This window comes from Drosophila pseudoobscura, chromosome 4 (genome assembly GCF_009870125.1).
Source record: "Drosophila pseudoobscura strain MV-25-SWS-2005 chromosome 4, UCI_Dpse_MV25, whole genome shotgun sequence".
Lineage (NCBI taxonomy): Eukaryota > Metazoa > Arthropoda > Insecta > Diptera > Drosophilidae > Drosophila > Drosophila pseudoobscura.
This window is the reverse complement of record NC_046681.1, coordinates 12,515,998-13,068,335: the sequence shown is the minus strand read 5'-3', so window position 1 is coordinate 13,068,335 and position 552,338 is coordinate 12,515,998. Positions and strand designations below refer to the sequence as shown.

Here is a 552,338-nt window from a genome sequence, read left to right as displayed (position 1 = left end):
GATGCTACATATGTGTGAGAAATATATAAAATGTGGTTTACTTAAAAACTCAATTAGCAGCACAAGTTTGACCGAAAAAAAAATTGTAGAGAGCCGATGGATGATATACGAGTATGTAAATATGGGTTTACAAATATTATGCTATCACCTATTTTTTATTATTGATCGACAAAATTTAGGACATTTTTTTATTTGATACACAATTCAAATTGGAAAATTGTCCTTTTAATCATTCAAGGGCAAAATGGCTATAAATCAACAAATATACTACTTTGCACTCGTAATAATAACTAACAGCGAACCAGGTACTAAATAAATATATATATGTGCATGTATTAGTACATACATATGTATGTATGTATATATGAACATTAAAAAAACACACCATATACTTAATTACCTTGAAGCCTAATTAAATGCTGCGATGCCCTACCTGCCCATATACATATTCATTAAATTATAACTTTTTTGACCGATCTCATTGGCCATATCTATCGAAAATGGAATGGACTTACCCCTCGCATTTTACCGGTTCCATCATCTGCAGCAGCGCGAGAGTCGCACAGACGGTGACAGCAAAGGCGTCTGCGCGACGCATTTTGTGTGTGTGGCGGCCAAAAGGGGACAAGGAGGAGCAAAATAAAAATAAAATTACAAAAGGGGAAACACTTTGAACGGGGGTGCTGGGGGATTTCGATTATTGTGAACAGATATTGCAAGCGCGGATACAACCGACGGGTCTCAGAGCTGAGCTGAGACTGGTTCAGTGGGAAGCCTCACAGATTTGTTATAGCATCGACGACACCAACAACCAACAACAAAGATTCAAAGCCGGGCCTGGCGACGCCGACGTCGACTGTGGCGCGAGTCATACAAAAATAAATACTGATAAAAATTATAAGCAAATAAATGTGTGCTTGTGTGAGTGCCTAGATGTACATATGTATGTACATAATGTACAAGGACTGCAAATGTATTTTGTACAGTACATACAAATCTATTAGCAAATCGATGATAAGTCAGAACAGACAAACAAACAAAACCAGAAATAATAATAACAATATACAGAAAAAAACGCCGGCAATCGCAGCTTGAACATCAAAAGGTTGGGCCAGCCAACTAAAATGTTATCATGTACGTATGCATATATGGATTTATATACATGTACATACATACTGGCCAATGTATATACAATTTTTCAATACGTATAGATAGAAAAGATTTTACATCCATAAATAAATATATAGCTTGGACTAGCGAAGTATTTCGTCATAGCCAGCAATGGCTGAACGTTAATGATATCATACACCCACAAAACATTTTGCAGGTTTATTGAACAAGTGATATACACAGTGATACACGCAAATAGGGTTTGCCCCTGAATTATCTGATTGTTCTATGGAATGAATTAGAAGTGCGATATTACAGGTGCTGGTCGCTGAACTTTAGCCATGCGAAAATCAAATTAATTAATGTACGTATGGATATACCATATACATATGTATCTCTGAAATTATATATTTCATCTTGGTTTTTTTCAGATATTAACACTTTAATTGTCTCTAATAACTGTCGCTTCGTGCCTTAAAAGCTTGTTTTTATCGAAATTGGCTTTTATTACGCTAATGGACACGGTTCTACACTTCGAATATGGTTATACATACATACGTCAACACATTACGTACATGGGCTGGGGACAGTTTGGGGAATTCCTGAGAATACTTAGTTTCCGCAGAACCACAGATATTTTGTAGTTTGTTGATGCCTTTAATATTTGGAAAATCCCAAAATCAAAAGTTTCAGTAAATGATGGGTGTCATCTCTCTTTTTTTGTTTAAATTACTTATTAGCAGCAAACACCAACCGAAGCCGGCGTACGGATGGGAAATACAGCGTTCTACGGTTTTGCTGTGCGACTTATAAATATATCAAACTCTCTCTCGCTCTCTACCTTGCAATATTAACCTCTCTCCACAGCGCCGCGTCAGCTGTTGTTGTTTTGTATCTCGCGCTCTTTGGGCCAAAGAATGACGTCACCTGTATGTATTTCACATATGTACATATGTAACTTTGCAAAAGTGAAAAGTATATAGACAGTATGACTAATTTACGAAAGATACACATATAAAAGAGATTCGCTAAACCGGATTTTTTGCGGTGAACCCCCTGTGGTATAGATAATCTACTTGTATAATTATACCTTGTTCGACTTACACAAAGATACATTTGTAAATATGTAAATAAAAGCGGCCTGCTCCGAGATTCTCGGATCTGGTGTGATATGGATATGACTCAAGTAAATGCACGGTTGTACGACTTCCTATTCAACAAGCACGGGTTATCGCGCACCCAAGCAGTAAATACTTGTGCATGTACATATTTAGAGCTATTATCTCCTCAGAAACAGTTCCAATTCCACACAAATAGCTACAGATACACGCCCAAGTGACCATACCAAAAGGTGGTTTCCCCAAGAGAAACATTTTCTTCCATTCCATTCACTCATTCATCAGGCAGTTTCTTTGGGACGCAATTTCACAACACTCGTTGCTCGTTTTGGACAGTTTCTTAGGTCGGACCCAAACTATTATCAGAAGAGCTGCAACACGAGTAGAGTATTATTGATGGCCAAAGTTGGAAAGTTTGTGCATGAATAATACCGGATAATAATTTGGCAGGGCTAATGATAAAAACTGGTTTTAGAATGCTCCAAAAATAACAATAATCGCACAAAATCACAGTCCAGCCGGAGCAATGGCAATCATCGCCACCACACCTGGCTGCTGCTGCCGCCTTTTACGCGCCAAGGTAAAGCACGTGAACGAACAGCTGACTCACCATGGAAACACCGCGCTCTACTTGTTTTGAAAGTGTAATTCTTTTTTTTTTGTTTTCTCGCAAATTGGGAATTCTCTGAGAGAACAGCGAGAGTTCCGCTGGTCGCTTTTTCCAGCTGTTTCGTAGCGTGAACGAGTCAAACGCTGCCTAACATCCAAAGCGATCAGACAGCACCAGTTTCTCTCGGTTTATAGTGGCACTCAACTTATCACCCGAACGTGCGCATCTCACGTACCAGATAAGGACTAATATCAACAGCATGGCCATCAATGAATTACAAGGCTGTCTAGGCGATGTCTGCGAGACGGGAGATCAGCAGAATGGTTCCAGTAGCTATGCAGGATTTTACTTTAACTTCTGCACCCTCATCTCGCACGTTCTGCTAACTGGGATCACCGTGGCCATCGTCTACAAGTGCTTGGTCCTGAAGCTGGCGCACACGGCTGGACATGCTTTCTACTGCACAATTGCTGTGAGTATATTGTGGCTTGGATCGTGTACATATTTCTAAAGAAACATACCAATTATGCCCGCAGTTTGTTTTCTTCATGGGCGAGGCTTTGTTGGTGAGAAACAGCAGGAGCCTGGAGGCATGGATCGGACAGACCAACTTGAATCGCTTGCATGCGATTCTGGGGCTGCTGGCGTTCCTGGTCGGGGTCGGAGGCATTGCTATCAAGACATGGCAGAAGCTGGAACGGAAACGAGAAGATCCCAACGCTACGGTACGGCACTTCCGCAGCAATCACGGCTTCTTTGGTAAGTTCGTCAGCACTCGCCCGAAACTCGTGTACAAATGTTTAATTTATTGTCTCCCTCAGGCATAGTCGGCTGTGCTCTTCTGCTTGGCAGCGTGCTAAGCGGTCTACCTCTGTATTTCATCAGCAGTAGCGTTACTTTGAAATTCCTCCATCGTTTCTTCGGCCTGATCGGATTCCTCGCATTGATGGTCTCGCAAATGTTTGGCTATAATACGGGCTTCGGACGGCGCCAATGGAAACGTCACCACCAGAATCTGTTCAAGTTCTTTACATTTATTGCCACCATAACTACCTCAAATTACGAATTACGAAGATTTGTACGGGATATTTTTGTCTTAATATCAAATAGTCTCTTCCAGGCAGAGCCAGTACAAGCGAGAGAAGACCTTTAGGTGAACTTTTTAAAAGAACCGATCTTTAAGAGGGCACTAGGACATTTAGAACTGCGCTATAAAGTATTGTAGCTTTCTTAAATACTTAACTATTAGATAGTAAAAATAGAAATATAACTGGAAGCCATCAGGAAATGAATAATAATTACAACTTCTTTAGAAATCTTTCAAGAGCAATTTTTTTTATTATTGTTGTGCCTTTATTGGTATTTTACATAATAGTGCCGCATGTGATAATATACTTTTGATTAATTGAAAGATAAAATACATAACATTCTCTATATATTGTTGTTATTAAGCAATCACCAAAGGATCAAATCCTAGAACTACATTTAAATTGCCACTTTTTAATGGGATGCTACAGTTATTGAATATATGATTATAATTAATATGTGTACGTTTATTTAATATATGTATATTTAGTTACGACGCTGCGAATTGTGCATAATGTCAAGAGCAGCTGGTATATTGCCCTGGACCGACTCCAGTAGCTGTGTCAACCAGGCGCCCTCATTGCTGAAGCCCATGGCCATCATTGCGTGTATGGAGTCGTTGATGCGTTCATCTAAGCAAAATGGAAAGGATTAGTATACAAATAATAATATAATATTCGTCTGGAGACTTACCGGTATGATAGACTGTCGGAGTGGTCTTTTCCTCGGGGGCTGCTGGTGAGGTGCCGACGCTATTGGTGGAAACCGACGTGGAAGTGGAAGTGCTCACCGTATCCACCTGAGAAGTCTGGGTGTTGGCTGTAGCCTGCTCGCGTTGCTCTTCCTCTTGCATATGCTGACGCAGCATCTGTCCCAGCTGACTGAAATCGCGCACTGGCTGCTGTGGTGCAGCAGTGGGCTCGAGTGGGTCCAGAGAGATTAGCGAATCAATCACTTGCCAATCGGGATCCAAGCTTTCTGAGCGACGCTGCTTCACCGGCTCGGTGGCCGGTGGTGATGGTGGTGTATCAGATGGCTTGGGCAGCAAGGGTTCCGTTTCAAGAGAAGCCTGACCTGACGACGAGACAGAAGACCCCGCAGTCGATTGGTTAGCAGATTCAGGCTGCTTAGTTGCGGACTCTTCTGGTTTCTTTGCCTCAGTGGATGAGGCTGTCGAGGCTGCATAGCTTGCGGCAGTGGGCGACTCTGTGGGATCAATCATCTTGGCAAACATTTCGCTGAAATTGTTCAAGATTTCAATGCCTGCACGCATGTACTCAGGTGGCACCATTTGCGAAATGCTGTCCAGATTAATAACCGGAGTAGTTGGAGTACCGGACTGGGCCTGGGTATGCTCTGATTCCTTAGAGCGCGGAGCAGCCACTGGCTCTTCGGTCGTGTGGTCTTTCTTAGTTGGAGCAGCAGTGTTGGTCTCCTTGTTTTTAGTTGGATTTGATTCGGTCTCGGTGGCCTTTTGTGCTGTTGCTGTTGGTTCAGCAGTTGAAGCCTTTTCCTTTGGTTGTTGTGCTGGCGACGCACAAGTGGCTGGAGTGTTGTTCTCCGGCATGTTGATCATCATGTCCACAAACTGGGATAATACGTTGCCATGACGACGGGCATGACGACGCTCGCGGCGACCCTCCCTGGGCGAATCAGCTGTTCCTGCTGGAGCCGCAGCTGCTGCCTGAGCAGCCTCTCCGAATGGGCAGTGGCCACGGGAGCGGTGGCCCGAGCGCCGACCACATTTATTCGCACCGCTTATCCAAGCCTCCACAACACTTGGTCCGTTATTGGTGGGCATGCGGACCATCAAATGCTCTGGATGCTTGTGAGCTGCCTCACATCTTTGGCAAAGGTCATAGTTCGGGCATTGGACACACTTGTAGCGGAAGCCAACCAATGGCGACAGGCCACAGCCGTCACACTCTACACCGTCATGGATGGTGAAATTGCTCGGATCGTCAGCAGAGGGAGGAGCAGCCGTGGTGGCAGCCGCGGACTTAGCCGTTTGAGGCTCCTCCACTATAGCAACAAGAGGTGCAATTTGCAGATGCATATTCTGCTCCCTTTTGGCCAGGAAGATTTCATAATCATTTTGGTTGATAATTTCGATTTCATCGTGATCGTGATCTGGGAACAAAGGAAATGATAGCAAAACAATTATAATGAGTCATATATGTTGTCTAGTTTTTTTCTTATCAAAGGTATTTTCTAGGTGATTCACATTGAGGACAGCTGGGCATATATTGCCAAAAAAAACTAGCTAGCATTAATGGCTAAACTGTCAACACTGTCGTATGGGTTGCAATTACATTGAGCAATATGCATTTGCCATTTGCAAATTTCGATCTGTGGCCGTCCGTGCCCTAGATGCAAATTAGTTGCACTTCCATCAAACTAGAATGCAATTGTTGAATTATATAACAGCACTCACCAATCCAGAAGGTCCTGATCTCACACTTGGCCAGCTGGCGCTCCTGGAAAAGATACATCTCAATTTCACGACGCAATACATTGAAATTCTGAGAGGGCATTCTCAAGTATGCATTAATCTTCTTTTGGGGTCCAGCCACGTCTGGGCCCTGATAGGTGATTTTCAACAATTTCTCCGTCATTTTCGCAGTATTTTTATTTGTTTCTGACAATCTGTTAATTTTGTTATCTGTTTATTTTTGTTTTATTTCTCACAGGTAGTTTGCTTGTCGAGTTGTTTTTTTCCTGCACGTCTACTGCGTCGTAGCTGTTCGAGTGTTCGGTTGTTTTTAAACTGCAAGTGGTCCGCCGATCAACTTTTATACTGGTTAATGGAATGTTCTTGATGGTTCGGGCCCAAAATTTTGCAACTCACGGCTCTGCTGATGCCTGATGTGGAGTTTTAGTTCAAAAAAATTGTAGTGTAATGCTAAAGCTGGTCTTTATATGATTTATCGACTTATCGATAATGAGTTAAAGAATTATAGTTTAGTGTTTCGTAAGCTGATGTTAGCCCACTTAAGCCCCCTATATTTAAATAATTCAACTACTTGAAATAAATGAGGGAAAATATTAACGACTGTAAGTTCTTCTTAAAGATCCATCCTATCCTTCCTTTTAACTTGCAAAAACCCCACGAATCTTTCTCCTGAACTGCTCTAAAATTAGTAAATTTTCATTATTTTGGCTGAAAAATTGAAATACCCCCTTGGCTTATAATAGGTTAATCGTTCTCCGTCAAGGATTGGAAACCAAATTGCTCAATTTTGATGTTCCGTCATGTATTATTAGCTAGATAGAACATTTTGCCATGCCCACATAGGTTCCTACGGTGGATGAATCAATTTTCTACTTCATTGGCTTAATCTTAATACTTGCTTTTATTGGATCTTGTCTAAACAAAGGATTTAGCGAAAATGGTCAAACAAAAAAGGATTTAGCAAAATAGGTCATACAAAACAACGAAAGAGCATAGTTGTTCTAATTGCTCAATTCTTTATTCCGTTGAATAATTCTGGCTAACTAACACCTTTAGTTTTGCCCACATAATTTTAGGCTATTGATGAATCAATTTTCTACTTGACTGGCTTGTTTGAAATACTGGCTTTTATTGCATTTTGTGTAAAAAAAGGTTTTAGCGAAAAAAGTCAAACAAATGAAACGTAATAAAACGTAAGAGAAAAACCGTTCCAATTGCTCATTTTCTTTATTCCGTTGAATAATGGTGCCTAACTAAAACCTTTAGCTTTGCCCATATAACTTCAGGCCATTAATGAATAAATTTTCTACAAGATTGGATAGTTTTCAGTACTTTCAGTACTTTGACATTTAATATGGTGATCCTGTTTTTCAAACTGTTTTAAAACGTAATTAATAAATAAATTTTCTCAAATTGATATGTTTTATATATTCATGCATATGATTATTAGTCTTGGTCTCTGGAGAAAGACGATGAGCTGCAAAATATCGTTGAAATAGGTTTAAAATAGGGACTAAATTGTTTTTGCATTAATTGGAGACTACTATTATAAACATAAAAAAAATCATAATCATTTAAACTCGGAAATATTCATTATTCAATAAAAATCAAGAATAACAATTATAATAACAATTATTCAAGAATAACAATTATAATAACAATTATTCAATAAAAATCAAGAATAACAGTTATAATAACAATTATTCAAGAATAACAATTATAATAACAATTATTCAATAATATTCAATAAAAATCAAGAATAACAGTTATAATAACAATTATTCAAGAATAACAGTTATAATAAAAATTATTCAATAAAAATCAAGTATAACAATTATAATAACAATTATTCAAGAATAACAATTATAATAACGATTATTCAATAAAAATCAAGAATAACAATTATAATAACAATTATAATAACAATTATAATAACAATTATAATAACAATTATTCAATAAAAATCAAGAATAACAATTATAATAACGATTATTCAATAAAAATCAAGAATAACAATTATAATAACGATTATTCAATAAAAATCAAGAATAACAATTATAATAACGATTATTCAATAAAAATCAAGAATAACAATTATTCAATAAAAATCAAGAATAACAATTATAATAACAATTATTCAATAAAAATCAAGAATAACAATTATAATAACAATTATAATAACGATTATTCACTAAAAATCAAGAATAACAATTATAATAACGATTATTCAATAAAAATCAAGAATAACAATTATAATAACAATTATTCAATAAAAATCAAGAATAACAATTATAATAACAATTATTCAATAAAAATCAAGAATAACAATTATAATAACAATTATTCAATAAAAATCAAGAATAACAATTATAATAACAATTATTCAATAAAAATCAAGAATAACAATTATAATAACAATTATTCGATAAAAATCAAGAATAACAATTATAATAACGATTATTCAATAAAAATCAAGAATAACAATTATAATAACAATTATAATAACAATTATAATAACAATTATTCAATAAAAATCAAGAATAACAATTATAATAACAATTATAATAACGATTATTCAATAAAAATCAAGAATAACAATTATAATAACGATTATTCAATAAAAATCAAGAATAAAAATTATAATAACAATTATTCAATAAAAATCAAGAATAACAATTATAATAACAATTATTCAATAAAAATCAAGAATAACAATTATAATAACAATTATTCAATAAAAATCAAGAATAACAATTATAATAACAATTATCCAATAAAAATCAAGAATAACAATTATAATAACGATTATAATAACAATTATTCAATAACAATTATAATAACAATTATTCAATAAAAATCAAGAATAACAATTATAATAACGATTATTCAATAAAAATCAAGAATAACAATTATAATAACGATTATTCAATAAAAATCAAGAATAACAATTATAATAACGATTATTCAATAAAAATCAAGAATAACAATTATAATAACGATTATTCAAGAATAACAATTATAATAACAATTATTCAATAAAAATCAAGAATAACAATTATAATAACAATTATCCAATAAAAATCAAGAATAACGATTATAATAACAATTATTCAATAACAATTATAATAACAATTATTCAATAAAAATCAAGAATAACAATTATAATAACGATTATTCAATAAAAATCAAGAATAACAATTATAATAACAGTTATTCAATAAAAATCAAGAATAACAATTATAATAACGATTATTCAATAAAAATCAAGAATAACAATTATAATAACGATTATTCAAGAATAACAATTATAATAACGATTATTCAATAAAAATCAAGAATAACAATTATAATAACGATTATTCAAGAATAACAATTATAATAACGATTATTCAATAAAAATCAAGAATAACAATTATAATAACAATTATTCAATAAAAATCAAGAATAACAATTATAATAACAATTATTCAATAAAAATCAAGAATAACAATTATAATAACAATTATTCAATAAAAATCAAGAATAACAATTATAATAACAATTATTCAATAAAAATCAAGAATAACAATTATAATAACAATTATTCGATAAAAATCAAGAATAACAATTATAATAACGATTATTCAATAAAAATCAAGAATAACAATTATAATAACAATTATAATAACAATTATAATAACAATTATTCAATAAAAATCAAGAATAACAATTATAATAACAATTATAATAACGATTATTCAATAAAAATCAAGAATAACAATTATAATAACGATTATTCAATAAAAATCAAGAATAAAAATTATAATAACAATTATTCAATAAAAATCAAGAATAACAATTATAATAACAATTATTCAATAAAAATCAAGAATAACAATTATAATAACAATTATTCAATAAAAATCAAGAATAACAATTATAATAACAATTATTCAATAAAAATCAAGAATAACAATTATAATAACGATTATTCAATAAAAATCAAGAATAACAGTTATAATAACGATTATTCAATAAAAATCAAGAATAACAATTATAATAACGATTATTCAATAAAAATCAAGAATAACAATTATTCAATAAAAATCAAGAATAACAATTATTCTATAAAAATCAAGAATAACAATTATAATAACAATTATTCAATAAAAATCAAGAATAACAATTATAATAACAATTATTCAATAAAAATCAAGAATAACAGTTATAATAACAATTATTATAATAACAATAAAAATCAAGAATAATAATATATGGAATGCGGCTAATTGTCGTCAACCGGTTATGACCAATAAATATTCGTTTTTGATATTCCGTGGAATATTACTAGCTATATAGATCTCTCAGTTTTGCCCACATAATTTTATATTATTAATGAATCAATTTTGTTCGAGATTAACTACTTTTATGTACTTGCATATATTGTATTTTGACTAAAACACGGTTTAAAAATTAATGTAGCCAGCAAAATTGGGATTCATTGCTGTCAACCGGTTAAAGGAAGTCCTTACCCGATTCCAGTTCGGTAATCGATATGAGTGGTGCCCGCCAAATAGAAATTGTTTGAAAGTGAATGAGCGAAAAGGAGTTAAATGCAATCTATTGGAATATATGATACACGTAAGTACGATTTGAGAGCGAAATTTAAAAAACCTGCGTATTAAGGCTTCTAAACCCTTTGTTCTTAAAAATACATTAGAAAATTAGATTTAATAGATTGATGAAATTGACAAAATACATTTATACCGTAAATATACCGTAGGTTAAATGTTGACCTAAAAAAAGTTTTTTGTGCAAGGTAACTACACGGTAACTACATTTTGTCACAACTGAACTACATATGTATTTATATAAAAACGTAAGCGTGTATGGATTGTAACGTAGTGAGCATGAAATGGTACGTCATTTTAACATTTCTTTCTTGTCAACCTTAGTATGGACTTATAAATACCCTATTTTATATTCCAAGCTTATTTGAAACATTACTAATGACTCTTTCCCAGATTTGATTAGTTTCCCGTACGTATATTTCAATCCCGTTACCTCTTCTATGGTTTTCTATCCGCGCCAGTGTAAAAATAATGGTACGGTCTATTACAGTCATGTAGAATGTCATGTAGAAATATACGTTATTAAATTTACGAATTTAATAACCGTTTAAGCCAAACAATTATTTTTTTTTAAATAATGCTTCAGAACTACCAATTTACCAGATAATTGATTCATTGATAGGATAAAGTGGTGAGTTTCATTGATTCATATATTTATTTATATATCCTAAATTAGTTTTTAAAATTTTATTTTTTTTTAAGAATAACGTTAGATTTTTCTGCTTTTAAGCTTCTTTAGCATTTCAAGCAATTGAGAAGGTGAACTGGAAATAGCATTAAAAAATGTATTATTTGATAAAAGAGATTTATTCGATTTTAGATACATACCGGCTAGCGTTCTGCGGTGCCACAACATGATGCTGTCGGCTTTCCATATCAGTTTTGGGATCTGGAATTCTAGTATGCTCCTCTGAAGCGGTTGATTCTGGCTCTCTGACTGGAACCTTTTCGTACAATTGGGTTTCATCTGGCTCTGGAGTAGAATGTTGGAGAAGCATTTCCCTCATATCTGCAAGTTCAAAGGAATGTTAGTATCTTTTCTTGTACATTTGATGAAATCTTACTGAAATACTGATCGGCCATCATATACAAAGAATGGTAACTCATCTCGGGTGCCAGAGCTACGACCAGACCATCCATCTTCAGCTGCAAATTTTCAGCTCCCTTTTGCCGCTGATCATAATAGATATCCTCCTGTTGATACCCGCTATCGTTGTAGTCGTCATACAAGACCTCCAGCAGATCGCTGATCACATTTCGTGGGCCACCGGGACGAGCCTTGACCGACACGGGCTGGGCCAGCACCACGCCCAGAGCCAGCAGCAGCAGGGCAAAGACGAACAATCGATTGGTAAATTTGCACATACTCGTACTCGTACTGCTTTTCAGCGCAGACAGGACCGTTGTGCTCTGACAGCGTGCGACGAATGACCATTCTGGTCGTGGTTCTACCACATAGACCAGAATGAGCCTGGACCGTGGACCAATGGATACTGGGATGCTGGGATGCTGAGACGCTGGGAGAAAAAAAACCCGATTTCTGGACACAGTTCAATGTCCGTCGACCAAAGACTTCCGCATTGCAAGGGAACTGTGGGAATATTTACTGAGGCTGGGATGCACATCTAATGCTTCCTAGCTGCCACATAGGAAAATGCTTTCTGTACCTTAGACTCTGGATTTCTCGCCAGTATCACATTTCAGACCCCACCCAAATGGGTTCATTCTGAAAGTAGTAGCTAACCTAATAACCTCGATTTGATCTAAGCTCAATAGAAATCGTAAATCATCAAAAATATACTAATTTCTGGGGGATGTAACATATGTATGTATGTATGTTTGACGAAAATCTGTTGACTCTTCGAGTTAACGGCGCCCCACCGTGTGTTTCATTGTGTGTGATCAGGTGTGTCGTATGGTAGATCTATTGAACCAGGTTCAATGACCAATGACCAATCTCAGGCCCAGTCTGCATGGAGAATGCACTGCTCCCCACAGGAAGAGGCTGTGTGGATGTGGCTCTGCTGGAGCTTGAAGCTACAATTCAGAGTCTTTCTAACTGGAAACTGGTTTCGAATAGAAAAACCTGCAAAAATTATGGAGTTGCTGGCCTTTGTCTCTGGGTAATTGCTAATGCACGGCCTGTCCCTGCGCCTGTCCCAGTCCCCTGGCTCTGGGCTGTCAAGATTATATCTAGACTTATCCTTCAGCGCATCATCATTGAACCGTTAGACGGGTGCACCGACTATTGCTTCCGCATTTGCCTAAGGCAAGCAATCAGCATGGAGATTTGCAAATGTCATTAGCAGCTCGGGATTACGTTTCTGTATTTATTTGTTAGATGATAGGCTCAGCGCAGCTTAATTCTAGAGTGTGCAAAAGTATGTAGTTGTATGTATTTAATCTAAAACCAACATTTAGGCTTTCATTTAGTAGCAGTCTGGAAGTTCTCATTCGCGTCAATAGCCCTCGATCTGGCGGCACGCCCCGTAGCTGTCGCGCCTTTCGCCCCGGGCACAGCGTGCCAGACCATCCCTGAGAAGGGTCTTGGAGTCGCCCAGATCATCGGACAGCAGATCGAAGCTGATGATATCCGTTTCCAGCAAATGCTTCGGCTCCACCTGGGTGGGCTCTTCATCCAGCTGCCAGCTTCGGGCTTCGTTCAGGACATAGGCCGGGGCATCGATGGGCGGATACAGGGCATTGGCCTGGCCACTAAGATCGCTCCGATAGATGGGGACGCTGATGGAGCGTGGGTGGGCTGCCTGGGCGTACTCGCCGCCAGCCAGGCGGTTGGTCTCCAAGTAGGTGTCGCCTCTCAGGGCGCGCGAGTTGCGAAAGTAATGGGATCCGGGCTGATTGTAGCTCTCGAGTAGGTTCGATCCTGCAGCACTGCTTGTGGCTGGCACCGGCGGCAGAGCTTGGATAAGCTCGGGCTCTGCCTCCAGGTGGAAGGGCTTGATCAGCTGCGGCATGTGTATCAGTTGCGGGGGCAACACATCCACCTGTTGGCGCTGCAGACGCTGCGCCTGCTCCGTGTCACTGGCCGAGATGTCCACATGATAGGGCGTGCGTCCCTCAATGAACTCGGGCAGGGCCACCAACGGCTGCGATGGCTGCTGCTCCTGCTGTTGCTGCAGCCTCTGGATTTGGTTTCTTTGGTAGAAAGACTTCAGCGAGGGGCCTCGTTGTGGGCTCTTGCGTTTGCTGCTCTTGGTCGCTGCTCCACGGCTAAGCAAATCCAGTAGACTGAGGCTCTCCTGCGGTCCCGGTGGGATAAGTAGTATCATGAAGTTCTCCAGGTCGGCCCGGATGTTGTATTGCCCCTCCTGTCGCTGATCGTAAGTGACAGTGCGACGACGCAGTGCCTCATCGTCCCCACTGCCGCCGGCAATCGGCGGTGGCTGCAGTAGAATCGACTGGGACGACTGGGCCGCTTGAGCTGGGGCAATTGCCGGAAATTGCTCTTCCTTGATCAAAGTGCTCTGCTCCACCACACTGGCGGTGGTGGTGGTCGGGGACAGCTTCTCTGTGGTGCTGGAGACTAAGTGGGACGCAGTCGTCGCTGCCCCCAGCAGCAGCAGCAGCGTGAAAGTCTTCCAGATCATATTGGGATGTGGGATGTTCTTTGCCAGGTTCCGCCTCACGTTCTTAACTCTCGCGCTTCTGCCTCGCAACTGATTCCACGATCGTCGGGAGCGCTTCGACGTTGTATCGCCGCCAGCGCAGGCGCAACTTTCATATCTGGCTCTGCCGACTTCGCTGCTACTGTGGCTGACTGGCTGGCTTTCTTCTCTCGCTCGATTCTCGATGCCCGATCTCGATCCGATGTTTGCTTTTGTCCATTCCACTTACTTATTCCTTGTTTCTTTTTGTTCTGCCGTGCCCATTTCGGCTGCGTGACTTGGGAGCTCTCTGTTTATTGATATTGCTCAGCGGTCAGCCGTTAGCCGATGGTGCGGGCGAGGCGGTAAAGGCGGTGGAGGCGTCTTCTTGGTTCTCACCGGCCCGGCTCGCACAGTGGGACGTGAATTCAATTTTCACGCCAATTAGCTAATGAGGAAGCATTCCGTTCGAAGCTTCGGCTAATAGCCAAAGCACGTACTCAAGTTGGTCAGTGTCAGCTGAGCAAATGATTCCAAAAACCGAACGTGGGGATTCAGTTAAAACGAGCTTTATGGAAACAACAAATATAGGAGCAGCATATTCATAGCACAGAAAATTAAAATAAATATTTGTAACTGCGCCAAGCTTCAAATAGAAACCCACAGAGAACGTTCTGGATCATAGGATATTCGCTAGTCCGATGGGCTTGACATATATATATATATGTATATAATTGCATTTCATTATTGAATGTAGACTATTTGAATCCGATTTGATGGATTTAGCAATTTACATATATACATTTTGTATCCAACAAAATATGCGCATGTCTGGTACGTTTAGGTATCTTTAAAGTGATTAGTTTTGTAAAGAAACTGACTGCTCATAAAGCTGTCTCGCCAAGGAACCATAAAATACTACTTAAAAACACTGTGATTCATATAAGAAATATGCTTGGTATTCACAACTACTAGGGAACCATGCCTCCCATTCTGGAATTTCAATGATAATCCTTACTCAGATCGACACTCCTATTTGGGTGCATTTCAAAGCAGAATTGCTGGGTACGAAAACCTCTCAAATTGTTAGCTCTGTGATCTGAAATCTAGATAAAAGTCATATTTCACTGCTCATACCGAGCGAGCTCTCAGGCATCTGAAAACACAATTTGGGATTTTAAACATATTGTGTTTTATTTTGTTTACTGTCTTGTTGTTTTAGACTCAATGTGATAGAGGGGTGTGGTGTGGTGGGGGCGTAGGTTTCATACCATAAGCGTGCTGTGGCGCTATGGACGACGTCACATTACAGTTGAATGACATTGAGGTTGGTTTTTTAAGAATAATAAATACCTTTGTTTTTCTAAGTAATTAGAGGTCTTTGCGGTTATTTGTTGTTAGAAATAGTACATATTGCTGTGTTGCGTGTGTCTATGTGTACAGTATAGTGTAGTGTATAGCAGAACAATTACAAAATAGTGGAACAATGGAAATAAATTAAGCTAGCACATAGAAGTCATTCGATTATGTCTAGTCGAATAAAACAACGCTGGACATATCGGTTACCTATCAGAGGCCAAAGGAAGCGAACCTGGTTTTTAAATTTACATTGAATTCTTTCTTTTTTATGTTTGAAATTAGGTCTTAAGTAGTAGTATACGTGAAATAAAATAATTGTAAATGTCTAACCTAGATGATGTTGTATACTGGTCTGTTCGGTGTTGCGTTAAGGTTTCGATTAGTAGAGTTAATGCACTGGAACTTGTGGCCTATCAGATATACGTTTACGAGTAACATTTGGGTCAAATCTTATCTGCGGATTACACCACTTGTCATGATTAATAGTTAAGTCCAAATAAAGCTAAAAATGCTGCCCTAAGTGAAGGGAGAGTTGCAATTGTGCGACTTTTGAAAGAGAGCATTACACAAATAATTTCTGAATAAAAGACCAAAACAAGTTCCAACATTAGGATGGATAATACTAGGATCAAGCAAATTTTTAAATTAAATTCTAACTATGAAAAAATATACATAATCTCATAAATCGTTTAACTAAACAGCCTCCATGATGAACAGAAGAACATGAAAAAGAACTTTTGACCGAAAACAAAATGAGCAAACAATTTGACATAAGCACGCGCACAAGGAGCCGACAACTAATCCTCCTTCTTGAGTGGTTCCTCAGGTTTCAGATGCAATTCCGGTTCATGCAGCATCTTCTTCCGTTTCAGGAATTCCTCTTCCGGCAGCCGTTTGTGCACCGTGAAGCAGACGCGATTGAAGTGGTCGCACATTTGGTTGACAACACTGGCCCCGTAGTGCCAATGGGTCAGTGTGGTCACAATCAGCAGTAGGTAGAGCAGCGGCCTCTCCAGCAGCGGTATCCACATGCTCAACAGCAGGGAGAAGGCAAACATGGGTGTCTGCCAGTGCCAGGCCTCGCAGCGCGTCACCGACATTTGCGAGACAATCAAGCGGCACTATAATTAAGAGATAGTGTGAAAAACAATAAGCAAATGTTTTGGCCTGGATCACATCTAATTATTATAATTATTCTTCAAACAGACTTAAATTTGTGGAATTATTTCGTGTTTTTTTGTCGAGTTTCTTGCAAGGGTTAGGCATTATCGAGTATTGTTAAATTTGTTACTTAGAATCTGTTGAATATATGGATCATTCTCGTGTGGAAAGACGAAGATGCCACGATCACGCTTTAGGTAACGATAGGCGCGATCTTGATACCAGCCATAGATTTGATTTTCGGTCATAGGCTGTGCCGTGGGATGATCTACTTTCTGTGTTAGCACAACGTCCTCGCTGCTGCTTTGTCTCCTGGCGTCCGTCAGTCTGCCAGCTACCTTTAACGACTCCGGATCGAGCTTCTCACGAATTTGGCGAATCTCCTCCGGAGTGCAATTAAAATACGGCCAATCGTGACGAGCGTAGAACTTGAGGGTCAACGGACGCACATAGTCGGCGGCCGTCGTGTAAATAGTATCCTTAGCTTCATCTCCCTCCATCTGTCCCTGCAGCCCCTCCTTTTGTGCAGCATCATTCGCACATCGCCGACCACCGCAACAAAAGGGCGGCATTGCAAATAGTTTTTGTTTTTTACGTGTTTTTATCGACTTGACGTCGGTATGAATGTCGTTTTGGGGCAATTCGACTGGCTCATTAAAGGCCTGTTACTGCGCTGACAGTAAACACATGGGGCTCCAGTGACTAACAACTAACAACCGATGTTGACACACCCGTCGTCCCTTATCTATATGATTCAGCGCACCCGCGACACAGTTCGATAACAGCCAATGGCAGTAGGTGAAGGGGTGGAATGACTTACGCTGACATTCGAGAAGATGGTGCCGCTGAGCATGAATATGGCTCGAGGATCCGTCTCCATGATGTTGTTGGGTGAGATGTATGGCCAGAGCAGCAGGATGATGAAATATGAGACAAATGGCCACATGGGTCGGATTGCTTCCCATGGGGATAACAGGCGGCCTGTGCGTTGGGCATAGGAGCTGTGTAAAACACGGGAATTACTAATTACTAAATGCCTTAAGAAGATCTCTAGATCTAAAGTCTCACTTGTAAACGTTGATGATGACTAGCGGGAGATTGGCCATGGCACTCACATGGAGTACGGCTTCCATAACATTGCCCAACGGCAGGGTTCCGTAGGAGCCCAAGGACAGCTCGAACTTCCAACGCTCGAAACCCAACCACCAGGTGATCAAGTACATTGCAGTGCTGCCCCACATGCTGAGGTCGTAGCCCCAGGGGAGATACAATATACCCGTATTGTACTTCTCCCAATGGGAAACAAAGAAGTTGAAGTAGACCGTCAGGCAGACATAGTACATTCGCATCGGTCGCACGGAATAGACCCTGCTCCGACCGAATATGCTGTAGAGGCATGTGGGTATCAGCATGGCTGTGTACGAGTCGAGGCCATGATCGAAAAGTTCGCCCAGTGGCCCAGACAGGCCGATCCGGCGCGCCTGCTTGCCATCAATCCCGTCCAGAGTGTAGGCGAGGAAGATGTTCACTGCCGTGCACAGCCAGACCCATGATGGTATCGGGGTGGTGTCCTCCTCCCCCGAGCTGGCCTCGAAATTCCAATCATAATAGGAGAGCAGGACCAGGTTCATGGCACTAAACAGGAAGCCCAGGAACGTCATTAAATTGGGCGCAAACCAGCGCGGGAAGAACTGAAATAGGCCGTCAAGAGGCATTAGTCGATTAAAAATATTGATTTTTTTGTAATCAAGCAATGCCTGTTGGCTACCAACCTTGACGAGCCAATCCCAGAATGGATGCATTACGTACTGGCTCAGAGGGGAGGTGTCTATGGCGCTGTACTGTAAGAAATATGTACATAAGCGTACAGAAATGGTTAATGAGAATGATATTACAATGCTTTCGTATGTTCATCAGGTACACGAACTATAAATAGATGGTCTATAAAGAACTGGTTTTGATCCATCCTTCTTCACATTCTCTACCTACCTTATAGTTGTCGAATCCGTTGATTTGCGACCGGCTCAGGTATTTGTAATCCATAATTCTCTTGAATAATTCGTGCATTTTATGGGTCTTGGGTGGCGTGACGCACGTGCGGGCAGGGTAGTACCAAATCGGGAATCTAAACTATTTTAATCTACTCGGAAAACACGCGAGCCAAGACGCTGAGAGAAGCGGCGGAGTGGAGTGGGGTTTGATAATAGCAGCGCCTGATGTTAATTAAATGATTTTTAGCACATTTTTGTAAAGATTTGCACCGTACACCGAGTGAAAACGAATTGAAATAACTATAGCGCAGGCTCCGGTTCAGCTCGCATTTTTATTGTTTTTAAAAATTGTTATTTATTGCAAAAAAAAACTATGCTGCCGCCGGCTGCAGTGTGGCCAGATCGGGCTTATCGATCAAATATACGGTCTGACCCTCAAAAATATACCGCCTCATTTTAAAAATATACCGAAAAATAGCCCATTAAGCCCCCCCCTCGATTTAAACAGCTCAACGACTTGAGGTAAATGGCGGAATGTAATGGTGTATGTAAGATGTTCTCATAGATGCATGCCATTTCTTCTGAACTTAAAAAAACCACAATATCTTTCAACTGAAGTGCGTTATATTGATTCAATTTTCAATAACTCCTGTAGAATCTTAAAATACACACTTGGTCTACAATGGGTTAATCGTTGTCTGTCAAGGATTGGAAACCATATTCCTCGATTTTGATATTCGATTTGATATTTCTAGCTAGCTAGGACTTCCATACCTGTACACATAATTTTATTCGATTGATAGATCAATTTTCTACAAGATATGCTTATTTGAATTACTCCGTTTTATTGCATTTTTTTTTCTGAAATAAAATTTCAACAAACAAAGTCAAAGCGCAAAAATGTACAAAAATTTAAGTTTGCCTTGAATTTTTCGTCATTCTTGCTGGTCAACAGGTATCCGCTATGAGGATGGACCTCTTTACACCCTATTTCACTTAAGTAACATTAAAATTCTGTTTTCCAAGCTTATTTTGAACATTTCTAATGAGTTTCACAGTTTGACATGTCTTAGACCTATTTAGTCATTTGATAGATTCCTATATATATGAATATAGATACATATGTACATATGTATGTATCTCGATCCCGATACTTATTCTTGGTCTGACTTGTTTCGGCATTCATTGGATTTCTATAATATCCTTTTCCCTAGGGTATGCAGAATGTTGCCCATGTCGCGGGATTAACAATTGTTAATTAATTTGCCTTTCATGTAGTTTTATTTTAATATCGATGTATTTTATTTGCTGGACTTGTATGCAAAATAATTTATTCACATTAATTGGCAGAATACCTACCCGACAACTTATTCAACTGGCGATTAGTTATCGCCGAATGGAAAATCCCAATTTTTGATTTAAAACTTTTTGGATGGGCTGTATTTATTGTAAGGACGTTTCAAAAATTCGTGTTAGGTTACTTAACAAATCACATTGCGTAAAAAACATACAAAAGAAACTACATATAAACTAATTGTATCTTTGAATTAACTAATTCCCATAACAAAATGTGTCTAAAAGAAATTTAGGGTCTTAAAACAAATTGATTTAAATAACGCTTAACGCCACTGCAGCTGGAACTTGTGTATATATTTATAGTACGCATCCTGATTAGTATAGTTGCTCTAGTAAATTCGCTACATATGCCGATTAATCGAGTAGATTGACTTAGATTCAGTTTGATTTCTTTGGATTTTTTTTGCGTATATTCCCGGGACACCCGGCGGCGCTAAGGAGATGCAACTTCCAGCCGCCATCCACAGGTAAGTGCACATCGTCATGGCAGAGTGGACACCGAGCCGCACCAGTTTTCAGTTCTAAAGAGCGTAACATTATCAATATTAAACGATCGTAATAGACTGGTTAAATGCGCATTCTTACCACGACAATAATCCTCCATCTGATGCAGCTCGTAGAGCTGCTTGTGCACCGATTCCGTACAGCGGGTGCAGACCACATAACTCTCCTTGGCATCGCATTCCGCTGTGCAATAAAATGAATATCAACCCATTGGATCCGATGGATGTCTGGTTTCTTTTACTTACTAGTCAGGTGATAGTTGAGCGCAGCTACCTCTAGCACTTGACTGCATTGTGGGCACTTGGTGAGAAACGGACAGGCCTTCCAGTAGTGTCGATCCAGTTGGGTGGCATCACTGCCAGCACACGACCAGTTACAAAAAGGACAATGTCTGAAAGAATAAGATCTATGTATTACCACTTAAAAAAAGGAAAGGCAGCTCTCATTACGTACATCTTGGGTGTGTTGTCCTCGGTGGATTCCGAATTGGAGGCAGACCCCTTTCGAGAATTCGATGCGGATAGCATGGAACGTTTCAGCTGCTCATTGTATTGCTGTTTTCCGTTGCAACTGGCATATCCGTTGCTGGAACTGGCAGCAAGGCCCAGCCCCTGGCCGCTTTTACTCTTAAGCAGACGCGAGGCATCCGAGCTGGTTGTGGGCTTGTCTGTCGGTGGAGTGGCTGCATCTCCGGAACTGTGTCCCCCCACATATTTGCTGGCCTCGAGCAGCTCCTGCTTGCGGTCCAGGTCCAGCTTGTCAAATTCGGTGAACAGTTGTCTGTAGAGGAGATTGCGACGAGTGATGTCGTCGTCGGGAGGCAGCTGCTTGCGCACCATGCGAGGATTGATCTTGTAGACAAGTAGGAGAATGCGTTCTGCCACCTTGCGCACGGGCTCGGCTGGATGATGGATACCAGAACAGCCGCATTCTGAGAGTGCCCGGCAGGTCAGTCCACTGTGCTTGTCCGTGCTGATGCCCTGGGTGTGCACCAACTGCTCGAGCATTTGAAGGCGGCTCATGGCCAAACGCTGATGGGTGCCGGAGCCTACGCTGCGTGAGAGGGCCGGAGCCACCAGACTCTGCTCGGCTACTTCCGGACAGGCGGCAATGCTGAGTATGGTGTGCTGGGCCAGGGTGTGCAGGCGGGCCGAAGGATCGCCGGACTTGGCCAGCAGCTCGGGCAGCAGGCGGTCCACACAGCGTGCAACCTCACTGGGCGACACACGTCCTGGCACATATTCCAGAAACAGGACGCGGACCGTTTCTGTGGCCTGGCTAAAGACGGAATAGACTGCGTCTCGCACGGCTCGATGAAGCAGCAGGGCAGCACTGCGTGCCACCTTATTCGGACTGGCTGCGTGCTCATTGCTGGGTACCTCTACCACCTCCAGCTCCTTTAGAAAGTTTCGCAGTCTCATCAAACCATCCTCTCGATCCTGAAACTGCCGCGAATAGAATTGCTCCACCTAAACGAAACATTTAACTTAAATAATGTTTTCTGAATTGTCGTGGGTGAAAATATTCTTACCAGCTCACTGCCAAAGACCAGAATGGGAAGGGCTGCCTGGCGACGTTCGCGATCGTTGAGGCGCGAACGTCCCCGGTTTGGATCGGCTTCCAGCAGGGCATTGCCTTGGCACTCCCTTAAAAATTCATTAGTATTTGAACTTAACGATTTTTGTTTTGTGGTTACGGAATGGCAAGGTTTACGGTTTACAGTTTACGTTTACGGTTAGAAACGCATTAGAAAAAAGAAAGTAAAACGTACATCAATCAACAAAAGATTTCAAAACATCGACTCTCGATGGTCTATCATGCAACACATCGATAGATATCTAAAGTATTGACAGTTATTTGTTTAAACCTTATCTACGCACAAGAATTGCCTATAATAAAGTTGCACTGCGTTACTCACTGTCTTAATGTAGGTATGGCGCGCTCCTCGTAGTCCTCGTATGAGTTGCGCGGAACACTCTTGTTGCGTCGCCGCAGGGATCCCTGCCGGCTGCACATGGGCGAACTGTGGCGCGATGGTAGGCGCGGCGATTGAGGTATCTCGTCATGGGACTTCCGCCAACCACCAGTATGTGTGGGCGTGGCATGCAGGGCTGATGGTACTGTTGGGGCTGGGACAGATGACGCTGGCACGGCCACCACACTCTCATTGCTAGCCTGTCCCAAAGAACCGTCTGTCGAAGATTTATCGTCCTGACTCTGGCTGGTAATGCTCTTGGGACTTAGGGCCGCCTCAGCCAAGGCGTGAGCTACTTCCTGAAGGCTCGGAGCTGGCGGCAGACTGGGCTTTCCTCCGGCATAGATCTCACAGCTCTGATCATTCGTGCTCTGGACGCCCTGGGACTCCAGGAGCTGCTGCACTTGCAGCTGCCTGAGAACAGATGCTCGATACATTTCCATCTGCTCCTTCCTTAGCTTGGCTGTAGTGAAGTCCTCCTGCTGCACCGCTTGTCTTTTGGCCAGCGAATAGCGTCCCAAACGCTCTCCCGCCGTCCGCAGTGCTGTCATGCAGAGCTTCAGCTTCCGGGCGTATTCAAATCTTTCCGAGCTGACCGCCAGAGTTTTACGCTGTTCCAGTTCCCTAATGTACTTCACAATGGACTCCTCCACGTACATGGAGAAGAGCAGGTCATCACAAATGGAGGCCAGCGCCAATTCCCCGGTGGCCGTGTCCAGGGGTGGGGCCTCGCTGCCAATGTGATCCTCGCCATTCCCGTTGCCGTTGCCATTGCTACCAGTGCCCACGTCCAGGTCCTCGCCCAGCACATTGACGGCCAGCAGAGAGATCTGCCCCGTTCTGTTGTACTCATTGTCTTGGGATCCGATGAGGCGCAGCTTCAGATGTGTGCCCCGCCTCGGCGTGACGGTAACGCTCTGCAGCTCCCGGGACTTGTAGTTTGTGTTGGCATTATCGGCCAGAGCCACAAAACCAAGGAAATCAAAGTATTGCGACGACGGGGTGCTGGGCAAAGACTTGGGTGAATAGTGCAGCCAGAGCTCAACTTTCTCAGCTGTCGATGGAAAGAGAATATCATCAGTTCCGTTCCGTTCCTTCATAAGAAAACTTTGCACTTCAACTTACGTATGAGATACTGGTGGGCTAGCAGTTGTATGCGGTAGATCTTCGCCGGCTGCTGGAAACGTAGAATTATATCATGCGTGGTCAAGCTGCCGTCCACCGTACTCCTCCAGCCGTGCACAGTGGGTCCATGTGTATTCAGTTCGCTGGCCGGAAAGTTGACATCCTCATCTAAAAATATCAACAAAATTTCAAAGTCAGCATTACTGTGCAGTCGACGGGAGAGCGGCTGAGCAGCTCAACAGCTGCTCGAAGAGTACGCTCTCTTTAGTGCCTCTCTCTTAGTGTGAGCCACGCACACCTAAAAACGCTTATCTCTCTGCTCTTTCTGTACAAATTACAAATGGAGTGCAAGGGTATGTTCGTTTGTTCATAGTCACTGCTGCATGTCCGTTTTTCGTCCCTTGGATTGTGGTACTACAATATACCTTGGCTGTTATGTACTGATCCCATCGAGTATCTATATAATTAGCGTTGTTTAGATAGTCCGCGTGGGCTTTGTTCTACATATTAATCTGGTTAGAGGGTATCCAATCGTCGGAATGGCGACAATTCTCTTCGAACTCACTTCCAAATTGTTTGTTCTGTTTTGTATTTAAGCAACGTGCCAGCCTTGTGTGGATTTAGTCGCTCTTTAGTCGCTCTGCGCAACAAATTTAAGCAAAAAATCATGGCAGAGGGATCCACCGGAGCCACCGCCTGGCTGCAGGTACAAAGTCTCTTGAACAGCATTAATCATATGCTGATCTTCTTGGTGGCCACCTTCTTCTTTGTCCTGGCCCGCAGCCTGGACTTCAAGGATACGGCAATGCACATGTTTATGACCGGAATTGGTGTGAGTACCACCTTGACAAGAACCTGAACACTATAATGACCACTTTTCAAAGTGGACATGCCGTCATATCAGCGATTATCTTATCGATCCAACTAATTATTCTGTTCACTTCTCTTGGGACAGTTCCACGTCCTTATCGCCCAGGCCATGATGTCCCACTATAAGGTTAACCCCATCACCCGCTGGCTGTCACACCGCAACAAGTCGCGTTTCCATGGCATTCTGCAAATCATCGGCGGCGCAATGGTCCTACTGGGGGGCCTGGGCAAGTTCTCCAACAAGGAGGTTCACTTCAACACCTGGCATGGGAGAGTTGGTGAGTGGCTTTCGGTTAAACTTTGTGTCTCATTGACTTGTTGGCGCTAATCGATGTATGTTTCTTGTGCTGCAGGCTCTGCTGCTACCTTTTTTTGCGCCGCCAGTATTGTGGGTGGTCTGGCCAACTATTTCCAGCCAAAGTTGGCCCTAAAGTTGTTCCCCCCCTCGGAGCTGCGTTTCCGCCACAATCTGTTCGGCCTGGTCACCTATTCCCTGGGCATGGGAGCCATCTACCTGGGTTACTACTCGAAATTCTTCACGAAACATGTGGACAATGACTTCATTCCCGGCATGATGCTGGTCACATCGTTGGTCTATGTTTTGACCATCATTTCCCCCGTTTCATCGCTGTTGAGCAAGCTGAAGTATAGGCGGCAGAAAAAGCAGGAGAAGGTCAAGTAAATAACTCTGTCACATCTGCTGAAGGCAAAGGGAAAGGCTACGGAGGCTATTTGGGAGTATCTATCAAAATAAAACGCTTGGCCCAGTGCCAATAGTAAATCCATGTCCGCATCTCTAATTGAATATGCAGACACCGAAAGAGCCAGACATATTATGACAATCTGTCAAAATGACCATGATATATGGTGGTTGCAGTGGGTTTAGACCCTTTCAAAGCTAATGTCACTCAATTTTTTATAAGAAACAAAACACAAGGTAGTTCTTTTTCATGTTTAGACTTGATCTAGGGTATAGTTGGTAGCTAGCTATCTCGATTCTTTGTGCAAGGTTCCATAACAAATTATCTGGAACTGTGGCATTTTAAATTTGCCTTGGTTCCCCACTCCCCAAACTAATCTGGTTTCCATAATGTCTTTAAGTCTATCTGAAATTCTCTTTAATATCTAACTTCCCTCTGAACCAGACGCACATAGTTTTTGCGTGCTGTATTGATTTCTCAAGTGCACCCAAATGCGAATACGACACGGTTAAAGGGGGCGGGGCGGTGAACGGATGCTTACATGCAGAACAGCAGCAGTCGCTAAAACAAAATGAAAGAAAAAAAAATCATATAACAAAACACAAAATAAACAAAATTATATTAAGAAAGTATAGCAGGTAAAATGAATTGTTATGCTTGGGAGTATTCCATGGCGCCGCTTGTTTACCTGAGGCAAATACTACATTAAATGGTATTTTCTTGGCCATTCTGACGATTTAAAATCACACGAAACTATGTTGCGGGACATGCACACCGCCACGACCAGGCGCACACGGCAGACTTTATAAATAACGTTTAATAATTTTAAAAAACTTAAAACAATCACGACCCTAGAGCAGACGGCCAGTGCTGTAGAGCTGCAAAAACAATTGATGGTGCTATCGATACTCGATGTTTTCGCAATTTCGGGACAAAATTTAAGTTTAGAACAGTTTTTAATTTGTAAAGCTTCTGCCATTTTTGTGTTTTACTGTTTATATTATAATGCATTGTTTTTAACAACAATTTTCTTTAATTCTGTTAAAACACGATATAGACATATCGATACATTTTTAGGCGGTCAGCTGTTTGGCACAGCCAGTTTCCAACACTGCTCTAATTGGCTCAAGAATTTTATTTACACGGCTTGAAAATGCCAACAAATGCCCACAAATACAGCATTTTGCTGCCCACCTACAATGAAAGGGACAATTTACCAATTATAATCTGGCTGATTGTGAAATACATGAAGGCCAGGTGAGTAGTTGTGCCAAAACGGTCTAAAACAGCATTTACAAAGTTCACTCTCTCTGTGCAGCGGCTACGAATACGAGGTGATTGTGATAGACGATGGCAGTCCGGACGGTACATTGGATGTGGCCAGGGATCTGCAGAGTATCTACGGCGAGGATAAGATTATCCTCCGGCCACGTGGCTCCAAGCTGGGCTTGGGAACAGCCTATATTCATGGTATTAAACATGCCACTGGAGATTTTATAATTATCATCGATGCGGATTTGAGTCATCATGTGAGCATAGATAACACCACCCTCCGTGTGACGTGTACGTGAAAGTGTAAACGAATCTAACCCCACACAGCCCAAGTTTATACCGGAGTTCATCGAGCTGCAACAGAAGGGCGACTATGACATAGTTTCGGGCACTCGTTATGCCGGAGAAGGCGGCGTCTATGGCTGGGACTTCAAGCGCAAGCTCATCTCACGCGGCGCCAACTACCTCTCGCAGGTTCTGCTGCGCCCCAATGCCAGTGACCTGACCGGCTCATTCCGACTCTACAAAAAGGATGTCCTAGAAAAGTGCATCGCGAGCTGCGTGTCGAAGGGCTACGTATTTCAAATGGAAATGTTGGTACGAGCGCGACAACACGGCTACACCATTGCCGAGGTGCCCATCACATTCGTGGATCGCATCTATGGTACATCCAAGCTGGGTGGCACCGAGATCGTTCAATTTGCTAAGAATCTGTTGTATCTGTTTGCTACTACATAAGCAAGAAGTCAAGAGACCATAAATGAAACATGCGCCGGACTGAGTGGATTTTTAAATTAATAATTTCTTTGGATTTTCTTTGCATTGTTTGTACATTTGGTAAGATTTGTTTAAAGAATTTTACATACAACTAATGAATTATGCATGAGAAATTTGTTTGCCGTATTTATAATAGTTCAAAATTCTGTTTTCCTTTGGTTTCCTTTCTTGTAGGAGGAGCTTCATTTATAATTTGAATAATGATAACTAACTTTAATTGATTTAATTTAATTACTCAAGTCGAAAACTTTGTGCTGGTTATCTGGATTGCCATACAATGTGCCACAGTCATCCTCTAGAGCGTCGCCGGAGCCGCCGCCGTAGTTCTTCAGCGCCAACGTAAGCAGAGCATTGCGATCTTTGAGGGCCAGAACGACATAGGCTCCGTTGGGCAGTATCTCGCAGGTGCTCACCTGCGCGGGTGGCTTGAAAACTGCCAGCGATTTGGCTGCCACAAAAATGAGCAATGTAGAAAAACTGCATAAGAAATTGTAAAGACAAAGACCCACCTGAGTTCAGTTCCCACATGCGTATGGCACTGTCGCGTCCCTCCTTGTCATAGGAGACCAGCACCTTGCCGAGTGGATCCAGTTTCAAGAAAGTCACCGGTGCATTGTGGCCAATCAAAGTGGACTTGCAGTTGCCTGTGACCAGATCCCAGATGACTATTTTGGCATCTTCTAGACCAGCTATAACACAGGCATTCAGCTGCGATATGGCCAGGGAGACGGTATTGCAGCTTGGCTTCCACTTCTTGAACAGAGTTCCACTCTGAAGATCATACACCACAATGAAGTTCGGTGTTGTCGGCTCATTCAGCTCCTTGGCCACCACGCACACATAGGAACCCTCATGGGTAATGGCCGAGAGTGAGGTCATAAAGTCATGGTGGGGTATGCGGAGATCGTAGAGCAGCTTCCGCTGCGACAGATGCCAGACGAGCAGAGGGAAGGGCTTCTGTGTCTCATCGCCACAGACAAGGATGCTGCAGATAAATAATGTTTCCACTCAAGATTCAAACGATTCAAACGTATACCACTTACCGCCCATCTCCGGAGACCAGCAAGGAGTTGAGGAAACGATCTTCGCCAGCCTTAAAGGTGGTCACACAATCCCCCGAATCAAGATTCATGAGATTCACGTACATCCGATTACGAGAGAGGCACACCAAATGATTCTGATCATGAAGACCGAAGTAGGGCATCTTCTGGTTCATCACGCCCTTGAGTGTGACCTGATCACGGAAAGGAGCGCATCATCAATCACACGACTTTGAGTAAAGATTTCAGATGAAAGACTCACCTTAAACTTTCCCTCATCAAGATTGATGACACGAATCTCGCGGCGACAAAGCACTGCCGCCTCGTAGCTGCCAACGGGACACATCGCCGTCGGCTGCTGTATGCCCTGGAGCTCTCTGATGCGACAGCAGTTCTTGACATCCCAGATGCAGATCTCGGCCCGTTCCGTGCACATAGAGGCCACATAGCAGCCCGGCTGGGGTAGATTCATCAGCAGATCGTAGCCCTTGACAGGAGCAACAGCCGGAGCATCGCTGTCACCAGCACCATCGGCCTGCTCTGGCCTCTCGTTGCCATTCTCGGTGTCTAGGTCCGCATTGAGTATCTCGAGGAAGGCAAACTCTAGCTCATTGGTGTACTCCCACCAGGAGCGTATCTTCTGATCGTCCTTGAGGGCGGGCGACTCCCTAAAGCTCGTCTTCAGATAGTACTTCATAAGCGTATAGAACTGTTGGCCGTCGTAGCTCAGCTCGTGCAGATACTGGACGACAAACTGTTTGAGGAAATTGATATGCACATAGCCGGTGGATCCATCGCTGCCAACGGAGGCTAGCCACTCGGCATGAAGGATGTCGTGCATCAGATGATTCGGCCCAGTGGCATGCACCTTGTTGGCAATCCATTGGAGGTCCGTAAAGTAAAAGCAATTGAAGAGTATGTCGATCTTGTGCGCCGCCGGCTTGTCCTCAATCACGGCACAGAAGTGATGATAAGGCAGTTTTAAGTACTTCTGGTAATTGTAGCTGCAATGTGAGATTCTTGATATAACAGAAGGCGAATCCTGTGTGTGCAAGAGCCTGGAAACTTACGTGTTGGCACCCTGGCTACCCTTGAACTCGCTGTCCTGCCGATCGAAGTAGTCCCGCAGCGCTTCATGTACCAGCCACTGCTTCTGCGCATACCTCGCCAGGACGGCACGTCCAAAGCTTCTGTCAGCTATCCTAATATTCTTAAGACCTAATAGCATTGGTCCCATCAGCCAGCAGAACTTGGACCATATCTTGAAGGCGACCTGCGCCTCCAGCTGCGTCATCTTTTGGAAAACACCCAGGCAGTCGCTCTCCCTGATGCCCCACGGCGACAGCCGCACTATCAGCAGCAGCAACTCCACCTGATCCGCCGAAAACTTCGTCTCCAGCACCTGCAGTATCCGACTGGAGATGTCGCCGATCTCACTGATCGGCTGCGCCACATGCCCCAGCCATGCCAGCCACCACAGCGACTTGGCATGGTAGGGCGTCTTGCCGTGCAGCGATTTCCATTCGTCGGGCAACTTGAGGGCTCCGTTGGCCGCGTAGAAGTCGCCGCCTCCGGAGCTGAGTATATCGTGCCACTGGCGCTCAGTAAACTGGCGTAGGCGCAGAAAGCAGCGCTGCGGTATGCCCAGCTGCGCCAGCGCGCCGAGCATATCAAAGGAATCTTCATCCTGCTCCGCCTCCTCCCCCTTTTGCTCTGCCTCCAGCTCGCTGACGGTCAGGATGAGCTTCGAGTTGCCCAGCTGCAGTGGCAGCCAGTCCAATGCCGCATCACGCTGCAGCTCGTCCACTCCATCGATTATGAGGACAAAGAGGCGCTGCTGGCGTGCCAGAATATCCCGAATGACTCCGGCATAGCCCTCGAGGGTCTGTGGATGGAATGGATTTTTCAGATGATAACTCTCGATTATTCAAGCTGTTCATTTACTTACGTGTGGCACCTGGCACTGTTGGCCCGTCTCCAGCACCGACATCTGATTGGCCATGGAACCCAGCAGCGAGGTGAGATCCGATGAGCGAGCACTAAGGTTGGCATATCTGTTGTGGAATGTGGAAATGTTAGTAGGAGCTTGGCCCTGATCATGATATTGGTACTGGGCCTACCTTAATATCAGCTGGGCCTCTGGCTTCCAGCGATGCACATTTTCCATTATCTTGGAGACGAGCACACTCTTGCCACTCCCCCGATCGCCGGACACGACCAGGGGTTGAGCGTTGGAGTCGCGTATGTAGCGCTTCACATCGTTCATGATGTCGAAATTGGCAGAGTTTTGGGCAAGCAGTTTGGAGTAGTGGCCGATGAGCTGGAGCTCCTCGAGCAGGACCCTGTCCACGCCCAGCGTGTTGTAGGGTATACTGCTCTTCTGCTGATGCTCCTCGAAGATGGCGGCCAGCGACTTGTCCAGCAGACTCTCGATAACGGCCGACAGCTCCTCGTCCAGGATGTTCATGGTGGGCAGCAGGCGAATCAGATTTTTCTCGCACAGCTGACTCTTGAGCTCCGCATAGATGCGGGTGATGCGACGCAGCACCTCCAGCTCCAGCTGGCTGGCATTCTCCGGCGCCCGGGAGTAGTGGGCACCCGTCTGTATCCATATGCAGCGCTTGGCAAGCTCCTGGCTCATCAGCACCGTATTGTTGATCTCCTGCTCCACCACCGTGGTCAGATAGGAGTCCTTGACGTCCTCCGAGAAGAGGCGCAGCAGCACGGCAAGCAGCTCGTTCAGCTCCCCGTTCGCCTGAGTGGAGTACGGGTCGATCTGCTGTGTGTAAAGGCGATGGCACATCGGCTGGTAAGAATTGTCAATGGTGTACCACTTCTCGAGAAGCAGTTTTTCGGCATCGCTGGCGGTACCCAGCACCGAAGTGAAGTCCTGACTCTCGATCGTCAGCGGCAGCATCGGTGTGCCCAGGGTGGAGCCCAGGAAGAGCACGGGTATGATATACGCTCCGGCAGAATGGCGCGATATCTCGCACAGGCAATTGGCGGCCTCTTCATGGCCGCCCTGGGCCTCCAGCGGGGTCTGCGTCCACCTCTTGACCTCCTGCAGGCGGGAGAAATCCTTCTTGGCATTGCCGTTGGTCTGCTCAATATGCTCCTCGCTGTCATGGACATCGGCAATGATGAAGTCGAATCCCCTGCTTTGGCACTTGCTCTTGAAATGTTTGTACAGGCTGTAGATGACGCGCTTATGCTTCTTGTACTCGGTGCTGTTGTCAGCCAGTATATAGATGACAATCTTCTTGTCCCGCTCGATCTTACGGCCAGGCGGGGGTTTGCCCTGGAGCATGCTGAGATTTCCCATGCTCGGATTGGCATTGGCCACATCGCTGGGCGCCAGCGCCCCCTGCGGTGTGGTGGTGTTGGAGTCTAACAAATACAGTATCAGTATGATCGCCTCTCCAAAGTTCCGCCGATCGTCCTCCCTACTTACCTTTTTCCGTGGCACCGGGCTTTGCCTGAGCCGGCTGTGCTGCCGACTGTGTCTGATTGCCATTGGCCTCTGGCGCTGGGGTCGTCTCTGGCAGAGCCTCCACAGCGGCTAGTGGGGCTCGCTTCTCATTGCCCATATCATTGGATATCAGTATATCCTTCTTGTCTGCCTCCTGGTAAGGTGGGGAACTGGAAGCAGAATAAATTAGGTTGGATTTTCTTATAGCGTAGGCATGCGGAAGTCACTCACTCATCGGACTTCTCGGAGCCACTGTCCTTGTCCTTCTTTTTCTTCTGACCGGAACTGCACACGTTGCCCATGATTTGACGGAGTGAAGCCTCTGTTTGATTCTAGTTAACTTAAAATTGACTATGGATGTCCTGCAATGAGTAGCCATAAAAGGATGTTCAGAATATGCTCTCCTTGATTGATTAATGGATCGTTAGATATATCTCACAGCTGTTAAGAATTCATGCACAGAGAACTAGTTGTTACCTTCGGTGGTGCTCCCCCCATATCGATTAAGTCCTTGCTGATAAATCTGACATACCTGAGATTTATCAACATTTGAAAATCTTACGTTTTCATTGAAAATCCTTTTTTCCATACATATTTGATGGATTGGCATATCTTTTCCCACAACAGGTCAATGACAAAAACAAAGTCTTGCCATCCTGTGAGAGAGGCGCAGAGAGCCCGAGAGAGCGGTGGAGAGAGCGAAAGCTCAGGCAGGTAGAACGCATGCTCTCTGCTATGCTGGAACTGAACTTTATAGAGATTTTCTGCGTTTGAATTGGCATTGGCGTTAATCAAGTGGCCGGGCTGGCCTGGTTGGGTGGATGGGTGGTTGGGTGGTTGGGTGGCTGGGTGGTGGGTCTGTCGGCTGGTCTGGGTCTGGGTCTCGTCTCGGATTTATTGCGGGCAATGCGCTTGGCTGGATTTTTGTGTACACGCTTGAAAATTGTTGACGCGCGAGCTCCCTCTCTCCCTCTCTCGCTCATCGCACTGACGTCTGTCGCTCTCTGTCTGTCCTTCTTTCGAAATCCCTATAGATGCTAAATATGTTCTTTTTTTTGTAGTTGGATATCAAGTATTTATTGGATATCAAAATATGTTCAATCGCTCGGACAGACACACACATAATTTTATGTCTTTCGCATTCAATTTAAATTCTTTCACAGTGGCTAAAAATACATTTCCCTATATACACAGAAGAGAGATACTTGTATACGTTTCTTTTTTGCATCTGCTAGTTCGACATTTTGTCGCAGATGTATTTCGAAATGGTTCAATATCAATTAATTTATCAAACCTTCCGCTTTTTCCCTTTCTTTTGCAGATGCCCCACTCACACAGAGAACTATACACTCTCGGGCGTACATACACTAATCGCGGTGTGTGTGTGTGTGTGTGTATGCATCGTTTAGTTGGTTAGTTGATTTATTTTAATACACAAATTTCTGGCACTTACTTTTCTTTACGCGCTTTTCACATGCGCCCCCGCCGTACCGTACTCGTACCCGTACCCGACCCCGAGCACGTTCCCGTTCCCGTACCCGAACCCGAACCCGTAAGCGAACCGAATCTAAAACATTTTCCACCCACTGCACTTGCACTTTGCTCAATTAATTGCTTAATCAAAATGTTTGTTACACTCTTGCTGCCCCGAAGACATTTTCGTCTAAAAAAGTGTCTACTTTTTCAGTGTGTGTGCGTGTTTTACTGGCGTTTTTTTTCTTTTGTATTTTTTGTATTTGCTTGTGCGCGCTTTGGATAGTTTTTCCCGTGGCTCTGTGCGTAGTCGTCGGTGCTCGGTGCTGTGCGTTTTCACTGCTTCTGCTTCTGCCCGTGAGCGGTGATGGAAAATTGTATGCCAGCGAGCGAGCGTATAGTGAAAGCTTTTTCAATGCTCTCATAAAAGCTCTGCTGCGAGGGCTGCACAAGCACAACCCCCGTTTGGAAAAAGCGCCATAAAAAGCAGCCGAAAAATGCTTTCCGAAAATTACCGTTACAGGTAGGGCTAGAGCAATATGCAGAAATTCTTAATGCGAAAGGGATAAAAGGGAAATCTTTGTTAAAATTAATGCACAATTTTTCAATAATATTGGTTAATTATAGATTTTTAATAATATTAATGTTGGTTTTTCCAAATGAATACTTTTTTCATGATATATTTTGTATATGATAAAAACCTACATGTGGAATGTACATACTAGGAAAAATAGACAATTATATTATTTTTAAATTATTAAAATAATGTTTACTATTATCGAAGGCATACCCCTCTTGGGTATGCTATAATTTTGGATAAACTAAACGACCAAATCCCAAAAAAATCCATGTTAGAGGGACCTACCACCGGGACCATTGTGAGCTGTCAGAAATTGGCTGCTGCTCTCTTGATCTGTCAAAATGCGAGAGCTGGAACGACTTTCGTCTCGCAGCAGCAGCTGGGCTGGCTGCATTTCGTGTTTTTCCGCCAAACTGTGAAGTCTCGTGGCTCAGAGCCCAAGCGTAGAAAAAATTTAAAAAGTTCTCCTGCATCCGAGCAAAAAATTTAAAATATCGGTGCGAAAATGCTATAGATCAAAAGCAAAGAGTAAAATCAAAGGAAAAAAACCAATTGGAAATAATCAAAATGAATCGTCTGCTGCTGCAGTGTCTGGTGGCCACCATTCTGGTGTACAAAGGTTATAATTAATTTAAAAAATTAATCTAACTGCTCAAAAGGGAGTTTAGGAGGGGGAAAACAGAATCTGGTGAATGAAAAACTGGCTTGAAATTGTAGAATTTTCCATGTGAATTGGCAGAAAAATGTATATGCTGCTGGGATTATATAAGCAGGCGGACAATGCGCAGGTCCCGAATGATGCTGGAAACGACTCACATCTGGAGCAGGCATCGGGGGAAATAGGTCAATGTTTTTGCCACCAAGCAAGGCGGAACAAAACAAAGAGAGGGACAACGACAACGACAACGAATCCGGAATCACAACAGAACACTCGATAGGGGGTTGCTGCTGTTGTGCTTGGGGGTTGGCGCTGGCAACAGCTGTCCACGGGCATTTGTTGATCTATTTTAAACTGTTTTCTTGCAGTGATTTCTGTGCCCACCAGCACAACTGGTACTAGTGTCCAGACCACCACAGAGATCCCCCAACAGGACGACGACGACGACGATTGGGATGAGGACGATGACTCCCTGGAATCCGACGATGACGGACGCGTCTACAAGAACCCTCGCAACTCACCCTCCACCGAGTGTCCCAGGGATGAGGAGCAGGCTACGCTCTTGGGGCAGAAGTGCTTGAGAAAATGCTCCTCGGACGAGGACTGCAAGAGCAAGAAGAAGAAGTGCTTGTGCGACGGCGTCTGCGGCAACTCCTGCATCAAGCCGGGTAGGCCATGGACATACCTTTGGTTTCCGGTTCCATTTCTCACTGTGTCTTTTGTTTTTAGACCGAGAGTGCCCGGAACTGGCTCAACCTACTCTGGGCCAGGTCACCGTGGCCGGTCGCCACTTTGGTGCCCGTGCCTCCTATGCCTGTCCCCACGGCTATCATGTGGTGGGACTGCAGAGCCGTCTGTGCCAAGCCGACGGCAACTGGGCGGGCGCCGAGCCAGCCTGCAAGCAGAACAGTAAGTGAACAAATTGCACTATTAATTTCAATTTTTAATTCGTGTTTCTTGGGCAGTTTACTGCCTGAAGCCACCACAGATCGAGCATGCACGGAACTCGGCCCTGCCCGAGCAGGAGACATTCGACCTGGACTCGACGGTGCAGTACCATTGCCATACGGGCTATGTGACCAATGGATTTCCTAGGGCCAAGTGTCTGGCCATCGATAACCAGGCCAGCTGGTATGGACCCGATATACAATGTGAACGTAAGTTCAAGTTACTCCGTAAGCTACTTTTGGTGTAAATTCTGTTCTTGGGTTAACCCTTTTTTAGCCCGCTCCTGTGGCCAGCCACCGGATCCGGCCTATGGCTGGCATGCCGGCGAGTGCTATACGTACGGTTGCAAGATCACCTACAATTGTGGCACCGGCTACGAGCTGGTGGGCAAGCACGAGCGCTACTGCCAGTCGGATGGCTCGTGGACGCCCAAGGAGCTGCCAACGTGTGTCTGTGAGTATTTTGTTGGACTTGATTGGATCGGTGGTGATTGTAATTTGAACTCCCTTTGAACTCCATTCCTCCTCTGAAGCGGATAGCGCAAATGTAACCACAACCCAAGCGTCGTTGTCCTAAGCACGAGGCACACCCTTTTGAATTTCCGTAATGCAAGCAGGCAACCAGTTAGAGATCTGGGGAGACGTCCCCGAGCCAATTATTAAGACAAAAAGAAAAAATTAACCCGTACTCGTACTTTGATCAGGGCTCCTTTCAGTCTTGTTGAAAACCTTCCTGAATATCCATCTATCTATTGATCCTAGCGTTACCGACAGATTGTTCAAATTTTAATGCAAAAACCTTGTTGTTGTTGTTGGCCTATTAATGTTGATTGAATAAATAAAAGTTACCGCAAATCTTAAGCAAAAACAAAATGAAAATCAAACATTTAAACGAAACCAAAACGCTCACAGTTGTTTTATTTGGTGGATCCTTCCAAGAATGGCTTTTTTCGAAGATTTGTGGTAACTTTTACCCTTAGCCTTGCCCCAACTGCTTCCCTTGCCAGTTCATTGCTAACTTCCTTCTCCACTCTTCACTCTCCACTCTCCAACCCTTTCTCCAGTGGTGACCTCTGTGGTCTGCCCCACGCCGGAGAATCCCAAGAACGGCAAGGCCACCTACACCACCCTGGCCTACAATTCGGTTGTGAGCTACGAGTGCCGTTACGGCTACACCCTGGTCGGCGAGAGCTCCAGTCGCTGCGGTGCCGATCGCAAATGGAGCGGAACCCTGCCCACCTGCAAGGGTAAGCCGTTCATGCTCTCAGAGTACCCAAAGATAATGCTTGAACCTTGAACCTGCCAGAGATCAATTGCGGACATCCTGGTGTCCTGTACAACGGCTGGATCGAGAACATTGAGGCGGGCACTGGCCTCGGCGCCAGCATCATCTTCCGCTGCCAGCCCGAGATGATGATCAACGGCTTGGGGTCGAGTGTCTGCCAGATCGATGGGCGCTGGCGCAATGCCTTGCCCGAGTGTCTGGCTCCCTGCGTGGTTCCCACCATATCGCAGGGCTATGTCATTCCCATCGAAATAACCACAGACGAGAACGGAACGACAATTGTCACGCCCACAACGACCACAACCCAGTCGCCCACCCAAACCCTGGGCGGAGTTGAGAAGGTCAAGCACGGCACTGCGCTGGAGGTGAAGTGCGATGAGAACTACGAGTTTCCCGTCTCATTGTTGAGTCCGCCGACCTGCAACAACGGCACCTGGAGCATCATACCACGCTGCATTCCGGCCCGCTGCAAGAGCATGCCGCGTCCTCCCAAGCATGGCATGGTGATGGCCCCCAAGACGGAGCACGGCATGAAGGCGCGCTTCAAGTGCAAGGATGGGTTCAAGCTAGTCAGCCCAGAGGGCAAGGATGTCACCGATCCGCATGATTACGTGCTCACCTGTTCATTTGGCAATTGGACGGGGGAGACGCCAAAGTGCGATGAGGTCTTCTGCTCGTTTCCGGGCTACATACCCAACGGAAAGGTTCTGCTGGTGGGCAACATGGGGCTCTACGACTACCGGCCGTATGTCAAGAAGATTGTCAACAACAAACAGATCATGTATGACTGTGACAAGGGATATGTCCTGGAGGTAAGCCACCAAAAAAACTTTAGATATCAAAGTCCTTTGAAGCTGATGTTTCCCTCTCCCTCCTCCAACAGGTTGGTCCGCCGGGTGCCACTTGCGTGGGTGGTAAATGGCGTCCCCTGGATCTTCCGCAGTGTCTACTGGGCCAGCATCCTCGACTCCGTTGGAATCGCCGTCGACGTCGCTCCCTGCAGCTGCGTCAATTGAGATCCGTATATCTGCTGCAAAGACAGCGACAACTGCAACGCGAACTGGCGGAACACCAAAACCATTTGGAGGGAGGTAAGTATCTCCGGTCGCATCTCAAGTAGGTCTTTTCCAGCAGTGTTCATTCTAGCTGGGACCTCATCGCACCGGGTAAAGCGCAGCCCCAATCCCACGGACCTGGATCTGGCCTATTCCAAGTACTATCAGACCATCAAGGAGCGCTATCAGCGTTATGTGCGCAAAATGCTGGGCCACAACAGGATTTATCAGAAGCTGCACGCCCACGATGGACTCTGGTACGATCACAACAGTGCCAACCGTCCGAACAATCCAGAGATGGTCATGATGCGAGGCAAGACCACGCACAAGTGGCACAGCCCTAACGAGGCCAATGACTTTGAGGATAGAAACGATTATCGAACTGGCGGAGTAGTGCCTCTGCCCAACATCAATCAGAGCTCGCGAACCCACACCCACACCCAGTCCATAGACCATAGCTCCAATGAGGCGCCACTAGCCAACGGGTCACCGCCTCGAGCGGCATCAAGGAAGTATCACCCGAACACGACACTCTCCTTCATCGAACAGCTAAAGTCCCAGATCGTGGGACGGCGTCGAAAGCGGAGTACGAGCATTGGCTCAGGCTCCCCTCCACCGTCCGCCACGCTGCCCGATGCCGATGTGGACACCAGTGACGGGGGCGAGGCTGGTAAAGGTGCTGGGGGTAAGCGTATTCGCGGACCCTGCGAGGATCTCGACTGGGATTCGTTTGCCAACATTACCACGGTGCGACCGGGCAAGGTGCCGGGACGAAATTCCGTGGGCATCATGCTCCAGCTGGAGTGCAATGCGGGATTCAAGCTGAACATTAAGGGGGAGAATGCCACGGCCCGCTGCATACGCGGAATCTGGAAGCCCGAGACCCCGCGATGTATGTCGGCCCCATGCCTGGTGCCAGCCGTCGAGCATGGCCAGTACTACAAGGTGGAGCCGCACACGAAGCAGCTGAGTGATAAACCATCTCTGACGCCGCTGTCCACCTACGAGGAGATCCAGTCCAATGAGTTCGTGACCCTGGAGTGCGAAGATGGCTTCAACATACAGGTGGCTTATCCCATATTTGAGGAGGGTTCAACTCATTTAATTTTCCTTGTGCTTTCAGGGCTTGGCTCAGCTGCGTTGTGCTCATGGTTCCTGGTCGGTGGCCGCTTTCTCCGAGTGCACCTCCGTGCCTTGTACACTGCCCAACATTCCGGGTGTCATCTATGATGTGAGAGTGCGCCATCAACCAATTGATTTCCGAATAACTGTTCCATAAAATCCCCACAGGGCGGTTACCGGGCAGGTCTTACCATCGGCCATGGGAGCACAGTCAACGTGAGGTGTGAGCTCTCCACCAATGCCAATCCCATTGAGATGTCATGCCACAAGGGCGTCCTCACGCCACCCAGTATACCCTGCGAGTCGGGGATGCGTAGGTCCCGCGAGGAGCTCGAACATGCCACACCCACGCCGCATCCCAAGGTGGAGCACAATGAGCTGGACAACGATCACGATCATCATGACAACAACACGGACGAGCATGACCATGATGACTTGAAAATGTGTGGCCCGCCTATGCTAACCGACGGCGCCTTGGTTTACAAGTGAGTATCGGAATGGATTGATTCCCTCAGGCCATCATCAGTTTGTCCTTATCTTTGTAGAAATACTGATCCTCATGTTGATATTGATGGAATGTACGAGAGCGGCACAGAGATCTTCTTTAATTGCATACCAAATGCGGCTGGGGATCGGCAGACATGGCGCATTATCTGCGACAACGGACTGTGGATAGGACGATCCTACAATTGCGGTAAGACGACTGTCCCCTTTGATCTAAGTGCCATATTTATGCATTCTTTTGCCAGAGAACGGCACGTGCGTGTTCAAGAACAACGAAGCGAATGTGGTTAGCTTTTACAATGATCTTGAGATCCGTGAAGATGTTGTAGACTTTCCCCCAGGAGCTACTATAATCTCCAGGTGATACATATACTATTCGATTTCTGGTTGAATACTCACTATACCTCACTATACTTTTCTTGCAGGTGTGTCGATATTGGCAAGTTTTCCATGACTGGGAGCCACGAGCGCACTTGCATTCATTCGGAATGGACAAACACAAAGCCCGTGTGCTCAGGCCTGAATCAGGAGAACGACTATGCGAGTGGGTTAACTGCCGGATTTGCCGAGTGCCAGTTCATCTGAATCCTTTTTATTGCAGTGGAAAAGGCACCCACTATCCTGTTTCGCCACCAGAATGGACCCATTGCCCAGAGCAATGATGGCAAACTGATTGTCTACCCGGGCACCACGCTGCACATGGAGTGCCTGTGGATGCGGCGCTTCGGCAATCCCAAATGGAATGTCAGTCACGTGCACAAGTGGGTATCCCGAGGATTGAGCAATTTAGCTTGATGGGATCTGAAAATGGTTATATTGGCTCTTTCAGGAACTACACGGAGGGCTGGGTGACCGAGGCGGATGCGGGCCGGGACTCATCGCTGGAGTATCGGCTGAGCATTTTCGATGCCAGCCACGACGACACAGGATTCTACTCGTGCATGACCCCGGCGAGGCACGAGCACGCCGTCGAGGTGGTGGTCAAGGCGATCAACTGCCCGGAGATACCGATACGAAGGGGCCTGATCGTGAACACGAACGACACGAAGCTGAGCACACGCGTGCTGTTGTCCTGTGCCAATGGCAACTCGTTGATTGGCGCATCGGAGCTGTTTTGCTTGCCGAGTGGCAATTGGAGCGCACCGTTGCCGGTTTGCGAGAGCGTCGAGTGCGGAGATATACCGCTGCCGAACAATGTGAGCTCGCCGCGCGTCTCCGTGCTGTCGCGGGAGGTGGGCGGGCGCGCGGCGTTCTCGTGCTCGTCGGGTTACGGCTTGCGAGGCCCTTCGGAGGCCATCTGTAACCCGACGGGCGAATGGTCGGCCCCATTCCCCACATGTGTTGAGGTGCAGTGCGATAATCCCGGTGCGCCGCAAAACGGTTACGCCCAGGGCTCGGCACCTTACCGTGCCGGCGATGTGGTCCAGTTCAATTGCAACCCGGAGTACATGATGCAAGGTCAGCCAATAATTGCCTGTCAGGATAACGGCCGCTGGTCGGGCGGTCTGCCGAAGTGCGTACAGGCCTGTTCGTATCCAGGCACCGTCATCAGCGGCCGCATGTCCTCGGTCAAGTTCTACTACGCCATCGGCGAGAGCATCACCTTCACCTGTGACGCTGGCCTCGAGCTGCGCGGCTCCAAGGTCCTCAAGTGCATGAAGAACGGCAAGTGGTCGAGCGCCATACCCACGTGCGTCACCAACGATGCACCTCCGCCCGGCACTGTCGGCTCCAACAAGCATGTGTCCAACACCATGGGTTGAGTGGAGGATACCACAACGAAGCAGCAGCTAGCAGCTGAGCGAGCGGCCGTTTAGTAAGTTAATGAGTTAAATCAAAGTGATACTAATACATATGTACTAACTAATGCACATTCAAGGCTCACAGTCTCACGCGTATACTAACTTACTAATACACTGACATTCTTGCGATTCGAAATTTAATTGTAATTGTCTAACGGCCCATCATTTTACTATTAATAAATGTTCGTCGAATAAACAGTTCTTGGGCTGGGGCCTGGGATTCCTGCGAGTAGTAATCTTATTCGATTATTTCAAAATGCTTATTCGGCTTTTCACAGTGTAATTGTTATACTTCCTTATCCAAAAAAGCTTTATCCCCATTCTGTAGATCAACTGAAGAACAACAAATTCGAGTACATCTTGTTCAAAGTCCCTTTGATCATAATCGTTTCCTTTGGTGTGGTGTCTTATTCGATTTCGCTATATTGGTTGGAATCTCTTGTATGTTCTCCAAAGCATATCACATATTTTACTCAATGGTTCTGATGGCTCTTAGTTTATGTATAATACCTTAAAGGCTTTTCAAAGCGCCTATTAGCTTAAGAAAAAGCTGGCATACGCTTTTAGAACACAAAGTTTTCCCTGCTTTTTCAAAGTTCTCTACTCTGCCAAGCTTTTATCAGTCAAAGCTTTGTCCTTTAGAGTCCTTTAGCTTATAAAAAAACTAAAAATTAATAATAAGGAATTTATATAATATGTTTAAATGAAATATCAAAGAACCTTAAAAAAATATACAAAAATAAAATATTAAGGAATATTCTTGAAAATATCAATGTCCGAAAGGGTTGCAAACCAAAGATAACGCAACAAGGACTACGAACGGTTTAATTAATAATTATAATTAAAGTCCCATCACTATGATTACTTGTGTAAATATGTATATATTATTTACACTGTCCGGAATTAATATAATTATACAACGTTTAATAGCAACAACAACAGCATTTAATTAAATCAATTTAAAAATCACACGACAAGCACACGAACTCACAAAAACAACGTGAGGGATGAGAGGAAGTATCGCACAAACACTTGTAAAACACACTCGACTTTTGTATATTTGTTTGATGGTTGTTTTTGGGCTTTATTTGCGCAATACATACAGGAATAAGAGCATCAAGGACGGACGGCGCAGGCGGGATCAACAATACAATAAACATTAATGCTTAAACAAAGACAAATAAACATAAACATTTATGTCAATAAAATGAACTGATGCTTGACCCGCTCGGTCAGATAAAGCGTACGGTCGGGCACATGTCCCCCCCTCACAGATACACACGGATAAACACCCATCCATGGAAGGGCTGGTTGCAACACTTTAGATGGCTTTTCCCTGGACAGCACTGTCCTGCCCAGGCCAAGGTTGAAATTTGCCAGAGTCTTTGGAGCGCCTAAATATTTTTTGTCAAAGACCCCGACATCAATACGCACGAGTGCGGAGCACTTTCAGCAGGGCGCTGGCTCTTCCATGTGCATCTACTAGTAATTGCGAGTACACATGCAGTGCGGCTTATACAACAGGCGTAGTATAATCAGCGGCTAAAAATAGGACCATAACAAACAAAAGAAAGAGTTTTAAGATGGCAAAGATTAAGAACCAATAAAAATGGTAGAAAACTTCAAAAATCCTTTTCAATCCATCAACTTTTGTGGATCTCCGCGTTGCAGATGTCGATTGAAAATATTGAAATTGCACCAAATGGCGATTTTTAATTTATGCAAAAGTTATATTGCAAACTCCAAATATGAAGAAGTGATCTCTCATTTTTGTCCCGTGCAAAGTACAAAAAGACAGTAGCTATCTGAAAGTTGCGAAACTCATATCTTAAAGTAAATAAGATATTAAATAGAATCGGTATTCATGAAAAGTAAAGGCTTATGTATTTCTGAGATATTTTTTAAGTAATTTCTTTTATAAGTTTAGCATTACAGCGATAATTATAATACCAGATCACCTTTGCGAATATGAATGCTGTTAGGATTACTTATTTAGCATATTACTCAGCATATTATATATTCATACAAAATTAACTGCCATCCTGATCCATTTGGAATTGTTTCACTGATAGAGTACTAAGGTTTAGGTACTGGCCTCTGCTGAATTAAATATTGACACGCACTCGCACTCGTACTCGTACGTCTTGATATGGTTGGCGAGGTCCGTGGCACTGATGGCTGGGCCTAATTTGGTTTGAATACGGTTTGCTTTGTACAATTAGATTATTGACTGGCCCTAGACCTGTGCTCTGTAATTGAGTCCTGCTGTTTGTCTGGTTGTTGGCCAAGATATTGCATTAACTGAATTTAGGCAGCTATCAATGCATACAAATATATTTGATTGGATGCCCTTTTTGTTCATGAACAACATCTGTTGGGAAATGTGGTTCGGAAAAAACTGAAATTGCTTTTCAAGCTGCGATTTAATTTTGATTTAATGTCTGCGTTTGTTCGTTGCATCAAACACACAAATTTTGTTTGCGGCCACTTAGTGGCCCAAACTTTTACGTAATGGAAATTGTAGAAACATTTGGTTTTTGCAGCTTTTTTCCTTTGGTTTTGCGTTTTGTCTGGGTTGTTTAACATTTTGTTGTACTTTTATTTTATTGAAATTAATTAAAATTACTCGTGTGCATGTGAGGTTTTTGCGCGGCTTGTGAGTGCGGATAAACTAATTACGTTTTCATTTAAAAATAATTATAAGCTTTAAGTTTTATAAAAAAGCCTTTTCTCGGTTCTTTAATCGGCTTTACTTGGCCGTTAAAAAATAGAGGGCTATTATTGGGGGTGTTCTACTGTTGGTTCAGCGAATTCCAACCTCCGAAGAAGAGTAAAAGCCTTAAACATTTACCTTTTTGGCTTTTATTTATCTGTAAAGTCCCTAGAATTTTGTTCTGTCTGTTTTTGACTTAGGTATATATGTTTTAGATATGTAAATATTTTCCCCAAGCACTCAAAATCATCATCGGATGCCTGGTGCAATGGGCAGGCCAATTCCCCAACGACTTTCACGCCCTCCCAGCCAGTCTCTCTGCTCAGCAAACACATTCGCCAAATACACCAAAATCTGCACAACATCGGATACATTTATCAATAAATATTGAAATACTTATGCAGCTCGGCAAATATTTCATGAACCTGCTGGTCCTCTCGCCTCGCCTCTCCCTGGTGTAGAGCCAAATGCAGCATATTTTTCATTTCAACACGAGCAAAATTGCATTTTTAAATATATCGAAGCGAAGAGAGCAGGAGAGAGGCAAAAGGAAACCATTTGGAGTAATAAATAAAAAGAAATAATAAATATGCTGCACCAAAAACTAACAAATGCACAGAGCGAAGCAAACAGACAAAACAACGGGTAGAAAATATTTGAAAAAGCTTTTTAGTGTTATTGATAGTTCAGCTTCGCTCTCCTCAATGCATTTGCCATGGCACGGGGGGACAGGACCAACTGGAACAGCATTTTGTGTCATTCGTTGCTGTTTCGCTTTCCGTTTTCCGTTTTGCATTTTGTATTTGTTTTGTTTCAGGGTTTTGCCTCTTTTTTTTGTTTTGTGTCTTGAATCTGTTGCAGATCCGCTGCTGCTGGGAAGAAGCGCTTCCGGTTATTTAAATTCTAACAAATACAAATTGCTGGGCGTTTGCTGCTCAGTTAGGACACACTACACTCAACAGTTGTTTGACACCATTCCCATTGTTGGCCATGGGTTTTCACATGCTTTTGTCCCCCTATCTCGGTCTCCGAAATATTTTGCATATCTGGGTCATATTTCGAATGTTGGTAGAAGAGAACAAGACTGCGACGAAGCTTTGCGGATGTCCTTCCAAAGGTGCTCAAAGAATTAAGTCTATACCAGGGACATATATAATTGTAGCTGATATAATATAGCGACCATCTTGCGGTATTATTCTGAAAAACAGGGGAAAAAGCTTTAAAAACAAATCATAAATCCCAACGTGGCTTGTTTTATCTTTGCAGGATATCCTCTTAACGGCTTTACCCTTTCAGACATTTGTTCCGACCAAGTCCAACCAAGCATTTTTCTGACCATTGTCCAGAGTGGTGGATGCACTTTAGGTACTAGTACTGGTATATCGGAGCATCCCAGCGATCTCTCTTCGATGAGTGCATGGTTTCGTGAATGCTGTTCGATGCTAGCGAATATTTTATTGCTCGGTTTACCGTGCTCTTCATGGTATTGTGTATTTATTTGTGTGATTTTGGTTTTGTATTTGCTCTTTGTTGGTGCATTGTTTTGTCCACATTGTGTGCAGTACGCCATTGTTTTTCTCAACAGCGCGTGGCATGTTGTTTGTGGACAGCTGCCACAGGAATTGTACATTCATTGGATGGCAATATGATGACATTCTCCGTTTTGTGTGGACACGCCAATACGCTTAGAGCTCGTCACAATATACATAGAGTTTTGTTAAAGGTTTGTCAAAGTACATATTCAATTATTCATAGTCATTTTTCACTATTGGCAGGAATAATTCAACAATAATATTTTTTGCTGTTTTTCTAGAAATTTTTACAAACATTTGAAAAGACTTTATGGACTGTATCTCAGTTTGGCTACAACCCAAAGACTCCTGTAGTTCGTGAGGAGCCTTTGACCCACATGGTAAACTTGGTGACTGAGCTAGCCTCATGTGCTCACTTCCTCCCACTTGGGCACATTATTGTATCTACTCAGTCAGTCAAGTGTTGTCGTTGCCACAGATTTTCATAATGTAAGCCCACGCACAAGAGCAGCGAAAAGAAACAACATATGTACGTATGCCACAACAAGTGGCAAGAAGTTGCGGCGCAAAAGCAGTGCGCGTTGCATACTTTAAGGCGCTTAAATGCTTACGCTGAGAGTCGCTGGCAGGGCCATAAATAAACTGGCATATGCGCCGTGAAGTATGCAACGGAAGCTCTAATGCAGTTAGATGATGACGACACTGCGCTGGGGTGGCCCAGTGCACTGCAGTGGCACGGTGGCACGGTGGCACGGTGGAGTGCTGCTTGAGTGTGTAACTTGCAGCGTTCTTCGCGTGTGGCAAGATAAATCTCAACAAGTTTTTATGCGTTTCTTCCCGCTCTTCGCATTTTTCTCCACCCATATATTATTTTTTTCTGTATTCTTTTTGGCATAACAAAAGTTGACTACATAAGCCGTGCGGTGCAAGCCAGAGGAAAAGACTTGGCACGAAAAAGAACCTCGAGGAAATGCGCCAAGATGTATGCAGAATCTTATGTATTTTCTCTTTTGATGGCTCCCAGACACTTACTTTCTTTGATTAGAATCTGGCTGCTCTTTTCGCTTTTTATTCAGTTTTGTCTGTCGCTCTCGTTGCCGTTCTTAGGTCGGGCTCATTAAAGTCGGTGGCAAAGACATTAAGCATACGCCGTGGTGACCTATTTTAAAACGTGTTTTTCGCTTCCCCTTTGCTTTGTTTGGCGACATTTTTGCTACTATCGCTGACTGGCCCGACTGCCCGACCGCCTGCCTGCCTGTCTGCCTGGTCCTTTACCCCATTTACAATGTTTGTTGCTCTGTATGCGCTTTGGGCCCTTTTATTTTGCCTTTCGGCCATGCTTTGCCTTTTTACGTGACGAGACGTGCGGGGCTGCCTGTTGTTTACGGGTATGTTCGAAAATGAATGCCACATTCCTCTCTTTGCCTCTCACTGGAAGTTTCCAATGAAAAAGAGAAAGACGCAATGGTTATTTACTCTTATCATCTGGGACAAAGGGCTGAAAATAATATTGCTCACCTTTGACACGTGCTGACGAATCTTGAAATAGCTTAAAAATGGAGCTGTCACTGTGATTTCAAAGAAATTTAACAACTTTAATTAATTTTATAGTCCTGAAATAATATAAACTCAGGCTTTAAAAGCCTTTTATTCAAATTTGTAAAACTTCAAGATAAAAAAAACATTGTCCGGCTGTCATCTGAAGAGCACTTAAAGGATTAAAGCCAACACATTATTGGCACTCGAAAGTGTGCAATTGTTTTTTGAAAAATATTTTGGAAAGTACGGCGTGATTTCCATCAAAAAAATAGTAAAACAGTTGGCTTCAACAGCAGCTGTCTGTACGAGCAGGACTCCAACCATGTGCACTTTCCTATAAAAAAGTCATGGGACAGGAGGCAGCGCTATAGGCCATGGGTCTATATGGTATATGCTTATGGGCATGCTTGGCTCACGAGATAATTGCCAAAAGTTGTAAAAAAACTTTTGTGTTCTCGTTTTTTTCCAAAATTTTTTCTGTTCTGTTGCTGGCCAAACATTTTTCAGCTAGTCAAAAAGTTGGACCGTTGGGTCAAGCTGTGTCGTGATCCCCATGCCCATCCAAAAGGGAGCAGGGCGGGCGGAAATGGAAGTTAGCTAAACATTTTATTTTATCTAATTGAGTGTGTTTAAAGTTTAAAGTGTGCCAAAGTTTGTTGTGCTTTCCGAACTGCTTTTGATCGCTTCCAGAACCTACTCCAAATCTGGCCACAAACTGTTGCACACACACACACAAACGCAGTTACAGGCGAATCCACTTACTCCTTATAATGATTATCTTTCCAATGCCAGTTCTCACAGCTGCTGTGTGGCAGCTGTGGCACTTGCTGATGCTGTCGGTATTTCGGCTTACCCAACATTTTGATTGAGTTGGTCAAGTTTTTAATTTATTTTTCTCTTTGCGCGTTCGAGGCGGGAAATGAAAGCGACGCATGCAAATTCCAGCCACCTCGGTCAGGTCAATAACAACAAAAAACCAGCCCTGAAATGGTGACGGCCAAATAATAAAGTAACGCAAATGCCAATTTCCCGTCATACCGTCAATTTCGCATGCACACGTCGTATACGCAATATCCACTCTTCGTCCAGCTGGATTCGCTGTGTGTCCGCGGTGTGCAAATATAAAAATGGGCATTCCAAATTTATTGTGTTGTTTGCCACACTCGATAGACGAAGGCCAAAAAAGGCAACACTCCACATGGGTCGATCAGCACTCGTGGCTATCGAAATATAAAAATTCATTCAGGCCGGAGAATATTGAATGGTCGAGTGCGCAATTTGTGGAAGTGGTGGAAATTTTATGAAATTACCAAATGTTATGCAGAGTCCGTGGCATCAACAAACTATTTGAAACTATAACAAATTCGTAGTATTTCTTTTTAATTAGGACTCTCTTTAAGATCAATGATCATCATTCATATGTATGCTCGTGTATTTTTATTTTTAAATTTCTTGTTTACTTTCACTTTGGCTTTCCGCTTGAAGCTTTCGGAATATGGAAGTCTTTAATATGTGTTAAAAATATGTGAAAACCCGCTTTAAGTGGTGGAACTTATTTTATGTAAATTTGTAATTTAAATTCGTTGATTGACATGTGAGAATAAATGAAAGAAAAAATCCATCGCTGAATACCATATCCGCTTGATTATTGTTGTTGAAGTGTCCTGATGATTATGCTGCGGTTGGTAAAGTTAATTTAACAAATTGAACTGTCAATTGACGTGCTGATACTTGCACGCGTTTGAGGTGAAATTCGTAAAAACTTTTGAAGGCACTCCATGTTGGGGCGATCATGTAGGCACACTCTTAGCTAGCTTAGCAAGTTTGGGGCCACAGCCTGACATTGATAACAATTAAACAAGTTTTGCATATGGTTTTAAGCTGAACTGTAATTAAAGCTTCCTGGCAAGTGGATAGCAAAAAGTAACAACAAAAACAAGCCAAAAACAGGAATGGGAACAGGAACAACAACAACAACAACCCGAACTGCAAGTGGTGGAAACTTTGCTGGGGAACTCATAACTTTTACTTTGAGATGGAGCCAAAGTGCAACAACAATAACCCCCAAAGAGTAAAACTTTTCTCCATTGAAATTCCCTCGAACCCGCACTCCACCCACACCCACACTCACACCCACTCACACACCCACTCTCTTTCCGTACTCTTTCTCCGAACTTATCTCTCTGGCGCTATATGCGTGTGGTGTTAATAATAAACCAAACCAAAAAAAACCAAAACTTTTAACGAAAAGCAAATAAATTGCTTTTGCTTTTCGCATGCTGTTGTTGGTGTTGCAGCTGCAGCTGCAGCTGCGATTCTTAAGCCAAAGTGTTAAGCGTGTTGGTTTTTGGTCTGGCATATGCATGTGCGTGCCGGATGCTTTGGGGAGTGTGGCAGTGGGGGCGACTGTACCGAGTTTTAAGAGCGCCAACAGCAAAAGTTTATGCTCTAATTTCCGAAAAGGAAAAATTAGCAAACTATTTGCACCATCGCCATATCATAAACATGGCTGGCGAAAGAAATTGCAGCAGGACGTTGCCAGGGCTCATGTGTGTGTGTGTAGGTGTCTGTGTGTGTGTACAGTTGGTCACAAAAGTCACATAAATTTGGAATGACAGCAGCAGTTTTACAGTTTTTCGAGGTCGTGTGGCAATAAACTTTTAGTCCTTCTTTTTTCCGGCTCCACAGCGACAGTTCCTCAAAGCGACGCACGATGACGGACAAGCCAGAGGACGTGCAAGGAGTAAGAGAGGGAGAAAGAGGGAGATCGAGATACGGACTCGTAAAATATGTTTATGTCTGTGTTGAGTCAGTCCTGTGCTGCTGCTCCTCTCATAGGCCTGCCGAGCAGTAGCAGTAGCAGCAGCACTCAAAATTAGTCTGCTGGTCTATGCTATGAAACTATGCCATGGGGATTATTTTAGTTAAATTGCACGACTGCGATTTGGGCTTGGTGGGGGTATATGTGTGCTTGTGTGTGTGTGTTGGAATGTGGAAATGGATGGTGAAAATTCGATTTAAATGTTGCCTGAACCCAAACTTTTCCTAAAGCAGTTGGGAGAACCAGCAAAATGATATTTTAAGTACTTTAGCTTATACACCCAGAGAATGTTGATGCCCTTAAATTTGCAAATATGACATTAATACGAAAATATATGACCTAGATATATTTTATTATTAAAAATACAAATATTTCATATTTAAATTAAATTAATTAATATTTTCAACAAATTTTATATAATGGTATATTGATTTTAAATTGTTCAATATTTGGATTAAATATGGGCTGTATTAAAAAGACCTAGCCCCCACTTGCATTTATCTATGAGTGGGATAACAGGGAGCAAATGGATCTGTTAGAATAATATCTTCATTTATTTTATCGCCGATGAAATTTAAATCTATTGCGCCCACGCATGCAAATCGGATAAACCAATCGTGAAACCGCGACACAAATCAAACTGGTAGAGGTGGCCGGGCTGGATGCACCATAAATGATTGCCACAAACAAAATATGTTTAAAATAAATAAAACAAAGTGCCAAAGCCGGGGACCGCACAACATGCGAAATGGTGGCTCTGCCACTCGTCCAGTATACGTACGAGTGAAATGCCAAATAAATTGTAATTAAATTGACAGACGACAGGGGAAAAAACGATTTCATTACCAATCTCCATCTCCAGTCACTCCTCTGAACCGGGCATACATTGCATTTTGTTGTATAAAACGATTTATTCGTTAATTATGGCAAACGAGCAGAATGGAAATAGTCCAGTCAACGCACTCGTCCAGCCAACTGACAGCAAAAATCAATGGCAAAGCGACCAGCGAATTGTGGCCGATTTAGCCTGGTTTAAACTTCGCTTTTAGGCGGCAGCGGCAGCGGCAACAACAAAAGAACAAAACGAACAACAAAATCCATGGACTGCGGCCACGGTCTGGTTGTGGGCTTTGATCTGATTCTGACCCGAATAAAATATAAATGCCGCATTTCTTCGTTTTCCTTTGGGGTTTCGCCCGTAAATGTTCCCGAGAAATGGGTGCTTTGAAGTGCTTTAGGATGTTGGACTTCTAATTAACGAATAATTTATTATTTTTTTGAATTGAATATTGAATACAAAACATGCTCCTATTTTCATAAGGAAATCGTATGAAAATTAAAAATATAATTTTTAGTTCAAGTATCAAAGAAGTAATGAGAAAAATAAATCAAATATTAGACGAGCTTTTGACCAAAAATTGAAGAGTCACTTGTAGCATCATGGGATGGGCTCTAGTACAAGTACCGGCCTAATTAATGCGAATAAAGCCACTTTCCTCCTCCTTCTACGTCTTTTAACCCATTACCATTGGTTTAAAGAAGATTTTGTGAACAGGGAACGACAACAGCTCGCAGTACAACATAATTAGGCTTCTGGCAGTGAATTTTATGCCCAAACGAAATCGTCGCCACTTACACAGCCCTTAGCCTCCCCCCCCCCCCACCACGGAGGCACCCAACCATCGGGCGCCCACCCGCCATTCCACACCACTCCAAAAGCCGCCCATTTGCGTGCGTCGCTAATTAGTGTAAAATGTTTCCTGTTATTTACCTTTTTCGGTTTTGTAAGCAACAAAACAAACTGGAACAAGTAAGAACGTTTCACTCACGTACACTGTGGCTATTCCGACTAAGGGATACCCGCTACTCGGAAACTATCGGCAAAAACTCCTACAATGAGAAATATGAAAGAGCTTCGAGGAGGCTTTCATTTATATTTGGGGCAGCTGGTGGACCTTGATCTGCTTGGGCATCCTCAGAGTAGGCACAAAATATGTGGCTGTGGCGTTCCATACGATTTGGTTTGCCTGTTACAAACATTTCAGGCATTCTGTACCAACGCGGTCGGAAATGGTCAAAGGCAGTGGCACAGGACTGGGACCGGGTAAATGAGCAACTGCCGCTGGGGCGACGCATTTGTTATAGTGGATACGATACGTTGTATCACAAAACCGTTTCGGTGTCGATTTTTATTTGAGCCAAGTTACGTGACCTGTGTGGCCAATAATGAGGGAGTGACGCACCCAGCACCCGGCACCCAGCACGCAGAACGCTATTTGCTCAACAGTTTGTGCGCAAACGAAGACAAAATCAGCGCTAATTAACTCGCTTTGGAGCATAAACGCGCGCGCCCAGGACTCCATTCATTTGCGTTCAGATCATTCAGTCAGTTTTTCCGCGCTTAGCATGCAGAGCATCAGCCCAAGTGAACTGAACTCGACCCAACTCGTTGTCGCGTAAATTGCGTTTTAAAATAAATTATAATGATTATTATGTTGCAAACAACAGATGTCAGCCGCCCGACTGTTGCGCCCTTTCTCTCCGGCATGCCCAAAGTGGGTTGAAGCTGGAAAACATCTACTCCTTCGCTCTTGGCCCTCGGCAGCCAACCCGCCGCCACTCGTTAACGTTGGCAGGAGCCGGCAGCAGCAGTCGTTGTGCCCGTTTGCCACTTGGGTATTATGGTGCAAGCATAAAAAATTTAACTGAACAACATTAACGCAAGCATTTTATGGCGTTGATCTTAATATTATTAAATCAGCGACGAGTTTATTAAGCGCTAAACAGATGAGAGCGACAATTGCTTTGGATCGCTGGGGAGGGTGAAATAAGTTCCAGTTGGACTGCTGGATTGCTATGCATGCACTCATAAATTGTAGCCCATAAACTCACAGCTATATCAGATTTAGTACAAGGTTAGTACAACTACGGAGAAACATTTTTAATCATTAATCATGTTGCAAGGATGGAACAAGAGATTCGCTGACCCTGACCAGCATTCGGTTTTGTATCATTAGTAGGAGTCTGTATTAAAGATTAAACACTCTGCCAAATTTATCTTAGTTTTTTTGCGATATCTAACTAGTGATAATGTACGATTATTAAGTACATATGTAGATTGGGATAAATAATGCTACGATGGTAAGTCTTACTCTGCAAATCGAACGATTCGCAATGAAGCCTAATATTTATTATAGGAATGTTTTATTATAAACAATAGGCTTGTTCGCAATCTGACTTTTTACATATATGTAGATGATGATCTAAGATCAAATACGTATACGTATAAGATTATAAATACACTTGAGGGCAAGCCCCCTGACAAGCCCCGACTATAGATGCAAGTAAAATGTCAGTACCACAACGACCGAAAACCTTTTTATAGAATAGAGAGATATAATTTGAATTGTTTGTTATCTCGAAAAAAACATACAAAGTGTAGTAATCGTATATTTCACATTTTGATTTATAAAAAAACTTGAGAGAACATCAGAGAAAAGAAAACTTGAGAGAACATCAGACAACTAGGGGATCAAGTGAATTTCCTTAAACAAAAGCTGATGGACATTTGGGAGGCACCCAGTTATCTCCCATTTAGCAAATCCACTTATAGCCATAGCAACCTTATTGCACGGAACAGACCCATTCCTTGTGCCTTGTAATTCCAGTGTTTCCGGATCTGGTTGGACTGTCATCCAGAGACGAGTCAACGGCAATGAGAACTTTAATTGCCAGTGGACCAACTAAAACTAGGGTTCGAAGTCCTGCGGAGTCCTGCGGAAGATTAAGATTAAGTAGACCTTAAATTCGAATCAAATTTCTACGTTTTCGGCCCAATCATTATTTGAGCAAAAGTAAGCGAGATCGTGTTGACATTATAGTATCAAGAATCCCATCGAATGACGTCAAATGATGCACTTTCATAATTTTCCACTCAGAGAACTGTAATAATAAGCTAATCTATGATAAATGCTACATAATCAAAAGCGTTAGTTCTTCATAAAAGATGTTTACCTTTCGTGTCTCAGGAGTGCCATTATCCCGGTCTGTGGAAAACTTCCTGTGCACTACCCACCGATTTCAGGTTTGTAGCCTTTCTCTTCGTTTCCTAATTTGAAATGATGGAATCGAGAACATCTTTGAGTTGGATGTACAGAACGTGAGGCTGGGATAGGTTCATTAGATGGATTTTTTCCAGTCCAAGGAAGAAGATCTGCCGGAGGTCTTCGCACCCTAGTTAGAAGTCGATTAAAGTTTTGCGATTGAAGTTCTCATTGCCGTTGACTGGTCTCTGGATGACAGTCTAGCCAGATCCGGAAACACTGGAATTGCAGGGCACAAGGAATGGCTTTGTTCCGGGCAACCTTATGCTATGGATATCAGTGGAGTTGACGACGGGTAACTGCTGGCTTCATATTTTCCACTCAGGAGCTCTGCCACTGAGGTTCGATGTTTTACTAAGTCCTCTTTGATAGCCAGCTGGTCTTGGCGATGCTTTAATTGAATTGAATTCTTCTTGGAGATAAATTCATCAAGAATGTTTTTGCATGTTTCTAATCCGTTTATACTGTCCGTAAATCCTTCATTATCTTTCAAGATGGTGGTCAGCAGTCGCAGAAAAATAGTCCTAGATGCTAACTTTCTGCGACAAATGTATTTCTGGATATCCAATGGAGAGGGAGGATTCTCCTTTCAGAAAAATCCAAAAGCCGGAGCTTCTCATATTTCACTTGACTCTCGCACAGTCGATACAAAACCAAACTGACCGGAATGGATCCAATAGCCACATATAAATATAAATTATTTCTTTATTTGTCACACTTAATCACAATTAAAAATGTACATGTGTACATACTCGTACATATATTTTATTCCTGATAGCACATTCATGATAAGAAACGTCTCTACTGTGGTATGATCTCAAGCTATCAACTCAGTGAGTAATATTTTTTTGTATTCGTTGCATAAAATTTATATTTATTATTAAATTTACATCTTTGACTTATGCTCTCCATAAAGATACGAGATTCGCGTTGCTATGGCGATTCAATGATTTAGAATTAGAGTTAAATGTACTGTATTAATTTCTAATAATAATGTCGGAGGGGCAAACGGCATTTTCACATTTCGAATTTTATGCACCGCAACAAAGTGCCATTTAGAAACAATGTTATAAAGATTCTAGGAATCGTAGCGCCGTGTACTTGTACTTGTATTTCATGAAGATATCTTATTTTCTCGCCCATTTCAGTAGGCTTCCTTTTTGCTGCATATCTGGTTGATCCATTAATTTTTCCAAGTCGAAGCTACAATTCGTGAGGTTTTTTTTTCCAATCCCAGGCAGAAGTTTTTTCGGAGCTTTACGATATAAATATTTTACGAAACCAGTCCAGCTACGAGTATATTAAAACAGACAGTGATCAAGAACACCCCGAACTTAAGTCTAGTGAATATATAAAACAATAAATATAAAGATGTTCACTGAACTTGCATATAGATCGACAATACATAATACCTCGTGTAGGGGCTATTATTATATTCTGTTTTATTATCAACAATTGAATAGGATCTGAAAATGTACATAACTATGACATTCGAAATGCCTATATATAATCTATGTACATATATGTTATATTATAATTCTTAATAGGATTTGTTATCTCGAAAACAAGAGGCAAGTCAGATGCAAGCATGATCTATTTCATTGATAGATAATCAGCTTATAAGCGGATTTATAAGAAGACTTGAGTCTTTCATCTTTCATTCAGTTAGATTTAAGTCTCTCAATGGGAATATTAATTAAATTCCAAGTCATGCAAATATATTGGATTCTAGTGCTTCTCTTCCTCCACATAGAAGCTGGCATTACCCTATCGCCGGAAAATAGCGTCGAGAATAGTGCTGTGAGAATTCAGTGCATTGGGAAATCGTAATTGAAATAAACTAATTAGTTGGGTATTCCGTTTCCAGCACTGTGAGATGACTCGCGATGAGGACGATGAGCGGTGTGGTGCCATATGCTATCCGATTGTGAAGCCGCTACTCCGGTACGCAGCCTTATGCCAGGGGAAGGATGCAACGATTAACGACCTCAAGGACAATATTAGAGAGAAAGATGTGTACATCGCGCAATTGAAAAGCAAAATTGAGCTTACCAATTCAATGGAAATTCAGCTGAAGGACAAGGAGACTATATTGCATCTGAAGGCAATCGAAATTGTGAAAATGGAGAAAGATATTGGAGATCGGGAGGCAGAAATCCATGAAAAGAAAGACCAGATCTCAAAAATGGAATTGCAGATTCAATCTAGAGAAACTCTAATGCAATCAAAGGATAAATTAATCAGAGAACTGGAGAATCAAGTGAATTCCCTTAAAAGAACACAGGGAAAGCTGGTAGACATCTCGGAGGCAAGCAGTTGTCTTCCATTCACCGATGCCACTGATATCCTTACCATAGGGTTGCCCGGAATAGGCCCATTCCTTGTGCCCTGTAATTCCAGTGTTTCCGGATCTGGCTGGACTGTCATCCAGAGACGAGTCAACGCCAATGAGAACTTCAATCGCACTTGGATCGATTACAAACTAGGGTTCGGAGACCTGCGCGAGAACTTCTTCCTGGGACTGGAAAAAATCCATCTAATGACCCTGTCCCAACCTCACGAATTGTACGTTCAACTTGGAAATGTTAATGGAGGAACCAGATATGCTCGCTACGACGATTTTAAAATAGGAAGCGAAGAAGAAGGCTATAAACTGAAATCATTGGGAAAATATTCAGGAACAGCCGGAGATTCACTAACTGAAGATAATCTAAACATGAAGTTTTCTACATGGGACCATAATAATGGCACGATTTGCCCAAAGTATTATGGAAGTGGTTGGTGGTTTGGTCATTGCGGAAAAAGGTACACATATTTTATGCCGAACTAACTTTATTAATTATTACGTATTCATAATATTAGTTTTCTCATTATTACAGCAATCTCAATGGAAAATATTATGAAAATGGTGAAAGGAAATCCGTTGGCGGTATTCGATGGGACTCTTGGCAATATGATATCTACAGGATCTCGCTAACATTTTCTCAATTGATGATAAGGCCAAAAATAGAAACTTGACTCGAATTCAAGCTCTGTTTAAAACCATACTAAAAATATCTGAAACACCAATAAAGTTCTTAATCTTAAGGGGAAAAATCGTTCTCAATCACGCACTAGGAATTTTAAGAAATTGAACTAAATTTCAGCTATTCCTAGCTGTTTCTTAAACTTCATTCTGATATGTATCTAAGAGTGTATCTGTATCGTTATCTAGATAGATTTATCTCTGTATCTTTATTTTTATGCGTAGATCAGATTCTAAGTTTGTGTCCTTAACAAATGTGTGTTAACAAATAAAACATAAATAATAAGAGGTCCATTCTATTATCAAAAATAAGCTTGATCTGACAATCCACATAAGGATGTCATTCCAATAGTCATTCAAATAAAAATCATGCAAATATATTGGATTCTGGTGTTTCTCACGAATTGTTCTAGTAGCTGTAGAGTCTCTATCTCAATAAGTATTCGTATCTGTGCATTCATCTGTTTCTTTATCATTATTCATAGCCGTGGATATACATATCGGTAAACGAGTGTACAGGATGGCATCCACAGCCACACAGTTTGCAGGCCAAGCCAAATTGAGTATCCGCCGCGAGGACCGACAGAGTTAAAATAACTGCAACTACGAGGGCATAAGTTAATCAGGGTCGAGCTTTTAAGTGGATTACACACATGCGAGTCAGTCCTTGTTAATTGGAGCAAAAGTGCCGGACTTGAGGATACTTCAGTTAAAGTTTTTTAAAGAAAAAAATTCAGCTTAAACGCTTCTCGGTGACCCACAGAGGTGTTTGATGGCAAGGTTAAGCTAAAAAGACGACTCCTTCCGCCACAGGCCGTTTTGCCTTGACATTTTGAAGACATTAAACTGAAACTGCTGGCAGACCACAGGCCAGGCAACTGGAATGGTATGGAGTCGGTATGGCAGCAGGGCCTGGCCGGGTCGGGTCTGGTCTGGTGGGGTGTGGTCTGGCATGGTTGAGAGCAGCAGATTTCCCCAAAGACAAAGACAACGCCTGAACGGCAGTTCTCGACCCTACGACTTGGAGTCTGGGCTTCTGGGTTGAGGGGACTGGGTGGTGGGGACTGGGTTTCTGGGGTCTTGGGTCTGGGCGAGTTCAAGTTATGAATAATTAATGTCTGTCTAGGTGTGTGCGTGTGACCGTGTGGGCGTTCTCAAAACGGAAGCTGTCTTAGCTATCAGTGTGTGTGTGTGTGTGTGTCTGTGAGCACGGGATCGTTCGTGTGAGCGAGTTGATAATTTGTTATAATTGCCGGGGGACGCCACAGGTCAATTTTGTGGGCGTTTATATAAATTTATCAAGAGAAGTCAGCAAAGGGAAACCGTCTGTGGTTAGCAGAAAAAAAAAATATAAAAACAGTTGAAAAGTCGACCAACTAATCAAATTATGGTAGCAGTGCAGCTCTTAACTATTGAAAGGGGCCGTAAAGATGGATGAGAGGATTTCTTGATTGCTTGAGAGCTGCGTTTCAAGTTTCATAACTATCTCTCTATTGAGTTTGAAAGCTATTTCTGTTTATTTTATTCCAATAATAAATACACAAGTCAGATTGATTGGTCAGTTGACTTCTACTTCTTTCTACTTTCTATATAGAATGCGGTATTAAAGAAGATACTAATTTTGAATATATAAATATATTTTCTCTTTGATTTTCCCTAGAAATCCCAGCAAATCTGGAAGACGAGCCCAAGGTCGTTGAAAGTTCTGACCGCCTTTTCGGACGATTTCTTGAGGCACCTCCTGATGACCATAAATACCTTAACAGCTTATGCTTTACTTAAGTCACCTCAGCAGTTAAGAACCAAGTCAGAGCCCGGACAGGACACGAGCATCGCATCCCCACGAGAGGACCCAGCTGCAGTTGGCTCTGTAAGCACATTAAGCGCTTTTGCAGGTGGTCCACGGTGGGGCTGCAAAGGTGGTAGAGAGTGCATGTACGTACGGTCGGGTGTGGCAGTCATTTAAGACCCATATTACGTTCAAGCGCGCACAAAAAGCAAACTTTTTTCATTTCATTTTTTTTTTGCAGTGCCACAATGAAATAAGCGAGTAAACTCAATAATGCACTTGGCGCACACAACACACACAATTGCCTGGCTCAGGCCCCCTGCATTTCCCACTGCACCCCACACACAAACACGTAATGCTTTTGTAGTTGGAATTTTTTTTTTAACGCCGCCAAACGCTTTTAAGCCCATACGGCGAAACATATGGCAGATGTCGTAGCCATTTAACTGCAGTTGTTGCTCCTGCTGCTGAAATGTATGTACTCGGACTCCTACTCGTACTCGTACTCGTACTTCTGTGCAACTTTTTATTGAGCCTTTGTTTTAAAGTTTCCATGCTCCATGGTCCATGCTCCATAGATCTGTTCAATTGATAGCTCTTGGGGCGCATACTCAACGGCTGAATGGCCAATGTGTCAGTGACAGCTGCAAAGTGGACCTACTCGGACCTCCGATGCACCCCACCAACATTAAACACAAATAATTTAATTCAGGTTAATCCATACATCTGCAAAAACGTATAAATTCCTTGGCATTTCAAGTTCTGAATGATAATGGGATTCATCTTTTATTTATTGACCGAGTGTATGATTTAAAGAGCACAAAAGATCATAAAAATCTCACCAGGGCAGTGTTAAGTGGGAGTGGCTGGGGCCAAGAAGCCGCAACGAATATCGGCGCTTTATGAATTTATGCTTTTTGTTGCCAGTTAAAATGGCATACAAAATTACAATAAATTTATAACCGCCATGACCACAAAATGTGGTCAGCCAGACAATAAAGTTTTCTCCCAGAAACGAGTGGCCAAAGTGCGGAAAAACACCGAACAGACAGCGAACATAAATAAATCAATTTGGACAAGGAAAATATACTGCACTACGGACAACAATAAGCGCAAAAAGGGACTCCGGCTAGTTGCAAAATAGTAGCAAAGCATTTAACTTTCATGGCTGTCAATTCAATTGAACTTCATTTTTTGTGGCACCGAACAAAACGAAACGAAATTAGAACAATTGAATTGTAAATAGTAGAGCAGATGAAAGCAGTTGCGGATGGGTTGAGTAGAGGGTGGAGACCAAGATGATGATGATGATGATGTTGATGATGATGCTAAGGAGTGGGAGCCAAGGATAGCCACCAAATTGAAAATGTTTGTCACGTATTTTACAAATTCACTGCGACGACCACACTCTCCCTCCGTTGAATGAAACTGTATCTGTATCTCTATCTCTATCTGTGAGACTGTAAGACTGTAGGACGTGCATGTATCAGTATCTCCATCGATAGATAGTTGCCTTTTTGCCGCAATCGGTAGAGGTATGCCGGCGGGTACAGGCGGCTGTGGTTGGTCTGCAGCAGCATCGATTGTTCATTGATATCTTTTGCGGCTTTTTGGTTGAATTTATTTTTAGTTTTTTTTTTCCTTTATTTGGTTGTGGTTGCTGTTGCCGTTGCCTCTGGGGAGCTACGCCGAGATCTTGGATTATAATGCAGGTCGTGTCCATGTGTGCATGTATTCCAATAAGGTAAAGCCGCATCGAAATTTTTGGCCAAGGATAGCTATGACAATTTTGAGCTGCAGAACAAAGTGAATTATAGTTGACAGGCGGCTTTAAATTGCCATAGGAATATACGGATATCGACATATGTATGGATATAGTGTTCATACTCGTTAGTATTTATGTAGTTGCTGCATGTCCAAAATACACAACGAAAAGCATGTAGAAGAAGCAATATATGGAAAAAAGGATTTTGATCTAGTCTACTATAGGCATTGTCTACTAAAATTTTGATTGCTGTGACGTTTGAGCTTCTTGCATCTTCCTTGCCATCTACCATTTAACCATACATACCATCCAACCGGAAGTACATACATCAAATTGATTCCTTGATATCTTCAAGTTAACTCCAAACATTTTTCAAGTATTTCAAAAACTCACACACAATCCTCGCTTTGGATTCCGTGCTGCAGTGCAATCATTTTGCGGCACATCCAGTCGTATAAAAGTCAATTTGAAACAATTAGAGAATGGGTCTCAGTGGTCGTGCTCTGGGGAAATTATGACGAGTAGAAAAGTGAAAAACAAAAAAGGAAAATCTCTGAAAAGTTTGACCAACTGGCACTAATAAGCGCTAATTTAGTTAGCCCTGTAACAGGAACAGGAATAGAAACAGGAGGAGAAGTGGGCCGAGGAGCCGCTTCCGCCGATGCTGATGGCATGCCAAAAGTGACTCGAGACTGATGCCGGAGAGGGATTTTGAGAGGACTTCCGAGATGCTGCTCGGACGATTTAACAAAGTCGGTGCAGCTCAAACACTAATTCCATTCATTAAAAAACTTTTTATATGCCAATTTTTGTTTTAGTCGTACCCCGCTCGCTGGCCGACACTTGGTTGCCTTTCTGCAGTTTTGCCTCTAACGTCGCAAAGTTTGCAGCTACTTGGCTGCCATAAAGACAAGCGGATGCCTCCTCGGCTGGCGGCTGGTGGCTGGCCCTGCATCCGTCCATCCACTCTAGCGCCGAGACAAAGCCCGTCACGAGACGAGAGAAACGGGTGAAAAAGTCTGATAACTTCCTGAGTAGTAGTCCGCTGTACATCATCAGTCACATAATGAAGTAGTTGCAGCTGCTGAAAATACGAGTACTCGTAACTTTTCAGTTTATGGCTTGTCCAGGCCCTGAGACAAATGTGTGCAGGAAGACGAGGCGGCGGAGTAAATTAATTAAATTTCCCCTCCGGCTACGTGGTATGCTAAACAGCCAGTTGTTGTCGTTCTCCCGGTTATCCTGGTTGTGGATGGTTCCCTGTGGTGCCTGTTGGCCAAGGTTCGCAGCCAGACGATGGACTATTTAGATGGGTGATAAATAATCACAAAATTTAGTAGACTCGAATAATGATGGACAGAAAATTATAAATACATTTCAATGCATATATGTAAGTAGGTCAGGCCTCGAGTGGGCTGTGATTAAATAACTATTTTAATTATGAAATGCATCATAAGGTACGCATGAATGGTATTAGAGTTTAATTATGTATTAACAATAAACTAGGTTTATACATATATCTCAAAATACTTTGCAGAGGGTGGGTCCTATTTCAGAAAATATGCATTTAAATACCTAAGTTAGATTATCCAATATCTTTCTATGCACGTTTATATAAGAGGGATATGGGGAGCCAGAGTAAAGAATATATGAAATCCCTTCAAGTACATTAAGTATACGCCCCACAAAGTCAGGCACTTTGCCAAGCAGGGGCTAATGTGCAAGTAAGTGTGGATAAGTATATAATCGGGGCACAACTGCAATGACTGCATTGCAGTCATAAACTCGCACCAAATATCAATTTATTCACTTAATTAAGCACATATGTGACTGCGACATTTTCCGAAGGGAAAGGAAAGTGCCAGAGAGAAGAGGAGCGAAGAGGCAGCTCAAAGCCAATTGCAATTTTATGAGCTGTTGAAAATGAAGTATGTTGAATGAGAGAGCGGTATGGGATGCCAGCTCCACTTCACAACCCATTACGCTGATTGGCTTTTAATGTTTATCAATACATTACGCAGTCAGTAGCATCAGTAGCATCAGCAGAACCGATGATGATGCTGCTGCTGCTGCTGAAGAGCCAGCCAGCGGAGATGCCGCAAGTGGAGGCGGAACTGAAGACAGAGTGGGCTTACGACATGCGGCGTGTGGCTTGGACTAATAGGCCGACGAGGTAGAGCCAAGACAAAGTTGATAGCTGTGGTTTCTGTGGTCAACAGAGAGTGCCCTTTAAATATGTATGACCAGCGATAACACCGGTACGGTACACTGTACTCGCATAGCTGTAGGCCTCTTGCCGTGCCTGTCACTCATAAATTTCCATTATCACATGCAAAACATTTAGGCCGCTATTATTTTCGTGCAAGAATTATAAGATGCACCATACACAGTCATGCCCCATTTTGCTCAGCCGTTGGAGGAGCTCCACCTCCTCCTCTGCTAAGTATTCCTCGTCCTGCCATTTTTGCCTTGTGTGCATAATTTATATTTTCAGCGAGGGGCAGCGAGACTTAGCAAATGCCACACAGCAGGTTCAGCTGGTCTGGTCTACAGTGCACACAGCACACAGCGTAGGCAAGCCAGAGTGACCATATTTAACATTACGTCGGAACTGTGGACAAAATCCTTAAAAATCTACGACTGAATGCAACGGTCTTAATCAATTGTACAGTAGATCTGCAAGTCTACCTGCAATGGTATCCAAATCTTCGTCCATGAGTCTAGCTTTTATTTCGACTTCTAATAAGTTTTCGTAAACTTAATGCTCAATGAAATTGCAGTACTGTACCAGCTTCAATTTAAGTAAAAGTTATTTCAAACTTAATTAATAATAATTTAATCAATTAACTTTTGAGGGCCCATTGTCAGGCGAGCCCTGGACTCTCCACACTCTCTTCTAATTTGGTTAACACAAGAATCCCAATTGTTGTTGCAAATATATGCAAGAATAACTTTGAATGAAATTATGTGGAAAATTTTGCTGGGGCTTCCCACAGTTCATCAGATGACAAAAGAAAAAGGCAGAGGAGGAGCAACCGACTAGAACTGCCATGCATCATCATCATCATCATATTCAGCAGGACCAGGACCAGGAGCAGGACCAGGAGCACTAGGAGCACCAGCAGTGGCAACAAAAACTACACCAACAAGCTATACTAACTAAATCCTATTATGAACTTTGAGCTTATGGAAAGACTTCAAGCGGCGCATCGTCTGCCACACGGACAAACTTAGCAGTCCTGGAACCACTCGGTCCCTGTCCCTGTCCCTATTCCTGTACCTCTACGAGTGCGAGTATGTCCGGGTGTCTGGGTGTGTGAGTGTTTGTTAGCAACATTTACACTTCTGCATAATTAAGTTATGTGCACGGCACTACAACACACAAAAACATATATGTACATACAAATATATGCGACTATGTATATGTATGTGGGGTCCACCTTTGGTCTGACATTTTGCGGCTGCCCGTAGTTTTTCATTGCGCATACGCCGCATGAACCGACGCAAGGTTATGCCGCTTTAATTGTTATAAATTATGTATAAATTAGGCAGCTCCATTAAAGTATCGCACTTTAAGTGGCAGCAACTGGGATTGCGCTGGGATAACCAGAAGCGCAGGAGCCCCGAACTGCAGCGCACAGATGTTGGCAATTTGAAATTTCTTGCTTGGTTTGGCACAATTTCCGTTCTCTGTTCGCTCTCAATTTATCAGCTGAATGTCGACGCTGTGCATTGAAAACAATTGGCAGCTAATTTTGCTGAAAATTCCATTCCATTTCTTATGCTCGTTTTGTGCAACTGAGTAACGATACCCGGACTGAGATGCTGAGACGCTGGGTCCTTGCCGGCTCGGTTCGGGCTAGGGAAGAGAGCATGGACCTCCAGCCACAGTCAGCCAGTGAGCCAGTGAGCCAGACAGGCGATTGCCTCTGGCTGGCGGTTTCATCTACATTGCAATTGTAAAATGCAAAATACATTTCTAATGAATATTGAAGTGTGAAATTTGAATTGATTGCATTTGATTTGTGGATTTGCAGCTGGATATTTACTTTGAGGCGTTCCATTGATGCGGACCGGATTGCAGCCGAAAGGGAAATGTCAATGGAAAATGGGAACAATTCTGGGAGCCTTTCGATATTCAATTGAGCAGCCAGCTGCCAATGAAGAAGTGGTAAATACTCGTATGAAGGCGATGTTTGAGGCACTTTGATAAGTCCAAATGTGGTCTTCATCATAGTAGAAAAACCCCTGAGACTTTTATCCTTTTTGCTGACATTGCATAACGACATAATGGACAGACGTTTATCCAGGAAAACCATGTTGGATGCACCTTGAAGATGTTTAATTCAGTGGCTAAGTCCCCTTTTATGGTCCTTATTGCACTCGGAATCTAATACAATGGGAATAACTCTTTGAAGTATTGGTTGGGAGCTTGGGGTAACTTTAGTCGTATTTACTGTAGAACTTTGAGCATCTGTTCCAATTAAATTACGTGAATACAACACAGTTCGTTGTTCGAACAATCGGACGACTCAAATGTTAGGTAGGGATGCCGTTCCATTTTTGCACATTGGTTGGGTACCTTTGAGATTGGCACACATTCACCTCCGTTGCCTTTACAAGCTGGTAATTAAAGTTGTATAATTAGTAGTGTTCATTCGGGTACTATTTACTTACGTCTGTCTCCGTTGGAGAAAGAAAACAATACGCTTAACATCAAAGACATAAAAATATACCTATTCAGCCTCATCATAGTTCCAAGTGCTTCGAGGATTGGCGATTCGGTACCACTTTTTAAGTTCTTATAGCACCTCGAATCTAATTCATTCGTTACAATTGACATAACAATTGACACAAATGGTTTAATGTTCAAGTTAAGTATGTTTATTTTCTGGGCAGGATCGATCCGATACGTTCCTTGATTAATCGGTTTTAACTAGGTACTACAGGCGTATGAAAATGAACTTCGCAGGCTCAACATCCTAGAGCTACGCTTAGATTGGAGATTGGTTTATCCATCCAGATCCAATTTTCTACGCAACACATTAAGGGATTACTCCAGTCTTCCACACACTCATATCTCATATTTATAGCACCCCATTTTTTTGGACAAGTCTCGGCACAGTATCCTGTTTTCATCCTGCAACCTGTAAATTAAAATTGCATATTTAATATATACATATTATATAAAAAAGTTCTGGGACGTCGTCGTAGTGGTATTTTTTTCTTACTTATTTGACTTATATTACTTACTTATATACTTATATTGACAGTTCGAGAGAGGAATACCCGCGCTCAAAAGGAATGTTAAAACGAAATATTTATGCAGCAGTAGCCATTGTTCAATGTACTTTGAAGACTTCAGATTCAGTGGCTAAATCCTACTTTGAGAGTTCTTCTAACACTTGGAATCCAATTCATTTTTTACAGTTGACATAACCCTTTGGAATGTGTCGGTCAATGTATTGTGTAAGATATTGGCGAAGACCATCTGTTATTTAAGATAATTTCCGTCGTATTTATAGTAGCACGAGGGGAACTTTGTGAACCGCGGCGAGGGCCGCGGCTCTACTTTATACCCGGTACTCAGTCAGTAAATATGTGAGCTTATGATTTATGTAATTTATGTGTCTGCTCTTGGCTACAATAAAGATCCGATCTGTTGCTGTAGTGTGGTAGATATGGTCATTCTCTACGAACCTGCTTTTTCGGTCTTTGCTTATTAATGCTGATCAAGAATATATATACTTTATAGGGTCGGAAATGGTTCCTTCTGAGTGTCACCCACTTTCACCACAAATATAACATATTTCTATAATTCGAGTATCGGGTATGAAAATTGCGGTCCACAGTTGTTCTTTTGTCATTTGACTGAATTAAAATTCATATATAGAAACCTTTTAAAAATTAATTACATGAATGGTTTATTTTGTATATAAAATGAAAACATATATAGACACGGTTTAAGCGTTTATAAACGTTTCTAGTTAATATTTTGAACTAGGTACGTCCAACAGGTACTGCCGATTTTAGTTCAAGCTTATGATGCTCCGGGGCGTCGCTTAGCCGAATAAATCTTTCACACAACAGAGTAACGGCCGGGAGAAGTCCTCCATACACTCCGCTCTGTTGCGTATATAACTCATATCTGCTGGACAGCGTTCTCGACACTCCCCTGTGTTGTCCCTGCAAGCTGAAAAGTAATCTTGTCTATTCGATTTTTTACTATTTGTATTATTTACTTACATATGTGGCCATTTGAGAGAAGAAACCAGACGCTCAGTATCAAAGTTAAGAAGAGATATTTATGCAGCAAAAGCATTGTTCCATGTACTTTGAGGTCTTACGATTAAGTGGCCAAATTCCACCAAAATAGTTATGTTCACTGTTCGAATTTAATTCATTCGTTCCAAATTTCACGCCAAAGTGAGTGTGACGGTCGAAACTGGGGTTCCGGAATCTGGGGAACTGGAATCTAGCTTCTACTTATGAAAAATAATATCGCAAGTTGCAATCAGTGGCAGGGCGAAATTGTTCTGCATAATTGCAAAAGTATTGCAATTTGGCATCTTCCGCTTTTGGAATAGAGTCTACTTCAGAAATAATTGAATTATCCATGCTGCAGTCGTAGCGAAATCCTTGCCAAGCCACAGGACGAGTGGGTTGCCAAGAGAAGGGAGAGGAGAACAGAAGCCCGAAAACGGAAAACCGAGAATCCCGGCTACAATCCCGGAGTCATGTTTTAATAATTTCGCAGCAACAATAACGCTGGGAAAATTCAATTTTATTCAATAATATTAGCTGCTGGCTCCGCCAGTTTGTGGTCGCCAACTTGGTTCCTGTTTGGCTGAAACCGCAGTGGGTCGTGGGTCCTGGCCCTGCCCTGGAAGTTGAACCTGAGGTCTGAATCCCCAATGGTAGAGTGTCGAATCAAGCTCTTCCTCCTCCGCCGCAATTCTCCTTTTGACAAACCTTCTCCCTCTACTTCTACTTCGCCTTCTCTATCGGTTTCGTTTGTTTGACTTGGCCGCAAACTTGAAGCCAAGTTTTGGCTAGTTAAGCCAAAAACCGCCATCTGCCGCATACTCGTACGAGTATATGGAAATTGGGTCGCCGAAGGAGAGCAGCCACATCACATCCACTCCTTGGCAGTCGGCCGCCTTTCTGTCAGAGTAAGGCCACTACCATGTAGCCTTTGTTTGCCCAGTAATCTACTTGAGCTCTTCATATGGACCCGAACTTGTCGAGGCAGGCCAGGCTCCTTTGTTGATTTTCTGCCGCAGCTGGTGCGAAGTTGTGTCAAGGCCCCAAAAGGTTTGATTTGTTAATTTGTTATTGGTTTGCCATCGGCATGGCGCTGGCACTGGCCCTGGCAGTGTCACTGTGTACCAGGGGAAATACATATGGAAGTATGTTCTTAAAATAATTTGGTAATGGTTTAATCGAATAGGAATAATCTCGTTTACCTCATACTGGCCAACACTTGCAGATTTAATTTACTATTTCAGGAGAGTGTTTTGCATTTATGAAGTGGTTAAGAGTAATAAGATTAAAGCCAGTAAAGTATTCTCCGTTCGATACGTGCTCTAATATCAGCGTTAAAGCTCGGCCCATTCGGAGGCACTTAAATATTCATTTTGGGCCTCAGCCAGCTGCTGCCCAGAAATCCGAGACGATCACAAATTATATGTTAATGCAATTGTAATTGATACAAATTTGATTTCGGAAGGAATAAAAAATACGAGTATGTGGCCCCAGCCTGATGCTGCCGCTGCTGCTGACGGGATTGGAAATGAGAAATCATTTGGCGGGGCAGCGGCAGGCAGGCATTGTGTGTGTGTGTGTGAGTGTGTGTGCTCGTATGGCTGGCATATTTTGCCACCACGTGTCAGCTGCCAGTTGGGCTTGGAGGTTGGGGTTGAGAGCATGGGGTCTGGGGTCCGGGGTCCGGAGGTGGGTGCCTGGTGTTTCACTGAAAATGCTTGAGATAACGTAATAATTTATATGAACTTTACAGGGTCATTAATTTAAAGCTTATTCAGTTGTTCAAGATTTATTAAATTAACTCAAGTTGTGGCAGCCAAGAAGTGGGTGGTGCGACGGTGGGAGGCTGCTCTGTGGGTCCCAAGTCCCAAGGACGCACAAGCACAGGATATTTAAGACCTTTGGTCCGTTTAGCGCGCAGAATAAGTTCCTCGGAGCTGATTGGAAGTTGGATACTTTGACATGGGGTTGTTGTGTTTTTGGATAATGAACTAGCCCTAACGATTGAAATTAACTGGAATTAATTGAATTAATTGAAGAGTAGAACTACGGAATGGTATAAATACTTGTATCGAGATTAGAGATTTTACGATAAATATTCAATATACTTTGCCTTATTATAATTAAATCGTACCTGCTTAAGCAGTAAGCTTTCAAGAATTCTACATTCAATGAAATTTGCTTATCAAATATTTCAAATACAATTAAATTAAATACATATGTACATATATAAGATACATACATATATTATTATACGAATAATAATAGTAATAGAAAATACGAAAATGTGCTGCTCTGTAAAGGACCAAAAGCCAAAACCAAAAGCAATCCAATTTATTGCATAAACCGCGTTGGTCGGGTTGGTCGGAGGGCGTGTCTGGTAATAGGGGCAAAGGTAGGGGATAGGTCCGTCTGGCAATGAATTGAAATTCACCTGCTCAGGTAAATGTTGCTGTAAAAACAAAAATACCAACAACTGCAAGACGGAGCAGCAGCATTTTGATAGAAACGCTGCAATTTGGCAGTGATGGAGGCAGAGAAAGGATATCAAATGCCCGTCTGTATCCCTGTGCCAGACCCAGACCCAGACCAAGGTGGAGAGGGAGACTCGGGGATAGTAATGGAAGAGGAATATTCATAGAATTGCCAACGATTGACTGGCAACAACCACAGAAATGCATTGAATTGAAAATGTTTGAATTTATATTGCAAGTTTGACTTGATTGAGGCACTTGATATCGTTTCCTTTTTGACAGAGCCGGCGACGCCACTTGACGGGTCCCTGCTCCACGCTCAGCTCAGCCCAGCTCTGCGAGTGGATTACCAAAGGACCAACCAACCAGCCACACGGTGGGCCAGCCACTCCACTAACGAGCTTCGAACATCCACTCATCAATGGGCACCGGATAAGTCCTCAAGTGGACACAATGCGTTTTTGCGGTCATCTGAAATGGACTAACAACATGAGCTTTAAAATGTATATTTATTAATTAATGCATAGAAACTAATATTGGACTCCGAAAAAGTTATCCTTCTATCAATGTGCTTACAATTTGGAATCGCTACATTCTTAAATACAATCTTCGGCAAACAATCTTTCTTGTCGGATATCTGCCTAATTCGTCTGATAAATAATAATGAATTAAACGAATGAATTCTATGTAAGTGAAAGAACTTTCTTTACTATCTTTCTCAATTTCGAGAGTGATACTAGGGAGAGCATGCCTGCCCTGCCCTCTATAGCACAGGAAAATGTGGGGCATTGCAAGCATTGAGTATTGAGCTCGACAAAATCATTTCACTGGTGATGCTTAGTTTTTACGGCCAGAACGGACAGAACGTACTGGTGAAGCCACTGAATAATAAAAGTCACAGTTTAAACATTAATTAGAGCCATCGATGCGCAGCCAACGAAAATACCCATTGATAGGGCCAGGGGCCACGTGTCCTGCATGCCAAATACGGATCACGTAGAAGGCGAATCCGGCAGATACGCAACTGCCGAGCACATGCAGCGACCTGTTTAATGTGGATAACAATTTCAGTCCCCCATTTGGGGACTTTTTGTAGGTTTTTGCGGTGTGTCATCCGCAGAATTGCCAGAAACTAACCGCAAGACAAAATCCGTCGACGAAGTTTGTCGGGGAGTTTAACGCCGTTTTCGGAATGCGTGGTCTGACTTGATTTTACGACATTTCTGGCAGCGATTTCCATAAGTCCCGTTCCAGACATCTTGCAGCCAACTCCATAAAATTACAAGATACTACCTGTTAGAAGTTTCTCTGCGCTGAAATTCCAATAAACTCACTGCACAATATTAGTTTTATGCGGCACACAAACGAAGAAAATACGAGTACCAGTACCAGTACCAGTACCAGTACGAGTAATATAAAAGGAAAAAGAACAAAACTGGCAAACAAAAAAGAAAAACGGGCAAAGTCTGTGGAGAGAAAAAAAAGAAGAAGGAAAACTGCGAAATCATTTAAGCAAACAGTCACAGACTTTGGCAGTCTCTCGTTGGATCTACGATACCTGCATGGAAAACTTTCTGCTATGTGACTTTCAGAATTTTTAGTTTTGATTTCAAGAGTTTGCCCGCTCCCATTGTTGTTGCCAGCTTAGTTTTGGTTTTGGCTTCGGCTTTGGCTTTGGCTGCAAATATTGCAAGTTGTGCCAAAGTCACGTGCAAGTTTACAGACATTCGGTTTGGTCCTGGTCCCGGACCTGGCCCTGGTCCGGTTGTCCTGGCACTTGGCACCCTTAAAAGAAATTCCAGGTTCCTGTTAGCTTTTCCCCCAACACTTTAAACTAGCCATGGGCAGTCTGTAAGGAGACCTGGTCTCTATTAGTTGGCTCAAGAAACCTTTATTAAAGAATTGCCCACTCGAGTTCTGCACTCAGTCTCTTGAATGTAAATTTGTAAATTGTGGTGTTAAATCCTCTTGTTCGCCAGCCTAAAAGGGGATTAAAATAAATGTACCATCATTTAGATTCAGAATAATATTCAAAAAGAAACATTTCCCATCAACTTGAAGTTGATTCTCATTTTATAAATTCCCTTATTTTTTGCACATTTTGTTCTGCCAAACAAACAATTTCCATAACCAAAAAAACAATGGTTCGGAGTGAATATTTCTTTTGGCTTATTAAAAATATTTATGGTGGAAACACAAATGAATACAAGGGGAAACCGAATTTCTCAAGTAGTAGTTTCTCGGGAACCAAAAGTCTTATGCACACCTTGTGTAAAAGTCCCTTTGCAAATCCACTTGAGGCTCAAGATGTCAGCTGGTGTCAGAGTAGTCGATATGATCAAATCTTTAGCATGTGGATAACATAGTACAAGGTCTAGACTCCATAAAAACATGTAAGATGGACGCTTGATAAATTGCAAATATGTATTTCTAAATATACATATATCTACAAAAAATTATAAAGATATCTGGGTATATATAATTGAGAGGTATTAAGTAGTGTCTAGCAGTGTTAACATACCCCTGTCTATGAGTATATCTTCTTCATCAAGTATCACTTCCCGTACATCCATTTACCTATACATGCATCGATATTTCTCATCATTCACCTCTCTTTAGTCCTCCAAATCTCGTCCTAACTTACAAATCGGTGTCCAAACATGTTCATTTGAATGGGGAAGCTCCAAGGAAAACTACAGCCCCTGCGCAATTTGGCATCCCTTGTGTGCCCTTTCCCACCCCCTCGAACTGGGGCTCCAAGCGAACGTAAGCAGGAACTGCTCAACACCTTTTCCAGTGGTGAATGGAGCATAAGAAATCATATCAAGCGCTTCAGCGTGCGGATATAATATATATAACAATTTTCACACAATTTTCCTAACACGTTATTTGCGCGTATTTCATATATCCTTACTGGCAGGATGCCGGAACCTCTGCTCCTCCCCTCCTATGCATGTGTGTGCGTGTGAATTAGCGGCAAACGGATGTTGAATTGGTTTGCCTTCGTCCTCGCTCTGGCTGCCAGTCAAGTGTAAAGATGTGTGCGCCTGTCTGTGTGAAGGAGCATCTTGTGGCTGGTTATACCTGGTACTCGCAGAGTACATGGGAGTATTGTATTCAGAGTAGATTCAGGTGCAGATACAAAATAAACTGAAATACTGTGGTAGCCAGAATTGAGGTTAGAAATCCCTGCCATTCCAGATCCTAAATTGGTTTTGATACCGTTCCCAACCGTTCATTTCCGTTTGGGACGTTTTCTACTTAGTTAGACCCTAATCCGTGGGTATCCTTTGGTCGGATGTTCGACTATGGCGTTTCTTACTGGTTCCTTCTCGTCCAATGTTGACTGCTTGTTTTTATTCCTTTTTTCGAGAGTGGAATGTGCTCGCCGTGTGCGACTGTGTGAGGAGTCCTGGCACGTTGGCACGCTTAAATCAAAGCAATTTGCCAAGCACAATCGTGTTGTAAATTATCGCCGCAGGATTTTGTTTTATTAAACCGAGAGTGGGACCGGGTCTGGGCTGTGTTTTTGTGAGTTGCCCAAGATTGCTCGGGCTTCTGGCCTGGCTTCCCGTTGATTGCTGCTGGGATTATGTGGGGGGCATATTTAAAGTAGCCAGAGCTTCCAGTTTTAAGCAAAAGACCCAACACAAATGTGGGTTTTCGATTTTTAAACATTATTACTGGTGACCCAAAAAAAATGGTTGTTCAGAAGATTATCCAAATTTTCGATTAAAACTGATCACAGTCACTGGCTCTGTCTCGAATCGTCTTTTGATAAGAAGAAATGTAATTCAAGAACTATTTTCAGTAGTGTGTCTCTGCGTGTTTCCGGCAAACAGTTTCCCATTGATTCGGGGCACTATTTGACCAGACGATTAGCGTGTTGCCTTGCAGATAAACCAGCAGAATCAGCAGGGGTGCGAGACAAAGGCAGTTCGCATTAGTCGAGATTATTTGCGTCTCAGATAAGCAATTTTCGGGTTCAACCTGACTATAAAATGCACGCCTTTGCACTAGTTTCCATCAGTGCCGCGCAGTCAGTAAAGTGATCGAGTTTGAATAGTGATTTAGTTCTACAATTGCTGCAGCTTCCTTAAGTAGTATCCATTAAGAGGTCGTCATCTAGCTCAAATCGACCTTTTGATGTACTACTTTAAAAAAGCACAGTCAAAGTCAACAAAACTGTGCGATTAGAGTTATCAATAGTCAGGTCCTCTCAAAATAATCGGGCACCTAAGTAGTTGATAATGTACAAGAACTTTCGCATTGTGTGACCTACTTAAATGCCCGATTGTTTCAAGCAACCTCTAATATCTACCTGGAGTAGCCCCAAATTGACAAGTTATATGGTTTATTTTTAGAAGTGTGTATCCTTTTAGAAATGCTGATTCAATCTTCAACTTCTTCTATATGTCTATAATCTATTTCTTATGATGATTAATAAAAAACGATTTTTCAACCGCAACTACTTATCGCCTTTTATATTCCCAGTCTTAGGCACCTTTAAATATTTAAAAGTATACAAAATTTTACCTTGTAGGAAATATCAGGGAAGTCAAATATTGATCTATTTAATCGTATCAAGATTTGATTGGCATTGTGTAAACATTTTACTTTGGCCCTATTTTGTTTTTCAGTAAACTCATTAGTCAGCCCTAGTATAGGCTCCGATGTTCCACCCGATGGCCTGACAGACAGGACTGACTCCTTGTATTTACATACATAAATCAAGGTAGCGATAAGGTTAATACAATTGCTGCACCCACACACGGTTGCTTACTTAACACCTCGTTGGTGATGCGAGCTTGAATGAAGGAAACAGACAGACATTCGGGCAGGCAGGTGCGCGGACCGATTTAGCTGACATGTGTGTGTGTGTGTAGGTAACAATGTGGCCAAAACAGCATGACAACCCCACAACAGCAGCAATAACAATGGGCCACAGCACAATATCAGGCGAAGAGCTACAGGCGACAACAGCAAAATGGTGTTAAAGCTGCCATGGCTGCCATTTTGGCCATTTTTTGCACGTGTGTCAAAGCTTTGACAATGAAGAGTATGCGTGCCGATGGTGGGGGTGTGTGAGCGTGTGTGGGAGTGTGTGAGTGTGATTCCTCAGGTATGGTGTATCTGTGCGACTGTGTCGCTTATGCGAATGATTTTTCACTTTTGTCGAAATACATTTTTATAAATTCTGACAGGGCATTTGTTGTGCTCGATGCTGCTTGCCAAAGCAGATAAAAATGTTCACCCTTCTGTGCGCTGGCAAGACAGCCAAAGTCTTGCCCGAATGGAATAAATGAGCTTATGGAAGGATGTGTGTGTCCATTGTCATGGACCATGACTTATCGATGCCATGAAAAAGATTTTCAGCTCGAAATTTCTTCTTTAACCTATGGAAAATGATTCATAAGTAGTACATGATAAACTGCTCTTGCTACTTCATACATTTTCATGGAAAACAAAATTACCTATGTGGCAGTCAGTCGTCTGTGTATCAGCTAGCTCTGATTAAAATAGAGACAAATGTACTGCAAGCAAAACCTCTACCTCCAAAAGTATTGGAACCCCTCTACAAACTTTTTTTTTGGCTAATAAATAGGGAGTTTATCAACAAATTATGAGCACATAACCGTCCTGCTCTCATTAAAGCTCTCATCCTCTGGGTGACACAATAAATGAGCTGTCAAGAGCTCTCTAAACAGGGCCATTCACAACGAGGGAGCCACAGGCAGCTGGGATAATAAACCAAATAAATATTATAACTTCATCAAGACTCACAGCCCAACCTCCCCTCAAAGTGTTGAAGCGCAAAGATTGATGATAAAAGAAACACGAGAGCGAATGACCGGCATCCTCTTTCTGCACGGAATGTCCACGGCTCCGAGTAAAATATTTTGACCAAATTCCCTTGCTCTTTAGCCCCGCCTATCATCATCTCATAATGTTGACATTTCTCCCACAGTTCAATGGGCATCAAAATATCAATGTGTTTGTTGTATCTATTGTTCTTATCTGTAGGTAGTAGCCCTGAAAAGGCCTGTGGAGGGAGAGATGAGAAATGGGATGTTGACTGTCCCATTGTTTGATTGACTTGGCCTGGCCTTTGTTTCAATGACTCGAAACATCTTGAAGATAACTTGTCCAAACACAGAGGCAGAGAGGGGCCAGTGGAAGGGCCTTGGGCATGGCCTTCTCGCCATGGAAGGCTGAATATGCGACGTGCTGTTTCTCTTCCCCTTCTGTTATATTTCTAATTTTTCGGTTATTTTCTTTTATTTTTGTCATTTTTTGGTTCAGTGAGCGACGACGAGTAGTTCAATATTTTCAACGTCATTTACGTGTCATTTACTTCTGTACAAAAGACATACCAGTACACGAGTACACATATATACTCCTACCGACTGCCGCCTGCCGACTGCCTGCCAAATTCGCGTTCTTATCGCCGTCTGTCGTCCCCATCATTAGGTCACGACGCCCGCACATCTGGCTCTGCGGGGAAAATAAAAGAAAATCCAAGGAAATTTCATTGGGTCTCCGTTGATTTGTTTGCCTGGCAATTATTATCCTTATCGTTGACACAAATCGCCATTTAATTAGTTCAATGCTTTTGTGTCATGTTTGTATTTCCCATTGATTTGTTGACACTCTCTAAGCAGACCACTTGCCGATTATGCTCCAGTGGGTTAATAAGGATCACAATTCTGTGCCTGTGCTGTGACTGACAGCTGGCGAATATTTTCCCGCTGAAGTCTATTAATTGGCTCGCCTAATATATACATATCTCAGGCGTATCTCCCTGGCAATCCAATCACAAATTAGTAGCGAATAAATGGAGCAAAGAACAAAAATGGTACTAAGTAGTGCGGAGATTTGTGAATTTGAATGTCCTAAAATAATGAAAATCAAAAATCAATAGTTCCAAGTGTTCTAATATCTCACTTGATCTTGATTGTTCGTCAAGCCCTTGAAAAGACTGACCAGAATAAGTCGATAAATCGATAGAGCTACTAATCTTTTTATGTAAACTAAATAGAATTCAATAAAAGTTACTTTTATTTCCTGAATATTTTTGTAAACCCTAAGAGCTTCCACAAATCCAAAAATTCAACAATGGCTTTTGCTGGCTGTTAGTTAATGTTTGTTAAATAATTTAAAATCTCAGTACAGTAAATTCCGGTCTGCAGGTCCGCCACATACGTCTAATAAATCATGTACTTGGCCAAAGCATAAATTACAATTAAAACTGAAATATAATTATGTTATCTGGGCAACTTTTCATTGAGGCAACAGACAAACGAGCTCACCAAACATTCTCCCCACATTTGCATACACCAGTCAGGGAGAGAGAGTGAGATATATGAGAGGTTTGTACGAGTATGTTGTGTGCGGTGGGGCATGGTGCGGTGCGATGGTGCGACCTTTGCAGGAGTATCTCACCTTTTAGCAACTATTAATTATGTCTCCATTAGATGGACACAATAGTCGAAATGTCGCAAAAGTTTTGCTGTTCGAGCAGTTTGGGCTTCTGGGTGCGGTACCGCCCATAAATCTGCATAAAGGGAATCCCCAAGCCCAGCCCCAAGCCGCCCGTCCGGCTTGTTTGTTGGGGGCTTAATTAACATGAAGTGTGGCTATAACTTACCGATGCGTGTTGTATGTTCTATCTGTGACCATTTGGGGGCATCTTTGAGCTGCGCCTTAGAGCAGTCGCCGTTGCCCTTCCAAATGCACTCGTGTAAGCCGATTAATGTCAGCGCCAATGCGATTAGCTTCGAGCGTCGACTTTTAGCACTTAAAGTGCATTTGCCATAAACATGCACTGCCCCACTCCTTGACCTCTCTCTCTCTCTCTCTGTCTCTTTCACTGTTTGTCTTCCTGGCTCTGTCTCTGGTCAGCCAGCTTAGTCTTTGGTATCTGCTGGATCTACTGGATCTGCTGGATGTGTCGCAGTATTTTATAGTTAAACTTTCGCCCGGCAACGCCCTGCTCTTGTAGGTTGTAGTCCCTTTGACATTCCCGTGCATCGTTCATTTTGTTTTCCATGCAATTTTCTTCGTTGTTCTACACAATTAACAGCCATTGCTGTTACTGATTCGCCCCTCACCGACTCCGTCCCGTCCCGTCCCGCACCGCACCCAAACCCGTACCGTGCCGTCTAGCTTTGGGGCCGGCTCCTTTCCCCTTTGGCCTGTTTGTTTGTTTGTGGGCTGAACCCTCTCCCGTTTGCTCGGTTGTTAGCCTTGTTAGTTGCTTGCGGGCGTGGCCCAATGTAATATGCGTTTTAGATTGTAGACTTGTAGGTTTGCTTGTGTTGTGTTGTGCACAGTGTCGACAGTGTTGTGCCTGTCCCTGTCCCTGTCCCTGTGCTTGGGCCTGGTCCTTGTGCTGGGCCGTCTCCTTTTCCAGAGCTAGCCCCGCCAGCCGCCAACACTCTCCATATACATGTATTCCCTCGAATCCTGTGACTGTGACTTGCATAATGAGTAACATGTTTGTTAAAGGCCATTGAGGCTTGGCTTGTGGCATGCTGGAACCGCAACGTTGTTCCCCAGAAGTGAGCAGTGAACACTGGATGCGATGGGTGGCTCATATCAACAATTGAAAGCGTTTAGAGAAAGCAACTGCGGGACAAAATGGAAATAGGCGAGGCCTGAAAAGGGCAAGGACTTTTAAAAATCTACCGAGAGAATTTTGAATGCAGCCCCGACTAAGCACTTTCGAAAATTGTATGAAAATTAATCAGATATATGCTTAACCATATTGTTGTTTATATACCCACATAAATATGTATCTTCTGTGACAATCTGTCATCTGAAATTTGGACTCAATAGCTACATACGTTATGTCATAGCATTAATTGGAAGTGAACCGAGTCAAAGCAATCAAGTGGATGCGATTCAATTGCAAAATGGCCACAACCGGATATAAAACTATCAGAGCTATCAACAGCAGTTTGCGATTGTGAGGGAGCAGCAACAAATGATTTAGAAAATGATTTATGGCACATTCATCTAATTACCAGGCACCCGCAGAGTGGGCAGGACACAGCACGCAGGACACAGCCGAAGCAGCAGCAGGAGCAGGAGCAGGAGCAGCCATGAGCAGCCAACAAAAAGCTAAAGCCCGAATGCTGATGACAATTGTGTCCCATTTGTAGCTGTTGTTGTGGGTGTGGCCGGATGTGCGGCATGTGTGTGTTTGTCAGCAACATCATTGCTGACATTAATGACGCATGCCATCAGTCAGAGCCCAGAATCCCAGCAGCCCAGCAACCCAGCATCGCAGCATCCCAATAAGGAGGATATCACCATACTACCAATGGGTGGCGGTAGTCAGGGATCTTTTCCTAAGCCTTTTTCCGCGACTGCAGCGCATCAATCGTCATCAGATGGGAATGTTGTGGCTGTAAAATGGCTTTCGTATTAATATCGCATCAATTATAATTTCCAGTTGACAAGCGAATGCGTTTTAGCTCCCCGATTTGTTGCAATTTTTTCCGGGCTCCTTCCCGCCTCGTGCCTGGTGCCTGTTGCCTGTTGCCACTTCCACTCGTTGATTGTGTATACGCCTGGGTGTCTGGTGCAGGATCCTATTCTGTGATTGACGTTGTATCCTGCTGCTGCTGCTGCTGTTGCTGTTGCTGTGGTGTGTCTGCTATCCCCTGTAACCATTTTCCACCGGCATTGTAGCCCTCAATTCGAATTTAATTTACGTTGCCAGCACATGGAATAACGACCAAAATATCTACGATACAATGTTTTTGTATTTCTTTATTGATTTCTCATTATCCTCGTATTGGATATTGGTCTGTTGTTGGTGGGTGTGGTCAGAGCCAGAGCCAGAGCCAGCTAGGGCTAATGATTGTTTTGGTATAAAAGCCAAGTGATTATAGGGGATACTTGTACACCAGTTTATCTGCAGCAGGCTTTAAATCAGGGATCAAAATAGCTGGGAATATGTTCGTACAACTAATTTTAGCCTAATGTTCCTAAACTCCACGAATATGGAGTTAATGGGATATTTTATACTCAGCTTTAAATAACATTTCAATGCTTGAAGTACCCAAAGATACGAGCATCAGCTGTCCGGAGTGTATGGCAGACAGAACCAAATCAAAAACATCCTTGAACAAACCAAAAACAAGATTTCAAAGCTTTTCAATGCTTAGGGCGCCCCTTTCCGACTGTCTTCCGACTGTCAGGAAAATAAACAAAACTGCAAATTTTATCGTCGTGAACGTTTATGCACAAATTGCTTCCAGGTTTTAGCGCTGTCGTGTCTGTCGCCTTATCGAATTTCAGGACAAGGATACCGCAGACTCCTACTTCGGAGCGGCTCCAACTCGAACTCCAACTCCAACTCCGATTGGAGGAGAGATGTCGTTGACAATGGCGCAGATTTTGCGTGAAGTGCTCCGAGTGCGGCAGAGACAGAGTAAAGTTTTCATGCTCAAGGCGTGAAATGAAATCGACAGTAATTTGTGTTTATCTGCCTCTCTCCTCCTCGACAACTCCACTCACTCTACTCCACTCTCTGTGTATGTCTGTGAAATAACAATTGTGACAACTTTTCCTACCCATCGCCGTCTGTTTCGAGTAGTGGCGGAGAGTATGTGGGGAAAAGTTGAACAACAGGAAATTACTTTAATTCGAAAAGTTGACTTTATCAAACTATGATATCTAAACGACTGCTGGTGTTAATGTCGGCGACAAATATTGTATCTGCGACTTGGAACCAATAAGCCAGCTCTCCATCATATTGTCATATCGGTTGGGGTGGCGATGGAGATGGGAGGGACATCCACAGCAGTAGCAATAGCAGCCACCCCTAAGTCACTTTGATGGCGCATAAGTAAGTGCCAATGAATTATTCATGTGCTATTTATACAAAATCGAAATGATAATCGTTCACTTTAGCATTTAAATCAGTTCATGCCCCTGCCACAGCCACTGCCACTGCCACTGCCTCACTTTGTGTGTGAGCCCAAGAAGGTGCTTCTTCGGTGAGAAGGAGCACACAAATTTACATATCATAGAGTGGGGCAATGGGAAATCCAAAATCGTAGAAATCAACGATTTCTTTGCCATCATAGATGCTCCCAGTACCGCTTAAGTATGTAATGTAGTCTTAAATCGGGCCATAGATGTATACAAGAAGATTTTCTATCCCAAAGATGGAAAGCACTGAGTGCCTAATATTCCTTATCAAATAGCCCAATACAATTTTGTGTAACGATTCCTTGCTGAAAAGCATTTTATTCCCACATCCATGAGTAGTTGGCTGAGTGGATCTCCTTACCGTTTAAGTGAAGCGATATCCATCTATAATTATGACACCAGATGTGTGCCGCCTTTCATTTCCTCGCCATTTACGGTCTCGCACCCCGCCCTAAGCCCCGTGCCCCATGCCCCGTGCCTTCCGTTTGCCATACCAATTGACATTTATGGCTTGTGCAGGCATGCAAATCCAGCGATAGCACGCCCCACCACACGCCAAAGGGTGGGCGAAATGCGGTTAAAGGCGTGGGGGTGGCGGGGCCGAACGGGCCTAGAAGAAGTGTGGAGGCGGTGGGGGTGTGCGGGTGTACGGGTGTGTGGCCAACGATGGCACTTATGCGGCAAGCCTGAAAGTGCGGAGAGGAAGAATCAAGTTCCTATCTGTATTTATTCATAACTGCAATTGCGATGCCCTCCATCGCCACATCCTTCCAAGCTCCTTCCGAGCGTGGCTCCTTTCAGTGAGCCGCACACGCATTGGCAAGCTGTCGAGCATGAATTTTTTTTCTGTTAAATTGTCTTGTTGAAAGAAAATCGCACACACTTAATGCCTTGACAGGAAGAAAACCCGATTTGCATGTCACTGCCACTGTCACTGGCGGGAATGGCGGCAATGGCGGCACTGACGGGACTGGCGAGAGGTGCCTGAGCAGGGTAGCAGCGCACTCGCATTGTTGAAATGCATTTCACTGACAGTTGATAAACGACTTGCACTCAGTACGAGTACTTAGAGTGTCGAGCTCCCTCTGCCCTGCCCGGCGCATATGTAGAAATGGCAAACGGATGCCAGAGTGGAAGACACTCTCCGTATTATTTCAATCCGCGATGTGTCCCGAGCTCCGACCGTGAGTGATGATTGTCAGACAAACCCACTTCATCGCATCCTTTCTTCAGCTCTCAAGTCCTGCTCCGACTCTGGTCCACAGCCCCCGTTTCTGGGCTTATCGCACACTTGTTGCCGGGCTTTGCATAATTTATGATCTTTGCTGTAATTGCTCTATTTTATGTCCTCACCCAACAAAGATTTAAGGGCCTCCGCTGTACCGCTGTACCGCTTTGCCACTCGCCACATGGCGGTGCAGGCATCTTCTTATCATGAGCAGGGTGGCACAGGGCCTGCCGCCTGCAAGGGCTTCAGATTCGGCTTCGGCACTTAAGCCCTTTAAAATTTATGTCAAATGCATTTGTAAAATATGCCAAACGTACGAGCAGTAAAACCGATTTCTATGCCATTTAAACTAACAGTCCACAGTGGGTCCGAAAAGGGTTGGCAAAAAAGGTTTCCCCAAAACTTGGAGGTCTCAAAACCATCAAAATTATTATTCAGTTTAATGACAGAATGTGATATCTAAAGAGTTCATGTTTTCCTGCATATATGTAGATCTATTTTAGCCCACTGTGATACGAAGTCGATTCTGTAGGAAACAAGGGAAAAGTCTCCCAACGCCTGCACGCCATTCCTGTTCGAGGAAAAACAACGATGTAGCAGCTAGCTACGAAAAAAATCTTGGCGCATTTTCGTGCAGGCGGTTGTGGGGAATATTCGTGCACGGAAAATGTAATTTCAGTGCACGTTGCTGTAGACCACCAACCGTCTTTGGTTTGTTCCTTTTGTGGCTCTCCTTGGGCTCTCCTGGCTTGGCTCTTCGACCACATATGCATATAAGTTGCAAGTGCTACAAAATGGCGACAGCGGCCACGTTCCCGGGGTTGCTTCTTGCTGGCCTCCTCTCCCCTGTTTCCAGTATGTGTTGTCTTTATCAGCATCGCCATCGTCGTTGACGCTGTGTATTTGCTCGCCCTCTGTGTGGTGGGGTCGCTGTGTTTTTGCTTGGCTTTTATAGGAAATACATTTAGGACCTTTTTGCTGGTAAGAACTTGGCGAAGCCGCTCGCTTTAGCTCAGCCAGGACAGGGACAGGGACTGGGACTGTTCCTCATCTTTTATCTTATGCAAATAGTGCAGGCCGCATGGCGCCCCCAATCGAGTGTCAGCTAAGCCCCTCCACAAAAGATAGGCAGGTGTGTGCACTGCTCGCATTTTTATCCACGAGATAGTGCACCCTGAAATTTGGTCACGAAATGGTGGAAATATTTGCTGGCATTAAGTAAAGTGGGCACGAAGGAGCCAAAGACAAGACAGAGCACGGCCAAAGGAACATTTTAAAATCGAAGCATTTTTGTTTCCCTGAAACGAAGAGAGGAAAACAGTCCACATGCTGCATATGCCACAAATCAATACGCACTTCTGTGCAAATATGTTCAGCCCCTCTGCGCACATATGCACACACATACACATACACACCCATATGCACATATACATATGTACATTGTGCAAATAAAATGGCGCCAACAAGCACGCACCATATTGTATTTATGTAAATTTATTTCCGTTACATTTCCGCCGCTCAATTGAAAATCGTCGTGTGATTTTTCCATTTTTCTTTCATTCTGCCTCTCTTATACGAATATTTGTTCTGTCGTTGCTGTTGTTGTTGTCGGCAAAAGTAAAAAATCGGCTCGAAAAAGAAAAACATTCGAGTATATTAACAAAACAAAAACGAAAAAAGAAAAAGGCAAAAGAAAACTGCAAATATGCGTTTTCGAAGGCTTGGAGGTTTTTCTTTGTGGCATGTTAAACGTGGCAAGGCAACTCAATCTGAATAACAGATTTTTACTTTTCATCTTGTTCCCAGGAATTGCATTAAGTTCGGGCACAGAAGTTATTGAATATTTTTCCATGTTCCCCTTTCGTGGCAGCCTCAAATTTTTATAAAATCTTGACGCTCGAACCAAAGTTTTCTATGAATGAATGTGTGCCAAAGGTAGGCCAAAGACATCACAGATGGCTCCGTAAGACTACCCAGACAATTTATTCAGCTGCTGCCTAAATATCTATTGTTCCCATTTGATGTGCCGTAAGAAGATTATAAATATGAGCGGTCCGTTGACAAATAATAATAATAATTATGCCGCCATGCATTTGATAATTCAATTAAATTCGAGGACGAGATAAATGTGTAAACTAGAGCCGCCAATTTAATTTCCTCTTGGCTTATTGTCCTATCTAAATTGTTTGGCTCTTTTGGCTTTTGTTACAGCTAAAAGCCAAACAATGGCCATCTATTGTTTGTTGAATAAACGCAGACGCAGACAAAGGGCGGGACAGAGTTTTTGTCCCCATCTCAGACCCAGTCCCAGTGCCGCAGCCGGAATGCCGATGCTGGCAGACACATGTTTCAGATGAATAGGAAATTACAAAACTCCCACTGCACACTGCACACTCCACACTGCACACTGCTCGGCTTAATGAAACGCTAAGAGAAGGCCAATGATCCAATGAATTCACTTCAAAGCTCATTATGATTGGGGTTCCCCTGTAACACTCCAGCTCCGGCATCGGCTGGACAATGGAAAATTCACATCAAAATGTTTCGTGTGACTGACGTGGCTGCTGTTGGGGCTTCTTCATGCACATGGGTTTAATTTCCTGCAGGCCACAAACTATTTGCGGCTTAATGTGTGCCGCCTGACAAACTCATTTAACATTTAGGGCCATCTACACTACAACAAACTCTGTTGCTCTGCTGCTCTGCTGCTCAGCACGGAGTTGTTGCAGTCGAGAGTATTCCTCATGTTGCACCAAATGCTGTCTAAAAATCCAAAATGGTTACAAAACTTGAATGCCACAAAACTTTTGCCTCGACTACAGCTCAGTGCCCAAGAAGTTTGGCAAAGTGTAGTACAGGGACAGGCTGGCCGAGGCTCCGAGACCCCGAGACCCGGAGACCCAGGACCATTGGCACATTCATCATTTTCGGAGCTGTGGCACAGTCCAAAGGAAGAGGCAGCATGCGACAGCAGCTGTTGCAGCAATGCTGCCGCGGCAACTTCTTGTCACATGTCACGTCGCCTGCTCCACTGTGAAACCATGGGGCCTGAATGGGACAAAGAATGTGAAACAGGCATGACATTTTCCTCCTCCCTCTTTTTGGGGCCGTTGAAAAGTTTTTGGGAGTGATGCCAAAGGTCTTTAAAGCACAATTGGGTCGCGTTAAATACTTAAAATGATTGTAATTATGGTTTAGATCGATGTACGGTGATTCAGATTGCAGAGATGATGTTAGGTCTAGAGGATATCATGATCTGGGACTTCATTTGAAATTATATATTTATTCTTTGGTATATCGGCATGTCATTAATGAAAAATCCAGATCGTATCGGAGCATTTGTAGGCCTCGGAGGGAAGTCTTTATCCTCGGTTGCCCTTGCCGGAACGCCTCTTCACGGACTTGCGGCGGCGGGCTCCAGCACGAGAGCCACGACGACCACCGCGCCTGCGTCCACCGCGACGACCACCACGGCGTCCACCGCGACGACCACCACGGCGACCGCCGCGACGTCCACCACGACGGCGGCCGGCACGAACAATGCGCCGGGCACGGGCGTCGTCCTTGTTGGGGCGCACAATAGTGTCCTTTTCCTTGTCGGTGGTTTCCAGCTTGTTCTCAGCCTGGGCGACATCGTCTTCGCTGCGGCCTTCCAGCTGGTTACCATCCTCAGGCTGCTGCTCTTCCTGCTCCTGCTCCTGTGCCGCCACCTCGGTCTCCTCCTTGCCTTCAGTCCTCTCCACCAGCTCGGAGCCGCGACGAGCGCTGAGCACCCGGCTACGCTGGGCCGCTGCCTCTGTGGTGGCCACCAGGCAGCAGAGTGCCGCGAGGGCAAAGATTAGGGCGTACTTGGCTGACATGCTGAGAGTCTACAAATTGTTGCTTGTGGAACTCCGGAAGTGGTTGTGATGCTTTCGATGAGCCGCCTGGTGGGTTTTATACTCTCTTAATTTCTGCATTCTATGTACCATTGTCTTCGCTTTTTGAAATGAAGAACATTTCCTATGCATCTGTTCAAATGTTTGCTCATTGCAACAGCACCTTTCTCCTCATTAGCCAGCCGCTCTACCCACTCCACCCACTCCACCCACTCCCCTGGCTGCTCAGCTGTGTTTGATGTTTCAGCCCCGCATCGATGTCTCGATACTGTGATGCCATTAATTTGATCTTTTGTTTGCCGCTCTGGCTGTGGCTCTGGCTCTGGCTCTGGACCTGGCCCTGGCTCTGCCTTTCAACTGCAGCATATTTTCCGTTTCCTCTCTGCTTACGCTTCATTTCCTTACAAATTGCTTGCCCTCTGGCAGTTTTGCTCCAGCTCCTGCTACAGCTCCTGCTGCTCCTCCGCCTCCTCATGTTCCGGCTCCGTCCGCAAATAATTGGTTTCTCCTTCGCCTCGCCCCGTCTCAAGTCTCCGTTTTGCGCTAACCCGCTAACCCGCCAACCCGTTGGCCAGACGGGGAAAGGAAATATCATTTAAAAAGAATAAACGTAAATAATCGAATTGTGCACAAAAGCGTTTTAGTTGCGCTTTCGTTGTTTGATTTACTCGAACGTTGTCCGTGGCCCTGGCCCTGGCCCTGGCCCGTGGCCCGCGGCCCACTGGCTGTGTTGGTAATTCAGCTAGGATCCCATCCGTGAAGTTTCCGGGGCAGCGCATAGAGCGACTCCGCAAAGAGCACTGACAAAAAAATAAATGAATAAGTTTTAAGTTTACTAGCGAATATTCCCAAGGAATTACTTTCTTAGCATATGGACTTTATCAAAGGAAAATTCTCAGACTTAGACTATGGACGAGGCCATGGTTTATAGTTTTCAGCCAAATTTGTCTCAGTGTATTGTACGTACAGTACAATCAGCGGCTATTAAAAATTGCAGAGCAAACAGCTTGCAGCGATTTACTAGCGCGTTTAAATGAATTACAAATTTGCGCTCTGCCACGATTCGGCTGTGATCGCAGGAGGCTTTAAGCCAACGATTTCTGCTCTTCGCTCGGCCCATGCCCCAGTCCTCAGCATGTATATATTTATCTTTGTATATCTTTTGGGCAACTTGCCAGCAATCAAACATATTTATTGCGCTTAAACGCTTTGCCAATAATTTCTGCTTCGGCAGATGTTGCTGGATGAGGAGGGGGAGGTGGAGGAGGAGGTGCAGCACGTGCGGGTGGAAATCACGTGGCCAGCATTCGTTGAAATGATTTACAAGGGTTTATTATTTGGCCGAAAATAGCAGCTGCGCTCCTTTAACTGAAAATCAGCTAAGCTTTAAATGAAGGCTTGGAGATTCAAGAATAAACGTTTTTATGTGCTCCAGGCGACAGGAATCAGTTGGGTTTCATGAGTTCAAGCAGGGCAATGTTCCGGAATTTATTGGTAGACCCTTGGTTCTGATTTTCAGGGTTCCTGGATGACCGTACTTGCAAAACTAATTAAAAAGCGCTTAGTATGTGAACAAAGGATTTGCCACAGCAGTCGACAAAGGGGAGCTCGCATGTCCCACGGGGTGGGATTGGACTGGACATCCTCACCTCCTCCTGCACAGATGAGCTGCATTGTCCTCATCCACTATTTAGACGATTCGCCAGCAGTTTCATGGTCTAGGAAAGGCGGTCATGATGACAATTGAAAGTGGAAGGTTGCTTCCATTCCGTTCCAATTTACACAGCATACGAGGAATGCCACCTAATGCCTACTTTTCGCGCTTTTGAACCATTGGGAGGGACCAGCAGCTGTGCAACAAATAGGAGCATTCCAAAAACTGAAGCATGCCGAAGCTCTACGGCCGCTTCGAACTGCTAATTGAGTGGGGAATCCTCGTCCGTCTCCCGATATTTTTGAATACTACGACTCGGAAATATTGACGGTATTTTGGACAAACATACATACATGTATCGTAGCCTGATTTATATAGAGCGGCACATCGTGCGCTTGAATTTCCTCAGCCAGCCCAGACTGTCTGTTTCTGTGTCTAACTTCAGACTGAATTCCTCTCTTCTCAGGTGATCTTCACTTCTCCACTCTTCACTAAATAAATAAGTGGAAAACATTTGTATTCATCTTAAACCTAACAACAGCGAGATCTATCTAGAGTCTAGAAGTCCTTCTTGTCTATGGCCAGGTCGATGGATGACTATGGCCTGTTAGGTTCGGGAAATACCGAGAATTATTTGATGTGCGCCTATCTGAGGGAGGAAATAAATATATACATGCACTTCGATTCATTCCGCAATAGGATCTAAAAGAAAAGAGCAAAAGCGAGCGCAGGGTCTCAGTCTCAGTCCCAGTCCCAGTCCGAATCCGAATCCCATTCCTAGATCCCAGACTAAGTCGCTTGCAACGAGGGACGACACTTGCTTCGGGCCATGCTCTGACAGTTGGCCCGGGCGGGACCTCACTCTTTGGGCCCTCTCACATTTGCTTAAGTTATTTGACTTTCACCCGGTGCCTTTCACAGGGGCCCCGAGCAGCAAAAGGGCAAACGAGGACATGGAGAGAGAGTGAGAGAAAGCAGCAGGGTTTTTTTTTGTGTTGCCTTGTTGCCAAAACAATGGTTTCTGGCTGGGGCCATTGTCTTACACGGTGCTTCCAGTTTTATAAGCAGCCGGTGAGGTGCAGTTGGGCGCAGGGGAGGGATGGAAGCCGTGTCAGGGCTTGCATTAGAGCCTGACATGCCTGCAGGGACAATGGCAGGCAGGCAAGATGGCGAACACTCGGGTTTGTAAAGGCCATTGATGTGTGCTGGCTGTTGTCTCGACTTGATTGAGTTTTATGCACAGTTTACTCGCTCTCTCAATCTTATCCCAGTCCCTGTCTCTCCTGCCTCCCTCTGGAGTGTCGCTTAATAGCCAGCGGGCTCAGAACACGTGCCATACATCCTTAATTTCGGGTCCTTCACTCTCTCTCTCTGCCCTCATATGTTTAGCAAGTTTTAAAGCTAACAGCTCTGCAAGTCTAAGCCGAAACGTGGCATATGTGTGTGTGTGTGTGTGTAATGCTTAAACTTGGCCAAGTGCTCGCAAATGAAGTCCTGCACTGGGAACCCACTTATGCGTACTTCTGCCTCATCATTGCTCATTGTTGTCTGCCGTTCACCTCTATTTGAATTGGGATTTATTTTATTTTATGCACAACCATTTTCTCCAACAAATCTCCTTTTTTCCTATAGCCGTACTCGCCCTCTTATTGTATGTTTATTTATTTATTTATCTGGCTTTTAGCTAAACTTCAGGTCTAGCCTTTTGTGCCAAGTTCTATTTCAATGGCCCCAGATCCGATCCAGATCCAGTCGCTCTTTCGGGCCATTCATGCTCTGTCTGGCATAATTCGTTTCTCTGCATTTCCTTGGTCTTTCACTCTTGACTTGTTTGCTAGTCCTCCTGCGGGGAGGGGCTGCGGGAGTGGGCATCCCGAGTGCAAGTCATTGCTTCCATTTGACGTCATTATAATTCCGTAGATAAACACATACCGACATTTTCGTATGCAATATCTATTTAGAAAGCATTTTTGTAGCTGCCCGGACGGCTTAAGCCTCGAAGAGTAATGCAGAATTTGATTGAAAACATGGCCCAAAAGAAATGCATATTTTATTCAGGCGAAGCCTTTTCTCCCGTCAGTTAATCGATATTTGCCTCGTCCGGGCCAACTGTCTTCTTTGCCCACTTCTGCCCTCGTTGCTCTGGCTTAAGCAACACTTTCAAGTCAGCTTCAATTACATAGCCTTGACAGTCGCCTTCGCCTTCGCCTGCGCCTTCGCCACCTCCTTCTCCCACTGCCACTTCAGCAGTTGCTGCTAAAACGAATAAGTGCTTTTCTATTTGCCCTCTTCTTTTGTGCAAATTTTCACCGCTTATGCAAAAGAAGACGTCGCCCATTATGCAAGGTAATCGAAGCGCAAAGACACTGCTTCAGCCTTAGCCTCATCCTTGGTGCCAGTTTCTGCCCTCCTCTACCTCTGGCCTCCTCCGGCCTCCACTGGCCCGCACTGGCCTCTCTGCTTCTGCCTGCTGTCAGTGTCGAGTCTATCGATTTGAATGTCTATTCCCATTCCCGTAGCTTGGGCCAAGGCCAGATCCCAGCTAGAGCCTGCGCCCAAGCCGCCTGTTTCCCATTTAATGCATTCGAGAATAAAGAGCTAACCAATTTATGCACCACATTTCGCCAGTCACTCACTTGCCCCCGAAATTAGCCTACAAGAATTATGATTATGATGTGTTCATTGTTTTTATGCTGCCCTCTTTCCGGCTGTCGTCTTTCGGCTCTCGGCAATTTTCCAAATACAACCATAAATACACTCACTTGCACGCACACCCTCGTACGCACGTGGTTCCCTGGGAAGTACTTACAAATCGTCTTTGGCTTTTGTTTTTTGCACCCTCCCCTTGTAGGGTATATAGTACCTGCCTGATGATTGCTTGGAGTATGGAAAATATCCGCTTATACTGAAATACAAGTATACAAATATTTAATCCATAAGCTATTTTCTAAAACATATCGATACATTTCCAAAAAAGCCCCTTCATGGAAAATGTATACTATAATAATTTCAGTTTAAGTAGCAGTGGATAAGTCGGATAAGTGGTATCAACTAGTCGATTTCCTTCCTGTTTATTGCCTCTGGTTGTTTTTGTCTTTTGGCGCAGGACTTTCTTTTGCTTACATTTCGGGCTGCTAATCACATGCAAATCCTTTTAAGTCGCAATGACTTTGTGACTTGAGCGCATAATAAGCTCATTTGTAATGGAAATAAGTACGCACGCACACACACACACAAATACACACGCGCAAGGACATTCAGCTGTGTGTGTGTGTGTCTGTTTGTATTTGTGTTTGTCATAGCTGCAGGTTATTTGGCATAACCTTTTTTCAGCGTCTCTGGCGTTGGCATTCGCCAAGAGAGAGAGGAAGAGAAGGGAGTCTCTGTGTGGAATTCCCTGCTTTTATTTATGTTCTCTTGTGTGTGTGAGTAATGTGCGACTGTGTGCGGGTGAGGGTGTCTGTGCAGCCCTCACCCACACATTAAAATATGAATCTAATGTTCATTTTATACGCGTAATTTACGCTGCGGGCCATTTTAGGTGGAGTGTGGGGCGGCATCATTTGTGATGCTCGGTCTATACCGGATGCGATACTGAGGAGCATATGATGCCCTCCACTGTAACACACACACATACATATGTTACGTGTGCATGTATCTGTGTGCTGTTTTGTTCATGTTTATGTGTTGGTGCCCTTCTAATTGCTTGCAAAATGCTTATGGGCCACAAGCTTTAATTTCAACGTAATTTAAAAGGCGGCAGCTCCTACTACCAGCATGCCAGTAGGTCAAAGTAAATGTGAGTTAATGATGTAAGCATCAGACCAGCTACACGCTAGAAATGGATACTATTCAATTATTTTTAGAGGATTAAAAGTGCATATGTACGTACGTAGCATTGTATATCGGTTTATTACATCTTTGAGGCGGAAACCCAATTAAAATACTTGCCATCAAAGCTGCAATTATCAGAATATTAAACACATCCATTTGGCTCAACATCTTCATTTATTATATCAAATAAATCCCGAATGCCGAGCATTTCCTAGTTCTTGTGGCTACTGGAAATTTAATTAAAATTGAATTGCCACCTCTAGCTGGTGGGTTTTGCGGTGCAGCACATTTAATGAATGTCCAAAGCAATGCCACATTATTTGTGAGAGGTATGATTTATTTGGCATCAGCCGCATCCTTTCAGACACCCAGCATATGTGGGCTCCAATGCCAATTTGCTCTGCGCTTGAAATGGTAGCTAATTTATTAGCGAGCACTCCCCTGCCACTTCTGCCACTCCTGGTGTCCTGCCAGCAGGCAGCACCTTAAAAATGTTGTAATAAATGTCACACATGCCACTGCAGAAAGTTATGGCCACGCATTTGTCACACGCGTTTCGAAGCGGCAAAAAAAAAAAACTCAACAAAAAACCAAGCGAGCGAGGGAAAACCCGGGAGAACTGAGGTGGAAAAATACAAATAAATACGATAAATAAAAGTATTTTTAATTAAAATTTCAAATGAAGAAAACGCACACTTGAATACGGAAATAAGTGCAAAAGAAACGACTGAAATATTACGAGTATTCTGGAAAACAGAAACAATTTCTTTTCGCCGAAAAAAGAATCCCTTCGAAGAGGAATGTAACTTAATTTAGTGGATATCAAATAAAGTTCCATCCTTGTATCAAATAATGGACACAAATCCAAAAAACCTTTGCGGCAGATAAATGTTAAAGATATTTATAGTAATTAAAAAATATATCCTTTGCTGTCTTCCTTTGAAATGCAAAATCCTGAAGTGAACTTTTCCCAATTTGGGACCGTGAGCAAATAGTTTTGTTTTCAAAAGAGAAATCAAAATGAAATGCTTCCAGTTATATAAAGAAGCATTGTTCCGCAGGAATTATTTATCTCGTTTTTGCTGGGGAATTGAAATGAGCTGCTTTTTCCTGGTGAACGGTTTGGAAGGCTGTTTGGTCGAAAATAAATAAATGGCTGGCTGGCGTTTTTCTTGGATTGCTTGGATTGCTTGGATTGTTGCAGCAGCTGTTGCACTTGAGGCACTGATTATATAGTTTTTTGTTCCACGGCACGCTTCGATCTCGGACCGTTGTCGTAAAAGTCAATTTCATTTCGACATGCCTTGACCTTTTTTTTTTGCTGCCAGCTTCCCTCTGATCCTTTCACACATATGTGCCAGGGTATATACAACTTAATCGCAGCATTTTCATAAAATTTTATTGAATTTAAAAGCGAAGCCCGGCTACTTGGGCAAATATCATTTATTTTATTGTTCAATTCCGGAGCAAAGTATTCCTCTGCTACATGTCTTCTCTTGCAGGACTCCCACGCGCCTGTGTGTGTCCTGTGTCCTGTACCCTGCTTTGATTTCCTGGCTGTCTGCTTGCCAGTGGCAGCTGTGCCATAAAAACTAAGGCCAGCCCAACTACGAGTATACGGTCGCTTTCTTTTCAGCAAGCTGGCTGTCCGTATACGTATACGTATCCTTCTCTGTTTGTGGCACTTTGGCCCATTCGTAATGAATGTTTATTGCACCGGACATGTACATGTTTTTGCCCTCTGTCCCGCTCTGTCCCATCTCATCTCCCCCAATCCATCCTGGTTCGGCTGCTTTTCTGTTTTTCTAGTCGTTTCTGGTCAACAAGACGGCGTAATTGCTTTTGGTTTCTCCGGCATGCACTCGCATTGTTGTCTTAACGATGCTTCACTGTAAACAGCCCGGCAATGTGACCAATTCGAAGTGCTCCAAGGACGGGAACGGAACGGGCAGATCTCCTGTGCGATTATGTTTCTTCCTCTCTGGGAGCGCTGCAAGCTCTACCTCTAAAATACAAATTGTGTTTACCTCAATCAAAATGATTGAAGCTCTGCTCCAGCTAAAGTATATGTGGAATAGATGTATGGAATATTAAGTAAATCTTTCGTAGATCTTAGAGCAATACATACATGAGCAGTAGAGTAGCGATCCGAGTGATAAATCAAATTTAACTGTGTGATGATTGATCTCATGATGATTGTACAGACTAGTGATGTTTCCATTTGGGGATACTTGTTCGGGATGTGGATGGATGGATAAATATTAAAACTTGATGAAATTTCACAATGGCAACCGCGAATCGTGACGGGTGATCAGGAGACGAGCGTAGATTCCCCGGTCGATCAGAAGCTTCTTGCAATGCGACATGGTGTGGCGATAGATCATAACTGGCGGTCCCAGCAACTGGTTGCTGGAGAACTCGATACGGTCGCAGAGGTTCGGCAGAAAGGCTACCTCGGAGTGGCTGCCGTGGACCAGAGCATAGGTAAACACCAGATTGGAAGACGAGTTCTCCGGCCGTTCGATTTTTAATCGGAAGTGGAGCGAGCCCATGGGCTGCGGATGATCATCGTCGGCAGCTGGACTCTGCCACATGATGAGCAGCGACCATTTCATGAAGTGTGTTCGGAACTCATTCACCAAGACGAACTCGTTGTGTGGAAACTTGCGAATAGGTCCTTGAGGCAGGACGTGCAACAGGCGCACGGTCAATTGGGATCGCAACAGCGTATCCTCGATCTTGGCGAGTATTTGTAGCCTTGCATCTCGTTCGGCCTGTATTGGACGGAGGTACTCCATCAACTCGGCCCCCGTTTTCCCTGGAAACTCACACGTTTCATGATGTGCGGCGATCTCTGAGGCTGGACCGTACCAGGGGCATCCAATGCGCTTGTACTTGCAGCTCACCAGGCGTCCTTGGCACTCGCTATGGAAGTGCGATCGGAGGGCGGCACGCACCATCTTGGCCCCGCAATACTCGCAGGCCATTTGCATCTCGGATAGGATTCGCTCAGCGATGATGTTCCGGTTGGGCGCGTGACGGTACATCCGGGCACTGCACTTCGGACAGGTGCCAAGCGCTTGGAACAGCATCTTGTCCAGCACCTGCACCTGATGGCAGCCTTCACAGATGAGGTGGCCTTTGTGGCACTGATAGATCCGACCGACTGGGATCGTGCCACAGCGATTGCAGTGAAATTCCTGGCGAATTGTTTCATCCAGAAAAGGGCTGCCCTCCACGTCTGTCGGGATAACACCGAAGAAGGGCACATTCCCGATGTCGTCGTAGTCGCCTTTATCGAACAGGCGGCAAAGGCAGCAACGTTCATCCGTACATTCGCAAATATTCCCACTGCCCCCTCCAGACGACGATTTTGATGGGCACGCATCCTCCGCATCCTCCTCCTCAGAACTTTCAGAAAGTTCCATGATTCTTCAAAGGCCGAGTCCCGAGATATTTGTGGATCACGTTGGTATGATAGCGTTATATAAAAATATTGGAGAATGTTGTTTCGATCATTTGGCTTTGACTGGAATCGAAAGGCTATACTGACGTAGAGTTGGGCTTTGTATACCCTACATAGGTAGATTAATCGAATTATGTAGGAATCAATCTAAAGAATCTGTATAGAATCTAGGGACAATTCTATTGGAAATTACCATTGTTAAAAATCAATTGAATCGGCCAAAATAAAGCTGGGCTCAGGAACTAGGAGACCTGGCAAAACATATGTAACATTTTAATAATCATAAAAGCAAGCTGCCAGAGCCAAAACACCAACAAAAACCACCACAGCACAATCTAGTTAAATAAAAATGAGTGCTCCTCACATATTAAAAAGCGACGCCCCTCCAGGAGGAGGACGATGCCTCGGAAAAGTAAGTCATTGTTATGCATGACGCCAACTGCGAAAGCCAAAGCCAAGTTGAGGGTTCTGATTTCCATAAACAGCAACAACAAGTGCCAATGGGCGGTGGGGGTGGAGATGGAGATGGGTGCCCTGGCTGGCTGGCTGGCAAGAGGAAAAATATTAAAGATTCTGAAAACCATAATCTTATTGACGTGATAGGATTACACTTTGCTAAGTGAATTAATAAAGTATGCGAGTTTGCTGGCCAGAAAGTGTGGCCAACTACTTAGGGCGACCCACTCAATATGATATGCACACAATATTATGGTCGAAAAATGGTCGAAACGGGGCGGCAGCATAGCAAGTGCGGCTCTGGGACGTGGCCTGATTCTTGACAAGGGATGAGCCAGGAGCCCGCTCTGGCAAAAACTTTTGTAGCTTTCAACTTTCAGCCAAGTTGCCTACTCAACATTATTAACATAATTTATCACGACAGCGACACCAGAGTCCGCGCTGAGCAGCTCAATAAGGTAACACTTTTGTTCGGCTCCGATCCGGTCCGCTCCTCAAAGTTGGTCGGGCGAAACTTTTGGCCAGCACATTCATTACACAATCATTACGAGTTGAGTATAGCTGAGAGAATTTCTTTTCTGTCAACGATTTCATTAACAGCCACTGCTCAAACTTGATTGCTGGCTGGCGAAATAATTATGTCATCTCAATAATGATTAATCATTGTTCAATTTGTTTGTCCAAACTCGCCAAAACTCGGCTGGAATTTCGGTGAAAAAAGAGCAAAAATAACAAATTGGCATTTATTGTGGGCACCCCCTGGCACCCCAGGGGACAGCCAACAATTTTGATGGCTATTCATCAAAGTGTCCATGTGCTGATGGCACCCCAGGGAGCATTTAATTGTCCCGATTCCAGATTGCTATTTTTTGTAGCTGATTGTTGTGATTAGGAAATCAACTCTGGTTTCAGATGGATTTTGATTTCCATTAACTGGATTTTTGACCAATAAATGAAAAACTGAATCAGTCGCCAAATGCGAATTGAAACTATTTTAAAGTTGATTTTACAACATCCAGCTTATATTTGAAATACAATAAGTAGACCGTACGTATGGAAATCTCTAAACGCTATTTAGTGAAGGGGAAGGGGGAAGGATAACCCTTTACATCTTTTCAAAATTGAAAACTTTTCCGATTAAGACGACGCCCTTAGAAAACGGCGAGGAATTGATGTCGTCGTTCTTCCAGTGCAACGCCCATAAAAAGTGCTTAGCCATTCATTCATAATTCGAAAAGTTTTCGGCCTGGCCAACCCATCTGTGGAGCGTCTTGTGCAACTTCCTCGAGCCGGTGGCCATTAAAAAGTTGTGCGCTCTCATTTCAATTGCTATTGCTCTGGACCAGGACCAGAAGCAGGACCAGCCCCGAGTTGCTAAGCAAATTATAAACTATGTGCAAATTTGCACTAGGCAAGACGAACGACAACATTCTGTGCAACATGGAAAGTGTTGAAAGTGTTGCACAAACATTCTTGCAAGTCTTTGCGGCAGAAAGTTGCCCCTCTTATCTTATTTTCTACGAATATGTGTGTTGGTTTTTTTTTGGAGCTGCCAATAAATGCAAATTGCCAGCCAATTATTTGGGTGGCAAAACGGAGAGGCAGCAAAAGGCTGAGGATTATTAATTGTCCAGCAATGTGGCTTAAAGCCTTTTGCCTTTTGACTTTTGACATTTGACAAAAACCGAAAGTAAGGCAGTGTGTTGCTCACTTATTCGTCATTTATTGGCCTGTTGTCGCCAGCTCGTAATTAATGCAAATTAGATATGGACCTCCGCCGAAATGAGTTTTTCATCAGGTCTAACAACTTAATTAGCTCATAAAAATGACGCCCCAAAGCTGTTGACCCACCCTTGCCCCAGACTTTTCATGTTGCTGCGTGTTGCGGCCACTTAAGCGCGGCACAGATTGCCAATGCCGCCAAGGCAGAGGTCCCCCGCCCCCCCTATCCATGCCACAGGAAGCGGCTCTGTAGCCGGAAATGCCACCCGCTTGCCAGGGCAGGTCGTAGGTCACGGCGTAGGCGCAAAGCTAATTAGTATTAAGTGCTCTTGCGGCACTTGAGGCCTTCCCTCGACTGTTGTTCCTCCGCCATCGTTGTGGGTTTGTTGTCGCCTCGGGTGTGGCAAAAATATTTTTGTGTGTGCGGTCAGTTGTTAAATTCCAGCAAAACGTTCACCACAAAAAAATTTGAAGTCCTGAGAACGAAGCTCTAATACCCTAGTTGGTCTGCAGTATCATTTGACTGCCTAAATGGATCTTTCAGAAATAAAGCGGTATTCAAATGAGGAGATTTCTAGGTTTTTCCATTGTGGACAGTCGACTTTCCGTCGGACGGCTTTCTTTCAGTGTGAAACTGGAAAACATACAAGCCCCTTCATGTTGCTGACCCTCCCCAATGGAAAGAAAGTATCGAATGCTTCACAAAGGCCATTGCCATCGGCATACTCGTACCAGCGATTTAGTGTCGCTTGAGCGGACAATAAAGCCAGCGCCAAGTCACAGCAGAATCTGGTTTTTCTGCCTAATTTGGGGGGGCTGCCACAAATGGCTGCCACGATGATGGCGATGGCTACGATGATGGCAGGTGCCTGAGGTTGCAGGGTCAGCAGGTCACTTCAAAACAACTGCTTGATGCTTTTGTTTATGTAGTCGGCCCACTTTGGAGCATTGAAATGAAGAGACGCAGAACATAATTGGCGGAGAGTACAATGTGGACGATCCCTGACGACCTTTAACTTCAGCTTTAAAATCATCAATTTACAAACAAGCCAATTTTCTTATTAAAATCCAACTGCGGCTCGACTCCAAGGGACTCGTCCTTTGCCCCCATCGGCCGGATCTGAGAGGCACGTAGTCGCTTTCCGTTAGTTCAACTCATTTCCGCCGCTCACATGACTTTATGCAATAACATCCAAATAAAATTATCTTATCAGCAACTGAAGCATCCTGCGTGTCCTTCCTCAGTGCGTGTGTGTGTGTAAGAGTGGGCTAATTTTATTGCATAAAACTTGTGCTTATTGCGTTCCTTTTGCTGGCCTCCCGCCGCCCGCCGCCCGCCTCGACGCATGTGCCACAGAAAAATTGCACGTTCCGGTCATACAGTGCGAACGTGACCGCTTGGCCAGAGATCGGACCAACATGCACACATGTCCTGGCCTGGCCTCTCTCAGTGACGATGTCCACTGACATGTCCCATTTCCATGTAATGGCCATGGCTTAGGGCCAGCCGGCAGCATTCCAGTCGCAGCACAAGTGGAATTACAGTAATTCATGGTAATTTTTTGTATCTTTTTGCGGGTGGCACGAGGCACGGACCACGGATGACAATTTGCTTGTTGCTCTAGGAAATGGACCGTCATGTCAGTACAACTAGTTGACACGATGATAAAATAGACATTCCTGCCCGGGCAACCATTTCCAGAAATAAATTAAACCCCACTTAGAACATAGCTAGCGGTCGTGGTTCCTCTCTTTCTTTCCATATTTTTCCCATCTCCCATGACCAGTGCGATCGAAATTGAGAGAGATCGCAGTCTGCTTTGTTTTCGAAGATATCAGACCTTTCGCCAAGCCATCCCTTGGATGACTATCAACGAAATGGGATTTCCAGTGAGCCCTGGCTCTGCCAGAGTGCAGACAACTTGAGGCGAATGTGGCACGTACGACTCCTGCAATGAAATGACAACGATGAGAAGAACACCAAATATATATGCAAATAAACTCGTACATACATTCTGCGGTGAGCATTTGGAGCTCGTTATGTAATACGATGCTACCGTTATTAGTTTGTGTGTGTGTGTGTGTGTGTGTGTGTTCTACTGCGCTCAGCAAAGCGGAAGTGTTGATTTTCATTAAATATTCGTTAGTTCAATTGGAAAAATATTGTTGTTGTAACGTTCAAAGGCGAGAAATTGTGGCTGTGGCTTAACTTATTAAATTAGCCTGCTTCAGTGGTTCTATTCGATTGTCGCTCTTGTGGATTTCCATTTTATCAAGGCGAAGCCAAGTCAAATGAAAATTGTTGATAAATTTCTAGTGCGCTTCATCAGTTCGGAAATACTATTGATATTCGTTATGGCCAGAGGTTAGTGGTCACAGATGGACTTAACCACGAAATAATCTTAGGTATTTCTGCTGAAATGAAAGTGATGAAAATTAATTGGTAGCCAGATAGGGAATATCTACTCATACTCTTCTCGTGATGGCCTTGTAAAAATCACATATTTGATTTATTCGATACAGCTTCAAGGCACCTTCTTGGGCAATATATTTATGAAGCTTACAGAGCCCTGAAATATTTATTGAAGCTAAAATAACTTTTGCCAGGATGCAAGACCAAACTACGAGTAGAAAGCTAGTTTCGCCTGACAGCTGCATTTGGAGATAAGCAGCCAGAAGCTGGAAGCTCTGGTCACTTTCAATGCATACAGAGACAAAATTACAATTCAAAGAACTCTGCATAAGCCAACGTTTGACAGGAATGAGAGAGTTACAGCTAGAGCTAGTTGTCACACAAGTGCAAAAATGCAGACAATAGGAAAATGCCATGCAAAGGAAAACATGAAATTTAATATCCAAACGGATGGCACAACCATATGAAATTTAAAACCGAATCTGCCGCACCACACCACACCATCTCACTCCATCTCACTCCCTCTCCTATTTATATAGTGCATAGACGATATACGATATACGATAGACGATAGTAGGTTGATATAGTGTAAATATTTTGACATGGCAATATGTTGTCACAATCATGCTTGTGTATGTCTGATGAGTGTTTGTTCAGAATTTGGTCATTGTTGAGCTGAAGATGGAGGCCGAGGCCGAGGCGGAGGCGGAGATGGAGACGGAGATGGAGACGGAGAGTTTATTTGTTTGCCCATGTCTCTGCATTTGCAGTTAATTTGTTAAAATTTCACTTGATAAATAAAGTTTCAGAAATTTGTTTTGCCCAAGTGGACGTGGGCTCGGCATCGTTCTAGCTTGTTGTACCATAAGTTTTCCAATTTGCATACTTCCGCAGCTGCTGGGACTGGACTATAAATATGCAAAGGGTTTACGACCACACTATGTATATGCAAGTACCTCAAGAAACTATCCCCCCGCTGCCTGGAAGGCAACAGGAGTGGAAACGGATGGATATGATAGCTCTTTGTTTACTGTTTGTTGTTTAGTCGGTTTCAGTAGCCCTTGAATTGGAATTGAAGGGAAACGCAATGAATGCTGTTTGTACTACAGATGAGATCGGATCGGAGTAAACATTTCAAATCATTTGATAAGCAACCATTGGAGAGTTGGTTTCTATTTAAAAATCAGCAGTTCACATTATTCGGGTATCAAAAAAATCACAGTTTGAAAAACCTCGTCGAATCATTCATATCTAAAACATTTTCTGTGGTAAGGTAAGGTCAGACATTTGGTAAGGTCGCGCACTTGCCAAATAAATCCAATGCTCTTCCCTCATGCAGGAGCAGTATCCAATCAGTCATGGGGTTCGATATTAACTACATTATCGGCCATGTCGACGAGGAGTTGATTTGTCCGATCTGTACCGATGTGCTCGAGACGCCTGTGCAATCGCTCCACTGTGAGCACGCCTTCTGCAGGGTCTGCATCGAGAAGTGGATGCTGCTAAAGAAACAGTGCCCCGTGGACCGGTCCGAACTGTTGCCGAGCCACCTAGCGCCGGCCTCGCGGCTCATGCGCAACATGCTCGGGCGCCTCCAGATCCGGTGCCCCTTCTCGGAGAACGACTGCCCTTTGATACTGTCGCTGGACGACTACCGCGCCCACGTGCTTGTCTGCCAGTTCAATCCCAAGGCCATAGTGGAGTGCAAGAACTGCCTTATGAAGGTGCCCAAGGACGAGCTGCCCGACCACAACTGTATCATCGAGCTGCGGAAGATTGTGCAGGACCAGGCGACGGAGATAGCAGTGCTCAAGCACACCCAGGTGGATCACGAGATACGAATCGGGGTCCAGATTCGGGAGCTGGAGTTGCTGCAGTACTACTTGGCAGCACTGCGCTCAACCAGTCCCATTATGCGCAACGTTGGGAACCAGCTGGACGGCTACGCGGTGTCTCACTGGTGCGCCGGCCTGCCCACGGCACGGGTGAACAACTGGGGTAGTGTGGTCTCCACGCCGGACAACGAGATGCACTTTTTGGTCAGAAACAGCCTGCGAGCCAGCGGCTGTCCAATGCACTTGCTCAACACGATGGTGGAGCATTGCCACGAGGAGCGCTGGCCCGCCGCCATGGCCACCCTGCAGCGCCGTCGCGCCAACCAAGCTCAAATGACGCAATTCGTCTCTAGACTGATTAGGCCCCTCTCATCGGGCCGGCAGTGTCTGTGTATCTTTGGAGTCGACAACTACCATGTTCCCGAAAACTTGCGACCATTTTTGGGCATAACAATGATATTCGTTGATGGCGTGGAGCAGTTGCCCACTGACAGCGTGCACATCTAAGGGGAACATAATACAGGTGGCAGGTGGCAGGTGGCCGGTGGCAGGAGTGTTTACTCCATCGTATTCCAATTCAAAATTTAATATTGTTTCTACTTTAATAACGTTGCTTTGGAGCCAATTTACGATTCTTACACCATATACATACATTCAGTAAGCACAACCATAGAACCACACCGGTCAAATTTTTGAGTACATTTAAATCAAACAGGGGGAGCCATTCTTTGTTATACAAATAAGGTCATACAAACAACAAATATATGTAATTTTCGGGTTAGTATTTGTGTGAAATATTACTGGGTAAATGCAAAGAAATTTATGGAGATAATGGCGAAAGCTCAATTTGTAAAGCAAAAAACGAGTAGGAGGCCAGGTGATCAGGCACTTAAAGTGGTCCAAGATTCTTCAGATTCTCAGCATCCTCTCAGGGAAGGAATTTGAAAGGACCTTCGTAGTCTGGTGCATGATCTAAAGTAGTGATCTACACATAGAAATGTTATTTTACCTGCAGAATTACGAAAGGTAAGGAAGTTTTGGGTTAATTTACTTACGGTTAAGGGCCGAGAGCTATCCTGAATGTCAGTTAACCCTTAATTGGCCTCACAAACTGCCACTTCCTGGGCTGCTCGGTCTCAGTTGACACTCGTTCTTCCCGACAATTACGCGGCAATTAGAAAAGCTCACTGAACACCCTGGCGTATGCGTAATGTTCAAGCGAAATTAAATAAACGCATAAGCCTGGATTGAGGTCGCATTGGCGAATGGGTGTTTGGGTGTGTGTGTGCCAGGCAGGATGGTGCACCGAATCAAGTAAAACTTGTAATGGAAATTCAGAAAGTTTGCTGGCTGGCTCTCAGTTCGCGGCAGTTGGCGACACCATTTGGGAAAGTTTTACAAATTGTACAAAATTTAATTTGCCAACTCAGATAAATTTTAGTGCCAGTGCAATTTCAGCGTACAATTGGAAAAGATATCAGATCAAATGGAAATTTATGGCGACTTTGTGGGTCCAAAGATTTATTCTATGGTCCCACATCTGGCTTGCAAGCAATTTTCATCGAATGACACATTCAACAGCTCAACAGCTCAGCAGAATATACACCAAATTAGTGTCAAATCGAGTTGGACTCTTTGTGAACTAATTAAGTGTCCGGGTAAACCACAAGAGCATGGACTGCCAAGTTGATTAGGCAAAGTCGTCGGAACAAAGGACGCCGAGTGTTCGACTAACTAACCAACTAATTCTGCAGCTAATACAATGATAGATGCCAAGCCTGCACCTGGGAGCCAGAAGCCAGGAGCCAGGAGCCAGGAGCTGGATGGCCGCAAGGCTTGCTACAAAAACCGAAGTCGCATGCTGCAAAAGCCAAAACTTAATTAATATTTACATGAGTTCTAGGTCCAGGCCCAGGCTGTTGAATTTCGGGGGGATGGGGGTGATGGGGGATGGCTTCCACTACTGTTGTTGGTCTTATCTTCTTGGGCTGTCATGTTTGCATATGTGCAGGCGCCGGTCTTCCTGATGGAGCAGGAGCAGGGCCAGGGGCAGGGGCAGGCACAGGAGTCGGATGGGGTGGCCTGGGTGACTGGATGGCGCCTTGCTTGCATCGCTTGCATGGCTGCTAGAAATCAATTCGCATTGTTAACCCCTGATTGGATATTATTGATTCAATTTGCTGCCAACCGACCAAAACATGTTTTATGCATGCCCATGCCTCGCCGGTGCTTTCTTCGCCGCTTCCCTGACCTCCCTCCCTGCCCGACGGTGCATGTGTGCTGATAATGTCTTTTGGTATCGATAATGGAGAACAAGCACGCTCCTCGCACAGCAACACTCTCACACCGCTGGCATACACATACGCACTCGCATACTCGGCTAAACTTGACTCTCAACATAGTTTAATTTATGCATTTGTTGCACTTGAATGTGCCATAGACGGCCATGGACGGTACAGTGGGCTCAAGTCGTACACTTACATCCTATCCTAATGATGAGCCCTATTCTATATATAATTTATAATTTTAATCCAAGTTTGTTTAAGGTGGAAGACTTCGTCTTAAATGGTATTCCATTTCAGTGAAAATGGAAGAAAAACATCTAGAACCATAGAACTATCTACACTGTCCACTGTTTTGCCCCATTTTGATGCATAAATGAATGAAGTGCCGTAAACAATGGCCGTGATCATGGAAGGACTTGAAGCACATGGGCCTGCCCAGTCCGCCACCGGGCCGTGGCCCCTCCCCATCCCCATCCTAGTTGGGAGCTCACAAAGTTGGCGTGCCTACAAAGTTTTGATATTATTTGTAGTGGCATGGTTGCAGTTGTTATTGCTGCAACTCGTGTGTTGGCTGCTGCTGTTGTTGCTATTATCATTGACAATGGCAATGATAACACAGTACTCATCACAGCACACAGAGGACCTATACGTATACGTATACCACTCAATATTGTATGGCGTGTTGCATCCGCCTTGGAGTAGACTGGCTTCTGCTGTCTGAAGTGTTTGGCATTTCCTGTTGCGTTTCATGTGGGAATTGAATCAGTATTTGCAGATTAGCATCTCAGATGTAGGACCGTACTGGAAATCTGAGCCGATAACCCAACACTAATCACCTATACCTAAATCACGGGTCTCCACCCACCAGAACGGAGGTCAGCACAATGGAGAATGCAGTGACCTCCTTCGGTATTGCTAAAAAAGTGAAAAGAACACCCGCAAAAGCGAACAAAAAACCCCCATAGAGCTCCGGCAGTAAATTGGTAGCGATAAAATTGAAGCCCACTGGAAGCTGGGCTCAGTCTTCGGACCGGAGATCGCCCAGAGGTGGGAGGAAGTCGGCGCGTTGAGTTGTGAAAACCGAACGGAAATGGCGGCCATAACTCGCTCGCTCTAGCCCACAAAAGCACTAGTGCCTGGCCATGGAGCAGCTATTAGGTCTGTTTTAGCTGTTGCTTTCACTGGCTCTGTTGCGAATTGAATCGACGTTGTATGAGGGCTGTATGGCGGAGCTTTGATTACCGGAGATTGCCGAGGGTGTCAATAATACTTGTAGAGTTTCTATGGACCAAAAAAGTAATGAAAAAACCCTCCAGATTAACATGTATGAACCCCTCTGACAGGACTCTAACATTAAACTCCTTCCTAAGAAACACATATGGGACTTGCTTCACACAAATTATGCTAGACTGAACGGATCGTTTATCCACTCGTTGGACCACCATTTGACATATATATCACTTGAACTGTCTGAAAGCGACTAAACGATTTAACCAATTTATGTACCTGCCGGTGGACCCAGCAGCCCCAGCCCCAGCCCCAGGCCCAGCCACAGCCATAGCCACAGCGATTCCACTCGGCTTGCGGGTGAGAATGTAATAAAAATTTAATGGCATTTATTAAGTACACATTAATTTGATTAACGTTCACACAGAATGTTTGCTTGTATTTATTTTTATACGAGTTTGAGAGTTCGAGTTCCGCTTGGAATTGATTTGCTGCAAATCGAAGCAATTATCCAAGGGACATCAATTTCAGGACATCAAATATTTATTTTGAGTGCTCCTAGCATGGCCGGGGCTATGGTAACTAAAGCCACTTAAGGGGGAAATCGAAATCTGCTTAATTGCGCCATAAGAAATGGACAAAAGGGTAGGGACTACAGCTGATTCCATCCGGACGCAATGGCAGGCGGCTGTGCACTATTGTTCTGATTTGACTTCGGCTGGCTTTCTGGCAATAGATCGAGTTTGAATGCAGTACGAAATTGATGTTGGGTCCGGCTCCAGTCCATGTCCATGCAGACAGCAGACAACAGGCAAAAAGAGCATTCGGCCAGTGGCGAATGCGATAATAGCCACCCACAGAAAGCATTCGGAATAAATACGGTAATGGGTCTCGGAGACTCCAAGTAGGGGCATCCACTTTGCTGGAATATGAGAACATTGTTCGTGGCCACAAAATGATGGTTTTGGCCAACAACAGCTCTGGATTCGTTTTTGTCTTTTGTGCATATATTTGCTGAACACTTCAATTTTTGGCAGCAATTTACGCTCTCAGTGCAATCAGCTTGTTGTTTTTCCTCCGGCTGCTTGTTGCTAATGCGCTTTAAGTAGGGGCATGCCACGCCCAGGCAGTTGCCGGAGGAATCAATTGCCACTAGATGGTCCCAAAAAGCCAGCCACTGAGCCAGTAGCACGGGCTTCTTGTATCCTTCTTCGTCTGCTTTTTATGCTCTTGCAATTTACACCAATTGCATCGGGAGGAAAGAATGGAAAACTTTCATTTAATGCCCGCACTTCTGGGTGTCGTTTCCAGCATGACATCAGCAGCGAGCAGCAAGGGCTCTTGGATTTCGACTAAATGCTGATCCCAAAGGAGGTGCCGATGCCTGTCGATGGAGGAGCAGGCAAAGGATTTCACAGCCAAAGCGATTTGCTTACACTCATGAGCTCTAACTGGCTTAGATTCAAAAGGTTCTTTTGAAAGCTGTCCGAAGCAATCTTAAAGAAGTGAAGATGCAGTACACTGAGTGATCAGATTGGGGGATATTTGCTTTACTATTCAGCCTTGTTCCCTACAATAGTAGGGGCTCATTATAGCTTGCATCAACATCGTGTGTAATTCAGAGAATTCAAGAAAGAACTAACACCAAAATGATACCAAACTGATTTCTCTGCTACACTTTACCCTTAAAATATTCGTGGGTTTTACAGTGAATTTTTCGGTTTTGTTTTTTGGTCCATTTTGTAGGCTTTTCCCTGCTGGCTGCTGTCCAAAGGGCAAGCACAAAGAGTTTGTTTGCATTTAAAGAATACATGGGGATAAACTTATAAATGACCCACTTTGGGATGAAGTTTTTAAATACGTTTTAATGCGCTTTGAAAAGGATCTGAAGAGGACACACTCACACATACATTCATTTATGTAAACGGAACACACACGAGTACGTCTACGAGTACGAGTATGTATATAGAGTCGGAAACAGTTGGCGATGCCGTTGAGTGATGCGCCGTTTGTCAACTTTGCAGGTCAGCAGAGTCCTTGCCATCATCATGGCCACCCTTTTTTCATCATATGTCCCGCCCCCACTCGACCCATTCCACTCTCGGCCCTGTCCTGGTGAATAATGATGCCGGGTCGAGCCGAATTGTTGCCAGTTTCAGATTAAACTGTTGGTCAAGTTTCAGCAGCAACAAGAGTTTGCTTTAACTCGATTCCCGCCCAACCACTTGAAGATTTTCAGAGCTCGGGAACAATGCCATACTCGTATTAGTTTATTTTATGTTGTTGGCCTTATTCTTTTTCCTTTTTTGTTATTTTTGCTTGTTGTTGATTCTATTCATGGCCCGAACTGAGACTGCTTGCTTGGGACTTTTGTGCTGCTGTGTGGTTCGGTGTGGTTCGGTTTCTCTGGTCAGACAGTCCGACGGCTTGGTTTTAAGTTGCCGAGTTATATTTATCTAAATGATGCCAGCAGGCAACTCTCCGTATGTGGAATATTTTTATTGTGGTAAGCAGTCGGTTGTTGCCAGTTTTCAGTTTTCAGTTTTCAGTTGTTGGTTAGCTGCTTTTGACATTCGCTTAGAGTGGAAGGAGGAGGGGCCCGCTACACAGCATTTTTGTGTGTGTCTAGCAGATAAGCCAATTTATGCAGTTGTTCTTTTTGAATATGCGTGTTAATTTGCTTGTGGATTCGTACCCACTGGTATTAATATGGTGGAGGAGCTAGTTGGGGCTTACGGACATGTATATCGGGCTGTGGTCCTTTTCTCGGTAGTTGTTGTCTCTGTTTCTGTTTCTCTTGTGGGGGCAAATGTTGGTCGAGTTAAGAGCCTGTTAAACCGTTTTAAATAAAAGTGTTGTCTTGGAAAGATTGTCACCCTTCCATGAGTACCAGTAATGGTACTCATGTAATTTTTATTCCATATTTCATATTCAAATTTTTAGTAAATCAAACATCCTAAGATGCGCAATTTACGACAGTTTGAGGGAATGGACCAACTACAATTCAAAGGTAAATTCCTTTGGATTTCCTCGTAGGACATCAAAGCATAAACTCCAGATGAGAGCAGAGCAGAATAAACCGTTCCCAGTTGCCTTCCAGTGGGACAGGAATTCATTCTCTCTGCCAGCGAACAAGTTCGAATTTCGAAAAACCGAGTGGCCAACGAGGGCCAGAACGAAGCGAGCGTCGTTCGGCCCATGCGAAAGCCATTTCCACCAATGAAGTCGGCCGCCAGCTCACTCGTGCATCGGGTTTCCAAGTGAACGGACGCGCTACGAGAGCCGGAACAACGCGGAACAAAACTAAACTATCTGCCGTGCGAATTGCGATCCGCGCGAAATTCTCCCACGCTTTTCTTTTCCCACACGAAATGTGGTTCGGTGCGCGTCTGCCGGTGCCGCTGTCGTTGTCGTTGTCGCTGTCGTTGTCGCTGTCGTTGTCGCTGTCGTTGTCGTTCTTCCCGTCGCTGTCATTTGCCGGCTTCTGGCAGCCTTCGCCAAAGTTCTGAGCGAGTGAAAGTTTCTGTGCATCGCATCTGTCGTGTGGCAACTTCGGTTCCCCGTTACTTTTGCATTTGCGTGCTTAATTTGATGTAATTACCAAATTGCTTGTTATGTTGCAGCACAATTTCACCCTGGCTGCAAACATTTAGTCCACCTCTCTGACCGCATATGCGACATTTGTTGGTGCTTTGTTGGGGGTTTTGCGAGTAGAGACGGTAAACTTGGGCTTTTCGGGGGCCAAATTTATAGTTTGAGCGGCAGCAGACCTTCACAGAAGATTGGTTGCCAATTTAATTTCAATTCAAGTGAATAAATCGGACGTGTCTTAAAGGTTGTGACATTCAAGAAATAAGAAATTGTGTGTGTCCTAAACTTTGGAGATTTTTGAAGAGATTACGAAAATGAGTTCATTTAAGTTAACACGAAAACAAATTTTGTGACATCCACAGTTTAAATGAAGATATTTAATTTCTATATTCTTATGAGATCTTTGATATCTCATGATTGTGATAGAATGTAGAAGTATGTAATGTTGTTGTCACAGTTCCCTGCTCTTCTATCAACAGAATTTTTATAAAAAGACATAAAAAATAAAGATCCGTAGAAGCCATGCTCATCTCTGAGAAGTCTTAAGACAGAACATCCCGGTTAATGAAAGTAAAATATATTTAGGGTCCTTAAACTCTATTCGAAATCATATCCACCATAACAAAAGATTTTGTAATAATTCCAGATACGATTATAGTGTTTACGTGCTTATTATTTGGTTAGATTACATCCGAATATTTTAAAGGAAACTATTAATCCGTGAAACTAAAATGTTTACTATTTTGAAAAGATTTAAACTGCATGCAGTTGCTGAAATTCCAAATTCCAAAAACAGTGATCATCAGACAATAAAAACTATTTGCTTTGGCATTCGAAATTCCTTGCGTTGCCACAACAAAGCAATTCAACCGTAATTTATAGGATTTTACACTCGAAATAAATTGTATACAGCTGTAATACCCTAATTTGTCTGCAATTGTGCAAAAAACCGCAAAAATCTCAACACCAAATCCTTTCACTGGAATGAAACAAACTAAATGGCAATAAAAACCGCTTTCGAGCAGTAGCAGGAGCAGGACAGGGCAGGGAATGCTGAGACACAAGCCCAGGGCCCTGGCCCTGGCTCTGGCTCTGGCCGCGGTGTAACCAGCAAAATAATTTGTTGCAATAAATATTTGAAAATCCAGTTAAGCGAAACATTTTCGTCACGAAGAGGCCAACTGGCCACAGAGTCTAAGAACTGCACAAAAAATGCACTCCCGGCTAGGTCGGCGGTAGGGCTGGGGGTGATGGCAAGGTCCACGGGTATGGCAGAGACGCCCAGGTCCTGGCCTGAGGCACTCTGTTGGTTGAATCGCCTCCTGTAGGAATCTGGCCCCTCTATAGGGTATCGTTGGTTGCGTGGATTCGTTGGGTTACTTTACAGAAGATCACACGCCATTCGGTTTTATTCCTATGGGATATTTATACGATATTTTAAATCATATTTTTATGATCAATTGTGAAACAGGATTCTTTGAAGTGGATTTAAACACCTAAACAAAAATTAATACTCTCATTAGAATCGCTTTTCTTAACTTTCTAAAAATTATTATTTAATAATTGTAAAAATGATACAATTATTTTTAATCATGTATATTTAATTCAATTGGAATTTCTTTTACTTTTTCACTTATTTTTAACAATTTATGTTGATTTGGATTTAAATAGTGTTACATTAACATAACCTTATAGTTTCAGTGATTTCTAAAGTATTTGCTTGATTCAAGTCCTTGATAGCTCTGCCTACACTTCAGTTGATGAGTTCTTTGTTAAATTGTGACAGTACGGGGTATAACCAAGTCTTCTTTGGCATATTTGAGACTCCATTCTCCGTTCCTTGTTTTGTTTTGTCTCGCATTTTCATGCAGTTGCCACTTTTTGCATGCCCCGCATGCCATCGGCAATGTTATGCCTTGGTGTTGGTGTTGTTCCTCGAGCTGCTGGTGGTGCTGCTGCCGTTTCTGTGGCACGCCTTGTTGCATATTGCTCGTTGGTTGTCCTGTGTGCCGCTGCCTGCTTCGGCTTTTGTGTCTCCATACCGGACGCTTTAATATTAAAAGCGTTTAAAATTTTTGTACGTTTCGTCGCCATTGTTCCGTGTCCTGGCACCCAGCCCGGAGCCTCCCTCTGCTGGATATCCCCAATCCATTTGGCAAGGGGTGGCACTGGAAGAGTGTCATGGGGAGCAGTTTGGCGGCACCCCTGTTGCTGTTGCAACGGTATGGGGTGCAACACTAACAAGCTTTGTTATGTTTCGCTGCCGTCCTGCAGTCCTGCCGTCCTACTGTCGCTGTTGCTTTTGAGTTTGCTCAACGTTGTGCCAACTGTGCGAGAGTTGCTGCGAGTCGCCCGCAGCGTCGGAAGCGGAAACGGAAGTGTTGCCATTGCCATTTTGCTGGCATCGCCGTTGCATTTTTGGTGCGCCCTGCGCCGCTCGGGTTCGTCTGTTTTGTTTGTCTTATACTCGCAGTTATTGTTGCTCTTGTTGCTGCCGATAATATTCCTTTCTGGCTTTCCCCTTGTAAAGCGCTGTCATGCTCTGTGCACTGTCCGCCTTTGCCCCCGACTTTCACCGCGTTGGGCGGGCGATGTCTTTTGCAGAAAACTTTCTGACAGGTGGTTTGTGTGTTACGTGTTTGCTGTTTACTTTGTGTAATCATTTCATTTGTCAGACTTGATTTGCTGGCAAGCACAGCGTTGACAGCTCGACATTGCAAATTGAGGCCGAAACGAAAATAATGCATTGCCCTGGGCTTCCACTGACTGGTTGGGAGAGCCCTGAGATTCACAAATTATTTGCACAAACTTAGGACATATTTGTATAATTACTCGTTGAGGCGTTTATTTAATTCAAAAGTAATTCGATTAACCAATTTATCATTTAAATTTAATAGAATTTCTCCCAAATATACAATAACATTTCAACTATCCTTGGGTCTTCCTTATCGTTACACCCCCTTGGTTATTTAAACTTTCACTCTTAATTGAAATCCCAGAGAATAAACCTTCAACTACAACTCCGTACTCCCTTCCCCAACCATGCGTCTGTCCAAAAGCCCGTCGAAAACTTCGTCAATCTCCCCCTTCCATCGGACAAGACAACTTAAAGGCTTTTGTTAAATTGCTGTTAAGACAAAATCCAATTTCCGCGGACAAATCAAATTACTGTCTGATGGCTGTCTGAAGATATTCCACTCAACAAATTTGAGTCCCAAACGCTTCAAATTAACGCCCTCGAAAATTAACTTCAACGGGGGGAGGCGGGGCGCGAAAAATTCAAAGCAACGCACAAACAAATGTCGGCATAAAGCCAAAATCAGAAGTCAGAAGTCAAAAAGCTAAAGTCAATGCCAAACTATGAACGAGAAGCTCGTCTAAACAGGAAGAACAACAACAACAAGAGCAGCAACAACTTTGACTTTTGCCACGCATCCGGATCCGGATTGGGGCTCTGCTCTGCTCGGCGCTGCGCTGCGCTGGTCTGGTGTGGGGCTGGGGGGCACGATTGCCATGTTAAGTGCTGGCAAACCCGCACGTCATCATCGTAGCCACCGTCGGCCCCCAGCACCAGAATCATCCGTACACCCATCATCATCATCATCGTCGTCCTCCTAGTCATGACGCTCCATTTCAATCCTGTCGACGATGTCGGTGTTGATTGCAACCTGCTTGTTTTTTCTTCCTGTTGCTGCTGTTGTTGTTGTTGTTGTTGATTACGCGCCGTTTAAGTGATTAAAGGTGAAAATGTTACCAGCCAGTGTGCGCCGTGCCCCCACGCCCCACGCCCCCTAATCCACTCACCCACACCCCATCCAAGTGGTGCGGTGGTGGTGCTCGAACATTTTGGCAACTCAACGTGAGTGCTGAAAATTTTCCCCTTGCCCATTGCAGAAGGAACTCAGGTAAAGGATTTTGAGAGCCATGTCAGAGCCACACTGGCCACCACGCCCCCGCAAACGCCTCCGCCAATGCCTACGCCCACAGGCCAGTGTCCGTGTCCGCGTCCGTGTCCGTGCTCGGCACCTGGCCACACTGCTGATTATAAATGCCGCAGTTACCATGCTGATGACAGCCACGCCCGCTCTCGCCGAGATTCCCTCAAAGGGTAAGTGCTTTGATAATTTAATGAGCCGCTTTTAATGGGCTTCTTATTTGATTGATTGAAGTGATTGATTTGATGGACAACGAGGGCGGAATAAGTGGGGGGGAGGCAAAAGATTATGTCAAATGAAATCTTTTCTTTTGTTGGGGAAATGATTACGAAACCAATAAAGGTCAGAGCTCCCAAAAGTTATTTTTTCTAAAGTATAATTGAAATTTTGATATTTATTTATGAAAATTAATGAATGACCAGCGGAAACGTTGTGAGCCGCGGGTCTATTTAATATAGATAAATGGATTGCCGGCAAAAAACTATATTTAGATTTTATTTGTTCCTATTTTGCTTTATCCCGCTACCTTCCGCGAGGTGTGTGGGACGCTGTTCCCTCCCGTAATTTCATTAGTTCCTCCCGATCCGATCCAGATTCTTCAAAAGATATGGTCATTTACTATGATTCTGCGTTTTTGGTTTTTTCGTATATTCAAAATTGTGGATGTCACAGATTTTCTTCCTTTGTGGGGCGAATAACACTTATAACAGTGTGATATAACAGGAGTCTGAATAAAATACTTATTTGCTATAGGTCCTATTGTCTCTGAGATCTTGGCGCTCATCGGGACGGATGGACGGATGGATGGAGTCACGGACAGACAGAAATGGCTCTATCGACTCAGCTATTGGTGCTGATTTAGAATATACATACTTTATAAGGCGAAACTTTATGGGGTCCCCTTTCACCACAAATCTAATATACTCCTATACCCTTCGGGTAGCGGGTTTAAAAATAAAATGAAAGTACTGGGATAATTATACAAGTAAAGAACCTTTCCAAGCAAGTTGAAGAATTTTCCAAATATCTGCAGATATTCATTAGCAGTCGTACAATTTTCCCCTAGATAATTTACATACACAATTGTTAAAGAAAACAATATTTAAATGCCTCAATTATTGATTCCATCTACATAAATGGGTATCCTATATATGTAGGTCCGTATGTATTTCTCTTCTTCCACGTGGAGTGCACTTAACACTTTGATATCTATTCCATTATGATCGTATTCGGCAACCAATTTCATTCGGTAAACTGAAAGATATTTTTGCTATATTCGGAAAAATGTGTTTACTTTTGCCATTAAAAGCAATTTCGAAGGAGAAAATTATTGCCTTTGCTGTTTCCCAAGTCTATTTCTGAACGTTCTTGGCCCACTCGACTCCGACATTGGTAGGAGGGAATGAGGCAGAATTGTGCATATTAGAAAAATTTATGAAAAACAATTTTCCATTTTGCTGTGGATACAAGTCAGAAGGTGGAGCAGAGGAAGGGCGTATGCTATTTGCATATTTGTTAAATTTATCTTTGGCTAAGCAAACACTGAGACATAGCAGAGGAGAGCAGAGCAGAGCTGAACAGAGGGTAGTACGAGTATCCTCGAGGATATTTTGTGACATAATCAAATATGCTTTAAGCCAAAGCCAACAACTCAACCCTTTTGAAGTCGCTGCCAACAAAAATGAATGAACTGCAGATAAAAGATGTTGGCCCCTGCCATGCCATGGTTGTTCAGTTATTTCTCATATATGTATGTAAATATGTATCTTACAGCAAATTTGCGTTGCTCCTCGCTCCTCCTGCTCGCCAGAAACACAATTTTCTTATTTCTTTCGTCTATTTTATGGGCAGGGAAATGCAAATGCTTACAAGACGTTTAACATGTCACCTGCGGGCAAAAGACGCTCCCTGCAAAATGCTCACCACACTTATCTGACAGTTGTGCATCTCTGGCCCGGCCCCCTTTCCCGGGCATATGTATAAAATATACATTTGTTTGCCTTACCATGTTTGTCACTTATCGTTTGGTCCAATGTTTTGCAGCTGAGTGCCATTCCCCCAGCGAGTGCTCTGCCTCCTCCTTGAATCTGGCTGGGTCTGGGTCTGCGACTGGGACTGGTACGGGGACTGGTACTGAGGCTGAGACTGAGACTGAGGCTATGTGATGCTGTAGATAAATGTTTTTGTATGTCTGCCAGGATATATTATGATTTTATGCATGGTATGGCAAGAAATTACTAGTTTCCCAATGCTGAGAATATAAAAACTGTATATAGTTGTCGTTTCTATATAATATATAATAATATTTTATGGTCGGACTGTTAGGTGTCTTCGTTAGCTCTGTCTGAATGTTCTAGAGTCCAAGCATCCCACAAATATGTATATCATCAAAGTATACGTAAGGTTTAATACAAATTCAAATTCAGTAACAGGTATGATTCTGCACCCGTGCCGAACTTACCTTTTTTTCCATAGCACCAATCAGCACTCTCGGATGAGCGGAATATTCTATATTTGGCTCGTTCTCGAGTACGAAACGAGGCTGATGTATGTAAATGCTCGATGTACTGGCGCTTGTCTCCGTACAAATTGTCGCTGTGGATTTTGTCCATCTCGTCCCTCTTCTGATTGAGATTTACCAAATTTGTCTTCTTTACTTAGCTTTTTCTTGTTTTTTCTGCTACTACTCCCATGTTTTTTCTTTTTTGATTCGACGGAGCAACTGGTCCCCATTAGATGATTTGTGTTCAGAAGGATATATTCTTAAAGTCACTATTTCTTTTTTTCTGTTATTTCTGAATAAACACAAGTTATGCATTAAATGCCTTCCATTCTTTTCCAGTCTGTTCCGCTCGCTATTCCCTCTTCTTTGGTGGGTTCTACTCCCAAAGCAGTAAAGCATACTTTATGGCATACTATTTTCCTCGTATTTCCTTTTGTCGCTTTCCACTATTTTCACCATTTTATGGCAATGCTTCCGTCAGAGATTTTTTCTTGGATATTCTTCATTTTCTTTAAAGTGTCCTTGACTGGTCGAGAAAAAAACGTTGCACACGCGGGTCCTCTCGCCGGTCGTTCTTCCTTCCTGCCCGGAACTCCTTTGACCGAGTCGTTGGCGGTGGAATTCTTATTACGAGTATTATGAGCTCGCGTGTGCGGCACATGCATTTTTCCATATTACCTCCTCGGACTGCTGGGCAAAACTTATTAAAATTGTTCAGCGTCGTTGCTGGTGCAACACTGGCATTCCAAGCTCCACCGAGTGTGGTCTCGGTCCCGGGCAGGGGCAGGGGCGGGTTCGGTTCGGGCCGGGTCGGGTCGGGTCGGGCATTGCGATTTATGTTTCAAGTTTGAAATTCCCGAAATAGTTTCGCGTGCTGCAAATTGTTAACGAAACTAATCAGCATAAAAATGCAGTAGTGCAAGTGCCGCAGTGTTGGAAAAAGTGAAAGTGTTCTGCGTTAGACCCGTTTAATAGGTTTATTTATGGTGGAAAGGGGTCGGGGAAATTCCGCGCGTGACTTGGTGAAAGGGGTTTTCAGCCAGAAGCCAAATGGAGTGCACGGCAGAAGGGAGTGACGAGTATTTCGTATTGGATGCTATCCCTTGGCCGATAAACCGAATAAGCTGTGCTTCAGATGTCCCAATGGAAGATTGTATTTGTATTTTTCACTGTGAACACAAACAAAAATGTTTAAATTGTATTGTGTTTTATCTCGTAGTCCCTATGTGACCGGCTGCTGCATCTGTGCCCCCATAAAGGCCCAGTCGACGCTTTCAACACAGCATCAAGCTCACAGCCATAGCCTGGCAGATCTGGTGCTCCCCAGCCGGAGCAAGCAGCTCGATGGCCTCACCGACAACCTCTTCGATGTCCTCGTGATAGGGGGCGGGGCCATGGGATGTGGCTGTGCCCTTGATGCCGCCTCGCGTGGGCTGAAGACCGCCCTGGTGGAAGTCTCTGACTTTGGCAGCGGCTCCAGCTCCAAGTCCAGCAAGCTCCTCCATGGCGGACTCCACATCATGCAGTCGGCACTGAAAAAATTCGACACCAATCAGCTGACCTACTTGTATGACGCCTTGCATGAGAGGGCTCTGTTCCTGAAAACAGCGCCCCATCTGGTGAAGCCAGTGGCGATGATAATGCCAATAGAACAATATCGGGACCTGCCCGGGCTGTGGCTGTTGCTAAAGATGTACGATGTTCTGGCTGGTAGCTCAAAACTGAAGGCCTCGCACTTCCTTAACGCCAAACAAACACATTTTGCCTGTCCCATGCTCAGGATGGACCACCTGAAGGGCTCGCTGGTCAGCTACGAGCTGCAGATGGACGATGCTAGGCTCTGCCTTGCCCTGGCTCTGACAGCCGCACGCCAGGGCGCCAGTGTGGCCAACTATGTCCAGCTGCAGCAGCTGGTGCCGCCGGACCTCGCAGGAATTCGGCTGGCCATCGTCAAGGACCTGCTGACTCAACGCCAGCTGGCCGTGAAGGCCAGATGTGTGATCAATGCTTCGGGGGCCTTCGTGGACTCTGTACGCCAGATGGACTCGAACAAGGCGCTGGCGATAGCTAGCCCCACAGCCGGGACTCACATAGTTCTGCCGGGTTACTTCGCCAAGAGTTGTGCTGTGCATGGACTGCTGCCGGGGGAGATATTTGCCATACCCTGGCAGGGACACACATTGGTGGGGTGCAGCGATGGTGATCTGGGACTGGAGCCCCTGGAGACGGAGGTGGATGCGCTGTTGGACAAGTTCAGGCAGCGGATCAGGCAGGATGTGGTGCTGGGCAAGGAACATGTTCTGAGTGCCTGGAAGGGCTTGTGGACAACTGTGTCCGCACCTGGCCTCAGTAGTCCAGAGTCTCGGCGTCCTGTGCTGATGGCCAGCGACCGGAGACTGCTCACCATTGCCAGCGGGGACTGGACCAATTATCGCGCCATGGCCGAAGGCACCATCGACGGGGCTATCAAGACCGTGAGACTCCAGCCGCAGTCCGAATGCTGCACCCACCAACTGCCCCTTGAGGGGGCTCTCCACTGGACCAAGGAGCTTCCCCTCGAGCTCATGCGAAGCTTCGACCTGTCCGCCGATGTGGCCTTCCATCTGTCCGAGTCTTACGGCTCCAACGCCTTCACCCTGCTCAGCGCCTTCGATGGCTGCCACCGGCGACTCCACGACCATTTGCCCCACATCGAGGCCGAGGTACACTATGCGGTGCTCTTCGAGTACGCCCTGACCGCTGTCGATGTGCTGGCGCGCAGGACGCGAGTGGCTTTCGTGGATGTGGCCGCCGCCATGCAGATTCTGCCGCGTGTGGTGGAGATCATGGCCGAGCGACTGAACTGGAGCCGCGCTGTCCAGAGAGACCAAATGTTTCGCACGTCCAGGTTCCTGAAGGAAGAGATGGGGATGGGTACAGTCACGCTTGCCGATTCCATCGGCCAGAAGATGGCCAAAAGAATCGGCGCCAAGTAAGTCCTGGGGTGTGGCTAACAGTTGCAGCAGTTCAAACGTTCAATAAATACTCTGAACATCTTTATGTATTCCGAATTCGTGTTCTGCTTTAATTTCAATGTAATCTAAACACACTTTAAAAATTCGACGCCATAAAAAACTCATTTGCGCAGCTAACGAGCGGCCGTTAGCCAAAATATGGCGCCAATATGCCGCCCCTCTCTCCCTACACCAGCCCCTCGTTCATAAGAAGTCGGAGCCGCCCCCTCAATCAGCCAATAAATAAAGTAATGTATGAACGATACGCATATTCAAAAGAGCGGCGCAGAAACAAGAAATGATTTTGCAGCACAGCACCCATAACAATAATTCAAAATGGGTCGCGTGGCCCCCCCTACCAGCGGGAAAATATAGCTCATTTATTAAAAACAAACGACAAAAATAAATTGCCAAAGTAACGCCAGCAAAAAGAAGAAAAATCGAACACAAAAATGCCTTAACGACTGCCAGCGACTCGAAAAAGGAGGAGAATCGAAATCCAAAGCGGGTTTCTTTTCATCCGAACCCGATGATTTTGTATTTTACAATTTGATTGAAGGAATTACATAGTTCGAGTTAATTGAATGGGATTCATGTTAGTGTGTTTGTGTGACAATAGTGTTGAAATAGCAGCTGCCCAAATATTCCTGAAAGTTTCAAGGGCTACAAATAATAGTGAGGTGTGATTTTGTTAAGTGTTCGTCGTGCTCAGGAGGCGCAGTAGACATCGGACCAGTCCTTCGGCTTAATACTGATAGCCACGTGGCTTGGGGCCACGACACTGGCCGTAGCGGGGCGACGAGCGTGAGCGATAGCGGCTACGGGAAGCGGAGCTGGAACGCTTGCGAGAACGGGATCGAGAACGGGTACGTGAGCCCCCGCTGCCGTGGACGGGAGAGTAGCGGCGGCGCCAGGTGGCGCGGACCTTGGTCGGGCGGAAGGCCGACACCACGATCCTTCTGCTGTCGATCTGGCCTCCGTCCATGTTCTTGATGGCGCGTGCGCAGTCCGTTGGATTGGCGAACTCCACGAAGGCGAATCCGCGTCCCGTGTGATCCCCGTAGAGTTCAATCGGGAAGTCGACTGCTGTCAGGGGGCCAAAGTTCCCAAAGATCTCGGTCACATGCTCCTTTGTTACCTGGCGGCTCAGTCCCTTGATGTGCAGCCTCACCTTCGAGATTGGCGGAGCCCCTGAATGGCAGCCGCCTCTTTCACGCCCGTAGCTTGTCGAGTTCGGAGATGTCATACGGCGGTATCTGTTGCGGATGGGGCTGCGCGACTTGGAGTGCCCACGGGAACGGGAACGGGAACGTGAACGGGAGCGGGAAGGGGAGCGAGAGCGGGTGCGGATGCTTCGCTGCATCAAATCAGGCTTAGCTGGCGGCTGATTGGAGCCAGAATTGGAAGTAATGGAGGCCACTGGGAGCTGCGAAGTGGCAGCAGCTTTGCCTGGCTTGGAATTGACACTGGAATTACTAGTTATTGGTAGCGTTGTTGGTTTCACATCAGCTTTGGAATTGGTCGTCTGACACTTGGTATTGGAACCAGTGTCGATAGGCTTCGAAACAACTATCGATAGCTTCGGATTGGAGCCAGTATCGGTTGGCTTGATATCCAAACTGGAGTTGGTCACCGGGTGTTTCATTTCTTCGTCGACGGTCTTTGTCGAGTCCTTGGAGTCCTTCGTAGTTAATTCAGGATCTTTTGGTTTTGTGCCCGGAGCATCGCTGATTGGTTTTGCATTGGAACTAGAGTTCTTTGGTTTCGAGTTGGAACCAGTCAAGTCTGAAATGTCATCAGCTTTGGAACTGGAACCAGCACCTTCCGCCTTGGAAGCATGACTTGCTGTCTTCGCAACGGAACCGGAACGGGAGCTGGAGCTGGTTCGAGCGGCAGCTGGCTTCGATTTGTGGATGGACTTCTTTGGTGGAGACGTTTGGATGGCAACATCTTTGTAGCGGTTGTTGCGCTTCTTACGAGGCGGACGCGCATCCTCTTCTGAATCAGAATTGGCACCTTCAGCACCTTCCTTCGGAGCCGAATCGGTGACTGGAAGTGCGCGACGGCGCATGCAGCTCTTGCCGGACTTGGAATGTCCCGAGCGGCGTCGATGGGTGTTTGACGGCTTCTCGTGACGTGAACGTCGGTGCGAACGGCGACGGCAACAGCGATGGGCAGACGAGTCGCTGCTGTTTGACGACCTGTCAGGGCTAGTGCTGCCCGTGAGGTCCGACTCGTTGTAGCCCATGCTTATCGAAGACAACGATGAAGTCTCGGACGAGGACGACGATTTGGACTTCTTTGGCTTGCTGCTTGATTTGCGGCCTGGCTTGTGCAGCTTGCCCAACTCCGGCTTGCTCGTCTTCGCCGGCTCGTCCATCTCCTTGCTTTCTTCGGTGGCACTGGTCGCCAAGGACTCGTCTAGACAATTGACGGGAAGATCGCCACCGGTATTGGTCTTGACTTGCATTTGACTTAACATCTCGCTATTACAATTAATCAAAAAATGTTTTATCAAGAAAAACTTTTTTTTTGGAAATTAATTTTTGATTAGAGCCTTGGAAACTGTTCCTTACACTTCGACTTGTAGTACGGAATGAACAGAAAATCGTCTAGGAATAATTCACTTAAAGAAAACGTAAAAGCACGGGCTACTACGAGTTGGTGCTGAATGTTTTCTACAAATCTAAAAAAAAGAGTGTTGGATAAGATTGTTTGCTACAATTTTATTGCTCAATAGCAATGTAATTGAAATTTAATCAGTATTTGCTGTAGTTTCTGTAACTTTCCAGGGTTGTTCGAGGTCCCTGATCATTATTTTTACAGACTTAATCAAAGCCATTCTGTCCGAGGGCCGCCATGAAGCCCAGAAGATGCCACGCTGAGTGTTATCGGCATTTGCGTCATAATCCATATATCGTCCATTTAGAGAACTGAAAAAGTACGAAACTAAAGTAGAGCACAATACTTCTAAACATATCAATTACCTTTGGGCGCAATCCTCGAACCACCAGCCACCAAAATTTGAGATTGGGGGGCAAATTTCTGTCGTGGACAGTTTGCTGTCTTGATCAGGTGTGGAGAAGTTCCCGTTGAGGTGGTGGGTCAGCGAGTCGCCTGCTGTTCCAGAATATTCGCCAAGCGACTGGAGCTCGAAGGCTTCCTCCTCGCTGCCCACTTGGAAGTTATCGTAACGGGCATGGGCGACGCTACCATTGAAGTCCTGCAGTTCAATGTAAAGCTCATGGCGCCGGTGCTTAGTCAGGCAATGCAGCTTCTGAAGACCAATGAAGAACTCGCCGCTCAGGTCGCCAAAGCCGTTTACGTATTCAGCCCACTGTCGCTCAAAGCTCACTGCTCCGTCAATGCGTCTCTGGACGACTATCCAGCCAGGTCCAGCAACGCGGGACTCGCAGGGCACTGGGAACGGATCCACTCCAGGAACGGTTAACATATGAATATCGCTGGAGCCAATGAAGTTGCGACAGCTGCTGGGAGTCTGATTCCCGATTCCTTCTTGCTGCTCAAGCAGTTGCTGGAATGGGGATTTCTCGCCCGGTTGGTGGACCGGGGACCTCAAGCTGCCTGTCTCCGCTAGGGCCGACAGCAACTTCGCAAAGTAGGTTCCCATATTGGAGTTCATTTGAAGTTGCGTAACATACGAATCCTTCAAGCTCTGCAACATCGAGCTCTGGATGTTGAACAGCCCGTCCGTCTCCCTGCTTCTGTGCTCACAGTCGTTCAACCTGCTCTTGTACTGCCCAACTTCATTTTCCACACTACTCAAAGACGTAACGTCCTTGAGCATAGACCTTACCATGGGAAAGCAGTAGGATCGACACTGGTGCTCCAGCGACCTAGCCGTATCGAAGTCCTAAAATTCCACAAAAATAGCACTCCAATTATGTTTTCCTGAGTTCCCTATTGGCATAGTGTAATCCCACCTTGGCATCGCTATTTGCTACGGGTGTGGTCGATTCCCCGGTCGAATATTGCAGGACACATAGCAAGATCAAGCCCAGTAACATTATGGCAGCTCTTTGAGGCTACTCAGCCACTTCACATCAAAAGGAAAAAGAGACTGAAATTTGCCCTGCGAATGCAGTAGAATGAAAGCTTCATTCGCTTCTTATCAAAGGTTCGCCTTCAAAGGTTATAAATAAATTGGAACATATCGGTAAAGGGCAGAGGCTGATGTGGGGTTATTGGACTATCGCTGAAGCTATTAGTCACCCCAGATCTCCCTAGGGAATACATACAATCGCTGTATAACAGGGACTTTTATACATTCAACTCAAGAGTTAGCTGGAGGAAGCTACCAGAATTCTGAGCATTGTGCAGTGTTCGAAAAATACCCCTTTTGACAACAAATTTCTACCTTTTGAACACTGAATCGACTTGGCTGTGCCATTTTAGTGCCGAAAAGTATTGAAGTTTTCTTTTAATTCAAAAATATTTAAAACGAAAACTAGAAACATTTGAAATGCATCTGCTTTATTCACGGTATCTATGCACTTCGGACTGTGATGAACAGACCTTAGTTTTTACCCAAGCTTGCTGCCACTCGACTTCATATGTGGCATCTCGTGATAGGGAGTAGGACAATGGTTCTACTCAGCACATGAATTTGTTGCGCCACACTGAAGAGGGCGGATCGCGCTTGTCCGTGGATGTGGTAGTGGGATCCAGGCCCGTGTCGGGTGGGGCTGGAGAGGTGGCTGCTACCGTGGTGATGCCGCTCGTCCCGGGCAAGTCCAGGAACCCATACGGTGTCTCCGGAGTAGGAAATTTCTCTTTGGCAGTGCTCTTCTTTTTGGTCTTGGTCACAGCGAACTGATACTTTTCCGATTTCTTTGGCTTACGACACAGGCTAGGTACTATTTTGGGAGATGACACACCCATGGCAAGAGCCTTGAAGAATTTCCTGGCATGGATCTGCGGCTTCGACGGACACGAAGCGGTAGTCGTTGACTCCTTGATTTTGGCGTTCGTTTGGAGCTTCTTGGCCTTCACAACAGATCCCAGGCCCATCTGACGCACCAGAAAGTGCTGGGCCAGGACCAGTTGCTTCGTCTGTTCGGTCTCACTCCACTTGTGGTGCTCGGCCATGATGTCCAGGATGCGTGGCAGCATGTCGAGCGCGGCCAACGCATCCACAAAGGCCACGCGCAGGCGTCTCGCAATGATGTCCACCAGGGTGCAGGCGTACTCGTGCCTGGCTGCATATTGCACCTCTGCCTCGATGTAGGGGAAGTGGCAGTGCAGGCGCTTCTTTGATGTGGCCTCCGATAGGAGGGTGTGACCATTCGATCCATAGGAGTCGGCAATGTGCTGTGCAACGTCCATGGGCACGTCGTAGGCCTGAACGAAGTCGAGGGGGAGCATAAAGCCCCAGTTCTCAGCTCCGTCCAGGATCAGATCACTGGTGCAGCTAACCGGCAGGTCGGGGTTCAGGTCGCACACGTCGATGGCGGCGTCCACCGCCTCGGCAGCCATCACGCGGTAGGTGCTCCAACGGCCGCCGCCCAAGGTGATTAGACGGCCCTCGCTGATCTCCAGAAGATAGTTGCGTACCAGCGGCCGTTTCTTGTCTACAACTGCGGTACACGAGCTTTCGTCCGGTCTTAGCTCCAGTCTTAGCTCTGGGCCTGCCTCTGGTCTTACTTCCGGTCTTGCCTCCGGTCTGGCCTCCGAAGGGCAGACTACGGCCGGCCGCATGGCTGTCCAGGCGCTGAGCACATTTTCCGGACCCAGTTGAACGGTTTTTTCCATGTGATCGCGGGCCGAATCCAACAGCAGCTCCACATCTTCCGGCTGGGGCGTGGGGATCTGTCCAATATCATCGACAACGCCCTCCGAAGTGCCAAGCAGAACGTGGTTCTCGAAGGGTACCATTACCAGCGTCGGGTCATGCTGCGATGCGGCAGGGCATAGCAGGCCGTACTGGAGCGAGCCGAAGTAGCTGGGCAGGGCGAGGGTGGTGCCCAGGGTGGGCATGGAGATCGGCATCGTTGTGCTATCGCTCAGCTGTCGAACTCTGTCCGTGTGGGCGCCTGTGGCATTGATCACCGACTTGGCCTCGATGTAGAACTTCTCGTCGGTGAGGACGTCCCGGACTCCGGCACACCGACAGCAGCCATCCTTGCGTATCAGCTCGATCAGCTCCATGTGGTTGGCCACATTCGCCCCCAGATGGACGGCTGTCATGACGAGGGCTATGCACATACGGGCGTCGTCCACCTGGCCATCGTAGTAGACCAGTCCGCCACGCAGACCCTTGGACTTCAGCAGGGGGAATTCGTCGAGGGTTTCCTCTTTGGAGAGGAAGTGAGAGCTGCGCACGTTCGACGCTCCAGCCAACCAGTCGTACGCCTTGAGATAGGGATATGGAGTAAATATTGAATACTTAATATGTCGCCTCCTTTCTCACCTTGAAGCCCAGCCAATAGAGGGGCAAGCGGACGACACTGTAGATCGGCATGAGCATCGGCTGGACCCGGTTCAGATGGGGGGCGATCTTCAGCATGGTGGCACGCTCGCTCATCACCTGCTGCATCATGTGCAGGTGCTCGAAGTCCTTGTCCCGGATGATATCAGTGATATAGGAGCCGCTGCCGTCAATTAGTTTGCTCGACTTTGAGCTGGCGCCACTGGAGAAGTCCACGGCATCTATTAGGGCCGTTTTGAGGCCGCGACTCGCGGCGTCCACCGCACAGCCGCAGCCGGCAGAGCCTCCGCCAATCACCAGAACATCGTATTCCTCCTTTTTCATGGCGCACAGGTGCTCCAGCCGCGTGGGGGTCCTCTTATGCGTGCACGCCTGCCTCGACTTTGGCAGCGTCAAGCAACCCGTCTTCCTCAGCAGAGGCGGCGAAGAGACCCAGCTGGAACATACTCTGGATAGCATAATGCAGTTTAAATGTGGCACAAAGGTCAAGAAAAACACTAAAAATTTCGAATTTCTACGCAATTTGCATCTGACAGAAACAAAAACAATGCAGTAGAAACTTTAAAAGCCAAAAGCCCAATCTGATGTAAACATGATGGATGTGAATAATCCAACTATCTGACATTGACAGCTGATGAAGTTTCGGACGAGACCTACTTTGTTAGATGAGGAACTTCCCCGTGCTTTAGATATTTGGCTACTAATCTAGGTGATTCCTTAACAAGTGTCACAACAGCCGATCCCCACTCTTTAAAATTCAATAAAAAACTTGAATAATTTATTGGCGCTCGCCGGTGCTCAAACGAACACACTGAACGCAGCTCGTCCACACCCAAAGCCAATTAAAATTAATGAAAATTATAGATATGCGGGCTGTGGCCCCACCTTTCGCCCATTCCCAGCACTGGCCTGCCCTCCGCGGAAAGGTGTCGACCTGTCACAGTTTCTGACAATTTAAACTCGTGACTGGCAGGCAGACAGACAGACTGACCCCCGGGGCAGTGATGGGGGGAATGTGAAACTAAATTACTATGCTTAGCACATTAGGGTTGGGAAATTTAATTACATGCAATGGCGAGGCGAAATGGGCCAAAAACTCCTAGCCATTCGATGGAAAATTTCCTGGGGGCTCGAGGTAGCAGAGGCGTTGTCCAATGCTTACACGGGGTAAGCACAAAAATGACTCCCCTCCACCTTAACTGTATCTGCCGGAATGTTAATGCTTGTCCGCAGATCCCCCATGGGGACATCACTCGGACGCCATAGAGCAGGACTGAAGGCTGGCGCTGTCGCTGGAACAATTGGTGTCAAAAGTACTCGCTGCAGGACTATGACAGGCCTTTGACTTTCACACGCTAATGAGTTTGTTTAAGTAATTTCAATTCATTTGTTAATTTTCAACTATTGTCTCTCTATTGACATTATTAATGTGCCCTGGGCCGGTGCCTGCCCATCAGTCTGTCACTCTGTCGGACGGAGTGTTGGGGCTGCCTTGTCGTTTTCCGTGTCTGTTTATTTGCTTGTTTGCTTACCTGGAGGGCCTGCCCCCATGTCCCAGGTCCATGGGGATTGTGGTCCGTTTTACTTGGCTGTGCGTGCCCCTGAATATCGTTGTCCTTTTGTCATTGCCCTGGCAATGACCGGGCCGGGTCATTAATATCGCTTCTCCACGTAGATAAATATTAAATTATTGAAATGCCATCGGCGCATTTGGCTTCAAGTTAATGTGAGTCAATGAATGGGTAATAATCTGATAAAACGTCATCGATCAAATGTTTTTTGGGAGAACAGAGATATATTAAAGTCGTGTAGATTCATAAACCAGTCGGAAGGAAGCATTTCCTTTCTATATGGTCGTGTCTGTCAGAGCCTGGAGATAAAACAAACAAAATTTGAATGGAAACTCCTGTGTCAGCCACATCTTGAAGATACGAGAAAACCGAAAGTGATGATGGTTATCTTTCATATCTCTCCGGAGGGATTACATATAGTAGTAGTATCATAGTGTCGCGGCACGTGTCATGCGATTTTTTCTGATCTAACGAAGAGGCCTCTTGAAATAATATTACATGGAAAAACTATTAAAATATCCATTAAAGGCTTTGATAATCCCCGTTTTAGGCTGTGAGCTCAGTCTTTAGCCCTTAACCGTTTAACCTTTGGCTTTAAAACTTGGGGAGTTTTGTTCTGCAACATTAAGAGTCTATTTCATTTGGAAAATTCCTGTCGTCTGTCCAAACTTCCTTCCCCAATAAGGAAGTCCTCTAATAGTCGTGGCAAATCAAGATTCTGTTAGAAACTCCAATCTTTAAAAGGACAGCAAGAAATTAAGGTGGAAGCGGCTGAAAGAACTAATTTTAATGATATAAAGCTGATCATTAATGTATGTCCTCACACGTTGTAAAATCGTTTGAGCTTGGACACAAAAAAAGAGCAACAAGAACAATGCCAACGGCCTTCTAAACACAAATTTCCGGCATAGGCCACATAACAAACCTAACCCGATACGATAGTCTTGGTCCTTAGTCCTTAGTCCTTACCGACACCACATCTCCTCTCCCGATGGCCGTCCCCAGTCTGCTCCAACCCGCCACGCCCCGGCACTTTGTTACATTTCGTTACCTCGCCAAAGTGCCTCAACACATTGGCGCGGTATGGCGTGGCCTTGTTGCTTCCTGCCTGCTTCCTCCTGCCACATATCTCCTGCCCCACCTTCCGGCTTCTTGCCCCCTGCCGTTGCCGCTGCCACTGCCACTGGCGGTGTTGGCTGCAACTGGCTTTGTTTTGTGTGCTGATGTTGTTGGCGTGTGGCTCACCTTTTTCGCCCCCCCGCCAGCTAGAGAGGTCCGGTCCTCTTTGGGCATTATTGCAGCTATAAAGTCAGTGCCTTGAACTTTTTCTGCTGCTGTTTTTGTTTCAGCCCCGATGTTCCTTTGGTCCGGCAGCTTTTCTTTTTTCCGCTCTTTTTTTTTGCTCTTTTTTGTCGCCTTATTGCTATTGAAGTTTGTTTTTTATGGCCTGGCCGAGCTTGACAATAAGCACGGCGGCGGCGAAACTTTTCCACTTCTCATTTATTATTACGTATACGCGCCGTTGCTGTTGTTTTTGTTCTTGTTGTTGTTGTTGTCCTGACAACCGAGCGACACAAATTGTCGTCTGTCGTCTGTCGCAGTCCCTCTTCTGGCCCGGGGTAAAAAGGAAAAAATAATACACACAAAAAATAAAACAAATCACAGCTGGAGAAAATGCAAACAAGCGCACAAAATTTGTCTAATATTTTGTCAAAGGCAGAAGCAAAATACGGCAAAAAGAAGGAAACCAAAACAAGAAAAATGCTTAAATTAAAATAATTCAAAATAAACGATTTGTTGCGCTTCGACTGGCAGCCAGCGAGGTGTTAAGTGGCACAAATTGTGTGGCAACGGATAAGGGGGCTCCGGCTGTTGCTCCTTCCCTTGGCTCGGACCCTTCAAATAGCTGGAAGTCTGGCAAAAATTTAATGCGGCTTTCACTTTGTTTATTGGCCAAAGTTTTGATTTATTTCGACAAGCAACAAATCTATAATTTTCGAAGCAGGTGCAACAAATATTCGGCAAAGAACATTTCCGGAAATTGAAATGAACGGAGTGTTTATTATTTATTGGATTCATTAGAAGCAAAATAATTAAATCCGTTTAAAACTGAAACGAGTCTTGACAAACTTGGACAAGTTCTCCATAACTCCTGAAAGGTATTCATGAGAGAATTTAACTTGAAATAAAGTTTGTAAAAGTTTAGAATCCATTTTGTATTTAATGGTTTTTGTATGGTATGATATTCTATAGCCATTCGATTGGCATTTGGCGGACAGATGATTCATCGTAAGTATCACAATTGGAATACTGCCGAAAGGCATTCCGAGTTGTCAACGATTGAACCAAATTTAGGCGCCATATTAATGTGTATTGTGGCATAATTGAGTTGCACACGCAAAGGGATGGGGCAAAGGACCAGGCGAAGGCACGAAGGGCCGAAGGCAAGGCCCAGCTGGAGCTGGGGACTTGGCAGATCCACGCACAGCTGGCCCGGGCATAAAGGCGTTAATTTGTAGCAATTAGTTTGGCACTCGGCCATGGCAGTGGCAGTGGCAGTGGCCATGTTGAATGGAGAATGGCCAATGGGTTCCATTCGGACAAAGGACAAACGATAAACATGCACACAGGACACACGGCATGCCGCAGACGCCATACGGCATACGCTATACGGCACGGATCGTGGACTGAAAGGAAGGACATTTGATAACAATTAAATAAACGCTGGCGGGTCAGCCACGCGTTTAAAGCGAGTGAACTTGCCGCATTTTTTACGACCTGACATCAATTAAATTTTTACCTCTGCAACAAACGCCCCGCCCCTCCCACAAACACCGGGCCGGAGACAGACACACAATCGTGTTGCTGCACATGGACAGGAAAATTTTATTTTTTGAACCTCCTGCCGCCAGCGACCCATGAGGTGGCAGAGGGCATGCTCGGTGCATGCTCTTTTGTGCGTTGATTAGTGGACACGACCAATGGGTGACTTTTCTGTCTGCCATCCAAGAGAATCGAGTCCCGGATGAAGTCAATAATGAAGGTATTCCCTGGGTAGCCATGGGATATAGGGTATCCGTAGGTTGAAACATCGTTGCCACAGTGCATTCACACTATCCTATACCTTGTCCCTGTCTTGGCGGCCGTTGTTGTTGTCGGTTTCGTTTGTCGTTGTTGTAGGCAACACTATTTGTGTCATGCAACAATGTAATTGCCACTGTCGTTGTCATTTCCGCTGGACACACGTTGGCCAGCGGCAGCAAAAAAAAAAAAAAAGAAGGAAAAAAGCCAAACAGAAAAACCTTAAAGATATTACGAAGAAGGGTGAGGCAAGCGGCCAGCTGGCTGGTTGGGAGGGAGTGGAATGTGGCAGTGTTTGGAGGAAGCAACAAAGTAGGGGGGGGGCGGATGGGGGAAGGGCAAGACGGGCGTGGCCCCATACAGCGGAAGGAAGTGAGTTGTAGGTCGGCCATTGTGCAGCTTTTGCGGTGAGCAAGTCGCATTGTGTCGCCCTTTGTGGGGGGTAGGGGGCGCCATTGGAAATGTAGGGGCGGGTAGTGGGCAGCGGACAGTGGGCGGGGCAAATGTCCTGGGCAATTGTCAGAGGCGCGCGCCACGTTAAGTTGAAAATAATAGACGTGGACATGGCTGTCAGGCTGTCAGGCAGAGACGATGTGCGCCGGACACTAATCGATGGGGACAAATTGCAAAGGTTGCAAGGCTGCCCCACCCCTCCCATTCGCACTTGTCAGTGCCATATCTTACCTTTGGCTTTCCTGAAAATTAATGACTCAATGAGGCAGAGCATTAGCTGCTCCCTTGTTTGCCAGCAGTGGGGCTTTTTAATTGCTGCCTCGATGGCCACTCTGTGGCCTGGCCATTTATTTGTGCTTGCCCCATGCAGCAAGCTCAGCGCTTGCGGTTCTCCCCTCCTCCCCTCCTCCCCGTTCGCCGGCTTAATCGATACCCCCCCTGGTGCGCCCCGATTCCCCATTTGCTCTTTAGTTATGCTACAGTAAACTTGCGGCTACCCACAGCATTGCACTAGCGTGCTGTACCTCCTGCTCTGCGTCCCACTCCTCCGGCTTCCAGTCTTATCCGTACTCTTCATCCGTATATCCACATGCATGCTAAGTAGCCCCGGGGTGGAGTTTATTTAAATACGTAAGCAGTGAATGAAATCAAGCGTCCTATAAAGGATTCACTTGTACGAGTGTACCAGTCCTGGAGTTGAAGTTTATTCTTGTCTGTGGAAAAAATAAGAGCTTCTAAAAATACAGGCATACTTTCACTCTTTGCTATTTGCTTGACTCTGTTTAAGTTGTATTTAGTTAAATTCAACTAAATTCTATCTACTTTCTATTTGCAGGTAAGTCACTCTTCTCTAAAGAAGCCATCTTTGCTGCTGTTCAGTAAGTTTTTCAATTTCTGCATTAAACTTTTTGATTTTCTACCCAAGCATCCATTTTTTTGCATTCTTCCACAGGCTTATATTCCTTCTATTCCACTTTCTGGCATTTCTTGACTAAGCTCAATGCAGTGTGGCATCCACAGCTGGCCCGCACTCCACTCCACGCTGCACTCTTCCATTTCCTAATCGATTCTCCTGTCGGCTGGCCAGGACAAGCCACATTCGACACTTTATCACCTGGTTGTTGGACATTGGCAGCCGGCATTTGCTCATGTTTTTCCACACGGCCATAACATTTAATGGCGCTCCGCTTAACGCTTGTAAACACGGCGGGGCAATCAGAGTACGGACCACGCCCCCGCAATATATACGGGCATGGGGGGGGGGGCACGAACACTCGACTCTCTGTCCCTGTTGCACGGGAGGACTTTTGGCCTTCTTCTCGCAAATTATGCCCATTGGGCATGCTAATTTCACTTTGGCGTTGCCGCTGGCGTTTGCTCCTGTTGAAAGTCTACAATTACGGCTAATAGCCGGCTGGAATGAATGCTGGAAAATCGAATGCAACAGCCCATTCATTATCGTTAATTGCGGTAACCAGTCGGTGTCCTGTCCGTATTATTACAAATTAACAAATCACTTAGACGCTGGGGGGACAGAGGCAGACACAAACACGAGTTCCGCCCCGAGACTCGACGCCCTCTAAACAGCCAAATTAATTAACCAACTTTATAAAGTTTAACAATTTGAGGAAATTTGAGAATCTGGAGCGCACTTAATTTGAATTTATGCCAAAACAGTGTAAAGGCGAGTGGGATCGACTAGGCAATTCCCCGTACTCCCAGAGGGGCACAAAAATATCTCTTACTGACACTTTAAAGGGTTCTACAATTCCCTTTAAATTGTATATTCCAAACGTGGTTGAATAGATTGTCCTCAATAGAAATATTTATTCAAAGACCTATCTGGATTATTTGTATCTATTATTGTAAATATTTATTTAAAGTAACATGCATGAAACCACCATCTCATAACAACCTTTTTGGCCATGGATTGTAAAAATTGCCATTAGGCCTTCACGCTTCGCTTAACTCGTTATTGGAGCTGAAGTTGATTTCGACAAAAGTTTTTAGCTGGCGGCAGATCCCGTTCCGAAAGCAATTATCCTCAAGGAAGTGTATTCGACTTAATTGATTTTCCAGCCGGCAGTCGTTACAGTTTTAAAAGGATTTTAATAAGCGCATTCAGGCCATGTCTGTGTGCGTGTGGCTGTATATCCTTTGTCCAAGGGTCCGGACCAGCCTTTTGTATTCCGTTCTCTATCCTTTCGCTCGAGAAGTTCAACGCGCATTTAGATAACAAAATTTCGTCGGCTTTTCACACTTTGCCTCTTTTGGACGTGGACTTTGGGCTATTTGGGCTAAGTAAATTTCGCAGTCGAACGTGGACGTGCCAGGGCCCCAAGGCCCTAGACCGGGTTGAAGGTTGCGGATCTCATAGGTTGAAGTTCAAGTGGGTGTCTGTGTGTGTGTGTGTGTCTTTGTGTATTTGACCGGAAGCTAAGCGCCTTTTTCTGGACGACTCGCTCTCTAAGCAGCCTTCTGAGCGGATCTGGATGTACTTTAAACACAATTTGAAAATTGTGTTTATTTAATTGCCCGGAAAGCATTCAGTTAAGGCTTTTCCAATGGTAAACACTTTAATGTTCCCACCTGATTGGGTTTCATCGCAATGGTTTGATCTGCGCCGCAAAGTATGATATTTAAATTGAAGTGTTTGTTCTTAATGATGCTCCACGAAATGCTGTTAAGTGTGCTATAAAACTTGGAACTAAAATATAGAAAATATAGGGAAAGTGAATTGAATTTTACTCGAGCAATTTAACTCCTCTCCATACCATATTCCCTCCCACACTCCATCAGGCTTGAGACCTCAAACCGAACTGGGGAAAATCGTGGCTCTTGGATTCATAATTTCTCATAGAGCAGAGGGTCCAACCCAACTCCTAATATCTTGCTCCTCCTTGCTCCCCCACGGTGAAGTGCACTCCTCGAATGACTGGAGTGGAGTCCATGAATCCCTGGCAACGGCCAACTTCATCAGCATTTCGGGTACGAGTAGCATTTCCATTCATATGCTGCACATCCTGGAGCCGCCTACAAGGCGCAAATTGTTCTTCCTCTGCCTCTGCCTCTGCCTTGTTTCTCTCACTCTCTGTCTCTGTCTCTGTCTCTTTGTAGTCTTATATCTCTGTCGCTCTTTTGCGCTCTCCCTCTATGTTAATTTTACAGAGCCTGGGCCTATGGCCTGGCCGCCCCTCATGTTTTTTGATGATGAAGAGGTTTTTGGCAGGCAGCCAAAAACAACGCCAAAAAAAGGAAGGAAAACCAAAATTACGAGTCTTTTTTCTTTGGACTCCAAATAGACGCATGCTGCAGCGGGGCACAGCAGAAGGGCTGCACCGTGCTGGGCGGGTGTGGAGGGTGGCAGCGAAGATGGCCAAAAAGCAATAACAATAACGCGCACATGTACACACACACACACACATACAGACATACATAAACTCGTACAGGAAGAAAAGGCCCCCCCGCCACCGCACCTTGGGTTTATTTTCGCTTTTGCCGCTAGGTTTGATGAACTCCCTCCCATGGCGTTTGCCATGGAGTTGCCTTTGCTCTGGGAGTGGTTTGGGAATGCCGCTGCCTGCCTGGTTGTGATTGTTTTTATAGATGGTGCGCTGCTTGTTGATTTTGATGATGATGGGGATGGGGATGGGAATGGGGATGGGGATGGGCATGGGGACGGAGGATGATTATGATGATGGGGATGCTCATGATGTGGATGATATTGATGATGTTGTCGGACCGCGTGGCTCGGCTTGCATTGCGGGGGTGGGGGGTTTTGGTTTCCCATTCTGGTGTTGTCGTCGCCGCCTCGACCGCATTTGCCACAGTTGATTTCGTTAATAGAAAATTTAATTGCTTTTATTGATACTTCGATGGAGCCAGAGTTTGGCAGTGATTGGAAATGGGATTACACGAGTGCAGTCTACTGTTGAGGGCTGCTAAATGGAGCAGCTGTATGGAGCTGTGCAGCAAGAAAAAGTAAGGTTCAATTTCAGTTCAATGGAGAATGTTGCAGAATTTCGATTTAATTTCCAGCTTTATGGCTTCCATCACACCAGCCTGTCCGACACCAGCCATTAAAGCCAATTGAAGTTGATGAGTCTCAAAGACGGACCAGACACCTGGTCGGCCAGTGGGCGACAATGACTCCTGGTCAGGCGGTTAACCACAGCAGCCATGAAATTCCACTCCAGCACACATACACGGACAAACGGATACACGGCTACACGGATACAGCTCCCCAGTCAGCCACAGTGACTGCAATTTGCATACGCCCACACCGAGAGCCAATGGAGCGAGCCTTCCTTTTTCTTGTGCATGTCAATCAGTTCGTCGATTGCCAGGCTTCCAGGCTTCTGCTTCCATGGCATTTTGATTGACTAGACTCGTCGATTTGGGGACGAGACAGGAGGGATTCAAGGAAATTGAAGTCCAAATCGAAGTTGAATTAAAGTTAAGGGAACTCCAATACAACGAAAGAAATCGCTTCAGATTATTGTAGGGGCGGTTGGATGGACTAATTACGTAAATATATTTGAAACCAAAAGTCAAATCGAAGCTCATCAATAATTACAAAGGCATCGGGAGGAAAATCCACTTTTAGAAAGTTGAAAATGAAAACGAACTCTGACTTCAGGTGGCCTACGGGCCTCCGGCTCTCCAGCTCTCCGGCTCTCCGTCCCTCCGGCCAGACAGACACGGCAGACATGGCAGACACGAATGTCAGTCAGTCAGGCAAGGCAGGCAGGGGCTGCCGGCCCAGAGCCGAACACATTCACTGCCAAACGCGAGAACATAAACACATCAATCTTAATTAGAGTTTCACGTCTCAGCCCACACTGAGAGGGAACTCTGTTGGCCCGCCCGCAGGTCTCCTAAGGCCAGGATCCTTGGCGGAGCTTTGATTCCCACTGCCAGTCAATCGGTGGCAAATGTTGGCCAAAAGAACTTTGTTATTCCCCCCATCCGCCTTCGATTGCTCAACTAATTGCAGTTGATGTTTTATTTTGTTCGCTCCTCCAAGTGGCCCATTCCTTCTATCCGTGAAGTGGTTTGTGGCAGATTATATGGACTCAGACTATTGGATAATTATAGAATTGTAGAAAAGAAATAGTAACTTGTTGCGGGAGCGAGAGCGGGAGCTATGTGTCTCATTATAGGTATATCTGTATTACTCGTCGTTTTTGATACATCTAACAATTTAATTAGTTTAAATATGATCCAATGGCGAGGCGAGAAAGAGCAGACCCCAGCCATCAACTGGCCTGCACTGAGCACAGAAAATTAAGTGCAACCACAATTCACAGACACAGACACAGACACAGATGCCGACACCGACACGGACACGGACTCAGATGCAGGCAATACTCGAATGCATCTGGTTTCTAGCAGCACAGAGAGACACTAGAGGAGAGGGGAGAGAGAGGGGATCCCCCTGCATCTGCACGGATAGAACCTGGCCAGATGGCAAGACTTTTAGCACTCCAGGGATAAAGTTTCATTAAGAGCAGCCTAACATGGAGCTCCACAAGTAAAATAAAGCCACAGACTGAAACAGAGACAGACAGAAAGACAGGCAGGCAGACAGACCAACACCCCGAACTATCATACTTCAGATGTATGAGGCACTTCACTTCAAATTGCACTTGAGGCTTATGACACACCCCCGGCCTAACCCCATTTCTCAGGCCCAGCTCCATTCCCCCCATGCCCCGTTCCCCATTCCGCATTCCCTACTCGACTCCACTTCAAGTGCATGTGAAACCGCAGTTGAAAGGCATTTATTGTACTTGTCATTGTTGTTGGAGTCGCAATCGGGTCGGAGTCGCAGTCGGAGTCGGTGTTGCAGCTGTGTATGGGTCTGGAGCTCAGACTGTGGTTAGTTGGCACCCCTTTTGGTCCTCCCAGCGTCGTCGGGCACCGGGCGTTGGGCACAGAAAAAGGCCTGGCTCGCTCTTATGAATGCCAATGCCTCAAGGGCTCATAAAAAGATGTAGGGACAAGCGCGTGAAGTGAGTAATCACGCCTGCTGTGGAGCTTTTGCTGCTGCCCGTATAAGTCACGATAGAATTATATTAAGAGTACCCATCTCTAGCAGCCCAGTGCTGGATGCTGCGTCTTTTTGTGTGTGCTAGGCATTTGCTAAACGACCCTAGTTAACCTCCGGGCCAAATAATTTGCATCAAGCACTTGCACCAGCAGCGGCAGCAGCAGCGCCATTGCAGAAACTTTGCCAAAGAAAGCCATGCTCGGAATCTGGTTCTGCCCTTCGGGATAATATGTTTTGCCTGCCTGGCCGCCCTTTACCCTGCCTGCCTTTGCCACTATCTCAGTCTCTCTCTCTGTCTCTGTCTCTGTCTCGGTCGCAGGGCGCTTGCTTATTTTAGTTATGGCATTTGAAGCATTTTTGCCAAGTTTACAAGATTATGCGCTTAGTGGCTGCTCGAGCATGTTGGGATCGAGGAGCCACACCGAAACTTCCATCGAGGGTGTTGAAAACTTTGCAACCTCTGGTAGGTCTGCTAGGTCTGCCAGTTCTGGTAGGTGCAAAATGTGGTATGGGTTCGTGCCCTGACTGGAGTGTAATTAAATTGCAGCCAAGCCACCTTTTGAACGGAAAGACGAGTGCGTGTGTGTGCAGAATTAAAGTTAAAGTTGTACGGGCATTAGGGTTTTTAATTGGGGGAACATTTGCGAATCGGGTCTAGCAATTGCTGGGATTAAAAGCTAGAAGGAAACTTTTCAATCATCATTTGCCATTCCATTCCGAGCGCCCTCAAAAGTTCCCTGCAGCTTCGTTCCATTGACATAATTCGCTTTGTTGCTCTCTGATGGCTTCCAAATGCAAATAGAGTGCACAGCAGTGCTCCTCCTCAAACGTCAAAGCTGGCCGACAACTAAACAGTCAACAATGTCAGTCAACAGTCTAGAGTCAGGCGGCAGCCCAGCAGCCCAGCCGCAGACACAGACACCCCCAGACATACGTACATACATCACTTGAAGCTAAACATAAACAATTTATGGAATTTATTAAATTGGCCAAGAGGCTGCCATTGTGCTAGCTACAAAGGCCCTTGGGCCCCGTGCAAACAACAAAAAAGAAACAGAACGGGAAGGGCAAGGGGAACAAACAACAAACAGGCAAACATTTTACAAACAGCCGAGAAAATCTTTGCCTTTTTATACATACACCTACCCTCGATCTGGCAGAAGGTATCCTGGTTATTACCACATTCTTGTTGCCTTTTTAACCATTATCGACATCAAAGTCTGTCGCATTCTCTGCAAAGTAGTCACAAAAGGGGCCTTACCCCTTTTAGATCACTGTATCGTCTAGTAGCATCGAAAAGCATCGAAAAGCATCGAAAGGGTATTTAGAGCTTCGGCCCCGGAAGCCATAGTCTTGCTTTCTTTTTCCTTATTTTTTTGATAGGCCACAGAGCAAACACTTGAAGAAATTTATGACAATGAGCCAACAACTGTGAGTGGTCATAATATAAATAACAAGTGGGGCAGTGGGCAATTGGCCGAAGGGGCGTTCCGCTGTAGACAGGGCGTGGCACGGGGCGTGGCGTGGCCAATGCGTAAACGTAACTGACCGTGCCAAAGTGTTGTTTTATGAGTGTGTGTGTGTGTGAGTGTGGGGGGCAAGGAGTGTGCTTTGGAGATTCAACGGCTCATTGTGCTTGATTGAAGAGGGAATGGCTGCGAGGTGGCCTGGCTAAGGGATTGCGTATTCTCCGGGTCTGTGGATCTCTGTGTGTGCCACATTCGCCTGCAATTGGGAAATTATGCCCAGCGGACACACAGGGCAGAGTAAAGTGAAAAGCCGGATGCTTGGCTTTTTGGCCTTTGCCAGCTCCGTCTCTCCCCCGTCTCTCCTTCGCCGTTTACGCCAGTATCGATGCTTGAGGGGCCAGAAATGGGATTTCATCCACTTGCCAGATTGAAGGCAACTTGGCCACATACATTTTTTATGCCCGCTGTTACTGCTGCCGCTTTGCACCTCCTCGGCGACAGCCTGTTGAAATTTACGACAATTTAAGTTAAACGGTTCTCCAACGCAAGGACGAGGCGAACCTTCCTCGCAGACTGAGCCTTATTTTGAGTTCATTTAATACTCTCCGTTGCCTCGGCCTCATACTTTGCCTGAATGAAACTCGAAGATTCTACTTTTCCACTTGAAACTTTCGGTTGATTAGATTTAATTTCTGATTTAAGATTTTAGTTTTGGCCCTTGAAACTTTTGTTTGATGCTTAAATAACCCATCGGTTTTTGCACATTGCTGATTTTGTTGTTGGCTCAGCACTCGAAAGCATGGAGGTATCTGTGCAATATTAATATGTGATTCCTTTGAGCCATCGAAAAAACAAACAATAAGTTATTTCACAATTCGAAAGCATTGTAAAATCCTTTGAGTAAAACTGCTTTTAGCCACATTTATGGGATGAATTTGGAATGTTTTCAATTATGAGAAGAGCATTTTTCAACCTTTCATTAACAAAAGTAAAACTAATGCTGCGGAATGTTGATTCTGTGAAAATGTTAAGTACTATCCTACTAGTCGCTCCTCTTAGTCTGCTCAAAGCTTTGCTTATTTATGCTCCTAGTATATATACGAGTAGCCGTAATCAGAGCCGCAAACCAATGCCCAGATCTCAGTTAATAACTGTGACTTTAAAACCGTGAAAAGAAATCATGCCCCCCCCCACAGTCACAGTCCCTGCCGTTTGCTGTTGATTTTTAATTACTGAAGCTCCACCTTCAGCAGCGGCAACGTGGACCGTGGAACCCTCCAAAGACATTGAAACAGATGTCGGGGGAGCTGGGGGACAAATAAAAATTTACATTTGCCTTCAACAAAAGCAACTGGCCGCAAAATAAAAAGCCAAAGAGTTGCTGGCCAGAAAGTTGCTGAATAATTCAACGAATGTCCTGCCAACATTTTAATTTAAGTTTGCGCTTCGTCGGCCGCCAAGATAAGAAATTGTTCAAGACACCGACGGCAGAGGGGAGTTGGTTGTATTTATTTACACTTTGCTGGCCGCCAAATGACAGCCACAAAAATTAATAGAAAAGTTTCCCCAAAGACACTCGGCAAACAGAAACGGAGACGCTTCGGTGCGGTGGCGCGGTGGTGCGGTGGCGCTGTGGCATGGAGGCGGAAAGGACAAATTATGCAGCAATTTCATTTTGATATTTTTGTCAACACAGGATGAAAGGATGTTAATGTAAATGACCGCCCCGAAAGTAGCCTTTCCCCGGGAAAAAAAGGGAAAAGAAAAGAAAAACTTTTAATAATGTCTCGCAAGATACATTCTTTTGCTTCTTTTTCGACGGGCCTTTGTTTTAGCCCCGGCCCCCGCCCCCGCCCCGGCCACGGCCAAAAAGGAGAAGCCACAAACTCTGGTTCACACTTCATTTGCAATTCTAAGGAGTCCGTTCTGGTCCTTTGTTTTGTCCAAGGACGTGGACTTGCCATTCAGCCCGAGCCTAATTATTATTTTCTGCGAATTTAAGTCCTGCTGGCTGCTCCTCAATGTAAATTATGTTTACGATTGCACAGCCCTGCTCGGCGGTGCTCGGTGTCCTTGAATCGGCGCCCACAATGCAATGCCATTACTTTTTATGCAGTCCCATTTGTTTGGCCTGCGACCCTGACTTTCTGGGGCTCATGGCCTGGCTTTATGGTTCAGTAAAGACAGTTGTGGCAAAAGTTTCGGCCCGCTGATGTACTGCGATCTAACAGAGAGTCTATGAAAGTGGAGGCCTTAAGAATGGGTTGGATTTTCAAAAAGTGAACAAAGTTTTGTGCTAGTAATTCCAAAATAAATAATAATAAATGTCATTGCGTTGATGGTCCAATTTGGTCGATATTTGTGGCCAAACAAACTCTCATTAGCTGATTTCTGGAAGCCCCTAAGCTGTCACGTTTAATTCGGTATGAATGCTAAACAGAATATTCCTCTTCAACCCTTTACGTGATCTAAATAAACATGAATATTTATTCTATAACATTTAATAAGCCCCATTCACACCTATTTTCAACAAATTCGCGCTGCGCCTAATAGCCGCCCTAAGCCGTGTCCGTGTCCGTGTCCGTAAACGATTTCCCCGCATTCCACGGCCCAGCTGCCGGAATAGAATCCCTGGCATATGTACATATGTTAAATGTCTGTACGTGCCAAGCTGAAAACAAGGAAAGCGACGGGGCCCTATTGGCCCACTGTCTGCTCTCGGGCTCACTCTCAGTCCCCAGTTCCCATTCCGCATTTCGCTTTCCGCTTTCCTCTTTCCCAGGACTTTCTGTCTGTCTGTCTGACTGTCGACATATCTTAATTCCCATAACCAGGCAAATGTCTGCATGAATTTCAAATTCAATTTGGCGCATTTTACATAATTTATTAAACAAAAGGCTCAACATCAACAACAACAGCCACGACAGGAACAAGAGCGGGGCGGGTGGGCAAACGGAGCGTTTTATTGCATGAGCGACGGCTAACAAGTCTGAGCCAAGCTTGACTATGTATGTGTGTGTGTGTGTTTGTTAGCCACGCTTGGCCTGTGAAGATTGAATCGTTGCGATATGGCTGAATTTGTTGACAACTTAATTTGTGAAGTGGTTTCTGTGGCCGGAAGTGGCGCCCGGAAATGCTCTCGTCCGCTGCGCCTAGGAGTATGCAGCAGAATGTGATTTAAGCTACGAATCGAAAATGACTCAACAAAGGACCTCATCGCTTAAGTCACGCAATGCAAACAGGAAGACAACACCACGCATACTTAATCTGGCTCGCAGTCCAGTGAATGCACAGACCCAGAGCTCCTTGCCGACGGCAATTGAATTATTAAAAAATTAACCAGCTCGGGGGAAATGGAAAATGGAAAATGGGAAATTGCAAATGGGAAAACATGAAATGCATTTCTCGGCGCGTGAGTGTGTGAAATATTGCATGAATAATGCAGCACACTCACGAGCACTCCGCCTTCTGTCGATGGCAACACTTGACACAGCTCAACGCCATTCTGCCGCTGCCACTGCCACCGGCACTGGCACTGCCACTGCCACAGCCTCTTCTCTTCGCCTTTCCCTTCGCTGTCTGCAGTTTAATTGCCGTCATCTGTTTGTTAATTGCTACATAATTGTTTGAAATAAATTTACTTACGATTCGTTTCGTTTCGTGTCGTTCAGCCCCGTCCTCTCCCCCTATCCTTCCCTTCCCTCTCCCTTCCTTTGTACACCGCTTCGTTTCTTGTCAAGGTGTTGCCCTTCGTCGAAGCGCCGACATGGCGTATGAGTAATGTGCTGCAGAGTGTCAGGCACTTTTGATTGTCGTGCAATTTCCACGCAGTTTAATTTCCGACTATCGCAGCGATGGGTTGATGAGCTGCGGATTGTACGAGGTTATTGAATTGTGAGTGAGTGGCACTCGCATGCTTAATTCAGGACTAACCAATCGTTGTTTCTGAATTTGTCAGGCTACCGCTGGATTTTTATGAGTCACATAATTTGTGCATCATTTATTTAAACGTTAAGCCCAGTCTAAAGGTGGCCGCAGTCACCTGCCAGACACCTAAAGGATCCTGTCATCCACCCCGAGCTGCAGCTAAGCTGGATCTGACGAGCGGGCAACAATAACTCACGGGAAGTGGAGTGCAGCCTGCAGCCTGCAGCTGAGAGTGTGCCATCCCCATCCATGCCAGCCACACCGCTGTTGCCTCCTTGCCTGCTGCCATGTTTTATGTTTTCGCTCACTTTCTGGCACATTTTCTCACATATTTTTTTGTTTTTATTTGCTGCTGCACGCGCCGGCTTTGAGCTGTTGCAGCTGCCGCTGCCACTGGAGCTGGAGCAGGAACAGGAGCACTGGAGCTGGACGCAGATTTTCAGTTTTGTGCTTTCGTGTCGTTATGAATAATGAGTTTTCTTGGTGCGATGCAATTTTCGCCTTCCCCTGCTCATTGCCGTTGCCGGGACTCGATTTAATTAAACTTCGTAATGAGTTTTCTGTATCGCAGCTCAATCGACCGGGGCTGAAGCAAAATTGAACCATTTAAATGGCAAGCCGGCATTGTCTTACAACCGATTACATTGTCGGCGACTCAACAAACAACAAAGAACTTGTAACATCCGCAGAGATTGTGGCCAGGACAAAAGTATCCTCCTCACATGTTCGGGTGCTTGTATCGCAGTTCCAGTTCAGTTGGAGTTCGGGTTCATTTGCCTGCCAAGTTGGCGAAATGCATTTTTGCCGCATCCGCAATTCGTTTTGCGGTCTCCTCTCTAGATGTCTGCCCCTCCGCCTGGCTCCTCTCTGCATGCTATATATATCGTGTGGCAAGTATTTGCTTGGCATTCTGAGACACTCTCCCGGGATGCCTCACTCTGGCTTGTCGACTCTCACGTGTGTGCATGCTGTGAAAGGAGTGCCATGATGCTGTTGGGGTCTCGGGGTTGGAGTCCATGGAGTCTGGTTGGCATTCGCTCTATGCCAAAAAGTAAACAATTTGCACAAAGCATTTCGTATGTTGGCAGACTGTTTTTTATGGAAGTTTGATTAACAGTTTCCCTGGGAGACGACTTTCCCTTTGCCTGATTCTCGGGAATTATGAGCAAGGTAAGCTGGGAATTTATGTTTAGCTCATGGTTAAATTTGCAGTTCGGACTCAGGCTTCATTCCCGTTGAAGCTTTAAGGTAAATAAGCGCTGTCTTTAATGCCTTCGGCACACACACGCGCGCTCGACCTGGCCCACAGAGTCTGTTGCCATTTAATTGCATAATGACCGAGAGCTGGCATTTAATCAGCTCGTTTGTCAACAAAGTGCATATATCAGCAGAGCGAGAGAGAGAGAGAGGGGGGGAGAGAGAGTGGGCGAAGACGGGACTCCTCACCGGACGATGATTTGCTCGCCTTGTCAAACGCTAAACTAATTACGTATACGCAACGTGATTATGAGCTTGCAGCTGATTAGGCTACTCCTAGGGAGGGGAAGGGGATGACTGAATGGGCAGCTATGTGGATGTGTAGACGTGTAGGGTGGGTGCTGGTAATGCGCCGTAAGCTGTGGTGCAAGTCCCGACCCATTTAACAGCTGTCGTAAGCCACCGTAATGATCCGGACCGCCTCGAGGGCGGGAATAAAAACGGACCAAGTGCTCGTTGCTCAAATATTTGTTGACATATTGCGGATTTAAAATGATTTGTGGCTGCCAATCCCCGGGAATTAAACAAATACATTTGAATAATGGCTAGCAATCAGCAAACAAAACGCAAGACTGATTGCCGGCAATAAAAATGGACCATAAAAAGCGATAACATCATATTTATAAGCGCCTCCTTCTGGGGCTCCGCTCCGCACGGTCCACAGTCCACAGTCCGAAATCAAGACATCCCTTCGCCATCCGCTGTCCTGGAATCTCCCAAGGAGCTCCCAAGGCGGCGGAAAGCGTTGAAAGCGATTATATGCGTAAATATAAAAATGGCAAAAAGACAAATAAACGACAATAAACGGGGCAGCCGAAGTATTCCCAGCCCTCCGCCTCCGCCTACTCCACCGTCACAGTCAGCCCCTGCCCCAAAATACATGCCATGAAATATAAACGGAAAAAATGGCCACAAAAAAGATGGGGCCCATAAAAAGGAAAACCAGAAGAAAAGGCCAGCCTGGACCAAATCATCTTACAGTGGGACGGAACGGACGAATTGTGCTTCGAACACAAGCCCGTTTTTATTCAAGAGACACTGCCATAGAGAACTCTGGCAATCCAAGCTCACACTCAACAGATCCTTTTAGCATTGAATCAAAGGGTCAGATGTCTTGCAGACACGTCCTTATACCTAATGGAATCTTATTTTTTCCAACTACGATTTTCGACGCCGAAAGAGGCTGATGAAGCCTTGCTTTAGAGATACTTCTGAGTGCCATGGGTATTCTTCTTCTTGCTTTTGACCTTTGTTTTGCATAAACACCCCACTGTGTCTACAGTTTATTTGCGGACAATGCCGAAAATCGAGTAGGCAGCACGTCTGGCCAAAGTTTTCTTTTGTGTGAGCGCATTGTTTATGACGACCATTTGGTTTGTGGAGACTGCCGAGATTAGGCTGGGAAAACGGCAAGGTAAAAGCCGCTCTTGGCCCGGTCATCTCTTCCGCTCGCCCCCACGATTCTCTTTTCTCTCTCTCTCCCCCTGGCGTTCTCGTAAATGTTCACGACTCGTTCTTAATGCCGCCAAAGACGTGGCAAGTGTACGGCTCCAGATATTTGCATTTGCACGGCGAATGCGATGCATTGCACGGCCTTTAAATGTTAAGCTGCAGCCATAAAACATTAAAGCGCCATCTGAGGCTCCAAAAAGTATGCGAGGCTCCCAGCTTGCCAAAAAAAGTGACTGTCAAATTTGCTTTGTGATGTTTTTTTTTTAATGTTGGATTTGTCGTTTTATTTGTCTTTTTTGTGTCTTTTTATAGGGTACTTCGAGTCGTTATCTGCAGGCTAAAGAGTATATCTGATATGAGAATATTTAATGAAAATGGGATATGTTTTAAGTTAATATTGAGTTAAAATAATGGCAAACCCATCGTCACAGTTTTCGTATCTGTATTATATTGAATGCTGGGTATCGAAGAGTTTAACCCGGGTAAAGTGGGCCGCTGTCAGGCTCACGGGGCAGCGCAGGGCAGGCTCATTGAAAGTGGCTGCCACTTTTCAGTGCCGGCATTTGCAGCCGCGTTTTGTTTGCACAAAGCGCAAAGCCAAAAGGCGGTTTAGGACTGGCATTGGTGGACAGAACAGGATGGAGGGGTGGACGTGGTGGACGTGCCGCCGTCGAGCCTGATAAATTGAATGGTCAGCTGCGTTTGCATAAAGACCAGGCCGGCAGCAGGTGAGGGCCGGCCAGGGCCCTTTGCTTAGGCAGGCCAAACAGAATTTTCAGCAGCAGTTCCTGAATGGAACTCTGACTGATTGCCAGGTGCCGAGAGTCAAGCGTCGAGAGTCGAGCACCGTGAGTCGGGGACTGGAAGTCATGTGAGCCATGTTGACACAAGCGGCAGAAAAAAAACGAATCAAAAAAAGACACTCGACTGAAATATCAATTGAAAAACGGAGGAACAGAGTTAAATTGACCATATTTTATTGGGAGGGGGTGGGTGTAAGTGTGGCAGAACGGATAAGTTGACAGGCCGGCCAGCTGGTGTCCTGGCGACTGGTAAGGGTGAGGGACTCACAGACAAATCTGGGCGACGGTGAAAAGCTGCTCATTAAATTGCAGAACATAAAAAAGTACAAACATTTAAATGGCAAAAAGCTGCAGAATGCAACCTGTCCGCTGAAATTGAAAGAGACCAAAGACCTCACCAAAAAGGGAAGGAAAAGGGAAGGAAAAAAAACGTCCAGCTAAACTAGACGAAAAACGTGCTAAAACGTAAATCAACAGCGAAAATCGTGTTGAGCATTTTTTCGTAGCTGAAAAGGCATAAACAGCAGCTCCAGCAGCAGCTCCAGGACACGACAGGACCAGGGTGGGAGAAGTGAAGTGAAGTAGAAAAGTGGCAGCAGAAGCATACAACAGGAGGAGGAGGAAAAGAAACAGGCAACAGAGAGCAGTCAGCAGGCAGCAGGCAGCAGGCAGCAGAGAGCTGTGGCAAGCAACTTTTCCAGTTGTCCAGCTGCAAAGGAAGAGCAGGCACTGGCAATGGCACCGGCACTGGCACTGGCACAGGAGAGGGACCGTAATTCAATATGCGACGCCGTGTTAAAAGCTGTAAAAATGCTTAAGCGTTTTTCAATTTACCCAGTTTTATTTTACGGACAGGAGAGCGTTTGAAACGCTCTCCTCTCGTCCCCTCTCCGAAGCGAATGCGATTTGCTGCTAACTCAAATTTCTTAAATGCTTGTGGAACTCATTTGTAAAGTGTCTGTCGCGGAGAGGACGATGATGAAGCTAAAGGATTTGTCTGTGTGTCCAGCGCTATAACGAATATTGGCACTGACTGCCTGTCCAGAGACAAAGTGAAAGAGTAGTAAAGCGAAAGGGAGCAAAATTAACTTTCAGGCAAAGGCAGGGGCAACGGAAACCATTTTAATGCATTACGAGTGGGTATAGAATTATTTGAAGGTGCAAATATTCGAACCAACATTGCACAGAGGTGTCCTGAAACTTTTTTATTGAAAATATCCGCTGTGGCACTACGAGTATTTTCCAGCCACTCACTCCTCCTGCTCAGCGCGCCTTTCACCTTTTTCGTATTGCAACTTTTCTGGCAGGAAAAACAGGAAAAGTTTGCGCTGCAGCTAGAGGAAAAGTGCCAACGCAGCCAAAAACAATTAAACTTGAACTTTTGTCATAAAATGAATGGAATAAATGCAACTAAAAATAACAAAAACCAAAACTGAAAGCACAGCGGGAATTTCTGCCATATCAGCAAAACATGGCGACAGCCAGAACCAGAAGCGGAAGCGGAAACCTGCAGCTCGGCAGCCGTGCAGCCGGGCAGTCGGGCATGCGACCAGAAAATTCCTTGTCCCCGTCCAAGTTTCTGGCTTGGCTAATTAATTTTTATTTATTGCCCATATGAAACGGGCGGCCAAAAGTGTTTCACCAATTAAATTATTTTGCCGGACAACTGCCGGCAGTGAAATTAAATTAATTAAATGCTCTAACTCGGCTCCTTCCCTGCCGTTCCTTTCCTTTCCTTTTCCATTGCAGGCAAACACACGCGTCTGGATACCCAGCAGACGGCACAGGAAGGTAATTAATATGGTGACTCGTTTCTCCTCTGTCGCCGCTTCATTGGGGTCGTCGCACATGGGAAATGGCATACGGGGCATACGGGGCGTATGCGCAATGTGCCGCACTGCAGTACGGAACTCGGTGAAGGGAGTGCGAGGAGAAAGGGTTCTCAAGCGGAACCCAGTGAATGTCAAAGTATAAGCTGGAAAATATGTGTGCACTTTTTTCTTTTCGCCCCCGGGCCTTGTGCGGGGTGCTTGCCCTCGTCCTCAGTGCAATGTGGCAGGAAACTTTTAAGCAAATTAAATGAATCCTGCTTCGCTGCGCTGAGCCGAGTTGAGCTGAGCTGAGCGGGAATCTGCGTACCCATGGGTGGCATCTCTATGAGTGAATACGTGTACATTTCCCTTCTATTTGCAGACGCGGACTTTCCGCGATTCGCGGAGCCCATTGCCAATGTCACCGTCTCGATTGGCCGCGACGCCCTGCTGGCCTGTGTCGTGGAGAACCTCAAGGGCTACAAGGTGGCCTGGGTGCGTGTGGACACCCAGACGATCCTGTCCATACACCACAATGTCATATCGCAGAACAGCCGCATTAGCCTCACCTACAACGACCATCGATCGGTGAGTAGTTCTTCTGCCATTTTCCCCATCTACTCGTGTCCCAACTGAAGATGGTCCCTCCCGTAGTGGTACCTGCACATCAAGGAGGTGGAGGAAACGGATCGCGGCTGGTACATGTGCCAGGTCAACACGGTAAGTAGGTCTCCCTCGTTGATAAATTAAATAAGCTTATAAAAACCCCCTTTCACACGTTCACCCTTTCACCCTTTCACAGGATCCCATGCGTTCCAGGAAGGGCTATCTCCAGGTGGTGGGTGAGTATTAAACTCTCCCGGGTCGATGGCAATTGACCCCCTGCATGACCGATTGGTTGCTCTTTCCTTCTCCTCCTTCTCCTCTAGTTCCCCCAATGATTGTCGAGGGCATGACCAGCAACGACATGGTGGTGCGCGAGGGGCAGAATGTCTCGCTGATGTGCAAGGCACGCGGCTACCCCGAACCCTATGTTATGTGGCGCCGCGAGGACGGCGAGGAGATGCTAATTGGCGGGGAGCACGGTGAGCCCTAGCATCCTGCCGCATTCCAACCGGCCATGGCTTAATGCGGTTTCCTTTTACCTTGCTCCACAGTGAACGTGGTCGATGGCGAGCTGCTGCACATCACCAAGGTGAGCCGCCTCCACATGGCCGCATATCTGTGCGTTGCATCCAACGGAGTGCCGCCCTCGATTAGCAAGCGCGTCCACCTGCGAGTGCAATGTGAGTAAATGTCCGTAGCCGTAGTAACTAGTAAACCAACCTTTTTTTGACCGATTCCTCTGCAAGGAATACTTCCATTTAATACATTAACTCAAAACAATTCATTTGACAGAATGGGTAAACTAATAACGATAGAGAAACAAAAACAAATTTTACATTAACAAAAAACAAGCTTCTTTGGTGACTTTTGATCTTCCTCTACACTTATACATAACTTATTTATTTGGCGATTCGAATGTTTTGTTTGAAGTGTCGGCATCTCTAAAATACTAAGCTTTCGTAGGCTGTCATATTGTTAATTGATAGATACCTTGATTGGGCGTCATATAATGTATCGTTTTCTTAATTCTATGGATAATCTGTTGCCCCACATTTTGAGGAAAACCGTTATATTGTATATGCTTCCGATGCCAGTTTCGTTTGTTTGGCGGAATGTCAGTAACCATACACACGCCGCCGAACGGAACGCTGATCTTTAACTTCTAGACGCATAATTGAAGCAATATGTAATTGTGGATAAGTTTAAAATATAGCTTCCTTCACAGAGGACTTACGTACCCTTCGCTTAGCCACAAACCGAGTAGTATCCGATTTTCCCCCACCAGCCGGAGTCCTATCCAAGCATTACCGAGGCGTATTCGAGACAGACCGAGTCCTATCCCAGCCAGACACAATCGTATCCCAGCAGGAAACTAGCATATTCCCTGCAAGGTCCGAAACAAACAAGCCATCGTCATCCTTTAACCTGGCCATGAACAACAAGGACTTTGACTATGGCAACCAAGGGAGGGCCTACGCGGGCTACTAGACTCTAAATAGATTTAGTTTATGGTAGGATTAAGGATATAGGCGTCCATATATTTAAGATTTATATTTAAGTCCATATAAGCTAAGATTCGATGAATAAAACTATTGAAAAATCATCCTTGCTGTATCCTGTATCGGGGAAAATATCCAGATTATGAAAAGGCGTGGCACATCCAGATCGGTTCACGAAATGCGGAGAAAACTAAAAATGTTTGTTTGCGGAAAATATCCTTGATCCTTGATAAGGACTCCATCAAATCAAGGACATTTTTCGATCACAGGAAGCTATCGCACGCCCAGATCGGCCCACAAATAGCCGAGAAAACGAAATATGGTTGGTAGGGGTTGTTAGAGTCCTTTCTGAAGGATCTAGGATATATTTCTGATCACGGGGGGCCATGGCACGCCCAGATCGGGCGACAAAAAAGGAAAAAAAGATATATATATGTGTCTGGAGAAAATATCCTTGATCCTTGGTCCTTGATAAGGACGCTAAGTCAGGAAGATTTTTCCAATCACAAGAAGCCGTCGCACGTCCCGATCGGGCCACAAATGAAGGAGAAAACATTATATGTAGGTCTGGAGTTAACATCCTTGATCCTTGATCCTTGATAAGGACTCCATTAAATCAGGGACACTTTTCCGAGCACAGGAAGCCGTCGCATGTCCTGATCGGGCTACAAATAACGGAGAAAAGAAAATTGGCTTTGAAAATGTAGTTCAAGAAATCTCCGATAGGGGCGCCACCGTACAACGAGAAAAAACCTCGCGTCAAATGGCCAAAATCTGGATGGGATACCAGGCGAACAGAAATCAGCAGAAGGTAACTGAATTTTTTTTTAAAAAATTTGTGGTCCCCCAAAAGTATGCAACGATTTTTTTTTGCATTCGCTACAGTTGCTTGCTGCTGATTTCTGTTCGCCTGGTATCCCATTCAGATTTTGGCCGTTTTCTCCGGTATTTGTGGGCCGATTTGGGCGTGCGACGGCTTCCTGTGATCGGAAAAATGTCCCTGATTTTTCGAAGTCCTTTTCAAGGACCAAGGATATCCGGGATCAAAAATATTCATTTTCTCCGCTCTTTGTGGGCCGATTTGGGCATGCGTCGGCTTCCTGTGATCGGCAAAATGTCCCTGATTTGATGGAGTCCTTTTCAAGGACCAAGGATCAAGGATATTTACTCCAGACATACATATCCTGTTTTCTCCGTTATTTAAGGCCCGATCGGGACATGCGATACCTTCCTGCGTTCGGAAAAATGTCCCCGATTTTATGGAGTCCTTATCAAGGACCAAGGATCAAGGATATTTACTCCAGACATACGTGTCTCGTTTTCTCCGTTATTTAGGGCCCGATCGGGACATGCGATGGCTTCCTGTGTTCGGAAAGTGTCCCTGATTTGATGGAGTCCTTATCAAGGACCAAGGATCAAGGATATTTACTCCAGACATATATATCTTGTTTTCTCCGTTATTAGTGGACCGATCGGGGCGTGCCCTGCCCCCCCGTGAACAGAAAAATATCCTTGATCCTTTGGCAAGGACTCCAAAAACACGCACCATCCATATTTAGTTTTCTCGGCTATTTGCGACCCAATCGGGACGTGCGACGGCTTCCTGTGATTGGAAAAATGTCCCTGATTTAATGGAGTCCTTATCAAGGATCAAGGACATTTTTCCAAAAAAATACAGTACACTGATACAGTAAGGATTATTTTTCAATATTTTTATTTATCATAACTTAACTTAATATAAGCAAATAAAAAGGTTGAAAACATTTATGTATGATCGCTTATATCCTTAAACCTATCAACAACGATATCTATCTTAAGACTAGTAGAGAGCGTAAAAAAGTCCTTGCTGTCCTTAGCCAGGTTGAAGGATGACGATGGCTTGGTTAGGTTCGTGCTAGGGATGCACTTCTGTCTTGCTGGGATACGATTCTTTCTGGCTGGTATAGGACTCGGTCTGTCTCGATTACGCCTCGGTAATGCTTGGATAGGACTCCGACTGGCGGGGGGAAATCGGATACGACTCGATTTGTGGCAAATCGTAGGGTACATAAGTCCTCTGTGAAGGAAGATACATATATTAAAATTCATCCACAATTTTATACTGATTTACTTACGAGTCTCCAAGCTGAAGCCCAGCGTTCGAGCCGGCGGCGTATGAATGGGGGGTTGCTAACATTATATTCCGTGGGTGTGAACGAACAGTTCCGCCAATTAACCTGCTAAAAAACAATCGATTAAAAACAATCATATACATTTGTACGATCAAAAGTTAATTATATTTCGTTAATCTTAGGTCCTATCCGTTTGGGCTGTGATTCATTTGCCCAATCTGTTTGTTGCAGATCACTTAATTTCCCCTTGATGATGAAGAGCCACAGGGCTTTACAATAAATTATTAAGCGTCCACCTATAGATACAGTATGATAGCTCTTAACGTAACCAATTTAACACTTTTAACCAGTTCCATGCATCAGCATTTCCATTGTTTCTTTTTGTTGCTGGGCAACGTACTCCGGAAACGCCAAAAATAACGAAAAATCCATTTTGGGCTCAACTCTTATGCAATATTTATGGTCCGTGCAGGGGGAGAAAGGAGTACGGCCAGGAGGATGAGCTAAAAGGAAACGTTCGCCAGTGTGGTCGGTGGGGACGGGCAGAGGGCTCTGTATAATGCGTAAAATACACAAAACAAGGCTGGGGTTGGCCGTGCCTGTGTTCCCTGTGCCCCATCGCATGTTGCCACTGCACTTTTTGGGGCAATAACCGCACTTCGTCCCCAACATTGGCATACAAAACAGAGGTGTACGGGGCAGATGAGTGTGGGCTGGCACAGTGGAGGTTTCGGTCCACGCTCTTGCTCTTGGCCGAAAATCGACCAAAAGCTGCAGTCCCGTTAAATTAATTTACCTGTGAGAGTTAGTTCGTGCGTGCATCACGTAGACAGTGCGTGCTAAAGATGGGCTCTCCACAAAAACCAGCTCCAAGGCACACCACACCGAAACTTCCAACAAACAAAGCCTTGCATAGGCTTTGAAAGTAGATTATAAACGACCGAACTACACATCGTTACTAATGAGGATACACTCAATGCTGATATCCGTACATTGGGTATCGGAATCGAAGCTACTTAACAAATGAATGATTATCCTAATCCCAGATCGTTGTAGATAGTTTTGTTCACTTAATAAATTCCAGGCTCGTTCGTGAGTCACGCTGCCATCGCTGGCATCGTTGTGCTGATGCACTGCGCTCATTTCGAGTTGTTTGCAGGCGTTTGTTTGTCTGTTTGTCAGCAGGTGTTATTTTGTGCCCTCGTGATGTGTGCGTGGCCAAAATGCGTTCACCATTCACGTAGCAGCTTTTGTTGTTACTACCGCACACGCACACGCACACCCACACCCACGTAGCAACAAAAGCTATTTACGCACCCACACCCACATACAGCCACAGCCACATCCACATCCACATCCATACAGAGTCGCCGTTCGTTTCCGTGTCCGAGGCACAATCACTCGCTCTCAGGCGTGCTTTTAATGACTGAGTGCATTTTAATCCAAAAACAGTTTGTAAACTCACGTAAAATGCAATGCAAAATTTATCAGCCAAAACTGGGGAGTGGCTGGAGAGTTGATGAAAAGTCAGTGATGTGTGCTGGGTGCTGCTAATGGCGATGTGAGTGGGTTTTGGATATGTGTTTGGGAATGGTTGTGGGGTGGGTATGGGGATGTTGGTGTGAGGGAAAGAAAACAATATTGGAGTGGAGGGCAACCGATAAGGCTCCCATGTGGCAGGATATTGGATTCGAGCTAAAGGTAATTGAAAAGGATATTACGAGCCGCTTTCAATACCATACATATGTACCTACGAGTAAGGTTATTATTGTCAAAAATTCAACTTGATATCCATCTCTTTTCACAGTTCCGCCCATGCTCTCCATACCCAATCAGCTTGAGGGCGCCTATGTGGGCCAAGATGTCATACTGGAGTGCCACACGGAGGCCTATCCGGCATCGATCAACTACTGGACGACGGAGCGTGGCGACATGATCATATCGGGTGAGTTATGTCCCTGCCCCACAAGCAGGATGGCAGGGCATGCATATGCCACTGGCACTGCAACTGCCACATCGCGACTGATGGGCGGTAATAAAATGCAATAAAGGAGTCGAACATGGACCTGGCAGGGGGTTGGCCACTGACTACGTTTATTATCTGAAAAGCGTTTGTAAATGAGCTTACAATGTAATCAACATGCAGACCGACGCCTCTGAATATCTCTGGTCCCAGCTTTCCGAGCAGAAAATTGTCATGCGAAATGCAAAAAAAGAAAACAAAATTAAAAGTCCCATCAGCAGGGAATGTAAAAACCCGAGTTGAGCTCCTGCTGCTCCTGCGCTGCAGTTGCGTAGGAGTCGCGTCGAGTAAAGTCGATGTTGGGAATGTGCATGTTGCATGTTGCATGTTCCATGTTGACGTGGCAGCCTTTTTTATTGTTTCACGCTCGAATTCTCTCTCACTGGCTCTGTATCTGCCGCTGCAGCGGTTGTTCGCCGTAAAATGCGTTGCTCATACGCACTGTGTGACAGGCTTAAAGCACACATTTATACTCATCCAGAGACCTTGTGGAATTGCGGATTGTGCTTCCTTTGAGTCCCGAGTCCTTCGCTTTTATTGTGTGAGGTTTTAACAGCTTTCTCTCATGTATCGCCTGGCAGGCAATGGTCAGTACATAAGGTTGAGAGCAACACGAAAAACCGAAACTCAAGTCAAGGACTGTCAATGTCAGTGTCAGCAAGGAGACAGCAACAAGAGATCAAAATATCCGTGCGGATTCCATTCATGGTGCATCATATGCAAATGGTTTAAATTAAGAACAATTTAATGGATCAAAGTTATAAGTTTTTGCTACATTTTGCTTAGCTTCCAAAGCGATTCAAAGCGAGTCAGAATCATTCGAGCTGCCAATTAGATTTCTATGTTTTTCCATTTACAATTTAAATTCGAAATGAAAAATTAAAATCCCATAACAGTGGTTCTTTTCTGCATGTGGTGCTTATGAAACCATATTCTGTGGCGGAATTCACTTTTAAATAGGCGCCTGAATTCGAATAATTTGGATTTGATTGAATTAGTGGAGCTGCAGGCATGCAGAAAACACAATGTTTTTAATTAACCTCAGAGCTCACAGAACACAGCACAGCACAGAATGCAATGCAAATGAAATATTATCAACATTGAAATAATCAAAACTAATAAACAACATTTTTGCGCTGATGCTCTGCAGAATTGACAAAGTGAAAATGATATAAACAAAATTGCACGCGCACAAACCGAGTCGAGACGAGAATTGAATATAGCGGAATGGAAAATGTCAGAAAATATTATTTTGTAGCGGAAATTATTTTAGCATAATCATCCATACACATAAACACGCAGGGAGAGAGAGAGAGAGAGGCGTGGTAGGGCAGGCGAAAAGCCACAGGCGGGGAAAAGCGCGTACAGGCGTAAAGCGCCTAAAAGCATGCACCATCATGCGTTCGATGCCGCAGCGCATAATTCCCATGCAACGCAGTCATATTGAAATGGAAAATAATTACCATTGTGTGGCCTCCCCCGTCAAGGGACCGACGGGACCCCCTCTTCTCTCTGTGATTTTGTAAATTGTCAGATCGGCATACTTTTTGGGCCCACTTTTACAAATCACCCTTTTATCCCGGCCCTCGAACAGATTGGTATTTGTGGGTAGTACTTGGAACTTGTGCTGTAATAAGCCTCAAAATCCAATCTAATCCAATCCAATGTAATCCCCCCTTCATGAGTCACGACTCATCGATAGTCGCTCATACGAGTATGCATAAATATTGCCCTAAATATAGATGCGCCTTTGATGGACTGCCATTCGGTTCCCTTTTATGCTCAAATGTCACTTTGTTTGTTCGATAAGAAAGGCAGAGATAGGCTTTGGCACATACACAACTCAAATGCCAAATTATGACCAGGCCTTGGATATCATAGGTAGGAAAAAACTGAGCCAAGAATATGACATTTCGTATGCACACACGCACGGGCGAAGGCGACAGGACAAGGCGAGGCGAATGAGGCGAAATGCGAACTCAGATATGACTATGAAAGCCCCATGGCGGCCATGATGTATGGCTAACAGACACCAAAAGTTTGGGGTAATAAATTTTAAGCGCTTTCGCAGAGAGTCTTATACGACTACCTGGTGATAGAGAGCAGCTAGAGAAGTATATTGAAACTTTTAAGGATTCGCAAAGACATGGAGACATGGTAGGCAATGTAGATGAAGAGATCAATGAGATCGAAGATAGCTTGGGAGCTGTTTGTTCATTCCCTTCCACATGGGATCTTCATATTTTACATCTTGTAAAATGTTATATAAAATTAAGTGTTTATTGAAAATTTGTGTCACTGCTAAGACATTCATTCAATTGCAGAAGAACTAAGTAATTTTCAAAATATCAGGAATTGTTAGAAATCTAGCGCAAACATTTTTTAAAACTTCCCTCGCTCGGATGTCCGCCGCACATGCCATACATCACAGGTAGTATATATGGCAGTCGGCAGGACAGCAATTCTACAAGCTGTTCGAGAAACCGAAACTTTCATTTAATGCGGCCAGGTATTAAAAGTATAAAGTTTTGTGGAAGACAAGGCAGCCCAGCAGGGCGAAAGAAAGCAGTTCTTTCCTGCCGATGATTATGAGTAAAATTATATATTTGCGTGTCAGAGACGGACTTCCGACTACACTCGTACGGAGGTAGTAAGAAATATGGAGGTGGGCTTGGGTGGGGTGAGGGTGAGGAAGAAAAAGTATCACAAAAGGTGACTGGGGCTATAAAAAGAAGTCGCGAGTGCGGCTCACATGCATGTGGAACGCTACATGGAAAATTGTTTCCTCATATTGTTTAAGGCTCCCGAAAAAACACAGGAAAAAGAAAGCATGAAAAACTAAAGACATTTGTCACATCACACACAAACACACATACCAGCACGTGAACAGACAAAGGACAACATGACGTATGAGTAACATGCGATATCGCCTTACAATGCGCCAAACAATCAAAGTGAAATTAAGTTTATATATTTAATGCTACTTACTGGCAGCCATTTGATATCGTAGTCGTAGTAGTAGTCGTAGTCGTAGTCCCAGGCCCAGCCCCAGCTCCAGTCCCAGCTCCAGCCCCAGAAAGTAGGCAACACAATACGGAATGAAACGAAACGAAATTAAAGCCGCAGCCGGAATGCCGGCAGAGAGAACAAAAGTTTTCTTTTAGATTTTCACTGATTAATGAGAAAAGTTTTAGTTGGCGATGGCGATGCCAATGGAAATGGTTGAAGAACTGCGCCAGTTTTAATTACACATACACCCAGTACCCAGCACAGGGGGTCCCAAGGAAGAGGCGTAATTAGTTGGAGTCTCTACTGAGAACGCGCTCCGCTTCACTGCACATAAGCAGGACTCGCAACAACAGCTAGTCGTCAGCCAGTCCGTGCAGGTGACATTAATTAATTGATTTTTTGCCATACAGATTTTCGGAGCTGCTCTTGGCGTTGCAGAAAAATTGTCACTTTAATTTGTGGCACACACTCCGTTTACAGACTGACAGCTTGAATTTTCAGCATTTCGCATATTTTCAGACACATCGCGGGCCGGCGATAAATACGAGACCACATCCACAGTCAGCGGTTACACGAAATACATGAAGTTAAAAATCCGCGCCGTCGGACCCAACGATTTTGGCACCTATCGCTGCGTGGCGAAAAACTCCCTGGGCGAGACCGATGGCAACATCAAGCTGGATGGTAAGAGAAACTATATTTATTTCAATTCAATTGTATTTTATTTTCTTTTGTGCAAGCATTTTACATGACATTGCATACGAAATATGGTTCAATATGTTGTTTAAAGTGTTCAAAAGAAACGGAAAATGCAAAGGAAAATTTGATTTGTGAAATTGTACTATAGCTCTAATTAAACAACAAATAAATGATTGTTTTTAATTTACAGAAATGCCCACACCAACAACGGCTATTATTTCCGAGATGGCCATGCTGAATCGCAGCTATGGTGAGATTCAATTTAGTTAATAAACGTCAAGTGCATTCAATATAATTAGGATAATTTTGAGCTGTTTTACACATTCGATCGTACATCAATGTGTAACCAGCACAGCCCTAATGAATCATATATACTCGCTGCATTATGCATCCAGCTCAGAACCGTTTTCTCAACTCCGTAATTGATTGAATATCAGCCATGAGCATCAGCATCACAGCATACATTTTCTGCTTGGTCATGAAGTACATATGTATATGTACATACTCATGTACATATGTATAATGAAATAATGAGTTTTTAATTTTATGCACTGCAAAGCACAAAATCATAGTCAGCACCAACGTATAATGTTCCACACAAACACGCCGTCATTTCGATCATTCAGAGCACATCGGAACTCATGTTTGCCCGTTGAAAAAACTTCTAATAATTCGTAAAACCACATCATTTAGATCATAATCTGAAAGACTTCTGTTCTGACTCCTGATACATTGCTTTGAATTTAAATCGAGTTTTCACTTAAGAACTGTCTAAGGCAGTTTGAAAGCGATAGGAGGCCCATTTGACACAATGACTGTAATCAACGCAAACAGCCGAAAAATGGATGAAACCACCCTCAAACCGCACAACACCACACCGTTACTCTCATACTTCCACACTCCACACACCTCATCCTCGTTATCCACTCCATCAAGTCAAACTTGCATGCAATTTCTGTGTCCGTTTTTACCTTTTGTTGGTTCCGTTTTCCGTTGTGCCCCTTTGGGTTTTTTGTTGCCTCTTCAGTGTGCTATTAAATGCAAATAAATGCAGAAATTAAATAAAAATACCTTAGCATACAATTACCCCTAGCAACTGTGTGTGTGTGTATACGTATATACATATAAATTCATTTTTATATGCTTTCTCTGTTCCTTATTTCTGAAAACTTCCCTCCATTTGAATATTTCTTTCATGTTATGCCCTGCTCCAACCAACAACCAACAACCAACAAACCAACAACCAAAAACAACCGACAACAACCATCATTATTCATGTACCGTGTTATCCCGAACTCTCCCTGAACTCTCTATCTCTCTCTCTGTCTCTGTATATCTCCTCCTTGACTGACGCTTGCTGCATAAAATTAAAAATATATACAAAATATAAAGATGTCAAGAGACGTCATAGAAATAAATTTGACGCGGCTAACGCTTTGCCTGATTATGGGGTTGAGGAGTGGCGTGACGGTGCACAAGGTAAGTACAAGCTCTCCCTTCCACACCCCCATAACCCCATAACCCTAACCCCCAACATACTTGTCCATCTACCCGTGGGTATCCCAGTCTTAGTGGCATTTATGGTCCGTACTGCACTTGTTTCTTTGCCTTCACAACTTGCATCTTGCCAGGGCCAGGGCCAGGGCAAAGTTTCCCCTTCTTTGAGTCTGCGTGTTGTATTTTCCTTTCATGGATTTCAGGTCCGTCGCCGTGTGATCTCATAATTTCAATGTTCTTTGGGGCCTTTTCCTCCGCCACAGTGGCCGAAAACTTCCACGGCAAAAATTCCCGCTGCCTTGTTTGCCGAAGTGTTTAGGCCAAACGCTAAGAATTAATTAAATTTTCCGCATTCTGTGCGGAATGACGGTTGCAGTCGGTGGTGGCTTTGCTGGTATTTTCATTCATTCAAATACAAAATGCATTTCATTGCTGCAGGAGGGCGCTGGCGTTGCTGGCATCTTGGATTTATGAAGTGCCATAAGCACGGACGGAAAAGGCAATAAATGGGAATTATAGCGAAAGAACTTTGGTTAAGAAATAACACAAAATTTGAAAACACGGAAAAGTGCGAGTAGGGGAGAAAATGGGGTATAAATGAACTTTGGAGAGGAAATGTAGTCATATTTATCATTGGAATACCATAGTGCTCAGCGTCCTATAAGCCCAATCTAAATATTCTACCTACGCTAAGATAACATATCAAAGGACTTTGACTTTTTGAATGACTTTTGGTCAATACTCTGTGTATTTATTGAAAAATATCTCTAGTGTAAACTAAGCATTAGTTTTTATTTGAATCCCATTTTTTCCATTCAATAAATGCTCCTACAGAGGCCAAAACACATTGCGAGTCGTTTAAGATCATTTTTCAACTCGATATAAATTTAATAAATCCAACATTGCAAATTCCTAAAAGCCGCAACAAATTCTACCAACCACACGGCCAGAGCAAACCAAAAGGAAGAGAGAAAAAACTTGAAAAAAAAACATACAAATAACGAAAAAGAAATTTATTTGTATTTTATTCCATTTCCAGTTCCAATTCGAGTTCGAATGGATGTTAGACATTTGGAGCGTTGCATTTGTCATGTTCTGTGGCTGAATGCATCAGCGTTGTGTGTCCCTTTGGTCTGTGTTGATCTGTTGATCCCTTTTGTTGCCAGTCGGATAAATATTGCAGCAATAAAAATGCCATCGGGTGGCAAGTGCCACAGCAGGAGCAGGAGCAGGAGCAGCAACAATATCAACTCGAGTACAGCAATAGCAACTAGCGACAATGTTGATTGACACTGACATTCTGTCGATGTCAATGACCAAGTCTGTTCGTCCACGTCCCAACATTTGGGTGGGACACGTGTCCTGTTGCATGCACTTTATGGTTTGTCAAATGTGGCGGCTAAACTCTGTCCGGATGCGGATACGAGTACGTCCCAAATTCCCATACGTCCCAAAGTTCGTGGCTGGGCTCCCGACCACAGGCAGCAAATTAACCATGAACATTGGCTTTTCAAATTTTCTGCTACATGCTCTTAGGCTGAATTAATCCGTATTGAATCAGCAACCAGAAATATTTTGGTTTCCTTTTTCTGGTTCTGGTTCTGGGTCCTCTGTCCTGGCTGTGTTTTTGTCTGTGTTTATTGCATTTAAAATGCAATTATTTAAGGCACGCGTCCGTAAAATGCCGTTCAACCGACTGCACTAATGAACAGAAGCCAAAATGCTCCAGCGGGGGCGAAATGATGGCTCGGCTCTCCCCTGTCTCCTCAGCTTTCCTCTGCTTCGATCTGGCCCTGTCTGGGGCTCTGTCTCTGGCGCTGGCTCTGGCTCTGGAGGCATTCGTGCATTGCAAGTGCCCGAAAAGCAGAAAAAAAGAAGAATGCGGAAAAACAGATAAAATGCCTGTTCATGGTGGAGGCAGCTATGGAGGGGAGTGAAAATGGGTGGAAGTAGGGGAGGGTAGCAGTGCGGGGTCGAGTGGAAAAGGCGTTTCTTATAGTGGGCCGTTGACTTTATTGATTCAACATTGGAGTTTGGTGGCCCAAGCTTCCATGTTTGCCCTGGGGAAGACGGGGCAGTTTAATGAAGAGACTTAGGCGGAGATGCAGAAGTGGAAAAGAATGCAATTAGGGGATGGAAAAATGCTGTTCATTAAGGTTCTGGCCAAGTGGTCTTCCGACTTGAAAAATACTTAACTAATGTTAAATCTGCACCACAAAATGTTAGAAAATATTTAAGACGAATAACTTTAAGGTTGCCTTCGCACATTAATTATTTTTTCTTTTGGGTTTTTTTCCCCATTTCAAATGCAAATATTCCCCAGAATGTTGAAATATTCGCACAATAAATATTGATTACAGTGCCCCGCCAAAAGAAAAGAGAGCAAATCAAACAGCTTTGGCATTCCATATTTTATTTAAACGGATCGCATTCAAAACAAAGGCTGCTCCAAATGTACCACAAAATCCCAATGGGAAATGCTTTTTTGATTGATTGTCGATTGGCAGCTCTGACGTTGATTTCTCAACGAATCGTCGCGGCTTATAAATAAAATATCAAAAAAGGTACGAGTGTCGAAAAGGAAAGGGGAACAGCCTCGAATGCCCAAAAGGGAAATATTTATTGCTTGACATCAAATGAAATATGCCATCAAAATTGTCTGACTGTCGCTGTGACACCTTTTCAATGTGTTCTCAATCAAGCGTAAATGCGGGCATTGACTTGACTCCCCTCCCGCTCCCACCGCCGCTCACCGAATCTATCTGTCTTTGTTTTGCCGTTGACATAAATCAAATGCGCACCAGGAATAGGAATGGGGTCTGTCCCAGGCCCAGTCCCTGAGAAATCAATCACAGAGGTGTTTGATCACATATGTGGGTCGAAACTTTGGGGATTTCCGATAGCCGCCAGACATCTGAGTTGCTTGAGCCCCGTATCTCTCACATTTTTAGATAGATTCAAAGAATGTTCCTACAATGGGGAGTTTCATGTATTTCAACCTTGAACATTTCGATTCAAAGTCCCATCCTCATTTATAGACAATTCAATTTCAATTTTGGCCCACGGCCAGCAATAGGTCCTCTCCATATATAGTCCTGACCCCCAATGTGCCCATCTATCACTTGATATTTATGACTCTGACTGTTGTGAAAGCAACAACAGCAGCCACCCCCCATAACCATACATAAAAATCGATTCAGGAGAACAGAGCCCACGGAATGTGCTCTTAAAGCCCACTTTGTTGTTATTTATGGGGCCAGCTGATGAAAAGCCAAATGCCAAAAGATTAAAAGCAGATAAAATATCTATAATAGCCCCCCATACTCCATCACAGTGGGAATATCCTCGGGAAAGGGTGCAAATGAGAACTAGGAACGCAGAAGTATAATGATGGATTGCTGCAATTAGGGAGTGATTTTTTAATTTCGCGTTCGCCCCAGCTTCAGTTTCAATATTGTCTCCTTTTTGTTCCCCATTTCGACCCACTTGGACCACTGTACCACGTTCATCAGACATTGACATGCGGTCAACAAAGTGCGTTCAATGACGTGCATAAAAACCAGCAGCCACAGCACTCAATCAGTCCGAGAAAGTGGGGGACGGGTAAGGGGACTGGGACCAAAGACGTCAAAAGACGCAGACACAGCCACAGCCGGGGGTGCCCGGTGAAATATTGTCAAGTAATCGCTGTCCAAATGCCCGACCAATGCCTTGACGATATAAAGACGTACAATGACGCTGTAAAACGGAGGAAAATTGTGGAAATATAAACAAGAAAGACTCGTGAAAAGGGACAACTGAGGGATGTCAGCAAGCTTACTCGAGCTGGGCTGGAGGCGCTAAGTGAACTCCATAAATATAGCCGTAAAGTATTGAGACTGGCGCTATATGGCTGTAGGAGGTGTGTTTCTTGGGTTGTTGCACCTGCCAAGTGACTGTAAGAGTGAAATATCAAAGGGAGTCAGACTAGAGAGTGAGCAAAGAAAACAAAGTGAACCACAAAGAATTGAGTCATTGAACAGAGTTAGGGATCGAAGAATATCGGGCGATTGCTTCGGCTTAGCTTAGAATAAGTTTCAATCATATATTTCTCGCAGCAGGACCATAAGCCATGTTTATTCCCAAAGAAATCGTTGTCAAATTAATTTAGATTCCAAAATGTTAACCCAAAAGATAGCCCAATGACTTTTTGAGTCGGGGTCATTTGTCTCTTTCTAATCATCAAATGTCAGTGGACCAATCGCGAAAGAGAATTCAATAAATTAACCAGCAAAGTAACCCCAAACAAAGCCAAACCAGAGCACACACGGACACGACGAACTATTAAGTGCACAGAATACTTGCCGGCAGTCAAGAGCAATTTTCTTTAATACCACCCAGCCAGCCCCTTCCCATATCCTTCCCTATCCTGAAATCGAATACCAACCCCCATCTGACCCAGTCCCCATGATGATAATGTATCCAATGCCAGTTTGGTGTTCGCCAAACGCACAAAATAAATGAAAATATAAACCCGACTAACCAAAAAACTGATTACTACATGGTCTGCTTCTCCTTCTCTCTTTCTCTTTCTCGTCAGGCAACCATGCTGGGAACAATGGCGATAACAATCAAACGCCCGTGCGTAATCCGCCTGGAGCATTTCACAATTCTGCAGGCTCACTGGCGCAGCATAATCTACTTGGTAAAATAATGCGCGGCATTAAAACGCAATCATTGGGGATTTTCAAACGTTTATCGAGTTCCTTGCCAGCGGCGCTCTGGCTGTCGACGTTATCGTTATCATCGCCGACTCGGTGGCGTATGAGTAATATGAAAAACCAGCCGCACACACAGGAGACTGTTGTCAACGGCGAGCCAGCAGCTGGTTGCTGGGAGAGCAGCACGAACAGCAACACGACCATCGGGAGCAGGAGCACAACCACCATCAACAGCCTACCATTTTGGGCGTGGCAATTGCGCATATTTCACATTGCTCATACGCCGTGTGTTGCGTCAACGCAGAATTCGAAATGCCAACGGCAATGGCAGTGGAAGAGGCAGTGGCAGTGGCAAAGGCAATGGCAAAGGCAATGGCCAATGCTCATTTGCATAGTAATATTGGCTGGCAGCTTTGTTGTGCTCCTCCCGATGCTGCTGCATTTTATCGGCCGCCACATCGCCACATTTTCTATTAGCACGGCGCATAGGCAACATTTAATGCTTACATTTTGGGCAGGCGCTGGTAATAAGGTTGTCGCCATACACGCCGCAGCGACAAGAGCAACAAAGCCAACAGCAACAACAACAACAACAACAACAACAGCCACATCCGCAGCCAGGCCAAATACATTTGCAATGCCCTGCCTTCGAAAGTTTTCAAGATGAAATCAAATAATTGCAAAAGAAAAAAGAAACTCATTTGGGGCACAAGAGCAGCTTGAAAAATAAAATCAAACCAGCAAGACGTGGACGTGGACGCAGAGCAGGACGTGAGCTCGTAGACAAGGAATGGAAAAGGCAGCACTGACAGCTGCAGTTCGTGGTATACATACTTACACACAGATACAGATGCAGATACAGATACAGATACAAATACAAATACATTAGATATAGATATGTTTATGTTAGAGCGTAAAATGAAAATCATGTTGAATGTCATACGGGCTTTGAGTTGATTGACAATTGATTGAGTAAAAACTGCAACTCCATTTTCAGTGTGTCTGGGTATAATTGCGGATAAGTAATTATCGGGATGCGCAGAGAACAGCTCACAGCATCTGTCTGAAAGACATACTCGTATATGTATGTATATCTGTTTATCAATATTATTAAGGTCAAGCCGTATCTGATTAGTTGGTAAAATATTAAGGCCCAAGCTCAATTTGTGTTCTTCAATTAAAAATTAGTTGTTTTTGTGATTAACTTCTTGATACCTACCATCAGCATCAGCATGACCAATAGGTAATGAAATGATTTAAGATTTATAAATAAAGATCATTTAAGGAAAATATCTCTCCGAACATTTGCATCTTTCTTTCTCAGTTTCCATGTTCAAGTCTTTAATTCTTTAATGATGAAACAAACATTTAGCTTGCTGTAATCATTCAAATATTAAAAAATGGAAAACATTTATGTACATGAAAAGGCAAAACGGACAAAAGCGGCAGAGCTGAATGACTACAAAAATGTGTTGCGTAATGTAAAAACCATAAATAGATCCAATTAGATGGAAATAAATTAATTATAGTCCAAGAACAGAAACCAAAAAAATGTGTGAAAAACGGTTAATCAAATTTGCATTTAGATGAAAGTATTTATGCATAAAATAAGCATACATAGCGAATTTACCTAGTAAATTTAGCAAACGTATAAAGTATAGAAAACCAAAATTTAAAACGACATAAATAAGCCACAGAATAGCAAAGAAGTGTATGTAAGTGTTGAATTAAGTCGTTTAATAGATATACGGTTGATGCTACAAATATAACCAAATATAATAGTTATCCAATTGTTTGTCGTTTGTCGTGGAAAATGGCAGCTGCTAAAGATATGGTTTTTATCGCTTTCGATTTGTTTCAATTCACATTTTTCGAAGCAACGTAAAAAACCCATTAAAACTAATGTATTGCCTGAAAATTGTCTATTTTTTCCGCCTACTTTCGGTGTTGCTCATGTTAATGGGAGTTTAATTAGTGCACTTTTTGTACTACTTTCAATGTAAATATTTAAATAAAAAGTAACGTTAATGGATATTAAATGCATTCCATGACACTGTACATACATATAGTATATGAGAGCAACTTTTTGTATAAATTCAGACTCATTTAGTTATGCCTAAGACCCAGCAAGCTCTCTTCAAATTTAAGCGAGAATTGCCACACAAACTTTCCGCTTTAACATTTGTAAATAAATCCAAATCATTAAAGTATTTAAGTTGAAATGAATGTTAAAATGTTGAAAAAATTAAATAAATATAAATATATAAATGTAGAAACCAAACCCCAGAGCCGGACAGCATGGGAAGCCCAAAGGAAAGAGGATTTATGTTCAAATGTAATTGAACAGAATGAATATTTAAGCCTACGTAAGAAGCTCAGCCGAAACTAAAGATGCAAACGGAACACGATATACAACTCTTTAGTTAGTTATATCTCATAATATAACTATATATACATATATATCTATAGACCTATCTATGTGGATAAGTGGCGGCATATCTGTGTGACATATTTGTATGTAAATGTATGCAAAGGTTTACAGCAAAATAAACAAGCAAACAAAAACAAACCAAAATCAGCCTTTCAATGACACCACTGTGAGGGGCGGAGAACCATCTCTAGAAAGGAATACTCCTGATGAGAGAGTTTAGCATTATTTTACTCACTTTAAACTTAAATCAGAATGATATTTTTAATGGACATTTGGCCAACATCGTCCGATTATGCACCTGACCGAACACACAAGGCCCTCCCTCCTCCAGTTTTTCATCCAACAATTTACCAAAACAACTGAAGAAAAAAAAGAGAAAAACGAGAGCACAAACACACAATGAGGGAAAGCAAGAGTGAAATGCGTAGCACATGCACAGAATTTTCTGAAAAACCAGGCCAAACAGATTTTCGTCTTTTTGTTGCGGCACGCTTATAGAAATGGTTGCAGTTTTTGCTGCCTCAGCTGTGTGGCAATTGTTGCGGCTGCCATTGAAAAGCCGTCGAGTGGAAATGAGCGAAATTTCCACACAATTAGTAGTGGAACGAGGCATGTGAAATGTAAGACATGTCTGTCGACTTGTTCTACATTTTGGCTTATTTTTCCTACAGACAATCCTACAGCAATGCATATTTAAACAGTCGATATGTTTGTTCACCGATTGTATAAACATAGAATCGGATCTGCCAAAGGTTTGTTTAGAGTTTCAAGTATTCACTATTATTGAATAAGGAGAAGGTTACATCGATTTAAGTCGTACAAAGTCGTAGCTCGGCCATCTGTTAAGGCAATGGTAATCACCATTATATATAAAGATTCAAAGCACAAATTCGGATCATACAAATTAAAGGAGGGTTTACAAATAATACGCCTACTAAATGGATTAAAACCACCGAGAAGATGGAGCTCCCTTCAGCATGTAGAAAACAACGCCCATAAAAAATAACCAAAGTTAAGGTTCATAAAAAAAGGGTTTGCAAAAATAGGTGTCGGAAACAAAGGGGGAATCCTGCAGCGTTACTCGCCTTGGTCCCCCTTTGTTTTGCACACGGCCTTTGTGTGTGGAACGATTCTGGGGACGTATGCAAGTGGAAAATTCAATTTGTAAAAGTGCATAAAAGTAGCAACAGACGAGGAGAGACCAGAGACCAGAGCGAGAGCAGCGGTGCTAGGACCATATGTGGGGCTGCTCAGCGCTCTGAGTATTTGTTGTTAAACAAAAGCATCAGCTACTATTCCACGCCAGGAGGCAGCCAGTCCAACACCAATTCCCCCCAGCAGCAGCAGCTCCATGTCGGCCAGACCCCGACGGGCGGGCGGAGAGCTGTTTGCACATGCAGCAATAACAACGGAGGCTGAGGATCCCTAGTGGCAAGTGGCATAAACGTGAATGCAGCGCCAACATTGTAATTAAATCTGCGTCAACACGAAGGAGAGAGCCGCAGTGGGGAGGCAAGGGGAACAAACGTAGACGACATTTTTCTATTCGCGTGCCTCTGGATGGGATTGTGTTTGTCTTTCTGGATGCTCACTTGTTGGCTCAGGCAGAGCGCAGGTCCAGCCTGGTCTCCACCAAGGTAAGTAAAAGTAAAAGCAATGCCACATTCGCTTACCTTGCCACATTCGGGACTGGATATCTTATGCTTTCCTCGAAATCCGCATATCACAATGGACTCAGGGATCGGCAGGCGTCCTTCTGCGTAGCAACACTCGGTTGACAAACGAAAGCACGGACTGCCTTGATGGTAAATGTAATTTAACTTTGCAGTCACTCTTATCAAAAACAATTAAAAAGTGTCGAGCGCAGGAGAACACATGACAGACAGAATTCCAAGGCTAAAAAAGAACGGAAGTAGAACTTTAGAATTTTCATTTATTTTGTTCAGTGTAATTGAAACAGTAATCAGCCAAGATCTCAAGAGCAGAACGATTACTAAAAAACATTACTTAAAGGGGATAGTTTGTGTCAGCCTCTGCTTAGCATTTGGAGGAATTTGCAAAGCCCATTCTGTCATTTCTTTTTTCTCGACTGCCTTTGCACAGAGCTAAGAAATGTATTTTCTTTCTACGTAATTCCTATTCACATACATCTTCTTTGAGTGATGTCAATTTTCATTGGGCGTCCACGCATATTTGAAGCAATTACGACGGATGTGAAACGCATAAATCACGCATACGCCCCATTGAACTCGTTTCCCTGTCCTCCTGACCTGACCTGATTTGCCTCGATTAGACAAACGATAAATATTCACTGTTAGTGCTCCTTCCCTCTGAAGTGTTTGTTGGCCTAAAAGGGTTAAACAACATCAGCCCAGTCTCAGTCCCTCTCAAGCTTATTAAGCTGCAAAATATTTTGATAAAGGTCAGGCTGACGAGGCTTTGCGAGCGGTGGGATGGTGGTAATTGCCATCCTGGACCAAGTAATATGAGTGGAAAGGAAAACCAACATGAGGACTAAGGACTGGGGACTGACGACTCGATTGAGTAATTGCCGGATGGAGGGCATAACTTAGCGTTCGCCAGTGTTGACGCTTATATCCTTTGGCGGCCACTTATCATAACGCTTAAGCGTCATCCATTCGTCTTTTGGGCCGACACGCACATGCGCCAGCAATTATGCTAAAAGCGTTAAATTTATAGTTTCCCACACTCGGTCGGTGCTGTCGCCTCGGGCCCTTTAGAATTTTTAACATGGCTCGGCCTGTCTGCATTGGCCACTAAATAAATGGCTTTTAGAGCACGCGTTAATGATGTTGATTGTGGCCAAGGGAGCTAACCGTGCACCCTTCGTCCCTGTACCTGCGTCGCCTTGTACCAGTGCTCGGCTCCATCCCCAGTCCCAGTCCCAGTCGCAGTCCTGGTCTCCTCCCAGCCACGATCCTACTACGATTCCATGTTTAATGTTTTATAGCTGCTCGAGAGGGGCAGACAGCACGTTCCTGTTGGTCTCTGTCCGGTTTATTTTTATGATGATAGATGGTCTGTGGTCCCGTATTTGCTGTCTCGCTGCTGCCTGTTGTTAAAAAGGATTTAATACCATATTTATTAGAGGTGTAAGTGCATGCGTGTGTGTGCCTGTGCATGTGTGTGGCATAAAGGTGTTGCAAATGCGGTGGCAATGCTGCGGCATTCGCTAATGGTTTGCATACTGGTTGGCCCTTAAGTATCTGATAACAAATGGACATTCAAGATCGTTTCGCCGGCAATAAAACAATGATTAATGGGGCATTTGCCAAATGTATCTATATTATTATGATAGCACACTCGTTTGGTATTCTTCTAGCTCTTTTTATAACATTTTTCCACCCCTTTTTCCCGAAGCTTTTTTAAAGTGTCATTGCAAAGTATTTAGTTGGAAACCAATTTAGGGAAATCCACTCTGCCAATATCTACATATGTTTCCAACAATATTAGGCTGTAAGGTACCACTGTCCTACTGTTTATTTTCATATACAACGATGCATTCCCAGAGAGCCGTGGAAATAACAAAACACTGTGCACTTAAAATGCAAAGCGAGCATAAAACCGAAACTAACAAAAAACTAAAAAAAAAAATCCAAACAAAAGATGGGGAAAAAATTAAAGTGTAGGCAGAGCAGTGCATCGAAAGCTTCACAGATTCCCACAGAGGCTGCAAGGAAAAGCAACGAAACACACAAAATAAGAAGAAAAACATTTACAGGAAAACTCATCACTCAAAGACTGGGACCAGGAGGGGCCAGTCCAGGCCATTGGCTACCTCCCAGCTCCCAGCTCCATTCCCGGCCAGGCGGTGCTCTGGAAAAAATACCACATAAACAATCCGGATGGGGGATGGGTTGAAGGCGGGACTGGAGGCCAACCAGGAAAATGGTTTAAAACTCAATTAAAGTTTTAGCCGCAAAATAAATGCAAAAACGACGATGGCAGCGTCGACAGGAGGAAAAAAAAAATACAACAAATAACAACGATTTTGGGAGAGCCCAAAATCAAATCGCTGATTTTTTGGATACCCTCCCTTGCCTCTAAGGTGGGGAAACTAAATACATAGAAAAGTGGTTTGAATGACAAAATGATTTGCAGAGATATCTGGTTATTTCTGTTGCTATTGAATGTCGTTTCATTTAAATTCGTTTCCAGAAATTACTTTATTTTATATAAAATATTATTTTTATTCTGTTAGTCGTCAACAATTTGTAAATTGATTTTTAAATATCCATAAATATATATAATTTGCAGTCTTGAAACTACAACTTTATGCAAAAGAACTTCTATTATACGAGACCCATATGGAAGTTCTTGGAAAGGTATTACCTTTTTATTGCATAAGAACATAAATGAAGTACATAAAGTACACACAGAAGGTGTTGAGCATAGTTATTTATATTTAATCTAATATACGTATGTATTTCTAAAGTATAATTGTAAATATAACAAGAAGATTATATTGTACTTAAAGTTTGTTCTTTCTCACCAGCTAAAGGCAAGGAAAGAATGTTTCTATTTGAAATCCAATCACACAATTTCCTCTGGTTAGGGCAACCAGTGCTCGTATTTTCCTCTAGAATGAAATGCACAAAGTGCTGGCCATCAGCGCTTGCCACGCCCACAGGCATGCCAGCCTCCCCTCTCTCTAACCATGGCACTTTTGATGGCTGTAATTCAAATGAAAATTACACAAATGAATTGAATTTCCGAAAAATGCAGCAGCAGCAGCAGCCGTGGCAGCAGTAGAGAAGGAAAAACTTTGATGAGCCTCGAATTTGGTTTGGGAATGAGTGTAATGATTGTATGTGGGTATGGGGTGGCGGAGTGGAGAAGTGGGTGTTGGTACTGGAGGCAGTACGGGTGAGAGTACGGGTGATTGTGTGTGTTTGTTTGTTTGCGATTAGTTTACGCGCCTCTGGCGGGGCACTGCCTTTGGCAATGGTTGCACCTCGTTTGACTCGTTGTCGATTGGAGTGCAGTTGGACTAACGAGTTGCTCGAGTTCGACGAAGTTTGGTGAAAATTTAATGGCGCATTCTTGCCACACGCTGGCTGCCTGCCTCCCTGCCTGCCACAAGAGTTTGAATTTGTTTTATTGGAGCGTGAAATCGTGTTTTGTTTTTAATTCTGTTGTGTTTTTCTCTGATTTGGTAAGCACCAGGCATGGCGCATGGGGCATGGAGCATGGGGATTGGTGAACGGAATGGGGAATCAAATCAAAGTGCCAGAATATACGTACGATTATACCTACCCACAAATAAGATAGTTGACGCTTTCCATCATACATATAATAGCCGCATCGGCCATCAGCCACCAGACACCAGCCATCAGCCATCAGCATAGATACAAACGTCTGCCAGCTAATTTGAATGCAGAAATGATATTAAATGAAGGCATTTAAGTGGCTCACGTGCATTAAAATGGAATGAATGGTGTGGCATTCCCCAAAATGCTGCACCGTGTTAATGAGTCATTACACATGCAACGCAAAGCGGGCGACGCACGGGCCACAGCAAACTTTTGCCACTGCCACAATTTGTGGAACTTGAATGTGGCTAAAATGCGGCAAAACATTAAGTTGAATTATGCAATAAAAAATAATGCAATAATAGTTGAACTGGCACATGCCCCACAACAGCCCCAAAAATTGGAGAGTCAGGAAGCGCCAGACCATTAGGGGTTCCTCTGAAACCTGGGAAACCCATATGGTATATACAAATACAGTGCGTTTCATAGCTGTAAGTGATTCAGCTATTGCCATGTAGTCTGCGCCCAAGTGATGGCATTTATTGTAGGATTATGTTGGATGTCCAACAACTGACACAATATCATAGTATATTTGTGTTTTTAGGACTCGCTGTCTTATATTTCGGATACGCACTGTACTCGTGCATAGTTTTATGCTGTCCAAACACGGCAACAGTTTTTTCTTGTTCACCCAAATTAATTTTGTATTTCATTTTGCTGGAAATTGAGTTTAAGCGACAAACAAAAATTTCAGAAGAGCAGAAGGGGCAGAAGGGGCAGAAGGGGGCGAAGGGTCGACTCACGAGAACGTTTTGCGAGAATTAAAGTAAAAATTAAAATGTTGAAGAATGTGTTTATTTATTTAGTATACATGACATTAAATATATATGTGTAAATTGCAGCTTTCGAACACAAACAAGTCCCGATTTGGGGGCTAAGTATTAAAATGATGATAAACAGATCTAGTAACGATACTGAAAACTTGGATCCGAACCATAGACAATGCACCCACATGGATAACCTGTAAGAGGCGTTCAATGAAAGGAGACATGTAGAATCAGTAATACGCATACGAGGGGGTTAATCAATAAAAGACTGATCCATACATACATATATTTGACATTTATTCATGACACCAACAAAATATAGTAGAAATGGAACATTTTCACAGTGCTTACGTTAATAAGAAATTCATTCGTTTTGCATTCGGTTAACATTAGGTATAATTTTTGAAATAATAATATCGAAACGGCTTAGTTTTTGTTCATACTCGAAACTGTGTGTGTTGTGGGTCAAGGTCAGGGTACTTGTGGTATCTGTGCCAACACCTAGCCACCAAACAAGGGGAACCGTGTCCAAACTACTTGACCAATGCTGTTTATGGCGACTGTGGCAGGCGTCAAAGAGACATGGTTGAACAACAAATTTAGAAAACATTCGAGTTAATTTTGTACACATATAAAGTTGCGGGAGGTGGGAGTTAGGGAGGTATTAAGGGTGTTGATTGCACCAAAAAAATACCAAAAACTACAAAACATTACCGAAGCCTTAGGGGCTAACATCTGAAACGAGAGAGAGAGTTTTTCACTTGCATGAATGTATTATTGGAAGTATTTTTAGCCTCATTCACTGGCAGCCTCTACATGTATGTTTTGGTAGCTTGTTGGTATTTTCTGATCTTATCCTAAAAGATATATGTTTATGTATTCCCAAAATATTTACATGCCCAATTAATGCAGAAGTAGGAGAAAACAAAAAATAAATTCACAAAGCCTCTCTAGCATGGCCTCGCCATCACGTAGTACACGATAAATTCTCTAGTTACACAATGACACAATGGCAAATAAATGTACAGCAATGGACGGCAAAAATTCACATTTAGAAAACAGTTTAGCTATCGTAGCGCTCAGATGCCAACACCCAATGGACGAAATTGCAACACTTGAACTTGCCTCGCGGTTTGCACTGCAAGTGCTCTTTGATGTACTGGCAGGGGCACTGAAACTGCCCGCAGTGGCGGCCCGGCTCGAGGGGCGTGACGTCCACCAGGCCCCGCAGCGCCTCCATGCCCCAACGGGAGCCGTAGCGCAGAAACAGCTGCAGTCCGCGCTCCTACAGAGAGATCAGGGGTAGATCGGGAAATGAGAAACACAGAAGAGTAAGCAGATATTGAGATGAGATATTTGGGTAGATCGAGTGGGTTAGCAACTGGAGTGGGTGGTAATCGTCATGAATGGTGGATGGGTCATGTCATGAAAGTGCGGATTATTTAAATGCAATAACAGAAATGTGCTGCATACTTTCGGGCTGCGTTTTTAATTAAACGGTAAACGAAAAACGAAACTTAATCTGAATCTGAAACTGAAACTGAAACTAACTGTAACGAAATCAAATCATATCAAATTAATTGCTTAAAAATACAATACAATGACAAAACTTTGTGTGCTTTTGTTTTCGTTCTGCAATTTAATTCATTCACGCTAATCAAAACACGGAAAATTACAATTCTTGTGTGTACAAATCAGAGAGATTCTGCCTGTGATTTCAGAGCCAGCAGCCCATGCAGTTGATGCCACAGCATTGGCGATGCTGCAGGCTAATTTTGATTTTATTGCGCAGCAATTCCTCCTCATACTGACAGGGGCAGATGGACGACTGCAGGTGCCTGGGCGTTTCGTGGACTCCCGCCTCCTGGACCGTCCAGTCGAGGCGACGACGCAGGAAATCCTTGCCCCATCGCTGCAGATAGCTAAGGAAGAGCTCCTGGGCAAAGGCCTAGAGAGAGCAGTTAATAATTGGTGAGGTGCGTGAGTGGCAGCGAGAGAAAGATAGACAGAGGTGGGATCGAGAGGCTCGAGAGGGGATGATGATGAAAGAAGCAACAACTACCTGAATTCATATACATATGCATATATGCATGTAAAATCTCCCAACCGACTGTACTCGCATGAAATCAAAATACTCGCTCACCTGCTTACGCGGCATCCTCACTGGCTGACTGCCCTGAATGACAATATCGTTCAGATCAATGTCCAGCTTGGCCTCCCAGCCCGCCTTGATGGCCTCGCCGCCGTTTTGCTCCGTGTGCTCCAGGAACTCGTTGAGGAAGCTCACGCACTGCGTGGCATCGAAGTACATGAAGCAGAGGTTGACCTTGTGGCACGAGATGCGGCCTCGGTCATCCAGCACCAGGAGTATTTTGTGACGCATCAGCTGCTTGTTGACCCGGGCCAGGCACTTCTCCAGGCCGCGCGACAGCCGCAGTTTCACCCACATACACAGGAATATGGCCGCCGCATTCAAGAATAACCAGCCCACGCCCAGTGCGAACAGGGCCACGCCCTGCAGGCCCGAGAACAGCAACGCCAGCAGCACGGTGAAGGCGAACAGGATCCAGCAGACGAGGATGCGCTTGTAGCAAATGTTGTACACGGTGAAGCGGTAATCATTCACCAGCGTCTCCATCGCATTCACATAGTCCTCCACTGTAAGCTGCGGGCGGCGATCGAGAGACATTAGATGATAGATCATTTTGCAATTGATTCCGCTTACCGTCAGACCCTGGGCCATCAACTCCTCCGGCACCAGCTCCGGACGAAATATTGCGGGCGTAATCCAAGGCCATTTGGTGTTGGCCGGAAGCAGTGTGACAATCACATCGCCATTCGCTGTCGTACATCATTGGGGAAAGAAATAGATATTCAAGAATTGTTGAGCTGGTGTACTACCCAAAAACGATGCAGGTACTTACCAAATCCCTCACGGATGCGACCCGTTGACAGTTCAATTGTGCGCATGCCGGAGCCCTGATCCATGGGTATGCTGGTGCTGCTGCTGCCATGGGCCCCGTTGCCGTTATGGTGGCTGGAGGACGAGGCTGGAGCCTGGACGGAGGAGGCTGAGGCTACCGTTGCTTTTTGGTTTATTAGCTGCTGGGGGTGTCGGGCCGGGGTGGAGCCGCTCGCCCCGCTGGCAACGTTGCCACTGACAATGCCACTGCCGGATGCATTCAGATTAACGTGCGTACTCTCAGTTGTCAAAACAGCGGGCGCCACATCCGGCGACGAGGCTGCGGCTGTGCCTGGTGCCGGGACTGGGGCTGGGGACGCAGCTGTTGTCGAGGAAACGGCTGGGCGCTGTGGAAATGGCAACAACAATGGGTTAATAATGCTCTTGGCCTTAGAACGTCGAAGGGTCAGCCTGCGGCCGGCAAGCCAGCAAAGAAAATTATGCAAATGGGCAAAAGAAAATACATTTTATTGATTTTTGATTTTACATTTTAAGCGCTGCACGGCCGAGAGAATCGTTAAAAACGTATCTATAAATCTGGCCACAAATGCGAGCTGCAAACATCAATTGCAATGAGAATAATTTGTCAATTTGCACGTACGCGTTTGAGAGCTCCATGGCCCCTAAATAGATTCGCCAAGGCAATCCACTGGCTTCAAAAGGCGGCCAGCAGCTGTACAGCTGCACAGCTGAATTGTTCAGTTTTTGCTTGTCCCAATACGCGTAACATAAAACTCTACAATCGAGTATGGCCATACACTAAATCTAATGAATGTTTGTGCAATAAAAAAACGTCTCAACGTCTTATTGGAATTACCGGAATCTGTAGTTCTTATCTCTCTTTCGATAGCAAAGACAAACAAAAGATTCGGGTTTCAGGTACATATTTAAACATTTATAACTATTTATGCCGGCTCCAAAACAAACTACACAACACTGATAAACTAAGGTAAACAAGTTAAAGCCCTAGGAACTTCCTGAGAGTCTGCAGCATCTAGTGGATCCGCTAACATTGACATAGCTCTAGATTATAATGCGGCCTAATTGCAATGAGTCGGCCCTGAGCATATAGAATCGATTTAATGCTAGACTATTCTCTAAAGTATCAAGGCCAGTAACAAACAATCAAAAAAGTATATCCCATTTAAATTAAATCCGGTAATTTAGGTAGCTACAATTATATTCCGAACATACTACTATAACACAATATATGTATTTTATATGCCAATTTTCACAGTTACACGAAACCACCTTAAGGCCACAGGCTGTTACCGGACTCCAATTGCAAATTGCAAAAATATAAATTATACAAATATAAATATTAAATATTTACTTCGGAGAAACAGTAAACAAAAGAAGCACCGGTGAAGGTGAAATGTTTTAACAATCGCTCGTGGAAACGGAATATGAATTCGGTTTATCTTTCGTTGTGGCGAGATATATGGGAGTGGAACATTGCGAAGATAAAAGTTCAGAACTTTCAAGAGAATTCTTTGTTATTATTGAAATGTAAACTGATCTGAATAAAACCTGGCATTCTTTTATCGGTAAAATATAGGCGTAAGTCTGGTTAAATTAACAGAACAATTCTTCAGAAACACACAGCTACTGTGACGTGTCACTTATGTACCTACTGAAACCCAATACAATCATGACTACATCGAGTCAGAGTTTATCACCGGATGGAGCGCCCCTCTGGTACAACTTCTCAGCCCGGGTCTACTACACTCGGTAGAACCTCATTTGTCATGCGAGAAACGTTCCCAAAAACAACACAAAAGAGAGTTTGAGAATCAAAAAACAACTTTTCATAACAACTCCATTAAGCGGGGACAGTAAAAGTACAGTGGACACTGACTTAAGGGGAAATTTTACTTATTCTATTATTTATTATTATTTCCAGTCAGTTGAAAGATTAGGGTATCCACAGTGGATACCTAGTAGAAACTACATAGATATTTCCCATTAATGGAACAGCTAACACTCATATATTCTGTTAGACAGAGAGTTCACTGTAACAACCCTGTTTGTCTCTGTGCGTGATGGAGGGGGAATAAGGGCCAAATGCGCATTGGAATGCGTTTCGTTGCGTTTGGGTCACCCGCACGACAGGGAGAGAGAGTGCGAGAGAGCGAGAGAGCCAGACCGCGGAGAGAGCTACTCACCTGGACAGGTGTTGTTGTTGTTGTCGATAGTTGATTCGGACTGCGCGAGCGCGCCCGCCTGTTGTTGTTGCTGCTCACAACCGACGGCGGCGGCGGCAGAGCTAACTTGTTTTGCCGCTGCTGCGGCTGCGGCGGCTGCTGTTCTTGTTGCTGCTGTTGTGTGGCATCGCTGCCGTTACTGTTATTATTTTTTTCACTGCCGTCTGCCTCATCATCGAATTTAACCCAATTTTTGGGCGTCTGTTTGTCGTCATCATTCTCATTGAGGGACACATCTTCCAAAGGATGGGTTTGCTGCTGCTGCTGCTGCGGCTGCGCCTTGGAGTCGTCCATTTGGAATGCGAATCTCTCCAGCTGAAGGGGTGCGGAGTGGATCGGGGCAAGGCGCGTGTCTTGAATTATTGGCAAACGTGTGGCCTGGCCAATGCAGCAGCGTTTTGTATGCGCGTTTTTATGGCCTGACGCTTACATAACCTCAATATCAATTCACACCTGAGTTGCTGCTGTTGCTGCTGCTGCTTATTGTCGTCTGTTTCTCTCACTCTTTCGTTTCCACTGCACAACGCGCCGCTTACGTGTTGGCCGCTCGCCCGTTCACGTCGCACTGCTGCGGCACACCCAGCAACAAAAACCACTCTCACACAAATTATTCAGAGCCGAAAGCTCGGCTCGGCTCAGCTTGGCTTAAAGGCGCGCTCAGGCTGCTGGCGGTGCTCTGACCTGTTCCGTTCTCAAGTGTTCCCGTTCCGCGTACTGTAAGCTCTGGCCACAAGAGCAGAACTGAGCGCTCACCTGTTGCGGGCCCCCAGCTTTAGCGGAGCTTTCTCTCGCAGTCTTTATCTAGCGCGCTCTCCCACTCTTCATAGGTTCATTCATTAGAGTATCTGTTTGTATACCCTTGGAACAAGAAGGTTGTATGATTTTATCCTTATATTTGCAAAAAATGGCAGCAAGTTTATCCTAATCCAATGCAGAAAAGACTGTGGTATAGTCCTACTAATCGGATCACTAATTGAAAGCTGTCGCAATACAGAAATATGACCGACTTTAAGGCCATATATATATAACTCAGATATATTGTAAAAGCAGATCTGACATTGCCACCATAAATGTAAAGGGTATCTAAGGTTTCGGCACCCAGCCATTCCTTTTTTGTAGAGTTTCGGTTGTTTTTTTTTATGGCTCACATGACAAGTTTTTGTCTTTCCAGTATTTGTATCTTCTCCTCTCCCACTTGCATCTCCCACTCTATTTCTGTGACTCACAATTTGTTTCTGCTGTTGAATGATCACGTTTTTATCTTTGCATTCGTTTGTTTGCTTGTTTGAAGATCTCCGCAACAGAACATTTCGCAAAGAGAGCAGTGTGTATCGTGTATCGTGTATACAACCATCTCCATCCTGTCCATACGCTGTCTCCGATTTCAAGACCAATAAACACTTCTTATCAGCCCCAATGGGAGGGTGCACTGCGCCTGAACCAAAGGTATCGGTCAGATACTGTTTGAGTAACTTTTACAGCTAATGCGAGTATTACTAAATCCGCAAAATAAATAAATTTTAATACGAGTGTTTCTTTTTTGTGCAATTATTATTTGTGGCAAAATTTATCTTCATTTGTTAACCCTGTAATCGTTGAACGATCCTATGAAACAGAAACATGAGCTTAAGTCATGTACAAGAACCAAGCATTTAACGCAAAAAATAAATTCATGATTTTTGTATAACAATACGTTCTGTCCAACTTCTCTAAAATTTCTAAGCTAAAAGCCTTCATAGCAAGTACAATTTAAATTATAGGTAAAATCAGAAATGTTCCTTGGCTACCAAACATTTGCAACGCTGTAAAAATATTTGCTTTTTTGTTTAGGGAAATACCAAACGAAGAATGCAATTTAAAATCAATTTGACGTTTGTTATGCTATTCAGTGGGGTCGGGGCCGGTGCCGGGTCCTGTTTTCCATGTCCCCCTTTCGATAAGCGGAAAGGCAGAAATTTATGGCCATGGTGGATAGGAGAGGCGGATGGCTGGACCGCATAGTTTACGCCTGGACGGAGCAACCAACATTTTTTGGCTTGAATAAAATGTAAAATGCAAGGGCCCACAACATTATAGTGGCAATTGTTCGACTGGGCAGCCACAGAAAACTTTTCTGCCCATAAATTATGCTGCAAAATTATTATATAAGCGGCCAGTGTCGAACAGTGCCAAAGAAATTGGCCCCCGGCCAACACAGACCCAAGAGAGATAGACACAGAGGGTGGGGCGGAAGGAGCAAGAGAAAGCGAGCAGTGTGCCAACTATTGGGAAAAGTTGTTAAGCAAATTATGGCCTGGCACCGAGGCATTGGAAACTGTTACGCTCAAGTTGTCCGCATGTGGGAGGGAGGCCAGGAATGGAGCATGGAATGCTGCTTCAGATGGTCATCGCTGAAGGAGCTTGAGGCCCCTGACTAGCTGAATGGAGAAGGTTGAAACACTTGTCAGTTCTTAAGCGCTGCTTCAATAATGCATGACCCTTAAATAAAACACTAAATGCACTCATTAAATCTTTCCGTCGAATGGTGGTTCAGAACTCTGACCCAATGGCATCGCAAATGCAATTTTCCAGCGTAACGTCGACATAGGGATGGATGGTCATTCAAAGATGTAACAGACTACTGACTACAAGGATTTTGAGAACTACAATCCCGAGAGACCCCAAGAATAGCGCCACGAGACAGTATATATATACATATATTTGTATATATATATGTACATATATTTCACCACTTCTTTGAAGATTATAAATGACTCCCTTTCAGATCAGAGGGATCTTCGAGAGACAGGAATTTCCTGCAGCAATAAACCGACATTTTTAATTATAGTCTGCTTTCCCTTAGATACTTGCTTAAAACGCCCCAGACTGCGGTAATTCAGTGTGATCAGAGCCCCATTTTCCATTCCCACAGCTTTCACGTACAATAAGTCATTTCCATTAAGCCATAAATCGCTCAACAGCCCGAAAATCCTTTGTGCCACGACGAACTTTGCTTCAATTTGGCTAAGTCTAAGGCAAGCCACAAAAAATGCAACCTCAGCCGATGGTGGGAAAGGCTGAATGGGGGGCGGAGAGTCAGTCCGTCCGCCAGGCAGCCAAGAGTCTAATTAGGCCAAATTAATTGCCTGCGCTTTTGACACTTGCGAAGAAGACTGAACCATCGGCCCATCGCAGAGTCAACAAGACAGCTGCCGGGCCCGCAACCAAGTACAACACTCAAAAGTCTATTTGCAAGCAACCGCCAACCGGCCCTAAACTCTCTCTCTCTCTCTCTCTCTCTCTCTACCTCTAAGAGCTCCTTCCCCTCACCACTCGGGGAAAGAGTAATGTTGGCAATTTGTTGGTCGTCGTCTTATTAACCCGCAACAGGAGACAGAAGACAGGAGACAAGAGACGAAGACCAAGAAGTTGGAGGCAACTTTTTGGCCAGCGCGAGAATGTCCAACGGGCATATAAATTAGCTGAGACTGAAGTTTCTTGCCCCCACTGCCACTGCCACTGCCACTCCCTCTGCCTCTTTGCTACTTGCCTCTTGTATCTCCTCTCGGCTGCTGAGAAGGCGGGCAAAGTTTTGGCATCAAAAAATGTTTTCAAATTAAGCTAATTTATATTATATAAACACGCTTAATGAGTGCCCTATGAAGGCGGCAAGGGGGAGGGCGGAGAAGGGAGAAAGTGGGGGCCTATGGCTGGCCGCCCCATAAGTTGTATGGAAAGCAAGACAAAACAAACATATTTCTCCTGGCATGCTGAACATTTTGATTTGCCTCGTCCACCTTTCAAGTCCCTTTGAAAATGGCAAAAGTTTTCCAACACCCCGTTCTCGTTGCTGTTGTTTTTGTTGCTGTTGCTTTTCCTTCACAGTTGGCTGGTGAAATTAACGTGACTTGCATAACGCCCCAAGGCATGCAACGCGGCTGTAAAGTGTCGCCATCATGGCCCACCATCGGCATTTGGGGCAGAGCAGACCTTTTTGCTCCTTAGCGCTTCTTTGGCACCAGAACTTCTCCGGCTGCTGGGCGAAAATAAAAACAAAATGCAACTGGGGAAACGTGTCACAAACTTTATGCCCCTTCCCCCCTGCCCCTGCCACTGCCACGCGTCACGCACGCGATTTTCGCTTAGTTGTTTGTCACTTTGTCGCCGCCTTTCTCCGTCACACCACCCACTCTATCTGCCGCTACCGCTCCAGCTCCCGCTGCTGGGAGTCCTGAGAAAAATCGCACTGGAAATTAAGTGACTTGCCGTTCCCGGGACGGAGCAGCAGCATAAATTAGTATGCCGAGATTTGAACAGAGCCGAACCGGAGCGGGCTCCAAGCGGGAGTAATGCAGCTGCAGTTTCAGCTCCCAGTAAACTTGAAAAGGAAACGGAAGTTGATGCAGAAACAACGTGTCTAATAGCACGGAATTTAAGCCAACAAATGCCAACCAGTTTTTGCAATAGAATAAGTATGAAAATGAAATGGAAAGACCTACTAACTGCCTACTTTTGTTCCCTCACAACCAAGCATTGAATGCTTAGATTCTCAAATAAAATTGGTTATAATTACAGGTAGCATTTTCTTGTAGAATTTTTTGCTCGGCCACAGAAACAAATACAAACAATACCATCTAACCATCTTATTAAATCAATAATATTGCATCTGAATTCTTAGAGGAAATATAGGATAACCATTCGATCATTTCCAATCTGCAGATTCATGTAATGAAAATTATTATTTTCGCTTCATTTGGTGAACTATGGCATTTCATTTCCGTCTACCCACACAGCAAACTGTTGCCGCACTCGAAAACCACTCGAGCTCATAATAATTTACAGCATGTTGCAACAGCAACCACAGGGACACGCACACACTCGCCGCTCGGAGAGGGGGGGAACCTCAGCTACATGCCTGGTTCTGGGTAACAATGGAACTGACACTACAACGGGCGTCCAGGTCGGTCGACCAGGAATGTGGCAAGGGCCTGACTGTTGTTGGCACATGTCACCTTTCATAAAACATAAAATCACTTTGGGGTTGCACCAGTGTGGCACTTCACACTGTGAGCACAACTGGCCAAGCCAAGACGAATGTGGCCAACACAAGGCTTTGAGTTGTCTTGGAAGAGACATCAAGAGCCCAGAAGTGGGCCAATAGGCGCACTCGAAAATTGAAACCTTTAAATGGGAGTGCGACTGATGTAGATGTCCTGACCGCCAAGTGGCTACAATTTGACAGAGGTACTACGAGTAGATGACAGCTAGAGAGCCAGAGTGTGCTTGAACGGGAAACATGGTACCGAAAATTAAGCATAAAATAAAAGATGCAACATTTCAATTGAGGAAAATCTTAGAAAGACAACGGCCAGTTTCAGATCCCCAGGTCATTATCTCCAGCTGTCTGAGCCCCAAAAAAAATATTGCAACAGCCACTTCAGTGTAAATCATTATAATAATTTAACTAACGTAGCAGGAAGAGCCAGGACGAGCCAGGAAGAGCCAGGATGAGCCAGGAAGAACGGAGGCGAAAACGGTGAAAGTTCTGCGCAAGCCAGACACAGAAGCAGGACTTGGAATGGAGATAGAACGTTAGGCCAGACAGCTGGACCTCTACCTCTCCAGACGCGGCAGCAGCAAATGCATTTAAGTAGAACATCTTGCCGAAAAAATATATATATGAGGATGAAGGAAGCCAGACAAGGACATGCCATGATTTAGGGGTGCTTAAACGGTTCTGTTCTGTTCTGCAGTTTCTCCACTCACTTTAAGTCCTTGCGATGGAACTTTTTCCTTGGTGTCGTGTCTCGCAAACGCAAGCGACAAGAAAGAAAAATGTAGTTTACTTTATTTAAAAAACCCGTGGCAACAACTTTGCCCTGCCGCAGACCAAATCAGCTGCAAGCTGACCAAATAAAAACCCCGCAACTCGCAGCACAAATAAAATCATATTTAAAACTTTCGCACGATGGTGGCAAAAAAAAAAAAAGGAATCTAGCAGAAATATGGAAAAGTAGCAAAAACTTGCCGCATTTCCATAACAAAACTTTCGCGTTAAAAAACAGAAAAGTGTTTTGTGCTCCTCGACACAACAAGAGGAGTGCAGAAAAATGGTCGGAGAGTGGCCAACTAAACTTTTATTAAATTGGAAATATTTATCAACATTCATGAGCCAAAGCCCCTCCCCTCCTGAAGGAAAAAAATTTAGATGCATGAATGCGCATAATGGAATTTCGTAATAAATATAAAAGGCTCGATTAACCCATATTATTATATATTATAGTAATACCATCATTACGTATAGATAGTCGAATCAACCAAGGCTAAGAACAGGGAAGAGATGTGTCTATTTATTCATACACATTCTTCTCTATGTCTTGCCTTTTCATTTTACAGAAAGATGCAAAGTTTAAGCCATTTTTGATGTGTTTACGCCATCCAATCATCCTCCTGCCAATCACATTTTACCTACTGCTTATAAAGACTAAATCCCTCTAAAACTGCAATAGAATCGCTTACTAAGGACAATGGGAATTCATCTAAAATCCTGTATCTATTTAGCCGTAGTCAGCCGAAGTGGAAATATTTTCTTTGACAACAATGTACACTTGCCCACGCGCAACCCAGTTTTGAAGCATTTGCCGGGAACTCTCCACAAAAAACAAAAGAGGCGAATTTGCATTGCATTAAATTAAAGCCATGGACAGCAAATGCTTAACATATGTAATTTTGACAAACAGAAGGGCTGGCGGAAAGCAGAAAAAACCACGAAAAGAATACACAGCAAGGCAGAGCAGGGCTCATATTAATGCAATTTAACAGGGCGTATGCATAATATTTAGCTAAGCCAAAGCCAAAAAGAGAAACATCTCCGCGACGGCCCGAAACTGCGGCCTGGCTCAGTGCAAAACTTAATTAAAAATGTGCGCGCATAATTATAACTATATTTAGCCAGAAACAACCACACATACACGCGCTTGTAAATGTGTATTAATTTCGTATGCAAAAAAACACACGACGCGGCGGGGAAATGCAGCAGCAGCTGCACACAAAAGCCCCGCGCAAAAAAGTATGCTACACTTTTTTCGCCATGTGTAAGCGGCATTTCGGGCGTCCGCTCCGCTCCGATGATGCTGATGATGATGATCCTGTGCCGGGTTTTGTCAACACACCGCCAACATCGTACTCGTCCTCGTCCTCGTCATCGTCATCGCCCTGGCCTGCTCTGATGAGCGTCAGCAGTTACCGTAAATTATTTTATTTATACCACTCCTAGTCGGGCAGCTGGTGCTGGGGCAAGATGGGACAGAATACCAGCATCATACCATGGCTGTCTGTGTGCTTGACTTAATAAAATAAATTTAGAAGCTGCCTGGCTTCTCTCTACCCCATCCTCTCTCACCCTCTCTCTCTCTCTCTGTATCTCTTGCAGTTTGCATCACGCCTCAGTTGGGCGCGTTCGCAAAACGGCAAAATGTGCATAATGCCAGTGTGTTTGTGAGTGCACGAGGAAGTGAGCGAGTGAGTATGAGTGTGAGTATGTGTGTGTGTGTGTATCCCGTTTATTATTTATGCATGCTGTGCAACATTTTCACCCAGCAGCTGCACAACAAACGCGAAATGGTTGCACGGCTTCCTGGCTATCAGATTTTTTCGCTATGGGTTTTGTTGTGTTTTAAGTAGAACAACCTCATGTATCGCACAGTGGGACAAGACCAACCACTAAAATTAGTATTTAGTATTTACCTGTTCTACAAACCTAAACTCATTTTGATATCGGAAACTTTTGGCGAATGATTCTAAGATTGGCACACCTTTTCTCCGGCTGCCTCCAGAGGTGTCCATCTTCGGTTTAGTTCAAGAGATCATATGTAACAATCAACCTCAAATCAATTTGAGGGTACAGAAACAGCGGGAGACGGTGAAGAGATGAAGAAGTTCGCTTGGGATCGATCCGCACAGCATGCGGTGGTGCACAACGAATTGAACTCACAGCTGGGAACATCTCACACAACGACAACATAATAAGATTAGACTGAGCATAGTGGACAGTCTTGACTCTCTGTATGTAATTCAAGAGGCTTACAAGAGGAGTAGAATCGAGGACATCATTGGGTGCGGGAGAGCTTCACCCTAGACAATATCGACGAATATCTGTCCGTGTCCGAGTTGAACGTTGACTTCGTGGGCGCTCTCTTTTCGATGTACGCCTTCACTGGAGATGTGCTGTTGCAATCGAGGGCTGAAGATGTGGCACTGTTCACGTCAATGGAGTCTGATATGCCCCAAGCCATGGTCAATCCCAAATAGATATAGTGGCTAGGCCTCGTTCCGGGGTCTACATAGCCATTTTATCAGTGATGGGTGTACTCCATCTCGAGTTCAGCTATATCATCGAGATCACTGGAGTTATCGAAACTACGTGCATCAGCTTCGGGACTAGCTGGACCATACAAAATGACTATGACCACAATGGGCGATATATTCTACGGGCAAGACAAACAAACAATCCCACGACCTGTACCAGACATCCGTCTTGACATATCTGGGGGAGTGGGCCAACTTCCATATGATCCGACGGATCGAACCTGCTTTGCCTGTGGACTTTAACGATTCTGCGCTGGCCTAGAGCCACCTTCACGTGGACAAGGATATGGCCAGCACCTGCCATGAGAGCTATAGGCGCTTGCCCACAGGTGTGGGTCCCGAGTCTTTTCAATTCGACGCCTCGCCAGAGGAAGACGCCGCCGTCTAGACAATCGAACAGAAGGTCTTTCGCCAGTGCCCTGAGGCAGTGGAAACCAACTATATATTCTGTCGTCACATCCCACGACCAAAAGTGCAGGGACTGGGACTAGGAGCTGGTCGATGCCCTGAAGAAACAATGTCGCACGAAATTCGGATACTCGGGTCTGGAAAATGTTTACCTTCGGTAGGGTCTAAGAAATGGGGTGTGGGAAACCCTCAATTATTTGTGCCTCGTGTTCTCCAATGACACGCTACTGCCCTTGGACAAGTGGCTCTCCATTCGATATGTGAAAGAATTGTTTCGTTCCAAGAATAATGTGCCAGAATATTATTTTGAGCTCAATTGAAAGATTGCTTAAGCTAATTTTCGACCTGCCATGAGAAAAAAGGCTATGAATATGCAGAATTGTTTGTATCATTGAATTTGTGAAAAAATTAACAATTTGCACGCAACCCGACCACAAAACTTTTCCGTTTGGATCATTTTTGAGCAGCATTTAGTGCGATTTATTTATTTTGATTTGTGTGTGGCTCTGTTTGGGTGAATCATTTGCATCAGCATTTATCGTTTTGTGGGTTTGTGTGCTCTGCCTTTGTTTTCAGACCAACAATTGTGGCCATTTTGATAATCACAATGTATCACAATATTTTCCATTTTAATTGGGTATACAAAAGTGGAAAAACAAATACACACAGAACACACAACACATTGGGAAGGAGAGCCCAACCAGGGGTGGGCCTCCCCGTCCAAAAAATATGTTTCAAATTTAATGAAGCATTTGTTTGGATTCTGTAGCCGGATCTCGTGTTTGTTTGCCAAGAAAGGAAGTAACAAAAAATTGCTCGATATGGAAATGGCCTTTAATTCAATGGCATGGCACCTGGCTAATTGTTTTGGCCATGGAAAATTGGGTCGAATTGATGGAGCGTACAATGTATACCTTCTATATATGTTCATTCGAACTGTGAAATATTGACAAGCACTTTAAGGGCAGTATCGTTTACCGTAGGTCAAATGCTGCGATTGGGACCCAACAATGAATTTTAATTTATTTAATTGAAATGTAATTTATAGGCATAAATGAATGGGCATAAAATATGATTGTTCAATCGATTAAAGCCAAACCAAATGAGGGATATAAATTAAAGTTACACTGATCTGAGAAAAATATAGAAAATGTGAATGTGAAGCGGATTTTCTGGCATCTACAAAATACGACATTGAATGCAGCCGCTGCGAGATAAAATCCCAAAGAAAAGCAATTTTTGCTTCTCTGTCTGTTTTTGTATCTGTATATTTATTATTTTTCCTGAAAAGCCTGCGCCATAATGCGTTCCTTTGTATGGCTTTGCCTGCATCATTAAAACCATGAAGCAGTCGATTTAATAAATGTGGCAGGCCAAAGCAAACAGTGGACTGGCAAAGTATACCCATGGCCGTATATCCTCCGGCTGCTCCGGTTCCTTCGGTTGGGCATTGTGAGAGTTGCCAGAAATTAAAGCTGGCGCCTTGGTCAACAGTTTCTTGCTGTGTGAGTTTGTGTGGCTCGAAAGCAATTTACAAAAGTTTCTCCATCAAAAATCCGCTGTCAGTATAAATATCCTTAAAATAGCCAACACGGCTGCTAAGCACACTCACACACACACACAGAGCACACTCTCACAGGAACACATGGATGATGGAGGATCCTGGCCGCTTCCTGGCTGCCTGCACGTTGCTCCTGCCTGCAGGAGGAATATGATTTATGAATGCATGTGCTGATATATGCCATGTGCCTCCTGTCTGTCCCGTTCCCGTCCTCGTCCTCGTCCCCGTCATCGTCCAATGTCCCTTCCCCGACCGCTGCTGCCGCAGCTACTGCTTTCCCGCTGCACGTACGAGTATTGTTAGCGCCGAAAATTATGCTACAATATTTTTCCTCTCTCTCTCTATAAAGCTACACACACATACGTAGACACATGCATGCAGCAGGCTGCACTTGTATGGCCTCATCTATTTGTAGTCCAAACAAAGAGAGACGTGTGCCACCCACACACACACACACACACCCAGCCTCATACACAGGCGGCTTACTGTGATTTCCACTGGTAAATCAGAGGCACTTTAAATTGAGCATGTTACGTAACATGTGGCAGCCCCTCGACCCACCCAGCCAGCACCAGCCTCCCTAAACGACTGGCTTACGAGCAAAGTGAAGGGCTCATCCTCATTCTCATCCTCATCCTCCTCTATACCTATCTCTCTATACTCTATACTCCACACACACAGTGGTGTGCAGTTTTCTTTTGCGAGTAAATCTGTTTAAATGTTTGATATGCGATTATTTCTGCTTCCATTGTGAACCGCTTGGGTTCCAGCAGATAGTCCCAAATCCCATTCTCAAGTCCTAAGCTTGACAAGCAATGTTTCTGTTTGATTTTTGAATTCTCCCTCTTCTTCGAGTATGGGGTTCTGTGGTCAGAACCTTCTCTTCTCAGAAGGAAATTCTGTTAGGGATTTTGCAGGTTCAAAGGCTTCTTTTATCCCGAATTATCAGGTGATGAAGCTAATTAAATTTTGTTCGACATGTTCTTGTCTCCACTTTGTATTTTTATATAGGCATCATTCTATATTTGAAATAAATCATCTAAAGTCGTTCTCAAACTTTCTCTGGTTTATTCTTTGGAGAAATTAAAGTTGATTTTCAATATGAATCCGCAGAAACAGGCAGCATTGAGCGCTCTCTCCTGTCCACAGTCAAGCGCATTTTTTCACATTTTTATGCATGCAAAACATAAGTCGAAACGGGGGAAGGTAAAATGTCGAAAATAAATCCCAAAATCCTTGTACTTGTGCTCGTTGATTGCCCAGCCCCAGTCCCTGTCCTTCCTCAGTCAGCCCTTACCCTTTTTTGGTCCATCGATCGATCGCCTTGCATTTACAATTCCTTTCGATTTTGCTACAGCCACTTTATCAATTTCGTCAATAAAATTCAAGCAGTTCTGATGGCTTATAGTTTTTATTCCTTCCCTTTTCGTTCGCTCTGCAGCCATTACAAAAATAAAACAAAGTGAAAGGAAAGGATAGGAAAAATCAAAAGAAAATGCATCATTCATCATCATCGACCGACCGACCGACCCACCGACTGAGAGGATTGGATTGCTTTCGTGGTTTTCTATTGTCTGCTCTACTCCCTTTGTGTTACGTTAATTGGATTGATTGTTGTAATTGCTCGTACATTAGTTGAATTCCTTTTGCAGTGTTTATTAATTGTCCAATAATTTGGCACCGTTTTGTCGTTTTCCTGTCAAAACTTTTCCTTTTGCTGGCCTTGACAAATATTAAGTGAGAACATATATCTAACATGTAGTAGCTGTCAAATGAGCTTGTCAAATCAACAGAAGGACAAAGCTTACCTGTGCCTCCCTCTTCCTCCTCTCTGTCCGACTCTTCCTCTGTCTCTGTCTGTGCTGGAAAAGCCTGACAACAGGTAACCGTAGTCATTGTCCACATTTGAAAAACTTTTTTACGGTCTTCCTTTCGTTTCCATCGCAGCATCCATTGCCTGAAAAATGAGCAAAAGTGACCAGAGTCAGCCGTCAAAGCAGAAACGAACACATAATTTATCAATACTTTGATTTCGACAGGGGAGTACTTTTGATTTTGGGTGCCAGACAGCCCGGCATCGGGACAGAGATGTAATGTTATTGTCTGAGTCGATGTCTCCATATTGCCCAGACACTGATGCAATTGAACAGTGGATTGTGGTTCGCTGATAGGAAAGGGTAAACGTATACATGTAGGCAAACTTCCGATCAGCTTGTGGCATGATGTGAGCACCAAATTGGAGACCATTTCACTCGTTATCAGGGCTGGCAAATAATTGCTGGAGCTAGCGCTCTGTCATCTTGTCGATTTTCATCTGGCAGCTCAGCAACGCAACAGTTGATGCTAAATAGATTACGCGGTGATATTCAATAGCTTGCGGCTAGTCAGGGGACCGAGTGCATTGATGAGGCGGCACAGCAGACTGTCAGGACTCCATCTCCATCTCAATCTCTGTCCTCTCCATGGACGCTCTAACGAGTTCTAAAACATTTCGCCCGGCTAAACGAAGTTCAACGTACTGAATAGCAAGTAGTTTGCCCCAGCACACACAATTTTCTTATTTTCCGTGTGCGTTTCCTTTTCCTTTTGCTGTTGCTTTTGCGTTTGCGGCACACGTTGCGGAACATTGAAGCTGGAGTTAACTTGAGACGAGACGAGACACCGGGACACAAACTGAATTCTAATGAGGGGCAGGTGCTAGTACCGGTAATACGCGGCGTATACGTAATGCCGCGCTGGCTACGGGCTTGACTCTGGCTGGAGGGCGCCTAATGAGTAGTTAAATATTTGTTGACAGTCCAAATGCCAGCCGAGCGCTAATTAATCGCTTTGTAAGCTACAGTGCAGATTTGGCTACAAGCCTTTGTTCAGCTAATAAATTCATAATTGTCAACAAATTAATGTGGAATTTTATTTATTTACACACATTACCATGTGCATAATTATGAATTATGCATTTTACAGAGGACACAGAAACGCACACACACGGCATCCACAATTTAAATCCGTTTATCTAACTTTACCCCGTCTGCCAATAATTATGCTCGTTCGGTTTCATTTTCAGTTTCGATTTCGGTTCCGTATTGTACGAGTATTCTACTCAGCTTTTTTATCGCACTTTTTGCGGGACTGCATAATCCCTTTTGGTGCCCGGTGCCCTTATGACCTGACCGCCATCACTTTGAAAATTACATTTTATTTACCTTAATTAAAATGGATTAGTTTTACCGTATTTCGCGTGAGCCAATTAAATTCATTTATTTCATTTTCTGTTTGAGTTTTATGTGTTGTGTCATTACTGCGTACATATTTCATAAGTCGCATCCGCGATGCCTGCTGAATGGGGATTCCAACGCTTTAAGCTTGATGAACAGAATTATCTCCCTACTAGAGGTCTAGAGAGAACCTCAGACTGGTCGAAGCCCACACATATACCAATGGTGCCCTTCGAGATATTCCATTCTGTATGGCCTGTTTGTCGACACTTTCAAGAAGAAGGTGGCGAGCGGACAAAACTTTGACAAAGTCCAATCGAACATAAATCTAGGGAACAGGCAAAATCTGCACAAATTTAACAACTATGCATTGTTTGCATAGGGATTTACTCAACAAAACCAAAACAAGAACAAAAAACGCGTTGATGTATGATGTTGCCAATTGTTTGAAGTAAATCAAACGGCACTGAGCCTTAGCCCCCAGCCAAAGGGAGACAGGATGGCAGGATGGCTGTATAAGTAAGTGCAAGACAGCAAAAGGCACAGCACGTCCTGTGGTCGAGGCAGCCTGAATGGAGCTACAAAGCAGCCATTGCCAATGATTGCCCTGGCCTGGTGCCGAGTCCTGGGTGTCTGATGCTTGATGCCTGCCGGCTGACGGCAGTTCCATTGCCTTGGGCCTGGGCCTGGGCCTGGGCCTGGGCCTGGGCAAGCAAAGCGCATTGAAAAATTGCCAGAAATAAAGTAAGCGTCCAAGTGCCGGACAGAAGGATGCGCCCATTCCCATGTGTTGACAGCTGCGAGAGGGAAGCAGTCATTTATATTTCCAGCTACTAGGCTGAATCGGGCTCGAGACCACTTGGAGCTATTCAATCAGCCTAAAGGACGGACAACTCTTTCTGACTGTGGTCGAGGCAGGAAAATGGACACAAATTACTGAGGACAATTCCCACTGCCACTGTGTTTCTTTAAGCGCCATTAATTAACTTCCATTCAGATCGTTTTATTTCCTGTATAAGGCTGGATTACCTTATCACATCGATAGCAAATTATTTTACAAAAAATAATGCGAATTTATTGCCCTAAATCAGCATTGGTATTATACAATTCAAAGCATTCCCGCCACTGAATAATTTATGCTACAATAACGCCAATCAAGTCGCCGAGCCCAAATAAATATTCCTATTGGATCTCACATGGCCAGCGCATAGGCCAGCACTCGACCTAAGGCCAAATGAATTATGGAGACAGAAGGAAGGAAAATCTGTGGCAATTTTCGGGTAAGTGATGCTGCTTAAAAAGCCAACATTGAATTTCCATTCCATTCCATTTTGTCGAACGGTTTTCTCGCAATAGATCATTATCCTTGCAGCGATTCCCGTCGCAATTTCTAGGCATGAAAATTCTATATATATGTATGTACGAACATTGCATTGCACGCCATTTCAAAATTAGCACAATTTGCACAGCGCTGCAAAACTTTGGCAACAAAACAACAAACAAAAAAGTTAATTAAAACAAAAAGTACGGACAGTGGTCGTTGGTTGGTGGTCGGTCGACGGTCTACGGTCGATGGTAGACGTTGCCCGATACCCGCTGTTGTTGCCACAACATTAGCAGCACGGCCAAAAATGCAGCCGAAAAATCTGCGCGCCATCTGAAACAAAAATTAATTTTTGGGCCAGAGCAGGGAAAGTTTATATTTCGTTGTTGCTTTGCTGCCCAGGCGAGAGTTTTTGCATTGTTTTGCATATTTTATATGGCGGAAATGTGTGGGCCAAAGCAACAAATGCCTCATATTCCCCCGCCACCCAACCACCGGCTCCACCCGGCCAATCCATCTCGCAAAAAGAAACCAAAAACAAAAAAAAGCAGCGAGAGCAACACGCAAATTATGCAGCGGAAGGCGCATAAGACAAACTTTCTGTTTTGCAGATTCGACAACGGGCGAAATGAAAACTAATACCGAAGCCAAAATGTGGGGCACAAACGCCCCCGCGAATGCGGCCACATGAGGGTGCTGCAGTGCTCCTACTGAGTAATTAAAAGTGCAGAAAATAGACAAAGCAGCTAGTGCACGGCTAGAGATAATATTGGATGTGTTCTAAGCTCGAATCTGGGATAGATTCGTCTCGCATTCCGAGCTGAAGGGAGAACAGAAGGGAGTTAGGTCAGAAAACTTTTCCTTATTCAAGTGCTCTTTCTGTACGCCTTAGTAGGGGATTTTATGCATTTTATTTTAGACGAAAGAACCAATAGCGGATCTGTATTGGTTCAGCATCAGAATCATTCAAAATAGCTCGAATCTAAGCCCTCAATTTTCTTATATACGCTTCTGGACCTGACACAACAGACTGATGGCATTTGACATTCTGGAGCTTGATACTTATTACCATCGCATTTTCCGTGTATATTCACACACTTTCCTGGGTCTGCAACACGGCAAGGACCTGTGGGTTTCAACACATTTATCACATGTCCTTGATCTCTTTTCTATTGGAAACTTACCAGAAATCGTTGCCCTGGCCAATTTGGCACGATAATTGCGTTGATAATTTGTTTCTTTAGAAAACACCAATGTAAAGGTCAGGGCTAAATATACAGAATATTTGAGCAACATTTTCTAGCTTTCCACAGCTCGGACTCTTCGGAAATAACCGCCCGTTTAAATATTAAAATTCACCTTTAAACTATTAGAATACTTCGCGTTTCCAATCAAATAAGTTATGCAGGTGCCGTATCTAAACATAAATTAATTGAAGCGTGACTGAACGCTGAACCGATCCGTGAACAATTGCGGATGAATTGGATAGAAGTAATTCACTTCGGTTGATTTTCGAAAATAGGGTCAACTAAATAAGAAATTTATTTCAGTTTTGTTCCTATTTCAAGATCACGATTAAAATCTTATATACCTTATACATCAGGAACGAGAAACTGATCTTTTTTTGACTCATATTTACGTAGGCAGCAACGATTTATACCACATTTTCTATCTTCGAGTAGGCGTCCACGGCAATATTCTCCATCTGGTTCTTGGCATCGTCCAATGACATGGCAAACTGCAATAAAAAAAAAAAAAACCAATTATTTCCAGTAATAATACCAGCTCAGAAAAGGCTTCTACTTGTAACGGGGGTATCCCACTTAATGTAGCCACAATTTACTAGAGTCAGCATCAGAGTTGCCACAAGGATACACTTGAGAACCATCGCATTGGAGACTATGGGCTGTACTGGCTGTACCATTTTAAATGCATTGGCAGTAGTGTGAATAATATGTTTTTAGCATCCCTCAAATTGTTAATACATTTTTCTATGGTTGCACAATAGCATTTAATAGTCAATAAATCTTGAGGGTTTGTCATACCCTCTAGGGGGAATAATATATACTATATTTTTATTTATAGTGACAAATCCATAATTCCCCACTTACTCATAATTATTAGTCGAACTATAAGAAACTTGATCCCCGAGATCTCCTGAGATAAGCAACTCGTTCTCTTCGTATGGCAGAGAATTCACTCTGTTACAAGCCGAAGTTAAATAAAATAAAATAGTCCACAATTTTGAAGATATTAAATTGGTTCAGATCGGATTATTATTATTATATATATGTACATATTTTGGCAGGGCTGCGCAAAATATGTAGTTAACATCACATTTTTTCATTAATTGCATTTGGTTCGATATACATTTTATAGTGTTTTTGGCCTTATCATCATTTGAGAATATGTAAGAATATGTACACATTTACCCTCTACAAAGTAAATACAGTTGCCAAAGCGTACGTTTTGCTGTCCCTCTGTGTTCAGATCGGTATCACCGACATCTTTTATTTTATTTTATTATTTCCTTGGACATCTTTCTTCTTGCTCCCTAATTTGATATGGATCGGATGTGCAACTATAACAGCCTTTAAATTATCTTTTATGTAGAGCGGATAAAATGCAAGTAATAACTAGAGGTCGGCATTTGCTTGCTCTAATTGTGAAATCAAATGATGCCGAGAGAAGTTTACAATAAAAAAGGAATTCTTAAAATTTGAAAAGGCTTGGTTTTTAGCAGTAAAATCAATCAGTTTCGGAATTCCTTTCCAGCTATTTAACAAAATCGTTCAATTCACGATCTCAAACTGGTTTCCATCGCAGTGGTCTTCCCTCGGATAACGTGCAAAATATATATTTAAAAAAAACAAAAGCAAACATCAACCATATCAAGTTTGGGGCCGGCAGTGGCTGTCGGTTTGCTGCTTTTGTTTTTATCGACAGTTGCGACAATCAGAAAAGGCAAAACCAGCCCATGCCAGAGAGCCGATCTACTATACAGACTATACACACGGCCAGGCACATCCACACCACATTCCCAGCATATCCACATTCACATCCACATTCACACTCACATCGATCGATCTCGTTGACGCTGTGGGAGATTTCGAGTCTTTAGTTACCCGAGACGGTCGCAGCACGAAAGGTGACGCATGCCGCACGACGCGACGTACAACTCATTCTGCATCTTGGCTATTTTTGTGATTAGATTTCTAGAACAGCACGCTGTGAAGCACATTAGAATAAAGCCACTGCCGCAGTCTGCAATAGGGAAAACCATATAATCATACATATTTGAGCAAAAGTGAATGCAAGTGAAAGCTATATTTTGTGCATAAACACACACATTTTCATAAAAAACTAGGTCAAGTGCATTTATGTGTACAAAAGTGACCTAAATAATAGTGAAATTTGTATCAAAGTGATGGAAAACTGCTGAAAACTGACAGCAGGAAAACATATGCAAACGAAAATTGCAGTTACCAGAGCTGCGAGACCACTTCCGTGTAAACAACTGGCGAGCCATTGGGTATGTCTTTGAATTTGAATACTATAATGCAGTTTAATAACTGGTTAAAACTGGACTTGATTGGGAGTAAATTAAATATGATCTGTGGAATAAGTTAAGTTTAATTTTAATTTTAGAAAACTTTTCCACCAGCTTGTTAGTTGTATATTTTCGACTGTCTGGCATCTTGAAATTCTATCTTTTTCCAACAGTCTGGCATCTCTTCTGAAAACAGAACAGCTGGAGCAACAACAAAATGAGTCAATGTCTACCAGTAAACGCGAAGATGTCGAAAGCGAAGAAAGTTTTGGATGAGGCCCGGGAAACGCAAAACCGGGAACTGGATCTGGTTGAGAAGGGTCTCACCTCCTTCGAGGAGCTGCCTGGACTGTGTAAGTACATCGTTTTACTGCTTAAATAGAGTTTTATACAGGCAACAACCAGTCACAAGAAGAAACTCCCACCCACGCACAATTCAGCCTCGCCCAACAACTGCCAACAATAAATCAGTGATACTTCTCATTTTCGTCCTTTTGCCTCTGCAAATGCCTGCATTGAGAGTATCACAATGAAAATAGCTACAGAATATTGCATAAATTAATATTTCCACATTTATTTTCTGCGATGACGCCAGCGCGAGAAAAGGCATTCCATTGTATACAGAATCTGAAGAGAAAACCGCCCAGCAGAAACGGAGTTTCAAGCAAAATAGTGGAAATGGAAGTTAAATGAAGTTAGTTTTTGGTGTGCAAATAAGGCACTCCCTATATGCAAGCAAGCCACCATTAATCATTTCACATTTATTTGTTTAAATTAAAAGAATGCTACCAGCAATGAAAATGTCCCATGAAACTATATTTGTCTCGCTTTAGCACATCGCATCAATCCACTTGTGGCGTGCGAACAGCTGTTCCGTATAGTACCAAGTAGGAAATTTACTGCTGCTGTGGTTTTTGGGATATTTTAGATTGTAAAATTGTAAACAAAACCCAATTCATAAATTTGTCCTAAATTTCGTCTGTTTCTTCTTTCAGTCAACATGTCCAATATCACCCGACTCACGCTGTCGCACAATAAAATCAGTGTCATCAATCCGGGAATCGCAAATCTGCTGAATTTGGAGATCCTGAACCTCTCTAACAACCAGCTAGCCGAGCTCCCGGTTTCGCTATCGTCCATGCCAAAGCTGCGCATCCTGAATGTGTCCATTAATCGACTGGTGAACCTACCGCGTGGCTTCGGCGCCTTTCCCGTGCTGGAGGTCCTCGATTTGTCGTACAACAATCTTAGCGAGCAAGTGCTGCCCGGCAACTTCTTTGGCATGGAGACGCTGCGCGCCCTGTATCTGGGCGACAACGACTTTGAGTATATACCCAAGGAGCTGGGCCAACTGAAGAATCTGCAGATACTTGGCTTGCGGGACAACGACCTTTTGGAGCTGCCGCGGGAGATTGGGGAGTTGGCGCGTCTGCGGGAGCTGCATATCCAAAACAACAGGTTGCAGGTCCTTCCGCCCGAGGTGGCTCAGCTGGATCTGTTGAGCAACAAGTCGGTGATGAAAATGGAGGAGAATCCCTGGGTGAATCCGATTGCCGAGCAGTATCTTTTGGGCATCAGTCACGTGATTGATTACCTCAAAACAGAGACCTACAAAATGTAAGTGAAAAGCATTAGGTATCTACTGTTTATATATTATAATCATCTGCCATCTCCACAGCATCTACAATCGCCACATGCAGGCCGGACGCAGCGGACCACCTCCACCGAAGGCGGACAAGAGCAAGAAGGCCTCTCGAATACGCGCATAGTTGCTGCAGCCCCAAATGGCTTCGGCCAGCAGAGTCCTCTAACTAAATTGTGTTCGTCTCTTTCGTCGTTAACCAAAACCGTTCTTTGTATACTAATTTTTAAGTATTTGTAACCTATTGACCTACAGTGCCTTCAACATTTTGCTAACTAATATTAAAAATGATTTAAAAATGTATTTTTAAATTGAGTATCCTTAATGCGGGCGAACGATTGTTTCTTTAACAGACATTTGACAAGCAGTTCATGCTGTGTGACGAAAATCAAAGGTGGTATACCCCTATTGATCATGCTCTTGATGCACATAAGCAATAGGTTTACAGGTTCCATCCAAAAACTTGAATATCTGGCATCCAAAAAATATTTCTTGTGTCTTTTGACGTTACTTTCATTAAAACGACTCTAAAATTATCGTATTCGTAATTATATACACATGGTTTTATTTTATAAAATAGTAGTTTTTTCTTGTGTTTTATTATCATTTCTCATATTCATTCATTCTTTTGTTTTGTAGAAGTTTCCTTTGCCTTTTTTCATAATCATAATTAATTAGTTTACTTAAAGTCAATTAATTAATTCTTTATTTATTTTAATTAAATTAATAGTTAAATGTTTTTTGTTTTTGTTCTTTGTCTGTTATGTTGTTTGAGAAAAAAACCAAAAGCATCTGCTTGCTTCGAGTTGCATTTGTTTCTTTGCATTTTTAATTGTTAAATTTATTGAATACATATTCCATATATCAATTGATTTAATTTAATTTGTGAACTTACTTTGCGGTTTATGTATATGCAATTCGTTTTTAATTTATTCGCTTACTTATTTTGTATTCATATTTATATATATTTCATAGAGTTTATTTACAAGAGTTTGAAGTTGTTGCTTGTGTACTCGCAATGTTTTGCAGGAATCGAAGATGGGGCTAACACAGAAACTCAAGATTTGAAAAATTAAAAATGTCTGCAGTGTAGATCACGAGTAGTTTGAGATACACTTTAAGAGCTAAACAATACTTTTGAAAACTGATCAAACAGTTGGAATTCGAAACTTTGATTGATTTTGTTACAATATCTTTGATCGGCTTGGAGTAGGACCCGTGCGAGACTCCGGGCAGTGTCGTTGTTAAACATTGAGCATGCAATTCGAAACTCAGACAAAAACAAAAAACATAAACTAGTAACCTAAGATACGAGTACTAAAACGAGTCACATACGAGTAAATGTACACGACTTCCGAAATACGCACATAAAAATACATTTCTATTCAGATTTATATTTAGATTTAGATTTGGGGAGATACATACATACATATCGTCATATACATGTCAGATAACATTAAACATAATCAGTGGCGGGCTCGCTACCAGCTTGCTAAAACATAAAGCTTTTAACCTAATACTAATCAAAACTGACAATAGAAAATTGTACCTAAGATAATCAAAATATGTGATACATATATAAAAGTTAGTTGTTTCGTTTGCCTGGCTCTGCACCGCACAAAGAGAGGATGGATTGAATTAAAATCAAAGCGACATTAAAAGAACATTAAAACATTTCATAAAGGACAACAAATTAGAAACTCTCCCTTGGAATCCATGGTTTTAGATTTTCGTGGTTCTTTGCTAGTTTACAAATGCAATTTTGACGGCTTTAATTAAACTGTTAGCCTTCGTTACAGTTAAATACAATTTAAATGCTTTGCTGTTTCCGCTCTTCTTGTGAATGTCGCTTAATTAATTCGCACAGTTTTTCATGTTTATTTTATTTGAGTTTTTACTCTTTTTTTTTGTTTGTACAAACACACATTTTCGCGATTTTTGAATGTGTAATTAATTTTGTATTCGTGACTTGTCTTTCGAGGTTTGTCCGACAGTTATATATGTTTTTTCTTCTTCGCACTGTTAAATGTTTTTGTTTCTTTTTTCCCCCCATACGTTTTGTGTGTTGCGGTTGCTGCTTTGTAAATACATATTTATGTACGCACAGTAAATATGTACACGGGCATAGTTTGTATATGTATATATGTATGTATTTATGTATATTATGTCTGTTGCCTTTCCAATTATTTATATTAATCATAATTCTCTTGTTGCCTTTACGCATGTCATTTCATTTCATTTGATTTTAATTTAATTTATTTTCATTTAATTTCATAAAAAATATCGTTCATTTTTAGCTTTTCTTTTCTCTGTTGTCGTATGAAATTTGTGTCTTTGTTTTTGTTCTTGCTGCTGCGTTTTACACCTCGCAAACAAACTTGCGTTTAAATAAAAATAATTAGCATAAAAATTACATTTACATTTAATTTGAGTTCATTTGATTTCTGTTGTATTTGCTTTTGTTGCTTTTGTGGCTGTGGCTGTGTTGGTTGCATTTGCTGTCGCTGCTGCTTTAGCCGCTTTGCCTTTGGCTTTTTGTGCCGCTCCGTTGCCGCCTTTGGCTGTCAAACTTTGCTGTTGTTGGGCGCCCGTGCCGTCGACTCGTACTGACCACGTCCCAAGGCCGTATAGGCATCGGCATACGCCTGTTGCTGCTGCTGCTGTGTCTCCAGTTGCTGCTCCTGCTCCAGCTGCTGCTGCTGCTGCTGCTGATGTTGCTGCTGCTGCTGTTCGTGCAGCGATGTCGGCCGACTAAAGCTTACTTGTAGCAGCGGCGGGGCGACGGCTACGAGAAAAAGGATCATATGTTACTTATCTTCCAGACTTGATGTTTTTTGCTTATCTCTGACAATATTTATTAGTGGTTTTAGTGAGAATTTGATAGATTTTGATTGTTAGAATAATAAGAAGGTTAATAATAATCAGTTAGTGGAATGGTAAATTTTGTTAGTTTGGACGATTGGCAGATCGCCAGTAAAAAAGATTGTTTGAAATAAATAAATAATTTTGAAATATCACGTGTCTCTGTTAGTAATGCTTTGTCAGTCCTTGGACCTATGCAAGGATAGACAAAATCGAGTCCTGATTGGACCTTAAAAGATGTTAATTTAAAGGAATTGAATGTGAGATATCTACGACTGGTTTTGTTACATAAATATGGGTAATCCTTGCCACATTTAATCGTAAAACATTAAACCCAAATCCTTATGAATATGTTTAGTAGGAGAGGCTTAAATTATAACTGGTTTATGCAAATGCACATGCAATAACAAAACAACAACAATACAATAAAGTAATCAAACACAATAAATATCGAAGGGTATCCCCGAGGTGGGGGCATGCCAGGAGGTTGGGACAGGAGTGCGAACAGCAAAACAATTAGTGGGAAGGGGAGGTGGAGAGTAATAAATTTTGGGCGGGGGGGAAAAACACAAATGTCATACCAATTGCTTCTGTCAAAAATTTGTTTCATTTATGGTTTATCGTGTTTTTGTTTTGGTGGTGGGGAAGCAACACCCCATGGATCGATGCCTGGGAGGGGGGGTTTAGTTTAAGAAGGCGCTCGGGCGGGCGTTCGTTGGGTTCGTGTTCGGAATCTGAGCTGTCTTTCAAGGTCTTAATGTATGTCTTCAGGGTATGGCCGTGTGATCGTGTGCTCCGCTCCGCTCCGCTCTTGCCGCGCTAGTGCTAGTAAACGATATTGCGGCGCACTGGCTTGGCGGCCTTGTCTTTGCTGCTGCTGCGACTTCCGCTGTGATGCTTTGTGTCTTTGGCTTTGGCACTCTTGCTGCCCTTACTGCTCTTGCCACTACTGGCCGCTCCCGCTCCCGCCCCCGCACCCGCCCCTGTGCCGGCTGACGCTGACGCTGCCGAGGTGGATGTGGTGGTTGTGGTGGTGGTGTTGTTGGTACGTGATGAGCGGGACTTATTGCGTGGTGGTAATTCTGTGGTGGAATTTCAGCGTAGCGTTTCGCAAACGAAAAGAAAAACGACAAATTAAATTTGGTGGAAGAACGGGGTAAAGAGAGCGAGAGAGCTAGACAGAGATAAGGGATAGGGCTCTACAGGAATCTACGGGATCTCTGGGCTCTCTTTGGGGGGGACACGCACCTTTCGGCGCATAGAACGCTGGCTGTGGCTGTTGCGGTGAGAGTGCTTGCTGTTGTTGTTGTTGTTGTTGCTGCAGCTGCAGTGCATTGGCCGGCGGCAATGGCAGCGGCAGCTGGGCCCGCGCCACCACACCGCCGCTGCTAATGGCCGCCTGCACACCACCACCAATGGAACCCGGTATCGCCTGCTCAGCTCCATACCCGCCATGTGCCCGGCTGCCTCCGGCTCCGCCAACCGCTGCTGCTGCTGCTCCTGCGACGGGGCCCTGCGGCCTACCGCTGCTCGTGGAGCGGGTGCCGCGTCCATCGCTGCGTCTCGCATGATTCGCGGCGGAGCTGCGACTGGGATGACCGCCGCCTGTGGGCAGCGGCACGATGGAATGACCGCCCTGATGGCGATCCCAGTCATGCGAATGCGCCTGGTGATGCGATCGAGAGCCTCCGTGGCGACCACCACCGCCTCCGCCGCGCCCATCACCTCCTCTGGGATAGTGCTGGGCCTCGTGGGCCGGCGGTGGGATGCTGCGTGGCCCGGCTCCACGCTGATGCTGTTGCCGTTGCTAAGTTTTGAATGATGAACGGATGAATGAATGAAAAAGTGAAACAAACAACAAACAGGAAAGCAGGAAATCCCTTCGGACCACTCACCATTCTTCGCAGCGTGTTCATGGGGGCCCTCAGTGTTTCACTAAAGCGACGAGCCCGCCGTTTCTTAGGATTGGAGCTCGGCGTGTGCACGGCACAGCACTTGATGAACGCGCCCATGACCACAATGAAGGCCACGCCCATTAGCACCACCAAGTACCAGTTCTCGGTGACCCATTCGGCCACCGTCTGGAGGGTCTCGCGATTCAGCAGGAGATTCTTCAGCCGCACCAACGGGCCGTCCGCATCGACGGCGCGGCACTTGAGAAAGACATCGCAGTAGCCCTGGAAGTTGTCGCAGGGCGAGCCGGGCTGGAGGCTGATTCCGCCCTTCTGGATGTTGTACTTCTCGGCAAACTCGCTGGTGCTGCGGCAGGTGGAGGTGTCGTTGCCGTCCTGGCAGGCCAGGTCGCACAGCTTTCGCTTGTCCGCGTGCGGCGTCGTGAACGAGGTGAGGAAGCACTTGGTCATGTTCCAGAGCAGGCAGGGCGAGCCACTGCACTCGCCTCGGATGCACAGGGCGGTGCCATTGTTGCACATGGTCTTGTCATCCCGGTGCCGGGGCTCTGGACACTCGGCCGTCGTGCCGTTGCAGGTGCTCGACCAGCTGCACTCGGTCTCCTCCTTGCACTTCTGGTGGTACCGCGTCGGCACGAAGGTGCACGAGTTGGCCAGGCAGCAGGGACCCTGCGAGGGCGAGCACTCCGTCTTGGCGCGCCGGGTGCAGCCCTTGGCACTGGAGTTGAGCGACTGGTCGTACTCGCTGATCAGACGCGGATAGCAGCACTTGTCCTTGCACTCCTCCTCGTTGAAGCCGCAGTCGCACTCCTCGCCCGACTCCACGATCTTGTTGCCGCAGAAGGCGCCCTCCGAGGCCTTGAAGCAGTCCCGCTTCGTGTTGCCCACCAGTACATCCAGCACATTCGATATATTCCGAATCGAGCAGGGCGAGAACTTGGAGTTGTTCGGCCGGTCCCCAGACGTGGCGCTGGCGAACATGATGAAATTGCCATTGAGACCGCCGGGCCGGCACTCCTGCGGGTAGTCGTGCTGTGGAATGAAGGATGTGCATCAGTTGGGGACGAATGTGCTCCCGCACTCCTGCACTTACGGGTGATCCAAAATTATGCCCAATCTCGTGGGCCAACGTCAGTTGGGATACTTTGGGCGGCACCCGGCTGTTGTAGTTGACGAACGTGATGATGCCCGTGTTCAGGGATCGCTTGGTGCTCTGGTACTGTCCCCCCACCGTCTCCGTGTAGGTCTTGTACTTCTCGCAGATGCCGCCAGAGGCTCCTGAGGCGCTGGCCACCCACGCCAGGCCCAAAGTGCCGCCAGTGAAGTCTCTGCGAATGGAATGGTTTAGATAAGTCCATCAGCAAGGAGTCTCTGCTGTACTCACCTGTAGGTGAACACATAGGCCAGGCAGAAGTCCGAGTGATCCTCCAGCGAGTGTAGATTCAAAAAGTTCGACACATCCATGTGCTCGTTGCAGAAGGCATTGTGCGGCCCATTGTAGGAGTTGCGACAGGCAGAATCATCATCGATTTTGATGCGTTGAACCTGGTAGACAGGGTATTTCAAGTATTAATCAAGTGACTACAATCTGATCTCAGTTGATCTCTGTGGGGATGGGGGAATATTTCCATCAGAATCTGCTTTAATATTCACGCCTGTCCGCTCATTATTTAACCACTGCTGTGGGCAGGCAGGCAGGCAGGTCCACTGGCCGGTGGCTGGTGTGCGGTCCGGCGTAGTTTGTGGCAGGACCCGCTTTGTTCTTATCTCATTGTTTGCCAGCTGTGTGTCGTCAGTGTCAGTGGCCGTGTCCTTGCGCTCCTGGATGTGTGATGTGATGCGTGTGTGTGTGCGTGTGTGTGTGGGACTCACCTCAAAGCGTATGTTCCGATGCTCGGTCCGTCCGTCGAACTTTGTGTTGCGGTAAATGTAATTAACGGCCGTCACATGATGTGCAATCAGCGATGTGATTTCCTCGCGCGTTTTCACATCCACCTCATACTTTCGACCGCGATCATGCTGTTGACATAATCAGAAAGAGACACAGAAACAGAAAGAGAAACAGAAAGAGATGGAGAGAAAAAGGGCATCAGTGTGAGAAAAAGGTAGGCAGATTTAATTAACGTAAAACGTAAAACGTTCAACGTACGGAGGAACAGAGTCAACGGAGTCGACTTTGTCGCGTTTGGGTTGTAATAAAAATCTCAAAACCGCAATGCGATGGGTAGCGGAAATGCGCCTGACATCTGTGTAAACAGACGGCATCCTCCCCAGCCTTTCATCGAGTGGCTCATCCAATCCGCATGCCCCATGCCCCATGCCCCATGCCCCATGCTCCCTCTCCTTCGCCAAACAAACACTCTTCAAATATATTTGTATAAAAATGCAAATTCAGCTAAACTCGTTGAATATTTCTGCTGAAGTTTATAAGGTTTTATGCGAGTAACAAAAATGGAGGCAGCGGCTAACGGCAAATTTCTGGCTCAAAAATCAAAATGCCGTGGGGCGCCAAAGACAAAAACAAAGAGCGGGAAAGAGCGACAGAGAGAGAGAGAGAGAGCGAAACAAATGCGCGAATTATGCAAAACTCATTGCAAATAAACACACGAAAGAGAGTAAAAGAGAGAGGGGGAGAGTGAGAGAGTGAGGGGGGGGGGGGGGGGGGAGGAAGGGGGGAAAGCCTTAGCTGAGCAGCATTCTGGTGACGAGGATGTTGACGTCGACATCCTTCTCGCCGCGAACAATGCGAAAAAATGAGCGTAAACATAAAAGTGCGGCGAAAGAATTGCCCGAGACGCGAGGGCGAGGGGCAGGGAGAGACAGAGGGCTACGGCGGGCTATAACGGTTGATTGCATACGCTATACACTCGTATAATCCGAAGCAGGTCAGCAGCTGATTGGATGATTGCTCTGCAGATGCCGCAAAAGTAGGCAACGAATGCCGCCGCGGAAAGGGTTTACGGGGGTTTATAGAGCGTAAAAATTCGTTGGATAAATAGGTAAGAAATGTACGAAATGTGCTCCAAGGCACAAGCATCTGGGGCATAGATTTGCCTAGAGCCAGGGAAAGAGAGGAAGGCAGGCCTTGAAGGAATTTTAGTAGCGGCATAAAAAGATCTACGGGTTTTACGGCGAGTATAATATATGGATTTCCATTTCCATTCAAAGCCTAGAATTCTAAAACCCTCAAAACAGTTTTCGTAGCACAAACAAATTTCAATTATATTTTCTAAAAATTTCTAAACTTCTATTTTTGAATTAATTATAATTATTTCGTTTGAAACATCTCCTGCCGCCCAGATTTATTGATTTTCGATTAGGCGATGTGAGTGGGCTCCTCAGCTCGGAGAAGGGCATCCGTCAATTTCTGTTTATTCATATCTAGCAAAATGGGAAATGGGAAATGTCTGGCTGTCTAGCTGCTCAAGTACGTGCCCACCCACTCCACCACCACCCCCACCCGGGCTGTTTTATGGCTCGTAAAAAAAATTACAAAATTCATGGATTTCCCATTTCCCAGGGCCCGCCTCGGATCCCCGATAGATATACAGAATATACAGAAAATTTCAGTGACTTACGTCTGCGATACCCTCGCGTATGTGGCGCCAAATCAATGGATCCGTTTGTATGTAGAGCGAGCAGGTATTCTTGTTGTCCTCGCGTCCTCGGGCCGGTCCCGAGCCGCCGGAAGAGCCGGACCCGCCGTCGCTGGCCCGACGCACCCGCTCGTGGACAAACTCGTGCCAGTCGCCCACATTGGCGGACGAGCCCAGGCGGCGACCCGTGGACGGATCGTAGAATGCACCGTCGGCAAAGTTGGCCTCCTTCGAGTACTTCTGGTGGGGGAATTTGAAATCATCCTCGCCGCTCATGTATTTCTTCGGTGGATGCTGTTGCTGGGGCTGCTGGTGCTGCTGCTGCTGTGGAGCGGACTTTTTGTGCAGCTGCTTCCGGTGGAGCTTTTGGTAGTCCTTTGACATGGGCTCCGGCAGCTCTTCGACAGCTGAATTCTGTATATTCTCCATCCATTGTGAGACCTCATCCGTGATGCCGCAGCCGCCCACGTGACCTGTGCCGAGTAGAACAAAAGAAAGACGAGGATGAAAACGCTGTAGGAAAACCCTCTCAAGGCTTGGCTAAAAACGGTTAAGGGGAGAATGTTAATTTTTCTGATGCAGTCCGAGTGGTGGGCAGTCTCGAGAAGAATGCTGGCGAAAATTATTTATGACTTGCACCGAAATGCAAAAACCACAGAAATGTAATTAAAGCGAATACACACACAGCAGCCAGGAGCCAGCAGGAGCCAGGAGGAGCAAGCAGGAGCCAGCAGGAGAGCAATGGAAATGCGAGAAATTTTAATGCAAACGCCAAAGTCAAATGTTTGAATTAATCGAGAAAAAAAAACCACTAAAGTGGAAAGGAAATTCTGGAAAGGAAAAAGTGTTGCACACTCTGTGCGGCTGCACTTTAAATGTGTATCAACAAATGTGTTTACTGCTTTGCTGGATCCCCCCCAGCCCCCCGCCCGCCCGCACACTCGGCGCCAGGCATTGTCTTGGCCAGCGGAAACAGTTAATAGCCCCGAGCCGGTAATGAAAATTTATTGTTTTATTGTTTAAGCACACAGTCGCCAACGAGCGGTGGCGGTGGTCGCCTGCTGGCACATCTCTGGCTAGTATTCCCGCTGCAGTTGGTCCACAATCGGACGACGCGTTTTGCACGCGATTCCCTCGCGTTTTATCCCATACACCGCAATCGTCCAGCCCCTAGGGCCGGGGCAGGGGCAGGGGCAGGGGCGGGGGTGGGGAAATGAATGCGGAAAAAGGATGGCAGGGGGAGGTGCACATTTTTAAAAGCTCAGAGCGAGAGAGAGAGAGTTTTATGGTCGCGACAATTTACATTCATTTCCAGCATAATATTCCGAGTTACGAGAGTGCCACCGATTCTGGGGCACTGAAACGAACTTTCAACCAAAGCGAGAAAATGAATTAAAACTTAAGCGATGTGCGTGGATATTTTTCAACCATTTCCCCGGGACAGGGAGGGATGGAATATCATTTAGTTTAATAGATTTAAGCGGATAGTAAATAGATTGCGGAGACTGTAGCACAGTTTTGGGGGCAAGCTGAAAGAAAGTGGGAAATCTTTTTCATTCACAGCACCATCAAGTGGCCCGAAGCGACACCAAGCCGAAGCCTGTTACGCGCGAAGCCCAGGCAACCGACCGAGGGGCGCTGCTGCATGACGCCGCACGCGTGTACTAGCTCGGGACTGTACTAGTAGAAGTCGAGAAGCAGGAAAGAGGATCAATAGGCCGAGACGGAAACTACGTAGTAGAGTAGTCCGTTACTCTTTCCATTCGTGTTTGCTGAGAGCATGGCATGAGGCCTAAGAGCAAAAGAGAAGCGTCTCAGCCGGGAGAGAGAGACAAATGGAAGGAAGATCAACAAGGAATTTCTCAGAGGGAACAATAGGATAATACCATAAGACAGTGAGTATGGCAGGAGATAAAAGAAGCTGGTTGAGATCAGTTGGGATCACTGCTCTCAACGCAACAGGATATGCAGGAAGAAAAAGAAGGGCAGTCCTGCTGTCCACTCCTGACATATGTATACTCTTCATTGCAATTATCGTGATTTATTTTAGGGCATTACGAAACATCCTTTGAAGCTGTTTTATAATAAAACCTTGCCACATTCCCAAAATTCGTTTTGAACCAATTTAAGGCAACGCTTCTCTCTTTTGGAGATCCTTTTCCTGTGGGTATAGATACTAATTTATCAGAGCCCAGAGTGCAGGCTAGTAGTCGAAGGAATGATTAGAGAGGTGGTCAAACATAGTCGGGCTACATCCTAGATAATTCTTTAATAACACAAACACATCTGCAAACGATGTGGTAACGATCAGAGTACCTTTAGAATGTGCAAATTAAATATTCAATCGATCACTTTCGGACATCTTTAAAGTCCATCCACTTTTCCATGATTTCCTCTTCAATTAATACAGATATATGTTTAAACCATAGTCTAATTTGTTTTTCTTTAACCGTAACACATACATATGTATGTACACATATGGAAAATATAATTTCAGTTGTCATTTGGAAGAACTTTCCACCATGGAAGTACATATTCCCGACTCAGGGTAATTTTAATGCTAGAAGGAGACCATTGAAAATGCTGTGCACTTTTCATTAAACATTATTCATGCTACTCATTTGGCTGCTACTTAAACACCTCCTCTCCTCTCCGCTCCTCCTCCTCTTCCTCCTCCTCCACCCCTCCAAGAAGCACCCACTCAGCCTGGGAGGGAGCCAGTGAGCCAGAACCGAATCGTTAAGAGTCATAACAAGGCAACAGGGTTTCCTCCGGTCTTGGCACGCTCTTGGCTTGGCTCTGGCACACTAAGGATATTCTTCCCGGCGCCAGACCACACGAACAGGACCAGAGACCAGGCACCAGGCCCCAGGACCGCGACAAGGAGCACAGAGAACACAGAAAACAGAGAAGAGAGAGGAGACCAAAGAGAACCGTCCAGTCAGCTCCCAGTGGCAGTGGCGTTGCAGCTTTCAGTGGAGCTATAAATTTTTATTTGGCTGATGCTACTATTGTGTCAAGCGAGCGGGCAGGGGGGGGCGGCAGGCAGGGGGGGCAGGCAGGAGACGACGGAAAGGAAAGTTGGGGAAATTCTAGGGAGTGTTGCTGTTGCTTTTGCTGTTGCTGTTGCCATTACCATTATGCATTTACTTATTCTTCTTCGGCTGCGGCTTCGCGCTGGCGCTTTTCATTTGTGCCCTGTTTGTCTTTATTACCAAGCATTTGGCGGTGTTGCCGTACTTCAGCGTGAAAATGAATGGAAACACGACCTATGCCAAAATTCTGTGCAGGTCCTGGCAACGGGTGCAAGTGCAGGTGCAGCCGAGGCTGGGGCAGGGGCTGGGGCTGAGGCTGGGGCTGAGGCTGGGGCTCCTGAAGGAGTCGGCCGGCAGCCACTAAATACATAACACTCGAGAAACCAAGAATGCCGCAGCGTGGCAGAGCAGAGCACAGCACAGCACAGCAGCTTCCGTAAATGTTCAGGCCACCCCCACATGCCCCATGGACACCCCTCCCCGCCCCCCTTCCCCGCTGTGGCTTGCAATTTGCATTTCAAAGGCAACCCCTTGAGAGAGTACCCTGCCTGGCATTCCCACTCCGCCCCCCCCCCCTCCCACTCTTCCCTCCTTGCTCGCTCTTCATTTCTTTCTTCTCTTTCTGTTTTGTTGCATGCCCCGCTTCTTACTCCAATGACCCGTTTTTATTTCATTTTGTTGCATCGCCTTTTACTTTACTTTTTTTTTTTTTCTCCTTCGGGGGCAGCTTTATTGTTGTTGTCCCCCTCCCCCCCACTACTGCTGTGTGTGTGTGTGAGAGAGGGGTTGCATTCAATCGTTATCTGATGTCGCCTACCCCAAGATGTTGTCTGATTTTTGGTCTTTATGCTGTGCTGCTTGCCTCCTTTTGACAGGCACTTCTCTGCTGCTGCTCGGCAACCCACCCCCTGGACATTTCTGTATTTGAAGTTATCTCGGTGTACACTCCATCCCCATCCCCCATCCTCACCCCTCATTTGCTATTTCAATCAACAGCTGTTGAGTCGCCATCGCCATCGCCATCGCCATGGAGTGTCTCGCGCGTCTCCCTCCTACACATTCCAATTTTTCCAATTTCTCCGGCTACAAACCATGCCACTCAACGGGTGCTTTTTGCTTTGTGACCCCTGCCCCTGCCACTTCCACTACCCTCCCCACCACTTCTACTTCTTCTTCCTCACACTCTGCTTCGTGCTCGACAATTTCTCGTGACAGTCTCCTCTCCTGCTCGTCGACACTGGCTTCATTTGCTGTCACACATTCCTTTCGCCACATCCACATCCACGCCCCCAGCCCCTGCCTAGCCCCCGCCCCCATCGTGACGACACTTCAATCATATTTCGCTTTAGCTTTGACTGCAGCATCGCCCCAGCCCCAGCCCCAGCCCAGACCCGACCCGACCAGCGCTTCGTTGAGATTTCCCACATACAAAGATTAAAGTGCACTTTGGTGTTATCTTTTTACTGGAGTTCTGTTCAAGATTTTCTTCTACGTTTTTTATGTATTTTCTTTTTTGGATTTTGTTTTCACTTTTGGGCCCTAGACTCTCGTCTCTCGACTCTCGTCCCTCTTCTGGTTGCTCCAATTGCACAAAAGCCACGTGCGCGTACGCTCGACTTATGAATTTTACAACTTCCGTTGCCAGGCCAGGCCGGGACTCAGGGAAGGACAGGCTCAGGCCAGGACTCAAGGCCGGGCAGGACTCAGGGCAGGACAGGCTCAGGGCAGCTTAGGTTTTGTCGCTGTCGTTCCACGTTCACAGAAGGAGGAAGCGGACTAGAAGCAGAACCAGAAGCAGATACCGAACCCGAAAAAAAAGAAAACCAAGACCAGGACAAGGCTTCAGCTTCAGTTTTGAGTCAGAGACAAACGACATTCAGACATGCAAGCGGCTTTCTCCCTCTTTTCCTTGACTTCCTCTCTCTCTCTCTCTCTCTCGGATACGATCCCGTCTCCTCCCCCCTCAAACTCTCCCAATTACGGACACAGACCCATTCAGGCCACTTGTGGCCTTTGCTGTGTATGTGTGGGGCGGGGGCGGTGGAGATGGAGGGGGAGGGCGGAGTACGCAAGCAAAAATGAAAAATAATCCCAAATTCAATTGCAAATGAAATTGAGGGCGAAAGACGCCATAAATACACACACACACACATACCAAGACATACAAAAAGAAAAATCCCCAACCCGACCTTCCAAAAACTGAATCAGAGCCCCAAAGGCCATAACAGACGCTTTATACAATTTCGGCGCTTAAAAAAAAACGAAAGAAAAGAAAACGGCGGAGAAAGCAGAAGAAAGAAAAATATAACTGGATGGGGAACACCAACAGCTTCCGCACAGAGTTGCAACCAAATGTGGCATACTCTTTTCTACAATTTTTGGGGAAAACGAGTAAGAATGGGATTAGGATTAGGATTAACATGGATTGTATTGTACATAAAATAGGTATATAAATCGATCTAAAATCAATCAAACATAATTTCAAGTGGGGAAAAAAACTTGACTAAGGAACTGCATTTCGAATCGTAATTATTCGACAGAGAACAGTCCATAAAGTCAGAAATAAACTAAACTAAGAAAACTGCAAGTGCAGCTTAAAAAGGGTACATTTAATGTGTTTCATTTTAAGATTTGAGCAATTTTTTGCACAAATTGGAACAAAATCCAAGTAAAGCACATACCAAAGACCTTAGCTCATTTTTAAGTAATTTTTCGGGCTTATTTTCAGTTCAGTTTTTGTTTGAAAGCTCAATATTCCAATAAAATACCCATTGAAATATTCATTTAAAAAATCCAAGATCTTGAATATATTTTAGAAATTTTAAATTATGAAATGTCTTTCCTTCAAATATTCTAATAAAATACCCATTTAAATATTTATTTAAAATATTTTAAAATAATTGTTATATCGTTATTAAATTTCACCTAAAAAATCCAAGATTAAGACATTTAATTCGTATATTCTAATAAAATATCCATTTAAATATTTATTATTTAAAAATAATTGTCATATAATTATTAAATTTCATCTAAAAAATCCCAGAGCTTTAATATATTTAATAAATTTTAAAGTATTAAATGTCTTTCCTTCAAATATTTTAATGAAATATTTTTTTTAAACATTTAAGAATATATAATTATTAAATTTCATCTAAAAAATCCCAGATCCAAGATCATTAATATGTTTAATAAATTTTAAAATATTAACTTTTCCTCAAAAAATTTGGTAAAATAACCAAGAAATTGCAGCTGCCTTTCCGTGAAAATTCCGTTTTCAAATTTCCGCCCAAAAATTATGCAGCATACAACTGGGCGCAATAAATGCTGGTGGCGGCCAAAGTTGAGGGCGTACATTAAATGGGCGTGGCATGTGCGTGTTTTTGTGTTGGTCTCCCTCCGGCAGGCAGTCCGCGCCCCCGCCCCTGCCGCTGCCTTTTCACTTTTACAAGTGAAAATCCTCGCAAAACGCTCGCTTTTCGCGAGGAGGGGTACTCGGTGGGATGGTGTGTGTGTGCCACAATTCCTGCAATTTTCCCTAATTTGCTTTTATTTTATAAATGATTTGATTACCCCCGCCATAACTGTTTATTTATTTAAAAATTTCTTTTTTTTTTGGGAATTTTTCGCCCGTCTTTGTCATCATCACAGCCTCATTTTCCTCGGTTTTCGCCCCTAATTTTGTTTACAAGACAATTGTTTTTTGTTATTTCTTTATATTTGCTTTAATTAAAAATGTTTTAATTTGCCGCTGATTACCAACAGCTGGAGAGGTATTTTTCTCAGCTTTTTCTCCGGGTTTTCGCCTCTTTTAAGAATTAAATTTGCATTAAATTTTCTTATGATTAATTACCCACCCTAGACGTTCTTTTGATTAAAACCTTTTTGCACACATGCCCAGGCATGGCCACAACATTTCTTCAGTTGTTGTCACACTTTTTTGCTTTCGAGCAAAAACTGTCGCCGTCGAGTCGTCACCTCCGCCCCGACACTTCCACACAAAAGCAGCGTGGCAGAAAGGCTGGGCAAAAAGCCAGATTACGCATTTCAGCCGCGTCCAAGACCAAAACAAAACAAAAACGTTCCACGGAGAACAACTCTCCGGTGTCCAATGGCCGTCCCTCCGCCGCCTTCCGCATACAAATTAGTTTTTGCCGCCCACCTCTGGCTGGGCAAAAACACATTAATATTAAATACATTGATCAAAATAGTAGTGATACATATGCATAGGGTTTTTGTGCTCGAGACTGGTGGGGGGGGGGGGGGAATTCCATTCCTAATAAGTGGACAAAAGGCTTTGGGGTCTCAAGGTGTTAGACGAGCGGCACTCAAGACAGCATTTATGCTTAGAGCCCTATGAGATGTGAATGAAAGGATGAATGGTATTCAGTATTCAGGCACAGAAAATGTAATAATGAATGGTAATATGGAATGGTGGCAATAACTATATAAATAAATCAATTAAAATGTAATAAAAGGAAAAGCGAAGGACACCTTCGTTATTGAACAAGTTTTCTGTGCTCTCAATTGACTTGTATTGAAATCCAACAAACAAACACTGACACAAGCAACTCAAATCAAGTTGAAAGTTTGGGGCCCACAAAGGACAGACGGACAGAAGGACAGACAGAAGGAGGCAGGAAGACAGGCACTCGTAGCCGTCTAATTGTCGGAGCTGTTAAGTCTCCGCTTCGCCTTCTAGCCAGGATTCTGGATCCTGCCCTGTCCCACCTTATCCATCTTTAACTTTGCACTCAGCTCAAGTGCCAGCAAAAGATAAACAAAATTTGTGCCTCTTCCTCTGTGCCACTCTCTCTGTAGCTGTAGCTGTAGCTGTAGCTGTATCTGTATCTGTATCTGTATCTGTATCTGTGGCTGTGTGTATCTGTGTGTGCGTGCAAGGATGGAGGATGGAAGGTGCAAGTTGAACGACAAAAGCTTAGTTAGGAGGCACAAGCAAACGGTAGCCAAGCAATTTGTGGTCAAGTACAAACTAAAGGCAAACGATGATGATCATCACGGTGTGGGATGGAGAGGAAAAACTTCCTAAATGACAGAGAACTTCAACGGACGAGTCCTACCTGTCTACCTGTCGGCGTGCAAAATGGGGTAGAAATAAGCCAAATCTATGGCCCTGTCTATCTATCGGCCACTAATTAACGACAGAATAATTTCCCAATGCCAATGCAAATGGAACCACAGGACTCCTTGGCCAGTGTCGGATTTTCGGCCTGGGGCAAGAGAGACAGAGAGAGAGGGACAGAGAGACAGAGAGAGAGAGAGAGAAGCTGGTTCATGGAATTAGAAAAGTTCATTTAGGAGTGCAACTGTTTGGCTTTTGACCTCCTCCTCCCCCGCCCCCCCTGCGCTCCTGGTAGGCACATTTTGCATTCAAGGCAAAGTGCAATATCAACAAGGACATTTCGAAGGAGACCCCTAGCCCCCCACCCCCGCCCGAAAATCCAGGGAAATATGTCGAGCCCAAAACATCCATCGGGGAGTACTCCTCCTACGGTTACGGGTCCGGGACGGGACGGAGGACACTTGGCTACATGTACGGGCCGGAATTTTAAACTAAAGTATGTACGGAGTGAGAACGGAGCTTTGTGCCCCTGGCTGTGGTACTGATAAGACGGCCGAGAATGCTCGAATGGCAGGAGGGGAAATTGCTTTCCATCGGAGCCCCAAAATGTATCCCCAACGGTAGGCAGGCTCTGTGGCTCTGCAGCATGTTGTTGGGGAATTTTCATTGCATGCAATCCGGCCATAAACCAAAATGGGGAAATGGCACCCCCCTCCCCTCCCGCTTGCGGTTTTATTTTCGGCTGCCGCTCTACGCACACATCCCCAGAACGTGTGCATACATCAAAGGCAAAGACGGGTGGCAGGTGCCGCACAAGCCGGTCAAATCCGTCTAGAACATATAGCCAGGTTGGGGCTAGTGATTGACAAAATATGTATGGAAAACGGAGTGCAAAGTCAGCAGGAAATGGTGGCATACTCCGACTCCTACTCCGACTTCTACTCCTATTCCGACTCCTACTCCAACTCCTACTCCTACTCCTATTCCTATTCCTACTCCTATTCCTACTCCCACTCCTACTCCCTGTTCGGATACAAACGAAAGCTACACTCGCACAAAATTCTAACACACATTGAATATTGAAGATGAATTATTTATCGTTTGGTATAATAAATTATTAAAAACAAAGCTATGGGAGTGTGACCAGATGCAGTTAGGTGAATAATTTATTCGAATTTTAAACATTTTTAGAATGAATCGCCAACGATGGTAAATATAATAGGGAATTAGGTTATTCTATATTCTAGCATTGTAATAACTCTTTTTTTTTGTAAGTATTTGATGAGGTTTTAACACAGCCCATAACCCTATGCAAAGCTTTTGTTGTGATAATCCTTTTTAGGATGAAAAACATCTTTAAGTCGTTTCATTCCATCCAAGTTCCAAGAGGGAAGCTCCTGAGAGACCAACTTAGGAAAGTCTCCGCCCAATACGAGTTAATCCTGTTATCCTTTCTGTTGCGCAAAGCCTCAAATTATTTACCCAAGTAAATTACTCTCTAGCAACAAGAAGTTCCGTTCCACCCACTCAGAGGCCACAGTGTGGTGCAACATCTGTACTAGAGGCTTCATTTCCTCCGGTTGCAAAACCCAAAACGGAAGTAACAAATATCATCAAGCCCAATTGCATTTGTGGCCGAAAAGTGGAGATATTTACTTGCCCGCTAGCCGCCTCCAAGCCCCACCCCCCACGTAGAATGCAGCCCAGAGCGGGTGGGTGGGCAATGCTGGTCTATATGATAAAAGTGGTTTATGGCTGTGGTGCTAGCCCTGTCTATGGGCTGTCTGACGTAATCTGCTGTTAAGAAGTGCATTATGCTCTTTGTCATCGTTTCTTGGTGCAAATTCAGTTGAAGATTATGTTATGGGTTGTCATGGCGATACAAACAGAATCTACTCCCTTTTATATTCAGATTATGTAGGTTTTTTTTTTTCGTTTATTAACATGATTAATCGTGCAAGAAACTGAATTGAACTAAGCGGTGCTTTCGTTGTCGTCGGATCGAAAGCTTTTTCGACGCCGGCTGGACTGAAGCTCTTTTATATCTTCTTTGCGGAGTCTCTCGCGCTGCTCATCTTTGCGCTTCACATTGAGCGCTCTCTTTTCGTTGTCGGGAACTCGCCTGGAAGCGATCGAAACGGGGAATAATCAGCGCATATTTTCACTGGAATTGGAAATTACAAATAGAAAACCCACGGCAGAGGACACACTGACTTGTTTCAAATTCAATTGAGACTCCCAAGTGGGTTTTCCTTCCTGCTTCACAGTGGTGGCAGCTATGGATGTGAATGTGCCTATGACAACATTGTTTTTGTTGCTGTGGCTGTTACTGTTACTGCTGCCGTTGTCATCGTCATTATCAAGTGGCCCCGACACTCTCTAGACAGAGCCCGAAACACCCACCAATGTCCCCGAAAATAACCAGTAAAGCACTTAAAAAAGACCACATGACAGCCAGCCAGCGGGTGACTAACCATCGCCATCTCGTGCCATCTCTGTCTTACTCCTCTGCAGGCTTTCTACCGGAGGGAGGGAGAGGACATAATCGATGGTTGAGGCTGGTAACAGGTTAGTGCCGCTGTCGCTATCTCTTTCTCTGTCTCTCTCTTTCTCTCGGTTCTGAAGTCCCTGCCAACCGCAATTTTCACTTCAATTTAAACTTGCTGAATGAAGTGTTCATTGCCTAGACCCTGGTTCTGGTTCTGGCTATAACCCGATCCAAGGAGGTGTTACCCCAGCAGCCAAAGAGGTCTTTTCGACTTCAGATTTACCACAGAGGCTCCACATGGTGAATGGGGGATGGCTGAACTTCCGTGTTGATTAGAGACTATTGTAGAGGGCCTCATATTTGCATTTATTTATTATATGTATGGATGGTACCACCTTGCCACCTTATTCCCTGTGTTATGGTATTCCTGCTGGCCAAGCCTAATGTTCATTTTAATTAAACTCAAACATAGATGTACAGCCAGCCAGCCAGCCAGTAGATTCCCCAAATGGCCCATTGAACTGACACACAGGGTTCCAAGGATGGCCAAAAACAAATTTATGGCCATTGCCAACGACAGTTGTTGCTGCTTTTGCTGCTGCCGTCTGGCTGACTGGTTGACAATTCAAACAGAAATTTAATATTTTAGTAGTTAAATTATTTGGCACTTGTAATAAAACAAACACCAGCAGAAGCAGCAACCTCCATGGACAAGTGCAAAGTGCTAAAATGCAAAACTTTTGTAGCAGCAGCAGACCGCAGGACTCTGGCTTTGGCTTTGGCTGTGGAGCGGAATCCTTATGATTTGCGCCTAGCCGGGTCTTGTCTGGGTCTGACCAAATGTTGTTAAATAGCACAAGCAAAATGTAAATACACATTTTCAGCACAAGATTTATGCATATTTTGAGAGGGAGGCAAGGACGGTGGCTGCAGTGTCCTTCGGTCAAGTGTGGCATGTGTGTTGTAAATTTTAAAATTGTTTAAATTTTCGGTCTGCTAGTGCAGCTGTTGCAAGGACATGGACAATTCTCGTAGAATTATGCTCCAAGACATTGGCTAAATCATGCCTTTTGTGTTCGTCTGCCACATTACGCATACGCCATGTGCCACACATGAGATTATATACTCGTCTGAGAGGAGAGCCTTCAATGGGATTTTTACTCTTTTGTTTATGTAGCATGTGTGGTCCGAGTCATTTGGGCCAAGTTGGGTTCTTAAATGGACTGGAAATCTTCAGACCGAATTCGGAAAGATACTTCTTCAACTCACAATTAAGGAAGGTAAACAAATCCCCCCCCCCCACCCCCAGCTGCCAACCGCAGCGCGTCATTTAATATTTCTCGCACAGAATCACGCACCACTCATCCTTCCAGCCCCCCGCCCTGCGCGCTGTCACCTGGCCGGGTCAGATAGAAGCAGGGATGGGACGGGATGGGACGGAATGGGCTGGGATGGACTGGGATGGACTGAGGCACTGGCACTGGCACTGCATCCAAGCATTTGCATAAATTTCAGACAGTAGGAAGGGGAAAGGCAGCTGGCTGCCAGCAACCGAAATGTTCCCATTTCGTTGATGATGGCGACAGATTTTAAATACATTTTGCACACTGCACTCGGCAATGGTCAGGAGAATGCTGGTCAGGTGGCAGTTCCGTGCGGCACAGGGCCCAGCACCCGTTGGCAACAATTATTGGTTGTGTGCCGTGTGCCCGTGTATCCGTGTATCCGTGTCCAGGTGCTGCACGGACATGGGTGCGGGCTACGATTCATGGGGCTCTGGGTCTGGCTCTTGGCCCCGCCATAATAACGAGTTTTGTGGTAAATTGAATTGTTCAACAGTCACCTTGCCCCTGCCACTGCCCCTGCCATAAAACCACCACCGGTGCAGCGTTTCATTCTGTTTCGAGAGGGTCGGTTCGTTCGCTTAATGCGGTTTTTCTTCTTGTTGCAAGCGCATTTTCGCATAGTCTCACATTTGCTGCAGCTTAAAATATTTATCGATGGGGCACACACACACACACACACACCCACCAGGGTGGGGGCCATTCTGCGGCTCAGGGGGTAAAAGTGCATAAAGTTGATAGACAGGCCAGCGGACAGGAAAAAGCATGGCCAAGAAATTATGATGGTCATAAATTTTATTTCCATCAATTCTCTTTTATTTGTTCTGCTGCTGCTGCTGCTGCTTGTCTGTTTTGTGGCGCCACACGAACCACCACGATTGTGATATGTGATAATGGTCGATGGTATTTCATATGCGATACGCCTGGGGTTCTATATAGCAGGGTTATTAGCCCAAAGTGGTTTCCAGTGTGTGCTGGTCATCTGATGCTGATTTCGGACAATTATTATTTATTTTGAGCATCACGAATCAGTGGCCAGTTTTTTGCTTTTTATTTTATAGGAATTTTTAGTGATCCAATGGCTAGAGGAGCATTTGAGGGTAATTTCCGTTGGTTAGAAATCATTTTCGAAGCAATCAATAGATATTTTTCAGTTTCGCTCTTAAAAACTGAATACTGATTAAAAAGATTCGTTAAAATCATCTTTCTTCACTGCTAAATGGCCTTGCTATGAGGATTTTGGCAAGATATTGCAAGAGGGGCACCCAAAACGTGATCTATGCTCCCCTCTTTTCTCTTAACTTTCGCTTCTTTGGCTTAGTCTCTTCGTCAATGCCTTCGGCGGCTGAATCGCTCTGTTTCGGGCGGTTCGAACGATCTCTCGCAAGAAACCGAAAACCAATACATTGCTTGTGCATGACACAGCATAATGATGGTGGATTGATAATAAAGTACAAGTAAGGCAACCAAAAATCCCTAATCATAATCTATTTCAACAGATCTGCTGACTTTCGCAACACTCCCACCACATTTGAGATAATTATGATGACAGATTGTGCCACAGTGGGGAAAAAACGATGCCCCTTGGGTGGGTGGTGGCCCATCAAAGTGGCACTCCTCCCACCGAGCAGATGAAAAAGTAAATGCAATCCGAATTGAAGTGCCTGCTACACAATGTCATGGGCTGTGGAGTCGTATCTATGGGGGCCATGGGCGAATGGGGTGGCGGGGGGGTTGGTTGCAGCTAGACAAAAAAGCCATTAAAAGCGACTTAAATGTTGTGAAATGTTTTCACGCTCTCTGCCCTGCACTGCCGTGCAACGACGGACGGATACATGGGTGTGGGGGTGGGGGGGGCACGCTGGGTGACGCTGGCAAGGTGTTGGAACGTGTGCTGCTTATGGCACATTTTCATTTGCACAAACATTTATTAAATTTTAAAATCTAATTTGAATTTTCACGCCACACAGCAGACTGAAAAACAAAACTAAACGAAGTGTATCAGAAGAAGCCGGATGCCGTAGGAGCCCCACACCCCCCCAGCCACCCATCCAGCCATCCAGCCATCCAGCGAGACGAGACGAGAACACCAAAGAGCGACCTCACGGATGCGAATGGAGTTTGGAGGTTGGAGGTCGGAGGATGACAGCAGCACGGAACAGCATGAAGGGCCCTGCATATGCATAAAGAAAATGAACAAAAGGAAAGTTGAAAGTTGAAGCATAGACAGAGGTGGAAGTAGTAGTAGCTGCTAAGCTTCTAGTCAGGGCTTGAGAAATGCTAAGAGTGCTTTGAATTATTGATTGATGTCTGTTCGTATTCTTAATGGAACTTCGATAGAGGATTACCTTTAGGATTTTCCATTTGCAGTATTTGTGAAAACTATTCCGCAATCTGATTCAGAGTTTGGAAAAGCTTAAAAGGCTTTTCTCAAGCAGGCAGCTGTACAATCATTTCCAGTCCATTCCCAAGCTAAGATAGAAATGGAATTTCTTTAAAGTGTAGACCCTATCCTATCCTCTAGGCTATGACTCCTCAAAAATTATTCTCTTTCTCTCTTTTAAATGTTAAATTACATTCTTTCATTCAGGTATAAAGTAAAGTTCTTTGAATAAAAGAGCGGCCAGTGTTTGAAGTCGAAGATTGACTTCTGATTGGTTTCTTGAGAACACAAAAGCCAATTCTCCAACACCAAATGAGCCATGGAGAAGGCTGCAGTTTTTTGTACAGCATATAAAGAATCGTTAATAATAGCGATTCTAGGCGGGATAGCACATGTGTAAGCACCGTTATTAATGTCCTCAGCTGACATGACAATGAACATGAAACTCAATTCTGGAGCAGGAATTATACAAAAAATGCAAAGTTGACTGTTGGCTGACTGCATATCAGGCATTCATTATCTCTGGACAAATGTCAATTAAAAGTATGGCATAAAAATAATAAACACTGTGGGACAGTGTCACTTCTACTATGTAGCTTCCCGGGGGTCGGGGGTCGGGGGGCGGTGGTGGTGGAGTTGTGACCATAAAAATTGTTCGTACGAGTAGTGCCATAAAAAGTAACGCATAGCAGAGCAGAATGCAGGGGGGTAGTGGGTGGGGGGGGCTCACATGAAAAGTTAGTCATGCGAGATTTTCGTTGTCGCTGGAAAGCGCCATAAAACTGCAAAACTTCAATTAATTTTCACATATGGCGGCGGGGCGGGTGAAAAATATACAAATATAGAGAAAGGCAGGCGGTCAACAGCAGCTGACTCTGAACCCTGTTCAGTGAATTCAATTAACCGCAATTTCCATGGCGGCTGGCCGGGTACCACTGGGTGGTGGCGGGGGGAGGGTGTAGGGGTAAAACAAGCCAACAAGGGGTTCGTTTCGTTCATTCGCTCGTTCTCTATCAAATGCAATTGTTGTGGTTGGCAAACAACAATTTTCAGACAACTGGCAAAAAAGTATGCTGCATACAACATACAAATTGTACTCGTGTCAGCACACAAAAGTAATAAAAAATATTCAGTAGAGCAAAACGACTTCACGAAGGTCGGATACCCTTGCGAAGCGAAAAATTTGACACTGCATTGAATTTTGTTCGAATTTTGCCTTGAGCTTATCTCTTGATCTGCATTTGATCTACGCGCTTTACTCTCCCGTTCGCTCCGTTTTGCTCTCTTGGCAACAACAACAACACTAATGCGGATGACTCTCTCGCTCTAAGACCTGCCAGCTCTCGCCTTTGCTTCACTCCATTGCTCTCTCAGCAACAACAGCTTTATTGCGGGTGCGACAGATGACTCTCTCGCTCTCAGGCTACGTTGTCAGCAAGAATACGGGACCTTTGGTACAAAGCAAAGCAATAAGTAGCGGGACTCTGCTTTGCTGAGCAGAGTCTGTCTTTATTTATCGACTGCAGGTACCCTTTAATATACAAGTATATGACAAATATATATGTGAGTGGCTTGCAGCTAAAAGCGGGGTATGTGCGAAAGTTGAAACCATATGGTTTTCAATTTTGAGAGAACATGCGAGCATATGCGAGGCACAAATATCCCAACAACATTATAATACCTGATTCGAAAGAGTATCGAAGGAGAGGAGAACCCCACCGTATGAAGCTGCAATATGAAAATAATTAAAACAGTTTGCAGAAATGCTCAACGAATAATAAATATGCATTGAACAACAGGAGCAGCAGCAGCAGCAGCCACAGCCACAGCCCCAGCAACAATGTTGCCTGTTCATCTGTCAGCTTCAACATTTCGTTGCTGCTGTTGCTGTAGTTTTTGTTGCTGTTGCTCTTTGTAATTTGTCACTTCTAATTGCTCTAGCTCTTGTTGTTGTTGTTGCACTTTTTTTCTTTTTTGTGTGTCCATCTCTGGGAGTGTGTGTGTGTGTGTGTGTCTGCACTTGATTTTGTTGACTTTTGCATTGTAATTATGCGGTCAGATGCGGTCGGATTTGAATTGAGATTCAGTTGCCGATTCCGAGAGGGAGAGAGAGAGAGAGAGATAGAGCTAACGATGCAGATGACCCATTTCTGGCTAACTGATTTGTAATTAGCCCCGGACGGGTACGCCAGACGCTGCTCCTCTTCGATGTAATAGACAGGAAACGGACTGTGGTTCCATGGCTGATGATTTGCATTCTCGGCTTACCATCAGTTTGCCATGAAATGTTCAATGAATAGTACTTGCCCCTCTGGTTGGCTCTGGCGATTATTTCATCGAGAGTTACGATGACTTTGATGATGACATTTTTCGATTACTAGCTTCATGAATCTCTTGAAAGAAGTCGAGTCGGAAGCTCATTGAAAGCTCATTGGATTAAAGATCGAACTGACTTATCGATAACAAACGATTAATAACCAAAGCTACGTATTGGGAAAGCTCCTGCAGGCAGTCAATGCCTGGAGGACAAATCATATCCCTTATTTTCTTTAAATAATTATACTTTTATCCATTTTTTTTTGCCATCTTTTTGCCTTTAAAGTAATGAAAATGAATGCGAGCATTCTACCATATCGCATGTTATAATGTTATCCTCCTCCATTACACTCTCACAATGAGAAATAATCAAATTACGCTGCGAGACATAACTGCATTGTCATCTCTTACAGAAGTTAACCCTTTGTCGGGTTTATCAACCGAGCGACGTGTTGAATTAATCTAAAAATGTGGTTCTAAAGCCCAGACTAGACGAGACGGGTGAAAAAAAAAAACCGCCTCCACTCTATGGACAGCAAACTGCTGACCACAGAGTGGCAGAGGGACGCGGAGGGAGAGCAGCGGAGCGCACGGAGCACACGGAGCACAGTCTGTGACCACGGGTTGAATGACCAGCGTTAACTTAATAGAAGTTGACACATGTCGCCACGCATGCAAAATGTATTCATCCAACCGCAGCCGAGTGGGCAGTGCGGAGAGGAGCCACAGCCACAGCCACAGCCAGAGCCACAGCCACCTCTGTCACACAGCATGGGGATCCGCCGACTAGCCGCCAGCCGGCATGGAGGGGCATTGTGCTCAAACGCATTTGATTTCAATACCTGTGCCTGGGCCTGGAGCTGGGCCTGCAGCAACGGCTGCCCTTGTAACTCTGCCAATTAACATGGACGTTGGCCGGGCCCGACGACTGCCGCAGTCTGATTTCAATTCTGTTCGATAAAAAAACGCCAAAAAGCACTCAGAACGGCTAGAAGATACCCTTTGCTTGCCTTAAGAAGAGCCTTTAGGGGTAGTCTTCATTGGGGTAAACATTCTGCCTCTTATGATTCGGCCTTCTTCCTTTATACGAGCCTGTACCAGAGCACCAGTCTATATAGAGGCTCTCCAAAATGTAGTGTAGCCCTTGAAAGTAGTTACCCAGATTTTGTTCAAGGGGTGATGGGATCGGAAGCGCTTGTTACATTCGGAGTACCGATTGCCATGTACCCTTTTTTCCCGCCAAAAATACGAGGGAGTAAGAGAAAAGAAACGTATTTCCGGCCATGACTGTCGCATGTCAATTTGGTTGCTTTTTTTGTATTTTTTCTGCCCCACCCACATCCCTTATCAATGGAACTATGCGGGGTGGGACCGGAGGGAGAACTTTCTTGGGCAGCGTAGCATGAAATTTGTTTGTTTACAATTGCAAAACTCCCTTCTTCTGCTCCGCTGTACTACCCCTTGTTGTTGTTATCAAATACCGGAAATTACTATATGTTATGTGCCAGCGACGTCATCGTCATCGTTATCGTTATCGAAACGCGGCGTAAATCCTGTATTTAAATGTGTTTTTGGCTGCTTATTTCACGCATCGTTGGGCTAAATATGTTCCATGCATATTCCAGACCCAGAGCACAGGCGGAGAAGATAAATTCAAATCAATTACTTGGCTTTCTTTTAAAGAACATCTACAGCGTGGATAACCCCTAAGATCTCATACAGGGAGAGCGAACTTTAAACAATTAAAAGCTGGACTGGTCTGCTGTGTGTGTGTGTCATTGACATTTATGCTCCAATGGGTTCAGAGTTCAGCAAAAGTGCCTCTAAATGGGACAGACGAAAGCAGCTGCTTGCGTTGAGAGGGGGAGGGGGCGGTGGAGGAGGACCAGGGGAGGCCTTTTACTATAAATTTGCATAACGTTAACAAGTGCAATCAAATAGTCATAAATAAATGCGAGCCGCATTGCATTTATGGCAGTTGCAGAAACTGTGCATAAAGCTGCCACAGCCATGGTCAATGCACTCGAGAAAAAGGCATTCGGCGAGTGGCTAGGGCCCGGGGGGTGGCAACAGTGACGCCAACAAACAATGTGCCACTTGAGTTGCACACTGTTTTGCTGTGCAAAAATTATATTACAACATTGTGTATAAATTGTGATTTCCATGCAGCAGCAGCAGGAACAGAAGGAGCAGCAGGAGCAGGAACGAGGCATTCAAGTGCAGAGACTGCACTCGCGTAATTGAGTCAATGTGCTGTGCTATGCTTCGTTACTTGGCTCCTTGCAACAGAGTGTGCGACAGTGTGTCAGGGCGGCAACAATGGCAGCCAGTCCTTGACACAACCCCCCCCCAGTACCAAGGGGACCAGTACCTTTTCCTCCGAGCAGAGGAGCAGAGCCATTGCAGTCGAGGATAAGCAATGTGCGTGTGCAACGCTTGGTCTCGGTTTCAACACGCACTTGAGGCACCCCAACAGGCTTGCCACATGGTGGTGGGGACCACCCTTCGCACAATGTTATCTAGGGTCCGTCGACGACTGCTCATTTCCACTACAAAAGTTAATATGCTGCTAAAATGGCATTAAAAGTGCTAGGGGAAAGTCTCTCCTGATAAGTTCCGAAGCGTAAACACCTCGCGACACAGTTGCACATATGCCCCGGGGGGGCCAGTGGCTAATAAACTTGGCCAACTCAAGCTAAAAGGGAAAAGCGAAAAGCGAGGGAAAATAAGGGCTCATAAATGGGGGGAAAAAAATGTGGAGGAGCGATGGAACGTGTAAATGGCTGACCGTATTGCACTGTTACACAAAATTAAGGTTTATGTTATGTTCCTTCTTGGCTAAGTGACCAATGGCAGCCTTTGACACTACTTCAGACTTCATTCCCAGCCATGGTCGATGGGCGATGGCCAGTCGTAAGCATTCCCCATGCTGCACGTCCAGAGGATGTCAGATGTGGCCGGGTCTTCCAGGAAGACTAATCTGGGGTTTGGCATTTCTATAGAAAGCACTTCATCCATCAATTTCCAATCATTTTCTTGGTGGTTACTTCAATCCACACAAATCCCTTGCTTTATTGATGCCTGGACTCCGTGGCACTCGAAAGCCACTCCTGCTATCACTGTCAGTCCCCAATCAAATCAAATCAAATTAAAATCATTGAGTGACATTATTAATTAACATGTTCAAGTGGAGAGAAACTGTAGAGAATGTCAAACACAAGCTAATTAAATGGTTTCCCGACCACCGCCACCCGCCCACATATTCAACAATTCCACAATTTGCATAACAAAACTAAACGAAAAGTAGCAATTTAATAAAATGGAACGAATTCTGTGCACAGTATCTGTGTCTCTCTGTGCGAGTGTGTGTGTCTGTGTGTATGAAAGTGCATCAATCAAATTGTGCAGCGGCAACAACAAAACTAGACTGACAGACTGACGGGGGGCATGGATTGGGGGGCGGGGTGGGGGGTACTGTAAGTGGCTTTTGTGTGAGCTCATTAAAGTGATTACACCGCGCCCCCTTCCCACCACCCCCTTAAATAACCGTGCAACTTAACTAAATACGCCCATGACAATAGTTTTGTCAACTGCGGCTCCTACCAACACTGCTGAGGGTTTATTTTTCACCAACAAAACTGGGAGACACACACACAGAGAGAGGCCCTCTGTCATGGATTCCCCTAACAGCTGCTCTCATTTCTGTTGTTATCCCCTTATAAAGGGTATTTTTATTAACATATTACAGAACCTTCAAGGCAGGAATAGCCATATCCATGATTATATGACTCTTTCGCCACTCTTTTCGCTGCGTTTCGCATTCGAAACGCTCATCCGAAAGTGCTGATTGGTGCTATGGACAAAGAATGGAGATCTGATGGACTTTTCTAGGGGAAAGTTAAGAATCTCTGAGGATATTCTAAATATTTGTTGGAAAATGTTGTAGTAAACTTTTACCAAACCCAAATAAGATCAGAATCGAAAGAACCACCGAATCCGCAAGAGTATCTACAGCCCACTCTCTCCACTCCGCTCTCCCTCATCTTTCTGGTTTAGCTATGCATTAGATTTTACTTCTTTTGTTGTGCAACTACGTTTACATGGGCGTGTCGTACCGCCTATTGTCATAGCCGCCATGGCTATGGGAACCGAACCTCATATACTCGAATGCTTATTTGAAGCTGCTGCAGCCTGGAGCCGTCGGGCTGGAACCTGATGTCGTCATAGCAGTTGTTGTTGTTGTTGCTGCTTGCACAATAACAACGACGATGCATCCGCTTTTTGTCACAATTTTTGTATGCTGTTTTTGTTGATTTTTCGGTTTGCTGTTGCAACTTTTCATTGTCAGTGTCATTGTTGCTGTAATATTACGTATGCCACCCCCCTCCACCCGTGCATGGTTGTGTGCTCGTGTGCACCTTCTTTGTTGCAGAGTTGCATAAAAAATTGACCATTGAACTGGCAAGAGAATATTTCTTTTCTTTTATTTTATTTTCGTTTCGTTTTCTTCATGCGTGGCTTGGTTTTAAAACGAAGTCGCTTGGACGCCTTTTTGCATAAACCATGAACTTGCAACGTTGCCCTTTTTCACTGAAATGCACCATTCTGTCTGCTTTTCGTTGTCTGTCGAACAATGTTGTAGCATCATTTCCAATGTTTATTTAAGGAAGGTTTCTTTAGATATTTAATGTGATATTAAAGCAGCCTTTACAAAAAATAGAGACACAGAAACTACGCAGCGAAATAGAATCGATTTCGTTATTGTTTGTGCTTTTTACGAGAAGATCCCGTAAGTTCTGTGAAAGCGAAGCCTGAGCCGCGTTGTTGTTGTTGTTGCTGAGAGAGCGATAGAAGGAATGGCAGAGAGAGAGCAATGCAGCGAAGCAATTGCGAGAGAGAAGCAAAGCCCGCGAATGATGATCTCTCTCCTTCGGGTCACACACACGAATCCAATCACAACGAAGTTTGCTCTTGTATTTTCTGCGAGGCCTTACTTTTAGAAGAGGGAGATAATATTTCTTTTTCGTTATTGATGAACAAAGCGCTCGGATGAGCTGTTGAAAAGTTGCACCTGGTTGAAAAGCTCTGCCGTGACATTAGCAAAGCTCTGCTGCCAAATTTCGCTTATATATACATATACAGAATATACATATATGTGTGTGACAGCCCATGATATAAACAAGTTGTTGAGCTTAACAACTTTTGAACTGATGTGCCACCTTATGCCTTCCTACCCCCTCCCTCTCGCTGAGAGCCGCTCTGACATCCACCTGACAAACAGACAGCCTGGCACGTGAGGATGGGACTAAACAAAAAAAAAAATTATTAGCAGGCACTCGCGACAGTCATAACTCAAGTGTCAAAACAGCAGCGAAATGTTATCAAACAATTTCAAGGTTGGCTTGGCCTCCCCCGCAGCGAATCTGTACTCTCCTTCGTACTGTGCTTCCTATGGAATAAAGCCCTCAAACTTTTGCCGGAAGCCAGCCAAATAAATCACATTTAACAATGTGGTAGGTGGTGCGGGTTTTTCATTTCTGCATCGGCAAGCTCTCTGCGTTCCACAGATAGTGGGGGCGGGGGGGAGAGAGAGGAGGGAATATAGAATGAAGAGAACTTATTTCGACTTACCTTCGCGCACATTTTCGTAGGCATCCTCAACATGTGACTCCTTGTAGATAATGGAGTGAAAATCAAGTTCGTCCTCAGCATTATCCTGCTGCTGCTCCTGGTGCTGCTCTTGCTGCTGCTCCTCGACGTGTTCCGTTGTTGTGGTGGGTGGGAATGTTGTTCTGGCTGTTGTTGTTGTCGACTCCTCCGACAGCCCAGAGGGTGGGGGGAGCACTGTCGTCGTTGTCGCCGTCGCCGTTGCCGTCGCTGTCGCTGTCGACGTCGTTGTAGATTCAGCAATTTTCTTTATGAAGTTTTCTGTCTTATTATCAACGGCAGTTCTGTTGTAGTTATTTGTGTATTTGTTGGAGTTGCGAGAGCCCAAAGGCCGTGCTCCGATGGTGCTGCTGCTCCTTGGAGCTGCTGTGAACACTGACTCCGTTGTGGATGAAATCGCAGTCCGATTTGTGGGAAAATAATGTTTGGCATGTTCAACATAATAGGCATCACGTTCCGTTATAATTTTACCCTCGAATACCCCATTGTGTATGGAACCAAATACAAAACTATTACGTTCCCCTATCACTTCGCCCGCATAGATATGATCCGTGGAGACATCAATGGGGCCGTTGCTATCATAAAACTAAACCCAACAAAAAATATATATGTATATCAAAATGATTGTTTTAAAAAGAGATGGCAAAGATATACTCACGTCTAACTTATCGCTAAATGTATTTAAATCACGTTTTAATCTAAGATGGAAGTCTCTTCCATGTGATGCAAACTTTAAATGTACAAAATGATCTTTGGTCACGGATCGTCGCGCCCTGTTGTGACTAGCTCGGATGTGCTCGTGATCATAGTCGAGTGTTTCGTAGTGGGATATGTATTCGTTAAGTCGTTCATGACCTGCAAAAAAAAAAAAGAGAGAATAAACACATAAATCATTAGTTATAAATCATTTATTTGAATAGAGGTAGAGGTCAGAGTAGAAAGCAAAACCCCCATAATTTAATTACTATAAGTAATCGGTTTTAATTTAAATAGAATTCACCTTGATTTAAAAGTAAAAACTGCCCATATTTAATCTAAAGAAAAACAGTTTAGGCACTATATTTAATTTAAAAATATTTAATTTATTTGAGAAATATATTTATATCAATAATTAGATATAAAACAATTTAAATTAAATATATTGTATTAAATTTGTGGGAATTTAATTTAAAAATATTCAAATATTTAATTTATATTTGAAATATACACATCTTTATGTATATAAATATTTAATTTAAAAATATTAAAATATTTAATTTATATATGAAATATATTTAGAGCAATTATATTCATTTTTAATGTAAAAATGTAAGTGAAAACACTTTTATTATTTTTTTTTATTTTTTTATTTCCGCTGTCGTTGCAAATATTATGGCATAAATATTTAAGCTTCGATTAGAATAAATATTATAAATAGCTGTTTAAGGGCTGGTTCCTCTGGCTATTCAGTAAACCATTCAAATCCAAGCCTGAATTCTACCAGAAACTCCTACCGATTTCACTAAAAATCCACTGAAAAATCTTAAAAATCGTTTGCTTAATGAAAAATACAAAATATAAAACCGAAAAACAGTTGAGGCTTCAACCGCAATTTCAATTTAATTGAAGGCCGGAAATTGAAACACAACACCAGGGCAGGGGCAGGGGCAGAGCAGAGTACAACTGTCGCCCCATTTTGGACCAAAGGCCTCCCTCCCCCCTCTCTCTCTCTCCCCACCCCGTCTGGATGGCCATTTCATTGCCACTCCTTGCAACACACAACACAACACCCACGCTCTTAATACTTTTAACGTTTGATTGCGTTTAATGCCTTCTTCGAAGGGGGGGAGGGCATGGCGTGTGTGTGTGTGTGTGTGTGGTAGGTGGGGGCTGCAGTTTCTTGTAATGCATTTACTGTTGCAGTTGCCCTGAGAGCTGAAAGTTGTTGCACATGCCACACGGCAAGCAGCCCGCACCCTCAGCAGAGCTACCTACCTACCTACCAGATGGCAAGTGGCACTTGTGGGGCCGTGGCAAGAGTTTCTTTGACTGGCACAAACATATTTATTTTGGCAGATGGACTGGAAAAATGGAAAACGAACAGCAAGAACGACTACGACTACGACTGCGACTACGACAAGGATGAGGCAGGGAAATGGCAGAGAAAAAAAGGGGGCGAAAGGGGAAAAGTGGGATAGGGGCCCTCTGTGCCACATTCGTTTGGGGCCAACAATATTCTTGCTTTTTCCCCAGTTAAAACTTGCACAACATTTTTAATGCATTTACAACACACACACACACAGTCGCCCATAACTGCATTACTTACGAGGAAATTTTGAGGCCATCAGAGGACTGAGGGCCATGTGGCATGCCCGATTGCCTAATGGAGTGTTGTGTGGGGGTCCAGTCGAAGCTTTTACTAGCCCTAGCATTGTGTCGCCAAAGTCACTCCAATTTGCACAATTCTGTATCCGAATCGAACATCAAACGCCACCATAATGCCAGTCGGCTCCACTTTGAGGGGGGGGCTATCGACAGGACCCAGCCATGGAATTGAAGGCAAGGGGTAACTTTATTCAGTCTCTACTTTATATTGAATATTTAATTCCTCTCGTTGGAGCCACAAAATTGAACAGAAACTAATAGTATTTGCCAGAGCAAAACCCCGATGAATGCCATTAAATTATCGACAAGGATTAGCCAAGTAAATACAAATGAAAAGCCCAACAAGTTTTCTCATCATCGAGCCAGAGTCCTTGAATATTCAGCAAACAAACAGCAAAACTCTGGCTAAAAGCAAACGAGACAGAGAGAGAGAGGTAGAGAGGTAGAGGAGGAAGGTTAATTGCGTTTAAAAAAGCCGCAAAAATCGATAGTAAAATGAAAATAAACCTGAAATATCTGTGGTCGACCGAAGCGAGGAGTTTCAAATGCGGAGGAGAGATGCGGATTGCATTTGGCATGAGTGAGGAATTTTAATTACTTAAAAATTCCGAAAAACACAGCCGCTTCACAGGATGCGGGTTTCGCCTTCAAAAATGGTTGCCGGAAAATTACACAAAAAGAAAATAGAGAGAGAGAGAGAGAGGAAAACCATGGCAGGAGGGTAATTAAACTGAATGCTCAAGCAAACATTAAACAAAATATATATCTTTTTTTTTTTTTTTTTGAAGCAAACTCCTGGCGGAACAAAGAGAGGGACGGGCTGCGGGGCCAAAGGGTCATTCTAGTAGTTGACCTACAAAACGGTACAAAGGTTTCACCCGTTTCTCGGCTCTATGAGGGCCAACAATGCGGAAAGCCCCTTTCAGCGACTGATTAAACAAAGCTAAAAGCCCCAAAAGGGGTTCGAGCCGCACAAAAAACGTACAAAAATGAGCCAAAGGTGCCAGCAATAGATGGTTTCAGGGGGTGGAAATGGAAACCATGGCTAAGTGAAGGTTTTTGTGTCATTAGTGGCTTAGTCCAAGCTTAACTCGATTGGGAATCATCTCAGTAGCCAAGCAGCAATTATCCCATTGAATGTTGAAATGCCAACAAACGAGACTTAAATAGTTTAAGATTATTTAAGAAGGTAAAGTACTACTCGGAAATCTCTAGAATAGGTTTTGAATGAACGAAGAGAAACAGTATGTCGTCCGCTGCGGTGAGGACCATCCACTCGCTCTCTCTCTCTCTCTCTCTCGGCTGTTAGTGAGACAAGTGCTAAAAAGAGATAGCAAACGCTTGACGTTCTGCAGACAAACGGATGGACCCCCAAAAGAGAGCATAAGTGGTGACGACGTAGCTATTCGTGACAGAGCGTAGACTCTGAAGAAGAAAAACAAGAGCTCTGTATTTAGTTTAGAATCACTCCTTATACAATTTTTCTTTTTGTTTTCTATCATCCACTTTTTGATTTGATTATTATTTTTATTTTATTAATTTATTTATTTATTAATTTTAAGAAATTGCATGCCTTATATAAATCCTAAAGCATGAAAGGCTTCAAGTTGGTTTTTAAGTGGATTTTTAGTTGATTATTTATTTAGGAATAATATATTTCTTTTACTAATTTTATTTCTTTTTTTTTTTAGAGCTACAAGTAAAACTTATCAATTCAGAAAATATGTCTAGAGAATGAGAGAAACTTTAAGGACTCTTAATAGCCCTTTCTTGGCTTTGGTTTTTCGAATCATGTAAATATATAGAAATCTATGATTTTTATAGAATTTTGTTAGTCCATCCAGACACCTAATTCTGGCCTCTATAACACGATCTTATCTTATCTTTGGGTATATTAATGCAACCTTTCAGGTTCTATAGTTCATGCCTTCATAGGCTGAGAGTTTTCATGGATTTCACAAATTTATGGAATCACTGGAGCATTAAATTGTCTTAGAATCCGATCTAATGGCCTTCAAATATAAAATTTAATTTATTTTTTCATCCGTACTCTCGCCAGAGTCTAGACGGCCTCAGTTTCGTATCATTTTTGCTGTCTAAATCTATTCCAATTAGTGACACCTTGACTTACTTCTGCGGCCTGTTGCCTGTTGCTTTCCGGTTTTTCCGACCCACTCTTCCGGCCTGGCTGGCTGCCGGTGCAGCGGCTGCACAAATGGCACAGATAAATAAGAAAAGCGCTGTGGAAGAGGAAAAACCAGCTGGGAACAACTTTCGCTAGTCGCTGGTGGTGTACGGGGTGTACGGGGTCTATGGGGTGTACGGGGGGTGTCTGGGGCAGGCGTGCACGGAAAATTGAATATGGCCAAATGCGCTTGACCAAAGAAAAGGCCAGCATAAACATGGGAAAAACAACAACGGCCAGTGAATGGGTTTGCCCGACTTTTCCAAGCACAAAAAAAAAAAAATTACAACTTTTCTTTTTCAATTTGTTTTTCTTTTTTTCTTTCCCACAGACACGTTCGGGCAAGTTTTTCCAATCGATGCCACTTGAAAAGGAAAACCTAAAAGTCCACGGCACAAAAATCTTATTACCGAATAACGGGAAAATTGGTAAACCGGTTCAAGTTAAAAATTCGGTTCGGCACAAAACTCTAACTCAATTGAGCCCTCTATCTCTCTCTCTCTCTCACTCTCTCTCCTACCAAAACACAAAAAAAAGGGAGTGCGAAAAGCGATTTTCGTTTTGTCTCACTTATATTCCATTAACCCAAATTCTCTCAGCTCTCCAGCCCCATCGATCCATGTCGCCAGGGTCCAGGACAAACGAGCATTTAATGCGCTCCACTGGAGAGGCATCGAGATATCCGCTGATGCCCTCGGGAGAGAGAGAGAGAGAGAGAAGGAGACAGGACCGAGTCCCACTCTCGCGTTATTCATTTTTAAACTGCATGTCCCCTGGAAGTAGCCCATCCTAGGGACGATACGATGATGATTCAATTTAGTTGCACTGTGGCCGACACAAAACGGCTTAAATGGCTCTCCAGCTGCAAGCTGGATATCGGACCCATATACACGCTCATTTTTGATTGATAGGCTTAAGTGTGGGTGGTGGCCGGGTGGCTGGAGGTAAGCGTTTTGCCGCAGATAAGGCTTCCCTTACATTCCACCGAGCAAAAACCCGCCCACCCCCTCCCGGGGGGGCTGGCATCGAATCGGGACTTGCATTTCGAGACTCGTTTACAGTTTTGTGCTTGAAGTTGATGGATGACGTTGGGTCATGTGGGTGTAGGGCAAGTCCTTAGCTGTAACCAGTTGGGCCACAAATTCCACTTTTCGGGCCCAAATTGTGTGTGGATTTGGTTTGAAAGTTGCAACTTTAAGCCAGAAGTTGGGGGAGTAGATTGGATCGTTGGATCGTTAGCCTACCATCAATCTAGAGATCTAAATATAGATGCCAGAAACCAAACATGGAATCGTTGGAACATGCCTTCGACAGGGTGCCCAGGGAGCAGCCAAAACACCTCGATTATGGACCTACTTTCAACCCCAGATCTAAGGCCTATGTCTAGCCTCAACTAATGGTCCCAAAAAGGTAGAAAAGTACTCCAAAACCAGGCGAAACAGATGTACGAAAGATCGTTGGGTTATCTATCTTCTATGGGTTGAAATGCATTATATCTCTCTTCCAATCTATAAGCTCTATAAGAATCCTCATAGGATTCAGTTCAACATTCCTGGCATTTATTCGAACTAGGCCTCATATTCCCTAGCTCCCTCCTTTCGTATTTCCCTCGATTTCAACCATCAATCTTAAGGCCCTATGTGTGTGTGTGTGTGGGAGGGGGGCGGGGTTTGTGGTGGCTTTTCGTACTCCAAAAAGTACTCCAATTATTGGGGGCACGTGCGCAAGTTGGCAGCGACGTCAATTTACATTTAAATCGCCTCAAGTTGAAGGCTGAAAATGGAAAATAAATAAAAATACCAAATACCAACCCAAAAAAAAAGAAGACAAGAAATTTTAATACCCTTTTTAAATACCCTTTACTTAAAAAAATAATATTATTTATTTTATTATTATTTTTGTTTTTTCCATCAAAATACAAGGAGGAGTTATTTCTTTTTTTTTTAAGGGCTTTCCCAAAGAAAAGTTCATCATAAAATCGAACCAGAAATCATTTCATTCATTTGGGTACAGCAGCTGATGAAGGCGTTATTTTGGAGAGAGAAAAATGGCAAGAAAAAATAAGGAAAATAATCTTTCAATTGGGGGAAAAAGTCTCAGACTGAGAAAATTAAATACTTTGAAGCTTAAGTGAATTTCCATGAAAGTTGAGGTTATTTTGCACATAGGAAAACATTATGGATGGATACCCGCCGCTGTGCCTTTTGATCTGATAAATACAGGTATATATATATGTACATATATATGTATGTATAGTGCTTATATATTGCACATTTTGCGTGTATATCCTTCTGCGTTGAAGGACTCTGGGCGCTGGTAAAAATGATTGCAGTGCTACGTGATTTATTGCACTTTTCTTGGATTTTATTTGACAACCTTTCGTGTGGTTTTTCTATTTCCACCCCGCCCCCCACAACCGCCCACAAGTCGGAAAAAGTTTAGTCAGAGTTTCTTTTTTTTTTTGTCGCTTGGGTCAGGACTCTGACGTGCGTCCCATTAGGTTCGGAAAATTGCAACAAAATAAAGAAGAAATTCTAATGCCGAAACTTTAAAAGAAGTTTCCATTGGCCGTCTAATGTCCTGGAACGCGCATTATGCGGTCCTTGGGATAACTTTCTTTGGCCCTCGAGCCCTGAGCCCGGCTTCACATTGGGGTCCCCACAACACCCAGACACCCAGATATCTTTGCATTCTCGATAGCTCAAGCTGTTCATGGAATTTATCTTTTGTATAGCTATAAATAAATTATTTACTGGAGCTAAAGTATTGTGATAACGAATAATCGCTTTGTGGGCAAATTTATTCGCGATGGAAAAATCAGTTGCGTTTTTCCTTTCTCGAACGGTGGTTGCGGCTCTCAATATGTGGATTTTTCCAATTCTTCTGCTTTTGGTACAGCATTCCACAGGCAGCCTCCTGCCCAGGGAATCTCCCCATGAGGTAAAAACTTTCCCGATTAGGAAATGCAATCAAACTGAAGCGAAAGGAATTTCTTCCAGGACACAACAATCAGTGAGGAGAGGCAGTCGCAGTGCAGAAAAGAATTCGAGGAGCAGAACCAACAGCTGACGAGCCTGAAGGCACAACTGAATGTCTATCGGGACAAGGCCAGGGAACTGGAAATGCTGTTGAACTACAGTAATACGATGGGGGAGAGACTGTGGGAGTCCTACAAAGCACAGACCGACTTCAAGGAGCAGGTCGAAAAGATCCTAATGAAGGAGATCCAGGTCCAGAACTCCACCATTCAACTCGAGGAGGATCAAAGACAGTCCTTCGAAGACCGCATCAACGAATTGGAGTGGCAGCTGAAGAATCGAGATCTTAAGATCAAGGAAATTGAAACTCAAATGAAACACAAGGAAGATAGAACCAGGGGATATCTAAAGACCTTCATGGATATAATTGAGAAGGAGCTGGAGGGAAAAAGTAAAGAGGTTCTAATACGCAGATTGTCACGCATGCTGATTTTTATGCAAATTAAAGATCCACATCTTGGTTACTGAAGATCAAGAGATCAGAATATTTACTTCAGCCAGGATTCAACAGACAGGAGTGTCAATAGGGATGTGGAGGAGTACCATACTATATACTGATTAAATACAATATTAACAAATATCTACATATAATATACAATATACTCATTTCTCAGTTTCTATCTTGAATTCTGAAAGTATGCACTGAAGGGCTTTGTGGCTTTTAGACCTAAAATCTTGGATTTCTGTGGCAACCACAATTTAGACGATACAAGAAATTCGTAGGATCTTTATAATCTGAATAAAACAAGTAACGGTCGACCTGTCATTTGGCTGTTTGAACACCTGGTTTTCAGACTCTTTTAATGCCAGAGCAGCGCACTTTTGAGTGAAAACTTTTAGAACTTTTACTGTTTAAATATTTAGAGCATAAATTTGGCTATGTATGATTGAAAAATATAGAAAAAATCAAGTTTACTCTTAAAAAGTAAAAAAGCATACTTTGAAATCCCCTTAAAAAAGCGAAAGGCAGGGGCATTGAAGAAGGAGAAAAGTGACATACGATTTGCATGTGTACTCGTATGCTCTGGTTATTTTTCATTTTTCAATGCCTTTCCCCTGCATTTCCATCAGTCTTTTCGTATACCTCGTACACGTGCGAAATCAAGTTTTATTTGTTCGGGGGTTTTTTTTCTGCTTTTCGTGCAGGCTCCCTCCGCCTGTCTGCCTGTTGGCAGTGCAAAGCGCATTAAGTCCTTAGCTTAAAGGCAACACACTGCAGCAGCAATAGCAACATCAGAGCCGTGCAAACAAGCCAACATCTGTAATAACAACAATTACAACGGCAAAGCCCCTGCATACGCAAACACAAGGCAGAGACAGCACGTCCTTCGTGAAGGGAGAGGAGAACGAGGGCTAAGGGCCAAGGACAGGGCGGCCCATTAACTAGCAGCTATCCCTAACCCTTGGATCATTTCGAGCAGAAGAAGAAGAATTTTGTGCATTTATTAAAGTAGAGCCAACACCCAACACCCCAGACACTGCATATGCCGATATATATTCAACAGACATAAGCTGTTGAGCGCATTTCACTCATGCATTGTTTTGTATTCAATCATATTCTCACTTTCACTATTCAAATGCCCTTCATTGTACTTGAACGCTTAAGCACCTATTTGAATGCTCATAATTGTGTTGTTATTGCCCACGCCCAAGAACTAACTGTGACGCTCTCACATGCTCACAGATGCGTTCCGTTTTTTGCATTTGGAGCGACGTCGTCATCGCGAGATCTTTCGATTCTCTTTTGCTCGGCTTCTTTTCGTGCAATTGAGTCGAAACCAGTCGCAGGCGTAGGCCTCGTTGCCAAATAACCTATAAGCCACAAATATTAGCAAACAAAACAGAGATCGAATCAAACATCTAAAATGAAAAACAGTCCGCCTCGAATGCTTTAATAAATATTATATTTTTCGCAAATTCCATGCAAAGTGCACTGCCTATGAAAACCTTTGGACTGTGTGTCGCATTTGCGTAATGTGATTTCATTTTGCACCCTCTTATGGCACTCACTCACCGCTCCAAAGCTTTCAATCCCTAAGGGGCGGAGGAGGGGCACGTAATGTGCTTAAAGTGCTGCAAAAACAATGGCAAGGGAGGTGGCAGACTTGAGTGTAATGGCGGATTGTAGGAATATGTTATTCTGCGACAGACTGTTTCAAAATGAAGCATGTTTTTTGGCTCCGTCTTATCCTTAATAGATTCAACAAATTAGCATAAAGGAGGCCCACCAAAAAAAAAAGCAAATAATTTTTGAATGTGTTCGATAAATGACGCAGCAAAACCACAGCAGTCCATGGGGATCCATCAATTATAAATTTAGTTAAAGTCGATCGATTTCGAGGGGTCACAAAATAATTACCATATTAAATTCGGGGCAGACTTTGAAAACTTTGTCCATAGTCAGAGGACAAACTTGACCACAGGTCGGAGGATGGGGCCATGGGCTTGCATATCGATAGATAGCGCCAAAAGCCAAACTGTCAGTTCGGTCCAGTCCAGGCCGTTGCATAAACTAGCCAATAATCTCCCAGACCGAACAGACAGGCAGACGGGCGGGGGCTGGGGGCTGGAGGCTGGGGGCTGGCCAGAACTTGGCAACCATCAGAGGCGACAAAGGACAACAGGACGAGAGTCGAGGCGAACTCAAGACTTGGCCAAGTCCTTCGGAAAGCGCCTTAAAGCCTGCAGCAGCCTCAGCAGCAGCAACAACAGCAAAATGTTGGAAAAACTTTTCCATGTAATGCATTACAAGTAATTTCACTCGCAACCAAATACACAGGCCAACTTTTGTGTGCAAACTTCAAAAAACCAAAGCAAAGTCGACTTCTTACCCTACAAAAAAAAAACTAAAAAAAGAAAAGGAGAATCGGAATCAGCAACAAAATATCCATCAGTCGAGGCTATAGAGTGGAACGTAAACGCACAATACATTTCCATAGAAATATAAATAAAATTCTCTCAGGAGAGTTCACTCATTTTGCACTCAATGTGTGCGAGCATTGCAGTAAAGAAGAAAACACTCAAGGCATACCCACACAAGGGAGAGAGATCTTCCTCTCTCTTTAAAGCTAGCCAGCGACGCCGTCGCTTCAGGCGTGGGAGCGACAAATGCAAAGAGAAGCATGAAGCAGGCAGTGCAAAATTGTTTTTGCAATTTACACTGGTTTCTTCTCTCGGCTGATCTGCCGCCTGATTACTATTTTCGGGCAGAGTTTTCTGCTGCTCTACCAGCATAGCGCATGGCAAGTGAGCGAGAAAGACGACGATACTCTGCGGTCTGCGCGGGTGCGAAGGATGAAAGAACGATTGAAAAAACTGATATGCGGAGAGTAAGAGAACGAAAGAAGTGATTACCGCGTGCTACACAGAGTAGAGCAGAGAGTATATTCGGCTATGCGATCGTTCTTGCAGGGGTCTTAGAATTTATAGTGCAGAATGTGATCAATCTTTATGAAGGGTTTGCTCTAATAATATTATAATACTACCCACTACCACTACCCACAACTTAAGTCCAATTAAAGGTGAATAAATAAAACAATAAATCAGAAGAGGGTCGCTGAACTTGCATACTGATCGACAATACATAATATGTTCTATATGTCCATGCTATAATCAACAATAATCCACAGAAAGACGTCATTCGAGGTCAAGTCTGATCTATGAGTAAATGCATATATGTATAATACACATTAATGCCATATTATAATTATTCGCTACATTGCATGATTTATGGCATTGATTGATAAGCATTGATATAAAAGAAGACTTAGTCTTCGTCTTGCATTCAGTCCGATTTAAGTCTTTCAACGGGAATAGTCATGGAAATATATTGGATTCTGGTGCTTTTCTGCCTGCACGTAGATGCAGATATTACTCTATCTACGGAAAATAGCTCCGAGAGGAGTGAAATTCAGGCAAGTGAACAGATGGAGGATCTCAAGGAACAGGCGGATGCCAAGCAGGTTAGCTCAGATCAACAGCTCAAGGACAAGGATACTGAATTGCTGCTGAAAATGGTGAAGGAAATGAAGGAGCAGATCTCAAAAATGGAAATGCAGATCCAAGCCAGAGAGACTCAAATGCAATCACATGATAAGTCAATCAGAGAACTGGTAGATCAAGTGAATTTTCTTAAACGAACATGGACAGGCAGCTGTCTGCCATTCACCAACTCCACTGACATCTACACCATAAAGTTGCCCGGAATGGGCTCAGTCGATGTACCCTGCAATTCCAGTGTGTCCGGATCTGGGTGGACTGTAATCCAGAGACGAGTCCGCGGGAATGTGGACTTTAATCGCACTTGGAACGAATACAAACACGGGTTCGGAGACCTCCGGGAGAACTTATTCCTGGGCCTGGAAAAAATCCATCTAATGACCCTGCTCCAGCCTCACGAGCTGTACATCCAGCTCCAACATGCTAATGGAAGCTCCAGCTATGCTCGTTACGACGATTTTAAAATAGGCAGCGAGGCGGAAGCCTATAAACTGAAATCGTTGGGAAAATATTCAGGAACAGCCGAAGATTCACTGGCCTTTCACGAGGATATGAAATTCTCCACTTTCGACAGGGACAATCACGATTGTGCGCAATATTTTGGAGGTGGTTGGTGGTTCGATAATTGCGCAGAAAGGTACTCACATCTATTGCGAATTTAGGAATTTATTATATTAATTTTCTTATTATTACAGTAATCTCAATGGAATCTATTATCCAAATGGTACGAGTAGCAAGCGTGACGGCATCTTTTGGGGTGCTTGGCAAAAACATAACTACACGATCTCGCTTACATTTACGCAAATGATGATAAGACCAAAGGTCATGTAACATTGTGTGTTCTTTAAAGATAATTTAGTGGTGTAGTCAAGGCTGAAAGACCATTCAAACTAGCCAAATTCACAGATGCAAATATATCGCATAAATACAAAAGTATCTCAGAACTATCCATCGAGGGTATGTATTTTTTTGTTTGGTGCTTTTGTTATTAGATAAATCCATCGAAGGTATCAGTATGTGGTATGTGTCTGTGTTGCTATCTCGCTCTCCTCCGCCCGGGGGCGCACACTGCACGAGGAAAAGCGTGTGAGAGAGAGGGAGAGCGCGTGAGTAAGTGCTTGGAACGCCTTCCAATGCAGTTGGATTCAGTTTTAGGAGTCTGGAAGGTATGGTAATTGTCTTAATTCCGGATACCACAGGTATTCAGCTTTCACCACAAATCGAAAATACCCCTACACTCTTTTTGAGTATCGGGTATAATATTTTGGAAAAATCATTAGGTAGCAATGTACTACCCAAAAAAAGGTGACAAAAATCGAATGTACGGTCTTAAAGATACATGTATAAGCCAAGATATACCATCTATTTTGATGGGTGTGCATTTGCAGGGTCTGAAAACTTTACTGAACATTAAGTTTGGATTTTATATGGGCCCATTGTTGAAAAAATATTCCGTAGCACATTCAATTTACATTCATTGTACGTACTGTACGTTCACGATCCAAGACATGCCCCGCAGAGTCGCGTTCGAGGATTGGAGTGCGAGTGGGAGTGGGGGGAGGGGATGGGGGGATGTCGGCCAGAGAATGCTGACAATGCATGATGCTTATTGACCGAGATTTCTCAATTTGTATGAATATAAGAACAGAAGAACAGAGGGAAAAAAACCCCAGTTATTATCTACAGAATGCTTGGCTGGAGGGCAACCGGCCGGAAGGAGCAGTCCTTCTGTTTCCGTTTCTGTGAGTCAGCGCGAGATATCAAGGGGATGTGTGTGGGGGGGGGCTAATATGTCAACGGCAGAAAGGATTTAACAATCCCAAATACAGATTTACATTTGCCAAAGGAAAGAAGTACCTAAAGGGAGCCCCACAATACCCACAGTATGGTAGTACTTTCCCAAGGAATCTAGATATTCTTGATGAAAGGTCAAGATATCAAACCAATTACATTTTCCATCTTTTCCTTTCGATTTTGACAAGTGAGGAATTTGTTGAAAATAAATCCAAAATCCAGGCTGGGCTCGGGTAGGAGGCTACAGGCATTGCATTTCATTAGACTGGAATTTAACAATTTATCTTGCAAGTAATTGACACGGTCTGGGGCAACAAGAGCAAATAGCAGATAGCCTGAAAGAACTGGAGGAGGAGGAGCAGGGGGAGGAGGAGGAGGAGGAGGAGGGGTGGGCGCAATAACATGCCAAGGACAACACAGAAAGGACATGCAGGGCAAAAACTGCTTGAGGACAACAATAACAAGGATGCAGAACTTTGCTCAAATTGCAATTAACATGAGAGTTTCGGATTTTCGATATCAACAGACCAGCAGGGGGATTTCCCCCCAGATTTCGACTCGGCCAGGAGTCCAAGGATGTCCCAGAGCCATATCTGTAATCAATTTTTAATGAATTTTGTCCTACAGCAAGCAGTGGGCAAATTATTACACATAATCAACAGCAGCCCCCCACCGACCACTCACCCCCCCACAACCAAACGCAAATTAATTCAATTTTGGCTTTGAGTTTCGAGATTTTATCTCTGATTTTGTTTTAAAAAATTCCACAAAATGACAGAAATATGTCCCGATTTAATTCGATATTGAGCAGGCCCGATTATGCACAAAATTTGGGATTTAATGGTCCAAATGAATGGGGTTAATGCCCAAATGCTTCTCTTCAATGAGCATTATTCAAGATAGGCTTAAGAAAAGCAGGTTTCTCTGGCTAATAAGCATAGAACTCCTATAAATGGTAATTTTGGCATTTATCGGGAGACACTTTGGCTTTTGAATGGCTCTTGTATTATCACATCATAATCATTGCTGGCTGGCGGCATTCTACACCTACACAGAGGACCTTTTTGTGTGTGCGTGTGGCCCGAAATGAGGGGTCAGGTCAGTGCGCAAAAAAAAAAGAGAGCAAAACGGAGCAAAACAACACACGAGTAAAAATATTCATAAATTGCTAACAAAGGACACGCCTCCTTTGCATCGGTGGCTCCGTTTAAAGCCACTTTCGACCCTTTAGTTCAGCCAGTTCTGAAGGCCAGTGATTTGGGTTGCTGTGGCGGGGTATATTTTGTTTTTATTTTTGCAACAGAACCGCAAAGGGGAGAGCAGAAGGCCGCACACACACACACACACACAAACCTTGGGCTTAACTTATGGATTATGGGCGGGGAGCCTGTTTTGTGGCTGAACAGCAGAACAGCAAAATGTAGTCTACATTTGGGCGTTGCGAGACACGAGCGCGTAAAAACCGAAAAGCAACCTCAAAATGGCATTAGCACCCATGCGTGTGTGTGTGTGCGTGCGTAAGTGTGTGTGTGTGTGTGTGTAAGTTGTGGTCACAGTGCGGCCAAGTTGTTGGATTCCTCCTTGGCCCCTTTTCAGGCGGATAAGTGGAGTGACTAGAGAGAGAGAGAGAGAGTGCTGCCTCATTAGATAAGTGCAAAAGGGTGTGGGGCCTGGGGCTAGAGTCAGAATATTTATGCTTCAGGCTAAGTAAAAGTTAATGCAGCCCAGGGCGTACAGTACGTTTCAGTAATGTAAACCTTACATTAAAGCAAAAAGAAATATTTGCCACGAGAGTCAGTATTTTTTATAGAAAAATACCCAAAAATTATCAATAATTATCGAATTAAAATAGAAATCTCTCTAATTTTAAGCAAAACTGTGTTTGGAGGATAATTTTCCATAGGCAGAAATTCATTCCAATTCAACAAATATTAAAAATACCCAAAAAGTATCGATAATTATCGAAATAATTTATCGAATTTTAAGCAAGACTATGTTTGGAGGCTATTTTATAATAGACAAAAATTCAGAAATTCATTCCAATACAACGACTATACAAAACACTAAAAAATCATCGATAATTATCGAACTAAAATAAAAATCTATCGAAATTTAAGCAAAACTGTGTTTAAAGGATAATAGACAGAAAATATCAGCATTATTCCTATAAAAAATACCACCAAATTATCGATAATTTCAATAAAAAATTTCAATTTTCGATAGGGTTTCGATTTTTTGAAGGAATATAATATATAGCTGATTGGAAATTTGAAAACAATTTCATTCAATGACGAGCGATAAAATTACTTTTCATCTCAAAAATATCAACAAATGATCGATAATGCCATAGAAAACCAATATATCGATGTTTTGTAGATAATTTCTAGAGATAAAAAAAGTGTGAGATGTTTTGGGGGATACGTATTGATTTTGGTAGGGACAGAAATTCAGCAATCAAAGGACTTTATTCAAGTAAATCAAGAGTACCAATCAAACCAATCGAATATATTCGAATCATTCTATCCTTACAAACATCGTACACATCTGAAATAGGGCAAACAAAGCCACTCTCTCTCTCTTTCGCTGGAAACACTCTCCGGTAGCCACAAAAGCTGACACTAATAGGCCAAGGCTCTGGCTGGAATTTGTAGCATAACAAATTAACATCAAGTGCCCCACGGGCGCCACTCCAAAGCCCAGCAAAAAGGCAAATCCGAGAGCGAAGACTGGCCAAGATGGGCGTGTAATTGATGCCACAGCAAGTGCCGGCAGGTGTGTGAAGGAGAGTGGGAAAAAAAGCAAAGGAGCGCGTATTATAAACTAAATGAAGCAGGCTATAAAGTAATTTGAGACACAGACAGCCAACCAACTCTAAAAAAGATCTCGTTAAGCGAGAAAAAGGTGCCAAGGGGGGCAGGGACAATTTTCATTTGCAGGACATCCGACACGAAGGATGGACACGAAGGATGGCCATTGTTCATCGGTTGCCAGTGCCAATCATTCAACTGATTAGTTTGATTTTACCGCCACGCTATTTCCGTAGCCCAAACCAGGGGGGGGGGGAACGCTAGACAATGGTGCCCCACCGGAAGCCGGGGGGGTGGGGGGCGAGTGTCACAATTATGGAGCGGAGCAACGATTGTTCCTCGAACCAAAAAACCCAACTTTTCCCCCACTAATTGCTCCGCCAGTGGAACATTTTGTGGCCGAGGGTATTCGCATCGTTCGCTTCCGTTCCGCTTGGCGCTTAATTAAATTATCGATTGGTTTTATTTTTGGGACACCCAATCGAATGGCTCGTGGATGATCACTCAATGTAGTTTACACAGCGTTTGTCCTCTCTTTAAACTCTTTCTTTGCCCCAAAACTGGTTGAAAAATGTTCTTTCTTCTCTCACAGATACAGATACATTTTGAAGGGCTTTATACTTGAACGAACCCACACAACTCCAGCCAGCAAAATTTTAATGAGCTACAAAACCGCAGAGAGAGAGAGGCTGGGGCTTTGGGGCAGAATCTACTCGAGACTTGGGCAAACAAACTGGTTTATATGAAAACAATTATGATGTTTGCTAATCTCACAGAAATTCCAGAGCCTCAGAGACAGGTACAAAGGAGACAGACAATGAGCAAACAATCGTACGATGCGATTGTTTGCGTAATTTATAATTAAATAACATTACAATGGGCTGGTCTGGGGCTGCACACATATTTGCTCTCGAAAATACATGCAATAATCCCAATAATGGAGGCAGAAATCGAAGCAGAGACTGAGTTATGACATTGCAGACTGTGGGGCTCCCCCCCCCCCTTCCAGGACAAGGAATTCAATCTGTAGGAAATCGCTAGACAAACTTTGTGGAAGAATGAAAAGGAACAACTATGCTTCTTCTTTTGGCCAACAATTGGCCTTTGTCCACTGCCAGTGACCAGGACTTCAGGACTCGCATAAAGGGAGTATCTTTAAGAACTCTTTGGGGTTTCAATATACAGTTTTCTTAGACCAATCCCCGCCTTGGGCTTTTATTTTATTGGGTTTTTTTTGTTGTTGTTGTGCCATTTCAAGTGGCACAGAAAGTTCCTTGTGGAGAAACTTGAAAATGGCATCTGCGAAACTATTTAATAGTTGCACGTTGCAACACTTATCACGGGATAAGGCTCTGCCTCTCTCTCTCTCTCTCTGGAAGTCTCACTCAACTATGTTGCAGGCATATCAGGCAGCAACAATGTGACATGCAACAAAATTGCTGAACATACGCATTCCTCGCCAGCTAGCCCCATTTACAACCCCCCCTCAAATGCCTTTCAATCACAAGACTCAGGAATCGCTGGAGCAGGCCAAGGACGGGGCAAGTTCTTACAATTGAAGAACTGGGCGGAAAAATTCAGCGGCTTGTAAAAATATGGCAAGAGAGCAAGAGAGAAATATTCACTTGGGAGTAAACAGGGGTGCAGGAGGTGCAGGGGGTGTAGGGGGGCGGGGCACAAAAATCACCAGCAACAAGAAAAACTTTGGTCCATTTTGTTGTGCAGCAAAACAACAACAGAATGACAGAGTAGCGCATGAATAAAGTTTAAAATACTGTCAGGCGATGCGAATATATATACTATATATATACATAAGGAAAAACTTTTGTTTATTCCGAAACTATGGCAAACAGTGGCTCCAGTGGCAGCTCCAGTGCCAGCTCCAGTGGCAGATCCAGTGCCAGCTCCAGTTCACAGTCATTCAAACATTGTCGAGTGCTCGGCGGGTGCAAATATCCACCATATATAGATTGGTTGAAACAAAAATATCTATAGAGAGAGGGGGAGAGAGAGAGGGAGGGAGAGAGGAAGGAGACTGGGTTGCGAAAAGCCAAGAGTGACAGGTGGAAAAATGGTGGCTGCATTTTTTGCCATGTTCTATCAATCAATGTTCAATGAATCATCGTTAATTTTCGACAGTCAATCTTTGGGGTTTATTTTTTTTAGAGCAACAGTTTTTATTAAATTGTTATTAATTTTATGCATTTATATTCATTCATTCATTCATATATATTATTGGAAATAGCAGAATCATAAAGAATTTTATACTCTGGTGGATTAAAGCCGAAACTCTTTCGCACTCTCACAGAGTAGCTTAGCAATAAAGAGATAATTTTAATGTTGGACCCAAATGGAGAGCATTTCCTCTTTGGCCTCTATCCTAGTGAGAATATTATTTTCTTATTTTATACTCTAGTGGATTAAAGCCGGAACTCTTTTGCTCTCTCACAGAGTAGCTTAGCAATAAAGGGAGAATTTTAATGTTAGACCCAAAAGGAGAGCATTTCCTCTCTGGCCTCTATCCTAGTGGGAATATTATTTTCTTATATTCTTATTTTCTACTCTACTGGATTATAGCCGGAACTCTTTCTCGCTCTCTCACAGAGTAGCTTAGCAATAAAGAGAGAATTTTAATGTTAGACCCAAAAGGAGAGCGGTTTCTCCCTCTCTCTCTCTCTCTACACAACGCCAGCTCTATCCTAGTGAGAATCTTATTCAAAAAATACCTTCAAAATTCTGATAATGCGAAAAAATACCAAGATACGCGTATGTCTTGGCCCTGACGTGGCATATTTTCTCCCAAACTGGGACCGACTGCTCCCCGCCCCACGCTCAGAGGCGAAGGATAGCTAAAAGAGAATTGAAATACCTTTACCCCGCGTGCCTGAAACGGAATTTGTTCCTGATGCAATATCCTGGTATTGTATAGTCCTCGATTGAAGATTTCCTTCAGAACCAAAAATCTTTTGTCACTTTATAAATATCTCTTAAAATGATTTAACAAGAAACAAAGAACGAAAAACCGCACTTGGAGATACTCGGGGAAAATGAAAGAGAAGCCGAAAAGAAGAAGCCAACACAAATATTCAACAAACAGCAAACTGGGAAACCAAACGATAGAAAATTAGAAAAGTTTTTGGACAAAAATGTATCTGTATCTGCATCTGTATCTGTATCTGTTGTGTCTGTGTGCATAAACTGCATACAAAATGCAGAAAAAATATCTGTTGTGGGCTTCTGTGGGACTTCTGTGATAGCAATCAAAAAGTATCAACAGCTGTGTTGTAAAAGTTAATTCATTTGTTTTGCAGATGGGTTGCATGCCCCATTCCACTGGGCATGAAAGCCTATTCGAACTGGAGCACACATAAATTTTGTGAAAACAAAACAAAAAAAACCTTTACTAATTGCTGAACAACCTTTAGGGCAATTTTTGTGTGTGTGTTTTTTTGTTGGCCAAAATCTAGAGTATAAATAACCAAAAGTTAACTTCCCCTTGCCCCCGCCATTTCCACAGTGTAATTTTTTTCCCTCGACTCATGACTGACATCAATTTTTAATGAACTTTAAATAACATGAAAAATGTATGCAGCAACATAAAATATTTCTCTGGGCCAGGACCAGGACAGGGCCAGAACAGGGCCAGGACAGGGCCGTCTTTTGCCGTCATACAACCTTGCTCAACGTCAGCCACCGACCAGAGGGGGGGGGGGGGGGGGGAGTACGTGGGGGTGGATAAAATAATTGAAGGACTTTTTCTTTTTTTTCTTCTTTTTTTTGGTTTTTTTTCGTCCGTCAGATGTGGGTCACTGTATGGGTATTGTGCATGAAATCCAGAGACGACAACAGCGCCGATCCTATTGACATTTTAACTTAACATACGGCTGCCCCGCATCCCGTATGCCCCGTGCCCCATGCCACAGCTAAAAAAAAAAAAAAAAAAAACAAGAACAAAATGCTGTTTCGTTTTCAGGTATACGATCCACAAAAATGGCGCATCACGCAAAAACAAAAACAAAACAAACGGAAAGAAGAAGCTTTGAATGTCAGAGCCAACAGATTTTTGTCAATTCGAAAGCGACTTTTCAATTTTGCCATCCCCCCAAAAAAGGACCAGCAGAATGTGCGAATGGGTACATTTCGTGCAAATATTGATTTATCTTTTGGTTTAAATACAAAATCCATGTTTCATGGCATGGCAAAAGAGACTCAAAAGTAAATGCAAATAAATGTATATTTTAAATGAAAGCCAATGGGAATAAACTAAGTCAACACACACACGCGGAATATTTGTATATTTTTTGTGTGGGATTTTCAAATGCCTGAAATCCTGCCTGCCAGATATCCTAATTTATATCCATTGCTGTAGAGAGAATTTAAATAACCAACAGAGGAATACAAACATCAGGGATTTTTCTCGGGGGTTAGGCTTCCATTGGCATCGATTTGAAATGCATTTCAATAAATATTTCACCAGGAGGATAGGCAGAGCAAAAGATTTAATACAAAAAGTATGAAGTAAGCAATAAACTGGAATATGAAAAAGTTTTGTCACATTATTCTCAGTGAGTGGATCTTCTATTGGCTGTGGATGCGCTTTTAGTCTGTGCTTTTTCTCATAATATAGTTGTTGCTGTATTCGTTTGAAAGAGAGTGTGCTTATTGCGAGGCTTGCCCAGAGTGGATCGCAAGAGCGGGGCTCGCTCAGAGTGGCTTGCTAAAGCGGTACTCGCTCAGAGTGGAACGCAAAAGCGAGACTCGCCTAGAGTGGATCGCAAGAGAGAGGCTCGCTCAGAGTGGATCGCAAGAGCGGGGCTCGCTCAGAGTGGCTCGCAAGAGGGAGGCTCGCCCCGAGTGGATCGCAAGAGGAGGGCTCGCCCAGCGTGGGTCGCTAGAGCGAGACTCGCCCAGAGTGGTCCGCAGGAGGGAGGCTCGCTCAGAGTGGATCGCAGGAGGGAGGCTCGCTCACAGTGGATCGCAAGAGCGAGGCGTTAAAAGTTCCTTGCCGTTGCTGAGTGCAAGTGCGAGGGTGAGGGCATGAACATTGGACAAAGGAAGAAGGAGAAGGCTTCACAAAGGTTGGAAGTCGTGTGTCTCAGTCACACCTCCCACAGTGCAAAGAGAAAAGAAGGGAACAAAGCGCGACATGTGTTAATGTATGCGAGAGCGGGAGAGTCGCGCATTGTTCTAATGGTGGCTGAGAGAGCGCTAGAAGGAATCAATAAGAGAGCAATGGATTGAAGCAATTGCGAGAGTGATTGGCGTGAGCGAAGCACAGCTCGTGGATCAAATGAAGGCACTGGAGCTTCGAGGTAAAATACAAACAAAATGCTAGAGGATGAGTCACAAGACCCACAAGGTAGCAGCGATGCATGAGCAATCAAGTTTCTGTTTCAAGCTTGTGTTCCACCTTCAGCAGAAGCCCAGCCGGAAAGGGACTGGACAATGGCCACAGTTTGGCAGCCAAGTTTCGAGGGAAAAGTGTTTGCATAATCAAACAATGCCAAAGAAAGACAGAGAGAGAGAGAGAGAAGGAAAGGTAAAACCTATACGGAGAAAATTCCCATGCCCAATCAACCCAGAAGGAAGCCCCGACCAGGCAGGAGCAATTGTTGTCGGTTCACAAAGAGCACTAAACAGGAGCTTGACGTCAGAGGGAAGGCAGAGAAAACAAAAACGAAAACGAAAAATTAATATAAAACTGCAATGCACTGACCTGCATTTCTTGGCTAAAACGGATAACGGGTCTGACGAGGTCTAAAAATGAAGTCGAAACGGAAATGAACAGAAATGTTAGCAACAGGGGAGTGCTTTAGCAGGACGTGCAGGAGGAGGATGCGCGCGGGGGGGTGCAGGAAGCTATCGTCTGATTGAAAGCATAAGCCATAGCGGATAGCGGATAGCTGGGGGAAAAAGTTTTCCACAAAAGTAAGCTAACTTAGACATGAAAACAAACAAAACATAGCCAGAGCCAGAGCCAGGAAAACCGAACAGAAATCGTACAGAACCCGAACGGAACTGAATCCTGGGCAAAGTTTTTGGCCCTTCGCACTCTGAAGGTAAACAAAAGCCAAAGCAGAAAAGTAGTTGGCAACGCACGAGCTGTGTCCTGGAGTATCCTGCATGGATGGCACAGAATGGAATTGAAAATGAAAATGAAAGACAACTTGACGTTGACTTCATTTCATGATTAAGTTGCCCGTATCGATTTCCTTTCCTTCTGACTTTATGATGATGAAAATGTAAGGAAGGAAGCCCGCCGCTGGCTAGGCCACCGCAAGGACCTGCGCCTGCGGTTGTCAAGCCCACCCACAAGCGCACACCCTACACACCCACACACACACACAGACATGTGACTGACTCACATTCAAAACAATAGATGACGAAGAGAGAGAAAAAAAGACCAAGAAAAGGTTGCAAAACATACATAAATTGCGAGGAAAATGTAATTGTTGAGGACATCTTGGGACTGTTATGGGTAGTCGAGTAAACAAATAAACAAAAAAACCCCCCCCCCCCCTCCCCACTGAAATGGGGCACAAAGCAGGGCAAACTGTACTTACACTTGCGGTTGATGTGTTAAGTGCTCGAAAGTTGCCAAATAAACAGTAAAACCCCCGAAAAATCAAAGGAAAAAAAGGATACCTTTTAAGGAATAGCTAAACAACAATTTTGTGGGTCCAAAATAACAGACTCGTACTCGAAAGATACTTCAATGTATTATAGATATTACATCTCTCTCACAGTGTGGCTTAGCAGTGAAGGCTGTACACAAAAAGCTTCCATTCTAGAGCTCACAAAGAAAGGAGAAATATTACTACAAAATCTATAAATTATATCCCCCACATAGTCGCCGCCATTTCCAATGTTTTCCTTCATTAATACCGATAGATATCGCATCCCAGCCAATGCCTTAACCCACTCGAGCCCCGAGCCCCGCCAAAAAATGGCAGACAGGGACAAGCGGCTGTCTGTCCTATATAAAAAAAACATGCAGTACCTACACACATATTTTAGATGAAGTTTAATATGTGTAATGGCACAACTGAAAATGTGGTTTTTATATCTCGTGCAAAAACATAAATTCATAATGTCAAAATGGATGCCAGCAGTGACACAGCGCCAGGGAGGAGTTAGGCAAGCAGCGAAAATTTTAAAACATAAATTCATAATTTATATTTACATTTTAGCAAATGTTGCCAAAGACAACATGCCACCATGCCACCGTGCCGTCAACAAGCTGCACAATATTAAATACAATTTGCCACACACGCAACAGAAACTTTATTATTATTATTATACATTTTTCATTTGGTCGATCCATTAAATGGCAGGGTATATTGATTTGTCTCTCTCCCAGTGTGGCTAAGCACCAACACCCACCCACCCACCCACTCTCCCACCCTCTCTCTCTCTCTCAATCAATCATCTAATAAAATAAAGCAAAAAATTCGGCATGTCCTTCCATCAAAATGTATCAGTCATAGGAGTATTTACTCGGCTATTATTTAGAGATTTTAGAACGCTTTTATTTCCATTTTTGTTGCTGTGTTGCATTGTTGATAATGCGAATTTGCATATATTATAAGTCCCTGTCCCGTGTCCAATTTCCATGGCCAATGAACCGCACACAGAGACCACTCCAGAGTGCTTTTCCACCCGTTTAAGCGCTTCGTTTGTACTCGAAATGAAAATTAAATCAATTATTTATGGATCCATGGAGAGGGTACTCGCGGGGAGGGGGGTGGGGGTGCGGTCAGTCCGCCATGAAGTTTGTTTTGCAACTCTTTATATCGATTTAATTGACGCAGATTCTGGGGGGGTCTTCGTCGTCTGCTGTGGTGTGAGTAATTAATAAATAATTTCCGCTTTGTATGAATATAGTTCAGGACAGATTGTGCCCCCCTTCCCTGGCTAGTGGCCAAGCCAGAGGCTTCTGGTTGACAGCAAACACTTTTCCCTGTTTACTTTTGGGATCTTCAAATAGTTTGTCAATCTTCAATGACTTTAAAGTCCTTTCAAGCCATTCAACTTTGAGCACAAATTGCTTTCATAAATGTCTGGCGGATTGTTTGAGAGGATTTCCAGATGAGGTTTCACTTTAATTTTTTCTCATTAATTCACATAAAATAGAAATGGAGAAGCGGGTATGGTTACAAATGGTTAAATCGATGCTTAAGGGCGATTTTATCGAACCAAATTCCATTAGTTATTAAATATGTTTTTAGTTGGGGAATTTTGAAAGTCGAGGAGTCGAGGAACACGTGGCGCGACACTTTAAGAGCCGTCAATCAGTTCCTATAAAGTTTAATATTGTGATTTCTGTATAAAGTTTCTAAAATATGTATATTCGTATCCTCATTCACGGGGAATCCTCTATGGGAAATTCTGGATACCATATTAATCCATTCTGATGCAGTTTATGCAATCGAGTAGCTTGTTTATGAGTAAGACACAAAAATGATGTTCAAGGATATATGTAATGGCAAATAAATACCGCCAAACTGTCATCCATGCCGCGAATCCATCAGAAATCTTCGATCTTACCTGCAAAAAGAAAAAATAATAAAGAAAATATTGGTATTAGTTGGATTCGATTTGTGCATAAAATAAAACAGCTAAAGTTAATGAAATAAACATCTATAGGCCAGTATCCACTGTACCGCACACACACGGGCACTGCGTCATGGGGCAATAAAAATATCATTGCCTACTTCTATGGGCATTTGAATTATGCTTTCGGCTTTCAACTGTCAACTAAAATGCCATAAAATTTGTCCTTAAATACCAGGAATACACATTATAAATTTCACCTTTTCCCCACACAATGGGGAGACCCACATCTGGGCTCTGGTTGGGGTCGAGAGAGCCCAAAGCAGATGCAAAAGACAAAGCCAAAAGGGAGAAGGAACGCCGTTCAGTAGGGAAAAAAGGCCATAAATAAACAACAGGTATAAAGCGGACTTAAGAAACCCAGAAGGAAACGTGGCGCGGGCTATAAAAATGCAATTTCCTTTTGCTTTCTCCAGCAAAATGTATGTATATCAGAGCAAGCATATATTACTCTCCGTGAGAGTATATAGCACTCGTGTGGAGGAAGAATAAATGCCAATACAACAGACTGAAAGCCGCTTTAGCCGAAAATAACAAATGTCTATGCAATTTGTTCGGGCGGAGGCGCGGCAGGAACTGCTGGCCCCAAAGGTGGATTCTTTTTTTTTTGCCTTTCGACAAAGCCTCAAACAGGGACGCGTAAATTTGCAGCAGGATGCCGCAAGAAGCGCAGGAGTGCAGGAATTGCAGGAGGGGGGGAAAAGTGCAAACAATTGCAAGCAAAAAATTCTCAACTGAAATTGAAAGGCTCTTTGCCAGACGGGGGGCGTGCCACACATAGAGTGCCCTGTCCCGCCCCTGCCCCTGCCCCTGGCCAGCCGTGGGCGTGAAATGTGTAGAAGGATATACTGCCGCAGCGGAGGAAAGAATTATTGCACCTCCTTTCAGTGCCTTCGCCAGAAGGAAGTCGAAAGGCAGGTCAAAGGCAGCTCCTCCAAAAAGAGTGCCAAATGCCTGCAAGTCGAAATAAGTCAATGGAAGGAATGAATAGTCATACGTCAGGGCTGAGCTCTGATTCAGCCTCAGGACTTCTCAATCCATTTCGATTGCAAATCTCCTAGGCTAAATCTTTCAAACCGAATAATCGGTGAAGAAATGCCCATTAGAAATGTACATCCCCAAGACCCATGGTCTACATTCGTGCCCGCACTCAAGCGCCGGATTGCAGCTAATTGGAGCTCTCGTCGGGCCACTTCCTGTGCACGAGACCCCCAGGGGAGTGGAGGGGAGGGCTTATGGCGTGGGTAGGCGATGTTGGATAATTAGACAGAGAGCCTCCCCACCTGGCAGGCACATCTCCAAATCCGACTACAATGTGGCCCGCTCAATCACCCTCACTTCAGCGGCTTCTAGATATTCATTTTTGTGGCTCTTGTTCTGCTTGGGTCCTTGAAACTCAAGGATTTCTAAACCACTGATAAATAATGAAAATACGACAGTACTTTGGAGGTTAAATTTGAATATTGTGGATTATGCAGGCAGGCTGCGGCTTTTACTTTGGCTAAAACTTTCCGATTTTCCACCACTCTTCCTTTTAAAACAATTTAATACAACAAATTGAATGTTAATAGATGGCTTATTGATGCCTTAACATAAATTTGAGAACATTACCAGGGCAATGCGGCATTTGCCTGCTTTATAAATAATTTTTACTCAAGCCAACCACAAATTTAGATTGACAACACTTTTCGTACTCGTGCAAACAGCTGACGGCAGAAGCATCGGAAAATACTCCAAATTGGGCTGAAAACAGTGCAGGCTCCTGTTTTCAGCCCAATTTGGAGTATTTTATTGATTTTTTAAATTAATGTAGAAATGTATGCTTAAAGATCTTTATTAAATTTATTATACAATTAATATTATTATTATTTGTATATTCTTTATTTTTATATTATTATTATTTTTATATTATTATTATTTATGCTTATAGCATTATAGAAGTTATTATAAATTTATTTGCAATTTTTGTATCTTATTATTTTTAATTTTATTATTATTGTTATTTAATTTAAAAAAATTTTTAATTTAATTTTTTTTTTTTTTTATAAAAATGTATTTATTTTTGTAAAAACTTTTTTTTTAATTTTAATTTTTTGTACTTTATTTTTATTTTATTTTTTATAAAATTGTATTTATTTTTTTAAAAACTTTTTTTAATGTTAATTTTTTGTACTTTATTTTTATTTAATTTTTTATTTAATTAAATTTTTTATTTTTTATTTAACTTTTTATATTGTTTTCTTTTAATTTTTTGCTTTTAAAGATATGGAAGACCCGCGAAATGATTGTAAAGAAATTGCGTCCCGGTCCGAGACAGCCTCTCGCAGCCTCGCGCTCTCCTGCTGGTACTGCTTGAACATCCCTCGAGTGCTGGGGCGAAGAAAAAGATATTTGCTTGCTCAACAGTTTGCTTTGGCATTAAACTATCCCCCGTATTGTGGGGCACACACACACACACACAGTGGAGCACAGTGGAGCACAGGGAGCACTGAATGCGCGTTGGCCTTTATCTGCCCTGCATATCAAATGAGAGCCAAGACGGGGGACAGGACGGGGCGCCGTCTTGGACTAGAGTCGGAGCACACTTTATGGCATTTCTTTTGCAACATCTTGATAATGACCAGTGACCTCAATACCGCAACGACAGAGCGAAAGAGAGAGGGAGAGAGGGAGGAAGGGAGGAGAAACACACTTTCACTTCCTGTGCAGGCCATGAGTCCTTCCTGCCACTGGCTGCATGCCACATGCTCTCTCTCTCTCTCTCTCTCTCTCTCTCGCTCTCTGGTCAACACTTTCGCTTCTGTGTATGCATTTAATGTAAATTTTTCACACTAAACACGTGCATAAATCATCACGAGGCAGAGAGCGAGCGAGTAAGCTCAACTTTAGCTCAAGGCTAAGTTGGAGATCCATCTGCATATCCCCACCCCCTCCCCCGCCCCCCAGTAATGTCACCTGTACATTAAAGCCAGGCCGAAAGCCGAGAGCCCAGAGCCTCCTCCCACAGAGGTGCCAGCCATTACACTGAGCGAAATCCATGCAAAAGGCAAATGTATCCTCGAAAGAAGTATCTGGCTGTGTTTTCTTCCGTGCATGGAAATGCATATAAAATAATAATAATAATAATAATGCAACATGCAACCTGGCAAAATGTCGCACACAACCCAGGACACTTGTCCTGATTATGTGGCAGCAGCAGCGGCATTCAAGGGGCAGGACGAGCACAGAGAGAGACAGAGAGAAACTGCAGGCTGCCACCACCGCAACCACCGCAAAGGACAGTCACAGTTGGTGGTTGCAACAGCAACAGCAGCTGCAACTTGCATTTTGTCCTCCTGGCAAACATTTGTTTTGACAGACGATGGGCCAGGGGGCAGGGGGCAGGGGGCAAGGGGCAGGCGGCACAAGAGCTGAGCCCCTCAGCCATTTAAATTTATGTCTATTTGTGCCGCCTGCCGCCCTGAAAGGGTTCTGCAATCGTCCTTAATGATACTCCAAATTGTTATCCTGGGCGTTGATGTGTTTATCGTTATATTTATGCCCCCAATGCTGGGACGCCTGCCTGCCGTCCATTAATTCTCACATTAGCATTTGGGGCAGCCTTTGGTGGGTGAAAGAGGGGCAATGAAATCAACAGATTATGCGGTAGCGGCTTCGTGGCCTTTAATTGAGGATCACTTAATATAAATGGGGTGTAAATATCGTATCATAGCGATGGGAGAGGCGCTTCTTGCAGGCACTCTTGAGCACACGCTCTTTCCATTACTCCGATCACTCTCACAGCAGACTCTCTCGCTCTTTTGCTCTCCAGGCCTCGCTCTCAGCAAAAAGTACGGTTTCCTGTTAAAACTATACAAGGGATGGTCCGCTAACTCTCTTTCGGGTCTTGTTTTACGCTCAGCTTTACTGAGAGCGTTGATGAGAGTGTGAGAACGAAAAGAGAGCGCATTGCGAGAGCGAACGACCATTGTGTAAGGCCAAAGGAATGAAATAACGAAAGCGAAGTCCCAAGGCTTACACTTGGAGAAAAAAAAATAAATTCACTTATTTTAAAAATAATCATATGGCTTTTAAATACAAAAAAAAATGTACCCTTCATATTCGAAATATAAAATAATCAAAATCTGTAATATATTTATTTGAAATATGAAATATCAGGCGAATAAATCTCAACAGAACTCTTATGGTGGATTTTTTTTGGATTAACTTCAACTTTTTGATCATTTTGAAGCTCTTGTGAACCGCTGAATGATGCTCCGAAATGGTCGCCAGACCATTGGAGATCGAATATTCAATAGTTCCACAGAACTAGAACGAAGTATGAGTCCTTGTACAAAAAAAATAGACCTTATGGGCACTTACAAGGACTCATTAAGAAGTGCCCCAAAAGCCACTTTGTTCGGCTTAGTTTTAAACAATTTTACAAAATAATGCTACAAAATTACGCGTATTAAAATAATAAAATCTTATAGAAAATTGATGCCTTTGTCGTATCACCTTATTTTTCCTTTAAAAATCGCAATGGATAAGCTCTGAAAACAGCAGAAAACTGGAAAGTTATGGCTGTGCCAACACTCCCGGACGGCACTGTATGTTTCAATCAAATATAATGTGAAAATGTAAGTGAAAAGACTTTATTTTTGCCATTTCAGGGCTTTAATTTCTGAGTTTATTTTTAATATAAAAATCTTCTCTGAACGACTACTCGATACCCTTTATTCCTTTAGTCCTGAAACTGCAACTTCTATAAATAGCTGTGAAAAATATGCCCTACTTAAGGTAAGGACTCGTTCCCCACATGTCCTCGCGGCCCCAAACTCTTCAGAGCAACCTCGTAATTAGGACGATTCCTGCGAAATGTATCTACAAGTACGGTATTTACACATTCCAAGCGTAAAGAGGGTCCCCAGCTAAGGACTTGAAACTTTAATTAGCCAGCAGGAGAATAAGGAGAATAAGGACAGGCCAGTCTCGAGGATAAATGGGGGGGGGGGTATTTTGTTTTCAATTCTATTTTCATGCACACACGCACACACACACACACACACACACTTTGATATAATTAGCGGCATTAGCCATTAAGTAATTTTAAAAATTAATCAGCAAAAGGAGCAGCGGCTTCCTGCAGGAGCTACAGGACTTGGCCGGTGGCTAAGAATAACCCAATTAGCACTTAACACATGGCAGCAGGGCTAAGAGAGCAGCCAAAACAGTTAGGTAAATAAATGGCAACAGAAGCTCAATTGATGGCTGGGAGCACGTGCACGTGTCCTCCTGGCATTACGTTAAATGTTTTCGAAAGCCAAAACCAAGGACCAAAACGGGGCGAAGAGACTTTCAATTTCCCGGGCAGCCAAAAAGCCAGACATCAGCGGAAAAGGCGGCAACTCAGGCAGCAGGCAACTTGGAAACTAGCACAAGGACGTGTGCCACACAGCCCGCCCGCCCCCCAGCCACATCTCACTTCATCCACACAGGACCTACAGGACCTCCAATCTTGGCGCTCAAGTGGCGTACGTGCTATGCGCCGTTCCACCGATTCGTAGGGATATCGACAGGCAGTATCTCTGCCCCTCCAGGGTAATCTCAGGCCAAAGATTTATGCTTAGAAAACTCCCACTAAATTTTGCAAAATCAGCGAAAACCAAATCGAAATTATATAATTAAAATATTGAATAGGTAGAAATCTAGGGCTAGCCAGTGGAAAACCGACTAGGGGAAAACCGACTTGGGGGGGGGAATGTTAAAATCAACTATTGGCAGGCAGCTGTCAGCTGCAAGGAGCCCCAAGGAGCAGCGAAAACAATGAAAGGAAAATCTTCGAAGGAAAACTGTCTAGAAAAGCAACTTCTTTCCCAAACAAAAGATACAGAGAGAGAGTGAGAGAGAAAGACAGAGATGTGCTTATGAAAACATTACATCATAAGCAGTCCGCGGCAGTATTCGCCTCCTTCGAGCCACTGTCTGGGCCCTGACGCCACATCTTCTGACAGTGAAATGCGCTTCTGGCAAAATATTTGCCAAAATCTAATAAATTACACAACGAAACCCAGACAAATACCAGCCGCAGGGAAGGTCTGTTTGAGTATTTAACCAGACATACCAACGATAGGCAGTGCTCTCTCCCCCTCTGATTAAAGACCAAAAATCCCTACAATTAGATGGAAAGGTAATGTACATTCTAGTGGGCTTAAAGCTGTTCCTCGCCTGAAAGGAAAAACAAAAACTCTCCAAGATGAGTTCTTGGCCGTTGTCAATAGTTCATTTAATTTATTTCAATGAACAATTGGCACATAACTTTTGGATCATTAAGCATATTTTTGAGAGAAGATCTGGCGTCTGGCGTCTGGCTTGGCAATATTTCAAAGGCTCTGAGTTTTGATGGAACATCGAGGCAAGGACAAAGTTTTCACTCTCGCACTATATGTATATTGTATATTCAAATTGTTTTGTGTTGCTGTTTGGTGTCTGTCGGAAGGAACACCAAACTTTACAGCCACATTCATTTCATTCGTGAACAATGGGTAGCACTCCGCTGCCTGATGGCCAAAAAGTTCACAGATGAGTTACTAATATGTTAATAATATTTGCCATAAATCGCGCTGCGAACAGACTAGACGAGACTGCAGGCGACTGCAACTAGAAAAGTGTGTAAACTGAATCAACTTTCGATGGGGGTTGGCGAAGGGAAACCTCCTCGAATGGGCAAAGTTTTTTAATTGGCGAAAAGTCAAAGGAAATGGTGCCCTGGAGTTGCACTAAGTGCATATGACAGGGGCAGGGACAGGGACAGGCACAGGGACAGGAGGGAGGGGGAGGGGGTACGACGTCAAGTCGAGAGTATTTTCAATTAAAAAACTTCGACAGCGAGCACCTTTTGTGAAGGACTTTCTCTCTTTCTCTCTCCAAAGTTCTAATTACAAATGTTCCTTATTCTTCTCTCTCTCTCGCTCTCCCTCTCTCTCTCTTTTATCAAAGAGTTGCCCGGAGTATTCTTCTGTAGAACATTTCCCTTTGACGAAGTTCTCTTTTCAGAAAAAATATTAATATAAAAAAATGCGAAGCTGAAAATAAAATTATATTCAATTATACATATTTCCGTTTTTCGGGGAATATCCAAAAAAAAAAAAAAAGAAAGAAATATTGGAAAATAATACAACAAAAAACCATAATTCTAATCAGTTTTATTCATACTAGAGATAGCAGAAAAATTGTAAGGAAAATACCAGAAAATACTAGAAAATATACCAACAAATTACACAAACATGCATGTATCCATAATTGTTATCAGTTTTATAAATATTCGAGATAGCAGAACAATTTTACGAAAAATACAAGAAAATACTAGAATTTATACCAAAAAATACAAAATCATACTTATTGCAATGGATGTATATTTTATACGAAATAGGACAATACTATAAACAGAAAATACTACATAATATACCAAAAAACAATACAATACATCCGATGTGCATCATGCACGTAAGAAAAACACTACAAATTATACTAGAAAATACACCACAGTATAAAATACACCCCTAAACTTGTATATGGCGCATGATATTAGAAAAATACTTGAAAATATGCCGTAAATACATATACTAGAAAATAAAAAAACACCATACTGGCATGCAATCGTTTAGTATTTTTTATAAAATATACCAGATAAAGTCATAGGTGATTGACGTTTTTTTAGTGCACATTATAACAGGACATTACTAGAAAATATACCAGAAAATGCCACATAACATACTTTTCTTCAGAATAGACAGAAAAAAAGCTAATTCTTTCAGTAAAAAAAAAAAAAAAAACTCCAAACTAATTTAATATTTTTCAAAAAATTAGAAAGATTCATCCCCATTTTCTTTAATTATAAACGCGAAACTCGTGAACTGCTCGAAAAGTTCAGAAACATAGCCAGAAACTTTATAATTACACAGATTTATTTGCATACCAGAAACTTACCTAAAACTAGGCTTCATTTAACTAACGATTTCACCGCCGTAACCTATGCAAACACACGCCCCACTACCAGGACCACTACCAGGACCAGGACCAGAGGAACCACCCACCAAAACCGCAGCAAACCCTCGTCCACAATCCACATCTCCGCCCACTTCTTGGCAGGAGGAAGACCAAAAGCCAGAGCCAGAGCCAGAGCCAGAGCCAGAGCCAAGCAACATCATGTCAAGTACAAAATTGCCTTCGCCACTTGAGAAACTTTATGCACTCTCCTCGTCGGAGTGCAACATAAATTGCCAACAGTTAGGCGCTTCGGGGCGGGGCTACCTCTGGTCAGAACTCAACGGGACTTGTAATTAAAAGTAGTTCCCCCCCCCCCCCCCCCCCCCCCCCCACACAAAACGAACGCCAAAAACGTACGGAAAACAAAATGCAAACGAATAAAATTAAAGGCCCACAATGGGAGGTAATTATTAGTTCCCGTTCAGGCTATCATTCCCTCAGTCACGGGCCACATGGCCAGCAAGGAGGAGGTGTGGGTGGTGGCAAGTGATTCGAAAATACTCGTAGAACTAAAGTCCAATGAAAAATTAATACACACAACAATAAATAATAAGAGGTTTGATGAACCTGCACACTGATAGAAAACATATAATACCTAGTATAAGAAGTAATCTATCACCATAATTATATTTTATACCGAACTAACGGTATTAATTATTACGAATTTATAATATTAAATCTCCTATTATTACAGTAATCGCAATGGAAAACATAAAGTTGAAAACAGTGGAATTTTATGGTATTGTTTGCAATATTTGTTACCGTTCCCTAACTTTCTTTCATTTATTCAAATGATGATAAGACCCAACCCATAGAGATTAAGCTATGTTTAAAATTTGTATTTTAATATTCTGAAACACAAAAACAAAATAAATTGATTCATTTTAGAGCAATCCCGCACTAGAATTTTTAAGGAATTAAACTTAATCTTAAGCTTAAAACGATATAATTTTATGTATCGCTATCTAAGTAGGTAGATTGTATCTTCATTTTTCATTCATGTAAAAATAAATCCATTATTTCGATTAAATGATTTGCCTTGAATTAAATCAAATTTTGATGGTTAAATTAATTTCTTTTGCAGGCAATGATTCTATCTAAAAGATATATATACTCGTATTTATGTCTCATTATTTCTAGATAATATATACAAATATGTACAGTATTCCAGGGAGCTTGGGGAAAATATCCAAGGCATCAGTTTATAACTTATAATTGGATTTATGAGCAGACAACAACGGCGGAAAAGACAACATCAGGGATCCAACTAAAACTAACTAACTAACTAACTTTCTCTCCCATTATCTTTCTCCCTTTATCCCCCCTCCCTCTCTGTCTTTAGATGCACCGACTGGGGCAAGGGGCCGTACGAAATTAAGCTTGTTTAAGGGTTGCCGCCAACAATGACTTAGCTGCAACACTGCATCAAGAAACTGTGCCCCCCCCCCCCCCCCCCCGTGCGTCCTTCGGCAACAGGCAACGGAAACGGAAACTGCACAAAAGGTGGCCCAGAAAAAGAAAATACTGCATAGCAAGACCCTTGGGCGAGCCAAAGCAAATTAATCACTTGGGTATTTGTAACGCTCAAGAGTATCCAAAACAAGACCTACACAATAGGTAGAATTTTTGCAATAAACACTCGAAAGTTTATTTTCCAACCGAGGAAACCGATTCATTTACCGCCTTGTACTTTCATTTACACTCATGTGTGATTTTCTTTTCCACCCCCCCATCGTTTTTGTTTTTTGTTTTTTTAATAATAACATTGTTGACTCCAGAGCGCAAGGCGTTGACTGCACAAGTGCTGGGCGAGAGCAGAGGGGAGTTGAGCTGCCTTCAGTGGAGTTCTGGGGGCGGGGCACACACACTGGGACTGCAACTGGGACTCTGATCCCGTAGTCCGCTTAACGCCAACAACTAACTGCGAGAACAACATAATAAGAAGCTCGTCAAGCGAAAAATAAACAAGCAACAAGAAGCTCAACAACAACAACAACAACAACAGCAACAGCAACAGAGAAAAAACGCTGGAAAAATGGAATTTTCAACAGAAACTTTAACTGGCGAAAATTCTACACTGCAATTTTGTTTGTGGCTAAAAATCAATCAACCAGCAGAATTCTTATGCGACTTGCGAGCATTCACATCAAATATTGGTATGTGAGCATTTTTGGTATATCTAGTGTTTTTCTAGTATTTAAAAATCAAATCTGATATTTTATTGGGTTGTCGTTATATAATCATTTCAGGTATATTTTTTTTTTATTTTATGCTAATTTTTTATTTAGAAATTTTTTAAGTATATTTGGAATTGAGATTATTTTTTGAATGCTAGTTTTCCTCATTTGGAAATTTTATGAAAATAATTTATAAACTCAGTCATTTGGTAATTTTTGGTATGTGTGGTATTTTTTTGGTATTTTTAGTATTTTTAAATGAGTTTTTCGATATTTGATGGGATGTCTAGAATTTGTATATAATTATTACTGATATATTTTGTTTTTTATTTAGTATTATTTTTAGTATATTTGGAATTGAGATTATTTTTTGAATGCTAGTTTTCTTCATTTGTTAATTTTTTGAAAATAATTTTGAAAGAATTTTGAAGTACTATGGTATGTATGGTATTTTATTGGTATTTTTGACGAATTTTTCCGATATTTTATTGGAATGTGTAGAATTTTTATATTATTATCTCTGGTTATTTTTTTAGTATTATTTTCTCATCTATTCTACACATTTATGAGTACCAAAATTAGACAGCTTTTCGATTTTTAAGCACTCTGAAGTATTTAAGATCGTTATTCAATATATTCTCATCACTTGGGTGTCCAAGAATTGACAACAAATTTGTTCTCAGTGTATTAGGGTGCTTGGGTTCCGTTACTTTTCAATTTTGTTGCTGTACTCGAGTCGGTGAGAGAGAGAGAGCGGATTGAAAGACTCTCTCAGAGAGGATCATAAGAGCGAGGCTTTGAGAGAACTGTGCTCGAATGTAGTCCTTGGGGGCAAGTGGAAAGTGCAACGGAAATGTATGGAATGAAATGTCAACCCTATAGATAATTATATCTCTAAATCTATTGATTTTATGGGACTACAGCTGTCATTGTCCTTTGAAGAGCCCTGAAACTGAATCAATGAACTAATGTTGAAGCAAATCAAAGGGTATTTAATCGGCTCCAGTATGAAGACAGGTTTTTCGTCCGCCTCTTTTGTTGTTAGTTGTGGGTGTCGAAGCGCATGATGTCTGAGCGCCCACATATAGACGCATGTGTGCGTGTGTGTGTGTGTGTGTGTGTGTGTGTGTATATTGTAAGCTTAAAGTACTGGAAACTGGGTTAATAATGTCATTTACTGCACTGGAGGGCAGAGGCACACAACAGCGACCCAAGCAGCGAGCTGTTGAGAACAGAACATGAGGCATGGGAGCCATGAGAGCCATGAGAGCATAGAGGAGCGCCCATGGTTAGGTATTAGAATTTAAAACATTGTATTTTTTACATAGAATACCTATGTACCATAAAAGTGAAGATAGCAACACATTTTAATTGCAGGAAACTGACAGTCGTTGTTGCTGTTTGGCGTTGACAAAGGGCTAATGCAATTGGCATTTTGCTCATACGTTCGTTCTGCCTGGTGATCCCCGCCACCTCTTTAGACGGATGGGGGTTCCAGGGGAGTAGGTCTGGGTTGTTTTTGCGTCATTAAACACGATGCATTGCCGTCTGTCTGTTGTGCTAACTAATCGCATGTAATACCGAAATGACCAACCTACAACCTATTCTTAATGCTATTTTCAGCATGGGCACAATTTGATTGGTGTTTCGCGGCGATTTATAGCTCTTTATTTGTTGGGATAAGCAAACGATAGAGCGGCTTGGATACATTTTGTCTAGACTCAATGTTGCTAAGAGCATAGGAACAAAGGAGATCGCAGGAGAAGAGAGGAATTCAGTCAGTCCATTGCTGTGTAGGTGTTAGTGAGAGAGACGACTCGCTGAGAGAGGATCAAAAGGGACAGGATAAAGAGAGCGCGCTGTGAGCGTGTTGGGTAAGAAAGAGAAAGAGCTACCATTGTAATGGAGCGGGATGGCAAGCCGATTCCGCCGCTTAAATTATGTAGCAAATGTGCAGTTATCATGTAGTTGCCATGTCACAAACTAGAGAGTGCTCTCTTTAAGTACATGGTACACTGGAAGAGAGGCGGCTTTTAGAAATTTAATTCTTTATCAGTTGACCTTCTAAGCTAAAAACCCACAATGACATGCAGTCCATGATAAAAGCTCTTCATAATCTTTGCCTTTTGAGACTCACTCTCGAAGTACATAACTTTTCTTTTGCGTCTGCTGATAAGTCAAATGCTCAAACGGTGGAATGATGCCCTAAAAAAGTTTATCTTTTAATGACGCACTCGAAATCCGCAGCAGACAAAAAGAAAAACAAACGCATAATCTTTGTTTAATGCATCATTCGTTCGGCGTTGACAGGCGCTTTGGATTTAGGGGGGTGGGGGGGTTGGGGGGATGCTACGATTTCAATTAAAACCATTCATAAATTCATGTACGGCCTGACCCCTACGAAGCCCTAAAACATATTTCATAGTCGAGTGCCATGCATAACCTAGAAATGGTTTTTTGCGGTAAATGTTGCCTCCTCTCCTGCACTCTCCGGCAATTTTTCACATATGGCAGGCACACACACACACACACACACATATGCAAATATCAATAGGGTTGCCATTGCCATATGCGAAAAAAAGAAAGGAAGTAGGAAAGAAACTAGGTTATGTGCAGGCTGAGAAATCCATTTCGAATGTTCGCATTCGCATATTTTGTTACAATTCGTTTGGCCAGAAGTCTTGCCATTTCCCATTTCCCCTTTCACTGGTTTCTTCTTTTGTTTCATGTAAATGTTTTGCATAAATATTTTTGTGGAGTTCCCTCTGGATGAAGTTAAATCCTTTAAAACGCAAGGAAATGCCAATGAAAAGTCTTGTTTTGCTTGGAAAATCTCAAATTATTATTAATTGCTCGTTCATCCCTTTACAACAATTCCTTATGAATAAATAAAGATTTCAATTATTGAGTTACAAATGTATACATTTATTTGGGATAATATTTTCAATTGCTATCAAAATCGATTCAGCATTTAGTGGCAATATTTAATTTAATGAAGAAATTATAGCTTTTAGAGGGGTTTTTTTTTTGTTGCAAAAATGTATTTATTGTTCAAAAATGTAGGGTTTTTCTGTGGAGTTTGGGGGGCTGCTTTCCTCTAGAGCTACCCATCGCAGATAGGTTTTATTTTTGGATTTGAACTCCTCTAAAGCGGCCCATTATCTTCCCTTTTTAGGCCTATATTCTATTTACTTTTTTAATCAATCAACTTCAGCTTAATAATACATAACCATTTGAATTTCCTCTTAAGAAACAAAAAAGAGAAAGAAGGAAAGGCGGGGCGTCCGAGCACATTGTTTGCATTTGCCATTTTCCCAGGAAATTCATTTTTAAATTCTTAATGAGCCCCAGAGCGTTTAGCACGTTTCCAGTGCTTGGATGAGCGCGTTAACTAAGCCATGACACAGCCCCCACCGCCCCCAAGCCCCCCGCCCCTTGCCCCACACCACAGCCACGCCTTCGCCGTCTTTCGATCCACCCCCGGGATGGCTGGCTATATACTGGGATTTCGCTCATACATAAATAAGGAATCCATTATCAAATGGCGTTTCTAATATGGCAAAAACAACAACACAAGATAGCAGGAATGGCTCGACGTCTCTGCCGTGTCTATGCGTTGCATAGAAAGACAGAGAGAGAGAGAGAGAGAGAGAGATGTTGAACAGAACGAAAAGCAGCAGCAGCAACAAAAAAAGGCAGTAGCAAAAACAATGCGAACAGAACATTGAAAAAAAAGTTGCTACTTCTTTTTTTCATGCAAAAATATATCTACATACATACATACAGACATACATATGTACATTCATACAGTTACTGCACATTTATAATGAGCATATTGCCAAAGAGAGAGAGAGAGCCAAAGCAAGGGCAACAACAGCAAGAACGCAAAGGAAATGAGCACGAACACGAGACACGGGTACAGTGGAATTGATTTATACTTTAATGTACGAAATATTTGTATTGTTGTTTTACAGTAACATCTCTGTGAGGGCTCTCTTCTGACATCCATTTACCGATCGGTGACGAACCACCAGGCTTCAGCAGCAAAAAAGCTCTCTTTCTCTCTATAGACTCTACAGTAAGTAACAGAGAGTCGGCCCGCTCTCTCGAGATAGGTGTTCTTGACTGAAGGGCAGAAGGAGACAGAAAGTCCCTAAGGAAGAGAGGACAGCGCTTGCATTTACGGTATGAAATATTATCTACATATTCATGTAGATTTATTTACACGCAGGGGCCACATGATCTACGTATGTAATAATAGGATTTTGTGGAAAATTATTGTATCTTAAGGCTTTTATTAAACTAAAGAACTAGTCCCTGTTCAATGTTAAATGTAGAACATGTTCCTGATGCTTCTTGCTTCAAATTAAAATGTCACCATAAGAAAATGCAAATTAAACCAATAAAAACTTTGAAATTCCATTCGTGAAAGTCTTTATTGAATGGCACATATTTTTCTTAACAATTTTGGTTTACCTTTCCATTGATTGAGCAAACCAATTTGTTACATTTTCGGAGTAAAAAATTTGCTTTTAAATATTTCAAAATTTCAATTTTCTGTTCATTCGTTCTCTTTCAAGCAAATGAGTTTGAATTTTTTTGTGCCCATTGTTCGGGAGTAAACAGTTCGAAACTTTTTCATTATGCTGATGGCTCTGCCGTGGCTATGCCTGTGTCTTGGTCCTGGCCCCGGCCCCGCTGCCCGCTGCCCGCTGCCAGGTAGTACCCCCAAGAGCCCCAGCAGGCCCAATCCCAATGCTGTCTAAAAGTTAAACAAAAAAAAAAAAAAAAGTAAAACTAAGAAGCGTAGTTGGTAATTGTCGTTGTCGTTGTCCCTGTCGTCGTCTGGAAGTTGGCAAACGGTTTGTGACGATGACGACAGCTCCGACGACACTAGCAATTAAAAATTGTGCACAAAAAGTTGCCTCCAGCCATCATTGACGGCGACGTCGACGCCGACGCCGCCGCCACCTCGCCACCGCCCACTCTTCTGGCAGTCAAAATGTGGCAGCAGCCAGGCGGCAGCCACAAACTTATTAATTTTACAATTACAAAATAAATTGTGAGTGCGCCAATTAATTTGCGGTTGGCCAAAGATACACACCGAACAGAGAGAGAGTGAGAGAGGGTGAGAGAGTGAGGGAGAGAGGCAGTCCCGGAGACGGCATCATTAAGAGACGTGTGTGTTACATTCCATTGCCGTTAATTGGTAAAAGCCAGAGGCGGCCCAGACGGAGAGCAGAGCTAGAGCCTGGCCATAATTGCTCCTGATTGTTTGCCAAAAATTCGGGCCAAGGGCCAATACCAACATCAACACAAATGGCCAAAAAGGAAGCGAACACACACACACAGGCAGAGGCAGAGACAGAGGTAAGTGCCAGACTTCTGGCCAGACTCTTGAGGGGGTCTTTCTTCCTATGATATTTTTTCCATTCGATTTTGGAAAGGAATCTAAGACAGAAGCCAGAATATCATGATTTATTCTTTGAAAATATCCACGTATCTCCCAAGAGCTAACAGACCCACTCTGTAGAGACTTTTACCTTAAATATTATTAAGTATAGTAATTTCTTCGAAAGTCTGCAAAAGTTTTTGGAATTTTCCATCTGTTTTAAGCTTTGCCTTCACATAAAACTTTAGTGAAATAAACAATCTTTCTCTCTCTCTCTGTTTACACACACTTATACATATGCATATGAAGGATATGAAGGAGGAAGGAGCAAGGAGGCAGAGAAACTTTCGAGTTTTTCAAGTGCCATCAAGTTAATTGGCAAAAAAGAGTTAAGTTTCGCGTTGACCCAACTTGAGGGACAAAATTACTCAACACAACTATAAAAACCCGAGATGTAACTACTGTCCATGGCACACAGGACACAAACAACAAAACCATTAACATCAAATTACAACAAAAAAAATAAATAAAGTAGATTCCTGTTTCGGGGGTAGCCCGGGACCCCCAAACAAATTTATAGGCGGCATAAAATTGGAGCGGACAATGCCAATAACAATAAACGCAAATAAAGTTTATGGCCGTGCTAAACACCAGCCCAGAATCAGGGCCGCCAACACAGCCCCAAACTAGGGATGGGGGGACACACGTAGATATGGATTATGGGCCACCCCAGACACCCCAGACAGCCCAGATATTGCTCTTTGAGCTTTTACAAGTCATGGCCAGCCTTCGCATCATTATCGTCATCGAGCAGGATCTTTCATGGGCTCCTCTAGGTCCTGCCATTGACAAGCTTCAAAACACCGCAGGCCTCACGAAGGATAAGCGAATTTTGAGCGCAGGATGTGTATGGAAGAAGGAAAGAAAAAGTGTGCTTAAGTCCAGCGAATCTTTGAATACCCTTTGGGATAGAGTTTCAGATGAAACATTCCTACAAACATTTCAGGGAACTCAGGGAACCCTCTTGCCTTTTATCAATAGATCCATTGTTTTTTTCAGGATGGCTTTTGAAAGTGGCTTCAGGATTTCTTAAAGTTTTTGTTGTAAGACTAAAATAGAGGACTTAAAAGACACTCTCTCGTATGAGTAATGAGTTTTGACTTGTTTTAAAAAACATATTCGAGTTTTTAGTAAAAATTAAATTTTAAATAGTAAATTTATTTAAATATAAATATTTTAAAAAGTCTTTTTAATACGACCCATACTTAAAAAATATAAAAAAAACCCTTAAAATAAATATAAAATATTAAATTTGTAGGAAATATATTTTATCGATATATGAAATATATTTAAACGAAATATTTTCATATTAATGTGAAAAGACTTTGTTTTTTGTACCACTTTCAATCCCGAATCAAATCTATTGGTATAGATTTTTGAATTATGAAAATTTCAGGGCTCTTTGTTGTTTGGTTGCAATTGTTGTAATCCCATTTTGATGTGGTGGCGCTTATCAAACAACAAAATATTGTTTAAAGGAAGTGCTTGGATGTACAACAGGCAATCAGTGGAGCCACAGGCTACACATGCGGGCGGGAAGGGGCGGGGCGGGGCGGGGCGGGGCGGGACAGGACACAGGATCCAGAGTGATGATGCGGTTATGGCAAAGTTTGTTGTTCTATTCTATTCGATTCGATTCGTTTTTGCGCCTTGCGTATTATTTACGTTACACTTGTTCAGTTATGGATATCGCCCATCATCATTCCACATCCCCATCGACATCGACATCGACATCCTCCTGGTCCTGCGGCTGCTGGTGGCTGCCACTCTGTTGTCAGGATGATGTGGCACAATGCTGAGAGACATTCGAGTCGTGCAGCAGGCATGAGCGGGCTTGTCATGTAACACGTAACGACATTTTGAATTAACGAAGCATGAGATTTGATTATATAAACTGTAACAAGACAACCAACAACACAGCCAACACTCTCTGACACTGAGAAATATGTATTCCCAGGCTGGAACGGAGCATCGGAGCGGCAGGGACAATCGTCGCGAGTGTGTAGCCAACTAATGTACATATCTATGCCATATGAATGTATCTGACGGATGCCAATGCAGTACAGCTACTGGAGGGAGCCGGGCTAGCTACAGTACACAGTTCTATCTCTAACTCGGGCCATTGTCATCATCATAACATAATCATCATCATCATTTCCCCCGATTGTCATTCTGCGTTGTTCCGCTCTCTGCGACATTTCCTGTCTGTCCCTCTCTCTCTATGTCTCTCTCTCTCTCTCTCTCTCTGTATATTAAACATCATCAGTTTTAGTGCCGATGAGGTCTGCTGTGGGGTTCCCTGGTGAACTTTGAACTGGTGCAGCACTCCCAGGTCGAAGAAAGTTTCATTAGATACAAGTCAAAGTAGATATTTATCATTCCTTCTTTCGTATCAATGGAAAGGATATCAACGGAAATATATGCTTGATTTATTCACGAGACTTTCCCTTTGTTTATATGCGAATGGACTTTACGTATTACAGAATTAATTATTATTTTATAAAAAAATTTTTTATTTGTTTATTTATTATTTTTATCTGTGTATTATTATTTTTTTTTTTTATAGATATATTTATTATCTCTCTATTAAATACAAAATTTCTGGTTGTCGTCGTCCGATATTTTACTCCAGTTTACTTATTAATTTTTATAATTAATTGTTTTATATTTTTTAATATTTGTTTCTTATTATATATTTTTTAATATTTTTTTGTATATTTTTTTATATTTTTTATATTTTTAAATTTTTTTATATTTTTTATTTTTTTATTTTATTTTTTTATTTGTTTTATATTTTTTGTATATTTTTTTTATATATTTTGTATAATTTTTAATCTATGAATCATTTTTTTTAGTTCATTTTTATTATTCATTTTTTCTTATTTATTTATTTTTTATCAACTTTTTATTTTTCACTTTTAATTATGAATTTATTTATTATTAATTTTTTTTTTTTTTACTTTATTTTTTGTTTTATTATTTTTTTATTTTGTATTATTTTTTTATTTTGTATTATTTTTTATTTTGTATTATTTATTTATTTTAACGTATTTTTTATTATCCACTTTTTATTATTCACTTTTAATTATGAACTTATTTATTATTAATTTGTTATTATTTTAATTATAATTGTTTGTTTGTTTTCTTTTATTATTATTTTCTGTTAGTTATTTTTATTATAATTATGATATATTTTTAATACTCAACCAAAAAGAAAAAAATATCAAGCAAAAATTTTACGAACGATTCAGTGCACACAATAACCGTAATGAGCACCATTTCCTATTCCCATTTCCATCTAAACGAGAACATACGAGAATTACCAACCATCCGAATCATATATTTGCATTTTTTCACCACATTTAAGCCGCAACTGATTGTATGCAGATCTTTTTGGGCTCATTAACAGCCTGAGAGCATTACCATTTGGATGCGAGTACATCTTGCAACTTGCACAGCGGCTGTGGCATTGCATGTTGCCGCTTGGTTGGCTTCGGTTTCGTTTTAATTACACAAAATTTATATAATATTCGCTGCGCTTTGAAGATCGCCTTGACAGCCTTGTTGTTTTCAGCGAAACCCTATCGAGCGGCCGCCACATTACCACATCTAAGGTCAAATCAAATGGCGGGCGGACCGCAGAAAATTTCCAGAATATTTGTTACCTTGAACTTCGCTGTGTCCTGGCCTCGGCTCGGCCATAAAAACAGGCTAATTTCCTTTCGGTCTCGTTTTTCTGTCTGACTCGGCATTTTAATGGCTGCTGATTGTCAATAAACACAATACATATAAATATAAATATATATGGTATAAATTTCTCAATACTCGTACCAAAACAGGCAGAACCTTTTGTACTTCTATTTGTCTATTGTATGTTTTTTTTTGTTTTTTTTTTTTGTTGCGCCTGAATTATGGTCGCATGCTGGAAATTTGTTTGGCGGGCTTCCCGATGGAGGAGAAGAAACTTTTTTTATGGGCCAAGTACTTTTTTGGGTTTTTATTCGCTCTTTTCTGTTTTGGCCATTTGCTTTGTTGTTCTTTTTATGGCATCTATTGTTGCGGCTTTACTTTGCTTTTCCTCCCATTGCCTATTTGCGCTTTTGTTTTCGCTATTTAAAAATTAATATTCGAAATGGAACTCATATTATTCGATGTGGTTCGAAAATGCTTTAATGAAGCATTGGAAATGGAATAATGGGACTGGGAATAATTCTATTTTTAATTTATTTGATTTGTTTAAATCAATTTAGAGCTTTGAAATTTAGGATAAATATGCCATTAAATATGCTTAATTTGGCTGCAAAAGTTTAATTTTCACTAAAAATGTGGTATTGAGTTTTGTTTCCTAATTTCCTCTAAAAATGTATTGATTTTTTGAATAAACATTACCTTCGCTTCGAGAGTGTAAGAGGGACTTGAAAAAATAAACACAGATAAGAGTCATCGATGGCGATATTCGTTGAAGCAAAGCGATGCCTGACAAAGCTTCCCTGGCAAAGCTTGCCTTACAAAATGATAATGATCCCGTAATAAGGTGACGACACGTCGTCTATTTTTTTCAAGTCGCTCTCGGCTCTCTACACGATTGCAGGCGTATGGTCGTCGAAAGAGAGCAGCTGAGGTGACGACGTCAACAAATTTATCTTGCTGAGAGCGAAAGACTTGTCACATTGTTGTTGTAGCTGCTACTGCGAGAGCGACAGAAAGAATAGCTGAGAGAGCAAAGGAATGGAATTGCGGGAGAGCAGCACAGATCGTATGTAGATCAAGAGATAAGACAAATTCCCACTGCAAAGCGAAGAGAAGCGCAGCCTTCATATGCGAATACATACAACTGTATTTAAAGTGAATCTTGTGCCAACAAAGTAAATATGTATTAAAGCAAAAGTTTGTTCAAAGACACAAACAGAGTCTGGGTGCCAGAGTCGGAGTTAAAGCTTTCTCTCTCTCTCTCTCTCTCTCTCTCTCTCTCGCCTGTTTACTAATGAGAAAATGTGAAATGAAAACTCGGCCGCGCCACAATCAGGCTTGTTCTTCCTGCTCTTATTTTCGTTGCAGCTAAATTAATTGCATACAAATTATTTAACAGTAATAAACATAATAAAACAAGCGTGGATGTTGGTACAACGGGCTGTGCGGTGGCTATGGATGTGGCAGCAGTAATGCCAATGGCAACGACCAGGCCAACAAAAATGCATAATGAGCATTAAAATGCTTCGGGTAAATCCATGAAGGCAAAATGGAACTACTGCTGCTGCTGCCGCTGCTGCCGCTGCTGCCGCTGCTGCAATGGCACTGCCAGGGCTATGGCCCTGTGTGTGTGTGTGTGTGGGTGCGCCTCTGCCTGGGCTCTCTAGTTAGGCATCTATGTATAACAGGATTATACAAAAACACACGCATACATTACACTATCCAAGGTAGCACCACTGGCAGGGAAGAGAGTGGGGGGAGGGCCACCCGATTGGTTGGGTTCGGGGGGTTTTCACCCATTTCACATTTTCCCTGCTACTCACGTTCTATTTGCTTAAAATTCTAAGCGAATCCTTTTCATTAGCAAAGCAAATGGGGGTAAAAACAGTGTCTGGCAACGAGACTACCACAACGACTAGTGTATGCTCTAATACAAATATATATAACAAAAATATATATAATACAAATATATATAAAATATCTGAAAATTCTTTCGGTATTCCATTATGGATTTCTAGTTTTTAGGAGCATATTTCAAACCCTCATCATGCCCTATTTTCTTTTGGGGGTTGAAACTGTGTGGATGGTGGTGGGGGGGTCGGTGGAGCACTATGGAAATTCTCTGCTAAAAATTGGCGCATAAAAGTCAGCCCCCGCACCGCACACACCCCACCCATAACGGCTCTTTCGTTCCGTGAGGATGAAAATAAAATGCAATTGCACTTTACACAAAAGTTCAACGCATTCAGTGAGCTATCCACCATTAACCCAATCCACTCGCTCACTCACTCACCCACTCACTCACTCGCTCGCTCACTCAGTCACTCGTCGATGGCCGTCTCTTTCTGCGGCTGTCTGTCTCTTTTGCCCTGCCTGCAGCTGTAGTTGTAGTAGTGGCTTATGCATACGGCTATATGGCTATACGGCCGTATGGCAAATGCAAATGCAAACTCGAAATCAAAGCGCAAACGGCAAACGGGCAGCAGCAAAACTCAACTGCAACTCAATGGCGGAAGTTTGCATTTTTCGCAACGAATTCATAATCATGTTGAATGCTCCCCCCCCCCCTACCCACCACCACCCCCACCCACTGCCGGGATCCAACATCTCTCTATAGAGGGGCGGGGCCGTGGCGGCTGAAAGCGCAGTTTATCCTTTTTGATTTGCAGCCTGTGACGGTCGCTCTCGAAAGCAGTAAATATTATTCCGTTTCAGTGCAAATAAAAATGGAAAACACATGCGGAGCACATGGCAAAAAAAACCCCAATGATACAAGTGTGTACAAAATATCACCCATAACACCCAAAAACCCCAAACCATCCAGCGGGTTCCGTCAGTCATTGAGATTTTGAAATGAACGGAAATTACACGTTGCATTAAAAAAACAAATATAGACATATGTATATATATATATATGTATACCCGTATATGCATTTGTATTCTATGCAAATCTATTGCATTAATGGAATGAAATATTTAATGGCAGAACCCATAAATAGCTTTAACACACATACATCACACAGGAGAGTAAAGTTTTTTCAATTATGTTTATTAATCATACCCATTCAGAGGGTATATTCGATTTGGGCAGACGTTTGTAATTCACAGAAGGAAGCATCTTCAGGTATAGGATCTATCAGGAACGATCGGCCATAGACATCTTTTTTTTTAGAATATCAGTTAGAATATTTTTATAGCTACAGGGTTTTACTCAACTGACGAAAAATTTGGCTAAAATCGGAACACTATAAATGCCTTAAATCAAACAAAAGTTACAATGTTTAAGGAACAAGCTTATAGAATCTTATAGAACATCTCCGCCTTTCTCTCTCCCAGAGTGACTTAGCAGTTAAGGGTGAGTTTTTAAACTTGAATCCATGGGCATGTCCTCGGTAAACCTGTGAATATCTCAAATCTCACTTGGAGAATTACTTCGGATTGTACAAATCCTCAATATGGATCGCGATATGGACCCATCTTTAGCGTAAAGGAGTTTCCTGGTCATAGGGGGTTTTCCAGTGTGGATTGTGGTCTAAGGTATGACTATCCCATCAGTTACTTGGACTATGTCTGCCCTAATCTTAAGTGTACTATTTATAATCGCTTTGCTACAGTTCACCAAATGGTGAATACTCCGTGAATGGTTCGAATCCTTAAGATGGCATTTGTTAGGGTTCATTATTATATTATATCATTATATTCAGATTATTATTAACTGCTCAAACAATTGAAAAGTTGAATTCTGTATTCTTTCTAACCTTTCTTTCTTTTTAAAATTCTCGATTGACACCACAGAAAGGTGAGAAGAAATACTCATTGGTAGTTCCCATACGAAGATATCAATGAATATACACTAAAATATTAAAGGCAATCTTCGAAAAGGTTTTTCAACATTTTCAAACCAGATAAAATAGTCTTTGGACACCGCTTGTACGTAGCGAAGGAATTCTTTAAATATTTCCCTAATTTCGATGTTAAAATTCTTGTAATTCTTATAATTCCTGCCTAACATAAACAAAGAAATACATAATTAAGAGCAAATTATTTTAATTGATAACGCCGAGTGCAAAGAATGTTCAATTATTATCCTTTGAGGACACAAAATGTCCACACAAACTCCCTTGAGGGTGGGCGAGGGGCTGCACACACCTGCATATCTTTCATAACACAACATGAAAGCCATTGGGGAAGGTCATGGGAGATGGGAGAGGCTGCATATCTAAGGCACCGAAGGACCCATCCAATGGGGGGCCAAGGGAGTGCTGTGCCGTGCTGTGCCGTGCATAATTTTCATGGCCCCAAGGGGGTTCAGGGGGATGCACCGCAATTCTAACCATTTTACATCATTATATGCCAAATGCATCATTTAATTTGAAATTATAAAAGAAAAACATGAAACGCAAGGCGGGCGGGTGGATGGAGGGGGAACAAGGGGAGTACGGGGTTCAAAACACAAAAGCGATTATTTATGTGGCCAACATGGGGAGGGGGGAGGGCTGGAGGAAGGCTGGAGGAAGGCTGGAGGAAGGCTCGAGGAGGAAATGAGAAACGGAGCAGAGCATTATGCCAACTGCCAGGGAAAAAGAAACCGCCAGTCATCCTCCTCCTCGTCTAACGCTGTGTCCCTGCCTGTCGTGTCTGATAATAAAGGCACAAGTTTACCTGCCAACAGAACAGAACAAGCAATAGAGGAGCGACTCCTTCCGCGAGGACTCCGCCAGCTCCAACGCTCGCCTCCTTTGCGTTTTTATGAAGTACGTTACCCACTGAGCACTCACCTGTAAAGAGAGAACAGAAAAGACGATGATGAAGAATAAACATTAACATATATTTGATTATGGTTTATTATGCCATTGTCTGGGCTCAGGATCTGGCAATTAGGAGCAGAATAATTTATTGAATCTGTGAGTGGCAAAAAAAAACCAAACAAAAAAAGCTCCTCTAAATCGCAGAGATTTTATCTTAAAGATGATAATGCTAATGCTTCAAATTAGCATAAGGTGATTTTCAACTTAATTTTAAAAATAATAGAAAACTGTGTATTTTGTTATTGGATGCCGACCGACCAGTAGGCAGCGCAGCGGTCGCAGAGGCGAAGGGCAGTGCATCACGATCAAACATGTTCGAACTTGCGCATGGCTTTGTGCAGATTTCTGGCTTGATGCTTGAGAAGCAACGAATGTCTGCTGCCGAAGCTGGCGATCGGCCCGTAAAAAGCATATGCATTGTTACTTCGGGTTTGTTGCACTCGTGAGTGCGAACCCAAGCGAACGATAGCCCAACAAGAGAACTGAAGTACCAGTGTCCCGAACACCGAACGCTGATTAAAAGGCGACGAACATGTGTATGCCCGAGCAATCACGATCAAACATGTTCGAACTTTCGCATGTTTTTGCGCAGATTTCTGGCTTCGGGCATGAGAAGCAACGAATGTCTGCTGCCGAAGCTGACGATCGTCCCTAAAAGAGCGCATTTGTAGTTCGGGTTTGTTGCACTCGTGAGAACGATTTCAATCAATTATCTTCTTAGGTTTTTCGCTAATTTTAAAGTCACAAATGCAAATATATGCAGAAAAAAAATTCAAGAAAATTGCCAATGACCGCAAGAGATATTCCATAAATATTTGAGCAAGTACTTTGGGTCTTTGGGGAATGAGATTAATTTTAATCCACTTAAAGCCGATTAAGACCGAATTAAAAATGCCCATTAATTTGCAAACTTGACATTTGAACTCCACTCGGGAGTGCAGCACACAAAGAGAGCGAAAGACAGAACATACTATATGTCAATGGCCCTAATTAATTGAGTTCATTGCCTGCTGACCACCAGTGCATGGGGCATGTTGCGGCATGTGGCATGATGAGGCAGCTAATCCATCCATCCATCCACATCCCACTCTTAAAAGCGAAAAGAACAAAAAAGAAATCAAAAGTAGAAACGAGAGCAAATAAACAACAAAAAAAAAACGAGCCAACGATTACGACGAGCGATGACCTTCGCTTAAAGTTCAGATGCAAAGTGCTCGTGCCCCCACCTTGCCCCGCCACGCCCCCCATCCGCCCAATGGAAATTGACACCCAACCAAATGCCATCCCCTGCCGCACCCCCCCTGCGCCTGTCACGTCATGCAAATGACAGGTAATTGACCTCATAAAGCATTCTGGTGCCGAGCCATGGGGCCAAGGGGGGCCATGGAAGGGATGGTACAGGTGGAGCATGTGTGTGTGTGTGCTTGCACGGGTTGGGGATGCAACAATTTTTACTTTTCATATGTGTAATTTGATGTATGTTCCAGTGTGTGTGTGTGTGTGTCCTCCCCTTTGGTTTAACCACCTTCTCCCCTCCCCTCCGGTGTACCCCCTGCTCTTTGCCCATTTAAGTGTAATTTTGTATGTTTCTGTTTCTGTTTCCTTTTTTTTTTTTTTTTTTGTACACATTTGTAACGTTGCCAAGACAAAGCAAGAAACGAATGCAGAAATCATCTGACAGTTCTGGGGGTCGACTCTTTAGATACCCTGGAAGATCAAACGATTCTAAGGTGAGGATTGTAACAATTTTTAGAACAAATTTCAACATTTCTTGCTCTATTCTATTTATATTTAAATTTCATTGAACAAAGGCAGATTTTACTACTGGCAGTAGATTTTAAAGATATTATATCTCATAGTTAAATTTTTATTAAAGTCTTAGGAGATATCTTAAATTGTTTGAAGCTAGGCAAAAACTAAAATCATATTGTTATATATGCCAAAACGTGTTTAGAGACTTGTTTTTAGACCAATCTTAACCATCCATATATGTACATATATGGCTAACCAATCTTAAGGGTTTAATTTTCAGTAAATAAAGAAAAAACCCTGTCTTTTTGGATTCTTAAAAATGTCTTAAATATATAAATATGCAGTCAAAAATTCTTCACAATTGTTATACCCCTTAGAGAGGGTATCAAAACACACACACACACTCGTAAGAGAACACACGGTAAGAATTCTAAAATGTTAATGGGCCGAGGAGTCGACTCCGTTGTTCTGGTTCCGCAGCGGCACTTGAAGTTGACGTTGAAGCATCGGCAAGGGGCTGGGGAATGGGCTTGCTTAAGTGGGAGTGGGCGTGGGCGTGCTCCAAGTGGGAGTGTGGAGGCGTTAATGTGTGTGTGTGTGTGTGCGTTGCCTACTTTACTTTACTTTCTTTTCTCTTTCACGATGCCTACCCCACCACAAAGAGCCACAGATATACAGAAAGACAGACAGACAGACCATATGTGGGTTGTATGGATAAACGAGCAATTACGATTAATTGCATTTGATAAAATGCCATTAAAAAAATGTTAAACAGACAGATGTGCGGCCGGCCCCCCCCCCCCCCCCTGCACCCCAGAATCGTTTTAAAATTTGCACAAAAATGCGAACATTTTGCGTGGGCATTTGGAGATTCGAAATAGAAGACACTTTCGGGGGCAAGAAATACGAATAGACGTTTGCTTGTTGGAGGCGCGAAAGTTGTTGAAAACCGTAATCCGAGTACAGTAAAAGTCTTTGTTTTTATTTGGGGAAAAGTGTAGTATTCCAGACACAAATCATAGGCATTCATTTTGAAAGCAACTCAGTCGCAGAACAAGGGGGTTCCTTCATTCAATTGTCGCGCGTCATGCAAGAGATCCACTCGGTCGGTTGGCCTACATTTTGCCCGGAATCTGCGTGTAAACTCTAAGACGCAAAGAGAGTCGTCTTAAGTCGCTAAAGTGACTGCAAAATCTAAGAAATATGTGGGCAAAAACCATTAAAAGTCAATTAATACCAATTTCCATGTACTTTTATCCCGATATTATTTTCTAAAAATATTGAAACTCAGCTAATTTAAACAATTTACATAAATTTTCATTAACTTTGATCGAAAATCTATTTAAATCAGCCAAAGTTAACTCCTTCTTTCTTTTTTTTGGTATTTAAATAGTAATATTTTTCTTTAATATTATCTCCTTTGAGAAAAATGATTCGGGATAAAGGCTTTGCCCCAAAGTCTCCTTAACAAATGGAACTATCTAACAAAAATCTCAGAAAATTGGTTTAGTCTCGTTTAATGGTAGATGTTCAAACTTTTATTAGCAAGGAATTTGGTAACGATTATTGTATATTTTTATTTGTACTTATTATTCCTTTTTTTACACATTTTATTGTACGAATGTAACGTAACGCCAAAAAAAATATAAATAAATAGAATAATATATGCATGTCAATAAATCCAAGGTCTCCAACGATTCCCATCTGTTTCAATGCATATTTAAATGAATTTAAGCATCGGAGATATTTTTAAAAAACGTTGAAAATCGGTGATCCCCTTTGAGGGGTCCTGTGACATTTTCTAATACCTTATTTAGATTGAAATTGTCCATTTATGTGCCACAGCCAGTCTCTCGTTTTTCTTTCATGCTCGATATCACCTCGAATAAAAAACCAAAAGACACAAGCGGACGGACATCCCAATCCCCTGCCCACCCGACGCCCCAGAGCGCGTTCAACTGATAAGAAATACAGCAAGACCACAGAGGAGGCGGGAAGGGGAGGGGGAAAGAGGGAGAGAGAGAGACATGCTTAGCCACCGATGGGACAGGCGAGGGGGAAAAAACAGTAGCTGGAGCCGCAATGCTTATAGCAGCAGCATCCCATATGGCGGGTGCATGTGTCCGAGAGTTTATCTGGCACTGAGTCATGCTTTGATACCCTGTGCTCGGCAGAGGGTAATGGGTGTATGCAATGTGTGAGCGTTCGCTTTGAGGCAGTTCTATACATATATTTATGTACGGAAATTCAGTGTGAATAAAATATAGCGAATATCTAGGAAAGGAAACGATACATATACGATACATATACGATACATATGCGATACATATACGATACATATACGATACATTTACGATACATATGTAAGAACTTCAGAAGAGATTTTACCACAAAGAAGAAGGAATATTCTTACAAAGAATACGTCTAAGACTTAAGCTTAGAATATCATCAATAAAAATTAAATTAAATAAATATTTGTAGGCACACATATTTAAGTAATATTTAACGCAAAAATAACTATATTTTGTGATGGAGATTTCTAAACCTAAAAAACAATAAAAACTATATCTTCATTCGAAAAATCTAGAAAAAGCAACAGAACGATTTTCGTAAGTTCAGAAGAGATTTATTCGAAAGGCAGAAGGACTTTTCCTATGCAGGATAGGTTGAAGATTTCAGCGTAAAATACCACGTATCTAAAAGATAGTTAACTCAAAAATACCTATATTTCATGAAAAATAAAATAAATAAATAAAAAAAATATATAAAAAAAAATAAAAATATATAAAAAAAAAAACAAGAAAGACAATAAAAACTATTTCTTCATTTGAAACCAGAAAATAAATTATTTACCTTAAGGAAAAGAATATAAATGTAGTAATAAAAATCATCAATCTTGTATACGTTTGTTTTTATTTATAAAAAAAAAAAGTACCTTCTGTTGCACAAAATAAATCATTTCCAACGAAACAAAAAAGACGAGTAAATTATTTGCTGGCATATTAACAATGGAGTACAGGATGCTCTTTATTTTAGATTAATGTAAGATGATAAAACATCAATTCGGAGTTACCAAATGGGCATTAAATTGTTTTCATTATTTGTATAAACATTTTGTCAGTTTTTATTAACACATTGTTGTTTTTGTTTTTTATTTATGGCGTGCAATCACGCAATAAATTTACTCTGATTTAATTTTAAACAAATTCAAAGACAAGCGATAAAGCCAGAGTTAATTTATTAATTGCTTTTGTTGATAAGCGAATTATTTTTGGCAATTTTGAAGGTCTTTTATGTTTTTTAAAAACAAAATGGTCCAGCTAGAATTTAGAGTGGATTTCAGGAGGGGAAAAGGTATAATAAATTCATGATTCCACCAAAGAGCTCCACCATTTTGGCTCACATCTTTTGGCCAAGAAGGACATTCGGATTACAGACAGAACTAATAAAAGTGCACACACACACACACGATTCAGAGATGAAACAAAGACCAGAAGCAATAAAATCAAATAAAAATGGCATGAGATGCGATGCGCGATGCAAAGGGGAGAGAGGGGAGGAGTGGAGTAGAGTGGAGTCCTTTCTGGCTCCAACGTTTGGCCAAGAATGCGGAATTATCTTTTCAAAGAGGGACGGAAGCCAAGAGCAGCAGCTGGGCAAATGAAAAGGGATTTTCGGTCCTGGGGGTTTTGAGAATTTTGGATGCACGTAGCAAATACCCATCTAGTCGGGGCAGCCCGTAACCACGTGTCCCCACCCCACCATTTGGACAAGTCAAGCAGCAGCTGGTGCATGGGGGATTTGGATTTTGGTTCGCTGTTGCACATTAACATGTTGAGCAGGTTGCAAGGGGCTCTCTCCATGGTGCGGCACGCATGCCGGATGTCCAATGCCACTCAGAGGCACAGTGGCACTGGAACAGGCCATGGTGCCAGTTCCATTTGTTCCAATCTTCGAAGAACCTAAATGCTGTACAAATTTCCCCTAAACAAGCGGATTTATTTGTTTGAAGAGTCCTTTTCGAATATGTTTGACACCACTGTGCTTGGGAAAGGTCAAAGGGGGCTCTGTGCCTCTCTCTCTCTCGCTAATGCACACGCACAATGAACGTGCACAATGGCCAATGCAGTTGCCCGTGCCCGTTGCCGTTGCCGTTGCCGGTTGCCGCAGTAAATGAAATGCGGCATTCAACAGCCCGTAAGACGTCGCCATTTTGTGCGTATGTACAGTACAGTCCCAGCTGCAGGACAGGACTCTGGGGTCTGGGGTCTGGGGTCTGGGTATATGGACACGTAGAGCGGCCATCGCGCATATGCCAATCAACAGCAGGTCGCCCCCTTGCCACAGGGAGGAGGCAACAACAACGGCGTTAACTAGCGGCACACAAAGCGCAACGAAGTCAGTCAGTCAGTCCGTTGGCTTTGGGGAATGCATTTACCCTCTCACCATCATCATCGGCATCATCATCGCCATAGCCATGGCCGACAGCATCATCACCATCTCCGCCAAAGGCCGAGCATCCGTCCATCCGTCCATCCGGTTGTCCTGGTCTCCTGTCGGTCTGCTGTCGGTCTCCTGCCCCCATCTAACCGACATTTGTGGCGCGTACCTTTAATTACTGGCTTGATGCAACATTCGGTTTAATGGTCAACGTTGTCCAAGTCACGTAAGCCTCGGTAGTTTGCTGAAAGGGTTGCCAGGTGTGTGGGGCACACCCCACCCCCCCATCTGCACAATGGGGCTAACAATGGAATTTTTAAGCCCTTTGTTAACCCAATGACAAAGTGACAGCGATTTTACGGGGCCATTACGGATCCTACATGGAAGTGTTCGACTCCAAAGAGGAGTATTTCTGAATACGAAATTAGGAAAGTCGAATAAAAAGTAGTGCCAGCAGAATATTATCTAAATATTACATTTTAATTATTTGAGGATTTTAAAAAACATTTTTGCAGTTTGTTTTTATTAAAGGTTATTTTAAATTTATGTATTTTTTTAAATTTTGTTTTATATTTAACTAATTTTGTTTTTACATGTGTTTTTTAATTATTTTTATATTTTATCTATTTATTTTTAGTATATTTTAGATTTTTATTTTTTAGTTATTTTATTTTATTTCATTTTATATTCAACGTATTTTCTGTATTGTTTATTTAAGTAATTTTTTTATTTTACATTTTAGCTGTTTTTTATTTTATTTTATACTATTTAATTTTTGTGATAGTATTTTATTTTATATTATTTTATTTTGTATTATTTTATTTTATATTATTTTATTTTATATTATTTTATTTTATATTATTTATTTTATATTATTTTATTTTATATTATTTTATTTTTTTTATTAATAGCACTTTTTTTAATTTGATTTTTTTATCCATTTAGAATGAAGTCTATTTTATTTCAAAGAAAATAAATTTGAATCCAAAATTGGCATCACTCTTCCAGATATCTGTACAGACACAGGTCGAAAGGCTCCAAAGTTTAGTAAAAAAAAATTCTTTATAGACTTAAAAAACAGATAAAAAATAAAATCCTATGCGGCTGCTTTTAGTTGGGTAAAGTTTTCCTATTTTAAACCCTAAAGAACCATTCAAATCTTGACTTTCTTTTTATATTTTATGTGAAAAGAGCGGATTGAACTCTTTATAAAATTAAATTTGTTCAAACCATAATTCAGAAGGATTTTACAGGCCATTTTTAAGCTAAACGAATCCCAAGAAGTATCTAGAAATGAGTCTAAAACTATTAAAATTGGTCTGCGTAATACCATATAATTATGATCGTTTTTAATGGTTCTGGAAGACTCTCAGTGTTGGCCTTGGGTCCATGGCTGCAAATGGAAGCACTTTCACTTTCCATTATCTTCTTTTGTTGGCCCACACGATTGTGCAGCAGCCAGTCTTTGTATTTGATGATTTTTGTGGCACGTTTTGAAACAAACAAAACAGAGACACAGTGAAAAAATAATAATAATAATTACATTTTGTCAGAGCACATGACGGCAAAATTACTCGTAGTCGTAGTCGTAGTCGTACTCTGGATGTGGCAAGTGGCAAGTGGGTCGGGGGGTCGTGGCGCAGAGAGCCTCACAGATGCGTTTTGGCCAGATCCGAGATAGTTTTACAGCTGCGAGGGGGGGGGGGGGGGGCTGATGGTAGCGGAGTTACGCCTCTCGCACATTTTGAATTATGAAAATTATAAACAAATTAGCTGCACGCTCTGGATTATGCGGTGTGGCATTGTGCTGGTGTGTGTTGCATAAATTAGTGCCATCAAGTGCCCCAAGTTCTCGCAACACTTCAAAGTTGGAGCCGCCACAGCCACAGCCCCTCCGCGCTCCCCCACCTCATCCGTAATCTGTGCTAAATCTCCTTGTAATATGTTTAAAATAATTGGAGCAACGGGCATTAACGGTGCCAGCTAAGCGTTATAATAGGGCTTATTAGGGTTAGCCACCGCCCGGGGGAAGGGGGAGCGTGGGTGAGGGTGTGCTGGGGCCCTGCCAGCAGATTAGCATAACAAAAGTGTACGACGACTGCAAAATGTGTCAATCAAGGGACCCTCCTCGCAAAATAGTCTCAATTAAGGGGAGAGAGAGAGGGGAGTGTGGCGTCAAACCGCGAGAAAAGGGAGAATATGTGACAGACATTTGTGTCAAAGTCAGAGATTAAACGCGGGCTCTGGCATATTTAATGTTTGAATAGTTTTGCGATGGGGAAAATCGTCATGGAGTGCTCCATCGTGCCACACTTTTGACAGGCCTGGAAGGGTGAAAAATCCCATATAAAGATGGATTCTATGATGATCTGTTTCATGCCGCCATTCCCAGTGTTGTGTGGCAAATGGGTCGCGTAATCCAGCAATATTTCCTCACATCCTTAGCCGCAAACAAAAAAAAACAAAACCACTTCCGATTCATTAGACATTCAACAAATGTGCCACAGAGTGTGCGATATATTTCAACAGCTTAAAGAGTCATGCAAACTAAAGCCCGTCGCATGGATTTATGAATTTTATGCGTGTTTATCAGCAAAAACATGCCCCGCTGGTGCACGGCCTGTGGCAAACAGTGGCGCCCCACCGCCTCTCTACTCGGGCCGATCCCCAGGGCCCAATACAACGGCCCCCCCGCCCCACCCCAAGGGAGGGAAACCGAAAAAAAACACGCACACAGAGAAAAGCTCAATGGACATATCACACTTTCTGCTACGCGTAGAACGGGCGAGAGATAACGCAAACACACACACACACACACACAGACATGGGCAACCAGAAATGCGACATGTCTGAACGTGTACATGGGGACAGCGAACAAATGAAATTCTCAAAACAGTAGTTGAAGCTCAAAAGCGAACTGAAAACTGAAATGAAACGAAACGAAACGCAAGGAAACTAAGCGAAACGAGGCGTGAAAATCGCAAACAAATCATAAAACAAGTCACAAGGGATTTGGTCAACGACAACGACTACTAGAGTACCCTGTAGTCAGATTTGACTGCATTTATTCCAACCATTTCATTGGTATGGGTACCATATACCCTTTCCATTGGATGAGTACAGGGTATAAAAAGCGCAACAAGAGATGTCCATGTTCAAACAAACAAATACATACATACATCCCTACCTATACATACATATGTACATATGCAAATCAAGCGAAACATAGACAGCAAAAAAGAATAGGCGGCATGGAATGGAATGGAATGGATGGGGTGGGAATGGGAATACAAGGGGGACAGGGACAGGGACTCACTCGGTGACGAGAAATGATTCATGGTTGCGTTTATCAGCAAACACGTTTCACGAGAGGCGTGGCCCCTCGACACCGCTGCTGCTGCTCCTCAGCTGCTAAGGAAGCCAAAAGGGGGGCACATGACGACAATAAATAAGCCAAAGTCAAGCCAGGAGAACGGGTAGTGCCAGATATACATGTACATATGTATATCGGGGAGGGGGCCCCCGTGAGTTTGCACTGGGGAGGTGCATGGAACTTGACACATGTTTCAAATGCCATTTTGTTTCGCAATGCATGAAGCTAGAAGATGCCTGCCCAGCGCCCGCCGAGGGTCGCTCGAAACATTGATGCCAAAAAGCAGAGACATTTGATGCAGAAAAGCAGAGACATTTGATGCAGAAGAGCAGAAAAGCATAAACATTGATTCAGAAAAGCAGAGACATTTGATGCAGAAAAGCCTAAACATTGATGCAGAAAAGTATAAACATTGATGCAGACGAGCAGAAATATTGATGCAGAAAGGCATAAACATTGGTGCAGAAACATTGATGCAGAAGAGCAGAAAAGCATAAACATTGATGAAGAAAAGCAGAGACATTTGATGCAGAAAAACATAAACATTGATGCAGAAAAGCATAAACATTGATGCAGAACAGTATACACATTGATGCAGAACAGTATACACATTCATTGCAATATTTCTTGAGACAAGAAAGAGAGAGATATAGATCCGCACCTTGCCGATCGACTCAACACTCAAAAGAGAATGCCCGAGAATCGAATCGATTTCCGCAGATAAAAATTTTTGTTTGTTGTTCTTGTTGGATTACTCCAAAACTGCCCCTTGCCCACCACTGTTTATATTCTCATTCTCAGGATTCCTTCGCCTTTTCTTCTATAAATACAGAAAAGCCTCTCGATATGTGTATATTATTTTTCATATTTTAACTTTCTGGAATTTTCCACACTCTGATAGCCTTTTTTAATGGGAATTTGCGCTGCAACCAAAACATACTTTGAACAAAAACCATACGATACAAAAGTATTCATTGTATTGCAATTGTTGTAACCATTTCAAGGAAAAACAAAGAAAACGATACTTTTCAGCCTATCCTCGGTTCATGAGTTTTGTTTAGATGCAAGTGTATCCCCATATACATATGTATACATACATACGAGCTTGTATGAACAATATAGGAGGCGCTAATCAAATGCAGCTGGCGTTGACGATATATGTATAACAAACAAGAAGGAAAATGCTCCATGCTTGTGCTCCTTCTGATCAGGGTGGACCTTCTAAGCGAAACAAAATATTTTCGTAGTTTAAGCCCCTTTAGTTTTCCTCTCCCTCCCACAGGGCTAATAGTCGCAACAATAAACTACACTTTAGCTGCGAAATAATTCAATGCCTCATTTATTATTTCTATATGCAAAGAGGTACAAGTTTCACTTCCAAATTCCAAGTTGTTGAAAAAGTTTTTCAAGTTCAGAACAGAAACAGAAGGGAAAACGAAAAGTGATGGGGCTGTGGCTGTAGTTTTGGTTCATCCTAATCGTGATGTTGCACCATGTGTGTGCGCCTGTGTTTGACACTCGCTTTTGGCCTCCTCAGTGTTTATGACTCATTGGGGCAAACGAGTTCTCGGTACTCTCGGTGCCTCGGTCTGGCTCTGGCTCTGGGTCTGTCCCTCTCGAAAATGCAAACAGCGTCAGAGAGCTGTCGCAGTGGGGAGCCACAGCCAAAGCCCAGAGCCCAGGGCCCATAACCAGAGAGCCAGAGCCCAGCCGATTGGAGTCTCGACAGAGTCTTTGTGTTAGTTTCAAGTAATTTATATGAATTTTATATGCAATTGCATCAATCTCAATTATATTGTGCTTGAGGGAGCAGCAGCTCAAGTTCCACTCGGGTTCTGCTCCGCTCTGCTCTGCTCTGCTCTGAACTCTGTTTTGGCCATGTGTGTGACATGCAATATTAATTAAGGTTTTTTATTTGGGTAATTGCTTTGAACCAAAGCCAACTTCAGGTAAAGGCTTGACGTCAATGCAATTCATAAATCTATATACATATATATAACCCGTACAAAATCCGTCCGGGTTCAATGGCCAGGCCAGGAGTCAAGCTGAAGGACAAGATTTTGGGCCAGCTCCTGAAATGCTGCTTAGAAAACGCTATCTGCATTTATGCTCGTAAAAAGGTTAAGATACTTATCACTATCAATGTCTGGCAGTCTGGAAGTCTGGGAGTCTGGGGCAGGGCGCAGTCATCAATTAAATCGAGGCCAGTCTCTGGAATGGCATGAAAAGTGGACTGTGTGCGGCAGATTGAGCAATGTCGAAGAGAAACGACAAGAAAAATCAATTTAAATGATTACAAATTGAAGGAGACAAATAGTCGAGGAGGCCAGTGGCAGCTAAAGACAACGATGACGAGAGACAAGATATGACAGGGTAGCCAGAACACAGCACCCAGCACCCAGCCCAGAATGCACTGGAAACAATCGATCCCAAGGCTTATATGTAGTTTTTCATCGTTTAAAGTCTGCTTAATATTTAGAGAAAAATACGAATAAATTGTATTAAATTTGTATACAAAAAATGGTTCTAAAATCAGTAGAAAATCAACAGAAAAGTACAGTTTAAACAGTTTCAGAGGAATCCTTCAATGGAAAACCAGAAACCCTTTAGAACATATCATATAATACTCTGTGTAGTATTTCTCTCAGTGTAATTGCTTTTGGATCAGCCTAAGTCAATGAATGAATCCCCCCCCGCTCCCTTTTCTCGGAAAAAGGAACCGACACGTAAACAAATTTTAATTTTTCTCTTGCTCTGGCACTCATCGCATCAACAGCAGCAGAAAAGGCAGCAGCAAGACAATCCCAATCCAGGAATAACCCACCCTCTCTTTCGCTCGCTCGCTCTCCCTCTCTCTCTCTCACCATCTCTCTCTGAATAACAGAATGCACTAACTGACTGACTGACTGACTCTCGCAACTTCTTCGACAGCCGCTTCATCTTTATTTCATGTTTCAGACTTAATTTCTTTTCTCTTTTTTGTGTCGAAGCAATTTCAGTTCTGTGTCGCACAACTGGCGAGTGTCTCCTCTCTCCTCTCTCTCTCCCTCTATCCCTTTCCCTTTCCCCCACCCTTCGATTCGAATGAGAATTCTCTACGAAATCCTTGACTCCTCTACATTTGACACTTTGGATATCCTGTGCCCGGAGATCCCAGCTCCAGCTCCAGCTTTGGCTTCCTTTTCTCTTGTTTTTTTTTCGGCAGAGAAAATTTCACTGAGATGCGCTTCAATACTTTTTTTTTGTGTCGCTTTTCCCTTGCGTTTTTCCCCCGATATTGCTTTTTTCTGGTCCAAGTTTTTGTTTTGTTTTATTTTCACTCTGCCTTGACTGAATAAACAATGGGGTCGGCGGTCCGACGGTCCTGAATAATAGATTTTCAGCTTTTGATTGTATTTTGGTGACGATATTTGGCGCAGCCCTAAAAAAAAGGGCAAAAAAAAAACAAAAAATCATGAGCTACGCGGAGAGCGCATAAAAATTAAATTGTACAAAACACAAATTGAAATTGGCAAGGCAGCATTAATGTGACTTTTGTGGGTGTTTTCCCGTTTATAAATTCGCGCTTTTCCTTTTTCCTTCTTTTTATTTGTGGCTTTTGGTGGCACCTGGAAATTGGCTGATTGCAAAGGACAGCGGGGGGGCGGACAGCCATGGGATTTAGCATTAGAACACGACAAACGCGAATAAAGCTCCGAAAATTGGGAAAACTGTTAGCTAAATGCAATTGTTTTTGTTTTTGTTGTGTTTTTTTTTTTGCCTTGTGGGATTTACGGGGCGTGAATCGAATAAATGGAATATTAAATCAGTTGCATTTTTTAATTAAGGTATTCAATTATTTATACAGAAATGTCAACGCCAAATAAAATTGCGGATATTCATATATTATTATATTTTAATATTTTTGTTTGTCTATGAAAAAGGGATAGAGAAAAGCTTAGATTTATGTTGGAAAAATGTGTTGATTATGTTTGTACTATATGTACATTTGTATATAAAAAGAATTCTGCTTCGTAGCTGGTATCATCCGATCAATAAAATTACACACTGGCTGCAACTGTTTTTGTTTTGCCTTGAGACGCAGTGCTGTCGCAGTTGCCTTCTCTTTTGATCTACAAGCTTTGCTCCTCTCACGCAATGCACGCACTCTCCCACTCTCCCAGTTGATTCGTTCCATTGCTCTCTCGCCAATTCATTCCATCTCACTCTCACTCAGCAATTCCTTCTATCGCTCTCCCAGCAAGAACCATGCGCTACACTCTTAGGCGTCGCGCTCAGGCTGCGCTCTCAGCAAAATTACGGGACCCTCTTGTGTGAAGAACAAGGAAAGGAATAACGAATGGAACTCTACTTTTCTGCGTAAGCTTCTGTCTTTATTTTCTTTATTTCAGGCCGCGCGCTCAGGCTTCGCTCTCAGAAAAATTACGGGACCCTCTTGTGAGAAGAACAAGGAAAGAAATAGCGTCCCGTTCGTTCTCTACTTTTCTGCATAAGCTTCTGCCTTTATTTTATCTCTTCTGATTTCCCAACAGTTCGACTTGACAACTACAGATGGCCTTAATACCAGAAATGAATCTGCATGTCTCAACTCTGCATAGATTTTGGCGTTTGATTACACTTTACGAGTATCGATCGTTGAAATTCCGACTCTCTATCCGAAATCCGGGGTTAATAACATGCGGCATAGTACAATGAACACAGCAAATGGCTCCAACGAACCGAAAACAGAGAAAAGATAAAAGATACAGAGATAGAGTGATAGAGCGATGGGATGGGAGTGAGAGCCACAGAGATTGAAAAATGGACAGCGATGAACGCAAAAACAACTGGACGATGAAATTGTGAAAATACAAAAATTGGAAAAGCAAGAGAAGAAAAGACAACAACAACAAAAAACATATACAAAATGCTGCATTTCACTATCGTGTTGTGTCGAAAGTGTTTGAACAAATAGGTATTGTATACGAAATGTATTGGTGATATGGAATGTCTGCTTTTTAATATACAGTATGTCAAGAAACTCTTTACACACTGAAATTAAATTACATTTTTTGACTTTGGATAAGAAAATAATGGCCTTTGGTTCAAATTTATCAAATTTTTTTAATTCCTAACCATTCAGGGATTAATTATAAAGTAGTTAGTGAAAAAAGAATAACAAAACTATAAATAGGTAACTTACAAAACAACAAAAACAATGATTACTCATTTTTGACACTGTCAAGAAACTCTTTACACAAAATATTTTCATTTTTTGACACTGTCAAGAAACTCTTTACACAAAATATTTTCATTTTTTAAATTCAAAATTCTTCGTAATTATTTAATATATTTAACTTATTTTAATATTTGGTATGTCCTCCCTTAGCATTGACTATATGCTGGAGCCGTTTTTTCATCGAATTTATCAGTTTTTGTAGGTCATACTCAAAGGGAATCTTTTGCCACTCTTCCAGTATGAATTCTTTTAGCTGATTGCGGTTTTTGGGCTGTCTTTTCCCACTTTCTTCTTGAAGTAGGCCCACAAATTTTCAATGGGGCTAAGATCGGGGCTCTGGGATGGTGTATCAATAACTTTTCCACAGTTGTAAAGCACCCAAGCTCTCACATTGGACTCTATGTTTGAGATCATTGTCTTGATAAAACTTGAATTTGGCCATATTGTCCGTAATGAGCCCAAATTTCTCCGCACTGCTTTTTAAATTTGTTTTTAAAATTTGGAGGTACTGTTTGACATCCATTGTGTTCTCAATAAATTTAATATTTCCCACTCCTCGGATAGAGATGCACCCACAAATCATAACCGCAAGTTTTCCAAACTTTACAGTCGGAAAGATGTTTCGGTTATCTAAAGCTATTAACGGCTTGCGCCATTCTCTGGGTGGACCATCATTGTAATAAAGCATCATTTTTGTTTCGTCGCAATATATGACGTCATCCCAATACTCTGCCGGCTTACTGATCATGTTAACAGCGAAAGTGAAGCGCTTTTCCACATTGACCGACGAAAGCAGCGGTTTTTTTCGTGCCACTCTGGAAGAGTATTCATGGCGTAGAATAACCTGGAGTACTGTTTCGTGTGAAACAACCAAGTCAAGTTCTTCGTCAAGTTCCTTGGCCAGAGTACTGGCCGATATTTGCGGATTCGGATTATCTTTCCTCATGATTACGCGGTCTGCACGTCTGTCTATCTTCCTTTTACGGCCACCTCCAGATTTTGTTTCCAGTCTCCCTTCGTTCTTCGCGCGACTTAGGACATTGTAAATTGTTTTCCTTGATACTGAAAACATGTCTACCATGTCTGCAACAGATTTGCCCAACTGGTGATTATAGTAAATCAACTGGACAACGTCAAAGCTTAGTCTTTTGCCAGGCATTTTAAAAATTTCAGAAAGTTAGTCTGTAGATGTCCACCGGTCAAAATTTCGCAACCAAATCAAAGTCAATGCAAAAATAGAGCAGCACTGAGCAACGCCAGAAGCATAGATTACGGTAAAGTCCCGTTTTTTCTAAGAACGAGATCAAAACAGAGCTCGAAAACGAAATGTGTAAAGAGTTTCTTGACAGTGTCAAAAATGAGTAATCATTGTTTTTGTTGTTTTGTAAGTTACCTATTTATAGTTTTGTTATTCTTTTTTCACTAACTACTTTATAATTAATCCCTGAATGGTTAGGAATTAAAAAAATTTGATAAATTTGAACCAAAGGCCATTATTTTCTTATCCAAAGTCAAAAAATGTAATTTAATTTCAGTGTGTAAAGAGTTTCTTGACATACTGTACTTTAAACATGGAATATACTCTTCAATTTATACGTGACGAATGTGTCCGTTCGCTTATGGGAAATTCATAGGAAATTATTACCAAACAGCAGAAAGTTTGAATATTCCTCAAGTCAAAGACCTTAAAGACTTTATTTCATACCGATCTCTTCCATTCTAGCATAAAAATCATTATCTAGAACTGGAACTGGCATTAAGCCCCCTCATTTGGCTTACTGATTGCCTTACTTTCGCTTTTGTGATTGAATAAATGAATTTTCATTCATTAAACCTTCGTTAACCTACTCTCCACTGGCCTTTGGACTCCAGCAATCCCCAGGGTCTGGTCTGTCTGGTGGCCATTATTTATATTGAGCATCTCCATATATAAGTCTGAGATTTTCCTTTGATAATTAAGTTGTGTACATTAGTTCGCTGGTTGCGTGTCTGACCAGGGTCTGCGTGTGTTCTGTTCTGCTGCTCTGCTGCTCCGCTGCTCTGCTGCTCCGCTGCTCTGCTTCTCCGCTGCTCTGCTGCTCTGCTGCTCCGCTGCTCTGCTGCTCCGCTGCTCTGCTCTTCTTTTCCCATTATTCCCATTTGTTTTTCTTTTTTACAAACATCTGTGGGCGGACGGCGGCGCCTGGAGGCGTTCGGAGTGTAATGCTTATATTAGCAACTTGTGTCTGATAACCAAGTTATACTCGTGTGTGGGGTGTGTGGGGTGTGTGGAGGGTACTGTGTGCTGTGTGTGGGATCCACCCCGACATCATAATTACCCCAGCATAAAAACGTTTGTTGTTTCGCCCCCGTGCGTGTGCCTTTGATTAGCTTCGTGTAATGAGTTTTTAGATTGTGGTAGATCTCTGATGACTACTCGTCCTTCTGATGTCCTGATGTCCTGCTGTCCTGATGCTCTGATGATATTTGCTTAGTGTAATGTGACCACAATTTGCGAGGAAAGTGTGTAATGTAATCATTAGACTATCTCTGGTGTTCTATCTGGTTTTTGTTGGACCAACGGAATATATACATATATGTAGAAAAATTCCCATTCTGTACATAGGGTTTTCGATTTTTCTTTGCTTTAGAGTCATTTTCTGGGATTTAAACAGCCATGTGACATGTAATATGTAACGCGGTGGTGTTTGAGCTTAACATTTATCACTAGTTGGCATCCCCATTAGTTTTAAATTGCATTTCCAACTATCCTTGTCGGTCGTCCTGTTGTTAAAGCAGTGTAAGGAATGGATTTGTTGTTTTTTTTGTATTCGAATATCGATTTCTTTGAAATTGAACTCAATGTAAATTTATAAACACCAAATTAAACACTATTTATGACTGAAAAACAAATAATATACACGGAAGATACAAAATAGGTATTTAAAAATACAAAATCAATACTTCAAATATTAATTTAATACTAAATATACAAAATACTGAAAGCTAGCAAGTTCTGAGAGCTATTAAATAAAAACTGAAAAATACTAAATAAATATTGTATAATACTAAGTATATAGTAAGAAATACTAAATAAATACTGAACAACGAAATATACTACAAAATAATAAATACTACAATATAATGAAAATACTAAATAAATACTAAAAAAGCTAAATAAATATTGAAAAATACTGAACATATACCGAAAAATACTAAATAAATATTGAAAAATACTGAGTAAATAATAAGAAATACTAAATTAATACTGAAGAAACTAAATAAATATTGAAAAATGCTAAATAAATAATGAAAATAATGAATACACAATAAATACGCAATATATTAAATATATACTGAAAAATATAACACATGTGAAATTGTAATAAACATGCGGAAATCCTTCCTTAATCTCTTAATTGCCAATGTGTTTGAAGACATAGGTGATAAAACATATCATTTCAGCAAAAATACTATTTGAGAACATTTACCATAAGCAGAGAGTATTTCCTGTTCTCTAAATCAACTATCAGTTATAAAAAGATGCGTATTTCAACCGGCGATATCGATTTGACAGGTTTAACTTCGCTCCAGGAAAACGTGTATCAGATATGAAAAATATCCGAATCAAATTTGATTTTCTTTAAACTCAAACACTCATAAATCACACAGGAAACAGAGGAAGAGAGGGGCTGGTGGCAAGGTAGTCAACAACACAACAAAATGCGAAACAATTAGTAAAACATTAGAAGAGCTCGATGCCATCGATGCTCCCACAGAGACTTGCACACCATTCAATGCCCTCCCCGTTTGGGAATCTCTGTTGGACCTGTCAGTTTTCTGTTGCTGGTGATAACAATGAACTTGCCATAAAACGGAAATAACACAGACTGAGAGAGAGGCAGGAGGCATGGTAAGGGCCTGCAAAGCACCTCATAAAGAGGCAGAGAGTCGAACAGAACGTGGCATGTAATAAAAACCAATTTAAGAACCTTTTAACAAGCCTATATAGAGCCAGAACCGAACCAAACAGATCCATGTTATATGTACTCGATGCGGTAATCAATGCCCCCCCCTGGACCCCCCACCGAAATGCCATTCAATGCACGGCACAAAATGAAATGAAAAAGAAGGGGTTTAGAAAAGGCCGAGCCACAAAGGAGACAGCCGTAGACTCTGTGCAGATGGACAATAAAATAAAGTTGATTAAATCCCCGGTGACAAAGTTGTTTATTAGCGAAAATGCTGGCAACGGTTTTTTTTGCGCTTAGAAATATATAGCATATAGTAGGTATATATGTAAGTGTGTGTATATGTGCATAACTAATGTATATGCATAGCAGACAAGATAGAAGATAATCCCCGTCGTCTTTTGGCAAACGTTTGCCAGACAATGGCAACCCAAAAGCCTGCCCAAGACCCCCAGACAGCACGCTTTTCAAGGATATTAAAAAGCGACTTACACTAGTCAGCAAAGGCAATGGAATCACAAAGGTTTTTGCTTGGTAAACAGGAATATCTAAGGGAAACAGCGGTTTCCTCTTTCTATGCGATATGTTGAGGCGCAACCAACTTCGCTCCGTAAAGAGCCAATTCAGCAATCAGCTGTTGGAAATAGAAAAAAAGAGTTCCTTTTGGAGCTTTTTGAACTTTTTAGGGAATCAATATATTAAGCTAAATGGAAAGGCAGATCTGGCAAATCTGTTTCTATTATTTCGGACATTTACATGCGAGATTAATTCAACTTCAGCTTGTGTGTTGGACAGTGTAATCAAGAGCAAACAAAATGCATAGCAGCAATGCACAAATATCACTACAGGCCCCCTCCATCCTCCATCCTCCATCCTCCAGTCCTCCAGTCCTCGAATCCTGCCATCCAAGCACAGAGGACATCCATTCCCCAGCGAATCAGTTGCCAGCTCGCGTATCCCCGGCTGGGACGCTGGCAAAGACAACGGATATGAATATACCCTAAAGCTATCAGACAGCGTAAATGAGCGTGTATTGAAGATAAAAATTGCACCAAAAGAACGGACGGACGGAGGACCGAAGGATACTCTCGGAGAATAAAGAGTGGCAGGGAGATAGAGACAGAGAGCGAGACCGAGAAAGAGAGAGGGATGGACACACAAACGGCACACAGAAACTGCAGCAGAGCACAAAAGCAAACAAAACGTGGCTAAATAGCAGCATGGGTATGGGTAGAATGGGTCTATCCGAGCTAACACAGAAAGCCACCCATCGACCTCATCCCATCCCATCCTGCCACTTCAACATTCAGCTCTCAAACTCCAGAAATGTCTGCTCTGTCTCTGATACGGCAAAATCTGTTTGGCAAAACAAAAACCAAAAAAAAAAAAAAACGAGGGAGGAAAATGGGAAAACAAAACAACAAAATGCTCGAAAACACAGCAACAGGAAAGTTTTCCAAGCGCACTGTTTTGCAGCGCTTTGCATTGGTTTGAGGATTGCATTCTGGCTGCAACATGACGCGGGGATAAGGCTGGAAAGGGAGACGCCACTGGAGCTGGAGCTGGATCTGGCGGGGCAAGGAAATCACAGCTTACGAGCGACTATTATGGTGGAACATTGAAACAACTAAACAGTTTGTAACATCTACACGACATTTGCCTGTACAGAGATGCGAACAAACTAATTTGATCCGCAATGAAATTTACATAAATTGCAAATAAAAGTCTTCAACGGAATTAGCCGTTTGCTTATGGGAAATTTATACAACGAATCAACGTAGTTCGCACGATTTTAGGAACGAAGGAAAAGAAACAGGGGTATAGCATGAATTCAACCAATGTCCCTATGTTCTAGAAACATTTCAGTTCCATTTTGTCATTCGAAACGAAGGTGCGATTCGATTAGGGGAAATTTATACAGCAAATCATCGATATTTGCAACATTCGAGGAGTTATCTTATAGATTTCAGTTACATTTCCACATTGTCATTCGTGGCCGCTTGCTTATGGGAACTTTTACAGAAAATCAATTTTATGGGCGTTATTCGAGGATTGATGGAGTGTGCAAAATGGTTAAAAAAGGAGTACAGCCAATGGACCCGTTTTCTAGTTAGAAATTGTAGCAGTTCCAATCCTAGAGTTCCATTCCTGGCCTGGTTCGTTTATGGCCTATTTTCACAGGAAATTACCGCCATTCCAGGAATGATGGAATGTGGAACAAGTGTATGGTTTTTATGCAATTTTATAGATACGAATGGCAACAGTTCCAGCCCCCAAACTCAATCCAAAAGGAATATAGGCCTTCGCTTGGGGGAAAACCAACCTTCGTTCAAGAAATGATGAAATGTGGAGTTGTGGGGTTACAATAAATAAGACCATATTATTACAAAATTTGTGTGAATTGTGCCACAGTTTTCGAAATGTCAGGTAATTACAAATTGTGTGTTTCAGCCACTAAAATATATGACACAATTATGTGGCTTAATTTTCAACGCGAATTGTTGTCGTTTGTTGGCCAATGCAACACGTACAATGTACATCCATATGTGAGGTAACCCCCGCAGATACTTGTGTGTGTGTCTGCCACATTTCTTCACCTTCAACGCTGGAATCAGCCAAGCAAAAACTTCGAATGCGAGTGCGGATCCGGATCCACATGAGTACATACTCGTAGTCACATATAACGACCCTTTAATGCATGAACATACTTTTTCTTTGGGCTGTATCTGTCCATCCGGTGGGGCAATCAGCGCCTTCTAACCGCCTCATCATCTGCCCCCATAATAAACTGCATAAATCTGGGTCCAGATCCTGCTCCTGGCGCTCCGTGCCACAGACAAAATAAAAATAAAAAAAACAAAAACATTGTGTCGATTGCGTGGGCGTTACCGACGGGAGGGAAATGCTATTAACTGGTCATACCCCCACGGAATGCCAAGAGTGGTTTTTTCTGCGTTTTTTTTTCTTATTTTGTTTGCTGTTGCTTTTGCTTTTTTATGGCCCTTCGCTTGAAGGCACATGGATACGTCGTCCCGTTCCATTTCCATTTCGATTTTCTCTTATTTTTTTGTTTTGTTTTTGTTGTTGCTTTTTTGTCTACGAGTCCGCCACATAATCGTATCAGCGGAAGATTTGTAATATGAAGCGGAAGAAATGGACGATAGTTTGTTGGCCGCAGACATTTTTTTCGCTTCTTCGTTTTTTTTTGTTGTTGCAACTTGAGTGAAAAATGCAAAGTCATTGTTGCCACACTCAATTGCCATGGGAATTTATGGAGCAAGGTGGTGCTTGGGGGGGCTTGAGGACCCACCTTTCCATTTATCGGGAGTAGAACCCTTATTATGCGGGAGATATATCTTAGGATGAGCCTTAATTAAAAAAAAAAATCGAAATACTTAATAAAATAAAAATACCATATAAAAAATAGAAAAAAAAACAATTAAATCTCAATTAAAAATTAAAAGATAATAGCTAGAAAAAAATAGAAATGAAATAAAAAAATCATTTTATAAAATACTAAAAAAACAAATATCAGCTAAAACATACTAAATACAAATACTAGCCGACATAACTAAAATTTTAGATACTAACTTTTAAATACATACAAGGTAATAAAAAAGCAGTAAATAAAAATACAAGCTAACAATACTAAAAAAAATACTAAAAAATTCCAAAAAAATACAACAAAAAATTCTAAAACAAAAATAATACAAAATACTAAATAAAAACTCTACAATATACGAAATAAAAAAGTACTAAATAAAAAATACGAATTAAAAATACTACAAAATACTAAATCAAAAATACTACAAAATACTAAAAACAAAATAATAAATAAAAATACCAACACTAAACAAAATAGCCAGTACAATCAAAAAAAATATTCAAAATTAAATAAAAATCCTAACTCAAATAAAATATGAAATAAATTTAAAATACTGAAAAACAAACAGCTGAATTGAAGGAAATCTATTACGTATCGTTTAAAAAAGGCCATAGAGAGAGAAATTAAGCTATTACCAGCCGTCACAGGCTTCATTCAAGGACACGAGTACCAAGGGTCTCTAATATCCTGCACGAATCAATGGCAAGTAATCTACAGCCATTTAATTTATGGACTTTAAAACTTCGTGTGTCTGATCCCCAGCTCAATAAAACCACCCGAATGGAGAGCCTCAATAAGCCTCAAAAAAGCCTTAACTGAACTTACAAATTAGATGCAATTCCGTGCAACTTTTTCAATATCGTTGTTTTTGTGACAACAATCCCACGACGCGGTTCCAAAAGTTAAAGCACTCAACAGAAAGAAGCAAAAAAAAAAACGGTCTGCGAAAAGTTTGCTGATTTAACCAATTTTAAAACACACACGAATGCAGACAGACAGACGCACAGCCACAGACAGACAGACAGATAAAAGTGGAGACAGACACAAAAAAAACACCATTCCATTGACCGCAGAACAGGGAAACAACACCCGTAAAAAGATGCACGGAACGGAAAGGACGGAGGCAACATCTGCAGCTGTGACCGGAGTGGGACCGGAGAGGGACCCTCCTCGAACCGAGTGAAAACTCATCAAACTATATTTTCAATAAATAATGACAGTCGATGGACCAGTCGGCGTCGGCACCCAGTGCCCGCCCCCAAATTGTGTGCGAGGGCTGCTCCAAATGGCGGCCATTTTGTTCGGACGCCTCCGCAACTTCATTGATTTTACGCCCTTTTTGGGGGGTAACCACAACCGCGACAAGCATAAAATTGAATCATAAAAAAGTCGAATATTAAAAGAAGACAACGATTACGAGTGCGAGTATGTGCCACATGCATATGTGCCACGCCTCTACGTGAGTCCCTCCCACATTTCCATGAAGCGAAAAACAAACAAAAAAATGTTACAGTTCTTTAATGTTTATTTTTGGGTTTTGTTTTTTTGCCATCAGTCAACTGACAAGTCAACAGCGATGCAACCTGCCCGGAAAAGCGGGAAAACCGGGAAAAGAGTAGACTTTCGAGTGGCTTTGCGGCCTAAACGAATTCTAGAGCCACTCGACGTCAGGTTCTTCCACATTTTCCTACCACTCGTACGAGTCCTTTTTTGTTTTTTTTTGGTCGACTTTTCCCTTTGTCGGCACATATTATAAATTGCACTATGGGGAGCCCGTGCCAAAGTGCCGTCGTGTGAATGGGCCAACAAAAAGCCAAAAGAAACAAAAAAAAAACAAAAGAAGAAGAAAACTGCACATATTGGGGTTATGCCTCTCGGTCTATAGGGTGGAGGGGTCATAACGTTTAGCGGAGGCTGGGGCCAGCTGTTGATGTGGCTAGGAGTTGCCCAGAGATATGGTAGACATAGATATAGTATATTTCCAAGTAAGATTCGCAGTGGGCTAGTGCAAGAAAGAGAGGGAAAGAAATAACACTTCTTACTGCTAAGATACTCTGTAAGAGGGGGAGGAAAAGGGGAATGTTTGAGTCTTCGAATTTATGCCACAAATGGAGGACCTAGAACCGCAAATCTCTGCTATAGAATACTTTAGAATACCATAAAACCTTTGCTAAGGAGTACATTTCAATTTTCTTCATTTATATGCATATTTTTCAATTTTATTTATTTTTATATTTTTATTTATTTTATATTTTTATTTATTATATTTCTATTATATTTTTTTATATTTTTATTTATTTTATATTTTTATCTATTTTATATTTTTATTTATTTTATATTTTTATATTTTTTTTATTTTATATTTTTTTATTTTATATTTTTATTTATTTTATATTTTTCTATTTTATATTTTTATTTATTTTATATTTTTATTTTTTCATATTTTTATTTATGTGTATTTCATATTTAAATTAATATTTCAAATATGTTTATATCAACATTTAGTCAATTTTTTAATATTTTTTAAGTCTTCTGTGTATTTTTTTATTATTAAATAAATATTTTAAATATTTATTTGATATTTTTATGAATATTCTTTTCTTTCTTTCATATTTAAATAAATATTCGGTGTATTTTATTCACATTCAAATAAATATTTGTAATATTATGTCATGAATATTTCGTATATTTATTGTATATTCCTATGGATATATTTTTAAATATATTTTTCATTATTAAATGCCTATTTTCCTTACAATTAAAACACAAATATAAACCATTCGCTTACCTCTTTTAACTCCAGAAATATCTTTTGCGTAACCTGAAAGTAAACCAAAAAAAAAAACCAAACTTGAGTTAATTTCATAAGTTTATTAATTATGTATGTTGCTGTGGAATTTTTTAATATTTTTGGGCAGATTGTTAAGCGTACAAAAAAACAGTAAGAGCCCACGAAGAACCCACTTATTCAGTTGTGAGTTTTGGCTTTTTTTACTCGCTTTTGTTAGAAGTACACGCAAAAGTATTCAAATTAAAAACCACTTCAGTGGGCGGAGTGTGCAGCGGGGCTGAGGATGGGGAGTGGCGGGTTTGGGGCAAAAGCGTTTCCTTCCTGACAGGCCAAAAAGGCAGAAAGAAGAAAACTTGTGAAGGGTTCGGTTCGGCGCCGCTCAGTGCTTTTCCTCAGACCTTTTGCCATGACAAGCGGCAAAAGGGAGGAAACAGCCAGAGCAGAGCCCCAATCTCAACTGTCATTCTCAAACATTAAAATGTCGGAGAAAAAAGGAAATCTCTCTCTCTCTCTCTGGTCAGACTTGCATTTATTTTACCTTTAAAAATGTGAGGTACAAAATTTTTATAATATTTTATAACATTTTTTTTTTCTTGGTTCAAGTTTTACTGGAATATAGTTTTTGCTGTGAAAAGAGATAGGCATGACAGCTTTTAATGCTAAGCTACTCTGTAAAAGAGAAAGAGAGTGCTCGTGGCAGCGACGGGAAATTATTTGCTACATTCTGGCTATAATAATTCTATACGACTGATGATAAGTGTGGCCAGACTTTAAAACCAGTGTGACCACCATTTATGAACAAAAGACACGACTTTTCTCTTGAGAGCATAATAATAATAATAACCTTTCATAACCTAACCTCCAATGGAATGGAAATATTCCCGCAAATGCAATGAATGCAAAATCTGAGGTTTAATTAAAATTCCCATGCACATTTAGGCACATTTTTGTTTCCGATGTAATGCGTTTTCATGCACAAATAAATTCATTCCAAACATTTCGATTGACCAATTATCATCGTTCGCATATTTTCGGGTTTTTTTTGGGGCTGTCACGAATAATTAACGCTAAACATGCAAAAATAACCAGCCAGGCGGGCATTCGCCACAAAAACTGCATCACAGCCACAACAATTCCAATCGACAATCAAATTTTAATTATTTTATTATTTAAGGCAGGAAACAAAAACTCGAAATAAAACCCTTGCGGCACAGCCACTCTGGAAGAGAGCCAAATTCAAGGCTACAATTTAAAGGAAAATTCTACTCAAAAAAAGCGGAGTTTTTTCCATTAAAAATTACCGGAAATGTGCTGGTGACCATTTCTTTCACACAGTGGCTTAGCAATAAAATTCTTAATGTCTGGCAATGCCTTCCGGCAACAGTCTTAAAGAAAATCAAATCAAATCCCAGCTGGCAGAAAATTTCAGAAAACTTCAAGATTAAAATACGAATAAGTTTTTCCCTATCTCCAAATATTATTTCCTGGTCATGATGGGATGTAAGTAGATGATTTAAGGACTCTGCAGGACTCTTTGATTCCTTGGATCTTCCCCTGTAGAACCTCCATGGACACATGAATTGCCATAGGCTATAAAATCTTTAGTTGGCAATTTTTATACTCTTAAAAAACTAATTCATTTCCCAGATTTTAATTCATTAGATGATATTTTTTTTTTGCCTGCTTTCAGGCACTTGGAAGCCAGGGGACAAAGGGACAGCCGACTGTCTTTTGTCTCTTCCTTCAGTCGGGAGTCGAAAACACTTTTTTTCGTAGCTGTAGGCACTTTAGCCCCCCACGCCGCCTCCCCTACCCCCCTCCCCCGCACGATGCACACAAAAGCTGCAGTAAAATGTCAAAATGCCAGGCAAAAAAGTTGCCCTGAAAAGTACATAACTACTTATATACACACACCCATGTACATGGGGGTACTGTCTGCCTCTGCCTCTGCCCCTGCCTCTGCCCACGCCTCTGTGGCTTGCAGGGCACTAAATTACTAGTAAATCCTGCGTGTGCATCCCAGCCACCATTAATTTTAGTGGCTGTCCTTGAGTGAATGTCCCTAAGTAATTGAAAACGAGTCCTGTTTTAAAGGGAACTTTAAATTTGTGGAATTTGTGCATCATTTTGATAAGAAAACTCTAGAATCAAAGATTTGTAATGGGGAACTTTTTCTTAGGTATTTAATGGGCACTAAAGATCAGTTGAAATGCAGGAAATAAAGTGAACAAAGGGTCCCCCAGTGTCTCTTTAACTCTGTTCCTCCCTCTCACAGAGCAGCTTAGCAGTTAGAGTTGCTTGCGAGCGGATTCGCTGAAAAGAGTTACTATTTTTTGGTAATTTCTTGAAGATTTTTTACCTAAAAAATTAGATTTACTGGAGGTTATGTAATGGGCATTTCAATATTGTCCCAAAATGTTATTTAGCCATTTTGGTAGACTATAGTTTCACTTCTCTTCACTTTAAATATTTAGTCTCAATATTCCGTTGTTAAGTTTAAAAAAATGCATATAAAAAAATGTGTGTCTAATTTTGTATCTTTTTTACCATCAGATGAGTGTAAAAAACTAATCTTAGAAACGCTTCAAGTGTACACTTAATTTATACAATTTTTATAACAAAATAAAATACTAATAAACCTTTAATCTTTTAAGATTTCACTCCACCACCATCTAAAATATTCTTTATTTTCCGCTTCACATATCATTTTTGTACAGAGCTCCTTGAGTTGTTCAGGAACGTTTAGGTTGTGATTTTATCAAATTCCAAATGTAAAATAAATAGCAATAATAATTGTAAAAAAAATTCTACATCCCATAAGCCATAAAAGTCCTTGCCGAGGGCCATTTTGCACTCCTCCGATGAGAGATGAGGGATCCAGTGGAGGAGATCTATTGTTAATGCTGCCCTGACCCAAGGCCCCAAGCGCCAAGCAATTTGCATGTGTAACGAGGCTGCTCATGACGATGCTGATGCCGATGCTGATGATGATGAACTCCACGCACTTTTTGCAGGAAATGTCAGTCAGATCGTTACACTTTCATTTCGTTTTCTATGTGAATGGCGGGGGCGCTCCCCCCCCTTCCATTGTGCGGCTCTGTCCATACATAAATCACATTTAAATGAACTGAAGCATACAGAGACATACAGGCCCTATTCCCCCTTCTTTATGGCTTTTGTTCCGTAATCGTTTTGACCAAAAAAAAGAATTAATATGTTTCCTGATGCCTGCAATTTGGTTGCACATTGTTTGTGGAAATTTCCTTCGACTTTTTAATTTGATTTTACACATTTTTTTGTCGCGGATTTACATATAAATTTATTTTCCTGTCTGTCGCTTTCAAAATAATATAAAACAATGCGAATATTAATTTTGCTTTTCGCGTAGATTAAAGCGCTTAAACAATCGATGGAGCTATCGATTTATCGATTTTTTTCATGCCATTTTTTCACTTTCGCATGTAGACATGATTTTAGTCCTATTTAACCCCTCGATAACTAGCGATAAATATCGATAACTACCCACAAAATCAGCAGATGTGAATGCTAGATGATTTCTGCCACCAATTCCAATGAAAATGCCATCTCTAATAACTCAAGTATTCATAAAGAAAGCGCACACAAATTTCCTTAGAGAAGAGCTGTTGTTCCTTTGTTTTTTTTCCAAATTCTGTTGAAATTTCTAACCGATTAAATCAAGTGTTCCAGGCAATTAAACCCAGACGAAACGGAGACGTGGGGACTACAATTTCATTCTGATTAAATTCGGGACAGGCCTCTGCCTCTGCACAGCAACTCTGACCAACTTGTAAATAATTGTTCCTTTGCTCCTCTCGGATGTGTGTTATGAAATGTGAGTCCGCTCGGCGAGTCTCATGTGTCGCTGTACGCTGGCGAGCGACTTAAATGCTGGGGCCACAACGGTCACACATGTTCCCCTCCCAGGGCCCATCGAAAGCCAGAGAAATTACGAGGTCGAGAACTGGATTTCTACCCTACTCTCTGTTCTAACAGCAGCAGCAGCAGCAGCTGGTAGGGGATGGTGAATGGTGGATGGTGCCTGCTGGCGGGTTGGGGGTTTTTGTGGTTTCAAATATCCCATTTTATATCCAGAGAAAATTCCAAGCGGTTGGCAATTAGTGAAATATATATAGTATACATCCTTGCAAGACAGGAATTAAGGTTTGTTCCAGAAAGAATATTATTTCAAATGGACTTCAAAAAGTGGGAATCTGGCAAGTTTTAAAATAAACCAACAAAAAGACGAAAGCAGCAAAAGAGACCCATTCCTTCTACCTTCTTCCTTTTCCTTCAAGGGCCGTCACCACATCTGCTCTCTTTCGAGGGTCCATCCGTTTGACAAAGCTGAACGTTCAACGTTTGCTATCTCTTTCTAGCGCTTGGCTCTCTGAGAGCGCAAAGACAGTGGATGGTCCTCACCACAGCGGACGACGTCCCCTTTTACTGGGTTTTACTTTTACTAAGTTTTTGGATCATATGAAGATCCCGAGAAAAAGTCCAAGAAGAGTCTGTGCCTCGCCGACATTCCTTGGGGGCCTCTGCCCATCGAAAACAAATTAAAATACAGCCTCTTTTCAACATTACTACCATGTGTTTACAATTGGTTCAATTCCGAAACGTATACATTTTCGCACAGAACTACATATATTTATGAATATTCCATTTGATTTTATTTTATACGACTTCTGTTGGCGAAGATATATTTGATATTTGTTGACTGCTGGGAGGTGGGTTTTTACGAGGAAAAAAAAAAACAAAAATGACTCCCCGAAAACGCTTTCAACTTGTATTTGCATTTGCATCTGGCCATGGCTGCCACGGGGGCATGGAGTCCTTCGTTTGGCTGCATAAATCAACAGATATGTATGTCGTGTGGGTTTTTTAGCAGTAAAATAAATATCAGGGCCATTAAGCGAATTAAAAAGAGCCAGGTACTACTGCGCACAAATGTATCTATGAGATAGAGATTTTGCTGATATATATATAGAATATTTTTGCGGAAAACATAACCCAGACACAACTCTTTTTTTTTGGCCGCAAAAAGTTGTTCCAGCGAGAACACAGAAGGCAGATACTTGGATAGATAGACAGGGATTCCAGATACAGATACGAGATACAGACAAGAGCATAATGAGCAGCATTAAAACTAATGAAAATCAACTTTGTCGGGGAGGCATTCGAAAGGGATGGATGACCTGGGGGCGGGGAGGGGCCCCAAGAGCCGTGCAGCATAAAAATGTCGACTTCTGTGGCAAAGCGTAGACACAATAAAAATAAAAGCAAATGCCGCCCCATCATCGACCTTCCCCCCTCCCCTGGCCCCACACCCCAAAAAGCAACAATAAGAAAATTGCGAGACAGACAAAGTGGAAAAACGCATAAAGATGGAAGGCAGAAGAAGAACGGAGTGGAAGGGCACAGCCGACGCGTTGTATGCCCTGCCAAATGCCAGGAGAAATATTCGAATAATTCTTAAAAATAAAAAATAAATTAATAAAAACAACAAACCAAAAAAACAAGTTAAAAAATAAAATTAATAAAAAAAATTAATAAAAAAAATAAATAAAAAAATATAATATATAGAATATAAATAATAATAAAAGCAAATGTACATTTGCTTTACATATATATTAACAAAAAAAAAATTATAAAATAAAATTTTTTTTTAAATAATACAAAAATTAAAAAATAATAAAGAAAAAATTAAAAAAAACAATAAAAAAAATTAAAATATAATAAAAAAATTAAAAAATAATACAAAAAAAATTAAAAAATAATAAATAAAAATAATAAAAAACGTGGAATATGGTACGTTTCAATATTGAAAATAAATATATCTAGAGCATATGTTAGATAAATCAAAGCATATTTATCTTACAGATAAAAAAAACACCACAAAAAATCCGCAGAAACTTAAAATTTTCAAACCCCTAAGTAAACCATTCTTTGGCGCCAGTTTTTGTTCAAATGGAAAAATCGTATAGTACATTTATTAACGGCTCGTTCGGGAGCTCCCTGAATGTATCTGCGCATCTGTAAATGTTACCGTATAGCACACACACATATGCACATAATTTGGTGCCCTTTCGAGCCCAAATGAATGCGAGTCTGCACTTGAATGTGAAATGCGAAATGCGAATGCGAAATGCGAATGCGAAAAGCGAATGCCGACACGAAAATGGGCTTCTTCTCTTAGTGTTCCCGTGTTCCGTGTTCTCTCCGTTTTCCGCTTTTTCCCTTTTATTTCCGCTGGCAAATGTATCTGTATCTGTATCTGTAGCCTGCGTCTGTGCATAATGTATCTACGTCTTGGCACTCGTGTTTGTTTATGCTTCCCCACCCACCCAAAAAAAAAAAAAACAATAAAAAGGAGGAGAAAAGAAAAGAAAAGTTTTTATGCCTTTGTCTGGTGGTCGTCTCGTTCGTTGCTTATGTACGAGTAAACCCTGTATATCCACTGTATCTCTGTGGCTTACCGCACAACTTTAATAATTTAATTAAATTCCACCCTGCCCCTGCCCCTGCCCCCCTCTCGAGGGCCTAGAGTACCGCTTTGATTGTTATTTAGGCCATTTGGCATAATGAGGCAGCATAATTCTCGCATAAAATCCAATTCAAGCCCATTTTTAGTTGGCCAACTTCGCGGCTTTCTGATTGAATTACGGCCCAACACTCATACGAGTACATATACATATACATATACACACATGTATGCATGAAACCATGACTCAAAGATGGCCCAAGATTAGAGAAAGTATCCAGATAAGAGTTCTCACTTTTTAAACTCCTACATTTTAACCCAAAAAACAATTCTTTTACAAGAAAAAACCGCTGATTTCAGCTGCGAAAAAGAAACAAAGGAAAAAGAAAACCTAGTCTATTAGAAAAATATGTGTTATTTATCTTTTGGATGCTTTTCTGGTCTGGTCGAGAAGTCGAGAACGTGTCGCTACGTGCTATTATCCGCGAGATGCTACAATACCGGATACGGAGAAAACAGATGCAATTTTTTCCTCTGCTTAAACTCAAAATTTTATTTACATTTTATTACAATTTTATTTGATCTTTTATTGCAGTTTATATTAATTTTTTAATTTTATTGCTGTTTTATATCATATTTTAGTATTTATTTTTTTCTATATTGTATTTTTGATTCTAAAAAATTTTGACTGGTAAAAATTATGTTGTTTGCTATAACTGTTAGAGCAACTTATACAACAATCACAGAAAATATTACAAAAGTAAAAAAAGAACAACATTGTCTCAAGGTCGAAAAATTTGGAGGGGGATATTATTTGGTTCAATTATCAATCCAGGTTTCTATTGCTTTTCATTTCAGTCCAATTTTATTCCATTTCATATTATATTTTATTCCATTTTATTTTATATTTTATTCCATTTTATTTTATAATTTATTCCATTTTATTTAATATTTTATTCCATTTTATTTTATATTTTATTCCATTTTATTTTATATTTAATTGCATTTTATTTTATATTTTATTCCATTTTATTTTATTATATTTGGTCTAAGTTTTATTTAATTTAATTTTATATTTTAATCATTTTTATTTCATTTTGTATTCTCTTTTTTCTCTTTAATAATATTCTGTATCTATAATCTTTTATATTTATCAATTATTATTTTTTATATTTTTATTATCTTGTATTTTATAATTCATTTCACTTAATCGTCAATCTGTAGACTCTTCAGACTATGATCTACCGATTCCACATCCATTTTCATAACCTTTAACCCCAGAAATAATGAGATATTCCACTCCATACATTCAAAATGAAATGCGGGATTCCAGCTGAAACCCAAGGCCCATCTACCACCTGCCGTTCGGATGGGTGCCGCCTCCACACTCGCCCCACTCGCGGCAGCAGCAGCTCCCCTCTGGAAAGCAGTTTACATCCCACAGTCGGAATCAGAATCCGAATCCGAGTCAAGAGTCAGTGTCACGCCCTGTTATTAAAGCTACTCATCAATTTGAAGTGCCCCATCCATGTGCTTGACTCCTCGTTCAGCCGCAGCTTAAGGGATCTATCCGATACGTGTATATGGAATATACTTTTATATACTTTTTATTTGTGTGCGTGGGTGTGTGTGTGTGTGTGTGGTTTGGCTCTCGGCAAACAATAAATGTCAGAAGCACATTCATGGCTGTGCGCTGATTGTAACACATTTCGCAGTGGGAGATACATTTGTAACTGGCAGATACAGGACACAAAGGAGTCTATGTCTATCTATCATCTGAAGGGGAGAACCGATGTGCAGCGCACATTTTTGTTGTGGCAAAATTATCCTTTGGATGCATTCAAATCCATTTGTATCTTTGTTCCATGAGAATTTATTCTTTTCGTCAATAAAACCCTGGAAAAAGTTGTTCAACTTCTTTTGATATTAAAAATAAATAATACCTCTGTAAAATACCCTTTCGAGCGCATTTGAATCTCGTGGATTCGCTGTACAAATCTCCCATAAGCGAACAGATGCACCAGGGGTATCCAAAACCAAAAGATCCAAGATCCCTGAGCTTCATTTTCGTGCACTTTCCTCCGAAAACGGCACGACATCTCTGCCTATCTGCTGTTGTTTTTCAGCCGGATTTGCACTTGACACGTACCGCAAATAAAGCAAAATAAAACAAAAGAAAATGGCATAAATGCCTCCGTTCCTCCAATCCTCCACATTCCCCCCTCCGTTCATGCCATTTGGCTCCGGTGCCGTGCTTATCAATAAGCCATAAATAGGTCTGACTCAAGAAATGCATTATCGCTCGGGTGCCGAGAGGTCAGAATAATTGGAGAATATGTGCGACATTGACGGGGGCTAGTGGGTCGAACGGTGTACAGTGTACAGTGCGTTTCATGGCCATACAGAGGAAACCAAAAGCAAAAGCAAAAGCAAAAGCTGATGGAAATGAGCCGCAGATTTAAAGAAAAGTCGAAAAGAAAACCCATGAAGAAAGTGAAGCAAAAAAAACCCATATTTGTTTCAAAAGTATCTGTATCTTTGCTCTTAGCTGTAGATTTATCTGTATCTGTATGTTTTCTTCGTTTCAGCTCTTTATGTATCTGTATCTGTGTCTCTATCTCTAACTGGATAGATGCAACTCCTTGGTGCATGGATTCGTATCTCAAAATGTATCTGCATTTTCTTTTTTGCTACCTATAAATGTATCTGTATCTCTGCCTCTTAGTACATGTATCTGTATCTTTTCAATTGTTCACAGCTGTAGATGTATCTCTATTTTAATCGTTATTCGTAGATAAATTTGTATCTGTATCTTTATGTTAGTCATCTGTAGCTTTATCTTCACTTGTAGCTCTATCTTCTCTCTCTATCTCTCTAGCTTTATCTTCATTCATATCTCTAAATGTATCTGTATCTCAAAACTGTTGCTCTAAAGAGCACTGTTTTTTTCTCCTCATGTATTTGTTGCGCTTCCGTTTGTGGCTTTGAGGGCGACGATAATGTCAGACCAGGAAAAACAGAGTGAGAGTGGGAGGGAGAGGGAGTCCCTTTTCATTCCGATTGTATCTGTTGCACATATGTACGTTCGCCCGTACCGATACAGATACAGATACAGATACATTCTGCATGATTTATAAGTTTCTTTTTGTAGCCCACACAAAACAGATAATGCCAAGACATTGACCTTTTTTCCGCTTTGAAATACCAAAAACAAACACACAAAAACTTGTCGCAATTTTTTCCCTTTCTCTCTCTCTCTCTCTCTCTCTCTCCCGGTTCTCGTTCTCTTGTGTTGTTTGTTGTCAGATTAGCCGGCCAGTGGCCAAGTGGATAAACCAGTTTTCGTTTCCTCGTTTTGGGCTCTGCTTCTTGGCTCGACTTTGGCTAATTAGCTAAGAGCTGCTGCTGTTGCTTTTGGCCCGGCTAAGAGGCCCTGCCCTGCTTCGAGTTTTGTAATGTTTGACCTACGAGTAAAAGGCATCTTTTTTTGGCCAACAAACAAATTAGTTAAAGTGACTTTTGAAATGGCCAAAAGATATAGTTATAAGGCAGATAAAAATATGTATAACTTTTGCTTAAAAACTAGCCAATAAATGTTTCTTTTAGGCCATTACTTGATGATGAAAAAATTGTGAAAAAAAACCTTTGAAATTATACTCTTTGCTTACTCAATGCTTGATTTCTAAAAAAGTAATTTCTTTTATTTATATTCCACGTATTTCACCATAAAAATGGATGATTCCATTCGGTTTCCCCGACATTTCCATGACTCACTTCTCGCTTGAGTTCTGAGAGTTTAACAAAGAGTTTGCTTTGTTGTACGTATAAAAGATACAATTACACACATATGTACAGTAATATATGTTGTTAATAGAGACCGGTTGTTAGGGAGGGGGAGGGGCGGACCTTGACACCTGCCCGTAAGCAGCGGAATCAACAAGCGAATAAAACACATAGAAACGAAGGCAATCTCCAGCTTCGTTTGAATCTCTCTTCTTTGCAGGCTTTCCATAGCCGAAAGGGGGTAAAACAATTACCAAAACAGGATACTAAATCCGTCAAGAGAGCCGAACCACCCTCCTGCCGACCCGCCCCCCCCAAGGAGTGTGTAATTATTTTTCCTACGCTTTATTTGTGGGGTGAAAATGTTCACTTTATTTTCCGCCTGATTGGGCATTTGTTTCAATGTTATTTTGTTGTCTTTATACGTCCTTCCATTACGGTTAATCTTCTAGTATAATGGCTTAAATTTAGTCGTTGATTGTGGGTCAAGTGCGGAATAAATTTCATGATTATTATTATTAATTTGTGAAATCTGAAGCTCAAGGTTACATTTTTAAACTTCAATATTACAGTTTTTATCGGAACTTTATTTCCAAGATTTTTTGAAACCTACCAGCAACACATTTCTAGCTAGAATTTCACATTTTACAATCGCCCACAATATAAAAAATTACCAATATTATAGAAAACGTAATATTTGATATTCTCTTGGACTTACCATTTACGATGATGATGAAAATGATCGACACGAATGCAATGTTGAAAGCACATTTTGAGGACATTATATGTGGCGACTGGGATCCAATGTGGTTGCAGGGGGAATCAACAGATTCTCTGTTTGTTGTTGGCGGTTAGATTGGGATTTTCACGTAACTTTTGTGGCAGTATGGCTCTATTTTTTGGGGGCAGGCACCTTTGTGGGGGCTCTGGGGCTGGCTGGCTGGCTTAGTGGGGGAATTTCAGCAGCCCTGCCATTAACCAGTTTTAGCACTCACACATATACACGCATGGATCGGGCACCAAGTATTTTATTCTTTTTTTTTTATTTAAAAACAAATAAAAACCGAAAACAAAAATTAAACACTTTTTAGCTTATTTTCTTAATTTTTTTGAATTAAAATGTCTTTATATTTGTTGCTGTTAAGAAAAGGAAAACACAGAGGGGGGGATAGTTATCGCTTTAGTGGAAAAACATGAAACAAATAAACAAACACAAAATCAAAACCACACAAAGAAACAGCTTGTATTGGACTCTCACTCGCACTTATGCTAAAGGGCCAATTATGACGCACTGCGCAGCTGCAGATCGCAGGGAGAGATAGAGAGATCCAAAACCACCGAGAGAGCACACAGCGGAAACGTAACAACAGAGAGGGAGAGCAAAAACAAAGCTAGCATAAAAAAGAGGGAGAGTAAACACAGCGAGAGCGTGATATCAAGAGAGTAAAAGAGAGTACAGGCAGCTGGAGCGCAAACGCAAAAAGTGCATTAAGTGTAATTATTGTTGCTGGTATTTTTTTTTAGGAAAAAAAAAACAAAACAAACAGAGTTCAAAACCAAACACAAAGCCAAACAAAGTAAATGTACAACATTCGCTTTTATTCGCTTATTCTTTCGATTTATGGCACAAGTTTTTGTCATAAAATTACTAAAACATTTTCAGCTAATTAAACTTTGTTGTTCTCTCTTCCCCCCTCCACCACACACACACACACACACAAACACGCTGCTTTGTTGTGGCTGTGTTCTTCTTCTTCTCTTTCACGCTACCAGTTCTTCTTCTTCTCCTACTCTTTCTCCTCTTCTTCTTCTTTACGCTGCCGCCTGTGCCTCCGCTGTTGTTGCTACTGCTGCTGCTGCTGCAGAGCGGGCATTAAATGCGTTGAAATGCAGCCATTTTGTCTTTGGCAATTGGCACTCACAAGGGGACTCATACGCCGCACTCCCGATTCCCTATGCCGCTTCCTGTTCTGCAGCGCACTTGTTAGTGGTAATCACTCGATTATATATACATCATATGTGTATCATATCTGGCTAATTATTCAGCTCCAATATTTATTTATTTCATTAACATACGGGCACCCACTCGCACTCACACACGCGCGCGTGTTCCGACTCCCGCGGCTTTTCTTATTCCGAAAGAAAACGCGCGACGGCTCCCGTCCGAACGAACACGTCGATGGGTTGTTGGGTGTTTTGTTTTCAACTTATTTTTCTTCTTTGCACTCTGATTTCTTTTATTTTGTTGTAAGCTTCACATTCTGACGACGACGCTTAAACGGCACCAGCGATTTCACAAGCGCGCGAAACGAACCTGCCTCGACGAGCAATCAAACTGTAAAACACGCTCTTCCACGCAGTTGCTTATTCTCTTTCGAGGCACAAGAAACAAGCCGAGAGCCACAGTAACAAGCAGAGAGAGCAATGGAGAGAACACGCGCTAACAGCTGTTAAAATAACAAACCTGCCTCGACCAGCAGTCAAATCAGTGTGACCCTTAGTAATATACCAAAATACCGTCTTATTTTTAAAATATACCGTAAATATACTGACGAATTATTAAAGCTCCATCTTACATATTCCTCAATTTTGATATTCCATGGAATATTACTAGCTATATAGAACCCTCAGCCATGCCCACATAATTTTACCCGATTAATAGATGAATTTTCTACTTGACTATCTTGTTTCAAATACTGGCTTTTATAGGCTTTGTCTAAAAAAAGGTTTTAGCGAAAAGGTCAAACAAAACAACGTAACAGAGTAATAGTTCCTATTGCTCAATTTTGATATTCCGTTGAATAATTATCGCAAACTAGGATGTTTAGCTTTGCCCACATAGTTTTCTTCCATTGTTGAATAAATTTTCTAAAAGACTAACTACTTTTCAGTACTCCCATTTATTGTGTTTTGACTAAAACAAGATTTAAACAAAAAAATGTATCAAAAAAACACTGGCAACAGTGGTATGTTAATTTCTTACATGTTGCTGGTATTTGCAGACTGTTGCTTGTCAACCGATGTAGGGAAATTGGAATACCCTAGTTTTCCAAACTGTTTTTCAAACGTAATTAATGAAGAAATTTCCTCAAATTGATATTTTTTAGACGTATTCATGCATATGATTAGTTTCCTGTATATACATATAGCCCGATTCCGATACTCATTCTTGGTCTCCATAAGAAGACAATTAACTGCAAAATTTAGTTATGATAGCTTTAAAACAGAGACTGACTAGTTTCTCCATATAGTGGAGCCAGATGACAAACATTTCCTCAGTTTTACAATATCCATATTCCAGGGTTTGCAATTGTGGGACATGCTGCTCGTTTTCTCGGCATATGAGTCTGGCCCATACAAATATAATGCTGCCAACGGTACGTCAACATGTTTCTGCAGCAACATGTTTTAAAATGCATTTTTTGAAACGATAACGTTTTTTTTAATATGATATCGGTTTGACAAACATTTCTGACGATTTGCATTGGTCAAATGTCAAATTCATATTTAAAGTAAATTACAATATCAATTTTAATACCGAATGTCTCCAGCTTTCGGCTATTACGATGGCTGACCATAAATTATGGAATGGGATTGATTGTTGCTACCGATTCATACCGGTTAAAAGAGAGCGAAAAAGAGAAACAAGCCGAGAGAGCAGAAAAGAGAGAAATACTCGTTAACAGCTGTTAAAATTACAGTGGCTGGAATCAATGACCGAGTGACAACATACCAAAGCGGGAAAATACTAGTGACCTCTGTTGCTAGTATGGCTCAAAATTAACAAAGAATACTTAAAATATTTTAAATAGTAAAATATCACTTATATTTATGTAAATATATAAATATAATATATTCACTTAAATATATTTGTGGTTAAACTCTAGGTATCAATTATTTGAATTACTGATAAACCACCTGTTGGGGTTTTCGCTTAGTATTTTTCCATAATGCGTCAACAATTACATAAAAGACTAGCTGTACGAATCGAAGGTATCTTAGTTTTTTGATTCGATAATTTTTAAGTCTTATTAATCTCCCATATGATCCAAAATTCCCCAACTTGGCGAACAACTCCCCCTTGCAGTGGTGGTGTTTACCTTTTGAGAACCTTTTTTTTATACATTTTTAGTATTTTTGTACATTTGAAGACGCGTTAGGGAGTCACCTCATTCTGCTAACACGCCGGTGTAGAAATCGTGTAGAAGTCCCATGTAGAGCCATGTCGCAGGGCTCAAAAACTTCAATTTATCGACAATATAAATGAAAACACTGAAACCAAAAAATGTGCTATTTTTGGGGTGCCTTTAAATTTATTTTATAGGGTTTATCCATTTTTGTCATTAAGTTTTTGCGTTGCTTTGAAATTGTCGAAGCCCTGGCCCTGGTATTTATAGTATTTATCGATAGAGCAACAGCTGAGATCGCCTTTGAATTCAATAACAAGTGTATTTCAATGAATTAGTTATTTAACTAAGAAACTCAGCTGAAATGCGCAATTATTGACAGCCTTAACTAAGCCCTCGAGTTCGGAACTATTTGGAAAAGAGTAGGTTCCAGCATAACAACCTAAAACTGCACGCCGAACCTGCTTCGACTAAGAACACACAAGCCTCTGTTAGTATTGGTAAGGGCTTCCAACAAATTGCGCTGAGCACAGCGAAAACTAAAACCAAACTAATTACAGGTTCAATAGGGGGCCCCAAGGTGAAGCGCTAATGCGACATCAACATTACCGCGTGGCTGGAGCTGCTAGTGATTACACTAAACCCTTTTCAGCGGAATGAATGGATTCCTCAAAAATGCACTGACTGGCCAGTCCGAGAAGATATTGAGTACGCCTTTTACTTTCAATCCTTGTAGTTAAAACATACGTAATGGTGGATATTTTCCGCAGAATAGAACACAAAGCAAGAAGCGAAACGAAGGAAACAAATGGCGCACTCACGGAAAACAAAACGAGAAAACGCTGAACGCGAGAAATCTTGTAGCACCGATGGAGCACCAAATGAAGAGGAAGTCAACTGTTCAAGATAAAATCGAGGATTGCTGGAAAGTCGTAATGGATTATCTCAACCTCAGCCTCGCTTCCTCGAACGTGTATATCGGAGAGATGTTCAAGAGATACAATCGGTGCAAACGTATTGAGGAATTAGTATTTAGCGACTAATGTCTGAAACAACTGTTGCAGATTGTTGGCGGAGCGGAGAATAGGAGCGGATGGGAAGATCTATACATCCTGAAAAAGCTCAAAGCCTTGGGCGATACTCTGGGAACTCTGTGGCAGTGGCACCCCAAATGACATTTTCCAGATAAAGGTCAGGGGAATAGAGCCGTTCCAAGTGCCCTGCGTATCGGATTCCTCTGGATGGACTGTCATCCAGAGATGAGTGAACGGCAACGAGCACTTCAGTCGGCACTGGGCAGACTACAAAATGAGTTTCGGAAACCTACGGGAGAACTTCTTTCTTGGACTGGAAAAAATCCATCGAATGACCCTGCTACAGCCTCACGAGTTGTATATCCAACTCCAAGATGTCAATGGAGAAACCAGCTATGCTCGCTATGACGATTTCAGAATAGGGAGCGAAGAGGTTTTTTGAATTTTCGCTCACAAATCGTACTTACGTGTATCATTTATTCCAATAGATTGCATTTAAATCCATTTTGCTCATTCATTTTCAAACAATTTCTATTTGGCGCTTAAGTTTGGTGGGACTTTTTTGGGATTTCCTCTGATGGGATTTTTCCTCGCCAGAATTTCCCTTTTCCCTACTCATACTCACTTACGTTTTCTTACGTCTTATGTCGCTGGCAACATTGAGCAACATTTTTCATACCCTAGGGAAATAGATATTTTAGAACTTTTACTACGTACGTAAAAGGATATGATATAATTGAAGAAATGTTTGTCATCAATTTAAGATAATTTCTTTATTAATTACGTTTTAAAACAGTTTCTTCATATTATATTAACCAAATAGGGTGTACCTATACCTAAACTCCGATTGACGTGAAATTTCATATTTACTTATGTATTTTGCCGCTGTTTTTTGTTGACCCTTTTTGTTTAAACCTTGCTGTAGTCAAAATACAATAAATAGGAGTACTTAAAAGTAATTAATCCTTTAGAAAATTTCTTCATCAATGGAATAAAATTATGTGGGCAGTGCTAAAGATATCAGTTAGCGAGAATTATTCAACGGAATATCAAAATTGAACAATAGGAACGATTATTCTGACGTTTTATTATTCTCGATTGACCTTTTCGACCGTTTTTTAGACAAAATCCAATAAAAGCCAGTATTTGAAATACGCTAGTCAAGTAGAAAATTCATCTATTAAACGGATAAAATTATGTTAGCATAGCTAAATGTCCTATCTAGCTAGTAATATTGGACGGAATATCAAAATTGAGGAATATGTATAATAGAACTTCAGTTCGTCAGTATATTTACGGTATATTTTATATTTTGGTATATTTCCGAGGGTCGGACGGTGTATTTTAACTATAAGTCCGCGGACACACTGGCTTGTGCTGTGCTTTTCTGTCTCGTTCCGTCGTTCCGCGTCTGTCCGCGTCTCCAGCCGTTCCTGTGAGTGCGTGTGTGTGTGTGTGTGAATGTGCCTGTTCCCGTGCGTAGGTGTTGGTCGCGTGTCGTTGCCGTTGCCGCTGCTGCCGCCCGCTGCCTCTTTACATGTAAAGCAGATTGTGCAAAGGTAAAGCCAAAACCAAAAGCAAACAGCAAACGGTAGCAACAAAAGTGAATACAAACATAAATAAAACAACAACAAATACAAGTTGTGAAATAGTTTTAGCCGCGGCGGCTGTCGCTGTCGGTGGCAAATGGCAGAGACGATAAAAAAAATAATTCTTAACATAAAACAGGTTTACTGTGCTACCAGCAGAGTGCGAGTGGGAAAGAGAGAGGGAGATGGAGTGTGTTTGTGTGCAAATGTTTGGCTGCAAGGTCCCCACTGTGCTGCACAGTGGGCAAACCCTAATGTGCCCCACTGTAGGCTAGAACTTGTTTGGAGACCGAAATCAATGTGAAGAACCGTTTGCCCGCAAGAGCCGTTAGTTTTTCGTTGCCCCGAGGCCCCCCCTGCCAGCCCCTTGCCGATCAAATTCCAGGCAGCGCCATCCCCTCCTCAACCCCACCCCCACACACACGAGTCTAAATCAGCTGGCTCTGCAGTCGACGCAGCTCGGGGCAGAGGCAGAGGCAGCGACCGAGGCAGCACCAGCTGCGGCATCGGGCACCTAGCAACAGTGCGACGACCAGGAGCGGACTCGAAGCCGTCTTCAGCCTTATGGGGCACGCGCATGGTGAAACAGGAAATCGGCAATAGTTCCAAATGGTAGCGGCACTTTTTTTTTGTCTACATTGGGCGCCCACCACACAGCTCCAGTCCAGCCCTGCCTATCGCTGCCGCTGCCCCCGTCAGCTGTGCGATCACTGCGCAGGCGCCACACACAAACACTGACGCACGCACCCGCATACAGCAGTAGCAGCAGCAGCAGCAGCAGCCACAGGCACAGGCAGAGTCTCGTTACTGCCTGACTTTGGCCTGCAAAAATTGCATTGCTGGCATCCCGCTCGCACTCATTTACTTTGGCAGTAATGCTGCCGGAAAACGGTTCTCGGTTCTCGGCTGTCGGCTGTCGGTTCTCGATGCTTCGGCGTTCGTAGGTGTCCCCGTAGTCCCGTAGTCGGCAGTCGGCTTTACATAAGTTGACATCCACAAAACGCACAAAACGCTCTGACTGTGGGGGCTCCTGGGGCTTCAGTGACCGGCTGCAGGTCCTTTGCTCAAGTTCTGGCCGCGCTTTCATTTCCACATTTCGAAATCAGCTGCTGCCCGTGTGTGACGTCTGGGGGGCCGCCTTTTTGCACCACACGTACTCGTTCAGTTTTTTCCCCCACGGGATTTTCCTCCTATTTTCCTGTGTGTTTGCGATTAGTAGACGTAGTTTTTTTTTGGGAAACCGGCTCTCTCAAAAGGCTTGCCTTAACCATCATCATTATCATCGTCAGCCGCGTCGACAGTTGCTGTTTTTTCAGCTGTTCGCTTCGACTCGAAAAAAGTTGTTCAACTTCTTTTTTTTTTTACTACACTTTAATTTGTCTTTTTTTCTATTATTTATCCCAACTATTTGCCGTTTGCGTGGGTCACTTTCAAAAGCGTTTTTTTCGTTCCTTTTGTGGTTCCATCATAAGACCAAAAACTTGATTTATAATCGGTACGTGCGGCCAGCAGTAAATCAATAAAACAATATAAACCCAACCAAATCAATTAATTTATATACAAACCGAATGCAGTCAAAGTGTTGATCGAATATCGAATAAGACAAAAGTATTAAATAAAATCAAGAGAGAACCAACCGGCCACCAACATGTAAGGCAAGGCAGGCAGCTCAGCAAAGTTAGCTTTTGCCCCCGCTCCCCTCCAAAGATGGCCGCCAGGATGTGCAGCAGTAGCAGCAGCAGCAGCAGCAGTGTTTCCATCGTCATCATCTAGGTGCAACAGCGTCCAGAGCAGCAGCAGCAGCAGCAGTTGCAGAATCCATGCAACATACCCACATATACACAGAAATACATATTTCCAACGCACACTCTCGCATAGTCCACTCTTAAAGGTGAGTAGTACTTAAAGTTTTAAGTTTTAAATACTCTGCAGTCGTAAAAATTGGGTGAACGAAGAGTCCCTCGATTTAAAGGCCAAGCAGAAGCGCCAGAGATTTTTCAGGATTTTTTTATGGTATCTCCTAGCAAAAGTGGCAATTATTAATGAAAATCGATGGCATATTAATAGGTACAATCCAAATAGGTAATATCCACAGATTTCTAAGGAAGATGGGGCTCTATAGTATATAATAATAATCCAAAATGGCAATCAAAATGAAATACATTTAAAATTGCATTCAGGAGAAGTCTTATTCAAATAACCAAAAGGAATCCCTTGAAAAATGGAAAAATTCTTAAACAATTTAGAGGATGATTAGAAAATATGAATACGGTTTGAATATGTCCAAATATGATGCGGTATAGACCTGCCGCATAGCCGCACGAATATATGGAATGAATTGGGAAACCTTCGTCCATCAGAAGCCCCTGAGATGTGTCCAATCAAGAGAATCGCATGATGAATGACCTCAGCACACACTCCCCATCAATCTTCGCACACACACAATTGTCTGCCTCCCCCGAAGCAGCCCCCGGTTGATATTTGGCTTGGGATATTCTTTGATATTTGGCGACTCTCGTCTTGGGGCTTTTTTTGTTGTTTGTTTGTCCCTTTCGCTTGCGTGCTTAGAGCATCTCAAAGTCGAACATTTCTTTTTCGGTTTGGCAGCACACGAAATATCTTGGTGGCAAGCGCGAATTTTTACGACTATTTTCGCTGGGAGTAAGACTCGAAATTGGAATCGGATTCGGACTCGGACATGGAGCTGTAGCTGGGACTGGAGGCTGGAGGCTGGGACCTGGTCAGAAGAGAGTTCAACCCAAGTGGAGGGCAGCAGCAGCAGCACCACCAGTGGGGCTGAGTTTTTATTTTATTTGGTCGCGAGCCCATTGAAAAAAAGCTCGTCAAACCAGTCGCCGCCGCCGTTGTTTTTGCTCTTGCTTTTCCTAGGCCTGGCCTGGGCAAACTGGCCCCCGTTGATGACTTTTTACATAGCCGTTGGCCCGAAGAGTGAGAGGGAGACGAGCGCTACGCTACGCTACGCTGGGGATGGCTGGGCCAAAAGATACCAAGAGATACGAGATACTCGGCACAAGAGCGGACCCAGGCCCAGGCGGACACCCGACTCTCAGTCCGACTCTACTAACAGACAAAACACACGTATCTAAACTTGTTTGAAACGTGTTACATTTTAAGAGCGTTCGCCGCAAGCGGCAAGTGGCAATAATCCTTTCAAACTTGACAGCGTTGCCATGATGTTCGGCAACATGGGGGCAAAGGGCCTCAGTCGCAGTCGCAGTCGCAGTCGCCGTCGCACTCCCCTAGTGGGAGTGGCACATTGACTGAGTTTTTTTTTTAGTGCCACACATGGGCACATACATATGTATTTGTACATGCATGCATTCAAGTATCTATGTATCCGGGGGATCGCTATATGCTATATGCTGGCTGTCATTCGTTTTGGTTTTTCAGACATTTTGATTGCCGGTTTTGGGCTGCTTTTGTTGCCATCATTTCCCCCCTACCCTCTGTTGGGCCTTCGCCGTCGCCATTTTCCTCTACACACAAACAAATACAATAGTCCTTTTACCCAAATCCCACACAAAATAAAACAAATCCTAAACGAAAGGCTGCTGCCATCGGGGGGCTGTCGAAGACTGGGATACCCTGGAAGATCGAGGTTTCACTCGAAAACGTTCATAGCATTGCTGTAAAAATGTCCCATAAGTGAAAGGAGAGCATTCTCTTTGAAATTCAGGAGAAAAGAGCGTTTCTGGGAGGAGATATCGATGTGGCGTGAATATAACTACGGCCGGAGGTATCAAAGAATATCGGAAGCATCGGAAGAATATTCCAATGATCGAAAAAATCATTTGTTTGCTTTCAGACCAGTCCGCTTTCTGAATTTGGGAACAAAAAGAGATTTCAGGGATTCTCTTCGTCGGTTGTCGAAGAACCCATCTCATATCAATGGAAGCTATAGGTGCTGATAATAGAACTGTGTTATTAGAGATAAAAAAATGGACTAGCAATGAAGTAATACCTGAAAAATCATTATCATATCTTTCGCAGTAGAAAAGTCTCTCGTACAAAATACATATCCCTTCTACCTATCGTTTCATAGCCCTTTTTCTTTTCCGAACTTTTCCGAACTCCTTGCTAAAAGAGTCCTTTAGGGACCTTTTGGGCCCTGGCAAATATCTGATCACAATCGCAATACTCTCCCGTGAAAGATAGGGTATAATAAAGATTGGAGTACAAAAAAAGTGAAATTGATATTTTCGCACAAATTGCCGTTAACAAGGATGGTCGTAGGGTATGGGGGAATGAAAAAGGGGGCTGGGCCAGGGGGAGGGGCAACCTAGGCAACGTAAAACGAAATATTTCCCTGTCAAAATTTGGTTGAAAATGTTCTGCAGCGGCAGAGGGAGAAAAAATCAAAATAAATGAGAGAGAAATAAAATAAAAGCGTTTTCGCGGAGAGGTGCAAACGGAGAGGAAATTGTTTACCGTGGTTCCAGAATGATGTAATTTCGCGTGTTCGTGCAATTCAATTTCCTGCCGGCGGAAGCCCGCATGTCGCTCCGCGCTCTCCGACCCATCGGAGAAGTCAAACATTCGTTCACCCATCATAGAAGTACCCATCCCCCACATCTCCAGAGCTCTAGAGCTCCGGAGCTCCATCTCCAGCCCCAGGTATAACAAAGTACTGTCCAAAAATCGTTTGGAAATTCCAAATCACTTTTTTTTGTGTTTGTGCCTCTTCCGAACTTTAATTGTGCCCCCCCCCAGACCCGAGCACCAGGCAAAAGCTGAGCTGCGGGAAATGGAATATATATATTGTCGTATATTCAATTTGGTGAAAATCTGCCATCTAAACAGTTTATCCGTTTTAGACAGCCTCCTCGTTCATGGCATTGGTAGGAGTCAATGAAAATCTCTTCTTATGGCACTCTTTGTACAGAGGATAGAGTAGAATAAATGTTCTTTGGGGTTCCTTAGCTTAGGTAATCCCTTCGTCATACTTTTAGGGGATTATATGCGGAGTATATTAAATATTAATGAGGGATTTTTGCAAGAACTGTGAGGAAAGAGGAAAGAAAAAATGATAAAGGTTCTTTAGAGATAACGGTACATATTTTACCGTCATATAATTACAGTTGAGAATAAAATAAACAAAAAAAAACAAATAAAATTTAATTTAAAAACATACACCCAGGGAAAAGAGCACTTAAATTTAATTATTTAAAATTCAAAAACGTACACCAATAATGTTTTCATGGTTAAATTAAATATATTTCCTCTCAATTTAATATGAAAAATGTATATCATAAACACTTTTCAAAACATTTATTCTTAAATTCAATTTTAAAAATCCAATATTTAGTTGAAATATGGCTGTGTTTCTGAAAGCATTTCTTCCTATACAGAGGTTATTTTTGTGGAACAGAATACTTAATGAATTTTATAAAATTGTGTGCAACTTTTAAAGGCTTTTCTGCCTCACCCCCAAAAAAAAATCGAAGCAAAGTGTATGCAAAACTTCGTTGAATAGAAATTGTGAAAAATATTTGCCATATTTCGCATAAATAAATTATATTCAAAAGACGACCGTCCGACCCCCGGTCAGGGCCTGCCGCCTGCTGGCAAGAGCCCTGGCTTTCGGGGGGGCAGGGAGGGGAGGGGGCATTGCCTATATTAACAATAATTCCTTTGTGCCCCGGGCATCTTGCCAAAAAGTTGTGTGGCTGCCTCCTGCCACACAGCAGGCGACGAACGTTTTGTGGCCAATTTCCCGTACCCAAAGGCCCGACCGACCGGCCGGCCGGCCGACCCCTAACGATGCTTTTTGTGTGTTCTGTGACCCATTGTCCAAGTCGAAGTCAACTTAAATCGGACGGACACAGGGCCTACTATGCGCTCGCTCTCTCTCTCTCTGCTCGTATGACGTTTTGTCTGGGAGTTTTTAAATTCAAAAGTTTTTCAAATTGAAATTGCCTCTCGAACCTCGAAACCCGAAACCTTTCGAATGGCAGCAACCGGCGGCGGCAGGAGTACAAGTGAACCTCTGCCTCTGATTGAACCGGTTCGAAAGATTCTCAAATGGCTGCTCGTTTGGTCTCTGAGCAGCGACCAGAAGCTGCGAGAGGCCGAGAAGGAGCTGCTCGAACATCTGGTCACACCGTGCCAGAAATTTTACGTGGACATTGGCGGTGTGGTGGGCAAATCGGACAGGATCTGGACACTGGCCATGAGCACCGAGGACCGCAAGCATGTGCCACTGGTGGCATTGCACGGCCGCGGCTCGGGGCTGGGCTCGTGGCTGCTCAACCTGGATGTCCTGGCCAGCCAGCGGCCGGTCTATGCCATTGACATGCTCGGCTTCGGCCGGAGCTCTCGTCCCATGTTCTCGGCCAAGGCGGACATATGCGACATGCAGATGGTGCTGGCTCTGGAGGGGTGGCGTGAGCAGATGAACCTGCCGCAGATGATACTCTTGGGGCACTGTCTCGGCTCCTTTGTGGCGGTCTCTTATGCCCTGGCCTATCCGGACCGTGTGAAACACCTCATCCTGGCCGAGCCCTGGGGCTTCAAGGAGACTCCCTCGCAGGCCCTGGGGCTGCTCAATAAAATCTCTTTCCTTCTCAATCCCTATTGGATCCTCCGGAGTGTGGGACCCCTGGCCAGCATTCTATTGAACTACACAGAGCCCCAGCCGCATCTCAAGGAACGGTACCGGGAGCTTTTGGAAGACAAGCTAGATCACTATCTGGAGCAGTGTAAGGCAGCCACGCCCAGCGGAGAGTTAGCCTTCCAGACACTGGCCCAGGGAGACGTCTCCAGCCACATCAGGCGGCACTGGCATAGCAAATCGCTGATGGAACGTACCCACGAATTGCCCGCCCACCTCGGTTTTTCCTTCATCGGTGGAGCCCAGTCCCCGATGCACTCGCACCCCCATTTGGCCATCGTCAAAGGATCGGGCCATTATGTGCACCTGGAACAGCCGGAGGAGTTCAATCAGCATGTCCTCAACATTTGCCACACCATTGATGACTGAAGCTAAGCCCAACACACAGTTTTCGGAATAAATTTTAGTGTAAAATCCATCAAAGAAGATCCCATAAAAGAACGCTTATTGAAGTTGCTGCCGCTGTCTGTTGTAGATGTAGTAGTAGCCGCCATTGAAGCGGAGAGTGGCCACATCATAGGATCCCGTCGCTCCACCGAATGCGTCGCCTGGTACGCGTGCTGCCGGGGACGTCAAGTTGAGGGTGCGATAAAAGAAGGCCGTCAGGAAGCTGGCACTCACAACGAAGGCCACAAAGAAGCCCAGACAGAAGATGCAGTCCTTGTTGATCTGCAGACACAGGCAGAAGGCGGCCCCAAAGTCCCCCAAGGCTCGCACAATGCGGGCGCCCAAGGACGGTGGCCCCTGTTCCGCCGCCGCCGCCGCCGCATTCCCACGATTATTGTTCGATCGGATCTGTATGGTGTGGTGGGTGCGTTCGCAGGGAGCCCGGGTGTCTGGCTGGTTACGCGGCGGCGCTGTCGGTATGGCGAGGCGGCGGGGCGGTCGTGTGACCACCGTCTGCGTGCCCAGCTCACAGATCTCTGGTATCTGAATGATCACCGCCGTACCAGAGTCCACCGTGAGTGTAACGGGCTCTGGATCGAGGCATTCTTCATCCTCGCGCCGCACCTTCTCCTCGATTACGTCCAGACGGATCGTAAAGTTATCGAGCATATCGATGAGGTGATTCAGGCGACCTTGAGACCTTCCCGACTCCGGCTTTTGTCCTTCTTTAGTGCCCTGTTGGCTGGTGCTGGGCATCTCATCTAGAGGGCAGGAGGCTTCTGGCTCTTTTTTGACATCGGGCGAGACATCTGTTTCGGTGGAACCCACAGTGGCATCTTTCAGTTGTACCACCGGAATGTCAACCGCAGCCGGTGGCACCTCATTCTTTGCGGCTGCATCCTCCAGCTGGACTACAGGACAACTGGTCTCTGCTTGGGGGCTCCCTTCTGTCTCCGAGGACGCCTCTCGTACAACTTTTTTCGTCGTCGCTCTCTGCGGGTCCATATTATTTTGGAAATTATAAATTTTGAAGGGCTCTGTACTCTGCCAAGTCTCTGAGCTCGGAGTTTTATTCCGTGTGACAGCTGTCAGAAAACAAATCCACTTACGTTTTGCCGGAATAATGTCGACTCTAGTATTGTAAAACCCCCATTTCGAACTCTTCTAAATTCCATCTTTGAACGTTATCTACTACATGGCGTGCAGAGAGCCGGAAGAGGCCGCTATCGTCGTTGATCATCTTATTAGCGATCTGGTCCTTGAGGCAGTGACAGATTCTGCCCTCCAAAAATTACCCTCACCGTGCGGTTCCTCCACCTGTCAGCGTCTCTTCGACATTTTGGGCTTTCAGCCGTACAGGGACGAGAGCGATGTCGAAGTTTGTGTCTATGGCGAGGACGATAAGAGCAGCCTCGAAGCGGTCATGGCTCCCAGCTCCCGTACGCTCATGAACAGCAGTCTCATATCGAATGTCGACCGCATTGCCAATTGGCATAGTTGGGTCACCGAGGCCCTGGCAGAAGGTAAGTGATTGTATCTCTTCCAAGGGGTTGAAGCAGGGACTCTCGCCCACTCTCTCTCACTCTTTGTCTCACTCCCAGTGCGGCTTAGAAGTTACGAATAACGAAGAGAGCACATTGAGTTTTTCTAGGAAACTGTTGAAATCTGTAAGGAAGCTAATGGAAACTTGTTGCTTCTTCCTAAGGGAGAATATCTCAGCCTGTACGGCTTGTCCGTTACATTTTTTACTCTTTGTCACACTTTTGGGACCACCAGCTCCCCTAGGGCTTTGTTACTTTACTGCTAAGCCACACTGCGAGAGAGAAAACGTGTAAGAGAGTGAGACAAGTTCTAGCAGTCATATATATAATGATCTAAGAAACATTCCCTGATTCCACAGAGCATACCGAGGACGATCTAACAATCTATATCAAGAATGAAGCCCTGAGGTCTTGTAGCAGGGCCGTGCAAACGGAACAGCCGCGTCTGGCCGGCTCCGATACCGGCCTGAAAAGCCAAGGCGAACGGATCTTCCTGCCCATGCCCTGCGAGCAGACGCGTCAAACGATATTCATCGATACCGTGTCGCCGCCCGTGCCGAACGTGACGGCGCGTCCTCCCTTGGCCGATCGCTTCTGCTACATGTTGACCGATTTCGCATCGGCACTCTACTGCAGTCTCGCCATTATGTGTTGTTGCACCCCCACTATGTTGCGATAATTGACCCCCCATGATACATAAATCGATCCTGAATTTAATCAAACGCTGCGAAAAAATCATTTAACTGGGAGGCTCAATCGCACCGTTGTCCAAGAATTTTCTGTAGTGGGCCAGCAACAGATAGAGGCACCAAATGCACAGCAAAATAAACAGGACGTAGGGAAAGTTTTCGCCGATCATGAAAAGGCAGCCGATAAAAGCGTCCACGGCATTCAACAGGACTTTCAAGAGCCTCTGGTGTAGGGGCGCCCGTTGCATGTCTGTGGCCGATGCCACCGACTCCACCTCGATGTGGATGGTATGCTGCTGGATCTGGCTGGGCTTTTCCTTGGTGGCCACGGACACTCCCTCTTCCACCGATTTGGGGCCGTTCTTCTGTTGCTCCAACAGAGACCAGGACGTCTGAATGCTCACCTCGCAGGTGGCCGCCTGAATGGTGCGTTCCGACACGGTTCCGCCTGAAAGTCTCTCGTTTTGATCTTGGGGGGGAAAAGAGGTTACAGATTAGTGATCATTGGGGGATGGCTTCCTCACTTGTACCATGGCTTGGAACACGCTTTAATGGATTCGAGACCACGACCTGATGTTTCTGTTCTCCGTCCACCATCTTTGTGTAGCCCTCGAAGAGGTTTAGCAGTTCCGAAAAGCGTTTGTTGATTTGTTTGTGGCTTAACTGGACCTGGACCAGGTAATGGGATATACTGTTGTCCGGCGCCTGTTCAGCTCCGTTCTGGGATCCCCCACTTGGGTCCTCTGATGTAGTCTCAGGTCGTGGCAATACGGCGGAGCCTCCATCCCCATGTGTCTCATCCTGGGGCTGCAGCATCCTGCTGATGTTTGGTGTGAGTGTTTTTGCCTTATATGAAGTGTTCAGGTGAATTTTATTTTGTGTCATTCCCAAAATGTGTGTGTCTGAATTTTACACAAAAAAGGGCTGCCTGCTGCTTTATGTATCTACTTGCCACTCGGTGGTGCACTGTCTGCCATTGAGCTTCGTTGGCTAGTGGATAATTTTTGCGCTAAATTAAGCAATTTCCTGCCATGTCTGGGTCGGAAGCAGCCTCTTCTGGGTCTTATCGTGGCCACTCCACTGTCCGTCCGTCCACTGACACTTCAGGCTCTCTCCCTCTCTCTCTCTCCCTCTGCCGTCCATGGATTTTCTGTCTAATATGACAATTATAACGGTCTAGTGCACTAATTCTATTTTGCATAAATGCATTTTTGAAGCCGAATCAAACGAAAGGGTCATCGGGGGGTGGGCCCACAGATTAAGTCTTCACACAGCAGGTGCATCTGTATGTATGTGCTTTGGGCTGTGAATTGTCATGTGACAGCACACGACGGCAGACCTATTTGTCAGATGAGTATTAAGGGAAAACCCAAGAGGAAAATAAATGGAGGATATCTGATGATCCAGCTTCGATAATAGCATGGATGCAGCACATAACAATCTCTGGCAGAAGGGGCCCCCTATCTGTTCCTATTATTACTAAAAAAACAACACAGTGAGGATTCAAATCGATCAAAAACTGTCTGCGTAACATTTCTGAACTAAAGAGTCTCCCAGGCTCTTAGGAGACTATCTGCATATTAAAGGACATACTACATACGATTATGATATATAAGGTCATATATGGCCCCGCCAGCATCAAAAACCCTTACGCATTTATTCGAATACCTCCAAAATCAAAAGAATACAGAAAATTCAAAACTTTTCAGCGCTAAAAATTAAAAAAAAACTCCTAAAACCTTATGTATTTTTGTTTAAGAACCGTCTTAGCCGCATTCATTCAAGTGAGGCCTCACCACGCGGCACCACCCGAAGGGAGCCGAACTCGAGAGCTCTCAGCCGGTGCGAATAGTTTATTTTCTGTGTCCATTTCTTTATGGGAAATTTGCACAGCGGCTGAGCATCATTTAAAGATTAATGTATGTTAAGATAGTGAGATTTATTACTATAGCCAGTCGAAGGCTGTGACTTCCAGTCGATGTCAGTTGAAGACGTTTAAGACTAAGATCAATCATATTTGCATAAGCTGACTAGCCGAATATCCAACGAAGCTTAGAACAGGAGCGATTGAGAGCGCGTGAGATCAAGGACGCGTGTGATCGATAGAGATAGAGCGCGATGCTGCTGCCGAAAGTGCAAGAACAAAAGAACGGCACAGCTAGCGTGCTACTGCCATGTGCTTCGTATATTTCGGTGCATTGGGCAGGGCAATAAGCTATACAGATATACAGATACAGATATACTTTAAGCTGCGGTACTAGCCATGATCTATGTAGATTTACTTGCTGGAGCATACAAGTTCTTCATTCTGTGGAGGTGAAATTCCTTAATACATTTTTCTAATTAATGTTCCATCATTGAAGAATCGTTAATGCAAAATTGCTACCAAAAACTTCTCTTGATATGCAAACATAATAAATTAATGAAAACTTTTGCTCTTTCCGCCAACCCCCATAAACTATCATTTTATTTTCTGATATTCTTTTTGTATTTTTTTTCAACCGCAATTTCCGTTCAATTCAAAAAAAAAAAAGCTGTCTCCGTGGTATATTTCATAATTTGTTCGAGGGAAACTTTTCGATGAAACTCCATTAAAGCAGAGACATAATAAATTCATGGAATATCTGGAATTCGAGAACACTCCTTCGGGAGGAAGACTACGCACATTTGTCCACCAGCTGGCGGGGAGGGATGGGGTGGGGAAACTTTTGTCGATGTCGTTGTCTGTCCTAAGTCCTCCGGCCTTTGGCGTCCTGCGTCCAGTGTGCGCACCTGCTACTCAGGGGTTGTCCCGTTCGGATGCATCTTCTGCCACTGATGCTGCTTCTGGGGGCCATTGTTATCATTTAAAAGGCTTAAGTGCGCCAAAGATTTATATTTATATTTGAAAGGGAAGCAGCAAAGGAACAAAAACCAACATCGCATCCGTCCATGCAACGAGAAAATAAGATAAACCAACACTTTATTGATTTTCCTCTCGCATGTGATGCCGCTCTCTCTCTGTGTGTGCGAATGCTGTTGCCAGGCATGGCCTGGGGTCCCTTTTCCCGTATTGCCGCAGTTTTGTCGCCTGTCCAAAAAAAAAAAAAAAAAACACAGTAAAAGAAGAAAAGTCGGTGGGGGGGGGGGAAAGGACCGCAGGGAAGAGCCCCAACGCCTGCGCTTGATTCATCTGCCAGCTGATTGGTGTTTGTGCGGAAGCGTTGGAGCAGAACAACTGTGTGGGATTGAGTGGCCGCCATCCGCCATCCGTTCCATCCATCATCATCCTCATCCTCACCCTTCAGTTTACCCTTTGGCTGTATGTTAAAGCTAAATTGTGTTGCCGGCTTTTAGGGGTGTTCCCCTGTGCTCCCCTCCTACATCCATCATAGGACATGCGTAGCATCTGCAATCATCATCTGGCTTTTGTAGGAATCAATCTTCAGGTGCTTATATTTGTACATAAATATATTTTCTATAATTTATAATCGTTTTCGTGGCCAGAATTAATTTAGATCTAAGCCTTCTTCTGGACTTCTCACTCGCTGTTGCATTTTATTTTGGCAATCAGCCTGATTATGCCCGGCCCCATTCTGTAGAATTTATGAGGTGTTGCTGATTATTCTCTCGGTGGCACAGGACACCCCAAAAAACTGCAACTGGCCAAACAAATGGAGTAGGCGTCTAACCGTTGCCAAAACTCACGAGACTCCGCCTCGCGCCTCGCGCCTCGTGGCATCAGCTAGTAAATAATATTTGTTTAGATATATTTTTGCCTTAATGCTTGTTTGTTTCCTATTACTCTGGGCCGGCTCGTTTATCATCCTCTGGGCCAGCTTAACTGCAGTGCTGCGGATGCTGCAAAAGGAGCCAAAGGACTTGCGAGTCCAGGCACAGCATGCATTCAATTAGCGCCTGGCAAAGAATTTGGATTTTCATCATGCCTTTTTATCATTTAGCCCATAACTTCTCAGCCATCTTCTGCCGCAACTTGTGCTATTTATCATCATAATCATGGCCTACGATTTGTTGCAGCTTACATTGGACAATAATCATGGCCTAGGATTTTTCACACTTTAGATTGGAAATCCCAATCGTAATTGGAAATTTTGTGATGGTCATTCGAGGGACAATACTGATTCATTTGCTAAAGACCAGCCATGAACTTTAGCACTAGTTTATCTTATCGGAAATTGTTCTCTGTTTGTTTCATTCCAAACGAATGTGTCCGTTCGCTTAGGGGAAATTTGTATAGACCATAGGAGCATTTGAAACTTTATGAAACTAGAGGAAATCGTAAAATACTGACCCTTCACTAATTTCGAATCGTTTTTATAGTTATCGTTTCATTCCATCGTTCCATTCCGCTAGTTGTTCTTGTGTAGCGTAGTTCCGAGAGTCAAAGGAGTTGTTTCAAGCGTTCCCAAGCCTATCCCTTTTATTGTTATCGTTTCATTCCATCGTTCCATTCCGCTAGTTCTTCTAGAGTGAATGGAGGTACTGTAGTTCCGAAAGTCAATCGAGTTGGTTTAAAAGAACCAATTCTTCAGGCGATTCCAAGGAAGATTAAAGGCCTCTGCTGGTCCCATAGTAAAGTGTCTGGTCATTGCTGGCCACTCTCTGCTCCAGTAGTTCCTCCAGTTAGGAAATCTGGATAATTCCAATAGATCTGTGAAATAAATGTGCCAACTTTCTATCGAAAAAAGCTAATTCTAGTCTGTTTAGATTAGTTAGTGGCTCTGTTACAAATTCTATCCAATTTCGTATAGTATTCAGGTATATTATGGGTCCTCTATTCCATTCAGCTCTATGTACATAGAAGATGTCGCATGTCACAGTCGCTTACACCTGCCAAAGTCCTCAAAGCGTTGTCAAAACGTTTGCCACTCTTGTCTATGGCAAAAGGTAAGTGAAATTTCCGGGTGAATCCTCCCCAAGGTCTCATGGCTCTTATGCCTCTCATGCCTCTCGTGCCTCTCGTGCCTCCCATGCCTGCCTTGTGTGGCAATCAGTGGCCGGGTAGACTCTTACCTGGCCACTTTGGGCGCCTAGACCTGGGCTCTTGTGCCCAGACCTCCCCGCTGGTTAGTTGACATTTAATGGCATTTGACACTCTCCACGGCGTGTCCGCAAGACAGGAGCAAAAACATCACAAGCAAATACAAAATAGAGCTAAAAAAAATACCGAGAAAGGAGAGAATAGAATATCCGTAATGGAAATATTGCTAAGAAAATCAATAGAAAATGGTAAAGGAGACATCAGCAGCAGCAGCAGAGGCACCAGGCACCCGGCACCAGGCACCAGGCAGGATGGAGCCGGTCGAGCACTTGCCTAATGAAGTTGTTGCCTAAAGAAGGGACAACAGCATCGAAGGGGTAGGGAAAACAGAATAGCAGGAAGAACCACTACTCGGGGAGCACATCCCGTGAGCAGGAGTCCTGGACAACAGCAATAACAACATCAATGCACTTAATGCTCTTGTTTGCTTAACTTTATTTGATGTCCTTGCCTTGCTTATTTTTCCCCCCTCCCCCTACTCTCTTGCCTCATGCACGGAAAAGGATACTTTCGCTATGACATCCACTATGGCCGGGGTGGTAAGATATGATAAAAATTTAGGGAACATTTCAAACAATTTCTTTGCTGCGAACACTTTTTCCATGCAGTTTCGCATAAAATTTTAGAAACCAGATCTGCAAATTCCCTTTGTATTGCTAAGCTGCTCTGTGAGAGAGAGAAGCAGTCATGGGAAGTAGTTTTCTGCAAATTTTCTTCAAGAAAATAGATCCTGGCAGTGTATTTGAATTTAGGTAATATTCCCATCTCTCATTCGGTATTCTTTGGCTGCGTTTTCTATTTGTTTTTCTAGCGACGACTACATATATGGTGTTTACGCAGAAGTCAGTAGCAGGAGCAGTCCTGCCAGCACATGTTGACCACTTAGACTCGCAGCAACAACAACAACAACGACAGCAACAACGACAGCAATAGCAAAAGAAAACAGGGGCAAAAAACGAGAGGAAAAAGCGACACCAATTTTCTGGTCTCGAGTGTAATGCATTTAGCGATGGTCGAGCAAAATGTACATTGTCCGATACGGCCGGCCCCCTGTCATGCCTGGGTACCGGATACTTTTGCTTATTTTGCGGTCAAATTAATACCGCTGCAGGAGGCATGGGGCATGGGGCATGCAGGAGGCATAAGGCAGAAGGCTGCGGGCAGCAGGCTGTGGCAGGATGTCTGAAACTCGTTCACGTTGCATGTATTTTTAATTAATTGCGTGCCTCCTGCCCCTCGGCCGCCCTCTTTCCAGAGGCACCAGATGGGTAGCAGGAGTCGAGTCGAGTTGATTTGAGTCGACCCGACCATTGCATGCCATGTCCTCCCATGTGGCCAGAGCCTGCTCGCTCAAGTCCCTGTTCCTTGCGGTCCTTGTGGTCCTTGTAGTCCTCGTAGTCCTTGTGTGTGTGTCTGATCCTCATACCTTAATAGGTTTATGTCCACCTTTTTTTTCGTGTGCCATTACGGAAAGGATGAAACAGAAATTAATCCTTGCCACAGACTTTTGATATCAATTCTTTTGGGGGGACACGAAATTATAAATTATTTAACATTGGACATGTTCAAAATGGCATCGTTTGCAGGTGGAGTGTATCCAGTTACATATAATCCAATAAATACTTTGAAATATTACAGATTTTATATTGAAAAAGAGTAGAGCTGATCAAAATATTTTGAATCATGCTAAGAATATGATTTCAAATGGATTTCAGTAGAATATTTGCGTTTTAGTCACTCAAGAGGACTTATATATGAAGAATATGGCACTGCCAACGAAAAAGTGTCCTGAAACTGGAGGATATGACATGAAAACTCACTCTTGACTGCTCAGCTACTCTGTAAGAGAGTGCGGAGATTGTTCTCTTCGCTCAAGGCTTTTGCAAACAAAAAGTAAACACTTTTCTGGATCTATTAGAATACCGTTATTCCCTTGGGTGTATAGGGCATATCATAGTCGTATCGTTTCATTCATATTTCGACTTGTTGGACTTTCCGTCTGGCCTGAATCTGACCGCAAGCCAGAGCCGCCGCCGTCACCAGCAGCGCTACATCATTTGCGGTTAATTGTAATTAAAGTTCAACGGTATGCTCCAACGCACACATGCCCCAACGCATCAGCACAGAACAGCACACCACACCACACCACACCACCCTCTCTGCCCCACCCTCTCTGCCCCACCGTATACACATCCACATCCTGTGTGCGAGACGACCCAGCAATCGGTGTTCATTATGTCATAAGTAAGGCAAACATTTTGATACGATTCGATACGCTTCAGACACCGTGCCAGAGACATATTCGAGTGTAGTATTCGAGTACACAGCATTTGCTCGAGTATATTGTCAGTGTCAGTACAAGCGAGTTATTTCGGCAAACAAAATTCTCCGAGACGTTAATTTAATACCAATTACCGCCCGCAACTATAACCGTAACTATGCCGGAAACAAAAACCAATACGATCCCCAGTCCCAGTGATGGACGCGACAACGTCGAGGATGGAATGGCGGCCGCCAATCGACTGGTGGAAAGCCCCAACCATCCGGCGACGCCAACCAACAGTCGCCGCCAGCCACGTAGCCGTCTGCCGCAGGGACGACGAGAAGTCACCGACTTCACGGCCAGCCAGGAAGTGAAGCTAAAGGCCGGCAACATGCGCATGGCCAAGATCCAGATCAGTCTGGCCAATCTGCGCACCGAAATGGAGGAGACGAACAAGCAGCTGCGCAACCTCTGCAAAACCATCAAGGTCGACGTGGACGCCGAGTAGGGTCATGCGAAGGGTCATCTTCTGTTAGCCAATGAAATTATCTGTTGAAAAGTTGTTAATGTTTGAGATAGATGTTTGAAAAATTGGTTGTTGTATCCAAATTTGAAGTCCATGAAATACTAATGTATCTAATTCTTAAAAATAATACAACGGATTGGCAAGAATCTTTGAAAGTCTACTTTTAAGTGTAAAATTTTGTAAATAGTGAACACTTTTGGTATTTTTAGTACTTTAAAGTTAAAATAAATCAGTAATTATTCTAAAGTTGCATCTATCGAAAGCATTAAATGGCGATTTTTAGGAATATAAATACACTACGCTCCATAGAGCCCCAATTGCACGTATCTGTGATAATAATTAAATGAGGATAATGAGGATCTCGCACGAGTAGATCTATTGGTAGATGTTTAAATAATACACAGTGCAATTAAAATTAAACCTTATGAATTTTCTTTTCTCCAGACCAACTTCAGCTTGTAGACCTCCTTGAGTAGCTCTTATTTATTTTTAAATTTTAATTCCACTGTTTCGTAAGTCGAAAACACTTCTAAAAGTAATTTTGGCATGGATATTTTCCATAGAACTAACACTCCTTCACTTGCTATGAAAATAAAAGCTGGCAGCTATGAAACTAAAAATTGGTTGCCATGAAACTTTTAAAGCTGGAGGCTATGTAAATAAAAACACGGAAACTACGCAGTGAATCGTCTCAGCGGAGTGGTAGCTCAATGTTTTTGTTGTTGTTGCTGAGAGAGCAATTAGGAGGTATTTCATACTAGGAGAGCAATGGAAAGAATGAGAGCTTGATGAAATTATACAAGGTGGTCCGCACCCGCAACGCGCTCTCTTTTCGGGTCGTATTTTGCACAGTACAACAGCAAACCTTGTTCCTCTCTCTCAAAGCGCACTCAGTACTGCTGAGAGTAAAATAAGACCCGAAAGAGAGAGATAGCGGACCACCTTGTATAATTTCATCATGAATGAAAGTGTGTGCAGTGTCGGAGAGAAGAAAATCTCATAGATTGTAGATCAAACACACAAAAAGAGTAGCCACCCTGTCCAGGGTGTCCATCTGCGACATACGTATACAACAAGAAAGCTCTCTAATTTACATAAATGAAAAAAAAAACAAGGAAATCCCATTTTTTAATATTACCTTTCTTTTGCTTTTCAGGCGGTGCTTTGGCAATCGTATTACCGAAAGAGCATCCAACAAAAAGCATTCGTCTGCTGTTCCCAGAACCAACAAAGAGAGAGAGACAGGTATGTGTACGAGTATATTGTATACAAAAGTTGCATTCATATGTTAATACCTATAAGTTCCTGCCTCATTCTGTGCCCATGTGCCCTCACCGCTCTCGTATTCTTACCTCCAAATTCCTTTCGAGCATGAGGGAGCTTTTGGGCGGAGAAGCCGGCGTGATGGCTTGATTTAAATTAAAAATTTATTGCATATTTTTTTGCGCCACCCCCCCACATTGTATATTGCTTCTGCATGTATGTCTGTGTGTGTGTGTGTGTGTATGATGGAAAAAATATATATTTCCATGTGTGTGTGTGTGTATAAATTAAATTTGTGTGCGCCGGCGAACGCGCCCAGGGCCAACAACCGGCAACATGCATGAACATGCCATGAACTCAAATTTCCAACGTCAACGGGTTAAGGATGTGTCCTGGTCGGAGGCACAGGTATATGGTGGTAGCGAAGGGGAAGGGACAGAGGCTAAGGAGCCCCGCGGTGGGTGCTCTGTCGAGTCAAGTCGAGTAGAGTCGAGTAGAGTCGAGGGTCTGGCGGTCTGGCACTTCAGCAACCGTTTTGATTACTCGCATGTTTTCGCGTGCAACTAAATTAGCGCACGTGTAATCAAGTTCTGTTCGTTGCAAAATACAAAAAACCCAGCGAAAAAAATACGAAGAAAATTTACATTGAAGCTTGTATAAAGTCTTTCCTCTTTCTACCCATCCATTAGCCCCGCCCCTGCTCGTGCTGAAGGGATTCATATTTTTTGGGGTTTGTTGTCAACAGAATGTTCAAAGTAAAGTAATTCGTGAGCTCGTGTATTCCTTATTTTGTAAGCTAAAAATGGGGGTAAATTTGCTGGTACAACACCATCAATCATATCATAAAATATTAAACATAATGAGTGGGAAACTTTGTGTTACCTTATGCACCTCTTCATGGCACATAATACTCGTAGTTCCAGGCGCCGATTATCGTAAATAGTGACGCTTACAATAGGTATCCACGGAGTGCCTTATACTCTATACTATAGAGGGGACTATACTATATTTGGGAAGACATCTACCGGTAGAATCCGCTAGGAGGAACCCGCTCGCAAAGAACCCCCTTTTATATTGACATCTTACTCATATCGGCGCGAGCGAGTGAAGCGAGTGATCCGGGGGTTGGCGCACGACCAAAGCCAGTGTGCTGGCGGTTTTCCTCCTAGTCTTCCATATTCTTCCAACACACTCTTACTATGTGTTCATGCTAGTTATTTTATTCAAATTATTTTATATGAAAATCCAGCAATATTGATCGTATATGTACTCTATATGATCTCCATTCAACGGCCCGATTTTCGACGAGTAACGCGACCATGTAGAATTAATTGAAACACCTTCTTTTTGTGTAATTTGAGAGTGCAGTCCGATACGAAGTTGATTTCGGGCACATAGCTTGGGATCACCCTTGTATCGATTGTATAGTCCTTGATATAAAATGGTGTATTCTGGAACGATAATATCAAGAAGGGTATATATTTGATGATAGTCCGAAATTCAGCGGCAAACCTTTTTAAAAGGACAATGAAAGGGGAAATTGGAAGCACGTCGTAGCTCATCGGCAATCATTTTCATCAAATAATTCGAATATATTGATTCCAAAGCATCGCAATAATTAATTTCCAAGGTAGTATAGTTGGATACCGTTGAGCCACGCTTTATGCCGAATATATATGTTCCATTGATGCCATTCAGAGTGTTGGCCAAGGTGAATTCTACGGAGAATGAGCTTGAGATTTGGGATGTTCGATCCAAACGACAGCTGACATTTTGCATTAGTCCAGGCATGTGATTGACGCACTCCATCTTGGTGAAGTAGGCATCCATCTAGTGATACGAGAAAATGATTTTCAAACACTTGCAGACCTGATGTGTATCTGATATCCACCTTTGCCCGAACATTGCCTGTCAGGATTGTCCAAATAAACAGTGTAATCACTCTTAGCCGCCAGCCAACTTTCATTTCAATGGATCCCTTAGACTGAACTGATACACATTCTCCCAAAATATACCTCATGCCCAACCTTTTGTGATTCCAAGTTCTATAACAAATTGACTTTTAATTTAGTTTTAAACGCACAAAATTTAAAAAAAAAATACATTTTAATTACTGTCTTCATTAGTTGATCCAGCGTTTGTGGCTCTACCTATTTTATGCCCATATTACATGGGGTTTCCAATGGAATGAATGAACTTATTCACAATTAAAACTGCTTGCTGTCATGGCAGATGGCGACGTTTGTATTCGTTTTTACGAGTAAGCCCCCATAAGCCGTGTATCGCAATCCACGAACAATCCCTGTGTCCCCAGGCTGATAAGAGCTGTGTACTTTATTTTGTGGGTAAATTAATATATGATATCATGACCATAGCTGATAAAACACACATCTGCTGCACTCCTATTATGTATTGTATGGACGATAAAAAAGATAGCTAGAACTGATGGTTATCTAAGATTTTTATGTGGGGTGTAAATCAGTATGTAATAAAACTTTACGGCCTGAAGAAACTTGTTAAGCAGTGGCTGGACTTTCAAGTGGACCAAGCGATTTCAGGCGGAAATTCAGACCACCTCCCGAGGAGCACTCCTGCATGACGCGCGATAAGAAAGAATGCAATTTAGATATCTGTAGACACTCACACATGCGGTTGATCAATTTTGACTTTATTTGTCGACGGTCTATTACGTTCTTGGAATAAATCTTCCACGAGTTACGGTACGCGCACCGATTCCGTCGTTGTGCAAGTACTCAACCACAGATCGGAATGAGCCAAACGGCACAAAACTGGGAAATTCCTCTTCATCCACATACATTTTTTCCATCGTATAGTTAAAGTTCTGCAGGAGGTGATTACTTCAATTATTTTCATCGAAAACATAGCCACCTACAGCTCACCGCTTTAAAGGGACAGCTCAGGTTCGAATGCTTTTTGAGACCCTTTGCGTACATGCTAAACAAGCGATTTCTGTGACGATCTCCGAGGAAGAGACAGGCGTCCACTTGAACATCGTATAGTCTCATTTTCTTACTATTCTCCTTCGCAAAATCCAATGTGGCATGGGCACCCACCCAGTCTACGGTACGCTTCAACACCATCTGAGAGTCAACGTAGCTCCGATTGTTGATCTGGGAGATTTGAAACTCGAACGTTTCGATAAAGTCTGGGTCACACGACGACACGATGATCTCATCGAGGACAAAGCGAAAATTACGCTCTGTCCGCACATCCTTTGACATGGAGAGTAGAAAGAACCAGCAGATCCAAAACACAGTGCCCATGGCTAAGGGTAGGAATGTACTCGTGAGGTGCTTGCTATATATCTGTATTTATTTGTAAATTCAGGCGCCCATGAGATCATTATTCATATGGTCGTCTGGCGTCCATTTGAATAAATGCATGAATTAAAAAAGTCTGAAAATGTATTTAATATTAATTGAATATTTATTTTATTTTGTTTTTACAAAAAGCATTTGTGTATTATTATAAATGAGAGCAGACTGCAGAGTCAACAAAATGGTTGGCTGGTTCCCCTGCCTCGCACGCTCTCCTCCCCCTAGCGGAGGTCATACACCCAGAGAAAAGAGTCCTGACATCTTAATATTCAATATTATTTTGTAAATTTAAAATCTGTCCATCAAAGGACAATATTTACATGTTCATATCATACATTAACTGAGAATATATTTATATGAAAAAATATATATATATTATATTTAATATTTAAAATAAGTATATTTCATATTTCAATTGAATATTTTCTCATTTATGTTAAATATATTTCCTACAAATTGAATACATTATATTCTATGCAAAAATTTTTTATATTTTAGATAAAAAAGGCTCCGTATTAAAAAGACTTTTTGATACACTTATGATTAAATCAAACAGAATTTTATTTAATTTCATTTTATATATTTAAAAACTGAATACATATTTACTTTTAATATATGTTTATTTTTTTTTTTCTAAGTGTATGTATGAATGTATTTTTCATTTGGAAGGAAAAATTGATACGAAGTTCAGGCATACTACTCGTCAATTGTATATAGAATTAAGATAAATCATCAGAATATACAGGTACATATAGAAACTAAATTTGTATATATCCTAGTGTCGCGTTCCGTGTGCCGTGACAAGTGCACTCATTCCTTGATTGGTTTATAGCTCGAAATGAGCCTTACGGTAAGAAAAACGGAAGCTCCTGCTCATCAAAGAACATTTTGCTCAGCGTAGAAGTAAACTTCTGCAAAAGCTGATGGTATAATTAGATTTAAGATTCCAGCTTTTTAGCACTTACCGCTTCGATCGGACAGCCTAGATTGGAGTGTTTCCTAATATCTTTTGCGTAAATGTTTAACAATCGAATCTCAGCTCCAGTTCCCAGCAATAAACAAGCCTCAAGTTGTATATTCTACTTGATACTTGACTTTCTGTTTGTTTGGCTTTCAAAACTGTAGAGTATGACGTACAATCAACTCCTTGAGATTATGCGTGAATAACAAATGAGCGTCGACGAAGCTCCGATTATTCATTTGGGACAGTTGACACTCGAGTTTTTCACGCTGATCTCAACAAAAACAAAACCACAGTTTCGTTCCTCTATTCTGCCAACAGATCCAACACTGATGTATTATACAGATTAAAGAGCTCATTGGAGTAAAAAATCATTTAAATATTTATATAATTAGTTGATTGGATGGCTTGATATTTTTGGGGGAATTACGTTTGCATTTGTGCCATTTAGTAAAAACACTGGTCCCACATGGGTCGTAAATTGTTTGCCCGATATTCAAAGATGAAATGGGTAGGACAGGGGTATCTACAGGTAAGTGTTGAGGCCCGTGTGCCTTCATTCAGACTCTACATAATGCAGAAGGCTCTCGAAAACCATTATTTGTGGAGACAAGGTAAAACTGGCGTACTTTTAATGTGGAATCCATTTTAAAGGTAAGAAATCCTTTTCCACAGATTGTATTTGGCATTTATTATGAAACTTTTCGTTCAGCATCGGAACTCAAAGTCTGGGTACAATTTTTCCGCGGATTTTGATACGCGCACTCAATTTCTGTTTGGTTGAGTATTCGATCAGGGCCCGAAAGACGCCCAGCGGTATGAAGGAGGGTAATTCCTGTTCATCGAAATAAAGTTGCTTAAACGTGTAGGTAAAGTTCTGCAGAAAGCGTTTGGAATAACAATGGAAATAGTTGTTTAAAATATTGTTATCTGACACCACTCACCGCTTTAAAGGGGCAACTCAGGTTGGAATAATTTCTTAGGGCCTTGGCGTAGATGTTAAACAATCGATTCTTATGGGACACATCGAGGAAGAGACACGCATCCAATCGTACATCGTATAGCCTCATTTTTGTATTGCTGCTTTTCCAAAAATCCAGAGCGGTACGTGCAGACATATCCTTAAAATTACGTTTGAATATTATTTGGGCATCTACGTAGCTCCGATTATTCCTCTGGGACAACTGAACCTCCAACTTTTCCATCAAGTCCGGATCTCGGTCCGACACGATGATGTCATCGAGAACTAGACGAAAGTTGCGGGGCTCTGTCCTCACGCCATTTATTATGAGAAACCAGCAGACCCAAAGCACAGCGATCATGGCTGATGTTAAGAACAGAATGCTAATTGTGTCCGCATTAACTCTCTCCTGTGATGTGCAATTGCAGGGCCACAAGATCGTTTGTTATTAGGAAGTAATCTACTGAAGCCCGTCCAATTGATTCAACAATTAGATACACTAGTATTTTCATATAAATGGTTTTATAATTAGTCAATTTTCTGCTTCCAAATTTCGATTGATTTATCAAAGAAATGGCAGGTATACATTTGTATACCCTTGCAGAGAGCTTATTTAAAAAGAGAGCTACTAAAAAATGTACGCTGCAGAAGATCTCTCACTCTCTCTCTCAGTGTGGCTTAGCAGTAAATGGTAAACATGTCGCTGGCGGAGCGAGTGATATGCCTCAGAGAAATAAAAGAAATATATATTCTATACTCTCGTTTTTTAATCGGCTACATTTCTATTGCATAACATGAATGGTTTTATATTAAAATATACATTTATTTCCAATGTTGAATCTAGTTCTTGGCCGTAAATTTCCCGGACGTAACGATGCGCAAACCCAATTGTTGCTGGGTAAAGTATTCGGTAATCGTACGGAATGTACCAACAGGAATAAACGATGGTAGATCCTGTGTCTCCACTTGCCAATTGGTAAACGTGTAGCTGTAGTTCTGTGATAAACAAATATTAATCCAATATGAATCACACTTTTGAATGACGTTTACTCACCGCCTTGAAGGGACAAATGAGATTGGCTTTCGTATGCTTTTTAAAGCTTTTAACGTAAATGTTGAACAGCCGATTCTTGTGGGCAGTTCGCAGCAGGAGACATGCATCCAGTCGAACGTCGTAAATCTTCATTTTCTGATTGTTTGGCTTCCAAAAATCCATGGCAGTACGTACACTCATCTCGGAGACATTTCGCTTGAGCATAAACCCACCGTTCACGTAGCTCCGATTGTCGATGTGGAACAGCTCGCACTCGACCTTTTCAAACAAATCTGGCATCCAGTACTTTATGACGAATTCGTCAAAGTAGACTGACATTTCCCCAGAAATGACTGGCTTCATGAGGCTGATGACCGATGAGCTGATGATGATCCAAAACAAAGTGTTCATGGCTAACGCTTATGCTGTAATGCTCGTTTAACCCAACAAAGTCATCTGAAAAACGTATTATTTTTATAATTATTTATTTATTCTATTAGTCGATAGATAGTTATTTATATAGAATGATTAGATGATTGGAATTATCCAAGCGGAATGATACATAGGGACAATGTTGGTTCTGAGACAGATGTATCAGAATATTGGAGGCAGATAAATATAAAATTAAACAAAAGTAGGTCATTCGGTGAAAATATGAACACAACTAGCAGTCTTGGTAACTCTCGTTCTCTCCATGTTTTCCCCAAATGCAAGCCGTACCCCCGAAACGAACTCTATCTGGAAGCGAGGCGTGGCCTGAGCTATAAAACTCCCGAAATATATGTATAATAGAGAGAAAATGGAAACAGCTAGTGCCCCAGCTAAGAATTTCCAATGCTGCCCAGCCAAGCTGTAAATTTTCACATTACTTAAGCGCTTTCATCAATTTCGTATTAAAAAGTTTTCATTCTTTTGTCTTTGGTCCAAACAGAGAACAGACAACAGACGCCAAAAGGAAATTCCGAATTTGTTTTTTCATAAATTTCAACAGAACGCATTACATTTTGTGATTCGGAAAATAAATAAGGAAAGAAGGCCTAATTTATAAGACCAAATTATTAGGAAAAAAACCTGCATTCAAAATGTATATAATTCTCAATATATCATAATCAAAACCATTGCGCGACGTGTTTCTAAGTTCTTGATACCGTCGATAAAACTATTGATTTTGCATCTCTCCAGAAAGTCGGTTGAGACTCGCTCTATGTCTGTCTATTTATGGCCTTATCATTATTTAAGTAAATGCAAGAGGCCTCGTTTCAGTCTGCAATTCCCCTCTGGGATCCACTATGTCTCCAGGTCCTGCAAATGATCTGGCAGTTCAACCCAGTTCCCAGAGGAAGTCTCTCCTCCACCTAAAGTGTTCCGCAGTAGAGAAGATCATCCTTCTCCCCTGTCCTTGATGACAAATAGCATCCTCTGCTAGCAACTGACAACCCAACTTATTAGATTGATGAAAGGCTCAAGTCTTCTTATAATTAATGCACATATGTATGTGCAGAGTTCAGTTAGTAGTCTTTGGTAGTATTTCAAACTCGAGATTTAAGCGAACATCTCACTTGGTTTTTTTCCAGTTTATTGAGTTGACAGCAATCAGCAAACAGTCATGCCAGCAAACTGTTGGGGCTAGGACTTGGTAATCATTGTATATAGTGACATCAGGCCCTACTCAATCGTCCATTCAGTTGCATGTGAGCCAGAGGCTTTGACTGGTGCTGAAAAACGAGCTGCATGCGGAAGATGCATTGCGGTAGGAGTTCGGGCAGGACTTTTTCGTTCAAATAGGCGCGGGTCAGGGTGTAGTTGAAGTTCTGTTGAAGAGTTCGTAATGCAGAAACTTGAATACATATCCCGAAGGTTAACTTACCGCCTTAATGGGACATGCGGGTCTCGTATTGACAAATGAGGCATAACTGTTGTAGAATACTCTGACAAATCGATTCTTGTACCCATTACTGATCATTTGACAGACATTCAATTTGACATCGAAGAGCCGCACCTCCGGCAGTCGAGGACGACTGATGTTCATTGATGACCGCATCGTGATTTCGTTTACTGTTTTGTTGAAAATCAAGTGTCCTGATAGATAGCTGCGGTTCTGCTCCTGCTCGACGTAGGCACTTTGAGAGACGATTATCGCGGGATCATCGACAGCGAAGCTGAACAGATCCACCTGCAGCACATAGGAGGCAAGGCAGCAGCCGAAATATCCCCCGACAGCGAGAAGATATAGACGAAGAAGCACCATCTGTTCCACTTGATAACTGGCTGGCTGCACTGACAGAACTACGATTAAAATGGAGGGGACCGTGCGACTCCATTGTGCCTGGCAATTATCCGCTGCGATGGCGGAGGCAGGCCCTAATGGCTTTTTAAATGGTGTCGTCTGGTCCAAATTGCCACAATCTCTCAATATGTCAACAATACGTATTCATACTCGTGTACTCGTATACATACATTCATAATTTCTGCCAGCTTGTTTTTGTACATTTTTTTTTGGGTCTTTGAGGCGCTTTCAAAAAATACATTCGTATGCACTAAAGTAAAATGAAAATGTTTCACGTGTGGCAGGATTGAGAGTTGAGAAAGCGGCTAAGTACATACAAATGAAAAACCTAGAAGAGAAATGAAAACGAGTAAAAAGGGAAAAGAAAGCAAAAGGAAATGGTATATCTATGAGGGTACTGACGGTGATTGTACCCTGTTTTCTGAGATTGGAAACTACAATATGGAGGATGGATAGTGCCCCGCTTCGTACGACTAATAACTAAAATACAAAGTATAATACTTAAATAGAACTCAAAGACTGAAAAAAGATTAAATGATGTTCAAAAGAGAACACCTTTAAAACTCTTATGTAGAGTACTATTGTGTCTAGTATACCTTATGGCATACCCCTTCTAAAGTACAGAAAACGCAACCCAAAGGATGTCAACAGAAATGTTAATAACACCAGTGCACCGCCAACGCAATCGCCATTGCCTTTGCCTTTGCCTTTGCCTTTGCCAAGTGCTGCTCCCAGCCAGGATGGGGATGGGGAACGCAGCTGTGAATAAGGATAAGGATAAGGATGAGTAGGAGCTGAGTATGAGGATGTGCCTGGTGGCTGGTGCCTGGTGCCCACTGAGGCAAAAACAGTGGCCGTAAAACAGAAAATGCAAAGCGCAGCAGCCGCAGCAGCCAGTAAAGTGAAGAAGCAGCCCGTCTGAGGCCCAGTCGAGTGTAGTTCAAACATCACACCTACCGTTGAGCGCGTCTACCGTCTGGGATCTGGGATCTGGAGGGTCTAGAGTCTCGTCTGCAGATGGAGCTGTGGTCCATATTATGTAAACATTTGCAGGGTTTCAATTTTTTTTTGTAGCCTGTCTTCTTCCTGCCCCTCCTCTTTGATTCACACTGGGGCTGTGCCGTGGGGGCCACAATTTGTTTTGTAGCCGGCTTTTGTCGGATTCCCCGGGCTCCAACGCACTCAATCGAATACGTGTGGAGGTTTTAGCCCGACAAGTCAGAGATGAACTGTTTTTGCCTTTAATTCTTGGTGGAATTTTGCGCCAGTGGAAACAGTCGAATCAACAACTTGATGAAATATTAATTCGATTGAATGGATTATTTTGAAAAAGTGAAAAACAAACTAATTTTCGCATTTTCAAATAGCAATTTCCCTAAGTGACCAATTTGTTTGAATGCAATTAAAACAACCGAGGACTCGTACGAGTAGGTCCACCGCCTTTCCGACATTTCCATTTGCATGACAAAGTCGTTGGTTCTTCTAACGCGTTAACCATCGTACTGAAAACTTTTGTTGCGTTGCACTTTAAATATACATATCGCCATATATGTTATGCAAATTTGTGCAATTTTCATTCATTCGCCCCCTCCGCCCCGCCCGCCACATGCGGATTGAGAAAAGCAGAGCAGGCAGCCCTAATTAGGCTTTTGTGAGCGTGTGAGGGCTCATTTCATATGCAAATTGCAGTCGATTGGTTTCGCATTACATAATTAATAATTCAATGAGAATGCATGTCAATCACACGCACGAGTACAGCCGCAGCCACAGCCACACCCGCACCCACACCCATGTAGTAACGAGGAGACGGCAGAGACCACCACTTAGAGGACCTGGCAAATTGTGGTTCTGTGGTTCTCATACACCGAATAGTTTTACCAACTGCTGGGTGTGAATATTCACAAGTACGGGCTACTCGGAGCACCTCTTGCCGCAGTTTCCATGGGTCTACTGAATTATTACTGGACCTACCATAACATTTTCCATACCTTGGGGGTATACTTAAAGCTATTTCAGTATATGGCACATTTGCAATAGTTTCGACAGGTCAGGACAGAGGTATACTTATGGAAATTGCTGCCTTTCTGCACAAGAATAGGTCATCCCGGTGTCCTGCCAGCGTATATAATATGTACTTGTAATATGTGTATTTGTCCCACAAGTACGTTTCCGATCCAAACTGAGTGAATGATCCATCAGTTTGGTAGCTATTTGTGTCCCCAATTTGTTGACTTCTCCTCAAAATAAAACCTACACGTATACAATGGTCTTTGGAATCTGGAAATTGTGTGTGGGCGCATCTATAAATAGGGGCGCAGCCTCAAGGCCTATTATTTTTTGTGCAATCAATAAATTTTACAGTCGAGTGCACAGGTGCTGCCGCATTTGGTAGGCAGTGGAGGGGCAACAGCTGAACAGCCTTATGGCTCTCTGGAATGGCATGGGAAGATGTGGCACCGACTCCTCCTGCAATCCTTTAATTTGTTTCATTTGTGATTTCGTTTAAGCCACGAATTTTCGGCTGCTTCTTAAGCATATTACAGAAGTTGCACCGCGCCTCTCCCCCTAGATCTCAAGTGGCCCCCTCATGTCAGCAAACACTCGTTAAAAATCACTTAAAATTCCATCATCATAAATTTGTCAAAAATTGCACACTCGTTCGCTTCACGATGTGCGCTCGAAGCTCGAAGCTGGAAGCTCAGAGCGGCAGCCTTAAAGTGTCGACATTAATGCCGTCTTTTGTCTACTATCCACAGTTCCGTTTCCCCAACCCCCAGGGGGGTTGTGGTATATGTTTTTCTCTTCAACTTCATTTTCCGCAGACGAATGTCTTAGTTTGCCAAAGTGTTTCTGTGGAAAATCGTCATTTACGAAATGCCATTCCAAGGTCACAGAGAACTTTATTTCGTTGTTTTTAGCACATGTTTCACAACAATTTTTGTTCCACTTGTTCGGTCATTGGAACTTCAAGATACTGTCAAATGAATCAATCGTGACTCAATCTTTAATTTCTAGCGTCACTTCTGACTTTCTTTATCACTAAACTGTCGTAATAAAAACTTTATAGATAGGAGAAATCAAAAATCTGAGTACATAAGCTCATAATTACTTACTTTTCAGTCGCCTATATTGACTGATGGCACTTCAATATTTGTGTAGATTATGATATTTTTCAATTAAATATTATGTATTTTATTGACTGATTGAGAGATAATTTCTGTGGGGGATATACATATCAGATGGCCTTCACAAATGGTACCTTGCAAGGTGTGAAAATCTCTCTTAGAACTAGTAGAAGAGAGAAAACACGCTCTGTCCTGCTAAGCCACACTGTGAAACTTTGGGAAAATTGCTATTTTAAACAGAACTGCGTTTTTCCAATAATTTTAATTTGGTTTAACATACAACGGCCAGTGTGAGCGACTCCATAGTCACGTGGAAGTTAATCGCTTGTTCGGTGGATATTTTCCCACTCAAAATTGTATAAATAAATGTATATGATTTTCTTATGGTAAATGGTTTGGCTTAATGGCTGCCTAGTCAATGAAGCTAGAGAAAGCTTAAATGACGCACAATCGAAATGCAAGTGCCTGGGCCACACTTTGTGCATTTTAAACGTGGATCTCTTAGCGGCGCCCTCCAGTGTATGGCCCTCTAAAAGAACTTGCGTATGAGTTTTGGAATATAGCGTATCAAGGCACAGGCCACGGCAAATAACAAAAGATTCCCCTTAACCTCCTTTTTGGCCAGCGCTTCGATGTCACGCATTTCGGGGTGCGAATCGCGCATCATCTTGATTGTAGAACTGCAGAATATTTGAAGGTTCATCAACATTCACAATGATATTTTTTTAGTTTAACTTACGTTTAAAGTTTTATTTGAATTCAATTTTAGTTAGTTAGTTACCGGAGCTGTTTGGTTTCCGACTGTCGAGAAACTTTGACGCGTAAAACAGGGCTGCGTTAAAATACTATTTCCAACAAATTGCAAAACAGTGTTTTCTACTAAATTTACTATGGAAATTGTCCAAGAATGATTTCTTTTGATTTTTTCGGTATTAAAATAGACGCACTATGATGAAAATGATTTAGCTTATTCCCATTTTTCTGCAACCGGTGTGGTCACACTGGTGTGCAGTGAACAGCTGACTGGCAGAATCTATTCTATGTAAATAAATATGTAAATTTATGTATATTTGCCTGAAATAATTAAAGAGTCTTTTGACCATGCTGGGCATACGAATTAGGTTTGCTGAGAAGAGCTTCCGAACTTTGTCTTTGGTTCGCGCCCGCTCCAAATCCTTGCCTGGCCCTCGCGAATCGTGTAGCCTGCGAGAACATATGTATTTTTCTCTGAACAGGGCCATCTTATAAACAGTTCGGTAACGAGGGTTTGGCTTGTCTATGCAGCCATCCACAACACATGTCACAGACAGTTGTCATGGCTTCAAGCGAATGCAACAAAGCCGCTAGGAAATGGACACCTGGCACTGTCCTGTTTCCTATTTGTTAAGATGTTTCACACAATTCTTCTATTAGGTAAAAAAAGCTGTATAAGTAGCAATAAGAATTTAATCCATTAAATTTAGTTAAAATACAAATAATTCATTCAAAGAAATAAGAAAAGAAAAGAAAAGAAAAGGAACAAGCCGTTAGCTACTTCGAACAGTCTCCAAGTCGATCGATCGTCTAGGGAATATTGTTATATTGTAATATTGGTGTTTTTAATGGCTTTGAGCACCACTTCATTTAAGACGTCCTTGCGTCCACTTATTGGATGCACAATGCGAATGAAACGCACACGGCGGCTCCTGAAACGGATATCCTGCCGGGGCTCGGAGGCTGTAAGTTTGATATTTCCCACGCCATTCCAGTTGGTCATGTCACAAGAGATCTCCACGGTGCAGTTGAGCGTGATGTTTTTTTGAGTACTTTCGACTAAAATGTTATTGATTATGCACCAGAACGGCATCTTGATTACGGTCTCATTATTGTTGACCATGCAACAAGTCTGCCAATCGTTTGAGGCCAGGGCTAGGCCTGGACAAACCCCGGTACGGAATTCCAGATCCAACGGACTGAGAGCTTTATCGATGGCTTCGAGTATTGTCTCCGGGTCGAAGATACCAGAGGGACGCACCACACGCATCAGGTCGCGGACAGAAATCAGAGGGAGACGAACGAGCGAGATCACCGACTTGATGTCCACGCAAGGATTGTGGCGACTCCATTTGCACACCGCTTCAAAGATATTTCCTTCGTAGGCAAGGAAATTGTCCCGTTGCAGGACTTCCTCCAGCAATTCCTTGGACAGCGTTTGGAAGGAGTCGTGCTCTAGCAGTAAGTAACCTTTCTTGCACATGAAATCGAGGCATTTCGTGGCCAGCTCTACAAGATTGAATACGCGCGCAGTATCCAGTATTGTGCAGACGTTGCTGACGGCCAGATTCTTCTGCAGGTGACTGTCTATGTTCACCTCGACTTCCACCAAGCCATACATATTGGCCAAACCGAGCACTTTGAAGATTTCATCCACCTCCAGTGTGGATAGTGGCAGAGTGCCAGTGTAAAGGAAGCGCAGGATTACTTTGAATGCCTCCAGCGGCGCCTCCAGCCGAATCTGATCATCTGACTCGCACATGCCACCGGAGAGCAGTTCACGGAAGTACTGACTGCGACATATTAGAATCATGCGGTGCGCCGGCAGGCGCTGATCCTCCACAATAAACGCTACGTCCGAGTAGAGCTCGTTCATGAAGAGACTGTTCAAATCAAGAGCCAACAATATGTCGCCCAAGTTACGGTCGAAGGGGACTGAAGAGAGTGCGCTTCTATTCATATTCGTTACTAGATTTCTCTGTGTGTTTGGACAGTGTGTTTTATTGATTTATCTTTCCGTATTCCGTATATTCTGTTACTTACTTACTTTTTCCCTCAGAAATTTATTTTTGTAAGCACAATTTAATGTCACTCTTTTCAATGTTAACTTGGCTGTGATAAAATATATCGATTGATCTTATCGATGCATTAAATAGACTTCGATATTATGTGTATGCATGTTAATAAATATTTATTTTGTTTTAATCGCTTACTATTTTGTCAACAATTGCTGCTGTTTATAAATTCCATAAAAATTGTTACTGTTTGCATTAAACTTTTTTATATTTTTGACTGCTTTTATTTATTGTAGCTTAATGTAGTTGTATGTGTCCATCCCTCAGGGCTGCAATAGCACGTTTATTTCAGGGACCCTGCCCTTAAAAGTTAAGGAGTTCCTCTTTTCGCCAGTCTGGCCGATCGGACCGCCAAACAGATGAATTTCCGCAGCATTAGAGCTGGAAACACACGAGAGTGGTGGACCTGGCTGTCACACCCATGCATAAACTCGTAACTATAATATGAGGATATCTGTGAAACTCTGTACATGCCCCAACTCTTGCCAAATGGCCCAAACCCCAGAAACTTCTTCAAGACAAATGAGTTTTTCTTTAAGACCGTTCACCGTCTGAGTTTTCTTATGACAACCTTTAGTTTATTACTTTTGGTTTATGTTTTCGTCAGTTGGCCAAATGTTTTAGTTGTACGTAGCGGCAGCAGTGGCAACAGCAGGGGGCACCTCCCATCCACAGCTTTTTGTGGCAAGGTCTTTCCCTAGCTCCATGGCTCCATGGCGACTTCAATTTTTGGCAACAAAATGCAGTCAAAAGTTGCTGCAACAGCACAAAAAAAATAAAGAAATAACACCAAAGAAAATCCGCCCAAGGCAAAAAGCAATAACAAAATATTATTATCAAAATCATTCATCATGTGGCTGCAGGCAATAAATTTTCGGCTTCTTGCTGCGAAATGTAGCAACAACAAAAGAAGCAAGAACTACAATTATTGTGGTGGTAGTAGTACACGTACTAGTGGTAGCTACGGCAGCTAACTGTTAATAAATCGCAGTTACAGATATCAGCCAACAGTTAGCACAGTTCGCAACAGCGGCAGTGGCAGTGGCAGCGGCAGCTGGTGCGGCGCCACAGACTGCCCAGAGTGGGGTTTCCTTCCAAACGCGGACGCATAAAAGTTCGGGGCCGTACCCCCGAAACGAACTTTAACTGGAAGCGAGGCGTGGCCAGCGCTATAAAGCATTAACATAAAACTCCCCAAATATATGTATAATAGAGAGAGAGAGAGAGAGAGAAGAAGGAAAATGGAAACAGCTAGTGCCCCATCTAAGAATTTCCAATGCTGCCCAGCCAAGCTGTAAATTTTCACATTACTTAAGCGCTTTCATCAATTTCGTATTAAAAAGTTTTCGCCTTTTTTCATTCTTTTGTCTTTGGTCCACACAGAGAACAGACAACAGACGCCAAAAGGAAATTCCGAACTCGTTTTATCAAAGATTTCAACAGAACGCAGTAGATTTTCTGATTCGGTAATTAAATACACAGTTTTTAAGGCCATTATTATTAGAAACTCCAGCAACACTTGGCATTCAAAATGTTTATAAAATATCATAAAAAAATATACATTCTAAACGATTTATGGCCTTATATCCGCTGTCAGGAAACCACCAGCCACCTTTCAGTGCCAGTTCCAGAGTCCAGTTCGGAATAGGACGCAGAGAAAGTGGAAGCGATCTGTGCACGCGGCAATCGTCGGAATCAGGGTTTCTTTGACATCATCTTTGAGCATCGAATGGGGCCGAGGATTGAGGAAATCCTAGACGATCTTCACAGGCTGCGCATTGAAATCAAGGAAATCCGAAACTCCGTTTTTTTGTTCACGTATTCATTAAAAAATATGAATTTTTTAGTGTTTTTGGCCTTATCATAATTTGAGAAAAAGTAAGCGAGATCTCGTAGTTATATTTCTGCCAAGAACCCCAAATAATGCCGTAATCGTCACTTGTTCCACTTTTACCATCTTCATAATATTTTCCATTAAGAAAACTGTAATAAGAAGAAAAAATTAACATACAAAATTCGTAATATGAGTAGCGTTAATTCAGCATAGATATGTGTACCTTTGTGCGCAATAAGAAAACCACCAACCGCCTCCATGATGTTTCGCGCAATTATTTTTCTCACTAGTGTCATTATCCCGGTCCAAAGTGGAAAACTTCATGTTTAGGTGATAATCCAGTGAATCGCCGGCTGTTCCTGAATATTTTCCCAACGATTTCAGCTTGTAGTCTTCCTCTTCGCTTCCTATTTTAAAATCGTCGTATCGAGCATAGCTGGTTTCTCCATTGACATCTTGGAGCTGGATGTACAGCTCGTGAGGCTGGAGCAGGGTCATTCGATGGATTTTTTCCAGACCCAAGAAGAAGTTTTCCCGTAGGTCTCCGAACCCAAGTTTGTAGTCGATCCAGTTCCGATTAAAGTCTACAAGGCCGTTGACTCGTCTCTGGATGACCGTCCAGCCAGATCGGGACACACTGGAATTACAGGGCACAACGAATGGATCTATTCCGGGCAAACTTATGGTATGGATTTTAGTGGAGTTTGTGAATGGCAGACAACTGCTTGCCTCCGAGATGTCTTTCAGCTTTTGTTTGAGGGAATTCGCTTGATCCTCCAGTTCTCTGATTGATTTATCCTTTGATTGAATTTGGGCCTCTCTAGATTGTGTTTGCATTTCCATTTTTGAGATCTGGTCTTTCTTGTCAACGATTTCGGCCTCACGATCTTTAAAATCTTTCTCAATTTTCAAAATTTTGATTGCTTTCAGGTGCAATTCAGTTTCCTTATCTTTCAGCTGTTGATACGAGCTCTTAATTTTGGCATCCGTCTGTTGTTTAAGATGCTCCATCTGTTTCAGCATCTCGTTTACCTTAAGTTGCACCTTGAGATCCTCCATCTGTTTACTTGCCTGAGTTTCCATTGACTTGGCAAGCTCAAGCTTGCTTTCCAATTGGGCGATGTAAACATCTTTCTTTCGGATTTCATCCTTGAGATCGTTAATCGTTGCATCCTTCCCCTGGCATAGGGCCGCGTACCGGAGTAGCGGCTTCACAACCGGATAGCAAATGGCACCACACCGCTCATCGTCCTCATCGCGGGTCATCTCACAGTGCTGGAAACGGAATACCCAACCAATTAGTTCATTCAATTGCAATTTCCCAATGCACTGAGTTCTCACAGCACTCCTCTCGAAGCTATTTTCCGTTGATAGAGTCACGTCTGCTTCTACTTGCAGGAAGAGAAGCACCAGAATCCAATATATTTGCATGACTATTCCCGTTGAAAGACTTGAATCAGACTGAATGCAGGATGAGGGGCTCAAGCCTTCTTATATATCAATTCTTATCATCCAAAGTCATAAATCAGGCTTGCATTGTTTTCGTTGTTTCATATTGTTTTCGACATAATAATTAGAGCAAATCATATATATTTACATACATTGCATTGTGTATATTATCATGCATTTACGCGTAGATCAGAGTTGACTTCGAATGGCATCCTTATGTGAATTTTCAGATCCTGTTCAAGCTTATTGCTGATAATAGAATGCCACTCAGTACTCAGTACTCAGTATTATGTACTGTCGATCTATGTGCAGGTTCTTATCAACGAACCTTTTATTATTTATTTATTGGATTTATAATCTTTCGTGAATTTCAACCTGAGGATTTTAATCGTTCTAACTAAAGATCTCAGTCCCGCCTTATCTGTTTACAAGTATCTATCAAGTTGTTGCGACTTCTACGAGAAAGCCCCACTACGGATAGGTGTTGTAGTCTTTCTTTCTCGCTCTCGCTTTCTCTCTCTAGTGTGGCGCCCCCTTGCGGAGGGAGCGAGATGTAACGGCCGGATGGTACTGCGTTGGTGGGCAGAGAGCGAGAGAGATGTATAGAAGTACTTAGAATACAGTTCATATAGTTAAAAGTTACAAAAATAAATCATCAGCATTCAAACCGGGTAGAATGGTGTCGCGGGATGTGTACGTGTCAGGACTGGTTTTACGAGCTAAAATTAAATGTATTTGCAGTAGAATAGTAAAAACCCTAATGGATACTTATATGCAAAACATGTTCGTAAAAGCCAAGCTCATTTATAGTATAAGAATTATATTTTATTACAAGAAAATATTGCGTAATAAACAATTGAGCACTAAACAAGAAAATACTTCATTTTATCTAAATTGTATAATATAAAAAACATAAAATCCATATTCCTTCCACATTTAAATGCACAAACTAGTAGATTAGTCATGACTTTATTCGGTGGGGGACTTTAAGAGTAATTTGAAACTCCAAAAACCATTTCTGAAAACACTCAAAAGAGAGAGATGTTCAAAAATTGTATTTTTTATGTTTGGATGATCTTTTCCTCCCTGCCTTGGACTGGTCTAAGCTTTGTAAAAGTCGACAAAAGATAAACCAGGAAGCAACCCGTTTTTGAAAACTCATACACACATGACACAAACGGTAGATAGAAAATAAAATTCACCTGAACACACGCCAAACACAATTCATACTCATGATGCAGTCCCAGGATGAGAGTTTAGGGGATGGAGGCTCCACCGTGCTCCCACAGACTGAGAATACATCAGAGGATCCAAGTGTTGGGGCTGAACAGACCATAGACCATAGTGCACCCCTTTATTTGGACCATGAACAGATCAGCAAACGCTTTACGGAACTGTTACACCTTTTCGATAGCTGCGCAAAGATCATGGACGGAGAACGGAATCGTCAGGGCCATGGTATGAGTGAGAAAAGTGAGCCATTCAATGATCCCTAATCTATAGTCCATTTACCAAAGATCATGACGAGGGGCTCAAGGTTTCGGCGGAAACTGTGACGGACAGCACTATAAAGGCTGCCACCAGCGAGGTGAGCATACAAACGTCTTGGTCCTTGCTGGAACAACAGAAGAAGGATTGCCGAACAGTTGAGGAAGGATTGTCTGTGTCCGCCAAGGAACCGCCCAGCCAGGTTCAGCAGCATACCATCCACATCGAGGTGGAAAGGGTGCCATCGGAGACAGAAATGCAACGGGCGCCACTGCGCCAGAGATTTGCCAACATTTTAGTGCAAACCTTGGACGCAATAATCGGCTGCATGTTCATGGTCGGCGGCAACATCACCTACTTGATGCTGCTCAGTGTCCTGTGCATTTGGTGCTACTATCGGTGACCAGGGCAATAAAATGCACTCTTCTTTTCCTTTTCTAAAAGACTCTGGAGTTATTAGTTTTGAATAGAATACATTCATTGCAGTACAGTCGGGGATGTCCAGCAAGTGCTCGCCTCGTATCAATAATCTATTGGTGTTGTGTTTCGTTTCCTCCGTCTTTTGCAGTTCCTCTTCGGAGTACATTTTGCAAATTGCATTTCATTCTTCTACTTCCTCTTTGCCCATTGTCATTTGTAATCATCATTATCGTCATCATCCTCATAATCAATTCCCTTGTCATTCGAGAGCTGAATGTAATGCAGTGCAGTGCAGTGCAGTGCCCTTCCCCAGCCCCCAGTCCCTCTGCCCATCCCCATCTTCAGGTTGTCGCTCCTCGTTATTCTCTTTGCCACTTGTTTGATAAATAATTGTCCGTCGTTTAGGTAGGTACATAAACATGCAAAGTTAAGAGCATATTGTATATGGCCCCATGCCCCCATAGCCCCTCGCCAGCTTGCGACCACATGCCGTGTGCCGTATGCTGTGTATCTCTCCGAGAATGGCTTGGCTAACGGCTCTTGGAAACCGCATGGCTAAGCCTCTCTGCTGGGCCCCTGACCACATCATCAAATGCAAAATAGTTCGAAATGGTAAATGGAAAATGGGAAATGGGAAATGGGAAATACGAATTGCAGAACCAGAAGCAAAAGCAGCAGCAGCGTAATTGCCACCGCACCAGACCCAAAGCTGAAACCAATAAACCAGCACACGTCGATTAGTTGCACATGAATGCGGCAACATGGGCAACGGCGGCAACGTCGGCGGTGGCGGTGGCATGGTCAGGTGATGGGGATGGGGATGGGGATGCAGATGGGGTTATGCGATGGGCGAAGCTTAGCTGCTGGGGCATCCGGAGATCTGGTGGGGTAAATGCAGACAATCCAAGACAGGCAGTCACACGACGTTGAGCTCATTTAAGCCATGTCTTAAGAAGCTTTTGGCTAAAACATTTTCCTGCTCTCCTTGCCACAGTGGCACGGGGCACAACCACTGTGCTGGCACCAAGGAGGGTTTGAGTTTGACCCAAGTGGCCGGCCATAGGTGACCGACCAATTGGCAAAATGTTCGAACTATGCATGTCGCCTGCCCCCGGACTGAAGAGGAACCGCAACGGGACGTTGCCAGGCAACAGATTTCACATATTTGCGTAACCCGGCGGCCGTGTCAACCCTCTAACCAGCAATCGACTAACCAAACTAACCGGCGATTGCTCATTCGCCCGGAGAGGAGGAGTGGAGTGGAGTGGAGCGAAGCGAACCGCCTTCACCGCATTCCAGGCGAGACGAGACGCGACGAGGAGAACGACCATGAATTTTGCATTTTCTGCTGTGGGTATTTTTAGCGGGGCTCTGCCGTTGGGCAGGCCTGTGATTCATCAAAAGAGCGGCGACAGCTGACAGGCCGACAGCTACGCATAGAAATGAATTATACAAAAACCAGATAGACAATGGGCAATAATGCCTTACGCCTTACGCCTTACGCCTTACGCCTCACCCTCCATCGCCACCCGCCTAGCCCCCAGGGGGAAACACCTGAGGCGTCGGCAACGACGAAGCGAATTGCCTACAGTCATTCTTTATTAGTTGAACCACCAAACCAGTTGACAAAAGGCAACGAACGCCGGTCAAAAGAACCAAATGAGAGTCAAGATATAGCCGCTAAGCCAGACCGAACCTTGAATGCCCTCCGCTTAGAAATCCCTGAGCTTTTGGAATTTGAAATGGTTACACAATAAATTTAGAAATACTGATAATTATTGGTATTACTCAAATGCACATTTATAAAAGTCCCCTGCAAAAATTCAAATCATTTGTATATATTTTTGTAATTTTATTTGAGTTTTCCGATAAGACCTGTTCAAGGTCAGAACTAAATATACTATGTGTTCTCGTATGTGTGTGTTTATTGGATCAAAGAAAGTCGATGTGAAAATACTCTACCCGTTAGGTCAGAAAAGTATTGAAAATCCCATTACTTAGATTGTATTTTATGGCATACCAAGTGATTATCGAACATGTTTAGATTGAGTCTAAAAAGAAAATGGCATTCTCAACAATCCCCCCGGTTACAAAACGACCCACAACACATAAAATGCACATCTGCTTCCGACCATAAGTTCTTATACATACATATGTACATATGTATATGCTACATTAATGTGTTGTACATATTTAATTATGTACATATGTATGTATGTATGTATTTTTGTTTGTATACCAAGCCAACGTTTTGCAGATCGTTCAACTTAATTTCTGATAGTTTCAATAGAAAAGCTTTGCATAGCAACCCCGCCAAGCGTACATTGTATTATATGTAGGATGTATGCCCCGTCATGCCGATCAAGAAGCTTGTACATACACCCTTATGTATGTACACATGTACAGTGAAACCTACCACTGTTATATAATTATTGCTTGCGAGAAGTCTACCGCTAAGAACTCTGCAGGACAGTGGGAGTGTAAAAAGATGCGAAGCCACGTGGGAGAACTTGGATTGGGAACCTCACAGATTCGTGCGTCAAGAGAACTTTCACTGTACACAGCATGTGCACAAGAGTTTGCAACATTCTGTTTAGGGTTTTTTTTTTGGCTTGCTGCCTTCTGGCATTTGCCTTCGCTCGAATGGTTTGCCAACATTATGACAAAGTTATGATACTCTTTCCTGGGAAAGCACATAAAAAAGTAGCAAAGCGAAGGCGAGACACAAAACAAAAGCCAAAAGCATGCAGAACAATACGAGCACGTATGCATGTATGCATGTATGTTTGTATATACGCGCACCCCTCCCGACGCCCGATTACGTTGTCGCATAACGTTTGAAGATGACGCGCTGCTGCCAGTGCCAGACGTAGTGGCTCTGCCTTGCCCGTTGCGATATGGGTTGTAGGGTCGGGTAGTTGGGTGGGGGGGTGTGTGGGAATCAGCTGAAAAGGTGCGGCGACATTGAACAAGCCAACGAACGGGCGAGCGTCGGGAGAGCAGCAGAGCAGCAGTGTTTGCTTCGCGTCGTTTACTCTTCTGATAACGTCGTCATCGTTGCGCTGAGGCAATGTTAATTTATGCCCCACACAAGCACGCCCAGTCATCACACCGACAGAACACGGAGAACGGACAGCACGCACACACATTAACAGCAGAAGCAGCGGGAGAGGAATCCGATTCTTTTCAAACCCAAACTCTTTAAATTTGTTTTTACTGTTGTTGTTATACTCTGCGGTAAGAGTAAATTTTGTTTTATATGGAAGATGCTCTTATTTACATAGATAATGGACAGATAAACGTGTTATAGTAATAGTAATAGTGTTCATCAAACTTGTGTACTTTCAACTACTCGGCCGTTAAATTATGAAAATAAAGATCACTCTAAAAGGCACAGCTGGATGAGTCTACCGAATGAGTACGATTATTATTTACTTTTTTTAACAAAGCTAACACAGGTGTTATATTTAGCCAGCATTACAGCTGTTAACCTAAAAAAAAATCAGAGGAAATCAATATCAAATAAAAACCAGTTGCTGGAACAATATACATATTGTATTGTTGGTGTTCCAGCTACCTCACTCCAGTCTCCTTTTATCGAATAGTTTTGCCCAGCTACTTTATATGTACATACATATATGAAATATCGAAAAGATAAAATTTTTTGATTTTTAAATCATACTTTTATTTGTCGATTACTCAGCCCTAAGTAAGTGTGTGCAAGCGTCATGTTGGTGCTTGTCTTGTTATGTAAACGTCTCTCACTAATTTTTGCGCTCTCGCGCTCTCTCTCTTTCTCGTTACAGCTCGGCCCAAGATCGGCGCTGCGCTGCATTACTCTGCATTTCGTATTTGACAGTTGACAACGAGAGACGCTCGGGCGCGCACAGCAGTTAACTTAGACCCGACGGCGACGCGTCGCTGCCGTCGTTGTCGTCGCTTTCGAGTTTCCCTTTTTTTTTCGTTCCCGGGTGTAATTGCGATTATGAGCGAGACCTTCAAATTGTCCGAAATGCAACGCACTAATATCGAGTTTGAACGTCAGCGTCATTTGGCCAATTGGCTGGTGAAGAGCAGTCCACACATGGCAGCAGCAGCAGCGGCAGGAGTATCCACACCCCCATCGGGGGCTGCGGCAAACACATCAAACACTGGATCAACAGGAGGAGTTGGGGCAGCGGCAGGAGGTGCTGCGCAAGGCGGCGCGCCCAGCAACAGTGTCGCAGCTGCAACAGCAGTAGCAGCTGCATGTAACGGTAAGAAGGATTTCAAAAGGGGGAAACGGAGATAAACGTTCGTAGGGGGTACGGACCGCAAGGCACGCGCTCCAAACAGCGAGAGAGACAGCGACAGAGAGATAAAGAGAGAGACCAACGTGTGTGAGAGCGAATAATTGTGGAAGGGAGAGAGTCCGTTTTTTGTTTGCTCATTGACGTCGCCATATATACTCTTTGAAGAAGTACCATCGTTTTGGTCAGACTCTTGTAACGAATGCAAATTTAACTTCCTAATGGGAAAACCCAAACTTAAGCTCACATTTCCTATAACTAATTTGGAACAACATTCCATTGTAGGCAATTCCTAGAATGATACTCATAAAAATGTGTTAATATCGGATGGCTGTTATGGCGAAAACAATGTTTGTTTGTGGCGCCTTCTAGGAATTAACGGGAACTTGAGCTATTCTACGCGAATTGTTGAGAATCAGATGTACGAACACATTTTTGTGGCTTCACATAGAAAGGGAAATATCAACTGGAAGGAAATATGATTACTTGAAGCTATCATTTGGACATTTATATACGCTATCAGACGCTTTACCATAGACCATAGACCATCCCCATTGTTTCTATGGAAATTCTCAGTTTGGAAACCATCGTGATGGCTGGACCTGAAAGGGTATGAAAAGCTTCGGGATTCGCTTCCCTCATTGTGTTTGCTATTTTTGTTGTTGTTGCTTCCACTGTGAATTTTGTTGCCTAGGCGCGCGAGTCGCTTCGCGTAATTTCACACGAAACGTGACGATGACACACACCCCCCTCGCTATCACTCTGCCCGTTCTGCCACTGACACTCTCTCTCTCTCTTTGTCTCTCTCTCTCTCTCTCTCTAGCCGCAATTGCAATTGATATTTCACAAAAGATAAGCGTAATTTCACAAAACGTTTAGCTCCTTTGCTGTTATGCTGTGATTTCTGCCTCCGCATGCACTAACGTACATACATATGTATATGTACGTGGGTACATATGCACATGTATGTATGTACTTACGTATGCCTGTGTTTATTAAATCCGAATAAGTGTGCGTGCGTGTGGATGTGGGCAAAAAATTAAGCCAAATGTGCGCAATTAGAGTGAGTAATGCGCCGCCGCCGACCGCCAATCGGGGGAAAGGCTGAGGGGGGAGACAGTACAAACCGCCCGCACCATGGGCAGCAATCAAACAATGAGCAATCAAAAGTCGCGATATCTCTTTTTTAATTGCACCGTTTGAAGTTCAATGAAAACAGTGGCAGACAATTGCTTTTTGGATGTCGATCCGATAGCCCATAACCGTTGCCATTGGGACGGGCGGGTGTGCGCGTATCTGGTATCTAGTCGGGATCCAGAAATAGTTAACTGTTTGTTTGGCCATTAATCGCCTCAAGTGTTTTTTGGCTCTATTATTATTGCTTCAATGGATTGAGCAGCGATATCCGATCCGATCTTAAGTACATTCAATGCCATTTGACCTAGAGTCATAGACCTTATGGTTTTTTGAGGGTTCTTCCTGAATATTAACACTCGGGAGCGTTCAAAAAACATACGATATGTTTAGTCCGAAGAGCGGAAGAGATTATACAAAACATTTGAGAATAAACTGAACTAAATCGGTTGCTCTTTTATGCATTGTGCTCCAATATTTGATGCTTGAGATTTTCCATTTCTCAGATATCCTCAACTTATCTGATGTACTGTCTCACAAATTTGTCACGTTTCAATATTTCAAACATCAACTTTTAAAGAATGGTGTATTATTATTCAGCAGGAATATAGGTAGCCTTTCTTTGAGCTTTAACTAAAGCTATGATATAGGAATACATCACTATGTTATGTATCAAATATTTGTATGTTTTTCTGTGCCACACAAAGATATCATTAAATGGTTTTCAAGTGAATGATATTTAAAGTTAGTCAATTATTCTAATTGTTTTGATCCTCCAAGTGGGTATACAAATGATATATATGATATATGTTATTGTACATATTTAAAAATGGTAGCATTTAAAAAGATTTATTCAAATATAAATACTAATTACCTCCACACACCCACGTGATGGACGTGAGAGCACTTTCCACATTTTTTTTTTGAAGAGATTTTTCCGCATTGTTTTCTTTTGGTCACGCTTTATGCCGATTTTCGCCCACTGTGTGTCATCGCCTCGTTGACCGTTGACTGAAAATTAGCTGCGCTTAGCAACAGTTTTGAACCACTCGCCAGTCCGTTGCGTCACGGCAAATGAAATTCGCGTTCAATGCGGCTGTGACTGTGACTGTGCATGTGACTGCGACTGCGACTGCCCCTGTGGTCTTAGGGATGCACGAACACTCGTGTATCTGTATTTCAGAAGTAGAAATAAATGTAGATGCATTCTGTGGACTGTAGTGTTGGTTTTCCCACTGCCGATTGCTGTGGCAATTATATTTTTACGCGATTACCTCACTAATGCTCACCCGCCGCCCTCAACTCTGGGCTTTTGTGTTGCAGGTGGAGCCCCAGCGGGCGCCCATCCCGGCCACATGGCTGCGGGGGCGCGCAAGCCCAAGCTGCGGCGCTTCAACTCCCACGACACCAGCTCCAACATGTTCTCGGTGGCGGAATTCGAGAACGCCCGACTGGCGCGCCGCAACGAGATCGAGCTGAACCAGCGGCTGGCCCGACGCCTGCGCAACAACGCCAACGGCATCTACGGCCTTGGCGCTGGCTCCGCTGCAGGCAACGGCGGTGTCGGTTACTCTGGCTTTTGTGGCGGTCTAAACGGCAGCGGCGACTACTCCACCGGCGACAGCAAGGCTTCCAAGGGGAGTAGCGAGGTGAGTGGCCATTTCTCCATAGTTCTTGCCCATCCTAAATGGTTCGTCTTTACAGTCACAGCAGGAGCCGCTGCCCGCCGACATATTCCTCGAGCGGTACTCGCTGCCTCGTGTCGTCCGCATCCTGCATACGAGCAAGAGCTCCAACGAGACCCTGCAGTCCAGCTCTTCGCACGGCTCGTCCACGGCGGCCTCCAGTAGCTCTTCGACGGGACCGAAGCCAGCCAGTGGCGGCCCAGCGACCACTAACAATACCGACACGGGCACTGGCACCAATTCATCCTCCAGCGCTGGGAGCGGCAACAACAACAGCAACAACAGGCCATGCAGCAATGGGCACGATGAGCTCTTCCTGCTCTACAGGCTGGTGCGACAGCGGAATATCTATCATGGACACAATGCCAAGTCTCAGGCGTCGCAGCGCAAGAAAACCGTGCTAATACCACAAGAGTTTCCAGGTGCGTTTCCGGGAACTTGGAGAGCGATCTCAGTGGATTTGAATCCCATTTGCATACTCGTACTCATAAGATACTTGTATTTAGTCGAATGCATATTTTGAAGCGCGTACTTGGGGCTGATTACGATGGTCCAGACTCAGTTAGTTAGGCAGTCACTCCTTGCTTTCGGGGGGGGCCCTCTACCATATGAGTAAATATATGCCTTTGCGCTGAATTCGTTGTTTGCGTGCAACAGTCACAGTTCAACAATGAAAAGTAATCGCAACTATTGCTCATCATCACCCCACCATTATGCAATGGTGGTGTGGAGTGGGAGGGGGGCAATGGTGTGCTCTATGCGGGGGGTGCCAGTGCCAGCCAGTGGCAGTCAGTCAGTCAGTCAGTCAGTAGTGACTTCTTCTGGTGGGCCCCCATCCGCCATTGCGGTCGGTCATCCATTGTTTCAACTCAACGCGTAACGCCATGTGACTTTTCACAGCCATTTGGCATTTGTCGAGGCGCAAAGTAAACCAATGTGTGCAAATATTATGCAATCTGCCAATTTATAGACCGGGTCGACTGCAATCGGTGTATTATCATTTTACTCATTCAACTTTCGGTGCAATGTACACAAAAGATACAGAAAATCCAACTGGCTGGCTGGCAAATTAAAGTGATTCAATTTGTGTGTCCATATTGAGTTTTACTCCTCTGTTGATTCAATTGCGATTTATATAAAAAATGAACAAATGGATTCGAATCGTCCCCTTAGACCTCCATCAACGACAACGAATGTAACTGGCACTCTTTATCTCTTGTCTCAATTAAATATACTAGATATCGAAGCCAATGGCCATAGAAGTAATCACCTTAATCAAGTTGTTAATGCAATAGCATGGGTTTACCAATAGCCTGGCTGTCAGCATGGCAATCCCTCGGTGTTTTATTATTAAGGCGGGAGTGGCAACTTGCCAACTGTTGAGATTTGCCAGCTGTTTAGCTGTCCCTCCAAAGTTTTTGATCTATTCAATCTTTATCTCATTTAAAATTCGAAGCTTTGGGGTACCTTTGTTTGTGTTGTTGCCTTCAAATGATCTCATTTCCTTATGGAGGAGTCTAAATAAAAATAACAACAGAATATAGCGAAATTTTAGCAGACCATCAATGTGTTATGCACACGTGATGTATGTTGTTTTTGCAGCTCTCTTTTATTTTGTTCTGAGGCAATCTTTTGTACCTCTCGAGTATAGCAACAATTCATCAATGTGCCGTGTCAAGCACATGCAATCTTTGTTGTTTTCGCGATTCTGTCTTGTCTCGATTTCTGCCCATTTTCCTATTTCTGTTTCAGATATTTTTAAATTACCTTTCTTAAATTTCTAACAACGTTTTCTCCTTCTTTTTTCCTCTCTCTCCGGAACGGAGCAGGCTATTTCTCGCTGCTCAATGAGAAGGGTCTACCGACAGCCACGCAGTACAGCTCGCTGATGCATCTGGTAAGGGAGCGGGTGTACAAGTTCGTTTCGGTGGACAATATGCCAGCGTTTACAGAGTCCTCGCCAGCGGGCAGTGCCAGCAGTCCCACGCACGAGGGCTGTCTGCCCGTCATCAAGGGACGGCCGCAGTACATGAAGACGACGGCACGCGGCGGACAGGTGTTCCGTCTGCTGGCCGTTTTCGAGGATGGCAAGCAGGAGAACGGACACGGCCAGGGACAGGGTAACTTGTCGCAGCACGGCAGTGGGAATGTGGCCAAGTCCCATTCTAGTGGCTATATCGGGCGCGAGAAGGAGAAGAACCGCTACGCCCAGTTGCTGAACGAGAATCGTCAGGTGATGTACGTCCCCCTGGCCACCAAGGGAAAGTTCTACGAGATTGAGCCGGGTATACCGCAGCTGCTGCAGAAGCTGGGCGATGCGCAGCGCAAGCTCAATCCGGATTGTGTGCACCGATTGGGGGCCCTGGTGACGGCGGCCAAACTGTTGCCGGTGACCCTGCGCTATATTTCGGGTCCCGGCGGACCGGAGATACCCGAACAGCTGTGCATCAGTCAGGTTACCAAGGAGGATGTGGCTGTTGGTTGCCCCATCGAGGACGTGGACACGCAGACGCCGCTGCAGCTGAGAAAGTTCTACCCCAGTCGGGACATGCAGCTGCTCAGGAGTTACCTGGGCTTCGATTCCGAGCAGCGAATGCTGGCCAACACCAATGTGCAGAACATGCTGAAGTTCTGCCAGTTCAACTGCGACCAGTTCCTGAGGCTGGTGGAGGTGGAGCTGGTGCAGCGTTCTGAGCGCTCTGGGAGCAAGAGCAGGGAGGGCCTCAGGATCCTGAAGCCGCTACACTTGCCTAGAATTTTGAGGCGAGAGAAGAGCACCATGGCCGCAGCCCACGAGAAGGAGGACTCGATTATATTCCTTAGCAAGACCGATTTGGAAAATCTAGAGGCCAAGGAAGCGGCAGCTGCAGCAGCGGCTGCCTCCTTGGCGGACGCTGGAACCAATCGCATTTCGGAACGCATGAAGGTGTTTCAGTCGACCAAGAAGAAGTGGTTCGGTAAGCAGCAGCAGCACCATGAGAAGCTGCAACCTGATTCGGAGCTGGATGTGCAGGCCAAGCGGATGAGCATGGAACGCTATACGGACATGTCGAAGCTGCTGCAGGCGCGATTCGGCTCAGATCAAGACCAGCCAGAGCGGGATGCCATCTCGTTGAACAGTGGCGGAGCCTCCGACACCGAGACTACAACTCTGACCACCATAGAGCCCAAGTCCTTGGACACGCTGCTGCAGAAGTCCATGTCGCTGCAGGACATCGAGCTATTGAATGGCCAGTGCAAGCCTCGTCCCGACCTGCTGGCCACACACAGTCACACAGATGCCATCAGCGAGGCGGGCACCGAACTGGAAGATGTGGAGAATCAGACGCCGCCGCCGCAGTCGTTTATTACCGAAAAGCTCTACAATGAGTTCCACGTAAAGACACGGCAGTACAGCAAGTCCTCGTCGAGTCTCCATCAAATGCGTCACTTCTCGCTGCCCCAGAAGCTGCAGCTCCACGAGGAGGCGGAGCAGGAGGATCGCAGCCTGATGCAACTGAAGGCGCACCAGCAGTCCCTGACCAAGCAGCCTGTCACGGGCCGTCGGGCGGCGGGTGGGGTCTGCCTGCTGGGAGGCGGACTGAACAATATACCCTCCCCGGTACCGATCTCACCCTTCTCCCTGGTGGAGGACGATCTGCCCTACTCGAGTGTACGCGACTCCTTGGTCATGGCCAGCGATGGCTGTCTGCAGCCACAGGTTTCTGTACGGTCGCGAGCCCCCTTGGACTACACCAAGGAGAACATTTACGCGGAGATCTGTCCCTCGCACACCGTCGACACCTTCTCGGGGGCCACACAGTTTACCCATGTGCAGGAGGATGGCGATGGGGATGGGGACTACGCCTCCCTCAAGTATCCGGCCAGTGGACCTCAGTCCGTCAGTCGCATCGAGATCAACGGTGGGGCATCGAAGAGCGCCATCAGCTACCACACAGTGTACTTGGGCGAGGAGCCGCTGGGAGAGCGGCATGCGGCGCATATTACCACCGTCGAGCTGGCCGGCGAGGACAACATATACAATACGCTCAAATGATGACTCATGTGATTCCGGCGACGTAAATTGGCCGGCGCAAAGGGACTGTTTTAAGACACTTGGAGATGCAGATAGAGATGGGGCAAGCCAGTGGAAATACTTCACGTGATCTAATATTAAATGTCGCCTAAAATCATTCATTCATATTCAAATATTGTCACTGTTCGTGGAAAGGAAGAGTCTCATGCTCGAACTGAATCAAAATATCATTGTAAATCAATCTCTTGGATCCCGAAATGTATTTCTAAGTATTGAGACTATTGTAGGGCAACAAAAAGAGTAGAGAGACTTCTGGGGGCAGCTCAAACCGATCTGATAATTGAATATACATTCGAATTTGAAATCTTTTTGTAAAATAAGGCTTTGTGTACAAGATCTGCAAAGGTCAGGATTGTATTCTCTGCAAAAGAAATGAATTTATGTTTTAATTTGTATGAAACGTTCTAATTCTTAAACAATTTGTCCATAAAACCACATAAATTGTATTATAATCATATATTTTTGATCATAGTTTTATCAAAGAATACAAAATACAGTTTACCTAGTATTTCCGTTAATTTCCCTTGTAAAACCTCCAATGGAGACACAAACAATAAGAAAATTGTATGACGCTGTTGCACAAAAGAAGAAATTGAGAAATTTTGAGTATTTCCGTTTAGATTTGCCAGAGAAAATGCAAAAGTTCTTGTGTATGAATCTTGTGAAGCGAAAATCCAAGCAAATTAGCAATGGAATGGAAAGAAGTACATGGAATATATATTCGTAGCAATTAGCATTAGTTATAAGCATATGGAACAACTTTGTAAATGAGACGTCCCTGTGGGCGACGAAAAACCCCTAGAAATGACAACTCAAATTGTAATATTATTATAAAACCAAGTGAAGACAAGCAATTTGTATTGTACATACGAGTATATACTAGATGTATGGGCGATTCTATTGCCTCGTCCTTGTGTCCCGCCCTCGCCCTCGCCCCCGCCCCAGAACATGACCCTGACCCTGACCGTGTCCCTGACCCTTACCCTGAACCCCAAACAAAGCAAAAACATAATGAAACTGAACATTTGAAAATTGCAATATTATACAATTGTATACATTAATAATATATATAGATATACCTTTATTATATACACACACACATACACATACATTTATACATACATATACTTACATATATAGAAATCTTAGTGCAACCTAAGGTATTATTAGCTCGTAGGCAATCAACAAGTCAAATCAAATCATAAGCGATATACATCTAAATACGCGTATACATCTATTGATTGTATATTTGTAAAATAGCAAGAAATTTGTAGGGCATCAGGCCAAACTTTTACACGATCTCTCGTATTATGTCGTTCTTTTTTTGGAAGTGAAGTGAAGTGAAGTTACATTGGAGTGCGGCATGTCCACATCGTACTGTGAAGTGAATATTTTATTATATGTAATGTTTGTACCATATGTCTGCTGGTCCGCTGCGCCCTCAGGATACCCTTCCGAATCGATTTATGTAGGTGTGGTATACTCGTAATAAGTGGACAAAATATCGAGCCATATTTCAATGCAGTCTCAAAGTAGAGTTTAGACATTAAGATCTTGGTATTTCTAGTCTTAATCTGAAAAAAGAAAGAACGAATATGAAATCTGGTCGATTGTCGGACATGTCGAGCTTTCGTTTTTTGTAATGGAAAAATATGGATAACTTCGGTTAGCCGAAGAACTCTTCAATATACATATAATTTTTTTAATTGGGTACTGCATAAATAAATATCTAGCAAGAATTATGAATTTTTAAATATTTGATTTTATTTTATTTTTTGTTTGATTTGCACCGAACATTTGCTTTTTGTTTCCCTTCCTTTCAAAATGGCAAACAATCAAGCTAGAACGTAATGAATAAAGAATCTAACGATAATCTAGAGTCTAGAGTAACCAGAGAACCCTGTAAAAAACGGAAGCAATACTCACCAAATAGCTATGATACTAGTTGTAAAACCCTTCTGACAGTGTCGACGGTGCCCAGAAATGGGCCAGCAACAGGATCAGTCAGTGTGTGTGATAGTAGCTAAGTAACGAGAGTACCATTTACATATATCGGTATTCGTATTCTGTACATAGGATCGTGGCCGAATACAGCCGTAAGGTATATTACAATATACATAGTAGTATGTACAATACGTAGAATGTACTCAGAGTACTCAGTGGCATTTCATAGTTAGTAGACATGTAAGAAAGGCTTCGCTGGAGCGCAAGGGTGATACAATGTTGGAGATCGGGCCTCTTGGGATCGTGGGACCGCCGACAATCTCTCCCTTTCCCTTTAACTGATAATGGTCAGGACAATGATAATGGAGAGTTTGTATTATGATAACTATTAATTAAAGCAACTACCCGCCAGCATATAAATTGGTGTGATAAGAATGTATCTATATCCGTGGGCACTATGTAATGTCAGATACCGAGCGACAGATAAAAATGATTTTGAATGGAGAGCAAGCACGAGAATCAGGGATTTTTAATGGAGGGGCAGTAATTGCCAGAGAAAGCACTGAAAGATGGGAAATAATACCCAATTCTAATTGTCCCGTGAAAATGCCGCCCGTGTTGGCCTTTTGAGCACATTGATTCAATGAATACAGAAGCAATACAATTTTTCAATATGCTACACACACACACAAAAATGGAGAGAATAATTATTATTAAAACGGGGCGAATTAAAGAAAATAAATTCAGCTAAATAATCATGTTTTTGGTGTCTATGTTAATCCCTAGAATTTCCACAAGCAATTAATCAATTAGATTTCAATGTCAAGCATTAGTAGAGCCCACACAAAAACCAATATAAGTATATAAATACTATATCAGATATACATGTATTCATAAATTTCAAAATAAAACCTTGTAGCACTTTTAGATTTTCGACAGAAGCAAGAGCCCAACATTTGGTATTCGCGAGACGAGATGATATTTTGGTTGGAACTGATCGCTGATCGATATTTTAGAGGAGCCCTGCTCGGAGCTGGAGCTGGGGGCATGACTGAATTGATAAAATGCGAACTAAATTGATACGAATTGAATTCTAATGAAATGTTTGGTAATGGCCTACACAATCTCAGACACACAACACACACAAAAATACACATATACATATATAGGATATATATATACAAAACTGATATGATATTATTGTTGTAGTAGATCTTTTTCTAACCGCTGACCATTGAAAATAAACGAGAACTAAAACGACAAGTCTCTGCTTCACAGCAGCTTAACCGACCTCAGCAAAGGCAGCTCATTTGCACAGATTATCTATAACTGAGGCCACCCAATCAACTCTAGCATACAAATTTATATTTCACGTTATACCTACTATATATACCTAGATAAAAACAAAGAGAAATAATAATAAACTCACAAGAAACCCTTTGGAAAACAAATTGAAGCCGATACAAGCGAAATAAATTAAAACAATACATTTTGAAGCTAAGGAAGGTTTTTTCTCTGGCGCACTAGTGGGTATTTCCGTTACTATTTTCAAACAATTTTCAGCTAACATTGGGACACTAGCGCTACCTGTTGGTGGTGTCTAACGCGTGTCGTTTTTTTGAATTAATTTATTTGACATGTAGTATACAATTCTTTGGTGTAGAATTAATGTAAAATGACTTTAGACAAAATAACTGAGCAGCCCTGTGTAATGAAGTCTTCGCATTCAAATCACTCGTACTTCACGCCCACAGCTGGTACATTGTCTATTTACTTGTACTTTTTATGTACATGCTTCGTAGATGCATACATTGCCGACATCGTCTTGCCTCCCGAATCATGCTTTACCTCATCGGCTTTGAACGGGTAAGATTTCCTTGCTTACCCATCTTGTATTCGCTGAGACCTTCTCAGGCTACAAACTGCTATGCCGCGATCCCCTCCTCTTACAAGGTAAATATATTAAGTTATTAGTTATTCATTTTCTTTATTTAACTCTTCCTTTCATTTCAGCAGGTCGCCCCCTTCGGTGGCCAGAAATACCTCTTGGCGGCTCTCGATGGCGGCTGTCCACTTCAGGCGCCTGACCGGCTGACATCGCGAACTCCGCGTTGGCTCCTGCGCACGGGGTCACGATACCGTGCGGTGCGCCCCTCGTCCGCTCCTGATTCCTGTCGCTTGAGGCTGTGTCCGATCACCTCCTCGTCAAGGTCCAAGGGATGTTCTCTTGGCTGGACTGTGGCTACCACTGGCTGCTGCACATGCTACGGGCCTTAGCCATGATGCCACTGCTGCAGAAGGAACCAGTGATCGACGGTGGAATTGTTGGTTCACGCCCATGGGAAATAATGTCAGCAATGCCCCGTTCATACACCGCCGAATCAAACGCTGGGCTTAAACTTCGAGACGCGTAAGTGAATCAGTATATAATTGTTGACATATCCTAACATATCTCTTCCTTCACAGAGGACTTATGTACCCTACGCTTTGCCACAAACCGAGTCGTATCCGATTTACCTCCGCCAGACGGAGACCTATCCAATCATTACCGAGACGTATTCGAGACAGGCAGAGGTCTATCCCAGACCAATGGTATCCGAGCACGACAGAAGCGCACTCCTGGCAAGATCTGAACCTAACGAGCCATCATCATCCTTCGTCCTGGCCGTCAACAGCAAGGACTTTGACTATGGCAACCAAAGGAGGGGCTACGCGGACTACTAGAATCTAGATAAATCTCGTTGTTTATAGGTTTAAGGATATACGCGTCCGTTTTATACGTTGATATTAAGCTAAGTTATGATGAATAAAACTATTGAAAAGTCATCCTTGCTGTATCCTGTATCGGGGATACTATCCAGATTACAAAAAGGCGTGGCACGCCCAGATCGGTTCACAAAAAGCGGAGAAAGATAAATATTTTATATTGGAGAAAATGTCCTTGATCCTTGCTAAGGACTCCATAAAATCAGGGACATTTTTGCGATGAGAGGATGCCATCGCACGCCCAGATCGGCCCACAAATAGCCGAGAAAACTAAATATGGATGGTGGGGGTAGTTAAAGTCCTTTCCGAAGGATCAAGGATATTTTTCTGATCACGGGGGCCAAGGCACGTCCTGATCGGGCCACAAACAAGGAAGAAAACAACATTTATATGTCTGGAGTAAATATCCTTGATCCTTGGTCCTTGATAAGGACTCCATCAAATCAGGGACACTTTTCCGAACACAGGAAGCCATCGCATGTCCCGATCGGGCCCTAAATAACGGAGGAAACAAGATATGTATGTCTGGAGTAAATATCCTTGATCCTTGGTCCTTGATAAGGACTCCATCAAATCGGGGACACTTTTCCGAACACAGGAAGCCATCGCATGTCCCGATCGGGCCTCAAATAACGGAGAAAACAACATTTATATGTCTGGAGTAAATATCCTTGATCCTTGGTCCTTGATAAGGACTCCATAAAATCGGGGACATTTTTCCGAACACAGGAAGCCATCGCATGTCCAGATCGGGCTACAAATAACGGAGAAAAGAAAATGTAGTTCAAGAAATCTCCGACAGGGGCGCCACCGTACATCGAGAAAAAATCTCTCGTCAAATGGCCAAAATCTGGATGGGATACCAGGCGAACAGAAGTCAGCAGAAGGTAACTGAAATTTTTTAAAAATTTGTGCTCCCCCCAAAGTATGCAACAGTTTTTTTTGAACTTGCTACAGTTGCTTGCTGCTGATTTCTGTTCGCCTGGTATCCCATTCAGATTTTGGCCGTTTTCTCCGGTATTTGTGGGCCGATTTGGGCGTGCGACGGCTTCCTGTGATCGGAAAAATGTCCCTGCTTTTTCGAAGTCCTTTTCAAGGACCAAGGATATCCGGGATCAAAAATATTCATTTTCTCCGCTCTTTATGGGCCGATTTGGGCATGCGACGGCTTCCTGTGTTCGGAAAAATGTCCCCGATTTGATGGAGTCCTTATCAAGGACCAAGGATCAAGGATATTTACTCCAGACATATAAATGTTGTTTTCTCCGTTATTTGAGGCCCGATCGAGACATGCGATGGCTTCCTGTGTTCGGAAAAGTGTCCCCGATTTGATGGAGTCCTTATCAAGGACCAAGGATCAAGGATATTTACTCCAGACATATAAATGTTGTTTTCTTCCTTGTTTGTGGCCCGATCAGGACGTGCCTTGGCCCCCGTGATCAGAAAAATATCCTTGATCCTTCGGAAAGGACTTTAACTACCCCCACCATCCATATTTAGTTTTCTCGGCTATTTGTGGGCCGATCTGGGCGTGCGATGGCATCCTCTCATCGCAAAAATGTCCCTGATTTTATGGAGTCCTTAGCAAGGATCAAGGACATTTTCTCCAATATAAAATATTTATCTTTCTCCGCTTTTTGTGAACCGATCTGGGCGTGCCACGCCTTTTTGTAATCTGGATAGTATCCCCGATACAGGATACAGCAAGGATGACTTTTCAATAGTTTTATTCATCATAACTTAGCTTAATATAAACGTATAAAACGGACGCGTATATCCTTAAACCTATAAACAACGAGATTTATCTAGATTCTAGTAGTCCGCGTAGCCCCTCCTTTGGTTGCCATAGTCAAAGTCCTTGCTGTTGACGGCCAGGACGAAGGATGATGATGGCTCGTTAGGTTCAGATCTTGCCAGGAGTGCGCTTCTGTCGTGCTCGGATACCATTGGTCTGGGATAGACCTCTGCCTGTCTCGAATACGTCTCGGTAATGATTGGATAGGTCTCCGTCTGGCGGAGGTAAATCGGATACGACTCGGTTTGTGGCAAAGCGTAGGGTACATAAGTCCTCTGTGAAGGAAGAGATATGTTAGGATATGTCAACAATTATATACTGATTCACTTACGCGTCTCGAAGTTTAAGCCCAGCGTTTGATTCGGCGGTGTATGAACGGGGCATTGCTGACATTATTTCCCATGGGCGTGAACCAACAATTCCACCGTCGATCACTGGTTCCTTCTGCAGCAGTGGCATCATGGCTAAGGCCCGTAGCATGTGCAGCAGCCAGTGGTAGCCACAGTCCAGCCAAGAGAACATCCCTTGGACCTCCCGAGATGACGAGGAGGTGATCGGACACAGCCTCAAGCGACAGGAATCAGGAGCGGACGAGGGGCGCACCGCACGGTATCGTGACCCCGTGCGCAGGAGCCAACGCGGAGTTCGCGATGTCAGCCGGTCAGGCGCCTGAAGTGGACAGCCGCCATCGAGAGCCGCCAAGAGGTATTTCTGGCCACCGAAGGGGGCGACCTGCTGAAATGAAAGGAAGAGTTAAATAAAGAAAATGAATAGCTAATAACTCAATATATTTACCTTGTAAGAGAAGTGGATCGCGGAAAAAGAAAAAAATAGGAGAAGAAATGCAAATGCCTCGCTGCTGTCATTGGAAGATATTGTAAAATTGGTATAAAATCTTCCACTACAACTTACGGTATGATAAGGCCAAAAATGCCATAAGATTTACGTTCTCTAATGATCTTTTCATAGGTACATTAATTCTGAAAGACTATTTAGGCTAACAAAATTAAAATAATGCAAAAAGATGTTTTGAAATAAATAAATGTCGGTTATACGCACCTGCACATGGACACATAGTAAAGTTTAAAAAGTAAGGAAATTAAGGATAAACTTCTCAGTCTGAAATGAAAATAAAAAATAAGTTAGACGTCAGAAATCGTATGAATGATCAATGCAGAGACAAAAAGACGGGAGCATCCACTCTTTTGTGTGTTTTTTCTCCAGTTGGAAATTAGTTCCAAGATGCTTCTTTTCTGAATTTCATTTTATTTCTGCACATATAGAATACATACACACTAATTCATAAATTTTGTTTATAATTTTCTAGGTCTGCTGCTGCTTTGGTTGCTGTACAATACATGCCTCATACACAATATGTTAAACATGGATTCTTTTGTTTTTTAATATTTGGTTTTCACTTTGTCATTTTATGGCCACATTCGTGTCTATTGTAGTCTGCTTATTTTATAGTTTTTATAGTTTTTATTTCGTACCTTTAGCAGCTGAAAGAGCAAGCAAATATTTCACACTGAATTTCTCAATAGCCACAAATTGAAAAAAAATAAATCAAAATATGAATATACAAATTGTTTCAAAATTTCTTGAAATGGAAAACATTTTTTGGAACCAAAAATTAATGCAGAATTTGTATTCTTTTTAATTGATTGCACCGACTGTGTTTTGATTATTTCCTGCTTTGCTTTATTATGCAGACAGCATTGCCTAATACTTTTTGAACTCTCTGGGTTTCGGTTTGGGTTTTATTGAGTACACATATCCATATGCCTGGCATTGTTGGAACATTTAGCCGCCTCTATCTGCGTTACATACCGTACTTGCATCGTCATTCAAATTTGGGATACATATCTAATTAGTTTTATAGTTTCATAGCTCTATACTCTGTGTTCTTTCTTCCTTGTCATCTGCATGGATCCGGGTGGCTCTGGGTGGCCTCTGACACGACCCCAACTGGCTCAACTCCACTCAGGTTTTTCCTCGAATTATATATTTTAATTCGTATTATTTTTGTTTCGCGTATTGAGTTAACGATATGTTTGGTATACAAACTTTATAATACCCTGGCTAAGTTTGGGGATAGTTTAGAACAGCGTGGGTTGGCCGTTACTTGCTGAGCACTGGGCCGACTTTTGGGTCATGGCATGGGGACACGACGGACATTGGAAAGGAAAAGCTTGTTGCAACAGAAACCAAGTGGGATGGCGAATCATAAAAGAAGAAAGCCTCGGGAATTGTGTAGGATTAGACACCGAAAGCTGTTTCTGGTTGTAAAGGAGATATATATTGCATATATGGCCATGTTCTGAATCCGAAGGCTTCCCAAGATCTGTCAGGGATGGTTAGGTTTGATATTGACATTGATTTTGGTAGCAGTCGTAATCCGACGCCTTTTTCTCAGGGAGTTTCGACTTCAGAACATGACTTTTAGTTAAATATTCTTGTGTTTTGTTTTTAGTTGTTCTTGTGGCACATTCAAAAGATAGTTTTAGAGTACATAAGTAATTACATTTGTTTCTCCTTCGATCTCGCACACTCATGCACACGGCTCTTGCACACAGATACACCAACACATTCACACAGAATAGAACCTAGACATACACACACATATACACACATAGACCTGGTAGCTAACTAAAATCGTCGTCGTTACTAAGCCTCACAATTCTACTGGCCCAGCTTCGCCGGACTGAGCACCAGTTCCGGCTCACATTTGCTCGATGCCGATGCCGATGCCGATGTAGATGCCAACGCCGGCGGTGCAAGGAGCTGGCTGCCACGCCCCCTTGTTGTGCTTGCGGATGACGGGTGTGATTTGTTTTCCGTGCTAAATGACGACGTGGACATGGCCATGCTCGACGCCGACGCCGATGCCGGCCGCATCGCCGTTGGCTGCATTAAGCTCAGACTCAGACTCGCGGTGTGCGAGGTGGCGCCACCACCGTCCGGCACCTGGCCAGGAATACTGGTCATCGCCGTGGCCATTGTCGGCGGCGCCGGCAGCGGCAGCAGGCTGATCGTTGTCGTGGTGGGCGGCAGGGCAGCGAATGCGGATGCGGATGTGGCTGTGGATGCGGCTGATGGACCCACTTTGCTGGTGGGCATTGTGTAGGTTGACGTACTCATGGACATGCCCAGGGGTCCGCGGACCGTGGCCGTCGCGGAATAGGTGTGCGGCAGGGCGGGGGGTAGATCATAGCTCGTTGGATGCGACTGCGAGGTGGGCAGCCGGGAGCTGGTGGGCGTTGTCTTGGGCGTGGCGCCCGTCGAGATGCCCGGCCGCGTGGCTTGACTGGAGGTGAATGACACAGTGTTGTTGGTTTTGAGTCTAGGTATGGCTCCTGTACTGCAGCTGCTCGGCAAGGGGGCAGCCGCTGATGCAGGAGCTGAAACAGGTGCTGGAGCTTTAACTGGAACTGCATTCGTGGCAACATTGGTGGCATCTATCAGGGAGGTTTCCTCTACAACGACCGTCCCATCCAGCGAATCTTTGACCGTCGACGAAGAGGATAGCGATTGCGACTTGCTGGCTTGCTGTGCCGGGTGTTGCTCTTGTTTCACCTGCTGCTGCTGCTGCTGCTGCTGTCGCTGCTGTTGCAGGGCCACTCTCTGCCGCACCAGCTTGCTGTCGGGCTTCTCGTCCACAGTGCTCAGAGTCGTGGCCCTCGCTGCCTTTGTCGGTATTGTTGGGTCTTTGGTGGTACTACTCGTTACGGCAGTTGTGGCTGTTGTTGTACGTTTGGCGATCTGCCGCTGCTGCTGCTGCCTGGCCTTCTCCTCCTCACTCATCTCGCAGGCACTGAGTGCCGTCTGCAGCTTCTTCATTTCCAGTGGGGCATCTGCAAGCAAGATTTGGACATGGATTCAATGAGATCTTAGAGAGGTATGGAACTATCTTACCGCCACTGTCCGGCTCGTTGATGATGGGCACCACGCGATTGATAGCCGTCTTCTGATCGTTTTGCATGAAAAGCGATGTGGTGGCTATCTGTCGCAGTGCCTCCATTCCCTCATTGAGCATCTTGCTCTGGCTGCGCTTGTGTGCTATGGGGTATTTGGGCTGCACGAATGGTGGGCATTTAACAAACCTTTGATAATTTAGTTCCATTATATACCTGAACACCGGGTCCTCGGGCAATCGATACCCTCTTGCTCTCGTTCCTGAGCAGCGACGTTGTGTGATCTGCATCGATCTTGTTGCCGTTTTTCTTGCGCGTCTTCTTGCTGGATGAGATGCAGTGCGATGGACAGATGCAGAAGAGGATGCGTAAAATGCAACAGATCAGGCCCAGTCCTGCAAGGATAAGAGCCCTTTAGTATGAATACAAATCGGAAGGGAGAGTCAACTGTTATATTGCCTATGAGGGAGGGCCCTATAAGTCTTAGTTCCACAGTTTTGAAGCCCTTCTCGCCGGTTCCAACGAATGCTATGACCAGTCCCAGCGCCACTGTGCCCAGTCCCACGTAGAGGAAGGCATTCGCGAAGGTGCTAGGGCCGCGCAGAACGCCCAGGAAATCCTCATCGTCCGAGGAGCCACCCAAAGAGGCGTCTTGAATCTGTCAATGGCAAGTATTATTTCAGCAATGGGTCTCACAGTTCTGGGCAAATGGAAATCATATTTGTTTACAATAAAATGGATATATAAAGTATCGGTATGCATTTGGTAAAGCCCTTGATTGAGTTGGTCGAAGGCTCAAAGCAAAGCGAATGGTTCGAATGGGATGGTTAGAAAATCGCAGCTAAAATAAAAATGTTGAACGCTTCAACTCGTATGTATAGTCTTGCTGCGCCTGGCACCTATCGGAAAATGCGCTGGACATCGAGAAAGTTGTGTGTGTGAGTGAGACAGGGAAGGAAGAATTAGCAGAGTGTGACGGATATACGTATATGCTATATAGTCAGTAGTTAGCCATTGGATCGCCACTCGGCACATGTACACAGCACAATACAGGCGTTTGGTTGGATAGCTCTACGTGATGGATGGGACTTACTCGGTTGCGCTTCACCCAGCGTCGGGATAAGGTGGCCTGCTGCTGCTGCTGATCCTGGACACTGCAGCGCCGGCCGCGCTCCAACCAGGCGGCTCGTCCCTGGGCGCACTTTGGGGTTCATGACGGAGATCGAGAGACAACGATAGCACGGTGGCACGGTGGTACGGTGGCGCGGTGGCACGGAGACCACCACCAAGGCAACACGACGACAACACACAGTGGCACAGTTGTTGCGGTAGCGGTTTGTTTGGAGTGGTTGGTGGTTGTGGTTGGTGGGGCAGATGCATAGAAAATATATACAGTTTCAGTGATTAGTTGGGCTGTGTGAGATCGGCTCTCGCTTGTGGTTTCTTGGGGGGATGGGGGGTATACATAAAGAATTCGGTCAAAAGCATACAAATTACAACTCATCACAAGAGTAACGTCTAATGCAAAAGCAATCAAATTTCGATATCAAACTTAATTTTGGATTCACTTGGATTCGTCATCAATTACAACATCGATAGGAAGTATATGTAACTGGATGCCAATTGACAGATCTTTTCGGTTAGTACAAGGCATAAACACACACGGAGGAAAACAATTAACAGTTAGAACAGGATTGAAAACATAAAATAGTTAAACAACAAGTAATGGAAGAATAGAGACATAAGGAGGGGGAGACAGAGAGATAGATTGAGAGATTGTAAAAGTGGAAAAATAAAATGAAAAACAAAGAACACTTAAATGGTTAAACGGTTAAGGGGAGCAGCACATAGCAAGACACATGTCATTGTATATTGTATATTGTATATTGTATAGTAGTAGCCGTAAATCATCATGCCTCTGCTGTAAGATTCAAACATCAAAGCGCACCAAAAGTCGAGGGCTCCACTGCAAACAAAACTCAAGTTCTCCAGCTCATGTCGGCCCGGCCATGCAGGTATACCAAAGAATAATATATAGAATCGAGCAGTCAACGAACGATAAGGAAATTAAAATAATAACCTAAGATTAACACAAAAACCCAAACAATTAAATTTTATCTTTCCCACTGCATTTCACGCAGGTGTTTCTATTTGGTTCTCACATAGCCCGATTGGGCTCTGAATTGTTAGTCTCTGAATCTCAGGTGATATAGCAGACGAACCGACACGGAGTATTATTCGGAAAAACAGAATAAACGGATACAATAAAAATTCATGAGCGGAAAAACTATTAGTTTGGACTAAGTTAGAGGTAAAATTGAGCCAAATAATCCATTAAAGTATTATTTTTTAATATTTCTAAATATGAAGAGAGAGATCTGAACATTTATGACAAAAGGCAAATAGCCATCACTCGTATACGTAATATTCATATACAAATATGCATTTCTTTATTGATGTTTGGAATATGGAAGCGAACTGAACCCTTGGAAATCTCAATTATTTTTTAATTGCTTCATAAATGAACAATGCCCAACGTGGCCATCCCGTCGTATACGTAATAGTCCACCATAAACTTGCATTTGTTTGCCTTTTAAAAGTAAACTTCTATCAGAACTTGCCGCAAAGCAAACAAACAAAAGTCAATGTCACACACACAAACACAAATACACTCACACACCTGATACACACACACACACACACCCAAAATGTACATGCACGTGCAGTTGCTGCCAACATGTAGACATCCTAATGAGTGACTCGACTCTATTCGGTTCGATTTGATTCGAGTCTGGGGGAGAACGGGGAGTCGCGACTATAAACAAGGCACTGCCACTAAGCCAGCTACTAAATATGCTGCGTGTCAGTAATAAGGCAAATAAAACGACACACAGCGAGTGTCCTATATACCGAGGCGGAGGGAACCCAGCAGATATGTACGACTATATAGTCGGAGTACACATATACGTACGTATATATGGTATATGATGGACTTTCGTATGTAAAGCCACGTTTTCTGGTTTCGTTTGCTTTTCGTGTGCAAAATCGCAGTCACACAAAGCGAGAGGAGGGCGCAGGGTAGGAGGAGTATCGATCGACTGCTCCACATAACTGTAACTGTAACTGTAACAGTAACTGTTGTCCTGCCCTTGACTTAATGTAGGTGTAATCAACAATTTGCGACGCTGATTGACGAACAGCGAGCGAGGAGACTCCACCAGAGTGCCAAAGCCAACGCACGTCCGCAAGAGGAGCGGCCCCCTGGAGAGGAGGCTTTCAAAATATTTTGCTCCGACCGACCCGACCCCACCTGACGGTCAGCTACATATGTGGGCACCCAGACATTCTCAACCAAAGGCGAAAATTATACAATAATTCAACCATAGAAATGTTGCAAATTATTCATATTGCACATACGCCTGGTGGGCCACGTGGCTCATTGAAAGTTTTCAGCAAATATTTGCCGTTTCATTCGATCGAGCCAACACGCACACGCCATGTGTTCATTAAACTTTCACCTTTCGGCATTGTTCAATATTTGGCAAAGTCAACTTTCAATCATCTAAGAAGAAGAGTCGATATCTCTGGCCGCCCATTCACTGCAGGTTTTCTATTTATACTCGTGTTCAGCCCCCCGAACATACCCCGGCTAACAAGCCCGAAACTCACGCAATGCGAACGAATAAAATCCAGCAAAAACACAAGCGCCTGGCGCATGGAGCCATGGAGCCATGGAGGCGACAAAACGCTAATGAACCGCGCACACGGAAGCCACTGCATGGAGTGGCGGACCATGGAGGACTCCTTCTCGCCCACAAAACCTACAAATTTTTATGTTTTCTGCACGGAGCCTAATGGCAAATCGAAATACGCTTAAAAGTCAGCAAAAAACAAACACGAAAGCGACTTGAACTTAAGTTTAATCCGAAGCTCTGATAAAGAATACGTTTATGCCAAAGGAAGCGTTTGTTTTGGGTCTTATATTAAAGACCAAAAGATTTAGTTTACGACGTAGTACAGACGCAAATTTCTGTTTCTTCTCTGTTGACAAGTCTTTTGCTCGTTATTTGTCTTCTTCTCAAATTAATCCATAATTAAGTGTGCACAAGACGCAATAATGACCTTATAATTAATGATAATTGTTGAGCTCTGCGCACAACTCAGTCTAGAGTTGGTGCGTTGTTTTTTTCTATTCTGATTACCGCCATTGATTTTTGCTGCCATTGTGTAATAATAAATTGTTTCGCTGCACCAATTGCCTGGTGGCGTCGAAAATTAACATGTACTCGTCGAATCCCCAGCGGCGACCAGGAAGTGCGGGCCATTAATGACAGCAATTTATTTGGGCTTATTGATTGTGTGTTTTGTGTTTTGTGATTGTTTGCTGTTTGTTCAAGTGCTGGCCAGGCTGTTAATTTGTGGTAAACTCTCCCATTATATGTGGAAACAATTAACGCGCCATAATCGATGTTTGGGTGGGCTAAACAATACTCTGCAGTGGGAGTGGATACATTGGCTACGCTACCATCTGTCTTCGTTACTATCCAAGTCCTAGCAGCGTGGAAAACGATTGCAATTGAAAACATTTCTAATTTCTAGACAATAAATACATAAATCACTTGTGTTTTGTGTGATTCAATTAAATACAGTTTTAGTTTCGCATTCGAGTGTCTTCCATTTGCACCCACATATCAATCCATCTATGGGAAATTGAAAACAAATCTGTGGAGCTCCTTGTGCAGTCGCAATCATCTGGGGAGGCAGGCGCCGACAGACAGCCCCAGCAATTTGGCCCGTGTACAATTTTATTATGCAGCTGCTGGCGAGGCAACGACTCGAGCTGAGCCAAGCTGCGCAGAATCAAGTGCAAAATGCACTTGAAAAATCAACGCCAAGGGAGGAAGACGAGGGAAGAGATGGAAGAGAGAATCCTGGCCAGCCAGGATGCTTGCTTGGACAGGTGGGCCGAGCGCCAAACGACGAGGCTGGAAAAAAGTGCGCAGGCTAATGAAAAATGCAGAAGCAGAAGCAGCCGCAGCTGGAGCTGACACACGACCAAGTCGTAGAGAAGGAAGAAAAGCTAATGCTTTGCTGTGGTTAGACAATGCAGCAGCAGCCAACGGAGATTCAGGGACACAGACACGGATAGAGGAAGGGGCACTGGCACTGGCACGGGCACGGGCTTGGAAATGGAGACAGAGACATTACAGGCAATTTCACTAAATGACACTGAGAGACCGACGTTCGCCAGCTTCCCTTCCCTTCCATTCCCTTTCATTCCTTTCGATGTGTTGATGTTTCTTTTGTTTCTTGCCACTGCCCGGCCCTGCTGCCCGGAGGCAAAGAGGAGGCTCAAGGTGCTCCACAGGCTTATGCGGCGAATCGGTTCGGTTCTCGATGTGTGAGTCGAGTCCCGAAACTGGCACATGGCCAGGGCCATGGGGCGAATGTGGAACAGCTTTGCAGTACACTTTTGGTGCACAAATCAGCATTAAACGGTCCAGCACCGGCCCCACACCAGCCCTAAGAAACAGTTCATTAGGACAAAAAATGCCCAGGGCTTGCCTCCGCTTTGGCCACTTCAAAGCAACCACAGAGTGAAAGCCCAATCAAAGGTCAGAGAAGTCAATGAAAAGCCCGGCTTTTAAAGGTGTTTCAATACAAAACTCAAAAAGGTATTTCAGGGCATTCCTCCTCTAAGTGATTTTTAGCCAATGAAAGATAAATGTAATAAATGCTAGGACCAATCAGTCACCGGAGTAAAAAATCTTCTGCGGAGCTGCAGATATATATATTGTAAAATATTTATCTTAAACTCATATCAATCACATTGATAACGCTGAAGGAATTTATTTGAAACTTCTGACCAATAATGGAAGGTTTAAAACTTAACAATGATTGAGTCCTTTTTTGTAAGTTTTTCCATCATTTTTGTATTGATTTGTTCGCCCCAGATCGCTTATCGCACATATAATCGAAATCTGTTTGATTTAAAATTCAATCCACGCGAAACGCACAAACCGATGAGAGCACATGCAACACATGGGCCATGCCACACACAGGACCCCACCGAGCACACAATCTAGACAAACGAAAATCCACAATTCAAGGACAGGGAAACCCAAGCGGAGGAATCCGCTCCGGTGGCCAACAAAACAATTTAAAGGCAAAGCCACAAAGAAAAGTGGCGAAGTCTCCCAAACGGAACTCAAGGAAGCAAAAAAGTTGGCCTTTAAGCGCAGATTGTGTAATGAAATCAGACCAGCAGCTGGATGTGGGCCCGGAATGGGGCGAATACAGCGCCCATGGAACCGCAAATTAAAGTCGTTTTGCGGCTAAATGCGAAACTGGTGTGTGTATGTGTACGTGTGTGTGTGTCGGTGCCTGTGTGGCCGGGTTTTGTGGACTTCAAACGGAAACAGACATTTCTTTCAGCTTTTCGTTTTTTGCAGCAGGATTTCCGGCCGTGAAACGTAAACGTCGTTTCCCAGTTTCTCCTCTTTGTTTGCCTAATGAAAATGTCAAACGGTCGGCCATAGACCCGAGTTAATTGCACGCATGTATTCATGTATGTGCGAGTATGTCTCTGGTTTATGGAAAACTCAAGGAAACTTCGAAGGACCGCGCGTGTGCAGTCAGCAGAAGCCATCGATCAGGTTCTGCTCTGCGCTCAATTTCACATTTGGCGACGACACTATAAATCAAGCCAAGAGTGTGGCAGGGCGCGGAGTGTGCAGCCCCGAAGAATATGCTACATAATTTGTTCGCAATAAAATTCTTAAAGTGCTGCGCCAAGCACAGACCAGAGAACAGAGACCAGGGACCAGGGACCAGGGACGAGGACCCACCCGACACTCGACAGCTCTCAGGCGGAAAAACAATGAGCGAGAGATGGGAGAGGAAAGGAAAATGCATGTCGCTGGTTTTTGGTTCCATTCGATTGCATTTCATTGGATTGCAAAGTTTTGCCTTTCCGGAGCTCTTACTCGCCTTCCCCTTTCTCTCTTCGCTGTTGTTTTTGGCCACCAGAGAGGAAATAGGAAATAGTCCATGGCAGCTGAAACTTTTTGGCCACAAATGGCAGTAAGTCAAGTTGACAGAGAAGAAGCCAAGTCTAAGTCGAGCTTCTCAAGTGCACACACGGGTACGAGTACGAATACGAGTGCCGGCTGCTGCCGACCCCAAGGGCTTTATTAGACTCCCGCCCAAAAATTGATTAACTCCAGCGATGTGACATTACCGTTTACTTACACTGGCCCGTTGTTGGCTAAGCTTACCACACGAATAAATACAGGTTGCGAGCGAGAAGAATCACATCGAAAAGTCGTGGGGTTCGGGTGATTCGAATAATGTTTGGATGGAAGACTGGAGCTTGGGGATACATAAATTAAGGCCTGCATTTGTAGGGGGGGGTCTGTTTTGATTAGTATTCTGTTTATGAGCACTTAATGAACGCAATCCTTTAGCAGTCAATGTCGAATACTGGCTTTAGCTCAAGATTCCCTACACCTTGTACCTTTAACCATATTCCAAGAAACTTTGCCAAGGCCATAAACCATTAAATACTTGTAGAGAAATGTATAGAGTAGAGTAGAGTTGGGTTAGTATACTTAGGCATTGTGTGGGTTAGTCAATAGAACGCATTGTTGCAGTGCACATTTCAGGGATAAAATACTTTGGTAAGAGCTCAAGTATGTACGAGTATGTGCTTTTGGTAAGTCCGCAATTGGCTTGTTGGTAACACAAAGAATACTGTTGTTGTTGTTAGGTGTTTCTTCTTTGATATAGTTTGCATAAAAATAGCTTAAAACGCAGCCAGTTGGCAGCCCGCCTGCCGACGCTGCACAAATCGTAATATAAGTGTCATGCAATGGCGTTGCGGCGTTCTGGGCCGCATATGCGAGTAAAAACCAACCGAAAAGTCAACAAAGGGAAATCAAACGAAATAAATTTAAAGGATTTCTTGTTTATAATTAAGCGCATGCGAGCAATGCACAGACTGCAAGATAGAGACGGAAAAATAGATAGAAGAGAGCGTAAAAGAGATGGCAAGAGCAAATTAGAGCGAGACCGACAAGACAATTAAAATGCACGCAGTGGAACAACATTTGTTTGCATTTCATACAGAATCAGAGATAGATAGAGTCATAGAAAGATAGAGAGAGAGAGAGAGAGAAAAGAAGGATATGTAGAGGGAGAGATATATATATATATATAGAGAAACATAGGGTATATAAGTTATATGACGAGCAGGGCAATGCAAACATGCGAGGAAAAATGTTCAAAATTATAATATAGCTTTTGTTTTTTTTTGGTTTTCAAATTCCACAGTTTTACGGGTAGTACAGTATGGCCCAATAAGCTGCTATTCAATATGACGCGCACACACACACACATTCACACAGACGCACGCACACTCGTACATAAATATACATATATATAGATGTAAGTATAAGCTACTAAACCTAGCACGCTACTAAGTTTTTAGTCACACAGAGCACGGGCCACAGCACAGACAGAGAGAGACAGTGATACAGACAGAGAGAGAGAGAGCAACAGACAGATATATTGTAGAGAGAGAGAGAGAGAGGCATTGTGGTTAGACTGTTAGACACCAATATATAGGAGAATAATTGGCAAATTTGTGTGTGGTTCACAATAACTTTGATCCTTAAATTTAGACTGTACCTAATTGACTGTACGAATTGGCAATGTTTTTCAGACTTAGCAAGCGTTGCATACTTTTGGGCGCTTTTCGGGTGGGTGAGAGAGAAAGAGCATGATAAATTGATGTCGCGCACCTGCGTTTGAAAGAAATCAACAGTAAACGTGTACAAAAGGTGTATGTATGCCTGTGTGTGTGTGTGTGTGTGTGTGGTGTTTGTGTCATTATTTTTGAGAATTTTTTGCGTGCTTCGCATTGAGTAAGAATAAGTTGAGTAGAAAGAAGAGAGGAAACCATAAGCGAATGGTGTCGTATGTGGCTGTGTGTGTGTTTGTGTTTGTGTGAAAACGAGGAAAATATTCAAGTTAGCCTCAAATCAACATGGTATTAAGCAAATATTGAAGCGCAGGGCGAGAGAGTGCCACATTTGGTCAACATTGATAAGAAATGTAAGATACAAAAAACTATAAAATCAAAAGAATCGTGTAAGGATAGCCTATCTTTCGTCCATAACTGATGTATATTCGATTATGCAAAGTGTGATGGAATGCGCTGAATTGGCTTGGTTTGGCGGGGGGCTTGGTTCTCTCATTGTTGGTTTTTGGTTTTTTTTTTCGGTTTTTTCGGTCATTTTTTGATTGGTTATTATTGGTTGGGTATTTGGCCGGCATAGCTGGGTTCAAAGGCTTTCTAAACTACATTAAAAAACAGTTCCTTATATCGTATTTATATAATGTATTTGGTAGATAGATAACACGCCAACTCCGACTTACCCAGACCGCTGCAAAGGTATTTTATTATGACTTACAGAGCCCAGAACTAAAGGAACAACAATTCTTCTTCTTCTTCTTTTTCCCCCCAAAAAGCCTTTCAACTACGCGTTTCAGTATTTTTTGCTCTTTGCTGAATTTTCATGCTTTGGTTTCATTGGTTGGGTACGAGTACTCCCTCCCTGGTTGCTGTTGTTTCTGGGTTTGTTTTAGTTTTCAGCGCTTGCTTCAACATGTGAATGTTCCACAAAAAAATGGTTTCGGGCCGAAATTAAAATGTGCATTTAAATTTGAGGCAAAGTTTTCGCTTTGGCAGCCGACGCGACTCGACTCGAATCGGGTTGGTATTGTCAAAGTGAAAATTTGTTTCGTTTTCAGTTTGCCGTTTTTGTAAAACATTCAATTTGAATTTATTCTTTTCTTTTTTTTTTGTTTTGTATATGTTTGCAAAGCGTTTTTTGTTTCTTGTTTTTGGGTTTCGTGATTGGTTTGACTTTGTGGAACAAATTTCGCAATTGAATCAAGTTGAGCTCCTAGATCGAAAACGGGAATGAGAGGCAAGTAAGCTTTACAGAATCTTTTGGGAAAACTTGATACCATTATTATTATTGTTATTATTATATATTAATGCTGGTTGCTTGAGTGTTTTGTTTGGCGTTTGTTAATTGTTGTTTTTTTGTTTTTGGTTTTTGGTATTTTTTTTGTATTTTGTTGTGGTTGCTGTTGGTGGTTTGTTTTTGGTTCTTAGTAAATGTTGCATACTTTCTTTTGGTTGATCGTTTGATTGGTTCATATGGTTGTTGTTGTTGTTCTTTTTTTTGGTTTGTTTGGTTGATGACTACAAATGAAGGTTGAAGCTAACGAAACGAACTAAAAACTAGCTGAATTAATTGCTAATCGATACACTGAGGGGGAGAGAGAGAGAGAGGCCGAGAGGAGGAGCGCGCACATAATGTGTTTCGTATGTAAATTGAGTTGGCAAAACTTGTTGAGTCCCCGAATTGATGCTGATTTATGCTAATCATTGCGCCGATGTCCTTAATTTGCATGGCCAAATAATAGCGTTAATTTGTGGCGAAGCATCCTAGGCAGAATCTCTCACAGAACTCTTCTGTGCGTGTTCCTCCTCCGGGCTCATATGATGATGATGGGCTATGACGATGGGTAGGTACTTTGTTCACATGTTGCTCAAGTTTAGCTGGCAGTTCTTGCAGTACAGTCTACAAAATAACGGCTGGGAACGGGTCGTCCAAATCAAGGCAATGAAAATGCTTGTAAATATTCAATGCAATTTGGGCGGTGGGAAGCTTTTCCTTGGCGGGCCCTGCTTTGCAGTTAATAAAATATTTAAAATATTTCATTGGCTTTGGCATAATGCTCGATGCTGGGGACTAACACACACCAATGCACACCAAGAAAAATATTTTTAATATTTCATGTGCAAATGCGTAGGGGATGTAGCAGAAAATGTAATCAACCAAGGCAGGAAAAATGCTCCAAAGTATTTCAAATAAAAACCAAAAATCACAAAAATTACACATAAAAAGAGAGAGAGAGAGAGAGAGTGGAGAAGAGAGCGGGATGGCTTGAGAGTGAGAAATAGAGAAAGGAGGAGGTGGTTGATGTTGGGGTTGGGTTTGGGGAAAGGAGAGAGAGGATCAAAGAGAGATCAAATGCAAAGCAAGATAATTATTTACAAGCATTTTCATTGTACTTTCAAATTACAACCAACTGCAAGACGGCAACGTAAGCGGCACAACGTAATTGCACAACGTAATGGGCAATCACGCAGATGATCATTACGTTACACATACACAAAGAAACACGTGAGACACTGGCACGTGATGAACAATAGAACGGAAGGAAACGGTTTTGGTTTTGTTTGTTTTTAATTTTTGGTTTTGTTCGGGTTTGGTTTTTGGAAAATGAGTGTTTACGAAATGGAACTTTTGTCACTTACTTCCGGCGGTGGCGGCGGCGGCTGTGGCGGCGCCGGTGGCGTTGTCACGTATGTGTTTTTCTAGTTACGCAAATGGCAGGCGTTTCGATAACGCATTACGCAATAGCATCGAAAGAGGCAAAAATCGAAAATCAAAAACGTAGGATATAATACAGATGTGGACTCTTACGCAATACACGATTACATGTGATGTGTTCGATAGTGAAAAGTATGTAGATCTATCGTATTATTCTCAGAAAGCGGAAGTGACAAGTGTGGTAAATATTTTACTGTTTGAGGAATGGCTGTGACAGTGACAGTGACAGATTTGTGTGGTTCTAGTGCGTGTTTGGAAATAGACTTCTAATCGGTTGATCCTTGGACCTTAAGATCAGCTACAGATCCAGGAATCAACCTTTTGAAAACTGAAAATCATAATATACATATGTGTCTGTATGCATGTGTCAGTGTTGGTTAACTAGAAAAGTGTAAATGTGTTGGAAAATCATAAGCTGGCTGATGTGCTTTATATTTGTTATGTAGGTAGTTTGTATTTGATTTTCATAGCTCGTTTTTGATTGGTTACATTTAAATCTGAGTTGGGTTACGGTTGGGTTTAGTGGGGGCTAGATAGTTAGAAGCACTTTGCTGGGATACTCTTGAGTAGTACTAATAGACTAGGGTGCAGCGTGTGTGTGGGGAGGGGAGAGCGCACTAGATGTCTGTTTTTGTGGGTGAAGAACTACACACGTCTTTGATTATATTGAGTCTTATTTAGGCTTTACATGGAGTTAAAGCAAGTGCAGAGTAGGCGAAAGTGGTGGGTGGTGGTTGGTGGTTGGTGGGTGGTGGGTGGCTGGTTGGCAGGGGTGTTGCTTGGGGCTCGGTGGGTTTACTTGGAGTGGGGTCGGTGCAGTTGTTGTTCAAGAGATAGAGATACAGAGTTATAGGTTAGAGCTGTTATAGAGTATTACATATTGTTGGATAGAGACAGAAAGAGAGGCAGAGAGCTAGACAGAGTTAGATAGATAGATAGCTATAGAGAGAGAGAGAGAGACAGAGAGAGTGGTAGAGTTCGACAGAGAGTAGTAGTAGTAGTAGTTGTAGTAGAGCAAAAGCACTATAAATTGCTGAGATTTGAATAAAGGTGGTTTAAGCTAATTGTACAGCGCATTTAGTTTTGGCTGGCAGAGCTCTTAGACTTGAAATATATATGTATCTACTCGTATAATAAAACTTCTACTGAGTTGGTATTTAGTATTTAGTATTCGTTCCAAAGCGGCTCTACGTTCTATGTTTTTGTTGGGGGTAGAGTTGGGCACACGCTAGTTTAACTGCAAGATCAAGTAAATAGTTTGAGAAAAATTGAATTCTACTCGTATTATGTAAAACCTAGCATAGAGTTGCCACACTACTTAAGGAATGCGTATGCTCAGTCGCGGGCTGGGGCTTTGTTAAATCAAAATCAGTAGAGTGTGTGTCTCGGGCTCGGAACTGGGGGGATACAAATAGAGAAGGGGGGAGATAGATAGATAGAGAGACAGAAAAATAGAGATCGGAAAGATAGTCTGATGGTGGGTTTGTTGGCTGGGTTAACGGGTTAACGGGTTGGATAAGGGCTGGGGCTGGGGCTGGGGCTGGACTGGAAATTAGATTTTCATTTAAGCTTATTTAGATGATATTCATTTGACGACTTTTTAGGGAATTGCGCTCATTGCTTTTAGTTTTTGATACTTTCGGGGGTGGGGGTGGGACAGAGATTATACTTTTGCTTTGCTGAGTTTAAGTATTTCTTTCTTTTAGTCTTTCTTTGGGTCTTCTTTTGAGAAAGAGAGAGAGAGAGAGAGATACTATTGAGAGAATGTGGTATAGATTTAATTAGGTATTTGGTTTGGTATTTTATATTATTACCCATGACTCAGGTGGATAACGAGGAAATGGAGCTATTTCTTTAGTTGCTACATTACTAGGCAACTCAAGTCTTCCACCTAATTTTCGTAGCTTTCTTCTTCTCGCCACCCGAGATTTCGATCTTAGCATCAATGCGGCCTGCATCTTGTTGTTGTTTTTTTTTCTCTTTTTTTTACGGTTTTTGTTCTTTGATTTTTCGTAAGCTCGTTAGAGCTTGTTGTACGGTTCAATGGTAACGGTAGCGGTAATGGCAACGGTAACAGTAGCAACAGTTACGGTTACGTTTGGAGGAGTAACGGTAGCGTCAGTACGTCACGTCACGTCACTTCACGTTATGTCACGTCGTCACGTTGTCCTGGTTTGTACGGGTATTGGGTGCGTTTAACCGTTCAGAATCAATGGGATGACACAGGTTACGTTTAGGAGCTTAATTACGACAAAACTAAACGTAAGTCAACGTAAGTCGGTCGACTGCATCGGGTTTCACTGTTACGTTCTGTTCGGTTACTCTCTACGACAGCAGCGTAACGTTCGAGGACGTAATGGGCGCTCGTTAGATAGGCACAAAGAGGAGGAGTATAGAAATAGAAGCAAAGAGTAATATTTTGTTGAAAAATATTCTGTGTGTTGTAGTTGTAGTTGTAGTTCTTGTGGTTGTTGCTGTTGTTGTGGTTGAAAAACTGCGTCAGCGCGGGGGCTGGCGCAGCTGAGTGGCGGGCTGAGGATGGGCTGCGTTGATCGCCAGTGGTCGGCTGCGTATCTAGCTCCGTTACGTCGTTGTCGTTGATGCTGACGATGACGTTGACGTTGCGCTGATGTTGTCCGGAAGCGGAACCGGAAGCTGCTTTTCCAACGATGATGCTTCTGACTGCGCTGACACCTGCGACGACGTCTCGTTCGGCGACGCTGTTGTGGCCTCGACCTCGACCGCGACTGCAGCTGCTGCGACTTTTGGTGACGTAATAGCGCGCGCGTGACTCGCAACTGGCGACACATAAACACGATCTACTGCTGAGTGAACTATGTCTATGGCAATGACTGTTCTGGGACTGTTGATTGTGGGTCTTTGACTGGCTTCTCTTCTATTGGTCTATCGTTACGCGGCGTAACGTAACGCCGTGCTCTGCCGTGCTGCTACGTAGCGTTCACGTCACGCAGCATTGTGTTCGTCGGCGATTTCATTTTCGTTTGAATCTTGGCATTGAAAGCTATAAACATTTATTAATATCTATGAATTGACCGTTGCCGTTAGCGTTGGCGTAACGTTAACGTAAGCGCACTATGACGTAATCGTAATCGTAGAGGTATATTTCTGCGCACCTTAGTCTATGCATTGCCTATGCCTATTTATCAATTTATCTGCACGTAGAAAAGTCTTCTAATTCAGTTGAGTACTTATCGGGTTAATGATTGGTTATTGGTTCTCCTAGCCCCAACGTAACGTAATTGACGTAACTAGCTACGTAGTTGTTTAGTTCAGGCTACGATGAGAAGGCAATGTCGTTGTCGAATTTTATTGTTGAAGTAACTTGAATGTTCTCGCCTGTTGGATCACATTTGGTGCATTTAGGTTAGGTTTTGGGTTTTATAAAGTAGAAAAAATATTTAAAGCTTTCTTTTGTTGCACTGCACTGTAATTATTATGCACGACTACGAGTATTTCTATCGTTAGGTATACAAAAGTCGCCTCCAGAAACGTTATTCATATTGATTTAGTTTCGTTTTGCTTGAGTTTAAGAACATTACTTAGATCTGATTGGTGTTGGTGTTTTTTTTGTTTTATTTATTATTTGTTAATTTTTCATATCACATTTGTTGCGGTTTCTATTGGGTTTTCTGAATATTTTTCTCCAATTTTTGTAGTCACGTTTTTTCTGTGCTCTGCTGCTCCATTAATTATTTGCTGTTGGATTTTGTACAATTTTTTGTTGAGTTATTATACTCATACTTTATTAAAGGCCGAAAATTTGAATGTTTTATGTTATGGAAAATTCGCTTAAAAATGCTTACGGAGATGGTGAAGATTCAATTCATTTACCCAGAGTACCGGAGCTCTGGGGGTTTTTTTATTCATGAATAGCCCTACCAAACAATGAGAGCCCTGCCCGTAAACCAAATTATTCATTCATGAAGATAACCTTTCTCGAATGCATTCTGGCCAAATCTTCGACTTGAATCAATTTCCCCTTGACTGAAAAGTTGAGACAAGTCGAGTGCAAAGTTTCCAGGCCGTTGCAAATCACTTGCAAAAATCTGGTGAGTAATGCAAACAAGGAAAATATTTATGGCATATAAGCCATGTAGCTGCCCTGCAATGCCATAATTCAAATGGCAGAGCACACCAGATGAAAGTCCTACCCAGAAAGAGCTAGACATGAGCCAGAGAGGGGGCCCATGGGGGCAGATGGGAGGCAGGGCTAGAAACCACTGAGCTGCAGCTGCCGGAATTCATATGCAAATGCAGCAGCAGCAGCAGCGGCAGTCGGGAAAAGCCTTTGTTAGGCAAGTGGAACACCGACCTAAGCAAAACTGGCAACTGCGAACCCAAAATTTCAATAATTCAACAGCGCAAAGCGGAAAAAGTCACTCGTTGAGCGATGCAGATGAAATTTTAATGAAATACAGATTCATGCAAAAACCACACAGGCACACAATGGCACACATCCACATACACATGACATACACTAGGAAAAAGCGTTGAGTTCTCAAAAATGGGCATAGAAGTTACAATTCTAAGCTTTAAGGAGGGAAGTTTGTTTATGTTTCTTTTCGAAAAGACTCTAAATTCGTCATGTGGTACTTTTAGAAGAAAGAGTCTCACTGGAAAAGATCTGGCGGCGGAGAGAAAAGTATATAGATATTCGGGTATCAAGTAGAATCTAGTAGTTCTGATTTACTCGTATTTACAACATTGTAAACTTGTTTCAGTGTTGCAAACTCGGTTACTTTTCCTCTTGTTCTTGTAGTCTCTGATATCCAGGCTTTAATGAAGAAGGACATACCTTAAAATAATCTCAAATTTGTATCTATAACTTTTTGTGTTTAAACGGTATTCTTTTCAAAGTCTGTGTCTTATTTTTGGAGAATTCAGTTCTGTCATTTTGATCGTTACATTGTTCATTGGTTTTTTCTGAGTGTACAAGCAGCAGTGCAGTCCCAGGGCCGTTAATAGACAATAACATGGCGCACACACACACACTCAGACAGTTGCAATCGCTGACATGTCTGACTCCCTGACTGACTGCGTGTAACATCTAAAAGATTGCTACATTTTCGCAATTAAACGCACAGATCCAGACACACAAACAACACACAGACAAGAAGGACAGAGAGCTGGCACAGACTTCGTTTCGTTTTCTGTGTGTCTGCGTGTGTCTGTGTGAGTTTCTACACATGTTGCTGTTGGGCAGCAACAGCAGCAGCAGCAGAAACAATGGCACGCTGACAACATAAGCGCATACCAACTCGCACAAGTATACTATGAAAATTAATTTGTGCGCCATGATTTTGCCAAAGAGCACGAGTATGACGGGCTATGAGACGAGTGGCGGAGGGACAGGGGCAATGCGGACAATAAGAGTGAAGTGGAAATAATATATGACACTTTATGGTAAATTTCATTAACACTGAATTGCCCTATTCTTCAGTGAGAAATTGTCCTTTGGGTGCCATGCGTTTTATGGCCAATTGTTGTCAAGTGCATTACATGGAGATTTATTCAGATCTGCGCGTAAAGTTAAGTGGATATTCGAGAGATTTTATCCAAGGGAATGTCGATTCAATCAGTCTTGTCATTAAATTGAATTATGATGCACATATTCAATCAATTCATTCCACCCTTTCGCCCTTGTGCACAAAAGGAGTGCCATTTCATATTTATTGATTCATTTATGTCAGATAGTGTGATGCAAGAATATTATTTGGACGGACTTTTCTCACTTGCTTCAATTGCAATCACCTTTAACCTTCCCTCGTCACTACATATATAAATATGCAAGCTCTTTCCTTATGCAAAGTCAACTTTCACATTCAGATGCCGCTTAGGCTGCCAAATCAATACCAGGTCAAAGGTGAAGCATGAAAAGCATCCGTGGAAGCCACTGCCAGCCTGCACAGATAACCTCAATCGACTGTTGCTCGGCTGGCTGGCACTGGGGGGCTGAGCAGCTGTACGGTTAATTAATGTGAATGGCAAGGCACAGTGGGACCTCCGCCTCACGGGAACGGAACATTTTTGGCACTGCGCCCGCTGACTTGTTCACCTGCCACCGGTGCAGCGCCATTGTGCCGCTGAGGTGCTCTCCACGGGCACCTTGTCTACAGGTAATTAAAGGCGGACGAGCCGCCTCTCGACGGAGAATTTGCATATGCCACATGCCGTGAGAAATGGCAACTGTCCTTGTTGAGAGTCATGTTATTTGATTGTCGACAGCAATCCAGGGGTCTGTGTCTGTGCCCGTGTCCGTGTCTGTGTCTCTGTCTGGGTGTGTATCTGCGTGGAAATTCGAACAGTTTGAGAGTGGGGTGTTGTTTGCTGAATGTGGGCTGGAAAGTTCACCTGGGCCAACACACACGCACACACTCACACACTCACACACACACGTTAATTGAGTATAAGTTATTGAGCTATTTCAATGTGGGGCGGGCCTAATCGTAGCTTAATTTGCGGTCAATTTGCGAGCCACTGAAGTTTCTCCACTGTGTACCAATATTTTGCCCTAATCAATTGCCAAATTAGCCATAAACTGCTGAATATAAATCGATTCATCTGAATTTTCCCTTCACTGGGACCTTTTGGATTGTTTCCCCCATAAAACTGTCAAGCGATTTCGAGGCTGCGGAGGGCAGGGTGTAATTTGTGTCTTTTTAAATGATTTTTATTGTCGATGGCAGCGGCAGCCAGCGACAACAATCAAGTTCCTCTGCTTCTCTTTGCACACAGCACACACTGGCCAAACATCGAAGATAAATGTTGGTCGAAGAGCAATAAGAAAGCACAAAAAACCATCGTGCCAAAATCGAAAATGAATTTAAATGTGGCTTTGTAATAAACGATAAGGGTTCCTCCCCTCTCAACGACCTTCTCTGTCGAGTGTGTGTGTCTGTGTGTGTGTGTGTGAGACCATGAATTATGCAACCATAAGTGAATGTAGCCGCCGCAAAGAATGCAATAAACAAGCCACTGTTGGATTGGTGTTTTCCCGTTGTGCAAACAAGGATGATTACTGCTTCATTTACGAGACAGAAGGATACTGTGAGGTATTGCACTTCCAGTATGTCAGTTACAATTACGAAAACAGCCCGAAAACAAGAACAAGAACAAGAACGACATGACTGGCAAACAATTACCAAGGCAGCAGCAAGAAATGGGAAAAACTGGAACAGAACGAACAGAATCCCCACTGATATGGACCCTGGGCAAAAGAGCTGGGGCAGGGACAGGGACAGGGACTACGGCGCCGGCCGCGGGCGACAGTTTGAGTAATTATTGAGGCCGCATGCTGCAGCAGTAACAATCGCCAGCGTCGCACTTTTTGGCAGACTTTTCGAGTAATTGAAAATTAAATTACGATGTCCCGAGGACAGAGGCGAGAGGTTCATTGGAGACTGGGCGCAGAGCACCAAGGCATCGTGTTCATTTGGGCGTAATCGATTTGATTCAACCAATAGATATCGAATCCAGCCGTTGATTGGACAAGAGCGCTGATACGCACTGAACTCAATCCACTGACCGTGAGCCTCAATCACAGACTTAGGACGGAAACGAGGGCTTTGTTCGACTCTCTGTAGTGTGGGCTAATTGGAACTGAAAATAGATGTTGACCTCTGGAGCTACCTTGAAACTACTGATTAAATTCGGGATACATTATTGGACTTTCAAAGGTCATTAGAGCAGGAGAACTTAAAGTGACCTTCACATTAGAGGACTCGCTTCGACCAAGATCAAATTACATCTAAAACATGGCAAACAATTTACTCAGACACTAGTGTACCGCGATTTCCTACCGCCCCTACCGCCCCTACCGCCCTGCCCTCGGTAGGCAATTAATGCTAATGCAGTTATTTATCTCAGTGTCGCCATTTTGCTTATTCATAAATTCTATGGGGCCCCTGCCGCCCTGCCGCCCTACCACCTCGCTATTTTCCACCTTTATTACAAGTTTTTCGCCATTTTCATTTCATGAGACTTGCGAGGCGAGCAGCGAGGGTGTGGGCGGGCCGACAAAATGGTGATGATGATATTTTTTCGCATTTCTGGCGTCCGCCATTTTGCCGCATACTTTTTTCGCTATTTCCCGGCTAATTTACTAGCTGTTGTTTTTGTGAGCGGAGCGTTCAAAACTACAGACTTGCACAGACACAATCTTATACACTAAAAGCATACAGACACACACACACACATACACACAGAGATCTATGTCTCTCTTAGTGATTCACTGGGGACTGGGGAGAAGGACGAGTATGAGACGAAGGAAGTAGAAGTGACGCTGGCGTGGGTGCCTGGGAATATAATAAATTTCAGCCGCCATTCGCTTTTGCCGTTTGCTTTCCTTCTTGTTGCCCCTTTTGTTTTTTTGCACCCATTTCGCGAGGAGTACGGGTACTGGTAAACAGGGTACTCCAAGTGGATGGATGTACTAGAACAGGCTGTCGGAACTACAGCGGTTCTAAGACAGGAAACTACTATATGGCTTATCAGGTCATAAGCAGCTAAGGCCTTCCATTCAAAGTTCCATTTCATTGAGATGGATGTACCTGTTTGTGAAATCTATTGCTGTTCTGTAGATAATGGACACAAACACATACCCCACTAGACTTATTCTCCTCTTCACGGAAGGTCTATTCAATTCAAGGCAGATAGGCTATTGTAAAGAGGATAAAAGGGTGCATAGGAAATATGGATTGAACAAAGGCTGATTCCCAAGTATGTGCCTCCTAATGGGCATTCCAAAGTCGAGCCGGCATTCTTGTTGGTTTTTGAAACATTTTCGTGGACTTGAGTTTTCTTTTTGGTGGCCAGGCGCTTCCTTCTTTAGCTCGGGCTTACAAAGATTTTCTTTTGTGCGGGAGTTCTGTTTAATTTCTGCTAGTTTTATATTTTATTTTGTGTAGATACTGGTATATTTAGCGTGTTTCGCTGCTTATGCAAGCCAAATAATTGCACAGGGCTAAGTTTTTTAATTTTCCGTCTCTCAACCAGTGCTCGTTAAGGGAGCCATGAGCCAAGGGCCGAATGCCGAGTGCCGAGAGTCGAGAATCGTGTGGCGGCTTAAAGGAGACAACTTTAAGTCGTTGCCGCCTCCACCTTGCACTTTTATGACACACATTCCGGGCTGCCATTAGCCTTTTACACAACATTTGGCAAACGGCGCCAGGCAGGGGCCGGCAAAGGGCTGCGGGGGCGGTCGATGCCTGCCAAGCTTTTCGGGCAGCGCATTATCAGGCCGATACAAAGGCACATTATGCACTTCCGATTCTCGGATTGTTGTTATGCATGCACTTGGCGTTATGGCATCGCCTCAAAACGGGGCTGGTCGGGCTGGGCGGAGAGTGGCATGGACATATCGAGCTTCTTTGCTCCTGCCAATGCATGGCTGGTTGTCCTTATTAGAGAGTGAGAGAGAGACTTCGCGGAGAAGTCGCAAACACCCCCCAATAGAATATTTTAAAAGTTTTCTTCTTTAAATTATGAAATCAATAATATTTTATATCTTTCCCCCTCAAATGTTTATTGCATGGCAATGAGAAACTTCGCTTCAGTTGATAGAACTTGAGTAGTAAATAAACTTTTGGATAACCATTCAATAAATATACTAGAAGATCGTGTGGCCATCAATTTTGTCACGCCAAAGGAAATTTAAGAGAGAATGGATGGAGTTAGTGCAGTGGCTACACAACGCCTTCCACGCGCTTACTCACTCTCTCTCTCTCTCTCTCTCTAACACCCTTTTCCTCGTGCAGTGTGTGCGACCTCTGGCGGAGTAGAGCGAGATATAACGGCTGATGTTGATGTAAGAAGAGAGAGAGGGAGAGAGTTGTAAGGGAATACGCGGTATGGAAACAGATAAAATATATTATAAAATTCATTAGGTCATTAGGTGGAGACATGATAAACGAAAAGCAATGTTTTTCCCCTCTCATGACAAGCTCAAACAGAATTGAGAGATCCCTCCCTCCCAGCATTAGCCAACAAATCAATCTTGCCCTTTTCGGGTTCGAGTCCCTTGCTCGACTCAACACCACAATATGCTTATCTTTAAAACAACACAAGAAAAACCGATAAATATCGAAATAAATTGGTGCCATCAAATCATAATTGATGCATTATATAAATGTAATAATACTACACTAAATAACTTAGACACTAACTTAGTTGGAGAGCTTGACTACTATTAACCCATTTACCAGCGCTTTGGGAGGTAGCACCGCAAGGACTTTTAAATACTGAAACACTGGAAATACAATTACTCGGCATGCACAACACAACACAAAGAGGAGAGACACATAAACAGGCGGAGTCCATATGTGAATGGAATTGCGGAATAGTGGGTTCTGGCCAGGATCTGCCGGAAATTACCTCGAGGTGCTCGCACACACAGATGCCCTCCTCGCAGTAGGCGCAGATCTGCCACTTGCGGCCGTTGCCGAGACCCTTGAACAGCAGCTGGGGCTCGTCGGTGAGCAGGGGCTCGTATTGGGTCTGCTGGACGCCCGTGCTGAACTGGAGCTCCCGGAGCTGGCGCTTCAGGCCTCCAGTGACGCCGCCGTCGCCGTCGCCGTCGCCATCCTCGAAGGCATCGCTCCTGCGCATGCGGTAGACGCTGCACTTGCGCTCCAGCTGTCCGGGCGGCGGGTGCATGGGCTCGTGCTCGTGCTCGTCCTCGTCGTAGGCCTCGCCGGCGGTAAGGGGCTGCCTTTCAGCGGCCGTTTCGGGCACCTCCTCTGGCCCGGGACGGCGCAGCTTGGCCACGTGGCCCGGCGAGGCCATGGGCGTGGCCGGCGTTACAATGATGGCATCATGGTGGGGTACAAACATAGCTGCGGCGCCAGTCAACTCTACCTCTATCTCGGCCTCGGCGTCGGCCGATGCCGCTGCCGCGGCCGCCGAAGTGCTGGCCAAGGGAGGAGACGTAGGCGTGGCTGTCTCCAACGAGGTCACTGTCGTTTTAACGCCGACCACAGCCGATGGCAACGCCGCCTCCATATCCATATGCGAGACCAGTGGCAGGGTGGCCGTGGCAGATTTGTGGAGCCGTCCAGCGGCCGCCGCAGCTGCCGCCGGATAGTACCCGGCACTGCTGCCGGAGTGCCGATGCACCAGTTTCGGTGAGACGCGTCCGTGCGACGAGGCGAACTGCTGGTAAGGCGTCTGCGGCGGTCCCGGTGTGGGTGGGGCGACCGCCCCCAGCAGGTGGCTGTGGTGCAGATGGCTGTGCGCCTGCGCGTGGCCATGGCCGTGGCTGTGGGAGTGGGCGTGCGGATGCGCGTGCGAGTGCGAGTGGGAGTGCATGCGCAGCTGGAGCACCGACTGGGTGTCACCCTCGTCTATTGGCAGTAGGAGCTTCGATTGCGTCGTGTAGGTGGCGCTCAGTTTGCGCCCCATGGCCTGCGGGGCGCGCAGGTAGTTCGTCGGCAGCTGGTGGAACTGGCGCGACGCGCTCCGGGTGGGGGTCGAGGCACCGCCGGCCAGCTCGCCGGCTCCCAGCCCCACGGCCCCGGGCGCTTTCGGTGGATGTAGTTTCGCTTGTAGTATTCGGTTTTTCTTCTCCTGGCGCTGCTTCTGACGCGCTTGGCGCGACGCCAGCGAGGCGCCCCCAGCAGCTGCATACATGGCTCTGGGGTGTGGCTCGAGACAGGGAAAGGGAAAGGGACAGGGCTAGGATAGGGCTAAGGTGGTGTTGTACCTCCCTCTAGTTACAAACTAAGCTTAGTGTCTCTAAGTCTCCTTTAACATTCGGCTTGTACGTGTGTGGTTTGTGTTTTGTTCGGTCGCAACCAGTCTTTGGTCGCTTCTCTCTACGCTATAGCTGATATATGTGTAGTGTTGTACCTAGGCTCGGCCCAGAGCTAGATCTGAGTCCGTGTAGTCCCCTGTTGTGACCCCTTTTGATATTATCACCTCGCTTTCCTCGGGCTCTTCATTGACATCTTATTTTGGGCGCTGAAGGCCCTTTCTCTTTAGGCTTCTTCTAGTCCTCTTCTGTATCTGTATATCTGTAAATACTTTGTTTCCAACTCCTGATATAAAGCGGTTCGTAAATGAATTTCACAAAATTGTTAGCAAAAAATTGTTCGGTTTGTGTTTGTTTGTTACTCGCTTGTCCCTGTAAAGATGCCCCTTGCTGCCGTGCCCCGTCCGGATCCCCGTCTGAGACTGGGGGGTGTGCTGCCAATGTCTGGTGTGTTTTGGTGTCCTGTTTGACATAAATGATTGTACTCTGGATTACTTGCTTACGCTGCAACTTCAACTTCAACCTCAACCGAACGGCATGCGAAACGGTTCAAAAAAATTGTTTGTGGTGAAACCATCAAAATATACATAATACATAATTTGTTAAGACCTAACTGAAAAATATTGTTTTGTTTGGTTTTGCTTTGTTTCAACTTCAACTTAGGCTAGGGTTATCCAAAAGATATATGTTTTGTGCATATTCGCAGTGTTGTTCTCTATTCCGTACCGTCTGTCTATCTCTGGTTTGTATATCAAAAAATATGTTTCAAAAAATTCGCTATCGCTGTCTAGGTTTTGTATTTTATCTTTGGTTTTCTCTCTGTTTTGTTTCAGTGTCTATTAAAATATGTTTCACAAATATTTGCCTTCCACTCTCCGCTTCTGCTTATAAACATTTAAAAAATATTCTCTGTCCACAATCAAATTGCATACTTCTGGGCGTATTGTCTGTGTGTGTCCAACCTCATCCTCATGATCGACCTTCAACCTCCAATCTCATCTCAATTCATGTCGTCCTTTTTGCGGCTGGAGCTGTGTTTGGTTTCTTCTCGGGAGTACAATAAAATAAATCGAGTATTTTTCAAGCTGCCTGGGTTATTTGTATTTGTAAAATTTGCTATGCATATTCTTCTCTTTTGTTGTTTTGTCTAACTAATGTCCCAAAAAGCACCTAGAAACTATACCCACATATACATATACACATATTTAATATTGTTTCTGGTACTAGTATTTGTTTTTGGTTTTTTTCTTTAACGATTTCTTGCAGCTTCTCGTTTTAGTTCAGCTTCGCACCGAAGCCCTTGGAAGTGATCTAAACTCTTTTGAATATTCCTCTAGCATTTACAACTTTGACCAAACACACACACACACATCGAGTACATCAGGCTATCATCTGTTCATGCTACATTTTTCACTTGAAAAGGGCTTTCCCTCTGGCGGAAATGCCCCTTGGACCTGGCTCGCTGCACAACATTATCGGCTTTATCTAAACTTAGATTACAGACGGATTTACTGCAAGGAACACCATATATATGAACATAACTGTACTTAAGCTTAATGTACATCCGATGGATAAAAATGTTACAATTTATTAGCTAAGCAGCGCTGCAAAGGGTGTCAGAGTGTAGGAGAGACAAGAGGGTAATATACAGTAAATATATTTGATTAGTTAAGACCCAAACGTAGTCATTGCAAAGTTCTCATTGGTGCACCCAACAAACTGGTAAATGGGTTAATATAGTAAAGGGTGATAGATAATACAAAATCAAAGTTCTAAAATAAGACATAACTTCAAATCACAAAAGAGATACCAGCACATCGAGGAAGACCCCAAATATTTGTGTTTTCTTTTAATATCTTGATGCCACTTGGTGGATTTTCCCCAAAAGCAACAACGAACCCAGATTCAATCAAATAGAAATCTTTTAAGAACTGCAGCTTGCGTCCCGCAGTGCCAGGAAGTTCCGTGCCTCCCCTCACATTTTTGTGTGCCATAAAATCCCAAGCTCCCCCTCCCAAATGGGGTGGAAAACTGCAGCACTTGCCAGTATCTCCCCGCTTGCACATGTGACCCCAAAAAAAAAACACTGCATTCCTTCAGAAATATCTCCATTGATTAACATGCCGTTTCCTGTTGCCACTTCGTGAATGTGGATTTTTAAACATTTTGTAATTTAAGCGAAATTCTCTGGCCCTCATTTTCCGAACATTTTGTTTTCATTTTATTGTTTGCATGCAATTTTGTCGTTAACACGCAAATTATAAAGGAAAAGGCCATCGCCCGCATTTCGCTGGTGGCTTGTGTTTCTCAAAGGACCTTAACATTTGCCAAGGCGGCGGGCCAAAGGGTTGTGGCAAGGCATTCAGGGTCGCCAGCACTCACCTACGAGTGTGTATGCCCCAGGAACTTCTTCCACTTTTCCTGATTTCATTTCCTCTGCCATTTATTGCTCTTGCCTTTGCCCTCTGCCTTTTTTTCTGCAGCTCTGCACCTTTAGAACTATTGTATTTTTCCCGTGGCCTGCGTAGCTTTCATGTTGGCCAACTACAATAGGTGGCGACAATGTTTTAGGCTCTTAAAACACTTTGTTGCGCGCGCGTGTGTGTGTGTGTGTTTATGTAACAATTTGTACGGCTTTTGGCTAAGCCTAGCACGCACTCAAGGCTAATTAAAACTCAGCCACGGCAACGCCCCGAAAAACCTAAAAAAAAAGTAGCGAAAAATAAAAGGAAAATAGGGGAAAGGGGAAGGGGGAAGGGGGAACGGGGAAGTAGGGTAGAGGGGGTCCGGCCACAACAGTGCCAGCTGGCAGGTATATAGGACGTGTCCGATTGGGGGTACGAGCCCGGTACGAAGTTGGCCCAAATGTGCTGACGCTGACGCTGACGTGTTGCTTGGCAGTGCTTTTCATTATATTTTTGGCAAAAACAAAACTCCAAACAATGAGAGCAGGTAAATGGAACAAATAGGCCAATAGGTGGCAACATCAAGAAAGTTCAAAAGGGACATTTGCAAAAATTAAATGAAATGAATTTTATGAATGATCAAGAAGGTTCGCCTTAATTATGAGGAAACCTAAGAGCCTGTTCTTTTCTCTCACGAAATCCTTTAATCGTTAGAGAACCGAACCGATATGAACCCATACAATAGCTGACATTCAGAAGTGTAAAATAAGTTATATTTAGCAATTTGAAAGGCTTTCAGGTCGCCAAGTAGAAAGGCAATTAAACGTTTTTTGCTAATTAACAAAGTTTGCACTGCCAGCATTTTAATTGCCAGCCTATTTACATATTGGCCATTTGTTGGCAAAAAGGTCAACGGGAAGCGATCTAGCAGTTGGTAACAACAACACGCGCAGATTTCGCATGCAGACCGCAAATTAAACTGGGCCACAATGGCGTGGGCCAGGAAATATGAATTTAGATGATAGCAATTAAGGCTGCCCCCCCCCCCCCCCCCCTCGCCACTGGCCAAGGCAGGTGGCAGGTGGTCCCTCTGAAGAGCAACAATGAAAATCAATAGTATTGCATCCCACCCTCCGGGAGAGTCAAGGCCACAGGCCACGAGGGGCCACAAGAGGCACGAGATCACGTGAGAAACACCAAAATTGTGGGCTAAATTATGCAAGTTCGGTAATTACAGTCTAGTGCCTCGCCGTCTCAGGCCCAGGCGTGTGTCATTATCCTCAAAAAAGGCAGCAATTGTTTTGCAGCAAAGACGCCCACACACTGGACCTCCCAAATGCCCCCACACGCAAAACATCAGATGACTCAACATGTGCCCAGTTACGCAAATCGAGCTGTCTGACTGGCCACAGGAGACATTACATCAAGAGTCTGCCATTCAGTCGGTCAGACAACGCGGCGTATACGTCATACAATGAGGAGATGAGGCATGCAGCAGCAGCAGCAGCCAAAAGGCAGGTAGAAATGAACCGAGCCGAGGCGGTTCTCTTTATTCATTCATGGCGGATGCATACTCTCGTCAGAGCCGCTCACAAATATACAAGCCATACTCGTATCATTTATAAATGGGGTGTTCTGGAAACGATTATCGTATGTTCCTCTGAAGACTGTATAAATTTCAACAGAATATAAATTTACAAGAGTATTAAGAGTAAAAGAGTATTTATTAGTGTTCGAGTGTGAAATTAAAATACTTCAAACACATTTTCTTCTTCCAAATTGCCATCAAATCTTCAGATATTTTTGTGGCAAGAAAAGTTTAACTTTTTTCCAGCTCAAATTCTGCCGTAATTCGGATGTTTCCGCTTTCCAGAACATGCTCGATTAAGTCATTTATGCTACAGTTTACCCCCGTGTGCAATATGCACACACTGGCGCACAAAAGCCCGCCGTAGTGTGCCCAGGGACCTGCCAATGGCTTCCATCAGACCGCACACACACACACAGACACACTGGAAATGGCAGCTGCGCCACGGAAAGTTGTCTACGCAGCAGTGTCAAGGAGTCCGAGGGGAACGCGGAAAAGGATGATGATGGGAAATGGAAAAAGTGCTGCCTTCAGTACCGCCACGGACACAGGCGGCCTTTGTATAGCCGTCATCCGAGCAAAACTGAGATTGAAATTAAAATTTAAATTTGTTTTAAGTTGATTTTTGTGGCATGGCCAATGGGTTCCGTGTGTGGCGAGTTTTTTTTTACTGTTTCGGGGTATTTTTTTCGTCACTTTCGGCAGGATAATTACCCAGGTGAGCCCTGCAATTATTATTATTAATTTTGTTCCCCTACAAATGCAATTTAAAAGACAATTCACCGCTCACGCTATCCTCATTCCCTTAACCGTACAAAATAATTGAGAATATTACGAGTGATTGAATATTCTCTGAGTGGATTGGCTCAAGGACTTCGTCTGGCATGAAATTGTTATGTGAATCGAACGCATGACGCCCCCAGCCTGTAGTCCTCGTCCTAATCCGTAGACCTCTTACGCTCACCTTCGCCAGATATAGGCCACTGCTATTTATCGTTTACTTAAGTGGTCTCAATAAAAGAGGAAAGTTGGCGCAAAAGAAAGTCGGCGTCATTGCCATGCAAATTATGAGTAAAATAATTTGCTTCCAATGCGGAGCACTCCCCATCACGCACACACATCGGAATAGATAGTGGAAATAAATTGATATATATACGGACGGGAATATGTCCGTATAGCACCCAGAAGAGCCGTCCAAACAGAACCGGAAATATTATTGATTATCGCAAAAGTAAATGCCAATAAGCGTCTATTTTCGTTCATTATTCTATTTCGATTTCGATTTCAATTTCAATATTATGCATATTATATTTGCGCATTCGATGTGCAAGGGAAAAACATTTCCATTTGATAGCTCTCCCCGTTTTCCCTTCTCCGCACTCCGGGACTCTGCCTGCCATTTTTCCACCTATTTTTGGCAGCAAGCCGTCGCTTGATTTCTTAAGTAAGTGGAGCAAATGTTTTCCTCTTCCATTCGGCATTCGCATCGGCATTGGCATTCGGCAACGGCTTTGCCTAATAAGCAGGGCTTTCCCTCTTTCGGTCTGCTGTCTAGTTCTGCTTCCTCGACACTTTCGATGGGAAAGGAGCATACTTTTCCTTTCGTTTTTTTTCCCCACTTTTTTGGTTGAAAATTTTAATTAAAGTGTTGGAGGAACAAACTGACACCAGGCTCGGGTGCTCTACTAACTGACTGACTGGCTGGCTGGCTGACTGACTGGCGTGCATGGGTCGCTGCCTTGGCAAGCAGACACTGGCCCAAAGTACGAGCAGCATGCGACTCGTTCAAGAACTGCATGTCAAAGTAAGTTCAGAGCGCTCTCTGACACTGGCAATGGGCTGGTTGTCAGCCCGGAATGACAAGCGAACTTGAACTGCTCAATGGTTATGCATAGATTTACAACATATGGCAATCGTTTCATTGCGAATCTTTAAAAGAGCTTTGGCAAGTACAAACTCCGAACTAAGATCGATGACATACGCCATAAAAGAGTCGATGTATGTATCCGAGGAGAGTATCTGGTCGGGTTCTGCTTCCACTCTGTGTACCTTCAAGTCTCTATTTGTCAAGGATAAAGTCCATTCGAAGGCCCTCAAAAAGTCACTGTAGTTAGGGATACACGTTTACTGAAACAACATGAGCTTGATTGCAAGACCACGAAATGGAGAGCAAAGACGACTTCCCAGTTTAAGTTTCAGTTTAAAAAAGAAGAAGGTTAAGAAGGAATTGAGATTGGATTCAAATGTAATGCGTGATATACTAATACTCGCATGGTAACCAGCTTTTATGATGATCTTGCACACTCGTGTACTCGGTTTAGGCAGCCATCCCGGCGTATACGTGATGCGAGCATGTGCCATTATTTCCGCTTAATTACAGCCGTAAAAAGTCCGGCGAGCGCAATGTTGCGTAGAATAAGCCTCATATTAAGACAAAGCACCCATGCGAGCCGATGCACAGCCGGCAACAGGCCGCTCCCCCTCCCCATGGCGCCCCATAAATTAAACGAGGAGGAAAACTGGTAAAAGAAAATCCAATGGCTGGGAAAAACTCCTATGAAGGGGCCGAGCTGTGCCCCCCTCCTAATGGCTATTACACTGGGCCCAGGAAGGGGCAGGGCCAGAGCGCTGGACAGCCGAGTCGAGACCATTTGGCCAGTTAAAAGCGCGCACGGAACTCGCTGCAAATGACATAAACTGCAAGTGAAGCCGACAGTGTTTATTGCTTTTTATGGTGCCGCTTAATGGTGGCAGTCGCATGGGGCTCGGGGCAGGGGGACATCAATGGAAGCTCCCTTGATGACGCTGTGCAACAGTCGGACCACCACGAAGTCCATCGCTTCAATGCAAATTGAGGGAAGCTCTTTCGCTTTGGATTTCAGAATTTTCCACTGAATTTTTTTTGCACAGATCGATGGGTAGCCCAGGGCTTGCAACTTATATTTTCCATCTACACCAATATATACTCGAAGTATTTCTCTCCACCATTTGTTTCTTTATTGCCAGAAATTATAATGGCAACGTTTTTTATTTACTCGCTCGGTGTGTCCCAGAAAGCCATAAAATATCACGCCTGCCCCGGCCCGTTCAGGTTTTAGTCGAGGATGTTTGCCACTGGAAATGACCACGCCCTTTCGGACCGTACCAGCCCCCACTTAAAAGTTGCACTGCCATTTTGCTATCTGTTTCCTTCACTCCAACTCTCACTCCGACTGTGCTGACCTCTTTGTGTGGGTGTCGAAGTCTCAGAATTTATTTTTGCATCTTCTGCATTCTCAACAATTTTGCAATTTATTGTTTTCTCTGTATTGAGGTCAGTTCGTTAGGAGCAGGCTCTTCCTTTGCCACTGCCACTGCCTCTGCCACTGCCTTTGTTGTCCTTTCAATACCAGCAAAGGGGAAAAAGTGAAGAGAGAAATGAGGTTAGTTGTGTTTAGACAACATGACCCAAGAGCGAAATACAATCAGCATATACTATATGCATTGCTTGTACGAATATTAAGGGGAAGTCAGGCCAAACACAAAGACAATGGCTGGCTGGCTGGGTCAGCACAAAAGGTCTGACATATTGGCACACTTGGTGTTTGATTGATTTTCTTTCAGCCACAGACCCTCGTCACTTATAAGCCTCCTGAGTACGAGTAGAAGCTTCCCACTGAGCTAAGCAATTAATGGCAGCGGCCAGACTTGTTGATTCAACGCACCAGGACACGCCGCAGGAGGCACCGCAGGAGGCACCCGGTGAGGGGGTGACTTTTATGGTATTTGCACGCCCACAAAACGAATCGGGAAACAAAAGAGCCGCCCCACCAATGATAGCCGGGGTATCTAGGTGTGAAAAGGTGGCAGGAGGTGGAGATAAAGTCACTTCTGTGATATACAAATAGATTGCTGTGTAAATACATCGAATGACACGAGAAGAGTATCGCGGCAACCGACAACAGGGAACCAACAGGAACAACAGGAGCACTAACAACTACAAGCAAACATCAACCAGAACCCGTCATTGTCATTGTTATCTACTCAACGTGCTGGCTCCGCACTGTGACCCCCGCTCTGACCCCTGATCTATCACCCCGACCACGCTGACAATGACAGGTGAGTGTGCCAGCCAGCCAGCCAGTCAAACCAGTGAGCCGGGCGTAAATCGGAAGAGAAGGCAAGCCGCGTTATGCAAATGCCACCTGCAAATGGAAAATGTTACATTGTTGACACTGCAACAAGGCGTGGGGGGCGGGAGAGGGGGGCGGAGTGACATTGGACTGGATCAAACAAATGGCTAACCACTGGCATGGAAAAACAAAGTTGTACAAATAAATCTTCTGTTTCCATCAGTAAAACATGTTCAACAAAGAACACGGCTGCGGTTTCCAACCATTTTTTTTACCTCTTTTGGTCGGCAGAGGAGTTCCTAGGAAGGAATAAACTTAACCATTAAATTCCCATCAAAATTAGACGCCTAATGGTATGTGTTTGGATCACAGATGCCATTTAATTAATGTCGAATCAGAGAACCGCAGTAGTAAATGCAGCAAATAAGCCCCGTTTCATTCAGTACTCCCAAAGTCCGATACGGACCACAAAACAGCATTGGCAACAGCAGTTTCGGTCAACGGAAGGCTTGCATTTAGGAGCTTAGTGAATAATGCAAGCCCTGGGCCAGACACAGGTATGCCAGTCGGGCAGCCACCCAGCCAGGCAGCCCTCGGGTGTATCTGTGCATCTTGTAGATACAAGACCCATAAACAGCTGAATGCAACTCTTATGGCTTGGATTTGTATCCCATTGTTTGGACGAGGGCCCCGTCTGTGTGTGTGTGTGGTCCAGTGCAAATGAAGTGCAGTTCAAGTGCCATCATTGTCATGGGCGATGGGATAGACATTCTGGCCCGGAACGTGGCCGGACCCAAACAAAACAGAGCCTGAGCCCAGCTGAGCTGACAACGAGCATCTGGGGAGAACATAACCCAATTAGTTTTAGGCTCTTGCCACGACACATGCCAATTCATTTGACGGCGACACCTGAAGTGGCCACAACTGTGGGAGTGACTCCCTATCTCTCTGGCACTGGCACTGCCACTGGCACTGACCCTTACTCATTTGCATTTGCATTTGGACTTGCATTTGCATTTGCGTCACATTTTTAAGTAATTTGTGTACTGGAATTCATTTAAGGACAAAGAATGGAATGCTAAATGCATGAGAGACAAAAGTCTTGCGAATGCAAATGAACAAATGACCCTGGCAGGCAGGCAGGCAGGTTTTTTCGAGGACAACCACTCGAGCTCGGGGCTCGAGTCGGTGCAGCCTCCAGTTGCAAAAGCAAAACAACACTGCACAACACGGTACAGAAGAAAGCGAAAAAGCTGCCTAAGTAGGCGTTGAGTGTTTGCTTCCTGCCACACAACAGCAGTAGCAGCAGCACAAGCAGCGGTAGCAGCCGCAGCCGCAGCCGCAGCAGCAACAGCAGCAACAATAACCGCACACAATGTCAACAGCTCGACTGCGACCGAGACCGAGACTTAGACTGCGTCTGAGGCTGAGACGGAGACAGAGACAGAGTCTGAGGCCCTCGTAAGTAGGCTACGGTTTACAGCCTGGAGAACAGAGCCTGCCGAGGCGAGGTCCGGAAAACAAAGCAACACTTAAAAGTTAAAGCAAATGGAAAAGTGTACTGCCAGACCCAGCAGCGAGGAAAATTGCAAAGTATGGAAACCCACCCGCACCCACACCCACACCCACACAATCTCGCCCCCTGTACACGTATAGGGGCTCCAAATTAGCTCCTCAGTCATTAAGGACTTGTTTGCGTTGCCTGAGTTAAGGGTTCGGGAATCTCAGAGTCAGAATTTACTTTGGACCTAGATGGATGGGGGAGTGTGTTTAAAGATCTTTAAGATTGTGCGGGAGCCTTTACATTTTCCTGTGCCTTGCTTTATGCCGGAAAATATTATGCTTAATTTGTTGTTCTAGCTGATGTTTTCTTAGGCCACCCCCAAGCCCCCCGCCCACAGCCGCATCCCTCCACCAACGTGGAGCTTAAATGCAAATTCAAGTTAATAAATGACAGGCCTATCGCCACGCAAACTGGGGCCATAAACAACCTTAAACCGGGCGAGGCCGAACGGGCTCAAAAGGCTGATGGCTGAAACATTCTCCCATTCTGCCTTCTCCTGCATCTGCCGCAGTCCTGCCATGTCCCTGTCAATAAGCGTAAATTTGCCAAATACAAATAATCTTTTTGTTGGGGCTCTCTCTCTTTAATCTGCCAGACTTAAAATCTCAACAAAAACCTGATAAACACAGGACACGTACATTTGCGACTGCGATTCCGATTCCGATTGCAGCCAGCGGAACGGGATATTGTGCAAATTTAAATGAATTTAAAAATCAACGACTAATAGAAATTGCAGTCGGCTGCCAAGTTCCGCACTGGGTTCCGCTCCGCGAGGGCAGCGGCTCGTGCCACCAGATCTGGGCACTCCACTTCCACTGACCCTCCAAGTTGGCCAAAAGTTTTTAAGTGGCGCACATTGCCTGATTGGCTGTTTCTGATTTAAGCTAATTGCATCGTGAGAACGGGCAAGGGGCAGGTCAGGGATTACTTGAGCAATCTGGGGGCTGGAAATCGGAAGGCATTCCCAGTATACTATACGTTTATAGGGCTTAAAGGAGTGTCTCTGAATTTATTCTGTTCGTGTGTTTTTTTCTTGGTTTAGCCAACAGTAAAAGAAGTAATCCCCCCTGTAGAGGGGCCTATGTCTATACTTCGTATATAGGGAACTAAGTCTAAAAAGCTGGCCAGGAGAAGCGCGGGAGCAGACAAACAGCACGGCATTTATCTCAACCGCAAAATTGTCTGCCATATTTCATTTGAAATGCAGCACCTGCAGCCGGACAGGCCACGGGCCCGGAACAGGCCAGAGGGAAAAACTCGCATGGAAAATGCTGAAAGCAAAATGTCAACGATGGAAAGCGGGAGACAAAAAAATTCAAAGAAGTGGAAGGACGCGGCCAAAGGAGGCCGACCGCAAGGAACAGCAGCGGCAGCAGCGGCTGTAATCAACAACATCAGCATAAACTTGGCTAAAACACACGCACACTTACGCACCGGCCAGACATGGGCGGCTGTTGGAAAATCCGGGGAAAAGTTTTTCGCTTTCTGCGGCTTTCCCAGCTGCACTGGGGGCGTGACCGAGCAGGAGACGACTGGCCCAACAAGACATATCTAATAACATTAAGTAGTTTGCGCCTCGTTTGAATTATGGCCACGTTCGCTGACGGCAGCGGCACTGGCAGCGGCAGCCTGTGTGATGAGTGGTGGGGCCATGCCCCCTGCCACGGCCCCCAGCATTCCACCCATTCGAGCCTTTTTCTTGCCAGCATTTAGTTTCTATGCGTTTGCCGGTTGGCCACTTTGCACTACTCGCATTTTCGCTGCCGCTTGGCCAAAACTCAATTTTGAAAAATTACCGCCAGACACGAATCGGTACGAGGCGAACGCTCCCTGAAGGTCAACGCTGGCAGCCACAGTAAGGAAATTAATGGAAAGGTCCTTAGAACACTATGGAAATGGTTCAAGCAACTGGCAACGAAATTATAGGCAAGATTTGCCACACAGAAGGGCACTGCAATAATAACACATAATCATTGGAATAATCTATCTAAGATATTGGGAACCCATTGCAGCGAGTGAGCCAGGGGTTGATGCACAAGCAAAGCCAGTTATAAGGGGGGGTGCTTGCCTCCATAATTATATATTATATATAATTATATTATAATTATAGTTTGTTATATTTTAAATATTTTTGTGATGTATAATTAATTGTTAAATATTTTCGTAGATTATAGTACCTTATACCTTCCAGAAAGGAAAAGGTCTAACTATAGAATAAAATGTATAGAGAGATATAGAAATGTATCTGGAAGAGAGTGTGCCGAAATCACGGCGTATCTTAATCCCTCATAATCCGATTCCAAAACACCAGGGAACAGGGAAATGGATCCCTTCTCTGAAGGCACATCTTATGCACATACATCCATCCACTCGTACTCGTACTCGTGTATGATACTTTTAATAATATAATTTCGAAATTATATCATATCCTTTCGCAAACTGCTTTCTGCTGTCTGCCAGAACAAAAATATAAAAAGGTCAAAGGTGGGTCCGCCCCAGGCAGCCCTCAGCACTCTGCAGAGCAAAAAGAAAACACCGAATACGGGTGTGCCACAAACAACAAACAGCACCTGAACAAAGTTGTCTCAGCTGCCAGACAACGACGACGCCAAAAGCGAAAAAGCGAGAAAACTTTCGCATAGAAAACTTTCCATTTGCATTTTTTCATATTTCGCAAGATGTGCGCCAGGATACTTTCACTACCCTTTCACTACCCTTGGTCTGTCAGTGTGGGTGCCCCTGTGGGTGGCCCCTGTGGGTGCCCCTGTGTGTGCCCCTGTGTCTGGCCTAATTAAAGCGGCTGTGGTGTTAATGTAATTGCCTGGAAATGAGTAACGCTCTTGTGGCAACAAATTAGCAGCACATTACAGGTAAACAACACAGCTCGCCTGGCCATAATTTGCAATTTATTGCAACGAAGACACACGCTACTCTCTCGTAATGAGAGCCCGAATTTGCATTTAAATTGCAACTAAAACGAATGAATCTTTTCCTTAGATAATAAACAAATTATTTGTTTTTTACTTTGGCACATAATTTGCAATTCTTTAATTCTTGTCGGGAATATCTATCTGTTTCTCAGAATCCGAGTTTTAAATTCTATGAAAATTTGGGGCTTCACCCACCCTATATTTTTCTGTTTTTATTTACATACAGTCATGTATATATAATACATTCGCTTTTCACTTTTTCTGTGGGGCGGCTGTCATTATCATTTTTCATACTGTCTGGCTGTAGTGTTGTTGGTGGCTGCCCGCTGGTGGCTCTGGGGCTAGGCAAATGGCAGGGCAGCACAAATGTATGTACATTCCCTACATTCCATTCCTGTTTTTGCTTTTTGGCAGTCTCGAGTTACCTTTTGTTATTATTTCCCCCTGATTCAATTTATCATTATTTATTCTTTGTGAATTATTTTGATTATATAAAGGAATATTTCAATTGTCCCTGGGAATTTGATATATTGCTGCATGAATTCATAATTCAACTGATATTAATCATTTTACTAAATGATTTAAGACGAATGTTTCAGTGTAAAAACTTCATCTGCCGCACCTGTTTTCGCCCCGATTTTCTTTAAGTGGTGGTCTGTTCCGAGTCCCCCTATTCGAGGTCCTGAAATATTTCTTTCAACGAACGCCAAAACTCTTGATCCATTGTTCATTGGTCTTTAAAGTCAATCAAGTAAATAGGTTTATAGTATTAAGAAATTATTTCGCCAGGATTCTTTATCTTAAACCATATTCCATTATTTTTTTGCATACAATTTTCAATCACAACTTCATTCAAAAACGTAAATTGAATTTCATGGTATAAAGGACAAATAATATTTGAATTTTATTATTATTTCATTATTATTATGCATAAAATGGAAAGATTTTAGCATTTAGATCGTATTTGATATTTTTATTTAATATTTTATAACAAGAATTTTGTTTTTATTCGTTTATATTATTTCGCATTACATTTCACTCGATTTTAAATAATTCATGGGAAAATGCATTCTCTATTATTTATATATGAATTCTGTTTAATATTGAATTTCTTCACCAACTCCAGAGTTGCATATTGTATATATTTAATTTGTGATATTTATTTTCCATTATTCGATTTGTATATTTTGGATGTACTGGTATTCCCATAAGGTTGCTATAACTGCATCCAATTGCATATTCAATTTTTCGGCCTTCTCATTTTCATTTATATATAATTCGCACGTGTCGATCAAAGCAATTGACGGTTGGATTTGAGAGGGATTTGCACTTGTTATTGATTGATTTGATTTCTGTTGTTGTTTGAGCTGGCTTTGCATATGCAGCAGTTGTCACTCATGCGTCGCCATTCGGCGGTGGGAGGAGTCCGCGGTGCCTGGCTCCCTGCTCCTGGGTCGCCTTACCTGTACCTGGAGCTGCACCTGAACCTGCACCTGGTCGGCGGCGACGTCTGAGTGACAATAGCAGTATTTGATTTCGGTATCGCCGTCCTTTGTTGTGGTCACCTTGATCCGATTGTAATTGCGATTCCATATTACATTTGCACTGTAATTTTTGCATTATTTACTTGGCAAGGGGCTCGGAGTCGAATGAATCATTAATCGCTTGCTCCATGCTTTGGTAGGCGTTGAGCTTAAATTTTCTGCGCGAATTCCAGGGAAATGGAACTTTTTTTTGAATATTGTATTACGAGTATTGCGGACGAGTAGAAAAATGGTAGAATTTGGATTTTTACAGGAGCGGACGCGTCGCGACTTTGCAAACTGCAGCTCCCTAGACCTGTGTCCTGCTGCTTCTGCTGCCACTGTGCTGCCGAAGAGGACGACGAGGGCGAGGACGAGGACGACGACAGCAGGAGACGCGCGAACCAGTACAACAAAAACACGACTGAGGCCGCCCAACGGCCACCAACGAATAACGGGGCACAACTGAAAGCGAAGGCAGCCACAGCCACGCCGATTGCGAGTGTGCAAGTCCGAGAGCGACTTCCATTCGGATTCGGATTGGGATTCGGATTCGTTTCGGTTTCAGGTTGAACGAAATTGAAAGCGGCCGTCGCCGCCGACACACTCCCGAAGTGGGTCGCTTCCTTCGTGCGTCCTGCAGTGCAGCTGGAGCAGCAGCAGCAGTGCCCAGTGGACTTGTAAACAAAGCTGGAACCCGAAGCTGGAGCAGGCGCTCGGCCAGGTAGGTGGCCGCCTGTGCTCTCTGCTGAGAGCGGTGCTCCGCACGAAAGCTCGCTCGCTCTCCCTGGCCCCACAACAGCTGTGCGTGGGCGTTGCAAACAGCTGATGCAAGCTCTTTCCTCTCTGTGGCCTAATTTGCTGACATTGCTTAGGTGAAAGCTTCCCCACTCGAACCACTGCAATCCTTTTGGCCCTCAGCCGTCCGCCCAGCACCCTGCGCCCTACGCCCTGTGCCCGATATCCTGGCTGACATTGTAAACATGACCAAAATGCATGTTCCCCAAGGTGCCTCTGCCTGTGTGTGCCTCTGTGTGCCTGTGTAGGTGCGGGTGTCTGTGCAAGGGGTGTAAAGCCACATTTGAGGTGCCACTGCCACATTCATTTGCATATCTGAGAGCATTTTCTGGCTTATGCGTGGAGCGGAGTAAGTTTCCAAAGAAGAGCGAGAGAGAGCCCACCCACTCTCACTTCTCATGTGTAGAGCATAGATAAGTTCGACTTAATTAAAGTTTCACGAGCGGACAAAACGTTGACTGCCTGCTTTTTGAGCTCCAGATTCATAAATTATGACAATTTGCCAACAAGACCTTGCCCGCTTGCCCTTTATCGTCATCATCGTAATTACCAGGAGATGGTTTATTATTTACGAATGTGTATCGTACCTATCACACTTCTACTCGTATCCGTGCATACCTTTATGAATTGCTGCATTTTGTATTTAAAGGCAAAGTTTTAGAGGCTCTGCGGCAGTACTATATCCATTTTTTATCGTTTAAACTTGACAAACTAGAGTTCAAAGCATTAAAATCCCTAGTAATAAAATTTGTATTTGTGCATTTATGGGAAAAGCTAAAAATCCTATACCGCTAGCCTCTTATGGGCCTTATATGTATGAAAAGAAAAGGCCTCTCCTGCTCTACTGCTGCGCTGCCCTACACGTGTACTTGTGTACAAAAATGATCGGCTCCAATACAACACTTTTGTTCAATTTTGCCTGCTGTCTACGCACACGAACCCACTGCAAGCTATCCCTACTCCACTTCTGACTAACAAATCTACTATATTTTCCATTTTTCTATCTAGTTGGTCAAATATGTCTCTTAAATCCCCAAAAGTTTACATGACTTAGCGATCTCTATAATGTTCGAGACGATGTTCGGTTGGTTGGGTTACTTAAAACTTTATCAGAATATTTAATTAGTGTCTACATGTTGATTAGGGAAAGAAAACTGTCCTATATTTGGCTAAGTCATGGAAGCTTGAGATTGTACCATTTATCAGCCGATCTTTCATGGCGTTTAAGAAAACGTTCTTTCATGCTCTTGGTGGAAGATATTAAGGATCGATTTGAGCTAAAACTCGACACGCAGATGCAGATGCCGAGGAATCAGCACAGTACCAACTGCTTTCTCGTAGACGGCTACGTTCGATATTCAAAAGAGGATCGTGATTGCAGATACTATCGAAAAAGTACAAAAAAACACACACGCATCTGATTTGTCAAGTATTCATTGGTTCAGATATAACATATTATATAATATATATAAATGAATCGCATTATAGATGTTTCGCCTCTCTATGGCTAGGGCTCTCCCCAAAGTTTTGCTTCTTCTTCATCTCATGCTCCTTGGCCGCCTGTCTGATTATCTCCTTCACACGAAGTCCAGCTGATCCGGACGTGAGCTGGATCTGATTTCCGCTTGGGATCTCCACATAGGCAGCCGGCTCTATGTGGTGCCACGAATAGGCCACCAGATTGATGGGGAAAGGGCTGATGACGGAGAGACACAGCATTGCCGGCGGCATAGCTGGTTTCCCACAACTGACTGACAAGCGAGTGTAATAATTGTTGTGATTAGGTTTGATTCCACACGTTTTTTCTAATGTATCAAAATTGAGCGAAAGCAAACAGCTGACTCAGCCAGCGGCACGTATAAACATAAGGAAAAGTCTCATTTGAAAGCGTATCAACAAGTATCAATATCAATTTCAATAACAATTGCGGTACGGAACAGAGTGTCCGTTGGAATAATATACAATATCCATGGCTTTGGGGTTTCCAGATAGAGACAAGGCAGGGTATTGTCTTATTCTGGAGTAGGAAGACCCACAGCAGGAGTGGAAAGATGCAGAGAAGGCGCCCCATTAGGATGGCCGCGTATGGCGTTGAGATCCGGACCCTCCGAGCTGCATTCATTCAGAGCACTTCCAGTAGTGGTTGGGCTTTACTCAGTTCCATTGATGATGGAGGCACACACACACGCACGCAGCTGAATTTCAAGCACCCACAAAGCTCAACAAATAGCTTTTTACGGTTTTTATCCCCACTGTGGCTCCATTGATTCATGTAGAATCCCTGTGTAGAATTAATGTAAAAATCATGTAGAAATGACATCCGAAATGTCCCTAAAACTGCCCTGCAGGTAACGGCATCGGCATAGCCGTTTATCCATAGATTTTTATAAAGAATATCCTAAACGACGCCTATACGAATAAAGGAATAAAACAACTAAAAACGAGTTTATTTTCCTAAATTTTTTAAAGAAAACATTTCGATAACAATTTCCCTGAAAAAGTATCAATTTTTGCATTTAAATGCCTTCTATTTCCCTGTCGGTAAGCATTAGATACAACCTTTATAGGGCTCATTGATAGCTGCATTCATAATCTTTTCATAAAAATGTTCACCATAAAAGAAAGCATATTTCATTCAATAATATTGGAGCCCCAAAGTCTATCAGAAAAGGTCGGTGCGATGGCAGGGGTTTTGTTTGGCTATTGACTAGTTTTAATACAATCAAAACAAGAAAATAATGAATCTTATGTAGCTGTATATCCTACAAGCTCCGATATAGCCCAACCGGACCTTTAGTAAAGATATCTATTGACAGTTTAAACTAAATTTGAATAGTACGGGGAAATGTATGCGATTCTTGACTTCCAGAAGAATTTCCGCTTATCCTACTTAAGTCTCTCCTTTTGGTAGATAATATGGACACACTGAATACAAATTGTGCTAAATAAAGAAGCTTTCCTGGCTAAATATATCATGTCAAGGCCGTGCATTAAGGCTTATTGATTAATGTAACCGGTGTCAGTCGTCAGTCCCGCCACCCCAGTCCCAGTCCCGATCCCAATCCCAATGGCAATGCCAATCCGAGCCGAAAACAAGTGGCGCCCTAAGCATTGAATAAATTATGGGCCTGGGCGCTCCGTGGGCCAGCGGAAAGTTCGTCACGCATCGTAATGGCGGAATAATGGAAGGTGCCATTGCATCCGAGAACCAAAACAAAACAACCCACGAAAAGCGAGCCACGAGTCGTAGACCACCTATTCAATTATCGCCCCAGCCATTGTCGGGCAGCAGATATTAAAAATTCCATTTGGGGCCGCTGGTCTGGGGAAGAGGTGTGATAAACACTATATTCAGCCGGACACGGCACGCACCGGCACAGCCATCAAGTAAATTACAGAAAAACCAATCAAAAGAATTTGAAATTAATTGGTCTTGACTTGAAGTAATCGACTGGAAAAAGAGTTCTTGTACTCAAATAATAATGCGTATGGGTATCTTCTGGATATATGTTACAAATATAGGACTAAATGCGGATAATACTGTAATTTCAAATATATACCTATTCATCTGTGATACCATATTCCATCTTTTATAGATACAAATCACATTTCTACTTGCGCATAATAATTGAAAATTATTTAAGAAAATGGATAAAGGATCTGGAAATATGTAAATAAAAATTGAGAAATATTTATGTGTAAGTATAGTTGTTTATAATGCTACTTCTGGTTATCTTAAGCTTTGCCCGGGATTTACAAGATTTGGCTGTAGCTGTGTGGCTGTACCCCAACGAGTACTATATCTAGCAGATATACGTGTACAAATGGCATAATTTTCAGATAAACTGCTCTCTTCTGCCAGTAAATGTAAACTTTAATGCTCGTCACATGTCCAATAATCTCGTCTGCCAACCGTGGGGGCGGGGTGGACATCCCGGAGAAGGACAGAACACACATTGTACGAACCAACCATGACCAGGACCTACAACAACAAAAAGAGGTCCCAGCATCGCGGCACACAATGAGCGGCAGAATGTTGGCGCCAGAGAAAGCAGAGTGAAAAGGGAAAGGGAAAAACGGAAATGAGGGATAAGCGAGAAGGGGCGCGCCAGACATTGGACTGGCCGGAAATGGGAGTGGGAGAACAGGGAATCCCTTTCCCCTTCCGTTATGCATGCAATGGAGACTAGCCAAATCTGAGAGCGTTGCACATACTTGTTGCACTCACTTTTCCGCTGCCGCTTTCGGCGTCCTGCTGCTCCGAAGGCTGTTGCAGCTGGGTGGCTGCGGGGGCTATTGGCAGATGCTGCGGCTGCAGCTGAAGCTGCTCGTTGCCGCAGTACTCCGCCACGCTGGGCACCAGCAGGACTCCGACCTTATTTCGGGCCACCTGCTGATGGGTGCGACGCCGCCGAGCGGGCAGCATCATGCGATGGGCCACCAGAGCCATGATCAACACTGAATATTAAGCACTGTGCACGATTTTGTTCGGGGACAAACTCGAAATATTCTTGTATTTCCTTGACGCGCTGAACGGAAAAACTGCGGAGGGAAAATCAGAGCCGCGTTTGCCTTAAGGAAATGCTCGACGCCAACTGAAAGACACCAAAAAAAAAAGAAAAGAAAAAAAGAAAAACATCGAGCGAACGAAAAGCGAAAGGCGAAACTTTCAACGCACCGGAAAGAGGCGAAAGGAAATGTCCTCCAGCTATCTCGCTCGCTCTCGCACCCACATATACACATACATATTGAGAGTGTACGTGTCTGTGTGCGTGTGTGTGTTTACGTACTAAACGCCGCATGTTTGATGAGCATTTTGTTGTTGTTTCGTTAACGTTGTTAATATTAATGCCGGACTGGCATTGTCTGCCTCGAGCGAGCGTGTCCCTGTATGGGTGAGTGTCTGATGGCGACTTTCGTGTTTCCTGTTCCACTGTCGGTGTGTGTGTGTGTGTGTGTGTGTGTGTTGGGGTGCCTGTCTGCGACTCTCTCTCTCTTTCTCTCCATCTCTTTCTGTCGCTCTGGATCTGCGTTTGTGTGGTAGTTTACCAACACGTGCACGCTACATTTAATAAACGAATCCCGAAAACAAGCAGGAAACATGGCACAAATGTAATATTTGTTGTTAAAATAAAACGACGGAAAGGAAAACAAGTTGTAACATAATAAAATGTGAAGTGTAGAGGAACGACGAGGGCCATACCCTGCAAAAGAGCTGGAAGAGTACGAAATTGATATCAATTTGCTCTGGCTGACGACTAGCCACCTTAAAGGTTTTACCTGGTATTAGTTCTCTACTTATTATATCTTGTATTACAGGAAAAGTCACCTATCTGATATTCAAAATTGAATTTAAAAAAGATTACATATTTACATTTGCTTTCAAATTTCGATTATAGTAGCAACCAAATTTACTGTTAGCCCAAGACCCAAGGAAACGTCTTAAGAGGAAAATGCTGAAGCGCTGTGGACGGGATGGACGCCGCTATGTGGTCGGAGCCATTCGCAGCTATGCCAAGGACATACGCTTTGGTCCGGAGGCGAGGGGGCTGCTGCTGAAGGGCGTGGATATCATGACCAATGCAGTGTCCGCCACCCTGGGTCCGAGGGGAAGGAATGTCTTGATCGAACAGCTGATGATATCGCCCAGGATCACCAAGGATGGGATCACAGTGGCGAATAATGTCCAGCTGGACGATCGGCGCTGCAACATGGGGGCCCAGCTGCTGAGAGAAACCACCAGAAACACGAACAACGAAGTGGGCGATGGCACCACCACGGCCACCATTCTGGCCAGAGGCATGGCCAGCCAGGGACTGGAGGTGATCCGCCAGGGGCAGGTCAATGTCCACGCGCTAAGGGAGGGCATGCTCGAAGGATCGAGGGTGGTGTGCGATGCGCTCCAGAGCATGTCCCAGAGAGTCGATACGATCGACGAAGTGGTGGCCGTGGCCAGAGTAGCCCTAAATGGAGACAAGAGACTGTCCGAAATGATTGGCCGCGCTATTCAAGAGCTCGGCGAGGGCGGAGTGTTCCTGCTCAAGGAGTCAAAGAGCCTCAGCGACGAGCTGAAGGTGCAACAGGGTATCACTCTGCCGGAGGGATTCGTCTCGCCTCTGTTTGCCTGCCAGGGGAGTGGAAATCGAGTGGAGTACAGCAATGTGCTTTTGCTGGCCACCCTGGCCCACGTTGAACGGCTGGAAGATATTCTGCCCGCTCTGGAGTTGGCCAAGAGCAGGGAACAACCGCTCCTGATCATAGCCACTGATATATCAGAAGAGGTAGTAAAGGCTTTGGTCATCAATAAACTGCGGAATGGCCTCCGAGTATGCGCCGTCAAGGCTCCCAGCTTCGGGTCAGAGCAGCGGGATCAGATGCAGGACTTGGCACTGGCCATGGGGGCCAATCTTCTGGAGAACACGACCCGTCTGGCTGCGGTCCAGGGCGAGGACCTTGGCGTTGTAAGCGAGGTCATTGTCGACTCCAGCTCCACCCACCTTCTACACCCCCGCATCCACAACGCGGATCAGGTGCAGGCCAGGGTCCAACATATCAGAGCCCTGCTGGAGGAGGCGATCACCGACGAGGAGGTGGAGAAGCTCAACGAGCGTATGGGCCGACTCCTTGGCCATCTGGCCACCATCTACGTGGGAGGGGCCAACGATCTGGAGGTCAGCGAGAAGAAGGACCGCCTCAATGACGCCCTTCATGCCATGCATGGGGCCATCAGTGATGGCATTGTCCCAGGCGGCGGTACTGCCTACCTCAGGTGCATTCCCGCCCTGGAGTCGCTGCCCCGTTCGGAGATACCGGACCATCAAATCGGCAGAGACATTGTGGGGAACTCCCTTCGCCTGCCCTGCTACACGATAGCCCGCAATGCTGGCGTCAATCCGGCCGAGGTCATCCGCCAAGTGCTGGAGGGTAGCGGCAACTTTGGCTATGACGCGGCCGCCGGGGAGTACTGTGATCTCAAGCAGCGCGGCATTGTCGATCCCACAAGTGCCCTGCGTGCCGCCATGTCCGAAGCCGCTGGCATTGCCTCCCTGCTGGCCACAACCGAGGTCCTTATAACAGAGGAGCGCATCAGACCAAAGGTGCCACGGAATCAAGTGACCAAAGATCTGGCCAGCCTCATTGGAATGTAGAAAAAAGCATCCCACAAATGCTTTGCTCCGCGCTCCGACGTTTGTCTAAATTTTAGCATGTTCTTAAATGTAGGAAAGGAAATCATTTAAAGTATCGATTATTGGTGGTTTCTAGAAAACTTTTCGCCTTAAAACGTTTTCCTTTTAATATTTAAAGCGGTGCCAACATAGTTGCATTGCTTACAGGGTACAGCTCTTGGGATATCTATTTAGGCACTCAAAATAAATATTAAAAGTATATCCCACTGTCTGCTATCTGGGCTTTACATTTTGTTCGATATTTCCTTGTTTTTGCAGTGTACGTACTCCCAGCTCTTGTATGTCAAATCCATATTCTTTGAACTTATATGAACACGCATGGCACACGCATGCAGTGGAAACAGGGGAAATACCTGGTGCCTCCCATTCCCCACTGCGCCTCTTCACCCACTCCTACTGGACTTGACCTTAACCATTCACTGCGTTTTGTTTGGTCGCAGGCAACATCAAATAATGTTGAAGGGACAGCAGTTTCATTAGCGAGTATCTAGATATACTCGTGTGTATCCGTATCCACTTTATGTAACCATGTAGCGACGTCATTAGGCGCAATTAAACAGAGAGAGAGACAAGTAAAGCCCGGCACGTACATATACGCCATTGTGGCCTAACAAACTGAAACATCTGTTTATTAAATCCCCACCTTAACCCCAGCCCACGTCTCACACACGACGGAAGTATGCATAATTCAAGGGTGGATCTTTTTTTGGGGTCCTTGTTCGTATTCCCTGGTATACCCTTAATATTGCATTCTGAATAATGTAGAATACCGCAAATCGCACGGAAATAAAGATACCCATATTTGAAGGGGCGCCTGAGAACTTTGCAATGCTTACGATGGAGGTATACAGTATACAAATATTTAGAAATATGTACTGGCTAAACTTACCTTTACGCGGAGATACAGATACAGCTAAGCATATACATATATAGATAGATAGATGGGCGGCTCGATAACTAAATCTGGACAGACCCAATGTCTAACGATTCTTGAGAAACCGCAACATTTTCTGTCGCCCGCGTCCGCGTTTGCGGCTGCGTCTGCGTTTGCGTTTGCGTCTGTGCCGCGTGTCGGTGTGCAAAATGATATGGAAATGTGCGTGCGATGGCTGAAAAATAGATACAGAAGAAAATACGGGTCAGGATTAGCAATGGATATCTCCTCAAGCCCTAACACTGATAACACGTATGCCCCATTGTGATTGCTGTGGTAGTATTAGTAGTTGTTGTTGATTTTCGTCCTAAATACAAAATACGAAATCCAGTGGCAGAACACGCTTGACAAGTGGTCGCCTTTTGTTTTGGCAACGCCCACAGCCCAGCCCCGAAAAGGAAGGAAACCCGGAAACAAGTCAAAACAAAAAGGACAAAACACTCTGCCATGTCGTGCCATAGAATATGGATAATTCTCTCCACACAGATTCAAACGCAGGGTCCTCCATTGTGGAGGGTTGGTTGTTGATTCTCTTTGTTTATTCCTCCAATTTCTGCGGTGCCGGGACCATAAATCAAAATGTCCGATTTAGTTGCACAGCGAAAGGGGATGACAAAAGTTGATTAAATCTATGCAATGACAAAAATACAATAGACTCTTGGGAAATGCAATGAAATTCCCTATACACAATGTTTAATTTTATTTAAATTTAATTTTGAATAAAAAGCCGCCAAACCCAACTCATTAATAGTTTTGTTTTATTTCCAAGAATTCAAATTCTCGCGGTTTTCTTACTCAAGCAAAAGCTTCGTGCTATGCAACTTAGTGTCAAAGCAGTTAGCTTGCAACAGCTAGAAATTGTGAGAACCTAATATAGCTGTAAGACATGAGACGTTGTTAACTTTGCTGCGAAGACCGATATAACAAGCCATCTCCAGACACGCCATCTGGCTATTAGTCGAAGAGCTAAGGCACTATTTATGATAAAATTATGTTTTCGAAAGCCAGCCAGCCTCCAAAATTGATTCTAAAGCCAAGCTGGCTCACGCTTTTACCGCATTCTTGGCACCATTGGTCAGTTGGCAAAGTCTTAGTGCTATGGGACTATAAGGGTTTGTTCTGCGTTAGTGTGACCAAAGTGACCAAAAATTCTTTGCCTTTACCATATCGTGTCCATAACAATGGACTAGGGCTGCAAGACCATAACATAACATATTAAATAAACTTCAAGTGATGTCGGTGGACACCGACAAATACTTTCCGGAAAAATGGCACAATTGAGCCCCCTGGTATATTGGTCGCAGACCAAACAAACGCTACAGCTGAAGGTGGATCTCAAGGATGCAAAGGTCTGTGGATGTGCGCCGCAAAGTAACTTCTCAGGCCGCGAAAAATCAATAATGTGCACCAAAATTTTCACAGGGAGCCATAGCGGACTTCTCGCCGGTTTCGGTGGCCTTTAGTGCGAACGGTCATGGGGCACGGGGTGTGAATGCGTACAAGTTCGATCTGCACTTCTACGCCCTGATTGATGACGAGAACGGCACTTTTGTGGTGAACGACAACAAAATAGAGTTGCAGATAAGAAAACTGGAGCCGGCATGGTGGCCGCGTCTTGTGGCCACTCCCCAGAAACCCCACTGGCTCAAAATAGACTTTGACCGTTGGCGCACAGAAGACGATGTGGAGCTGGAGGAGGCGCCGCGCGATGTGCGACAGGACTATGAGAAGGAATACAAAGATCTGCAGAGGCGAGAACTCGGTTATGTCAAGGGTGAGTAGGGATGATTGGCATTTAAGCTGTGAGTTTCCCCAGCTTCATGCAAATATTACTTGCAGAGAAAACCAAAAAGGTTTACCTGATGTTCTACAACCTGGCCATGTTTGTGGGCTACTTGTATGTGGTGTCTGTCATGGGCGTGCTCTACTACCGCGATGGCTCGCACAGCATAACCAAGACGTACGCCCATGTGGGAAATGCATTCAAATTTATCCAGCTGCTGCAATACCTGGAGGTTATGCACCCGCTCTTCGGCTACACCAAGGGAAGCCCTCTGGTACCCTTCTTCCAAGTGTCGGGACGCAATTTCATATTGTTTTTGATGATCGAATTGGAGCCCCGAATGCATGCCAAACCCGTGGTGTTCTATGTGTTCATCATTTGGTCTCTGGTTGAGCTAATACGGTAGGTTAACTGCCCCTTCAAATGAGTATTAAACCCCATTAATTTTCATTACTCTCCGCGCAGCTATCCCTTCTATCTCAGTCAGCTTTTGGGACGCGAGGTGGGCCTTCTCACCTGGCTGCGCTACACCATCTGGATACCGCTCTACCCCATGGGTATCGTTTGCGAGGGCATTATCGTGCTGCGAAACATTCCCTACATTGAGGAAACCAAACGTTTTACAGTGGAAATGCCCAACAAACTGAACTGCACCTTTGACATGGTTCTCTTCCTGAAACTCTACCTCCTACTGCTCATCTTGCCGGGCACTTATCTGGTCATGTCGCACATGTCCAAGCTACGTGCCAAGAAGCTCGGACGAGGACGCGGCAAGCGCAGGCAGCTCCATGCCGACTAGTTCACGCACTGCCAGGTGCACTGTTTTGTTCCTTTTACGACAAGTCGTTGGATATACCCTTGCAAAGGCTCTTTTAACTTTAGAATTTTGTAACGCTCAGAGACCATTTCCGACCATTTAAATATACTCGTATGTATTGTTAATCAGGAAAACAACCCGAATTTATCCAGCCATGTCCGTCTGTCCTGATGTATGAAAGCTTACAGTGATATCCATGATCCGTAACATCGTAGAGTAGATAGACTTTCTAAAACCATACTATCACTGAATGTTTTTCATGACGTAACATATGGCATAAGCTATATCTAACGCGAGATCTGTAACCCCATCTGCTCAGAACCATAGAAACAAACGGATGTTAACAGAGGTTAAATCTGTCGCCCAACTGCAAGGGTATTTGTACATCGGTGCGCCGATGATATTTTTATGCATTTTTCTAGTTGCGTTTTATAAAGCATGAGACCCAAAGAATTATCTGTATTCATCATTGATTATCATTAAATTTTCTCCTTCATATTACAAATGTGGCTGGTGTTCATTGATTGATTAGTGGTGCGGGTTTCCCTGAAGTATCTGATTCAGTATATAAATTGGAACCGTCAAATCGAAGCAGTATATAGCTGCCATTAGATATTTTTTTTAAATATTTCAAATTGGATTACTTATTTGACAAAATAATTCTTAGAAACCTGAGAGAATTATTTTTGTTCCTGAAGATAATTCAATCAAATTTTTCCACATTAATATTTCATAAATAAATAATCAAACAAAAGGCATACAAATCATATAACTCTCGATCTTCATTAACGTTGAAAACTTCAGCTACTGAAGCGAGTCCTTTGCTCTGGTTATATCAATAGTACCTGTAGAACAGTGAGTTTGTATCTATAAACAGATTTAAAGTAAAGAAACTTCCTTTCTCTGTGCATTGCTGACCCACTCGGATTGGAATGTCCTCAAGGGACAAAGCCAGTTCAATTGGTTGGTAAATTAACATCAGCTCAAAGGTCTTTTTTATGTCGAGCGTGATTTGTATGTGGCTGGAATGTGTGTGCACTGTACATATAGAATATCTGAGCCGACATACCAATAGACCACGTGCACTGAGGGCTAACATTCTGCCAGGCGATGACTCGTCCGCCTTTTGTGCCGTCTGATGGGTAATCCAATTTGCACTCGAGAGCGATGCACAAGTAGCTGCCGATCCACTCGATTGGGAACTGGCTCTGATTTCTAGCCGGCACTCGTTATCCGCTCCTGCCTTTGTCATTTTGAGGCGAGTGCCCCACATGCGGTCCAATTATTATTTATGAGAAATATAGCGTGGATAGACAACGTCTATCTAAAGGTCTAGACCTTTAACTCGGCTCGAGTTCCCTTTGTACTTGGGTAATCAATTTGTGAGCAACGGTTGCGACAGAAACTCAGGTTCCTTCGTTAATTAAGTCTGATGAAGTGGCGCACTAATGGATTCGACGCAAGTGCAGCCAGCAATTGTCACCTGGAGGGTGAAATAAATGATCCCAGCCCAGGCGAGCAATTAATTCAGGCATGCAACTAGGTCCTGCTCCAATGAAATATTCAATGCAATTTGCAGTTTCTAATCTTCATTCGGTTTTTTTTTTAGGTTTCTTTTTGTACTTTGGGAAAAATCGCATGGTACCGCACACGGAACTGAGTCAGACCGGGGTTAACGCACAACTAATCACTAGCCATGGCCGACCGAGACCGCGACCGGCAGCTAATAAACCCCACGGAGAAGGCTGCCCACTTGCTGATAAATTAGTTTTTGATTAATGCCAGGCACGGTACACTGCGATTGATTTACAGGCACTGACCAGCCGAGCTTGGGCCACAATTCAGAGGCAGACAAATGGTCGGACTTATGCCACTCGAAGGCTAGCCGGCAGGGAGGGGGCGGGAGACGGAGCTGAAGATGAGGAGCTGCAGACGTCAGCAGTTGCTTGCAGTTATGATTTAACTCCACTGTCCTACTGTCCCCTTTTCTACCCTCCCCCTTTGGTGGGTGGGTCATTTATCAAGCACGCCTCTGGCAGGCAGCACTAGGCGGAATGGTCAGAAAAGCCACGCACCAAAAAGTCCTAAAATATGAACAATTGGCCTAGCGTGAACTGCACACAATCAAAGATAAGTGTCGGTCGGTCCTGACATTATATACAATAGCAATCCCAGTACATAAATCTGTCTGTGGGGGGTGATCAATCAATTTACCAAATGAAATACCAGCAAATAGAAGCAGCTGTCCAGATATGAGATACTTTTTACGTCAGTGAGGGTCTTAAGACTTTCGCCATCTCCGACCCCATTCCGGCAGCTTTACTTCAGCAAATAAGTGATTTCCAGCGCCTTAAGGACCGCCAAAGACCAAAGAGGAGGGAAACCGCAGCCGGCACCACTCTCTGAGCTTGTTAATGACCCCTTTGTGTCGGACAACGAAATGCATTTTCCGTGACGACCACATGGCACGGCACTATGCAGTGAAACGAGCACTAATTGCAGAACACAACCGCAACGAGGCTACTGCCACACACCACAGTTGGGAGAGCTGGCAATAAAATGCAATAAAATCGAATGTTACCGAGTGCCAACACCCACGTGCTCTTACAATGCAAGCATCAGCAAATAATATACGGAATATATATTTGAGTGCTGACAGGGCAGGAGACGTCGTCAATGGAGCTTCCACAGAAATCGCAGTCGGGGCCAGCAACAATTTTTGGATCCACTTTCGACTCGGATTGGTTGTGGCGCATGACTGAGCCATTGATGCCATCCACTCCCCCCACACAAACATATCTGGTCTTAGGCCCTTGAGAGCCCCATTCTATTTTTGGGCAACTAGTTCATCGGCAAGCATCTTCAGTATTTGAATTTCGGCTGAGAGGAGCAGCAAAAGAACCATTGGCCATCAGGTCACGTCGGTCGCATCGGTCACAGGGGCTTCGGGGCTTCGGGGGAAGGGCACCGGCAACAAACACATTTTTCTATAGTTTATTTTCACAAAAGTTATGATAAATGAAAAGCAGTTGCAAACAGATGTTTGTGATAACTACTTGAACTCACAGACCACCACTCCTCATGCTTTGGCTTTCAGTTTATGAAAAATGAGCCAAAATGATTATTTGATGGCAGCTACAAAGTGTTGGGGCAGCAATCAAATGTCATTACTTAGAAGCTGCTAAGAAAGCGAATACAGAAAACACTTGCAATTTCAGAGCTTCCCCAACACTGATGACATGAGGTGGGGAGTCCGCAAGGGTTCCTAAATTCAGTTTATGGATGCACCGCAAACCATATTGCACAAAGCTCGTATGCTACATTATTGACTCCGCCAAACACTGCCACCAAATGAGGCATCCATGAAAAATACTATTCAAAAAGAACCAGAGAACATAAGATAGAAGAGGTCCGTAATATAATGCCTGTTCCCTGAACTTCTGAAGAAAGTGCCCTTGGCATATGGGCATTTTAGAGATGATAATTTTGTAATAAACAAGCTATGCAACGAATACCGAGAATATTATGCACTGAGTTGATAGCTAGAGGAAAAATATATCATGCATGAGTTATCAGTTAAAGACTTACATATATATAACATATGAATACATACATATATTATTTTAATTGTGCTCATTTTTACATGAGCATCGCACCCATTTCCCTCAGTTTGCTTTCGAATCGACTGTGCGAGAGTCAAGTGAAACATGAGGAGCTGGGCTTTCTTGGTCATCGTCTATGGGCTTTTGTTGCAAGGAGAATCCTCCCTCGCCAGTGAAGACCAAGAAATACATGTCACGCCGGAAGTTAGCCTCGGGGATCAGTGCAATGGATATTGTTTCTTAGTGTTAAAGCCCTTCCTGGATTTTTTCACCCAGCTGAAAGAAGCAACCGATGCCAACAATGAAATGAAAGACAAAATAAGCTCATTGGAGGTCACCATCAGCAATTTGCAGAGCCAGCTTCTTAACAGTGAGACGCAAATAAAAAACAATATCGAACAAATCAAGGACAAAGACAACCAAATCAAAGACAAAGACAACCAAATCAAGGACAAACTGAACCAACTCAAGGAAAAAGATAACCAAATCAAGGGCCTCAGAGAGCAGATGGAACTGGTTTCTGGAGTGCTGGCCGAAAAGAACGATCAGCTATCGAAAATCAGCCAAACGGCGGAGAACATTCCCGAAACTTGTGGCAGGGGCACCCCAAATGGCGTTTATCAGATAAAGGTCAGGGGAATAGAGCCGTTCCAAGTTCCCTGCGTATCGGATTCGTCTGGGTGGACTGTCATTGAAAGGCGGTTCGACGGAAGTGTGGACTTTAATCGAAACTGGACGGCTTACAAAGACGGATTTGGAGATATCCGGGGAGAGTTCTTCCTTGGTCTGGAAAAGGTGCACTTGATGACCGTAGCTCAGCCTCAGGAATTGCATATACAGCTCGGAGATGTTGATGGCACTTATCGCTATGCCAGATATGACAATTTTGTTGTGGGAAGCGAAGAAGAGGGTTTTTTGCTTAAATCATTAGGTGAATATTCGGGAAATGCTGGGGACTCCCTAAGGTTGCACGTGAATGGAAAGTTTGCTACTGTTGATCGGGACAGCTTTAATAACTGCGTTAATTCTTTTGACGGTCCGTGGTGGTTTCAAGATCCAAAGTCTTGCGGACACAGGTAATTCTCCAATTCTCCACTCGAAAACACGACTCAACTCATTTTTATTTAAATTTTTCCTTTTTAGTTCGTTAAACGGTAAATATACCAAAGATGGGATAGCCCATGGAAAAAATGGAATTTCTTGGGGCAACTGGAATAAGTTTGATTACAAACTCTCACTGACTTTTGTGAAAATTATGATAAGACCTAAGAGTCCGCAGACCTGAAGAATAATAATGTATTTAGTTAAGCTTATCTTTGCTCGAGTAATGTAGATCCAATAAAATTTAAAATTTTTCACCCGACAAAAAATGGTTACAAAATGTCTGCCTTTGATTTTTTTTGGAAATTGAAAGTACTTCTCGGGCTTTAAGTTTTTAATAATTCAGGTGGCCACTTTCCTTGTAATACTCACAGCGAGGCGTTGGCCAGTGGGCAGGCCATGAATCTTCAATGACCCCCACTTACACCCGACCTAAATGGGTGACGGGACGGCACAGGCAAGGACCAGAAGGCAATTGTGTGGTGAAAATACTAAATGCGTTTTCCTCTCTTAACCTTTGCCTTACCCTTTAGGATGGCATTATACAATTAGTGAGAAGGAAGCTTTTCCGACCCCATTATACATATATTTAATAATCATGAAATCCCAACGAAATTAATCTTATTCATAGTCTTCTATGAAGGAAAACATTCGTGGGCGAGATTTTTCCAAAGAAATTTGTTGTGCGCCAAAATTGGCTTGTTTACTTATCGTTGACTTATCGCTGGCTTGGCTGGTCCAAGGTTTTGGCCAACGACTAAGCAAAGCGTTAATCCACGGAAGTGCATAATTCGAGTACGACGGTTGAGTTTTTTCAAGAGTTCCTTCAAGTGACTGATTAAATATCAAAGCCATTTGGCTGTGATAATATTTTGTTCCGAGTCTTCGGATATTTCGAATGTGTCAGTTTCGGCATCCACATTTACTTATATCTAAAACCAGACTACAGACATATTTATCTGAGGTTTTTAAAAGAATTAACAAAACACAAATTACCTTTAATTAATGTAAATAACAATGATCAAATGTGATTTCTGAATGCTGTTACTATAAGAAGTTTAGATCTTGGTGTCTTATGGACAGAAGAAAAGTGAACGAACTTTGCGGCAATGGACATTGATTCGGCCTCAGACTGTTTGTAGCTTTGCCAAGTCCTCCGAGACCTCCGCACAGCTCTTCAAGGATCTCTTTTTCTTCCGACAACCTCCATTTGGCAACTTCCCCTCGTCGGGCAAACAACGCTTGCGCCGGGAATGGTTGGAGCGTTTATTAGTCTCGCAGTATCCATCGACCAATTCGTAACCTGGCTCACAGTCATCGAACGCAAACCTTGACACTACTGCGACATCTCGGCACGCGTTACAAAACTTTATTTTCGGCGGCTTGCACCTTAGTTTCTTACGACCAAACACCAGGAGCGCGAGGCAGGCCACCTGCAGCAGAACCAACCTTATGTTCATCGTGCGATTGAGTGGGGAATGATGGGTTCAAGTTCTGGTTAACATTAACATGGTTCCCGCCTCATTGGTTATGGATAATACCGGGACATATCAATTTGTTCCCCACAAACAATGTACAATGCATTGTTACTGGTCGAAAAGCAAGGAATATGGAGAAATATATGGCATGCTTCGAGCTGTGACTTTAAATGTGTTTCATTTCAGTTTAGTTCTTTATGTTCTTAGTATAATTCTCCAGTTTTCCACTTGCCTTATGACACTCGACTTTTCGGACGCGTCGCCCACAGCGGAACAGAACGTTGGCCGGCGGCAGGCAATGAATCTTCAGAGACGCCGACAGACCCCGCTCAACCCAGAAGGGTGACGGGGCGCGACAGACAAAGGCCAGGCAATTGTGTGGCGAAAGGACCAAGTGCCACATATATTTTCACTTATAGCTGGTTGAAAATTGGCTTGGCTGGGCCTAGGCCTCGCCTCTGCCTGGGCATAGTCCTCGATCCAGCAATGGAGGCCAGCGCAATTACTGAAGTGGATAATTCGGGTTTGACGCCGGCGGGGCTCTTTAAAGAGTGTGACTGAATAAATATTTAAGCTAGTTTATCGAACGGAAAGAAACTTTCTTTGATTATTCAAGTGGCAAATATTTTGGTCCGTGTCTGAGGATAATTACATAAATACAGGCATATTAAATCTATTGCGATGGTCAGCCTTTGGACATGCATTCATCCATGCAAAGTAAATAATTATAAAACTATTCTATTCATTTCACTTCACAAAAAAATGGCAGCAATTCAGTTACAACATTTTTCGTATAAAATAGCCTGCATTCCATACTCAAAAAGGACCTTCATAAATATGACTAAGCAGTGTCTAAGACACAATTTTAATTAAAAATGTATTCACAAAGTGACACAATTTTTTGGGCCATAAAACGTAGCAACAAAACAAAAAGGAAACCCCTGAAAGCCCTTCAGAAAGCCTGTCTTAATCCCCCATAGAGGAATTATTAATTCACAGAATAATTACAAATTCTTTTGGCTTTCTTCGCGGGGCTGTCCATTTTATTTCCTGCACAAAAAAATGCAAAATAAATTTTTGGAAATTGTATAGCAGTGGCTTTATTCACGACCCTGCAAAACGAACTATACTATTCATTTAATATTTGCTTAAAGTAGATGGTTTTTATTCTTAATATTGCTTTTTGCTGCTTGTTATCACCGGACATTTTCTTTGAAAACTTCATGAATATCAACTAGAACTAATACATTGACTCCGGAATTGATTCGAACCGTAAGCAATGGATCCAAACGCATAGAATCTAGCATTTTTGGCAACAATTTCAGGGTCTTTTCCAGGGCTTGCCCCAATCTACAGTCCTGTCGAAGGACTGAAAGCTTTTTCGATCGGTGCCGACCTGAAGGAAGAAACGCCCACTAAGACCCGAGTAGAGCAGCCACAGAGTACAATATATCCGCATATATCGACTAAATATAGGTATATGTTCTCAGACGAGAGGGCCTGCATGCTTCTTTTGGCCCTTGAGCACACGGCGATTGTGGGGCATGGCATAGCAAAGTTTGCTCCAGAAGAGTGGATCGCCCCACTTGAGATAGGTGTTGAGCTTCAGGTAGGCCCTCAGCTCGCTGTCAATGCCGTTCATGTTCTCCAGTTCCCTGTAGAGGATGATGATGATGCGCTTGCGCTTGTCCTGCAGTGTGGCCTGATAGGCAATGCGGAACTCCATGCGGGCCCACACCGAGTCGATGAAGTGCTGCGACAGGATGATGATCACCCTCTTGGAGTCGTCGACGGTGCGCACGATCTGCTCCGGAATGCAGTCACCCACCAGCCAGTCGCGATCGTGCAGACATATGCGGAAGGGATGCGGGCCACACTCGAGCTTGGGCAGGAGTTTGCTGATCAGCTCCTCGTCCTTGTGCGAGTACGAAATGAACGCGTCGTAGGTCTTGTCCTTGTCCAGCTCCTCTTCGGAGACCCACCACAGGCACAGGTTGTTGTTGTACAGCCAGATCTTCAGTTCCATCTGGAACATAAGGTAGAACACGCTGATCAGGCAGACCACAATCACCAGGCCGCCCACAATGCAGCTGATGAGCAGGACATACGACGGGCACAGGTCGAAGGCCTCCATTTGCTGGAGAGCCTTGTTCTGACGACTGCACTGCAGCTCGGCAATGTCGTCCACCCGCTGGGGACTGGTCCTGACAAAGAACAGCAGCGGCAGGGCATCGCAGTCGCAGATCAGGGGATTACCCGACAGCGAAATGGTCATTGAATTGTTCTCCTGCTGCAGAAACGTGATGAACTCCTCGCTGACCACACTTATTTGGTTTCGGCGCACATCCAAGTTGCTCAGGTTGACGGGAAGCTGTGCCCCCGAGCCCAGGCTGGTAATCAGATTGTCGGCCAGCAGCAGGGCACTGACATTGGCATAGCCAGTGTGTTGGTTGACAGTCGCGGGCAGCTGGGTCAGACTGTTGTTTCCCACCTTCACCACCGTGCTGACGAGCGTTGTGTGGGGCAGCGCGGGCAGCTCCTCCAGGCTGGCTCCTCTGCAGTCGACGATCAGCTTGCACGAGTTTCTCTGCACCCAGCAGATGCAGCGCTGGTCACACTGCCAGTCCTCCGACTTGTACTGGCACGTCTCGTCGTTGGTGCAGATTATGGCCTCGTAGCTCATCATCAGAGTGGCCCCGTAGAACTGGGTGTTCGACATGTCGATGAAGTTCAGGCTTCGCACTTCTCGAAACACGGTCGGCGCCAGGGCAGTCAGGGAGTTCTTGTTCAAGCTTAATATATTCAGCGAAGTGAGTGGGATAAATATCGTGCTGGGGGTGTAGGAGATTACGGAAGGATTAGTACTTTTATCTACCAAACACTTTGCCTGGATCTGTGCGTGCTCTCTCTCTAGGCATATATAGCTTTCCTGTTTCCTGCTTCTAACTCTTTGAGTGATCGAGTCTATGACCTATTCTTATGACACATACTATTCGTGTGCGTAGTTCTATGGCTACTCATGGGAACCACAAGTACAAGTACAATCTAAATATTTTTCTACACAACTTCTAAACTTTCTAAAGTACCGAAAAAAGTTTTTAAATAAAATACTTAACGTAGCATCGATGGAACTCTGATAACACCCTTTGACTGTCTTGGGAGACACGGAATACTCGCTGAGCTATCGCTCTGCCGTAGCTGATAAGAGATAGCAGCAGCCCCAGCCCGAGCCCGAGCGATAGGGCGCCGCTGTCGAGACCCTGTTTTCTGATTAATTGCTCTGTCTTGAGTTGAACCCTATCGGCGAGAGGGCCATCTTTTAATCAGCATAGCACAGCACGAGCAGGCGGCAAATGAGGCGGAACAAGAGAGCAGGGTGGAGCACACACCTTGATAAGTTGGTGAGTCTATTTTTGGACAGATCCAGAATGGTTAGGTTGCCCAGGCCGTAGAAGACCTGCTCGGATAGACTGTTCAGCCCGTTGCAGGATAGATCCAGGGTTTTCAGGTTCGCTTGGTCTCGGAACATTCCGCCGGGCAGCCTTGCGAGGTCCTCGTTGCCGTTGATTCTGATCAGCCGCAGCTTTTCGCTGCCCTTGAACATGCTCTTGTTGACATGCCCAGTGGCCTGGGACAAGCGCACCTCCACCAGCTGCTTCATGGAGCTGAAGAGATGCGGCTGCAGCTCGTCGTTGCGATCCCGTTGCGGGCCCGTCAGCTGCAGACTGAGGTTCCGCAGCTGCTGGAGCTCTCGCATCAGAGGCTGCTCGAACTGCACCATGCTGGGACTCTCGATGGTCAGCTTCTCCAGGCTGCCCGTGACCGAGGAGAGCAGTTTGCCCGGCAGAACCTGCACATTCACGGAAAGCTCCAGCTCTGTGAGACTGTCGAAGGCCTGGAATATTGTCTCCTGCAGCTGCTTGACATCACTGACAAACTTTAGCTTCTTCAGCCCGGGCACTGAGCCGAAAAACCACGTTGAGATGTTCGCCGGAGCGGCTGTGCTGTCCTGCTGATCGGTCACGTCGAAGACGTCTTTGGTCACCACCGTCTCCGAGGTGCGGTCCCGGAAGCGCATGGTCTCCACTGACTCCACTCCCAGGCCGTCGAGCAGGTCGTCGACAAAGGTCGCGGGCCAGAAGTTGTACGCGTCGAACTCGATCTTGACCAGCTGGGTTATGTTGAAGCGCGGCAGCCAGGTCAGCCCGTCGACGGCGTAGTAGCTGACGTAGATGGAGGGCCCCAGCTCGGACATCTCCAGCAGCAGGGCGTACTCGTCGGGGCAGTGGAAGCGCACCACATTCGCCTCCGCCGCACAGCTGCAGGGCGGGTCCACCTGCTGGCAGAACGTCGGCAGCGGTATGATTTGGCCAACAGTCACTCTCACCGAAACGGCCCAGAGGAGCCACACGCCCACCAGATTGCCGAACATGTCTTGAGCACTTTGCCCCACTGTTTATTGGCATTTATTATAGATATTTGCGGTGTATTATTCTTGTTATGCGACGCGACGAGGCGACCGAGCGACGGAGCGAACGCGGCGTTGGACGATGGGTGAACACGGCCACGATTCGGCTATGACTAAATCACAGCTGTTTGGGCACCAGTCAGCCCAGGTGATAACAGGCCAATTGGCTTGGTCCGAAGTTGTTCTCTTTTTTTTTACCCCTTATCACACCGTTTCGTATCGGAGTCGAGAAGGAAGCCGCCGCCAATGCCAGTGCAAACACCAAGCTAGGGATGGCAGTTGCCTCAAGTTTCAGCGCGATTTATACCTTAACAATGGAACACTGAGAACTTGGCTTTGATTCAGAATCGAGTCGTTCGAGGGTCTCACCGAGCCTCGTAAACAAAATTAACCATTTAGTTCCGACTTTATTACAATGAAATCAAATTGAAAGGCACAACAAATCTTCCATCTCTAATGGAATGTTCACAAATTTATTGCACACCTTAACTGCTTAAGCAGCAAATCGATGATTTATTTGAATATAACCATCCTAATTTGACAATAATCCCGGTCTCAGAGACACATCACTTTCCCGATAACGGCCACGGAACTCATTAAAAATTTGTCTAGCCCAAATTGTCATAAAGGTAATGGTCGTTTTGTGTTTTTCGGCAAACTTATAGAGTCAAAGCTGTTTGTTTTTCTTTTTGTGAGTTCGTAGAGAACTTTTATCAAAGAAAGCGGTGACTTTCAAGTACTTGCCCAGCTATAAATGGCTCGCATGAGTCAATGGCCAAATGCCATTGACAAAACTGTACGAAAAAAGTGTGGCAGACTTTGGGGGAGTGAGCAGAAGTCCCCTGCGACCCCAGCAAACACTCAGAGTACAACAGGCGACACCGTACAGAGCAGTAAGTGCATTGCAATGAAAGAAATTTTAATTTTCTTTAAAGTATTGTGGTATTTAAATGTTGGTCGGGCAGTATTCTCTGCTCTCCATTTAAATTCAAATTATTTTTAGTCAAATTTCAATGTACAATTCTCTTAAGCGCCAAAACTCTTTCAACTTTGAAATAAACAAATTGTAGATATTATTGTGGGAAATTTCATAGATATTCAATGAAGGGGCAAACAATAGTTAGGGCTGAGCCGCACCTCCAACTGTCACGCATTGGCCTCCCCTTCGATCGCACACCTACAGTGGGACCTCTGGTGGACAGCTGTGCGGCCACCCACGCCTCAGTCTGAGGCACCAGACGCGCCACGCATACTTGAAAATAAATAAGCCCTTGTCGCACTGGGCCAAGTCCAAGTCAATCACTCGAACGGAAGGCGGGGCTCCTGAGTCGGCCTTGAGGCCGCCAAGGACATTCGGTTACTATGGACTCTGGCTCATTGTCGGGCCGTCAAAGTTGCTCATAATTTACGGCACGTTGGCGGCTCAAACTCAATTAAACAAACAGTTTTGCACTTCGTTCTGGGCCATTGGGCGAAACTTTTGAGCAATGCAGCATCGCCACGTGTGTCCTCACCCAAAGTGACCTTTCGGCGGGGCTGGCTGGCTAAATGTGAAAAGGCAAACACAATTACACGCCCAATTACACAGATGCGAAGCTGCGAAGGACCAAGGCCCCCTCATCATCAGTAGATATAAACGCACACGCACTGTCGCTGGCATTACGCCTAGGCACGGGGCCCTACACCTTTTGTGCCTATACATATACCACCCCTCTCCACCCTAGGAGCCCCCAGGCATCCCAGAAATGCCAAAAGAGGTTCTTCTGATGAACTGGAACCTCCAAATGGTTTTTAAAACATGCTTGGGAGCTTTTTACTAAATTGGACCACAAAAAATATCTAAAAATGGAGTAAATTTTCAGCTTGGAAGTAAACGTTTTCATTTCTACTTGGACTTGTACGCATTTACTATTGGAATTATAATCCCCCAGCTAGAACTAGTTCCCTGAACCGATGCTTTCCCGAAATGCACTCATATTGAATGCGTTTTATCTCGTCGTGGACACTGGCCACGAGCTGTGGACATGCGGGCTATCTATGCATGTGCATCTGTGGATGCTGGCCATCATCCAAACACCAATCTGGATGCTGCTAAATGCCAGCGGGGAAACAATAGAGCGTCCGACCTTTGACTTTTGACTTGCGGCCTCCCGGTCAGCGAAACACTGGACAGACTCCGTTCTGCAAATTGCACTGAATTGCACAGACGGGTTGAAGGAAACATCAATCAGAAAGAGCTGGGTTCAAGCAGCTGTTAAAAGGTCATTTCCCATAAGCGTCAACACTAAATTAACGCAAAACACAGACCGACACTCATGGTCGAAGTCATTGGGTGATCAGAAGCAGGATTCGGAATTGTCTGTCAACTGTCGACTGTCAGCTAATGCGATTGTGATGGCAGCTGGGATTGGCCCCAAACCCATTTGACATTCGGCCAATTGCATGCCAGCCGAAGAGGAAATGCATTTTGAGTAGCACATTGAGAATTAAATCAAAATATATATATAGAGAAATGACAACGGATAAGCTTTGTGGCTAAACATCAGCAGCCACCAGCCACGAGCGTCCCAGATGTGTCCCCCTTGCCGTTGCAGTTGTCCAACGCAACCGCAAATACATTTTGCTCTATCCTGCCAAAGCAATTTTCGGCTGAGTGGCTTTCGGCAGTGCCTCTGCTGTCTCTGTCTCTGTCTCAGACCAAATCAAATCTACTCCGACAAAAATCGAGAGAACGCCATGGCATAAGAATGGTGAACAAGATCAAGTTTAAGCAACAAATCAATAAACTTTTGTGTTTTGCTAGCAGATTGCCAGCTGAGAGGCACCCCACCCCCCACTTGGCTCCTCATCGAAATGTGCAACGTTGCGTATACGAAATCTGGGCAAATTTGTGAAGGAACAAGTACAATTTGTTTTCCTACTAGGGTTCTAGAGCACAGCATGGAAAGGCACACAGCACTACACGAAATGCACTTAAGTCGGGCTTCTGGGTGAGCGGTCGCAAGGAAATGGAAAATAGAAAATGCAAAATGCAAAAGGGAATCGCTTAAAGTGGAAACGAATTCTCGGTACTTTGTCGAAAATTTGTCAACATTCACAGAGCTTCCAGTCTGCCAAAAATTTCCAAGGCATAAACACGACTATGCGTAGAAGAATTCTCGTATCCTCTGGCATGGGGGAGCACTTAATATTCCATTGTGTTATCCTTTAATATGCATGACGTGTGCAATAGCATGCTCGTTCGAACGTATGTACATAGGTGGCCCTCTTGGCTCTCTTGGTCCTCTTGTAATCGTCCAAGCACAGGCCACTTTGGAAAATTAACATTTAAATTCATTTTGCATTCCATTTAAAACTCGTTTTCAGCTTTAACGTAATTATTATGGGACATATATTGTATTTCAAACTGAACTGCAAACCAATTTTTAAGGCTAAGCCAGCCTTGGCTATCATCGGTGACATCTCATTTCTCATTGTGTCCCAGGCCTGTATATTGAGCGTACGCCATGCCACGTCTGCCTCTGCCTCTGCCACAATTCCCCACATGATGCCCGTCCTTTTGGGGCCACCCACTGCTTTCCTCCCACCCCGGCCGTGCTTGCGCCACATTAAATGGCAAAATTGTCAAAATGCCGCAACAAATGGCGACCGTGGCACGTCCGGTTATTGTTGCTGTTGTTGCTTCTTGTTTTTCCCGACATTTTCTTTATTTTTTGAAGGCTGATGGTTCTTTGTTGTAGGTGTTTGCTCCCGGGCACTGGGGAAATGGTGGGATTTGGTGGCACAGTGCCTCTGGAGAATGGATGGAGATGGAGGTGGAGCCGGAGCCGGAGCCGGAGCAACTGCATCCATGTGTGTAGCCGTCGTCCGATTATCGTTCCAGTTTCTTGCCTTGGGTGCTGTTGTTCCCATTGCAAACCCATTGTCGTGTGCAACAGCAGAAAATGTCGTCAACATTTCTTGCGGCCAGCCACATGTGCTGTCCTTTGTCTCAGTCCTCTATCACCCGCCTCTATCTTTTGGTCGAGCTCTGGCCAGGATTGCACTTTGTAATTCGTGCGCTACATTAAACGATTCTGTGGCTTTTGGGCAAATTTCAGACCGATTGCAATCGCTGTGGTAATTTGGGGCCAGCAACCATCGTCGTATGCCTCGGCAAGCCTATCCTAATGATTCTCTCTCTTCAGCACAGCTAAGCGAATTTTATTCGGTGGCCTGTATACCTGTACCCCAAGGACATCCGTATGGTATGGATGCACACATGTGAATGAAAGTTCGTCGAAATTAAACAGCAGCTGAAGCAATGTCTCTTTCCCCTTCCGGCTCTGTCCCGCACTGGGATCCGACATCTCTTTTTCCGTATATTATTCGGATGCAGCAGCGCAAGTGTTCGAATGCAACGGGGCATGAAGCAACTACGACAAAATAGAGAAAAATCCAACTACAACAGCAGAAGCAGCATCAGGAAGTAGGGGCAGCAACAAATTCGACAGCAAACAGCGCGAAAAGAAAAGCTGAACAAAAAACGCGAACGAAAAAGAAAAACTACGAAATGCCAGGGCAACAAAGTTGCAAGTTGAGTTCAGCAAACAGCGCGCAGCATGCTGCCTCTATACTATATGCCAGTATATATGTATCTAAATCCTAGTACTAGTATCTGCAACTGCAACTGTGTAGAGGCTGTCCTCCTCTACCTGTGGCGCACTGAAGATAGAACGGATAGATGGATCCAGAGAGGGAGAGGGAAACTTTTTCAAGTGCTGTTGAGTCGGTCCTCTCTCTCCATCTCCTTGTCGTTCTTGCTCTGCCGATTCTCTTGGGATTTTCCTCCTTTTTGGGGCCAAGTTTAAACAACTGCAAGGGACAAGCTGTCGTCCAGCGGATGTGTAGGGTAAACTTTTTACTTAAAATTCGACAGGCAAAAAATAATAATAATAATATTGTGCTTAAGCATAGGACCTCCGTCTCCTTCAGCCAAGTTCGAGACGGAAACTCTTGCCAGATGCCGGGGACAATGGTCAAAGGAAGCAAATTAATGCTTTTTGGGCGAACTTTGCACTCAGCGACAGTACTTGTACAGATAGTTATGGGGCGTGTTGGGGGGCGGGGATAACTATCTGCCCAGCATACATGTGTCTAGAGATATGTTCTCTGTTTGGCCACATTCCAGTCCGGGAGATCTGCATCCGCCCCACTGTGCAGCATTCGCAGGGAGTTGCCTTGGCTAGATTTCTTTTTGCAGGTTGCCCAAAACAACTGCAGCGCATAAATTTTGCAAGAGCACATGAACCTTTCAGTCATCTGCATCTTGCCACTTTTATTTGCATAAGCCACGCTAGTTGCACGAAATACGGTGCGTGCCCCGACCTGCCTTTCACTCATTTTGCATTCCACATTTGGCGTGCGCTCAAGTGAAAGGTAAACATACAATAAATTATAAGCGCCCACACACAGTCCCACTCACACTCGCTGCATGCCACATGCCACGTGCCACGTGGCCTCTGTGCAGGTTGCTGTTGCCACTGCAGTGCTAGTGGAAATTAATGAGACGTGAGGAAAAGGTGCGCTCCGCACAAATGCTTCAAGTTACGCAGTTTAGCAGCTGCATCATTCGATTCAGCGAGCTGCAACATTGCAACATTGCAACATTATCATTGCGAAAATTTCACATTCGACTGGGCCACGGATGGGGGCCCAGGGAATTGCCTATCTGCAGGTAGACAATTTTGGGAGAGAAAAGGAAAGCAAAGAAAAGTGATTTCAGCAACTTGGAAAAGTCTTTTCTGTTGGCTTTGGATGGGGATTTCAACTAATGACCTCGTGTGGGGATTTATCATCATTCAAATAACCCCATCACATATTCTCCAAGAGCTTTAAGGACCTCTTTTGTGTATAGGTGTGTACTACATACCCGTATTCGCGTATGTTCATATATATCCAGAAGATTCGCCCAATTATTATCGGCTTAACACACATTCCCACCATTTTCTCATTTCATTTAATTTCCTGGCGGCAGGCGAACTTTTTCGCCAATAAATAAAAGCAAAAACTTTGCACAACTCTTCCAATATGGCAAAAGATACCAACCAAAAGCTAATCAACGTCAGCTTAATCATTCTCACAATAATCATCATCAGCAGCAGACACCAGCAGCAGCAGCAACTCCAAATGCAATTAGCTGCGACAACGTAAAACTTTGCAGCTTATATTTGCCCCATCACTCCCCCACAACCCAGTCCCCACCCCACTGAACCGCTCACACACTCGACTGCCTAATTAGGAACTTTTTCGCATAGACAGAGGCGGGTGGAAGTCGCTCCGTACTTTGTTATATAATGGCGAGAAGTGCCGGCGGAATGAATACTTTCAGCATGCCATCAGCTGTATCTCGTGTGTCATGTCATCACGGCAGGAAGCAGCCCAACAGCAACATGAACCTCCTCTGGATGAACCAGTTCTGTCGAGAGTGCGGAAACTGCAGCCTCGATTATGTCATTCGAGTGTCGTCCCATAACCACAGTGGCGTGCCCCACACTCTCCCCCCCAGACGCCGCACCACGCTCCATATTTGTTATATCGCCATAATGCATGTCTTATCTGTGGCATCAACAACATCGACAACATCGGCCGCAGCGACATGCAACAGTTATGTGCGTGTGTTTTTGTAAATGTTTGCTCGTTTACTAAGTGGCAGAGTAAGTAGGGTTGTGTGCAAATATTTTCAAATTTTACATCTTCATTAACCAAGCCAACAGGAAGGGCGCACACAGCTTGGTAATCAGCAGGACTTGCGCCTGCCATGAGAGCCACTTTGGGGAAAGGTTTCCGGACGTGTTCTCGCACCAACATAAGATTTGTTTTCATCCGAATATTCGCAATTCAGATAGTCCTTAATGTAATCACTACGATCCATGTACACTTTTGCCATAATTGGTTCTACATTTTGGGGTTTAATTAAGTAATTTGAAATATGTATTAATATATTATGGTAAAGGCATGATGGTAATATTTATTCATTGACATTTAATTGGAGTTGAAAGGGTTCTCAAAAGAAGTTCATTCTAGAACTCTTTTTGGAAATTTTCTATGTGGTCTATGGTTGTACGGAATAAAGTCTTATATGAAAACGTAAAAGGCAACCCGAAAATATTGTCAATTAATTAAAAGTTCCTGCTGCTCCTGCCACTGCCTGGTAGACTATAGTATTATATAATAATATTAAATGAAATGTGAGCGATTGCAATAATATTATTTGTACTTCGGACCTTGAGATAGTCGCATGAATGGGGAAAATATACTGCTTAAGATCCTTGAGATTATGGTTTTAAATATTAAACGAGCTGTCTACAAAATTAAAGTAATCTAAGAAATAATTGGAAGTAATTCTCTATGGGCCAATTTTTGTAAATTTGGGGAGAAGTGAAGGGTAGAAGAAGAAATATGCTTGAAAACAATCCATCGTCCTTGCCATTTGCATAAGATTCATAAAGAATATTATCACCACTTTTTTGTTAAGCTTTTGTGAAAATCTCCTTTTCGCATTCAAGCTGAATCCTTTCGATCCATTGTGCTATCAATATTGACTGGCAAAAGCAAGTGGCTCTCAAATTTTGGCCAAATTAATACGATTTTATTGCCGCCATTGTCTAGTGCCGCGGCAGGGTGTGACGCCATCCAACTGGAGGCCATTTGGAGCCCCTTTTGTGCGCTGCCAGCGCCTGAGGACATAAATTTGTGTATGTACTCGGAGTAGTTGCGTATACGCAATGCCATTAAATTAAGCCTGACATTGTTATTATGACTACAAACAAATATCAATTAAATTTGAATAAAAATGCAATACACATAAATCCAGTTCGGTGGGAGAGAGTGTTTATGGGTGCATGGATACAAGCCAACCCAGCCAGCACCCAGCGGATATAAAGATGCATGGAGTGCCAAATGATGCGCAACCACTTATGGCTTCTGCCTGCAGCTGCCTTTCGCCTTTCGCCGCTCGTCCCGCACTTACTGGCACGCATCCTGGCATCCTGTCACGCATTATAAGTTTATTATGTGCTTTTTGGCCCTCGCTGCACTCGGTTTTGCCTCCGAACCAGACCGGAGCCTCTCGCTCTGGTTATCCATCTGGCAGTGGTCCTCGCTCTGGTTCTCCCTGGGACTCCCTGGGACTCCCGGTTGCGTAATTTCCCATTCGCTTTTATGCTGGAACGAATGTGCATAATTTGTCGGCATAAATCTTCGACGAGCACTGGACGAGTTGGGGTCTCATTTCGGTTCGATGCGGCTAGGCGATTGGCTGCCATGACCGTTAATTTGTGGCCTAATTGAGCGAGTCGCAGGCGGAATCCGTTCGGCCACGTATCGAGGCGATAACACAAAATATATATGTGTTACTTTGCCTCAGGGCCCAACTGTTGCAACAGCTTACCACTTATCAAATAGACTAGACTAGTCGAATATTTTATCCCATTCTATCGACTCGACTCAAAAATCGTTTAAGAGATCGTACAATTCCCTTTTCAAATCATACATTTTTTTGGTTATTCGCATTGCAGATGTCGAGCCAGAATAATGAAAGTGTGCCAAGCCATCAGATCGCAGTTTCTGAATTTTAAAAAAATATTTTTGGTTACACTGCAAATTCCAAGTATGAGGAAGGGATCTACTCATCCAGTCCTACTGCCCGATTTCTTTCCCATGCAAAAGACTGTCGCACCATGTAATTAGAATCAGAGAACCACCTAGGAATACTTACATCCATTTACAATGACCCTATTGTAGTAGTGAATGAAACAGGAAATGGATCGCAAATTTAGTACAAATTAATTTATAAATATTAACCGGGCTGAAGCGATGTAAAACATAAACTGCAGAAATCGCGACAGCCAACAGCAAACTTTTATTGGTATTTTTACTTTCTCGAAACATTACAAAATAGTTGTCTTCTAAGGTAATTTCATAGACACATATGTACTGTATAGATTACAGTATTTAATTAAAGTGAAGCCATAACTATAGCTAGTGTGAAGCTATTTCTTCATCAAATATGGCATTCGTGTCACTATATTTCATGCAATTTTTCCCAAATTTATTTCATTTAAATGCAAATTCTTTACATTCTTGGACCAAGGCCAGGTGGCATTCAGAGACTCACATGATTACCAAATTGGTCTTGGCGGAGAAGTCCCCCAGAGCAAGCCCGTGTCTAGATCCTGTCAGAGCCAGAAGTGGAGTCTGGCCTTCAAATGTCAACCCAAACTAAAGCCCCGTGTGCAACAGCTCAAGTCAGAGCAAAAGCAGGTGGCTCCGGCTGAAAGGGTGAAAGAGTGAAAGGGTGAAAGCCAAAACAAAACTTTGTGTTTTGGCTAATTCCGGGGGCAAGCACGCATGCACTTGCCGCCCCGCCCCGTCCCGCCCCGCCCATGGACTGCCAGTCGGATCAGAGCAGGGCCGGAATCGGGGGCGTGGACACGAGCCGGGGAGCACAACATTTCGTAATTGAAGCGCAAGTTTTTGATGCCATGATAAGTTCAAATGCAGCCTCGTCCTCCCTCAACGCTCTGCATGACTGCCGCACAATGCAATACATGAGGCGATTAGGAAGGGTTGGATGGATGGATGGATGGCTGGGTGGGTGGTTGGGTTGTGGGGTGCTGGGTGCTGGGCGCTGTAAGACGCCAACGCGTCCTTGAGCGTACTTTTCTGCCACTTGCCTTCTATTTGTAATTTTAACGAGCTTGCTTTCGCCTTCTCTCTTGCCTTTGCCTTTGCTTTTGTTTCTGTTTCTGATGATGTTTCTGCTGCTGTTTTGCCTAGTGCCGAGTGCCGAGCACTTGTGCAACAATATTTGCAGCAAGCAGCTCAAAGGCCCTGCCACTATATTCTCCTGCTATTTGTGTTCACTTTTTTAGTCATCCATTCTCCTTTCAAATGTTTCTTAGTGGCGAGCGTGCCTCAAAGGAAAATGAGTTTTCTTTGCCATTTCCCGACTGTCGCGCTGTGCATTTGGGAAAGATTTGATACATGCAAGCCATATTTCCCTCCTTCCATGCCACCCTCGGCAATTTCCGGCGGAAGCGCGAGAAAACTTTTACAGGTATTTAAGTGGCTTCTCCTTTGCCGAGCTGCGAGACAAGAACTCGGCTTGCCCTATCCAACCCACTCTAGAAGTCGACTCCACGGCTCCTCGGCCTTTCGCCATTCTTCAATGTGCACACTTCCGTTTCCGGTCTAGGGCATCGACAAAAAAAAAACTGCAGCCCCCACAACTGCTTGAGTCGAACTAGCTTTGAGTTCTGAACTTCAATTAATTTACATTGAATTGGGGTTTTTAAGAACCTTGTCTTCTCTCTCACTTCGTCAGCTCGGACTTGGTGCTACGATGGTGCTGTCGTATTGCATAATCCACCACAAGATATTACAGATACTCTCAGATAATAACTAAAACAACATGCTGTTAGTAAACATCCGATGGGATAAGCTAAAACTTGTGCCTTAATCTTAATCTATGTATTCAGTTCATAGTTTTCTTTGTTAATTCAAGGCTTTTACTCTTTTTCTTGACCTGTTTTTGAGAATATAGGTCGCCAAGGTCGACTTTGTGGTAAATCAAAGATACTTGGAGTTCCTTAAGAAAGCGTAGCCAGAAGGACGAGCTCCTCTGTGAAAGTACCTACATATATGTACAGTATATTATGTGTATTAGCGTGCTTTTGCCTGCTCCTACTGTACGTATGTCCTACGATTCGAGTATATGCCAAAACATACTTAAGCAGAGACCGCTATAGTGATTTGCATATGTCTCTCCGCTGTGGGGCCCTGGCATGAAATACGAGTTCGTATTTACTTCAACAGCAAATTGCTTTTAGTGGCTCTGGCTCAGGCTCGGACTTGGACGCGCCTAACAAATTATGTAAGCGTTCCCGCTGTCGCCGCTGTACGGTATGGGGAGCGTCGTGGTGGTGGTGTGTGATTTATTAACAACTAACGTCTGGGTCTGGGACCTACCAAAAAGAAAAGAGAAAGAGCCAACCGCAAGTCACCTGCCAGCACAAAAGCCAATTTTAATTAAGGGAAACATTTCAAGTGATGTGAAAATGAAAGTACAGGAAGAGTGCAATGAAAAAAAAGGAGCACAAACTAGGCGAATGGAAAATGTGTCATGGAAATGCGGAAAATGCCTTTTGCCGTGAGAAAAGTGAAAGCAGAAAAGTGAAAAGTCCACGCCCCCTCCGACACGGTCAAATGGCGAGCCCTGAAGGCAGACCCCTGACGAATGCAATGGGGGCGAGTGGGGTGCAGGGTAGGGTGTAGGTGTAGAAGAACCCCTTACCTGTCCTCAACTTTAGGGCCAAAATGAAATTTTCATGCATATTTTTGGTCGGCTAAGCGGAAACAGCAACAGAAATTATATTGCTTGTGATTCTACAAACCGCTAACGCCTCCAAAGCACCAAAAACTTTGTATGGAGTGGGGCAAATGGGTCAAATACAGTCAATCAATACAGATAATACTACTCACTGAGTTGATAGCTTGAGATCACACCGTAGCTGTAGGGACGTTTCTTATCATGACTGTGCTATCAGGCTCAGGAATGCAACAGATGCACATACGCATGCACATTTTTAATTGGTATTTTTACATGAGCATCGGACCCATTTCACTCAGTTTGCTTTCGAATCGACTGTGCGAGAGTCAAGTGAAACATGAGGAGCTCGGCTTTCTTGGTCATCGTCTATGGGCTTTTGTTGCAAGGAGAATCCTCCCTCGCCAGTGAAGACCAAGAAATACATGTCACGCCGGAAGTTAGCCTCGGGGATCAGTGCAATGGATATTGTTTTTCAGTGTTAAAGCCCCTCCTGGATTATTTCACCCAGCTGAAAGAAGCAACCGATGCCAACAATGAAATGAAAGACAAAATAAACTCATTGGAGGTCACCATTAGCAATTTGCAGAGCCAGCTTCTTAACAGTGAGACGCAAATAAAAAACAATATCGAACAAATCAAGGACAAAGAGAACCAAATCAAGGACAAAGACAACCAAATCAAGGACAAAGAGAACCAAATCAAGGGCCTCAGAGAGCAGATGGATCTGGTTGCTGGAGTGCTGGCCGAAAAGAACGATCAGCTATCGACCAATCGAGCAATCAACCAAACGGCAGAGAACATTCCCGAAACGTGTGGCAGTGGCACCCCAAATGGCGTTTATCAGATAAAGGTCAGGGGAATAGAGCCGTTCCAAGTTCCCTGCGTATCGGATTCCTCTGGATGGACTGTCATCCAGAGGCGAGTGAACGCCAACGAGAACTTCAATCGGAGCTGGGCAGACTACAAAATGGGTTTCGGCGACCTCCGGGAGAACTTCTTTCTGGGACTGGAAAAAATCCATCGAATGACCCTCCTCCAGCCTCACGAGCTGTACATTCAACTCCAAGATGTTAATGGAAGCACCAGGTATGCTCGCTACGACGATTTCAAAATAGGGAGCGAGGAGGAATCCTACGAACTGATATCGCTGGGAAAATATTCAGGAACAGCCGGCGATTCACTGGATTATCACCTGAACATGAAATTTTCCACTTTGGACCGGGATAATGACGCTAATGAGAAAGGGAATTGCGCGCAATATTATGGAGGTGGTTGGTGGTTTTCTGGTTGCGCACAAAGGTACTCACTTTATTACGAATTTAACGCTATTAATTATTCTGAACTTATAATGTGATTTTCTTATTTTCTTATAATACAGTCATCTCAATGGAAACTATTATAAAGATGGTACAAGTGAAGTGCGTGACGGCATTGTTTGGGGTACTTGGAAAGACTATGACTTCACAATCTCGCTTACATTTTCTCAAATGATGATAAGGCCAAAAACGCTATAGAATATACATAGATTCTTAAATGATCTATTCGTAATTAAAGCAGTTCAATTAATGCTAAAAGATGTTTATAGTTAAATATATATGCAAATATATATGTATATATAAAAAAATCTACCAATCCTTACGTTCTGACTCACTTTACCACCTTCTAAATATTTAATGTTATGCCTAAGCTTAACATAAACAATATATATCCCTGAGATCTGTCTATATCCCACCAGGGGGCGCCACGTTGTACGAGGAAGACAGAGAGAGCAAGCGCGAAACAAGAAAGTCAGCCAGGGGAAAAGGTTTTCCTAATTCTGGCTATTGATCCAACCGCAATGTGATTCTGCTGAATATCGTTACTTTCTATTGATCTCTATGATTCTATTTTCTCGTATCTTCCACCTTGTGGATGGCACATGGATTCTCGCGATGTGATACGCGATGTGTAGGGCACACAAAATCGGATTTATGTAACTATGAACGTGTAGAAGACTCTGAGAACTAGGCGTAAATGTCTATGTTCTGAGGTACATAAGTACCCCTGCACTCTTTACTAAGGTAAATCCCTAGTTCGTTTTTGTTAGGTCCCCCCAACGGGTGATCCTCACAAGCCAGCTCTCCATGCTCCATATTAAACCATATTTCATTGGGACGAGTAGGATGTATTTTAGCGTCAAAGTATAATTCCATTCACTTCCCACAAACTATTTGTAGACACGCACACACACAGCATTTGTACATTTTTCAATTTCTCAGAGAATTTTCAAGAGTACCGATGGAACAAGAGGATAACAGACCCGAGTGGGGGAAATCCGTTAGTAAGGGTAAGTCGTATGTCACAATTGCATGCATATTGCATTTCATTCTCACATCCATGGGGCAGTCTGCCTGTTGCCCCAACGTGTCGTGCTGTCGTTGATGGGATTCTTCAGCCTCATCTGCACCTTCACCTGTCGCGTTTCCTTGTCCCATGCCATCACTATATTGGCGATATCCAATCGCACCACGAATTCTACCAATGATCTGCCAGAAGGCGTTTGCCCGAAGGAAGAGGTGACGGAAGGTGGTGCGGCGTATAAGGGACTATACGAGTGGAGTGAGACGCAGAAGGGCATCATCCTAGGAAGCTTCTACTTCGGCTACATCATCTCTCATTTGCCAGGAGGCATTTTGGCCGATTTGTACAGTGCCAAATGGGTGGTGGCCTTCTGCGTGGGGGTGACGGGCATTTGTGAACTGCTCAGCCCCATTGCCATTAACTTGGGGGCGTATTATTTGATTTCCCTTCGTGTGCTGATGGGTATTGCCCAAGGTCCAATCTTTCCCGGACTGAACGGTCTTCTATCCTCCTGGGTGCCGAAGAAGGAGCGGAGCACACTGGGAACCCTGTGCTTCAGCGGCAGTACGATGGGCATCATATTGAGCAATGCCTGCTCTGGCCTCCTCCTGCAGTACTTTTACTGGTCTGTCATGTTCTATGTATTCGGCGCATTATCTGTGATTTGGTTTATTGTGTTTGTAAGTATAGACCGTATTTAAAAGTTCGAATACGTTGTTTATTTTGTTGTTTTGTTGTTCTCCCATAGGCTATCATCTGCACTAATTCCCCGTACGCCCATCCCTTCATTAAGCCCACGGAGCGGCAGTATCTGGCCGAAACAGTTGGAAACGTCAACAAGAACAAGCCTGCAATACCCTGGAAGCCCTTGCTGATCAGCATCTCCATGCTCAGCCTGATCATTAGTCAGATGGGCCACGATTGGGGATACTACGTGATGGTCACCAATCTGCCCCTCTACATGGCCGACGTAATACAGTTTAGCATACGCTCCAACGGCCTGGCCACCGCCCTTCCCTACGTCGCCATGTGGATAGCTTCCTTGGTCAGCGGCGTTGTTGCCGACTGGCTCATTCGCACGGAAAAGATGAAACTGGTCACCGAGCGGAAACTGTTCACACTTCTGTGTAGGTCCCACTCCACTCCACTCCACTGCACTGCACTCTACACAGACCGTCCTACTTATCCTTACTTATCGCTACCCTCCGCAGCCGCCTTCTTCCCCGGCCTCTTCATGGTAGCTGCCTCATATGGGGGCTGCAACAAGGCGCTCGTGGTTGCCTTGTTCACAATCTCCATGCTGACCATGGGCCTCTACTACGCTGGTCAGAAGCTGTCCGCCCTGGATGTGAGCCCCAGCTATTCCAGTACCATAACGGCCATCATCAATGGGCTCGGTTCGCTGACGGGACTCTTCGCCCCTCCCATAATCGGGCTCCTAACTCCAGATGTATGTATACGAAGCTCACAAAACCTGGTTTCTTTACGAAACCAATTTCCACCCTCTACGCTTTCCAGAAAAACCTTGTTCAATGGCGTATAGTATTTTGGGCCTCCTTCTTGATACTGACTCTGTCGTCCATCGCCTTCTGGTTTATGGGTAGCGCCGACGTTCAGCCCTATGATCCCATGTACAACAAAACAGAGAAGCCTGCAGAAAACAAGAATAAATAATCAAATCTCCCAATAAGCAACACACAGCGATGACCCATATAGAGGCACCTTCAAAATCCTCAATATCTATATAATTCTGTTTCAATTAATAATGATACAAATTTTGATTGACACAACGCCAACAATCAAAGTCTACCAAGGTCCATGGAGCTCAGTCTATGGACGATTAGACGAGTGAAGATCCTAGCCTTGGAATCAAAACCCTTTAAAAACTGTAGATTTAAAACAAGCTAAATTTATTCTGCACGAATAAAAAAAACCCAAGAAGGTGTATATTTTCTAGTTTGCCAATGAAATAATTTGTGTTTAAGGCATTTAAAATTTGAGGGCACTGTTTTTTTATGGCATTTATTTAATAGTTACGCACTAAAAATGGCATCGATTTTTGGGCAGAAAACCGTTTGTTTCGTGGCTCCGACACGAACGGGAAAAGTGAAAGCAAATCGATTTTCACCCGGGCCGGGGCGGCCCTTCAAGGTGTGTCGCATTCTGGGAGGGGGGGGGAGAGGTGAGCGTGACCAGGCGAATTACTTAATTAACGCACTTCACTGACAGAGCCAAACCTCGTCCTTGTCTCTGTCTCTTTCTCTGTCTACGACTGCGTCTTCGCATAGCAAACCATCGTCCATACAGTCGTGTTCGGTGGGCAATCTGCAGTGGCAGACCTCGACCTTGTTACCCACATTGGGTTTGGCATTTCGTTGACAAACTTGACCTCCTGACCTCTCCGAAGTGGCCGGTACCAGTTTAAAATGTCTGGCAAAAAATCAATAGAATTCGTGATATCCTAATCACAGGGCTGTCGGCAACAGAATCTCCCAAGGATGCCGAGGCCCTTGCTTTTGGTGGCTCAAATTGACAGGCCTCCATTAGTGTGATCAAATATGCAGACATTGCCAATTAGATGAATTTTTTATGTGCCCAACAAATAAGCCATAAAGAGTGTCAACATGTCCCACACAGACACACACACACACACACAGCCCCACGAGATAAACACTCACGTATGGTTTTGACAGGAAAATAGGAAACAAGGAGAGAAAAAAAAAACACAAAGTTTTCCTTCCCATAATCTTGATCTACTTTTCATGTACCATGCAACGAGCTCTTTGGTTTATTATTTATTGGCTTTTCGATAAGCCAAATTGCCGAGTGAGCGTCGCATCGCGTCGCGTCTGTTTTCTGTTTTTTTTTGTTTTTCTTACATTCTTTATGACTTTATAATACCCCCTCAGTGCGCCGAGTGGTTCGCATAAATCTTGTGATTATAGTTTGGGCCCTGATTTGTTTGTGGCTCCTCCGAGTGCCATAAAACAATTACCTGGACTTGTTTAAAATTTGAAATTGGATTTCCCATTGACAAAAGCTCGGCGGGAAGGGGCAAACGGGACACAAGCCAAGCCAACAAACAAGCCCAGGCACAATCACAGGACTGTGGACTGTGGACTGTTGACTGTTGACCGTCTATGATTTTCAGTTGGAAACATTTTGTTGGCCCAGCCCTGGGACGACTGTCGCATGTCAGTCAACAAATTTCACAAAATTTACGTTGCCATTCAATATTGTTGTTTGTCAAACATTTTCGGTCGAGTGGCGCGCAGGGCGTATGCCCCACACACTCGTACTGTGCATTACGCATACGCCCAGTGCCACGAGTGTAACATTTTTTGGTCTTATTATGAAATATGCAAATATTTCTAGCATTACAATGGAGCATACGTGTGTGAAGTATTAATACTAATATAAGTTTTAGGCATTTGTAAGTCTCCAGACAGGGTATTCCAAGGAATTTGGGAACAGTCCCTGGGCCAATCAATGACTGGACTATTACAAATGCCTTTACTACGCGCTAACCAAGCCGTTGGCTAATATGATTATGGTGAAAACAATTAAATAGAAATCAATACGAGTATTCCTTTTATATGTACTATATGTAGGGTTCTACAGTACTCACATTAAGTCAGCAATTGTTCCATAAACTGCGCCATTCGCCGTGCCCGTCCACAAGAGGCCGCTTTCAATTTGTCGCTTTCATTGCGGTAGAATTGCGGTAATTATCATGGTGTTACCGGTTGCGTTTGTTGTTGTTTGTTTTGCTGAAAGCTTTTCACTTGCCTGGCTTCGACACACGCAAATTGAAAACTGATTTTTCAATGGATATGAGGAAACAATTCACTTTGCACACACGAACACCACCTCTAGAGCCTTTATTTATCTATTTTTATTGGCTTCAATTCGAAAATATAGCTCCTTCTATTGCATATACGTTTCTATGTATCCATCGGGATTATTCCACTGACACCAATCGATTCGCAACTGAAAGTAGACAAAGGAAAATACCGCATTAGCTCGGGTATATCTTATAATATTGTATACGTTGGCATCTTATTCCAGTCACATACACGTACCCTTTATCTAATTTCCCAAAAAGCAATTCCCCGACCTTGTCAGCCAAAGGCATTTATACCCATTATCCCTCATCTAATTTGTTGTAAATGCACGCGTAAGCGCCGCTAACCCAAAAGCAACGCCCACCAAGCGATTTGATTGCACAATGGCTAGACGTAGCCAGAGCCGTACAACAGCAACAATGCGACAGGATCCACTCACTATACTCGTATACTATACATACAGACCCTGTTTCTGTGTGGGGTTAGACAAATATATAAAGGGTAATAAAGGGTTTAGTTACGCAGACAAGGGCAAAGCACATCCACAGATATGCTGTGCGACTGTGCGACTGTGTGTAAATTGAATGAAAAAAGGCTTCGTGTTGCACAGTGGCACAAGCGTTGCAATTCCTACCTCCCGGGATGTAAGAGATCATTCCTCAGCTCAAGATTTCCCCCAAAAGTTCCTGTCCAACAGCTCTATCAAAACCGTATCTATGGATATCCATTATCCATCTAAATAAGATGCGGACACTGTGCTTTATGGGGGACTCTTTTTTCAACACTTTCCCTTATTTTCTGTTCGGTTGTGTGGGAACAGCTGTGGCACCGCCTGACAGCCGTACGCCATCGAAGTTGAGGTCTTGAGTTTGGGTTTCCCCATCTATTTTTATTTTTTCTGTGTGTTTTCGGGCATTTAATGCACGTTTTTCACATACTGAATGAATTTTGGATTTTTTTCTGTGGGCTAGTCCCACGACATATGTGAGTCGGTGGAGTGGCTTGCATAAGAGCGCTATCCGCCGCGAAAAAAAAGGCTTTAAAGTCGCATAAAAGCCCGGAGCTGAAGGAGCCACGCGAAATGCATATTAACCTCAGCCATAAAGTCCGATGATAAAAAGAAAAGTTCCAAGCTGACAATACCCCCGAAAGAAATGGCCATTTACGAGCAGACCAGCATGTGGGGGCGTTCTCTATGGGAGAGCATAAAATCCAGTAATTTATATTTATACTTTTTTATATGCGTATTCTTGGAGCTAATTTGAGGTTATTGTTTTGTTGAGTATTTTCCTACCTACATAACCAAGATGTGGCTCAATTAATTTGGCATACAACTCTCTTCCAATTCGAATCCCAATTCTTTGGCCAAACACAATGAATTATTTGCCAGACCGTTCAGGGGCTCGTCAGAATTTAAATGCACCTTCAATTATTCATGGGAAATCTTTGAACACTTGCGACTATTTGGATTAATTAATTTCTTGGCCGTAAACGCATTTGCATGCCACATAAATTATGCCCTGCGGCCATATGTATTTTTCTTCTTTTTTTACAAACCTGTGGCCAGACCAACAACAACCAGAACCCGAGCCTCGCCCACACATGTCCAAAATGTAGGTCAGCAATGTGAATTGAAAATCACAATAAAAGTTAGTTTAGTTTTCTGGGACCCCAGGCTTAGATACCCTTACGTATTAAGTCCTGTAACTATTTGTTCTTTGACCAAAGAGTGATCTGTCTGAAATGTATATAGTGATGCAGCTCTGATAGTTCCGACTCTATAGGGTCTGCGGGACACTCAAAGGGACTAAGTCGGCATACCTCCTGCAAGGGTATCTTTAAACACGCTCACACATTTCAGCGTGTGTGTACTGCTAGCTTTGTCGCAGTGTAAAATCAATTTTCATGAAATGTGCCACGCGTCGTATGAGTAATCAGCGGGAGACAGGGACAGGGACAGGGACAGGACAACAAACAAAGCTCTAGCCAGAGCGTATGCGTAATGCGTGCAAAGACGGCGCTAACATATTGCGCCATAAATCAATTTCGCACTAATTTCAATAAATCGAACTGCTTCACAGAAGAAAACAAAATAGAACAGAACAGAAAATGATATAATTCGATAAATAGCAGACAGACTAACAACTACTAACTAGTAACTAGTGCTAAAGTGGTGGCCTAGTCTCAATTATTTGCATGTTGACCTTGCTCACTAGATTAGCCCCAAAGCGGGGGCCAATCAATACCCATAAATAATGGGTATCCCTGCAGAAAGGTAAGTACCATCACGTTTGTCATCTTCTGATCTTCCCGAGGGATCTACAAAAGCGCATATTTTTATCTAAAACTAGCTTCTAATCAAGTCAAATATAAGGAATACATATACAGTAGACGCTCGGGAATTATAAATCTCAGAAATTAGAATCTTTCACGTATTAGAACCAAACTTTTTTTGCTCTAAAGTCTCCTAAATTATAATTTCAGAGCGTATTTTGTTCTTTACTTTTGCTGCAATTTCGTTGATCCAAAAAAGGGGGTTTCGCTTATTTGTTACAAAGTCATGACAGTTCAGTTCAGAAGAGCCAGTGTATAAGTCAGAAGTTGATCAAATCCAACTTTCTTCGGTTGGTTGGTTGGTTCTTCAATCCATTTCTCATAACCATGCTATTGAAAGCGCAAACAATTTACTAAAATGGTGCAAAAAAAAGACATACACAAGTAAACATACTATATATCCAATCTTCTGGCCCTTCGTAATGTATAAGGTGAAGAAGCCCAAAAAACAAGATGATATGAGTCAAAACTGAAGTACTGAAATTTGTATCATGTACAATCAAAATAATTTTCTGTATTGCTTACAAACAAATTAGAGTCTTTCGAGAATTTCCGAGCGTCTACTGTATACACATATCTAAACATATATAAATCGAACCACCCAAAAGTATACATCATATAACATTTTACCTGCTTTTTATGTTAGGGCGAGATTAAAATGTAGCTTTATATTGTAATTGTTTCGTGTAGTATTTTGTTGGTTATCTGCTTGCAGTTCTTGGTGGAATTGTTCTTAGATCATCATGACTATAACGATGAAGTAGCAACAGCACATAAGAATCTTGAAGTTTGACAGTTTGGGTGCCTTGACTTTAACCGACTTTTGCCTCTTTCTGTTCAGCTCGGACTGCAGTTGCAGTTTGGATTTAAAGTTCTCGTAGTGTGGGTCGGATGTATGGATGACGTTATTCTCTCCACCCTCAACGACCTCAACGACTGCGACTATGTCTTGGGCGTCGCGGTGGTGGTGGTGGTGGTGGTGCTGGTGGTGGTGGTGGTGGCTGCCGTTACTGTCGCAGATTTTGATGTTGTCGCAGTTTTGTATGCACATTTTCCACGGTTGACCTTTCCGCTGGTACTTTTCCACTTTTCTTTGGGGGAATTTATTTGATTGCACTTTCACAGTTTCACAATCGCGTATCCTCGTGTGCGCGCATTTTCCCCATGCAGTTTATAGTTTGTTATCAAAGTCAGCGGATTTCATGGCCGCACAAATTCGGGTTTTTCCTTCATCAGGGTAATTTCCGAATTTCCAAAAAATATGCGAAAAAAAAACAACACCAAAGAGAAAACTTTAGTTAAAGTTTGCCCGAAATGAGCAAACATTTGCTGGCCAGCAATTTGAGAGGTTAATAAACATAAAAGCAAGGCACCAGCAGGGACTGAAAGGGAATGGAAATGGTTGGTCAATGGGGAAGAACAGGGGTAGGGGGCGGATGGGGATGGGGGAACGGAAGGATCCTCCTAACGCACAAAAGAACAGATTCCTAATTATCCTACTTTGGCGAGTTGTCAAAGAGCTGAAAGGAAAATGATTGGTAAGAAGAAACCCCACATCCCAGGATGTGCCTCATATATACATATATGCTTGACAGTTCATTTTGTTGGCCATGAAATTCCGTTTAACCCAAAACAAAACAGACCCAATCCCGATTCGTGTTTTAGAAGGCTGTGGCATTGTGGGTTTGTTATGGCCAACGCCGAAGACACGCCTGGGAGGGCGAAGCCAACGCGTTTAATTCAATCTCACTGTGAAATATTACGGAAAGGCCACGTGGGCCTGTCAGAGTGGCAGCCCGCCGACCTGGCCCACCTTGCTGAAAGGACGAATAAATTTGCAAAACTTTGGCCAACTTTCACTTTTCACTTCATTTGACGCGAATTTTGGCGCTCCTTTCAAGCGGTGGTGCCCCCGCCTGTTGTCTCTGCGGCCGTGGGGCCGTTCTGTCGTGCTGTCGCGGTGTCGCGGTGTCGTGCTGCCGTCTTGTGTGGCACACACGATGGATTCGCTGCCGTTTTGTATACTAATGGGCAACGGCGATGGCAGGATGCCAAGCAGCTGCGTCCTCAGGTCCTGTGGGAAGACCACTCTCTCTCTCTGGATCTGTCGCTCTTTCTCTTCGTTCGAGTGCGCGCGCAGTGTCCTCGGGAGAGCTCCCTCCCCCATCCCTATTCCCCTGCCTGGCTTGTTTATACCAACAACTGTAGGAGCCAGCAGCGGGAAGACTGTGTACAGCACAAGTCGTTGATTGTTGTTGGTTCGCTGTTTTCGGTATGTGCCTCTTGTTGCAACTGCAACTGCAACTGCCTATTGCACATCGCTTGAACTTCTGCAGCAGCGGAGCTCTAGGAATTTTGAAACTTCATGCTTGGCCAGACCAAAAGTCCCTGCCCCAAACCCAGACCACACCAGACCCATATGTGATTGCGCCTCATCCCCTTTATAGCGTGGCCAACACGCCCACGAAATGACTTTGAAACAAATTCATGTTGGCCTTTGGCTCCGGCTCCGACTCCGGCTCTGGCTCTGGCTCTGGCATTGGCCACTCGCATTAAAGCCAGAAGTTATAGCCTTCTTTGGCAAACAGAAATAAATTATTCCAAATAATATATGTGTATACATATGTACTCCATGTATCCATGTATTGCCCATCAAGTTGACTAATTTGATGCTTTCAGCTTAGTGTCTGTCAATGGGTCTGTAATGGAGGCCAAACAAATGGCCAGAATGTGGGTGAAAACTTCGGAGATTAATACGCAATCGATTTAAATCATTTCGAGAATATTGAATCGTGAAAAACTATCCAGAATATGCAGAAACCAGGGGAATTTTGGGAACAGCTTGGTTTATTTAAAGCAGCTTGAAGCTGGTATCACTATAGTCGACTAATCGAATATAGCTTTCTTACTTGTGGGTCTTATGTAAGCTGTGGCCTTGTGATTCGGTCTTGTTTCACGCCAAATGCGAATTTAATCCTCACTGTTGCCTCCGTCTACGCGGTTTTCTATTATTCGATGGCGGCAAGATATGGGGACAACTCTTGAAGGATCTCTTCCTTTTTCGACAATGTCCATCTTTGGTCATTCGCTCGTCGCGCAAACAAGGTGTCCCTTCTGTCCTACTGGCTGGCTTCATGGTCTGGCAGAACCCTTCAATCATATGGTAGCCGGGCCTGCAATCCTTCAGCGCAGTCTCTGATATTATATTAGGATCTTGACATGCGTTGCAGTACTCAATTTGGTTTGGCGGGCAATCCAGTGCTTGGCCCAACACCAAGAAAGCGAGGACGCCAAGGTGCAGCAGCAGCACCTTCATCTTCGGGCGATTGAATAAGCGGCGATGAATTCAGTTGGCTTTTATACGTTTATTTCGGAGCACTATTTCACGCTCCATTGGCCACGGTCAAAATTGAGACATTCCCATTGGTTCCGGCTAAACGAGGAACGTAATACTTGTAAAATAGCTTCCAGTCACGGTTTAATGCAAAAAGAAACGTGCCTTAATTTGTCAAAATAATAAAATAACATTACTCCCTCAGATGTAGCTCTTATGCATAACCCAGGCTATGAAGATCTTGGTGCTGTTTCAAACCCTAAACCAAAGTTTTGCCGGGCACTTTTCTGCCATGGTAAACATTAACATGGGCATTCTAGGGCTTATAAAGGGGCTGACGGGAACCATAAATTTGCAAAACCACCTGTCGCCGTACTTTTCTCTTAATTTTAATCAGTTTTAGTCAGTTATTAATTCGATTGACTTGTCGATGGCATAATTATAGGCCAGCATTTTTATACCCGATACTCAAAATGAGTATTGAGGTATATTAGATTTGTGGTAAAAGTGGATGTGTGTAACGTCCAGAAGGAATCGTTTCCGACCCCATAAAGTATATATATTCTTGATCAGCATCAATAGCCGAGTCGATTGAGCCCTGTCTGTCTGTCCGTCCGTCCGTCTGTCCGTCTGTCCGTCCCCTTCAGCGCCTAATGCTCAAAGACTATAAGAGCTAGAGCAACGATGTTTTGGATCCAGACTTCTGTGATATGTCACTGCTCCAAAAATATTTCAAAACTTTGCCCCGCCCACTTCCGCCCCCACAAAGGGCGAAAATCTGTGGCATCCACAATTTTAAAGATACGAGAAAACCAAAAACGCAAATTCGTAGAGAATGACCATATCTTTTAGACTGCGGAATCTAAATTGGATCGTATTATTATTATAGCCAGCATCAAGAAAACAATTTCATTTTTTCTCGCCCTGTCTCTCTCTAACACACACGTAGCACGTAGCACGTAGAGTAAAACATTAGCGCCTAGATCTCAGAGACTATAAAAGCTAGAGCAACCAAATTTGGTATCCACACTCCTAATATATCAGACCGAGACGAGTTTGTTTCAAAATTTCGCCACACCCCCTTCCGCCCCCGCAAAGGATACAAATCTGGGGATATTCACAAATCTCAGAGAGTATTAAGGCTAGAGTAACCAAATTTAGTGTCCGTACTCCTGTTAGATCTCACTATAAAACGTATATCTCCAAATTTCGCCCCACCCCCTTCCGCCCCCACATAGGACGAAAATCTGTTGCATCCACAATATTGCACATTCGAGAAAACTAAAAACGCAGAATCATAAATAATGACCATATCTATCAGGTTGCTGAATCTGGATCAGATCGGATCATTTTTATAGCCAAAAGGAACAAATCAATTTGCAGTGGCTACGCAGCGCCCGACGTCACGCTCAGACTGATTTTCTGTCTCTCTCGCACGCACAATTATAATAAAAATTATTCAAAAAAATCAAAAATAACAATTATAATAACAATTATTCAATAAAAATAAAGAATAACAATTATAATAACAATTATTCAAAAAAATCAAGAATAACAGTTATAATAACAATTATTCAATAAAAATCAAGAATAACAATTATAATAACAATTATTCAAAAAAATCAAAAATAACAATTATAATAACAATTATTCAAAAAAATCAAAAATAACAATTATAATAACAATTATTCAATAAAAATCAAGAATAACAATTATAATAACAATTATTCAAAAAAATCAAAAATAACAGTTATAATAACAATTATTCAATAAAAATCAAGAATAACAATTATAATAACAATTATTCAATAAAAATCAAGAATAACAGTTATAATAACAATTATTCAAAAAAATCAAAAATAACAGTTATAATAACAATTATTCAATAAAAATCAAAAATAACAGTTATAATAACAATTATTCAATAAAAATCAAGAATAACAATTATAATAACAATTATTCAAAAAAATCAAAAATAACAATTATTCAATAAAAATCAAGAATAACAATTATAATAACAATTATTCAATAAAAATCAAGAATAACAATTATAATAACAATTATTCCAAAAAATCAAAAATAACAATTATTCAATAAAAATAAAGAATAACAATTATAATAACAATTATTCAAAAAAAATCAAGAATAACAGTTATAATAACAATTATTCAATAAAAATCAAGAATAACAATTATAATAACAATTATTCAAAAAAATCAAAAATAACAATTATAATAACAATTATTCAATAAAAATCAAGAATAACAATTATAATAACAATTATTCAAAAAAATCAAAAATAACAATTATAATAACAATTATTCAATAAAAATCAAGAATAACAATTATAATAACAATTATTCAAAAAAATCAAAAATAACAATTATAATAACAATTATTCAATAAAAATCAAGAATAACAATTATAATAACAATTATTCAATAAAAATCAAAAATAACAATTATAATAACAATTAATAATAATAACAATTATTCAATAAAAATCAAGAATAACAATTATAATAACAATTATTCAATAAAAATCAAGAATAACAATTATAATAACAATTATTCAAAAAAAATCAAAAATAACAGTTATAATAACAATTATTCAAAAAAATCAAGAATAACAATTATAATAACAATTATTCAATAAAAATCAAGAATAACAGTTATAATAACAATTATTCAATAAAAATCAAGAATAACAATTATAATAACAATTATTCCAAAAAATCAAAAATAACAGTTATAATAACAATTATTCAATAAAAATCAAGAATAACAATTATAATAACAATTATTCAATAAAAATCAAGAATAACAGTTATAATAACAATTATTCAATCAAAATCAAGAATAACAATTATAATAACAATTATTCAAAAAAATCAAAAATAACAATTATTCAATAAAAATCAAGAATAACAATTATAATAACAATTATTCCAAAAAATCAAAAATAACAGTTATAATAACAATTATTCAATAAAAATCAAGAATAACAATTATAATAACAATTATTCAATAAAAATCAAGAATAACAGTTATAATAACAATTATTCAATAAAAATCAAGAATAACAATTATAATAACAATTATTCAAAAAAATCAAAAAATAACAATTATAATAACAATTATTCAAACAAATCAAAAATAACAGTTATAATAACAATTATTCAATAAAAATCAAGAATAACAATTATAATAACAATTATTCAAAAAAAATCAAAAATAATAATTATGCAATAAAAATCAAGATACTTAAAATGAGTGTAGGCGTACATACATATATTAGATTTGTGGTAAAAATGGAGGTGTGTAACGTCCAGAGGGATAAAGTATATATATTCTTGATCAGCATCAATAGCCGAGTCGATTGAACCCCGTCTGTCTGTCCGTCCCTATAAGCGCCTAGGGCTCAAAGATTATAAGAGCTAGAGCAACGACATTTTGTATCCAGACTTCTGTAATATGTCACTATTACACGTACATTTCAAAATTTCGCCCCACAGGAGGCGGAACCTCCACAAAGGACGAAAATATGTGGCATCCACAATATTGAAGATTCCAGAAAACTAAAAACGCGCAATCATAGAGAATGACCAGATTTCTATCAGATTGCTGAATCTGGTTCTGATTGGATCATTTTTATAGCCAAAAGGAACAAATCAATTTGCAGTGGCTACGCAGCGCCCGACGACATGTTCTGATTTTCTGTCTCTCTCGCACGAACTCTTTGTCGTGCCGTTTAATATTAGCGGCGTCTGCCGGAGAAGAGCCATACTGACTAAGTATCGGGTATAAATGTAGAGTTGCGGTGTCCGCAGCAACTCACAACGTTCCCCCTCGTTTCTACTGCCTTCTACTACTTCTACTACTATCTACTACTATCTTCTTCCTCCACGTGCTTTTCGATGGCAATTACCGTTCGTCATAATGGTCTGTCCAGGTCTGCACTGCTTCGCAAATCCAACTCTTTGCATAAATGTTTTTGGATCTAATGGATCTAATGTTTGGGCCAGCACCAGCAAAGCAAGGACGATGTTTAAGCGATTGAAGGCCTGGGCTGATTTTAGTTGATTTTTATACTTTGACAGCACATCGTTCACGGTTCATTTCAATGAGTTCCGGCAATGCCACGGACAAACAGTCCGGTATTGCCGTAACGAAACAAAAACTGTGACGGACGAATTAAATGAATATATTTATAAATACTTATGTACTATGTATGTTATTCAACCCATCGTAGCTGGCTAATTGGCAGAGGAACACATAATTAGAGTTCTTTCTAATAGTATACGAACTATGGAAATTAAGAAAAAACTTGTTGAAGTACTTTTGGATACTGTCTTCTCAGTTTAAGTCCATACGATACAAACAGATAGTTAGAAAAGTTACGGGATAATCGTCGACGGCCTTGGTTTCAGTTCTATATATCAGAATGTATCCATAGGAGGATTCTAATGTTCTAATGAACGGGAAGTGTAAGTGCTGGTTTACGGCAGCGGTTATTGGTCATAGGGTTTTTTTCTAGGCGGGCAACTCGGTGGATAAGGCTGATATATGTATATATTGAATGTATATAAATATGGACTTTACTGTTCAAATCTGAAATATGTTGTTCAACCGACCGTAGGTTTTTACTGAGGGGCAGAATTTAGTTTCTTTTCATACGTTGAAATCGATCACGAATCATTTGTTATGGATTAAACAAAACAGAAACCATGTAGCAAAAAAAATATGGTCGTGATGGTAGTCCCTCATTTTGAAAGTCATTGGAACAATCTTGGGACATAAAATGCTTTGGAAGTAGTAAATATGTACATATATCATTTTGAACCGCTAAATATTTCCGTAGGAAAAGTAGCTGTCGAAGTGTGCATTAAATAACAATGCCTAAGCAAACAGTAGTTATGTATCTACATATTTATATAGTAAATACACCCAGACCTAATAAAAAACGCTGAGTCCCGAATAGTTACTCTTAGATCTAAATATTTATGCCATTCTATTTGCCCCGAGAGTCGAGAAATTAACCAGAATGCTTTCCTTTACATTAATATGAAAATAATAATAAAGTAAACATATTTCAAATTTAAAGTAAATATTTTCCTCTTTAAATTACTTTTCCTTCCTACAAATTTAATATAATATATTGATTTTTGTGCACTTTATATTTAGTTTAAATATTTATATTTACATCAAAGTTAATTATATTTTTTTTACTATGCTTGCACTTAAAGCCCGTTTATGTATTTAGTTCAAACATGGGTTGGTTTCTTTTGACTATGGCATTTTTCCCTCAGTGTATAAATAGCCTTGGATCTGCATGAACTGCAATGCAGAAACAGCAGCAGCTTGAAGCACCTTCGTAAAGCCATGTATCAGAACCAGATGACTAAATACTAGCCACCATACGAGATACGAAGTTTACTTGGGGAAAAGCTTCAGAAATTAACATAGAGGGGGCTACGCCGATTCTCGACTCCCGGAACTCTCGTAAGATCTCTCAATTTCGTTCTTTTTCGCTTAGCGAAATCTCCAAGAAATGGTCGAATCTTCGAATGACTACTTCTTATATATTATTTATTGAAGATAGTTTTCATCTACTTGTGAGACTGGTAGATTTGTCGATTTATTTTTTGGCCTTTGCGAGAGCCATTCTTTTATCTGTTTTGCATATCAGCTCAACACTTAGCACTCCCAGAGCACTCGACCCCGACTCCGACTCCGCCTCCGCCTTAAGAGTGGGGGGGAGAGGGGACCCGAGTTGTGTATTCAACGAAATTATCATCTTGCTGTGCACGCCTCGTCCTCGTACGTGCCGCCGCCTGGAAAGGACGAGCTGATGTCTGTCCTTGGGCCATGGATGGAGAGCTTCACATTTTCAGACCCATCCACCCCCGACCCGGACCCGGACCCGGGCCCGGACGCCCATGGTCAAGCTGCTTATCTCATGCAAAACACTGGTTGCTTTAGCGACGAAAAAGCCAAATGGAAAGACTCGCCAAAACAGGAACTGGGGCAAAAAATTGCAAAAGTGAAATGTCGAAATCTTTTCCAGCCAAACGAAAGAACGGAAAAAAAACGCCTCAAAATTATACACAAGTTTTGGTGTTGCGGAGTTGTGACTGTGCCTCAACAAGTTCCATGTTGGGCCTTTTGGCCAGACTTAAAGCCAGCAAGCCTTTGGGTGGAGGCCATAAACCATCCAGGCCATCCAGGAACTGGAATTGGCAATACCTTGGTACATGCATAAAAGGCCAGAGTGGAGCCAGAGTGGAGGGCAAAGGCAGTTAAAAGCCAGTTTTATATTCATTACAACAAGTCTAGCAGCAGGAGCAACATCAACAATTTACGACTCCGGACCGGGTGGGGGGCCGACTTCTTTTATGGTCACCACACAGAGCCCACCTCTCTCCCTCTCGCCCTCTCGCTGTCACTATGTCTCTCTGTTGTCCTGTTCTAGCGCACCCACACACACACAGCCTTTTACATATACATGCATACACGCACGCGAAAACTCTGTCAAAATGGCCGATGGCCAAACTCTAAAAAACTTCCGACTTCTGTTGCTACTCTAGCCTCAGACTCTTCTGCGTGGGCTGTGAATCCTGGAATGCTATTTATACCAGCCTTAATCGGAGCGATTAAATGTTTCTCAAGTGTTTAAAGTTCGCATAAAGATATATGCTGAAAAGCAAGAGTACATTTTCCAGATATTTAATCATATTTTCTTAATTAAATTATTCATTAAGACAATTAAAATTAGTTTTTGCAACAAGTTTTCAGAAAATTGTTTGGCTTTCATTTTTGTTGCGAAAGTTTATAATTTTTAAGTTGTATTATTCTCGCACAGTCGTGCGTTCAAGATACACAGATTAAAGTGAAATCATAAATAAGTAATGCCACTGAATGCCAGAGGATGTGGGTAAAGGGATCGGCCCTACCATGCTATGTACATGCTCGTATGAACCCTTCTCTTGGCGTTGTATCTCAACAGTTTTAATGGTGCAAGTGGCAGCAGCAAGCCGTGTTAGCTAGCCCCAACGGAGGTTGTGTAAGAGTGAAGCTAACGGCAAAATTATTGAAGGACGAGTCCGCGCCCCCATACACACCGTAGACACACCTAAAGCGGAGCCCCGACTCGACCTAGACAAGAGCAAGCAGTACAGAACACTGCAGTGCAAAAAGCGAAAGTAATGGGCAGGGCGGAAAACTTTTTCTCTCGCTTAACTAACTCAACGAGAACCCAGATGAAGCCCAACTCTGCTCAGCTCATTCTGAAGGACTTTCTGGTTCGCAGAGTTCTTTTTTTTAGTTATTTTTTGTTGGTTTTTTCGGCTCCTGCAATTGCCTATTTGTTTTGCGCTAACAATTAAATGGCAAGGAAAAGTTTGTGGGTTGGTAAATTGCTTTACACGCCACTTGAACACGCAGGCAACGAATGGCGGCCGCCGATCGAGTTTAATTAAATTAAAAAATACTAGACAATACCAGAGGGCCCAAGCCCAGGCCGAAACCGAAACCGAAACCGAAAGGAAAACTTCCAAACAATTCAAGAACTTCTTTACTGAACATCCAGCACGGCCTAAACAAAGAGCTGAGCACCGCCAAGACAAAATATTGAAAAGGTATAGTACCCCCTAAGAGATTTACCAAAGATTGTCCAAATGTAATTGTTAGAAAGACGCAACTAGTTCTTCAAATGTCTGTGGCTTTTTCACCTAGAACTTCCTTATGGAAACAGAGCCCGATACCCCAGTATCCTACACAGACAGTAGCCCGAAATAGTTGACACAGAGCCCATCAATTATATTCCGTAAAACATTTCAATTCGAACGTTATCGGGGACCAAACACTGCAATTACTCAGCCCACAGGCCATATCGCATGGCGGCTAGTTCGGTGAGTGGCGAAAATAATAGAAAACTGAAATTGTTAAATTGTTAAATTCGGGCACTCTAGTGGGGGATTCGATCAGGCCGTTGCTGGCCGTTTGCCATTCAAGTGGCACGCATAAACGAAGCTGCCTGATAAGAGATACATTTTTTTTACATACTTTCGGTTAAAGTTACTGCGACGACAGCCACAAGAACAACAAGATGACGACGACGAAGGAGACGAGGCGACGAGGAGGATATTGCTATTTGCACTTGACACGCACTTCGGGATTTAATTTAATATAATTGAATTTAGTTTAATTTATTTAACACATTAACATTTATTTGATTAGAACACACAGAAACATCCAAGCTCTTTAGATTATATATATTTTTGCACGGTGAATTATCTATATTCTATATATTTTGACTATATTTATGGGGGATTTGTTGAAGCTACTGTTGCTGTTTCTTCAGTATTTGGTTTGATATTTTTGTGCTGTGAGTGTGTTAACGAAATGAGGAAAGATTGTCTACTGAGTGTGCAGAGCTGGTCGGAGTCGCGTCGAGCCAGAGGACCAGAGAGTGGCGTGGCTTTCGGCGTGCCACCGATTGTGTGCGTATGTGTGATGTGCGTCTCGGGTTTCCTTTTTCCTTGGGAAAGTGCGCGCGCAAAATGGCTTCGGCATCGGCATCGGCAAAGGCCCCACAACAGCTGTGCTGCTCCAGCTGCTGCCGAGAGACGGAAAGTGCGCTGCCGCCGAGAGCGCAGGCCCAGTGAAAGAGCGGGTCAGTGCCAAAGTGAAAGTAGTTTTGTTGATTAACATCCTTCAGAGTTTACCCACATTGGAAAGGTCGCCAATTTCACTGATAATAGCTTTTCTCGCTGCTGGCAATGCTGCCATAAGCTAGTGGGAGAGCCCCAGCAGGCACAGAGCGAGAGAGAGAGAGCCAAAGAGGCAGGTAAAGAGAGAGAAAGCAGACAGGAAGTGACTTTGGTAAGTGGCATTTCCCCAAACAAATTCAAGAGGCCACAAGTCCATTCGCCAGAAAATAAACCAAAAGCAACTAAAATATGCAAAGATTGAGCTTCGAATTGAATCGAATGGAGAATAGTGTACAATACCTAGGTATTCCGGCTGATCTGCATTGTTCTTTAGCGGGCTAAAAGCTAGAATAAGTAAGAATAAATATTTATTTGAATTTTTGTCAATGGCATTGTAGACCTTTGGTTCTCATCATTATCTAGGAATATTTAAGATGAATAAATGCTTATAAGGCTTACTACTTTCATAATTTCATATATTTTCACGCTGTAGCTGATCGATTCTTAGTTCCAAGGCCCAGACATCGTGACAGATCATATTTTGCAGCTCTCGAATTCCTGGCCTTTGATTCCACTAAATTCTATCTGCATTAAATACAAACCAGTGCCGAAAACACTTGAAATGGGTATCTGTGCTCACGAAGGGGATGCAACTAGTGGATTTTATTATAAGCTTCGGTAGTGGGTATCCTACAGTCGGCATATAAACTATAGTATTGTATAGTGCATCTTAGAGCTCTTGTTATAAGTGAGACTGTAACCCACACCCAAAACGTGACGATATATCGCGAGCGATAGATATCTGAGAAGCTCAGTTTTTTGGAATCGAAATGATTTTGGCTTCATTTCCATGTCGGTTGCTACGCTGAACACGAAGCCTCTTCTACAGAAGAAATAGAAACAATCAACTATCGTATATAACCAGGTGCAGTCGAAAACTAGCTTCATTCAGCGAAATCTGTTGAGATGTGGAACAAACCAAGCCTGGGAATCTTTCTCCTCTATCTGATGGCCAGCGGGGGGAGCGCGTTGCCCGCCGACGTAGCCAGATACAATAAATTGGGGTATGTTCCTGTAAATTAAACAATAATTGCAGCCCAAAACTCAATATACCAACAGACAAAGCCCAACAAAGCCAGCCAGCCTGAACTGCAGTGCGGCGACCACGACCAATCGGTTGGGTCTGGACACTGAGAGCACCCCGTCACCACCGGAATTCGAGTACGCCCTGCTCGGTCAGGATCCTAAGGATCAGCATTGGTATCGCGTCAGTCTCACGCCCACGAAGAACCAGACGGGGTATCGGGCCCAGTTCGCCACCCGGAAGCAGCCGCCCTTCGACGACCAAGTGGCGCACAAGCATGACAGGACCATTGGCGAGCTGCTGGATTGGCTGGACCATTCCGAGGAACGCAAACTCCTGCAAGTGTACCGGGACGTGTTGGACGACGAGCAGAGGGAAACAAATCAAAGGCTAGATAATGAAGTCCGCAGTGAAAGCGACTTAAGGCCCACAAAGAGCAACCATCAGCTGCACCTGGTGGGAGAGGAGACGACAACCCCGGCTCAAAGTCCGAATGAAAGTGAGCCGAAGGCAGTCCAGAACTTTGTATACTTTATAAAGGGACTGGAATGATTCCGAAGAAAAGCATTTTCCGATTTTAATTTACTCCAAAACTTTTTACAATGAATTATTTGAAACCCTATTATGTTCTTCAAAGAAATTTTATAAATCTGCATATAGAAACCAAAAAATATTAGTAAAGTTCCTTTAAATTTCCTACACGAAGCTTTCACCACAGAACAGCAGCTTTCCACCACAGGCTCTCTTATACATGGGCTCTCACATTGAGAAAGGCAAAGACCACCGCCAGGCCCTTGTGCGATTGCAGAACATGGCCAAAACGAGGCCTCGTCGAAGAGTTAACTGACACTTGCTGCTCCACTTGGAAGACCATGGCCCATTTCGGGACTTTGAAGCGTGGAAATAAAAGCAGAGAAACGAAACACTCCGAACATGACACGAATCGGATGGTCTTTGGTCGATGTTGAATGGTATTTTATACTCCAGTGGTACCGATAGAAGAGGTTGCCCTGCTTTTCGATTCAGAGCCGCTTGGTACTGCGAGGTGTAGCCCTGATCCTAGAAGCAACAGTAGGGCAGATTATTCACTCGAATATAGTTCCAGCCTCCGCTGGAGGCAGTTGCCTGGGACGACAGCGGCAGCCCAGTGGTTGCTCTAGAATTTCAAAACATTCTATTAGCAGATACAAAAATCCAAATCTGTCTCTACACCAAATGAAATTTTAAAAGCCGCTATGCTTGCCATCAGCTGTTTATCATTCTCTTTTGGGAATTTTTCATTAATTTCATTTCGCAAATTTAGCATTCGGATGGTACTGAAAGATTGTTTACTCGACAAGCTCGGTGGCCCATAAAAAAGTGGAGGAAATATTTCTAATTGTCGCTTTTTGTTGGCGGTGCAAAACGTAGACTCTGGCAGAGTGGAAGGGGTCATTGGGTACTTGGTCAAGCAGTTGACTCGGCATTTTCCGCGAGCTACAGCCAGTTAAGTGAAGTTATCCAGTATATAAAGCAGTCGGGGCCAGCCGAAGAACATCGCAGTCCGCTTCCAGCCAGTCTAAGAAGTCAACACACAGTCGAAAGCCTAATCGAAATGAAGTTCGTCGCTATTATCGCCACCATTTGCCTGCTGGGCACATCCGTTGCCGCCGAGAAGAGGCAGACCGTGGGCTCGGCCTACGGCGGTGGATACGAGAAGCCGGCAGCAGCTCCATCCTACGCTGCCCCAGCAGCTCCATCCTACTCTGCCCCCGCAGCTCCGTCCTACTCTGCCCCCGCAGCTCCGGCGTACGCGGCCGCACCCGCTGCTCCTGCCTACGCGGCCCCCGCTCCGGTTTCCATTCCGGCCCCACCTTGCCCGAAGAACTACCTGTTCAGCTGCCAGCCCAACCTGGCTCCAGTCCCATGCAGTGCTCCGGCGCCCAGCTACGGATCCGCCGGCGCCTACTCGCAGTACGCCCCTGTCTACGCACCCCAACCCCTCCAGTGGTGAGGAGACAAGATTATGAGCATCCACAAGTAGAAAATGACAACAATAAAAAAATATTTATTATGCAACATAAACTTTTGATTCATTTATATAACCGGCGCTCAAAGAGTAAAAGGATAAGCATAAGGATATTGGATGCCCACAGATTTTACCCCAGAACCACCTACACTCTTTGAGTACTGCTGTAAAAATCACATTTATTTTTGAATCAGCTCTTTGCCGTTCCCAATGTATTACAAAAAACACAATAATTTATAATATTTGCGTTGACGGCAGAGGCGAAGGATCAACAGGAGCCCAAAAAAGAGCCAAATGCACAGAATATACGGATAGAGGGGAGCTTTTTCTTCATCTTCTGTTCTTAGAAGAATCACAATGTCCCGATAATTCAGATTTTCCCGACAGTGTCTACACTCCATGTCCACAAAGTCATCCTCAATTGCCCATGGCCAACCATGCGCCGACTTCAACGAAAACCCGAGCATCTGTATCAGCAAGCAGAGCTCCAAGTAGTACAATATGCGGTGCATAAAACAAGAGTGAAATTTGTGTTGCCTCTATCCCGAAACGACTGAAGGCATACACGACAAGCCTGGTCGTTTTATAGGCTAATCCCACGGATCGTATCACATCACTCCTCCGTCTGGTCAAGCGAATTCCGGGAGTTGTAATGCAATCCGATCGAAGTCAGAAGCAATAACACATTTACATAATAATACGATGAATTACGATGAATAATCTTTGTTTATATAGCACTCGAAACTCTGGTCTTTAGAACTAAATTATGGTGTAAATTCAAAGCAGCTGTGGGTTCTAACGTTTCCGAAACCAGCCAACATTATTGCTCAGCAGCAGAGAAGAGATAGTGAGAGAGGTATGGATATAGTCTAATACTATCTTCATTCATCGATATTCTTCAAGGAAATTTTTAATTTCTTGATAAATTAATCGCTTCCGAGGACTGAATACCTAAAAACTGTGCCATAATTTGATATGGCTAAGAAATCCGAATAATATGAACATACGATGTGTCAATGAACTGCCTGATAAAATCGTTGGTAAATAACATATAAATCATTATAAGTAACGAAAAGATAACGCAAGATGTAGGTATTGACGTCAATAGAACTCAATTGAAAATAGATAGATAGATAACTTCAATAAAGCTTAGCAATAAATAACAATAAAGTCAAAATATTCGATTGATGGAAAAGAAAACTAAAAAGTATGTAATACGATATACGATATATGCAAACGCTGAACATCAGAACTTAAAAGACCGTTTAAAGGGCACTTTCCACGGAGATGATAATTATTTTAAAAGTTATTCAAAATATGTTTATTCACTATAAGTTTTTCTTTAATTGCATCTTTCTAGTTACCACATCAGTGATTAATAAGTATTTGTATAAAAGAAACAAAAAAATGGCCTACGTAATTAATTTGCTGCAGGAAGCAGCCGAAGCACTTGGAAACAGCCTACTAGAGGGCTATTACTACATAATATATATATGAATTGAAATGATAATGGCAAATGTCTCAAAACGTGAAGAGTTCGAAGGGAATTAAATTCGTTTTACTCTGATAAATAACGTGTGGAAATCTAATCGAAGATATCTCTTGCAGGGCTTCTGCATGAAATCTGTTATCTATCCCTCAATAATCTTCAGGTTCGACAACATCGTCATAGAACCGAGCAGCCTGTAACTGTTTGCGGATGGCTCCCACCTGAGTGAGGATTTTGGGCGATGAGGTGGAGACGGAGAACTTTTGCACAGCGGGAACCTGAAGAATACAAATAAGAATTTTCTTTTCTTTTCCTTCCCGAGCCAGTCGTTAGCTCAAATTTCATTAAACATACCTCCCAGCGCTTTTTGAGACTGTCGATGCCCCGCTGTCCATTCACGGGCAATGTGGCGCCCGTCTCTTTGCGCGTCATTTTGGGCATTTCACGCAACAGCGGCATCGATAGATTATGCCCAGGGGCCTCTCTCAGGACCACATCACGTCTGGCCAAAGACTGCGGCATCGTTTGAGTTCCACGATGACGGGATTCACTCTTGCTGCGGTGCAACTGCAACTGCTCCTGCTCCTTCTTGATGAGCTTCCTTTGCTGCTTGGAAGCCAGATCTCCGTAGTTTTGGAGATAGCGCGATAAGCGCTTGTCCGTTTGTCTCCGAACCCTCTCCATGGCCTGCTCGTCAGCGCTGTCAATCTCAAGGCTAGCGTTGGCACTCCCCGAAAACGTCGGCAGATCCTCCACAAAGGACGGCTTGACAGGCGTCGACTTGTAGTCGGAATGGAACACGGAGTTACGTGCAATGTTGATGGAGTAGGGAGGCGATGCGTCGGATTGCATCAGGTTGCTGGCCGTTGACTCCTTAGCTGCTGGAACCGCATAATTCAGTTCCAGTACTCGAAAGGCATTGTCCGAATGCGGTTGCCGGTCCGTATCCGTCTCATTGATATGTGTCCGCTCCGTGTTGCGGCCGCAGGCAACCTCCTCGAGGCAAAACGAGCACAAGTTGCGGCGACAGTTCATGCAGACATTCCGCTCCCGCTGGCACGCTCGACACACATCGCTCTTGGCCAGGCACTGGCTGCACATGGCGTACAAGCGCTCGCACTTGTGGCAGACCAGGGCATAGCTGCTCTCGCAGTTGTGAATGGGGTCGCCGTCTGGATCACGCGGCGATTCCTCTTCCTCCTCTCCAATTTGATCCTGGGACTGCTGTTCGTTGCCGTTCTCCGTCTGCTTCAGTTTCACTGCCAGCTTTCGCTGGCACCGCAGACAGCAGCTCTCGTAGCTCTTCAGGGGCTCATCGCACAGCGGGCATATCTTCTCGCACAGATGGAAGCACTCTCGTTCGATCTTGGCCATTTGCGGCAGCTCAAAGTCCAGCTCAACGGCCGGCGGCAGCGGCTGGCCACGTCTGTACTCGTGGTGTGCAGAGTTACTAAAGTATTTATACACCTTGTTGGCGGTGGCTTCGGTGCTAATATTATTTGTGCTGTTGTGGATGTTCTTACTCCGATGCGATCTCGGTGTTTCGGCCAGGTTGTTGCTCTCCTTGACCAGCAGCAGCTGTGCGTCCTGCTCCAGCTTGGCCAGCAACTGGTCGCGCATCAAGCGGTTATGTTCCGAGTCAATGCGAGCCTGACAGCACAATAAACGGAAATAAATATAGAGCGGATTGGTCGAGTCGAAAGTAAAGTGCAGTTAGCTGCCATTAGGTGCGATAATATTGCTCGGCTAACTCAAATCAATTACAATTCATTTTACCTGTCGAGCGGCTTATGTATTCTCAGGCCTCAGATCGTAAATCTAATGGTAGTGCCAATCAGAGGCTATTAAATTTAATCGGATATTCGGAAACGCCATCAAAATCTAGCTGTATAAATACACTCAAGGCTCCATATTACGCTGCGTTCACCCCAACCCAATACACCTATTAATAGTTTTTGGTTCAATAAATAAATGGCAGCCATAACTAGAGAAGGTTTCGGCCACTCCAATCCCGTGTTCCGCTATCTACTCGTATCCTATAGCCCCACTGTGCAAGGGAAGCACAACTAACTACACCATTAAATAAATAAAACTAATATCAAATCAGGTTTTACCTTTTCATTTCGCACGCGCTCCTTTTCCAATTGCTCTTCTAGCTTAATGGTTTTTAGTTGTGTCTCCAGACGTCTGTTGAGGACAAAAAGAAGGAAGCATAAAAGATTTCGGTTTCACAAAGAGGAAATACTCGATAAAAACCCACCTGGTGAGTGCCTCCTCCTGTCGACGCTCCTTCTCCCTGAGCAACTCTATGGAGCGGCGCTTCTCCTCAATCTGTAGCATAAGATCGCGTTGATAATCCTTTTTGCGGGCCGTCTCCAGCTCGGCACTACGCAGATTACGCTCCATAATCCCGTCGCCCGTCACAATATTCGACAGCTCCACATGGCCCAGGTCCTGCAGCAGCTTGTTACGTGTGCTGGTCGAACGGACTTTGGGCGGCACATAGTTCGGGTTACTATTTACAATTAACTCTAAGTCAGTCTTGTCCGTGGTGCTGTGATTCGAGGTGCTTGTGCTGGATTGGCTGGATCGCGCCAGTGTGGAGGCCAAAGCTGGAGCTGGCGCTGGAGCTGGTGGAGGTGGCGGTTGCGATGGCTTCCTCACTTGTCCCGGTCGCTGGTGCTTTGTGACCGGCGGATGAAGCATCTGCAAGGGTTCAAACATTAGGCGCCAGCTCGTAAAATTCACGCTGATTACCATAACAAGGCATTCCGCACATAATCGGAATATTTTTACGGCAATCTCTCACCTGGTGCTTGAGAAAGTTCTGCTGGTTCTCGCGCTGTCGCTCACGCAAATAAGTTTGCCGTTTCTGATTTTCATTGTTAAAGCCGGGGAAATACGAATAAAATGTGTCCGTAACCCATTGCTCCATATCATCCTGCACGGAAAAGAGAAAACTAATGTGAGTGGGCGGCCTTTACACGAGTATATATATGTATATATGTATGTAAGTATATATTTATTATATAGCTCTTGTCGCGCGCTTTCTTTTTCTAATTTTCTACGTTTCCTTCGGCGACACTAACCACCAGCAAGAAGCTTGTGTACATTTTCGTATGGCCGGTAGGGCCAGCAAAGTCAGCAAATTATTCTAGCTCCGTGTTCCCTCTGCTTTTGGGGTCAGCAGCACTTTCCGCAGGAGCAAGAGCAGGAGCAGGAGCCGGAGCTGCTCTAGCGAACACTCCACAAAGCCTACTGCCATTTGGCACATAATTTTTATGCCGTCGACGTCGCAAATCGCGTGCACCGATGGCATCAACAAAATTATATACAATCCAGAGACCAGGCCCAGACCAATCAATGGCCAGGGATTCGAATGGAGAAATCCCCAGTAAAACCAAAGAGAGGTGCGAAAGTAAATAAAGTCTTGATCAATAACTCTTCTACCCTTCACATGATTGTGTCAAGAGATAAATAATATTACCAAAGCACTACATTGGTAATATTCCCATAATTTATTAGTAAGATTGAAGCAGCCCTAAAGCACTTTTAAAAAGTGTGACAGGTGAGCCGAATATTCCTCATTGGAAACGTTAAGGAAGAATCATCAGAAACCAGACGAAGGGTTCGTTCGTAGCACGACTGGAGGCGCTCTCTGAGAGTGTCTCAGCCAATGGCACTTTATCAACCAGGCCCAGCTGTTTCAGCCTGCTCTGGCTCTTCTGGGCTTCACTTCTGCTTATTGGCTGCATGCAGTACGCTTCACTCTCTATTAGCCCGGATGATGGCCACTTAATTAAAGCTCCCCTTAACGTTTTCATCATTGCAGTGGCGGAGAGAAGAGCTAAGCATAATTAAGAGCCATTTTCGAATGAGAGGCTTTTTCAGAGTGGGACATTCAGTGCCGCAACTAAGGAAGAAACATACATAATATAAGCCTATAATTCAGGTCAAGGAAACTATCAAAATGAAGACTTCAAATCCGACGGCTGGAACGGGGTGGCCCGTCTAGAGCTAGTTTGGGTCACGCAGTTCATCTCAGGCAGGGGGCCAAGAGGTGGCAAGTCTGGGGCAGGCAATTTGGAGGAGGCGCTTCAGGGGGGTGCATAGGCACATTGAGAGACTCACTCGATTCCACATTATACTTCACATGTAATCAAGAAACGACTATACTTCTTCAGCGAAAAGTACTATCGGTTTGACACTCTCATTAGGACCTTTCCCACATTGACGTACTCCACAGTAGTCCCTTGTACTTCCATGGTCTGTTTACTACGCCCATTCATTGGGTCCGGTTGCGTGCCGGTTGGAAATTGGGTTAACTAAGTGCCAGCTTCAGCCAGTGGGTGTACGAAAAGTGCGAAAACTAATGAACCTCAACTGGAATGGAATCATCTGTCGCCACGCAGTAGTGAAAGAGCGTAAGTTCAAGGACGGACGATGGAATTTAAATTGACTTTCATCCCTATTCGAAGAGTGCATGCCTTTTTTTTTAAAGGTTGTTCAGTCGTGATGGAGTGACCTCAAGCTATCCTACACTCGAAGGGTGGCTTAATTAAACCCTGTCTGTTGACAACCTTGTCCAGGTCATGACTTTCGTTCACAGTACATACACCCATGTGTATGTATGTTGGTCGATATTAGAGTTGGGAAGTTTGTTCAACTGGTTCTGTCCCTCAGCTTAAATTAGTCAGTGTGAAATAAATGTAGATAACATCACAAGCGGCTAGATCTGTGTGGGTGACGGCCCAAAGGGCCAATCGGATGAAACTGTTTGTGGCTTTAGATCAGAGATATAATAGAACTGAGTTTGCAAGCACGTGGCAGTGGCAGTGCCATTAAATATACAATATAGTATGCATACACGAAGCAGAAATAATTATTCAGTGCAGCCAATGCATTCGTTTGAGCTCCTCTCTGAGCCGAACCTTTGTCCCACCTCCAATATCCATTATCATTACCAATTAATGAGAGGCGCCATAAGGCGTCGCTGACTGTTGGGCGTGTCGTGTCCTACACATATGTCCTCTACGAGGAAGTGAGTCGGCAGAACAAAAAGCCACTTCGGACCACCTGGGCACTTTGTCAACAGCATTGCATGACTAGGCGCTCCTAATTTTGAATCAAATTTTAAATCACTCGCTAAAAGGAATATAAGAAAGAATAACAGAAAGAGGAGAGAAGAGAAGGTACTGCGTGTTCTGGCATTAAGGCAAGGCCCTAATCCCTTTGGATATCCGATAACTTGGGATACAATCCCATCTTTCTTGCAATGATAAACAAAACTCTTGTTCATGTTAGATATTTCGGGTTATTTCAGGGGACCACTGACACGTTTATAGCCGTCATGCGATCTCTAATTTTTACGTTTTAGTTTTCCGAAGCATATATTTAGAAAACGTTAAATTTTTCATTGTTTGTTTTGCGTCACTTTGATTTTTGGGTTAACTCGCGGCATGGCCAAATTAAGTCAATTAGAGGGCCCATTCATTCGGTTCCGTTCGATGGTTTTGATTTGCCGGTAATCAGGGGCAAGCGGCAGGCCCCTCACCATGTGTACGTATACCTCATTTATATATACAAATATAATGTATGGAGAGCAATTTCAAGTTCAGGCCAAACAGAAGCAAACGCAACAAACGAGCTTCAAATTACAACTGAGAGCGGTGCCAGCAAATTCATTAAACGAATGGCTCGTCCACAGCAGAGCCAAAATGGTAACTGGAGCACGGAAGGGGCGAGCTAACAGCGCTAGCAGAACCAACAACAATGGGGCATGCAACATTGATAGCGGAAGGAAACGGGGCCACGCCGAAAACGCAACAAAGCACGGAAAAGTCCAAAGAACTAAATGCTGAATAATTAAAATGCCCAACTAATTTCGCTATACTCACATGCCCAGGGCCTGGAGGCAAGCGTCCAGACAGTCCCCTCAACTTAGAGGGTACGATGCGGACCTGGACAGGCAACGATTTGCCAGCCAGCTCGTCAATAAGCCAATAAATAATGCATATGGAAATTGAAAAGTGAAAGGGTGGAAAGGTGGAAAGCTGGCGGCAAACAACAAGTCTACAAAAACGCTAAATCTATCAACAAACTGACAGCACAGTGTACAACGTTCTATAAAACAACGCTAGTTAATTTGTTTTGAAATACATTCCACGCTGAACGATCTCTAACGAAAAGATCTTTTATGACTTAAGCGACTTATGACTTATTTGTAATTAGTAATTACTTAATCATTTCATATACAATGAATCAAGAATTACAAATTTAAATAATCTTAATAATTTAAATAACCTTTTAGCCGTATGCCTTTACAGCAAGCAGACGGACATGGTCTTAAAAGACTCACCAAGGTGAACACAGAACAAAAGAGGATAGAACACTATAAAATCTTGTATGCAACTGATACTCGAATGAGGATTACCAAAGATATCAGGCAGAGCTTCGGTTTTCAGATTTCTTCCAGCAGCTCAACGAGGCGTAAAGAAACGAATTTCGCACATTTATGGCAATCTCCCAGATAATTGGCGATGAGCCACTGAAGCGCAACACACATTCTGGAGCACGTCGTGCTTGTCAATTTCCCAATTGTGGCCTCCCCACTCACCGTTCGTCGGATTGGCAAGCGATTCTCACTTAGCGGTCGCCCGCTTTCCAAATTGCGTCGCGACGACACATCTGGCGATTTGTATTGACGGGCGCTTCCAACGAGCAGCTGACGCTGGTTTGCGAATTCCTTAGTCGATTTGGATGGGCTGGCATTCCCCTCGGACACCCCATCAGGCTCACACAGGCGGCTCAAGTCCAAGTGAAGTTGTTCGCTTAAGTTTTGGTTGCCGGTTGCTAGGGAAGACGATTCCGACAGGAGTTCATTGGACTCCTTGGCCCTGCGCTGACATTGCACTGGCATGTAGTCGCTCTTTTGCATTAGCAGCGCGGCGGGGCATTTTTGTGCCGTGGAAAGACGCTCTCGGTCTTTCTCCAGTTGCTTGCGCTCCAAGGAAAGAAACTGTTGCAGGTCCATGTCTGAAAGAAACGCACTTTAATTCTCTAACCAATTCTGTTTACAACACAAACACACCATATTGAAATTGACCAGACCTGTGGCATTTGAAAACTTTTAAATGCGCACTAATATTTAAATGTAAACACGATTTGCAGTGTGACCGCGGACTTATGACTAAAATAAACCATTTTCTTTAATATATCTTTAAAAATACCGTGTCTGAGTGTTCCCACCACACAAGTTCTTCTTCTTCCTTTCGCTATGATTTTTGTTTAATTTTAAAGAAATCCATAAATAGGACGCACTATCTCTATCTCTTTCTTTCAATTTGCAATGAACAAATCTTGCTAAATTGGACCAATCTCTTTTTCTGTCCGAAATCGCACAAGTAAAATCAAATACTGAAATATATTGGAAAATACTAGAAAATACCATGAAAGCTAGAGCTAGAATGGTGGCAAGAAAATAAGTGTGACTGCGGACTTATAATAAAATATACGGTTTTAACAAATCACTTTATTCTTCATCCCTCGTTGCAGTAATTTACTAACGCGTCGAATGCTCAAACACAGTAACTTGGCGCCAAACTTAAATTTAAATTTCCAAAGCCCACAATTCACATCAATATTAATCAGATCAGTGCCTTGTCGTTGTGAAGCAACTACAATTTATATATTTTTTGTAAAGTACAACCGCAAGAATTGTAAAAGGACCAACCATGATGGGATTATTAGGAAATCAGTTCATATTTTCGCGGGAGCGCAAGCGTTTTGGACGCCAGTGCTTGTTTTCGGATCGGAACGAGCTGCTGCTGGCCGTTCACCCAAGTGGACGTCTCCGGCTGAAGTACGTTCTGCGAAACCCACGAGATAATAACTCACAAAAGAGCAAGCAGATGGCCTTGAGCACTGTGGTAACAGAGAACGTGACGTTGGACCAGCACGGCATGTACCACTACGAAGGCGGATGGAATGTGAAGGAGGTGAATATAATGGACGAGGAGTCCACGATGCGATACCGCAAGAAGGTGGAGCGTGACGACGCCTGGGGCGTCGAAGTGGCCCATTTATTGCGTGATTGTATGACGATGAGCTCACAGAACAACGCCATAAACATATATAAAGAATTCTTCGCTGATCTGGACGAGGACCTGGGCCGTGGCATTAGAATGAAGATAACGGCCAGAGCTATTAACATGTTCCACGACTTGTGGTATCCTCAAAGACACCTGTCAATGTGCGACTGGATGCCCAACAATCCCAAGCAGTTCTTGACCACATTTAACAACCGTCCATCAAATCCGAACAATCAAGCAAACACCGAATTTCCTGAATGGGGTAACGAGAACGCTTTATATCTCTGGGATATCAACAATCCGATTCGACCAGTTGCCTACTATGACACCAACGAGACTGTTGCACTGGCCAAGTTGTGCCCCAAGGACGAGAACTTCATAGCCGGAGGCCTGCATTCGGGCAAGGTGTGCCTCTGGAATACCTCAGAGCTCGGTCAGCCGAAGGACATGTGTCCGCTGGAGGCGGCACACAGGGAGGTTACCTCGGCGCTGTGTTGGGTGCACTCCAAGTCCAATACGGAGTTCTACTCGGGCTCGCTGGATGGCTCCATCAAATATTGGGATACGCGAGACATGAAGATGTCCCTACAAGATCTGCTGCTCGAGCCATACGCCAAGGACATCCAGAACCGGGCGGATTCGCACGGTGTCACTGTCTTGGAGTTTGAGTACACCATACCAGTGCGCTATGTCATGGGCAGCGACATGGGGTGCGTTTTTGTGGGCAACCGCAAGGCCGCGACTCCGTCGGAGACAATCCTCAGTCACTTCCAGATCTTTGCCGGCCCAATTCGCAGCATCGTGCGCAATCCGTTCTTCGTTAAGAACTTTCTGCTCGTGGCCGACTGGCGATGGCGCATCTGGTCCGAGGAGATCAAGAACTGTCCCAGCACCCTATACTTCTACAAGCGAAATCAGCTGACCTGCGGGACCTGGAGTACGGGCCGTTGCTCGCTGTTCGTTATCGGCGACGAGAGCGGAACTTTGGAGTTTTGGGACCTGCTGATGAGCCATCGCACACCCATTGTGACGGTTAAGTTTAAGCAGAGCATTACACACGTGTCGTTCCACCCACATGGACACCTGCTTACCGTAAGCCTGGCTGGCGGGGACGTAGTGATTCTCCTAATCGAGGATGACATGAGGACAGCCACCGCAAAGGAAAAGGCTCTCATGGCGGCGGTTAATTATGCTACAATTATCATATAGTCAAACGATTTTTATTCTCACTTTCTTTCCACAGCTTTTCGAGCGGGAGATCTCACGCGGCAAGCTTCTGGAACAGCGCGAGGAGGAAATAAAACTGAAGAAACGTAACTCCAAGCTGTCCGAGGTAGAAGAGCTTCGGTCTGGCGAGAAACCTCCCCAGCACGTTGTAAAATATGATCATAAAAGTCCCGAGAAATTCGTCAAATACATCGAAGAGGATGAAGAGCTTCGGAAAGCCATAATAGAATTTAACGAATCAATAGACTACGTCGCTTATAAGCGCTCCAAAAGAGTTTCCCACATTGAACGCACTATCTTTGAGCTAGAACCGGAGTCGGAGGACCCCGTCCCAAAATCTGAATAACTTTTTTTTTATCTTGTTGCATCTTTTTGTTGTATACTAGGGCATAACTCAGTATACTTTTTCATCTTTATACCTTCCTAATTAAATAATTCAAGAGTTACCAGAAACTTTTTCTAGGATTGCGAAATGATAATGGATTACAAGTGATAATGATAACTTTAGTCACAATTGGAACGCACAAAATGGAAGTCTATGGAAGAACCTGCCAGGGAACTTTTTTCTCGATCTGGAGTATATCCATGACCCTGGGCCAGCCTCAAGACTTTATGGCTACAAACACGAATAAGCAGGGAAAAGAATGACCAGTTAGCTTAAAACTCAAGTCGACTATTCTATTTACTGGTGCTAGATTATCTCCACGCTTTTCTTCAAGACTTCTCCGATCTTTTGGCACAATAGTACTCGTATATATGATCAGCCTGAAGGCCTTGGTGCTCTGCCTATAACCATTAATATAAATATTTAAATTAAATTAAATTACGTTAAACATAGCTTTCATTGGTAAACCAGGTGCTACGCCACGCTAATTTTGACAATTTCAAAATAGGGACCGAGATGTTAGACTATGACTAATAAAACAAACAAAATAATATTTAAATAATATAATGATTCAAGATGTCGCTGATAGGAGCATGCGTTGGCAATTGCATGTATTTACTTTAGGTACGGAGGGTCAAGGGTCAACTTATTATAAGTGTAGAAATATTAAGCTTAAGCACAATCTGGACATACATATATAGTCCATACATATATGTGCATATAAGATCATAAGTATACGAGTACACACATATCATAAGTATTTATATGATTTGCTATACTTGTTATCTCGAAAACATGCCAGAGGGATATATATGCATATTATATACTAAATATGTACACCTACTTATTTCACAACTTAATTGATATGACAGTCAAATGTTTCATTTTGCATTTAGTCTGATTTAAGTCTTTCAACGAAAAAGTCATTGAATTAATGGTGATCGGAATTGCGGTCGGGCTCTCTTCTTCGTCCAGGATGAAGGAGACATCACTCTTTCTACTGAAAATAGTTACTACCATGCCGTAAGACTTCAGTGTATTGAGAAATTAGAACTGAAACCAAATAATTAGTTGTTCTAATTGTTCTGTTTCTAGTACTTAATGTGAGCTGACCACGGAAGAGGAGGAAGAGCGTTGTGGCGCCATTTGCTGTCCGATGGTTAAGCCATTACGCCGGTACGATGCCATATGCAAGGGGAAGGATTCAACGATCACCGAACTCAAGGACCAAGTCCGAGAGAAAGATGTTTACATCGAAGCTCGGAGGCAATGGAAATACAGATAATAGATGATAATCTAGTGTCTACTATGAAGAAAAGCAAGCAACTTCTGGCTTCATCGATCCTAAATAAGGATAAGAAAATGAATTATGTACTTGGGAAGAGTCTAAGCCCAATGACACAAAAGTTCCAATCGATGGGTAGACATAATTCTATAACCCAGCTAATGGAAGATCAAATTACAGATCTTGAGTAAAATAAAAAAAGAGTAAAAAGGTAAAAGTGTGAAAAGTCCATTCGCGAACTGGAAATGGAAATCAAAGAAAAATCGTATCAGTTATAAAGAAGTGCTCTATAAACGGTAAATCAGACGTTATCAATGGATGATCAATTTGCAAACTTCACAATATGAGGTTGCACGAAATAAACCCACTCCTTGTGCCCCGCCAATCAAGTGCCTTTGGATCTGGCTGGACTGTAATCCTGAAACGAGTCAACGGCAATGAGAGCCGACCACAAATTAACGTTTGGAAACCTAATCCTACGGGAGAACTTCTTCATTGGATAATCGTATATTTGTATATAGACCCCATAATGTATATATATATATTCTTGATCAGCAATTTTAATGGATCATCATCATATGGTAAACAAACAACATTATTGAGGCATATATAATTCATTAACTAATTTTTTCTTCAAATCTCCCTCCTATAAAATGTAACCTCTTCAATAAGGATGATCATATCATTGAAGCCTTCTGACCTCCCATTTATTGTGCGCACCTTCGCTTCTAATTTATCTAATTTTATTTTTCTTTAATTTCCATTTCAAGCTCGCGAATGAACTTTGACAGTCTTATTTTGTGATTTAAGATTGGAAATCCGATATTCAATCAGCTGTGTTGTCAATTGAATTTTAATTGTTATTAGGCCTAGTCCATTTCCAACTAGATCATCAATTTTCTTATCCTTCTTTACGATCGATGAAGACAGAAGTTGGTCGCTTTTCTTTATAGTAGACACTAGATTATCATCTGTTGTCTGTATTTCCATTGACCTGTCGAGTTCAAGCTTGCTTTCCAATTGGGCGATGCACACATCTTTCTCTCTGATTTGGTCATTGAGTTCGTTGATCGTTGAATCCTTCCCCTGGCATAGGGCAGCGTACCGGAGTAACGGCTTCACAATCGGATAGCAAATGGCACCACACCGCTCATCGTCCTCCTCCCGGGTCATCTCACATTACTAGAGACGGAATGAAATATTACAGCATGCTCGTAACTATTTTCCGTAGGCAGAGTGATGTCTCTTTCCCCTTGGGGGAAGAACTGGGCCAGAGTCCAACATATTGGCATAACTTTTCATACAATGAATTTTCACGTTGTAAGACTTAAATCCCACTAAACGCAAAATGGCAGACTCTAAAATCTTCTTATTAAATAAAATGTAAAATATAAGCGACTTGGATGTTTTATATCGCAATAATCGTAATTCCTGTTTATTCTATTCTACTAATATATACATATACATATATACTAATATATATGTATATATAATCTGGCAATTAAATGCTGTCTTTTTGATCCGAATTTTCTGAATAATAAAAATTCATTGTAATATAAAAGTAAAAAGAGTTTTTCATAATCACTTTGTTTTATTTATGTTGCCAAGAAGTGGCCAAAACGCCACAAAGACAGCACAGGATAGGTCCTTCACTTTCTCGAATGACCGAGAAATGGTGGAACTGTTCCGAAGAAGAGGTAGGACTGCCATGGAGGACTTAGGCAGGCAGAAAATGGCTTTAAATTTTTTGTAATTTAATTTCACTTGTCTATTGCTCGCTTACTAATGCGAACGTTAAGATATATACATTTGTATATATATATATATATATATATATATACACATACATATATATAATCGGCCCATGCCCATATAATTTGTAGTTTTTACTAGTTTTTGCATCGCTATTATTATTAACGTGATTATTTGGCAAAGCTCCTTTCGATTTAAATGTCTAAGAGCATTATTTGTTATTTATTTTTCCGAGCTTGAATTAAATACATATGTATATTCAGTTGCTTAAATATCAAGCTCGCAACAGTGGAAGCATTTCTGTTCATATCAACCAAAATATTGAGCACCGTTTTAAAGAAAAAAAAATTAACCTCACCTACAAAATCGCAATTAATGAAATATATGTACAATACACTTACATATCAATGCATTGCTCCCAGCCCGGGTATGCACTAGAATAACGTATCACCAACGTATCAGCCATCGCTAACGTCACAGTCCAAAAAACCATGTGAAGATTTTAGATTTGGGCTGTTTACATCCTCCCATCCCAGTGTCGGATCCAATTTTCAAATATTGGAGATTCGTGCAGCGATCGAAACACAACTGTGACACAAGTTCTCAACAGTTCTGTTGTTGTCGCCTCTATTACGTTCGCGAGCGATTCTAAACATAAAGCGTCTTTTTGCGTTATGTTATATTATCAACCATTAAGTATGTACGTTTGTATATATGGATTGGTAATTTATATGTATACAGAAATGCTTTGGTTTCCACACTTAATATACTCTGGGACTAGCCAATAAGTGCTTTCTTGAGGAATCTATTGATCTCGCTGAAAAGGGAGCAACTCCAGCCACAGGTCGATAAGTAGATACGCGGTAACACTGATTTTAGACACCTTGTCTAGCTAAAACACCCTGCATATTCTTTTTCTATTATTTGTATAGTATTTTCTAGTATTTTCCAGTAATCCAGTGCAGAAGATAACTCAAAATGAGCGAATCTTGCTGGAAATTGATTTATCAATCGGATAAAACTAAGAGTTCGGAGATGAAGGTCATAGCTCGCTAGTAATATTCAACCGAATATTAAAAACTAGGAATATGATTGAATTTGTATACAAATAATTCGTCAGTATATTTTGAAATATATGACGTATCGGTATATTTCTGAGGTATATTTTATCGATAACTCCGGTCCACTTCCGTTTTCTTTTCTTTTCGTGTATTCGCCCAGCAAGATGAAGTAAGTGGCAAAAATAATTTTGGAAAATCATGGGCATCCAGGAACCGAAGCCGACAATAAATACACTATCAGAAAGTAAACAGAGCAAACTTATGTTTACTGATGAGATTTTTCAAGTAGTATTCCCAGCTAATAATGAATAATGTAATCTCCTTACAGAATTGGCTTGTGTGCATTCAGCGGGTACAAAATCTACCCCGGCCATGGCAAGACCATGGTCAAGATTGATGGCAAGGTAAGTAAACAAATCAGATGCCACCCAAGAATGAGGGTATTAATAACCGATTGGCTTCTTTTAGAGCTTCACCTTCCTGGACAAGAAGTGCGAGCGCTCTTACCTGATGAAGCGCAACCCTCGTAAGGTTACCTGGACTGTGCTCTACCGCCGCAAGCACCGCAAGGGCATTGAGGAGGAGGCCTCCAAGAAGCGCACCCGCCGCACCCAGAAATTCCAGCGCGCTATTGTCGGCGCTTCCCTGGCCGAGATCATGGCCAAGCGCAACATGAAGCCGGAGGTTCGCAAGGCCCAGCGCGATCAGGCCATCAAGGTCGCCAAGGAACAGAAGCGCGCCGTCAAGGCAGCAAAGAAGGCGTCAGCCCCAGCTCCCGCCAAGAAGTCTGCTCCCAAGACGAAGGCCGCCAAGGTCACGCAGAAGTCTGCTCCCCGCGTCGGTGGCAAGCGGTAAACAAGCCCAAGCAGAGACGGTAGTGAAGTGCTAATTTTCTAACAAGATTTAAGGAAACGAAGAAGTGAAAACCAATTAAACGCTGCAAATGCAAATTTGCAGTTAACAAAAAAAAAAAAATTCCAACGTGTTTTTTTGTTTAAAACAAATGCATTTACCTGCAGCCACAACGATTTTTCCACAGCGGAGTTATTTGAAAACGATTCCCAATATTGTGCAACGCGTTAACTAAACAATTGTGTGGCATCCACTTTATTATGTGACCAAAACGAAGAAGACAAAGTTGTCCCGAAATTCCAGATCACCTTAAATGAACTCGGTGCTATACTTTTTGCGGCCAATGAAGCTGGTCAGGCGTCCGATAGCATCGCCGTGGGCAATGATATAGGTGAGGGTTGGCTCATACAGCTCGGTCACTATCTGCTCCCCGCACTGCTCGTCTTGCGTGGTCTCCACGTGGACTTTGTGCGTCTGGAGCTCCATCAAGTGAAGGCACCCCAAATCGGTGAGCAGCTCGAGCAGGAACATGACATCCACTGGCACGAGGTACGGAAAGCGCAGAAACAAACTGTGGACTGTGCATCCAATGCGGGAAATGCACTCGCTGAGGACGGCGCCCAGCCAGCGGTCCAGGACACGACGGTTGAGCGATGCATTCAGTCGAATCCACGGCTGCGGTCGCATCACAATTGCATCGTGAGAGGCTTCATTTCGCACAGCGTTCACAAATGGTTCTTTTTTAATGGATCTCTTGGGTCGCTTTGCCACAGATTCCGCGCCAGCTTCGTCGCTTTCGGAGTCACTGCTATTCTGCTCTGCCAGCTTAATCTTTTTGGATGGATGTGCCTGCTCTGTCTCCCGCTCCTGCAGCGCCTCCTCCTTGCGCTTCTGGCCAATGACGGCCTGCAGAGTCGCGGGTGCAGCCGACACCTGAGTCTGCACCCTTTCCCGCTCCAGCCGCTTGATGTGGAACGTGTGCACCACCCAGTTCCGTATGTGCCGTTTGTGCACGTACATATAACTGGCCACGCCCACACGCTTGATCAGATCGTGGTCGGCGAGGGCATGCAGGGCCTCCAGTAGGAAATCGCCCAAGGGGAAACTCGTTCGCAGCTCCATCGCAGGAACCCCTAATGGCAGTCGCTCAATGTAGTTGAGTATGTCTTCCATGTGTCGGATGGCATTGGCATCGTAGCGTCTTTTCTTTAATGTTGGTAGAAGCGTCGCAAACGTGTTCTCGGTGTACCGCCAATATGTGGCCCTGCAAGGTAGGGAAACAATCGGTTAGAGAGCGGCTTCATGGCCAGACTTGGCCCTACTTACTTGAGCACCTTTGCCAGCACAGCGGTGCGCATGTCATCCGCATCCTGTTTGGCCTGCTGATGATCCTCTTGCTGAACAGCATGCATGCCAATGGCCGGTAGATGGACCACAAATACGTCTTGTACCCTGGCCCGTTCTTCCTTGTTCATGGCCGGTTCGAACTCTTGCGAGCGTTCTGCCTCCCATATGTGCGCCTCGTAGTCGATCAGTTCCGAGCAAAGGGCCCGCCAATCGGTGAGCTTGTGGAGGGTTTTCTCCGCCAGCAGTTTGCCCAGATCCTTGCACTCTAGCGGCTGCTGGATCTGCCGCCAATAGGCCTCCAGCTGCTGGGTCAGTGCCAGAATGTTCGACACGCTCACTGTGAGGGTTGTGTCGGCCGAATTGACTTCCAGCTGGAACTGGGACTGGGGCAGGGCATCGGCTACCAACTGCTTCAGCAGGGGACGCTGTTCATGGACAATCCGCTCCACAGCATTGAGATAGTTCCCACTACGCATGATGCAATTGGGAAAGGGACAGTCAAGCTGTTCCAGGCGCGCGCTGACGAGGGTTATCGATTCGCCCAATGCGTCCAGGCCACAAAAGAAGTGCATTACTCGCAGGGGCAACTTCGAGAGCTGAATATATGCACACGCCTGGATGCGATAGCTCAGATTGGCGGGGTGGAAGCGAACCCGCGAGGCCTGACGACTACTGCACTCGCTCTCCAACCGCTTTGAGTACTCCGTCTGCGGGGCGTTGTCCAAAATGCAGCTATAGTGATCCAGAATGCGATCGGTCGAAGAACCGTTCGGTCTGGACATGCTTGTGGTGTCGACGGTCAGAATGTTGGCGGGCAAGTGCAGGGACAGCCTCAACTTTCCCTTGGCCAGCCATTCGCCCAAGAGCAGCAGCTGCGCGAAATGGGGCGAGGGCAGGTGTTGCTCCTTGTCCAAGTTAAGCTTCTGCTCAAACAAGAAGTAGCTGTCGAAGACGGTGTGGGCCAGCTTCACATAGGTCAACCGGTACTTGTACTTGGAGCTCAGCACATGGGCTGGGCCAGATATCTGGCGATTGGAGACGGCCTGAATGTTGCGTCGCTTGACTGCCACCAACAGGGAGTCCGCGCGGGCCTTGCTGAAGGCGGCATTCAGCACTTCCTCGGAGAAGTGCTTGTATATCTCGAAAGTCTGCAGATTGAACAGCGTCTTGTCCTTGGCACAGCAGACCTGGCTGTGCAACACACCGTGGGCAATGGCCGCCTGCAGCTCCGTTTCCGTACTGGGATTGGAGTACAGCACCTGCTGATCGTCATTCAAGCGGGTGGACTCCCTCAGCTGGCTGCGATATTCGTCGACAGTGTCGGGCAAAATAAACTGGTTCCGTACAGTGCCATGCTACAAAAAAAACGAGATGCCATTCAGGATAAAGGCTATGAGATGTTGCGATTTGCCAATCGGAATGGCACTCACCGAGTTCGAGATCATCTGATGTAGCTTGCTTAGGACGAGCACAAAGTGGACCAGCAGGGCCTCATTTTGTTCAGTTTTGGTGGGATACTCGCGCTTCAGGCTGCTCATGAACCGATCGTTGTAGATCGAATTGAATTGCGGCTGCGTTTGCATCAAGTATATCCAGCTCGGCACATCAGGGGCATCGCGCTTCATGCGCATCAGGAACTGCAATCTGCGCACACAGGCCTGCGTGGTCTTGTTGCAGATACCAAGGTAGCGCCGGATGACGTCGCGGCAAACGAGGCCCACATTGTTGAGGGCAAACGATAGCACCGGAGCGTCAAAGAACAGGTACACAGCCCGTCCCATCTTGAGCACGCGATCCTCCTCGGGCAGCCAGTGGACGCGCAGTGTGCGCATATTCCTCATGGCATCCCGATCAATATCATCCCGTGGACCACATTTCCTTCGCGGAATCTTGACGCTACTGGCCGTCCCACCCGCAGTTCTGCGAATCGGCATCTTGGGCGTCACCTTTATGCGGGTCAACGCTCCCAGCTTCCGCGTGTTGCCGGAATAGGTTTTCAGAGCCCCAGCGCCCGCACCCTTGCCCTGCTTCGTCTGCACCCACGACCAGTTACGGAACTGATGGGCAAAGAGGAGCGAGCTCAGACCTGCGGCGCCCAGCTGGTCTCCGGGCACTGTGCCGTTGTCCAGCTCCAGGGCCTGGTCAAAGTTCTCAGGCCCAAAAAAGGACAACGGCTTGAGGCGGGCCGCCGTTTTCTTGCTGTCGGCCAACTCTTTGCGAAATCCCAGCTTTGTGTAGACGCAGATGTGCTGGAGTTTGGCCCAGTACTGGGCTATTTGGTCGCGATTCTGGAACTCAAATCTCAGCTCCATGTAAGTGCGGTCAGCGCTGACCTTCTTGTAGTTGTGCTCGCTACTGGCGGTCGTGTCGAGGAGGCGAGCACGCTTGTTCAAATACACCCAGCGCTGGACGGACTCGCGGCCCAACTGCAGGTCACTGACCTGAATCAGTCCCATGTGGTTGAGGAGGCAGAGGGTGCGGGCATATAGCTTCTGCAGACGCGATCGGGATACTATGTTCTCCAGATTGAGTTGGGAAAGCAGGTAGTGCTGGCGTATGGGATGCTTCAGCTGCAGCCTCAGTCTTTCCGCGCTATCCTCGCGCTCAATGCGACAGATGCGGAGTAGCAGCGAGAGGGGCATACGGTCCATCGCATCCATAAAGTAAACCCACCCCGAGGGTTTGTCCACATAGCACGGAAGCGGGGGTATAAAGGTGCGCCAGCTTATCTCCGTGTTGTAGGGCAGTACGACCGTCTGGTCAGCGTGCCACTCTTCCAAAAACTGACGCGTCTCGAGAGCGGGCTCCACCTTCTGCCACTGCTCGACTAGGTCCGCCGTCATGGGCAATGGTTTCTGCTCTCTGGGCATCTCGTAGATCACGTAGTACAGAAACTCGTGCAGCGTTCTGGCCAACAGCAGCTTCGGAGCCGGCGTTTTGGCTGCCTGTGCTTTGTGCCGGTCAGCGCTAAGCTTCTTGCTGGGAATCAACTGTTTACGCTCCTTGGCCGGCAGCTGCGAGGGTCGTTGCAGGCGCTCTTCGGTCATTAGGTGGAAATTACTCTTGAGTCGTAGGATCTCCCTCTTCAGCAGCTCATGATCCGAGTCGATTTTGGGATGTGTCACCAAGCGGTAGAAACGTATCCGCTGCTCGTACTGCAGCGTCAGCTCGTACACATTCACAATCTCAGCATCGATCATGGACCTCAAGAGACGAAAGAGTGATCGTCGGCACAGTGTGTCCTCGTATCCGGCCTTGCGCTCTTCCCTCTTGATGCTGCTCGACACATTCATCAGCTGCACGATGCAGTTCTCATCAATCATTTTCACGATCTGCTCCTTGCGGCGCAAGTGACGCTGCGTTTGCCTGTCCAGTTTGACGTCCTTCAGGTTGAAGCTAAATGGATTAATATTGGCCACAATCTCGGTCATATCTCGAATCGCCACGTCCGAGCTTGCAGGAATATTCTGCACAGAATAATGTTGAATATATAATTATTTGAATTGGATATCTAAATCGATAATATTTTTTAAATGCACAACTAATCATAGTTTTCATTGATGGTTCTATTCAATGAACTATTCTAAAAAGAAATAAATACGCTTCCATTATCGTGCATCTATCGCGGCACCAATGACTGCACCATCAAGAAGGTTGTTACACGCGGATTCCAGGTAGGAACGCAGCCCTCCTCCCGCCCAACCGACCGGGGGGCGCTGCCGCATGACGCGCGACGTGTTAGCCGAACCGATCGCGAACATGCAGTAAAGGTGGATGATATTCTGATTATAGACCAATATTCGAGGAAAATTTTGTGCACCAAAATCCCTACAAGATTTTTTTCTTCGATTAACTAAGGTTGAAAGGTTTATTAAAAGCATTCGATTAGGGTAGGATGGCAATTTCTAACTGGCATCCTGGCATGTGTGCAGAAAACTAACAGTCTAACAGAACACCAAGATCATCAACCAGGGTAATTCTCTAAAGAGAACCTCCGTTTTGAGTGTAAAGCGCCGACAAGGGGCTGGAACGATGAAATTTCATTACTTTACATTTCGAGGCTGAAAGTAATTAGGATCGGATTGCAGGCGAGATCAAAGTGAAATGTCCTTATACTGGACACAGAGCTTAACATCATCCGCATACATGAGTACTCGAGAGTATGTTATTACCGAAGGAATGAATGAATTAATGAAGAGTAAAAAGTAAGGTGCTCCAGAATTAACCTTGACTGGTGAAGGAAGGGAGTTTTTGAAAAGGACTAATTGAGACCTGGAACAAAGGTAGCTAAAAATTCATCTCAGGAGGATACATCTCTAAACCCTAAAAGGGTCATGAGTATCTCCTCAACGAAATGCACAACGGACTTACCGGCTCATCCTTGCACTGAAGCTGGAGTAAAGTCTGCTTCAGTTCGATCTTTTTCATTTCGACATCAGGGGCTTGTGCGCTGGCCACATACCGTATGATGCGCATTCTCCCCAGCTGCTCGGAGTAGTCCTTGATCTGGCCGAGCTTCATCAGGTGCTTGAGGAAGCCGCGTACCGCCACCATACTGATTCCCGCATATAGGCACAGCTCATTGGCGGTGAGTCCGCGCTTTCCGAATCGTGCAATGGCCCGATGGCATTCGCGTTCGGGCGGCATGTCCACAAAGCTGTGGCGATGATCGAGGAACTCGATCTCCAGCTTTTCCTCCCAGGCTTCTTGATCATTCTCGTAGAGCTCCTCATACGCCAGGTCGGGGTTCCTAAGCTGCAGCACAACCTGTTTGCGCTTCGATGGCTTTGGCTCCTTGGGCGATTTTGAACTGGAGCTGGAGATTGGAGATTCTGGGGCGACGCGCGTCACATGATTTGTCTCGAAGAACTTTCGAATGCTGTGGGTCAAGAGGAGCTTCTTCACCTGCTTCCGACTGAGGTGTCCCAGTCGATCGGGTATCTCGGACAGCGGTATATAATGACTGCTGCTCTGTGTAATATCCATATATAGCTTGTCAATGCTCTTTTGTGTGTGGCTCTTGAAAATGCGGAAGAATCGGGGCAGCATCAGCACCGACGAGTTGGTAAAGCGACCATTGTGACGCTCATTGTAGGCTTGGCCGGCAATCAGCTGGAGGGCCAGCAGCTTGTTCCTAAAAAAGGAGATGCTCCGGTCAATTATGGAATGAAATTTTGTATTGCTTATTGTTATTTAAAGTCTAACAATGTTCAGCTAAACTGTAAGGGGAAAATGTATTCTAGTTACGGCAGAGGCTACGGAAAGATTCATGGACAGAGTAGTTCTAAAGACAGGGTTGAAGATTAAAAGGAAGTAATGCCTAGACGGGACAGCAATACTAATTAGACTAATGAGGGCAGTGGATACAAGCTCACCAGAGTGAATTTTGTGGATCCATTGCAGATCCTACGGTCTTTACGAGAATTTAAGAAGATAAGGGAATAGGATTTGATATAGACGGAAGTAGGCAGAAGCTTATTGAAAGGAAAGTAGCAAAGTTGCAAAAAATTATGCGAAAAGAACAGCTATGTTACAATCTTTTTCAGCATAAATGTCGTTTAGGAATCAAGAAGAAGGAATTCCAGACGAATTACTTTTGAAGTTGACAAACCTAAAGGGGAGAACCTCTACTAACCAGTTAGCTCGATGCAAGAGTAGAAAAAACTAAGTATAGAAGCTGGAAATGGATAGAATGGTTTCCTCACTTGATGTAGAACACGACGCTAGCGTCCTTGCAGTAGTTGATCAGCCCCCAGGGACCCACTGTCGTTAGTCCATTATAGCGAGAGCGTCCTATTGCCTCCCAGCACACGTATTGCTGCACGGGCATTTCCTTTGGCGTCAACAAATTGATCGGTGTTAGGGCCATGTTCCGCTGCTCTTGTGAGGCTACAGCCACGAGTCTCTGGTCCCAGTGCTCCGTCGCCTGGGCGGCTGTCAATGAGCGGAGCTGGGCCGCCTCGACAGGCTTGCGGGTCTTGTAGTCTTCACAATTGCCCATTACGTTGTCCTCTTCCACGGGGGCATAGCGGTATAACATGTAAGGACACTGCTCTGCCACCATGGCTACGCCGATCTCTGGATCCTGATCGTTGGATCGATCGTATGGGGGCATAAACGGTCGCGGCGAGGGCAGTTCATAGAATTCCAATTTTTCGGGGCAAGAGCGCAACAGCAAGGCCCACACCTGATCTCGCAAATTGTCGGGCAGCGGGGAGGGGGCAAACTCCAGTCGCACCGCCAGTAAGCGCCACAGTTCTATGGATTGCACGTAAATTGCAGACCAAACCAAAGAAGGTTTAAATAAGAGTGTCTTACCTGGCAATGTGACGCCCTCGAGGCCTTCGAGAGCAACTTCATCGAAGATCGCATTGATCCAAGATCCCCCCGATGTGGCGTACATACTAGATGCTAGTTAGTTCAGGTACCGTAGAGCAGTATAGTATAGAACCCTCAGTCCTTCCCACATAATTGTATCCAATTAATGAATCAATTTTCTACTTGACTGGCTTGTTTTAAATACTTGACTTTGATTGTTTTTGCCTCAATTTTGGCTCCTCAACAACAATATAGCGTCTCATATGATGAAGAACCGAACTTAGCCCACTTAAGCCCCCTCGATTTAAATAGTGCAACTACTTGAGGTAAATGGCAAAAAATATTAACGATTGTAAGTTCTTCTTGTAGATCTATCCCTCTTTCCTCTGAACTTAAAAGAAACCACCATTTCTTTCAAATGAACTGCGCTAAAATTATTAAATTTTCATTATTTTCGGTGGAATATTAAAATACCCCCTTGGCTTATAATAGGTTAATCGTTCTCCGCCAAGGATTGGAAACATTCCTCGATTTTGATATTCCGTGGAATATTACTTGCTATCTGGATCTCTCAGGCCTGTCCACAAAATTGTATCCAATTAATGAATCTATTTTCTACTTGACTGGCTTATTATAAATACTTGCTTTTATTGGATTCCTATATACCTTTTAAAATAAAATTTAATAGATTGATGAAATTGACAAAATATACCATTATATACCGATATACCGAAAATATACCATCGTTTCAAGTTTGACCCCTGACCTCGCGTTGCCAGTCACATGAAAAATTGTTATTAAATACTTTCGCCACGCTGGCAACTCTGGCATAAAGTAAACAGCTGGTTCCTGCATCGTAAATAGACGCTTGTTTTATTTATTTTTTTGTAAATTGATATATATTCCACAAAGCTCGGCAAGAAAATGTCTTCCGCCGTGTACCTAGAGAACTATCTCGATGGTAAGGGCCTTATTTTCAGAATAGTGCTTGTGTGTAACTTCCTTTATTCCCCTTCCAACATCCAGGATTGGAGAGTCTGCCGACAGAATTGGAGCGAAACTTTAAGCTGATGCGCAAACTGGACGATCGCGCCCAAACGGCTATGAAAAGCATTGACAGCCATGCCAAGGACTTTATGCGCAAGCTGGCCGAGAGCGGGGCCCTGAGCGAGGAGGAGCGGAAAGAGCGTTTGGAGGATATCAAGGCGCTTTTTGGCAAGGCCAAGGAATACAGCGACGACAAGGTGCAGCTGGCCATACAGACTTACGAACTGGTGGACAAACAGATCCGTCGTCTGGACAATGATTTGGCACGATTCGAGGGGGAGATCCAAGAGAAGGCCTCGTCAACGCGCGCTAAATCCGAGGAAGCGGTGGCCAAAAGTGAGTGTAGCCCCTTGGATTGCACATATGGCTAAACCATCCGTTCTTTTCATTGCAGAGGGTCGAAAGAAAGCAAAGGACAGCAAGGTGACTGGGAAAAAGAAAAAGTCCGCCTCCTCGGATGAGGAAACTGGGCGTGGCGGCAGTACCCAAATCAATGCCAATGTCAGCCTCAACTCCAGCAGCAATGCTGGAGGCCAAGGTACCAAAAAGAAAAAGTCAAAGGTAAATCAAGAAAAAGAAACACGCAAGGGGGGCGCACAAAAGGTAAATCATCATCATCAACATTTCGTCTATGAATCTTTTAGAATTATAGTTTGATTACCCCTCCGTTTAGTTCAGTTTCGGTTACACGTAGTTTCGTTGTCCTGTAATCTCAAAGATTCCACGTATTCATTTCCATTGGCATAGCTATCCTCCTAACTCATAATTTCTATCAGTTACATTACTCATTTTTCCCCTCTCTGCACGTGTCGACCATTTAAAATCGCCTTCTCACTGCCACACTCTTCGATTCTCTTCAATCCCACAGAAAGTCGTCGAAGCGGATGACTCGGAGAAGGACTCCTGCCATACGGCCGCCACGCATCCCAGCGATGTCATGGACATGCCGGTGGACCCCAATGAACCAACGTACTGCCTTTGCCATCAGGTCTCCTATGGCGAGATGATTGGCTGCGATAACCCCGATGTGAGTATAACATCCATCCCCACATCCATCCATTTGCAAGCTTTAATTTCATTCCACTCTTTGCAGTGTCCCATCGAATGGTTCCACTTTGCCTGCGTCGGTCTCACCACGAAGCCAAAGGGCAAGTGGTTCTGCCCCAAGTGTACGCAGGACCGGAAAAAGAAATAGATCAATTCGCTTTTAGGATCATACCTTAGTCGCTAGCTACTTTAAGTACACGTACAATTTTAAATAAAGTTCTACCTGCCTATGTCGAACATCAAACTGAGATTACTCGAATACATTCTGATGGTGTACTTGGAATTACCTCTGGATCTCGCTTGCATTTCATCCAAAGAACGCTTATTTGTCCCATTTCAACTGAGCTTTGATGGTAAGTTATCTAGCAGAATCCTTATCCTCAGACTGCCAAGTTAGTCACACATTAGTTTAAAACGAAAGCAGCAGTTCCATTATCTGCATTACTATACTTGAGGCTCAGTAATATAATGAAGACTTTAACTGCTGCAGATCCATAAGGATAAGGGGCTAAAAGGATTCAAATAGACTTCTTCCTTATTGGAAACAAGTAACATAGATAATTTAAGACATTCCAGGAAGTATTGCATCCAACTAAACAACTAAATTGAAACTCAATAGGAAAGGGCTAGCTCTGAAGAAAGTTAATGGCTGGTGATAGCTGGTGCGCTCCTTTCAAGGACATGAACACTCAACGTTTATTGCTATGCTACTAAGCTAATTTGAAATACACTTTATACAGTGTGAAATAACAGGAGTCTGCACTCAGAATCCAGTTACTGTAGCTCTTATAGTATCTGATATTTAGGTTATATTGACTCTGTGATTGATGATTTAAAATCTTGAAATACCTTATGGCAGCTGTGGGCACAATTTTATCGAGTCTAGTCAATGTGCACGCAAAGTAAGTTTTTCTTGTACTATTCTCTTGAACTCTCCTTTGGAGCATTCGCTTGAGCGTCTCGAGTCTATCCTCAATGGGTATTTCTTTTGTTTGTGCATTCGCGGGTGTGGTTGGATACGCTTTCTTCTGGCTATACAATTTATATGCTGCTCTTGAATTGACTCGAATCAGGGTTCAGCTAATAGACTAATACTTTCTGTATTTTTGTTACTTTTTTTTATTCTTAATTTTAATTTAATTTTTCAAAACGGTTCAAGGATTTAAACTTAGAGCAAACACTGTTCAGCATATGCACACGTATATGAACGTGTTTCATAATATAGAAGGTAATTTAACTGCCGAAAAAAGAAAAAAAAAACAAGGAACAAACAACGCATAACAACGTCTGTTTACTGGGATTAAACGTGCCGTGCGTCTGGTGTTTACTTTTTGGTCATTATTTTCAGATACTCGAGCGCATTTTGGGCAGCATGCCGTTGTGCCTCCCTAGCCGTGGGCCCAGTGCCATGGCAGACGCCAACCGGCAGCGTGGACAGCTGCACCAAGCACTGAAATTGGCCGGTGAAGGTCTTTTCCTCGATGTCCACGTAGGTGACCTCGAACTGGTTCTCGGTTGCAATGTCGGTCAGAAGCTTGGGATGGTCGACCGTGGTGTTCTTCAGACAAGTCTTCTGAAATAAAATACATTAACAGATTATAGAATATACATATATGTATAGGCATTCAAGAATCGAGGAGTGGGCAAAGCGGTGCTGCTGGCCATCGATTCGCGATTGAAATTACCTGTAGTTTAAGCAGTTTTTTGCCCGTCGCATTTTTCAGGGTCTTGTGGAACTGTGACACTTTGTTACTGTGCTGCGTGGTCAGCGTCGGCACAGTGATATCTTTCAAATCACCATAATAATTATCATTAATGCGAGACTGTAAATAAGAGCGCAGCGTTTTCTGTTTACATTTTGAACTCTTTACATTTGCATACACGAACAAAACACACACCCAGAGCTAAATGGTGAGTTGAAACATATCACTTGGGAGTGAGCATGGACTGGGTTATGCAGAGTTATTGTTAAATAATTAACTAAATAATTCATATGACAACAAATCATTACATCCGCCCACTAAGGCACTTGGGAACGTTAGTAAGCAATGGTAAATGTTAGACCAATTAAATGATTGCTGTTATTTTGAGGTTCAAAACGAAAGAAAAGAAAATACAAAAAAAAACAACTAAGAAAAATTAGTATAAGTAAAAGAAAATGCAACTGATCTACATTCAATTTAATTGAAATTTTATAGGTAGATAGATGTATATATAAAATTCAACATAAGTTTCGTAACTCAGGAGTTGCACAAGTTTAAAATGGAAAATATATAAAGAAACTTCTAGATTTCCATCAATTGAAATTCGGGACTGATAGCAAGGTAAGCTAAGCTAGGTTTACTCACATCGCCCTCCAACTCGTTGCAGACGTCTAAAACCTTTGCTGCATCGATGGGCGTGTCCTGTAGACGACTCCACATTTTGTGGGCGGCCGAACGCTTGGCGATCTTCTTGCTCTTCCCCTTGCCAATCTCACGGTACTGCAGTATGGTACACGCTATGGTAAAGAGTCGCTCATGGGGCAGTCCCATTTCGGTTTCAGTCGCATACGTTGGCGGCGGCCACCGGCGCTGCATACACAACTCCTGCAGCAAGCCAATGGGATTGCCCACAATCTTGTCGTCAGGGCTGTAACAAAAACCAAATGTGTATTCTGCCGGCATCAGCGGTGTCGCGGAGACTGCACTTACTCGCCAACTGCTGTATTGCAATCCCCACCACTCCCAGCCGCCGTGGGGTCAGCCGCAGATGTGGCAGTGGCACTGCTAGCAGCCTCCGGCAGCTGGGCGCCCATCAGTTTGTCAATCAGAGCACGAGCCGCGGCATGCTTGGCCTCCTTTTTCGAGCGTCCAGCCCCCATGGCCGTGAAGGGTGTGTCCTTTTCCTTGAAAGAGACGCGAAAGCGAAACGTTGGCTCGTGGATGGCCCCCTCGATTTGGACAAGCTCGTAGCCGGGTGTGATGCCTCGGCGACTGAGGATCTCTTGGAGTATGCTAACGGGCGTCTTCATGGCCAGCCCATTGGCATCGGTTTCGCTGACAAAGGCGATTGCCTCGTCGGTCGACGATGCCGCATCTACTTCGCTCAACTGCAGCTGGATCTGCTGCTGTGGCTGTTGCGGCTTCTCCTTCTTGACTTTGCTCGGACGTTGTGTTCTGGTGGAGGTCCCGTCGACGTTGCCATTGGTCAAGCCCCCAGCTGCCATGGCTGCAGCTGAGCCACCCGAAGTATCGTACTGACGCCGGGGAGCAAAGCCAGTCTGTGCTGGCTGCGCCGGTAGTGGCTGCTGCTGCTGCTGCTGCTGTGGATGCTGTGGATGCTGCTCATGTGGCAGCTGCGGCGAATGCTGTTGGTGTGGCCGCTGCATCTGGTGCACCTGGTTCTGGTTCTGTTGGAAACTCAGGTTCTGCAGCTGTTGTACCAGACCGCGGCCATGGTAGTTTGACTGCTCCATATTTTCGAAAATAAATTCCAAACGTATATGACTGTGAAATATAGTATTTTTGAAAAATCAATATTTACGGGCGTGCTCGGGCGAGAATCGGAGCTGCCAAGCATCGTTTCGCTAGAGACTGCCCTCTGCGTGATTTCATTACTTACGGCTGATGACAGATTTTTGCTGCCTTTTATTTAAAAATAATTTATTAACGAAGTTAATAATTTATTCTTAAATAAAATACACCAAAATCAAGTCGCAACGCGAGTCGAGTGGTACGCTGTCGGCCAGTTGGGGTATTCCTGAAACGGCTTTTGTTTTGATGCAGTTGTTTCAATACGAAGAAAGTTCAGTCCATGATGGAATTATAATTGCATCATGGTTCAGTCCTTTGCGCAAATAACTGTCTACAAATAGTCAGGCAGCCAAAACGTTTCGTTTTAAGGTCCCGTTTTCACATTTTTTTTCTATCGATATGTTTATCGTTTTTGGCAATTGACCTGGCTGTTTTTTAAATATACAGCGAGATTAAAATGCCAATTGCTTGTTTTGAAGCAAAACGACGGCAGAAATTACATAATCTAAGAAGATCCATGTGTATTTAACATGTCTGACGAACTGTGAGTAACAGCATTCAAATTGAAATTTAAATTGCTAATGGTCAAGATTTTAGATTTGTGAAGTCTTTTCGGATCGACAAGTAAACTTTCAAAATGATTTTGGAGAAATATGATTTATACTTTCCTCTAGATATAAAAAATAACAAAGCGGTAATTTCTGATAACTTAATCGGACTGCGTCACCAAAACGAAAATTGTTATTGCCCTGGCCAATTTTTGCGAGCCAAATTTAAGGTTGGGTTAAAATAAAACTATTTATAAAGAAAGCCCAAGGTAAGCTACCCTGATATGGGTGTCAAGTTTATGTTAATGTGTCACCTGATCAATAAGTCATCTACTTTTTTCCTTTTGCAATTGAGGTTAGTTTTGCTGTGTAAAAAGCAGTTTACTTTTCATTTTGTCAACGTTTTGAAAACGAAGAAAGTGAAACGAAAGTGAAAAACGGAGCCTGGCCGAGTATAACTAAATATACCACAAGGCTTATTTTGTACAACGTTGGTTTTATTTATTGTCCCTTATATATTTGTTGCAATATTTGTTCGTGAATTCCCTTAATGTTGACGGTTTTTGTTATCGGTATTTCACTTTCCATATCAATGTGGGTCGCAGGGTGACGGTATATTAACGGTATATCGGTATATATTTTGCCAATTTTATCAATCTATTAAATTTGATTTTCAAAGGTGTATAGAAATCCAATAAAAGCAAGTATTTAAAATAAGCCAGTCAAGTAGACAATTGATTCATTAATTGGATACAATTTTGTGGGCAGATCTGAGAGATCTAGGAATATAGAACTGGAATTCGCCAGTATATTTACGGCGATTTAAAATGACGACAAATCCGCGGTCACCCTGGTGGGTCGCCAACGTATTTGTATATAATATATTTATTGCTCCACTATTGTTGTACATACATATTATATATTTATTTTACTTTTGTATAGGTAGTGCACGGGAAACGGCATTCAATCAAATCAAATGCGATTGCATGTGCGGAATTGTGTGGCTTGAAATGCTCATGTGGGACTCCCCTAGCAATAAACGAAGAATTTTATAGTATTTCTAAATCTGGCGCTCCTCTACTCCCCTTTTCTCTGCCCCACCTAATCGTCGCTTAAGAAATCATCATCGAGATTGACATCTGCCGTATCAATGTTATCATCCAGCGTTATGCCGTCAATTTCCAGATCCAGGTCGTCGTCGTCGTCGTCCACAACATTGACGGAAGAGCTTGCTTCCTGGGCGCTGGTCACGGGAACCTGGGCAGATACAGGGCCCGCCTTTATTTTCTCCTCCGGCTGGCCTCCACTCTGCCGCTCGGCTAAGTTCAGTTCCTCGAGGGGATTGCGCTCGCTATTCAGGGGTAACTGTCCAGCCAAGCGGGCTGGCACCCTGCGTGTCCTTTCCTCCTGCAGATGCTGCTCCACGCGCAGGGCATCGGTTAGCCCAGGAAAGAGATTTGTATACTGAGCTGGATCGGCCAACGATTGACCAGCCTTTTCGTTGACCTTGCCCAGCTCCTCGCGCCACAGCCCGACCACACGCGACATCTGGCTAGGCAGATAGGTGCGGGCAAAGAACGCCGCCTCCGGCAAGCGGTTGTTTTCAATGAGAAGATCGAGGCAACGGTGCACATCTGAACGCAGGAATGCGGCCAGGAAGGAGGCATTGTGACGTGCCATTACAGAGGACACAGCCTCCACCTCCTCGAGCATCTGGGCATCGCCCGAGGCCGTTGAGAGCAGCAGTAATCCACTGAAGTCATTCGCCTTTCTCATGCACTCCTGGACCAAAGCCATGTTATTCTTGCGCGCAGCCACATCCGCCAGCTGTGACCATTTTTGCGAGTTCTCTGCCTCTCGGGCCAACTTCAGGGCTACGTCCAGCTCATCAATTTGCAAGGCCAGGTCGAACTTGTGGTCAGCGTCGGTGGAGACCTGCAGAGCCTGCGACTTGAAGCCTTGCTTCTCCAGGAAATGTGCCACTCGAGTGCGATGCTCTTTGGGTATGGTCGGCAGCACCTGATCGGCCCGCTCGAAATCCCGACGCATCACGGCCGTCTGGTATTCCAGCACTGACAACTGCAGGCAAAAGCTGATCACATTCAGCTCCTTGTCGCCCAAATACAAGCGATTATCCTTAGGCACGTAGCCCAGTAAGTACATGGTGCGATCCAAATGCGACACGGTCACAATTTCACCGCCCACATAATAGTTGATGCGATTCACAGAGTTCGTATAGATGAAGCAGTCGCCGACCCACAGTCCCGTCTTCACAGATTCAGAGACCTCGCCTGCGACGATAAAACAACATCAGATCCTGGTCCGCACAGATCAGATATGCCACTTTTGTTCTTACCTAATACATTGAAAGCACTCTCCACACCATCATCCTCCAGACCCTCCTTGGTTTCGACGGCGTTTGCCACTAAGGCTGTGTCCACGCCCAGGATGAAGTAGGAATCGTCTGTGGCCAAGCAAACGAGGCTGCCGCTCTCATTCCAGAACACGTTCTTTGGCTGCACTTCGATGCGACGCACCAGCTGCAGGGTCTCCCAGTCGTAGAAGGCCAGTCCCGAAGAGGTCTTCACACCAAAGTAGTATCCACCGTAAATACTCTCAGCCCCGTACTCGGGCGTGAAGCTCTTCCGATCCTTGAAGTTGCGGAACAGTCGCACAGTGCCATTGTTCTCCCGTATGGCATACTCGTTGCTCTCTAGTGCCCAAACGAATTCCTGGGCCGAGCCAAAAGCCTTGTTGCGCAGAGCCATCGATGTATAGATTATGTATTCGCCATCGCCGCAGACAACCACAAAGCGTCCATTGGGATTATGGGCAATCGTCTGTGGATAGATCTCGCAGGCGCCCATGTCCTTGACGGCAACGGGCAGACGTTCGCCATCCTTAATCTCAGTGCCGTCGGCAATTGTCTTTAGGTTCACCTAAGCGAGCAAATAAAATGATGTTAATTTTGACTCAATTCGAGGATTAGAGGGGGGACCACTCACCTGCTGCATTTCAGAGTGTTTGGCCCAAACAATTTTACCGCCCACTACGTCCATGGACATGGCCGGCTCCTCACGTCCCACCTTGATGATAATGGAGCCCTCGTCATAGCCAAGGGCCACGTTGTTGGTGCCACGCATGCTGGAAATGGTCCAGACGCGTTCGAAACCATAGTTGAGGCAGGTCTCAAGGCGGTACGTGCCGGAATGCCAGATGCGAACGGTGCCGTCCTCGGAGCCCGTCAACACAATCGGCAATTCGGGATGGAAACAGACGGCGGAAATATTCTGTGCGTGTCCCTCCAATGTTTGGACGCACGTCTTGTTCTGGTAGTCCCAGATCTTGACTAGGCGGTCATCGGCACCCGAAATCAAGTAGGGCTTATCCCCACCGTGATAATAATCGACACAATTGACACCCTTTTCGTGTCCCTCCAGCGTAAAGTTGGCAAAATTGGAGCCCAACTGCCAGACCTTGACCGTGCGGTCCAGTGAGGCAGAGGCAAATGTATTGTTATCCTTGGGGTTGAAAACGATCTGCATAACATAGTGGGTGTGACCTTCGAAGACACGCTGGCAAGCCCACAGCTTCTCCCAGTTCCATAATTTGATGAGCATGTCGTCTGATGCAATCCGAGGGAGGAAATCGAAACCAGAATTAGTACGGATTACGCAGATTAGTCCTTTCCAACCTACCGCTACTGGTCAGCACGAGCGGCTGCGTGGGATGCACGGCAATGCAGCGCAGGTAATCCGAGTGCGCCTCATACGAGTGCACCTTCTCCAGAGTGTTGTAGTTGAAAATACGGATTTGCATATCATCCGATCCGGTTATGATCCAGTTCTTGCGTGCCACGAAACGGGCGGAGCGTACCGGGACATCGCACACCTCGAAATCCTTAACCATTTGCTGGTTTTCATAGTTCATGATGTGTACGTGGCCATTGTATAGGGCGCACAACATCCACGGCTCGGCTGGATGGAGATCGACGCACTTGACGCGATCCGAGCGCGACGTCAGGCGACGCTTGATGTCCAGTTTGAGAGGCATCGCTTATCAAGTAATCCAACTTGGACTCTGTGCAAAATATGGTAAATTGATTGCGGCGAGATGAAAAAAACTCTTTTGCTGCTATTTCGTCTTCCTCTTCCCCCTCTTGATAATGTGTCAGACCTGTGCTAGAGTTGTCGTCTGCCACGTTCAAAAGGCAATCGATACTTCGGTTCAACTATCGATACATGTATTCGGTTCCACGGGTGAAATTTTTTTTAAATATCAGAATCAATTGCAGAATTTGTATTGCATTGGATCATTTATAGCCAGCCTTGCATCCTAAAATCAGAAGCGGAAAGCGTAGCTTGACTTTGGCACTTCTCAGTACGTTTAAATCCGTTCCGCGACAGCCAATCGACGCAAGATTAGCGTCATGTTGAGATTACATAGGCGCCTAGCTTGTTTGCACAGTTTGAAAATCAAACTAGTTCATCGTACTACTCTGTCGTTTAATTTAGCTACACTACATATACAAAAGCCGGTTGATTTCTGCTACTTTGCTGACTGATTGTACGGGTTTCGGGCCAGGCGATCCGCCATTCGACGCATCTGCTCCTCGTTGCCATATTTCTGTGCTTCTGCCACCACAGCGGCATGGTGGATGGTGGCGTCTGCCGAGACTTCGTCTTGAACTTGACGATGCAGATCGAATGAGTGCCTTCATCGTGTAAGAAATGCGATGAATTATACAAATATATTAACCGAAATACTCGGATAACTTACTTCACGGAAGTGAAGCCAAAGAAAGCACCAACAATGCCGAAGGCGATCAGAACCAACGCGACCTGCCAGTTGGACACACGCTTCAAGCCCCTTATGCCATAGTAGGGGCCGGGACTAGGATCGTAGTTGGGCCTTACATTCCAAGGCTGCGAGGGATCGCTGTGTTCGACAACAGGACTGCGTTCTGAACCATTTGGTAGCCAGATCAGACTGTCGTCATAGTCCCGGCGAGACTGTGGCTTAATAAGTGTGCGATATGCCTCAGAAATTTGAACAAAACGAGCGGTTCTCTCAGAACATGCGGCATTGGTCTTGACATCAGGATGGTACTGGAAATTACCGAAGAATACAGAAAACCACGCCTATATACCGGTCTGTTCAGCGAAATTGCTACCTGCTTGGAGAGCTCCACGAATGCGTTGCGGATGTCTTGGGTGCTGCAGTCGCTCCTTACGTTTAGAACCGTATAGTGGGTCTCCGCCTTTCTAGGCTTCATCCTCCTACCGTCGTCCGCCAAACTGCGCAATAAACATAGTATTATTTTATATAACTACAAAAACTAAAATTTCCTTACTTACGGCTACAGGTGGACTTGACCCTGAGCCTGAGCCAGGTAAGCCTTAGCATTGTAAGCCTTCGAGGACCGAGTTTTGTAATTTAGTTCATGTTTTTGAGCGAACGGAAATAAATAAACTATTTTTAAAAACAAATAGTTTGTGAAAACAGCTGACAGCAGAAATAAAATATCACAAAAAACTATCGATAATGATATTTTTGATAGATATTCAACAACCCTACGTCCACGTCCTCTTCTCACTGCATTTGGCTATAAATTGAATTGCCGCTTAAAAACTGTATAAAACATGTAAATGCTCGGTTAAGGCAACAAAGACTATATCAATATACTCCGATAAAGCCCTTTAAGTGGGGAGTGCGAACAGCCCTGATGTGGATCTCAGGCCAGCTAGTATTGCTCCTTCTGGTGGCACTTGTTGCCGCTAAAACGAAAACTTCTGCTGTGCAGGAGGACGTGTCCGAATACAAGGACTTTAAGAAACTACTGCGCACCAAGAACAATGTCCTGGCCCTCTATGTGACTAGTGCCAAGGCGGCGGGCACTGAACTGAGGGTGTTCCGTGAGGCTGCAGAGGCGATACGAGGCACCGGTACCATGCTGTTGGTGGATTGTGGACAGCAGGATAGGAAGAAATTGTGTAAAAAGCTGAAAATCTCACCGGAACGGTACACGCTCAAGCACTACAAAGATGGCGACTATCACAAGGATTACGATCGACAGGTGAGTGTCGGTTCCATTGTCACGTTTATGCGTGATCCGTCCGGTGATCTGCCCTGGGAAGAGGATGCTGACGGCAACGATGTGCTGCACTTCAGTGATGCTGCCACATTCACGAAACACCTGCGCAAGGACATACGTCCCATGCTGGTTATGTTCTATGTGCCCTGGTGTGGCTTTTGCAAAAAAATGAAGCCTGACTACGGCAAGGCGGCCACAGAGCTCAAGTCCCAGGGTGGCTATCTGCTGGCAGCCATGAATGTGGAACGCCAGGAGAATGCCCCCGTGCGCAGACTTTTTAACATAACAGGTAAGCCTTTTGATACGTAAATTGCACTCCAAAGTCTAAACAATTTGCTGCGCAGGATTCCCCACACTGATCTACTTTGAGAACGGCAAGCTTCGCTTTACCTACGAGGGTGAGAACACCAAGGATGCCTTGGTGGCGTTCATGCTAAATCCCAACACAAAGCCCACGCCCAAGCCCAAGGAACCCGAATGGTCAGCGGATACCAACTCGGAAATAGTTCATCTCACCAGCCAGGGCTTTGAGCCCGCATTGAAAGAAGAGAAGTCCGCCTTAGTTATGTTCTATGCACCCTGGTGCGGCCACTGCAAGCGCATGAAGCCCGAGTATGAAAAGGCAGCGCTGGAGATGAAGCAGCAAAAGGTGCTCGGTTTATTGGCCGCCTTGGATGCCACCAAAGAGCAACCGATTGCCGAGAAGTACAAGGTGAAGGGATACCCAACGGTCAAGTACTTTGCGAATGGCGTCTACAAGTTTGATGTCAATGTGCGGGAAGCATCGAAAATTGTTGATTTTATGCGGGATCCCAGGGAGCCGCCGCCGCCACCACCGCCGGAGAAGAGCTGGGAGGAGGAAGGTGATAGCAAAGAGGTGCTCTTTCTCAATGACGAGACCTTCAGCTCGACGCTAAAGCGCAAGAAGCATGCGCTGGTCATGTTCTACGCCCCTTGTAAGTACGAAAATGAGTCCACAGTTGAATCAAATATTAAAATGCTGCCTTTTTTACAGGGTGTGGACACTGTAAGCACACTAAGCCAGAGTTTACAGCGGCCGCCACAGCGCTGCAGGACGATCCACGCGTTGCATTTGCCGCCATTGACTGTACCAAGCATTCCGCACTCTGTGCCAAATACAATGTCCGTGGATATCCAACTATTTTGTATTTCTCCTACCTCAAGATCAAGCTAGACTACAATGGTGGACGCACCAGCAAGGACTTTGTTGCCTACGTGAACAATCCGCCGAGCACAACGGACCACACCGAGCTGTGATACGCTGTCGACAACCTAACTAACGATAGTTCTCTCTCTCAATCTCCTTTGCAATCTCAGTTCGTGTAATAATTCTAGTTGTATTCCATTTATATTATTAACTTCCCCATTTACCGCAGAGTATATACATTTGTACGTATGCCTACGCCTGTGTTTACTAATAAATTATGTTTAAGCTTCATTTGAAAGCGACTTGTGGAAAAGAGAATTCCCGGGAATAGTACAAAAAATCCATATGAATGTCGTGTGCATGGCAAGGCCCACTCGAGACTGGCCCGTGAATGCAAAAGAGAATGACAGATAATTTTAAAACAACATGCATGTCGTGTGCATCACGCGGTACATTCAACGTACCACTTTGACAGACAACAGGCCATGTTCTTCTCATATGAGAATGTGACATAAAACAATGGAAAGGATGGTTTAATTTTCCACTCTTAGCATTTGACCTATTTTATAATATGGTACATGGAGGTATATGAAGTATAATTTTTATTGTACACGTAATTTCAATAATTTCTATTTGCTTTAAAAACATTATATAACCTAATATATTAATATATTTTGAATTCAATAGCTATATAGAGATATATCCTATATATATAAAGCCTTATCCTTGTGGCACACATTTCATGAGGGCAAACTGCCTACACTCTCGAATATTGCACATTTGCTTCGCTGTGGTGTTCTATGAAATTGGATTTAATGCTAGAAATATGTAGGTTTATTTTGCCAAAATATTTGAAAAATCGTTAGAAATAGATGAAGGGATCCAAGGGTATGTTTTGCAGGGCAGGGATGAGCCTTATGAATGAGAAGAGGAGATCCAGCTTAACTCAACGCTTCGTCTCATTGTCACGACTGTTCACCTTGGTCCGGGACAGACTTCCCAGCCAGCTGCCACGCTGAGCATTGGCCGTGTACTCCTCGTTGGCCAGGTTAAAGGTACTGAACATGTCCTTCATTTTGAGGGCACGCGTGCAGGCATAGTTCTTTGTGGCCACATACATTTTGGTTAGGAACTCGGGCATTTGCTTCTGGGTTACCCAAGACTTGATGTTCTGCGGTATGGGTATCCCTGGGTCATCGTAATAGGTGAGTATGAAATGCAGGCCAGGCTCGTGGAATCCGCGGAAGGGCTTGATAACCATAAGGCTCCAGTAGTCGGTCACCCTCACCTTTCCGGGCAGTGCTGGATATGTGCTGTGCTTGGCCCCGCGATTGCAAATGAATATCATCTTCCGCGTCTCATCCCTTATATAGCGCCGACAGTAGACATAGTCCCGGTTGGCAAACAGGCGCGGCCACTGCATTTCCCAGTAGATCAAATGCGAATTACTCCCCGGCACGGGATCCTCGCTTATAAGCTCCAGTCTCAGGGCCGTATCGTCCCACTGTCGGCGATAATCAAGATCTGTTTGCACATGGAGGAAATCGTCTGCCGTGATGTCATCAAAGCGTGCATAAACCTATTGGTAGGGTAGGGAACCACAAGCATTACAACCTCTGAAGATGTACTGAACATTGCACAATTTGCACTTAAGTTTACCTTATATGAGTATAAAGAGGACTGTTCCTCTCGCCTCCATATGCTAAACTCGTTTTTACTAAAGTACGGCTCCCATGTGTGATCGTCTTGTGCCTGGATTCGAACCACTCCCGCTGGCGCATCTCGAGTATCCAACTCCAAGGGCTTCTGGCAGTTGCGTATGGTACCGGTGTCCGGACCCGGACCCGGGCCCGCACCCGCACCTGGAACCAGCCCCTGCTTGCCCATCGACGGGACGTTTGCACCGCCCTTCCGACACCTCTGATTCCCCAACAGGCAGTAGCAGTATTTCATGTTCTTTGCCTTGCAGCGATCACATAGCTGGTTATTTGGCAGTGTGTTGATGAACTCAATGTCCCGCCGGCACATGTCGAAATTGGAGAGCGCCAGGCGCTCCTTGTTCCAGTCGAAGCCATCGCTGCCCATCCGCTTGATGTTCAATCCCATGAGGCCCACCGCACTCAGCATTAATCCACGTATAGGCGGTTGCAGCTCGCGACGGTAATAGGCGCGCCATAACTGCTTGAGACCCTGTGTACCGTAGACCGACTGATAGAATGTTAGCAACTGCTGGATGCGGCGAGAGCGCTGGGCGAAAATCGACTCGCACTGATAGCTCCAGGCGCGTAGAGTCTCCCTGGACTGGGTCTTTATTGCCAAGACAAATCGATTGAGCAGCATGCCGGCTAATTCAATTGTCTGCCCCCTGCTTGCATAACAGCTGAATGAGGGACGGGGCAGCTCGCTCTCTGTTATTAATGTTCCTTCCGCAATAATTTACTCGCACACTTTGTCACATTCGTTGACTTTAAACTGCAAAATTTTGTTTTTGTGTCCTGGCTATCGACTTGACAGGTGTCCCAATGCACGAGAGGTTGGTTATGTTATTTCAATGCTTATCATTTCTAACCAATTGAAAAAAACGTGCATGCTGCACAATTGTGCTCGGCTTATGTTATTGTTGGTGTTTTTGTGTCGTTACAGGGTGAAGTGCTGTGAAATGTGTGAGCAGTGTTGCCTACTTTTTATCAGAAAAAAAGCTGTTTCTACTTGACGAAAACGAAAAACAGCTTAGCATTTTCAAACAAAATCAAAAAAAAAAATAAACCTAAATAATGGTGTTTATAATTTTTTATTTAAGTGATATTTATTATGTATTTTATAGAATTTTCATTAACTCATCCGGTGCCATGGCACTTCGTGGTCAAAACAGCCTTTTCCAAGGCTTTGCGATCACCACCTGTATATTTAAATAAGAACTAGTTATATCCTTTCACTGAATAAAACTTTACTTTATGCACAGAATGCTATTGGTCCTGATTAGTTTCATGGAATTCCTTAGTTATGTATTAACCAGGTTAACCTGGCGTAATACCCGCTCAAATTCCGCGTTTGATTCCAATGCAGAATTACTGCTTCCCGCAATTCATCAATTTTTCCCGAATTTGGTCCTCAAAAAAAGCCAGATCTGACGGAAAAAAGCATAATTGGCAACACTGTCTGTAATAGACTTCGAGCAGTCGACAGCACTGAGCACTGGACAGTGGACACTGTAAAACACATTAGTCATATAAAGGCAATAAAATATTTGTATACAAGAATGCACCTATGCTCTTTAAAAAAAAAATTGTTTGTTTGGGGTGTCTGTTAAATACGTAATAGATATGATATTCTTCATAAACGTTTTTCTGCAAGCCTTGACGCACTGTGCTGTAGTCTTTAACGTTTACCAACTCTAGGCTAAAGAAACTCGTGGTGCGATTTTGTGTTTGTTGCACCAATTTTTATTTCAATTTGATGTGTGAAATTGCATTTCAGTTGGAAAAGGACTTAATAAAACTAGGAGAGGATGTCAATGCGGCGCCAGCGCTTCAAGGCTATGGCCAATCTTTCGCACGTCAAGCGCAAGGCGCGTAAAGAAGATCTTCAAGTGCCGAAGGATGAGCCAGAGGAGCAGGCGATAGGGACAGACGTTGAAGAAGAAGCCATTGCGGCGACTGGGGAGCTTGAAGATGCCGATGCAATGGCTTTCAAAATGCCCGTCAGCTCGGCTGGGCAACTGGAGGAGGTTTTTCAATCTGAGATCGAGGATAATGTGATACAAATGGATTTGCAGAAAACCGCGAATGGATACCCCATGTCGCCGAGCAAGACCCAGGCACGCCAACGAGTGCGTCCGACCCCTGTGTTTGGCCAGAGAAGGAATAGCTTTGTTGGTTCACCCATGGCCGGCGACTACGATGGGGAGTATCAGTCTCCAGCAACGCCCACACGCAGGGAGCGCTATCTCAGCGGCTCGTCGATGGGCACGCCGCAACAGGCAGCCTCGCCCATGCCACCGTCCCCGTACAAATACTTTCCACCTGTCATGAGTCCTGGAATGGGACGCATCCGCACGGAATCCACTTGCTCGGCTTACTCGGAAGGCGGCGGAAAGCTTCGCAAGGGGGACGATAAGAACCAGGCCATGCAAGCGGGACAGCGAGTGAACGCTCGAAGAGATTTCGAGACGCGCTTCAACAACGGTATTCCAGACAAATCAACTTTTAAAATGTTCGACATGATCTTCTACAACCCCCTAAACAATCCCATGGAACAAAAGCCCCTGGTTACCACAATAAAAGCAGAGTCCAGTGCTGAGGAAACGAAGCCCACTACAGATCAGCTGATAGACGCCAAAGAAGAGCCAACCTCAGCAATGCCCGTTCCCCAATTGAAACTCGATGCCAACGGGGAGATGATCATTGATGAGAAGACCCTGGAGATCGAAACCACAGCCGAGGTGGAAGCCCGCAAGGTGCTCGCCAACTCCTCGCTAATACTCATGGATGAGACTACTGGTAAGGCTGAAGCATGGTTATATTTCATATATATTAATATTTGCATTTATCCTGCATAGGTGACAATGGATTTTATAAGCGTCACAGGCGTACCCCGTACTGGTCTGCCGAGGAGACTGTACGCTTCTATCGAAGCTTGCAGATTATTGGCACGGACTTCTCTCTGATGTGCCAAATGTTTCCGCAGCGTACGCGGCGCGATCTCAAGCTCAAGTACAAGAGGGAGGAGCGAACCAATAGCCAGCTGATCAACAAGGCTCTGCTCTATCCCAAAGCCTTTAATATACAGGAGCTGAAGGATCAACTGGAGCAGGAGGATCGCGACCGTGTGGAAAAAGAACGCCAGTGGCATGATATTATGTCTGCTCAGGCTGGCAACACTAAGAAGGTGGGTTTGAGTTGTCTCAAGGTGTTATTTATAAATCTTAAAATTGTTCTTATTCTAGCGTACAAAATCGCTGGTAAGCAAAGCAGCGCGAAGCCTGAGCGATGGAGATACGGTCTATGAAAATGAGCATGTCACCAAAAAGATGTTCGGAAAACACGCCTGGGCCAAAAGATGCAAGGCTTTGAATGCGGATGAGAATGAAGGAGTCGGTGCGGCCAAGCGAAAGCCACGCCAACGCGTCTCGAAGAAAAATCAAATGGAGGATCAGGCCATGAAATCCATTAAGGAAGAAGCAGTCATCAAAACCGAACAAACTGGATGTAGTAATGTGAATAGAGGAGAGCTGCAGGAGGACTTAAATGCGCTTTTATCAGACGATCAAGAGTGTATACTAGATATTAGTAGGCCACGTGATAAAACCATCGTTAACATGGACGATGGTACCCTAAGCAATGTCAACGACATTGAAGCTGGATCTGATGGGCCAACGGACAAACCAACAGGGGCATTTTTAGTTGATTTAATTGCCGATCAAACATTATCCTCACAAACATTAGGCCCGGACAGGCCTGTCGCTTCGCCTGCTACCGAAAATGGCATAGAACAAATCCTTTCCGCGCTGTCAGAAGGATCATTGGTCCTTGTATCGTCCCAGGATCCCGAGAACGAGAATCGTGTCGTCAATGAAATTTATATGTATGACAAAAATACGGACGACTTGTGCGAGAGCCCGCTGAATATACCCGATCATATTGTTCAGTGTATCGTGAATGTTATGCAGCTAGAAGATTAATATGCATTTTGTATATACAAGATATCTAATTTTAATTGCTTATTATGTATAATTTATTAAATAATTTTGTTTGATACATTTACAAATATTTTCATAAAACTGTTGAAAATGAGACGGTATGTTTCGGTATATTTCTGAGGTATATTTTTTTATCGATAAGTCTGATTTTGACACCACTATTCGACAGCTGTTTTTGTTGCTGTGCTGAATCGGAGCAGAAATTTTATAGAATTTAACAAATTTAGCCAATAAAAACGATGGCCCAAGTCCCCTTGGCAATTGCTTCGCACAAGCGCCAGGTGTGCAGCTTGTACAAGCGTGCCCTGCGCAATCTGGAGGCGTGGTACGACCGCCGGCAAGTTTAGTTAAACATATCTGCTGCAGATTATATAATGACGAAGTGCATCTTGATTTGTTAACTCCCTAATAGACATGACTACCGCTATCGGGCTGTGCAGATGCGCGCACGTTTCGACGAGAACCGCTGCAAGGATCTGGGTGAAGGCATTCGTCTTTTGGCCTGTGGTCAGAAGGAGCTCTTCGAGACGAAGCATTTCCAGCCCAAGACCTGTAAGCAAAACAACCTGCCTCTAATTGTAACGTGAAACCATTGACATGTACCATTTACAGTTGCCAACAGCGCTGGTGGCTGCGCCTTCGAGCGTGAGGTCATCCCGCCCGATTGGCTTTTGGATTACTGGCATCCCCTGGAGAAGGCCCAGTTTCCCGAGTATTTCGCCAAGCGGGAGCAACGAAAGCAGCAGTACGTGGTCTGGTGGCAGAAGCAGTATGGAAAACCAGATCCAAAAGACCTGGGACACCATTAGATAGCCGTTAAAGTACTGTAGTCAAGTCCAATCATTGTCTTTAAAAAGGAAAAAATATATTGGAGCACCTCATACATGGTTTTTATAATTTTTATTTTGGATTACAGAATGTCTGCAACTCTGAGTATGTAAACAAAAAAAATCTGGTAATTGGACATTCGTTTAATACATATTCATAAATGTTTTTGTACTTGGTGAATTGATTAAAACATATTTATGTGTGCACATGAGGGGAGGGGGGATAAACGTAAGTATATATGCGTTCGTAGGTTCCTTCAGATTGGTCGGTGTCCTGACGCTCAGTTCAGCTCGTTGGGATCTATGCGTGGGCGCTTTTTGCTGTTGCTGCCATTACCAATGGGGGTGGAGCTGTTGGCGTTGCCCTCGTTGCCATGCTCCCGTTTACGCTGCAATGTCTTCTTGTCCCACTGTTGGGTGAGATAGCGCAGTAGCACGCATCGCTTGTCCATTACAATAAGCTGCTCCGAGGCCTCATCTTCGGTGGGCAAATACACAGAGGCGCGCTTTTGAGACGTTCGTATTCCGTGCTCGTTGCTCAGGTGAGTGAAATTATTGGAATCATGAATTGGCAGGCCCTTGATGAAATCGCTGACAGACATCTTGCTGGTTCTGTGTTGTTGCTACGGAATAACCAAAACTATTTGTTATCACTCTCGTTATTCGGACAACTTGACTGCTCTCACTTGCTTAATTGTGCGAGGAGTTTATTGAATTGTTTGCAATTGCGTATTTGTGCTTTTAAGCAAGACTTTTGATAATTTGTATGTGCCCTCAAGCCTTTTTGTTGTTATTAGTGGTGGTGGAGTTGGAATTAGAGCTGGAGAAAGATCGATGTTATCGATGTTTGGGACACCGATATTTTTTCTCAAGCACCGATGTTTTTAGATTGACACCAGAAGCATCTTATAGGCTGACAAATATATATTTTTAAAAATAAATCTGCACGCTGGAGTGTTGAGTAGTGTTTTTCTGTTTTTAATTATTAAAATACAAAAGTTTAAATGAGTTCCTTAGCTGCGATTATGACGATTTCCGTCCCCTCGGCGCACCACATCTTTGTACTCATCCATGCGCCGCATACGCGCCAGATTCTCTGGATCGTCCTCTTCAATTAGCTGGTCCTCCACGGCTTTCTCCTCATCCTCCTTCTCGTTGGGATCACGGGCAGCCGCTATTGCCTGGGCCTGATTTATTTTGGCCGACTTCTCCGCATCGGGGAATATGCCCTCGTCAACGCGCTGCTGATAAAACTCATCCACGCTCATGACGGGCAAGCTGGGATAGCCCAAGCCAAAAACGGCCTTCTGTGTAGCATTACGTGTGATGATAAATGGTTGCAGAGGCTTCGGCTTGGGTGCATGGTGGTGGTGATGACTATGACCATGACCATGGCCTCGTGATCCCGACGGTTTGCCAGATGTGGATGGAGTATCATCATCAGTGGTGGCTTCGCCACCTGCCAATCGAGCAATACGCATTTTGGACAGCTTTTGCATCATGCACAACGATTCCAATTCGTGCTTGCTGTCGATGATGCTCTTGTCCAGATATTTCAAAAAGAACTCCCTGCGAACTTCATCATCCGCCGTCTTATTTTGAACGGCAGCCCGCATTCTACCCATGTACTCATCGATTTCCTTCATCTTACGATACTGAGCAATTTTGTCATTGCGGTTAAAGGCGGCTTCCATGAGCTCCCGATGCTCGCTTTTTTCCACTTTGTTGTCCTCTTGCACTGTCCCCTTAGGGGCCTCACATAGCTCGTACTCCTGGCAACGTTGCAGATGGTCCTTGAAATAAATTTCCGCCAGATCCAAGATCTCTGTGCTGTTGGGATTGTTAATTTTGGTGGTAAGCTTCCCCAAAAAGTAAGGCAACAACATAAACTGCAGCGAATCGGTGGAGACTTCGTCAATCAGCTCGTTGGGACTGAACATGCCGACTTGATTCACGATCACTGTTGCCTCTTCAAAGTGGCCCAAGGCAGTTTTTACCTTGTTCTGTGGATACAAAATTACATCAATTTGCAGACTCCTACGCATACATATGTCGGATTGTATATCTCACCTGAAATTCGCTGCCATTGAATGGAAGCTCGCTTACGTCTAGCTCTTCATAAAGATTCCAGCCACTTAGGAAAATATCCGACAGCTTTTTGTCCTCGCCGCCTGCAGCTGCTGCGGCGGTATTTTCATCAGCCATAAATATTATTAATGATTTGCGAAAGGGTTTAAAATATATATGTTTATTTCACTTGCTTCGGTAAGAAATTTTGCGAATTTGACGCCGGTGACACAGCTGACAGTGTTGTACACTATCGATACTCGTCTGACACTCAGAAATATACCGAAAAATACGTTCTCAGTTTTAAAATATACCGTAAATATAGGGCTTGGCATAATTTCAAATGTATTTTGTTCAACTTTTATTAAATTATATAAAAGTCATTGGACATAGCGTATTTGTTCCTGATGTTGACGAGTCTAATGGAAAGGTCGTGCGTCTAACCCTTGAGGGTGGTTTCAAGCTCCTTGTTGGCCAGCAGTTCCTTTATAATGTCCAGGCCACCAATCAGTTCACCCTTTACATACACCTGGGGGTATGTGGGCCAGTCGGAGTAGGTCTTCAGGCCCTGGCGTACTTCCTCATCACTTAGGATGTCAAAGGTTTCATAAGGCAAGCTGTTGATGGAGAAATCTAGTCAATAGTTCTGATTCAACTAAACGATTTGAGTACCTAGTGTCATTTACAATAGCAATCAGCTGTTTGGAGAAGCCGCAGCGTGGAGCATTGCGATCCCCCTTCATGAATATCATTAGAGGAGCCGTATTGACCAAGGCCTTTAAGCGGTCATCCAGAGATTGCCCCGTGGCTGCCGCACTGCTAGCACTCTCGGCCAACTTCTTAGATTTGCTACTGATAGCGGCAACGTCCACACCGTCCACACGATCCACAGCGGAGCCCTTGGCAAAGAAAATAACTGTGGGAACGGCTTCAATCTTGTTGCCAAGCCCAGCCACAAATGGTTAGGAATATCTGTGTCTGCTTCGTTTCATCTATTTGATGATACTCACTTGATGCTTCATGGAAATCTCTGGGAATTGTTCGGCATTTAGGCTAATGAATTGCAGTTTGTCACCTAGCAGTTTCGACAGTTCTTCTAACACATCTTTGACCTGAGCACACTGCTCGGCCCAATCGGCGGCAAACAACGCAGCCGTTGTCTTGTCGGCATTAATCAAATTTTGATATTCCTCGGCATTGGACACGCTCAACACAGGCATTTTGAACACAATTTATTTGTATTTAATTTATTGAAATGTAAAATGAAATAAAAGCAAGCTGTATTTTTTATTATATCAGCTGGGAATAGTGTTGGTAAGCGGCGTGCGGAAATCGAACGAGTAGATTAAGTTTTTATAAATCAATGCATTGTTAATACTTTAAATATACCTTTGTATAAGTATATTAAATGGAAAATAATACATGCCCATGCAGGTTTACGAATATTAACCATTGTGGGGCATCAAACGTACCTTAAGCGAATGTACCTTTTCCGCAATTAATACTGACAATTACCGTGTTGTTAAACGACGCGAAGGGCCTGTCTATTATAGGATTTGTTTCAACACGTGCAGGCCGCATTCAATACACACAGCATACGAATTTTTGCAATTGAAATTAAAAGTTGATGAAAGCAGAAATGGTGACAAGGAAGAAGCCAGTCAAGCGCACTGCCGACGTGGCGGCCATTGATATAGATGGGGAGGAGCCGACACAGCCAAAGGTTCCGAAAGAGCTACTCGTCGTGGCCCAAGAGGTGAAAATTGTCCGCGCCCTGGCTTGCAATGATGTGACAAAAAGAAATCGCCAAATACGCAAACTACGCAAATGGTTCAAGCTACGAGCCAACAGCTCTTTCTCATTCACCGAAGATGACTTTCTGCGGATCTGGAAGGGGCTGTACTACAATATGTGGATGTCGGACAAGCCGCTGGTGCAAGAGGAGCTGGCCGAGCAGTTGGCCCAAATGGTGGACAGCTTCGACGGTAATACGGCTTGCAGTTTGTCGTATTTCAGTGCTTTCATGCGGACCATGTGCCAGGAGTGGTTCGGCATTGATCAATGGAGAATGGACAAATTCCTGATGCTTGTGCGCCGCATGCTGAGGTACGTGCTGCGGCTGCTCAAGCAGAGCAAGTGGTCGACCGAGCTGATCGAAGCGTTCAACAACAGCATGCTGCAGTCTGTCCTGGCGGATCAGCCCAAAAGCCGCGGCTTGACAATGCATTACTTGGACGTTTTCTTCGAGGAACTGGCCAAGGCGGCCGATGGCGAGATTACTGCCAGCCAAGTAAATCTCTTTCTGCGTCCATTTGTCAACTATATGGGCACTCAGCGCGATGCCAAGCTGGTGGCCCAGTGCCGGACAAGAGTTCTCTACCATTTGCTGTACCAAAGCGAATTGGGTCGAGAGTATAGCGAAAAATACAACGCCTGGAAGCAAATGGGCTTTCCGACCGCTTCCATCGATGACATCGAGAAACACGACTCTGGCTTTGACGAAGAAGATGACGAGGGCAACACTGAGGAGGAGCCGCAGCGTGCCACTTCCCTTGATCCACGCGCTGGCAATGTTGATGTACACATGCCAGAGCTGCCCCTCAATGCCGATTGTGTTTTGGATGAGCTCCAGACGCTGCTGCGCACAAACGACTTCAACAGCAAACGTCGCAAGGGTTTACGCAAACTGCTCCAAATCTTTGAGACCTATAAAAACGGAGAATTCCCATTGGGTGTGCGCACCATGCCCAAGGTAGAAGGCACAACCCTATCCGAATTGGTCGAGCAGAAGGTGGCCGACATTGAGGAGATGGAGGACGAGGTCTTTGGCACTGGCAGAAAACTCAAGAAACTCAACAAGTCCAAGCGCAAGCGCCTGCTGCAGTCCATCAACTTTGAGGAGGTCGACGAGCACAACTACGACGACATAATCGGCAAGGCTCTACCACCAGAGCTGCAGAAAAAGGTCAAACGCAATGCGAAGGTGCGTTCCAGTATCAACAACGCCTGGGTGGTGGAGGAAGTCAATGACGCCGAGGGGGCCGAGGTGGCCAAGGTGTCCAAGGTGGCCAAGGTGGCCAAGAAAGCCAACAAATCCAAGGAAGGCAAGGAAGAGACGCAGACCAAATCGAAGGAAAAGAAGGCGAAGAAGGCAGAGAAGTCGCAGCCCAAGGCGGAGCCAGAGGCAAAACCTGCAGATAAGAAAGCTGCCGACCCTCCAAAGCCAACCAATGGTTGGGAAGCACCTCTCGAGGCTGGTGAGGAGGAGTTCTTTCTTCCCTCGCGCAAACAGCAACTGAAACAGGTAAACAACACACTCCAGAAGTCCACGCCGCAGCCAGCCAAGTGTCTTCCACCCCAAGCGTCCACACCTCAGACGGGCAGTGCCAAGCGCGTCCAGATCCAAATCAAGCGCAATAGCTTCTATCCGAAGAGCGATTACTATCGTCAGCTGAAGCTATCCCCCGCATTGCCATACGATGCGGACCGTTTGCCCGGCAAGAGCGCCCTCAAGCCGCACGTGATGCCCGGACCCATCAATCCCAACTACAAGGGAGGCAAGCGCCTCTTCAACGACACCCTGTGACGTCGCGTCCGCTGGATGGGATTTGGACAAGGACGTTGACGTGATTGCTCGAACGAGTCATTCACCGACCGCCACGGACAGGCATATCCCCCAAGATCGGACCCCTGGAATATTATTTAGGGTTACAACTCCTGTAGGTCTTATACGATTTCGAAATATTCTTATTCGCTACCTACATACCGCTTGCGTAAGGTATTCTGTTAGATTACACTGAATATTGATTCTATTTAGTATAAGACCCTTTGTTAGATTCACCACCAACCATATGCATATATCCTTCATGTACTGCAGTTACTTTCATTTTGCTTGCTCCAGATACAGCGCTAAATCAAGACACATTTTATTTACGCTATAGGTATGCGTAAATGCGTAAATGCTTAAATTGATTGTAAAACACTTTAAGTTCTTAGGTTGCTATCTTTTGAGCCATTACTGAAATAAAAGCTAACATGCATGTGTAATATGAAACACGAATCATTGAATCTATGGTTTATCCCGGGAAACGGGTCGCTTCCGTCAAGTCAATGATTGAAACTAGAGCTCCCATGTGAAATACGAATCCCATTTTATATGTGGGCAAATTCGAACTGTTTAGACAATGAATGGTGGATCGCAGCCATACGATCCATCCATGAGTGTCTACGAGTCAGCGAAAATGGAATTCCTATTCGGCCTATTCGGTATTCTATTTCTCCAAAACGAAGGGTCGCTCTGTGCTTCCGAGATGGGGACTCGACTCGTCGATATTTTAGCTGTGTGTTCAGTATTATTTTACAGCAATATTTATGAATCGAATTAAGAAATAAAATGGGTTTTTTTGCAGAAAAACAAAAAAAGTAGAGAAGCGCTGACGTTCATAAATCATAAGCACCAGGATCTGTTCTCAAATGGAAATCAAACATATACAACCTCAGAACCACTTCATTTGCATTAAATCTGTTTAATTTTTTGCATATTTATTATAACAAATCATTTTTTGGCTCTGAGTCTGTATAAATCCCATAGGTATAATAATCCACATATGTATGTATATAATTTATAATGTAATAATATTCCCGTCATTGCCAAGTGAACTTCCGATTCGTTCAACAGGAGGATACAATAAATTGTCATAGCAGAATAATTGAAAACTGCACACCGCATAGGCGAATGCCTTAGTGGGCGGGCTGTGGGGGTGTCGGGTCCATAGATTGGTAGGTCCAATGGTAGTATTCATTTCCTCGAGGATAACATCTGTTCCACAGTGCTGGGACACGAAGTAACAAATTTACTTTCTACATATTTGACGCATGTCGTGTCCTGTCGCCAGCCCCAGCCCAGTCCCAAGCTTCCTTCTTCCACCTCGTTGCATGCTTCGCCACTTCTGTTGACAATCTATTTAAGCTGCGTAAATCTCCGCCAACGAAGTCCGTGCAGACACTCTTATGTCTGCATGAGGGTCTATTGTAGGGACTCGTCTTTAAGTCGTGTGTCTATCGAACAGCCTGGAAACTATACCATTCCCATATCCATCTGCATCTGCATCTCAATCTGCCTGCCGCCCACTCCCCACCTCCTGGGCGGAGGTTGTATGCCAGTGTTGTGTATTAAAACTTGTCGAAATTTTATTCAATTTACGTGCACTTAGGCGACGATTGTGCACTAAGATATGACGCAGAAGTGGAGCTAGTCTCCCATCCGCCCATCCGCCCAGACACAGTCCATCTTCACGGCGTTCTAGTGCACGGTAATAGATACGTATATTGTATTATATTATAGGAGATGCAATCGTTCCAATTTCCACCCACTTATCCAGCCCAGGCGCGGCTGTTAAGAGCTATTTATAGCTCTTTAATGGGTCTCTCTAGGCAGACTTTAAGTTATATTTAACCCAATCAAGGGGCTGTCCACCACCTGACCCTCGACCGATCATCCAGTCGCACAGTTCAAGTTCAAGTGCAAGGAATAACGATGTGGTTCGATGGGGGCGATAGTTATCTGTACAGTGGAGCCCTCATAGCCCCCCAATTATACGCAGAATAATACGCTGCCTAAAATGTGCAGTTGTTCAGACAGTTGACAGGCCAGAAGCTCAGGGAATTGTGTTTCGAGTGTAGACAATCCAGTCCGCATATATGTAAACAAAAGATTATTCAACGGAACTGCTTCTGCGATCGAATGGGAGTTGTATTACAGCTCCCGGAATTCGCCTGACCAGACGGAGGATTGCGGTGGGCATCGTGGGACTGGTCTATAAAGCAGGCAGACTGGTGGGGTCTGCCTTCAGTCGTTTCGGGATAGAGGCAAAGCTAAGCTCCCTTTTGTGTTGGCTGCCAAATATCGTTGCACTTGGATCGAATCCTTGGAGATGTTGGGACTCTGCTTGCTGGTGCAAGTGCTCGGTCTTTCGCTGAAGTCGGTGCATGGATGGCCGTTCGATTTACTTCAGGAGGATGACTTTGTCAGTGATAACCACGAAATTTGTAAAGACTGTGTGTTGAATCTTCGAGACTATGTGATCGTCATGCATTACAAAGAGGAGGAAGAAAATGCCCTTTATCCGTATATTGTTTGCACATGGTTCTGTTTTGGGCTTCTGCTGGTCCTTCGCCACTTCCGTCTACGTCATTATAAACTATAAGTTTTATAATAATTATATAACGAAACTAACAAAACAAAATATGACCTGTAAACGCACTATTCAATTATATGCACGATAATGTGTGTTTCGATTTGTATTTCACAATTATTGAGGGACCTGCTTTATACCCCCCTTGATTTTAGAGGACCAATGAAACTATATACTTCAAACATACTGTTGGGCTCCGAGAATGATCCTCCTCCAGTCCTCCAAAGCTGGGAAGCCCGTGGGTCCACGGCACGGTGGTCTGTGTGCCAAAGGTAGAATCTCTGGCTTTTGACTCGGAAGATGCGATCCCCTTAAGAGCAATAAACCAATCGTCCATAAACTCCCTGTGTCTGTTGATTCATCTCGTAGTTAATCGTGCCTTTCGTCCCTTACTTCTGCCAATTTTTTCATTATGCAAAATCTTTTCAAAATTTCATTGAGCCTATCCGTCTAAGGTATATACTCTGCTCATCCTAATGGAATATGCTTTTATATGTGGGGATCATCCTGGATAACTAAAGATTTACTCAAAGATTACAGGGGTACAGCGGTATATTCGATTCTTCTGTATGTGACAGCCAGAACGGACCGTTTCCAACCCCATGAAGTTTATTCATTCTTGATCAGCAGCAATATAGCCTAGTTCTCAGAGAAATAGGATTTTGTGTGCCCACCGCCCTATCACATCGCGAGAATCCATGTGCCATCCGCAAGGTGGAAGATACGAGAAAATATAAAACGCAGAATCATAGAGATCAATAGAAAGTAACGATATCTAGCAGAATCACATCGCGGTTGGATCAATAGCCAGAATTAGGAAAACCTTTTCCCCTGGCTGACTTTCTTGTTTCGCGCTTTCTCTCTCTGTCTTCCTCGTCCAACGTGGCGCCCCCTGGTGGGATATAGACAGATTTCAGGGATATATATTGTTTATGTTCAGTTTAAGCATAACATTAAATATTTAGAAGGTGGTAAAGTGAGTCAGAACGTAAAAATTTGTATATTTATTTATATATACATATATATTTGTATATATATTTAACTATAAACATCTTTTAGCATTAATTGAACTGCTTTAATTACGAATAGATCATTTAAGAACATATGTACATTCTATAGCGTTTTTTGCCTTATCATCATTTGAGAAAATGTAAGCGAGATTGTGAAGTCATAGTCTTTCCAAGTAGCCCAAATAATGCCGTCCCGCACTTCACATGTACCATCTTTATAATAGTTTCCATTGAGATGACTGTATTAATAAGAAAATCACATTATTAGTTCATAATAATTAATAGCGTTAAATTCGTAATAGAGTGAGTACCTTTTTCCGCAAGCAGAAAACCACCAACCACCTCCAAACATTTTCGCGCAATTCCTTTTCACATTAGCGTCATTATCCCGGTCCAAAGTGGAAAATTTCATGTTCAGTTGAAATTTAGTTAAAGAATCTCCGGCTGTTCCTGAATATTTTCCCAGCGATATCAGTTCGTAGGCTTCCTCCTCGCTCCCTATTTTGAAATCGTCGTAGCGAGCATACCTGGTGCTTCCATTACCATCTTGGAGTTGGATGTACAGCTCGTGAGGCTGGAGCAGGGTCATTCGATGGATTTTTTCCAGTCCCAGAAAGAAGTTCTCCCGGAGGTCGCCGAAACCCATTTTGTAGTCTGCCCAGCTCCGATTGAAGTTCTCGTTGGCGTTCACTCGCCTCTGGATGAGAGTCCAACCGGATCCAGAAACATTGGAACAACAATGCACAATGAAAGGGTCTGTATCGAACAACCTTATGCTGTGGACATTGGTGGAGTTGACAAAGGGTAAGCAACTGCTGGCCTCATATTTTCTTCTCAGCAGCTCTGTTTCTGAGGTTAGATTTTTGAATTGTGACTCTTTTTCGCGAACTGTGGATTCGAATGCTTTTAGCAAACCCTCTTTGATCGCCAGTTGGTCTTGGCCGTGTTTGATTTCCACCTCCTGATCATTTATTTTGGCATGGCATTTTTCGATTTCCTCCTTCGTGGAGATCAATTCATCACGGCTTTTATTGGTTTCTGTTTCTAAAAGTTGTATCCTGACCGTAAATGCTTTGATATCTTCCGTTTTGTTGGTCAGTTGTCGCTGGTACTCTTTTATTTGCGTTTCCAAATCGATTATTCTAGAACTTTTTAGCTCGTTTTTCTCGATCGTAGCATTTAGCTTAATAATCTCTGCTTCCGAACTATTTATTTTAGCTTCAAACTGTTTTCTCTTGATTTGTTCGTCTTTGTCTGCAATTTGTTGGTTTTTCATCTTGATTTCTTCGTCTTTATTTTTTAGCTGCCACTTTCGACCGGATAAAATGGTCAAAGAATAACTTTACAACTGAAAAACAATATTCACTGCACTGATCCTCTATGCTGCGTTCCTGCGGCAAATATACTTCTCGGTCTCCACTGGCGAGGAAGGATTCCCCTTGCAGCAAAAGCCAAAAGATGAACACCACAAAACCAGAGCTCCTCATATTCCACTTGACTCTCGCACTCGACTCTCGATTCAAAACCAAACTGAGTGGAATGCAGCCCATTACCATGTATAAATATAAATTATTTCTTCGTTTCTCACAATTAATCACATTTAAAAATGTATAGCTAAATGTCATAGCACATTCATGATAAGAAACGTCCCTTCCGTTGTGGTGTGATCTCAAGCTATCAACTCAGTGAGTAAGATTCTCTGCATTCGTCGTATAAGATATATGTTTATTTATAAATTTTGCATGCACTCCATAAGAAACTCCAACTCAAGCGGTTTGTAAAATGAGATGCAATAGATCAGTTGGATTAATAATAAGCCTCAGTTAAGAGGGTATTGCATGACGAAGGATGTGCTCATTGCATTCGTCAGGGAAGTGCCATTTGATCCTGTCGCTTGGGGTCGAGGACTATTGTGTCTTGTCTATCTTCCATTCGGAGAAGCACAGACTCGTAGAGAACGACCATGGCTGGATCAGATTGGATTACAATCCAGAAGCCAGAAGGAACACAAATAAATATGCAGTGGCGCGAATCCGGCTTTCCAATTCTGTCTCTCTCACTCTCACACACTCTTCCTCGTGCAGTGTGCGTGATCTGGCGGAAGAGAGCTGGTGGTGTGGGCTGGTGGGCTGGTGTGTGTGTGGGAATAAAAAGGAGATGTACAAAAAGATGTACAGAATCTATACGAGTATTTATCCCCCCTATAACTGATACACCTTTTGGGAATGTGATACCCTTTATACCCTTTCGAGGGTATGATACCCTATGTACATACCTGTCGCTGGACGCTCCAATAATAAACAAAAATCACCATCAAACACTGCGACTGTCGGTGACTCCAGAACTGAGACTTCATTAGCTTCAAGCTTTTTTTATAAAAAGAATCTTTGTATGGATCCAAATTCCAGAAGAATCGGTTTCAAGGATATGTTTTAAGTATAAGTTATAATAAAATATGTTTTAATCTGCTTTAAGCTAAAATATTGTTTTGCTTTCAACTTTATCTGTTTATTTTCTGTTCTCAGGACTTGCAGCTGAGTTGCAGGACTCCAATCGCAGCTAAGAGAGACGCTGGCATGAGTCATATTTATTATGCTCCGCTCAGAGCTGAGTTGAGTGTGGCCCTGAGCCAGAATGCACTTAAGAGAGCCAACTGAAACCGAGTTGAGTTTGTGCTGGAGCCGAAAGGTAGCTAAGAGAGCCGCTGTAGCCCAGTTGCAGTGAATATTGAGTGGATGGCTTCGGCAAGAGAGTCTGAACTGGCGACTCAACTCAATGTGGATTTCAGCTCGGGACTGAGTGCACCTTGAGTGAGTTCTTTAAGTGGAATGGAAATAAGTGGTGTCTAGTGCAAGCCTTTCTAAGCCTTATTTTGTCAGTAGTTTTACTGAGAATTCCTAATAATAATAATACCTTATATACCCAATAATTCCTAATTACAGCATTGATTTCAATAATAAAAAAAAATTACAAAAAACATTTACAATAAATAACACTTTTGTTTTTAATAATTTTATATTTTTAGAATAGGTTTAATTTTTGTAGCTCAAAACATTTATACATATGTCCATAATATGTATTGCACATATGCACATGAATACAAACCTTAATTTAACATAAAAAAACGCCTATAAAAACCAACAAATTATTGATAAATAAATAAAATTAAACACACAAAATATATATAAAAATAATACAAATTGAAATGGAAAATATATTTAAATCGGCGATATCTTAGCATTACCTGACTAAACAAAGCAGCCCCAACTGGATGGATGCACTTCCAATGCTCTGTGCTTTGTTTTTCACAGTCATCGCAAGAGCCAATCCGCGGAATGATTTTTACTAGAATCATCATACATCACCTGATGACAGGATACGACCTCGGAGCCACATCATTTGCATAAAATCCTTGGCTCTGAGTCTGTATAAATCACATAGGTATAATAATCGACATATATTTAGTACATAATGTAATAATATTCCCATCATTGCCAAGTGAACTTCCGATTCGTTCAACAGAAGGATATAATAAATTGTCATAGCAGAATAATTGAAAACTGCACACCGCATAGGCGAATGCCTTAGTGGGTGGGCTGTGGGGGTGTCGGGTCCATAGATAGGTAGGTCCAATGGTAGTATTCATTTCCTCGAGGATAACATCTGTTCCACAGTGCTGGGACTTGATTTAAAAAATTTACTTTCTACATATTTGACGCATCCGTCGTGTCCTGTCGCCAGCCCCAGCCCAGTCCCAAGCTTCCTTCTTCCACCTCGTTGCATGCTTCGCCACTTCTGTTGACAATCTATTTAAGCTGCGTAAATCTCCGCCAACGAAGTCCGTGCAACAAATTTGCAGACACTGTTATGTCTGCATGAGGGTCTATTGTAGGGACTCGTCTTTAAGTCGTGTGTCTATCGAACTATACCATTCCCATATCCATCTGCATCTGCATCTCAATCTGCCTGCGGCCCACTCCCTCCTTCTGGGCGGGGGTTGTATGCCAGTCTTGTGTATTAAAACTTGTCGAAATTTTATTCAATTTACGTGCACTTAGGCGACGATTGTGCACTAAGATATGACGCAGAACTGGAGCTAGTCCCCCATCCGCCCATCCCCCCAGACACAGTCCATCTACACAGCGTTCTAGTGCACGGTAATAGATACGTATATTGTATTATATTATAGGAGATGCAATCGTTCCAAATCCCACTCACTTATCCAGCCCAGGCGCGGCTGTTCAGAGCTATTTATAGCTCTTTAATGGGTCTCTCTAGGCAGACTTTAAGTTATATTTAACCCAATCAAGGGGCTGTCCACCACCTGACCCTTGGTGAGGCTATAAAAGCCGGGGGTCGGCCGATCATCCGGCCGCACAGTTCAAGTTCAAGTGCAACGACAACGATGTGGCTCACTCCGATAGTGGTTGGGTGCCTTGTGGGCTGCCTTGCAACGGCAGCTCTGGGATACAAGAGCTGTGCGGCGGAGAAGCAATGTGTGCCCTCCGAGCAGTGCAACGAGGGTCTCCTGGTGGATGGGCACTTCTATCCGGATCGCAGCCGGACCATGTTGGACGAGCAGTGTCATTATATGGAGAAGTGCTGCAACGCCCACGATACGGTGAGTACTGATCATTATTCACAGATAGACACTCCTGTACTCGTACTCGTACTCCACTCGAACAGCTACCCGCGGCCAGGACTCTGGAAGGAGCCAACTCCTGGCAATGCGGAGGACGCCATGATCTCTGGTACTATCTCCGGCCGTGGGGATACAAGCAGCAGGAGGCCAAGTTCGGCGAGTTCCCCTGGCTGGTGGCCATTTACGGGTCCGATGGGTATCTGTGCAGTGGCGCTCTCATATCTCCACGAGCCGTCCTCACCACGGCCCGTTGCGTGCAGAACGAGAGTGCCGAGGAGCTTCGTCTGGTGGCAGGCGAATGGGATGCCGCCGTGGAGTTGGAGCCGCAACCCCATCAGAGCCGAGCGGTGGCCGAGCTGCTGCTGCATCCCAACTATACGCAAACGCCAGTGGCCCACAACATAGCAGTGCTGCTGCTGGCCAAGGAGTCTTCTCCCTTTGAGCTGGCGCCCAATGTTCAGCTGATTTGCCTGCCTCCGCCCCAGATGGTGTACAACTACAGCCAGTGCTATGTGTCCGGGTGGCGGCGAAGGGACTTCGGTGGGTCCGAGACCCTGCCCAAGCGCTGGACCCTCTACGCCCTGCCGCGGGATCAGTGCATGGCGAAGCTCCGGCTGTCCTACCTGGGTCGTCGCAACTCCCGCAATGACACGCTGCTCTGCGCTGGCGGGGACAAGGGTGACTTTGTCTGCGGCGATGGCGGCATGGATGGCGTGCCCCTGATGTGTCCGCTACCCGGCCACGACGATCGCTTCGTTTTGGCCGGCCTGCTGGCCAGGCCCGGACGCTGCGACGGCCCCCAGCTGCTTGGAATTTACACCAACTTGCTGTTCTACCGCCAGTGGATAGACCAGAAGCTCAGGGAACGCGATCTCGACATACGGCAGTACATGGTGTAAACGGATTGGGTGTCGAAAGTATCGAGTACCCGCATATAAACAACGATTATTCCACGGAAACTGCTTCTGTGAGTGCCTTTGTTTCTGAGTCTGATCGGATTACGGAGTCTGATGCCGGGAACTGTCGTGGCACTGGCACCGTAAGCCCCTTTCAGTCGTTGAATGCCGCTTTGTGGAGGCACACGTGCCTCATTTCCTCTATAAGTATTTCCTTCCTTGTAAGCAAGAGTGCTTTGAGGTCCCACTGAGAATGGCCACAGGTGGGGAGTGCTAATCCACACTGGTGTAGAGAAAGAGAAAGGCGGGTAAGATACTTGCCACAAGACCTATAAATAGGTCTTATCGTGGCTTCAATTGTGCAATGATGCAATGCTTGATTTGTTCTTTGTCCTATTCGAATGTTAACGTGTTGACGCGGTGACGGTCTGCTCGAGGGACCTTGGAAATGTTTGGCTCCATTTCGGTACACCCACGGGTGTGCGGAATTTTTGGCAACTCCCGATGAATTATGGTCCGGGCGATATGTGGCTGCTGTTTTGCATATCCTGGTCCAGCCGATGGCCGTTGTCCTTGGCTGCCCAAATTGAAAATTGAAAAATTGCTTATTGCAAATTTGTTGCCGCAATCGCTTGGGCAGGACAGGACAGGGCAGAGAAGAATAGCGAAATAGCGTTACATGCCCTTTGCTCTTTGGCTCTTTTCAACTTCCGTTTGCCATTTTGGCGTAGTGCACGTGCCGGACAACAGACAACGGAGTACGGAGAACGGACACGGAGAACCCTGTCCGTTGTCCACCCGCTGGCTGTTGCTGGCTGTTGCTGATGTTGCTCCCGTTTCCTGTGCGAGAATTTAGCAATATATTTTTCTTACTTCGTTTGACGTCCCTCGTATCTGGCGAACTGCAACTGCCAGGACACTGGGCACTGGCACTGGCACTGGCAATGGCATTGGCAATACCGAGAGCAACACCAACGCCAAGGGAAAGCAGAAAACTTTTGCATATTTCGTACTTTATGCTTGAAATATTTATGATCTCATGCAATTTGTGGCTTACTTCTTGGTCTGTGCTGTCTGTGCTGTCTGCCTGTCCTTTCGTGTCCTGTGATGGTCTGGTCTGCTTGGTTGGTTCCTCGGTTGGCCACAGGACCAACCACATCTAGCGACGTGTCTGCCAATCTGTGAAATATGCTGCTAATGCACTTATTGCCATCGTTCTATTGAATTTATGTCGAAATCGTCTCAGACTTGTGGCCTCTGCCGCAACCACTACCGTTTTCTCTTTTCACACTAATTTGAAGATAAGTTTTAAGGGTAGAAAAAGGACTAACCAGGCACTCAGCCTAATTGTGCATCCGGCACGGCCTGCACAATCAAATATTTATCCACTGCTATGTTATCAAATGATTTCTTCAGACATATGAAGGTTGAGAGCGGACCAGTAATGTGGCACAAAAGAATTGTAATGCCCTCGGACCTTGGCAGATTAATTGCCCATCCATTGGGTGGCCCTCATGGACCTCAGACCCCTCAGACAGACAGAGAGGCAGATTCAAGGGGATTCCCTGTCGTTGACACGGCTGGCTGTGGAAAAAAATCTGTTGCCTAATTTATGGCAAACGGAACGAAAAGAAGTCCCCAGAGTGCATTTGAAGAGCAGTTAAAGACCACCGGATAGGGGTCGGGACTGGTTGGTCCTCACGATTTGTTTCACATTTCCCTACCAATCGATTAGGGCACAGGCTGCAGGATCCAACGTCCAGGTTGCCAGATGTGGCCTTTGCTTGGGGATTTTGTGGCTTTGTGTTTGCCCTCAAGTGTCCAATCAGTTGGAAAAGGCTGTGGGCGCCTTTGAAAGCTCCATGACCAACGGGCACCGGAATTTGGCAAACAAATTTTGTGCTAAAGCCATTTTTACACAAGCCCACATACTTAAAGAACACACTGGCAAACTGGCACACATTGACCATCTCACAGCAGTCTCCAGATCGTGTCCTGCGACTGCATGCACATCCGTTAAGGAAATTACCAAACAAGCCGCGCATCCGGCAGATATGCGCCTGCAGTGCTGCCAGCCATTTCCAGACTTCGTTGTCTGCATCCTCCTCCTCGTTCCCGTCCGCAACCTCTCACATACGATAACGAGAGCATCAAAACGAAGTGGAATTAATAAAATGCCCCCAGGCATGCTAAGAGCATGCCGAAAGATGCTCGGGATTCTATGGATCTATGTAGTGTGGCTTTTGTAGAACAGATTTGTCTTTATCTAAATGAATCTTTACCAAATTGAAAGAATAATATCCACAAAAACGAATGTAAAACGCGTGAAAAACGAGTCGGAACACGTGCCGCGACCCTAAGATACCCGCAACTGGTCTAAGATGGAAAGGGGTGCTTGCCCGAGGGCTAGGCCACTCTGGGAGAGAGCAAGAGAGCGCTTCGAGCATTCAGCTCGTACATAAAAGTTTATCCAACTTTTTTTTGCTAAGAATCTGTAGTGCATTCCACATTTTATCCATTAATTATTATTGGGAATATCTCCATTGAATATCTTGATTGAAGCTTTCTGGTTAGCTTCAGATCAAACAGAGCTAGATCCAGGCTAATATCTTCCGCTGTCTGTTAGGGCCTCATGATTTTCGTTATTTTAATCATAATTTCAAACACGCTCGACTGCAGCTGGCACAAGGAGGGAGCAGGTAAGTCCATGGCCCTCTTCGGCAATATACGAGCAAACCAGCCATGATTTTACTTTTTACTTGGCAAACTCATCAAAGTTAAGTTGCCTATGCCCGGGCAGTGGTGGAGTGGTGGCAGTATCTTAAGCTGCCACAACGCCACTTCAACGGGAAAGTTGCCGAGTGAGTAGAAATATTTTTGGGAAGAGGCGGCGAGCCAAGGGAGAAGGACAAGCTGAATGTATCTCATAGATGCTGGCAACGGCTATTGCTCCGAATTTGTTTGCCTTGCTGAATTTTCATTTCAATTTCCTTGCTGTTTTATTTAATCTCACTTGAGGTGCAACGACGAATGCATTCGAGTGCCTGCCACGTTGTGGATGAAGCGGATTGGTTGTTGGGTTCCCATCTCTTTGTTGGTTTGTTGTTCCCCTTTTTCTCAATTTATTTCCGTTTTTATGATGCAAGAGGCGACGAATAAAAGTGTCAAAGAAATGGCATTTCATTGATAATTGATCCAACAGATGATTGCCCTCTTGTACAGCTTTTATCTCATATTATTATTATAACGATGTCCGACCTGATTGAATTTCCTTTTATTTTATTGGTGCGGCGATTCTTATTCCCAAGACCATATCCTCTTCGACTCTTAGCGAGGGCTTTGTTGATATTTCTATAGCTTCTAGCTTGAATTTCATGAAGGGTCTACATCCACTTCTTTCTGGGTGCTTTTGGCGGCTACTGTACCATTGTTGTCACATCTTTGCATCCCCAATGACAAAAGTTGAGCAAAAAAAACTGTTTTTGCCACTGGTTCTTCCGCTAACTTTTCGATTGCTCGGCTACAGTGTTCACAGGGTCAGAGTGGGTATCCCCACACATCCCCCCATCCCCCCCCATACGTATCCCTTTTGTTCAATTTTCTTGCTGGTTGATTTTGCCTGTTGCAATTTGTTCCCAATTGATTTCCAAACACTTTGAATTTATTGGTTTTCAAAAAGTTTGAGGTATTTTATTGTTTCCGCTAATTTCTTTTGTCCAGCCAGGGCTCGAGAAGATGCCATGTCCCCGGGCCCCCCCCCGGCCACAAAAAGTTGCACCGGAAATGAATGGGAGGCGAGTGTGTGGCCAGGGAATGTGCTTCTTCAGTGGCTTGGGTATATGGGTCTCTCTTGGCGCTGATTATCATGGATAAAAGTGGGCAGATGCAGCATATTTTCGTCTGAGAAAGTCTATATAGTCCACTATAGTCTTGAATTCAAACATATAGTAGATGAATCCCCTCATTTTCCTTGTCTCTTGCTCTGTAATATTGTAGGTCTTGGGCACCTTTAAATCCATTTGTTCTACGTATTCCAAATGTGGCTAGGTCTGGCAACGCAGGCCCTCGAACAGCTGCTTGCCTCTGGCAGGGTCCTGTGCGCAGGTCCTTGGCTCTGTGCTGCCCAGCTGTGCCGCATTGTTTTCCTGCTGCCTTCGCCGAGAGTTAAATGTTTTGGCGTGTGTGTTTCGGTTATCCCCAAAAAGTTGTTAAACAAACCAATTGATAAGTGCTCAGCCGAATCGGTGGCCAGAGGGGCAAGTGAAACGGAAAGTTGTCCTGGCAGCGTCCTGTCCTGGTTGCGGCTTGCAGATTGGGGGCCAGCAGCACCAGTGCCGAGTGGAATGCTGTACAAAGGTGATGAAAGCACAACGGAGCATCATCCAGAGCCAAAATGTACATAGATCATCGCTTAAAGATCAATCTCCCTTATAAATAGACCAACTATTGTATTCAAATGGAAGGGATTCCAGTTCTTTCAGGCTGAATCGTTTCGGGCAAAGCCTTGCACAGATTTTTATTGATTTTTCCTTTATAATTGGCCAACGAGGAAAAGTTCGAGTGCCCAGAGAGCACGCACACACACACTCTCTCTCTCTCGCTCTCTCTCTCTCTCTCTCTGTGTGTGTCTCCGGACTTCCCTCTCTCTCGCTGTCGCTTTTCTTTTTGGACTTTTGTTTTGCTAAGCTTATTCGTAAAACATATGAAAATCTTTTCCCAGCTTATGTATAAAATACAAATGGAAACCCTATAAAATGCTAAATAAATAAATATAACTATCGAATCGCATATCGCCGCCATAAAGTACACAAAGAAAAATCTCCATTAAATTGAGTCAAAAACAAAATAAACAAGTAAACTGTTGTCTGAACGCTGAAAACTAATCCCCCTGCTCCCTGCACTCCGACATGCTGAATAGCCGGAGCCCCCCTCAGTACAAGCAGCAGGCAAGGGGGGGCTCCGTTAGCTCCGCCAGCTCCACCAGTTCCGTAAGCGCCGCGGGCTCTTCGGCTGCCCTTCCCCTGCTGGGCCATTATCAGGCCACCTACGGCCATCAAGGACACTCGCACGCCTGCTACCATCATCAGCAGCAGCAGCAGCAGCAACAGCATCATCACGGTGGCCGCACCTCACTGACACCCACCATGAAGCGGGGCAAGAAGCAGTGGGGCACCAGGGAGCGATCCGGCATGAGTTTCCTCATCGTCATTACCTTCTTTGCCGTCTTCGGGCTGATCATCTTGACCGAGGTGAGTGGGCTCTAAACTCGTATACCCTTACTTAATGATGGCTTCTGGCCGTGCCTGTTTCAAGGACACTGCGGTGGGGTTTATAGGGGCTTACACTGGCAGAAGCGGAAATAGCTTATTTAGTATGTGTTTGATGACGGGGAAAGTCATCCAAAAGTTGGAAAGAAACAGGAAATAGGCTTTATGCTTATATTTTTTATACCCGATACTCGAAAGGTTTAAAGTACTTATGTATATTCTTGATTACCATCAAAAGCGGAGTCTGTCTGTCCCGATGAGCGTCTAGATCTTAGAGACTATAAACAGACGCCCTCTTCGGCATCCCTAAAAGAGAATGCCCTTGTCTACGAGACTGCACAATCTGAATTAGATCGGATCATTATTATAGCCAAAATTAGCAAATCAATTTTCTATCCCTCGCCCACGCACTTTTTGTCGTGCAATGTGCGGAGGAGAGCCATGATGATTGAGCATCGGGTATAACCGCCGTAGCTTTGAATACTCTCAGGGATTTGAATTCTTCCTCACACCATGACCACCATCGATGTTCTCCAGGAGCATCTTTATGGCCCCAGGGGTCCTACCCAATGAAACAATTGGTTTAAATTATTTATTTTAAGGGCAATATTGTATATTTGTAGCACTTACCTCAGCCACTTTGATTTTCTGAACTATATTCGATGGGTATCCCTCGATATTTTGGGTTTTATATAGCAGCGATACATGAACTATGTATTATTTAAATATGGGTGGCCTCAAATGGCAGGAAAACTGTTCAATTAACTTGTATTTAAAATTCAGCTCAGGTTCAGCTTCATTATGCCAGTGAGAGCTGAGGAAATTAGAGAGCTTGAAATTCAAATTTCCCACAGTAAACACTTTCATATTCCATATTCCGTGTTCCTCTGCCTTTGTCTCCGTCTCGTTGCAGGTCTTCATGATCGACGAGCGCACGCACAGCGGCATGCTGGCCATGCGGGCCGGTGGCGGCGGAGGCATCAGCCTGGGCGGACGGATGGGCGACTCGATGCCGGATTATGATAATGTTAAGGTAAGTTTTGCTATGCAAATCGGGCCTGGCCGCAGCATCCTGTGGGAACACAAAAGATGCTTTCGCCGGAATATGCCGGCGTTTTTTTTTTGTCTGGCTTCCCGGGCAAAGGGATTTGCATTTTTAATACGTATCCATGGGTGCCACAATTAGCACTTCAACCGATTCGGTATGCCCCTCAAATTTAGCACAAGGGAGCATAGGGAGACAGTGGACATAATATTTGTGTAATATTTGATAAATATTTTACTTTCGTTAAAAATTGATTTATTGACACGAAGAAAAAGAAATTAAACAAATCGGATAACATTTGTGGAAGAGTGAGGATTTTTTTTTGGTCGCTGATTGTACATTAAATTTCAAAAAAATCTTATCACAATCGAAATTAAAAATCTTCAAAGTGTTTGACTTTTCCAAGGATCACGAAGGCACGATAATGGTCTGAAGGGGGTCTGCGATAAGTTGTGGCCTCGTAAGCACGGTCCCGACTCCGGAGGCCTTGAAGTGGCGAGGACTCTACTCCAAGGACTAGGTGAAGTCTGGGAAGATTTTAAAGTCTTCCAAGCGGCGGTGTGATTATGATCCAGCATAGCCATATCGATGGGTTGATCCTTTGGGGCTGTACATTTCCAGGCAAAAGTTTTCTAACGGAAGGCATGACTGAAAATTCCGTGTTTAATTTTTAAAGATTAAATATATTGTGATGCAGTGGTAATAAAGGCTGTCAGCTATGGAACTCGGAGTATATAACACCTCGTTAAATTTTAATTTTAATGAACTTCTTACGAACTTCCATGCAAGGTGAATTTCTATATAAGGAAGTTTATTTCCAGACCATTGCAAAAATAAATTCTATATTACGAATTCAACGTAAAACGAATTCCCTTTGAGATTCGCTATATGGAAGTTCGACTGTACAAGCCTTAGGTTTATTGAGTTTCCATTGAATAAATCTATATACAAAAATTGTCTCTATTGATAATTCCGAAGGTCCTTGCTGAGTTTCTTTAGGCGAACAGTTCAGATGTCCTTGTACTTGAGTTTCTGCATTGTATTTTTAATGAAACTTGATTTACAGGAAATGATTTAATTCATTCGATTGCATGATGTGTTTTTTTGTTCACTTGCAGGAAGACTACGATCTACTGGATGACAGCATTCTGAGTGATAATAAATTAGGTTTTGTACAGCTTCGTGACAATAAACTGAAAATTCAAGGTGAGTAGCAGCCAAGGCATCTTCTGCCTCCGCCTCCGCATCCGCATCCATTCCCAAAGCAATCATTGACACAATGGCCCGGTCGAAATCGAATCGTTCGATTCGAGCATAATGCTATTTGAGGAGCATTCGATTACAAAGGAGACGACAAAAGGGCCCATTACGTATACGCCGCATGTCTCATGCATTTCTCAATTTCTCATTTCACAGAAGCCGCAGGCGCCGATGGTCAACGCTTGGCCGGCATGCTGCTCAATGGAGCCAGGGCTGGAGCTGCGGTCGGACATGGACCGGGACCTGGACCAGGACCTGGCGCCGGCACTGGTGTGGGTGCGGGTGCGGGTGGATTTGGTGTGAATGTCCCGCTCATACCCTGGGGCCAGATGCTGCCCGGCAAGGTGGAGGAGACGCTGCCCCACTTTCCATTTGGCACGGCGCCCAGCGATGGTGCCTGGCAAATAGTCAACGGCACACGCTTCAAGTTCTTTGTCTACTCCGCCTACTTTGATCGGCGCGAGGGGGCGCGTCTGGTGCGGATTGTGGGGGCCACCAAGACACGGGGACCAGAACGTGTCTGGTGCCGGTTCTGGTTCGGTCCGCCCCCAGCCAACGGTACCGAGGGGCCGGGGGCAGCCGCAGCAGCCCGTGCCAAATATACCTCGGCCACAGTGATGGCCCGCGTCAAGGTGAGTGCAAGACGTGGAGCTTCAGTCTTGAAAATTTGATGGGAATTGTGCCAGTGAGCTTTTTTAGCAGCTTAGTTTGCGAGATATTTAATGATAAATCATATTTGGCGAAAGAAGTGCGGACTGAAGAGCAATCAAGAGAGAGAAGTGAAGGGCAGCCGAAGGGCAGGCAGTCCGAATGCAAGCGAGGCTTCGACTAGAGCACGACAGATCGAGAGAGCGAGAGGGAATGCGAAGGAAAGAAAAAAAGACGAGAGCTTCGCTAACTCTCTTTCGCTCAGCCCTACTGAGAGCGCTTTGAGGCCTTGCTTGATGAGAGACAGAGATAGAGAGATAGAGAACGAAGTTTGCTGTTGTCTCGAAAAGAGCTTTGCGGGAGCTGCTCTAGCGCTCTCTTTATATCGCTCTCTCACTTTTCTCGTTTCTGCGCTTGCCCTTGGACAATCTTGAGCACAAGCAACGGCTATCGCTTTAGGTCTGGGTAACCCCAGAGAATACTTTCTTCTAATTTATGAAATCGTATTGAATCCGTAGATCATACGTGAGAACTGGAACCTCAAGTACAGCGCCTGTTTTATCCTCTGCCCGGTGCGAGCCCCGCCCCTGGATGTGCCGCGGTATGTGAGCGTCGTGTCGCGGCTTCGGGCGCCGCCTGGCAATCTGCTGACGCTGCGCAACACCGATCAGGATGAGGACTTTTCAGCGCATCCGCGCAACGCCAGCACTGGCACTGGAGAGGGCAAGCGGGGTCAAGGGGTGCCGCCTCGGGCACCGCCCAGCGGCGATAATATACCCGACCGCATCGCCGTCTGCGTGAAGCCGTTCCACTTCAACTACGACAAGGCGCTGTATCTGATGGAGTACCTGGAGTTCTACGCCCTGCTGGGGGTCTCGCACTTCACCTTCTACAACCACACGCTGGGGCCGCACGCCTCCTGCGTGCTGCAGAGCTATCAGCAGGGCCTGGTGCCCGGCAACCTGACCGCCTTCGATCTGGAGCAACTGCAGCCGTCGGACGTGGCGAACAATGCGACGCCCAAGGTGCTCAAGTCGCTGCACTACCAACGGCCCACGGTCAGCATTCTGCCGTGGAGCCTGCGCATGCGCAGCCAGAAGGAGATCCGCACCGAGGGCCTGTTCGCGGCCCTCAACGACTGCCTGTACCGCACGATGTACCGATACAAGTACTTGGCCCTCGTCGATCTGGACGAGTTCATTGTGCCGCGCTACTCGGACACGCTCAACGAGCTCATTGGGTGAGTTCCGTCCGTACTTTTGCGGGCCTTCTGTACTCATCGCCGATGCCCTTCCAGCTCCCTGAATCAGCGCTTTCGCAATCGCAACACTGGGGCCTATTCCTTCCAAAACGCCTTCTACTACCTGCAGTTCGCGGACGATGCTCTGGCCAGTTCCGGCATCGTGGGAGGCAGCGATCAGCTGGCCAATGTCCGGGCCTCCCTAGTGACCCAACGCAAGACGCGCAGGTAAGTGGTACCCAGAGGTGTACGAAACTCCCCCACCCTGAACCCCCATTTTGTGTGTGTGTTCCCCAAGGCGGTACAAGCTGCATCCACAAAAGCAAAGATCCAAGTACATCTGCAAGCCAGAGGCAGTGGTCGAGGCAGGCAATCATTTCGTCTGGGAGTTCGGACCCGGCAAGGTATCCCTCAATGTCCCGCCCAAGGAGGCCATTCTGCAGCACTATCGAGTGAGTACACCCAAAGGGGAAACATGTATTGGCCAAATGACTTCATAAACGGTATTTTGTACTTTAGGTGTGCGAATTCGGTGGCAATGACTGCATTAAGGCCCCATCCGTTGTGGACCGTACGACCTTCAAGTACGTGAACCGCCTGTCGCAGCGTGTGGATACCGTGTACCGCCATCTGCGCCAGCGCTGCGATCTGCCGGCCCTGCCAACGCTGCCCAATCCCAGGCCCAAGGAGGCCGACGATGTTCAGCCGGAGAAGCCAGGGGTACTGCATCAGATACGGCAGCTGAATGCCCAGGACACGGCCAAGGCGCCAGTGAGTGCCACAACAGCAACAACAACAACAACGACTACAACGACAAGAAAAACGACGACGACAACAACAACCACAACAACGAAGAGAACGGAAGTGAGGAAAGAGAATTTGGGAGAAGCAGGGACCACGGCATCCCCGAAGCAGCCCCATCCCCATCCCCCCCAGTCCCCGCCAGTGCGCAAGAAACGAAAGCTAATCGTCTTCGAGGTGAACGATTTCGGGGTGCCGGTGGCCCGCGTGGAGTACCAATGAGTGAGGGACTTGGCTGGCAACATTTAACCACAGTCCGTGCCAATGTCCGTTTCGGTTGTGCCCCAGTGCTACGCTACGGTTGTTCGACTATATTTAACCATTGCCAACATGCTCAATGATCCTCCAAGCTGATGATGACTTGCTCACACACCCCAAAAAAAGGATAACGAGGAGGAGAAAAACTCCACAGAATTAAGTGAAACCAAAGCAATGAAATGATACATACAAACATATATATCTCCCATCCAACACTTTGATCTAAGCTGCATTTTACATAGGCTTGATAGAGACTTCATTCCTCGATTAATTAGGATTAAATAGTAAGCATAGAATACTCGTATAATTTCATTCGGTTGTATCTAAACTTTATCCACTATATATTTATTTATGTATATTTTGAAATACAACCATGTTTCATTACTCCCGGGCACAACAACAACAACTACAACTTATGAAACAAACAACAATGAGACTTTATGTTTGGTCGAATACGAGTACTTTGATGAGATATTTTCGGTGATTTTGGTACTAATTAATTCCTATGCAAAATTCAGAAAATTCCTAAAGAAAAACACACACACACAAAAGATCGTGCTAAACGAGTAGTAACTAGTGCACAAAAATATATACATATAGGAAATAAACACCCTATGAACTGTTAGTTGTACGAGTACGAAGGCATTTTAGTTGCAAGACTCCGGGATATTATGGCCCGGAGCCAAGCCGCATAGACTCTGAGTCAATGGATAGTTTAGGCCACCTTTGCTAAGCTAACTAGTCTAGTGCTAACCGTAAACAAATTAGTTTAGTTAAGGCAGACAAGACATTTAACACAACTGAAACGAATTTTCAATGCTTCGAACTTAAAGTAGAACCTGGTTTGGCCTAGGCGCGCAGTGACATCTACGAGTATAAGATACTAAATGAACGAATTCCACAACTAATTATAAACAATACAGTGTATGTAGTTCTTAAGCAACAAACAACTAAAAACTAAATACTAATGGGCATTCGTGTATTCGATTATCATAAAGTCAATAAACAGAAATCAAAAACAAAACCTTGAGGGGCAGATATGTAGGTGTACTCGTCAGGTGGCAGAAGGACCAGAAAGTGATGGAGGCTACCATCCAGCACATGTTGCAGGGAAAGGAGTACGAGGTCATGGCCATCAGCCGGGACAGACCCAGCATAAGTCTACCTCAATGGAGGATAGAGGACTTCCCATTACCTTCTCTTACAGTGACTCCAAACTGAGCGAAGGATTTAGATGCACACCTTTTAGAGGCGGATTGGGGGCCTCAGTGCCATGAGCAACCAGCGGGGCTGGTGAGGATAGCCATGTACGAGTCGTGGACGTTAAGACAGCATTAAAAGCCCCCCATCACCCGTCTAGCGGCGCTATTTCCAAAAGACTTGGCCATCAAAGACTCCAGCACCACGATCATTACGGAGACTGATGAGCTAGCCAGGGGTTTTCATAGTTTTCTTCCTTTAAATCGATATGTTGGATCAATATTTCTGAGAACAGGTCCAAGAACTGGTTCCATTGTAACAGATCCCTTCAACTGGGCTTCCATTTAACCCCACCAAAGTTCAACCTTCCTGTGTGGTCTTCCGGTTTTTCCCATCTCAGACATTCGTAGACAGACGATCGAATCTTTATGCTCAATCATTTTCCCCCAAGCCCCAACAAAAGCGATACGAAACGAAAAGTTAGGAAGCATATTCAATAGGCAAATCGATGGAGAGCTACGATGGAGTATACAATATATGTTGTGGCAATGTTATATGGCAATACTTTTTCGTTTGTTCCTTAAGAGAAGATTTTTTTTAAAGAATTTTAAGGAATTTTTCAAAAAGTTTGTAAGACCATTTCGTATCCCACAAAAATATATATTTGAAACCACAACACCGCAGAAACATCCCTACAACCCGTCGATTGCTCAGAACTAACCCAAAACTATCCACAGAAATATCCTCAGCAATATACCTAGATCTATCTAGATACATAGCTCACCGCTCCCCAAAACGGACTGAAGTTTACCCTCCAACTCTTCGAACAATCTGTAGAAATATACCTGAAATCTACCGAAAGAACTACCCCTAGAACTTTCCTTCAGTGTCACGTTTGGTACTGGTTCGTTCGAAATTTTAGTCGTATTCCAAATTTCAGTAAAGCAACACCTAAAAATCTGAAATAGTTCCGATCCCTAGATCCTTAAATTATGTTCTCTCCCAAGAAGTTCGACGACCGTTGGGTATCCCACAACAAGGAAACCGACGAGAGGTCGCGACAGTCCAGACCGGGGAGCTCAAGAGGCAGTCGCAATACGATGACTGAGAGGGCTGATGGGAGAAATAAGAGCGAACCAGGGACGGTCTACGATGCCTCGGTAAATCTGAACATCAGTGACTGCCTCGAGATGCTGGAGAGCAGCCCCCAACCCGAGGAGGCGTTCCACCCGAACTCCCGGGAATGCCATTGCGCGAGGGCGTGGCTGAATGCTTTGACATCCATGCAGTGCAACACGGTAATGGAGGCGTGCCTGCGCAACGGATACATCAGCGCGTTGAGTGTGTGCCTCAACCAGAAGATCCTCTACGGGATCTTCGAGCAGATGCCCCCAGAGGAGCTCAACTGGATGGACATTCTGGACACGACGACTAATGCGTCGTCGATTCATGTATCATTCAGGTCAAATGAGGCGTTGAGGCAGCAGTTTGTTCCCTTCGAGTCAATGAACTTGTCCAGTCTTCCGTCCTTAAGCGTGCAGGAAGAGATGGTGCGACAGCAGCGTTTCATAGAAGAACCTCAGGTGTTCCGGGCAGAAGAGCTGCAGAGATTCCAGCAAGAGCGGCAGCGATATCAGGAACAGCCCCCCCAGACGGAAACCTTTTACGATCCTGACACCTTTCCACCGCCGCCCCATTTGCGTCAACAGTCGGGCGCCTACTACAAGCCGTCGAGCGTGAAATTCTACTCCTTCGGGGCGGCCCCTCGCTTCCAGGCGGCAAACCAAGAAGGAGCAGACTCCTGCCCATCAGGTGCCGAAGGAGGAGGTTTGGCAACTGCCGTCGTTGGTCCCACACGTTCGATTCTTAGGCGGAAGTGCTTCAGCGCGCAGGTCCCTCGTGTTTATCCATCATATCTCAAGACGCCACTGTCCTTCAATGCCAGACGATCGGTTGATGATGAGATTTGGTACACAGGTCCAATACAATCCTATAGAATGAAGTTCCCAAGCCAGGAGTACGTGTTCAAGGGATCCAAACAGTTCAAGCGATCGAAACAGGTGCTGCAAAACGCTCCTGGCACCCAGACGAATCACTGGAAGCCAGAGGCCATCGAGGAGGACTCTGACAGGGAGAAAACCGGTCAAACTGTGATCTCAAGGAGCCAATGCGACATGTCCCTCCTTAGGGAGTGCATCCGTCGCGAGCTGCGCGGGGAATCACCCGTGGGAGCAAACGACTTTCTGGAGGCCGAAATAGTGCGCTACAAGAGCATTAACAGCCGATACAGGCGCGACGATCCCGAATACAAGGAGAAAATGCTCGCAGGGGATCCCAAGACGCAGAGGACATACCTGTTGCTCAACATGGAGAAGGATTTGACCAGTTATTATGCTGTTCAGAGGCAAAGAAAGGTCACAATTTAAGAGGATTTAGAAGGATTAAGGACTAGTTTCAAGGATTTCAGAATAAGACTAAAATTTATCAGGAATATGCTCATCGAAACCACTGAAACGCATTTTGAATACAAAATGGGTATTGGGTTGGGGTATATCAGATTTGAGGGGATAAAGGGTGTAACGTCCAGAAGAAAGCGCTTCCGACACCATAAAGTATATATATTCCTGATCAGCATCAATAGCCGATTGAGCCATGTCTGTCCGTTCGTCCCTATGAGTGCCTAGTGCTCAAAGACTTCTGTGATATGTCACTGTTATATTTCAAAACTTTGCAGCAGCTCGGGGTTGGGGGACGTGCTGCTGAGTTTTGGCGCCAATGAGACAAGACAACCACCTTTAATGATACTGTTAGACATCCTGCTATTAATTCTTCTTTATTTCCAGGATTATGGCTGAGGAAACTGTCATACTAGGAGAAGAATATGTCCTACGTTAACTTATACTTGTATATCTGTGCACATAATTATTTTAGCCAAGACAACTACCTTTAATGTTTCTGTTAGACATACTGCTATAAATTCTTCTATCTTCTGTTATAAATTCTGCAATATTATGTGGATTAGCTGAGAAGCCACTGTCATACTAAGGAAAAATATGTCCTACGTTAACTTAAGCTCATAAGCATGTGTACATAATTCTTTATGCTACCACCTTTAATGTTTCTATTAAACATTCTGCTATATTACGAGAATTAGCTGAGAAGCCAATGTACATTAAATTAACTTATACTCGTATAAAAGTATATATATATAATTATTACTGCTTAAGCCAAGACAACCACCTTAAATGTTTGTTACACAGACTGCTATAAATTCTGTTATATTACGAGGACTACAGACTCCTTTCGAGGATTATAGTTGAGGCCACTGTCATTCTTTGAGAAGAATATGTCCTACGTTAACGTATACTCTTATATCTGCCAAGAAGCCAAGACAACCACCTTTCATGTTTCTGTTACACAGACTGCTACAAATTCTGCTATGAGGATTATAGCTGAGTGCCCACTGTCATACAAGGGGAAAAATATAGGTTTTACCCCACATAGATACGTTCTTCGCAAAACATTCCATAAAAGTTCATCAAAGTTCTCCTTATTTATTCACTGGAATGTCTGAGTGAAACTCCAACTGAATGAGTGAGTCAATGCATTACTGAGTGAATGCATTAGTGAGTGGAGCCGCATTTTTATCGTTATCTTTTTTGCTGTGTGTGTTTTTTCGCCTGGTTTTTGTCATTGAAGTACGACTATTTGGTGGAATTTAATTTACTTGACTTTCATTTGCAGCAGAACACGCAGAACACAGAAGAAAAAGAATGCAATGCCAAGATAATAAATAGTTTGATTCGAATTCAGTTTCAGTCTCCATTTTCCATTTTCTAGTTCTTTTTTGGTTTCGTACGTACCTAAATAATGACTTTTGTGGGTGGGGTGGGGGGGGGGGGGGCGGTAGACACAATTGGAACGAAGATAAAGATCTGCCAGCAAACGAAATTTGTTTTTGCAGATAAATTAGGGCAAGCGCTGGGCTACAGGGAGGAGGGGTTTTTTTAAAATTAGATTAAGTGTTAGTTAATAATGGGTTACAAATTAATTTATCCACAAAATGGTTTCAAAAATACAGCACTTTTCTTTGTAGAAATGTCAAAAAAATGTCTTAAATTATTTATAATACAATATAAATTTGTTCAATTAATAAATTTAGTTATTTACCAGAGGGCAAGCCAACCCCTGGCTCACTCGCTTCGATCGCCGGCGACGATACGAGTAAAAAATCGAGCCACGACGACCCACAATTTCTTTTATAACACAGAGAGATTATAATATAATTTGATCCCATCTTTGAATCATATAAAAATCCATTAATCCCACTGTTAATCTATCGACTCTCATCAAAAATAGTCCCCGATTTCCACAGTGTCTGCCACAAGCCCCTGGCTGTAATGCGGGTTTCATGGCTTGCGGCTACTTTAATCTCTCGTTTAAATACTTTTCCGCAGATAGTATCATGGATATCATGGATATCAGTGTTAATTGTAACCCTAAAAAAACGTGTATCATATCACAAAACAAAGTGCAGTCCACACACGTCTGTCGGTCTGCTCTGTGGCCTGCCACCGATGACCGCAAAAACAACATCAAATGGGAGACGGGAGACGAGGGGCGGGGGGCGGGCGAGCCTTTTCCTGTTGATTGGAAAAACTTAACACGCACATTAACACTGGGGAAATGGGGAAAAAATGGTAAAATTTCCATTCAACGAAGCGGCAAATTAATGAAATAAAACTTAACCTCAAATTTCATAATAAATACCAAGGTATTTTCCACGCTGGCAAAGAGATTACCAAAGTTTTGGTATCCCAAAAACTTCCGCACAGACACTTTATTCGTGCGGTTTTCATCGTTTTCATCAGGTCTTACCTACCGCAGTGGAACTTTATTAAAAATCACTTAAAAATAACCAAAAATAGCGAGGAAAATGGCCACAAATGATGACAATGATGGGAGGCTGGCGATGGTGGTGGCTGTCGATGATGCTAATGATGATGCCAGGGGTTGATTGGGTAAACGAAACGACGACGACGATGACGATGATGATGATGATGATATTGTTGGTTCCCACACTTTTTGGCGGCTGTGTTGGGGCGTAAATTTAGCATAATTCAGGCCGGCAACAGCTGTTGCCACAAACGATAAAGGCCCCCCCACCCCCTCGCCATGAATGGGGAAGCAGCAGGAATTTACACCCTTCTCTCATCCCTTTTTTTTGTGGGGGGGTGGCGGGGAGGGGCAAATAGAGCTATTGGAATGTTTATAAACACACAAAAATTTTTAGCACGACTTCATTTTTCAAATTCCTTGAAAGCCAGCGGCAAAAGCCATTCCCCCCCCCGCTCTTTCCCTTTCCATTTTCGTTGCCCTTGCCAGAAGGCAACACACACACACACACAACCCAAAAGAAAAGCGGAAAAGCTTCCAGAGAGCACAAGTCAGAGAGTCAGGAGCCAAAAGAGTCGTCGCTGGCAGGTGTTGCATTGAATTAATGGTGCAAATGGCATTTCTATTGCCTGCGAAATTGAGTTGCAATAAATATTTATGCACTAAAGTGAAAAATTGGCAAAGCAAAAGACACTCCCAAGGGGGACACACACACAGAGACAGAGAGAGAGAGAGACACATGTGTGTGCGTGTGTGTGCGTCTAAGTGTGAAATCAAAGTTTTCCCTGGGTTTTCCGGCACAAAATGAATATTCCCCATTATTTAACTTCATTTTTCAATCGCTGGGGTTTCCGGGGGCTTGGAATGCGTTGCAGTGTCCTTCCTCTTACCAGAAAAAAAAATCTATTAATATTCATATATCGGAGGTCCCGCCAGTCGAAAGTCGACAAATCAAATGCAGCAGGCGCCAAATGCAAACAAAGTCAGGCTTCGGCGGGGGAGCCAGGAAAACATATGAAATGTAGGGATTGATGGAGTCGGGAGTTTCGAGGGAACTATCTGTGACAAATGACGAAGTTCATATGCTCTAGGGAAACAGTTAATAGGCGGACATTACTCAGAACCATAAGGGATTGTTAGGGACAAGAATCTGGGATAATAATAGGTGGGGAAAGGACCCTATCTAATAGACAAGTATTCGATGGACATTGCTCATGATGCTGCACAGTCGGAATTGTCTTCCAAGAAAGATCTTTGAATGCCATCGTGTCCTGCAGCAGCGCCCCTCGGTTGGTGGAGGGCCACGTTAAAAAGATCACTTTTTTCTCCCTTAATTTAATTAAATTCAAGGTTAATTAGAAGATATTCCACCAATCATGTGTGTCCCTCCTCTTAGCCATCCTTGAGGTCAAGTTCCCGGTTCGTGTTCGTCTGTGGAACACGTTCGTCTAGGTATTATGCCATTTCCTGGCAGCAGGGTAAACAAACACAACCAGCACAAACGCAAACTGAAACGAGTTCATTGTTTCAGCCTTTAGTTTGCATATGATGGCCATGGGAGGAGGACCAGACAGGCAGACACCAGGATGGTATCCTTCGGTTTGCTTTCTGCAAAAGGTTCGGGGACTCAAGTTGGACTCGCTTTCAGTGACCGTTGAACGGCAACGATGTCGTTACCATTTTGTCCAGCCATTACGCTGCAAAAAATCTGTCAATTACAAGTAAGAAAAGCGCAAAAGCATGTCTATCACACGACGTCGAGGCCAGTCCTAGAGGCCGGTCCGTAGCAAAAGCAAACAAACAAATGTTGTGCCCCTGAATGTGGCAATAGAGTGGAGTAGAGGAGAGTGCTGTGGTGCGGTGTGGAGTGGAGAGGAGTGGCTGTGTAGGCAGTTACGGGCAAGGGACTCTTTTGATGGAGGTGGAAATGAAAGCAAGACAGTGGATCGACCGCGGCAGGTTGCATGTCTAATGTTTTGGTGGGCGGGGTTGACGGGGGGACAGCCAGATCTCCCCGCCCCAATACTTACCATTTTCCTGTTTCTATTTCGAGTGGTTGGAAAAACCAACGGAAAATTGTGAAAGAACCTTGTTTCAGGTTTGATTACGCGTCATGCAGCAGCGCTTGTCGGTCGGTTTGAAATAAACTGGGAGATAAAAATGATAGAAATTCGAATCTTGCCATTAACTATCAAAATCCTTGAGCCTTGATCCCAAACACATTGTCCGCACAAATCCCCCCAAATATTACCCCCCTCCCCACACACAAAACGGCAACCAATCAAATGGAGCCGAGCCCCTAAGACCTAACAGGAATATTTGAGCTCTCGCCAGATCCCCCCCCCCCCCCCCTCCAACCCTTCCCAATGCCATTACAAAAGAGGATTCCAAAGAGATGTCTCTCTACCAGCCCCTCCCTGCCCCTCCATCATGTTTCCGTGGTAACAGCGGTCCGCAATGGCTGCGAAAAGACAATGAAAGGAGAATCCAAAAAAATAAAAACGGAGCATAAAAATCATAGAAAAAATAAAGCAATGAGCACAGAATTTTGCACTATTTTCCGTTTGCCTTTTATACCCCCCGCTATTTGAAGAGGGTATCAGAGGGTATTTTGTTCTTGCATTTATTTGGGGGTTATTTTTTATATACATTTACCGATACCTATCGGTTCTCGAAAACTATAGAATCACTTGACAATTACTCCGATTAGTGGGTATCTTTTGGTCGACTTATTTTTTGTTTTTTTTTGAAGGCTCGGTTTGTTTTTCAGCAAAAGCCTGACAAACCTGTCACGTGATTGCTTAACTGAAGCTTTCCCCCGGACTGGACTCGAAAGTTTTTTATGCAAGGGCGTAGGCACTGTTTTAAAGGGGGTGAAATTAAATAAAATTCATTTGGAAATTATTCCTAAATCGACAATAGGGAAAGTCTTATCAATAATACAATTCAATCAAATATAATCGCCTCCAAATACAATAATTTATTATTGTATTTATTTATAACAATTTCTTACCTTGTTGAGTGCATTCATGGAGTAGCTGAAATTTTAGTAAAATTTAATTAATATTACTTTAAATTAAAACTTAAATTAAAATAATAAATGAGTTTATTCAACAATCAAAATATTTTAAGGCAATGTAAGAACTCCATACACTCCATGAAAAAATTAAGAATATCGTGATTATATTGCACGAACGCTGCCATAGTACGAAGAGCATAGGTACGAGTATTTTCGTCAAGGTGAAGTCTCGTGAAAAGATCAGAATTCTGCTGGCAGCGAGCGCGTCTATACACTCAAGCAAAAACTTTAGAACAAGGAACGAACGACAGCAGTATGCACTTATATATGTACGATTGTTTACTTCAAGGTTTAGTCTCGTGTAAAGATCAAGACGAGTCCATACACTCAATGAAAAAATTCAAGAATTTGGAACGAACGATGCCAAAAGCACCACGCATGCACTTGTGTACGATTGTTTTCTGCAAGGTGTATGCCTCCCGCATAGATCACAATTCTGCCGGCAGCCAGCCGAGCAGCGAAAAGGGCGAACAAAAGGCAATTCTGCCGGCAGCGAGCGAGCAGCGCAGAGCCCATACACTCACGGAAAAATTAGGAATTACGAACGCACGATGCCAAAAGCACGACGTATGCACTTGTGTACGATTCTTTTTTGCGAGGTGTATGCCTCCCGCATAGATCACAATTCTGCCGGCAGCCAGCCGAGCAGCGAAAAGGGCGAACAAAAAGCAATGCGCAATAGCCGATGCAGCGGCTGCAGCTGTTGTTGCTTTCTCCAGAGACAAACAACAACAGAGCAGGCTTCGCTTCCTCGGATGGAAAATAAATAATTTCGGAAAGGAAAAGGTTTGCTTCTTTTTAATCGAAGCAGCCCCTTGGTTCTACGCCTATGTCCTCTGGCAGGAGGAGCAGTTGTTAGGCCTGGCGTCAGGCTAGCAATAATGACACGGGCCTCTCCGCACCCCCGGTCCCCCACCCTTGACCACCCACTACGGGCCGCACCAGCATTTGCCAGTCACTTGTGCGACGCTTAGTCACTGCCGCCTGTCATCGCCGCGGTGAGAGGAATCGAGAGAGGGTGCTGGCGGGGTAGAGATGAGAGAGAGGGAGAGAGGAGAATCCTTTTCGCACAAGCCATAGGACTGCCCTGCCCCGGCTGTACCTATGTCATAGTCATAGCCATGGCGACGATATTTTTCTAGTGGCTGAAGCTTTTTAATTGAATTTTCCGCTATTTACGGGCAGCAAAAAGGAGAAGAGAAGAGGGAGAGTAGGAGTAGGAGCAAAGTGAGAGAAAGCGGCAGAATTGTGAGACAGAGAGACAGTGACAGGCGGACGGGATGGCGCACTAAAAAATATGGCGCTGAAAAGTTGAAGAAAAGCAAGAGTTTTGCCTCCCACAAAAAGGGAAATTGTGTAAAATTATTCATCATCAAGAAGGACGTGGCGGCATAAGCGCTTTTCACCAATTCTTCATCCCACCTTTGGGGATTTTCATAGTCATTTTTCTATTACCATTCTCCCCACCCAGTGGAAAATGGCGTGAAAAACATAGGCACGAACAATCATCACTTTGCCCAACGTGTTGTGGAGTAATTATGAATAAAAGTTAAAATTCCATAGGGAAATCCCATAGACCATGGCAACCGAAGGGACAAAAGGGACACTTGGGAGTGCATTTTTGTTGGTCGTAAAGTCACTTAATTGTGGTCTAAATGGGGGAGAAACAATTGGGTACTTGGGCCAAAGGAATCGGCAACAAAATCCATTCCAATTAGGCAGGATCCAGCGTCCAACCAATCCATCCACTCGCACTCGTACGCATACGCATGCCCTTCGACCGCATTGCTTTTGTGATTTTGAGACTGAAAATACAAAATTCGTATCGTATCGGAAAAGCTTCAATTTCAACCGCAATTCATACAATTTATCCTTGAATACAATGAGCAGGAGACCGCAGGACGACAAGTTCTCTGTCAAATTTCTACAAAAATATCCTCAGCGAATGTTCCACATGTGAATAAAACTGAATTTAGACAACTTTAGATAGCTCAGGCTTTTGGCTCTCTATATTTTTCAATTTGGGCTTCATTTATGGCCCAAAGCCCACACACACACACAACACTTAATAATAATCAAATGCACTCGATGAACATATATCTTAATTTCTGGCAATCGACAGAGGGCCATAAAGGGCCGCCACCCATCCTTACTCCTTCGTCCTTCGCCCCAATAGAAACATTTTCTTTAGTTGGGATGTAAATAGGAATTTTCTTTTCGAATTGGAGCATACTCTTTCGGAGATTTGTTTATTTAATTTGTTGTGTGGGAATACCCAACAAAAATAGCCAGTCGAAAAGTTTTGGGAGTCGAGGCACACGTGGCGCAACACTGGAATACGAGTATCTGCCACTCAGTGGCTAAACTAATTTAATATTCTCCCTCTCCCCCTCTCCCTCTCTCCTTCTTTGGCTACAAAAATACCTTTTCCAAAATGTACATGCTTAATTCCTACATATCCCAAAACA

At 43.7% G+C, this 552,338-nt stretch overlaps 73 protein-coding genes, 12 long non-coding RNA genes and 1 pseudogene across 131 annotated transcripts in view; 37 read left to right on the top strand and 49 right to left on the bottom strand.

The window, feature by feature from the left end:
- The window catches only part of Tep4 (Thioester-containing protein 4), a 6,021-nt gene extending 5,436 nt beyond the window's left edge, over positions 1-585 (bottom strand). Inside the window, exon 1 of the mRNA XM_001357262.4 lies at positions 516-585. Coding sequence (XP_001357298.2) covers positions 516-541 — 26 coding nt within the window. The 5' untranslated portion in view covers positions 542-585. The remainder of the gene's footprint in view (positions 1-515) is intronic.
- Positions 586-2,492: 1,907 nt separating this feature from the next.
- On the top strand, positions 2,493-4,380 carry LOC4818180 (uncharacterized). Its single transcript, XM_001357263.4, has 3 exons — positions 2,493-3,310; positions 3,375-3,597; positions 3,660-4,380. Exons 1-3 carry the CDS (start codon positions 3,098-3,100, stop codon positions 3,989-3,991), a joined length of 768 nt encoding a protein of 255 aa, XP_001357299.3. The 5' UTR covers positions 2,493-3,097; the 3' UTR covers positions 3,992-4,380.
- ref(2)P (refractory to sigma P) lies at positions 4,257-6,863 on the bottom strand. Its single transcript, XM_001357264.4, has 3 exons — positions 6,359-6,863; positions 4,618-6,054; positions 4,257-4,556 (listed from the first exon to the last, which is right to left on the bottom strand). Exons 1-3 carry the CDS (start codon positions 6,537-6,539, stop codon positions 4,411-4,413), a joined length of 1,764 nt encoding a protein of 587 aa, XP_001357300.2. The 5' UTR covers positions 6,540-6,863; the 3' UTR covers positions 4,257-4,410.
- A 4,795-nt stretch (positions 6,864-11,658) lies between these two features.
- Positions 11,659-12,425, bottom strand: LOC4817845 (uncharacterized). Its single transcript, XM_001357265.4, has 3 exons — positions 12,051-12,425; positions 11,815-11,995; positions 11,659-11,750 (listed from the first exon to the last, which is right to left on the bottom strand). The coding sequence occupies exons 1-3, from the start codon at positions 12,349-12,351 to the stop codon at positions 11,696-11,698; spliced, it is 537 nt and encodes a 178-aa protein (XP_001357301.3). The 5' UTR covers positions 12,352-12,425; the 3' UTR covers positions 11,659-11,695.
- Positions 12,426-13,289: 864 nt separating this feature from the next.
- LOC117184208 (uncharacterized) lies at positions 13,290-14,674 on the bottom strand. The gene has a single exon (XM_033380767.1). It carries the CDS (start codon positions 14,592-14,594, stop codon positions 13,446-13,448), a length of 1,149 nt encoding a protein of 382 aa, XP_033236658.1. The 5' UTR covers positions 14,595-14,674; the 3' UTR covers positions 13,290-13,445.
- Positions 14,675-15,923: 1,249 nt separating this feature from the next.
- On the bottom strand, positions 15,924-19,539 carry LOC4818055 (ethanolaminephosphotransferase 1). Its single transcript, XM_001357267.4, has 5 exons — positions 19,101-19,539; positions 18,884-18,952; positions 18,180-18,802; positions 17,932-18,112; positions 15,924-17,071 (listed from the first exon to the last, which is right to left on the bottom strand). The coding sequence occupies exons 1-5, from the start codon at positions 19,176-19,178 to the stop codon at positions 16,748-16,750; spliced, it is 1,275 nt and encodes a 424-aa protein (XP_001357303.2). The 5' UTR covers positions 19,179-19,539; the 3' UTR covers positions 15,924-16,747.
- On the bottom strand, positions 17,109-17,880 carry LOC26532093 (uncharacterized). Its single transcript, XM_015179875.2, has one exon. The coding sequence runs from the start codon at positions 17,681-17,683 to the stop codon at positions 17,216-17,218; it is 468 nt and encodes a 155-aa protein (XP_015035361.1). The 5' UTR covers positions 17,684-17,880; the 3' UTR covers positions 17,109-17,215.
- Positions 19,540-20,512: 973 nt separating the features above from the next.
- LOC4817913 (centrosomal protein of 104 kDa) lies at positions 20,513-26,543 on the bottom strand. 2 transcript variants are annotated; one of them, XM_015179872.2, is made up of 8 exons: positions 26,322-26,543; positions 24,063-24,230; positions 22,881-23,991; positions 22,494-22,632; positions 21,416-22,431; positions 21,208-21,353; positions 21,044-21,145; positions 20,513-20,979 (listed from the first exon to the last, which is right to left on the bottom strand). In XM_015179872.2, the coding sequence occupies exons 1-8, from the start codon at positions 26,359-26,361 to the stop codon at positions 20,837-20,839; spliced, it is 2,865 nt and encodes a 954-aa protein (XP_015035358.2). In that variant the 5' UTR covers positions 26,362-26,543; the 3' UTR covers positions 20,513-20,836. The 2 variants fall into 2 exon arrangements, with proteins under 2 accessions (XP_015035358.2, XP_001357304.2); XM_001357268.4 differs by having other exon boundaries at positions 22,494-22,608; positions 26,322-26,542.
- On the top strand, positions 24,660-25,749 carry LOC4817914 (cytochrome b561 domain-containing protein 2). Its single transcript, XM_033380768.1, has 3 exons — positions 24,660-24,894; positions 25,018-25,210; positions 25,286-25,749. The coding sequence occupies exons 1-3, from the start codon at positions 24,730-24,732 to the stop codon at positions 25,612-25,614; spliced, it is 687 nt and encodes a 228-aa protein (XP_033236659.1). The 5' UTR covers positions 24,660-24,729; the 3' UTR covers positions 25,615-25,749.
- Positions 26,544-26,715: 172 nt separating the features above from the next.
- Positions 26,716-27,791, top strand: Dpm1 (Dolichyl-phosphate mannosyltransferase subunit 1). The gene is made up of 3 exons (XM_001357270.4): positions 26,716-26,890; positions 26,952-27,162; positions 27,233-27,791. The coding sequence occupies exons 1-3, from the start codon at positions 26,787-26,789 to the stop codon at positions 27,641-27,643; spliced, it is 726 nt and encodes a 241-aa protein (XP_001357306.2). The 5' UTR covers positions 26,716-26,786; the 3' UTR covers positions 27,644-27,791.
- LOC4817871 (uncharacterized) lies at positions 27,688-34,188 on the bottom strand. Its single transcript, XM_015179876.2, has 10 exons — positions 33,645-34,188; positions 32,423-32,553; positions 32,174-32,361; positions 30,843-32,109; positions 30,671-30,776; positions 29,793-30,607; positions 28,985-29,726; positions 28,726-28,916; positions 28,192-28,667; positions 27,688-28,130 (listed from the first exon to the last, which is right to left on the bottom strand). Exons 2-10 carry the CDS (start codon positions 32,491-32,493, stop codon positions 27,910-27,912), a joined length of 4,077 nt encoding a protein of 1,358 aa, XP_015035362.2. The 5' UTR covers positions 32,494-32,553; positions 33,645-34,188; the 3' UTR covers positions 27,688-27,909.
- Positions 34,189-34,518: 330 nt separating this feature from the next.
- Hasp (Hig-anchoring scaffold protein) lies at positions 34,519-57,412 on the top strand. 5 transcript variants are annotated; one of them, XR_004469476.1, is made up of 18 exons: positions 34,519-34,863; positions 35,271-35,570; positions 35,632-35,811; positions 35,868-36,059; positions 36,127-36,303; positions 36,914-37,096; positions 37,156-37,946; positions 38,018-38,225; positions 38,281-39,254; positions 39,313-39,420; positions 39,480-39,796; positions 39,857-40,005; positions 40,061-40,175; positions 40,241-40,359; positions 40,417-40,576; positions 40,645-41,631; positions 56,193-57,130; positions 57,205-57,412. XR_004469476.1 is itself a non-coding variant. In XM_001357272.3 (16 exons), exons 1-16 carry the CDS (start codon positions 34,812-34,814, stop codon positions 41,576-41,578), a joined length of 4,959 nt encoding a protein of 1,652 aa, XP_001357308.2. In that variant the 5' UTR covers positions 34,519-34,811; the 3' UTR covers positions 41,579-41,853. The 5 variants fall into 5 exon arrangements, 2 of the variants coding, with proteins under 2 accessions (XP_001357308.2, XP_015035363.1); XR_004469477.1 differs by having other exon boundaries at positions 57,188-57,412; XR_001450895.2 differs by lacking the exons at positions 56,193-57,130; positions 57,205-57,412 and adding an exon at positions 41,695-41,853.
- Positions 53,620-54,989, bottom strand: LOC26533241 (uncharacterized). The gene is made up of 2 exons (XR_004469478.1): positions 54,237-54,989; positions 53,620-53,986 (listed from the first exon to the last, which is right to left on the bottom strand). It is a non-coding gene; the product is annotated as an uncharacterized lncRNA (long non-coding RNA).
- On the top strand, positions 56,202-59,050 carry LOC117183990 (fibroleukin-like). The gene is made up of 2 exons (XM_033379793.1): positions 56,202-56,890; positions 59,011-59,050. Exons 1-2 carry the CDS (start codon positions 56,202-56,204, stop codon positions 59,048-59,050), a joined length of 729 nt encoding a protein of 242 aa, XP_033235684.1.
- Positions 59,051-64,654: 5,604 nt separating this feature from the next.
- LOC26534010 (uncharacterized) lies at positions 64,655-66,289 on the bottom strand. Of its 3 annotated transcripts, none has more exons than XR_004469384.1 (4): positions 66,158-66,289; positions 65,582-66,051; positions 64,954-65,527; positions 64,655-64,883 (listed from the first exon to the last, which is right to left on the bottom strand). It is a non-coding gene; the product is annotated as an uncharacterized lncRNA (long non-coding RNA). The 3 variants fall into 3 exon arrangements; XR_004469383.1 differs by having other exon boundaries at positions 64,655-64,850; XR_001450902.2 differs by lacking the exon at positions 64,655-64,883 and having other exon boundaries at positions 65,206-65,294; positions 65,362-65,527.
- Positions 66,290-66,811: 522 nt separating this feature from the next.
- On the bottom strand, positions 66,812-67,300 carry LOC26534423 (uncharacterized). The gene is made up of 2 exons (XR_001450905.2): positions 67,151-67,300; positions 66,812-67,097 (listed from the first exon to the last, which is right to left on the bottom strand). It is a non-coding gene; the product is annotated as an uncharacterized lncRNA (long non-coding RNA).
- A 17,777-nt stretch (positions 67,301-85,077) lies between these two features.
- On the bottom strand, positions 85,078-85,763 carry nur (nemuri). The gene has a single exon (XM_001357273.4). The coding sequence runs from the start codon at positions 85,672-85,674 to the stop codon at positions 85,177-85,179; it is 498 nt and encodes a 165-aa protein (XP_001357309.3). The 5' UTR covers positions 85,675-85,763; the 3' UTR covers positions 85,078-85,176.
- Positions 85,764-92,560: 6,797 nt separating this feature from the next.
- On the bottom strand, positions 92,561-94,729 carry LOC6903415 (cysteine and histidine-rich protein 1-like). The gene is made up of 2 exons (XM_002132258.3): positions 93,309-94,729; positions 92,561-93,238 (listed from the first exon to the last, which is right to left on the bottom strand). The coding sequence occupies exon 1, from the start codon at positions 94,606-94,608 to the stop codon at positions 93,460-93,462; it is 1,149 nt and encodes a 382-aa protein (XP_002132294.2). The 5' UTR covers positions 94,609-94,729; the 3' UTR covers positions 92,561-93,238; positions 93,309-93,459.
- Positions 94,730-97,715: 2,986 nt separating this feature from the next.
- LOC26533552 (uncharacterized) lies at positions 97,716-100,257 on the bottom strand. 4 transcript variants are annotated; one of them, XR_001450908.2, is made up of 4 exons: positions 100,101-100,257; positions 99,297-99,394; positions 98,837-99,239; positions 97,716-98,773 (listed from the first exon to the last, which is right to left on the bottom strand). It is a non-coding gene; the product is annotated as an uncharacterized lncRNA (long non-coding RNA). The 4 variants fall into 4 exon arrangements; XR_004469320.1 differs by having other exon boundaries at positions 97,717-98,773; positions 99,297-100,257; XR_004469321.1 differs by having other exon boundaries at positions 97,717-98,773; positions 98,837-99,236; positions 99,297-100,257.
- Positions 100,258-100,358: 101 nt separating this feature from the next.
- LOC4818126 (E3 ubiquitin-protein ligase NRDP1) lies at positions 100,359-101,853 on the top strand. 2 transcript variants are annotated; one of them, XM_033380333.1, is made up of 3 exons: positions 100,359-100,510; positions 100,577-101,609; positions 101,640-101,853. In XM_033380333.1, the coding sequence occupies exon 2, from the start codon at positions 100,596-100,598 to the stop codon at positions 101,577-101,579; it is 984 nt and encodes a 327-aa protein (XP_033236224.1). In that variant the 5' UTR covers positions 100,359-100,510; positions 100,577-100,595; the 3' UTR covers positions 101,580-101,609; positions 101,640-101,853. The 2 variants fall into 2 exon arrangements, with proteins under 2 accessions (XP_033236224.1, XP_001357310.3); XM_001357274.4 differs by having other exon boundaries at positions 100,377-100,505; positions 100,577-101,853.
- LOC117184115 (uncharacterized) lies at positions 101,710-102,926 on the bottom strand. Its single transcript, XR_004469323.1, has 2 exons — positions 102,128-102,926; positions 101,710-102,057 (listed from the first exon to the last, which is right to left on the bottom strand). It is a non-coding gene; the product is annotated as an uncharacterized lncRNA (long non-coding RNA).
- A 4,899-nt stretch (positions 102,927-107,825) lies between these two features.
- DIP-kappa (Dpr-interacting protein kappa) lies at positions 107,826-163,882 on the top strand. 4 transcript variants are annotated; one of them, XM_001357276.4, is made up of 13 exons: positions 107,826-108,177; positions 112,070-112,283; positions 145,869-145,910; positions 146,313-146,518; positions 146,585-146,650; positions 146,733-146,772; positions 146,860-147,015; positions 147,088-147,216; positions 151,954-152,091; positions 155,698-155,862; positions 156,068-156,127; positions 157,270-157,356; positions 161,954-163,882. In XM_001357276.4, exons 2-13 carry the CDS (start codon positions 112,100-112,102, stop codon positions 162,739-162,741), a joined length of 2,061 nt encoding a protein of 686 aa, XP_001357312.3. In that variant the 5' UTR covers positions 107,826-108,177; positions 112,070-112,099; the 3' UTR covers positions 162,742-163,882. The 4 variants fall into 4 exon arrangements, with proteins under 4 accessions (XP_001357312.3, XP_015035367.2, XP_033235362.1 ...); XM_033379470.1 differs by lacking the exon at positions 107,826-108,177 and adding an exon at positions 111,665-111,916; XM_015179881.2 differs by lacking the exon at positions 157,270-157,356.
- On the bottom strand, positions 118,116-120,092 carry LOC6903416 (serine/arginine-rich splicing factor 4). Its single transcript, XM_033379472.1, has one exon. It carries the CDS (start codon positions 120,086-120,088, stop codon positions 118,352-118,354), a length of 1,737 nt encoding a protein of 578 aa, XP_033235363.1. The 5' UTR covers positions 120,089-120,092; the 3' UTR covers positions 118,116-118,351.
- Positions 120,313-121,690, bottom strand: LOC26532442 (ficolin-1-like). Its single transcript, XM_033379473.1, has 3 exons — positions 121,551-121,690; positions 120,594-121,480; positions 120,313-120,539 (listed from the first exon to the last, which is right to left on the bottom strand). Exons 1-3 carry the CDS (start codon positions 121,632-121,634, stop codon positions 120,362-120,364), a joined length of 1,149 nt encoding a protein of 382 aa, XP_033235364.1. The 5' UTR covers positions 121,635-121,690; the 3' UTR covers positions 120,313-120,361.
- Gpo3 (Glycerophosphate oxidase 3) lies at positions 122,080-124,679 on the bottom strand. Its single transcript, XM_001357275.4, has 2 exons — positions 124,037-124,679; positions 122,080-123,978 (listed from the first exon to the last, which is right to left on the bottom strand). Exons 1-2 carry the CDS (start codon positions 124,511-124,513, stop codon positions 122,221-122,223), a joined length of 2,235 nt encoding a protein of 744 aa, XP_001357311.3. The 5' UTR covers positions 124,514-124,679; the 3' UTR covers positions 122,080-122,220.
- Positions 149,733-176,545, bottom strand: LOC4818124 (uncharacterized). 9 transcript variants are annotated; one of them, XR_004469056.1, is made up of 10 exons: positions 175,733-176,545; positions 173,530-173,914; positions 173,331-173,446; positions 172,749-173,270; positions 171,731-171,890; positions 169,783-169,891; positions 166,179-166,401; positions 155,158-155,855; positions 150,150-150,254; positions 149,733-150,091 (listed from the first exon to the last, which is right to left on the bottom strand). XR_004469056.1 is itself a non-coding variant. In XM_015179883.2 (6 exons), the coding sequence occupies exons 1-6, from the start codon at positions 176,063-176,065 to the stop codon at positions 170,741-170,743; spliced, it is 1,575 nt and encodes a 524-aa protein (XP_015035369.2). In that variant the 5' UTR covers positions 176,066-176,545; the 3' UTR covers positions 170,612-170,740. The 9 variants fall into 9 exon arrangements, 5 of the variants coding, with proteins under 5 accessions (XP_015035369.2, XP_015035371.2, XP_015035370.2 ...); XR_004469055.1 differs by lacking the exon at positions 155,158-155,855; XR_004469057.1 differs by lacking the exon at positions 155,158-155,855 and having other exon boundaries at positions 150,150-150,251.
- On the top strand, positions 174,501-175,120 carry LOC26533685 (uncharacterized). Its single transcript, XR_001450644.2, has 2 exons — positions 174,501-174,734; positions 174,805-175,120. It is a non-coding gene; the product is annotated as an uncharacterized lncRNA (long non-coding RNA).
- A 10,668-nt stretch (positions 176,546-187,213) lies between the features above and the next one.
- On the bottom strand, positions 187,214-189,470 carry LOC6903419 (uncharacterized). The gene is made up of 3 exons (XR_001450912.2): positions 188,606-189,470; positions 187,895-188,043; positions 187,214-187,808 (listed from the first exon to the last, which is right to left on the bottom strand). It is a non-coding gene; the product is annotated as an uncharacterized lncRNA (long non-coding RNA).
- Positions 189,471-191,501: 2,031 nt separating this feature from the next.
- LOC26533343 (uncharacterized) lies at positions 191,502-192,559 on the bottom strand. The gene is made up of 3 exons (XR_001450915.2): positions 192,429-192,559; positions 191,810-192,363; positions 191,502-191,751 (listed from the first exon to the last, which is right to left on the bottom strand). It is a non-coding gene; the product is annotated as an uncharacterized lncRNA (long non-coding RNA).
- Positions 192,560-193,756: 1,197 nt separating this feature from the next.
- On the top strand, positions 193,757-196,120 carry ics (ras suppressor protein 1). Its single transcript, XM_002132263.3, has 4 exons — positions 193,757-194,157; positions 194,349-194,528; positions 195,171-195,792; positions 195,854-196,120. Exons 2-4 carry the CDS (start codon positions 194,393-194,395, stop codon positions 195,942-195,944), a joined length of 849 nt encoding a protein of 282 aa, XP_002132299.1. The 5' UTR covers positions 193,757-194,157; positions 194,349-194,392; the 3' UTR covers positions 195,945-196,120.
- A 1,071-nt stretch (positions 196,121-197,191) lies between these two features.
- Positions 197,192-313,083, bottom strand: kuz (zinc-dependent metalloprotease kuz). Of its 5 annotated transcripts, none has more exons than XR_004469522.1 (13): positions 312,569-313,082; positions 311,365-311,783; positions 300,359-300,391; positions 227,156-227,352; positions 226,462-227,083; positions 204,168-204,658; positions 202,462-202,608; positions 201,974-202,134; positions 201,683-201,917; positions 200,575-201,621; positions 199,928-200,486; positions 199,261-199,761; positions 198,483-198,602 (listed from the first exon to the last, which is right to left on the bottom strand). XR_004469522.1 is itself a non-coding variant. In XM_033380849.1 (12 exons), the coding sequence occupies exons 2-12, from the start codon at positions 311,426-311,428 to the stop codon at positions 198,382-198,384; spliced, it is 3,777 nt and encodes a 1,258-aa protein (XP_033236740.1). In that variant the 5' UTR covers positions 311,429-311,783; positions 312,569-313,083; the 3' UTR covers positions 197,192-198,381. The 5 variants fall into 5 exon arrangements, 2 of the variants coding, with proteins under 2 accessions (XP_033236740.1, XP_033236741.1); XR_004469523.1 differs by having other exon boundaries at positions 311,365-311,679; XR_004469524.1 differs by having other exon boundaries at positions 311,365-311,679; positions 312,723-313,082.
- Positions 233,868-234,682, top strand: LOC6903423 (uncharacterized). The gene is made up of 2 exons (XM_002132266.3): positions 233,868-233,986; positions 234,046-234,682. Exons 1-2 carry the CDS (start codon positions 233,909-233,911, stop codon positions 234,550-234,552), a joined length of 585 nt encoding a protein of 194 aa, XP_002132302.2. The 5' UTR covers positions 233,868-233,908; the 3' UTR covers positions 234,553-234,682.
- LOC6903424 (ficolin-1-like) lies at positions 237,876-239,032 on the top strand. Its single transcript, XM_002132267.3, has 2 exons — positions 237,876-238,720; positions 238,779-239,032. The coding sequence occupies exons 1-2, from the start codon at positions 237,903-237,905 to the stop codon at positions 238,912-238,914; spliced, it is 954 nt and encodes a 317-aa protein (XP_002132303.3). The 5' UTR covers positions 237,876-237,902; the 3' UTR covers positions 238,915-239,032.
- Positions 313,084-315,021: 1,938 nt separating the features above from the next.
- On the top strand, positions 315,022-315,720 carry LOC26534005 (uncharacterized). 3 transcript variants are annotated; one of them, XR_004469333.1, is made up of 3 exons: positions 315,022-315,263; positions 315,334-315,481; positions 315,544-315,608. It is a non-coding gene; the product is annotated as an uncharacterized lncRNA (long non-coding RNA). The 3 variants fall into 3 exon arrangements; XR_001450917.2 differs by having other exon boundaries at positions 315,023-315,273; positions 315,549-315,720; XR_001450918.2 differs by having other exon boundaries at positions 315,025-315,273.
- A 2,639-nt stretch (positions 315,721-318,359) lies between these two features.
- Positions 318,360-368,386, top strand: B4 (imaginal disc development protein B4). 2 transcript variants are annotated; one of them, XM_001357281.4, is made up of 4 exons: positions 359,268-359,717; positions 362,208-362,533; positions 362,589-362,991; positions 364,399-368,386. In XM_001357281.4, the coding sequence occupies exons 1-4, from the start codon at positions 359,447-359,449 to the stop codon at positions 366,603-366,605; spliced, it is 3,207 nt and encodes a 1,068-aa protein (XP_001357317.3). In that variant the 5' UTR covers positions 359,268-359,446; the 3' UTR covers positions 366,606-368,386. The 2 variants fall into 2 exon arrangements, with proteins under 2 accessions (XP_033236963.1, XP_001357317.3); XM_033381072.1 differs by lacking the exons at positions 362,208-362,533; positions 362,589-362,991 and adding an exon at positions 318,360-319,287.
- On the top strand, positions 323,365-324,396 carry LOC6903426 (1-acylglycerol-3-phosphate O-acyltransferase ABHD5-like). Its single transcript, XM_002132269.2, has one exon. It carries the CDS (start codon positions 323,365-323,367, stop codon positions 324,394-324,396), a length of 1,032 nt encoding a protein of 343 aa, XP_002132305.2.
- On the bottom strand, positions 324,413-325,504 carry LOC6899232 (uncharacterized). The gene has a single exon (XM_002136255.3). It carries the CDS (start codon positions 325,417-325,419, stop codon positions 324,472-324,474), a length of 948 nt encoding a protein of 315 aa, XP_002136291.2. The 5' UTR covers positions 325,420-325,504; the 3' UTR covers positions 324,413-324,471.
- LOC4817867 (uncharacterized) lies at positions 325,501-326,677 on the top strand. The gene is made up of 2 exons (XM_001357279.4): positions 325,501-325,937; positions 326,315-326,677. The coding sequence occupies exons 1-2, from the start codon at positions 325,610-325,612 to the stop codon at positions 326,632-326,634; spliced, it is 648 nt and encodes a 215-aa protein (XP_001357315.2). The 5' UTR covers positions 325,501-325,609; the 3' UTR covers positions 326,635-326,677.
- Positions 326,648-327,559, bottom strand: LOC6903428 (uncharacterized). 2 transcript variants are annotated; one of them, XM_002132271.3, is made up of 2 exons: positions 327,169-327,559; positions 326,648-327,113 (listed from the first exon to the last, which is right to left on the bottom strand). In XM_002132271.3, the coding sequence occupies exons 1-2, from the start codon at positions 327,527-327,529 to the stop codon at positions 326,695-326,697; spliced, it is 780 nt and encodes a 259-aa protein (XP_002132307.3). In that variant the 5' UTR covers positions 327,530-327,559; the 3' UTR covers positions 326,648-326,694. The 2 variants fall into 2 exon arrangements, with proteins under 2 accessions (XP_002132307.3, XP_033236966.1); XM_033381075.1 differs by having other exon boundaries at positions 327,175-327,558.
- Positions 333,931-334,622, top strand: LOC6899288 (uncharacterized). The gene has a single exon (XM_002136202.3). It carries the CDS (start codon positions 334,124-334,126, stop codon positions 334,454-334,456), a length of 333 nt encoding a protein of 110 aa, XP_002136238.2. The 5' UTR covers positions 333,931-334,123; the 3' UTR covers positions 334,457-334,622.
- On the bottom strand, positions 336,992-338,282 carry LOC6903429 (uncharacterized). The gene is made up of 2 exons (XM_002132272.3): positions 337,250-338,282; positions 336,992-337,188 (listed from the first exon to the last, which is right to left on the bottom strand). Exons 1-2 carry the CDS (start codon positions 337,565-337,567, stop codon positions 337,024-337,026), a joined length of 483 nt encoding a protein of 160 aa, XP_002132308.3. The 5' UTR covers positions 337,568-338,282; the 3' UTR covers positions 336,992-337,023.
- On the bottom strand, positions 338,306-339,062 carry LOC6903430 (uncharacterized). The gene is made up of 2 exons (XM_002132273.3): positions 338,638-339,062; positions 338,306-338,579 (listed from the first exon to the last, which is right to left on the bottom strand). Exons 1-2 carry the CDS (start codon positions 339,019-339,021, stop codon positions 338,424-338,426), a joined length of 540 nt encoding a protein of 179 aa, XP_002132309.2. The 5' UTR covers positions 339,022-339,062; the 3' UTR covers positions 338,306-338,423.
- On the bottom strand, positions 340,758-341,388 carry LOC6903431 (uncharacterized). The gene is made up of 2 exons (XM_002132274.3): positions 340,981-341,388; positions 340,758-340,913 (listed from the first exon to the last, which is right to left on the bottom strand). The coding sequence occupies exons 1-2, from the start codon at positions 341,356-341,358 to the stop codon at positions 340,758-340,760; spliced, it is 534 nt and encodes a 177-aa protein (XP_002132310.3). The 5' UTR covers positions 341,359-341,388.
- Positions 341,745-343,662, bottom strand: LOC6903432 (uncharacterized). Its single transcript, XM_002132275.3, has 3 exons — positions 343,590-343,662; positions 342,052-342,486; positions 341,745-341,993 (listed from the first exon to the last, which is right to left on the bottom strand). The coding sequence occupies exons 2-3, from the start codon at positions 342,439-342,441 to the stop codon at positions 341,838-341,840; spliced, it is 546 nt and encodes a 181-aa protein (XP_002132311.2). The 5' UTR covers positions 342,442-342,486; positions 343,590-343,662; the 3' UTR covers positions 341,745-341,837.
- LOC6903433 (uncharacterized) lies at positions 343,635-344,638 on the bottom strand. Its single transcript, XM_002132276.3, has 2 exons — positions 343,898-344,638; positions 343,635-343,841 (listed from the first exon to the last, which is right to left on the bottom strand). Exons 1-2 carry the CDS (start codon positions 344,276-344,278, stop codon positions 343,689-343,691), a joined length of 534 nt encoding a protein of 177 aa, XP_002132312.2. The 5' UTR covers positions 344,279-344,638; the 3' UTR covers positions 343,635-343,688.
- LOC26533063 (uncharacterized) lies at positions 347,686-348,337 on the bottom strand. The gene is made up of 2 exons (XR_004469589.1): positions 348,182-348,337; positions 347,686-348,122 (listed from the first exon to the last, which is right to left on the bottom strand). It is a non-coding gene; the product is annotated as an uncharacterized lncRNA (long non-coding RNA).
- On the bottom strand, positions 348,859-350,382 carry LOC6903434 (BTB/POZ domain-containing protein 9-like). Of its 2 annotated transcripts, none has more exons than XM_015179889.2 (2): positions 350,239-350,382; positions 348,859-350,173 (listed from the first exon to the last, which is right to left on the bottom strand). In XM_015179889.2, exon 2 carries the CDS (start codon positions 350,153-350,155, stop codon positions 349,019-349,021), a length of 1,137 nt encoding a protein of 378 aa, XP_015035375.2. In that variant the 5' UTR covers positions 350,156-350,173; positions 350,239-350,382; the 3' UTR covers positions 348,859-349,018. The 2 variants fall into 2 exon arrangements, with proteins under 2 accessions (XP_015035375.2, XP_002132313.3); XM_002132277.3 differs by having other exon boundaries at positions 350,243-350,319.
- Positions 351,859-353,578, bottom strand: LOC6903435 (angiopoietin-related protein 7-like). 2 transcript variants are annotated; one of them, XM_033381074.1, is made up of 3 exons: positions 353,446-353,578; positions 352,328-353,379; positions 351,859-352,253 (listed from the first exon to the last, which is right to left on the bottom strand). In XM_033381074.1, exons 1-3 carry the CDS (start codon positions 353,533-353,535, stop codon positions 352,085-352,087), a joined length of 1,311 nt encoding a protein of 436 aa, XP_033236965.1. In that variant the 5' UTR covers positions 353,536-353,578; the 3' UTR covers positions 351,859-352,084. The 2 variants fall into 2 exon arrangements, with proteins under 2 accessions (XP_033236965.1, XP_002132314.3); XM_002132278.3 differs by having other exon boundaries at positions 352,328-353,577.
- On the top strand, positions 354,703-355,484 carry LOC6903436 (uncharacterized). The gene is made up of 2 exons (XM_002132279.3): positions 354,703-355,011; positions 355,071-355,484. Exons 1-2 carry the CDS (start codon positions 354,786-354,788, stop codon positions 355,442-355,444), a joined length of 600 nt encoding a protein of 199 aa, XP_002132315.3. The 5' UTR covers positions 354,703-354,785; the 3' UTR covers positions 355,445-355,484.
- A 2,416-nt stretch (positions 368,387-370,802) lies between the features above and the next one.
- LOC117184026 (uncharacterized) lies at positions 370,803-371,364 on the top strand. The gene is made up of 2 exons (XM_033379998.1): positions 370,803-370,998; positions 371,055-371,364. Exons 1-2 carry the CDS (start codon positions 370,808-370,810, stop codon positions 371,317-371,319), a joined length of 456 nt encoding a protein of 151 aa, XP_033235889.1. The 5' UTR covers positions 370,803-370,807; the 3' UTR covers positions 371,320-371,364.
- Positions 371,365-373,064: 1,700 nt separating this feature from the next.
- Positions 373,065-374,109, bottom strand: LOC6903437 (uncharacterized). Its single transcript, XM_033380844.1, has 4 exons — positions 374,062-374,109; positions 373,945-374,008; positions 373,481-373,884; positions 373,065-373,424 (listed from the first exon to the last, which is right to left on the bottom strand). The coding sequence occupies exons 3-4, from the start codon at positions 373,669-373,671 to the stop codon at positions 373,160-373,162; spliced, it is 456 nt and encodes a 151-aa protein (XP_033236735.1). The 5' UTR covers positions 373,672-373,884; positions 373,945-374,008; positions 374,062-374,109; the 3' UTR covers positions 373,065-373,159.
- A 286-nt stretch (positions 374,110-374,395) lies between these two features.
- Positions 374,396-400,206, bottom strand: LOC6903438 (mucin-5AC). Of its 3 annotated transcripts, XM_015179891.2 has the most exons (7): positions 390,349-390,515; positions 388,459-388,518; positions 378,157-378,264; positions 377,523-377,721; positions 377,280-377,458; positions 377,065-377,224; positions 374,396-377,003 (listed from the first exon to the last, which is right to left on the bottom strand). In XM_015179891.2, the coding sequence occupies exons 1-7, from the start codon at positions 390,490-390,492 to the stop codon at positions 375,832-375,834; spliced, it is 2,022 nt and encodes a 673-aa protein (XP_015035377.2). In that variant the 5' UTR covers positions 390,493-390,515; the 3' UTR covers positions 374,396-375,831. The 3 variants fall into 3 exon arrangements, with proteins under 3 accessions (XP_015035377.2, XP_002132317.3, XP_015035378.2); XM_002132281.3 differs by lacking the exons at positions 388,459-388,518; positions 390,349-390,515 and adding an exon at positions 398,927-400,206; XM_015179892.2 differs by lacking the exon at positions 388,459-388,518.
- LOC117184238 (uncharacterized) lies at positions 378,264-388,391 on the bottom strand. Its single transcript, XM_033380845.1, has 2 exons — positions 380,004-388,391; positions 378,264-379,965 (listed from the first exon to the last, which is right to left on the bottom strand). Exons 1-2 carry the CDS (start codon positions 380,170-380,172, stop codon positions 379,736-379,738), a joined length of 399 nt encoding a protein of 132 aa, XP_033236736.1. The 5' UTR covers positions 380,173-388,391; the 3' UTR covers positions 378,264-379,735.
- On the bottom strand, positions 390,745-414,587 carry LOC117184237 (uncharacterized; annotated as a pseudogene).
- On the bottom strand, positions 401,541-467,993 carry LOC6903442 (lysine-specific demethylase 7B). Its single transcript, XM_002132285.3, has 5 exons — positions 467,879-467,993; positions 457,112-457,708; positions 453,931-454,292; positions 423,298-423,517; positions 401,541-401,905 (listed from the first exon to the last, which is right to left on the bottom strand). The coding sequence occupies exon 2, from the start codon at positions 457,530-457,532 to the stop codon at positions 457,215-457,217; it is 318 nt and encodes a 105-aa protein (XP_002132321.2). The 5' UTR covers positions 457,533-457,708; positions 467,879-467,993; the 3' UTR covers positions 401,541-401,905; positions 423,298-423,517; positions 453,931-454,292; positions 457,112-457,214.
- LOC4818145 (uncharacterized) lies at positions 419,283-419,992 on the bottom strand. The gene has a single exon (XM_033380843.1). The coding sequence runs from the start codon at positions 419,669-419,671 to the stop codon at positions 419,408-419,410; it is 264 nt and encodes an 87-aa protein (XP_033236734.1). The 5' UTR covers positions 419,672-419,992; the 3' UTR covers positions 419,283-419,407.
- On the top strand, positions 420,542-422,503 carry Hsp60D (Heat shock protein 60D). Its single transcript, XM_001357285.4, has one exon. The coding sequence runs from the start codon at positions 420,675-420,677 to the stop codon at positions 422,367-422,369; it is 1,695 nt and encodes a 564-aa protein (XP_001357321.2). The 5' UTR covers positions 420,542-420,674; the 3' UTR covers positions 422,370-422,503.
- Hacd2 (3-hydroxyacyl-CoA dehydratase 2) lies at positions 424,611-426,447 on the top strand. The gene is made up of 4 exons (XM_001357286.4): positions 424,611-424,691; positions 424,765-425,116; positions 425,182-425,527; positions 425,591-426,447. Exons 1-4 carry the CDS (start codon positions 424,611-424,613, stop codon positions 425,922-425,924), a joined length of 1,113 nt encoding a protein of 370 aa, XP_001357322.2. The 3' UTR covers positions 425,925-426,447.
- On the top strand, positions 429,631-430,925 carry LOC117184236 (ficolin-1-A-like). Its single transcript, XM_033380841.1, has 2 exons — positions 429,631-430,620; positions 430,688-430,925. Exons 1-2 carry the CDS (start codon positions 429,650-429,652, stop codon positions 430,827-430,829), a joined length of 1,113 nt encoding a protein of 370 aa, XP_033236732.1. The 5' UTR covers positions 429,631-429,649; the 3' UTR covers positions 430,830-430,925.
- Tehao (tehao) lies at positions 433,198-436,719 on the bottom strand. The gene is made up of 2 exons (XM_001357287.4): positions 435,513-436,719; positions 433,198-434,954 (listed from the first exon to the last, which is right to left on the bottom strand). Exons 1-2 carry the CDS (start codon positions 436,553-436,555, stop codon positions 433,610-433,612), a joined length of 2,388 nt encoding a protein of 795 aa, XP_001357323.3. The 5' UTR covers positions 436,556-436,719; the 3' UTR covers positions 433,198-433,609.
- LOC6903440 (fibrinogen-like protein A) lies at positions 448,249-449,536 on the top strand. Its single transcript, XM_033380842.1, has 2 exons — positions 448,249-449,261; positions 449,341-449,536. The coding sequence occupies exons 1-2, from the start codon at positions 448,300-448,302 to the stop codon at positions 449,474-449,476; spliced, it is 1,098 nt and encodes a 365-aa protein (XP_033236733.1). The 5' UTR covers positions 448,249-448,299; the 3' UTR covers positions 449,477-449,536.
- Positions 450,131-452,258, top strand: LOC6903441 (sialin-like). Its single transcript, XM_002132284.3, has 5 exons — positions 450,131-450,288; positions 450,348-450,982; positions 451,051-451,429; positions 451,514-451,752; positions 451,821-452,258. The coding sequence occupies exons 1-5, from the start codon at positions 450,240-450,242 to the stop codon at positions 451,974-451,976; spliced, it is 1,458 nt and encodes a 485-aa protein (XP_002132320.2). The 5' UTR covers positions 450,131-450,239; the 3' UTR covers positions 451,977-452,258.
- Positions 467,994-469,364: 1,371 nt separating the features above from the next.
- Positions 469,365-470,305, top strand: LOC6903446 (uncharacterized). The gene is made up of 2 exons (XM_002132289.3): positions 469,365-469,589; positions 469,645-470,305. Exons 1-2 carry the CDS (start codon positions 469,492-469,494, stop codon positions 470,159-470,161), a joined length of 615 nt encoding a protein of 204 aa, XP_002132325.2. The 5' UTR covers positions 469,365-469,491; the 3' UTR covers positions 470,162-470,305.
- An 831-nt stretch (positions 470,306-471,136) lies between these two features.
- On the top strand, positions 471,137-471,669 carry Vm34Ca (Vitelline membrane 34Ca). Its single transcript, XM_002132290.3, has one exon. The coding sequence runs from the start codon at positions 471,204-471,206 to the stop codon at positions 471,600-471,602; it is 399 nt and encodes a 132-aa protein (XP_002132326.1). The 5' UTR covers positions 471,137-471,203; the 3' UTR covers positions 471,603-471,669.
- A 1,254-nt stretch (positions 471,670-472,923) lies between these two features.
- Positions 472,924-486,686, bottom strand: LOC4817826 (uncharacterized). Of its 4 annotated transcripts, none has more exons than XM_001357290.4 (7): positions 480,197-480,486; positions 479,723-480,141; positions 475,916-476,047; positions 475,367-475,812; positions 475,221-475,293; positions 473,461-474,756; positions 472,924-473,384 (listed from the first exon to the last, which is right to left on the bottom strand). In XM_001357290.4, the coding sequence occupies exons 2-7, from the start codon at positions 480,137-480,139 to the stop codon at positions 473,256-473,258; spliced, it is 2,493 nt and encodes an 830-aa protein (XP_001357326.3). In that variant the 5' UTR covers positions 480,140-480,141; positions 480,197-480,486; the 3' UTR covers positions 472,924-473,255. The 4 variants fall into 4 exon arrangements, with proteins under 4 accessions (XP_001357326.3, XP_015035385.2, XP_015035388.2 ...); XM_015179899.2 differs by lacking the exon at positions 480,197-480,486 and adding an exon at positions 486,247-486,686 and having other exon boundaries at positions 473,244-473,384; XM_015179902.2 differs by lacking the exons at positions 479,723-480,141; positions 480,197-480,486 and adding an exon at positions 478,676-478,698 and having other exon boundaries at positions 473,244-473,384.
- On the top strand, positions 480,726-482,876 carry LOC6903444 (dynein intermediate chain 3, ciliary). The gene is made up of 2 exons (XM_002132287.3): positions 480,726-482,378; positions 482,440-482,876. The coding sequence occupies exons 1-2, from the start codon at positions 480,840-480,842 to the stop codon at positions 482,767-482,769; spliced, it is 1,869 nt and encodes a 622-aa protein (XP_002132323.2). The 5' UTR covers positions 480,726-480,839; the 3' UTR covers positions 482,770-482,876.
- LOC117184239 (uncharacterized) lies at positions 483,686-485,521 on the top strand. Of its 2 annotated transcripts, XR_004469520.1 has the most exons (3): positions 483,686-483,831; positions 483,904-484,674; positions 484,766-485,521. It is a non-coding gene; the product is annotated as an uncharacterized lncRNA (long non-coding RNA). The 2 variants fall into 2 exon arrangements; XR_004469519.1 differs by having other exon boundaries at positions 483,904-485,521.
- A 273-nt stretch (positions 486,687-486,959) lies between the features above and the next one.
- RpL24 (ribosomal protein L24) lies at positions 486,960-487,881 on the top strand. The gene is made up of 3 exons (XM_001357292.3): positions 486,960-487,075; positions 487,235-487,310; positions 487,375-487,881. The coding sequence occupies exons 1-3, from the start codon at positions 486,981-486,983 to the stop codon at positions 487,759-487,761; spliced, it is 558 nt and encodes a 185-aa protein (XP_001357328.2). The 5' UTR covers positions 486,960-486,980; the 3' UTR covers positions 487,762-487,881.
- A 104-nt stretch (positions 487,882-487,985) lies between these two features.
- LOC4817991 (uncharacterized) lies at positions 487,986-495,672 on the bottom strand. The gene is made up of 6 exons (XM_001357293.4): positions 495,424-495,672; positions 494,811-495,363; positions 493,477-494,239; positions 490,536-492,572; positions 489,085-490,460; positions 487,986-489,022 (listed from the first exon to the last, which is right to left on the bottom strand). Exons 1-6 carry the CDS (start codon positions 495,506-495,508, stop codon positions 488,068-488,070), a joined length of 5,769 nt encoding a protein of 1,922 aa, XP_001357329.2. The 5' UTR covers positions 495,509-495,672; the 3' UTR covers positions 487,986-488,067.
- Positions 495,673-496,213: 541 nt separating this feature from the next.
- Positions 496,214-497,765, top strand: Ing5 (inhibitor of growth protein 5). Of its 2 annotated transcripts, none has more exons than XM_001357294.4 (5): positions 496,214-496,384; positions 496,450-496,806; positions 496,865-497,031; positions 497,339-497,497; positions 497,564-497,765. In XM_001357294.4, the coding sequence occupies exons 1-5, from the start codon at positions 496,348-496,350 to the stop codon at positions 497,663-497,665; spliced, it is 822 nt and encodes a 273-aa protein (XP_001357330.2). In that variant the 5' UTR covers positions 496,214-496,347; the 3' UTR covers positions 497,666-497,765. The 2 variants fall into 2 exon arrangements, with proteins under 2 accessions (XP_001357330.2, XP_015035389.1); XM_015179903.2 differs by having other exon boundaries at positions 496,865-497,073.
- Positions 497,766-498,639: 874 nt separating this feature from the next.
- On the bottom strand, positions 498,640-501,255 carry loqs (double-stranded RNA-binding domain-containing protein loquacious). 5 transcript variants are annotated; one of them, XM_015179904.2, is made up of 5 exons: positions 501,121-501,255; positions 500,211-501,005; positions 499,866-500,148; positions 499,203-499,340; positions 498,640-499,087 (listed from the first exon to the last, which is right to left on the bottom strand). In XM_015179904.2, the coding sequence occupies exons 2-5, from the start codon at positions 500,972-500,974 to the stop codon at positions 498,842-498,844; spliced, it is 1,431 nt and encodes a 476-aa protein (XP_015035390.2). In that variant the 5' UTR covers positions 500,975-501,005; positions 501,121-501,255; the 3' UTR covers positions 498,640-498,841. The 5 variants fall into 5 exon arrangements, with proteins under 5 accessions (XP_015035390.2, XP_001357331.3, XP_015035392.2 ...); XM_001357295.4 differs by having other exon boundaries at positions 498,640-499,090; positions 501,121-501,254; XM_015179906.2 differs by lacking the exon at positions 499,203-499,340 and having other exon boundaries at positions 498,640-499,090; positions 501,121-501,254.
- A 126-nt stretch (positions 501,256-501,381) lies between these two features.
- On the top strand, positions 501,382-501,848 carry LOC117184240 (uncharacterized). Its single transcript, XR_004469521.1, has 2 exons — positions 501,382-501,576; positions 501,630-501,848. It is a non-coding gene; the product is annotated as an uncharacterized lncRNA (long non-coding RNA).
- A 553-nt stretch (positions 501,849-502,401) lies between these two features.
- On the bottom strand, positions 502,402-505,786 carry beta'COP (coatomer subunit beta'). The gene is made up of 4 exons (XM_001357296.4): positions 505,279-505,786; positions 504,586-505,205; positions 503,937-504,519; positions 502,402-503,871 (listed from the first exon to the last, which is right to left on the bottom strand). The coding sequence occupies exons 1-4, from the start codon at positions 505,631-505,633 to the stop codon at positions 502,682-502,684; spliced, it is 2,748 nt and encodes a 915-aa protein (XP_001357332.2). The 5' UTR covers positions 505,634-505,786; the 3' UTR covers positions 502,402-502,681.
- A 278-nt stretch (positions 505,787-506,064) lies between these two features.
- DnaJ-60 (DnaJ-like-60) lies at positions 506,065-507,089 on the bottom strand. 2 transcript variants are annotated; one of them, XM_015179907.2, is made up of 4 exons: positions 506,934-507,089; positions 506,754-506,877; positions 506,360-506,688; positions 506,065-506,294 (listed from the first exon to the last, which is right to left on the bottom strand). In XM_015179907.2, the coding sequence occupies exons 1-4, from the start codon at positions 506,984-506,986 to the stop codon at positions 506,129-506,131; spliced, it is 672 nt and encodes a 223-aa protein (XP_015035393.2). In that variant the 5' UTR covers positions 506,987-507,089; the 3' UTR covers positions 506,065-506,128. The 2 variants fall into 2 exon arrangements, with proteins under 2 accessions (XP_015035393.2, XP_002132327.2); XM_002132291.3 differs by having other exon boundaries at positions 506,938-507,082.
- Positions 507,090-507,149: 60 nt separating this feature from the next.
- LOC4817980 (protein disulfide-isomerase A5) lies at positions 507,150-509,133 on the top strand. Its single transcript, XM_001357297.4, has 3 exons — positions 507,150-507,963; positions 508,019-508,630; positions 508,690-509,133. The coding sequence occupies exons 1-3, from the start codon at positions 507,306-507,308 to the stop codon at positions 508,950-508,952; spliced, it is 1,533 nt and encodes a 510-aa protein (XP_001357333.2). The 5' UTR covers positions 507,150-507,305; the 3' UTR covers positions 508,953-509,133.
- A 296-nt stretch (positions 509,134-509,429) lies between these two features.
- LOC4817981 (uncharacterized) lies at positions 509,430-511,508 on the bottom strand. Its single transcript, XM_001357298.4, has 2 exons — positions 510,502-511,508; positions 509,430-510,421 (listed from the first exon to the last, which is right to left on the bottom strand). The coding sequence occupies exons 1-2, from the start codon at positions 511,180-511,182 to the stop codon at positions 509,789-509,791; spliced, it is 1,314 nt and encodes a 437-aa protein (XP_001357334.2). The 5' UTR covers positions 511,183-511,508; the 3' UTR covers positions 509,430-509,788.
- A 616-nt stretch (positions 511,509-512,124) lies between these two features.
- Bdp1 (transcription factor TFIIIB component B'' homolog Bdp1) lies at positions 512,125-514,596 on the top strand. Its single transcript, XM_001357300.4, has 4 exons — positions 512,125-512,256; positions 512,320-513,341; positions 513,401-513,729; positions 513,788-514,596. Exons 2-4 carry the CDS (start codon positions 512,351-512,353, stop codon positions 514,520-514,522), a joined length of 2,055 nt encoding a protein of 684 aa, XP_001357336.2. The 5' UTR covers positions 512,125-512,256; positions 512,320-512,350; the 3' UTR covers positions 514,523-514,596.
- A 100-nt stretch (positions 514,597-514,696) lies between these two features.
- ND-B22 (NADH dehydrogenase (ubiquinone) B22 subunit) lies at positions 514,697-515,423 on the top strand. Its single transcript, XM_002132292.3, has 3 exons — positions 514,697-514,877; positions 514,953-515,092; positions 515,153-515,423. The coding sequence occupies exons 1-3, from the start codon at positions 514,780-514,782 to the stop codon at positions 515,347-515,349; spliced, it is 435 nt and encodes a 144-aa protein (XP_002132328.1). The 5' UTR covers positions 514,697-514,779; the 3' UTR covers positions 515,350-515,423.
- Positions 515,424-515,491: 68 nt separating this feature from the next.
- On the bottom strand, positions 515,492-516,209 carry LOC4817949 (DET1- and DDB1-associated protein 1). Its single transcript, XM_001357301.4, has 2 exons — positions 516,054-516,209; positions 515,492-515,990 (listed from the first exon to the last, which is right to left on the bottom strand). Exon 2 carries the CDS (start codon positions 515,967-515,969, stop codon positions 515,649-515,651), a length of 321 nt encoding a protein of 106 aa, XP_001357337.1. The 5' UTR covers positions 515,970-515,990; positions 516,054-516,209; the 3' UTR covers positions 515,492-515,648.
- Positions 516,210-516,322: 113 nt separating this feature from the next.
- Tap42 (immunoglobulin binding protein Tap42) lies at positions 516,323-517,712 on the bottom strand. Its single transcript, XM_001357302.4, has 2 exons — positions 517,438-517,712; positions 516,323-517,370 (listed from the first exon to the last, which is right to left on the bottom strand). Exons 1-2 carry the CDS (start codon positions 517,570-517,572, stop codon positions 516,381-516,383), a joined length of 1,125 nt encoding a protein of 374 aa, XP_001357338.3. The 5' UTR covers positions 517,573-517,712; the 3' UTR covers positions 516,323-516,380.
- An 81-nt stretch (positions 517,713-517,793) lies between these two features.
- Positions 517,794-518,748, bottom strand: Grx3 (Glutaredoxin 3). Its single transcript, XM_001357303.4, has 3 exons — positions 518,445-518,748; positions 518,107-518,369; positions 517,794-518,051 (listed from the first exon to the last, which is right to left on the bottom strand). Exons 1-3 carry the CDS (start codon positions 518,652-518,654, stop codon positions 517,874-517,876), a joined length of 651 nt encoding a protein of 216 aa, XP_001357339.2. The 5' UTR covers positions 518,655-518,748; the 3' UTR covers positions 517,794-517,873.
- Positions 518,749-518,917: 169 nt separating this feature from the next.
- Nnp-1 (Ribosomal RNA processing protein 1 homolog Nnp-1) lies at positions 518,918-521,494 on the top strand. Its single transcript, XM_001357304.4, has one exon. It carries the CDS (start codon positions 519,062-519,064, stop codon positions 521,018-521,020), a length of 1,959 nt encoding a protein of 652 aa, XP_001357340.3. The 5' UTR covers positions 518,918-519,061; the 3' UTR covers positions 521,021-521,494.
- Positions 521,495-524,681: 3,187 nt separating this feature from the next.
- On the bottom strand, positions 524,682-525,925 carry LOC6903450 (fibrinogen-like protein 1). The gene is made up of 2 exons (XM_002132293.3): positions 524,950-525,925; positions 524,682-524,877 (listed from the first exon to the last, which is right to left on the bottom strand). The coding sequence occupies exons 1-2, from the start codon at positions 525,912-525,914 to the stop codon at positions 524,742-524,744; spliced, it is 1,101 nt and encodes a 366-aa protein (XP_002132329.2). The 5' UTR covers positions 525,915-525,925; the 3' UTR covers positions 524,682-524,741.
- Positions 525,926-529,003: 3,078 nt separating this feature from the next.
- Positions 529,004-530,246, top strand: LOC4817952 (phenoloxidase-activating factor 2). Its single transcript, XM_001357305.4, has 2 exons — positions 529,004-529,259; positions 529,325-530,246. Exons 1-2 carry the CDS (start codon positions 529,044-529,046, stop codon positions 530,177-530,179), a joined length of 1,071 nt encoding a protein of 356 aa, XP_001357341.3. The 5' UTR covers positions 529,004-529,043; the 3' UTR covers positions 530,180-530,246.
- Positions 530,247-530,351: 105 nt separating this feature from the next.
- Positions 530,352-541,719, top strand: LOC4817953 (uncharacterized). 3 transcript variants are annotated; one of them, XM_033380036.1, is made up of 9 exons: positions 530,352-530,484; positions 535,095-535,425; positions 536,357-536,476; positions 537,607-537,694; positions 537,905-538,380; positions 538,915-539,636; positions 539,694-539,864; positions 539,935-540,088; positions 540,156-541,719. In XM_033380036.1, exons 2-9 carry the CDS (start codon positions 535,321-535,323, stop codon positions 540,657-540,659), a joined length of 2,340 nt encoding a protein of 779 aa, XP_033235927.1. In that variant the 5' UTR covers positions 530,352-530,484; positions 535,095-535,320; the 3' UTR covers positions 540,660-541,719. The 3 variants fall into 3 exon arrangements, with proteins under 3 accessions (XP_033235927.1, XP_015035394.2, XP_001357342.4); XM_015179908.2 differs by lacking the exon at positions 530,352-530,484 and adding an exon at positions 534,287-534,532; XM_001357306.4 differs by lacking the exon at positions 530,352-530,484 and having other exon boundaries at positions 534,946-535,425.
- Positions 541,720-542,808: 1,089 nt separating this feature from the next.
- LOC6903452 (uncharacterized) lies at positions 542,809-544,403 on the top strand. The gene has a single exon (XM_002132295.3). It carries the CDS (start codon positions 542,888-542,890, stop codon positions 544,319-544,321), a length of 1,434 nt encoding a protein of 477 aa, XP_002132331.2. The 5' UTR covers positions 542,809-542,887; the 3' UTR covers positions 544,322-544,403.
- The last annotated feature ends 7,935 nt before the right edge of the window (positions 544,404-552,338 follow it).

Coding starts and splice junctions, on each gene's coding strand:
- kuz (XM_033380849.1), bottom strand. CDS start 311,428: ATGTCCTCAAAATGTGCTTTCAACATTGCATTCGTGTCGATCATTTTC. Junction 202,135..202,461: donor ATCGGAACATACGCTTTGAG/GTGAGTCCCACA, acceptor CCTGTCTACCAG/GTTCAACGCATCAAAATCGA. Junction 201,622..201,682: donor GGCATAATTTTGGATCACCC/GTAAGTGCAGGA, acceptor TTCATTCCACAG/CACGACTACCCGCAGGAGTG.
- Nnp-1 (XM_001357304.4), top strand. CDS start 519,062: ATGAAAGCAGAAATGGTGACAAGGAAGAAGCCAGTCAAGCGCACTGCC.
- loqs (XM_001357295.4), bottom strand. CDS start 500,974: ATGGAGCAGTCAAACTACCATGGCCGCGGTCTGGTACAACAGCTGCAG. Junction 500,149..500,210: donor TGCAATACAGCAGTTGGCGA/GTAAGTGCAGTC, acceptor TTTTTGTTACAG/CCCTGACGACAAGATTGTGG. Junction 499,341..499,865: donor GCAACGAGTTGGAGGGCGAT/GTGAGTAAACCT, acceptor TCTTATTTACAG/TCTCGCATTAATGATAATTA.
- nur (XM_001357273.4), bottom strand. CDS start 85,674: ATGTCAGCCAAGTACGCCCTAATCTTTGCCCTCGCGGCACTCTGCTGC.
- LOC6903426 (XM_002132269.2), top strand. CDS start 323,365: ATGGCAGCAACCGGCGGCGGCAGGAGTACAAGTGAACCTCTGCCTCTG.
- LOC6903436 (XM_002132279.3), top strand. CDS start 354,786: ATGATGCAGTCCCAGGATGAGAGTTTAGGGGATGGAGGCTCCACCGTG. Junction 355,012..355,070: donor ACGGAATCGTCAGGGCCATG/GTATGAGTGAGA, acceptor CATTTACCAAAG/ATCATGACGAGGGGCTCAAG.
- Tap42 (XM_001357302.4), bottom strand. CDS start 517,572: ATGGCTGATGAAAATACCGCCGCAGCAGCTGCAGGCGGCGAGGACAAA. Junction 517,371..517,437: donor TCAATGGCAGCGAATTTCAG/GTGAGATATACA, acceptor TTGTATCCACAG/AACAAGGTAAAAACTGCCTT.
- LOC6903450 (XM_002132293.3), bottom strand. CDS start 525,914: ATGAAAAACCAACAAATTGCAGACAAAGACGAACAAATCAAGAGAAAA. Junction 524,878..524,949: donor TTTTCTGCTTGCGGAAAAAG/GTACTCACTCTA, acceptor TTATTAATACAG/TCATCTCAATGGAAACTATT.
- RpL24 (XM_001357292.3), top strand. CDS start 486,981: ATGACGTATCGGTATATTTCTGAGGTATATTTTATCGATAACTCCGGT. Junction 487,076..487,234: donor TATTCGCCCAGCAAGATGAA/GTAAGTGGCAAA, acceptor ATCTCCTTACAG/AATTGGCTTGTGTGCATTCA. Junction 487,311..487,374: donor TGGTCAAGATTGATGGCAAG/GTAAGTAAACAA, acceptor GGCTTCTTTTAG/AGCTTCACCTTCCTGGACAA.
- LOC117184208 (XM_033380767.1), bottom strand. CDS start 14,594: ATGATCTGGAAGACTTTCACGCTGCTGCTGCTGCTGGGGGCAGCGACG.
- LOC6903430 (XM_002132273.3), bottom strand. CDS start 339,021: ATGGGCACTGTGTTTTGGATCTGCTGGTTCTTTCTACTCTCCATGTCA. Junction 338,580..338,637: donor TGAGCTGTCCCTTTAAAGCG/GTGAGCTGTAGG, acceptor CACCTCCTGCAG/AACTTTAACTATACGATGGA.
- LOC4817914 (XM_033380768.1), top strand. CDS start 24,730: ATGGCAGAGGGATCCACCGGAGCCACCGCCTGGCTGCAGGTACAAAGT. Junction 24,895..25,017: donor TGTTTATGACCGGAATTGGT/GTGAGTACCACC, acceptor CTCTTGGGACAG/TTCCACGTCCTTATCGCCCA. Junction 25,211..25,285: donor CACCTGGCATGGGAGAGTTG/GTGAGTGGCTTT, acceptor CTTGTGCTGCAG/GCTCTGCTGCTACCTTTTTT.
- LOC4818145 (XM_033380843.1), bottom strand. CDS start 419,671: ATGGCTCTGGTGGCCCATCGCATGATGCTGCCCGCTCGGCGGCGTCGC.
- LOC4818055 (XM_001357267.4), bottom strand. CDS start 19,178: ATGCACGAATTATTCAAGAGAATTATGGATTACAAATACCTGAGCCGG. Junction 18,803..18,883: donor TCTGGGATTGGCTCGTCAAG/GTTGGTAGCCAA, acceptor GGCCTATTTCAG/TTCTTCCCGCGCTGGTTTGC. Junction 17,072..17,931: donor CCATCTTCTCGAATGTCAGC/GTAAGTCATTCC, acceptor TCTTAATTATAG/TGCCGCTTGATTGTCTCGCA.
- LOC6903442 (XM_002132285.3), bottom strand. CDS start 457,532: ATGTGCATACAAAACTGCGACAACATCAAAATCTGCGACAGTAACGGC.
- LOC6903444 (XM_002132287.3), top strand. CDS start 480,840: ATGATGGGATTATTAGGAAATCAGTTCATATTTTCGCGGGAGCGCAAG. Junction 482,379..482,439: donor AAAAGGCTCTCATGGCGGCG/GTTAATTATGCT, acceptor TTCTTTCCACAG/CTTTTCGAGCGGGAGATCTC.
- Hasp (XM_001357272.3), top strand. CDS start 34,812: ATGAATCGTCTGCTGCTGCAGTGTCTGGTGGCCACCATTCTGGTGTAC. Junction 38,226..38,280: donor CCAAAACCATTTGGAGGGAG/GTAAGTATCTCC, acceptor TGTTCATTCTAG/CTGGGACCTCATCGCACCGG. Junction 39,255..39,312: donor AAGATGGCTTCAACATACAG/GTGGCTTATCCC, acceptor TTGTGCTTTCAG/GGCTTGGCTCAGCTGCGTTG.
- LOC26532442 (XM_033379473.1), bottom strand. CDS start 121,634: ATGTTACTGGGCTTGATCTTGCTATGTGTCCTGCAATATTCGACCGGG. Junction 121,481..121,550: donor TAGCAAATAGCGATGCCAAG/GTGGGATTACAC, acceptor GTGGAATTTTAG/GACTTCGATACGGCTAGGTC. Junction 120,540..120,593: donor TTCGAGGATTGCGCCCAAAG/GTAATTGATATG, acceptor GTACTTTTTCAG/TTCTCTAAATGGACGATATA.
- DnaJ-60 (XM_015179907.2), bottom strand. CDS start 506,986: ATGCTAAGGCTTACCTGGCTCAGGCTCAGGGTCAAGTCCACCTGTAGC. Junction 506,878..506,933: donor AAGTCCACCTGTAGCCGTAA/GTAAGGAAATTT, acceptor TTTATTGCGCAG/TTTGGCGGACGACGGTAGGA. Junction 506,295..506,359: donor TTTGGCTTCACTTCCGTGAA/GTAAGTTATCCG, acceptor TACACGATGAAG/GCACTCATTCGATCTGCATC.
- LOC4817845 (XM_001357265.4), bottom strand. CDS start 12,351: ATGTGCAAATTTACCAATCGATTGTTCGTCTTTGCCCTGCTGCTGCTG. Junction 11,996..12,050: donor GATGGCCGATCAGTATTTCA/GTAAGATTTCAT, acceptor TTGAACTTGCAG/ATATGAGGGAAATGCTTCTC. Junction 11,751..11,814: donor GCACCGCAGAACGCTAGCCG/GTATGTATCTAA, acceptor TGCTATTTCCAG/TTCACCTTCTCAATTGCTTG.
- LOC4817867 (XM_001357279.4), top strand. CDS start 325,610: ATGGCGTGCAGAGAGCCGGAAGAGGCCGCTATCGTCGTTGATCATCTT. Junction 325,938..326,314: donor CACCGAGGCCCTGGCAGAAG/GTAAGTGATTGT, acceptor CTGATTCCACAG/AGCATACCGAGGACGATCTA.
- LOC4817980 (XM_001357297.4), top strand. CDS start 507,306: ATGTGGATCTCAGGCCAGCTAGTATTGCTCCTTCTGGTGGCACTTGTT. Junction 507,964..508,018: donor CAGACTTTTTAACATAACAG/GTAAGCCTTTTG, acceptor TTTGCTGCGCAG/GATTCCCCACACTGATCTAC. Junction 508,631..508,689: donor GGTCATGTTCTACGCCCCTT/GTAAGTACGAAA, acceptor CCTTTTTTACAG/GGTGTGGACACTGTAAGCAC.
- ND-B22 (XM_002132292.3), top strand. CDS start 514,780: ATGGCCCAAGTCCCCTTGGCAATTGCTTCGCACAAGCGCCAGGTGTGC. Junction 514,878..514,952: donor GAGGCGTGGTACGACCGCCG/GCAAGTTTAGTT, acceptor ACTCCCTAATAG/ACATGACTACCGCTATCGGG. Junction 515,093..515,152: donor GCATTTCCAGCCCAAGACCT/GTAAGCAAAACA, acceptor TACCATTTACAG/TTGCCAACAGCGCTGGTGGC.
- LOC6903429 (XM_002132272.3), bottom strand. CDS start 337,567: ATGGATGCCTACTTCACCAAGATGGAGTGCGTCAATCACATGCCTGGA. Junction 337,189..337,249: donor TTCATTGTCCTTTTAAAAAG/GTTTGCCGCTGA, acceptor TTATCGTTCCAG/AATACACCATTTTATATCAA.
- LOC6899232 (XM_002136255.3), bottom strand. CDS start 325,419: ATGGACCCGCAGAGAGCGACGACGAAAAAAGTTGTACGAGAGGCGTCC.
- LOC6903415 (XM_002132258.3), bottom strand. CDS start 94,608: ATGGAACTTTCTGAAAGTTCTGAGGAGGAGGATGCGGAGGATGCGTGC.
- LOC6903433 (XM_002132276.3), bottom strand. CDS start 344,278: ATGGTGCTTCTTCGTCTATATCTTCTCGCTGTCGGGGGATATTTCGGC. Junction 343,842..343,897: donor CCGCATGTCCCATTAAGGCG/GTAAGTTAACCT, acceptor ACTCTTCAACAG/AACTTCAACTACACCCTGAC.
- LOC4818124 (XM_001357277.4), bottom strand. CDS start 176,065: ATGGACGACTCCAAGGCGCAGCCGCAGCAGCAGCAGCAGCAAACCCAT. Junction 173,915..175,732: donor CAACAACAACACCTGTCCAG/GTGAGTAGCTCT, acceptor CCATTTCCACAG/CGCCCAGCCGTTTCCTCGAC. Junction 172,554..172,748: donor TGAGGATGCCGCGTAAGCAG/GTGAGCGAGTAT, acceptor TGCTCTCTCTAG/GCCTTTGCCCAGGAGCTCTT.
- LOC6903432 (XM_002132275.3), bottom strand. CDS start 342,441: ATGAACACTTTGTTTTGGATCATCATCAGCTCATCGGTCATCAGCCTC. Junction 341,994..342,051: donor TCATTTGTCCCTTCAAGGCG/GTGAGTAAACGT, acceptor TGTTTATCACAG/AACTACAGCTACACGTTTAC.
- LOC4817953 (XM_001357306.4), top strand. CDS start 535,084: ATGCTGAATAGCCGGAGCCCCCCTCAGTACAAGCAGCAGGCAAGGGGG. Junction 539,637..539,693: donor ACGCTCAACGAGCTCATTGG/GTGAGTTCCGTC, acceptor ATGCCCTTCCAG/CTCCCTGAATCAGCGCTTTC. Junction 539,865..539,934: donor ACCCAACGCAAGACGCGCAG/GTAAGTGGTACC, acceptor GTGTTCCCCAAG/GCGGTACAAGCTGCATCCAC.
- LOC6899288 (XM_002136202.3), top strand. CDS start 334,124: ATGCCGGAAACAAAAACCAATACGATCCCCAGTCCCAGTGATGGACGC.
- LOC4817991 (XM_001357293.4), bottom strand. CDS start 495,508: ATGTACGCCACATCGGGGGGATCTTGGATCAATGCGATCTTCGATGAA. Junction 494,240..494,810: donor AGCGTCGTGTTCTACATCAA/GTGAGGAAACCA, acceptor CTCCTTTTTTAG/GAACAAGCTGCTGGCCCTCC. Junction 489,023..489,084: donor GTGCTGGCAAAGGTGCTCAA/GTAAGTAGGGCC, acceptor CCTACCTTGCAG/GGCCACATATTGGCGGTACA.
- LOC6903431 (XM_002132274.3), bottom strand. CDS start 341,358: ATGATCGCTGTGCTTTGGGTCTGCTGGTTTCTCATAATAAATGGCGTG. Junction 340,914..340,980: donor TGAGTTGCCCCTTTAAAGCG/GTGAGTGGTGTC, acceptor CGCTTTCTGCAG/AACTTTACCTACACGTTTAA.
- LOC4818180 (XM_001357263.4), top strand. CDS start 3,098: ATGGCCATCAATGAATTACAAGGCTGTCTAGGCGATGTCTGCGAGACG. Junction 3,311..3,374: donor CTTTCTACTGCACAATTGCT/GTGAGTATATTG, acceptor TTATGCCCGCAG/TTTGTTTTCTTCATGGGCGA. Junction 3,598..3,659: donor CAGCAATCACGGCTTCTTTG/GTAAGTTCGTCA, acceptor TGTCTCCCTCAG/GCATAGTCGGCTGTGCTCTT.
- Hacd2 (XM_001357286.4), top strand. CDS start 424,611: ATGGCACAATTGAGCCCCCTGGTATATTGGTCGCAGACCAAACAAACG. Junction 424,692..424,764: donor TGGATCTCAAGGATGCAAAG/GTCTGTGGATGT, acceptor AAATTTTCACAG/GGAGCCATAGCGGACTTCTC. Junction 425,528..425,590: donor TCTCTGGTTGAGCTAATACG/GTAGGTTAACTG, acceptor CTCTCCGCGCAG/CTATCCCTTCTATCTCAGTC.
- LOC4817949 (XM_001357301.4), bottom strand. CDS start 515,969: ATGTCTGTCAGCGATTTCATCAAGGGCCTGCCAATTCATGATTCCAAT.
- LOC6903424 (XM_002132267.3), top strand. CDS start 237,903: ATGGAAATATATTGGATTCTGGTGCTTTTCTGCCTGCACGTAGATGCA. Junction 238,721..238,778: donor TTCGATAATTGCGCAGAAAG/GTACTCACATCT, acceptor TTATTATTACAG/TAATCTCAATGGAATCTATT.
- LOC6903428 (XM_002132271.3), bottom strand. CDS start 327,529: ATGACACAAAATAAAATTCACCTGAACACTTCATATAAGGCAAAAACA. Junction 327,114..327,168: donor TGTTCCAAGCCATGGTACAA/GTGAGGAAGCCA, acceptor TTCCCCCCCAAG/ATCAAAACGAGAGACTTTCA.
- LOC4817826 (XM_015179899.2), bottom strand. CDS start 480,139: ATGGACCTGCAACAGTTTCTTTCCTTGGAGCGCAAGCAACTGGAGAAA. Junction 476,048..479,722: donor GCTTGCCAATCCGACGAACG/GTGAGTGGGGAG, acceptor TTTTCCGTGCAG/GATGATATGGAGCAATGGGT. Junction 473,385..473,460: donor GTCTCAAAAAGCGCTGGGAG/GTATGTTTAATG, acceptor TGTATTCTTCAG/GTTCCCGCTGTGCAAAAGTT.
- LOC6903440 (XM_033380842.1), top strand. CDS start 448,300: ATGAGGAGCTCGGCTTTCTTGGTCATCGTCTATGGGCTTTTGTTGCAA. Junction 449,262..449,340: donor TTTTCTGGTTGCGCACAAAG/GTACTCACTTTA, acceptor CTTATAATACAG/TCATCTCAATGGAAACTATT.
- beta'COP (XM_001357296.4), bottom strand. CDS start 505,633: ATGCCTCTCAAACTGGACATCAAGCGTCGCCTGACGTCGCGCTCGGAT. Junction 504,520..504,585: donor AACACTCTGAAATGCAGCAG/GTGAGTGGTCCC, acceptor TTGCTCGCTTAG/GTGAACCTAAAGACAATTGC. Junction 503,872..503,936: donor GAGTGCTTTCAATGTATTAG/GTAAGAACAAAA, acceptor TTATCGTCGCAG/GCGAGGTCTCTGAATCTGTG.
- LOC6903438 (XM_002132281.3), bottom strand. CDS start 400,180: ATGTATGCAGCTGCTGGGGGCGCCTCGCTGGCGTCGCGCCAAGCGCGT. Junction 378,265..398,926: donor GTGTGTGCGAGCACCTCGAG/GTAATTTCCGGC, acceptor TGAACCCCAAAG/TGCGCCCAGGGACGAGCCGC. Junction 377,722..378,156: donor GCTGGGTGAAGCGCAACCGA/GTAAGTCCCATC, acceptor TGCCATTGACAG/ATTCAAGACGCCTCTTTGGG.
- LOC4817981 (XM_001357298.4), bottom strand. CDS start 511,182: ATGCTGCTCAATCGATTTGTCTTGGCAATAAAGACCCAGTCCAGGGAG. Junction 510,422..510,501: donor CCTCTTTATACTCATATAAG/GTAAACTTAAGT, acceptor CCCTACCAATAG/GTTTATGCACGCTTTGATGA.
- Bdp1 (XM_001357300.4), top strand. CDS start 512,351: ATGTCAATGCGGCGCCAGCGCTTCAAGGCTATGGCCAATCTTTCGCAC. Junction 513,342..513,400: donor ACTCATGGATGAGACTACTG/GTAAGGCTGAAG, acceptor TATCCTGCATAG/GTGACAATGGATTTTATAAG. Junction 513,730..513,787: donor AGGCTGGCAACACTAAGAAG/GTGGGTTTGAGT, acceptor TTCTTATTCTAG/CGTACAAAATCGCTGGTAAG.
- LOC6903437 (XM_033380844.1), bottom strand. CDS start 373,671: ATGTTCTCTTGGCTGGACTGTGGCTACCACTGGCTGCTGCACATGCTA. Junction 373,425..373,480: donor GGGCTTAAACTTCGAGACGC/GTAAGTGAATCA, acceptor CTTCCTTCACAG/AGGACTTATGTACCCTACGC.
- LOC117184236 (XM_033380841.1), top strand. CDS start 429,650: ATGAGGAGCTGGGCTTTCTTGGTCATCGTCTATGGGCTTTTGTTGCAA. Junction 430,621..430,687: donor CCAAAGTCTTGCGGACACAG/GTAATTCTCCAA, acceptor TTTCCTTTTTAG/TTCGTTAAACGGTAAATATA.
- LOC4817913 (XM_015179872.2), bottom strand. CDS start 26,361: ATGGCCAAGAAAATACCATTTAATGTAGTATTTGCCTCAG. Junction 24,231..26,321: donor TAATGTAGTATTTGCCTCAG/GTAAACAAGCGG, acceptor TGATATTTTTAG/ATGAGGATGTCAACTTTCCG. Junction 22,633..22,880: donor GCCATACCTACATTAAGACA/GTGAGTAACGCA, acceptor AAAATCGTTAAG/TTCAAATACTAATGAATTTT.
- LOC4818126 (XM_033380333.1), top strand. CDS start 100,596: ATGGGGTTCGATATTAACTACATTATCGGCCATGTCGACGAGGAGTTG.
- Dpm1 (XM_001357270.4), top strand. CDS start 26,787: ATGCCAACAAATGCCCACAAATACAGCATTTTGCTGCCCACCTACAAT. Junction 26,891..26,951: donor GTGAAATACATGAAGGCCAG/GTGAGTAGTTGT, acceptor CTCTCTGTGCAG/CGGCTACGAATACGAGGTGA. Junction 27,163..27,232: donor ATGCGGATTTGAGTCATCAT/GTGAGCATAGAT, acceptor AACCCCACACAG/CCCAAGTTTATACCGGAGTT.
- Grx3 (XM_001357303.4), bottom strand. CDS start 518,654: ATGCCTGTGTTGAGCGTGTCCAATGCCGAGGAATATCAAAATTTGATT. Junction 518,370..518,444: donor AGATTTCCATGAAGCATCAA/GTGAGTATCATC, acceptor CTTGGCAACAAG/ATTGAAGCCGTTCCCACAGT. Junction 518,052..518,106: donor GCTATTGTAAATGACACTAG/GTACTCAAATCG, acceptor CTCCATCAACAG/CTTGCCTTATGAAACCTTTG.
- LOC4817952 (XM_001357305.4), top strand. CDS start 529,044: ATGTGGCTCACTCCGATAGTGGTTGGGTGCCTTGTGGGCTGCCTTGCA. Junction 529,260..529,324: donor GCTGCAACGCCCACGATACG/GTGAGTACTGAT, acceptor CCACTCGAACAG/CTACCCGCGGCCAGGACTCT.
- LOC117183990 (XM_033379793.1), top strand. CDS start 56,202: ATGACTCGCGATGAGGACGATGAGCGGTGTGGTGCCATATGCTATCCG. Junction 56,891..59,010: donor CTGTCCCAACCTCACGAATT/GTACGTTCAACT, acceptor GATTTTCCCTAG/AAATCCCAGCAAATCTGGAA.
- LOC26532093 (XM_015179875.2), bottom strand. CDS start 17,683: ATGCCGCCCTTTTGTTGCGGTGGTCGGCGATGTGCGAATGATGCTGCA.
- ics (XM_002132263.3), top strand. CDS start 194,393: ATGAGTCAATGTCTACCAGTAAACGCGAAGATGTCGAAAGCGAAGAAA. Junction 194,529..195,170: donor CGAGGAGCTGCCTGGACTGT/GTAAGTACATCG, acceptor TTCTTCTTTCAG/TCAACATGTCCAATATCACC. Junction 195,793..195,853: donor AAAACAGAGACCTACAAAAT/GTAAGTGAAAAG, acceptor CCATCTCCACAG/CATCTACAATCGCCACATGC.
- LOC6903446 (XM_002132289.3), top strand. CDS start 469,492: ATGTGGAACAAACCAAGCCTGGGAATCTTTCTCCTCTATCTGATGGCC. Junction 469,590..469,644: donor GCCAGATACAATAAATTGGG/GTATGTTCCTGT, acceptor ATATACCAACAG/ACAAAGCCCAACAAAGCCAG.
- Vm34Ca (XM_002132290.3), top strand. CDS start 471,204: ATGAAGTTCGTCGCTATTATCGCCACCATTTGCCTGCTGGGCACATCC.
- LOC6903434 (XM_015179889.2), bottom strand. CDS start 350,155: ATGAATAGAAGCGCACTCTCTTCAGTCCCCTTCGACCGTAACTTGGGC.
- LOC117184026 (XM_033379998.1), top strand. CDS start 370,808: ATGTTCTCTTGGCTGGACTGTGGCTACCACTGGCTGCTGCACATGCTA. Junction 370,999..371,054: donor GGGCTTAAACTTCGAGACGC/GTAAGTGAATCA, acceptor CTTCCTTCACAG/AGGACTTATGTACCCTACGC.
- LOC6903435 (XM_002132278.3), bottom strand. CDS start 353,535: ATGCAAATATATTGGATTCTGGTGCTTCTCTTCCTGCAAGTAGAAGCA. Junction 352,254..352,327: donor TTTTCTTATTGCGCACAAAG/GTACACATATCT, acceptor TTCTTATTACAG/TTTTCTTAATGGAAAATATT.
- LOC6903416 (XM_033379472.1), bottom strand. CDS start 120,088: ATGTTAAGTCAAATGCAAGTCAAGACCAATACCGGTGGCGATCTTCCC.
- LOC117184238 (XM_033380845.1), bottom strand. CDS start 380,172: ATGTGGAGCAGTCGATCGATACTCCTCCTACCCTGCGCCCTCCTCTCG. Junction 379,966..380,003: donor TGTACTCCGACTATATAGTC/GTACATATCTGC, acceptor CTCGGTATATAG/GACACTCGCTGTGTGTCGTT.
- Hsp60D (XM_001357285.4), top strand. CDS start 420,675: ATGCTGAAGCGCTGTGGACGGGATGGACGCCGCTATGTGGTCGGAGCC.
- DIP-kappa (XM_001357276.4), top strand. CDS start 112,100: ATGTCAGAGCCACACTGGCCACCACGCCCCCGCAAACGCCTCCGCCAA. Junction 146,519..146,584: donor CCTACAACGACCATCGATCG/GTGAGTAGTTCT, acceptor TCCCTCCCGTAG/TGGTACCTGCACATCAAGGA. Junction 152,092..155,697: donor TGGCGACATGATCATATCGG/GTGAGTTATGTC, acceptor GCATATTTTCAG/ACACATCGCGGGCCGGCGAT.
- LOC6903452 (XM_002132295.3), top strand. CDS start 542,888: ATGTTCTCTCCCAAGAAGTTCGACGACCGTTGGGTATCCCACAACAAG.
- B4 (XM_001357281.4), top strand. CDS start 359,447: ATGAGCGAGACCTTCAAATTGTCCGAAATGCAACGCACTAATATCGAG. Junction 362,534..362,588: donor CTTCCAAGGGGAGTAGCGAG/GTGAGTGGCCAT, acceptor TCGTCTTTACAG/TCACAGCAGGAGCCGCTGCC. Junction 362,992..364,398: donor AATACCACAAGAGTTTCCAG/GTGCGTTTCCGG, acceptor GGAACGGAGCAG/GCTATTTCTCGCTGCTCAAT.
- Tehao (XM_001357287.4), bottom strand. CDS start 436,555: ATGTTCGGCAATCTGGTGGGCGTGTGGCTCCTCTGGGCCGTTTCGGTG. Junction 434,955..435,512: donor AGACTCACCAACTTATCAAG/GTGTGTGCTCCA, acceptor CTACACCCCCAG/CACGATATTTATCCCACTCA.
- LOC4817871 (XM_015179876.2), bottom strand. CDS start 32,493: ATGGGCAACGTGTGCAGTTCCGGTCAGAAGAAAAAGAAGGACAAGGAC. Junction 30,777..30,842: donor GAGGCCCAGCTGATATTAAG/GTAGGCCCAGTA, acceptor ATTCCACAACAG/ATATGCCAACCTTAGTGCTC. Junction 29,727..29,792: donor GGTAGCCAGGGTGCCAACAC/GTAAGTTTCCAG, acceptor CTCACATTGCAG/CTACAATTACCAGAAGTACT.
- Ing5 (XM_015179903.2), top strand. CDS start 496,348: ATGTCTTCCGCCGTGTACCTAGAGAACTATCTCGATG. Junction 496,385..496,449: donor CCTAGAGAACTATCTCGATG/GTAAGGGCCTTA, acceptor TCCAACATCCAG/GATTGGAGAGTCTGCCGACA. Junction 496,807..496,864: donor CGAGGAAGCGGTGGCCAAAA/GTGAGTGTAGCC, acceptor TTTTCATTGCAG/AGGGTCGAAAGAAAGCAAAG.
- LOC6903441 (XM_002132284.3), top strand. CDS start 450,240: ATGGAACAAGAGGATAACAGACCCGAGTGGGGGAAATCCGTTAGTAAG. Junction 450,289..450,347: donor GGGGAAATCCGTTAGTAAGG/GTAAGTCGTATG, acceptor TCCATGGGGCAG/TCTGCCTGTTGCCCCAACGT. Junction 450,983..451,050: donor TGATTTGGTTTATTGTGTTT/GTAAGTATAGAC, acceptor GTTCTCCCATAG/GCTATCATCTGCACTAATTC.
- Gpo3 (XM_001357275.4), bottom strand. CDS start 124,513: ATGCTATCCAGAGTATGTTCCAGCTGGGTCTCTTCGCCGCCTCTGCTG. Junction 123,979..124,036: donor TCTATTGGCTGGGCTTCAAG/GTGAGAAAGGAG, acceptor CCCTATCTCAAG/GCGTACGACTGGTTGGCTGG.
- LOC6903423 (XM_002132266.3), top strand. CDS start 233,909: ATGTGGATTTTTCCAATTCTTCTGCTTTTGGTACAGCATTCCACAGGC. Junction 233,987..234,045: donor CCAGGGAATCTCCCCATGAG/GTAAAAACTTTC, acceptor AATTTCTTCCAG/GACACAACAATCAGTGAGGA.